Source organism: Dendrobates tinctorius, unplaced genomic scaffold, assembly GCF_039654945.1.
Source record: "Dendrobates tinctorius isolate UK_male_01 unplaced genomic scaffold, ASM3965494v1 ptg000236l, whole genome shotgun sequence".
Lineage (NCBI taxonomy): Eukaryota > Metazoa > Chordata > Amphibia > Anura > Dendrobatidae > Dendrobates > Dendrobates tinctorius.
The window spans coordinates 3,999,153-4,575,868 of NW_027361903.1; the positions used below are offsets into that span (position 1 = coordinate 3,999,153).

Genomic DNA, 576,716 nt, shown 5'->3' on the forward strand with positions numbered 1-576,716 from the left:
ATGTGGTCAGATGAGACCAAAATAGAACTTTTTGGTATCAACTCCCCTCGCTGTTTTTGGAGGAAGAGGAAGGATGAGTACAACCTCAAGAACACCGTCCCAACTGTGAAGCATGGTGGGAGAAACAATGCTTTGGGGGTGCTTTTCTGCAAAGGGGACAGGACAACTGCAACGTACTGAAGGGAGGAAGGATGGGGTAATGTATCGCTAGATTGGTCATGGTTGGGTCTTCAAGTATGACAATGACCCAAAACCCATAGCCAGTGCAACTAAGGAGCGGCTCCAAAAGAAGCATTTCAAGTTCTTGGAGTGGCCTAGCCAGTCTACAATAGAAAATCTTTGGAGGAGCTGAAACTCAATGTCACCCCGTGACAGCCCCTAGACCTGAAAGATCTGGAGAAGATCTGTATGGAGGAGGGGGCCAAAATCCCTGCTGCAGTGTGTGCAAACCTGGTCAAGAACTACAGGAAACGTCTGACCTCTGTAACTGCAAGCAAAGGTTTCTGGACCAAATATTAAGATCTGTTTTACTATTGTATCAAATACTTATTTCATGCAATAAAATGCAAACTAATTATGTAACAATCCTACAATGTGATTTTATTTTCAGATTCTGTCTCACAGGTGAATTGTACCGATGATAAAAATTACAGACCTCTCCATTCTTTGTAGGTGAGAAAACTTGCAAAATCGGCAGTGTATCAAATACTTATGTTCCCACTGTATATATACACATATGTAATCTTTAATGAGTGTGCATGTGTCTGCATGTATGTGCTCTGTGTATACATATATGCATGTGCTCTGTGTATACGTGTGTATGTAGCATTCACATTTATAAATCCCAGCAGCACAAACTACAGATCATAGGTGTAAAGATGTCAGCAATTTCCCAATACAGAGTAAAATGCTACCTATTCATCATGTGATTGGATTGTTTATGGCCAAATAGAAATCGTTGCTCTCTGTAGCACATCGCCCGCTGTAAGCTGCAGATGTGCTGCTGATAACCTGATCTGTATGGGGACAGATTGATTGTTCTGTCCCCTTAATTTTTCTTCATCCTTTGTGTGGAGACACCGCATGGACCAGGGATCATCCTACCGAACGCCCGGTCTCCTTTTACCGTGGGCGTAATACTGCTCCGACAGCACAGGGTGACGGTAAAACAGTGTGGCAATACTTTATTGAACCACAAAACAGGCAGAAAACACATAGAACGGTCCCATTAAAATACCAAAGATGGTGCACATTACAGAGTCTCACCCTTCCGCTGACTAGCCATGATAAGAACAGCTGTGACTTCAGAACTTCCAGGAACGACTGCCTCACCTGTGTCATGCACACAGAGAGGTGGTAAGGACAAGCGTAGGAAGATGACAGCTCATTGAGGTACACTAGGTGACTGGTGGGTCCGAATCCTGGCTTTCTCCAAATGTATCCATGGGCTCAGGTGACCGATGGGTCCAAATCCTGACTACCTCAAATGAAACTCATGGTTCAGTGTTGCTCAATGGAGAAGCTCTGTATTCTTTCACCTGGGGCCATAGACTCCTGAGCTGACATCCTGTAGAACGCAAATCTGTGTCCCTCATGATGGAGCCATAATGTCTTGGCTGCTGTCTTGTAAAGAGTCTCTAGGTCTTTGGATGTTTGGCTGTCTGGTGTATATCTGTATATGGCGGTATCTGTTACAGAGGCTCATATGCCCTCTTTTTAAAGTTAACAGCTGTCCTTCAAACCAGGATTCACAGGAAAAGGGGAAGACTGATGATGATATCAACTTACATTGTTTAACATCATTGTTCAATTATCCTGCGTCTCTAGTCATGCAGTATCACAGCACAATATGTTTTACAAATGTCTTACAAGTCAATATTACAGATTTACGCAAACAAAAGTCTGTTTTCTTGACCAACCAGAAAGAAACACATAAATTCAAAAGTCAACATATAGATAAAAGTCTATTCTCCCTGGTTGCTAAAAATAGACTTCTGGTTAATTAAGATAAAATGCTTTGCCGTTACACTGTGTAATGAGCCAGGAAACAAAAGCCGAATGACTTTAATATTGTTGATCACGCTCATTTAACGGCCTGAACTCCATGCATGTAAATAAAACCAAACTTTCACCCAGGACCCCACTTCTCTATAACTGGCCTGTGTGTGATAATCTGAGTCCAGGCATCTAATCTGCGGCCTGTGATCGGTTGCATGAAGTTCCCCAACAAAAAGTGTAAATTCTGAGGGAAATGTCTCAGATTAATGAATGAAGTCTTACATGGCGGCCGAGACGTGGGAGCATGAACAATTCCACCATTTATCCGGGAAAAACGATGAAAGGCGGATTAGACTGTGAGCAACGAGACAAGAATGTGACGGAGCCGAAAACACCGAGACCGATAACGGCGTAATCATATTAGAGCAGTGATGTCACAGGGGCCAGGATGTGATGCCAAATCCCTACACTTTTGTTTGGAACGTAAATTCTGCTGTTCTCTGGTATCTCCAGTTTGCTGCAACGTCTCAGATTACCTCAGTTGTGGTGATTATGTATTCAGCCCTCACATCAGGTGACGCTTTTCTATATTTTGATCTTCCTTATTATTTTGCAGACCGTTCCTCATACACATTCATTAGGACACTTAAAAGGAAGGTTCTGGAAGAATAGCTTCCTTCTGTGTAAAGTATGTTATGGCTTGCATTAATAATCAGCAGAATTAAAATAGGTCTTAAAGGGGAACAACATCTAAATCTGTCCCTCACTATTAAATAGACAGTTTATATTTACCTTAAATAATACTGCCCCGCATGTACACAAGTATACCTACTATAATACTGCCCCCTATGTACACAAGTATAACTACTATAATACTGCCCCTATGTACAAGAATATACCTACTATAATACTGCCCCTATGTACAAGAATATAACTACTATAATATCGCCCACTGTGTACAAGAATATAACTACTATAATACTGCCCCCTATGTACAAGAATATAACTACTATAATACTGCCCCTATGTACAAGAATATAACTACTATAATACTGCCCCTATGTACAAGAATATAACTACTATAATACTGCACCTATGTACAAGAATATAACTACCATAATACTGCTCCTGTGTACAAGAATATAACTACTATAATACTGCTCCTGTGTACAAGAATATAACTACTATAATACAGCCCCCTATGTACAAGAATATAACTACTATAATACTGCCCCCTATGTACAGGAATATAACTACTATAATACAGCCCCCTATGTACAAGAATATAACTACTATAATACTGCCCCCTATGTACAGGAATATATCTACTATAATACTGCCCCCTATGTACAGGAATATAACTACTATAATACTTCCCCCTATGTACAAGAATATAACTACTATAATACTGCTCCTATGTACAAGAATATAACTACTATAATACAGCCCCCTATGTACAAGAATATATCTACTATAATACTGCCCCTATGTACAAATATATAACTACTATAATACTGCCCCCTATGTACAGGAATATATCTACTATAATACTGCCCCCTATGTACAGGAATATAACTACTATAATACTTCCCCCTATGTACAAGAATATAACTACTATAATACTGCTCCTATGTACAAGAATATAACTACTATAATACTGCCCCTATGTACAGGAATATATCTACTATAATACTGCTCCTATGTACAAGAATATAACTACTATAATACTGCCCCCTATGTACAAGAATATAACTACTATAATACTGCCCCCTATGTACAGGAATATAACTACTATAATACTTCCCCCTATGTACAAGAATATAACTACTATAATACTGCTCCTATGTACAAGAATATAACTACTATAATACTGCTCCTATGTACAAGAATATAACTACTATAATACTGCCCCTATGTACAGGAATATATCTACTATAATACTGCTCCTATGTACAAGAATATAACTACTATAATACAGCCCCCTATGTACAAGAATATATCTACTATAATACTGCCCCTATGTACAAGAATATAACTACTATAATACTGCTCCTATGTACAAGAATATAACTACTATAATACTGCTCCTATGTACAGGAATATAACTACTATAATACTTCCCCCTATGTACAGGAATATATCTACTATAATACTGCTCCTATGTACAAGAATATAACTACTATAATACAGCCCCCTATGTACAAGAATATATCTACTATAATACTGCCCCTATGTACAAATATATAACTACTATAATACTGCCCCCTATGTACAGGAATATATCTACTATAATACTGCCCCCTATGTACAGGAATATAACTACTATAATACTTCCCCCTATGTACAAGAATATAACTACTATAATACTGCCCCTATGTACAAGAATATAACTACTATAATACTGCTCCCTATGTACAAGAATATAACTACTATAATACTGCCCCTATGTACAGGAATATATCTACTATAATACTGCTCCTATGTACAAGAATATAACTACTATAATACTGCCCCCTATGTACAAGAATATAACTACTATAATACTGCCCCCTATGTACAGGAATATATCTACTATAATACTGCTCCCTATGTACAGGAATATAACTACTATAATACTGCCCCCTATGTACAAGAATATAACTACTATAATACAGCCCCCTATGTACAAGAATATAACTACTATAATACTGCCCCTATGTACAAGAATATAACTACTATAATACTGCCCCTATGTACAGGAATATAACTACTATAATACAGCCCCCTATGTACAAGAATATAACTACTATAATACAGCCCCCTATGTACAAGAATATATCTACTATAATACTGCTCCCTATGTACAGGAATATAACTACTATAATACTGCCCCCTATGTACAAGAATATAACTACTATAATACAGCCCCCTATGTACAAGAATATAACTACTATAATACTGCTCCTATGTACAAGAATATTACTATAATACTGCCCCTATGTACAAGAATATAACTACTATAATACAGCCCCCTATGTACAAGAATATAACTACTATAATACTGCCCCTATGTACAGGAATATAACTACTATAATACTTCCCCCTATGTACAAGAATATAACTACTATAATACTGTTTCCCATGCATTAGCATTGTGCCACCATATTCTACCTATTGGCCATTGCATTTTGTTGCTCTCTGATCACAGTTTTCTTTCTTGGTCGGGTCTCTGGGGTCTCTGGGGGGGCGGTCGTCGCTGGTTCCCAGGCTGAGCCCCAGTGATCTCACAGGGAGGGGCTTTGCCGGGGAAGAGTCTGTTCAGCACCGGGCACCGATCATAAGGCTCCGGGATCTATCGGGAGAGCAGGCTGGCGGCCGCACACATGGAGAGATATAAAGGTGAGAGCCGCAGCTGCTTTACTTTCTGTGCTGCGGAGACTTCAGCTTGTTCTGGAGGAATCTTCCATTGAGCTGTGAGATGTGTCAGTGTGAACATGGAACGTGCAGAGTATACAGGGCTGTGCAGTATACAGCAGAGTATATAGGGCTGTGCAGTATACAGCAGAGTATATAGGGCTGTGCAGTATACAGCAGAGTATATAGGGCTGTGCAGTATACAGCAGAGTATATAGGGCCGTGCAGTATACAGCAGAGTATATAGGGCTGTGCAGTATACAGCAGAGTATATAGGGCTGTGCAGTATACAGCAGAGTATATAGGGCTGTGCAGTATACAGCAGAGTATATAGGGCTGTGCAGTATACAGCAGAGTATATAGGGCCGTGCAGTATACAGCAGAGTATATAGGGCTGTGCAGTATACAGCAGAGTATATAGGGCTGTGCAGTATACAGCAGAGTATATAGGGCTGTGCAGTATACAGCAGAGTATATAGGGCCGTGCAGTATACAGCAGAGTATATAGGGCCGTGCAGTATACAGCAGAGTATATAGGGCCGTGCAGTATACAGCAGAGTATATAGGGCTGTGAAGTATACAGCAGAGTATATAGGGCTGTGCAGTATACAGCAGAGTATATAGGGCTGTGCAGTATACAGCAGAGTATATAGGGCTGTGAAGTATACAGCAGAGTATATAGGGCTGTGCAGTATACAGCAGAGTATATAGGGCTGTGCAGTATACAGCAGAGTATATAGGGCTGTGCAGTATACAGCAGAGTATATAGGGCTGTGCAGTATACAGCAGAGTATATAGGGCTGTGCAGTATACAGCAGAGTATATAGGGCTGTACAGTATACAGCAGAGTATATAGGGCTGTGCAGTATACAGCAGAGTATATAGGGCTGTGCAGTATACAGCAGAGTATATAGGGCTGTGCAGTATACAGCAGAGTATATAGGGCTGTGCAGTATACAGCAGAGTATATAGGGCTGTGAAGTATACAGCAGAGTATATAGGGCTGTGCAGTATACAGCAGAGTATATAGGGCTGTGCAGTATACAGCAGAGTATATAGGGCTGTGAAGTATACAGCAGAGTATATAGGGCTGTGCAGTATACAGCAGAGTATATAGGGCTGTGCAGTATACAGCAGAGTATATAGGGCTGTGCAGAGTATATAGGGCTGTACAGTATACAGCAGAGTATATAGGGCTGTGCAGTATACAGCAGAGTATATAGGGTTGTACAGTATACAGCAGAGTATATAGGGCTGTGCAGTATACAGCAGAGTATATAGGGCTGTGCAGTATACAGCAGAGTATATAGAGTTGTGCAGTATACAGCAGAGTATATAGGGCCGTGCAGTATACAGCAGAGTATATAGGGCTGTGCAGTATACAGCAGAGTATATAGGGTTGTGCAGTATACAGCAGAGTATATAGGGCCGTGCAGTATACAGCAGAGTATATAGGGCTGTGCAGTATACAGCAGAGTATACAGGGCTGTGCAGTATACAGCAGAGTATATAGGGCTGTGCAGTATACAGCAGAGTATATAGGGCTGTGCAGTATACAGCAGAGTATATAGGGCTGTGCAGTATACAGCAGAGTATATAGGGCTGTGCAGTATACAGCAGAGTATATAGGGCTGTGCAGTATACAGCAGAGTATATAGGGCCGTGCAGTATACAGCAGAGTATATAGGGCTGTGCAGTATACAGCAGAGTATACAGGGCTGTGCAGTATACAGCAGAGTATATTGGGCTGTGCAGTATACAGCAGAGTATATAGGGCCGTGCAGTATACAGCAGAGTATATAGGGCTGTGCAGTATACAGCAGAGTATATAGGGCCGTGCAGTATACAGCTGAGTATATAGGGCTGTGCAGTATAAAGCAGAGTATATTGGGCTGTGCAGTATACAGCAGAGTATACAGGGCCGTGCAGTATACAGCAGAGTATATAGGGCCGTGCAGTATACAGCAGAGTATACAGGGCCGTGCAGTATACAGCAGAGTATATAGGGCTGTGCAGTATACAGCAGAGTATATTGGGCTGTGCAGTATACAGCAGAGTATATAGGGCTGTGCAGTATACAGCAGAGTATACAGGGCTGTGCAGTATACAGCAGAGTATATTGGGCTGTACAGTATACAGCAGAGTATACAGGGCCGTGCAGTATACAGCAGAGTATATAGGGCTGTGCAGTATACAGCAGAGTATACAGGGCCGTGCAGTATACAGCAGAGTATATAGGGCCGTGCAGTATACAGCAGAGTATATTGGGCTGTACAGTATACAGCAGATTATACAGGGCCGTGCAGTATACAGCAGAGTATATTGGGCTGTGCAGTATACAGCAGAGTATACAGGGCTGTGCAGTATACAGCAGAGTATATTGGGCTGTGCAGTATACAGCAGAGTATACAGGGCTGTGCAGTATACAGCAGAGTATATTGGGCTGTGCAGTATACAGCAGAGTATACAGGGCTGTGCAGTATACAGCAGAGTATATTGGGCTGTGCAGTATACAGCAGAGTATACAGGGCCGTGCAGTATACAGCAGAGTATACAGGGCCGTGCAGTATACAGCAGAGTATATTGGGCTGTGCAGTATACAGCAGAGTATACAGGGCTGTGCAGTATACAGCAGAGTATATAGGGCTGTGCAGTATACAGCAGAGTATACAGGGCTGTGCAGTATACAGCAGAGTATATTGGGCTGTACAGTATACAGCAGAGTATACAGGGCTGTGCAGTATACAGCAGAGTATACAGGGCCGTGCAGTATACAGCAGAGTATATAGGGCTGTGCAGTATACAGCAGAGTATACAGGGCTGTGCAGTATACAGCAGAGTATACAGGGCCGTGCAGTATACAGCAGAGTATATAGGGCTGTGCAGTATACAGCAGAGTATACAGGGCTGTGCAGTATACAGCAGAGTATATAGGGCCGTGCAGTATACAGCAGAGTATACAGGGCTGTGCAGTATACAGCAGAGTATATTGGGCTGTACAGTATACAGCAGAGTATACAGGGCTGTGCAGTATACAGCAGAGTATACAGGGCCGTGCAGTATACAGCAGAGTATACAGGGATGTGCAGTATACAGCAGAGTATACAGGGCTGTGCAGTATACAGCAGAGTATACAGGGCTGTGCAGTATACAGCAGAGTATACAGGGCTGTGCAGTATACAGCAGAGTATATAGGGCCGTGCAGTATACAGCAGAGTATACAGGGCTGTGCAGTATACAGCAGAGTATACAGGGCCGTGCAGTATACAGCAGAGTATACAGGGCTGTGCAGTATACAGCAGAGTATACAGGGCCGTGCAGTATACAGCAGAGTATATAGGGCTGTGCAGTATACAGCAGAGTATATAGGGCCGTGCAGTATACAGCAGAGTATACAGGGCTGTGCAGTATACAGCAGAGTATACAGGGCCGTGCAGTATACAGCAGAGTATACAGGGCCGTGCAGTATACAGCAGAGTATACAGGGCTGTGCAGTATACAGCAGAGTATACAGGGCTGTGCAGTATACAGCAGAGTATATAGGGCTGTGCAGTATACAGCAGAGTATATAGGGCTGTGCAGTATACAGCAGAGTATACAGGGCCGTGCAGTATACAGCAGAGTATACAGGGCCGTGCAGTATACAGCAGAGTATACAGGGCCGTGCAGTATACAGCAGAGTATATAGGGCTGTGCAGTATACAGCAGAGTATACAGGGCCGTGCAGTATACAGCAGAGTATATTGGGCTGTGCAGTATACAGCAGAGTATACAGGGCCGTGCAGTATACAGCAGAGTATATAGGGCTGTGCAGTATACAGCAGAGTATATAGGGCCGTGCAGTATACAGCAGAGTATATAGGGCTGTGCAGTATACAGCAGAGTATACAGGGCTGTGCAGTATACAGCAGAGTATATTGGGCTGTGCAGTATACAGCAGAGTATATAGGGCTGTGCAGTATACAGCAGAGTATATAGGGCTGTGCAGTATACAGCAGAGTATATTGGGCTGTGCAGTATACAGCAGAGTATATAGGGCTGTGCAGTATACAGCAGAGTATATTGGGCTGTGCAGTATACAGCAGAGTATACAGGGCCGTGCAGTATACAGCAGAGTATATTGGGCTGTGCAGTATACAGCAGAGTATATAGGGCCGTGCAGTATACAGCAGAGTATATAGGGCTGTGCAGTATACAGCAGAGTATATAGGGCCGTGCAGTATACAGCAGAGTATATAGGGCTGTGCAGTATACAGCAGAGTATATTGGGCTGTGCAGTATACAGCAGAGTATACAGGGCCGTGCAGTATACAGCAGAGTATATAGGGCTGTGCAGTATACAGCAGAGTATATTGGGCTGTGCAGTATACAGCAGAGTATATTGGGCTGTGCAGTATACAGCAGAGTATATAGGGCTGTGCAGTATACAGCAGAGTATATTGGGCTGTGCAGTATACAGCAGAGTATATAGGGCCGTGCAGTATACAGCAGAGTATATAGGGCTGTGCAGTATACAGCAGAGTATATTGGGCTGTGCAGTATACAGCAGAGTATATAGGGCTGTGCAGTATACAGCAGAGTATATTGGGCTGTGCAGTATACAGCAGAGTATACAGGGCCGTGCAGTATACAGCAGAGTATATTGGGCTGTGCAGTATACAGCAGAGTATATAGGGCCGTGCAGTATACAGCAGAGTATATAGGGCTGTGCAGTATACAGCAGAGTATATAGGGCTGTGCAGTATACAGCAGAGTATATTGGGCTGTGCAGTATACAGCAGAGTATATAGGGCCGTGCAGTATACAGCAGAGTATATAGGGCTGTGCAGTATACAGCAGAGTATACAGGGCCGTGCAGTATACAGCAGAGTATATAGGGCCGTGCAGTATACAGCAGAGTATATAGGGCTGTGCAGTATACAGCAGAGTATATTGGGCTGTGCAGTATACAGCAGAGTATATAGGGCCGTGCAGTATACAGCAGAGTATATAGGGCTGTGCAGTATACAGCAGAGTATACAGGGCCGTGCAGTATACAGCAGAGTATATAGGGCTGTGCAGTATACAGCAGAGTATATTGGGCTGTGCAGTATACAGCAGAGTATATAGGGCTGTGCAGTATACAGCAGAGTATACAGGGCTGTGCAGTATACAGCAGAGTATATTGGGCTGTACAGTATACAGCAGAGTATACAGGGCCGTGCAGTATACAGCAGAGTATATAGGGCTGTGCAGTATACAGCAGAGTATACAGGGCCGTGCAGTATACAGCAGAGTATATAGGGCTGTGCAGTATACAGCAGAGTATATTGGGCTGTACAGTATACAGCAGAGTATACAGGGCCGTGCAGTATACAGCAGAGTATATAGGGCTGTGCAGTATACAGCAGAGTATACAGGGCTGTGCAGTATACAGCAGAGTATATTGGGCTGTACAGTATACAGCAGAGTATACAGGGCCGTGCAGTATACAGCAGAGTATATTGGGCTGTGCAGTATACAGCAGAGTATACAGGGCTGTGCAGTATACAGCAGAGTATATTGGGCTGTGCAGTATACAGCAGAGTATACAGGGCTGTGCAGTATACAGCAGAGTATATTGGGCTGTGCAGTATACAGCAGAGTATACAGGGCTGTGCAGTATACAGCAGAGTATATTGGGCTGTGCAGTATACAGCAGAGTATACAGGGCCGTGCAGTATACAGCAGAGTATACAGGGCCGTGCAGTATACAGCAGAGTATATTGGGCTGTGCAGTATACAGCAGAGTATATTGGGCTGTGCAGTATACAGCAGAGTATATAGGGCTGTGCAGTATACAGCAGAGTATACAGGGCTGTGCAGTATACAGCAGAGTATATTGGGCTGTACAGTATACAGCAGAGTATACAGGGCTGTGCAGTATACAGCAGAGTATACAGGGCCGTGCAGTATACAGCAGAGTATATAGGGCTGTGCAGTATACAGCAGAGTATACAGGGCTGTGCAGTATACAGCAGAGTATACAGGGCCGTGCAGTATACAGCAGAGTATATAGGGCTGTGCAGTATACAGCAGAGTATACAGGGCTGTGCAGTATACAGCAGAGTATATAGGGCCGTGCAGTATACAGCAGAGTATACAGGGCTGTGCAGTATACAGCAGAGTATACAGGGCCGTGCAGTATACAGCAGAGTATATTGGGCTGTACAGTATACAGCAGAGTATACAGGGCTGTGCAGTATACAGCAGAGTATACAGGGCCGTGCAGTATACAGCAGAGTATACAGGGATGTGCAGTATACAGCAGAGTATACAGGGCTGTGCAGTATACAGCAGAGTATACAGGGCTGTGCAGTATACAGCAGAGTATATAGGGCCGTGCAGTATACAGCAGAGTATACAGGGCTGTGCAGTATACAGCAGAGTATACAGGGCCGTGCAGTATACAGCAGAGTATACAGGGCTGTGCAGTATACAGCAGAGTATACAGGGCCGTGCAGTATACAGCAGAGTATATAGGGCTGTGCAGTATACAGCAGAGTATATAGGGCCGTGCAGTATACAGCAGAGTATACAGGGCCGTGCAGTATACAGCAGAGTATACAGGGCCGTGCAGTATACAGCAGAGTATACAGGGCTGTGCAGTATACAGCAGAGTATACAGGGCTGTGCAGTATACAGCAGAGTATATAGGGCTGTGCAGTATACAGCAGAGTATATAGGGCTGTGCAGTATACAGCAGAGTATACAGGGCCGTGCAGTATACAGCAGAGTATACAGGGCCGTGCAGTATACAGCAGAGTATACAGGGCCGTGCAGTATACAGCAGAGTATATAGGGCCGTGCAGTATACAGCAGAGTATACAGGGCCGTGCAGTATACAGCAGAGTATACAGGGCCGTGCAGTATACAGCAGAGTATACAGGGCTGTGCAGTATACAGCAGAGTATACAGGGCCGTGCAGTATACAGCAGAGTATACAGGGCCGTGCAGTATACAGCAGAGTATACAGGGCTGTGCAGTATACAGCAGAGTATACAGGGCTGTGCAGTATACAGCAGAGTATACAGGGCCGTGCAGTATACAGCAGAGTATACAGGGCCGTGCAGTATACAGCAGAGTATATAGGGCCGTGCAGTATACAGCAGAGTATATAGGGCCGTGCAGTATACAGCAGAGTATATAGGGCCGTGCAGTATACAGCAGAGTATATAGGGCCGTGCAGTATACAGCAGAGTATATAGGGCTGTACAGTATACAGCAGAGTATATAGGGCTGTGCAGTATACAGCAGAGTATATAGGGCCATGCAGTATACAGCAGAGTATATAGGGCCGTGCAGTATACAGCAGAGTATTTAGGGCCGTGCAGTATACAGCAGAGTATACAGGGCCGTGCAGTATACAGCAGAGTATACAGGGCCGTGCAGTATACAGCAGAGTATACAGGGCCGTGCAGTATACAGCAGAGTATACAGGGCCGTGCAGTATACAGCAGAGTATACAGGGCCGTGCAGTATACAGCAGAGTATACAGGGCCGTGCAGTATACAGCAGAGTATATAGGGCCGTGCAGTATACAGCAGAGTATATTGGGCCGTGCAGTATACAGCAGAGTATTTAGGGCCGTGCAGTATACAGCAGAGTATACAGGGCCGTGCAGTATACAGCAGAGTATATAGGGCTGTGCAGTATACAGCAGGGTATACAGGGCTGTGCAGTATACAGCAGAGTATATAGGGCTGTGCAGTATACAGCAGAGTATATAGGGCTGTGCAGTATACAGCAGAGTATACAGGGCCGTGCAGTATACAGCAGAGTATACAGGGCCGTGCAGTATACAGCAGAGTATATAGGGCTGTGCAGTATACAGCAGAGTATACAGGGCTGTGCAGTATACAGCAGAGTATATAGGGCCGTGCAGTATACAGCAGAGTATATAGGGCTGTGCAGTATACAGCAGAGTATATAGGGCCGTGCAGTATACAGCAGAGTATATAGGGCCGTGCAGTATACAGCAGAGTATATAGGGCCGTGCAGTATACAGCAGAGTATATAGGGCCGTGCAGTATACAGCAGAGTATATAGGGCCGTGCAGTATACAGCAGAGTATATAGGGCCGTGCAGTATACAGCAGAGTATATAGGGCCGTGCAGTATACAGCAGAGTATATAGGGCCGTGCAGTATACAGCAGAGTATATAGGGTTGTACAGTATACAGCAGAGTATACAGGGCTGTGCAGTATACAGCAGAGTATACAGGGCTGTGCAGTATACAGCAGAGTATACAGGGCTGTGCAGTATACAGCAGAGTATATAGGGCTGTACAGTATACAGCAGAGTATATAGGGTTGTACAGTATACAGCAGAGTATACAGGGCTGTGCAGTATACAGTAGGGTATATAGGGCTGTGCAGTATACAGCAGAGTATACAGGGCTGTGAAGTATACAGCAGAGTATATAGGGTTGTACAGTATACAGCAGAGTATATAGGGCCGTACAGTATACAGCAGAGTATATAGGGCCGTGCAGTATACAGCAGAGTATATAGGGCCGTACAGTATACAGCAGAGTATATAGGGCTGTGCAGTATACAGCAGAGTATATAGGGCCGTGCAGTATACAGCAGAGTATATAGGGCAGTGCAGTATACAGCAGAGTATATAGGGCCATGCAGTATACAGCAGAGTATATAGGGCCGTGCAGTATACAGCAGAGTATATAGGGCCGTGCAGTATACAGCAGAGTATATAGGGCCGTGCAGTATACAGCAGAGTATATAGGGCCGTGCAGTATACAGCAGAGTATACAGGGCCGTGCAGTATACAGCAGAGTATACAGGGCCGTGCAGTATACAGCAGAGTATACAAGGCTGTGCAGTATACAGCAGAGTATATAGGGTTGTACAGTATACAGCAGAGTATACAGGGCTGTGCAGTATACAGCAGAGTATATAGGGTTGTACAGTATACAGCAGAGTATACAGGGCTGTGCAGTATACAGCAGAGTATATAGGGCTGTGCAGTATACAGCAGAGTATATAGGGTTGTACAGTATACAGCAGAGTATACAGGGCTGTGCAGTATACAGCAGAGTATATAGGGTTGTACAGTATACAGCAGAGTATATAGGGTTGTACAGTATACAGCAGAGTATACAGGGCTGTGCAGTATACAGTAGGGTATATAGGGCTGTGCAGTATACAGCAGAGTATATAGGGTTGTACAGTATACAGCAGAGTATACAGGGCTGTGAAGTATACAGCAGAGTATACAGGGCTGTGAAGTATACAGCAGAGTATATAGGGCTGTACAGTATACAGCAGAGTATATAGGGCCGTGCAGTATACAGCAGAGTATATAGGGCCGTACAGTATACAGCAGAGTATATAGGGCTGTGCAGTATACAGCAGAGTATATAGGGTTGTACAGTATACAGCAGAGTATATAGGGTTGTACAGTATACAGCAGAGTATATAGGGCTGTACAGTATACAGCAGAGTATATAGGGCTGTGCAGTATACAGCAGAGTATATAGGGTTGTGCAGTATACAGCAGAGTATATAGGGTTGTACAGTATACAGCAGAGTATATAGGGCTGTGCAGTATACAGCAGAGTATATAGGGTTGTACAGTATACAGCAGAGTATATAGGGCTGTACAGTATACAGCAGAGTATATAGGGCCGTGCAGTATACAGCAGAGTATATAGGGCTGTACAGTATACAGCAGAGTATATAGGGCTGTGCAGTATACAGCAGAGTATATAGGGCTGTGCAGTATACAGCAGAGTATATAGGGCTGTGCAGTATACAGCAGAGTATATAGGGCCGTGCAGTATACAGCAGAGTATACAGGGCTGTGCAGTATACAGCAGAGTATATTGGGCTGTGCAGTATACAGCAGAGTATATAGGGCCGTACAGTATACAGCAGAGTATATAGGGCCGTGCAGTATACAGCAGAGTATATAGGGCCGTGCAGTATACAGCAGAGTATATAGGGCTGTGCAGTATACAGCAGAGTATATAAGGTTGTGCAGTATACAGCAGAGTATATAGGGCCGTGCAGTATACAGCAGAGTATACAGGGCCGTGCAGTATACAGCAGAGTATATAGGGCTGTGCAGTATACAGCAGAGTATATAGGGCTGTGCAGTATACAGCAGAGTATATAGGGCTGTGCAGTGTACAGCAGAGTATATAGGGCCGTGCAGTATACAGCAGAGTATATAGAGTTGTGCAGTATACAGCAGAGTATATAGGGCTGTGCAGTATACAGCAGAGTATATAGGGCCGTGCAGTATACAGCAGAGTATATAGAGTTGTGCAGTATACAGCAGAGTATATAGGGCTGTGCAGTATACAGCAGAGTATACAGGGCTGTGCAGTATACAGCAGAGTATATAGGGCCGTGCAGTATACAGCAGAGTATACAGGGCTGTGCAGTATACACTACAGTATATAGGGCTGTGCAGTATACAGCAGAGTATATAGGGCTGTGCAGTATACAGCAGAGTATATAGGGCTGTGCAGTATACAGCAGAGTATACAGGGCTGTGCAGTATACAGCAGAGTATATAGGGCTGTGCAGTATACAGCAGAGTATACAGGGCTGTGCAGTATACACTACAGTATATAGGGCTGTGCAGTATACAGCAGAGTATATAGGGCTGTGCAGTATACAGCATAGTATACAGGGCTGTGCAGTATACAGCAGAGTATATTGGGCTGTACAGTATACAGCAGAGTATACAGAGCTGTGCAGTATACAGCAGAGTATATTGGGCTGTACAGTATACAGCAGAGTATACAGGGCTGTGCAGTATACAGCGCTGTGCAGTATACAGCAGAGTATATAGGGCTGTGCAGTATACAGCAGAGTATACAGGGCCGTGCAGTATACAGCAGAGTATACAGGGCCGTGCAGAATACAGCAGAGTATACAGAGCTGTGCAGTATACAGCAGAGTATATAGGGCTGTGCAGTATACAGCAGAGTATATAGGGCCGTGCAGTATACAGCAGAGTATATAGGGCCGTGCAGTATACAGCAGAGTATACAGGGCTGTGCAGTATACACTACAGTATATAGGGCTGTGCAGTATACAGCAGAGTATATAGGGCTGTGCAGTATACAGCAGAGTATATAGGGCTGTGCAGTATACAGCAGAGTATACAGGGCTGTGCAGTATACAGCAGAGTATATAGGGCTGTGCAGTATACAGCAGAGTATACAGGGCTGTGCAGTATACAGCAGAGTATATTGGGCTGTACAGTATACAGCAGAGTATACAGAGCTGTGCAGTATACAGCAGAGTATATTGGGCTGTACAGTATACAGCAGAGTATACAGGGCTGTGCAGTATACAGCGCTGTGCAGTATACAGCAGAGTATATAGGGCTGTGCAGTATACAGCAGAGTATACAGGGCCGTGCAGAATACAGCAGAGTATACAGAGCTGTGCAGTATACAGCAGAGTATATAGGGCTGTGCAGTATACAGCAGAGTATATAGGGCCGTGCAGTATACAGCAGAGTATATAGGGCCGTGCAGTATACAGCAGAGTATACAGGGCCGTGCAGTATACAGCAGAGTATACAGGGCCGTGCAGTATACAGCAGAGTATATAGAGTTGTGCAGTATACAGCAGAGTATATAGGGCTGTGCAGTAAACAGCAGAGTATATAGGGTTGTACAGTATACAGCAGAGTATATAGGGCTGTGCAGTATACAGCAGAGTATATAGGGCCATACAGTATACAGCAGAGTATATAGGGCTGTGCAGTATACAGCAGAGTATATAGAGCTGTGCAGTATACAGCAGAGTATATAGGGCTGTACAGTATACAGCAGAGTATATAGGGCTGTACAGTATACAGCAGAGTATACAGGGCCGTGCAGTATACAGCAGAGTATACAGGGCCGTGCAGTATACAGCAGAGTATATAGAGTTGTGCAGTATACAGCAGAGTATATAGGGCTGTGCAGTAAACAGCAGAGTATATAGGGTTGTACAGTATACAGCAGAGTATATAGGGCTGTGCAGTATACAGCAGAGTATATAGGGCCATACAGTATACAGCAGAGTATATAGGGCTGTGCAGTATACAGCAGAGTATATAGAGCTGTGCAGTATACAGCAGAGTATATAGGGCTGTACAGTATACAGCAGAGTATATAGGGCCATGCAGTATACAGCAGAGTATACAGGGCCGTGCAGTATACAGCAGAGTATACAGGGCCGTGCAGTATACAGCAGAGTATATAGAGTTGTGCAGTATACAGCAGAGTATATAGGGCTGTGCAGTAAACAGCAGAGTATATAGGGTTGTACAGTATACAGCAGAGTATATAGGGCTGTGCAGTATACAGCAGAGTATATAGGGCCATACAGTATACAGCAGAGTATATAGGGCCGTGCAGTATACAGCAGAGTATACAGGGCTGTGCAGTATACAGCAGAGTATATAGGGCTGTACAGTATACAGCAGAGTATATAGGGCTGTGCAGTATACAGCAGAGTATATAGGGTTGTGCAGTATACAGCAGAGTATATAGGGCCGTGCAGTATACAGCAGAGTATATAGGGCCGTACAGTATACAGCAGAGTATATAGGGCCGTGCAGTATACAGCAGAGTATATAGGGCCGTGCAGTATACAGCAGAGTATATAGGGCCGTGCAGTATACAGCAGAGTATATAGGGCCGTGCAGTATACAGCAGAGTATACAGGGCCGTGCAGTATACAGCAGAGTATACAGGGCCGTGCAGTATACAGCAGAGTATATAGGGCTGTGCAGTATACAGCAGAGTATATAGGGCTGTGCAGTATACAGCAGAGTATATAGGGCCGTGCAGTATACAGCAGAGTATATAGAGTTGTGCAGTATACAGCAGAGTATATAGGGCTGTGCAGTATACAGCAGAGTATATAGGGCCGTGCAGTATACAGCAGAGTATATAGAGTTGTGCAGTATACAGCAGAGTATATAGGGCTGTGCAGTATACAGCAGAGTATATAGGGCCGTGCAGTATACAGCAGAGTATACAGGGCTGTGCAGTATACACTACAGTATATAGGGCTGTGCAGTATACAGCAGAGTATATAGGGCTGTGCAGTATACAGCAGAGTATATAGGGCTGTGCAGTATACAGCAGAGTATACAGGGCTGTGCAGTATACAGCAGAGTATATAGGGCTGTGCAGTATACAGCAGAGTATACAGGGCTGTGCAGTATACAGCAGAGTATATTGGGCTGTACAGTATACAGCAGAGTATACAGAGCTGTGCAGTATACAGCAGAGTATATTGGGCTGTACAGTATACAGCAGAGTATACAGGGCTGTGCAGTATACAGCGCTGTGCAGTATACAGCAGAGTATATAGGGCTGTGCAGTATACAGCAGAGTATACAGGGCCGTGCAGTATACAGCAGAGTATACAGGGCCGTGCAGAATACAGCAGAGTATACAGAGCTGTGCAGTATACAGCAGAGTATATAGGGCTGTGCAGTATACAGCAGAGTATATAGGGCCGTGCAGTATACAGCAGAGTATATAGGGCCGTGCAGTATACAGCAGAGTATACAGGGCCGTGCAGTATACAGCAGAGTATATAGGGCTGTGCAGTAAACAGCAGAGTATATAGGGTTGTACAGTATACAGCAGAGTATATAGGGCTGTGCAGTATACAGCAGAGTATATAGGGCCATACAGTATACAGCAGAGTATATAGGGCTGTGCAGTATACAGCAGAGTATATAGAGCTGTGCAGTATACAGCAGAGTATATAGGGCAATGCAGTATACAGCAGAGTATACAGGGCCGTGCAGTATACAGCAGAGTATACAGGGCCGTGCAGTATACAGCAGAGTATATAGAGTTGTGCAGTATACAGCAGAGTATATAGGGCTGTGCAGTAAACAGCAGAGTATATAGGGTTGTACAGTATACAGCAGAGTATATAGGGCTGTGCAGTATACAGCAGAGTATATAGGGCCATACAGTATACAGCAGAGTATATAGGGCCGTGCAGTATACAGCAGAGTATACAGGGCTGTGCAGTATACAGCAGAGTATATAGGGCTGTACAGTATACAGCAGAGTATATAGGGCCGTGCAGTATACAGCAGAGTATATAGGGCTGTACAGTATACAGCAGAGTATACAGGGCTGTGCAGTATACAGCAGAGTATATAGGGCTGTGCAGTATACAGCAGAGTATATAGGGCCGTGCAGTATAGAGCAGAGTATATAGGGCTTTGCAATATACAGCAGAGTATATAGGGCTGTACAGTATACAGCAGAGTATATAGGGCTGTGCAATATACAGCAGAGTATATAGGGCTGTACAGTATACAGCAGAGTATATAGGGCTGTGCAGTATACAGCAGAGTATATAGGGCTGTGCAGTATACAGCAGAGTATATAGGGCCGTGCAGTATACAGCAGAGTATATAGGGCCGTGCAGTATACAGCAGAGTATATAGGGCTGTGCAGTATACAGCAGAGTATATAGGGTTGTGCAGTATACAGCAGAGTATATAGGGCTGTGCAGTATACAGCAGAGTATATAGGGTTGTGCAGTATACAGCAGAGTATACAGGGCTGTGCAGTATACAGCAGAGTATATAGGGCTGTGCAGTATACAGCAGAGTATATAGGGCAGTGCAGTATAGAGCAGAGTATATAGGGCTTTGCAATATACAGCAGAGTATATAGGGCTGTACAGTATACAGCAGAGTATATAGGGCTGTGCAATATACAGCAGAGTATATAGGGCTGTACAGTATACAGCAGAGTATATAGGGCTGTGCAGTATACAGCAGAGTATATAGGGCTGTGCAGTATACAGCAGAGTATATAGGGCCGTGCAGTATACAGCAGAGTATATAGGGCCGTGCAGTATACAGCAGAATATATAGGGCTGTGCAGTATACAGCAGAGTATATAGGGTTGTGCAGTATACAGCAGAGTATATAGGGCTGTGCAGTATACAGCAGAGTATATAGGGTTGTGCAGTATACAGCAGAGTATACAGGGCTGTGCAGTATACAGCAGAGTATATAGGGCTGTGCAGTATACAGCAGAGTATACAGGGCTGTGCAGTATACAGCAGAGTATATAGGGCTGTGCAGTATACAGCAGAGTATATAGGGCTGTGCAGTATACAGCAGAGTATATAGGGCTGTGCAGTATACAGCAGAGTATATAGGGTTGTGCAGTATACAGCAGAGTATATAGGGCTGTGCAGTAAACAGCAGAGTATATAGGGCTGTGCAGTATACAGCAGAGTATATAGGGCCGTGCAGTATACAGCAGAGTATATAGGGCCGTGCAGTATACAGCAGAGTATATAGGGTTTTGCAGTATACAGCAGAGTATATAGGGTTGTGCAGTATACAGCAGAGTATATAGGGCTGTGCAGTATACAGCAGAGTATATAGGGCCATACAGTATACAGCAGAGTATATAGGGCCGTGCAGTATACAGCAGAGTATATAGGGCTGTGCAGTATACAGCAGAGTATATAGGGCCGTGCAGTATACAGCAGAGTATATAGGGTTGTGCAGTATACAGCAGAGTATATAGGGTTGTGCAGTATACAGCAGAGTATATAGGGCCGTGCAGTATACAGCAGAGTATATAGGGCCGTGCAGTATACAGCAGAGTATATAGGGCCGTGAAGTATACAGCAGAGTATATAGGGCCGTGCAGTATACAGCAGAGTATATAGGGCTGTGCAGTATACAGCAGAGTATATAGGGCCGTGCAGTATACAGCAGAGTATATAGGGCCGTGCAGTATACAGCAGAGTATATAGGGCCGTGCAGTATACAGCAGAGTATATAGGGTTGTGCAGTATACAGCAGAGTATATAGGGTTGTGCAGTATACAGCAGAGTATATAGGGCCGTGCAGTATACAGCAGAGTATATAGGGCCATGCAGTATACAGCAGAGTATATAGGGCCGTGCAGTATACAGCAGAGTATATAGGGCCGTGCAGTATACAGCAGAGTATATAGGGCCGTGCAGTATACAGCAGAGTATACAGGGCTGTGCAGTATACAGCAGAGTATATAGGGCCATGCAGTATACAGCAGAGTATATAGGGCCGTGCAGTATACAGCAGAGTATATAGGGCTGTGCAGTATACAGCAGAGTATATAGGGCCGTGCAGTATACAGCAGAGTATACAGGGCTGTGCAGTATACAGCAGAGTATATAGGGCTGTGCAGTATACAGCAGAGTATATAGGGCTGTGCAGTATACAGCAGAGTATATAGGGCTGTGCAGTATACAGCAGAGTATACAGGGCTGTGCAGTATACAGCAGAGTATCCAGGACTTTGCAGTATATAGAGCATAACTGTTTAGTATATAGCACTGTACAGGGCTTCGGTATATACTATATATACTGTGGTGGACAGGCACCTTATTGTCCTAGAGGGATGTATATCTCCTATGCTGCCTGACCCAGATGCTCCCAATAATGCCGGACACATGTGCCCCACTGAGCCTCAGAAGACCCTCCAGCCTGAGATGCCTGGTGCAGGCGACTCGATAGCGCCATCCCTGCTGGAACATTGGTCGGATACTTTGTAATCTTGCATGTCCTACATCTCACTGATTATTTTTATTACTTTGCTGGGGGTGATGGCAGCATTGAGCATTTGCGCCAGATTCCCGGACTCCAGGAATGACGTTTCCAGTTCTGCTGTGTTGTTCCGTTGCATTCAGTGTTCTGTTATTGGGAATTCTCCCCTGTGTCCGTCCTGTGACATTATGTCCGATGCTGTGATACCTGTTGGAGGTTTCTCGATTTGACGCCTCTTGTTACCTTGGATCCAGTGAGATCAGGGCCTTGTGTTGGGTCAGAGGTTCTTGCCTTGGAATTTCTTATGTCTTACCATTTGGTGACTCAGTTTCAAGAGATACAAAAACTTCCTAATGTTTAACCATCAAAGTGCTGGTATTTTGCAGGTGGAGGTCACATCATTATAACCTGTTTGTGTTTTGGCGTGTTGAGTTCAAGTAGGAAAAATCAGGATGTAAATCTGGTAATGATCCCTAGGGGCCACTTGACCCCCGATTCCCGGGCGTCCTGCCGGTGATGATGCTGCTGCAAGTACCGGTCATTGCCGCTATAGTTATAAAATATGATCTTCTCTCTGAGTGAAATCTGACAACCTACGGTATATGGCGTTTACAGGGGTTGTCATCAGCTTTCCCCCACTCTTATGTGACTGGACAAAAGCTGAGATCTGCTCCATATGGAAGGAAGAGAAAACCAGTGGATCCTGATCTAGGCGGCTACTATAGGGATGATAGTGGCCTGTCGCTGGGGACTAGGATGGAACAAGTTTTTCAGGACTGGTCACAAGTCCTTCCATCTGGTGCCTCGGTATCACCCAGAGCACAGGCCCCGCCGGTTTCACCCCCACGGCATAGGTCAGTGCTTTAGTTTATGGAGACTCATGGCTGTTGGCCACTGTGATAGATCACTGAACAATTCCTTAGTGCGGACCTGACACCTGTCACCATGTTCTCTTATATTATTCCCGCTGCTTTGGAGTATTCGGTTTTGCTGGTATTTAAAGCCGCCATATGGTCTTAGAGATATGGTCCTTTTTATTTAGCACTGATTTCTATGATCTTTACCGAATCTGCAGCGATCACAGGATTACCCCTTGGCCTGACTTTTAGCTGCTCCGCATAATTACCCTGTGAGCCATGCCCGCTTGGAAAAAAAAACAAAAACTAAAAAGTACCAACTAAATAAAACCCTGATATCTCTGCAGCCATACTGCGAATTTAAAAAAAAAAAGAAAAAAACATTACAGCGGGGCAGCGGGGATAAAATGTGAGCAGAAAGCGGCCACTTCTTGCCTTGGCGCCAGCTTCTCTTTCATTGCATCAATGTTTAGTCTCTTATGTACAGGCACCCCTGTGATGCACCTTCTGAAGTTGCTGGAACTTGTAGTTCTAAAGACATGGGTCAGGATGCTTTTCTGCAGCTTATCTCCATTGCTTCTGTCCTGGTTATCACCTGAGTGGAGATTTCCGCTGGAGTTTGGAGTCGTCGCTACCTTTAATGTCCTCATTTTACATGGCTTCGTTTTTCCCAGCTGTGGGGCTCAATACTAATGCAATTACTCTGATTTTCTGGTATTATTTAAAATAATGAGCTTGCAGGCTGTGTAAAGGCCGCCATCACTTCCCGTCTGTTCTCTGTCCCTGGTGGGGATTTATTGTGTCCACGGAATTAAAGGGAAAGAAATGAAAATGTGGAGCGGTAATCGGGCCGGACTGTGACTTCTGGACCTCCGACAAGGAGATATGCTATTGCTTTATTGTGACCCCTCCGTACCTCATCGGCATTGCTGACGGTTTCCATCCCTTGAGCTCAGCCACTACCTGTAGACCTGGATGGACTCTGAAACCCTCCATTTCCATCTCTACTAGTCACTGACTACAGATCAGGTCAACTCTGGACTCTGCACCGGCGGAAAAATCCCGACCCGACCACAGGAGAAGACTTATTTTTGCTAATGCGGTAGTTACAGGCTGATCTGCTAAGTAATGGGGGCGCTGCAGATTACATATCCCAGTGCTGGCATTCTCCAGGACATTCATGACCTATCCTGTTGCAAAAAAGTTATAGGTGTTAAATGGGTGGGAGACCGACCCCCGAATACCGCTGTCCGTCACTATAATTCAAAGTTACTGAAAAAGCCCCATACCATCTAAAAAGTAATGTACGGATAGGTCTGGGCAATGACTAATTAAGGGCAATTGTATTCTGAGGACTATTGAGAGGCAGCATCAAGGGGATAAGAGAAAGGAACAAAGAAGAAATGCTGAGAAGGCCTCTGATTAGAAAGGCTCCAACTTTACTGTAAAACTGGTTAAAGGGAGGGAATAACAATAATAGCATGGAGGCCGAACCAGCCGGAGGGTGGAGAAGGTTAACATCACAATGTACCTGTGGGAATAGGAGATACAATGTAGCAAAACTAACCGGTAAAAGATGCAATGATAGCAAATAAATGATGTATCTAAGAATGTGCACATATCCATAATGTAATTATTCCAGGCGTTCCAGATACATCATTTATTTGGTATTACTGCACCTGTTACCCGGATGTTTTTGTTATACTTACAATGTACACGTGAGAATGGTAGGGACAATGTCTCCTTCTCCTCCCCATGTTATTATTGCTATTCCCTCCCTTTGACCTGTTTTACAGTAAAGTTGGAGCCTTCTCCTTTCTAATCAGCATTTCTTCTATGCTCCTTTCTTTTGGTGCCAGTCAGCATAACATTGGGGTCTCTCCCCATCCCTTCCAGGCGCTTGGCACAGGTCTGCAGCACCCGGCACAGCCAGTCTTACAAACAGGAGGCACGACACATTAAGGCTACGTGCACACGCTGCCGATTGGGGTGCGGATCTGGCCGCGCAGATTTTGTAAAATCCGCAGGTAAATCTGCAGGTCAAAATACCTTCGGTTTTACCTGCGGATTGCGCTGCGGTTTTTCATCATCCACATTTCATCTTGACATGTCAATTCTTTCTGCGGTTTCAAAACCGCAGAAAAACCGCGCGGAAAAATCCGCACCGTCTGCACTGCGGTTTTTTATTCCCATAGGGAATAATGGTACTGTACTGCGAAAACCGCTGCGGAACCGCAGCAGAGTCCGCAGCGTGTGCACACACCCTAATTGTAGTGGAAAATGAAGATTTTGGAGTCTTAGTGCATAAACTGGAATACGTTATTTTTTCAAGAGGAAGGAACTTGTGGCATCAGTGTCATGATTTATTTATTTTATTCATTTATATAGCGCCATTAACTCCACAGCCCTTAGGGTCCCGTCACATTTAGCGATGCACCAGCGATCCCGACAACGATACGACCCGGTCAGGATCGCTGGTGCATCACTAAATGGTCGCTAGTGAGCTGCCACACAGGCAGATCTCACAGCGATATAGCAGCGGTCGGCACTTACCTGTCAGACGAAGCGATGAAGACGTCCTCCGCCCGCGTCGCTCGTCGGCGCCAGCAGGAAGCCGCCGACGAGAAACGGCCCAGGACGTTCTCGCACGATCAGGAGCAGGGGAGCCAGTCGGAGGTATCACATGTAGCGATATCGCTAGCAATATCACTGCTGCGTCACAAAATCCAGTGACGTTATAGCTATGTGTGAAGCCCCCTTTACAGACATTATCATCGCTGTCCCCGATGGGGCTCACAATCTAAATTCCCTGCAGACTATCTTTGGAGTGTGAGAGGAAACCGGAGAACCCGGAGGAAACCCACGCAAACATGGGGAGAACATACAAACTCCCTGCAGATGTTGTCCTTGGTGAGATTTGAACTCAGGACTCCAGCGCTGCAGTGCTATCCACTGAGCCACAGTACAGTACTAACCACTGAGCCACCGTGCAGCCATAGACCACACAACGTGACATGCAGACTGCCACCAGGTGGTCACAAGGGCATAGCACATGGGGGGGGGAGCTTTTACATTGCTCCAGGTACCAAAAGGTCTAACTATAGTGGGTGCAGGGATCCCAGTGGGTTCTGGATGCTGCAGCCTAGGGGAAGACTAAACCCATAAGTAGAGTATATGGGCTCCAAAGAAAAGGCTTAAAACAATCCCTCCATGGGCCAGTACCCATCTCTGTGGGACTGTAGACACCCATTACATAGATGGCATCAAAATAACAGGGATCTGGGTAATGAGACCCATGGAGATGTAGGCCACAATATAAAAAGTTCTGACCAACCCCAAAAAATGTACTAGTATTCAGAGCCAAGGGGGATAGGAAAGTGCTGACGTCTCAAGGGATCCTAGACATGGGGAGCGGCGACACCAGAATCTGATTCATCGGCTTTTTAGGAATTTGGTCCGTGAAAAGTGAGATAATGCTCCTGTCTGTGAACACAAGATCACTATCACACGTTACCTGCAGCGATCCGGTTACAATAAGATATTTCATCATTTGTCTCTGCACAGACTTGGGATTCAGTCATGGGTGAACGGACGCTGCAATCCCTGGTGAACAGGCGATGGCGCCAACATATTCTGCAGCGCTGTACAATGCAAGGTTTATGTATCAACCAGGGATCCAGCAGAGGGATGTGCTGCTGCTTCCCTCACACATGATACATAGTAACAAACCCTCAGGACAGGTAGAGTCACCGACAACAGAGATCTTGAAAATGGTAAGAAGTAGAACAGAAACTGAGTATGTTCTGTGTGACATAGCGGCATCGGTTGTCTGATTATTCATGCACACCTTAAATTCCTCAGCCCCCCTATGAATCCCTGATAACTAAAGCCTTATCCTTCTGTAAATTTGGTGAAGATCCCATCCGAATCCACAAAGAAATACTGTACGTGTCCCAGTAGCTCTGGCCAGGCGCAGATTCTCCTGTACTCTGTCATTTACAGGCTATTTCTTTCCTTCCTCCCATAATTATCTCATGCAGCCTCCGCTGCCCAGAGTCCCACAGGGACGCCCCAAATCTTTACTGGCTGTGGATATCAGTGGGCGCCATCCTAACTGTCTCCCCTGATGAGATTGTCACACAACAGGCCACATAACAGGACAGGAGGGTAAGAAGCGGCTCATACAGTTAGGTCCATATATATATTTGGACAGAGACAACATTTTTCTAATTTCGGTTCTAGACATTACCACAATGGATTTTAAACAAAGCAATTCAGATGCAGTTGAGGTTCAGACTTTCAGCTTTCATTTGAGGGTATCCACATTAAAATTGGATGAAGGGTTTAGGACTTTCAGCCACCCTGTTATGAATGGGTCACTGTGGAGGATAGCAGGCCCAGGCTAAGCCACAGAAAACCAGAGAGGTTGGTAACTAAGCAGATTGCAGACCCCTGATCCTATCCACACAACTAGTAGTAGCCGTGGAGCGTACCTACGATGATCCTAGACGCCTCGGCACAGCCGGAGAACTAACTAAGCCTAAAGCAAGAAAGGGGAAATCTAAACTGCCCCAGCACAGACCCCAAAGGAATAGATAGCCCCCAAACATATATTGTCGGTAAGACAAGATGAAAACACAAACGCAGGCAGAAAAATAGACTGAGCAAACGATGGGACCCACACTGACTAGACAGGACAGGAAAGGAAAGACACTGTCTGCAATCATGCAAAAAACCCTGCAAAAAGTCCAACACGTCTGATGTACAAAAAACACTGAAGTCGCACGACTTCGCCCCCACTATATCAGCACTCTGGTATATTCTGAAAGCAAAGCAAAAAGAGACCAATATAACAGGGGTCAAAACAAACTGGCACAAGCAGTAACATATGGGCGGCTGATTCAGCACATCCCCAGCCGGAGCTGGCTGACCCGCACTAAGCACAGATAGATAAAAACAGATCAAATGCAAACAGAGTAGCAAATGAACCACTTAGCTGAGCATGCAGGGAAAGAGCAGGAGACATCAGACCTCAGGAGGCTCAGGAAGAAAATCACCAGCAGGGATAGAGGGAGTCGGCTGTCTTAAATCCCAATCTGAAACCCCAGATCTCCAATCGTCTTCCTCATTATCAGGTGGCAAGCCTCTGTCAATCAGAACAGCTCCACTACCTCCAGTAACCACCAGAGGGAGACCAGAAAGAGAACTCGCAACCCCTCTTTCAATCTGACCAGCTACACTACCTTCAGTAATCACCAGAGGGAAGTCAGAGAGAGAATTCACAACACCACCCTGTTTTTAAAGGGACCAAAAGTAATTGGACAGATTAAATAATTGTAAATAAAATGTTCATTTCTAGTACTTGGTTGAAAACCCTTTGCTGGCAATGACTGCCTGAAGTCTTGAACTCATGGTCATCACCAGACGCTGGGTTTCCTCCTTTTTGATGCTCTGCCAGGCCTTCACTGCGGTGGTTTTCAGTTGCTGTTTGTTTGTGGGCCTTTCTGTCTGAAGTTTAGTCTTTAACAAGTGAAATGCATGCTCAATTGGGTTGAGATCAGGTGACTGACTTGGCCATTCAAGAATATTCCACTTCTTTGCTTTAATAAACTCCTGGGTTGCTTTTGCTTTATGTTTTGGGTCATTGTCCATCTGTAGTATGAAACGACGACCAATCAGTTTGGCTGCATTTGGCTGGATCTGAGCACACAGTATGGCTCTGAATAGCTCAGAATTCATTCGGCTGCTTCTGTCCTGTGTCACATCATCAATAAACACTAGTGACCCAGTGCCACTGGCAGCCATGCATGCCCAAGCCATCACACTGCCTCCGCCGTGTCTTACAGATGATGTGGTATGCTTTGGATCATGAGCTGTACCACGCCTTCGCCATACTTTTCTCTTTCCATCATTCTGGTAGAGGTTGATCTTGGTTTTATCTGTCCAAAGAATGTTCTTCCAGAACTGTGCTGGCTTTTTTAGATGTTTTTTAGCAAAGTCCAGTCTAGCCTTTTGATTCTTGATGCTTATGAGTGGCTTGCACCGTGCAGTGAACCCTCTGTATTTACTTTCAAGCAGTCTTCTCTTTATGGTAGATTTGGATATTGATACGCCTCCTGGAGAGTGTTGGTCACTTGGTTGGCTGTTGTGAAGGGGTTTCTCTTCACCATGGAGACTATTCTGCGATCATCCACCACTGTTGTCTTCCGTGGGCGCCCAGGTCTTTTTGCATTGATGAGTTCACCAGTGCTTTCTTTCTTTCTCAGGATTTACCAAACTGTAGATTTTGCCACTCCTAATGTTGTAGCAATTTCTCGGATGGGTTTTTTCTGTTTTTGCAGCTTAAGGATGGCTTGTTTCACCTGCATGGAGAGCTCCTTTGACCGCATGTTTCCTTCACAGCAAAACCTTCCAAATGCAAGCACCACACCTCCAATCAACTCCAGGCCTTTTATCTGCTTAATTGAGAATGACATAACGAAGGGATTGACCAAACCTGTCCATGAAATAGCCTTGGAGTCAATTGTCCAATTACTTTTGGTCCCTTTAAAAACAGGGTGGCACATGTTAAGGAGCAGAAACTCCTAAATCCTTCATCCAATGTTAATGTGGACACCCTCAAATGAAAGCTGAAAGTCTGAACTTCAACTGCATCTGAATTGTTTTGTTTAAAATTCATTGTGGTAATGTCTAGAACCGAAATTAGAAAAATGTTGTCTCTGTCCAAATATATATGGACCTGACTGTATACTCTGCAGTTAGATGGTAAAGTCTATAGGAAGGTATCGATAAGTCTGCTTGTACTGGAGCCCTTGTGATGTTTGCGGGGGTCCTGGTACATATCGTGCTTCATTATCCCAGGAGCTTCTCCCTGCATGTATACAGTTCAGGCCAAAAGTTCTGAAAGTGACACAAATTTTGTTTTTCACATTTTGCGGCTACAGTGTTTTCGCTGTTTTAATTCCTGTTTCTATGGTTACTGAGGAACTAATATAAACATAAATAATGTTTGTGAAGCACTGTGGAATTAATGGCAATATATAAAGGAGTAAAAAGATATAAATAATTTCCATACGTTGTTAAATTTTATTAGCAAATCAATGACGTCTCTGTGATGCCTCAATGTTCTCAGCGGTGCCCCTTATTGTCCAGACTTCTGCCCTTCACCGGCTGCTGGATCTCGGCTTCTGGGCAGACCCTGACTGATGGTTGCCCGTTCTTGTCTCATCAGAGCTTGGAGTTATCAGAACCATTGGGGTATGTCCATTTTTGAGGATCGGCCACAGGTTCTCAATGGGATGAGATCTGGGGAGTTTCCTGGCTGTGGACACAAAATGTCAATGTTTTGTTCATTGAACCACTTAGTTTTCACTTCAGCCTTGTGACCCGTCTCCATCATTCTTTCTTGGGCAAAACTGAATTAACCAGGAGGTTTAAATCCCATTCTTTCTTAGAAATAATTGTGAGTGAGCCCCTCTATGGATGAGAAGCCTCCACACATGAATGTTGCCTGATGAAGCCTCAGTCAGACTGTAGGGACATCTGGAGGAATGATTGTCCAGAAGAAAAGGTGAGCGCTAACAGCAAAGCCTCCTGAGATCACTCATGTGTGGGGGCTTCTCATCCATGGAGGGGCTGTCTCACAATTTTTTCTTCTTTTTTTTAAAACCTTCTCCAAGATCAACTTCTCCCATCATTCAGGAAAATGTGGTGATGATGTTGTTCCCCCATTATGGATACCGTGTCACAAGGCAAAAGTGAGAACTAAGCGGTCGGTGAACAAAACATTGCTATTTTGTGTCCAGGAAACTCCTCAGATCTCGTTCCATTAAGAACCTGTGGACAATACTCAAAAATTGGGAGAACAAACAAAATCCCAGAAATTGTGACAATGTCTCTGATGAGACAAGAACGGCCGGCCATCAGTATGGATCTGCCCAGAAGTCGAAATCCTGCTGCTGGTGGAAGGGCAGAAGCCTGAAGAATTCGGGGCAGCGTTGGGAATATTGAGGAGTCTCAAGAACTTCATGGACTTGTCAAAAAAAAGTGTAAATCCTCATGAAATGTTTATAATTGTATGTCAGTAACCATAGAAACAGCAACCAAAAGAGAAAAAAACACTGAAGAGGCAAAATGTCAGAAACAAAACTTGTGTCAGTCACAACTTTCAGCCAAAACTAGTGGCAACAGCTATAGTGCGTTGCGAAAGTATTCGGCCCCCTAGAACTTTTCAACCTTTTCCCACATATCATGCTTCAAACATAAAGATACCAAATGTAAATTTTTGGTGAAGAATCAACAACAAGTGGGACACAATTGTGAAGTTGAACAAAATGTTTGTGGAAATTCAAAAAACTGAAAAGTGGGGCGTGCAATATTATTTGGCCCCTTTAACTTAGTACTTTGTTGCGCCACCTTTTGTTGTGATTACAGCTGCAGTCGCTTGGGGTTTGTCTCTATCAGTTTTGTACATCGAGAGACTGAAATTCTCGCCCATTCTTCCTTGGCAAACAGCTCGAGCTCAGTGAGGTTGGATGGAGATCGTTTGTGAACAGCAGTTTTCAGCTCTTTCCACAGATTCTCGATTGGATTCAGGTCTGGACTGTGACTTGGCCATTCTAACACCTGGATACGTTTATTTGTGAACCATTCCATTGTAGATTTTTCTTTATGTTTGGAATCATTGTCTTGTTGGAAGACAAATCTTCCCAGTCACAGGTCTTTTGCAGACTCCAACAGGTTTTCTTCAAGAACGGTCCTGTATTTGACTCTTTCCATCTTCCCATCAATTTTAACCATCTTCCCTGTCCCTGCTGAAGAAAAGCAGGCCCAAACCATGATGCTGCCACCATCATGTTTGACAGTGGGGATGGTGTGTTCAGGGTGATGAGCTGTGTTGCCTTTACGCCAAACATATCGTTTGGCATTGTTGCCAAAAAGTTTGATTTTGGTTCCATCTCACCAGAGCTCCTTCTTCCACATGTTTGGTGTGTCTCCCAGGTGGCTTGTTGCAAACTTTAAACGACACTTTTTATGGATATCTTTGAGAAATTACTTTCTTCTTGCCACTCTTCCATAAAGGCCAGATTTGTGCAGTGTACGACTGATTGTTGTTCTATGGACAGACTGTCCCACCTCAGCTGTAGATCTCTGCAGTTCATCCAGAGTGATCATGGGCCTCTTGGCTGCATCTGTGATGCAGTCTTCTCCTTGTTTGAGATGAAAGTTTAGAGGGACGGCCGGGTCTTGGTACATTTGCAGTGGTATGATACTCCTTCCATTTCAATATGATCGCTTGCACAGTGCTCCTTGGGATGTTTAAAGTTTTGGAAATCATTTTGTATCCAAATCCGACTTTAAACTTCTCCACAACAGTATCACGGACCTGCCTGTTGTGTTCCTTGGTCTTCATGATGCTCTCTGTGCTTCAAACAGAACCCTGACACTATCACAGAGCAGGTGCATTTATACGGAGACTTGATTACACACAGGTGGATTATATTTATCCTCATTAGTCATTTAGGACAACATTGGATCATTCAGAGATCCACAATGAACTTCTGGAGTGAGTTTGCTGCGCTGAAAATAAAGTGGCCAAATAATATTGCACGCCTCACTTTTCAGTTTTTGAATTTCCACAAACATTTAAAATAACCAATAAAATTCGTTCAACTTCACAATTGTGTCCCACTTGTTGTTGATTCTTCACCAAAAATTTACATTTGGTATCTTTATGTTTGAAGCATGATATGTGGGAAAAGGTTGAAAAAAGTTCCAGGGGGACGAATACTTTCGCAACGTATTGTTTTATCCTAAGTTCAGCATAGGAGAGAGATTGGTGCTGCTGTTGTGTTTCACTTACACTGATACATTGGAGCACACCCAAATAAGTGGCACAGAAGTTTTCAGCCTCTGTGTAAACGAGATATTTCTTTTCGTTACAGCAAGCAAAGAACTTAAAAATGGCGAGGAATTGATCCACAAAGTCCAGCAGTAAATTATTCATCTGTTCAGGCCGTGGTCAGATGTGGCTGCTGCTGTCAGTCAGTCGCCTCCCTCTCGCTTCTTCCTGTGACTCCTGTAAATACTTTGTGTTTTGAAACAAAATTCCCAGCAAATCTAACATTCCTGATAATGGGGGAGGGAAGCGGGATCCGTCTCCCTCCATATAGTGGCCCTGACTTTATCACATGGGGGGGTGCAGCATCCAAACGAGCTGCCCATAGATAAACAGGAAGCTATAATTACAGCCACAAAGCAGAATAACCTATCTATAGCAAGAGGCGAATCCCAAATCTGCCGCTCGCAGACGAGAAAGCAAAAGTTTCTACAGGAAATCTGCAACTTCCCGAGACATTGCTATTAATGTCCCATAAGGCACATACAAGACGCCGGGCTGCACTCACATGTTGCTGTTTTACGTGGATTCAGTGGTGAATCCTTGTTAACTCTGCTGGCGCTCTACATCCCCATTTATACACTCAAAAATGTTGTCGAACTGATCTTTCATATTAAGGGCAAATCATTCCTGCAGATTGCACACAGAAAAGATGCAGAAATGAGTCCAGTGAATGGGGCTTATCCCTGTGCGGATCAGCAGCAGGAATCTGCCCCGCATCCTGCACGGATTTACAATGTCACACGTGTGATCATTCCCTAGAGGCGCCATTGTTTTCTTTTGATTCCTTGGAATTAAAGGGGATTTCCAAATTCATGTAAATAAATTCAACTTGTGGAAGAGTCAGACGGCAGTATAACTCAGACGAGGATCACAACGTAATGCTTGGACTGACCTCCGGCTCTCCCCACCCGAGCGTTACAGCATGTATTTCTACTGACCTGTCACACTTGGGTCATCAGATCCAACGGCCAGTCCAAGCATTTGCTTGTGATTCCAGTCCAAGTCTTACGGCCGTCTGACTTTTCCTTTACTCTGATACATTTAGAAAACCTTGAACATTGTCTGATACATTGTAGCAAATTATAGAAATGGGTTAGAGCAGAGGTGCACAAACTTTTTTTTGGTCCTAGGGCCACATTGTTAGATTGTCGTAGTCCCAAGAGCTGCACTAAAACTTAAAGGGAACAGTATATGCCGTAACTAGGGGGTCACTGTAAAACACCTAATAAGAACGAAAGACAGGGTCTCATATGTAGAAAAACCATAAGAAAGAGGGGCCCTATAAAACATAACTTTTATTACTAATTTAAAAGGACTGTACGAAAACACCCACACAAACACTAGAAAAATGTCTAGCAGGAAAAGGAATGGGACATATGTATATTTACCTTTTAGCAACTATTAGTTGCCATAAAAAGGGGAAAATGTGTCCCAGCCTTTTAGTAGCTCTGTTCCTGCATATTACTGAAAACAAATTGTGAATAAAGTGCAAAATTAGTGCAAATAAAAATGACCAGGAGCGTGGCACGAGGCAAGCAGGATGACGACATTGCATGAAGATGGGAGGCCCGGACCTGCGACACCCATCGGACCGGACCGCCCCCGGGTGAGTATAATAAAACTTGTTTTTCTTCTCTTTCAGGTCGGACCGGGGGCTTATCTACAGCATTACAGAATGCTGTAGATAATCCCTAAAAGGCAGCGGCCGCATCTTGTAGCGGCAAAACGAGGTGACAGGTTCCCTTTAATTAGCATTTTGTTGCATGAAATAAGTATTTGATACAATAGAAAAACAAAACTTAAATATTTGGTCCAGAAACCTTTGTTTGCAGTTACAGAGGTCAGACGTTTCCTGTGGTTCTTGACCAGGTTTGCTCACACCGCAGCAGAGATTTTGGCCCCCCCTCTTCCATACAGATCTTCTCCAGATCTTTCAGGTTTCGGGGCTGTCGCTGGGTAACATTGAGTTTCAGCTCCTCCAAAGATTTTCTATTGCATTCAGGTCTGAAAACTGGCTAGGCCACTCCAGGACCTGGAAATGCTTCTTATGGAGCTGCTCTTTAGCTGCCCTGGCTACGTGTTTTCGGATCATTGTCATGCTGGAAGACCCAGACATGACCCATCTTCAATGCTATTACTGAGGAAAGGAGGTTGTTGACCAAAATCTTGTGGTACATGATCCCATCCATGACGGCGTAGTGTGTTACTAACGGTAAAGTCTGAGACTGTTGTCCCAGCTCTCTTCAGGTCAATGACCAGGTCCTCCCGTGTAGTTCTGGGATGATTCCTGACCTTTCTCAGAATCATCCTTACCCCACGAAGCGAGATCCTGCATGGAGCCCCAGACAGAGAAAAATTGACAGTCATTGTGTGTTTCTTCCATTTTCTAATAATTGTGCCAGCAGTTGTTGCCTTCTCACCAAGCTGCTTGCCTATTGTCCTGTAGCCCATCCCAGCATTGTGCAGGGCTACAATTTCATCCCTGGTGTCCTTAGATAGCTCTTTGGTCTTGGCCATGATGGAGAGGTTGGAGTGTGATTGAGTGTGTGGACAGGTGTCTTTTATACAGGTAACGAGGTCAAACAGGTGCAATTAATACAGGTAATGAGTGCAGAGTAGGAGGCTTCTTACAGAAAAAACAACAGGTCTGTGAGAGGCAGAATTCTTGCTGGTTGTTCGGTGATCAAATACTTTTCATGCAATAAAATGCAAATTAATTATGTAAAAATCATTCAATGTGATTTTCTTTTTTTTTTTTTCTTTGTTTTTTTTTTTTAGATTCTGTCTCTCACAGGTGAAGTGTACCTACGATAAAATTTGCAGACCTCTCCATTATTTCTAGGTGGGAAAACCTGCAAAATTGGCAGCGTATCAAATACTTATTTTCTCCACTGTATATTACAATGTTTCTGATTTTCAGCTGCACTTTTGATTTATGAAATAAAAATTGTAACAACGGTGACTCTATAATCCGATTCTGAAGGTGTTACTGTAACACAAGCCATTGATATGGAGCGCCCCCGCCTCCCTCCAGCCTCTAGGGACGTTCTGCAAGGCTCGGCCCGGCCCGGGATTCCTTCTTATACAATGGCTCTGTTTTTAATAGCCCTGTGTCAGGTGACCAGTGGTATTTTAGGGTATTTTATAAACACAGCAGTGGGTTCCGAGTATTCGCATTGGGGACCCCTCACGTGCCTCCCCATTGTCAGGTGCAGCAGAAACCCCATTGTGCACAGTCCTCATGATCGCCGGCCCTTTATCACGTCATTGTGTTTTTGCTACAATAGCAATGAAAGTAAACATTATTTTACAGGGCCCTTGGGTGGAAATGTTCCCCATAGTGAGGGCCCTATTGTTCTTGGCTGTGCCCTTCCTGTCCAGCCGCCTCCCATCACCAACACTAGTAGCTCCTCATCATGTCACCTCTGGAATGTATCATACCTTCATTTTTTGCAGGGATCCCAGAGATCTGGACTTCCTGACGTTCGAGGTCTCGGATTAGGATTACTGATTGTTTCCATTTTGATGTTACTGTTTGCTGTTTTTGGTACTGTGGACAGAATTAGAGCAGTGCAAAAGGTCTGGCTGTTTTTGTAGTGGGAGGGAAATATATGAAGTGGATATTGGGGGTAATAGTCATGATAGGGATATGTCTACTATACATTAGGCCCTTATAGCTGTTATGGCATCTATGCAGCGTCTTCCAAGTCAGTGACCCATTAACCCATTCCAATGACTGGTGTACGCATGTCCAGGTTGGCTATGTAATGCCCTTCTGTCCTGCAGAGGGTACTGTACTGTGATGAGGCCCTAACTGCTGTCATGGGGTCTTTGCAGAGGGCCCTGGATGGGACAGGAGCAAATGCCACACTCTCTCATGTACATGTTTGTATGTAATGTACCAATGCCAAGGGGAGGATTTTCTTTTTCTGGCTCCAATTTGTTTATATTCACAGTCTGGAAGGGGACAGATGCTTGCTGTCAGTGAATGGCCAAAACATATCTAGAAGCTCAAAATCTGCCATGCTTAAAGCTCTCACAGCTGAATCCAGCCTAAATAATCCTCAGCCGAACACGTCAACAATAACCTCACCACCACTGTGATGTTTTGTTACAATGTATCCGTGTGCTTAAGTCCCCTAAAAATACAGCCCCCCAGACCAAACCCTAAATCTTTATACTGCTGCTGTGTACAGCCCTTCTGATCACATACTGCCCCTCAGACCGGAACAAGAAAAATGATACAGCGGCTGAGAATAGCCCCTCTGAGCAAATACAGCTCCCAGACCAGACCCTGAATACTGACACTGCCGCTGCATGCAGCCCCTCTGATCATATATAGCCCCCAGACCAGACCCTGAATACTGTCACTGCCACAGCATGCAGCCCGTCTGATCATATATAGCCCCCAGACCAGACCCTGAAATACTGACACTACCGCTGCCTGCAGCCCCTCTGATCATATATAGCCCCCCAGACCAGACCCTGAATAATGACACTGCCGCTGCATGCAGCCCCTCTGATCATATATCGCCCCCCAGACCAGACCCTTAATACTGGCACTGCCACTGTATACAGCCCCTCTGATCATATATAGCCCCCAGACCAGACCCTGAATACTGTCACTGCCACAGCATGCAGCCCGTCTGATCATATATAGCCCCCAGACCAGACCCTGAAATACTGACACTGCTGCTGCATACAGCCCCTCTGATCATATATAGCCCCCCAGACCAGACCCTGAATACTGACACTGCCGCTGCATGCAGCCCCTCTGATCATATATAGCCCCCAGACCAGACCCTGAATACTGTCACTGCCACAGCATGCAGCCCGTCTGATCATATATAGCCCCCAGACCAGACCCTGAAATACTGACACTGCCGCTGCATGCAGCCCCTCTGATCATATATAGCCCCCAGACCAGACCCTGAATAATGACACTGCCGCTGCATGCAGCCCCTCTGATCATATATAGCCCCCCAGACCAGACCCTTAATACTGGCACTGCCACTGTATACAGCCCCTCTGATCATATATAGCCCCCAGACCTGACCCTGAATACTGTCACTGCCACAGCATGCAGCCCGTCTGATCATATATAGCCCCCAGACCAGACCCTTAATACTGACACTGCCGCTGCATGCAGCCCCTCTGATCATATATAGCCCCCAGACTGAACCCTGAATACTGACACTGCCGCTGCGTACAGCCCCTCTAATCATATATAGCCCCCAGACCCTGAATAATGACACTGCCGCTGCATGCAGCCCCTCTGATCCTATATAGCCCCCCAGACCAGACCCTGAATACTGACACTGCTGCTGCATACAGCCCCTCTGATCCTATATAGCCCCCCAGACCAGACCCTGAATACTGACACTGCCACTGTATACAGCCCCTCTGATCATATATAGCCCCCAGACCCTGAATAATGACACTGCCACTGTATACAGCCCCTCTGATCATATATAGCCCCCAGACCGGACCCTGAATACTGACACTGCTGCTGCATACAGCCCCTCTAATCATATATAGCCCCCACTGAACCCTGAATACTGACACTGCTGCTGTATACAGCCCCTCTGATCATATATAGCCCCCCAGACCAGACCCTGAATACTGTCACTGCTGCTGCGCACAGCCCCTCTGATCATATATAGCCCCCAGACCAGACCCTTAATACTGGATTGCCACTGTATACAGCCCCTCTGATCATATATAGCCCCCAGACTGAACCCTGAATACTGACACTGCCGCTGCATACAGCCCCTCTGAACAAATACAGCCCCCAGACCCTGAATACTGACACTGCTGCTGCATACAGCCCCTCTGATCATATATAGCCCCCCAGACCAGACCCTGAATACTGACACTGCTGCTGCATACAGCCCCTCTGATCATATATAGCCCCCCAGACCAGACCCTGAATACTGTCACTGCTGCATACAGCCCCTCTGATCATATATAGCCCCCCAGACCAGACCCTGAATACTGTCACTGCTGCTGCATACAGCCACTCTGATCATATATAGCCCCCAGACCAGACCCTGAATACTGACACTGCTGCTGCATACAGCCCCTCTGATCATATATAGCCCCCCAGACCAGACCCTGAATACTGTCACTGCTGCTGCATACAGCCACTCTGATCATATATAGCCCCCAGACCAGACCCTGAATACTGTCACTGCTGCTGCATACAGCCACTCTGATCATATATAGCCCCCAGACCAGACCCTGAATACTGTCACTGCTGCATACAGCCCTTCTGATCAAATATAGCCCCCCAGACCAGACCCTGAATACTGTCACTGCTGCATACAGCCCCTCTGATCATATATATCCGCCAGACCAGACCCTGAATACTGACACTGCTGCATACAGCCCCTCTGATCATATATAGCCCCCCAGACCAGACCCTGAATACTGTCACTGCTGCATACAGCCCCTCTGATCATATATAGCCCCCCAGACCAGACCCTGAATACTGTCACTGCTGCATACAGCCCCTCTGATCATATATAGCCCCCCAGACCAGACCCTGAATACTGACACTGCTGCATACAGCCCCTCTGATCATATATAGCCCCCCAGACCAGACCCTGAATACTGTCACTGCTGCATACAGCCCCTCTGATCATATATAGCCCCCCAGACCAGACCCTGAATACTGACACTGCTGCTGCATACAGCCCCTCTGATCATATATAGCCCCCAGACCAGACCCTGAATACTGACACTGCTGCTGCATACAGCCACTCTGATCATATATAGCCCCCAGACCAGACCCTGAATACTGTCACTGCTGCATACAGCCCCTCTGATCATATATAGCCCCCCAGACCAGACCCTGAATACTGTCACTGCTGCATACAGCCCCTCTGATCATATATAGCCCCCAGACCAGACCCTGAATACTGACACTGCTGCTGCATACAGCCACTCTGATCATATATAGCCCCCAGACCAGACCCTGAATACTGTCACTGCTGCATACAGCCCCTCTGATCATATATAGCCCCCCAGACCAGACCCTGAATACTGTCACTGCTGCATACAGCCCCTCTGATCATATATAGCCCCCAGACCAGACCCTGAATACTGACACTGCCACTGTATACAGCCCCTCTGATCATATATAGCCCCCAGACCCTGAATAATGACACTGCTGCTGCATACAGCCCCTCTGATCCTATATAGCCCCCCAGACCAGACCCTGAATACTGACACTGCCACTGTATACAGCCCCTCTGATCATATATAGCCCCCAGACCCTGAATAATGACACTGCCACTGTATACAGCCCCTCTGATCATATATAGCCCCCAGACCGGACCCTGAATACTGACACTGCTGCTGCATACAGCCCCTCTAATCATATATAGCCCCCACTGAACCCTGAATACTGACACTGCTGCTGTATACAGCCCCTCTGATCATATATAGCCCCCCAGACCAGACCCTGAATACTGTCACTGCTGCTGCGCACAGCCCCTCTGATCATATATAGCCCCCAGACCAGACCCTTAATACTGGATTGCCACTGTATACAGCCCCTCTGATCATATATAGCCCCCAGACTGAACCCTGAATACTGACACTGCCGCTGCATACAGCCCCTCTGAACAAATACAGCCCCCAGACCCTGAATACTGACACTGCTGCTGCATACAGCCCCTCTGATCATATATAGCCCCCCAGACCAGACCCTGAATACTGACACTGCTGCTGCATACAGCCCCTCTGATCATATATAGCCCCCCAGACCAGACCCTGAATACTGTCACTGCTGCATACAGCCCCTCTGATCATATATAGCCCCCCAGACCAGACCCTGAATACTGTCACTGCTGCTGCATACAGCCACTCTGATCATATATAGCCCCCAGACCAGACCCTGAATACTGACACTGCTGCTGCATACAGCCACTCTGATCATATATAGCCCCCAGACCAGACCCTGAATACTGTCACTGCTGCATACAGCCCTTCTGATCAAATATAGCCCCCCAGACCAGACCCTGAATACTGTCACTGCTGCATACAGCCCCTCTGATCATATATATCCGCCAGACCAGACCCTGAATACTGACACTGCTGCATACAGCCCCTCTGATCATATATAGCCCCCCAGACCAGACCCTGAATACTGTCACTGCTGCATACAGCCCCTCTGATCATATATAGCCCCCCAGACCAGACCCTGAATACTGTCACTGCTGCATACAGCCCCTCTGATCATATATAGCCCCCCAGACCAGACCCTGAATACTGACACTGCTGCATACAGCCCCTCTGATCATATATAGCCCCCCAGACCAGACCCTGAATACTGTCACTGCTGCATACAGCCCCTCTGATCATATATAGCCCCCCAGACCAGACCCTGAATACTGACACTGCTGCTGCATACAGCCCCTCTGATCATATATAGCCCCCAGACCAGACCCTGAATACTGACACTGCTGCTGCATACAGCCACTCTGATCATATATAGCCCCCAGACCAGACCCTGAATACTGTCACTGCTGCATACAGCCCCTCTGATCATATATAGCCCCCCAGACCAGACCCTGAATACTGTCACTGCTGCATACAGCCCCTCTGATCATATATAGCCCCCAGACCAGACCCTGAATACTGACACTGCTGCTGCATACAGCCGCTCTGATCATATATAGCCCCCAGACCAGACCCTGAATACTGTCACTGCTGCATACAGCCCCTCTGATCATATATAGCCCCCCAGACCAGACCCTGAATACTGTCACTGCTGCATACAGCCCCTCTGATCATATATAGCCCCCAGACCAGACCCTGAATACTGTCACTGCTGCATACAGCCCCTCTGATCATATATAGCCCCCAGACCAGACCCTGAATACTGACACTGCTGCTGCATACAGCCACTCTGATCATATATAGCCCCCAGACCAGACCCTGAATACTGTCACTGCTGCTGCATACAGCCGCTCTGATCATATATAGCCCCCAGACCAGACCCTGAATACTGACACTGCTGCTGCATACAGCCACTCTGATCATATATAGCCCCCAGACCAGACCCTGAATACTGACACTGCTGCTGCATACAGCCACTCTGATCATATATAGCCCCCAGACCAGACCCTGAATACTGTCACTGCTGCTGCATACAGCCGCTCTGATCATATATAGCCCCCAGACCAGACCCTGAATACTGACACTGCTGCTGCATACAGCCACTCTGATCATATATAGCCCCCAGACCAGACCCTGAATACTGTCACTGCTGCTGCGCACAGCCCCTCTGATCATATATAGCCCCCAGACCAGACCCTTAATACTGGATTGCCACTGTATACAGCCCCTCTGATCATATATAGCCCCCAGACTGAACCCTGAATACTGACACTGCCGCTGCATACAGCCCCTCTGAACAAATACAGCCCCCAGACCCTGAATACTGACACTGCTGCTGCATACAGCCCCTCTGATCATATATAGCCCCCCAGACCAGACCCTGAATACTGACACTGCTGCTGCATGCAGCCCCTCTGATCATATATAGCCCCCCAGACCAGACCCTGAATACTGTCACTGCTGCATACAGCCCCTCTGATCATATATAGCCCCCCAGACCAGACCCTGAATACTGTCACTGCTGCTGCATACAGCCACTCTGATCATATATAGCCCCCCAGACCAGACCCTGAATACTGTCACTGCTGCTGCATACAGCCACTCTGATCATATATAGCCCCCAGACCAGACCCTGAATACTGTCACTGCTGCTGCATACAGCCCCTCTGATCATATATAGCCCCCCAGACCAGACCCTGAATACTGTCACTGCTGCTGCGCACAGCCCCTCTGATCATATATAGCCCCCAGACCAGACCCTTAATACTGGATTGCCACTGTATACAGCCCCTCTGATCATATATAGCCCCCAGACTGAACCCTGAATACTGACACTGCCGCTGCATACAGCCCCTCTGAACAAATACAGCCCCCAGACCCTGAATACTGACACTGCTGCTGCATACAGCCCCTCTGATCATATATAGCCCCCCAGACCAGACCCTGAATACTGTCACTGCTGCATACAGCCCCTCTGATCATATATAGCCCCCCAGACCAGACCCTGAATACTGTCACTGCTGCTGCATACAGCCACTCTGATCATATATAGCCCCCAGACCAGACCCTGAATACTGACACTGCTGCTGCATACAGCCACTCTGATCATATATAGCCCCCAGACCAGACCCTGAATACTGTCACTGCTGCATACAGCCCCTCTGATCATATATAGCCCCCCAGACCAGACCCTGAATACTGTCACTGCTGCATACAGCCCCTCTGATCATATATAGCCCCCAGACCAGACCCTGAATACTGACACTGCTGCTGCATACAGCCACTCTGATCATATATAGCCCCCAGACCAGACCCTGAATACTGTCACTGCTGCATACAGCCCCTCTGATCATATATAGCCCCCAGACCAGACCCTGAATACTGACACTGCTGCTGCATACAGCCACTCTGATCATATATAGCCCCCCAGACCAGACCCTGAATACTGTCACTGCTGCATACAGCCCCTCTGATCATATATAGCCCCCAGACCAGACCCTGAATACTGACACTGCTGCTGCATACAGCCACTCTGATCATATATAGCCCCCCAGACCAGACCCTGAATACTGACACTGCTGCTGCATACAGCCACTCTGATCATATATAGCCCCCAGACCAGACCCTGAATACTGACACTGCTGCTGCATACAGCCGCTCTGATCATATATAGCCCCCAGACCAGACCCTGAATACTGTCACTGCTGCATACAGCCCCTCTGATCATATATAACCCCCAAACCAGACCCTGAATACTGTCACTGCTGCATACAGCCCCTCTGATCATATATAGCCCCCAGACCAGACCCTGAATACTGACACTGCTGCTGCATACAGCCACTCTGATCATATATAGCCCCCAGACCAGACCCTGAATACTGACACTGCTGCTGCATACAGCCGCTCTGATCATATATAGCCCCCAGACCAGACCCTGAATACTGACACTGCTGCTGCATACAGCCACTCTGATCATATATAGCCCCCAGACCAGACCCTGAATACTGTCACTGCTGCATACAGCCCCTCTGATCATATATAGCCCCCAGACCAGACCCTGAATACTGACACTGCTGCTGCATACAGCCACTCTGATCATATATAGCCCCCCAGACCAGACCCTGAATACTGTCACTGCTGCATACAGCCCCTCTGATCATATATAGCCCCCAGACCAGACCCTGAATACTGACACTGCTGCTGCATACAGCCACTCTGATCATATATAGCCCCCCAGACCAGACCCTGAATACTGACACTGCTGCTGCATACAGCCACTCTGATCATATATAGCCCCCAGACCAGACCCTGAATACTGACACTGCTGCTGCATACAGCCGCTCTGATCATATATAGCCCCCAGACCAGACCCTGAATACTGTCACTGCTGCATACAGCCCCTCTGATCATATATAACCCCCAAACCAGACCCTGAATACTGTCACTGCTGCATACAGCCCCTCTGATCATATATAGCCCCCAGACCAGACCCTGAATACTGACACTGCTGCTGCATACAGCCACTCTGATCATATATAGCCCCCAGACCAGACCCTGAATACTGACACTGCTGCTGCATACAGCCGCTCTGATCATATATAGCCCCCAGACCAGACCCTGAATACTGTCACTGCTGCTGCATACAGCCACTCTGATCATATATAGCCCCCAGACCAGACCCTGAATACTGACACTGCTGCTGCATACAGCCGCTCTGATCATATATAGCCCCCAGACCAGACCCTGAATACTGTCACTGCTGCTGCATACAGCCCCTCTGATCATATATAGCCCCCAGACCAGACCCTGAATACTGACACTGCTGCTGCATACAGCCCCTCTGATCATATATAGCCCCCAGACCAGACCCTGAATACTGACACTGCTGCTGCATACAGCCCCTCTGATCATATATAGCCCCCAGACCAGACCCTGAATACTGACACTGCTGCTGCATACAGCCCCTCTGATCATATATAGCCCCCCAGACCAGACCCTGAATACTGACACTGCCGTTGTATACAGCCTTGTGCAGGTAACTGAGGCCTGGGTTCTGTCAGACATAAATGACGACACCGGACGTGGTGACAATCCATGGAGGAATTATGAGGGCGCTCTTCATAGATGATTTGGGTGTTTTTCCAGGACCTTCCATCACTTCCAGGAATGTTCCTCAGGGCGAATCTCTAAGGTGAATACATGAGACGTTTCTGTAGGTTTATGATGGTCACCAAAGTCACACATCGGGCGGAAGACCCCAGATGTGGATGCTGTGGAGTCTTTGCTTTGGGCCTCATTCACACTGCGGCACCCTTAGTACACGGATGGACCCAGACCGTACCGCCGCCACATGACGCCCGTTTTATTATAGCTACTGACTGGGGCACTTTTTAGCCCCGGGACCATTTATGGGGGCTCGTAGGGTCGATGTGAGATGTCCCACAATAGGGGGATCGAATACTCGTGACGTTTTACTGACACAGGGTCTGATGTGCCGCCATACAGCGTCTGTACACCGGCCATTAGAATATACAATCACTGCACTCATACAGGTGGAAGCGGGTCGCTTATTACAGGGGGAAGGTGAAATGACAGGCAAAATTTAACGTTTCGGCCAGTTAATGGCCTTGATCACAATGCCACTGAAAAAGAAGTGAAAGAAAACAATAAATCATACAGAAAATATACATATTTACATATATACCATATCGAAAGCATGTCATGACAAATAAAAAATGACATATATAGGAGCATGACTGTAGGTTACCAATGAAGATATAATTTCTTATCTATATATTTTTTGTTAAAGTTTTTATATAAAGCATAAAGACAGCAATGGCAAAAGGCCAGGTAATATTGGCAAGGTTTTGTGGATGCAGATCAAGAATCTCAGAGATTTGTAAGAAATCAAAATCAGACATACCCTTTGGAAAAATCCCTCTAGTTTAGAATACGAAAGATCAACGGAGATGGTTGATGTAGGAATAAATAGACAAAATCCTGTTGAAATTGATAAGGAACAGTGAGATAGCGTTTTGAACAAGCATAGGTAAAAAAAAAAAATGGAGATTCACAGTAGTGAATAGTAGAGTTAATGCCGGAAAAAATTGTTATATACAACAGCAAGCAACAGTAAAGTCTCCAGGGGAAGTGGTTGATAAGAGAATAAAAGAGGAAAAATAGGGACACCTGCCATCACCGTGTAAATGAGGCTTTATGCCTCCTCCTTGTAGGATCTAGGCTTTGGCTAAACATAAAAAAAACATAAAACCTGTCACCATGATGTCTCGTCACGGAGGTCCGCACCATGCAGATAATGAGACCATTAGTTATCCTCTTTAATGTAAATGTTGGGACGCTGGGGGGCATTGCTGCCATTTCTGCTCTCATGGGGTCATTATCCAGCTTTACTTGGGCCCTGAAACCAAATTACCTATGCTTCATACTGCTATACTGCGCAAATACATAGTACTGTGCCAGAACATTACACAACATAGTGCCAATAATACTGCAATTACAGTGTGCCACTATACCACACACATAGTACTGCACAAATATATAGTATTGCGACATTACACACCATAGTACCGATAATACTGCACATACAATGTGCTGCTATACTGCACACATATCACTGCACTGATATATAGTATTGCCACAATACACACCATCGTACCGATAATACTGCACATACAATGTGCTGCTATACTGCACACATAGTACTGCACACATAGTACTGCACTGATATATAGTATTGCCATAATGCACACTATAGCACTGAAAATACTGCACATACAGTACAATGTGTTGCTATACTGCACACATAGTACTTCACAAATATATAGTATTGCAACATTAAACACTATAGTACCAATAATACTGCACATACAATGTGCCGCTATACCGCACACATAATACTGCACAAATTTATAGTATTGCTCCAATACACACCATAGTACCGATAATACTGCACATACAATGTGCCGCTATACCACACACATAGTACTGCACAAATATTTTGTACTGCAACATTACACACCATAGTACCAATAAGGCCGGAGTCACACTACCGAAGAATGTGGCTGTGCTATGCGAAAAAACATTGCATAGCACTCGGCCCAGTATTAATCTATGAGGCAGCTCACATTAGCATTTATTTTCTCAGCCGTATTCGGCGTATGTGTAAAATCGCAGCATGCTGCGATTGTCACCAAGACTCACCAATGCAAGCCTATGGGTGCAAGAAAAATTCGCAAAGCACTTGGACCATGCAACTGCTGTCCGATTATTCTGCATTGGTGTCCTTTGAAAAGCCGTCAACTCATGTGCCATGTACAGTAAAATCACAGAGTGACAGATTAGAATAGATAGAATAGATATATACACATAGAATACATAGATATATAGATGTCAGTGACACACACATACAGTGTGTATATATCAAATATATAAAGCTCAATGTGTGTATGTATGTATGTGTGCATGTCCGGGATTGGCATCCGCACCGTCGCAGCTACAGCCACAAAATTTGGCACAGTCACACGTCTGGACCCCGAGAGCGTCCTAGGCGAAATTTTAACCCCGCGCGTTTCAATTCACCAAACAATTTTGCTCCTATCTACATAATGGGGGAAAAGTGTATGTATCAAGCCCCGCCCCTCATTATGATGTCATAATGGTTGCCATGGCGACGCTGATGTCATCATAGGTTGCAAGCCCCGCCGCTCATTATGATGTCATAATGGTTGACTATGGGATGGAGGATGTGTGATGGGTATATGGGCCCTGGACTATGGGATGGAGGATATGTATAACAGGTATATGGGCACGGGACTATGGGATGGAGGATGTGTGATGGGTATATGGGCACAGGACTATGGGATGGAGGATATAGAATCATAGAATCATAGAATCGTAGAGTTGGAAGGGACCTCCTGGGCCATCTGGTCCAACCCCCTGCCCAAAGCAGGATTCGCTAAATCATCCCAGTCAGATGTCTGTCCAGCCTCTGTTTGAAGACTTCCATTGAAGGAGAACTCACCACTTCTCGTGGGAGCCTGTTCCACTCATTGATCACTCTAACTGTCAAAAAGTTTTTTCTAATATCTAATCTGTGTCTCCTCCCATTCAGTTTCATCCCATTGCTTCTAGTCTTTCCTTGTGCAAATGAGAATAAAGTTGATCCTTCTACAATGTGACAGCCCTTTAGATATTTGTAGACAGCTATTAAGTCTTCTCTCAGTCTTCTCTTTTGCAAACTAAACATTCCCAAATCCTGCAACCTTTCCTCATAAGACAGGGTTTGCAGACCGGTCACCATTCTGGTCGCTCTTTTCTGAACTTGCTCCAGTTTGTTGATGTCTTTTTTAAATTGTGGTGCCCAAAACTGGACACAATATTCCAGATGAGGTCTGACCAAAGAGGAGTAGAGGGAAATAATGACTTCACGTGATCTAGACTGTATGCTTCTGTTAATACATCCTAGAACTGCATTTGCCTTTTTTCCTGCTGCATCACACTGTTGACTCATATTCATTCTGTGATCTATTAGTATACCCAAGTCTTTTTCACATGTGCTGTCACTTAGCCCTATTCCTCCCATTCTATATCTGCTTTTTTCATTTTTATTGCCCAGATGTAGTACTTTGCATTTCTCCCTGTTAAAAACCATTCTGTTAGTTGCTGCCCACTTCTCCAGTTTATTTAAATCTTTTTGAATCCTCTCTCTCTCTTCTCTAGTATTAGCTATCCCTCCTAGCTTTGTGTCATCAGCAAATTTAATCAGTTTACCCTCAATTCCTTCATCTAAATCGTTGATAAAGATGTTGAACAATACAGAGCCCAGGACAGAGCCCTGTGGTACCCCACTTGAGACATTCTTCCAACTGGATGTGCAGCCATTTACGACCACTCTTTGGGTCCGATCACTAAGCCAGTTATGAATCCACCTAACAGTTGCCTTGTCCATTCCATACTTAGTCATTTTTTCAATAAGGATTGTATGAGAGACTTTGTCAAATGCTTTGCTGAAGTCAAGATATACTATATCTACAGCATTTCCTTGATCCACCCAATCAGTGATTCCGTCATAGAAGGAAATTAAGTTAGTCTGACATGACTTATTAGTTACAAACCCATGCTGACTCTGTTTAATCACTTCATTCTTATCCAGGTACTGACATACATGTTGTTTAATAATTTGTTCAAAGATCTTTCCTGGTATAGAAGTCAGACTCACCAGCCTATAGTTGCCTGGGTCCACCTTCTTCCCCTTTTTGAAGATAGGAACAACATTTGCTCTTCTCCAGTCTTCTGGCACTCCTCATGTTCTCCAAGAATTTTCAAAGATTATGGAGAGGGGTTCAAAAATTTCTTCTGCTATCTCCTTCAGTACTCTGGGGTGTAATTCATCTGGACCTGGAGACTTGAATTCATTTAGGTTAGCTAAGTGTTTCCTCACTAACTTTCTGTTTATAGATATCCTGGATTCTTCTATTCCCTTAATAGGACAGTGAATAACAGTTGATGCTACATTTCCTTTCTGAGAGAAAACAGATGCAAAATAGGAATTTAAAAGTTCAGCCTTCTCAACATCCTGTCTTACCATTTCCTCATTTTCATCCTGTAAAAATCCTATAGCATCTTTGACTTTTACTTTTGACATATCCCCAAAATCCTTTATTATTGCTTTTGACATCTCTTGCAAGCCTCAATTCATTTTCAGCTTTAGCTAATCTGATTTGTGCCCTGCAGGTTCTGCAGACAGCATTATATTCTTCTTTAGATATGCCTCCCTCTTTCCATTTTATAAACATTTTTTTCTTCCTTTTTAGCATGTGCTTAAGTTCTGTGTTCATCCATCCTGGTTTCCTTAAATGCTTCCTATTCTTCCCTCTTTTCGGAATTGTTAACAACTGTGCTTTGAGAATTTCATTTTTCAAGATTTCCCATCCTTCCTGGACATATTTGTCTTTAAGGATATCCAGCCATTGGATCCCTCCAATTCTCTTTCTGAATCCCTTAAAATCTGCCTTTCTGAAATCTAACCTTAACGTCTGAGTCTTCACAGGTCTTCCGCCTCTAGTTATCCAAAATTCTAAAATAGCATGGTCGCTACGTCCTAGGGTCCCAGCCACTTTTACCTCCTCAACCATTTCCTCCCTGTTTATAAGGATTAGATCCAAGGTAGCAGTTCCCCTTGTTTTCTCCCTTACCTTTTGGAAGATAAAGTTGTCAGCAAGAGAGGATAAGAATTTCCTTGACCTGTTAGTTTTGCCTGAGAGAGATTCCCAACAAATGTCTGGATAGTTGAAATCTCCCATGACAACTATGTCATATTTTTTGGAGAACTTGGCCATTTGATGCATAAAGAGTTCATCAATATCTTCAGCTTGCACAGGCGGCCTGTAGTAAATGCCTACAATGGTGTCCTTTCCATTGTTCTGTCCTTGTATTCTTACCCAAACAGTTTCCACAGAACTCCCGGTCTCTGAAGCTTCAATCTCTGTGCAGATATACGTGTTTCTAACATACAATGCGACACCCCCTCCTCGTTTATCAAGTCTGTTTCTTGCAAATAAGTTGTATCCTTCTAGTCTTGTATTCCAATCATGTGTATTGTCCCACCAAGTTTCAGTGATTCCAATGACATCATATTTCTTTTCCTGTGTTAGTAGTTCCAATTCTCCTTGTTTGTTGCCCATGCTTTGTGCATTAGTATAGAAACATTTTAGTTTGTGATTGGTTTCTCTTTCTCCAATATTTTTATTAATTAGATTCTTTCATCTTTGTTCTTTCTTTCCACTTCTAATAGCAGAGTTCTCAATAGCATTTGTCAGGTGTATGGCTTTTTCTGGTCTTTTGCTTCCCTTCCCATGTTGTTCTAGTTTAAAGCTCTCCTTACAAGTGTAGCAAGGCGACTTCCAAATACATGCTTTCCAGTCTTCGTAAGGTGCACCCCATCTCTAGCAAGTAGTCCATCGTATAAGTAGTTCACTCCGTGATCCAGAAATCCAAATCGTTGCTGACGGCACCATCGACGTAGCCAGTTGTTCACCTGCAGAATCTTATTCCACCTCCTTGTTCCATGGCCATCCACTGGGAGGATGGAAGAGAAGACCACCTGTGCTCCCAGTTCTTTCACTTTCTTGCCTAAGTCTTCAAAGTCTCTGCAGATGGTTTCCAGGTCGTTTCTTGCGGTGTCATTTGTCCACACATGTAGTAGCAGGAATGGGTAGTCATCTGTAGGTCTGAAGAGTCCTGATATCCTGTCAGACACATCTTTAATTTTTGCACCTGGAAGACAGCACATTTCTCTTGAAGTTATATCCGGTCTGCAGATAGCGGCCTCTGTTCCTCTCAACAGGGAATCCCCCATGACCACCACTCTCCGTTTCTTCTTCACAACATTTTTCTTTCTCCATCCAGGAGGACTCTGAAGGCGTACAAGGTTGCTGTTTGTTGGCAAAGTCTTATCCTGATGTATTTCTTCATCGTTTTCCTGCGTGAGAGCCTGGTACTGGTTCCTGAGCAGTATGGGTGCTGACTGCCTCCTGATCCTCCTGCTTCTCTGGGTCACATGTCTCCATTCCTCTGTTTCTTCAGGTGCACTTCGAATTTCTTCTCTTTCTGTAACATGAAGAGATAATTCTGCTCTGTCCAAGAACTCTTCACCTTCCTTAATGATCTTCAACGTAGCTAACCTCTCTTCGAGATTTTGCAACTTTTCCTCCAACAGGGACACAAGCTTGCATTTGTGGCATGTGAAGTTTGGCTTTTCCACTGGAAGTCTGTGAACATGTAGCAAGAAATGCAGCTCACCAAATGGCTCCTGGCCTCTTCCATCTTGAGATTTCTTAAAAACGATGAAAGATGAGCCAAAATTCCGATTTCCTCTTTTCAGCTGCAACGGCCAAAACCCAGTGATCGTTGAGCTCTCGGAGACTCTTCACTTATCCCAGAAGGCACTGGGAATATGCAAATGATCTCCTCAAGTCTCTTCCCCATCATATGTATGATGGGTATATGGGCACGGGACTATGGGATGGAGGATGTGTGATGGGTATATGGGCACTGGACTATGGGATGGAGGATATGTATGACGGGTATATGGGCACGGGACTATGGGATGGAGGATATGTATGATGGGTATATTGGCATGGGACTATGGGATGGAGGATAATTATAATTTGTTATAACTAACCACAGTTAGTTGCTATGCCCAGGCAGCGCCGGGCTCTTCAGAAGGAAAATATATACTGGTCAGTGTTGGAGCTCAGTTCAAACAGGACCGTGAAGAAGGCACATAGTGCTGAAACATGTAGTCCCCTGCTGGAATGTTACCAATTGTTTGGAGTTCCTCATACATTTTTTATATGAATTAATGGATAAATAAAGAAGAAGATTTTATAATTCTGGTGAACTTTCATGTTTTTGCTGGATCCTAATTCTCTTATATTTTCTATTTGTTGGGGCACACTCCCTGCCTGGATCCGTGCAGAATATAAGGTGAACACCGATTATTGCATTAAGAGGAACTCCTTTATGGTGAGCTGGCTATGTGTTCTTTACATGTTTTGAATATATATATATATTACATAGAAGAAAAGCTGGCAATTCAGCAGTCACATACTGTAAAATCACAGCCGGAGCCGACAGTATAGAAGAGATGGATAACATACAGTAATTACCCATGGAGCGTCCCAGGCTATTAATATCAGCTCACACCTGTATACGTAGCCTTTACTGTCTATTAAAATGGGGGACCCTAACAAAAATGATATAGGGTCCCCCTATAATTAATAACCAGCAAATGCTATGCAGACAGCTGTGGGTTGATATTAATAGCCAAGAAAGGAGCTATGGATACTGCCCCCTGGCTAAAAAAACAATCTCTCAGCCACCCCAAAAAAGCACCTCTCTAAGATGCGCCAATTCTGGTACTTAGCCTTGCTCTTCTCACTTGCTCTGTATCGGTGACAAGTGGGGTGATGGTTGGGGGGTTGAAGTCACCTAGGTATTGTCAGGTGACCTCAAGCCCTGAGGTCAGTAGTGGAGAGGCGTCATTCAGACGCCCCCATTACTAGCCCCATAGTCATATCGTATAAAAACACACACACACACAAAAAAAAGACCTTTAATTGAATGAATGACACAGCCTCCTTTAATAAATCTTAATTAAACCATACATACTACCTCACCCATTCCACCGACGCCATTGTCATCGGCAAAAGAGTTAAAAAACAAACAACAATATTCCTCACCTTTCCACAGAGATAATGATAATCCATTTATCCCACGACGGGTCTAACTCTGCTACATCTAGATGGCAGGTTGCATGGTGGTTGATGCGACCATACAGCCTGTCACCCACCAGAGACACTGAGCAGCGTGTGCTCTGTTTATCCCTGTAAACTCCTATTCCCTGTCTGGCAGCACAACGAGCATGAGAAAGTTCTCCTGCTCTCGGTGCCTTCAGACAGGTTCGGCAAGTTCACAGCCAATGAACTCATTTCACCTTTCTGATGTCAGCACAAGCGCCTTGGGAAAATTTCTCACCACGTTCGCGCTGACGTCACAAAGGTGAAGTGAGTTCATAGTAACATAGTAGCAAGGCCGAATAAAGCCATTTGTCCATCCAGTTCAGCCTATATTCCGTCAGAATAAATCCCCAGATCTACGTCCTTCTAAAGAACCTAATAACTGTAAGATACTATATTGTTACGCTCCAGGAAGACATCCAGGCCTCTCTTGAACCCCATCACTGAGTTCGCCATCACCACCTCCTCAGGCAGGGAATTCCAGATTCTCACTGCCCTAACAGTAAAAAATCCTCTTCTATGTTGGTGGAAAAACCTTCTCTGCTCCAGACGCAGAGAATGCCCCCTTGTGACCGTCACCTTCCTTGGTATAAACAGATCCTCGGAGAGATATTTGTATTGTCCCCTTATATACTTATACATGGTTATTAGGTCGCCCCTCAGTTGTCTTTTTTCTAGACTAAATAATCCTAATTTTGCTAATCTCTCTGAGTATTGTAGTTCCCCCATCCCATTTATTAATTTTGTTGCCCTCCTTTGTACTCGCTCTAGTTCCATTATATCCTTCCTGAGCACCGGTGCCCAAAACTGTACACAGTCCTCCATGTGCGGTCTAACCAGGGATTTGTACAGAGGCAGTATAATGCTCTCATCATGTGTATCCAGACCTCTTTTAATGCACCCCATGATCCTCTTTGCCTTGGCAGCCGCTGCCTGGCACTGGCTGCTCCAGGTAAGTTTATCATTAACTAGGATCCCCAAGTCCTTCTCCATGTCAGATTTACCCAGTGGTTTCCCGTTCAGTGTATAATGGTGATATTGATTCCTTCTTCCCATGTGTATAACCTTACATTTATCATTGTTAAACTGCATCTGCCACCTTTCGGCCCAAGTTCCCAACTTATCCAGATCCATCTGTAGCAGAATACTATCTTCTCTTGTATTGACTGCAGATATCGATATTTTACTGTGCAAACCTTCTACCAGATCGTTAATAAATATGTTGAAGAGATGAGGTCCCAACACCGACCCCTGCGGTCCCCACTGGTCACAGCGACCCAGTTAGAGAATATACCGTTTATAACCACCCTCTGCTTTCTATCACTCAGCCAGTTACTTACCCACTTACACACATTTTCCCCCAGACCCAGCATCCTCATTTTGTGTACCAACCTCTTGTGTGGCACAGTATCAAACGCTTTGGAAAAATCAAGATCTACCACGTCCAATAACTCACCTTGGTCCAGTCTATAGCTTACCTCTTCATAAAAACTGATTAGATTGGTGTGACCGGAGCGATTCCTCATAAACCCATGCTGATATGGAGTTACACAGTTATTCTCATTGAGATAATCCAGAATAACATCCCTCAGAAACCCTTCACATATCTCACCAACAATAGAGGTTAGACTTACTGGCCTATAATTTCCAGGGTCACTTTTAGAGCCTTTTTGAATATTTGTACCACATTTGCTAGGCACCAGTCCTGTGGAACAGACCCCGTCGCTATAGAGTCCCTAAATATAAGAAATAATGTCTTGTCTATTACGTTACTTAGTTCTCTTAGTACTCGTGGGTGTATGCCACCCGGATCCGGAGATTTATCTATTTTAATCTTATTTAACCGGTTTCGCACCTCTTCTTGGGTTAGATTGGTGACCCTTAACCCCTTAACCCCCAAGGGTGGTTTGCACGTTCATGACCGGGCCAATTTTTACAATTCTGACCACTGTCCCTTTATGAGGGAAATGAAGAGGGAAATGAAGAGGTGGAGTCTCTATGGGTGGAGATACAAGGAGGGAAAAGTAATAAAATCCTCATAGGGGTTTGTTATAAGCCACCAAATATAACAGAAACCACTGAAAATGTATTATTGAAACAAATATGGCAGAAAGGGGTTAATATAGGCAGTGGGGTGACTACCACGGTCGCAACGGTGCCCGGAGTGCTTAGGGGCCCGATCGCGGATCTGCAGCCGCTCATTGGCTGTGCAGCTCCGTGCTTTGCTTGGCTGCCAGGCTTCAATTGGCCTGACGCGATGGCTGCTCTGTGCGTACAGGACCTGTGATGAGGTCACAGGAGGGGAGGAGTCAGAGGTCACATGATCAGGAGCCTCCTATGCAGGACTATGCTGTGCTGGTTGTCTTGGTGCTGGATGAGAGGAAGTTAATGTGTGGGGTCAGGAGGGGTTTACAGGGTGGATGTAGCAGAGCCGTGTGTGTACGAGGTGTACGGAGCAGAGCCGTGTGTGTACGAGGTGTACAGAGCAGAGCCGTGTGTGTACGAGATCTACAGAGCGGAGCCGTGTGTGTATTTTGGCATGGGGGGGGCCATTTGAAAGTTGGCACCAAGGCCCATAACTTTGTAGTTCTGCCACTGAATATAGGGTTCTCTTTGTCTCTCGGCATTTCACCAAGCATTTCATTTTCCACCGTGAATTCTGCAGAGAAGGTGTGTAATATATTCGCTTTTTCCTTGTCATCTACAACCATACTTTCCTCACAATTTTTTAATGGGCCTACACTGTCACTTATGATTCTTTTACTACTGATATAGGTGAAGAACAGCTTGGGATTAGTTTTACTCTCCTTAGCAATGTGCTTCTCTGTTTCCTTTTTGGCAGCTTTAATTATTTTTTTAGATAAATTATTTTTCTCCTTATAGTTTTTAAATCTTCAGCGGGGCCATCCTGCTTTAGTAGTAGTGTAAGGCTCTGTGCACACGGTGCGGATTCTGCTGCGGATCTGCAGCAGAACTGCAGGTGATGTACAGTACCATTATAGCCTACTAGATGGTGGCCCGATTCTAACGCATCGGGTATTCTAGAATATATATGCAGTTTATTTTTGAAGATTTAATAATAATGCAGTAATGCACCCCACAATCCTGATATGTATGGTTCTCTCACCCCCAATCCCGATATGCATGCTACCCCTCAACCCCCTATCCTGATATGCATGGTCCCCTCACCCCCCAATCCTGGTATGCATGGTCCTCTCACCCCTCTTTCCTGGTATGCATGGTCCTCTTACCCCTCTTTCCTGGTATGCATGGTCTTCTTACTCCCCTCTCGGGGTATGCATGGTCCCCTCACCCCCCAATCCTGGTATGCATGGTCCTCTCACCCCCCAATCCTGGTATGCATGGTCCTCTCACCCCTCTTTCCTGGTATGCATGGTCCTCTTACCCCCCTTTCGGGGTATGCATGGTCCCCTCACCCCCCTTTCTTGGTATTCATGGTCCTCTCACACCCCAATCCTGGTATGTATGCTCACCGTCACCCCACCTTTCCTGGTATGTATGGTCCCCTCACCCCCCAATCCTGGTATGCATGGTATCCTCACCCCCCTTTCCTGGTATGCAATGTCCCCTCACCCCCCAATCCTTGTATGCATGGTCCCCTCACCCCCCAATCCTGGTATGCATGGTTCCCTCACCCCCCAATCATGGTATGCATGGTCCCCTCACCCCCAATCCTGATATGCATGGTCCCCTCACCCCCCCTTTTTTTGGTATGCATGGTCCCCTCACCCCCCTTTCATGGTATGCATGGTCCCCTCACCCCCCTATCCTGGTATGCATGGTCCCCTCACCCCCCTTTTTTGGTATGCATGGTCCCCTCACCCCCCTTTCGTGGTATGCATGGTCCCCTCATCCCTCTATCCTAGTATGCATGGTCCCCTCACCCCCCTATCCTGGTATGCATAATCCCCTCACCCCCCAATCCTGGTATGCATGGTCCCCTCACCCCCCAATCCTGGTATGCATGGTTCCCTCACCCCCCAATCATGGTATGCATGGTCCCCTCACCCCCAATCCTGATATGCATGGTCCCCTCACCCCCCCTTTTTTTGGTATGCATGGTCCCCTCACCCCCCTTTCATGGTATGCATGGTCCCCTCACCCCCCTATCCTGGTATGCATGGTCCCCTCACCCCCCTTTTTTGGTATGCATGGTCCCCTCACCCCCCTTTCGTGGTATGCATGGTCCCCTCACCCCTCTATCCTAGTATGCATGGTCCCCTCACCCCCCTTTCTTGGTATGCATGGTCCCCTCATCCCCCAATCCTGGTATGCATGGTCCCCTCAACCCTCTATCCTGGTATGCATGGTCCCCTCACCCCCTATCCTGGTATGCATAATCCCCTCATCCCCCAATCCTGGTATGCATGGTCCCCTCACCCTCATTCCTGATATGCATGGTCTCCTCATCCCCCTTTCCTGGTATGCATGGTCCCCTCACCCCCCTTTTTTGGTATGCATGGTCCCCTCATCCCCCTTTTGTGGTATGCATGGTCCCCTCACCCCCCTATCCTGGCATGCATGGTCCCCTCACCCCCCTTTCCTGATATGCATGGTCCCCTCACCCCACTTTCCTGGTATGCATGGTCCCCTCACCCCCCTTTCCTGGTATGCATAATCCCCTCATCCCCCAATCCTGGTATGCATGGTTCCCTCACCCCCCTTTCCTGATATGCATGGTCCCCTCACCCCCCTTTCCTGGTATGCATGGTCCCCTCACCCCCTATCCTGGTATGCATGGTCCCCTCACCCCCCCTTTCTTGGAATGCATGGTCCCCTCACCCCCCTTTCCTGATATGCATGGTCCCCTCACCCCCCTTTCCTGGTATGCATGGTCCCCTCACCCCCTTTCCTGGTATGCATGGTCCTCTCACCCCCCCCAATCATGGTATGCATGGTCCCCTCACCCTCAATCCTGATATGCATGGTCTCCTCATCCCCCTTTCCTGGTATGCATGGTCCCCTCACCCCCCTTTTTTGGTATGCATGGTCCCCTCACCCCCCTTTCGTGGTATGCATGGTCCCCTCATCCCCCTTTTTTGGTATGCATGGTCCCCTCACCCCCCTTTTTTGGTATGCATGGTCCCCTCACCCCCCTTTCCTGGTATGCATGGTCCCCTCATCCCCCAATCCTGGTATGCATGGTCCCCTCAACCCTCTATCCTGGTATGCATAATCCCCTCACCCCCCAATCCTGGTATGCATGGTCCCCTCACCCCCCAATCCTGGTATGCATGGTCCCCTCACCCCCCTTTCCTGATATGCATGGTCCCCTCACCCCCCTTTCCTGGTATGCATGGTCCCCTCACCCTCTTTTCCATGTAGCCGCGACCAATCAGCGTCGCTGCCCTGTACAAAAATAATATTGAAAAATAAAAAAAAGATATTCTCACCTTCCGACAGCCTCCTGTCTTCTTTCCACGCTCCCGGCCTCACGTTCCCAGTAATGCTTTGCGGCTTAGACCGCTGATGACGTCGGTCTTTCTCGCTCTCGCGAAAGTGACGTCGGTCTTCTTTCTCGCTCTCGTGAGAGTGACGTCATCAGCGGTCTAAGCCGCAAAGCATTACTGGGAACGCGAGGCCGGGCGCATGGAAAGAAGACAGGAGGCTGTCGGAAGGTGAGAATAACTTTTTTTAATTTTAATTCTCTTTTTTACAGATTAAGGCCTGCGCCTGTCGCTGATTAGTAAAAAAAAAAAAAAAACGCTGTGCACATGCTGCGTTTTTTTCCGCGCGGTTTTTGTGCAGAAAAAAAAAAGCAGCATGTGACTTCTTTTGTGCGGTTTTGCTGCAGTTTTCCACCTGCTCCATTCTACAAATCCGCAGGTGGAAAACCGCACAAAAACCGCAGTAAAACCGCAAAAAAAGGAAGAAATCCGCAGGAAAAATGCAGGTAATTTGACCTGCGGATTTAGTAAAATCCGCGGGAGGATCCGCACTGTGTGCACATAGCCTAAATGCTTTCTTTTTACTGTTACTTGCCCTCTTACTTCTTTGTTTAGCCACATTGGGTTTTTCCTATTTCTTCTCCTTTTATTCCCACAAGGTATAAACCGCTTACAGCGCCTATTTAGGATGTTCTTCCACATTTCCCATTTATTTTCTGTATTCTTATTTCTGAGGACATTGTCCCAGTCACCAGATTAAGGGCATCTCTCAGCTGGTCACACTTTGCCTTCCTAAAGTTCAGTGTTTTTGTGACTCCCTGACAAGTCCCCCTAGCGAAACACAAGTGACACTGTACAATATTGTGGTCGCTATATCCTAGATGCCCGACCACCTGCAGATCTGTTATTCTGTCAGGTCTATTGGATGGTATTAGGTGTAAAGTGCGGCTCCTCTGGTTGGATTCTGCACCAATAGTGAGAGACAATTATTCTTGGTTATTAGCAGAAACCTGTCCCCTTTATAAGTTTCGCAGGTCTCTGTTTCTTAGTTAGGGTATGTGCACACATTTGCGGATTTGCCCCTGCGTATCCGCTGCAGATTCGCAAGTGAATCACAGTACAATGTTATTCTATGGGGAAAAAATTTGCTGTGCACATCAATTCTTTGTGCAGATTCCTCAGCAGTTTTACACCCATTCTATTGTAGGAATCCACAGGTGTAAAAACGCAGGGGAAATCCACACAAAACCCGCAATAAGAGATGCAGATTCCGCGCAGAAAATTCCACACAGCAATCCGCAACATGTGCACATACCGTTACTACCCGGGTAAAGTCCCCCATAACAAGGACCTCATTATGGGTTGCAGCTTCATCCATCTGCCTCAGTAGTAGACTCTCCATGATTTCTGTTATATTTGGGGGTTTGTAACAGACCCCAATGAGAATTTTGTTACTATTTTTCCCTCCATGTATTTCGACCCATATGGACTCGACATCCACATTCCCTTTGCTAATATCCTCCCTTAGAGTGGACTTTAGACAAGACTTTACATAAAGACAAACCCAGACTGTAACCCTGTAAGGTAACTGCCCAGTCATAGCGTTCATCTCACCATGTCTCGGTTATTCCCACTATGTCATAGTTACCTGTAGATATTTCTGCTTCTAGTTCTTCCACCTTGTTTGTCAGGCTTCTGGCATGTGCGAACATGCAGGTTAGAGGATTTTGTTTTGTTCTAATCTCCTCCTTGTGGATTGTTTTAGATATTTTCTTACCTCCCTTCCGAGTATGTTGTCTTGAGTCTTCTTACCCGCTTCTCATATCCTTCAGTTTATTGGCTTTGAATTCCAGGACCTGTCTGACGGCACTGCAAGCAGGATAAATTTCTCACGCTCGCGGTGCCGTGAGACAGGGATTAGGAGTTCACAGCAAGACAGTGAGCACATGATGCTCAGTGTCTGCTGGATGGCAGGCTGTATGGTCGCATCATGCAACCATGCAGCCTTGCATCTAGATGTAGCAGAGCTAGACCTGTCATGGGACAAATGGATTATCATCATCTCTGCGGAAAGGTGAGGAATATTTTTGTTTGTTTTTTTTAACTCTTTTGCAGACAACAATGGCATTGGTGGAATGGGCAAAGTTGTAAGTTTGATTTAATTAAGATTTATTAATAAGAGTCTGTGTCATTCTTTCAATTAAATGACTGTTTTCTGGTTGTGTGTGTTTTTGTACAATATGACAGTGGGGTTAGTAATGGGGGAGTCTTATTGATGCCTCTCCATTACTAACCTCGGGGCTTGATGTCACCTGGCAATACAAAGGTGACATCAATCCCCCCAATCATCACCCCACTTGCCACCGCTACAGGGCAAGTGGGAAGAGCAAGGCTAAGTGCCAGAATTGGCGAATCTTAGAGATGCGCCTTTTCTGGGGCGGCTGAAGGCTGATGTTTTTAGCCGAGGGGGCAGTACACAATAAGTGTGTATAACAGTCGGAGGTACACAGTAACAGTTACTCACCAAAATGGTACTGCTATACCATACCAAAATGTTACCGCTAGACTGCACACATATAAAATAACTAACGATTTATCACACACACTGTCACGACACAGCATTCACTATCTAGCACACCTATACACGGGATATCACAGTATAGCTGTTGCCATTACGGCAGGTGGCGGTATTATAGGATCTCACATTTGTAGGCAGTTTTCCTGGTAGTGTAAAGCTTGGGTATTCTGAGATACTGTAGGGGTGGATGCTATTGCTCCTGGAGGTCCAGTTTTTGGGGCAACCTAGGAGACAGGGGTCCGTTGCCCAGTTTGGCGCTCGCCCTGTCTGTATGTTGTATCGTCGAGGTTCATGGAGGTCGTAGATTCCAGCATGACCTGAGATGACCTTTCATCCTCTGACAACGTTCCATAAGGGTTAGATGCGGTCGTCATCGGCCCCGCTGTATAACATCATACCTGCGGACCCCCAGAAACACAGCCTCTATTATTGCTGTGGTGGTGCGGGCTGCTGCAGTGATTGCATTAGGATGAAGGGTTAAAGGTTTTGCAGCAGAATCGTTTCCCGTCTCGCTTACAAATATGCGATTGTCCGCGTTCACTGCCCTACAAGGGGGCCACATGAAAAGCTTTTTTGTTGCCGGTTCCTCCGACTGCAGAAATACTGTAATGAAAGTTAATGGCACATGTGGAGAAGCTGGGAAATGACAAGCGGCCATTATATGGGACAATGGCGCTGTTTGTGAGCGCTGCATAACGTGACCGCTGTCTGCTCCGCTGATATAGACACAGACCCTCCGCTGTCCGCCACCAGCAGATTAGCCCGCCAATTATACGGATGTTACAGCGGCACCCACTCAGGAAATGCAGTCGCTTATATAACAGTCCTCTAATATGAAATTAATATTTAATCACTCCCTATAACCGCAGCATTGATCTAATGTACAGGACCATAACAATGCCCCCGTTATTGTGCTCACTGCCAGCATCAACAGGAAGGGTCGGGGCTGACAACCTCTCACTCATGTATACAGTCTAGTTGTCAGCAGTGATAGTTGAGGGGCGGGGCTGGAGTATAAGGGGTGTGGTCTCATTATATCAGTGATGTCATCACCGGGGGCGGGGCTGATAACCTCTCACTCATGTATACAGTCTAGTTGTCAGCAGTGATAGATGAGGAGCAGGTGTTCTAAGGGGTGTGGTCTCATCAATATATCAATGATGTCTCACCGGGAGCGGAGCTGGAGTATAAGGGGTGTGGTCTCATCATTATATCAGTGATGTCATCACCTGGAGCAGAGCTGGAGTATAAGGGGTGTGGTCTCATCATTTTATCAGTGATGTCACCCCCGGGGACGGGGCTAGAGTATAAGGGGTGTGGTCTCATCCTTATATCAGTGATGTCATCACCTGGAGCAGAGCTGGAGTATAAGGTGTGTTGTTGTGAGTTCATTTTCCCCTCCGTCACTGAGGCCTGGTGAACTCCCTATTCTAGTGAAGGAAGGTAGTGAGCCTGATTATCAGGCACCTGGGACTAATGAATACGATTGGCTGAGTGGAGTCACTGACTGGATTTAAGGCAGCCTACGCCCTTTCTGCCCTGCGGGTGATTTCTCTGTGGACTCTTGGACACCAGTCTGATTCCTGCTCTCCTAAAGCTGTTTTCTGTTTTGCCTTTTTGCATTTAAGATTTGTTTTTGTTTTTCTTGCTTTTTGGATTCTGCCACTCCCTGCTGGAGTGTGCAGTGTTCCGTTAGCTCTGTCTTCTGAAACTACCTGAGTGCTGATTTAGTTTTTGAAGCTTAGTTGCTTCAGGGCCATTTTTATATCAGCTTGTTGGCTTTTGTCTCTGATAGGGTTTTGGCAGATTGCAGACAGCAGCCTTCCTATCCGTTCCTATCTAGGTAGTTTTTGGGCCCCGTCTTTGCTCAGCCTGTCTTTCTGACTGTGTAAGTGTTTTCATCTTGCTTCACCGTCATTATATGTGGGGGGCTGCCTATTGCCTTGGGGTCTGCTCTGGGGCAGTTAGATTTCCCCTTTCCTTCTTTAGGCCTATGTATCTCTCCGGCTGTGATCGAGGGGTCTAGGTCATCGTAGGAACCCCCCACGGCTACTGCTAGTTGTGTTGATAGGTTCAGGGGTCTGCAATCTGATAGTTGCCAACTTCTCTGGTTTTCTGGACTTAGCTAGCATTTCTGTTTTTGCCTCCTACGGTGACTCAATCATAACAGGGTGTGGTCTCATCATTGTATCAGTGATGTCATCACCTGGAGCAGAGCTGGAGTATAACGGGTGTGGTCTCATCCTTATATCAGTGATGTCATCACCTGGAGCAGAGCTGGAGTATAAGGGGTGTGGTCTCATCATTGTATCAGTGATGTCATCACCTGGAGCAGAGCTGGAGTATAAGGGGTGTGGTCTCATCATTGTATCAGTGATGTCACCCCCGGGGCCGGGACTAGAGTTTAAAGGGTGTGGTCTCATCATTATATCAGTGATGTCATCACCGGGAGCGGAGCTGGAGTATAAGGGGTGTGGTCTCAACATTATATCAGTGATATCATCACCTGGGGAGAGGCTGATAACCTCTCACATGTATACAGGCACGTTGTAAGCAGTGATGGATAAGGGGGCGGTGCTGGTGTATAAGGGGTGTGGTCTCATCATTATATCAGTGATGTCATCACCGGAAAAAGAGCTGGAGTATAAGGGCTGTGGTCCCATTATTATATCAGTGATGACATCACCGGGGGCGAGGCTGATAACGTCTAACATGTATACAGGCAGGTTGTCGGTAGATATAGATGAGGGGGTAGGGCTGGATTATAAGGGGTGTGGTCTCATCATTATCTCAGTGATGTCATCACCGGGGGCAGGACTGATAACCATTCACATGTATACAGGCTGGTTTTCAGCAGTGATAAATGAGGGGCGGGGCTGGAGTATAAGGGGTGTGGTCTCATCATTATATCAGTGATGTCATCACCGGGGGTGACAACCTCACACATGTATGCAGGCTGGTTATCAGTAGATATCGATGAGGAGTGGTGCTGGAGTATAAGGGGTGTGGTCTCATCATATCAGTGATGTCATTGTGAGGGAGCCGCAGGTACCTCCTGTGTACCAGTTACATACAAAGAATGTAATTTAATTAGTGTACTTGCCTCTCTTCTCTCTGCACCTTCAGGATCTTCTCTGAGCTGCTGCAGACCCTTTCCATACGATCACACACAAATAGACACAGTCAAGTTGCAACTTAAAGAGTATAACTTTACTTTTTTCGTGTCGCAGCACATCCTTGTCAGAAACATCAGTATAGGGTTCCGTATAGTCCACATTCTCCACTTTCACTGCACTTCTTCCTATGGCCTTCAGTATGTGCCCGAGTCGTACTGCCTCTTGCGGTAACGCAACGTCCTCCCTGTTCAGACTTACTACGCTTAGGAGTTCCCTCGTCCGTTTCACCCTGGATATGAGGGCATCAGCCCATGCAGTAATCTGCCACATTATAGAGCCACTTGCGTCTCTGTACTGATCTGGCCTCAGCTGTAGTCTCTGTTCCACTACTGCTGTCACACTGCTGCTAAAGCTGTATTTCTGGCCCAGTGGGCCTTGGATGGCTGGGTTCCTTGCTTCAACGTTGTGTGGTCCCTGTATAGCCCGGGCTCTAAGCCCACCCGAGCTGTCTGGGCGCCCTGGCCCTATTCAATCTAACCAGGAATCCGTTCCTGCCTTATCCACAGTGACCCCTCCTATGTACCCCATCTAGTGTCATAATAGAGGTACTACGCTTTCCCTATTAAAACTGTACAAATAATAGCACTAGATAAAATACAGTAATAAATACAACATTACACAGCAGCCATATACTTACTACTTACAAGACAACACATATACATGTGGCATAAGGGGTGAGCATGACACGGTCCTGGTACACCCCTTACATCATCACCGGGGGCTGACAACCTCACACATGTATACAGGCTAGTTGTCAGTAGATATAGATGAGGAGACGGTGCTGGAGTATAAGGGGTGTGGTGTCATCATTATATCAGTGATATCATCACCGGGGACGGGGCTGAAAACCTCACATATGTATACAGGCAGGTTGTCAGCAGTAATATCTGTAGGGTGCGGAGTTCTCCCTCTAATTCCCGGCACACGTCTCACACCCTCTGTAGGCGGCTGGCCCCGAGTTGTCAGCGTTAAACCGCCTCCTGTTGCCGGTGATAGAACTTTCTTTGAACTTGTGGATCAGGACTCTGTTCGTCCCCTGGGGCCGGTGGCTATTAATAGAGGCCGCTGGCTCTAGATCTGCGGCACAATTAACTATTCAGACTGTTGCAGACTTTGTGTAATTAATTTATTTCTAGAATTATGAATGGACTTGGAGGGAGGGATGAAGCGATCTCCTCCAGGAGGACCCCCTTAGATGAGAGCGCAACTGCAGCCTCGTTACTGTGGGCACCTCCGGGTCATATTCTTATCATAGTGTTATAGATCTCCCTCTGTTCTCTCACTGTTCTCTGCTTTGAGAAGCGCACTCATAGGGAGCTCTCATTGCTCATCCTGGGCTTCCTGGTTCATAAATCCAGGTGCATAACTGGAGTGAAGACTGACACTCAGGCGATAGAGTCATGAGGAAGGGACAACCGTAATTAGATATATGGTATCATACGGCGGTGTGTGAGGTGGCTGTGGGGTCCATCGTTCTTTGTGAGGGGTCAGTGAAGGCATCATGCTGTATGGGGGTATCATACGGAGTGTGGGGTGGCTGTGGGTTCCATTATTCTTTTGGGGGTTAGTGAAGGCATCGTACTGTGGGGGGTATTATACGGTGTGAGTGGTGGCTGTGGGATCCATTATTCTTTTGGGGGTCAGTGAAGGCATCGTACTGTGGGGGGTATAATACAGTGTGAGGAGTGGCTGTGGGGTCCATTATTCTTTTGGGGGTCAGTGAAGGCATCATACTGTGGGGGGTATTATACGGTGTGAGGGGTGGCTGTGGGGTCCATTATTCTTTTGGGGGTCAGTGAAGGCATTGTACTGTGGGGGGTATAATACTGTGTGAGGGGTGGCTGTGGGGTCCATTATTCTTTTGGGGGTCAGTGAAGGCATCGTACTGTGGAGGGTATTATACGGTGTGAGTGGTGGCTGTGGGATCCATTATTCTTTTGGGGGTCAGTGAAGGCATCGTACTGTGGGGGGTATAATACGGTGTGAGGGGTGGCTGTGGGGTCCATTATTCTTTTGGGGTCAGTGAAGGCATCATACTGTGGGGGGTATTATACGGTGTGAGGGGTGGCTGTGGGGTCCATTATTATTTTGGGGGTCAGTGAAGGCATCGTACTGTGGGGGGTATTATACGGTGTGAGTGGTGGCTGTGGGGTCCATTATTCTTTTGGGGTCAGTGAAGGCATCGTACTGTGGGGGGTATTATACGGTGTGAGGGGTGGCTGTGGGGTCCATTATTCTTTTGGGGGTCAGTGAAGGCATCTTACTGTGTGGGGGTATTATACGGTGTGAGGGGTGGCTGTGGGGTCCATTATTCTTTTGGGGGTCAGTGAAGGCATCTTACTGTGTGGGGGTATTATACGGTGTGAGGGGTGGCTGTGGGGTCCATTACTCTTTTGGGGGTCAATGAAGGCATCATACTGTGTGGGGGGTATTATACGGTGTGAGGGGTAACTGTGGGGTCCATTATTCTTTGGGGGGGCAGTGAAGGCATCATATTGTGTTGGGGTATCATACGAGGTGTGGGATGGCTGTGGGAACCATTATTCTTTGGAGGGGGGCAGTGAAAGCATCCTACTGCGTGGGGGTATCATATAGTAGGTGAGGTGGCTGTGGGGTCCATTATTTGGGTGGGCAGTGAAGGCATCATACTGTGTGGAGGTTATCATATGGTGTGTGAGGTGGCTGTGGGGTCCATCATTCTTTGAGGGGGCAGTGAAGGCAGTGTATTGTGTGTGGTGGGGGGTATCATACGGTGTGTTGGGTGGCTGTGGGGTCCATCATTCTTTGAGGGGGCAGTGAAGGCAGTGTATGGTGTGTGGTGGGGGGTATCATACGGTGTGTTGGGTGGCTGTGGGGTCCATCATTCTTTGAGGGGGCAGTGAAGGCAGTGTATTGTGTGTGGTGGGGGGTATCATACGGTGTGTTGGGTGGCTGTGGGGTCCATCATTCTTTGTGGGGAAGCAGTGAAGGCAGTGTAGTGTGAGTAGGGTCCATTAGACATAATTCTCCTCAGTATTAAGTGATACTGTAACAGTAATGTAAATTAATACTAATAATCAGAGTTTAGTGTGGACTGTTCGTTCGTCCCTCCACGGTCATAGTCTCTCATGTAGCCCCATTGAAAATAATTCCTCACCTCTGGTCTACAGGCTTAGAAAGAAAGGCTTGTAATTGGATCGTAAACTGTCTCAGAGCGGCAGCGCCTAGAGAGGTGTGGAGAATGGCGGGTGCTCTGCATGGTCTGCGGTATAAGCGGTGGCCCCGAGGTTCAGTGCTGGGGCCACTATTTTCTGCTTATTAAGTAAAGATAGAGCAGGAGGGATTTGTTTCTCCTATTTTTGCAGATGTATAATGCATTGTATAATGCAGTCTATGGAGGATTCTCAATTAACAGTATGACTAATTAGACAACCTGAGAGTTTGGCATTAACATGGCAGATGAGGTTCAATGTGGAGAAATTAAATGTTATTTCCCGAGCACTAATAATGTGCGGGGAGTAAATACAAGTAAATACAAATAAAATAAGTAGATATATAGATGTAAGTGACAAATACAATTAGTGCAGTGTGTGCATATTACGGTACTGGACATGTATTTAATTAGTAAAAGATTATTTTTTTGGAAGAAAATGGCATGGGCTCCCGCGCAATTTTCATAACCAGCAGAGGGAAAGCCGATGACTGGTGGCAGATGTTTATAGCCTGGGAAAGGGATAATACCCATGGAGCTTCCCAGGCTATTAATATCAGCTCACAGCTCTATACTTATCCTTTACTGGCTATTAAAATAGGGCTAAAATATTGGCTATTAAAATGACATGGGGACCCCATATAATTAATAACCAGCAAAGGCTATGCAGACAGCTGCCGGCTGATATTAATAGCCTAGTAAGGGGCCATGGATACTGGCCGCCCTGGCTAAAAACATCAACACTGAGCCGCCCCAGAAAAGGCGCATTTTTAAGATAATGTAGCCGTGGCAAGTATGGTAATAATTGGGGGGTTGATGTCACCTTTTTATTGTGTGGTGACATCAAGCCCCGTGGTTGGTAATAGAGAGGCATCAATAAGAAGCCTATCCATTACTAGTCCTATGTTTGTATGGTAAATAAAAACATAGCAAGAATAAAGTATTTTATTTGAAATAAGACTAAACACAGTTTTCCATTTTTATTATTACGCCTAATTCCAGCGCAGTTCAAGCTCACCGTGAGAATTTTTCATGGTGATCTGCTGTGAAGACACTGAGCTGGAACTGCGGTGACGTTCAGTCCTGCTGGGAGGGCAGCCTCAGTGACGTCACCGCTAGTCACTGAAGCTGCGCTGCAAAGCAGCTCATTCACCAGTGATTTTCAGCTGGGACGGTCGCATCTTGGCACCGTCCAGGTTGAAAACTGTATATCCCCCAGACATGGATTACAGCGTGGGACAGAACGACGGACAGGTATGGTATATTGTTGCTTTTTTATTTTACTTTTATTAAAGGAGATCGAGGGCTTCGCTGGAATTAGGCGTAATAATAAAAATGGAAAACTGTGTGTAGTCTTATTTCAAATAAAATACTTTTCTGGCTGTGTCATTGGATAGGCATCTTCTTGACGCTTCTCCATTACTATCTATGGGGCTTGATGTCACCACACAATAGAAAGGTGACATTAACCCCCACCAACTATTACCCCACTTGCCACCGCTACAGGGCAAGTGGGAAGAGCGAGGTTAAGTGCCAGAATTGGCGCATCTTGGCGCTGCCGTTAGAAGTCGCTGACTGATGCTGTATACTGCTCTTTAGGACTCATACTAATTTGCGAGAAAAACGGACGAGTGCAATCCGATGCGCCTTTTGTGGGGTGGCTGAGAGCTGATGTTTTTAACGGGGGGGGCAGTATCCATGGCCCCTTCCTAGGCTATCAGACCGCAGCGGTCTGCATAGCTTTTGCTGGTTATTAATTATAGGGAGACCCCATGTCATTTTTTGAAGGCTCCCCTATTTTAATAGCCAGTAAAGGCTAAGTATACAGCTGTGAGCTGATATTAATAGCCTTGGGAAGCTCTATGGGTATTACCCCCTTCCCAGGCTATAAACATCTGCCCCCAGTCGTCGGCTTTCCCTCTGCTGGTCACAAAAATTGCATGGGAGCCCACGCCATTTTTTTCAGAAAAATAATCTTTTATTAATTATATACATGTTCAGTAATTTGCACACAATGTACTAATTGTATTTGTCACTGTTATCTATATATAATATATATATATCTACCTATTCAATTTGTCTTTACTGCATGTAAACCATCTCTTCTATCCTGTCGGTTACTGCAGAGGTTTTACAGATCCCGGTAGATGTATTACCAGCTTTTCTTCTATCTCTCTATGTAATATAAATACATACATACATATATATATATGTGTGTGTGTGTCACTGACATGTAATGTATATATACAGTATATGTATTCTATGTGTATATATCTATTCTATCTATTCTATTCTAACCTGTCAGTATGATTTTACTGTAGCCACATATGAATTGCCGGCTTTTCAAAGGACCCAGTGCATACAAATCGGACAGCATTCACATGGTGCAAGTGCAGTGCGTTTTTTTCTCGCACCCATTGACTTGCATTGGCGAGTCTCGTCCAAATACGCAGCATGCTGCGATTTTTTCCCCAGTCCGATTTAAGCTGAGAAAAAATTTGCTGGTGAGATGTAACTCAAAATCGGATTGCACTCGTCCGTTTTTCTCGCAAATGAGTATGAGCCCTAAAGAGCAGTATACAGCATCAGTCAGCGGCTTCTAACGGCAGCGGGATATGGGCATGTACACAGGAGAGGATTAGATACACGGCTCAGCAGTCAGTATCACACAGGAAAGGATTAGATACACGGCTCAGCAGATAGTATCACACAGGAGAGGATTAGATTCCACGGCTCAGCAGTCAGTATCACACAGGAGAGGATTAGATACATGGCTCAGCAGTCAGTATCAAACAGGAGAGGATTAGATACACAGCTCAGCAGACAGTATCACACAGGAGAGGATTAGATACACGGCTCAGCAGATAGTATCACACAGGAGACGATTAGATACACGGCTCAGCAGTCAGTATCACACAGGAGAGGTTTAGATGCTCAGCAGACAGTATCACACAGGAGAGGATTAGATACACGGCTCAGCAGATAGTATCACACAGGAGAGGATTAGATACACAGCTCAGCAGTTAGTATCACACAGGATAGGAGTAGATACACAGCTCAGCAGTCAGTATCACACAAGACAAGATTAGATACACAGCACAACAGATTCTGCTGGTCTTCCGCGTTTATGGTACCAGTTGTGTAATAATAAGTGAAATCTGATGTGGGGAGAATGAGTCTTTTCAGAGATTTGGTGCAGAATTTGCATCCAATGACTTTTTTAATGTAATTAGAAGCAAAATAAATATTCCCATGATGGAAACAGATCTGTTCTCAGTTATCAGCGGCTGCACACCAAGGAGCAAACACACAAACACGAGATGCAAAATGCAGATTTTCTATCCGTTCTATCCAGATTTATAACACCAAACCAACATTCACCTATTTTCTTCACCAGGGCCTTGTGAAATCCTGTTGGTAGGAGGCAGTCTGCACCTCGTGGCTCATACATTAATAGACACCCACCACCTGGTGTCCATAGATGTAAGCATGTGTGCCAGCAGTGCAGAGTGTTTCAGGGAATGTTCATGCCTATCTTGTTTTGAAGATGTTGTTACATTGATGGAGGAAGACTGTAGTGTAAAGTATGGTGGATAGCTATCCTACATGAGCGACACCAGGGTTTAGAGCAGAGAACTGAGACGATTTCAGGATAAGTGATAGTAACTCGTAGAATTCATCTCTCCTGGCCTCCAATCACAGGCTGGAATCAGCCATATGTGGGGGGAATCACTGCCAGCTGGAAAGTCTTCAGGGACATCTCCTGCCGAACAGGAACCTAAATACTAGAGAAATGGAAACTTGTCCTTCTGGACAGATCAGAGGATGGAAAAGGACCGGCTGCACGGCACAGCTGTCTGCACTACAGCCAATCTGGAGAATATAACACTGCTGCTAGGATGAGACAAGTGACACTGTGCAGTGTATATATATACAGGACAGGAGGAGTGGTACTGTGCAGTGTATATATACAGGAGGAGTGGTACTGTGCAGTGTATATATACAGGAGGAGTGGTACTGTGCAGTGTATATATACAGGAGGAGTGGTACTGTGCAGTGTATATATACAGGAGGAGTGGTACTGTGCAGTGTATATATACAGGAGGAGTGGTACTGTGCAGTGTATATATACAGGAGGAGTGGTACTGTGCAGTGTATATATACAGGAGGAGTGGTACTGTGCAGGGTATATATACAGGAGGAGTGGTACTGTGCAGTGTATATGTAATGGGGTCTACCCAGGCTGGGGTACCTCTTTCAGTACCACCCCGTGTTTTCGGAGGTCCGCTCTGCGTTGGCTGGAGTCTGAATGAATGACGCTGGCTGGAATTCCTTGGTTACATGGGCGCATATAAAAGATCACTGCTTCTCCACGTATTTCCAGTCTGACAACACTTTACTCACAGGACACAGAATATATCACACAGATACAGAGGGCACGCCAATAGAAAAGCAGCAGGCCAGACATGCATTACAAAAGCCGCAGGTGGCCGGAGCCTGCCGATGTTTACTGTGGGAATTACAAAGGTGGGGGGAGGGCGGACAAAAGGAGAATATCGTGTCCCCTCTGCCCAGGGGCGCTGCCTGTGGGCTGATGCATTAGGGACATGCATCTCATATAGAACCTATTATACATCCATATAACTCCACAACGTATTCTGGGTGCTGAGTAGTTCTGTAACACGGCTCCCCTTTTCAGCAACGCGATCGGCATACACAGTCTGATGGGGATGACCGAAGTTTATGGGGTTGGTACAAGTTCCATTTGTCGACTTAGTCCATCGGCGTTACCATTTTGTTTGCCGGGTCTGTGGTGGATGGTGAAGTCCAGAGGTTGTAGGGCTAAACATCACCGCAGCAATCTGGCATTGTCTCCGGAGACCCGATTAAGCCAGACTAGGGGATTATGGTCCGTTAGGAGGGAAAACTGTCATCCATACAAATATGGTTGCAACTTCTTGAGTGCCCATACTACCGCCAGGCACTCCGTCTCGATAGCCGCATAGCTTACTTTACGGGGCAGTAGTTTCCGACTCAGGTAAGCTATCGGGTGTTCTTGGCCGTCCGGCCCGACTTGGCTCAGTACTGCCCCCAATCCAAACATAGAAGCGTCTGTGTGAACAAGGAAACGTTTAGTTGGATCGGGTGGGGCCAATACAGGGGTATTGGTGAGGGCGTCCTTTAGTTGGCGGAAGGCTTCCTCACACTCTGAGGTCCAGGTTACCTGGCGGGGTTGGTTCTTACGGGTCAGATCAGTGAGGGGCTTGGCTACGCTGCTGTAATTGGGAACTAATTTCCTGTAATTCCCCGCTGTCCCTAGAAACGCCATGACCTGGGTTTTAGTGCGTGGCATGGGCCATTTGGCTATGGCCTCAATCTTGGCTGGTTCTGGTCGCTGTTTCCCACTTCCCACCCAATGCCCTAAATACTGAACCTCTGCTTTGCCCACGTGACACTTGTTTGGGTTCAGGGTGATTCCGGCCTGGTGGATCCTGTCCAATACTGTCTCTAGGTGATTTAGATGCTCTTCCCATGTCGCACTGTAGATGGCGATGTCGTCCAGGTAGGCACAAGCATAGTCCTAGAGACCATCCAGAAGCCGGTCAGCCAGCCTTTGGAAGGTCGCCGGGGCATTCTTCATCCCGAATGGCATAACTCGAAACTGGAATAAGCCGAACGGGATGACAAATGCCGACTTGGAAATAGCGTCAGGACTAAGGGGAATCTGCCAGTAGCCTTTGCATAGATCGATGGTGGTCAAATACTTTGCCCCCGCCAGCCGGTCTAACAACTCATCCACACGCAGCATGGGGTATGCATCCGTCACTGTTTTCTCATTGAGCTTACGATAGTCTGCACAAAACCATGTAGTCCCATCCTTCTTGGGCACTAACACTACGGGGGATGCCCAGGGACTATCTGACTCTTCAATGACCCCTAAACGCAGCATCTCTTGAATCTCTTGTCGCATCCCCTCTCGTACAGACTCAGGGACGCGGAAGGGGTTTTGTCGCAGTGGGGTCTGATCCTGGGTCTCACCCTTGTGTTGTGCCAGGCGAGTGTACCCCGGTCTCTCTGAAAACATCCTCTGTCGCAGCCTCAACAACGCCTCTGCCTGCTGTCTCTCCCGGGGGCCTAGGTCTTCACCCAAGTGTACCTGGTCCCATGTTTTAGACTGAGTCCTTTCCCCTAAGACATCCGGCAAGGGAAGTCCGGCTAAATCCTCTGCTTCAGGTGCACAGATGGCCACTACCTCTTCAGGGCGCTCCTGGTGGGGCTTCAGCATATTCACGTGGAACATGCGGATAACCCTGGGGTCCTCATAATCGGCGACATTATAGGTTGTGTCGGCTATTTCCCCCACTACCTGGTAGGGCCCCTGCCATGCAGCTTGAAACTTATTCTGCTTAGTGGGCTCTAACACCAGGACCTTCTGTCCTATTTCCAAAGTGCGCTCTCTGGCCCTCCGATCGTACCATATGCGCTGGCGCCGCTGTGTCGCCTGCAGGTTCTCACGTACAACCTGGGTCAGCTCTTGTAGGCGGTCCCGGAATTCCAGTACATAGGGTACAATAGGTACCCCTTCTATGAGGCCCTCCCCTTCCCAGTGTTCCAGCACTAAGTCTAGGGGTCCCCTTACCCGTCTCCCATATACCAGCTCGAACGGGGAGAGCCCCATGGATTCTTGGGGCACCTCCCGATAGGCAAACAGGAGGTGTGGCAAGAATTTCTCCCAGTCCCTGTAGGTCCTGGTAAAAGTCCCAATGAGCTGTTTTAATGTCCCGTTAAAGCGTTCACACAACCCATTGGTTTGCGGGTGGTACGGGGCGCTTCTAATGGACTTTTCGCCGCACAGCTTCCACAGTTGATTGGTCACCTCTGCTGTAAACTGGGTACCCTGGTCCGAGATAATCTCCCGGGGAAATCCAACCCGTGAAAAAATCTGGAGCAGGGCAGCCGCCAACGTCTCTGCCAGTATGTTAGGTAACGCAACCGCCTCTGATACCGTGTGGCATAATCTACCACTGTCAATATATACTTTTTCCCGGATGGACTGGGTTTGGCTAACGGCCCTATCAGATCGACTGCTACTCGGCTAAATGGTTCCTCCACAATGGGGAGGGGGCGTAATCTGGCCTTGCATCGATCCCCCCTCTTGCCAATGCGCTGACAACTGTGACAGGTCTGGCAGTACTGACGAACATCATAGGTTACCCCCGGTGCCTGGTGCGACTGACGCCGAAGTGCCCGGCCAAGGGTATATCATGAGAGATTCGCAGTAACTCCTGCCTATACTTCTTGGGAACTACCAGCTGTTGTTTTATAGTGGGGCTCGTCCCTATGTGGTGCTGCTCTGTGATCCGGTAGAGGAGTCCCTGCTTCCATACAAACTGTTCCCCTTCCAGTACTCCTCTCCCCTCCTGTGCCTTCCCACGATATCCCTCTAATGAAGGATCCTCAAGTAACTCCCTCTTAAATTCATCTGGGGTGGCCCAAGAAATGTGTGTGGCTATGGGAATACGTGCAGGGCTGGGATGTCTTACCTGGGCCTCCTCTGAGTGTGATTCCACCACCGCAGCTCGAGCTTGTCTCCGGGTGGTCACAGGATAGGTCTCAGCCAGAGGGGCCACCGAGAATGCAGACAACATGGGGACCAAGTCCTTTCCCAGCAAGACGTCTGCAGGCAAATCCTCCATCAAGCCGACCTCAACAAGGCCATCCCCGACTCCCCAGTTCAGGTGAATCCTGGCAGTGGGTAGTCGATGTATGGCTACCCCTGCTACACGGACTGCCACTGTCCGGTCCGTCTTGTCTTGGTCCCAGATGAGATGAGGCTTCACAAGGGTCAAAGTTGCCCCGGAATCTCTTAGTCCCTGCATACGTTTCCCATTAACCCACACGACCTGTCGATGCTGTTGTCGATTATCTGCCCAGGCTGCCTACACGGGGTCTACTTCATGCAGCACTTCCTCCATCTCTTCCACCCCTTGGTTAGTCGTAGCCCCAAAGCCGGGTCAGCTTCATCTTGGTAGCAGTGTGCAGCAGCCCGGCTGAAGGTAGCTGTTCCCGCCTTTGGCCACTGGGTATGCTGAGTCCGGTTGGGACATTGTCTTTGCAGGTGGCCCAGCTGACGACAGGTGTGGCATCGCGCCCCAGGGGGACTATGGTAAGCCGGGTTTCTAGCTGGTCCACCTACAATCTTCGGTGGTTTGGGGCCCTCCAGGTCCATGGGCGGGCCCCTAGTGACCACCTTTGATCCGGACAACTGCGGCCTCCTGGCATCATGATGTTCATCGGCCAGACGAGCGGCTTCCTCAAGCGTCGTTGGCCGCCTGTCCCGAAGCCATTCCTGTGTCTCGGGGTTTAGTCCAGTAAAGAATCGTTCTAACTGGAAGAGTTGGAGGACGTCCTCCTTAGTGGTTGCTTGGCTCCCTTGTACCCACTGTAGCAGTGACCGCCGTAATTTACAGGCCCATTCAGCGTGGGTATCGGTTATGCGTTTTATAAGTCCACAGAACTTTTGGCGGTAGGCCTCTGGTGTCAGCGCATACCGGGCCAATATCACTTCTTTGATCCCCTCATAGTCCATACAGTCCTCATCAGGTACCGTGCGATAGGCGTCCGATGCCCGGCCTGTCAGCTTGCTGGCCAGAATCTGAACCCGTTCCTCCGGCTTCACTTGATGAAGGGCACACAGCCGCTCAAAGTCCTGCAGAAAGCCATCAATGTCTTCCTCTGCCTCCACCAACTGTCAGAAGGCATTATACTGGATCTTTTTGTGGCTTACTGTTGAAGGTACCTGGTCGAAGGCCAGAGCTCCCCCTGCTTGCTGACTCTCCTCTCTCCGCTCTGCCATCTCCATCTTGGCCAGCTCCACTTTGGTCCGCTCTGCCATCTCCATCTTGGCTAGTTCTTTCCTGGTTCGCTCGGCCATCTTTTCCTTCAGATCAGTACGCACATCAGCCATCACCTCTCGTATCATCTCTACTGCAGGGTTTAGGCCATAGACCGCCAGTCTGTTCTTTACCTCCCTCTGGAATTCGGTCTCCTCCATATTCACATTGGGGGGCGCTGCACTGCGGGGTTCCATGATGGCTGCTATCAAATCCGCTTTTGTTTTGTTGCTGGCGATCAACCCTTGGGCTTCCACCAGATCTTTTAATGTTGTCCTCTTTAACTTCTGGTAGTTATTTTCCATTCATTCCTTTCCTCCTGTAGAAGGAGTATCAAATCCCGCTGTCTGCCACCAGTGTAATGGGGTCTACCCAGGCTGGGGTACCTCTTTCAGTACCACCCCGTGTTTTCGGAGGTCCGCTCTGCGTTGGCTGGAGTCTGAATGAATGACGCTGGCTGGAATTCCTTGGTTACTTGGGCGCATATAAAAGATCACTGCTTCTCCATGTATTTCCAGTCTGACAACACTTTACTCACAGGACACAGAATATATCACACAGATACAGAGGGCAGGCCAATAGAAAAGCGGCAGGCCAGACATGCATTACAAAAGCCGCAGGTGGCCGGAGTCTGCCGATGTTTACTGTGGGAATTACAAAGGTGGAGGGAGGTCGGACAAAAGGAGAATATCGTGTCCCCTCTGCCCAGGGGCGCAGCCTGTGGGCTGATGCATTAGGGACATGCATCTCACATAGAACCTATTATACATACATGTAACTGCACCAACATATTCTGGATGCTGAGTGGTTCTGTAACACGTAACAGTATATATACAGGAGGATGGGTACCATGCAGTGTATATATACAGAAGTGGCACTGTGCAGTGTATATACAGGAGGAGTGGTACTGTGCAGTGTATATATACAGGAGGAGTTGTACTGTGCGGTGTATATATACAGGAGTGTTACTGTGCAGTGTATATATACAGGAGGAGTGGTACTGTGCAGTGCATATATACAGGAGGAGTGGTACTGTGCAGTGTGTATATATATACAGGACAGGAGGAGTGGTACTGTGCAGTGTATATATACAGGAGGAGTGGTACTGTGCGGTGTATATATACAGGAGGAGAGGTACTGTGCAGTGTATATATACAGGAGGAGTGGTACTGTGCAGTGTATATACAGGAGGAGGGGTACTGTGCAGTGTATATATACAGGAGGAGTGGTACTGTGCAGGGTATATATACAGGAGTGGTACTGTGCAGTGTATATATACAGGAGGAGCGGTACTGTGCAGTGTATATATATACAGGACAGGAGGAGTGGTACTGTGCAGTGTATATATACAGGAGGAGTGGTACTGTGCAGTGTATATACACAGGAGGACTGGTACTGTGCAGTGTATATACAGGAGGAGTGGTACTGTGCAGTGTTTATATATACAGGACAGGAGGAGTGGTACTGTGCAGTGTATATATACAGGAGGAGTGGTACTGTGAAGTGTATATATACAGGAGGAGTTGTACTGTGCAGTGTATATACAGGAGGAGTGGTACTGTGCAGTGTATATAGACAGGACAGGAGCAGTGGTACTGTACAGTGCATACAGTGGTTACAAAAGTAATCACACACACCACTCCCTTGGCACTTTTCATGTTTTACTACCTTACAACCTGAAATTTCACTGTTTTTTGAGGGTTTGCATTAGTTCATGTGAAGAACATGCTGTTAAGTCTGAACATTTGGTCTTGTTTTTATTGTGAAGCAAACAACAAATAGGACAAAACAACTGAAAGCCTAATTGTGCATATATATTCACACCCCTAAAGTCAGTACTTTGCGGAGCCTCCTTTTGCAGCAATTATAGTTATAAGCCTCTTTGGATAAGTCTATGAGATTTCCACATCTTGTGACTGGGATTTTTGCTCATTCCTGAAGGCAAAACTGCTCCAGCTCCTTCACATTAGATGGTTTCTTCGGTTGAACAGCAATCTTCACGTCTGACCACAGATTCTCCATTGGATTAATGTCTGGGCTTTGACTTGGCCTCTACAGAACATTTCCATGTTTCCCCTTAAACCACTCAAGTATTGTTTTAGCAGTATGCTTTGAGTCATTGTCTTGTTGGAAGGTGAACCAGTCTCAAATCACTGACAGACAAAGAATATTCCGGTATTTCGTACCATTCATCTTCTCTTTGACTCTTACTATTTTCCCTTTCCCTGCAGCTAAAAAAACATGCATACATGATGCTGCCACCACCATATTTCACTGTGGGTATGGTGTTCTTGGAATGATAAGCAGTGTTAGGTAGGCAACAGGCATAGCGTTTGCCTTGGTGGCCAAAAAGTTCCATTTTGGTACCTTCTGACCTTCCTGCATACATGTCTTTTTGTGTGTAAGTAAAGGCTTTTTTTTGCCCACTCTTCCATAAAAGCCAGACCTCTAAGGAGTGTGCGGCTGAGGGTCCCGTCACATTTATCGATGCACCAGCGATCCCGACAACGATACGACCTGGTCAGGATCACTGGTGCATCGCTAAACGGTCGCTAGTGAGCTGCCACACAGGCAGATCTCACCAGTGATGCAGCAGCGGTTGGCGTTCATTACTTACCTGTCAGACGCGGCGATGAAGAAGTCCTCCCGCCTGCGTCGCTCGTCGGCGCCAGCAGGAAGCCGCCGACGAGAAACGGCCCAGGACGTTCTCGCGCAATCAGCAATAGACAGCGGGGGAGCCGGTCGGAGGTAAGTGTCACATATAGCGATATCGCTAGCAATATCGCTGCTGCGTCACGAAATCGGTGACGCTACCAATCTGGCTTAGTGTGACGGGGCCTTTATTGTGGTCGTATGGACAGATGCTCCAGTCTCTGCTTGGGATCTCTGCAGCTCCTTCATGGTCACTTTTGGTCTCTGTGCTGCCTCTCTGATTAATTCCCTTCGTTCCTGGTCTGAGAGTTTTGGTAAGTGGCTCTCTTGGCAGGCATGTTGTGGTACCATGTTCTTTCCATTTGATGATACTGGATTTGATGGTGCTCTGGGGATCATCAGAAATTGGGAGATTTTTTTTATCACCCTACCCTGACTTTCACTATAGAAATACACTGCTCAAAAAAATAAAGGGAACACAAACAACAGAATATAACTCCAAGTAAGCCAAACTTCTGTGAAATCAAACTGTCCACTTAGGAAGCAACACTGATTGACAATCAATTTCATATGCTGTTGTGCAAATGGAATAGACAACAGATGGAAATTATTGGCAATTATCAAGACACCCTCAATAGAGGAGTGGTTTCTGCAGGTGGGGACCACAGACCACATCTCAGTACCAATGCTTTCTGGCTGATGTTTTGGTCACTTTTGAATGTTGATTGTGCTTTCACACTCGTGGTAGCATGAGACGGACTCTACAACCCACACAAGTGGCTCAGGCAGTGCAGCTCATCCTAGATGACACATCAATGCAAGCTGTGGCAAGAAGGTTTGCTGTGTCTGTCAGGGTAGTGTCCAGAGGCTGGAGTCGCTACCAGGAGACAGGCCAGTACACCAGGAGATGTGGATTTGTTTGTAATGTCTGTAAGCAGCTTTATGGTAGTGTGCTTTGGGGTAGTGTGCTGCCACCTGCAGGTCATTTGATCTTTCAAATGGTGTATCATTTGTTTATGTGGGTGGAGTATGAACGGAGCAAGTGTGCAATTCAATAAGCAGTGCATATTTACAAATGTGTTTACATATATGCCTCACCTGCAGTGAAGTGTGCAATCCTCCAATTTGCTTGAAATAGGCTGGGAAAACTGCTTTCCCAGCCTATTTCAAGGCAAATGTTAGGATTTGTTTGTGATGTCTGTGAGCAGCTTTTTGGTAGTGTTCTTTGGAGTTATGTGGTGCCACCTGCAGGTCATTTTTCCTTACTGCAAGTTTAGGAAAATTAATGTTTAAACTGTATTTTGTGATCAAATCGTGGATGTGTGGTCTGTTTGGCTATTTTCTTGCTGAAGGGGGCAAGTTTACTTTTCAAATGGTGTATCATTTGTGTATGTGGGTGCAGTATGAACGGGGATACAAAGGAATCACGGAAAAACAGTGTTTAGAAATAGTAGAATAGATTTATATATTTCTCTACAGCATGTGAAATTATGAGAAAACTAATCCCGGTTGTCAGATCTGTGTTCCTGCTTCACACTATTACACTGCACCTGTTTGGCGACTGAATAGTCTTTGTCATAAGTTCGGTGTTACAGTCAATCTGTGTGATCTCAGCAGTATCAACAACTGCACTGCACAGGCATAATGGTGGCGGCGACATTAAGAGTACGTGCACACGCTGCAGAATGCTCTGCGGAATTTTCCGCACGGATTTTAGTAAAATCCGCAGACAAATCCGCAGGTCAGAAGACCTGAGGTTTATCTGCAGATTATCCTGCGGGTTTCCCTGCGGTTTATCACCTCTACAATGGAGGAGATTGTAAACCGCAGCGGATTTGAAATCGCAGTAAATCCAAGCGGAAAATTCGGCGGCATCTGCACTGCGGTTTCCATTTTACCTTGATTTTTTGGTACTGCACACCGCAGCGGATTCTGCTGTGGACCCGCAGGGCCAAATCCGCTGTGGATCCGCAGCGTGTGAACGTACCCTAATACTGGTATACTGTGCACGAAAGAGAAAAATATAATATGATGATGTGTGTAACAGTCCATATAAAATTCACAAGGGGGGCAGTATTATAGTAATTATATTCTTATAGTAGTTATATTCTTGTACATAGGAGCAGTATTATATATAGTACTTATATTCTTGTACATAGGAAGCAGTATTATAGTAGTTATATTCTTGTACAAGGGGCAGTATTATAGTAGTTATATTCTTGTACATAGGAGCAGTATTATAGTAGTTATATTCTTGTACATAGGGAGCAGTATTATAGTAGTTATATTCTTGTACATAGGAGCAGTATTATAGTAGTTATATTCTTGTACATAGGGGCAGTATTATAGTAGTTATATTCTTGTACATAGGAGCAGTATTATAGTAGTTATATTCTTGTACATAGGGGCAGTATTATAGTAGTTATATTCTTGTACATAGGAAGCAGTATTATAGTAGTTATATTCTTGTACATAGGGAGCAGTATTATAGTAGTTATATTCTTGTACATAGGAGCAGTATTATAGTAGTTATATTCTTGTACATAGGGGCAGTATTATAGTAGTTATATTCTTGTACATAGGGGGCAGTATTATAGTAGTTATATTCTTGTACATAGGGAGCAGTATTATAGTAGTTATATTCTTGTACATAGGAGCAGTATTATAGTAGTTATATTCTTGTACATAGGGGCAGTATTATAGTAGTTATATTCTTGTACATAGGGGGCAGTATTATAGTAGTTATATTCTTGTACATAGGGGCAGTATTATAGTAGTTATATTCTTGTACATAGGGGGCAGTATTATAGTAGTTATATTCTTGTACATAGGGAGCAGTATTATAGTAGTTATATTCTTGTACATAGGAGCAGTATTATAGTAGTTATATTCTTGTACATAGGGGCAGTATTATAGTAGTTATATTCTTGTACATAGGGGGCAGTATTATAGTAGTTATATTATTGTACATAGGGGCAGTATTATAGTAGTTATATTCTTGTACATAGGGGCAGTATTATAGTAGTTATATTCTTGTACATGGGGCAGTATTATAGTAGTTATATTCTTGTACAAGGGGCAGTATTATAGTAGTTATATTCTTGTACATAGGGAGCAGTATTATAGTAGTTATATTCATGTACATAGGGGCAGTATTATAGTAGTTATATTCTTGTACAAGGGGCAGTATTATAGTAGTTATATTCTTGTACATAGGGAGCAGTATTATAGTAGTTATATTCTTGTACATAGGGGCAGTATTATAGTAGTTATATTCTTGAATATAGGGGCAGTATTATAGTAGTTATATTCTTGTACATAGGGGCAGTATTATTGTACTTATATTCTTGTACATAGGGGCAGTATTATTGTACTTATATTCTTGTACATAGGGGGCAGTATTATAGTAGTTATATTCTTGTACATAGGGAGCAGTATTATTGTACTTATATTCTTGTACATAAGGGGCAGTATTATAGTAGTTATATTCTTGTACATAGGGGCAGTATTATAGTAGTTATATTCTTGTAAATAGGGGCTGTATTATAGTAGTTATATTATTGTACATAGGGGCAGTATGATAGTAGTTATATTCTTGTACATAGGGGCAGTATTATTGTACTTATATTCTTGTACATAGGGGGCAGTATTATAGTAGTTATATTCTTGTACATAGGGAGCAGTATTATAGTAGTTATATTCTTGTACATGGGGGCAGTATTATAGTAGTTATATTCTTGTACATAGGGGGCAGTATTATAGTAGTTATATTCTTGTACATAGGAGCAGTATTATAGCAGTTATATTTTTGTACATAGGGGGCAGTATTATAGTAGTTATATTCTTGTACATAGGGGGCAGTATTATAGTAGTTATATTCTTGTACATAGGGAGCAGTATTATAGTAGTTATATTCTTGTACATAGGAGCAGTATTATAGTAGTTATATTCTTGTACATAGGGGCAGTATTATAGTAGTTATATTCTTGTACATAGGGGGCAGTATTATAATAGTTATATTCTTGTACATAGGGGCAATATTATAGTAGTTATATTCTTGTACATAGGGGGCAGTATTATAGTAGTTATATTCTTTTACATAGGGGCAGTATTATAGTAGTTATATTCTTGTACAAGGGGCAGTATTATAGTAGTTATATTCTTGTACGTAGGGAGCAGTATTATAGTAGTTATATTCTTGTACATAGGGGCAGTATTATTGTACTTATATTCTTGTGCATAGGGGCAGTATTATTGTACTTATATTCTTGTACATAGGGGGCAGTATTATAGTAGTTATATTCTTGTACATAGGGAGCAGTATTATTGTACTTATATTCTTGTACATAGGGGGCAGTATTATAGTAGTTATATTCTTGTACATAGGGAGCAGTATTATAGTAGTTATATTCTTGTACATAGGGGCAGTATTATAGTAGTTATATTCTTGTATATAGGGGCAGTATTATAGTAGTTATATTCTTGTACATAGGAGCAGTATTATAGTAGTTATATTCTTGTAGATAGGGGCAGTATTATAGTAGTTATATTCTTGTACATAGGGGCAGTATTATAGTAGTTATATTCTTGTACATAGGGGCAGTATTATTGTACTTATATTCTTGTACATAGGGGCAGTATTATAGTAGTTATATTCTTGTACATAGGGGGCAGTATTATAGTAGTTATATTCTTGTACATAGGGGGCAGTATTATAGTAGTTATATTCTTGTACATAGGGGCAGTATTATAGTAGTTATATTCTTGTAAATAGGGGCTGTATTATAGTAGTTATATTCTTGTACATAGGGGCAGTATGATAGTAGTTATATTCTTGTACATAGGGGCAGTATTATTGTACTTATATTCTTGTACATAGGGGGCAGTATTATAGTAGTTATATTCTTGTACATAGGGAGCAGTATTATAGTAGTTATATTCTTGTACATAGGGGCAGTATGATAGTAGTTATATTCTTGTACATAGGGGCAGTATTATTGTACTTATATTCTTGTACATAGGGGGCAGTATTATAGTAGTTATATTCTTGTACATAGGGAGCAGTATTATAGTAGTTATATTCTTGTACATAGGGGCAGTATTATAGTAGTTATATTCTTGTATATAGGGGCAGTATTATAGTAGTTATATTCTTGTACATAGGAGCAGTATTATAGTAGTTATATTCTTGTACATAGGGGCAGTATTATAGTAGTTATATTCTTGTACATAGGGGCAGTATTATAGTAGTTATATTCTTGTACATAGGGGCAGTATTATTGTACTTATATTCTTGTACATAGGGGGCAGTATTATAGTAGTTATATTCTTGTACATAGGGGGCAGCATTATAGTAGTTATATTCTTGTACATAGGGGCAGTATTATAGTAGTTATATTCTTGTATATAGGGGCAGTATTATAGTAGTTATATTCTTGTACATAGGAGCAGTATTATAGTAGTTATATTCTTGTACATAGGGGCAGTATTATAGTAGTTATATTCTTGTACATAGGGGCAGTATTATAGTAGTTATATTCTTGTATATAGGGGCAGTATTATAGTAGTTATATTCTTGTACATAGGTGGCAGTATTATAGTAGTTATATTCTTGTACATAGGGGCAGTATTATAGTAGTTATATTCTTGTACATAGGGGCAGTATTATAGTAGTTATATTCTTGTACATAGGGGCAGTATTATAGTAGTTATATTCTTGTACATAGGGGCAGTATTATAGTAGTTATATTCTTGTATATAGGGGCAGCATTATAGTAGTTATATTCTTGTACATAGGTGGCAGTATTATAGTAGTTATATTCTTGTATATAGGGGCAGTATTATAGTAGTTATATTCTTGTACATAGGAGCAGTATTATAGTAGTTATATTCTTGTACATAGGGGCAGTATTATAGTAGTTATATTCTTGTACATAGGGGCAGTATTATAGTAGTTATATTCTTGTACATAGGGGCAGTATTATTGTACTTATATTCTTGTACATAGGGGGCAGTATTATAGTAGTTATATTCTTGTACATAGGGGCAGTATTATAGTAGTTATATTCTTGTATGTAGGGAGCAGTATTATAGTAGTTATATTCTTGTATGTAGGGAGCAGTATTATAGTAGTTATATTCTTGTACATAGGGGCAATTTTTATTGTAACTACCAAACAAATATAAATAAATTTAACAACATTCCTCCAATAATACAAAACCAAATTCACTTGGATTGTACATACATTCGTTACATATCCAGATTATACATATCAAATTAACTTAAAGAGTCCATGTTCCTAGTTTGAGGAAAAAAAAAAACACTTTGTAAGCAGAGCTCATCATGTTCCTACCCAGTGACTCATCCTTCCATATCTTAACATTTCCTAATTTCTCCTAATGATTTTCCCTATCTGAGTTTGGACATTATCTGGTTCACAGCGTCACAGATCTGAGTCGGAGTTATTCTGTTCACCACCGGTCTCCATCTCAGACTCTTCCCGAGTGCCCTCAGGTAAGGGCTTCCGCTTTGGCGGAGGACAGTCCTCTACGTCCCTATCACACTCTGCGTCAATTCTCTTAAGGTCATCTTCAAAATCACCGTGAGACTCAGACAGAACATCAAACCTGTTAGATACGACCATTACACCTGCAGAACTCTGGAATTTCTTCCCGCCTCCTTGGCCAGTGTCATACCCCTCAGGTTTACGGGAGGCCTTGTCCTTTTTCTTCCTTTTCTGATTATTGCTATTCTCTTCAGACACAGATGGTAGCACTGAAGTAATGCCTTCCTGTGACCGCTGCCCCTGAGGTACAACCTCCATACTCCCCTGTTCACCCTCTGAACCCTGCTGCTCTGGTGTTAGCTGAGTAGACCACTGGTGGACCTCCGGACTGGTCAGTATTTCCCCTAAGGCCGTGTGCCCACGTTGCGTTTTTTTAAGCGTTTCTGCAGCGTTTGTGCCGGCTCAGATGCTGCAGAAACGCTTAAAAGAAGCTTTGTATTAATTTGCATGCGTTTTTGGCTTTTTGTGCCAATGCATGCGTTTTTAAACGCTCAGGAATCGCTTAGCGGCTAAAAAGGCAGCATGCTCATTAATTTCCGCATTGCTGAGTGTTTTTAGCCTTCCCCAATGTTCCCAGAAAACGCGCGTCAAAAAACGCATAAAAAACGCACGTCTTTTGTGCAAAAAACGCACGATAAAAAGACGTGCGTTTTCTGGGAAGGGGATCAGTTTCCTGAGCGTTTAAAAACGCTAACGTGGGCACATAGCCTAAAGCTGCCTCCTCCAGAATCTCTGCCCCTGCCACCAAGTCCTCGTCAGGAAAGTCCTTACAGATATTGTGCCAGGCGTCTGGACAGTCCCTGGAGGGTGACCGATCTTCCCACAGAGATTGCACCTGATGTTCTGGCAGTCTGCAGCTAGATGGCCGACCTCCCCACACAGGCTGCACTTCACCACAGTACAGGTATTTGCCAGGTGACCTGCCTTGCCACATTTAAAGCACTTACGAGGCTGCCCAGGATAGAAACACACACCCCTCTCCCTCCCAATAAAGAAGGAGTTGGGTAAGTGGGCAGTGATGTTATTGCATTGGAGCAGTTTCACCAAAACCCGCCACCCTCCCGTCCAGATCCCATCACTGTCTCTGCTTTTGGTGAGGTCAGAGACCAGGTCACAGTGCCTCCGGAGCCACACCACAATGTCCTGCGGGGGAACAGACTCATTCCAGAAGATGACATTTACGGTGACAGTATCTGGCTTAGAGATAGGAATAAAACTGAACTTATTCCAGCCCTCTGTGTCTCTAAACTTGGGGAAACTAGACCAGAATCTGTCCAGGTCAGACATGAGCTTAAAGCTGACATCACAACCCTGCCTGTCTGGAAGATTAATCACTGCCAGGATGCTGACTGGCACAAACCCCATCTGGTGGCACAAGAGCTCCCTGACCACAAACCTCCTGTCTGGCAGATCCTCCTTGGCACCTCTGTGCCGGAAACGCACGACGATTCTCCGTTTAAACGCCTGGCCTGTATAATTGGCACCAGAGGTAAAGGATGGAGCACCACGACTCCAGGCATTACTGGGGGGACCGTGCGGGGTCACATTGGGTTGACTGACGGGGTGAAGGTCTGCAGCAGGAGGGGCAGCCACACCTTGTGTGCTCGAAATTAAAGGGGGGAAATCACAGACATTATCATGCACATTGTTATCATCAGCATCAATGTCATTATCAGACTGTGCAGCGTCCACCAAAGATACTGTGCTCCCCCAAGCCCCCGACCCCTCAGATACAGCACGGTTATCCCCAGCATCAGAGCCCTGCTGGGCACCATCAGTAATGACCAGCACATGTCCACTGCCCACCTGTAGTACTTGGCAATTCGAGACTTGTAGTCCCTCTGCTGGAAAGTGCAGTCTATGCTGCTGCTTGGAATCTGTTGCAGGCTGCTGTGCTTGGCATTCTGAGACTTGTGGTACACCTGCTGGAATCTGCATAACATGCTGCTGCTTGGGGTCTGCCGCAGGCTGCTGCGGCTGCAGTGTTTGACCCTTTTGGAAGCAGAAACTTGCAGGCTGCAGCACTGGCCGCACCTGCTTCTGGGGCTCACCTGGGACAATGTCTGAGCTGGAACCTGCAGAGTCCTGCTTGTGTGACATAAACAGTTCCTGGTTCCTATAAGTCTCTGCCAGGGGCCCCATCTTCTCTAGGACACAGTCCATGTCCCCCACCACTTTTGCCAGCTGTATGTGTTCAGAGTCTGATCATAAAAGGCATGATCCCCTCCAGGATTAGCAGCCTTTACCTTATAGCCCATGTCTATTTGTATCTGCAGCAAGTCTTTGTGCTGCTGTAACTCACCAAGCCTCTTGACCAGTCCTGGGATCTCCTCTGCGACCTGAAGCTCAGGTGCACATGGCGTCTCCTCCTGGGATCCTGCTTTCAGCAATGTCCCTGGATGCTTGAAACCAGACGTCTCCTTAACTTTCACCACCGCTGGTTTCGTGGCTCCAGGCTCCACAGCACTTTTACGGCTGCCACCTGACTGCGACCTTGTGCACCCAGAGCTCGCCATGCTGGCCACCACATGCTACTGCAGGTTCTCCTGGAGCGTCTATCTCTTCAGTGAGGTTCTCCTCTGTCTGCTGGAAGTCAGCTGCACACCTGAGGTCGGTAATGGCAGCTCCTGAGCTGCAGGCTGCTTTCCTCCATTCAGCTTCTCACCAGTAGATTTCTTTTGGATTTCTCCTAGTTGTCCTTCACTCTGCTTGCCTTGGTTGGACGACTGCTTAACTGGAACTTTCTTACCCACAGCCATGGCTTTTCCTTGTTCCGTTACTTTACGCACTTTCACAGCTTCATCTTTCTTGTTGCTGCTGCTACTGCTACTTCCATTCTGAGCTTTCTTTCCCTCAGAAACAACTTTGGGACTTGCATCCGCCTTACAAACAGCTTGAGCGTTACTTCCCAGTGTAGGCCTGGAAGCCTGGGCCTTGCTTGGGGAGTTACCCCGCCCAGGGTGGCCTCCCCCTGGGCTTGCTCCAGACATCAGGAGAGCTACAAACACACAATCTCACAGCTAGGAGGCAATATTATAGTGGTTATATTCTTGTACATAGGGGGCAGTATTATAGTAGTTATATTCTTGTACATAGGGTCAGTATTATAGTAGTTATATTCTTGTACATAGGGAGCAATATTATAGTAGTTATATTCTTATAAATAGAAGCAGTATTATAGTAGTTATATTCTTGTACATAGAAGCAGTATTATAGTAGTTATATTCTTGTACATAGGGGCAGTATTATAGTAGTTATATTCTTGTACATAGGGGCAGTATTATAGTAGTTATATTCTTGTACATAGGGGCAGTATTATAGTAGTTATATTCTTGTATATAGGGGCAGTATTATAGTAGTTATATTCTTATATTCTTGTACATAGGGGGCAGTATTATAGTAGTCATATTGTTGTATATAGGGGCAGTATTATAGTAGTTAGATTCTTATATTCTTGTACATAGGGGGCAGTATTATAGTAGTTATATTGTTGTATATAGGGGCAGTATTATAGTAGTCATATTCTTGTACATAGGGAGCAGTATTATAGTAATTATATTCTTGCACATAGGAGTAGTATTATAGTAGTTATATTCTTGTACATAGGGGCAGTATTATAGTAGTTATATTCTTTGACATAGAGGCAGTATTATAGTAGTTATATTCTTGTACATAGGGGGTAGTATTATAGTAGTCATATTGTTGTATATAGGGGAAGTATTATAGTAGTTATATTCTTGTACATAGGGAGCAGTATTATAGTAGTTATATTCTTGTACATAGGGGGCAGTATTATAGTAGTTATATTCTTGTATATAGGGGCAGTATTATAGTAGTTATATTCTTGTACATAGGGGCAGTATTATAGTAGTTATATTCTTGTACATAGGGGCAGTATTATTTAGTTATATTCTTGTACATAGGGGCAGTATTATTGTAGTTATATTCTTGGACATTGGGGGCAGTATTATAGTAGTTATATTATACATAGGAGCAGTATTATAGTAGTTATTTTCTTGTACATAGAAGCAGTATTATAGTAGTTATATTCTTGTACATAGGGGCAGTATTATAGTAGTTATATTCTTGTACATAGGGGCAGTATCATAGTAGTTATATTCTTGTACAAAGGGGAAGTATTATAGTAGTTATATTCTTGGACATTGGGACAGTATTATAGTAGTTATATTCTTGTACATAGGGGCAGTATCATAGTAGTTATATTCTTGTACAAAGGGGAAGTATTATAGTAGTTATTTTCTTGTACATAGAAGCAGTATTATAGTAGTTATATTCTTGTACATAGGGGCAGTATCATAGTAGTTATATTCTTGTATATAGGGGCAGTATTATAGTAGTTATATTCTTGTATATAGTGGCAGTATTATAGTAGTTATATTCTTGTACATAGGGGGCAGTATTATAGTAGTTATATTCTTGTACATAGGGGCAGTATTATAGTAGGTATATTCTTGTACATAGAAGCAGTATTATAGTAGTTATATTCTTGTACATAGGGGCAGTATTATAGTAATTATATTCTTGTACATAAGGGCAGTTGTTGTGAATTCACTTTCTGGCCTACCTCTGGTTACTAGTGAAGGTAGTGGAGCTGGTTATTTTGACGCGAGTTCTCTTTCCGGGCTCCCTCTGGTGGTTACTGGAGGTAATGGAGCTGATCTAATTAACAGAGGCATGCCACCTGATAATGAGGAGGATGACTGGAGATCTGGAGTTTCTGACTGGATTTAAGACAGCTGACTCCCTCTATCCCTGCTGGTGATTTTTTCCTGCCTCCTGAGGTCTTAGATTCCAGCTCAGTCCCTGCATGCTCAGCTAAGTGTTCTTTTGCTATTGTTCACATTTGATCTGGTTTTGTCTATTTCAGTTTTGTGTGGTCAGCCAGCTCCGGCTGGGGCTGTGCTGAATTTCCATCCTTATGTTACTGCTTGTGCCAGTTTGTTTTTGTCCCTTATTAGATTGGCCTCTTTTTTTCTGCTTTCAGAATATACCAGAGTGCTGATATAGTGGGCGAAGTCTAGTGACTTCAGTATTTTTCTATCAGGCGTGTTGGGCATTTTTTGCAGGGTTTTTTGAGTGATTGCAGACAATGTCTTTCCTTTCCTGTCCTGTCTAGTCAGTGTGGGCCCCATCATTTGCTCAGTCTATTTTCCTGCCTGCGTTTGTGTTTTCAACTTGTCTCACCGACAGTGTATGTTTGGGTGCTATCTATTCCTTTGGGGTCTGCTCTGGAGCAGTTTAGATTTCCCCTTTCTTGCGGCTTATTTAGTTCTCCGGCCGTGTCGAGGCATCTAGGATCATCGTAGGTACACTCCGCAGCTACTGCTAGTTGTGTGGATAGGATCAGGGGTCTGCAATCCACTTAGTTACCAACCTCTCTGGTTGTCTGTGGCTTAGCTTGGTCTTGTGTTCCTCCTTGGTGACCCAATCATAACAGAATCACCAGCCTAAACTGCAGATTCTAGGGTACTCAAAAGCAGGAGTGAATTGAAAAAAAAAAAGTGTCAGAATTTTTTTTTTTTTTTTACAGATTTTTTCCTCTTTTTCCCTGGGGCCGTAGGAAAATTTTTTTTTTTTAATGAAGATCAAGCAATTGTCTGATCGTGTTGAGCAGCTCGCTGCTGAAGTGCGGGGAATTTCCACCTATCTCGCTCAATCACATGCTGTTGAACCAAAAATCCCTACTCCTGATGTGTTTTCTGGGGATCGGTCTAAATTTTTGAATTTTAACCCCTTTCTGCCATGAGACGTACTATCCCGTCCATGTGCCCTGGGACTTAATTCCCAGGGACGGGATAGTACGTCATAGCGATTAGCGGCGCCCACGTGGTGAGCGCCACTGATCGCGGCCGGCTGTCAGCTGATTATCACAGCTGACACCCGGCACAATGTCCCGACACGTTAACCCCTTGCACACCGCGATCAAACACGATCGCGGTGTACCGGGGGTTAAAGGGAAGCATCGGCAGGGAGGAGGCTCCCTCCGTGCTTCCCTGAGCCTCCCATGGCAGCGCAATGTGCAGCGCTGCTGCGGGGGGCTCCTTCCCTGCAGGCCCCCGAATCCAAGATGGCGACGGGGGCCTGCAGGGAGCCGGCTTCTTCAGTGCCTGCAAAGCGCAGGCACGAGGAAGCCTGCTGCACTGCCTGTGACAGATCGCTGATCTGTCACAGTGATCTGTCACAGGACAGTGATGTCCCACCTGGGACAATGTAATAAAGTTAAAAAAAAAGTGTTAAAATAATTTTAAAAAAATCGCCAAATAAATTAGAAAAAAAAAAAATATTCCCCCAATAAATTCATTTTTTGGAAATAAAAAAAAACAAACAATGAAAGTAAACATATTTGGTATAGCCGTGTCCGTAACGACCTGCCCTATAAAACTGTCCCATTAGTTAACCCCTTTTTTTTATTAAAAAATAAAAATAAAAAACGAAGCAAAAAATAATGATTTATTATCATACCGCCGAACAAAAAGTGCAATAACGCGTGATCAAAAAGACGCATATAAATATCCATGGTACCGCTGAAAACGACATCTTGTCCCGCAAAAAACGAGCCACCACACAGCATCATCAGCAAAAAAATAAAAAAGTTATAGCTCGCAGAATAAAGCGATGGAAAAATAATTATTTTTTATATAAAAAATTGTTTTCATTGCATAAAACCGACAAAACATAAAAAAAACCTAAATAAGGTATCACTGTAACCGTACTGACCCGAAGCATAAAAAGGCTTTATCAATTTTATCGCATGCGGAACGGTGTAAACGCACTCCCCCAAAAGAAATTCTTGAAACGCTGGTTTTTGTTCATTCTGCGTCCCAAAAATCGGAATAAAAAGCGATCAAAAAATGTCACATGCCCGAAAATGGTACCAATAAAAACGTCAACTCGTCCCGCAAAAAATAAGACCTCACATGACTCGGTGGGTCAAAATACGGAAAAATTATAGCTCTCAATATGTGGTGAAGCAAAAACTATTTTTACAATAGAAAGCGTCTTTTAGCGTGCGACAGCCGCCAAACATAAAAACCGCCATAAATAGTAAATCAAACCCCCCGTTATCACCCCCTTAGTTAGGGAAAAATAATAAAATTAAAAGAAAATGTATTTATTTCCATTTTCCCATTAGGGTTAGGGCTAGGGTTAGGGCTGAGATTAGAGTTAGGGGTGTGTTGGGGTTAGGGTTGTAGTTAGAATTGGGGGTTTCCACTGTTTGGGCACATCAGGGGCTCTTCAAATGCAACATGACGTCTGATCTCAATTCCAGCCAATTCTGAGTTGAAAAAGTCAAATGGTGCTCCTTCCCTTCCAAGCTCTGCCATGCGCCCAAACAGTGTTTTACCCCCACATATGCGGTATCAGCCTACTCAGGACAAATTGCAAAACAACTTTTGGGGTCCAATTTCTCCTGTTACCCTTGGGAAAATAAAAAATTGGGGGCAAAAATATCATTTTTGTGGAAAAAAATTATCTTTTTATTTTCACGCCCTGGCGTTATAAACTTCTGTGAAGCACTTGGGGGTTCAAAGTGCTCACCACACATCTAGATAAGTTCCGTGGGGGGTCTAGTTTCCAAAATGGGGTCACTTGTGGGGAGTTTCAATAGTTTAGGTACATCAGGGGCTCTCCAAACGCACAGGACACCCGCAGACCATTCCATCAGTCTGCATTCCAAAACGTCACTACTTCCTTCCGAGACCCGACGTGTGCCCATACAGTAGTTTTCTCCCACATATGGGGTATCAGCGTACTCCGGACAAATTGGACAACAACTTTTGGGGTCCAATTTCTCCTGTTACCCTTGGGAAAATGAAAAAATTGGGAACTAATTGATCATGTTTGTGGAAAAAATACAATTTTTTTATTTTCATGCCCGGGCATTATAAACATCTGTGAAGCCCTTGGGGGTTCAAAGTGCTCACCACACATCTAGATAAGTTCCTTAGGGGGTCTAGTTTCCAAAATGGGGTCATTTGGGGGGGGGTTACTACTGATTAGGTACATTAGGGGCTCTCCAAACGCACATGACACCTGCAGACCATTCCATCAAAGTCTGCATTCCAAAACGTCACTACTTCCCTTCCGAGACCCGACGTGTGCCCATACAGTAGTTTTCTCCCACATATTGGGGTGTCAGCGTACTCAGGACAAATTGTACAACAACTTTTGGGGTCCAATTTCTCCTGTTACCCTTGGGAAAATAAAAAAAATGGGGACTAAAAGATCATGTTTGTGGAAAAAATACGATTTTTTTATTTTCACGCCCGGGTGTTATAAACTTCTGTGAAGCACTGGAGGGGTCAAAGTGCTCACCACACATCTAGATAAGTTCCTTGGGGGGTCTAGTTTCCAAAATGATGTCATTTGTGGGGGGTTTCCACTGTTTTGGTACATCAGGGGTTTTCCAATCGCGACATGGTGTCCGATCTCTATTCCAGCCAAAAACGTCAAATGGCACTGCTTCCCTTCCGAGCTCTGCCATGCGCCCAAATAGTGGTTTACCCCCACATGTGGGGTATCAGCCTACTCGGGACAAATTGCACAATAACTTTTAGGGTCCTGTTACCCTTGGGAAAATAAAAATTGGGGGTGAAAAGATCATTTTTGTGGAAAAAATATGATTTTTTAATTGTACCGCTGTACGTTATAAACTTCTGTGAAGCCCTTGTGGGTTCAAAGTTCTCACCACATATCTAGATAAGTTCCTTAGCGGGTCTAGTTTCCAAAATGGGGTCACTTGTGGGGGGTTTCCACTGTTTAGGTACATCAGGGGCTCTCCAAACGTGACATGGCGTCCGATCAGAATTCCAGACAATTTTGCATTGAAAAAGTCAAACGGCGCTCCTTCCCTTCTGAGCTTAGCCATGCGCCGAAACAGTGGTTCCCCCCACATATCAGGTATCAGTGTACTCAGGACAAATTGCACATTAACTTTTGCAGTCCAATTTCTCTTGTTACCCTTGGTAAAACAAAAAAAATTGAACCTGAAGTATTTTTTTTGTGAAAAAAAAGTTAAATGTTCATTTTTTTTTAAATATTCAAAAAATTCTTGTGACGCACCTAAAGGGTTAATAAACTTTTTGAATGTGGTTTGAAGCACCTTAAGGGGTGCAGTTTTTAGAATGGTGTCACTTTTGGGTATTTTCAATCATATAGACCCTGCAAAGTGGCTTCAAATGTGATGTGGTCCGTAAACATAAAATGGTGTTGCAAAAATGAGAAATCGCTGGTCAATTTTTAACCCTTATAACTTCCTAATAAAAAAAAATTTTGGTTCCAAAATTGTGCTGATGTAAAGTAAACATGTGGGAAATGTTACTTATCAAGTTTTTTGTGTGCCGTATCTCTGTAATTTAAGGGCATAAATGTTCAACTTTGGAAAATTGCGAAATTTTCGCCAAATTTCCGTTTTTTTCACAAATAAACGCAAGTTATATGAATGAAATTTTACCACTAACATGAAGTACAATATGTCACGAGAAAACAATGTCAGAATCACTGGGATCCATGGAAGCGTTTCAGAGTTATTTCCTCATAAAGGGACAGTGGTCAGAATTGTAAAAATTGGCCCGGTCATTAACGTGCAAACCACCCTTGGGGCTTAAGGGTTTAAGAATAATTGTAAACTATTTCTTGCCTTGAAGCCTAACTCATCGGGGAGCTCTGTGGAGCAGGTTAAATTTGTCATCTCCTTGCTGTGCGGCGATCCCCAGGATTGGGCGTTTTCTCTGACACCTGAAAATCCTATTCTGACTAATATGGACGCATTTTTTCAAGCCTTGGGGTTGTTGTATGATGAACCTAATGCTATTGATCAAGCTGAGAAAACCCTACTGTCATTGAACCAGGGTCAGGATCCTGCAGAGTTATACTGTCAAAAATTCCGAAAGTGGGCGGTCCTTACTACCTGGAATGATAGTCCATTGGCAGCTCTGTTTCGGAAGGGTTTATCAGAAACCGTAAAAGATGTTATGGTGGGATTTCCTGTTCCCTCTGGTCTGGATGATTCTATGTCATTAGCCATTCAAGTTGATCGGCGTTTACGTGAACGTAAAACTACATGAGAGGAGTTGCCATCTTTTGAACGAATGTCTGAACCCATGCAATGTGATAGGGTTTTGTCTAGGGCGCAACGTCAGGATTTTAGAAGGCGTAATAAGCTGTGTTTTTTCTGTGGAGACGCCTCTCATACTATTTCTGTCTGCCCAAAACGAGAGAAACGTTTTGCACACACATTTGCTGTGGGCAGTATACAACCTAAGTTGCTTTTGGCAATTACTCTGATCTGCTCCTTGTCTACATTTTCTGCCAAAGCTTTTGTGGATTCAGGAGCGGCTTTGAATCTGATGGATTTGGACTTTGCTAAACGTTGTGGTTTTCCCATAATACCCCTGCGGACTCCTATCCCTTTGAGGGGGATTGATGCTACTCCTTTGGCGAAGAATAAAACTCAGTTTTGGACCCAGGTGATAATGCGGGTCACCCCGGACCACCAAGAAAATTGTAAATTTTTGGTGTTGCACAATTTGCATGATACTATTGTTCTGGATTTTCCCTGTTGCAAACTCATTATCCAGTTTTGGATTGGAAATCTGTGTCTGTGGTGAGTTGGGGTTGTCAGTGTGCTCTTGGTGACGCTCCTGTTTTCTCCACCTCTCCCCAGTCTCATGATATTCCTGACTATTTGGCTGATTTTTTTTATGTATTTAGTCAGAGTAAGTCTGCGTCTTTGCCTCCTCATAGGAGTTATGACTGTGCAATTGAGTTACTGCCCGGGTGTAAATTTCCCAAGGGTCGGATTTTCAACTTATCGGTACCTGAACATGATGCTATGCGATCTTATATCAAGGAGTCGTTGGAGAAGGGTCATATTAGACCATCCTCTTCACCTCTAGGTGCTGGGGTTTTTTTTGTGGCCAAGAAAGATGGTTCATTAAGACCGTGTATTGACTATCGTTCCCTTAACAAAATCACTGTTAAATATCAGTATCCGTTACCCCTGATTTCTGATTTATTTTCCAGAGTTAACTGCTGGTTTACCAAGCTTGACCTCAGGGAGGCGTATAATCTTATTCGCATTAAGCACGGGGATGAATGAAAGACGGCGTTTAATACTCCGGAGGGACATTTTGAGTACCTGGTGATGCCTTTTGGGCTCACTAATGCCCCTTCTGTCTTCCAGTCCTTTATGAATGATATTTTCCGTGACTTTGTGGATAAGTTTTTGATCATCTATCTGGATGATATTTTGATCTTTTCTAGTGATTGGGATTCTCATGTGGAACATGTCCGGACTGTGATCCAGATTCTGAGGGAAAATTCCCTGTATGTTAAGGGATCAAAGTGCCTCTTTGGTGTACAGCTGATTTCAGTTTTTGGATTTATTTTGTCCCCGTCGGCTATTGAAATAGACCCGGCCAAGGTACAGGCCATTTATGATTGGGTTCAGCCTACTTCTTTGAAGGCTCTCCAGAAGTTTTTGGGTTTTGCTAATTTCTATCGTAAATTTATAAGTAATTTTTCTGGTATTGTCAAACCACTGACGGATCTGACCAAAAAGGGCGCTGATGTGGTGAATTAGTCTCCAGAGGCAGTCTCGGCATTTCAGGAGCTTAAGCAGAGATTCACTTCTGCTCCGGTTCTACGGCAACCTGATGTCTCACTCCCATTTCAGGTGGAGGTAGATGCTTCTGAGATTGGTGCAAGAGCCGTTTTGTCCCAAAAAGATCCTGTGACTTCTAAAATGAATCCCTGTGCCTTCTTTTCTTGAAAATTCTCCCCATCTGAACGTAACTATGACGTGGGGAATCGGGAATTGTTGGCCATGAAATGGGCATTTGAAGAGTGGAGACATTGGTTGGAGGGAGCTAGACATCAAGTTGTGGTCCTCACCGACCGCAAGAATTTGATTTATCTTGAATCAGCCAAAAGCTTGAATCTTAGACAGGCTAGGTGGGCCTTGTTTTTCACGCGTTTTAATTTTGTGGTCTCTTTTCTTCCGGGCACTAAGAATGTCAAGGCGGACGCCCTTTCTAGGAGTTTCTTTGCGGATTCTCTTGTTGTGACCGAGCCTGCTACCATTCTAAATGAGAGGGTAGTTCTTTCCGCCATCTCACCCGATTTGAGACGTGCCCTGGAGGAATTTCAGGAGGACAAACCTGAACGTTGCCCTATGGGAAAATTGTATGTTCCTGATCAGTGGAGGAAGAGAGTAATGTCTGAAATTCATTGCTCTGCGTTGGCTGGTCATCCAGGTATTTTTGGTACCAGAGATTTGGCGAGTCCGTCTTTTGGTGGCCTGCTTTATCTCGTGATGTCAGGAATTTTGTGCAGTCCTGTGGGACTTGTTCTCGTTCTAAACCCTGTTCTCGTTCTAGTGGGTTGTTGATGCCCCTGCCGGTGCCCAAGAGGCCATGGACCCATATCTCAATAGATTTTATTCCTGATCTTCCTGTCTCTCAGATAATGACTGTTATCTGGGTGATTTGTGATAGATTTTCTAAGATGATCCATCTTGTACCACTCCCAAAGTTGCCATCTTCTTCAGAGTTGGTGTCCTTGTTTTTACAACAGGTGGTTCGGTTGCATGGGATTCCTGAGAACATTGTGTCAGACAGAGGAGTTCAGTTTGTTTCCAGATTCTGGAAAGCCTTTTGTTCCAATCTGGGAATTCAGTTATCCTTCTCCTCCGCGTTTCATCCTCAGACCAATGGGCAGACTGAGAGAACAAACTAGACTTTGGAGTCCTATTTAAGATGTTTTATATCTGCTGATCAGGATGACTGGGTCTCATTTTTGACCTTGGCCGAATTCGCGCTAAATAATAGAGCTAGTTCTGCCACTTTGATGATACCCTTTTTCTGTAACTTTGGGTTTCATCCTCGATTTTCTTCAGGGCAAGTGGAATCTTCGACCTGCCCAAGTGTGGACAGTTTGGTAGAGAGAATGCAGCAGATTTGGGACCAAGTGGTGGATAAGTTGTCCCTCTCTCAGGAAAAGGCCCAACTGTTTTCCAACCGGCATAGGACCATTAGTCCCCGGTTTAAAGTGGGTGATATGGTTTGGTTGTCGTCAAAGAATATTCCTATGAAGGTTGCGTCTCCAAAGTTCAAGCCAAGATTCATTGGACCTTATAAGATTTTGGAGATTCTTAATCCTGTTTTTTTTCGATTGACTCTTCCAGTTATGTTTAAGATCCATAACATGTTTCATAAATCTCTGTTGAAGAGGTTTGTGGAGCCAGTAGTTTCTATGGCGGTGCCTCCTGACCCTGTATTAGTTAAAGGCAATGTGGAATATGAGGTAGAGAAAATATTGGATTCTCGTTTGGTTAGACGGAGACTCCAGTACTTGGTCAAATGGAAGGGTTGTGGCCAGGAGGATAATTCTTGGGTCTCTGCTTCTGACATTCATGCAGATAGATTGGTTCGTGCTTTTCACCGGGCCCATCCTGATTGGCCTGGTGGCATGGATGAGGGTTTGGTGACCCCTCCTCAAGGAGGGGGTACTGTTATGAATTCGCTTTATCAAAAAGGGATAATGCACACGCGAAACGCGCGTCAAGGGGTGGCACGAGGCTCCCGGGCATAATAATATTACTACATATGGGTAATCACCAATAAGCACGTTTAGTGATAATATATTGTTTTTCTTTAGCTAACGCTGGGCTGTTTACTGATTGAGGGTTAATTCCCATTGCATGAGATTTAATGCCTGTGGTATTTTAAGGACTTATATTTCTCTTATATGCTATCAATAGGTGGAATGTTATGTCAATATTGTAACACATTTTCCATGGCTTATGTGCTTTGATAAAATATAACAATATTTTTTATATGCCCTGGACCCATGTAATTTAAGGAAGATTTTTTAGGGTTTTTTAGTACTTACATATGTACAATATTTGGTATAATAAAAGCAATTTTTTATTATTTTTTGTATGGAACTCCATTTTTTGGTGTATTGTATTGTTATCTGAAGTATACAATTTTAGTCCTTTTTCTTATATATTTTGGGGTTGATATTTTTTGTCCATATATTGGATTTTACATTATTATTATCATTATTATTTATTATTATAGCGCCATTTATTCCATGGCGCTTTACATGTGAGGAGGGGTATACATATGATACATACAAGTACAGTAATCTTAAACAATACAAGTCATGACTGGTACAGGATGAGAGAGGACCCTGCCCGCGAGGGCTCACAATCTACAACAGGATGGGTGAGGATACAGTAGGTGAGGGTAGAGCTGGTCGTGCAGCGGTTTGGTGGATCGGTGGTTATTGCAAGTTGTAGGCTTGTCGGAAGAGGTCGGTCTTCAAGTTCTTTTTGAAGGTTTCCATAACATAACATAGCATAACATAGTTTTGAAGGCTGAAGGAAGACCTTATGTCCATCTAGTTCAGCCTATTTTTAGTGCAGCTGTTCTGCATTGTTGATCCTGGGGAAGGCAAAGAACCCACAGAGTAGAAGCCAATTTTCTCCATAGGGAAAAAAATTCCTTCCCCTAAGCTGGGTCACCCATCTACCTATAATATTCTGTTATTCGTAACCTTCTATACTATTACTCACAGTAACAGTATAGGTATTTTCGCCATGGTGGGCGAGAGTCTGATATGTTGTGGTAGAGAGTTCCAGAGTAGAGGGGATGCGCCGGAGAAATCTTGTATGCGATTGTGGGAAGAGGAGATAAGAGGGAAGTACAGAAGGAGATCTTGTGAGGATCGGAGGTTTCGTGCAGGTAAGTACCGTGAGACTAGGTCACAGATATACGGAGGACTCAGGTTGTGGATGTCTTTGTATGTCATGGTTAGGGTTTTGAACTGGAGTCTTTGGGTAATGGGGAGCCAGTGCACGGATTGACAGAGGGGAGAGGCCGGGGAATAGCGGGGGGACAGGTGGATTAGTCGGACAGCAGAGTTAAGAATAGATTGGAGGGGTGCGAGAGTGTTAGAGGGGAGGCTACAGAGCAGGAGGTTGCAGTAGTCAAGGCGGGAGATGATGAGGGCATGGACTAGGGTTTTTGCAGATTCTTGGTTGAGGAATGTACGGATCCATGAAATATTTTTGAGTTGAAGTCGGCAGGAAGTGGAAAGGGCTTGGATATGTGGTTTGAAAGAGAGATCAGTGTCAAGGATAACCCCGAGGCAGCGAGCTTGTGGGATTGGAGAGAGTGGGCAGCCGTTTACTTTAATCGATAGGTCTGTTGGAGGGGTCACGTGAGATGGGCGAAAGATGATTAATTCTGTTTTGTCCATATTAAGTTTTAGAAATCTAGCGGAGAAGAAGGATGAAATAGCAGACAGACATTGAGGGATTCTGTTTAGTAGGGAGGTGATATCTGGTCCAGAGATGTAGATCTGTGTGTCATCAGCATAGAGATGATACTGAAAGCCATGAGATTCTATGAGCTGTCCGAGGCCGAAGGTGTAAATGGAGAAGAGCAGGAGCCCTAGGACTGAACCTTGCGGGACTTCAATGGATAGGGGGCGCGGTGAGGAGGTGGTGTGCAAATGGGAGACTCTGAATGTCCGGTCTGTTAGGTATGATGCAATCCTAGATAGGGCCAAGTCCGTGATACCAAGAGATGAGAGGGTCTGTAGTATTAGGGAATGGTCCACTGTGTCAAAGGCAGAGTACAGGTCCAGGAGGAGGAGGTCAGAGTAGTGTCGCTTGGCCTTGGCAGCTAGTAGGTCATTGGTGACCTTAGTTAGGGCAGCTTCAGTGGAGTTGTGTGGCCAGAAGCCGGATTTCAAGTGGTCAAGGAGGGAGCAAGAAGAGAGGAGGGAGGATAGTTCAAGATGGACGTGTTGTTCCAGTTGTTTTGAGGCATAGGGGAGAAGTGATATAGGGCGATAGCTAGATACAGAGGATGCGTCAAGAGAGGGCTTTTTGAGGATAGGTGTGATTGAGGCATGTTTAAAGCTTGAGGGGAAAACACCAGTTGTTAGTGATAGGTTGAAGAGATGGGTTATTGGTTTGGGGTGAAGACTGTGGTGAGGTTTGGGATGAAGTCGGATGGGATCGGGTCAAGTGCACAGGTAGTGAGATGTGATCTTGAGAGTAGAGTGGAGAATCGATCTTCTGTAATGGTGGAGAAGTTGGTTTTGGGGGAGGAGGGCAGGGCAGGTAGGAGGAAGGGCACTGGGGGTTGTTGACCAAAACTGTCTCTGATGTTATCAATCTTCTCCTTGAAAAATGAGGCAAAGTCTTCAGCTGAGATGAGTGGAGAGGGAGGATATTATATACCCAATTTTTTTCTTGTTGGGAATTGTTTCATCTGCCCAGGAGTCTGTGCATATCACATACATCACCTCTGTTACCCGCTCAGAAACCGGCACACTGGGGGGATTCAAAAGTCAGCACACACAGTGAATGCAAACTTTTTCTTTTAGGCTATACAATCCCTTTAAGGAATTCATACCTCTTCAGTAGTATGCGCCTCTTTGCTCCTCATCAGAAATGTTACTCCAGTCGAGGACTGGAGAAGCTTTTAAAATGGCATAAGAAACACAGGACGATTTTCTATGATCACAGAAGCTTGCACTCCAATCAGCTGCTTCCAGTCAGGGTTTGTGTGTTGGAGCTGTGTGGGAGACTTGCTGAAAACCAGATGTATCAACTTCTTGTGACCTCCTGGAATAAATAAGTGTTTGGCTGTGTCCATGTCTTTTTAGTGCGTCTTCTTGCGAGAAAGGCGGAGGGGGATCCTCTATGTGAGCGAATCTTCCATGTGAAGAATGTGGACGAGACGCTGAATTCATAAAGTGTGATGAAAATATTGGTTTTGGTTTTTATATAATGTTTTTGTGACTCAGAGCTTATCAGTCACTGAGCCCTAGAATATGGGCCTAGCAGGACTGCTCCCTGTGCAAGAAACAGAGCCCCATCCCACGTAAGTAACAGAGCCTCGTCCTGCGCAAGTAATAGAGCCACGCCCTGCACAAGTAACAGAGCCACGCCCTGCGCAAGTAACAGAGCCCCATCCTGCACAAGTAACAGAGCCACGCCCTGAGCGAGAAAGAGCCCCATCCTGCACAAGTAACAGAGCCACGCCCTGCAAGAGTAACAGAGTCACGCCCTGCGCAAGTAACAGAACCCCATCCTGCACAAGTAACAGAGCCTCGTTCCGCGCAAGTAACAGCCCCGTTCCGCTCAAGTAACAGCCCCGTACCGCGCAAGTAACAGAGCTATGTCCCCGCGCAAGTAACAGAGCCTTGTCCCGCGCGTCAGAGCTGTGTCCAGCGCAAGTAACAGAGCCACGTCCCACACAAGTAACAGAGCCCCATCCTGCACAAGTAACAGAGCCACACCCCACGCAAGTAACGGAGCCGCGCCAATGCAAGTAAAAGAGCCCTATCTTGCACAAGTAACAGAACCATGTCCCATGCAAGTAACAGATCCCCATCTTGCACAAGTAACAGAGCCACGCCCCACACAAGTAACAGAGCCGCTCCCAGTGCTAGTAACAGAGCCCCATGCTGTGCAAGTAACAGAGCCTATCCTGTCCAAGTAACAGAGCCCCATCCTGTGCAAGTAACAGAACCCCATCCTGCCCAAGTAACAGAGCCCCATCCTGCCCAAGTAACAGAGCCCATCCTGCCCAAGTAACAGAGCCCCATCCTGCCCAAGTAACAGAGCCCCAACCTGCCCGAGTAACAGAGCCCCATCCTGCGCAAGTAACAGGGCCCCATCCTGCGCAATTAACAGAGCCCCATCTTGCACAAGTAAAAGAGCCCCATCCTGCGCAAGTGACAGAGCCCCATCCTGCGCAAGTAACAGAGCTCCATCCTGCCCAAGTAACAGAGCCCCATCCTGTGCAAGTACTGCTCCAGTATGGGACTGTGGGCGGAATTTTGTATTCCTGCTCTAAGCTAGAGAAACCATGGAAACCAAGTAAAGACCTCAACCACGACCACAGGCTGCCCACAGCCCTGCCTATAGGCCGCTAGAAGCATAAACATGTTCCCCATCATACAGACAGAATGTTTGTGCTTCGGGCGGCCTGTGGATGGGGCTGCGGGCAGGTCTTTACTTGGTTTCTCTGGCTTAGAGCAGGAAGATAAGACCCTGCCTACAGTCCCGCCCCGACATATGGGCATCTCATTAACTGAAAACTTCTAACACTGATAACACAAGACGGATTTTTCACCCCAGGTATCATTTTAACCAGTATAACATTGGTAGCCTGACACTCAGAGGCATAGCTGGGGTTTTGGTTTGGGGGGGGGCAAAACTTCAGAGTGGGCCCCTAACCAGGTAACTTTGATTACAACTCGGTGACGCCCGCTAATAGTGGATGTAGGAGATGACTGCGCTATTACTGAAAATAATCTCTATATAAAGACCAACGTGAATATTACCGCCATATGGTCAGTGGTAAATACCAATCCTACAAAACATAAGTGATTACTGCACAGTTATAGTTGGTGTCTTACCGCTGACCTTGTATCTGATGGAATAGTTCACTTTTCTCATCTTTTCCATGTGGCCCAGACTGACATTGACAACGTCTCCAGCCAGGACTCGGCTACAGAGAATACAAGAAAGACGCGTTTCACTTCTCATATTCCAGACCCATCACCATATATCCCCAACCTGCACAAACCCCTCATCCTGCTGATACCCCAATGCTGAGCCGCTGCTGCCATATGTGTCCCTATTACTGCGCCTGATACCCCAATGCTGAGCCGCTGCTGCCATATGTGTCCCTATTACTGCACCTGTTACCCCAATACTGAGCCGCTGCTGTGTGTGACCCTATTACTGCACCTGATACCCCAATACTGAGCCGCTGCTGCCGTATATGACCCGATTACTGCACCTGATACCCCAATGCTGAGCCGCTGCTGCCATATGTGTCCCTATTACTGCACCTGATACCCCAATGCTGAGCCGCTGCTGCCATATGTGTCCCTATTACTGCACCTGTTACCCCAATACTGAGCCGCTGCTGTGTGTGACCCTATTACTGCACCTGATACCCCAATACTGAGCCGCTGCTGCCGTATATGACCCGATTACTGCACCTGATACCCCAATGCTGAGCCGCTGCTGCCATATGTGTCCCTATTACTGCACCTGATACCCCAATGCTGAGCCGCTGCTGCCATATGTGTCCCTATTACTGCACCTGTTACCCCAATACTGAGCCGCTGCTGTGTGTGACCCTATTACTGCACCTGATACCCCAATACTGAGCCGCTGCTGCCGTATGTGACCCTATTACTGCACCTGATACCCCAATACTGAGCCGCTGCTGCCGTATGTGTCCCTATTACTGCACCTGATACCCCAAGGCTGAGCCGCTGCTGCCGTATGTGTCCCTATTACTGCACCTGATACCCCAATACTAAGCCGCTGCTGCCGTGTGTGTCCCTATTACTGCACCTGATACCCCAATACTGAGCCGGTGCTGCCGTATATGACCCGATTACTGCACCTGATACCCCAATGCTGAGCCTCTGCTGCCATATGTGTCCCTATTACTGCACCTGATACCCCAATGCTGAGCCGCTGCTGCCATATGTGTCCCTATTACTGCACCTGATACCCCAATACTGAGCCGCTGCTGCCGTATGTGTCCCTATTACTGCACCTGATACCCCAATACTGAGCCGCTGCTGCCATATGTGTCCCTATTACTGCACCTGATACCCCAATGCTGAGCCGCTGCTGCCGTATGTGTCCCTATTACTGCACCTGATACCCCAATACTGAGCCGCTGCTGCCATATGTGTCCCTATTACTGCACCTGATACCCCAATGCTGAGCCGCTGCTGCCATATGTGTCCCTATTACTGCACCTGATACCCCAATACTGAGCCGCTGCAGCCGTATGTGTCCCTATTACTGCACCTGATACCCCAATGCTGAGCCGCTGCTGCCATATGTGTCCCTATTACTGCTCCTGATACCCCAATACTGAGCCGCTGCTGCTGTGTGACCCTATTACTGCACCTGATACCCCAATACTGAGCCGCTGCTGCCGTATGTGTCCCTATTACTGCCTCTCATACCCCAATGCTGAGCCGCTGCTGCCGTATGTGTCCCTATTACTGCACCTGATACCCCAATACTGAGCCGCTGCTGCCGTATATGACCCTATTACTGCACCTGATACCCCAATACTGAGCCGCTGCTGCCAAATGTGTCCCTATTACTGCACCTGATACCCCAATGCTGAGCCGCTGCTGCCATATGTGTCCCTATTACTGCACCTGATACCCCAATACTGAGCCGCTGCTGCCGTATGTGTCCCTATTACTGCACCTGATACCCCAATACTGAGCTGCTGCTGCCGTATGTGTCCCTATTACTGCACCTGATACCCCAATACTGAGCCGCTGCTGCTGTATATGACCCTATAACTGCACCTGATACCCCAATACTGAGCCGCTGATGCCGTATGTGTCCCTATTACTGCACCTGATACCCCAATACTGAGCTGCTGCAGCCGTATGTGTCCCTATTACTGCACCTGATACCCCAATGCTGAGCCGCTGCAGCCGTATGTGTCCCTATTACTGCACCTGATACCCCAATGCTGAGCCGCTGCAGCCATATGTGTCCCTATTACTGCACCTGATATACCCCAATGCTGAGCCGCTGCTGCCGTACGTGTCCCTATTACTGCACCTGATACCCCAATGCTGAGCCGCTGCTGCCGTACGTGTCCCTATTACTGCACCTGATACCCCAATGCTGAGCCGCTGCTGCCGTACGTGTCCCTATTACTGCACCTGATACCCCAATACTGAGCCTCTGCTGCCGTACGTGTCCCTATTACTGCACCTGATACCCCAATGCTGAGCCGCTGCTGCCGTATGTGTCCCTATTACTGCACCTGATACCCCAATACTGAGCCTCTGCTGCCGTACGTGTCCCTATTACTGCACCTGATACCCCAATGCTGAGCCGCTGCAGCCATATGTGTCCCTATTACTGCACCTGATATACCCCAATGCTGAGCCGCTGCTGCCGTACATGTCCCTATTACTGCACCTGATACCCCAATGCTGAGCCGCTGCTGCCGTACGTGTCCCTATTACTGCACCTGATACCCCAATGCTGAGCCGCTGCTGCCGTACGTGTCCCTATTACTGCACCTGATACCCCAATACTGAGCCTCTGCTGCCGTACGTGTCCGTATTACTGCACCTGATACCCCAATGCTGAGCTGCTGCTGCCGTATGTGTCCCTATTACTGCCCCTGATACCCCAATGCTGAGCCGCTGCTGCCGTATGTGTCCCTATTACTGCACCTGATACCCCAATACTGAGCCGCTGCTGCCGTATGTGTTCCTATTACTGCACCTGCTGTGTGGTTCTCTGTGCCCTCTAAATTCTAAAGCATCCCTCTATAATATAGTAATGCCGATTTCAAGTGCCCTAGAAAACAGTGCCCACATTTTGTCCCCTAGAATGTAATAATGCCCTATATGTGCCCCCTTTGACAGTCACAGTAACCAGAGTTCCCCTATAACAATAAGTGCCCACTTTACATTTAATAATGTCCTGAGTCTCCCCCCTGTACAGCTCCTCTATACACAGTATAATGCCCCCTCACTGTATACATACTGACCCCTTAGTATGCCCCAATGATAGCTTCAACACAGTATGATGGCCTCCTCACTGTAATCTCCACATTGTATGATGGCTCCCTTACTGTAATCCCCACACTGTGTGATGGCCCCCTAGATAGCCTCCATATAGTATAATACACCAGATAGTCCTCAATATAGTATAATGCAGCCCCCAAAGGCAGACTCTACAGTATAATGCAGCCCCCCCATAGGCGGACTCAATAGTATATTGCAGGCCCCCATAAGCAGACTTAATGTAAGGCAGCACTCCCCCCATAGGCAGACTGTAATATAAGGCAGCACTCCCCCCATAGGCAGACTGCAATATAAGGCAGCACCCCCCCTTATAGGCAGACTGTAGTATAAGGCAGCCCCCCCATCCATTATAGGCATGCCAATACAGTTACAGTAGCGTAGCTCCAGGTGTGCCCCCTCAGAGCGCGGGGCCCGGGGCCACCGCCTCCTCTGCCACCCCGGTAGCTACGCTACTGCTGACACTGTAGATTACTTAGCAAAATCCTGCTGACAGGGTCACTTTAAATGTATTCCATGAGATTCCAGAGCTCAAGAAAAATATTCTGCAACTTACAAAAATGGTGAACAATTGCAAAAACGGATGAGGTGGGGATGACTTTGGTTTGATGTGAGATCAAGAAATTCAAGTTTAAATCTCTGTCCAAAAGAAAGGATTAATGTGATCATCAGGAGAACAGATGAGAAGACGACAAACCATTCACATACAAGATCCAGAGATCTCCTGCCAGGAATGGACACTGCTGATACTAACCAGCTGCAATCTGTTCATGCATCTCTGCAATCATAATTGAGCTATCCCACTATGTCCACCATGATATAGAAGACACAGTGCAAAACTATACAGAAACTGCATTCACTGTGTGCATACATTACTGATCCTGGGTTACATCCTGTATTATACTCCAGAGCTGCACTCGCTATTCTGCTGGTGCAGTCACCGTGTGCATACATGACTGATCCTGAGTTACATCATGTATTATACTCCAGAGTTGCACTCACTATTCTGCTGGTGCAGTCACTGTGTGCATACATTACATTACTGATCCTGAGTTACATCCTGTATTATACTCAAGATCTGCACTCACTATTCTGCTGGTGCAGTCACTGTGTACATACATTACATTACTGATCCTGAGTTACATCCTTTATTATACTCCAGAGCTGCATTCACTATTCTGCTGGTGCAGTCACCGTGTGCATACATTACTGATCCTGAGTTGCATCCTGTATAATACTCCAGAGCTGCACTCACTATTCTGCTGGTGAAGTCACTGTGTACATACATTACATTACTGATCCTGAGTTACATCCTGTATTATACTCCAGATCTGCACTCACTATTCTGCTGGTGCAGTCACTGTGTACATACATTACATTTACTGATCCTGAGTTACATCTCCTGTATTATACTCCAGAGCTGCACTCACTATTCTGCTGATGCAGTCACCATGTACATACATTACATTACTGATCCTGAGTTACATCCTGTATTATATTCCAGAGCTGCACTCACTATTCTGCTGGTGCAGTCACCGTGTACATACATTACATTACTGATCCTGAGTTACATCCTGTATTATACTCCAGAGCTGCACTCACTATTCTGCTGGTGCAGTCACTGTGTACATACATTACATTACTGATCCTGAGTTACATCCTGTATTATACTCCAGAGCTGCACTCACTACTCTGCTGGTGCAGTGACCGTGTGCATACATTACTGATCCTGAGTTATATCATGTATTATACTCTGGAGCTGCACTCACTATTCTGCTGGTGTAGTCACTGTCTACATACATTACATTACATTACTGATCCTGAGTTACATCATGTATTATACTCCGGAGCTGCACTCACTATTCTGCTGGTGTAGTCACTGTCTACATACATTACATTACATTACTGATCCTGAGTTACATCCTGTATTATACCCCAGAGCTGCACTCACTATTCTGCTGGTGCAGTCACTGTGTACATACATTACATTACTGATCCTGAGTTACATCATGTATTATACTCCAGAGCTGCACTCACTTTTCTGCTGGTGCAGTCACCGTGTGCATACATTACTGATCCTGAGTTACATCCTGTATTATACTCCAGAGCTGCACTCACTATTCTACTGGTGCAGTCACTGTGTACATACATTACATTACTGATCCTGAGTTACATCCTGTGTTATACCCCAGAGCTGCACTCAGTATTCTGCTTGTGCAGTCACTGTGTACATACATTACTGATCCTGAGTTACCTCCTGTAGATCTTTTATTATAAAAATGAAAAACATAACAATAATAGTAACAGAAACATAACAAGAATATCAGCCAGAAAATAATCCGCATACTGAACACTGGTCCCGCCGCTCATTCTCTCCTCACACATATTATGCATATATACAGAATAACTAATAATAACTTTCACATTCTGGTCCGGTCACCAAACAAAATAATAACCACAAACAAATAAAATAAACAATAGCAAACTAAAACTATATACGGTACATAAACTTTTTATTTTTTTATTTTTTTTTAAATAAAATAACCACATACTATACACATATATACAAGAATAAGCTAACCACCACCCCACACTCAAGCCCACCATTCCCATCCCCTGCACTGACCTGAGAGCTGGTCCAGCGTCTCATGCCTCAGTCCATGTCCAACTAAGGCAGTGCCAGTTTTTCCCCCAAACACCCCAGTGTCCTATAGTCCCACAAGATAAACCCACCTCCCCCCTTTTACCACCACCCAACCTAACACCTACACCCAAATCTATATCCCTATATACAATATATACAGAAACAAACACTACAACACCCACAAATCACAAAGCCCAAGTTCGGCGCCTGCAGCCCTACATCACTGTATACCGATCACAAAACAAAAATCTACAGTGTCAGCAGCAGCCCACCACCAGGAAAGGAGATGACCAGACTAGGGCACACTAAAAGAAAAGCCCCTCCAGAGGAGAGCGGCCCTACGTGTGCCCAGTCTTTCATACTCCAGAGAGTGCACCTTCACCAGGTCACCCAGTATGGTCCTAAACACATCGTCCACTGGGAGGATTTTCCGTTGCGTAGATACTAAGCACCGTGCGTTCCACGTGTGATACCTAACCACTGCGCTAACTAGAAATAAGGTGCAACGGTCCCGACCACCAAGGTTTCCGAATGCTCCATAGGCCCATTCCGCATAGGAGAGACCGGCCAGCTGAGACTAGCCAATGGAGGCGCCCACCCTGTTGTACACCTCTGTGTTGAAGGGACAATGAGGCAGGAAATGGTCCATGCTTTCCAGCATGGTACCACAATGCTCCCGAACACAGTTCCTGTCCTCAGAGCTCCTACACTCCAGAATGTCCCTCACACACAGTTTTCCATGGAAGCAACACCAAACCAAGTCCCAAAACTTTGAGGGGATCCTGATAGAATTCAGAAGATGCAAACCCACCCCAAGATCCCAACTTAGGCAGTCCCTGAGTGCCAGAGGCCTCTGGAAATGGGTCAACAGCACCCTATTGTCAAGGAGTTTCCTTGGCAGAGTCCTGATCACCCACATTCCCAGACTCCACCCGCTAATTACCTTCAGAACCAAGGTAGCATAAATTGGAAGATGTCCATGCGGTGTGCGTAGATCCTTCACTTGTCCTCCTGTCTCCCATTCCTGGAAGAACAGCTGAAACCATCCCCTATAGGAGAAAATCCACGGAGGAGCCCTCTCTTTCCAGAGGTTTGCAATGTTGATCTTAATGAAGGTATCCACAAGGAATACCACAGGGTTGACCATACCCAACCTTCCTAGTCTCCTCGTACGGTAAGTAACCTCCCTCTTGACCAGGTTCAGTCTATTCCCCCATAACAGTTGGAAGAACAAACTGTAGACCCGAGTCCAGAAAGACTCCGGCAAGATGCACACAGTGCCTAGATAAATCAGTAAAGGGAGCAGGTAGGTTTTGATCAGGTTTACCCTTTCCCTTAGGGTCAAAAACCAACCCTTCCATTGATTCACCTTCTGAGTGGCGATCTCTAGCCTGCTGTCCCAATTTTGTTTCGGGTAATCCCCCTAGCCAAATTCGATGCCAAGGACTTTTGCAGAGACTTTGGATCCTGGAAGGGTGTTCAGGAGATCAAAACCAGGATCTCCTCCTCCCAGCCAGAGACTCTCACACTTATCCCGGTTGATCTTGGACCCGGATGCCTCCGAGTAGCGATCTACCTCTGACATCAGCCACCTTTCCTCCTCATGAGAGGAAACAAAAACAGAGACATCATCGGCATATGCCACCACCCTCAGAGTGGCTTCTGGTGTTGTCCGGTCCATCCCGATCCCAGCCAATGGTACACGCTCCACTCTCGTAAGAAGTGGGTCAATCGCAAACACGTACAGCAGTGGGCTCAAGGGACAACCCTGGTGAACACCAGACCCAACCTCAAAAGAGCTGCCAATCCACCTGTTCACAAGCGGAAGATTCTCTGCTCCACCGTACAAGGTCTTAAGCAAATCGACAAACCCCCCCTGCAGGCCATATCTCAGAATGACAGTCCAGAGGTACTTGTGATTAACCCGATCAAACGCTTTTGCCTGGTCCAGTGACAGCATGTACCTTTTCCAGTAACCAGCCCTACCCTGCTCCACCACCTCCCAGACACCGAGCACAGCACTAAATGTGCTGCGACCTGGAACAGAGCAATGCTGGGCCTCCGAAAGGAGTCGGGGTGCAAATTTCACCAGCCGATTAAACAGCACCTTTGCCAGAACCTTTCTGTCTGCATTGAGAAGCGCTATGGGACGCCAATTCTCAATGCACGATGGGTCCTTACCCTTTGATAAAATGATCAGGGCAGACCTCCTCATTGCCTTCGGTAGAGGGCTCGAGGAAAGACACTCATTGAATACCTCAGTCAAGAGGGGAACCTAAGCGTCCTTAAAGGTCTTATAGAACTCAGATGTTAAGCCATCTGGACCAGGCGATTTTTTTTCGGGGGGCAAGCCCTTCAATCGCCAACTTAACTTCCTCTTCCCTGGTCATCTCTGGCAAAACGTCAAGCGAGGGGGGTCTACCCCTGGCTTGGGGACGGTTTCAACCAGGAGAGCCGACATCTCATCCCAATCAAGATCCCTCTTCCCCAAAGGTGGGAGTAGAAGGATCTGACAACCTCCAGGATCCCTGTCTGGATTGCCTCAGGGACCCCGTAGTGTCGACCAGTCCTGTAACCAATTTACTATTCACTTACATCTTGCAGTTTCTGTAAGGGTCAGGCGAGCGGTACTTCACGTAATCCCTCTCAAAAACCAAAGATGCGTGTCTATCGTACGGACACCTCATAAGCAAAGATTTCACTCTGGAAGTCTCCTCGTGGCTACCTCTAGTTGAGACAAGATGCTCGAGTTTACTCCTCAGACCCTGATACAGGCGGTACCTGTTCAGACTCCTGAGGCTCGAGAGCTGGGGGAAGAATCTTGCCGCCCTTTTCTTGAACATCTCCCACCACTCTGACTTACTACTACAAAGATCCAGTAAGGGTACCTGGCTCTGAAGAAAATCCTCAAAAGGACTGTCTTATGTCCGCTTCTTCTAAGAGAGACGAATTGCGCCTCCAAAAGCCTCTTCCCATCTGTAGGGTCTCTGTAACATTCAAAGAAAACAAAATTATACAGTGGTCGGAGAACTCCACCTCAACAACAGACACTGCTGAAGAGACAGCTTCTTCCTTTAAATAAAACCTATCTATTCTAGACCTACAGTTACCTCTATGATAGGTGAACCCCTCGTGGCCTGGGGTGTGCCGAATGTGGACATCCACCAGGCGAACCTCACTAGCTATATTATTAAGGGTGACGTTATCATAAGTCAGCTTGTCTCTGGAACCTCCTCTATCTTTGGGCCTCGTGACAGTATTGAAGTTCCCTCCAAAGGCACCCTGCCGACTTGTAAAAAGGTAGGGCTTGATCCTCATAAAGAGACACTTCTGGTCCACTTAGATTGGGGACCATAGATGTTAAAGAGCCGGAGCTCTTGTCCCTTCATGAGGACATCTAAGATCAGGCACCTCCCCATCTCTAACTCAATAACCTGTCGGCATTTGGTAAAAAGGACCGCCACTCCGCTATACGGCTCAGCTGCAAGAGACCAATAGGAGGGCCCGAGTCTCCACTCCCTCTTAGCCTTAAACACGTCTGCCATGTTTGGCAGCCTGGTCTCTTGCAAAAAGAAAATGTCAGTTTCAACCCCGCTGAGAAAATCAAAAACCGCAAATCTGGCTGTATTTGACTTTATGCTGGCGGCATTAATGGACGCCAGCGTCAACGGAGTGGGTACCGCCATCATTGGTGATTGAGTTGGATGGCTTTCTTCTTCCCACTCCCCTTATACTATGCCTCAAAGGAGGAATCCTCCCCTCTCCCCCCTCTTTAATGACACAGAGGTGTTCATTCCCACGTGCTTTTTCTTTTTTTCGTCCTCGTCTCCGGACTCTGGGCCAGGCCTCCCTCAAAGGACCTTACATTCCCAGAAAAAGGAGACTCGACCCCCCCCCCTGTAAGCCCTGCCGAAGTCGAAACCTTACCTTCAGCTTCTTCCTCAGAGGAAGAGATATTCTCAAGGGCTTGGAACCGGTTAGAAAGACCAGAGGGGAGTCCGATTATCCTTCCTTAGGTACCTTGGTCAGAGCGGGAGAAGATTTATCTCCCTTCTTTCTCTTCTTTTTGGTGCCGAGCTTATGCTTGTCCTCTAGCCACTGCCTATTAACCTTATCCATATTTTCATAATGGGAGGATTCGGAGGCAGTAGCAGTTTCCTCCCTGTGTATCCTCCTGACCTCCTCATCCAACTCATCATCCTTTGGGGCCTCAGCAGCAAGACTGACGTCCAGGACAGGGGCCACCCCAGTAGCCCGGAGCTCGCCCAGCTCCCTCTCCTGTCTGCGCTTGTCTAGACGCTTCAGCTGGGCAGGCTTCTTTTATCGCTTTTCCTCCTTGGCCCCTCAGCTCCCTCACCCCTGCTAGTCCATTCCCCAGCAGAGTCAGCCTCACGGCTTTTTCCCATCGTAGTCACTACTGCATTAGCGAAGGAGCAAGGACAACAGCTGAATGGGTGACCTAACTCACCACACAAGTGGCACCTAATCTTCACACAAGATGCAGCAAGATGGCCGATATCCCCACACAATGCACATTTCTGCACAGTGCAGTTTGCACTGAAGTGTTTGGGGTCGCCGCACCTGTGACAGAGCTTCGGTTGCCCCTTGTAGAAGACTAGGATACGATTCCTGCCCAGTAAGACAACTGATGGAATGTGGGCAACCGTACCACCTCAGCGCTTAAGTTTTATCATAAACTTCCAGGCCCCCGACCATATACCAAACTCGTCACGGTTTTTCTTTAGCATCTCCACCACCTCTCCATACCGGCCAAACCACGTCATGATGTCATAACAAGAAAGCGACTTGTTACAAGTCATCACGGTCATTTTCTTGACTTGGTTTTGGCGAGACACCGCCTGAATGTCAAAGTCTCGCAAGCCTTGCTAATTTTTTACCAACTCAATTTGACCAGAAGAGCTCAAGCCCCTCCGGCCGAACAAAGCTGTCATCAAACTCAGTCGTGAAATAGGGATGTATCAAGGCATAAATGTCAATCACCTTGAAGCCCATCTTCAGCAGGAGCTCCACAAACGTAGACCTTGGAGAACACGCATCACTGCCCCTCCACCGAAGATGTACCACATTCCTACCTCACTACCCGGCCCGACTGTTGGGAGGGACCACACTGCATCCCTCCCCCTTTTTGGTCTCGGAAGGCCCCGAGGCCATGCCTCTGCCCAGAAGGATAGATCAACCTCTCGACCCTCTACCATTAGTGATCTCTGTCCCTTCTTTAGAGCCTCCAGGCGACGTCGCTGCAACATTCTGTCTCCAGAGTCCGGAGACGAGGAGGACGAACTATTTCCGCCGTAGGTGACAGCAGCATATCTACTGTAATGACGGACGTGGCTTAGCTTACACTCCCACGTCGCCAGGCCACGATGACGTAGGGTGTGCATTTCAGGTGGTAAAAGAATGTGGACCCACAGGACCACAGGAAGGGGGAACCCGGGCCTACCCGGACTAGAGAAGGGCAGCGACCGGGGTCTATGGCAGCTGAGCATGTGGTCAAGGTGTTAACATGCAGGACTAGATGACACCGCACAGATTCAGGTATGAAGAAAACAACGTTTACTAAACAGTCACCATACAGAAATAAGACATTACAATGCTAGGCTCCTGATTCTGCACATCAAGCAAGGGTGAACATCACAGGACAGCAGACGTCAGACATAGGGAAGAGGTCATCATGGGTTGCTGCAGTCCAGGGTCATCTGGTACGGGCATATCTGGAGAACCTCTTTCTCAGGCGTAGCACTGGCACAGCAGGAGAACATCAGACACCACCCTCGGACAGACGTCATCACAGGATGGACCCCAGGAAACAGGCCATCGGAACACAGGCAAAACACAGCACATGTCCAGAAACATCGATATAGCAACTCCAGGCATTGGCTGGTCAGATCCAGGACACACAGGTAGAGCCGTCAACGGAAAACAAGGCTGGAAACTCCCCAGGAACTCGGAGGAGGAACTCATCCAGGAGCACAAGTGGGACCGACTCAGAAACACAGGCTGGACCACGACTGGATATCTGGACACAGGCTGGACATCTAGGACGAAGACAGGACATCTGGACTCTGGACAACAGACACAGCTCCAGGTAGAGACCGACAGAACATCAGGGAAACCGGCAGAACATCAAGCAGCGGTCGTTAGGCTCTAGGCACAAGACAACTGTCATCAGACTCCAGGCACCGGGCAGAGACAGTCAGGCTCCAGGCACCGGGCAGAGTCAGTCAGGCTCCAGGCACCGGGTAGAGTCATTCAGGCTCCAGGCACCGGGCAGAGTCAGTCAGGCATCGGGCAGAGTCAGTCAAGCTCCAGGCACCGGGCAGAGTCAGTCAGGCTCCAGGCACCGGGCAGAGAGAGTCAGGCTCCATGCACCGGGCAGAGACAGGCTTCAGGCACCTGTCGTCAGGCTCCAGGCACCGGTCGTCAGGCACCAGGCAGCGGTCGTCAGGCTTCAGAGAATGGACATGACCTAGAAAGAAACTCAAACAGTATGGTGCAAACGTCGCAGAACTGGATGGAGCTAGAACTGCATAGAAGGCTGAGCACAGCGTAGCAGGAACACCAGACTCCGTCTTCAGATTACGAACACAGGTTTATTTTCAAGACACAGGTTACAGGAAACTCAGTCACTGGGTACATGGTTCAAGACACAGAAGGACTTCGCACAGCAGGAATAAGGGCAAGGACTTTTTACAAACACATAAACAGGATGGGTCCAGGGACAAAGACATCAGCTTTCCCAGATCTGGTATCAGGCAGAACAGGAGCTGAGGACAAGGCAGACCAGGAGCAGCATGCTGGACCAAACACACATGGCTAGGTTCTGCAACCTAACGAGCAGCTCTGGCAACGCCCAACAGGGAAAAGGAACTTTAAATAGGAGTTGCCCCACAGCAATAGGCTGGGGAAAGCAATTCAAGCGTGCACACTGCCCCTAATAAAAGCGGTGAAGGTGTGGCCGCGCGCACCCTAAGCACAGACAGAAACCAGTACAGCATAACCAGCACAGGAACTGAGGCTTAAGGCACCTGGCAGCAGCTTCAAGCCTGGACACGTGGAAATTCATGCACCAGCTGCAGAGGACCTAGCAACCCGTGAATAGCTTCCACAGCGGCAGCCAGGGACCGCACATGTAGAGGGTCGTACAGCGGACTCTACAACACATGTACGGCTATGCAGCAGAGCAGGGAACTGAGCAGAATCCATACAGGTAACAGTCAACAGTATCCCAGCAATAGCAAGGTGACATTAACCCATTATTATTAACCCATGAGCCACCACTAAAGGCAATGGGAATAGCAAGGCTAAGTGCCTTTTCTGGGGTGGCTGGGGGCCAAGGGGGCCAAAAACAATGGTCCTTCTCTAGGCTATTAATATCTGCCCTCACTCACTGGCTTTCCCTCTCTGGCAGAGAAATTACCGCGGGAGCCTACGCAATTTTTTTCAACAAATTTACCCATTAATTTAACACCTACATGTCCAAAATTTTACACACAAACCCTAATCTAATTATTAGTCAAAGCCCTATAAAAAAACTAAATGTAATGAAATGGTTTACTGTATGTGACCATGTGTCATTTCATGTCAGGTTTTGTACTGATTTTACAGAAGCCGGCAATTGATTTAGCGGCTATTATGTTATGTAGAACTCTTTGAAATATAAATATATATATATATATGTGTCTCAAAGACGTGTGTGTGTATATCTATTCTTTTGATTGTGTTTTAACCTGTCATTGGGCTCCATTATACAGTATGTCCATTTTGCAAGCTGGCGGGAAAATCTCATCATACGGATGTCACACGGATGCTTAGGTGTGAGAAAATCGCACCCTCGCATTGCACACGGATGACATACGGATCACTGTTCATGAAACATTTGTGCGATTTTGGTCTGTGAAAAACGGACCATATTTTTATATGTTGTCTGTGACTCCGGCCTTAGGCTATGCTCACGCATTGCAGGGTTTTTTTATGCATTTTTTTTTTCAGCAAATTTTAAACTGCATTTTACAGTACCATCAAAATCCATGAAATTTCTGAAATCTCCTGCCCACACATTGTTTTTTTTTTCTGACTGAATTGGAAAACTGCTGCATTTTTTTTAAACTGCAGAATGTCAATTCTTTCAGCGTATTTACGCATTAAAAACACAGCAAAAACGCAAGTATAAGGTTTTGCTGCATTTTTAGTAAAAAAAAAAAGTAGGTACAACAGTATGTGAAACCCATTTATTTTGTGATTTTCCCAAGTTTAAGGCTATGTGCCCATGCTAGCGTTTTTAAACGCTCAGGAAACTGATCCCCTTCCCAGAAAACGCGCGTCTGTTTTCCGAGCGATTCTTGCACGTTTTGTGCAAAAAAGCCGCGCATTTTTGACACGTTTTTTGACACACATTTTCTGGGAACATTAAGGAAGGCTAAAAACGCTCAGCTATGTGGAAATTAATGAGCATGCTGCATTTTTAGCCGCTAAGCGATTCCTGAGTGGTTAAAAATGCATGCATTGGCACAAAAAGCATGCAAATTAATTTGAAGCTTCTTTTAAGCGTTTCTGCAGCGTCTGAGCCGGCACAAACGCTGCAGAAACGCTTAAAAAAACGCAATGTGGGCACACAGCCTCAACCACAATGTCTTGGTCTCCTCACCTGAGAATGGCTTTTAGGATTAGTGCAATATAATTAAATTAGTGATGTGTAAAGTAAACATTGGCTGACCAAGGTGTGAGATTGAACAATAAATAGCTCACCAACTCAAGGACTGACCAAGGTGTGAGATTGAACAATAGCTCACCAACTCAAGGACTGACCAAGGTGTGAGATTGAACAATAGCTCACCAACTCAAGGACTGACCAAGGTGTGAGATTAAACAATAGCTCACCAACTCAAGGACTGACCAAGGTGTGAGATTGAACAATAAATAGCTTACCAACTCAAGGATTGACCAAGGTGTGAGATTGAACAATAGCTCACCTGACCAAGGTGTGAAAGTAAACAGTATCCTCCAAACTCAATGCTCTGCCAATGTCTAAACCATTACTGGCCAAGAACCCCCCCCCCGCCACTGTAACATTTGTAATTGTGTATTTTTAAAAAAAATCTTTTTTTTCCACTAAATAATTTGATCAAATTGCCTTTTTTCCCAAAGATGTTATTTCATACTGTGAGAATCTTGTGGGAATAGTGGATGAGGGCAGGTATATCTCGCCCAGATTCCTTTCCTATGTGGCCTAGTCTGGTCAGTATCGCACCTGCTTACTAATGGATAAGGGGAGGTGGATATAAAAGGATGCAAGGTGGTTGTGTGAGTGTCTCAGCCTGGGAACACAGAGAGCTTGTCTGTGTGAGAGACACACACGTGAGTGAAAGCAGTGCCCACTGCAACTGTGGTTTGGCTGGACGGGAGAAACCCGCCAGTTGGTAGTTAGGTTGTCCATTGTTTAGTTAGTGCCGGACAGGCAAGGATTTGTTTTATGTTTTATTTCCTTTTGCATTGCTTTCACTATTAATAAACCTGACCCAGGGTCAGTTACACCCGAATCCCAGCTCTGCGCCTGAGTTTCATGCGGAACGCACGTGACCTTTGACCCCAGCAAAGCCGATCCCGGAGTGTTTTATCACATTGTGGTGGAGAACGCGGGCATCACGTTGCAAGCATGAGCATGGAGGACGTGGTGAAAGCGCTGGTACAGTCCACCGCCGTCCAGCAAGAAGCTAATCGGGTGATGATGGCCCAGCTGAAGGAGTTGGTGGACATGACAGTTACCGATCGTTCGCTTCTCCAGCAGGTGGCGCAGCGCTTGGCAAGCTTACCTGATGTTAACCTGGAAGCAGAGTCGAGAGTGATTCACGTGAGTCGGTACTGGCAGAAGATGACGACCGAAGATGACGTCGAGGCATACCTGACCACGTTTGAACGGACGGCGGTGCGAGAAAAATGGCCGAAGGCACGATGGGCCGGCCTGATTGCCCCGTTTCTTTCCGGTGAGGCCCAAAAGGCTTATTATGACTTAGAACCTGAAGCCGCGCAGGACTTTGACAAATTGAAAGCCGAGATCTTGGCCCGGCTGGAAGTGACGACCGCTGTCCGTGCACAGAGAGTGCATCAATGGACTTATCAGCCGGATAAACCACCGCGGTCACAGATGTTCGACCTGATCCACGTGACGAAGAAGTGGCTACAACCCGAGGTGTTGACAGCGCCAGAGATAATCCAGAGAGTCGTCATGGACAAGTACCTGAGAGCTCTACCGCCAGCCCTGAGGAAGTGGGTAAGCCATGGAAATCCTACGACGGCAGATCAACTGGTGGGTCTGGTTGAACGTTACTCCGTGGCGGAAGGACTCCGAGACAACGCTACCCCACCTCGTTCCTCATCATCTCCACGTGTAAGACTGTTCCAGGGAGTAGGGGAGATGGAAAAATCCCTAAGACAGTGGGGAGGAAAACGGGACTGCCCGCACTGCGAGGCCGAGAGTAACGAACTATGGTCTAAGCAAGGGGCCCGTTAGGTGTTTCCGCTGCCAAGAGTTGGGACATATTGCTGCGAACTGTCCGGTCACTACTGAACCCATGCAGTGCGACGTCACAGACTCTAAAAACCGCATGTCTATGGTTGCACGGGTAGTGAGTGTGAATGCCGGTCAAAAGGATGTGGAAAAACACTTGTGTGATTTAACTGTTGATGGCAAAAATGTGGTGGCATTGTTAGACTCGGGAAGTGTGTTGACTCTGGTGAAGGCCAGTCTGGTGTCAGCCCCGACTGGACCATCAAACAAATTTTCTGTAACGTGTGTGCATGGAGACACCTGTTCGTACCTCACCACGGTCATATGCATTACTACTTCCTATGGGTCTGTGCAACATAAAGTGGGGCTCGTCCCGGCGTTATTGCATGATGTTATCCTGGGCCGGGATTTTCCCCACTTCTGGCAATTGTGGGAGAGTCAGTTGATGCCCTCGGGTAATCGTGTACATGATTCTTCTCCCAGGGCGCGTCTGGGTCCCGAACCCCTGGAAGAGGTCTCCCCGGAAGACTCGGGGGAAGAGTCTGCGGGAAATGACCTGCAGTTCCCGTTTTCAGTCATGGCGGGTGATAATGAGGAGACCGGGGAAGAGGAGGAGGCTGACAGCCGTCCACCTCCCCGTTTGCCGGATTTAGAAGTTCAGAAAGATGACTTCCAAAGCGAGCAAATAAAGGATCCTACCCTTTCTCAGGCTAGGACAAATGTAAAAGTGATAAATGGGGTACCCGTAGAACCTGGCTCTAGGCTGGCATATCCTTACATGGTTCTGGAGAATGATTTACTCTATCAGATAGAGAAAAAGGGGGAAGATACGGTGCAACTATTAGTCGTGCCAAAACCCTACCGGCGGCAGGTGCTGGACCTGGCCCACCGCCATGTGATGGGAGGTCACCTGGGAGTCCAGAAAACCACCGAAAGGATATTACACTGTTTTGTTTGGCCAGGCATGCATCATGATATTCGTGTATATTGCGAGTCTTGTCCTGACTGCCAAGCCTCTGCACCTAAGCCCCGGTTCTGTAGCCCTTTGGTACCCCTACCTATTATTGAAGTCCCGTTTGAGAGGATTGGGATGGATTTAGTTGGGCCCCTTCCACGGTCTGCACGTGGACACCAACATATCCTGGTCATCTTGGATTATGCCACTCGTTACCCGGAGGCCATCCCTTTGCGTAACACGGCCACCAAGACGATTGCCAAGGAGCTGGTGCATGTGTTTAGTCGGGTCGGTATACCAAAACAGATACTCACCGACCAGGGGACCCCCTTTATGTCCAGGATAATGAAGGAGCTCTGCCGATTGTTACAAATCGAACCGTTACGCACATCCGTGTATCACCCTCAAACAGACGGGTTGGTTGAACGGTTCAATAAAACTCTGAAGCAGATGCTGAGAAAGGTGATAGACAAGGATGGGAAGAACTGGGACTATTTACTTCCGTATTTGCTTTTTGCCATCAGGGAAGTACCCCAGTCTTCCACGGGATTCTCGCCTTTCGAGTTATTGTACGCCCGACGTCCTCGCGGACTGTTAGACGTTGCAAAAGAAACCTGGGAGGGTCAGGTCACTCCATTTAAAACAGTGATAGATCACGTCACACAAATGCAGGACCGTATTGCGGCTGTTATGCCTATCGTCAAAGAACACATGATACAGGCTCAAGGAGCCCAAAAAAGAATCTATGATAGGGGCGCCAAGATCCGTACGTTTGCACCCGGAGATAGGGTGTTGATCCTGGTCCCCACGGTGGACAGTAAGTTCCTGGCAAAGTGGCAGGGCCCCTTTGAGATCAAGGAAAGAGTTGGTGAAGTAAACTACAAAGTATACCAGGCAGGTAAACGGAAACCTGAACAGATTTATCATGTAAATCTGATAAAGCCCTGGAAGGATCGGTCTGCCTTGTCAGCGGAGCTGGCCCGTCCTGTCTGCTCGCATACCGTACCGGAGGTACGGGTTGCAGAGACTCTCTCGGAGCGGCAAAAGACGGAAGTCAGGCAGTTTCTACTTCACAACCAAAAGTTTTTCTCAGAAAAACCCGGGCAGACTATGCTAATGAAACATGACATCGTAACGGAACCTGGTGTTACAGTTCACGTAAAGCCCTACCGAATCCCGGAAGTGCGCCGTGAAGCCGTTTCCAGAGAAGTGAAGGCAATGTTAGAGTTAGGAGTCATTGAGGAATCGCACAGTGCGTGGTCCAGCCCGATTGTGCTAATTCCTAAACCGGACGGCACCATCCGGTTCTGCAATGACTTCAGGAAACTGAATGCGGTCTCAAAATTTGATGCCTACCCCATGCCCCGGGTCGACGAGTTAATAGATCGGTTAGGAAAAGCCCGGTATATTACGACCCTTGACCTAACAAAGGGGTATTGGCAGATCCCTCTGGTGGAGGCTGCCAGAGAAAAGACGGCATTTGCTACGCCGGAAGGTTTATTTCAGTATGTGTATATGCCGTTTGGACTGCACGGGGCACCGGCGACCTTCCAGAGACTGATGGATCGAGTCTTGAGGCCACATAGGCGGTACGCTTCGGCCTATTTGGATGACATTGTCATTTACAGCTTGGACTGGGAGACTCATCTCCAGAAAGTACAAGCTGTGATTGACGACCTGTGGGAGGCAGGTCTAACCGCGAACCCCAAGAAATGTCACATCGGGCTAGAAGAAGGTATGTAATTGGGAGGGGTGTTGTTAAACCCCAGGTTGATAAGATTCAGGCGGTTCAGGACTGGCCACAACCTGTCAACAAGAAGCAGGTGCAAGCCTTCCTGGGGATCGCCGGTTATTATCGCCGGTTCATACCCAATTTTGCAGCCATCGCTACCCCCCTGACGTATCTTACAAAAGGGAAAGACTCCGTCATGATTAAATGGAGCTTAGCGGCTGAAGAAGCCTTCCATGGCCTAAAACGGGCACTTTGCTCTCAGCCCGTACTGGTGACTCCGGACTTCCGCAGTGAGTTTGTGGTACAAACGGATTCCTCTGAATCCGGTATCGGGGCTGTACTCTCACAAGTGAGGGACGGAGTGGAACACCCAGTCCTCTATCTCAGCAGGAAGCTGAATAAACACGAGAAAAGGTATGCAGTCATAGAAAAAGAGTGCCTTGCCATTAAGTGGGCTCTAGAGGCCCTCAAATATTACCTGGTGGGCCGAAAGTTCAGGCTGATCACTGACCATGCCCCTCTCAAGTGGATGCACTTGAACAAGGAACGGAATAGCCGGGTGACCCGGTGGTTCCTTGCCCTGCAGGCCTACACTTTTACGGTGGAGCACCGCCCAGGGGTACAGATGGGAAATGCAGATGCCCTGTCCCGAGTGCACTGTTTGGCGGGTGTCATTGCTCGACTGGAGTGGTCTGAGCAGAAGGGGGGGATATGTGAGAATCATGTGGGAATAGTGGATGAGGGCAGGTATATCTCGCCCAGATTCCTTTCCTATGTGGCCTAGTCTGGTCAGTATCGCACCTGCTTACTAATGGATAAGGGGAGGTGGATATAAAAGGATGCAAGGTGGTTGTGTGAGTGTCTCAGCCTGGGAACACAGAGAGCCTGTCTGTGTGAGAGACACACGTGAGTGAAAGCAGTGTCCACTGCAACTGTGGTTTGGCTGGACGGGAGAAGCCCGCCAGTTGGTAGTTAGGTTGTCCATTGTTTAGTTAGTGCCGGACAGGCAAGGATTTGTTTTATGTTTTATTTCCTTTTGCATTGCTTTCACTATTAATAAACCTGACCCAGGGTCAGTTACACCCGAATCCCAGCTCTGCGCCTGAGTTTCATGCGGAACGCACGTGACCTTTGACCCCAGCAAAGCCGATCCCGGAGTGTTTTATCACAATACGTCTTGCATTGGTGGCCTTGCATTATTCATGCTTCTGTGGTGGAAGCAAAGCTGAACTGATCCTGAAAAATGCAGCAAAACCTGATTTGCTAAGCAGCTTCTTTACTGCCAAGAGAGCAGTTTTTGCTGGCAGAAAAAATACAGTAAAAATGCAACATGTGAACATAACCTGAAACTATGAGGCTATGTGCATACGTTGCGGTTTTTTTAGAGTTCTTGCGGCGTTTTTCCGCTACGAAAACGCTAACAAAATGCATCCCATGCAATCCTATGGGATTCCGCATTGCTGTGCTAATGCTGCAGATTTTTCCGCTGCGGAATCTCATAGCGGAAACATCCACAGCATGTTCATTCTTTGTGCGGAATCGCGGCGTGAAGGTACGTCATGGTGCTGCAGTGTGACACCCAGAAGTCACCCGTCTGTCCGCGCCTCTCTGTGAGATGAGTCACTATCTGACCTCATAGTCCCCACCACTTGCCCCGGAGACACCTACACGGGGCTCTCGGTGACCCCAAGCTCTGACGATCAATGACTCTGCTGCCCTCAGTAGATAGAGGAGGGATAAGTCCTGACACTTCTGAAGTCTATAATTTCCTCTACAAGGTCCAGGGCAGGAAGAACGTCCTTAACCCTTTCCTGTATAGTGCGCTCCTCCAGGCCCAGAATAATGTCAGGAATGTCCGCTCCCGCGCCGCACATCACATCTTCACTCTCTTATCATTGATCCATACACGTATCAGTCACCGCTGAATCCCCCAAAATAACCCCCAGTATGTAGAGGCCACTTTATTATTCATCTGGTGCCAGACCTAGGTGGAAGGTTAAAAAGTTGGACTAAAAATTGGAACAAATTTAAGCAAAAAGATTTCACATTTTATCTTCCCACTAAAAAAAATGGAAATCAGCAAAAAAAAAAAAAGGATTTTTGTTAATTATCAAATTTTAAAATGTCACAAGGAGAAAGTAGAAAGGGTTAACGGGAACGCGAACTATTAAAAAAACTCAGCAGATTTATTAAAACTTTTGCAACTTTTCTGATGTGACCGGTGTGGATCCTGCGCTGTTCACACGCGGCAGATTACAGACATTTCTGACTGTTCTGCATAAATCCTGGCACCCACGGCAGAGACGTCTCTCGGCCCATCTTCACACATTCAGTATTTGGCCAGTATTTCACATCAGTATTTGTAGCTAAAGTCAGAAGAGGGAAAGTCTAATAGAAAACCGTCACCACGTCTGCATTTATCACCCACTCCTGCTTCTGGCTCCAAATACTGATGTAACACTCTGAACGTGGCCTAAGAACGAGACTCGCTGCGGTCGTCCTACAGGGGCAGCCAGCGGGGTCGGGGTATGAGCAGGTTAGTCAGTGGGGGTCCGCAGCCGTCCACAGAGAATCTCTGGTGTGATCAGTGATTGTGACTGATACCGGACAGCGTCAGACCCACCACCAGTAGGATAATGGGGGTCACAGAACAACATGAGAGCGTTTAAGAACCCCACCATCAGCTCTTCTTGGGCTGCGTTCACACTTCCGTTTGGTGCAGTTTTCCTCCGCTCCAGTCCTCACGGCCCCAGCAGATCATGTTCTCAGGATTTCTTCCATACAGGCGTCTGTTGTCCTCCAGGACTGGAGCTGAGGAATCACTCACTGATGGAAACGGGGACTAGGGGTCCCGATGATTATTGTGAGGTCCATCTGGGATCTGCATCATGGAAGTTTCTAGAGCAGAAAAAATTGCACAACGAAGAATTTTTTTTCTTCTGTTCCAAAAACAAACACAAAATTGTATCCACACAGATCCATGAACCGGAGTGTGAACGCAGCCCAAACGGGATCATGCGGAGCAGCAGTCTTTAGGCGACGTTCAGACTGGGATATTTATCTGCAGGTTTTTTGTCTTTGTGTCCTGATGCCTCAGCAATCAGCTCAGCAGATGGTATCACACAGGATAGGATTAGATACACGGCTCAGCAGTCAGTATCACACAGGAGAGGATTAGATACACAGCTCAGCAGTCAGTATCACACAGGATAGGATTAGATACACGGCTCAGCAGTCAGTATCACACAGGAGAGGATTAGATACACGGCTCAGCAGTCAGTAACACACGATATGATTAGATACACGGCTCAGCAGTCAGTAACACACGATAGGATTAGATACACAGCTCAGCAGAAAATATCACACGGGAGAGGATTAGATACACAGCTCAGCAGTCAGTATCACACAGGAGAGGATTAGATACACGGCTCAGCAGTCAGTATCACACAGGATAGGATTAGATACACGGCTCAGCAGTCAGTATCACACAGGATAGGATTAGATACACGGCTCAGCAGTCAGTATCACACAGGAGAGGATTAGACACACGGCTCAGCAGTCAGTATCACACAGGAGAGGATTAGATACATGGCGCAGCAGACAGTATCACACAGGATAGGATTAGATACACGGCTCAGCAGTCAGTATCACACAGGAGAGGATTAGATACACGGCTCAGCAGTCAGTATCACACAGGATAGGATTAGATACACGGCTCAGCAGTCAGTATCACACAGGATAAGATTAGATACATGGCTCAGCAGTCAGTAACACACAGGATAGGATTAGATACATGGCTCAGCAGTCAGTATTACACAGGAGAGGATTAGATACACGGCTCAGCAGACAGTATCACACAGGATAGGATTAGATACACGGCTCAGCAGTCAGTATCACACAGGATAGGATTAGATATACGGCTCAGCAGTCAGTATCACACAGGATAGGATTAGATATACAGCTCAGCAGTCAGTAACACACAGGAGAGGATTAGATACACAGCTCAGCAGTCAGTATCACACAGGATAGGATTAGATACACAGCTCAGCAGACAGTATCACACAGGAGAGGATTAGATACACGGCTCAGCAGACAGTATCACACAGGAGAGGATTAGATACACGACTCAGCAGTCAGTATCACAGAGGATAGGATTAGATACACAGCTCAGCAAACAGAAACACACAGGATAGGATTAGATACACGGCTCAGCAGTCAGTATCACACAGGATAAGATTAGATACACAGCTCAGCAGTCAGTAACACACAGGAGAGAATTAGATACACGGCTCAGCAGTCAGTATCACACAGGATAGGATTAGATACACGGCTCAGCAGTCAGTATCACACAGGATAAGATTAGATACACAGCTCAGCAGTCAGTAACACACAGGAGAGGATTAGATACACAGCTCAGCAGTCAGTATCACACAGGATAGGATTAGATACACGGCTCAGCAGTCAGTATCACACAGGATAGGATTAGATACACAGCTCAGCAAACAGTATCACACAGGAGAGGATTAGATACACAGCTCAGCAGTCAGTATCACACAGGATAGGATTAGATACACAGCTCAGCAGACAGTATCACACAGGAGAGGATTAGATACACGGCTCAGCAGACAGTATCACACAGGAGAGGATTAGATACACGGCTCAGCAGTCAGTATCACACAGGATGGGATTAGATACACGGCTCAGCAGTCAGTATCAGACAGGATAGGATTAGATGCACGGCTCAGCAGTCAGTATCACTCAGGAGAGGATTAGATACACGGCTCAGCAGACAGTATCACACAGGATAGGATTAGATGCATGGCTCAGCAGTCAGTATCACACAGGATAGGATTAGATGCACGGCTCAGCAGACAGTATCACACAGGAGAGGATTAGATACACGGCTCAGCAGTCAGTCTCACACAGGACAGGATTAGATACACGGCTCAGCAGTCAGTATCACACAGGATAAGGTTAGATGCACGGCTCAGCAGACAGTATCACACAGGATAGGATTAGATACACGGCTCAGCAGACAGTATCACACAGGATAGGATTAGATACACGGCTCAGCAGTCAGTATCACACAGGATAAGGTTAGATGCACAGCTCAGCAGACAGTACATGATAGACATTGGATACTTTGTCACCCACAATTTTCTGTATTTGTAGCTCTGGAGCGGCTGCTGACGGAGTTGGAGGATTTCCTGAATATTCTGGATAAGGAGAACCTCAGCAGCGCGGCGATCCTGAAGAAATGTCTGCTGTCCGAGATCCTGCAGATGTGCCTGAAGACCAACAGCAGTAAGTGCTGCGACGGCCGACACCTAGAAAAGATGAGAAACCTAGAACTGACTCCTGAACCCTCAGACTGTGTTCACATTGAGGTTTTTTTTTCCGTGTTTTTTTTTCCTGAGGTTTTTTTTCCAGCGGATTCTCTTCAAAATCCTGAAAACTGGCTCCAGAAACTTGTCCAATTCGTTTTCATGGAAACTTCACATTTCTGTTGATACGAGGAGATTTTTGATCCGCTGATCACTTCTTTCTGAAGCAGAACCTGAACGAAACGTCTGTAATTCAGGCTCCAACAAGAGGCAGCAAAGAGAAAGAAAAACTCTTCTAAAACTATTCAGAAAAAGTCTAGAATCAGCAGCGTCTCCAGAAGCTCTCTCCACTTGGAAAACTCATGGTTGTTGAACGCCTCAGAATAAAAAAGCTCCATGTGAACACGGCCTTAGAGTGAGGGTGCAGCCTATGGTCCTGACCACCATAATCCCGCTCTGACTTGTGAATGGGGGCTTCTGTGGGGGGTCCATGTGGTTGGGATCAGGAGACTATGGCGATCAGGCAGTTTTGTCTCAGTGTTGCAGTGGGCTTCCTGCATTAGAAGCCCTCCTCTGCCTATAATAAGAGAAGGCTATTTGGCCCCTATACAGTTTTGGGGGTGGGGGCCTCCTGGATTTATTATAGGAGCCCTGAAAAGACCCTAAAGATAAAGGGCAGGTAATCAGGGCAGCGTTCACATTACAAGGCCGCGGTCTCGTGTTGTCCATATTGCAGGTGGAGATGAATACATCTACATGAACAAGGTGCTGGCTCCAGACAAGGACACCACACCAGGCCCCGACTCTGGTAGGTGCCAACATCATACAGCGGCCCACTGAGTGAGACCCCCAGGCTGACATTAATCCCTATAAATCTCTCTTTTCACAGGAGAAAGATCGGACCCTCCAGCCCAAGAACCACTGACCAATGGGGTGTCAGTGCTGCACGCTGCGGCCCCACAGAAAAGTCTGCCGGACCTCCCACCTCCGAAGATGGTAAGTGACGTTATATGGATCTCCGTAGTATAGCGGTGGCATAGGCTGTAGGCAGCGTTAATAATCACATTCTTCCTAGAGCTTCACGTCCTTATACACGCTCTGGGACCCGTCCTCCCCTTCAGACATAGTGTATATATTTGTGCGCTGTTTTTATGGGGTTGTTCGCCTCTCGCTGCAGTCACGCGCTGTTAGCACAAGTCAGAAATGACGCCGCATTCCATTTTACTCTTAGAGATTAGTAGTGAGAAATATTTTTGATAAATTAGCATCAAAAGCCAATAGAGTGACACCTTTCACCGTCCGCAATGTATCACCATCCGCAAAGTATCACCGTACACAGTGTATCACCGTCCGCAATGTATCACCGCCCGCAATGTATCACCGCCCGCAATATATCACCGTACACAGTGTATCACTACCCGCCATGTATCACCGCCCGCAATGTATCACCGTACACAGTGTATCACTACTCACCATGTATCACTGTCCGCAATGTATCACCGCCCGCAATGTATCACTGACCACAATGTATCACCGCCCGCAATGTATCTCCGTACACAGTGTATCACCACCCGCCATATTTCACTGTCCGCAATGTATCACCGCCCGCAATGTATCACCGTACATAGTGTATCACCACCCGCCATGTATCACTGTCGGCAATGTATCACCGCCCGCAATGTATCACCGTACACAGTGTATCACTACCCGCCATGTATCACCGCCCGCAATGTATCACTGACCACAATGTATCACCGCCCGCAATGTATCACCGTACACAGTGTATCACCACCCGCCATGTATCACCACCCGCCATGTATCACTGTCCGCAATGTATCACCGTACACAGTGTATCACCATTCGCCATCTATCACTGTCCGCAATGTATCACCGCCCGCAATGTATCACCGTACACAGTGTATCACTACCCGCCATGTATCACCGCCCGCAATGTATCACCGTACACAGTGTATCACCACCCGCCATGTATCACTGTCCGCAATGTATCACCGTACACAGTGTATCACCACCCGCCATGTATCACTGTCCGCAATGTATCACCGTACACAGTGTATCACCACCCGCCATGTATCACTGTCCGCAATGTATCACCGCCCGCAATGTATCACCGTACACAGTGTATCACCACCCGCAATGTATCACTGTCCGCAATGTATCACTGACCACAATGTTTCACCGCCCGCAATGAATCACTGCCCGCCATGTATCACCTCCCGCAATGTATCACTGACCACAATGTATCACCGCCCGCAATATATCTCCGTACACAGTGTATCACCACCCGCCATGTATCACTGTCTGCAATGTATCACCGTCCTCCATGTAGCACCGTCCCCAATGTATCACCGTCCCCAATATATCACCGCCCGCCATGTATCACCGCCCGCAATGTATCACCGTCCCCAATGTTTCACCGTCCGCCATGTATTACCGTCCTCAATGTATCACCATCCCCAATGTATCACTGTCCGCCATGTATCACCGCCCGCAATGTATCATTGTGCACAGTGTATCACCGATTGCCATGTATCACTGCCCGCAATGTATCACCGTCCACCATGTATCACCGCTCACCATGTATCACCGTCCCCAATGTATCACCGCCTGCAATGTATCACCGCCCGCAATGTATCACCGTCCGCCATGTTTCACCGTCCGCCATGTATCACTGTCCGCAATGTATCATCCGCCATGTATCACTGCCCACAATGTATCACCGCCCGCAATGTATCACTGCCCGCAATGTATCACCGTCCCCAATGTATCATTGTGCACAGTGTATCACCGATTGCCATGTATCACTGCCCGCAATGTATCACTGCCCACAATGTATCACCGCCCGCAATGTATCACCACCCGCAATGTATCACCGTCCCCAATGTTTCACCGTCCGCCATGTATCACCGTCCGCAATGTATCACCGTCCCCAATGTATCACCGCCCGCAATGTATCATTGTGCACAGTGTATCACCGTCCGCCATGTATCACTGCCCACAATGTATCACTGCCCGCAATGTATCACCATACACAGTGTATCACTACCCACCATGTATCACCGCCCGCAATGTATCACCGTACACAGTGTATCACCACCCGCCATGTATCACCGTCCGCAATGTATCACCGCCCGCAATGTATCACCGCCCGCAATGTATCACCGCCCGCAATGTATCACCATACACAGTGTATCACTACCCGCCATGTATCACCGCCCGCAATGTATCACCGTACACAGTGTATCACCACCCGCCATGTATCACTGTCCGCAATGTATCACCGCCCGCAATATATCACTGACCACAATGTATCACCGCCCGCAATGTATCACTGTCGGCAATGTATCACCGCCCGCAATATATCACCGTACACAGTGTATCACTACCCGCCATGTATCACCGCTCGCAATGTATCACTGACCACAATGTATCACCGCCCGCAATGTATCACCGTACACAGTGTATCACCACCCGCCATGTATCACCACCCGCCATATATCACTGTCCGCAATGTATCACCGTACACAGTGTATCACCACCCGCCATGTATCACTGTCCGCAATGTATCACCGCCCGCAATGTATCACCGTACACAGTGTATCACTACCCGCCATGTATCACCGCCCGCAATGTATCACTGACCACAATGTATCACCGCCCGCAATGTATCACCGTACACAGTGTATCACCACCCGTCATGTATCACCGCCCGCAATGTATCACCGCCCGCAATGTATCACCGTACACAGTGTATCACTACCCGCCATGTATCACCGCCCGCAATGTATCACTGATCACAATGTATCACCGCCCGCAATGTATCACCGTACACAGTGTATCACCACCCGCCATGTATCACTGTCCGCAATGTATCACCGTACACAGTGTATCACCACCCGCCATGTATCACCGTCCGCAATGTATCACCGCCCGCAATGTATCACCGCCCGCAATGTATCACCGCCCGCAATGTATCACCATACACAGTGTATCACTACCCGCCATGTATCACCGCCCGCAATGTATCACCGTACACAGTGTATCACCACCCGCCATGTATCACTGTCCGCAATGTATCACCGCCCGCAATATATCACTGACCACAATGTATCACCGCCCGCAATGTATCACTGTCGGCAATGTATCACCGCCCGCAATATATCACCGTACACAGTGTATCACTACCCGCCATGTATCACCGCTCGCAATGTATCACTGACCACAATGTATCACCGCCCGCAATGTATCACCGTACACAGTGTATCACCACCCGCCATGTATCACCACCCGCCATATATCACTGTCCGCAATGTATCACCGTACACAGTGTATCACCACCCGCCATGTATCACTGTCCGCAATGTATCACCGCCCGCAATGTATCACCGTACACAGTGTATCACTACCCGCCATGTATCACCGCCCGCAATGTATCACTGACCACAATGTATCACCGCCCGCAATGTATCACCGTACACAGTGTATCACCACCCGTCATGTATCACCGCCCGCAATGTATCACCGCCCGCAATGTATCACCGTACACAGTGTATCACTACCCGCCATGTATCACCGCCCGCAATGTATCACTGATCACAATGTATCACCGCCCGCAATGTATCACCGTACACAGTGTATCACCACCCGCCATGTATCACTGTCCGCAATGTATCACCGTACACAGTGTATCACCACCCGCCATGTATCACCGTCCGCAATGTATCACCGCCCGCAATGTATCACCGCCCGCAATGTATCACCGCCCGCAATGTATCACCATACACAGTGTATCACTACCCGCCATGTATCACCGCCCGCAATGTATCACCGTACACAGTGTATCACCACCCGCCATGTATCACTGTCCGCAATGTATCACCGCCCGCAATATATCACTGACCACAATGTATCACCGCCCGCAATGTATCACTGTCGGCAATGTATCACCGCCCGCAATATATCACCGTACACAGTGTATCACTACCCGCCATGTATCACCGCTCGCAATGTATCACTGACCACAATGTATCACCGCCCGCAATGTATCACCGTACACAGTGTATCACCACCCGCCATGTATCACCACCCGCCATATATCACTGTCCGCAATGTATCACCGTACACAGTGTATCACCACCCGCCATGTATCACTGTCCGCAATGTATCACCGCCCGCAATGTATCACCGTACACAGTGTATCACTACCCGCCATGTATCACCGCCCGCAATGTATCACTGACCACAATGTATCACCGCCCGCAATGTATCACCGTACACAGTGTATCACCACCCGTCATGTATCACCGCCCGCAATGTATCACCGCCCGCAATGTATCACCGTACACAGTGTATCACTACCCGCCATGTATCACCGCCCGCAATGTATCACTGATCACAATGTATCACCGCCCGCAATGTATCACCGTACACAGTGTATCACCACCCGCCATGTATCACTGTCCGCAATGTATCACCGTACACAGTGTATCACCACCCGCCATGTATCACCGTCCGCAATGTATCACCGCCCGCAATGTATCACCGCCCGCAATGTATCACCGCCCGCAATGTATCACCATACACAGTGTATCACTACCCGCCATGTATCACCGCCCGCAATGTATCACCGTACACAGTGTATCACCACCCGCCATGTATCACTGTCCGCAATGTATCACCGCCCGCAATATATCACTGACCACAATGTATCACCGCCCGCAATGTATCACTGTCGGCAATGTATCACCGCCCGCAATATATCACCGTACACAGTGTATCACTACCCGCCATGTATCACCGCTCGCAATGTATCACTGACCACAATGTATCACCGCCCGCAATGTATCACCGTACACAGTGTATCACCACCCGCCATGTATCACCACCCGCCATATATCACTGTCCGCAATGTATCACCGTACACAGTGTATCACCACCCGCCATGTATCACTGTCCGCAATGTATCACCGCCCGCAATGTATCACCGTACACAGTGTATCACTACCCGCCATGTATCACCGCCCGCAATGTATCACTGACCACAATGTATCACCGCCCGCAATGTATCACCGTACACAGTGTATCACCACCCGTCATGTATCACCGCCCGCAATGTATCACCGCCCGCAATGTATCACCGTACACAGTGTATCACTACCCGCCATGTATCACCGCCCGCAATGTATCACTGATCACAATGTATCACCGCCCGCAATGTATCACCGTACACAGTGTATCACCACCCGCCATGTATCACTGTCCGCAATGTATCACCGTACACAGTGTATCACCACCCGCCATGTATCACTGTCCGCAATGTATCACCGCCCGCAATGTATCACCGTACACAGTGTATCACCACCCGCCATGTATCACTGTCCGCAATGTATCACCGCCCGCAATGTATCACCGTACACAGTGTATCACCACCCGCCATGTATCACTGTCCGCAATGTATCACCGCCCGCAATGTATCACCGTACACAGTGTATCACCGCCCGCAATGTATCACTGTCCGCAATGTATCACTGACCACAATGTTTCACCGCCCGCAATGTATCACTGCCCGCCATGTATCACCTCCCACAATGTATCACTGACCACAATGTATCACCGCCCGCAATATATCTCCGTACACAGTGTATCACCACCCGCCATGTGTCACTGTCCGCAATGTATCACCGTCCTCCATGTAGCACCGTCCCCAATGTATCACCGTCCCCAATATATCACCGCCCGCCATGTATCACCACCCGCAATGTTTCACCATCCCCAATGTTTCACCGTCCGCCATGTATCACCGTCCGCAATGTATCACCATCCCCAATGTATCACCGTCCGCCATGTATCACCGCCCGCAATGTATCATTGTGCACAGTGTATCACCGATTGCCATGTATCACTGCCCGCAATGTATCACCGTCCGCCATGTATCACCGCTCACCATGTATCACCGTCCCCAATGTATCACCGCCCGCAATGTATCACCGCCCGCAATGTATCACCGTCCGCCATGTTTCACCGTCCGCCATGTTTCACCGTCCGCCATGTATCACCGTCCGCAATGTATCACTGCCCGCAATGTATCACCGGCCACCATGTATCACCACCCACAATGTATCACTGTCCGCCATGTATCACCGCCCGCAATGTATCACTGCCCGCAATGTATCACCGCCCACCATGTATCACCACCCACAATGTATCACTGTCCGCCATGTATCACCGCCCGCAATGTATCACTGCCCGCAATGTATCACCGTCCCCAATGTATCATTGTGCACGGTGTATCACCGATTGCCATGTATCACCGCCCGCAATGTATCACTGCCCACAATGTTTCACCGTCCGCCATGTATCACCGTCCGCAATGTATCACCGTCCCCAATGTATCACCGCCCGCAATGTATCATTGTGCACAGTGTATCACCGTCCGCCATGTATCACTGCCCACAATGTATCACTGCCCGCAATGTATCACCGCCCACCATGTATCACCGCCCGCCATCTATCACCGCCCGCAATGTATCACCACCCGCAATGTATCACCGCCCGCCTTGTATTATTGCCCGCAATGTATCACTGCCCGCAATGTTTCACCGCCCGCAATGTTTCACCGCCCGCCATGTATCACCGTCCCCAATGTATCACCACCCGCAATGTATCACCGCCCGCAATGTATCACCGTCCCCAATGTTTCACCGTCTGCCATGTATCACCGCCCGCAATGTATCACCGTCCCCAATGTATCACCGTCCGCCATGTATCACCGCCCGCAATGTATCATTGTGCACAGTGAATCACCGTCCGCCATGTATCACTGCCCACAATGTATCACTGCCCGCAATGTATCACCGCCCGCCATGTATCACCGCCCGCAATGTATCATTGTGAACAGTGTATCACCGATTGCCATGTATCACTGCCCACAATGTATCACTGCCCGCAATGTATCACCGCCCGCCATGTATCACCATCCGCAATGTATCATTGTGCACAGTGTATCACCGTCCACAATGTATCACCGTCCGCCGTGTATCACCGCCCGCAATGTATCATTGTGCACAGTGTATCACCGTCCGCCATGTATCACTGCCCACAATGTATCACTGCCCGCCATGTATCACCGCCGCCATGTATCACTGCCCGCCATGTATCATTGTGCACAGTGTATCACCGTCCGCCATGTACAGTCATATGTAAAAGTTTGGGCACCCCTATTAATGTTAACCTTTTTTCTTTATAACAATTTTGGTTTTTGCAATAGCTATTTCAGTTTCATATATCTAATAACTGATGGACTCAGTTATATTTCTGGATTCAAATGAGGTTTATTGTATTAACAGAAAATGTGCAATCTGCATTTAAACAAAATTTGACCGGTGCAAAAGTATGGGCACCCTTATCATTTTCTTGATTTGATCACTCCTAACTACTTTTTACTGACTTCCTGAAGCACTAAATTGGTTTTGTAACCTCATTGAGCTTTGAACTTCATAGCCAGGTGTATCAAATCATGAGAAAAGGTATTTAAAGTGGCCACTTGCAAGTAGTTCTCCTATTTGATTCTCCTATGAAGAGTGGCATCATGGGCTCCTCAAAACAACTCTCAAATGATCTGAAAACAAAGATTATTCAACATAGCTTTTCAGGGGAAGGATACAAAAAGTTGTCTCAGAGATTTAACCTGTCAGTTTCCACTGTGAGGAACATAGTAAGGAAATGGAAGAACACAGGTACAGTTCTTGTTAAGCCCAGAAGTGGCAGGCCAAGAAAAATATCAGAAAGGCAGAGAAGAAGAATGGTGAGAACAGTCAAGGACAATCCACAGACCACCTCCAAAGACCTGCAGCATCATCTTGCTGCAGATGGTGTCACTGTGCATCGGTCAACAATACAGCGCATGCATAACGCCTTTTTGTATGACCAAACAACTCAATCTTTGTTTCATCAGTCCACAGGACCTTCTTCCAAAATGTAACTGGCTTGTCCAAATGTGCTTTTGCAGACCTCAGGCGACTCTGTTTGTGGCGTGCTTGCAGAAACGGCTTCTTTCGCATCACTCTCCCATACAGCTTCTCCTTGTGCAAAGTGCGCTGTATTGTTGACCGATGCACAGTGACACCATCTGCAGCAAGATGATGCTGCAGGTCTTTGGAGGTGGTCTGTGGATTGTCCTTGACGGTTCTCACCATTCTTCTTCTCTGCCTTTCTGATATTTTTCTTGGCCGGCCACTTCTGGGCTTAACAAGAACTGTACCTGTGTTCTTCCATTTCCTTACTATGTTCCTCACAGTGGAAACTGACAGGTTAAATCTCTGAGACAACTTTTTGTATCCTTCCCCTGAAAAGCTATGCTGAATAATCTTTGTTTTCAGATCATTTGAGAGTTGTTTTGAGGAGCCCATGATGCCACTCTTCATAGGAGAATCAAATAGGAGAACTACTTGCAAGTGGCCACTTTAAATACCTTTTCTCATGATTTGATACACCTGGCTATGAAGTTCAAAGCTCAATGAGGTTACAAAACCAATTTAGTGCTTCAGGAAGTCAGTAAAAAGTAGTTAGGAGTGTTCAAATCAAGAAAATGATAAGGGTGCCCATACTTTTGCACCGGTCAAATTTTGTTTAAATGCAGACTGCACATTTTCTGTTAGTACAATAAACCTCATTTGAATCCAGAAATATAACTGAGTCCATCAGTTATTAGATATAAGAAACTGAAATAGCTGTTGCAAAAACCAAAATTGTTATAAAGAAAAAAGGTTAACATTAATATGGGTGCCCAAACTTTTACATATGACTGTATCACTGCCCACAATGTATCACCGCCCGCAATGTATCACTGCCCACAATGTTTCACCGTCCGCCATGTATCACCGTCCGCAATGTATCACCGTCCGCCATGTATCACCGCCCGCAATGTATCATTGTGCACAGTGTATCACCGATTGCCATGTATCACTGCCCACAATGTATCACCGCCCGCAATGTATCACCGTCCGTCATGTATCACCATCCGCAATGTATCACCGTCCGCCATGTATCACCGTCCGCCATGTATCACCGCCCACAATGTATCATTGTGCACAGTGTATCACCGTCCGCCATGTATCACTGCCAACAATGTATCACTGCCCGCAATGTATCACCGCCCGCAATGTATCACTGCCCACAATGTATCACTGCCCGCCATGTATCACCGCCCACAATGTACCACTACCCGCAATGTATCATCGTCCGCAATGTATCACCGCCCCCAATGTATCACCGCCCCCAATGTATCACAGCCCGCCATGTATCACCGCCCGCAATGTATCACTGTCCGCCATGTATCACCGCCCGCAATGTATCACTACTCGCAATGTATCATCGTCCGCAATGTATCACCACCCCCAATGTATCACTGTCCGCCATGTATCATCGTCCGCAATGTATCACTGCCCGCAATGTATCACTACCCACAATGAATCACCGCCCGCCATGTATCACCGCCCGCAATGTATCACCGTCCGCAATGTATCATTGCCCGCCATGTATCACCGCCCGCAATGTATCACTGTCCGCCATGTATCACCGCCCGCCATGTATCATTGTGCACAGTGTATCACCGTCTGCCATGTATCACTGCCCACAATGTATCACCGCCCGCAATGTATCACCGCCCGCAATGTATCACCGTCCGACATGTATCACCGCCTGCAATGTATCATTGTGCACAGTGTATCACCGATTGCCATGTATCACTGCCCACAATGTATCACCGCCCGCAATGTATTACCGTCCGTCATGTATCACCATCCGCAATGTATCACCGTCCGCCATGTATCACCGCCCACAATGTATCATTGTGCACAGTGTATCACCGTCCGCCATGTATCACTGCCCACAATGTATCACCGCCCGCAATGTATCACTGCCCGCAATGTATCACTGCCCGCCATGTATCACCGCCCGCAATGTATCACTACTCGCAATGTATCATCGTCCGCAATGTATCACCGCCCCCAATGTATCACCGCCCCCAATGTATCACAGCCCGCCATGTATCACCGCCTGCAATGTATCACTGTCCGCCATGTATCACCGCCCGCAATGTATCACTGTCCGCCATGTATCACCGCCCGCAATGTATCACTACTCGCAATGTATCATCGTCCGCAATGTATCACCGCCCCAATGTATCACTGTCCGCCATGTATCATCGTCCGCAATGTATCACTGCCCGCAATGTATCACTACCCACAATGTATCACCGCCCGCCATGTATCACCGCCCGCAATGTATCACCGTCCGCAATGTATCATTGCCCGCCATGTATCACCGCCCACAATGTATCACTGTCCGCCATGTATCACCGCCCGCAATGTATCACTACCCGCAATGTATCACCGTCCGCAATGTATCACTGCCCGCCATGTATCACTGCCCGCAATGTATCACCGTTCACAATGTATCACCGTCCGCAATGTATCACCGTGCACAGTGTATCACCGATCGCCATGTATCACCGCCACAATGTATCACTGCCCACAATGTATCACCTTTTGCCATGCATCACTCCCCACAATGTATCACTGCCCACAATGTATCACCGTCCGCAGTGTATCACCGTCCGCAATGTATCACCGCCTGCCAAGTATCACCATGCACAGTGTATCACTGATCGCCATGTATCACCGTCCGCAATGTATCACTGCCCGCAATGTATCACCGTTCTCAATGTATCACTGCCCGCAATGTATCACCGTGCACAGTGTATCACCGATCGCCATGTATCATTGTCTGCAATATTTTACCGCCCGCCATGTATCACCGCCATGTATCACCGTGCACAGTGTATCATCGTCTGCAATGTATCACTTCCCACAATGTATCACCGCCCGCCATGTATCACCGTCCGCCATGTATCACCGCCCGCCATGTATCACCGTGCACAGTGTATCACCGTCCACAGTGTATCACTGCCCACAATGGATCACCGCCCGCCATGTATCATCGTCCGCAATGAAAATCGGATGGCGATATTATTTCAGCTCCAAAAAATAGCATTTATGACATCTGTGGTGACTATATAGACGTATTATTGAACACTGTATGGTGGTATTATTAGTGTTGTATATGGTGGTAATATATGGACGCTGAGTGACGGTATTATTTGTTCACTGTATAATGAATTTTTATACTGTAATGACAACACTTGGTTTCTATTATTTGGATACTCAATGATGATATTAGTATGAGTTTTATATGTTTGTATTATTTGGACATGTGGTATAATTAGAATTTTTACAGTTTAAGATAATGATTTTATTCATACAATGTATGGTGGTATGCCACTATAATGTCGTAATAATAAAATTGTTTACAGTGCGGAAAATAAGTATTTGATCCTCTGCCGATTTTGCACGTTTCCCCCCTACACAGAATGGAGAGAACTGTAATTTTTATCGTAGCTACCCTTTACCTGGGAGAGACAAAATCTAGAAATAAAATCCAGAAAATCACATTGTAGGATTGTCACATAATTTGCATTTTATTGCATGAAATAAGTATTTGATACAATAGAAAACAGAACTTAATATTTGGTGCAGAAACCTTTGCTTGCAGTTACAGAGGTCAGACGTTTCCTGTAGTTCTTGACCAGGTTTGCACACACTGCAGCAGGGATTTTGGCCTCCTCCTACATACAGATCTTCTCCAGATCTTTCAGGCTTCGGGGCTGTCACTGGGCAACATTGAGTTTCCGCTCCATCCAAAGACTTTCCATTGGCTTCAGGTCTAGGCCACTCCAGGAGCCACTCCTTAATTGCCCCGGCTGTGTGTTTCGGGTCATTGTCATGCTAGAAGACCCACCCCCAATGCATCTTCAATGCTCTTACTGGAGGAATGAGGTTGTTGGCCAAAATCTCGCAGTACATGATCCTATCCATCCTCCTTTCAATACGATGCAGTCACCCTGTCACCTTTGCAGAAAAGCACCCCCAAAGTATGATTTTTCCCCCACCATGCTTCATGGTTGGGTTGGTGTTCTTGGGATTGAACTCCTTCTTCTTCCTCCTAGCACGGCGAATAGAGTTGATACCATAAAGTTCTATTTTGGTCTCATCTGACCACATGACCTTCTCTCCTGCCTGCTCTGGATCATCCAGATGGTCTTTGGAAAGCTTCAATCGGGCCTGGACATGTGCTGGCATGAGCAGGGGGACCTTGCGAGTCATGCAGGATTTTACTCCATGACGGCTTAGTATATTACTAATGGTAATGTTTGAGACTGTGGTCCCAGCTCTCTTCAGGTCAATCACTAGGTCCTCCCGTGTAGTTCTGGGCTGATTCCTGACCTTTCTCAGAATCATCCTTACCCGACGAGGAGAGATCTTGCATGGAGCCCCAGACCGAGGAAGATTGACAGTCATCTTGTGTTTCTTCCATTTTCTAATAATTGTGCCAACAGTTGTTTCCTTCTCACCTTAGACAGCTCTTTGGTCTTGGCCATGGTTGAAAGTTTGGAATGTGATTGAGTGTGTGGACAGGTGTCTTTTATACAGGTAACAAGGTCAAACAGGTGCAATTAGTACAGGTAATGAGCGCGGAGTAGGAGGCTTCTTACAGAAACACTAACAGGTCTGTGAGAGGCAGAATTGTTGCTGGTTGGTCGGTGATCAGATACTTAATTCATGCAATTAAATGCAAATTAATGATGTAACAATCCTACAATGTGATTTTCTCAATTTTATTTTTCGATTCTGTCTTTCACAGGTGAAGTGTACCTACGATAAAAATTACAGATCTCTCCATTCTGTGTAGGTGGAAACCTGCAAAACCAGCAGTGTGTGAAATACTTATTTTCCCCACTGTATCACTGGGACACTGTGTTTGGTATTACCGTATATATTTACTACATTTCATGGTATTATTAGAATTTTACTTGAGGTTAATATTTGGACTCTGTATTGTGGTATGATAAAAGTTTTATAATGTATTATTTGGACACTGTATGGTGATGTTATTTGGACACTGTATGGTGGTGTTATTTGGACACTGTATGGTGATGTTATTTGGACACAGTATGGTGGTGTTATTTGGACACTGTATGGTGATGTTATTTGGACACTGTATGGTGGTGTTATTTGGACACTATATGGTGGTATTATTTGGACACTATATGGTGGTATTATTTGGACACTGTATGGTGATGTTATTTGGACACTGTATGGTGATGTTATTTGGACACTATATGGTGGTATTATTTGGACACTATATGGTGGTATTATTTGGACACTGTATGGTGATGTTATTTGGACACTATATGGTGATGTTATTTGGACACTGTATGGTGATGTTATTTGGACACTGTATGGTGGTGTTATTTGGACACTATATGGTGGTATTATTTGAACACTGTATGGTGATGTTATTTGGACACTATATGGTGATGTTATTTGGACACTGTATGGTGATGTTATTTGGACACTGTATGGTGGTATTATTTGGACACTGTATGGTGATGTTATTTGGACACTGTATGGTGATGTTATTTGGACACTGTATGGTGATGTTATTTGGACACTGTATGGTGATGTTATTTGGACACTATATGGTGGTATTATTTGGACACTATATGGTGGTATTATTTGGACACTGTATGGTGATGTTATTTGGACACTATATGGTGATGTTATTTGGACACTGTATGGTGGTATTATTTAGACACTGTATGGTGATGTTATTTGGACACTATATAGTGATGTTATTTGGACACTATATGGTGATGTTATTTGGACACTATATAGTGATGTTATTTGGACACTATATGGTGATGTTATTTGGACACTATATAGTGATGTTATTTGGACACTATATGGTGGTATTATTTGGACACTATATGATGATGTTATTTGGACACTGTATGGTGATGTTATTTGGACACTATATGGTGATGTTATTTGGACACTATATAGTGATGTTATTTGGACACTATATGGTGGTATTATTTGGACACTATATGATGATGTTATTTGGACACTGTATGGTGATGTTATTTGGACACTATATGGTGATGTTATTTGGACACTGTATGGTGATGTTATTTGGACACTATATGGTGGTATTATTTGGACATTATATGGTGGTAATATTTGGACAGTGACACTAATAGTCTTTAGTATAATAGTTATCAGTGTGATATATCAGTAATTATATATTTTCTCTATATACACTTGAGACCCACAAAATTCTATTTACCAGCAGATTCCCGTCACTGAGGGAAAAACGAATGAGTTTATGATAATACTAGATGGTGGCCCGATTCTAACGCATCGGGTATTCTAGAATATATATGCAGTTTATTTTTGAAGATTTAATAATAATGCAATAATACACCCCCCAATCCTGATATGTATGGTCCCCTCACCCCCAATCCTGATATGCATGCTACCCCTCAACCCCCTATCCTGGTATGCATGGTCCCCTGACCCCCCAATCCTGGAATGCATTGTCCTCTCACCCCCCAATACTGATATGCATGGTCCCCTGACCCCCCAATCCTGGAATGCATTGTCCTCTCACCCCCCAATCCTGGTATGCATGGTCCCCTGACCCCCCAATCCTGGAATGCATTGTCCTCTCACCCCCCAATCCTGATATGCATGGTCCCCTGACCCCCCAATCCTGGAATGCATTGTCCTCTCACCCCCCAATCCTGGTATGCATGGTCCCCTGATCCCCCAATCCCGGAATGCATTGTCCTCTCACCCCCCAATCCTGGTATGCATGGTCCTCTCACCTCTCTTTCCTGGTATGCATGGTCCTCTTACCCCCCTTTCGGGGTAGACATGGTCGCCTCACCCCCCAATCCTGGTATATGGGTCGCCCTCCCAGGGCTGTGGGGTACTCGGTACCGGGCTGGTGTCAGTGGGATGTGTCACAGCAGCAGTGACCTGGTCTGTGGCCCTGGGCGCCCAAGTAATGGGGAAATGTAATGGTGTAATGGAATTGAATAGTTCGTGAAGCCACCTGTGGTGTTCGGCAAGGGAGATGTTAAGCCGACGCTGTAGACAGATCCTCTGGGACAGATGGTGGGATGCAGCAATGGTGGTATAGCCCTCCACACGCACGGCTGTTGTCCCAGGGCAGTGTAGATGTGGGGACACCTAGATGGTGTCGTGTCCGGCGCAGGGAATGTAGCAGTGCTGGCGGACGCAAGATGGAATGGAGGACACCAGGGCTTGTTTCAACGCTTTACTCAAAGTTCTTGGTATCCACTGGTGCCCGCTTCCAAGTCAGGCTTCTCCTCTCCAACACTCCGCCAACATGTACCTGTCTTGAACGACTCCTCTATTGCGCCTTTTAGTGTGAAGAGCTCCAGTACCGTGGTTACTCTGTAGTGCCTCCTGTCAGACGTTCCTAACAACTCTACTTATATGACAGACAGCTGTAGCCTGATCAGGGACCTCCTGGATCCCGGCTCTCTATCCGTGTTGCTGTTGTGTCCCAAGTCTTGGATGGGAGTAGTGCATTTACAGCCAACTACTCCACCGGTGTCTGCTGCAGAACCATAAATGTCCTTACAACCTCGGGGACCGGGCCCCGGCCTTGCGCTGAGAGCCTATAGGCAGGGTTCCTCTTCCAACCCACAACTCCTCTCTGTTCTCCTACTCCTTCGTTCCGCGCTGTTCCTTCTCTCTCTTATGGAAGCTTAGGTTGCAGGTCTACGTCTTTCTCCTTCTGTTCCTTTCCTAGGGAGCTCGTTCCACTAAGACCAGTCCTCAGCCTCGCCTGACTGACTGTCTTCCTCCGCCTTGAGCTCCCCTCAGGCTGACCTTCTGTCCGCCTGCTTTCTGACTCCGACTCCCCGTCTGACTGACCTGACTCAAATTCTAAACCTTCCCACTCTTTTATATCTAACTCCACCCACCTCCCAGCACATCTCGTGTTACGAAGCAAGGACCCACGAAAGGTGCTCTGCTACCCTCTAAGCATGGAGCCGCAATCTGGTCCATTGCTGAACTATCCTGGGTGTGGGTGCAGGTGTTGGAGTGTGGAAAGGAGTTCCCAACTTACCTAGTTGGTGGGGCACTACACCTTAGGAGAAGGTGCAGTACCTCTGTGGCGACTGAGCCTCAGGGGCGCCACATATGCATGGTTCTCTCACCCCCCAATCCTGGTATGCATGGTCCCCTCACCCCCCTTTGCTGGTATGCATGGTCCCCTCACCCCCCTTTCTTGGAATGCATGGTCCCCTCATCCCCCTTTGCTGGTATGCATGGGCCTCTCACACCCCAATCCTGGTATTATGCTCACTGTCACCCCCCTTTCCTGGTATGTATGGTTCCCTCACCCCCCAATCCTGGAATGCATGGTCCTCTTACCCTCCTTTTGGGGTATACATGGTCCCCTCACCCGCCAGTCCTGGTATGCATGGTCCTCTCACCCCCCCAATCCTGGTATGCATGGTCTCCTCACCCCCCTATCCTGGTATGCATGGTCCCCTCACCCCCCTTTCTTGGTATCCTTGGTCCTCTCACACCCCAATCCTGGTATGTATGCTCACCGTCACCCCCTTTCCTGGTATGTATGGTCCCTTCACCCCCCAATCCTGGTATACATGGTCCCCTCACCCCCCTATCCTGGTATGCATGGTCCCCTCACCCCCCTTTCTTGGTATGCATGGTCCCCTCATCCCCCTTTGCTTGTATGCATGGGCCTCTCACACCCCAATCCTGGTATTATGCTCACTGTCACCCCCCTTTCCTGGTATGTATGGTTCCCTCACCCCCCAATCCTGGTATGCATGGTCCCCTCACCCCCCTTTCCTGATATGCATGGTCCCCTCACCCCCAAATCCTGGTATGCATGGTCCTCTTACCCTCCTTTTGGGGTATACATGGTCCCCTCACCCACCAGTCCTGGTATGCATGGTCCTCTCACCCCCCCAATCCTGGTATGCATGGTCTCCTCACCCCCCTATCCTGGTATGCATGGTCCCCTCACCCCCCTTTCTTGGTATCCTTGGTCCTCTCACACCCCAATCCTGGTATGTATGCTCACCGTCACCCCCTTTCCTGGTATGTATGGTCCCTTCACCCCCCAATCCTGGTATGCATGGTCCCCTCACCCCCCTATCCTGGTATGCATGGTCCCCTCACCCCCCATTCCTGGTATGCATGGTCCCCTCACCCCCCCTTTCCTGGTATGCATGGTCCCCTCACCCCCTATCCTGGTATGCTTGGTCCCCTCACCCCCCAATCCTGGTATGCATGGTCCCCTCACCCCCTATCCTGGTATGCATGGTCCCCTCACCCACCAATCCTGGTATGCATGGTCCCCTCACCCCCTATCCTGGTATGCATGGTCCCCTCACCCCCCAATCCTGGTATGCATGGTCCCCTCACCCCCCAATCCTGGTATGCATGGTCCCCTCACCCCCCAATCCTGGTATGCATGGTCCCCTCACCCCCCAATCCTGGTATGCATGGTCCTCTCACCCCTCTTTCCTGGTATGCATGGTCCCCTCACCCCCCAATCCTGGTATGCATGGTCCTCTCACCCCTCTTTCCTGGTATGCATGGTCCCCTCACCCCCCAATCCTGGTATGCATGGTCCCCTCACCCCCCCTTTCCTGGTATGCATGGTCCCCTCACCCCCTATCCTGGTATGCATGGTCCCCTCACCCCCCCTATCCTGGTATGCATGGTCCCCTCACCCCCCAATCCTGGTATGCATGGTCCTCTCACCCCTCTTTCCTGGTATGCATGGTCCCCTCACCCCCCAATCCTGGTATGCATGGTCCCCTCACCCCCCCTTTCCTGGTATGCATGGTCCCCTCACCCCCTATCCTGGTATGCATGGTCCCCTCACCCCCCCTTTCCTGGTATGCATGGTCCCCTCACCCCCCCTTTCCTGGTATGCATGGTCCTCTCACCCCCTTTCCGTGTAGCCGCGACCAATCAGCGTCACGGCCCTCTGTCCGGATCAATCAGCAACGCGGCCCTGTAGCCGCGACCAATCACTGCCGCGGCGCTGTACAAAAATAATATTAAAAAATAAAAAAAAGTTATTCTCACCTTCCGACGGCCTTCTGTCTTCTTTCCACGTGCCCGGCCTCGCGTTCCCAGTAATGCTTTGCGGCTTAGACCGCTGATGACGTCGGTCTTCTTTCTCGCTCTCGCGAGAGTGACGCCGGTCTTCTTACTTGCTCTCGCGAGAGTGACGTCATCAGCGGTCTAAGCCGCAAAGCATTACTGGGAATGCGAGGTCGGGTGCGTGGAAAGAAGACAGGAGGCCGTCGGAAGGTGAGAATTTTTTTTTAAATTTTAATTCTCTTTTTTACAGATTAAGGCCTGCGCCTGCCGCTACAAACAGCTGCGCCTGTCACTGATTGGTTGCGGCCTGGCGGGGGCCTGGTGGCCGCGACCAATCGACGGCCCGCGATTTCGGTTACAGACAGACATGATAAGGCGTTTATATATATAGATCAGTTTCCTGAGGAGATTGCTCAGAATTAAAATCTTGTACTTTTTGTTTTGTTCCTGCATCTCACTATTTCCCGGTCTCAGCTCCCCCTACCTCCACGATTGCAGTGGTCAGGACAGATGGCGTGAAGGGAATGAGGGGCGGGGTCCGTGGGAAAACTGGAATATAAGAATGCAGAAGCGGGGAAGCCCGGCAGCGAATGATGGCGCCATTTCCTGCCCTATCTCATTATTACATTGAAGGGGACACAGGCCTGGGACTCTGTATACACAATGTGCGGCTGTATGCTGGGTGACAACTCTTGTGAGCGCCTTCATAGTTGTGTGATACATCTGCCATTCAGTGCACTGGGAAAGCTGGGTTAGATTCCATATGGAAGCAGTGAATGCAATGATTGCCATCCAGCTTTCCCTAGACCAGATGAACCAATGAGCCCAATCATTTCACAAGGATTACTTTTCTCCATGGATGCAAGTTTTTTTTTTCCCCTTGACTCTGCATACCACTTTCCTGATATCGCTTCATTTTTTTTTCTGCGAGGAGACGGCATCTGATTGTTCTAATGTTGCAGAAAATGAGGGAATTTGCAACTTAATACTGTAAAATTAAAAGCATGTCTGGAATGAGATGAGTCCTCGCGCAGCAGCGTGAGAAGCGCCAGCAATAAGCCGAGGATGCCGCTCCAGGTTTTTCTTTTTTTTTTTATTATTATAGATAGATTCCACAGCTCCGTTCTCCGTGCAGTCATCCTGCAGCGGAGACAAGTGACCGCCTGGATTCAATTTGATAGAAATTTGAGGGAAAGAAAATGTTATTCTTTATTAACCCCAGAGGAGTAAAACAGAGTCTTGCGACGCAGCTGGACCTGATCCGCAGCGATGGCCTGATTCTCTGCTGGTCTTGATCTGCAGCGACAGCCTGATCCACCTTGATGGCCTGACCCGCCGTGATGACCTGATCTGCCGTAATGGCCTGATCCACAGCTGAGCTGAACCTGATCCACAGCGATGGCCTGATCCATAGCAAAGGCGTGATCCGCAGCTGGGCCTGATCTGCAGCGATGGCCTGATCCGCTGCTGAACCTGATCCTCAGCTGGTCCTGATCTGCAGGGGAGCCTGATCCAGAGCTGGCCCTGATACGCATAAATGGCCTGATCCTCAGTTGGTCCTGATCCTCAGCTGGTCCTAATCTGCAGCAATGGCCTGATCTGAAGTGATGGCCTGATCCGCAGCTGGGCCTGATCCGCAGCCATGGCCGCCTCTTGCCTATCGGCTACCAAGATGTACTGATAGCTGGCAGCACTGAATTCCCACCAGGTGTAGAGGGGGACAAGAAGGGCATTGAGGGCATCGATAACGCCATTGATACTGTGCAGACTCCTAGATGAAAATAGGCTGGGACCTTCATCTGTACCTGGAGATAAAATTCTCCCCAAAATGTCACCTCAAAACCTCAAGGCCGACTTGTTTTCATAGCTGGGACATTTCACAGTAGAAAGGATCCTAACCATAAAGAAGATCCCGGCCATTATCCTCCGGCACCAGACTAGAGTATTGTAATCAGTCAGCCGGGCAAGAACTTCTCCTGGCATTAACCATCGGACACCAGATCCACCCTCCACTCCATAGTTCAGTGCTGCTGGCTTTACACTTCTCTAGCAGCCGCCTGGCATTGAGTGCACTGATCTCACATCACACACAGACGTGTCCAGGACACGGGCTATTAGTGCCACATTCCTTGTATCAGCCACTCATGACTAGAGATGACCAAATATGTTCCGAAAACAAACGCCAAACAAATTCGGCACGAGTATGGTACAATCGGATTTGTGATCAGTAACATGAGCATTTTTCTTAAAATCGGAAAAAGTCGGTAACATTCGGTAATTCATGTGCCGCGTTCAGTAAAATCACAGCGTGACAGGCTAAAATAGAATAGATATATACACATAGAATATATATATAGATGACAGTGACACACACATACCGTATATATTACATAGATAGATAGAAGAAAAGTCGGTAATTCAGCAGCCGCGGTAGTGTAAAATCACAGCAGGAGCCGACAGGATAGAAGAGATGGATTACATACAGTAAATACACATAGAATAGGCAGATATACAGAAGTCTGTGACAAATACAAATAATACAGTGTGTGCAGCTTACTGTACATGTATTTAATTAATAAAAGATTATTTTCTGGAAAAAATGGCGTGGGCTCCCGCGTAATTTTCTTAACCAGCCGAGGGAACGCCAACGGCTGGGGGCCGATGTTTATAGCCTAGGAAGGGGTAATACCCATGGAGCTTCCCAGGCTATTAATATCAGCTCACAGCTGTATACTTTACTGGCTACTAAAATAGGGGACCCTAAAAAAAATGACATAGGGTCCCCCTATAATTAACAACCAGCAAGTGCTATGCAGACAGCTGCGGGCTGATATTAATAGCCAAAGAAGGGGCCATGGATATTGCTCCCCCAAGCTAAATACATCAGCTCTCAGCCGCCCCAGAAAAAGTTAATCTCTAAGATGAGCCAATTCTGGCACTAAGTCTCGCTCTTCTCACTTGCCCTGTAATGGTGGCAACCTCACCTAATTCCACCAAAGCCTTCTTTCTCCTGTAATAAATTACAGATAATAAAACAACAATATACCTACCTGTCTGTCATTCTGTCCCATGCCGTAATCCATGTCTGGGGGAGAAAATAGGGGGAAGCCCACGCAGGTTTTTTTTTTAATTACATGGATTACGGCATGGGACAGAATAGTGAGAGCAGGAGTGGATGATGGGAATATTAATCAGCTGCTCCTGTGCTGTAAATAAATAATTAAAAAAAACCTGCGTGGGCTTCCCCCTATTCTTGATAACCAGCCAGGCAAAACTCACAGCTGGGGGCTGCAACCCTTAGCTGTCAGTATTAGCAAGGTTGGTTATCAAGAACAGAGGGGTCCCCACACTGTTTTTTTTTATTTAAATAAATAATTTTAAAAAACGGCATGCGGTCCCCCCCATTTTTGACAACCAGCCTTGCTAAAGCAGACAGCTGGGGGCTGGTATTCTCAGGAGGGTAAGGGGCCATGGACATTGCCCTCCCAGCCTAAAAATAGCAACCCACAGCTGCCCAGAAAATGCACATTGATTAGATGCTCCAATTATGGCGCTTTTCCCGGCTCTTCCCACATGCAAGCCACGAGGTTAGCAATGGAGAGGTGTCAATAAGATGCCCCCAAGAGTAACCCCGTATTCACATTGTATAAAAACACACACACCAAGAATAAAGTCCTTTAATTGAAAAATGGCAGACTCCTTTAATAACCTTAATTAAACCATAGTTACGACTTTGCCTAATTCCACCAAAGCCCTTGTTCTCCTCTAATAAACCAAAAATAAAAAAAACAATATACCATACCTGTCTGTTGTTCTGTCCCACGTCATAATCCATGTCTGGGGGATTAATAGTTTTAACGTGGTCGGTGCCAAGATGCGAAATGGAAAACTGGGTTTGTTCTAAAGGCCCTTTTACATTTAGCGATGCACCAGCGATCCCGACCACGATACGACCCGGTCAGGATCGCTGGTGCATCGCTAAATGATCGCTAGTGAGCTGCCAAACAGGCCGATCTCACAGCGATGCAGCAGTGATACAGCGGACGATACTTACCTTTCAGACGCGGCGATCCTGACGTCCTCCCGCCCGCCTCCACACGTCGCTCGTCGGCGCCACAGGAAGCCCAGCAGGAAGCGCCCGACGAGAAATGGAGCTGCGCGATCTCTCGTGATCAGCGATGGACAGCGGGGTAGCCCGTCGGAGATAAGTATCACACATAGTGATATCGCTAGCAATATCGCTGCTGCGTCACAAAATCGGTGACGTTATAGCGATTTTGCTAGCGATATCGCTATGTGTAAAACCCCCTTTATTTCCAATAAAGGACTTTATTCTGACTGTGTCTTTATTTACCATACAACTATAGAATTAGTAATGGATAGGTGTCTTATAGACGCCTCTCCATTACTATTCCGTGGGCTTGATGTCGCCTGACAATACAAATGTGACATCAACCCCACAAATATGAACCCCACTTGCCACCGATACAGGGCAAGTGGGAAGAGCTGGGAAAAGAGCCAGAATTGGCACATCTAATAGATGTTCCTGTTTTGGGCAGCTGCGGGCTGCTATTTTTAGGCTGGGGGGCTCAATATCCATGGCCCCTTACCATCCTGATAATACCAGCCCCCAGCTGTCAGCTTTAGCAATGCTGGTTGTCAAAAATGGGGTGCCCCACGACATTTTTTTAAAATTATTTATTTAAATAAAAAACAGCGTGGGGACCCCTCTATTCTTGATAACCAACCTTGGAAACGCTGACAGCTGAGGGATGCAGCCCCCAGCTGTGAGTTTTTCCTGGCTGGTTATCAGTGACCGGAGGTAAACTTTATACCTCCAATCACAGCTGCGCACTCACGCTGTCTTATGACAGCGTTGAAACCGCGACTCTCTGACCGACGGGGTTGGTTTCACCGCCAATCAGAAGTGGTGTTTGGGACCACGATTTCCAAATAAAATGCAAAATTTACTTTCAGCTGAAAACAACACCTTGGACCACTGACAACAGTCTGGTTCTTGTTCTCCTTGGCCCAGTTAAGACGCTTCTGGTGTCCGACAACTGTATTGTCGGGCTCCCCATTCAAGTGAATGGGGTTTGGGTCCTCTCTACCGTTTTTTTTTTTTAATTATCTATTTACAGCGCAGGAGTGGCTGATGAATACTCGCAGTCCGCCACTTCTGCTGTCACTGTTATTAGCGTTAGAAAATGTCAGCTGATGGGAGCTGTAGTTACATCAGCTGACACCAGTAACCGGAGGTAAATCTGATAGCTCCAATCACAGCTGCGGGCTCACGCTGTCTTTTGACAGCGTGGGAACCGTGGCTCTCTGATTTCACCGCCAATCAGAAGCGCTACGAAGGTGTTTACCACGCTGTTACACAGCTTGGGAAACACAGGCTTTTGTGCTGTGTATGTTCGGCTATATTCGGCAATTTAATTGACTATTAAATCGGCAAATATTGCAAATTCTGCAATCGTGAGCCGAACCGAATATTGAAATATTTGCTCATCTCTACTCATGACCAATAGACAACACCAGAAGCGTCTTACCTGGGCCAAGGAGAACAAGAACCAGACTGTTGTCAGTGGTCCAAGGTGTTGTTTTCAGCTGAAAGTAAATTTTGCATTTTATTTGGAAATCGTGGTCCCAGAGTCTGGAGGAAGAGTGGAGAGGCCACAATCCAAGCTGCTGGAGGTCTAGTGTGAAGTCTCCACAATCAGTGATGGTTTGGGGAGCCATGTCATCTGCTGGTGTAGGTCCACTGTGTTTTATCAAGACCTAAGTCAGCGCAGCCGTATACCAGGAAATTTTAGAGCTCTTCATGCTTCCTTCTGCCGACAAGCTTTATGGAGATGGAAATGTCATTCTCCAGCAGGACTTGGCCCCTGTCCACACGGCCAAAAGTACCAATACCTGGTGTACACACAACAGTATCACTGGGCTTGATTGGCAGCAAACTCGCCTGACCTTAACCCCATAGAGAATCTATGGAGTATTGTCAAGAGGAAGATGAGACACCAGACCCAAGAATGCAGACGAGCTGAAGGCTGCTATCAAAGCAACCTGGGCTTCCATAACCCCTCAGCAGTGCCGCAGGCTGATCGCCTCCATGCCACGCCGCATTAATGCAGAAATTGATGCCAAAGGAGCCCGACCAAGTATTGATCATACATTTCAGTAGGACAACATTTCAGATTTTACAATCATTTTTCAAGCTGGTGTTGTACAGTATTCTAATTTCCTGAGATAATGACTTTTGGGTTCTCATTGGCTGTAAGCCATAATCATCAACATTACCAGAAATAAACACGTGAAATAGATCACTCTGTGTGTAATGACTCAATAGAATAGAGGAGAGTCACTTTTTGTATTGAAGAACTGAAATAAATTCACTTTTTGATGATACTCTAATATAGTGAGAAGCTCCTGTATAAGTCCATTGTCTCCTTGTCTGTCTTGATCCTTCCTACAATCTTCTTATTTTGGTGAAGCTGCAGAGATTTGGGAAATCTGCCACGTTTCTGTGTTTCCTCTATGAGATCGCATTCTCTTCCGCCTTATTTTTATGGGAAAATGCTTGACATTTGCTTCTTTTGGCCGCCATGTTCCCACATTCCCAAGGGAGCGGCTTCATGCAAAAATAATGGCTTTGTAAATTTAGATCAAGTCTTGTTCTGTGTTGCTAGAACTGAGAAAACACAACATTTTAATTTACTGCATCCCCTCCCCCTTGTAATCATGTCACTGTCCTACACATAATAACCCGGGTACTGAACTGCAACAACTGCGACCCCAAAATTAAACGTGAGCAAAACGATTGTCGCTTAACTTAGCTTGAAAATATTAGAAAGAAGCAAGATACATTTGTCATCCCCCGCTAAATAATGTACAGAAACCCCACTGCACAATGGGATACCACATCACTGCACAAAGCCCAACTATTATATATACCCTCTGTAATACTGCCCCTATGTACAGGAACATAACTAATACTGCCCCTATGTACAAGAATATAACTACTATAATACTGCTCCCTATGTGCAAGATTATAACTACTATAATATTGCCCCTATGTACAAGAATATAACTACTATAATACTGCTCCATATGTGCAGGAATATAACTACTATAATACTGCCCCTATGTACAAGAATATAACTACTATAATACTGCCCCTATGTACAAGAATATAACTACTATAATACTGCTCCTATATACAAGAATATAACTACTATAATACTGCTCCTATGTGCAAGAATATAACTACTATAATACTGCCCCTATGTACAAGAATAGAACTACTCTAATACTGCTCCTATGTACAAGAATATAACTACTATAATACTGCTCCTATGTACAAGAATATAACTACTATAATACTGCCCCTATGTACAAGAATATAACTACTATAATACTGCTCCTATATACAAGAATATAACTACTATAATACTGCCCCTATGTACAAGAATATAACTACTATAATACTGCCCCTATGTACAAGAATATTACTACTATAATACTGCTCCTATGTACAAGAATATAACTACTATAATACTGCTCCTATGTACAAGAATATAACTACTATAATACTGCCCCTATGTACAAGAATATAACTACTCTAATACTGCTCCTATGTACAAGAATATAACTACTCTAATACTGCCCCCCATGTACAAGAATATAACTACTCTAATACTGCCCCTATGTACAAGAATATAACTACTATAATACTGCTCCCTATGTACAAGAATATAACTACTATAAAACTGCCCCTATATACAAGAATATAACTACTATAATACTGCTCCTATGTACAAGAATATAACTACTATAATACTGCTCCTATGTACAAGAATATAACTACTATAATACTGCTCCCTATGTACAAGAATATAACTACTATAAAACTGCCCCTATATACAAGAATATAACTACTATAATACTGCCCCTATGTACAAGAATATAACTACTATAATACTGCTCCTATGTACAAGAATATAACTACTATAACACTGCCCCTATGTACAAGAATATAACTACTATAATACTGCTCCCTATGTACAAGAATATAACTACTATAAAACTGCCCCTATATACAAGAATATAACTACTATAATACTGCCCCTATGTACAAGAATATTACTACTATAATACTGCTCCTATGTACAAGAATATAACTACTATAATACTGCTCCTATGTACAAGAATATAACTACTATAATACTGCCCCTATGTACAAGAATATAACTACTCTAATACTGCTCCTATGTACAAGAATATAACTACTCTAATACTGCCCCCCATGTACAAGAATATAACTACTCTAATACTGCCCCTATGTACAAGAATCTAACTACTATAATACTGCCCCCTATGTACAAGAATATAACTACTATAATACTGTCCCTATATACAAGAATATAACTACTATAATACTGCTATTTACAAGAATATAACTATTATAATACTGCTCCTATGTACAAGAATATAACTACTATAATACAGCTCCCTATGTACAAGAATATAACTACTATAATACAGCTCCCTATGTACAAGAATATAACTACTATAATACTGCTCCCTATGTACAAGAATATAACTACTATAAAACTGCCCCTATATACAAGAATATAACTACTATAATACTGCCCCTATGTACAAGAATATTACTACTATAATACTGCTCCTATGTACAAGAATATAACTACTATAATACTGCTCCTATGTACAAGAATATAACTACTATAATACTGCCCCTATGTACAAGAATATAACTACTCTAATACTGCTCCTATGTACAAGAATATAACTACTCTAATACTGCCCCCCATGTACAAGAATATAACTACTCTAATACTGCCCCTATGTACAAGAATCTAACTACTATAATACTGCCCCCTATGTACAAGAATATAACTACTATAATACTGTCCCTATATACAAGAATATAACTACTATAATACTGCTATTTACAAGAATATAACTATTATAATACTGCCCCTATGTACAAGAATATAACTACTATAATACTGCTCCTATGTACAAGAATATAACTACTATAATACAGCTCCCTATGTACAGTGCCAACAAGTAGTATTCAACCCCCTGCAGATTTAGCAGGTTTGATAAGATGCAAATAAGTTAGAGCCTTCAAACTTCACACAAGAGCAGGATTTATTAACAGATGCATAAATCTTACAAACCAAAAAGTTATGTTGCTCAGTTAAATTTTAATAAATTTTAAACATAAAAGTGTGGGTCAATTATTATTCAACCCCTAGGTTTAATATTTTGTGGAATAACCCTTGTTTGCAATTACAGCTAATAATCGTCTTTTATAAGACCTGATCAGGCCGGCACAGGTCTCTGGAGTTATCTTGGCCCACTCCTCCATGCAGATCTTCTCCAAGTTATCTAGGTTCTTTGGGTGTCTCATGTGGACTTTAATCTTTAGCTCCTTCCACAAGTTTTCAATTGGGTTAAGGTCAGGAGACTGACTAGGCCACTCCAACACCTTGATTCTTTCCCTCTTGAACCAGTCCTTGGTTTTCTTGGCTGTGTGCTTTGGATCGTTGTCTTGTTGGAAGATGAAATGACGACCCATCTTAAGATCCTTGATGGAGGAGCGGAGGTTCTTGGCAAAAATCTCCAGGTAGGCCGTGCTATCCATCTTCCCATGGATGCGGACCAGATGGCCAGGCCCCTTGGCTGAGAAACAGCCCCACAGCATGATGCTGCCACCACCATGCTTGACTGTAGGGATGGTATTCTTGGGGTCGTATGCAGTGCAATCCATTCTCCAAACGTCACGTGTGTGGTTGGCACCAAAGATCTCGATCTTGGTCTCATCAGAACAGAGAACCTTGAACCAGTCTGTCTCAGAGTCCTCCAAGTGATCATGAGCAAACTGTAGACGATCCTTGACATGACGCTTTGAAAGTAAAGGTACCTTACGGGCTCGTCTGGAACAGAGACCATTGCGGTGGAGTACGTTACTTATGGTTTTGACTGAAACCAATGTCCCCACTGCCATGAGATCTTCCCGGAGCTCCTTCCTTGTTGTCCTTGGGTTAGCCTTGACTCTTCGGACAAGCCTGGCCTCGGCACGGGAGGAAACTTTCAAAGGCTGTCCAGGCCGTGGAAGGCTAACAGTAGTTCCATAAGCCTTCCACTTCCGGATGATGCTCCCAACAGTGGAGACAGGTAGGCCCAACTCCTTGGAAAGGGTTTTGTACCCCTTGCCAGCCTTGTGACCCTCCACGATCTTGTCTCTGATGGCCTTGGAATGCTCCTTTGTCTTTCCCATGTTGACCATGTATGAGTGCTGTTCACAAGTTTGGAGAGGGTCTTAAATAGTCAGAAAAGGCTGGAAAAAGAGATAATTAATCCAAATATGTGAAGCTCATTGTCCTTTGTGCCTGAAATACTTCTTAATACTTTAGGGGAACCAAACAGAATTCTGGTGGTTTGAGGGGTTGAATAATAAATGACCCACTGAATAAACTTTTTACAATTTAAAAAAAAATTAAACAAAGAAATAACATTCTTTTTTGCTGCAGTGCATTTCACACTTCCAGGCTGATCTACAGTCCAAATGTCACAATGCCAAGTTAATTCCGAATGTGTAAACCTGCTAAATCTGCAGGGGGTTGAATACTACTTGTAGGCAATGTACAAGAATATAACTATTATAATACAGCTCCCTATGTACAAGAATATAACTACTATAATACTGCTCCTATGTACAAGAATATAACTACTATAATACTGCCCCCTATGTACAAGAATATAACTACTATAATACTGCTCCTATGTACAAGAATATAACTAGTATAATACTGCTCCTATATACAAGAATATAACTACTATAATACTGCCCCTATGTACAAGAATATAACTACTATAATACTGCTCCCTATGTGCAAGAATATAACTACTATAATACTGCTCCTATGTACAAGAATATAACTACTATAATACTGCCCCTATGTACAAGAATATAACTACTATAATACTGCTCCCTATGTACAAGAATATAACTACTATAATACTGCCCCTATATACAAGAATATAACTACTATAATACTGCTATTTACAAGAATATAACTACTATAATACTGCTCCTATGTACAAGAATATAACTACTATAATACTGCTCCTATGTACAAGAATATAACTACTATAATACAGCTCCCTATGTACAAGAATATAACTACTATAATACTGCCCCTATGTACAAGAATATAACTACTATAATACTGCTCCTATATACAAGAATATAACTACTATAATACTGCCCCTATGTACAAGAATATAACTACTATAATACTGCCCCTATGTACAAGAATATTACTACTATAATACTGCTCCTATGTACAAGAATATAACTACTATAATACTGCTCCTATGTACAAGAATATAACTACTATAATACTGCCCCTATATACAAGAATATAACTACTATAATACTGCTATTTACAAGAATATAACTACTATAATACTGCTCCTATGTACAAGAATATAACTACTCTAATACTGCTCCTATGTACAAGAATATAACTACTATAATACTGCTCCTATGTACAAGAATATAACTACTCTAATACTGCTCCTATGTACAAGAATATAACTACTATAATACTGCTCCTATGTACAAGAATATAACTACTATAATACTGCCCCTATGTACAAGAATATAACTACTATAATACTGCTCCTATATACAAGAATATAACTACTATAATACTGCTATTTACAAGAATATAACTACTATAATACTGCTCCTATGTACAAGAATATAACTACTCTAATACTGCTCCTATGTACAAGAATATAACTACTATAATACTGCTCCTATGTACAAGAATATAACTACTATAATACTGCCCCTATGTACAAGAATATAACTACTATAATACTGCTCCTATATACAAGAATATAACTACTATAATACTGCCCCTATGTACAAGAATATAACTACTATAATACTGCCCCTATGTACAAGAATATTACTACTATAATACTGCTCCTATGTACAAGAATATAACTACTATAATACTGCTCCTATGTACAAGAATATAACTACTATAATACTGCCCCTATGTACAAGAATATAACTACTCTAATACTGCTCCTATGTACAAGAATATAACTACTCTAATACTGCCCCCCATGTACAAGAATATAACTACTCTAATACTGCCCCTATGTACAAGAATATAACTACTATAATACTGCTCCCTATGTACAAGAATATAACTACTATAAAACTGCCCCTATATACAAGAATATAACTACTATAATACTGCTCCTATGTACAAGAATATAACTACTATAATACTGCTCCTATGTACAAGAATATAACTACTATAATACTGCTCCCTATGTACAAGAATATAACTACTATAAAACTGCCCCTATATACAAGAATATAACTACTATAATACTGCCCCTATGTACAAGAATATAACTACTATAATACTGCTCCTATGTACAAGAATATAACTACTATAACACTGCCCCTATGTACAAGAATATAACTACTATAATACTGCTCCCTATGTACAAGAATATAACTACTATAAAACTGCCCCTATATACAAGAATATAACTACTATAATACTGCCCCTATGTACAAGAATATTACTACTATAATACTGCTCCTATGTACAAGAATATAACTACTATAATACTGCTCCTATGTACAAGAATATAACTACTATAATACTGCCCCTATGTACAAGAATATAACTACTCTAATACTGCTCCTATGTACAAGAATATAACTACTCTAATACTGCCCCCCATGTACAAGAATATAACTACTCTAATACTGCCCCTATGTACAAGAATCTAACTACTATAATACTGCCCCCTATGTACAAGAATATAACTACTATAATACTGTCCCTATATACAAGAATATAACTACTATAATACTGCTATTTACAAGAATATAACTATTATAATACTGCTCCTATGTACAAGAATATAACTACTATAATACAGCTCCCTATGTACAAGAATATAACTACTATAATACAGCTCCCTATGTACAAGAATATAACTACTATAATACTGCTCCCTATGTACAAGAATATAACTACTATAAAACTGCCCCTATATACAAGAATATAACTACTATAATACTGCCCCTATGTACAAGAATATTACTACTATAATACTGCTCCTATGTACAAGAATATAACTACTATAATACTGCTCCTATGTACAAGAATATAACTACTATAATACTGCCCCTATGTACAAGAATATAACTACTCTAATACTGCTCCTATGTACAAGAATATAACTACTCTAATACTGCCCCCCATGTACAAGAATATAACTACTCTAATACTGCCCCTATGTACAAGAATCTAACTACTATAATACTGCCCCCTATGTACAAGAATATAACTACTATAATACTGTCCCTATATACAAGAATATAACTACTATAATACTGCTATTTACAAGAATATAACTATTATAATACTGCCCCTATGTACAAGAATATAACTACTATAATACTGCTCCTATGTACAAGAATATAACTACTATAATACAGCTCCCTATGTACAGTGCCTACAAGTAGTATTCAACCCCCTGCAGATTTAGCAGGTTTGATAAGATGCAAATAAGTTAGAGCCTTCAAACTTCACACAAGAGCAGGATTTATTAACAGATGCATAAATCTTACAAACCAAAAAGTTATGTTGCTCAGTTAAATTTTAATAAATTTTAAACATAAAAGTGTGGGTCAATTATTATTCAACCCCTAGGTTTAATATTTTGTGGAATAACCCTTGTTTGCAATTACAGCTAATAATCGTCTTTTATAAGACCTGATCAGGCCGGCACAGGTCTCTGGAGTTATCTTGGCCCACTCCTCCATGCAGATCTTCTCCAAGTTATCTAGGTTCTTTGGGTGTCTCATGTGGACTTTAATCTTTAGCTCCTTCCACAAGTTTTCAATTGGGTTAAGGTCAGGAGACTGACTAGGCCACTCCAACACCTTGATTCTTTCCCTCTTGAACCAGTCCTTGGTTTTCTTGGCTGTGTGCTTTGGATCGTTGTCTTGTTGGAAGATGAAATGACGACCCATCTTAAGATCCTTGATGGAGGAGCGGAGGTTCTTGGCAAAAATCTCCAGGTAGGCCGTGCTATCCATCTTCCCATGGATGCGGACCAGATGGCCAGGCCCCTTGGCTGAGAAACAGCCCCACAGCATGATGCTGCCACCACCATGCTTGACTGTAGGGATGGTATTCTTGGGGTCGTATGCAGTGCAATCCATTCTCCAAACGTCACGTGTGTGGTTGGCACCAAAGATCTCGATCTTGGTCTCATCAGAACAGAGAACCTTGAACCAGTCTGTCTCAGAGTCCTCCAAGTGATCATGAGCAAACTGTAGACGATCCTTGACATGACGCTTTGAAAGTAAAGGTACCTTACGGGCTCGTCTGGAACAGAGACCATTGCGGTGGAGTACGTTACTTATGGTTTTGACTGAAACCAATGTCCCCACTGCCATGAGATCTTCCCGGAGCTCCTTCCTTGTTGTCCTTGGGTTAGCCTTGACTCTTCGGACAAGCCTGGCCTCGGCACGGGAGGAAACTTTCAAAGGCTGTCCAGGCCGTGGAAGGCTAACAGTAGTTCCATAAGCCTTCCACTTCCGGATGATGCTCCCAACAGTGGAGACAGGTAGGCCCAACTCCTTGGAAAGGGTTTTGTACCCCTTGCCAGCCTTGTGACCCTCCACGATCTTGTCTCTGATGGCCTTGGAATGCTCCTTTGTCTTTCCCATGTTGACCATGTATGAGTGCTGTTCACAAGTTTGGAGAGGGTCTTAAATAGTCAGAAAAGGCTGGAAAAAGAGATAATTAATCCAAATATGTGAAGCTCATTGTCCTTTGTGCCTGAAATACTTCTTAATACTTTAGGGGAACCAAACAGAATTCTGGTGGTTTGAGGGGTTGAATAATAAATGACCCACTGAATAAACTTTTTACAATTTAAAAAAAAATTAAACAAAGAAATAACATTCTTTTTTGCTGCAGTGCATTTCACACTTCCAGGCTGATCTACAGTCCAAATGTCACAATGCCAAGTTAATTCCGAATGTGTAAACCTGCTAAATCTGCAGGGGGTTGAATACTACTTGTAGGCAATGTACAAGAATATAACTATTATAATACAGCTCCCTATGTACAAGAATATAACTACTATAATACTGCTCCTATGTACAAGAATATAACTACTATAATACTGCCCCCTATGTACAAGAATATAACTACTATAATACTGCTCCTATGTACAAGAATATAACTAGTATAATACTGCTCCTATATACAAGAATATAACTACTATAATACTGCCCCTATGTACAAGAATATAACTACTATAATACTGCTCCCTATGTGCAAGAATATAACTACTATAATACTGCTCCTATGTACAAGAATATAACTACTATAATACTGCCCCTATGTACAAGAATATAACTACTATAATACTGCTCCCTATGTACAAGAATATAACTACTATAATACTGCCCCTATATACAAGAATATAACTACTATAATACTGCTATTTACAAGAATATAACTACTATAATACTGCTCCTATGTACAAGAATATAACTACTATAATACTGCTCCTATGTACAAGAATATAACTACTATAATACAGCTCCCTATGTACAAGAATATAACTACTATAATACAGCTCCCTATGTACAAGAATATAACTACTATAATACTGCTCCTATGTACAAGAATATAGCTACTATAATACTGCCCCCTATGTACAAGAATATAACTACTATAATACTGCTCCTATGTACAAGAATATAACTAGTATAATACTGCCCCCTATGTACACGAATATAACTACTATAATGCTACCCCTATGTACAAGAATATAACTACTATAATACTGCTCCCTATGTGCAAGAATATAACTACTATAATACTGCTCCTATGTACAAGAATATAACTAATATAATACTGCCCCCTATGTACAAGAATATAACTACTATAATACTGCTCCTATGTACAAGAATATAACTACTATAATACTGCCCCCTATGTACAAGAATATAACTACTATAATACTGCTCCTATGTACAAGAATATAACTACTATAATACTGCCCCTATGTACAAGAATATAACTACTATAATACTGCTCCTATGTACAAGAATATAACTACTATAATACTGCCCCCTATGTACAAGAATATAACTACTATAATACTGCTCCTATGTACAAGAATATAACTACTATAATACTGCCCCTATGTACAAGAATATAACTACTATAATACTGCCCCCTATGTACAAGAATATAACTACTATAATACTGCTCCTATGTACAAGAATATAACTACTATAATACTGCCCCCTATGTACAAGAATATAACTACTATAATACTGCTCCTATGTACAAGAATATAACTACTATAATACTGCCCCTATGTACAAGAATATAACTACTATAATACTGCCCCTATGTACAAGAATATAACTACTATAATACTGCCCCCTATGTACAAGAATATAACTACTATAATACTGCCCCTATGTACAAGAATATAACTACTATAATACTGCCCCTATGTACAAGAATATAACTACTATAATACTGCCCCCTATGTACAAGAATATAACTACTATAATACTGCTCCTATGTACAAGAATATAACTACTATAATACTGCCCCTATGTACAAGAATATAACTACTATAATACTGCTCCTATGTACAAGAATATAACTACTATAATACTGCCCCCAATGTACAAGAATATAACTACTATAATACTTCTCCTATGTACAAGAATATAACTACTATAATACTGCCCCTATGTACAAGAATATAACTACTATAATACTGCTCCTATGTACAAGAATATAACTACTATAATACTGCCCCTATGTACAAGAATATAACTACTATAATACTGCCCCCTATGTACAAGAATATAACTACTATAATACTGCTCCTATGTACAAGAATATAACTACTATAATACTGCCCCTATGTACAAGAATATAACTACTATAATACTGCTCCTATGTACAAGAATATAACTACTATAATACTGCCCCCTATGTACAAGAATATAACTACTATAATACTGCTCCTATGTACAAGAATATAACTACTATAATACTGCCCCTATGTACAAGAATATAACTACTATAATACTGCTCCTATGTACAAGAATATAACTACTATAATACTGCCCCTATGTACAAGAATATAACTACTATAATACTGCCCCCAATGTACAAGAATATAACTACTATAATACTTCTCCTATGTACAAGAATATAACTACTATAATACTGCCCCTATGTACAAGAATATAACTACTATAATACTGCTCCTATGTACAAGAATATAACTACTATAATACTGCCCCTATGTACAAGAATATAACTACTATAATACTGCCCCCTATGTACAAGAATATAACTACTATAATACTGCTCCTATGTACAAGAATATAACTACTATAATACTGCCCCTATGTACAAGAATATAACTACTATAATACTGCTCCTATGTACAAGAATATAACTACTATAATACTGCCCCCTATGTACAAGAATATAACTACTATAATACTGCTCCTATGTACAAGAATATAACTACTATAATACTGCCCCTATGTACAAGAATATAACTACTATAATACTGCTCCTATGTACAAGAATATAACTACTATAATACTGCCCCTATGTACAAGAATATAACTACTATAATACTGCCCCCTATGTACAAGAATATAACTACTATAATACTGCTCCTATGTACAAGAATATAACTACTATAATACTGCCCCTATGTACAGGAATATAACTACTATAATACTGCCCCTATGTACAAGAATATAACTACTATAATACTGCCCCCTATGTACAAGAATATGACTACTATAATACTGAATATAAACCATGGTATGTTGTGGGTAGCCTTCTCCCACGATGTGACCAGGGTGAGATCATACATTAGGGATTGTGTTGAGCTCCTGTGGTTGATGAATTATCTCTGGTTTTCTGTCCTCTTCTTCTCCGGTGTCGGTCCGTAGACTTTACACTGTACGTTGGGCACTGTGGGTTTCTCACCCTAAACTTTGATTTGTGATAAAGCTTGTTAGATGGGGGTAGATGAAACTTTTGGGTTCAGGATTGTGCTTTGTTGGTCATCAGCGCAGACTCAGCGGAGACGTTGGAGGCCTCGGGGTGGGAGGAAGGAGGCTTGTAAGTTTCTTGATGTGTCTGATGGGAAGCGACTAACAATGATCAGACTGTCGTGCGTCTCCCACGTGTGGATTCCTGGGTGATCCCTGGGTGAGTGGTTCCTACAGGATTCCCCTTTATTAGCGATGGATATTGCACCATATTGGCAGCCCCCTGTGGAGTGGATGAGCCCCCCTTTATGCAGTGATTCATTCGAGGGGAATACCATGATCTGTTGTAATCCTGAAGGGTCGACTCCCATCCTCAGAGACTGGATCAGCGCCTCGGTTCCCACACAGTTCCTCTCTCTGCTCAGAAACAATCGGATCTTTATAGAAAGCAATGATATCTCAGCCCTGCCCGTCCACCATCATCTTCCCAAGCCTCATAGTCAAGTTACTGACAAATGGACTATAAAGAGCCCACCTCCCCATAAAATGACCCCCAGTAATGAGGTCCTGGAGTCGGAAGGTTGGAAGTTTCCTGATCGAGTTCTCGGTTACTTTTGTTTCTGGGAAAGTTGGTGACAACCAGTACGGCTGACGTTACTGCTGCTCATCCCAGAAGTGGAGCTATGGCCCATTTCAGTTGCCATTATTTGGCCGGAGATTGGGGTCTTAAACGGAAGGATCAGCTCCATAGATAATGACTGCCGCAGTCAGTAGTCACTGCTGATCCATTCTCGCTAGGATATAAGTGCCCTGTTCTGCTGTTCTTGGGAAGAGAGAAAAAAAACAGAAAAAAAATAGCGAGTAGATCGCAGACTAAAATATAACCTTTAATCCATTAGGTTAAAACATGAATGGCACAGGATTGCCGGGCATGTAGAAAAACACTGCAGAACCAGATGACGCGTTTCGACATAACAGTCTTCATCAAGATCTGTTGTGCAAGAACAATACATGGGCATGCTTCGTGGTTAGGAGCTTGGTCAGGGGGAGCTGCGTATCATCTATTATTATTGTGTAGGAGAATGTTGTGTGCACACTTGGTGAACCGTGGACGGGGTATTGTGAAGAGAGGGGGAGGACGTGATCTGTGGCATCAACTATTGCAAATCTTGTGTTCTCAATCTGTAACCTCTCATTGTAATTCTTCCTGTGATGATAATGAGACTGATGGGAAGTGATTTTTGCAAAACAGGAATGATCAGCCAATTATGAAGCTCAGAGACCCCAGAGAAAGCTGCAAAATAGATATGTAGAAAATAAAAATACAAACTGAATCAATAGGTCATCTTCACTTGTAGGGAAATAAGAGAGGGGCTGGTGTCTGACAACTGGTAGCAGACTGTCGACAACGGCTAGGGAGGGAAAGTGTTTGTCTAGGAGAAAATCATCACACGATAGCAAGAAAAGAACAAGCTGCTACAATGTAGAGACCTCCGGACGGGGCCGTCAGGGGGCGCAGCCACAGCAATGGCCTACAAGGCTTCGGGTCTGATACAATGTTTCTGATTTCACAGTAGATGAACATAAATAAATAAACACAAAGTAACAATGTAACATCTTTATTCCTCAGGTTCTGGAAAAGGCACAGTCACCTAAAGCGGATACAATGGAGGGTTACTACGAGGAGGCCGAGCCGTACGACACCTCAGTCATTGGTACGACATCCCAGCTCTGGACACTTCACACTGGGGCTTATTAATTTAACACGTGAGGGGGAATGGTGAGCATGATGGCCTCTCACAGGCCGGAGCCAATATCAGGCCAGGGGCAAATATCACACCACAGGCAAAAACCATGCAACGAGACGCCTCTTCCATAAGTGGTCACACATTGAGATTCTTTGTAAATCTCTTACTTTACTGTCTTTGGCCTGCTTTATACTCCAGTCACATCTAGAGCTGTAATTACAATTCCATAGTCCTCACATACAGAGCTGCAATCACAGTTCTCTGTTACTTTGCAGCTTTTGCTCCAGTTACATCTAAATCTGCAAGTGACTGGAGAAATGATGTAAATCAGGATCATTTAAAAAATAAGGAAAACAAAAGGGAGAAACAAGACTGAACCTAGAAATAGATGCAGAGTTCTGGACTTTTTCTGCTTCTTTAAGAAACATAAGGAAATGTTAAATAAACATTTCTGGTCCCCAGAAAAGATCTGTGCAATGAGTGAAGGAGACGACTCTGATAATGATTCACTCATCAGGGAATCCAAATATTGGGCATGTGAAGAGACATGCATCATCTCTTTATGCACCGAGCTTGTGCTTATGTACAGCAGGTGATCTGAACAAGCAGAGCTGCAGTGTAAAGCATGAGCAGCACCCTGAACTTAAGAAAGGCAGGACTGTCACATCCGCAAATTGCAGACGTCACTTGCCTCGTGTGGATCCCCATGTGCTCATCCACATAGTGAATGGGTGCTGGTGCAGTCTGCAATTTACTTGCACTTGTCTGGTCTGTAAATTGGGCTCCTGTATGGAGCCTCTATATCTAGGGACCCTTACAGGAGAGTTCTACTCTTCTGTCTTCAGGAGCGAGCCGCTGCTCTGCCTCCGGACTCCTGCTGCCGGGGGGACAGTGCGCTCCTGAAGATCTGCAGCTTATACCAGCGGCTGCTTCTCTAGTCTGAACTGTGCCCTATCTGTGCAGCACCGGAAGGACACAGCTGGACAGATCCGGCGATCACCGCAGGGCTCGGAGACGCTGAAGCGTAGAGCCTGCTAGCGGCGTCTTCTCCTCACCTAGGTAACCTGCCACTCTGAGAAGTCAGGGAGGTCAGTGACCGAGGTAACAAGCTGTACACGAAAATAAAAACCCCTCCATTATTGAGAACGGAGAAGATTTCAAGAGGTAAATTGCAAAATCAGTTTTTACAAGAACTTTACAATTTACTATTTAAGAACTTGTGACACCCCTCCGGTGCCGTCCTCATGATGGGGCTGGACAGCGGCTTCTGCAGCACTTACAGGACATTTTTACTTTTGCTTCTTGTGGTGCGGCCGCATGCCGCTCTCCGGCTCGATCCCCAGCTCTTGTGGTTGGGCAGCAGCTCTGGACTCTTCCTCATTGACACTTGTGGCGACTGATGGCAGTTTCTCTTCCCGGTCTCCGGTCTCACCTTCCTCATTCCGCCTCCCGCCGGTATCACTCTGTGGTTCTCTTCTGTCACATATTTACTGTAACCATTGTTGCTAAATTTGTGACGTCAGATGCACGATGACACTGTAACAATGATTCTACAAGTCATGTGTGTCCCTGGTGTCTGGTGGGTTCATATGTAGTGAATTAATGGGTTAATAGTTTCCAGGCATAGTATATAGATTACTGACCGGTGTCTGGCAGCCGGCATCCCCACTGATCAGCTGCTTGTAGATGCCCACAGTGGGTAATTGCCATTGTTACTAGTATCGGTGTACTATGTGGCGGTGCTGACCCCATCCCCGCCATGCTCCACTTATGGCTCCATACAAGGTGTGGCACGGCCACGCGCCTGAGGGACAATGGCTCCTGATAAGTGTGCAGCGGTCGGTCGGTGGAGCCGGCGGAGGCAGGATATGACTCTGACTATAGATACCATATCGTGCTCCATGACGAATGTTTCCCGCACTGCGGCTCCAGATATCGTCTCCACAGGAATGAGAGAAGGAAAGTTTCCTTAGTAAAGGTCAGAAGAGTCGCGGTGCGGCCTCCGGACCGTCCAGCATCAGTGTCCGGCTCCTCGTGTGTCAGTGTGTGTCACGTCACACTGGGTATACATGACAGCCGGGTACTTGGTGCTCACTGTGAAGGTTAGGCCTCCATCACTCATGGAGCCGCCACATAGCCCCACAAGATGTAGACATGATTCACAGATACAAGCAATTGTCACTTGTCCTGGAGCAATCACAGCTGCTGCAGCACCTCTTGGCCTCAGTCCTCCCATAGTGTTGCCTGTCAAGAGCCAAAGCCCAGTAGAACGTCACTCCGCTCATGTGGGAAGAGAATTGGGCCAACCTTCTCCTGCCTTCCCATGGCGGACCCCAGGGGTGCAGAGGCAGCAGGACCCTGGAGGCTCAGGGGTCGGGGCTCCAGCAATAGTAATGGCGTCGATAGCATTGAAGCCCAGGAGCTCCAAGGGGCGTCCACACCGACTGTTTGTGTGTGGGCCCCCTCATCCTGAGTGGAAGTGGGCTGTCAGTCCAGGAGCAGCAGACACGTCATGTTATTTTTCCTGGTTGATGTGGAAAGTTCGGTCCCGTCGTTATCATTCTCCGCTCTCATCGCTCAGATGAAGGAAACTTCTCACTGATTGTTGAGACCTGATAGGGGAATGGTTTATCTGCGGACGCTCCAAGGAACTGAGGTACAAAAATGAAATTTCCATGTTACAAATGGAATCAGGTTCTGTGAAATGTCACTTTTGCAGATTCCAAAGACTGTGGGAAGGAAACAGGACCTGGAGATGGCCCCCCGCGAAGTGCTGGTGCAATGCACGGTGAAGGGTGGTCCTCCTTACCAGGACCGGCTCTGTAGCCCCTTTCTTTGTATGTAGTAAAACACAGGGAGGAGGGGGATGCAGCTGCAGATTGTGAGAGTGCATGCTGTGGGAGCGGGGAAGCTAAATGCACAGTAAGAGGACTTGGTACAGTGTATCAGTGCAGGCAATCCTCTGTGAGCTAAACACAGCAGCAGCAGAAGTCTCCATCATGTCCTGATACATTGTAACATGACGCCATGTCCACTAGTGTTTTACTCATATCTTATTTTTATTTGTCACCATTCAGAGGACGGAGAAGCTGTCAGCAGCTCGTATGAGTCTTACGATGAAGAAGAAAATACCCGGGGAAAGTCTGCCGCCCATCAGCACCAATGGCCATCAACGGAAGCTTCCATTGAGCTGATGAAGGACGCCCTGATCTGCGCCTTTCTGTGGAGGAAGAAGTGGCTGGGACAATGGGCAAAACAGCTGTGTGTGATCAGGGACCATCGCCTAATGGTAAAGTCCGTCCTGCTCTGCTCGCCCTCCGGCCTCATCACTGGGGGTGCTGCCGGATAATGAAGTGTTAATTGCACATTCTCCTCCTCAGTGTTATAAAAGTTCCAAGGAGCAGAATCCTCAGCTGGACATCACGTTACTGGGCTGCGCGGTGACACACAAAGAAAAGCAAGTCCGGAAAAAGGAGCACAAGCTGAAGATCACCCCGACTAACGGTGACGTGATAGTGCTGGGGATGCAGAGTCGGGAGCAGGCACTGCAGTGGCTGAAGGTAACTGGGGACTGCTGTCATCTAGGACCTGCAGACGTCTGTCACTGTCATATAGGACTGTCAGATGTCTGTTACTGCCATCTAGGACCTGCAGACGTCTGTCACTGTCATATAGGACTGTCAGATGTCTGTCACTGCCATCTAGGACCTGCAGATGTCTGTCACTGACATCTAGGACTGTCAGATGTCTGTCACTGCCATCTAGGACCTGCAGACGTCTGTCACTGTCATCTAGGTCCAGGAATGAATGTTAGCACAGCCAATGAGGGAGGTGCCAAGCAGTAGGTTCCCAAACCTTTAGAACATATATCAAATACTGGGCACACTCAAGGAGTTTTGATGCAAAAAAAATTGGAAATTTTAATACATACAGTAGCCACTAGTAACAAACGTTTCGGTCATGATAGACCTTCATCAGTGTACTAGGGTTAATTATTAGATTCTAATGTGAGTATATCACACACTGGTAGACAGAAATCGGTAGAGATGTGTTGCCAGGAGCAAAGGTGGTCAGTGACCACTGGTCTGGTATGCAAATATAGATATAGACGTCCCTGACTGGTGGTGGACACAGCGTCATAGGCGTGTATCTATCTTTGCTCCTGGCAACACATCTCTACCGATTTCTGTCTACCAGTGTGTGATATACTCACACTAGCATCTAATAATTAACCCTAGTACACTGATGAAGGGCTATCATGACCGAAACGTTTGTTACTAGTGGCCACTGCATGTATTAAAATTTCCAAATTTTTTGCATCAAAACTTCTTGAGTGTGCCCAGTATTTGATATATGTCAACTAGGACCAGCGGACATCTGTCACTTTCATCTAGAACCAGCAGACGTCTGTCACTGTCATCTATGACCTGCAGACATCTGTCACTGTGATCTAGGACTGGCAGATGTATGTCACTGTCATCTAGGACCAGTAGACGTCTGTCACTGTCATCTAGGACCTGCAGACGTTTGTCACTGCCATCCAGGACCGTCAGACATCTGTCACTGTCATTAGTACCTGCAGACGTCTGTCACTGTGATCTAGGACCTGCAGACGTCTGTCACTGTGATCTAGGACCGTCAGATGTCTGTCACTGTCATCTAGGACCGTCAGACGTCTGTCACTGTCATCTAGGACTGGCAGACGTCTGTCACTGTCATCTAGGACCTGCAGACGTCTGTCACTGCCATCCAGGACCGGCAGACATCTGTCACTGCCATCTAGGACCGACGGACGTCTGTCACTGTCATCTAGGACTTGCAGATGACTGTCACTGCCATCTAGGACTGGCAGACATCTGTCACTGCCATGGTGGACCTTCTAGTGTCCTTTTTTGGTCAGTACCAGTTAGTGTCTTCAACAGTAAACTAGAAATGTCAGGATGTCAGGTGCGTGAGGGGCAGAACTTGCACTTGTTCTTGTTGCTGAACTATTCATTAATGATGAAGCAGAAGAATGTCTCTTTAATGAGCAGCCACCACCCCCAGACCCTGCGCCTTCTCCATCTGTGGGGGCTAAGAAACTTCATCTTTGATGTAGAGAATAGAAAGCCTCTGTAATCACAGGGTCTTCACCTCTTCCAGATTATTAGCAGCCCCATGATGGGCAGAGAACTGTTACATGGGAACGTTTGCTGCAGAGACATCAAAGATCCTGAGATAAAAGCTGAAATTTCCGTACAAAACCTGCAAAAGCCAATAAATCAGAGCTGGAGACAATGGACAATGAACGGACAGGTCACCTCCTCACATTGCCGGTCACACACACGTCATGTAGTCGCCATATTGGCGGTCATGAATTTTTTTTATATGTTTTTAAAGTCTGACACTTTTATATAAAACCTTCAGAGACTCATTTGAATGTTGGCGTGCATGTCATTATTGGGTTGTGAGCTAAAGATTACTGTGCGGCTGTAATAAAGGAGTCTCTGCTCCTCAGGTTATCCAGGACATCAGTGGGACGCAGAGCGAGTCCGTCATGGAGAGTTCACTGACCACTGCAGACAATCAGCGACTCACCCACAGCAAGGTAAAATCAAAATCTGTCAGATCCTAGGGCAGCAATGGAAACAGCAGATGTCAGACGCCATGTAGAGAGAGTTCAAGAGTCCAGCTTCACCCACTCATAGAGAAAGTCCGGGAATCTAGCTTCACCCACTCGTAAAGAAAGTCCAGCTTCAACCACTTGTAGAGAAAGTCAGAGAGTCCAACTTCACACACTTGTAGGGAAAGTCCTACAGTCCAGCTTCACCCACTCAGAGAAAGTCAGAGAGTCCAGCTTCTTCCACTCATATATGAAAAAAAAGTCTGGGAATCCAACTTCACCCACTTGTAGGGAAAGTCCGACAGTCCAGCTTAACCGACTCATAGAGAAAGTCAAGAGTCCAGCTTCACCCACTCGTAGAGAAAGTCTGAGAATCCAGGTTCACCCACTCATACAGAAAGTAGAGAGCGCAGCTTCACCCACTCATAGACTGATGTATTGAGTAATCTTACTGCCAGCTAAGGTTTAGAGTACAGGAGTCTAATACTATATTCTTTACCATAGGGGGAAGTAACGGACAGACACTCTGCAGCCTCAGAAAGTGGAAGCAGCACAGATGGGCACCCCGAGACTCCTGAGATCAAAGAAGGTAAAACACATCTGACGTGCAAATTATACCCAGTATACAGGGAATTAGAAGTGGGGCAGCAAGGTCGCTCAGTGGTTAGCACTGCAGCCTTGCAGGGTCCTGGGTTCAAATCCCACAAAGGACAACATCTGCAAGGAGTTTGTATGTTCTCCTCGTGTTTCTCTTACTGGAGAAGGTAGTACTATGCAGTGTATATATACAGGAGGAGTGGTACTGTGCAGTGTATATATACAGGAGGAGTGGTACTGTGCAGTGTATATATACAGGAGGAGTGGTGCTGTGCAGTGTATATATACAGGAGGACTGGTACTGTGCAGTGTATATATACAGGAGGAGGGGTACTGTGCAGTGTATATATACAGGAGGAGCGGTACTGTGCAGTGTATATATACAGGAGGAGCGGTACTGTGCGGTGTATATATACAGGAGGAGTGGTACTGTGCAGTGTATATATACAGGAGGAGTGGTGCTGTGCAGTGTATATATACAGGAGGACTGGTACTGTGCAGTGTATATATACAGGAGGAGGGGTACTGTGCACTGTATATATACAGGAGGAGCGGTACTGTGCAGTGTATATATACAGGAGGAGCGGTACTGTGCAGTGTATATATACAGGAGGAGTGGTACTGTGCAGTGTATATATACAGGAGGAGTGGTACTGTGCAGTGTATATATACAGGAGGAGCGGTACTGTGCAGTGTATATATACAGGAGGAGCGGTACTGTGCGGTGTATATATACAGGAGGAGCGGTACTGTGCAGTGTATATATACAGGAGGAGTGGTACTGTGCAGTGTGTATATACAGGAGGAGCGGTACTGTGCAGTGTATATACACAGGAGGAGTGGTACTGTGCAGTGTATATATACAGGAGGAGTGGTACTGTTCAGTGTATATATACAGGAGGAGCGGTACTATGCAGTGTATATATACAGGAGGAGTGGTACTGTGCAGTGTATATATACAGGAGGAGTGGTACTGTGCAGTGTATATACACAGGAGGAGCGGTACTATGCAGTGTATATATACAGGAGGAGTGGTACTGTGCAGTGTATATATACAGGAGGAGTGGTACTGTGCAGTGTATATATACAGGAGGAGCGGTACTGTGCAGTGTATATATACAGGAGGAGCGGTACTGTGCAGTGTATATATACAGAAGGAGTGGTACTGTGCAGTGTGTATATACAGGAGGAGTGGTACTGTTCAGTGTATATATACAGGAGGAGCGGTACTATGCAGTGTATATATACAGGAGGAGTGGTACTGTGCAGTGTATATATACAGGAGGAGTGGTACTGTTCAGTGTATATATACAGGAGGAGCGGTACTGTGCAGTGTATATATACAGGAGGAGCGGTACTGTGCAGTGTATATATACAGGAGGAGCGGTACTGTGCGGTGTATATATACAGGAGGAGCGGTACTGTGCAGTGTATATATACAGAAGGAGTGGTACTGTGCAGTGTGTATATACAGGAGGAGCGGTACTGTGCAGTGTATATACACAGGAGGAGCGGTACTGTGCAGTGTGTATATACAGGAGGAGCGGTACTGTGCAGTGTATATATACAGGAGGAGCGGTACTGTGCGGTGTATATATACAGGTACTGTGCAGTGTATATATACAGGAGGAGCGGTACTGTGCAGTGTATATATACAGGAGGAGCGGTACTGTGCGGTGTATATATACAGGAGGAGTGGTACTGTGCAGTGTATATATACAGGAGCGGTACTGTGCAGTGTATATATACAGGAGGAGCGGTACTGTGCGGTGTATATATACAGGAGGAGTGGTACTGTGCAGTGTATATATACAGAAGGAGTGGTACTGTGCAGTGTATATATACAGGAGTGGTACTGTGCAGTGTATATATGCAGGAGGAGGGGTACTGTGCAGTGTATATATACAGGAGGAGGGGTACTGTGCAGTGTATATATACAGAAGGAGCGGTACTGTGCAGTGTATATATGCAGGAGGAGCAGTGCTGTGCAGTGTATATATACAGGAGGAGCGGTACTGTGCGGTGTATATATACAGGAGGAGCGGTACTGTGCAGTGTATATATACAGAAGGAGTGGTACTGTGCAGTGTGTATATACAGGAGGAGCGGTACTGTGCAGTGTATATACACAGGAGGAGCGGTACTGTGCAGTGTGTATATACAGGAGGAGCGGTACTGTGCAGTGTATATATACAGGAGGAGCGGTACTGTGCGGTGTATATATACAGGTACTGTGCAGTGTATATATACAGGAGGAGCGGTACTGTGCAGTGTATATATACAGGAGGAGCGGTACTGTGCGGTGTATATATACAGGAGGAGTGGTACTGTGCAGTGTATATATACAGGAGCGGTACTGTGCAGTGTATATATACAGGAGGAGCGGTACTGTGCGGTGTATATATACAGGAGGAGTGGTACTGTGCAGTGTATATATACAGAAGGAGTGGTACTGTGCAGTGTATATATACAGGAGTGGTACTGTGCAGTGTATATATGCAGGAGGAGGGGTACTGTGCAGTGTATATATACAGGAGGAGGGGTACTGTGCAGTGTATATATACAGAAGGAGCGGTACTGTGCAGTGTATATATGCAGGAGGAGCAGTGCTGTGCAGTGTATATATACAGGAGGAGTGGTACTGTGCAGTGTATATATATACAGGAGGAGTGGTACTGTGCAGTGTATATATACAGGAGGAGCGGTACTGTGCAGTATATACACAGGAGGAGCGGTACTGTGCAGTGTATATACACAGGAGGAGCGGTACTGTGCGGTGTATATACACAGGAGGAGCGGTACTGTGCGGTGTATATATACAGGAGGAGCGGTACTGTGCGGTGTATATATACAGGAGGAGCGGTACTGTGCGGTGTATATATACAGGAGGAGCGGTACTGTGCGGTGTATATATACAGGAGGAGCGGTACTGTGCGGTGTATATATACAGGAGGAGCGGTACTGTGCGGTGTATATATACAGGAGGAGCGGTACTGTGCGGTGTATATATACAGGAGGAGCGGTACTGTGCAGTGTATATATACAGGAGGAGCGGTACTGTGCGGTGTATATATACAGGAGGAGCGGTACTGTGCGGTGTATATATACAGGAGGAGCGGTACTGTGCGGTGTATATATACAGGAGGAGCGGTACTGTGCAGTGTATATATACAGGAGGAGCGGTACTGTGCGGTGTACATATACAGGAGGAGCGGTACTGTGCGGTGTATATATACAGGAGGAGCGGTACTGTGCGGTGTATATATACAGGAGGAGGGGTACTGTGCGGTGTATATATACAGGAGGAGTGGTACTGTGCGGTGTATATATACAGGAGGAGTGGTACTGTGCGGTGTATATATACAGGAGGAGCGGTACTGTGCAGTGTATATATACAGGAGGAGCGGTACTGTGCGGTGTATATATACAGGAGGAGTGGTACTGTGCGGTGTATATATACAGGAGGAGCGGTACTGTGCGGTGTATATATACAGGTACTGTGCAGTGTATATATACACAGGAGGAGCGGTACTGTGCAGTGTATATATACAGGAGGAGCGGTACTGTGCGGTGTATATATACAGGAGGAGTGGTACTGTGCAGTGTATATATACAGGAGGAGCGGTACTGTGCAGTGTATATATACAGGAGGAGCGGTACTGTGCGGTGTATATATACAGGAGGAGCGGTACTGTGCAGTATATATACAGGAGGAGGGGTACTGTGCAGTGTATATATACAGGAGGAGTGGTACTGTGCAGTGTATATATACAGGAGGAGCGGTACTGTGCAGTGTATATATACAGGAGGAGCGGTACTGTGCAGTGTATATATACAGGAGGAGCGGTACTGTGCGGTGTATATATACAGGAGGAGCGGTACTGTGCAGTGTATATATACAGGAGGAGCGGTACTGTGCGGTGTATATATACAGGAGGAGCGGTACTGTGCGGTGTATATATACAGGAGGAGTGGTACTGTGCAGTGTATATATACAGGAGGAGGGGTACTGTGCAGTGTACATATACAGGAGGAGGGGTACTGTGCAGTGTACATATACAGGAGGAGTGGTACTGTGCAGTATATATACAGGAGGAGTGGTACTGTGCAGTGTATATACAGGAGGAGCGGTACTGTGCAGTATATATATACAGGAGGAGCGGTACTGTGCAGTGTATATATACAGGAGGAGCGGTACTGTGCAGTGTATATATACAGGAGGAGCGGTACTGTGCAGTGTATATATACAGGAGGAGCGGTACTGTGCAGTGTATATATACAGGAGGAGGGGTACTGTGCAGTGTACATATACAGGAGGAGGGGTACTGTGCAGTGTACATATACAGGAGGAGTGGTACTGTGCAGTATATATATACAGGAGGAGTGGTACTGTGCAGTGTATATATACAGGAGGAGCGGTACTGTGCAGTGTATATACAGGAGGAGCGGTACTGTGCAGTGTATATATACAGGAGGAGGGGTACTGTGCGGTGTATATATACAGGAGGAGCGGTACTGTGCAGTGTATATATACAGGAGGAGCGGTACTGTGCAGTGTATATATACAGGAGGAGCGGTACTGTGCGGTGTATATATACAGGAGGAGTGGTACTGTGCAGTGTATATATACAGGAGGAGCGGTACTGTGCGGTGTATATATACAGGTACTGTGCAGTGTATATATACACAGGAGGAGCGGTACTGTGCAGTGTATATATACAGGAGGAGCGGTACTGTGCGGTGTATATATACAGGAGGAGTGGTACTGTGCAGTGTATATATACAGGAGGAGCGGTACTGTGCAGTGTATATATACAGGAGGAGTGGTACTGTGCAGTATATATATACAGGAGGAGTGGTACTGTGCGGTGTATATATACAGGAGGAGTGGTGCTGTGTAGTGTATATATACAGGAGTGGTGCTGTGCAGTGTATATATACAGGAGGAGTGGTACTGTGCGGTGTATATATACAGGAGGAGTGGTACTGTGCAGTGTATATATACAGGGGGAGCGGTACTGTGCAGTGTATATATACAGGAGGAGCGGTACTGTGCAGTGTATATACAGGAGGAGCGGTACTGTGCAGTGTATTTATACAGGAGGAGGGGTACTGTGCGGTGTATATATACAGGAGGAGCGGTACTGTGCAGTGTATATATACAGGAGGAGTGGTACTGTGCGGTGTATATATACAGGAGGAGTGGTACTGTGCAGTATATATATACAGGAGGAGTGGTACTGTGCAGTGTGTATATACAGGAGGAGCGGTACTGTGCAGTGTATATACAGGAGGAGCGGTACTGTGCAGTGTATATATACAGGAGGAGGGGTACTGTGCGGTGTATATATACAGGAGGAGCGGTACTGTGCAGTGTATATATACAGGAGGAGCGGTACTGTGCAGTGTATATATACAGGAGGAGCGGTACTGTGCGGTGTATATATACAGGAGGAGTGGTACTGTGCAGTGTATATATACAGGAGGAGCGGTACTGTGCGGTGTATATATACAGGTACTGTGCAGTGTATATATACACAGGAGGAGCGGTACTGTGCAGTGTATATATACAGGAGGAGCGGTACTGTGCGGTGTATATATACAGGAGGAGTGGTACTGTGCAGTGTATATTTACAGGAGGAGCGGTACTGTGCAGTGTATATATACAGGAGGAGCGGTACTGTGCAGTGTATATATACAGGAGGAGTGGTACTGTGCAGTATATATATACAGGAGGAGTGGTACTGTGCGGTGTATATATACAGGAGGAGTGGTGCTGTGTAGTGTATATATACAGGAGTGGTGCTGTGCAGTGTATATATACAGGAGGAGTGGTACTGTGCGGTGTATATATACAGGAGGAGCGGTACTGTGCGGTGTATATATACAGGAGGAGCGGTACTGTGCGGTGTATATATACAGGAGGAGCGGTACTGTGCAGTGTATATATACAGGAGGAGCGGTACTGTGCGGTGTATATATACAGGAGGAGCGGTACTGTGCAGTGTATATATACAGGAGGAGTGGTACTGTGCGGTGTATATATACAGGAGGAGCGGTACTGTGCGGTGTATATATACAGGTACTGTGCAGTGTATATATACACAGGAGGAGCGGTACTGTGCAGTGTATATATACAGGAGGAGCGGTACTGTGCGGTGTATATATACAGGAGGAGTGGTACTGTGCAGTGTATATATACAGGAGGAGCGGTACTGTGCGGTGTATATATACAGGTACTGTGCAGTGTATATATACACAGGAGGAGCGGTACTGTGCAGTGTATATATACAGGAGGAGCGGTACTGTGCGGTGTATATATACAGGAGGAGGGGTACTGTGCAGTGTATATATACAGGAGGAGCGGTACTGTGCGGTGTATATACAGGAGGAGCGGTACTGTGCAGTGTATATATACAGGAGGAGCGGTACTGTGCGGTGTATATATACAGGAGGAGTGGTACTGTGCAGTGTATATATACAGGAGGAGCGGTACTGTGCGGTGTATATATACAGGAGGAGCGGTACTGTGCGGTGTATATATACAGGAGGAGCGGTACTGTGCGGTGTATATATACAGGAGGAGCGGTACTGTGCAGTGTATATATACAGGAGGAGCGGTACTGTGCGGTGTATATATACAGGAGGAGGGGTACTGTGCAGTATATATACAGGAGGAGGGGTACTGTGCAGTGTATATATACAGGAGGAGCGGTACTGTGCAGTGTATATATACAGGAGGAGCGGTACTGTGCAGTGTATATATACAGGAGGAGCGGTACTGTGCAGTGTATATATACAGGAGGAGCGGTACTGTGCGGTGTATATATACAGGAGGAGCGGTACTGTGCAGTATATATACAGGAGGAGGGGTACTGTGCAGTGTATATATACAGGAGGAGTGGTACTGTGCAGTGTATATATACAGGAGGAGCGGTACTGTGCAGTGTATATATACAGGAGGAGCGGTACTGTGCAGTGTATATATACAGGAGGAGCGGTACTGTGCGGTGTATATATACTGGAGGAGCGGTACTGTGCAGTGTATATATACAGGAGGAGCGGTACTGTGCGGTGTATATATACAGGAGGAGCGGTACTGTGCGGTGTATATATACAGGAGGAGTGGTACTGTGCAGTGTATATATACAGGAGGAGGGGTACTGTGCAGTGTACATATACAGGAGGAGGGGTACTGTGCAGTGTACATATACAGGAGGAGTGGTACTGTGCAGTATATATACAGGAGGAGTGGTACTGTGCAGTGTATATACAGGAGGAGCGGTACTGTGCAGTATATATATACAGGAGGAGCGGTACTGTGCAGTGTATATATACAGGAGGAGCGGTACTGTGCAGTGTATATATACAGGAGGAGCGGTACTGTGCAGTGTATATATACAGGAGGAGCGGTACTGTGCAGTGTATATATACAGGAGGAGGGGTACTGTGCAGTGTACATATACAGGAGGAGGGGTACTGTGCAGTGTACATATACAGGAGGAGTGGTACTGTGCAGTATATATATACAGGAGGAGTGGTACTGTGCAGTGTATATATACAGGAGGAGCGGTACTGTGCAGTATATATACAGGAGGAGGGGTACTGTGCAGTGTATATATACAGGAGGAGGGGTACTGTGCAGTGTATATATACAGGAGGAGCGGTACTGTGCAGTGTATATATACAGGAGGAGCGGTACTGTGCAGTGTATATATACAGGAGGAGCGGTACTGTACAGTGTATATACAGGAGGAGCGGTACTGTGCAGTGTATATATACAGGAGGAGGGGTACTGTGCGGTGTATATATACAGGAGGAGCGGTACTGTGCAGTGTATATATACAGGAGGAGCGGTACTGTGCAGTGTATATATACAGGAGGAGCGGTACTGTGCGGTGTATATATACAGGAGGAGTGGTACTGTGCAGTGTATATATACAGGAGGAGCGGTACTGTGCGGTGTATATATACAGGTACTGTGCAGTGTATATATACACAGGAGGAGCGGTACTGTGCAGTGTATATATACAGGAGGAGCGGTACTGTGCGGTGTATATATACAGGAGGAGTGGTACTGTGCAGTGTATATATACAGGAGGAGCGGTACTGTGCAGTGTATATATACAGGAGGAATGGTACTGTGCAGTATATATATACAGGAGGAGTGGTACTGTGCGGTGTATATATACAGGAGGAGTGGTGCTGTGTAGTGTATATATACAGGAGTGGTGCTGTGCAGTGTATATATACAGGAGGAGTGGTACTGTGCGGTGTATATATACAGGAGGAGTGGTACTGTGCAGTGTATATATACAGGGGGAGCGGTACTGTGCAGTGTATATATACAGGAGGAGCGGTACTGTGCAGTGTATATACAGGAGGAGCGGTACTGTGCAGTGTATATATACAGGAGGAGGGGTACTGTGCGGTGTATATATACAGGAGGAGCGGTACTGTGCAGTGTATATATACAGGAGGAGTGGTACTGTGCGGTGTATATATACAGGAGGAGTGGTACTGTGCAGTATATATATACAGGAGGAGTGGTACTGTGCAGTGTGTATATACAGGAGGAGCGGTACTGTGCAGTGTATATACAGGAGGAGCGGTACTGTGCAGTGTATATATACTGGAGGAGGGGTACTGTGCGGTGTATATATACAGGAGGAGCGGTACTGTGCAGTGTATATATACAGGAGGAGCGGTACTGTGCAGTGTATATATACAGGAGGAGCGGTACTGTGCGGTGTATATATACAGGAGGAGTGGTACTGTGCAGTGTATATATACAGGAGGAGCGGTACTGTGCGGTGTATATATACAGGTACTGTGCAGTGTATATATACACAGGAGGAGCGGTACTGTGCAGTGTATATATACAGGAGGAGCGGTACTGTGCGGTGTATATATACAGGAGGAGTGGTACTGTGCAGTGTATATATACAGGAGGAGCGGTACTGTGCAGTGTATATATACAGGAGGAGCGGTACTGTGCAGTGTATATATACAGGAGGAGCGGTACTGTGCGGTGTATATATACAGGAGGAGTGGTGCTGTGTAGTGTATATATACAGGAGTGGTGCTGTGCAGTGTATATATACAGGAGGAGTGGTACTGTGCGGTGTATATATACAGGAGGAGTGGTGCTGTGCAGTGTATATATACAGGAGGAGTGGTACTGTGCAGTGTATATATACAGGGGGAGCGGTACTGTGCAGTGTATATATACAGGAGGAGCGGTACTGTGCAGTGTATATATACAGGAGGAGCGGTACTGTGCAGTGTATATATACAGGAGGAGTGGTACTGTGCAGTGTATATATACAGGAGGAGTGGTACTGTGCAGTGTATATATACAGGAGGAGTGGTACTGTGCAGTGTATATATACAGGGGGAGCGGTACTGTGCAGTGTATATATACAGGAGGAGTGGTACTGTGCAGTGTATATATACAGGAGGAGGGGTACTGTGCAGTGTACATATACAGGAGGAGTGGTACTGTGCAGTGTATATATACAGGAGGAGTGGTACTGTGCAGTGTATATATACAGGAGGAGCGGTACTGTGCAGTGTATATATACAGGAGGAGTGGTACTGTGCAGTGTACATATATACAGGAGGAGTGGTACTGTGCAGTGTATATATACAGGAGGAGCGGTACTGTGCAGTGTATATATATACAGGAGGAGCGGTACTGTGCAGTGTATATACAGGAGGAGCGGTACTGTGCAGTGTATATATACAGGAGGAGCGGTACTGTGCAGTGTATATACAGGAGGAGCGGTGCTGTGCAGTGTATATATACAGGAGGAGTGGTACTGTGCAGTGTACATATATACAGGAGGAGTGGTACTGTGCAGTGTATATACAGGAGGAGCGGTACTGTGCAGTGTATATATACAGGAGGAGCGGTACTGTGCAGTGTATATATACAGGAGGAGCGGTACTGTGCAGTGTATATATACAGGAGGAGCGGTACTGTGCAGTGTATATATACAGGAGGACTGGTACTGTGCAGTGTATATATACAGGAGGACTGGTACTGTGCAGTGTATATATACAGGAGGAGCGGTACTGTGCAGTGTATATACAGGAGGAGCGGTACTGTGCAGTGTACATATATACAGGAGGAGTGGTACTGTGCAGTGTATATACAGGAGGAGCGGTACTGTGCAGTGTATATATACAGGAGGAGTGGTACTGTGCAGTGTATATATACAGGAGGAGCGGTACTGTGCAGTGTATATATACAGGAGGAGAGGTACTGTGCAGTGTATATATACAGGAGGAGCGGTACTGTGCAGTGTATATATACAGGAGGAGCGGTACTGTGCAGTGTATATATACAGGAGGAGTGGTACTGTGCAGTGTATATATACAGGAGGAGCGGTACTGTGCGGTGTATATATACAGGTACTGTGCAGTGTATATATACACAGGAGGAGCGGTACTGTGCAGTGTATATATACAGGAGGAGCGGTACTGTGCGGTGTATATATACAGGAGGAGGGGTACTGTGCAGTGTATATATACAGGAGGAGCGGTACTGTGCGGTGTATATACAGGAGGAGCGGTACTGTGCAGTGTATATATACAGGAGGAGCGGTACTGTGCGGTGTATATATACAGGAGGAGTGGTACTGTGCAGTGTATATATACAGGAGGAGCGGTACTGTGCGGTGTATATATACAGGAGGAGCGGTACTGTGCGGTGTATATATACAGGAGGAGCGGTACTGTGCGGTGTATATATACAGGAGGAGCGGTACTGTGCAGTGTATATATACAGGAGGAGCGGTACTGTGCGGTGTATATATACAGGAGGAGGGGTACTGTGCAGTATATATACAGGAGGAGGGGTACTGTGCAGTGTATATATACAGGAGGAGCGGTACTGTGCAGTGTATATATACAGGAGGAGCGGTACTGTGCAGTGTATATATACAGGAGGAGCGGTACTGTGCAGTGTATATATACAGGAGGAGCGGTACTGTGCGGTGTATATATACAGGAGGAGCGGTACTGTGCAGTATATATACAGGAGGAGGGGTACTGTGCAGTGTATATATACAGGAGGAGTGGTACTGTGCAGTGTATATATACAGGAGGAGCGGTACTGTGCAGTGTATATATACAGGAGGAGCGGTACTGTGCAGTGTATATATACAGGAGGAGCGGTACTGTGCGGTGTATATATACTGGAGGAGCGGTACTGTGCAGTGTATATATACAGGAGGAGCGGTACTGTGCGGTGTATATATACAGGAGGAGCGGTACTGTGCGGTGTATATATACAGGAGGAGTGGTACTGTGCAGTGTATATATACAGGAGGAGGGGTACTGTGCAGTGTACATATACAGGAGGAGGGGTACTGTGCAGTGTACATATACAGGAGGAGTGGTACTGTGCAGTATATATACAGGAGGAGTGGTACTGTGCAGTGTATATACAGGAGGAGCGGTACTGTGCAGTATATATATACAGGAGGAGCGGTACTGTGCAGTGTATATATACAGGAGGAGCGGTACTGTGCAGTGTATATATACAGGAGGAGCGGTACTGTGCAGTGTATATATACAGGAGGAGCGGTACTGTGCAGTGTATATATACAGGAGGAGGGGTACTGTGCAGTGTACATATACAGGAGGAGGGGTACTGTGCAGTGTACATATACAGGAGGAGTGGTACTGTGCAGTATATATATACAGGAGGAGTGGTACTGTGCAGTGTATATATACAGGAGGAGCGGTACTGTGCAGTATATATACAGGAGGAGGGGTACTGTGCAGTGTATATATACAGGAGGAGGGGTACTGTGCAGTGTATATATACAGGAGGAGCGGTACTGTGCAGTGTATATATACAGGAGGAGCGGTACTGTGCAGTGTATATATACAGGAGGAGCGGTACTGTACAGTGTATATACAGGAGGAGCGGTACTGTGCAGTGTATATATACAGGAGGAGGGGTACTGTGCGGTGTATATATACAGGAGGAGCGGTACTGTGCAGTGTATATATACAGGAGGAGCGGTACTGTGCAGTGTATATATACAGGAGGAGCGGTACTGTGCGGTGTATATATACAGGAGGAGTGGTACTGTGCAGTGTATATATACAGGAGGAGCGGTACTGTGCGGTGTATATATACAGGTACTGTGCAGTGTATATATACACAGGAGGAGCGGTACTGTGCAGTGTATATATACAGGAGGAGCGGTACTGTGCGGTGTATATATACAGGAGGAGTGGTACTGTGCAGTGTATATATACAGGAGGAGCGGTACTGTGCAGTGTATATATACAGGAGGAGTGGTACTGTGCAGTATATATATACAGGAGGAGTGGTACTGTGCGGTGTATATATACAGGAGGAGTGGTGCTGTGTAGTGTATATATACAGGAGTGGTGCTGTGCAGTGTATATATACAGGAGGAGTGGTACTGTGCGGTGTATATATACAGGAGGAGTGGTACTGTGCAGTGTATATATACAGGGGGAGCGGTACTGTGCAGTGTATATATACAGGAGGAGCGGTACTGTGCAGTGTATATACAGGAGGAGCGGTACTGTGCAGTGTATATATACAGGAGGAGGGGTACTGTGCGGTGTATATATACAGGAGGAGCGGTACTGTGCAGTGTATATATACAGGAGGAGTGGTACTGTGCGGTGTATATATACAGGAGGAGTGGTACTGTGCAGTATATATATACAGGAGGAGTGGTACTGTGCAGTGTGTATATACAGGAGGAGCGGTACTGTGCAGTGTATATACAGGAGGAGCGGTACTGTGCAGTGTATATATACTGGAGGAGGGGTACTGTGCGGTGTATATATACAGGAGGAGCGGTACTGTGCAGTGTATATATACAGGAGGAGCGGTACTGTGCAGTGTATATATACAGGAGGAGCGGTACTGTGCGGTGTATATATACAGGAGGAGTGGTACTGTGCAGTGTATATATACAGGAGGAGCGGTACTGTGCGGTGTATATATACAGGTACTGTGCAGTGTATATATACACAGGAGGAGCGGTACTGTGCAGTGTATATATACAGGAGGAGCGGTACTGTGCGGTGTATATATACAGGAGGAGTGGTACTGTGCAGTGTATATATACAGGAGGAGCGGTACTGTGCAGTGTATATATACAGGAGGAGCGGTACTGTGCAGTGTATATATACAGGAGGAGCGGTACTGTGCGGTGTATATATACAGGAGGAGTGGTGCTGTGTAGTGTATATATACAGGAGTGGTGCTGTGCAGTGTATATATACAGGAGGAGTGGTACTGTGCGGTGTATATATACAGGAGGAGTGGTGCTGTGCAGTGTATATATACAGGAGGAGTGGTACTGTGCAGTGTATATATACAGGGGGAGCGGTACTGTGCAGTGTATATATACAGGAGGAGCGGTACTGTGCAGTGTATATATACAGGAGGAGCGGTACTGTGCAGTGTATATATACAGGAGGAGTGGTACTGTGCAGTGTATATATACAGGAGGAGTGGTACTGTGCAGTGTATATATACAGGAGGAGTGGTACTGTGCAGTGTATATATACAGGGGGAGCGGTACTGTGCAGTGTATATATACAGGAGGAGTGGTACTGTGCAGTGTATATATACAGGAGGAGGGGTACTGTGCAGTGTACATATACAGGAGGAGTGGTACTGTGCAGTGTATATATACAGGAGGAGTGGTACTGTGCAGTGTATATATACAGGAGGAGCGGTACTGTGCAGTGTATATATACAGGAGGAGTGGTACTGTGCAGTGTACATATATACAGGAGGAGTGGTACTGTGCAGTGTATATATACAGGAGGAGCGGTACTGTGCAGTGTATATATATACAGGAGGAGCGGTACTGTGCAGTGTATATATACAGGAGGAGCGGTACTGTGCAGTGTATATATACAGGAGGAGTGGTACTGTGCAGTGTATATATACAGGAGGAGTGGTACTGTGCAGTGTATATATACAGGAGGAGTGGTACTGTGCAGTGTATATATACAGGGGGAGCAGTACTGTGCAGTGTATATATACAGGAGGAGTGGTACTGTGCAGTGTATATATACAGGAGGAGGGGTACTGTGCAGTGTACATATACAGGAGGAGTGGTACTGTGCGGTGTATATATACAGGAGGAGTGGTACTGTGCAGTGTATATATACAGGAGGAGGGGTACTGTGCAGTGTACATATACAGGAGGAGGGGTACTGTGCAGTGTACATATACAGGAGGAGTGGTACTGTGCAGTGTATATATACAGGAGGACTGGTACTGTGCAGTGTATATATACAGGAGGAGCGGTACTGTGCAGTGTATATATACAGGAGGAGTGGTACTGTGCAGTGTATATATACAGGAGGAGTGGTACTGTGCAGGGTATATATACAGGAGGAGTGGTACTGTGCAGGGTATATATACAGGAGGAGCGGTACTGTGCAGTGTATATACAGGAGGAGCGGTACTGTGCAGTGTATATATACAGGAGGAGCGGTACTGTGCAGTGTATATACAGGAGGAGCGGTGCTGTGCAGTGTATATATACAGGAGGAGTGGTACTGTGCAGTGTACATATATACAGGAGGAGTGGTACTGTGCAGTGTATATACAGGAGGAGCGGTACTGTGCAGTGTATATATACAGGAGGAGCGGTACTGTGCAGTGTATATATACAGGAGGAGCGGTACTGTGCAGTGTATATATACAGGAGGAGCGGTACTGTGCAGTGTATATATACAGGAGGACTGGTACTGTGCAGTGTATATATACAGGAGGACTGGTACTGTGCAGTGTATATATACAGGAGGAGCGGTACTGTGCAGTGTATATACAGGAGGAGCGGTACTGTGCAGTGTACATATATACAGGAGGAGTGGTACTGTGCAGTGTATATACAGGAGGAGCGGTACTGTGCAGTGTATATATACAGGAGGAGTGGTACTGTGCAGTGTATATATACAGGAGGAGCGGTACTGTGCAGTGTATATATACAGGAGGAGAGGTACTGTGCAGTGTATATATACAGGAGGAGCGGTACTGTGCAGTGTATATATACAGGAGGAGCGGTACTGTGCAGTGTATATATACAGGAGGAGTGGTACTGTGCAGTGTATATACAGGAGGAGCGGTACTGTGCAGTGTATATATACAGGAGGAGTGGTACTGTGCAGTGTATATACAGGAGGAGCGGTACTGTGCAGTGTATATATACAGGAGGAGTGGTACTGTGCAGTGTGTATACAGGAGGAGCGGTACTGTGCAGTGTATATATACAGGAGGAGTGGTACTGTGCAGTGTATATACAGGAGGAGTGGTACTGTGCAGTGTATATATACAGGAGGAGAGGTACTGTGCAGTGTATATACAGGAGGAGCGGTACTGTGCAGTGTATATATACAGGAGGAGTGGTACTGTGCAGTGTATATACAGGAGGAGCGGTACTGTGCAGTGTATATATACAGGAGGAGTGGTACTGTGCAGTGTATATACAGGAGGAGCGGTACTGTGCAGTGTATATATACAGGAGGAGCGGTACTGTGCAGTGTATATATACAGGTGGAGCGGTACTGTGCAGTGTATATATACAGGACAGGAGAAACCCTGCCCCGATCGCTCGTCTTTACCCCTGAGCTCCTGATAATGGGGGCCGTGTATGGGAGCGTTGCTGCTGGTTCCAGTGATTGCCTCCTTGTGAGGCTGATTTCCCTCGTCGGACCCTTACAGTCTGGACTCACAATGACTCTTTGTGCGGAGACGTTCGGCTTCTGTGGACAATTATAGAGCAGAAATAGGAAGCGGCAAAATAAAATCCTGCCTCGTCTCTTCCCCTGTCTGATCCTGTGCAGAACGTCCACGACCCTGTGTCGCCCTCTCACTTTCGTGCCCCTCATTAATCCTGTGTTTAGGGGATTCAGCTCCTTTTTCCTCTGATTCTGGAGGGTCTAAATCTTTTTGGAGTTTTCTTGTTCTGTGGATTCTCCGTGTAGTCACCTTCACGATGATTTGTGGGGTCAGTGTAAGTTCAGGTGCGTGAAATCTTCTGTTGAGAATTGACCCCTTTTCAGAGATAGAATAGATCCATATAACAATATGTGTCCTGCTGGCCTGGAGCTAACATGACACTGAGCCCCCCAATAATCGGCCGATATTAATGGTGTCCTCTTGTCTGTGCCCCCTCCAGTGAAGAAGAAAGGTCCATCGGGCCTGAAACTCAGCAACCTGATGAATCTGGGAAGAAAGAAGTCGGCCTCTATGGAGGGTCCGGAGAAGACGCTGGAGACCTCCAGTAAGTGGCCGCTACTAATTGTCCATTTTCTATAATTTCTTCGCCATATTGGCATCGTGTTATATAATATGTGATTCCAGTAACGTGCGATTTACCCAAATGTTTACACCAGAACATCGTCAATCAGTGCTCAGTAATACTCCCGCACTATGCCCTCCTCTCACTGGACCGTTGTTGCCTGACACTGGGAAGGGGTCTCTCGTACAGTGGTGGTCCCCGGCACATGGTGGCTCACTAGTTTCCTGAAGCAGAGAATATCTTTTGTTCCATTACTTTGATGTTGATGACTTCTCCTGGGGAAATAGGCCATCAGTATCAGACCAGAGGGGGCTACATCCAGACTGGAGTAGGATCGGATCTGCAATATCCGGTAGTGGCCACTAGTAGCGCTGCTTCTGCTGACCACTGATTGACTGGGTCTGCCACCCACCAGATATTGACCAATGGATGGGAAACTAATATCATATAGTGAAACAATCGCCTAATGTTTGGGGCTCCCCTAATGTCTGGGGGTCTGGTGGTCTAGAGCAGAGGAAAGGTTAATAATTAGGTCCGCACTCAGAGGGTGGGATAATAGTTGAATTTTTGGTGGTCCAGGTCAGACAGGGATTAATATTTGTGTCTCTGGTGGTCCAGGTCAGACGGAGGATTAATATTTGTGTCTCTGGTGGTCCAGGTCAGACGGGGGATTACTATTTGGGTCCCTGGTGGTCCAGGTCAGACGGGGGATTACTATTTGGGTCCCTGGTGGTCCAGGGCAATGAGTGCCTTTCTCTTTTCCTTCGCATCGCTATAACGTCTTGCTTCTTTCTGGGAACATTGTCTGACAGCCAATATGGCCGCCACAGCTTCATTACATGATGTCATTCAGCTTTCTCAGTCTCCTGAAAGGCGAAACAGTCAAGTTTTGTAGAGAGAAAGTGAAGAAGGATCAGATGGGGGAACAGATGTAATATTCATCCAGGTCTCTGGTGTATAACCAGCGGGATGCAGTGCTCAGCAGCGGCGGTGTGCACACAGTAATGCGTCTGCTGCATCACATGCGGCGCCCTCTTATGCGTCATGGAAATACATTGCAGCAATTACCGCCATCTTTGTTATCTATTCCATGTTGGAGGAATGGACTTCTGTGTATAAATCGGTCTGAAGCGCTGCAAGATCTGGATTTCTGCGCTCTAATAAACCCCCAGATATTGTGGCGAGAGGGGTCCTTGTACTGATCCCCTCCTGACGCTTCCCGCAGGACCATCATGGTGACATCATCTCATTCTGTCTGTACATGTGTTGTATTATTCCATGTGCAGTGAGCTCCCCCTAGTGGTGACGGCAAGGAAATAGCTTTTTACATCTGTCAGTGGCAGCAGTACAATAGAATCCACGGAAAAGAGAGAATATATCACCACAGTTCACCCTGCCCACGTAACGTTCAGTCTGATAATGGTCAGGTGAAAATGATCAGGTAGAAGACAGGAAGACACCCAGCGTGCGCAATGGAAAGACTATAAAAATATTATTTATTAGTAACTATTAAAATGTCAAAAGGGAAAAAAATGTAATAAACCCATTAGGCCTTGGCGTTTCCAGTACTAAGGTTCTTAATCAGCGCATTGCCCTAGTGAGTTTAATTTATTTTTTTCCCCTTTTCATATTCATTTTTTAAACCAATAACTTTTTTATTGAATTTTTCCAAAAACAGAAACAAATAAAAACAAAAAAACAAAAGGCACTTGGGTTTATACATTTGTATATGACACAATTACCTTAAAATTATATATAGGGATGGAGGGGAGGCATAAGAAGCGGAGAGCAGGTGGGGGTAGTTGGTATAGGATGGGAAATTAGGAATCGGAAGAACAAACATGGGAAAAATAATCTAGCCAATAATCAGGACGCCATAAGAGAAATGAGAGATCTAAGAATGCATACTTAATTTGAAAGATCCCGAGTTGCAAAAACTGAATTCAGGGACTATTAGGTATATAGGCCCACTGCGAAGAACTCCACAAGGCCCCCCTTCCTCTATATTGGTTCTATGTGACAGGTTTAAAGAGAGGATTGATTCATATTGGTAATGTATGTTAATTTTGCCCTGGGAGTCTTCCAACAAAGTGCTAAACATTGTCTGGCAGCAATAAGGGTATGAGAAACCCAGGTTCTTACAGGAAAAGGAAGGTCGTCTATACCAATGTTAAGGATTGCTAATTGGCCAGAGAGATTTATTCTAATACCCGTAAGAGAGTTCATGAGGTCCCCCACCGCTCCCCAAAATACCTGGACCTTAGGGCAGAACCACCACATATGCCCAATATCCCCCAATAGTTGACACCCTTTCCAACACGAGGAGGACATATTCTAAAAACTAATAATGTACTTTTAATCCTTCTATTCCTTCTTCCTGCAATACAATCTACACCAACCATCACCCGCTATGTGGAGACACAAAGGATAAGAACGCACGATAAACCTCTTCATTGCCATAGATGTATCTTTCTTCTTCTACAATTACCTGCAGATTATCTGAACGTGTTAATAAACAGTCACTGGAAATCTCGATATTGCTGTGTAAAGGACGGACACCTGCATCTTTATCAGGACCGGAACAGGAATAAAATAGCCACACAACCATTGTCCTTAGTAGGCTGCGACATCATCCCACAACCCACCCCGGACCACCTGTATTCCTTCCGAATCATCCATAATGGGGAAGAGCTCGCCACCTTGGAGGTAATCATTGCTAACAATATAACTACTATAATACTGCCCCCTATGTAAAAGAATATAACTACTATAATACTGCCCCCTATGTACAAGAATATAACTACTATAATACTGCCCCCTATGTACAAGAATATAACTACTATAATACTGCTCCTATGTACAAGAATATAACTACTATAATACTGCTCCTATATACAAGAATATAACTACTATAATACTGCCCCTATGTACAAGAATATAACTAGTATAATACTGCCCCCTATGTATAAGAATATAACTACTATAATACTGCCCCTATGTACAAGAATATTACTACTATAATACTGCCCCTATGTACAAGAATATAACTACTATAATACTGCTCCTATATACAAGAATATAACTACTATAATACTGCCCCCTATGTACAAGAATATAACTACTATAATACTGCTCCTATGTACAAGAATATAACTCCTATAATACTGCTCCTATATACAAGAATATAACTACTATAATACTGCCCCTATGTACAAGAATATAACTACTATAATACTGCTCCTATGTACAAGAATATAACTACTATAATACTGCTCCTATGTACAAGAATATAACTACTATAATACTGCTCCTATGTACAAGAATATAACTACTATAATACTGTCCCCTATGTACAAGAATATAACTACTATAATACTGCCCCCTATGTACAAGAATATGACTACTATAATACTGCCCCTATGTACAAGAATATAACTACTATAATACTGCCCCTATGTACAAGAATATAACTACTATAATACTGCCCCTATGTACAGGAATATAACTACTATAATACTGTCCCCTATGTACAAGAATATAACTACTATAATACTGTCCCCTATGTACAAGAATATAACTACTATAATACTGTCCCCTATGTACAAGAATATAACTACTATAATACTGCCCCTATGTACAAGAATATAACTACTATAATACTGCCCCTATGTACAGGAATATAACTACTATAATACTGTCCCCTATGTACAAGAATATAACTACTATAATACTGTCCCCTATGTACAAGAATATAACTACTATAATACTGCCCCCTATGTACAAGAATATGACTACTATAATACTGCCCCTATGTACAAGAATATAACTACTATAATACTGCCCCTATGTACAGGAATATAACTACTATAATACTGTCCCCTATGTACAAGAATATAACTACTATAATACTGCCCCCATGTACAAGAATATAACTACTATAATACTGCCCCTATGTATAAGAATATAACTACTATAATACTGCTCCTATGTACAGGAATATAACTACTATAATACTGCCCCCTATGTACAAGAATATCACTACTATAATACTGCGCCTATGTACAAGAATATCACTACTATAATACTGCTCCTATGTACAAGAATATAACTACTATAATACTGCCCCCTATGTACAAGAATATAACTACTATAATACTGCCCCTATGTACAAGAATATAACTACTATAATACTGCCCCCTATGCACAAGAATATAACTACTATAATACTACTCCTATGTATAAGAATATAACTATTATAATACTGCTCCCTATGTACAAGAATATAACTGCTATAATACTGCTCCTATATACAAGAATATAACTACTATAATACTGCTCCTATGTACAAGAATATAACTACTATAATACTGCCCCCTATGTACAAGAATATAACTACTATAATACTGCTCCTATGTGCAAGAATATAACTACTATAATACTGCCCCCTATGTACAAGAATATAACTGCTATAATACTGCTCCTATATACAAGAATATAACTACTATAATACTGCTCCTATGTATAAGAATATAACTATTATAATACTGCCCCTATGTACAAGAATATAACTACTATATACAAGAATATTACTATAATACTGCTCCTATGTACAAGAATATAACTACTATAATACTGCTCCTATGTGCAAGAATATAACTACTATAATACTGCCCCTATGTACAAGAATATAACTACTATATACAAGAATATAACTACTATAATACTGCCCCCTATGTACAAGAATATAACTACTATAATACTGCTCCTATGTGCAAGAATATAACTATTATAATACTGCTCCCTATGTACAAGAATATAACTGCTATAATACTGCTCCTATATACAAGAATATAACTACTATAATACTGCTCCTATGTATAAGAATATAACTATTATAATACTGCCCCTATGTACAAGAATATAACTACTATATACAAGAATATAACTACTATAATACTGCTCCTATGTACAAGAATATAACTACTATAATACTGCCCCCTATGTACAGGAATATAACTACTATAATACTGCCCCGTATGCACAAGAATATAACTACTATAATACTGCTCCTATGTACAGGAATATAACTACTACAATACTGCCCCCTATGCACAAGAATATAACTACTATAATACTGCTCCTATGTACAGGAATATAACTACTATAATACTGCTCCTATGTACAAGAATATCACTACTATAACACTGCTCTTATGTACAAGAATATAACTACTATAATACTGCCCCCATGTACAAGAATATAACTACTATAATACTGCCTCTATGTACAAGAATATAACTACTATAATACTGCTCCTATGTACAAGAATATAACTACTATAATACTGCCCCTATGTATAAGAATATAACTACTATAATACTGCTCCTATGCACAAGAATATAACTACTATAATACTGCTCCTATGTACAAGAATATAACTACTATAATACTGCCCCCATGTACAAGAATATAACTACTATAATACTGCCTCTATGTACAAGAATATAACTACTATAATACTGCTCCTATGTACAAGAATATAACTACTATAATACTGCCCCTATGTATAAGAATATAACTACTATAATACTGCTCTATGTACAAGAATATAACTACTATAATACTGCCCACATGTACAAGAATATAACTACTATAATACTGCCTCTATGTACAAGAATATAACTACTATAATACTGCCCCTATGTACAAGAATATAACTACTATAATACTGCCTCTATGTACAAGAATATAACTACTATAATACTGCTCCTATGTACAAGAATATAACTACTATAATACTGCTCCTATGTACAAGAATATAACTACTATAATACTGCCCCTATGTATAAGAATATAACTACTATAATACTGCTCTATGTACAAGAATATAACTACTATAATACTGCCCCCATGTACAAGAATATAACTACTATAATACTGCCTCTATGTACAAGAATATAACTACTATAATACTGCTCCTATGTACAAGAATATAACTACTATAATACTGCTCCTATGTACAAGAATATAACTACTATAATACTGCCCCTATGTATAAGAATATAACTACTATAATACTGCTCCTATGTACAAGAATATAACTACTATAATACTGCCCCCATGTACAAGAATATAACTACTATAATACTGCCTCTATGTACAAGAATATAACTACTATAATACTGCTCCTATGTACAAGAATATAACTACTATAATACTGCTCCTATGTACAAGAATATAACTACTATAATACTGCCCCTATGTATAAGAATATAACTACTATAATACTGCTCTATGTACAAGAATATAACTACTATAATACTGCCCCCATGTACAAGAATATAACTACTATAATACTGCCTCTATGTACAAGAATATAACTACTATAATACTGCCCCTATGTACAAGAATATAACTACTATAATACTGCCTCTATGTACAAGAATATAACTACTATAATACTGCTCCTATGTACAAGAATATAACTACTATAATACTGCTCCTATGTACAAGAATATAACTACTATAATACTGCCCCTATGTATAAGAATATAACTACTATAATACTGCCCCTATGTATAAGAATATAACTACTATAATACTGCTCCTATGTACAAGAATATAACTACTATAATACTGCCCCTATGTACAAGAATATAACTACTATAATACTGCTCCTATGTACAAGAATATAACTACTATAATACTGCCTCTATGTACAAGAATATAACTACTATAATACTGCTCCTATGTACAAGAATATAACTACTATAATACTGCTCCTATGTACAAGAATATAACTACTATAATACTGCCCCTATGTATAAGAATATAACTACTATAATACTGCTCTATGTACAAGAATATAACTACTATAATACTGCCCCCATGTACAAGAATATAACTACTATAATACTGCCCCTATGTATAAGAATATAACTACTATAATACTGCCCCCTATGTACAGGAATATAACTACTATAACACTGCCCCCTATGTACAAGAATATAACTACTATAATACTGCCCCCTATGTACAAGAATATAACTACTATAATACTGCCCCCTATGTACAGGAATATAACTACTATACTACTGCCCCTATGTATAAGAATATAACTACTATAATACTGCTCCTATGTACAAGAATATAACTACTATAACACTGCCCCTTGTGTAGGTTTCCTTTTAGTAGTAGACTCTGCTGCCCTCTGGTGGAGATTATGTTTATAGTACTTTTTTTTTAGAACGACCTCTGTGAGCTTCTCACGGCTTCTGTGGATGTCAGAATTTCCTTTGAAGGTTTCACATAATCGTCATCTCTTGAATTTGTCATGAGATATTTCTCTTTGCTCTGGATTTGGTATTTGGAGCTCGTCCTTTTTAAATTTGTTGCTCTCATTTTGCTATTTTGATATGAAATGTAAAGTGCTGCGGAATATGTCGGCGCTATAGAAATAAAATGTATTATTATTATAGGCGAAGTCCTCGGAGGACATGGGCCACTGGCTGGGGCTCCTCTTGTCGGAATCTGGCTCGAAAACTGATCCAGAAGAATTCAACTACGACTATGTTGATGCCGAGCGCGTTTCCTGCATCGTGAGCGCGGCCAAAAACTCCTTTTTGTGAGTGTCTGAAGTCGCCATTTTTATGATGGATGTCTGGGGTCACGTCACATAGTGCTGCCATAGAGTGCACGTATAATACTGCCAGACAATGTCAGCGGCATAGACAGAATACAGCCTCATTACCAGCACTCAGCGTTGCTTTATATACAGGACCAATATCTACACCCCAGAATGACTGCGGTCACCGGCGCCCCCTACTGTCATTCATTGTTTCACTTTTTTGCAGCTTGATGCAGAGGAAATACTCTGAGCCGAACACGTACATCGACAACCCGCGCAATGGGAAGAGTCAGCAGGACGACCTGTACGACGACGTGGACGTGTCAGATACCGTGGTGAGTAAAGAATAAAACTCATGAAATCGGCCTGGACAGAAATGACGGTTCCTTAACATAATATTTTGTTGCACAACCTTTTGAGGCAATCACTGCGATCAAACGATTCCTGTACCTGTCAGTGAGACTTCTGCACCTCTCGACAGGTATTTTGGCCACTCCTCAAGAGCAAACTGCTCCAGTTGTCTCGTGTGTGAGGGTCGCCTTTTCCAGACGGCATGTTTCAGCTCTTTCCAAAGATGCTCAATAGGATTTAGGTCAGAGCTCATAGAAGCCACTTCAGAATAGTCCAGTGTTTTCCTCTTAGCCATTCTTGGGTGTTTTTAGCTGTGAGTTTTGGGCCATTATCCTGTTACAAAACCCAAGACCTGTGACTGAGACCAAGCTTTCTGACACTGGGCAGCACATTTCTCCCTAGAATCCCTTGATAAGTCTTGAGATTTCATTGTTCACTGCACAGATTCTAGACACCCTGTGCCAGATGCAGCAAAGCAGCCCCAGAACATAACAGAGCCTCCTCCATGTTTCACAGTAGGGACAGTGTTCTATTCTTGATATGCTTCATTTTTCCATCTGTTAACATAGAGCTGATGCGCTTTGCCAAAAAGTTCCATTTTTGTCTCATCTGTCCATAGGACATTCTCCCAGAAGCCTTGTGACTTGTCAACATGTAGTTTGGCAAATTCCAGTCTGGCTTTTTTATGATTTTTTTTTTCAACAATGGTGTCCTCCTTTGTCGTCTCCCATGAAGTCCACTTTGGCTCATACACCGATAGATGGTGCAATCTGACACTGATGTTCCTTGAGCTTCAAAGTTCACCTTTAATCTGTTTAGACTTTTTCTGGGCTCTATTGTTACCATTCGTATTATCCATCTCTTTGATTTGTCATTTTGCCTCCTGCGGCCACGGCTACAGTCCCATGGCTTACATTTATGAATATACATTTCTGAATAATATGTGCAGCTGTAGTCACAGGAACATTGAGCTGCTTGGAGATGGTCTTATAACTTTTACCTGTAACATGTCTGTCTATAATTTTCTTTCTAATCTCCTGCGACAACTCTTTCCTTCGTTCCTTCTGGTCCATGCTGAGTGTGATACACACCATGTCACCACACAGCACAGTGAGGATCTGTAGCCTCTATACAGGCCACTCACTGACTCCAGGATTGTAGACACCTGTGATGCTACTGGCAGGCACGGTACTGTATAAGGAACGCGCCTGTGACTGTGGAGCCCATATGACTAAAGCTAATAGTGCCCAGTTTCCCCCTCGCACCACTCCCCTTGGTGATGCACTATATGGGATGGCCAAAAGCTTCCAGATGTTCACTGGAGGACAAAGGAAGTTACTGAGGCGGGCACCTGGATTTAACCCCTGTAGGTGTGGCTGTAGGACCTATCCCTTTAAAAAAACCATTGGACGGCTAGGCATCCCAATTAGTGCATCACCAAGGGGAGTGGTGCGAGGGGGGATTGGGCACTGACAGTATCTTATTAGCTTTAGTCATATGGGCGCCACAGTCAGAGGCACGCTCCTTAGGCAGTACCGTGCCTGCCATTCAGGCCTGAAATCCCTGATAACAGGGTGTAGTAGATTGTAGTCACCATTATGTTCTGCAGAGCTGTACAACCTCATCATCACTGTCCCCATTGGGGCTCATAACCTAGATTCCCTATTAGTCTTTGGAATGTGACGGAAGCTCACACAAACACGTGGAGAACATGCATGTCGTTGGTGGGATTGGAACCAAAGACCCCAGTGCTGCAATGTGACAGTGCTAACCACTGAGCCCCTATTTTGGCCACAGGTGACACAAAGTTTTGTTTCATTATTTCCTTTCTCTACAGGAAGAAGATCCCAAACCTGAGGTGCAGCCTGTAGAGAACACTTACCTGGACCTGTTACCTGCAAAATCCTTCCTGCACAGATCAACCGAGAAAACACTGAGCCCCCCGACACCGTCCCCCAACCCTGAGAGGGACAGCAAACTAGAGAAGGAACCAGAACCAGCGCCTGGTAGAGAAGCAGAACCAACACGTTCTGCCCCACCGGTGAGCGCCGCTCCGCATAATCGTCCCATATCTGCAGATTATCCTGCTCTTCTGCTGCAGTTTGTACGGTGCTGGTATATACTGGTGTGTACTGGTATATATTGGTGTGTACTGGTATATACTGGTGTGTACTGGTATATGGTACTGGTATATACTGGGACACAATACTGATGTCTTCTAGTCTATACTGGTGTATGGTACTGGTGTATGGTACGGGTATATACTGGTGTGTACTGGTATGTACTGGTGTATGGTATTCGTATATAGTGATGTGTACCAGTGAGTACTGGTATATACTGATGTGTACTATTCTGTACTGGTTTATGCTGATATATACTGGTGTAGGGTACTGGTATATACTGGTGTGTACTGGCATATGCTGGTGTGTACTGGTGTCTAATACTGGGATATACTGGTGTGGTACTGATGTGTACTAGTGTGTACTGGTGCCTGGTACTGATATACACTGGCGTGCGGCAGTGCTCTCGTAGTACTTCAACAGTTAAACTTCTGATTGGAAATAACTATTGTCACAAGGATTTCCATAGGACTTGTGGCCCCACAGTGGGTGTTCCTGGGTGGGATGTCATTGGTTAATGACTACAGACACTGGATGGGATGATCCACAGAGACAGTGCCGTGCAGCAGGAGCAGGCGGGAGGAGCAGGCGGCGCCGTGCAGCAGGCGGGAGGACAGGCGGCGCCGTGCAGCAGGGGGGAAGTGCAGACGGCGTCGTGCAGCAGGCGGGAGGAGCAGGCGGCGCCGTGTAGCAGGCGGGAGAAGCAGGCGGCGCCGTGCAGCAGGCGGGAGGAGCAGACAGTGCTGTTCAGCAGGTGAATTGTTCCATTAACCTTTTGATTCCTAAATTTGAACTTTTTCTTATTCTACAGGACATCAGTCATCGCCAAGAGGAAACAATGGTCGATCAACAGGTGAAGACCAATGTAGTGTCGAGTCCGCTGCTGGGGAAAAGCAAGATGGAGAAGCACAAAGTGTCCAGTCCAGGTGAGCGGCAGAGGCGGGGTGGGGGACGCAGACCTGAACTCATGAATCATGTGAACTGGACGCAGCGCTGTTAAGACAAGCCGACAGTATGCCTGTGGCCAGCCCGGCCCTGCTTGTGGCACTTCTATGGGCGTCCATTGCTGGGAGCAGATTGGCCGTGTGTGATGGGGACGTGGGGGCAGATGTCATTCATCTTTATAAGAATGTTCCCATTCAGTGACAGCAAGCAGAGACTTTCAAAATGAGAAAGAGTGAATAGATAAAGTCTCTTGGAAAGATGTAAAGGACAGAAGGAAGCACACCGCCCCTTTAATGGCGCCTCCATGGTGTGAACGCGGCCGGACAGACGACTGTGGCTTTATTCTCCTCTTTCAGCCATTGAAAGCAAATTGGGAAAGAACCGAACCGAAGCCGAAGCCAGAAAATTCACCGAGGTGAAAGAGAAGCTGGAGAAAGAGCGAGAGGAGCTGCGGGTGCAACTGGCGCAACTACGCAGGGAACGGCGGGAGCTGAAGGAAAGCATCACCACCTGCACAGGTACAGGCAGACGTAACCCACCGCACATGCCCGTATCCTGCGATAATACAGCGCACGCCCGCATCCTGCGACAATACAGCGCACGCCCGCATCCTGCGACAATACAGCGCGCGCCCGCGTCCTGCGATAATACAGCGCGCGCCCGCGTCCTGCGATAATACAGCGCGCGCCCGCGTCCTGCGAAAATACAGCGCACGCCCGCGTCCTGCGACAATACAGCGCGCGCCCGCGTCCTGCGACAATACAGCGCGCGCCCGCGTCCTGCGATAATACAGCGCGCGCCCGCGTCCCGCGATAATACAGCGCGCGCCCGCGTCCCGCGATAATACAGCGCGCGCCCGTATCCCGCGATAATACAGCGCGCGCCCGTATCCCGCGATAATACAGCGCGCGCCCGCATCCCGCGATAATACAGCGCGCCCGCATCCCGCGATAATACAGCGCGCGCCCGTATCCCGCGATAATACAGCGCGCGCCCGTATACCGCGATAATACAGCGCGCGCCCGTATACCGCGATAATACAGCGCGCGCCCGTATACTGCGATAATACAGCGCGCGCCCGTATACTGCGATAATACAGCAATAATACAGAACACGCTCATGTACTGCGATAATATAGAGCACGCCCATACTACAAAAACTGAATAATACCACTATACTGTGACTGAATAATACCGTCATATCATTCCTAATAATACTAACATACCTTGACGAAAGAGTGCCACCATATGAACACCATCCTAAAAACCCCTCCGAATATTACCGCCATATTGTTGGTAAATAAAGAACAAACATTATGTGAATCCTGACAATACAGGAGATACTGAGCGGCCATCTGCACACGTCATTCTTTAAGGTAGATTCCACTGCGGAAACTGCCTGAAAAGAACGAACGTCTTCATTACTATGTAGAAGCCAATCGCTTTGCTCATCTTCGGTTTTTGCTCATGTTGGGCCCTTGCATATCTTTGGCCCATGCTCACCTTCGGTTTCCGCTCATCTTCGGTTTCTGTTCATCTTCGGCCTGTGTTCATCTTCGGCCTGTGTTCATCTTCGGCCTCTGCTCATCTTCGGCCTCTGCTCATCTTCGGCCTCTGCTCATCTTCGGCCTCTGCTCATCTTGGGCCTGCGCTCATCTTCGGCCTGCGCTCATCTTCGGCCTGCGCTCATCTTCGGCCTGCGCTCATCTTCGGCCTGCGCTCATCTTCGGCCTGCGCTCATCTTCGGCCTGCGCTCATCTTCGGCCTCTGCTCATCTTCGGGCTTCTGAATGTCTTTTAACTACTTCAGATTTCTAAAATTGTTAAGCAGAAGAAAAAATGTGACCAGAAGACAAAAGACGCTCTGTTACTTTATGATAGAAGTCACTGATAATGCCCGTAAGACAGGGTGATGGGGTTTTTTTTAGCGTCTTTGTTTAAAAAAATCCTAGTGGTATCTTCATTATTCAATAAAGTGAAAAAAATGATCGAAGAGTGACAATAAAAAAAGACCACAAAAATCATGAAAAATCAACCCCAAAAAATGCTGACTCCGAAAACCGTCCAAAAACTGCTCCGGAAACGATTGGAAAAAAATGGCACAACAGACGTTTCAGAAAAAAAAAATCCTGCAGAGTTTCCAGAAGTGTTTTCTGCCGAAGTTTAAAAGACGTAGTGAGCACAGCGCCATCAGCAGCGCTCTGCCCATGTACCGGAATAGGAGGAAAGGAGCAATCTGCAGAGGGAGGAAGGAGCTGATCATCAACACATTGGACACTGGGCACAGCAACTATTAAAAAGGAGTCTATAGATGTGGTCCAGATACAGAAAATCTCATAAAACAAGCAAACCGTGCTTTCCTCACCATCCCCAGGCCACCACATGAGCCGGTAGTCATTGCTTGCACATAATGTCCATTTTAGCGAGGACTACCTGCCTCCTGCGTACGCAATGAATGTCACGACTCCTAGGTGGGACCAGCCGTGCCACCCTCACTAGTCACCGCTACCATGTGCCACCTTAAAGCAAACCAGGAGCGGAGTCTGAGGAGCAGGACGCTGCCAGGTTCCGTTATCGCCCGCGGGTCACAACGCGCATCTGTACTGCGGCATATTAGCAAAACTCGCCAATACACGGATTTACAGAAATTATTACCCTGGATTTTATTTTAAATACAATAACAACAAATTATTGTCATTTACTAAGTTTTACAGTAAATCAGTAGACAGTGGAAAGCTCCTGTGCAGCAAGACTACAGAGCCCCCCTGACCATCTGCAAAGACCCCAAATCTGGAGAGACATACAGGAAAATAATATAGCAAAAAAATACAAACATTCACACAAGAAAAATAATTCTACACAGAAATGTATGCATATTACAGTCATGGCCAAAAGTGTTAGTTGTTACAGAAAATGAACATATTGCAGTTATATGTTTTGTTACACTCAGGTTTATTTCCTTTGTGTGTATTAGAACAACACAAAAAAAGAGAAAAAAAAAAAAAAGGTAAATTGGACATAATTTCACACAAAACCCCAAAAATGGGCCGGACAAAATTGTTGGCACCTTTCCAAAATTGAGGCTAAACAACTTTGTTTCCAGCATGTGGTGCTCGTTCAGACTCACCAGTGGCAAGTAACAGGTGTGAGCAATAAAACCAGATAAAAAGGGGAGACGTTGCCTCAATCTTTACATTTTGTGTCTATGTGTGCGAAACTAAGCATGGAGAAAAAAAGGAGAAGAAGTGAACTGTCTGAGGACTTCACAACCAAAATTGAATATCAACAATCTCAAGGTTACAAGTCCATCTCCACCGATCTTGATGTACCTTTGACCACGGTGTGCAGCATAATCAAGAAATTTACAACCAATGGCATGTCTCAATTGAACTGTCACTTCCTGAATTGATATCGGTAGTCGCAGGCAGAGGGCAGCTAGGGACAACATGAACCTAATACTCGGGCCAGTGGATTTCCATAGAACCCTTCCATGTGAATCTGTAGCCTGGGAACCTTGAGAAGAACGCCGGGGCACTTGGGCGCACTCAGCCTATGACATTACAGTGAAAGATGGAATCAGAGTCTATGAGACGGGGGGTGTTGCAATCTGGGTGCCCTGACACGCTACCCAGGACTGAAGTTATGTCTAGTACCCATTGGAAAAACGACAACCCGATGGGCTATATCTTTTATGCCTGTTTGTATAGACTGCCAACTGTCCAGTTAAAGTTTGACTGTTTTTATGAATTCCGTGTCTCCTGGAATGTTTGCTGCTGAGGTTTCAGAAGAGGAAGGCCTGTGGGCTGGAAGTAAGTGTGACGCACCTCACACACAGCAGCACATTGGGACAGAGAGACAAGTTTTGCCTGTAGGGTACCATAGCGAGAGGGAGCAGCATCTTGTCCACGACTACCTTGCTCGGCCACATTACACTGCTGACAGAGACACATGAAAAAGATTGACTGCACTTTGCTAAAGTGTATGAGCGTAAGCCAAAATCCTAATGGGAAAGCATCTTGTGGACAGATGAAACCAAGATAGAGCTTCTTGGTAAAGCACATCATTCTTCTGTTTATCAAAAGCACAATGACGCCTGCAAAGAAAAGAACACAGTACCTACAGTCAGATATGGTGGAGGGTCAGTTTAAGGGTTGTTTTGCTGCCTCTGGCACTGGGTGCCCTGAAGATTACCAAAGGATTTTGGGTTGCAATGTAGTGCCGAGTGTCAGAAATTTGGTTTTGCTTCTCCAGCAGGACAGTGACCCCAAACATATTTCAAGAAGCCCCAGAAATGGATGGAAACAAACTGTTGGAGAGTTCTGAAGTGGCAGCAATGAGTCCAGATCTAAATCCCACTGATCACCTGTGCAGAGATCTTACAATCGCTGTTGGGAGAAGGTGAAATACGAGACCGGGAGCAGATTGTGAGAAGAGTCCTCCAAGATCCCGGCTGAGAGGTGGAAGAAGCTTGTGGATGGTTATAGGAAGCGACTGATCGCGGTTATTTATTCCAAAGATTAAGGGTGCCAACAATTGTGCCCAGACCAATCTAGGGGTTTGTGTGACATTATGTTCATTTTGCCTTTTTTTCCTCTGTTTCTTTTTGTGTTGTTCCAATTCACACAAAGGACATAAACCTGAGTATAACAAAACGTGTCATTGTAATAATGTTCGGGGAGAAATACGTCATTTCCTGGAACAATTTCAAGAGCGTCAACACTTTCAGCCATGACTGTTTATATACACTACCGTTCAAAAGTTTAGGGTCACTTAGAAATTTCCTTATTTTTGACAGAAAAGCAGTTTTTCCAATGCAGCTAACATTAAATGATTCAGAAATACACTCTATACATTGTTAAAGTGGTAAATGACTATTCTAGCTGCAAACGTCTGGATTGTAATGCAATATCTTCATAGGTGCACCCGTATACTGGGATAATAGTGACGCACGTACCCGTATACTGGGATAATAGTGACGCACGTACCCGTATACTGGGATAATAGTGACGCACGTACCCGTATACTGGGATAATAGTGACACACGCAGCCATATACTGGGATGACACCGTCACGCATGCACCCGTATACTGGGATGATAGTGACGCACGCAGCCATATACTGGGATGACACCGTCACGCATGCACCCGTATACTGGGATGATAGTGACGCACGTACCCGTATACTGGGATAATAGTGACGCACGTACCCGTATACTGGGATAATAGTGACACACGCAGCCATATACTGGGATGACACCGTCACGCATGCACCCGTATACTGGGATGATAGTGACGCACGTACCCGTATACTGGGATAATAGTGACGCACGCAGCCATATGCTGGGATGACACCGTCACGCATGCACCCGTATACTGGGATAATAGTGACACACGTACCCGTATACTGGGATAATAGTGACGCACGCAGCCATATACTGGGATAATAGTGACGCACGTACCCGTATACTGGGATAATAGTGACGCACGCAGCCATATACTGGGATAATAGTGACACACGTACCCGTATACTGGGATAATAGTGACGCACGCAGCCATATACTGGGATAATAGTGACGCACGTACCCGTATACTGGGATAATAGTGACGCACGTACCCGTATACTGGGATAATAGTGACGCACGCAGCCATATGCTGGGATGACACCGTCACGCATGCACCCGTATACTGGGATAATAGTGACACACGTACCCGTATACTGGGATAATAGTGACGCACGCAGCCATATACTGGGATAATAGTGACGCACGTACCCGTATACTGGGATAATAGTGACGCACGTACCCGTATACTGGGATAATAGTGACGCACGTACCCGTATACCGGGATAATAGTGACGCACGTACCCGTATACCGGGATAATAGTGACGCACGCAGCCATATACTGGGATAATAGTGACGCACGCAGCCATATGCTGGGATAATAGTGACGCACGCAGCCATATGCTGGGATAATAGTGACGCACGCAGCCATATACTGGGATAATAGTGACGCACGCAGCCATATACTGGGATAATAGTGACGCACGCAGCCATATACTGGGATAATAGTGACGCACGCAGCCATATACTGGGATAATAGTGACGCACGCAGCCATATACTGAGATAATAGTGACGCACGCAGCCATATGCTGGGATAATAGTGACGCACGCAGCCATATACTGGGATAATAGTGACGCACGCAGCCATATACTGGGATAATAGTGACGCACACAGCCATATACTGGGATAATAGTGACGCACACAGCCATATACTGGGATAATAGTGACACACGTACCCGTATACTGGGATAATAGTGACACACACAGCCATATACTGGGATAATAGTGACGCACACAGCCATATACTGGGATAATAGTGACACACACAGCCATATACTGGGATAATAGTGACGCACACAGCCATATACTGGGATAATAGTGACGCACGCAGCCATATACTGGGATAATAGTGACGCACGCAGCCATATACTGGGATAATAGTGACACACACAGCCATATACTGGGATAATAGTGACGCACACAGCCATATACTGGGATAATAGTGACACACGTACCCGTATACTGGGATAATAGTGACGCACGCAGCCATATACTGGGATAATAGTGACGCACGCAGCCATATGCTGGGATAATAGTGACGCACGCAGCCATATACTGGGATAATAGTGACACACGTACCCGTATACTGGGATAATAGTGACGCACACAGCCATATACTGGGATAATAGTGACGCACGCACCCGTATACTGGGATAATAGTGACACATGCAGCCATATACTGGGATAATAGTGACGCACGTACCCGTATACTGGGATAATAGTGACGCACGTACCCGTATACCGGGATAATAGTGACGCACGTACCCGTATACCGGGATAATAGTGACGCACGCAGCCATATACTGGGATAATAGTGACGCACGCAGCCATATGCTGGGATAATAGTGACGCACGCAGCCATATGCTGGGATAATAGTGACGCACGCAGCCATATACTGGGATAATAGTGACGCACGCAGCCATATACTGGGATAATAGTGACGCACGCAGCCATATACTGGGATAATAGTGACGCACGCAGCCATATACTGGGATAATAGTGACGCACGCAGCCATATACTGAGATAATAGTGACGCACGCAGCCATATGCTGGGATAATAGTGACGCACGCAGCCATATACTGGGATAATAGTGACGCACGCAGCCATATACTGGGATAATAGTGACGCACACAGCCATATACTGGGATAATAGTGACGCACACAGCCATATACTGGGATAATAGTGACACACGTACCCGTATACTGGGATAATAGTGACACACACAGCCATATACTGGGATAATAGTGACGCACACAGCCATATACTGGGATAATAGTGACACACACAGCCATATACTGGGATAATAGTGACGCACACAGCCATATACTGGGATAATAGTGACGCACGCAGCCATATACTGGGATAATAGTGACGCACGCAGCCATATACTGGGATAATAGTGACACACACAGCCATATACTGGGATAATAGTGACGCACACAGCCATATACTGGGATAATAGTGACACACGTACCCGTATACTGGGATAATAGTGAAGCACGCAGCCATATACTGGGATAATAGTGACGCACGCAGCCATATGCTGGGATAATAGTGACGCACGCAGCCATATACTGGGATAATAGTGACACACGTACCCGTATACTGGGATAATAGTGACGCACACAGCCATATACTGGGATAATAGTGACGCACGCACCCGTATACTGGGATAATAGTGACACATGCAGCCATATACTGGGATAATAGTGACGCACGCAGCCATATACTGGGATAATAGTGACGCACGCACCCGTATACTGGGATAATAGTGACACACGCAGCCATATACTGGGATGACACCGTCACGCATGCACCCGTATACTGGGATAATAGTGACGCACGCAGCCATATACTGGGATAATAGTGACGCACGCAGCCATATGCTGGGATAATAGTGACGCACGCAGCCATATACTGGGATAATAGTGACGCACGCAGCCATATACTGGGATAATAGTGACGCACACAGCCATATACTGGGATAATAGTGACGCACGCAGCCATATACTGGGATAATAGTGACGCACACAGCCATATACTGAGATAATAGTGACGCACGCAGCCATATGCTGGGATAATAGTGACGCACGCACCCGTATACTGGGATAATAGTGACGCACGCAGCCATATACTGGGATAATAGTGACGCACGCAGCCATATACTGGGATAATAGTGACGCACGCAGCCATATACTGGGATAATAGTGACGCACGCAGCCATATACTGGGATAATAGTGACGCACGCAGCCATATACTGGGATAATAGTGACGCACGCAGCCATATACTGGGATAATAGTGACGCACACAGCCATATACTGGGATAATAGTGACGCACGCAGCCATATGCTGGGATAATAGTGACGCACACAGCCATATGCTGAGATAATAGTGACGCACGCAGCCATATGCTGGGATAATAGTGACGCACGCAGCCATATACTGGGATAATAGTGACGCACGCAGCCATATACTGGGATAATAGTGACGCACGCAGCCATATGCTGGGATAATAGTGACGCACACAGCCATATACTGAGATAATAGTGACGCACGCAGCCATATGCTGGGATAATAGTGACACACACAGCCATATACTGGGATAATAGTGACGCACGCAGCCATATACTGGGATAATAGTGACGCACACAGCCATATACTGAGATAATAGTGACGCACGCAGCCATATGCTGGGATAATAGTGACACACACAGCCATATACTGGGATAATAGTGACGCACGCAGCCATATACTGGGATAATAGTGACGCACACAGCCATATACTGGGATAATAGTGACGCACACAGCCATATACTGAGATAATAGTGACACACACAGCCATATACTGGGATAATAGTGACGCACGCAGCCATATACTGGGATAATAGTGACGCACACAGCCATATACTGGGATAATAGTGACGCACGCAGCCATATACTGGGATAATAGTGACACACACAGCCATATACTGGGATAATAGTGACGCACGCAGCCATATGCTGGGATAATAGTGACGCACGCACCCGTATACTGGGATAATAGTGACGCACGCAGCCATATACTGGGATAATAGTGACGCACACAGCCATATACTGGGATAATAGTGACGCACGCAGCCATATGCTGGGATAATAGTGACGCACGCACCCGTATACTGGGATAATAGTGACGCACACAGCCATATACTGGGATAATAGTGACGCACGCAGCCATATACTGGGATAATAGTGACACACGTACCCGTATACTGGGATAATAGTGACGCACACAGCCATATACTGGGATAATAGTGACGCACGCAGCCATATACTGGGATAATAGTGACGCACGTACCCGTATACTGGGATAATAGTGACACACGTACCCGTATACTGGGATAATAGTGACACACGTACCCGTATACTGGGATAATAGTGACACACGCAGCCATATACTGGGATAATAGTGACGCACGCAGCCATATACTGGGATAATAGTGACACACGCAGCCATATACTGGGATAATAGTGACGCACACAGCCATATACTGGGATAATAGTGACGCACGCACCCGTATACTGGGATAATAGTGACGCACGTACCCGTATACTGGGATAATAGTGACACATGCAGCCATATACTGGGATAATAGTGACGCACGCAGCCATATACTGGGATAATAGTGACGCACGCACCCGTATACTGGGATAATAGTGACACACGCAGCCATATACTGGGATGACACCGTCACGCATGCACCCGTATACTGGGATAATAGTGACGCACGTACCCGTATACTGGGATAATAGTGACGCACACAGCCATATACTGGGATAATAGTGACACACGTACCCGTATACTGGGATAATAGTGACGCACACAGCCATATACTGGGATAATAGTGACGCACGCACCCGTATACTGGGATAATAGTGACGCACGTACCCGTATACTGGGATAATAGTGACACATGCAGCCATATACTGGGATAATAGTGACGCACGCAGCCATATACTGGGATAATAGTGACGCACGCAGCCATATACTGGGATGACACCGTCACGCATGCACCCGTATACTGGGATAATAGTGACGCACGTACCCGTATACTGGGATAATAGTGACGCACACAGCCATATACTGGGATGACACCGTCACGCATGCACCCGTATACTGGGATAATAGTGACACACGTACCCGTATACTGGGATAATAGTGACGCACACAGCCATATACTGGGATAATAGTGACGCACGCACCCGTATACTGGGATAATAGTGACGCACGTACCCGTATACTGGGATAATAGTGACACATGCAGCCATATACTGGGATAATAGTGACGCACGCAGCCATATACTGGGATAATAGTGACGCACGTACCCGTATACTGGGATAATAGTGACACATGCAGCCATATACTGGGATAATAGTGACGCACGCAGCCATATACTGGGATAATAGTGACGCACGCACCCGTATACTGGGATAATAGTGACACACGCAGCCATATACTGGGATAATAGTGACACACACAGCCATATACTGGGATAATAGTGACGCACGCAGCCATATACTGGGATAATAGTGACGCACACAGCCATATGCTGGGATGACACCGTCACGCATGCACCCGTATACTGGGATAATAGTGACGCACGCAGCCATATACTGGGATAATAGTGACGCACGCAGCCATATGCTGGGATAATAGTGACGCACGCAGCCATATACTGGGATAATAGTGACGCACGCAGCCATATGCTGGGATAATAGTGACGCACACAGCCATATACTGAGATAATAGTGACGCACGCAGCCATATGCTGGGATAATAGTGACGCACGCAGCCATATCCTGGGATAATAGTGACGCACACAGCCATATACTGGGATAATAGTGACGCACACAGCCATATACTGGGATAATAGTGACGCACGCAGCCATATACTGGGATAATAGTGACGCACACAGCCATATACTGGGATAATAGTGACGCACGCAGCCATATACTGGGATAATAGTGACGCACGCAGCCATATACTGGGATAATAGTGACACACGTACCCGTATACTGGGATAATAGTGACGCACACAGCCATATACTGGGATAATAGTGACACACGTACCCGTATACTGGGATAATAGTGACGCACACAGCCATATACTGGGATAATAGTGACGCACGCACCCGTATACTGGGATAATAGTGACGCACGTACCCGTATACTGGGATAATAGTGACACATGCAGCCATATACTGGGATAATAGTGACGCACGCAGCCATATACTGGGATAATAGTGACGCACGTACCCGTATACTGGGATAATAGTGACACATGCAGCCATATACTGGGATAATAGTGACGCACGCAGCCATATACTGGGATAATAGTGACGCACGCACCCGTATACTGGGATAATAGTGACACACGCAGCCATATACTGGGATGACACCGTCACGCATGCACCCGTATACTGGGATAATAGTGACGCACGCAGCCATATACTGGGATAATAGTGACGCACGCAGCCATATGCTGGGATAATAGTGACGCACGCAGCCATATACTGGGATAATAGTGACGCACGCAGCCATATGCTGGGATAATAGTGACGCACACAGCCATATACTGAGATAATAGTGACGCACGCAGCCATATACTGGGATAATAGTGACACACGTACCCGTATACTGGGATAATAGTGACGCACGCAGCCATATACTGGGATAATAGTGACGCACGCACCCGTATACTGGGATAATAGTGACACATGCAGCCATATACTGGGATAATAGTGACGCACGCAGCCATATACTGGGATAATAGTGACGCACGTACCCGTATACTGGGATAATAGTGACGCACGTACCCGTATACTGGGATAATAGTGACACATGCAGCCATATACTGGGATAATAGTGACGCACGCAGCCATATACTGGGATAATAGTGACGCACGTACCCGTATACTGGGATAATAGTGACACATGCAGCCATATACTGGGATAATAGTGACGCACGCAGCCATATACTGGGATAATAGTGACGCACGCACCCGTATACTGGGATAATAGTGACGCACGCAGCCATATACTGGGATAATAGTGACGCACGCACCCGTATACTGGGATAATAGTGACGCACGTACCCGTATACTGGGATAATAGTGACACATGCAGCCATATACTGGGATAATAGTGACGCACGCAGCCATATACTGGGATAATAGTGACGCACGTACCCGTATACTGGGATAATAGTGACACATGCAGCCATATACTGGGATAATAGTGACGCACGCAGCCATATACTGGGATAATAGTGACGCACGCACCCGTATACTGGGATAATAGTGACACACGCAGCCATATACTGGGATGACACCGTCACGCATGCACCCGTATACTGGGATAATAGTGACGCACGCAGCCATATACTGGGATAATAGTGACGCACGCAGCCATATACTGGGATAATAGTGACGCACGCAGCCATATACTGGGATAATAGTGACGCACGCAGCCATATGCTGGGATAATAGTGACGCACACAGCCATATACTGGGATAATAGTGACGCACACAGCCATATACTGGGATAATAGTGACGCACGCAGCCATATGCTGGGATAATAGTGACGCACGCAGCCATATGCTGGGATAATAGTGACGCACGCAGCCATATACTGGGATAATAGTGACGCACACAGCCATATACTGGGATAATAGTGACGCACACAGCCATATACTGGGATAATAGTGACGCACGCAGCCATATACTGGGATAATAGTGACGCACGCAGCCATATGCTGGGATAATAGTGACGCACGCAGCCATATACTGGGATAATAGTGACGCACACAGCCATATACTGGGATAATAGTGACGCACGCAGCCATATACTGGGATAATAGTGACGCACACAGCCATATACTGGGATAATAGTGACGCACGCAGCCATATACTGGGATAATAGTGACGCACGCAGCCATATACTGGGATAATAGTGACACACGTACCCGTATACTGGGATAATAGTGACACACGCAGCCATATACTGGGATAATAGTGACGCACACAGCCATATACTGGGATAATAGTGACGCACGCAGCCATATACTGGGATAATAGTGACGCACACAGCCATATACTGGGATAATAGTGACGCACACAGCCATATACTGGGATAATAGTGACACACGTACCCGTATACTGGGATAATAGTGACGCACGCAGCCATATGCTGGGATAATAGTGACGCACGCAGCCATATACTGGGATAATAGTGACACACGTACCCGTATACTGGGATAATAGTGACGCACGCAGCCATATGCTGGGATAATAGTGACGCACGCAGCCATATACTGGGATAATAGTGACACACGTACCCGTATACTGGGATAATAGTGACACACGCAGCCATATACTGGGATAATAGTGACGCACGCACCCGTATACTGGGATAATAGTGACACACGCAGCCATATACTGGGATGACACCGTCACGCATGCACCCGTATACTGGGATAATAGTGACACATGCACCCGTATACTGGGATAATAGTGACGCACGCACCCGTATACTGGGATAATAGTGACGCACGCAGCCATATACTGGGATAATAGTGATGCACGCAGCCATATACTGGGATGACACCGTCACGCATGCACCCGTATACTGGGATAATAGTGATGCATGCACTCGTATACTAGGATAATGGTGGTGTATGCACCCATATACTGGGATGACACCATGACGCATGCACCCGTATACTGGGATGACACCGTGACGCATGCACCCGTATACTGGGATGACACCGTGACGCATGCACCCGTATACTGGGATAACACCGTGACGCATGCACCCGTATACTGGGATGACAGCGATGCATGCACCCGTATACTGGGATGACACAGTGACGCATGCACCCGTATACTGGGATGACAGCGATGCATGCACCCGTATACTGGGATGACACCGTGACGCATGCACCCGTATACTGGGATGACACCGTGACGCATGCACCCGTATACTGTGATGACACCGTGGCGCATGCACCCGTATACTGGGATAATAGTGATGCATGCACTCGTATACTAGGATAATGGTGGTGTATGCACCCGTATACTGGGATGACAGCGATGCATGCACCCGTATACTGGGATGACACCGTGACGCATGCACCCGTATACTGGGATGACACCGTGACGCATGCACCCGTATACTGGGATGACACCGTGGCGCATGCACCCGTATACTGGGATGATATGGTGTGAGATGGCTGATGCCTTGCGTGTCGGCCTCCGCCTGGGTTGAGCTTTTGCTCTTGTTCTTCTCTCAGATCAGAGTCGTCTTCCCGTCCTGGAGGAACAGCTGAAGAGTAAGGACGAGGAGTGTAAGCGGAGGGAGAACCAGCGCGTGGACCTGGAGCTGCAGATCGTGGATGTGAAGGAGAACCTGAGGAAGGCCGAGCAGGGGCCGGTGACCCTGGGGACGGCGGTGGAGCCGGCCCACCTGGACAGCCCCTCCAGCGTACGTGCGACTGCAGCGCGATGATGAGATGCGACAACTTAATAGACGGAGATTAGTTCTTCACCACTCTTAGGATCTCTGCTTGCTGTCATTACATGGGGGCAGTGTGGCGGGCCGGTCCTGGCCCGGTCCTGCTCACACAGGAGTACGGCTCGCTACCACCGCTCAGCTCTGTGCCACCGTGAGTGCAGGATCGGGAGAGGGAAGGCTAGCCAGCGGCTCATCGGCTCCATTCACTGGAGGCAACCACAGATCTACTGCACCAAAAGCTGCAATTGTTTTGCTGCTCTCGCTTCTTGTAGTAAGTGGGTGATCCCGCGGCCGCAGTGGTATGGGGAGCGTCAGCAGGGGTATGGGGAGCGTCAGCAGGGGTATAAGGAGCGTCAGCAGGAGTATGGGGAGTGTCAGCAGGAGTATAAGGAGCGTCAGCAGGAGTATGAGGAGCGGCTGCATCGGATTAAGGAGGGTCAGCAGGAGTATGAGGAGCAGCCGCAGCGGTATGAGGAGCGGCTGCAGCCGTTTAAGTAGGGTCAGCAGGGGTATGAGGAGCGGCTGCAGTGGTATGAGGAGCGCCAGCAGGGGTATGAGGGGCATCATCAGGGGTATGAGGAGCGTCAGCAGGAGTATGAGGAGCGTCATCAGTAGTATGAGGAGCGTCATCAGGGGTATGAGGAGCGTCATCAGGGGTATGAGGAGCGGCTGCAGCCGTATAAGGAGGATCAGCAGGGGTATGAGGAGCGGCTGCAGGGGTATGCAGAGCGCCAGCAGGGGTATGAGGAGCGCCAGCAGGGGTATGAGGAGCGCCAGCAGGAATATAAGGAGCAGCTGTATGAGGCGCGTCATCAGGGGTATGAGGAGCGTCATCAGGGGTATGAGGAGCGTCATCAGGGGTATGAGGAGCAGCTGCAGCAGTATTAGGCTATGTGCACACTTTGCGGTTTCTGCTGCGTTTCCGCAGCGTTTTTGGCTCTGCAGAAACGCAGCAGATTCTGCTGTGTTGTACAGTACCTTTGTTTCCTATGGAAATAAAAAAAAAAGCTGTGCACATGCTTCGTTTTTTTCTGAGCGGTTTTGCTGCGGTTTTCAAAACGCAGCATGTCAATTGTTTGGTGCAGAAACGCTGCAGTTTTACACCTCATCCATTATGAGGTGTAAAACCGCAAAGCTAAACTGCAGATAAACCGCAGGACTTTGTCCTGCGGTTTTCTCTACAAAATCCGCAGAGACAAAAAACTGTGTGTGCACATACCCTGAGGAGCGTCCGCTGACCTGGGCTCCGTCTGGCGTCCGCTGACCTGGGCTCTGTCTGACGCCCGCGTGACCTTCTGCTTCTTATCCCTTATTCAGGTGAAGAGCAGCAGCCCGACTCACATCCTGGACGTGTCGCCGGTGAACGCCGCGGTGGCACTGAAGAGCCGGCCCCTGTCCATCATGACCACCGGGAAAGGCACCGTCCTGCAGAAAGCTAAGGTAACGGCCATCTGCTCAGAGAGGCGGAAAGCGCATGTTCGGCAATTCCCAAATGTACCTCCGCTATCAGTACTGCTCCCTATGAGCAGATTGGGATTCCCCTCAATTAACTCATTCTCTTCCAACCAAGTTTCCCATTTTAAAGAATCGCACCTTGAAGCTCCTGCAGCAAAGTGCAGCACTGAACATAGGAAAGATATGAAGTGTCAAAGCGAAGCCCAGGCCTAAGGCGGCGACATAAAATCGGCCACTCGGCAGAAATCTCACCTTGCCATCGGTGTGCCCCCATTACTGGTGATAGTGGCAGCGCGACATTAGGAACTGATGTCCCATCACCGGCACCTTCTGTAGAGATGGATTAGGCAACTGCTCATAGTGCAATTCCTCGATATACGAGTCTCCGCTGCAGAGAGGCGACGATGTCTGAGAGTTTCTTCAGTTCTGTTTCTTGTATTTTATGTTTCATTTCTTTTCTTTTTCCAAGGAATGGGAGAAGAAAGGAGCGAGCTAGAGCGGCCGCCGGCGACCTCCACGGACTACAGACTGAACCATGCTTTATTTATCAGAGGTCAGGACTTTACTCACCGGGGCCCCGAGCTCGACATCAGTGACCCTACATCCACGGGAACATCACACACCGGTGACACTGCATCCGAGGGCCGCAGCCGACACCGGTGACCCTACAGCCACGGGGCCCGCATCAGACACCGCTGACCCTACATCCACGGGGCCCGCATCAGACACCGGTGACCCTACATCCACGGGGCCCGCAGGCAACACCGGTGACCCCTACATCCATGGGACCCACATCAGACACCGGTGACACTGCATCAACAGGGCCCACATCAGACACCGGCGACCCTACATCCACAGGGCCCGCATCAGACACCGGTGACCCTACATCCACGGGGCCTGCAGCAGACACCGGTGACACTGCATCCATGTGCCCGCAGCCAACACCGGTGACACTGCATCTACGGGGCCCGCATCAGACACCAGTGACCCTACATCCACAGGGTCTGCATCAGACACTGGTGACACATCAAGGACCGCAGCAGACACCGGTGATACTACAGCCATGGGGCCCGCATCAGACACCGGTGACCCTACATCCACGGGGCCTGCAGCAGACACCGGTGACACTGCATCCATGTGCCCGCAGCCAACACCGGTGACACTGCATCTACGGGGCCCGCATCAGACACCAGTGACCCTACATCCACGGGGTCTGCATCAGACACTGGTGACACATCAAGGACCGCAGCAGACACCGGTGATACTACAGCCATGGGGCCCGCATCAGACACCGGTGACCCTACATCCACGGAGCCCCGCATAAGACACCGGTGACCCTACATCCATGGGGCCCACATCAGACACCGGTGACCTTACATCCACGGTGACCCTACATCCACGGGGCGTGCATCAGACACTGGTGACACTGCATCCAAGAGCCCGCAGCCGCCAGCGGTGACACCACATCCACAGCCACCACTGATGACCCTACCTTGATTGAGTGTGGAGCCCAAAACTGATTACCCTACATTTTACATGGTCCAGAGTTTGATGTTACATTTATGGGGCTTGGAGCCAGAAACATTCGACCCTCCATCTATACGGACCACCCCTTCTTGTGTTGCACATGATAAGCACTCCAGCTGACCACCAAGTGGCATCGCAGGTCCTGCCTGGACCCTCCCCTGCAGTACCTCTGCCCCTGGACCCTCCCCTGCAGTACCTCCTCCCCTGTACCTTCCCCTGCAGTACCTCCTCCCCCCCCCCGGACCCTCCCCTGCAGTACCTCCAACCCCCTGGACCCTCCCCTGCAGTACCTCCACCACTGGACCACACCTGGCAGTACCTCCGCACCTGAGCCCTCCCCTGCGGTACCTCTCTGCCTGTACCCTCCCCTGCGGTACCTCAGCGCCTGGACCATCCCCGGCAGTACCTCCACACCTGAGTCCTCCCCTGCGGTACCTCTCCACCTATACTCTCCCATGCAGTACCTCTCTGCCCCTGGACTTTCCCCGGCAGTACCTTCGCACCTTGACCATCCCCGGCGGTACCTCTGCACCTGAGCCCTCCCCTGCGGTAACCTCTCCACCTATACTCTCCCCTGCAGTACCTCCATGCCTGTACCTTCCCCTGTAGTACCTCCATGCCTGTACATTCCCCTGCAGTACCTCCATGCCTGTACCTTCCCCTGCAGTACCTCCGTGCCTGTACCTTCCCCTGCAGTACCTCCCCCTGCAGTACCTCGGCCGCACGTTTCTCAGGAGCCGCAGTTTGTGGTGATATATAGGGAGCATTCAGTCATTCACTTTCTGCATCTGAACGGTGACGAGATGAGGGCCCAGGACAGAGACGGCGAGCAGAGGCGACAGCCGGAAACTCTGATCTCATCGCCATAAAGACGTTCAACATCCGATATGCGATTCACACGGGACATTGATACGACGAGGTGTGAGAGGCGTCAGCCCCCACAAGGTGCTCAGACTAAGGATGGCGACGAGCTCCGCAAACCGCCAGGAATCGTACGCCAGTAATTGTATTTTATAATTAAGATTATTAAATGTAAACCTAAAACGACGGATTTATTACTGCCGAGGAGCGGAGCGGGACAGGAGCCCAGCACATTATACTCCACTCACAGCCAGAGCTGCAGCCACAGTTCTGCTGATTTCCCATTACTGGAAGGGGTGGGGCTAACTCTAAGGCAAGCGGTAGAAGTCTGAATGCAGCTTCGGATGTGAATGGAGATAAGATGACACCATTCAGACCAACTACAAAGAGTGAGAAACTGTAAAAGTGGAATTATAGTTTAATCACATAAATATAAAACTGGAGGCGGAAAATGGGCTACATTTTCGACTACATACGGCCCAGTGTATACATCATCCGCGCCACCTCTGTACACAGCGGCGGCCGACGTCTCATCGGATCTTCACAGTTTTGTGTTTGGATTATTGAGTCTTTATAGAAGGAAAGTCACATCCAGAATAATAAATATACAGACGCCGAGAACCGTCCGCACCAAGGAGGAGGATGGGGGTGATGATACATTAGTGATTGGCCTCATCTTCTGGTTACCGATGACAGAATACTGACTGCAGCTCTGGAGGTGACAGGAGGATATCATGTCTTATCCTCCAGAGCTGCACTCATTATTCTGCTGTTACATCATGTCTTATCCTCCAGTCACCTCCAGAGCTGAAGTCACTATTCTGCTGTTACAGTATGTTTTATCCTCAAGTCACCTCTAGAGCTGCACTCACTATTCTGCTGTTACATCATGTCTTATCCTCCAGTCACCTCCAGAGCTGCACTCACTATTCTACTATTACATCATGTCTTATTCTCCAGTCACCTCCAGAGCTGCACTCACTATTCTGCGGTTACATCATGTCTTATCCTCCAGTCACCTACAGAGTTGCAGTCACTATTCTGCTTTTACATCGTATCTTATCCTCAAGTCACCTCTAGAGCTGCAGTCACTATTCTGCTTTTACATCATGTCTTATCCTCCAGTCATCTCCAGAGCTGCACTCATTATTCTGCTGTTACATCATGTCTTATCCTCCAGAGCTGCACTCACTATTCTGCTGTTACATCATGTCTTATCCTCCAGATCTGTACTCACTATTCTGCTGTTACATCATGTCTTATCCTCCAGTCATCTCCAGAGCTGCAGTCACTATTCTACTGTTACATCATGTCTTATCCTGCAGTTACCTCCAGAGCTGCAGTCACTATTCTGCTGTTACATCATGTCTTCTACTCCGGAGCTGCAGTCACTATTCTTTTGTTACATCATGTCATATCCTCCAGAGCTGCAGTCACTATTCTGCTGTTACATCATGTCTTATCCTCCAGTCACCTCTAGAGCTGCAGTCACTATTCTGCTTTTACATCAAGTCTTATCCTCCAGTCATCTCCTGAGCTGCAGTCACTATTCTGCTGTTACATCATGTCTTATCCTCCAGAGCTGCACTCACTATTCTGCTGTTACATCATGTCTTATCCTCCAGAGCTGTACTCACTATTCTGCTGTTACATCATGTCTTATCCTCCAGTCATCTCCAGAGCTGCAGTCACTATTCTGCTGTTACATCGTGTCTTATCCTGCAGTCACCTCCAGAGCTGCAGTCACTATTCTGCTGTTACAGCATGTCTTATCCTCCAGAGCTGCAGTCACTATTCTTTTGTTACATCATGTCTCATCCTCCAGAGCTGCAGTCACTATTCTGCTTTTACATCATGTCTTATCCTCCAGAGCTGCAGTCACTATTCTGCTTTTACATCATGTCTTATCCTCCAGAGCTGTACTCACTATTCTGCTGTTACATCATGTCCTATCCTCCAGTCATCTCCAGAGCTGCAGTCACTATTCTACTGTTACATCATGTCGTATCCTGCAGTTACCTCCAGAGCTGCAGTCACTATTCTGCTGTTACATCATGTCTTATACTCCGGAGCTGCAGTCACTATTCTTTTGTTACATCATGTCTTATCCTCCAGAGCTGCAGTCACTATTCTGCTGTTACATCATGTCTTATCCTCCAGTCACCTCTAGAGCTGCAGTCACTATTTTGCTTTTACATCAAGTCTTATCCTCCAGTCATCTCCAGAGCTGCAGTCACTATTCTGCTGTTACATCATGTCTTATCCTCCAGAGCTGCAGTCACTATTCTGCTGTTACATCATGTCTTATCCTCCAGAGCTGTACTCACTATTCTGATGTTACATCATGTCTTATTCTCCAGTCATCTCCAGAGCTGCAGTCAGTATTCTGCTGTTACATCGTGTCTTATCCTGCAGTCACCTCCAGAGCTGCAGTCACTATTCTGCTGTTACAGTATGTTTTATCCTCCAGTCATCTCCAGAGCTGCACTCACTATTCTGCTGACTTCCTGTTAGTGATGTGTTGGTATTTGTCATTTCACAGCAGAATTCTGAATGCAGCTCTGGATGTCACATTCATATTCAGCGCCCCTGTCAGACAATTTTGCAGCCCAATTGGTTGTCACCTGTGAATGAACATTTTATCAGCCCGTAAAAAAAAAAAATAGAGACAAATTCCAAGGCGACAACCAATGTGTCCGCACGTCACACAACTTGTTTTATCATCAGAGGATTTCAGTCTTGTGACACACCGCATTACGCTGCAGTTCTGTGCCGGATCATCAGATTTTCTGGATTATTGAGGAATTCCGCCATGGCCACAATATATCATCAGGTCTTGATTTGCCGCCCTCTAGTGCTCGCTCAGCGGTATCACAGCGGCATCTCTGTGCTTCGAGGAGTCAGTACCTGTCCGCTGCTTTACAGCCGCCTCCACTCCGCAAGCTGTCGGTGGTCGTGGGCTCGGCTCCAGATGTTGGGATTATGGCGCTCGCTGCAAGGATTTCCTGCCTGGTAGCGGCTGAGTCCGACGCTGTAACGAGCGTCGCTGCCGCCGGGTTTTGCTTTGTAATCCCAGTGGCCAATGGACGTCTCCTCGGAGGAGTCCTGTAGACGAGAAAACATCGTCACAAGACAGAACCCTGTGCACACACGAGCGGCTGCGGAGACGCGACATCATTCCCTATATACTGGGAAAACATGACAACAGAGCGCAATAGCATGCAGAGCCAGGACGGTACAGAGGCGGCGGTACTCACGTGTGTCGCAGTGCGGCCCCTCCCAGCCATCGCACTCACAGCGGTAGCTGCCATGTTGCAGGACGCAGACTCCGCCGTTCATACAGGGGTTCGGCAAACACAGATTCACTTGATTCTTCGCCTCTGAAAATACAAAATGTAACTGGCAGGAAACGATTAACGGAGGGAACACAGACCCCTTGAGGAGACCCACAAATGTGAATAGCCCCCCCTAAATGTGAGGAGCCCCCTAAATGTGAAAAGACCTGCTGAAATGTGAGGAGCCCCCCTAAATGTGAAAAGACCGGCTGAAATGTGAGGAGCCCCCCAAAATTGTAGAGACCCACTGAAATGTGAGGAGATCCCCCAAAATCTAAAGAGACCAGCTGAAATATGAGGAGACCCCCCTGAAATGTGAGATCACCCCAAAATGTGGGGAGACCCCCTGAAATGTAAAGAGACCCCCCTGAAATGTAAAGAGACCCGTTGAACTAAGAGGACACCACCCAAAATGTATAGGGACCCCCTGAAATGTGAGGAGACCTCACTGAAATGTAAAGACAACCCCCTGAAATGTAAAGAGACCCCCAAAATGTAAAGAGACCACCCTGAAATGTGATGAGACCACCATGAAATGTAAAGATGTTTTACGGATGGTAAAAGGTCGTGAGTTTCTATGAGATCACACAGGATTAGATGCAGCAGCTCCATAGTTCACGGTCTAAGGAAAATATTAATGAGGGTTGTAGTTGTCGACCTCGGGGCCGCTGACCTCAATCTCTGCGTGTTGTTAATTTCTGGGAGGATGGGGGTCTCCAGCGCACGAGGAGGATGGGCCCCTGGGAAGGACAGATCCTCAGTGTACACAGTGCAGAAACAGGGATTTTTGTGATAAACTCATCGTAAAATCCTTTTTTCTGAGACGCTCATTGGGGGACACAGGTACTGTGGGTGTATGCTACTGCCGCCAGGAGGCTGACACTAAGTGGATGAAAAAAAAGGTTAGCTCCTCCTCTGCCATATACACCCTCGCCTCGATTGCAGGCGGAATCAGTTTGGTGCAAAAGCAGTAGGAGATCTACAAGACAAAATCAGCCTCAATGTAGGTAACAACATGTCTAGAAAACCCACCTGGTATCATAAATACCTATTAATAAGCAAAAAAGGAGCCAATTGGCTAACAGGGTGGGTGCTGTGTCCCCCAATGAGCGTCTCGGAGAAAAGGATTTTAAGGTGAGTTTATCACAAAAATCCATGTTTCTCCTTCGCCTCATTGGGGGGACACAGGTACTGTGGGACGTCCCAAAGCAGTCCCTGGGTGGGAGTTCACCGGTCCAAGCTACACGCACCTACTGTGTAAGGGTGCGCCACTGCTTGGAGAATCCTTTTACCCAGGCTGCATGTGCTGAAGCCAGCGTATGGACATTTGTAATGTTTGGAGAATGTGTGCCAGCTGAACCAGGCTGCCGCCTTGCCTACCTGCTCCGCCGATGCCTGGTGCCGCAAAAACCCGCGAGGCGCCCACTGTTCAAGTTGAGTGCTCTCTGATCGCTGCTGTCATCGCTGCGTCTCCGGTGCAGTAGGATTCCTGCGACCTGCAGGGAGCACGAACCGCGTGTCTGTCTGACGAAAGGATGCCGTCCGTGACACGCACCTCCTGGGAGTTCTCCCCAGGTCTAACGCATGCAGAGCCTTTTCCACCCGGTATACTGGTGCCGGGAAAAAAGGGAGGGCAAGGCAATATCCTCATTAAGACGAAATGAGGAAACAACCTTCTGCAGAAAAAGGGGGAGCTGGCCTCCGAACCACCTTCTCCTTGCGAGATATCAGGAACGGAGCTCGGCAAGATCGAGCTGCCAGCCCCGGGACCCGCCTGATTGATGTTATCACCACGAGGAACACCACCTTCCAGGGGAGGTTTGTCAAAGATGCCAATTGTAGTGGCTTGGATGTAGTTTCCTGTAAACGCCTAGGACCAGGTTAAGGTCCCAGTAGTCCCGAGGGGTACCAAGTGTGAGACCCCCTGGTTGAAAGTCCATACCTGCAGATTGGTAGCGATTCTGCGCTGAAACAGGACGGATAAGGCAGACACTAGTCTCCTAAGGGAACTTGGAGCTAACCCCAAGTCCATGCCGGACTGGGAAAAAAGAAAAAACGCCAAAATGTTGGGAATAAAGAATCCCAATGGAGAACGACCGTGGTCCTAACACCATGAAGAGACAATCCTCCAGGTGTGGTGGAAAATATGTACTGAGGCGGGCTTCTGGGCACTAATTGTAGTGACCAAATCGCATCCAAACCCAGCCTGGGCCAGAAACCAAGATTCAACGGCTAAGCCGTCAAACCTAGGGCCCCTGGATTCGCTCGGGACCTGAGAAGGTAGGTCTGGGCGCCCTGGCAGTCGCCAGGGAATGTCAGCGAGTAGCTGCACCAGATTTGCGTACTACGCCCGCCAAGGCCAATCTGGGGCCAGGGGTGTCACTGGAACCTCCTTCTGCCTTGATTCTCTTGAGGATCCTTGGGAATAGCGGCAGCGGGGAAAATCGGTATGGGAGGCGAATACTGGTTCCATGGCAGAACCAACGCATTCCCGGCGCTTGCCTGTGGGTCCTGGGACCGACGCGACCACCCTGGTGCCTACCACGGAAACCGTCCGTTCCACGTCCAGCGATCCCCATCTGGATACTTATCGAAAAAGACCTTGGGGAGTAGTGACCATTCCCGGGACACAAGACCCTGCCGGCTGAGGAAGCCTGCCGCCCAGCTCTCTGTGGACGGCCGATCACCGATTCCTCTCGGCCCAGTGAGGGATGTGCCTCACTTCGTACCTGGCTGCTCTGCTGCGGATGCTTCCCTGGCGATTTATGTTAGCCACTGCCGTGGCATTGTCCGCCTGAATCCGGACGGGGTGGCCTGCTAGAGGATGCTGAAAAAAAGTTGCGGAGCCAGCCAGGCTGCTTGAATTTCTAACAAGTTGATTGAGATGCATGCCGCCTGCGGCGACCACCGTCTCTCGCGATGGTGAGAAAGACTGCTCCGTAGCCGAGGAAACTGGCGTCGGTTGTGAACACCAACCCCTGGTCTGGGGAGAAGGGTTTCCCCTGAAGACAGGAGGAACTGACTGTCCTCCATCCAAGTGCTTGTCTGACCTACCTGGGCAACCAGCACTGGTGGTCGAGTGAGATTAGGTTCTTGTCCCATGATGACAAGAGGGCGTGCTGCAGGGGGTGAGGATGGAGTTGGACAACTGGGATTGCTCCCATTGCTGCCACCCTCTTCTTTACAACCCTCATGCAAAGACGAAAGGTATGAGGGACTGGCTGGTGAAGTATCTGGACTCCTTGCCGAAGAACTAGGGCCTCGTCTTGAGGAAAGGATCACCAACCCTCGGGAGGTGCTGAAGATCATCCTTAAAAAGGAACTCCTTCGAACTGGGACTGGGCATGATCCCTCCAGGTTGACCAACCACCATAAGCCACAAGAGTATCTAGCATGATGTTGATGCTCTCCTCGCATGCTCGATATGAGGGGCCCTTAATCAAAAAGGTCGTCTAAACAAGGCAAGACGACTATGCCCCGGGAGTGCAGAATGACCATGACGACCGCCCTGACCCTTTTTTGACACTCCAGGGGCGGTAGCTAGCCAGAAGGGGTGAGCTGCAAACTGAAAATATAGGCCGCTGATAGCGAAGCGTAGAACTTTCTGATGTGGAGAGACAATGAGGACGTACAGGTACGCGTCTTGGATGCCGCTAGAAAACCTCCTCCATGTTCTATAGCCGCTATGACCAAGTGAAAAAACTCCATCCGGGACCGTCCTGATCCTGACAAATCTGTCCCGAAGTTTAAGAACCAGAATGGGCTTTGTTACGTGTTACAGAACCACTCAGCACCCAGAATATGTTGTGCAGTTATATGTATGTATAATAGGTTCCATGTGAGATGCACATACATGGAGAAGCAGTGATCTTTTATATGTGCCCATGTAACCAAAGAATTCCAGCCAGCGTCATTCATTCAGACTCCAGCCAACGCAGAGCGGACCTCCGAAAACACGGGGTGGTACTGAAAGAGGTACCCCAGCTTGGTAGACCCCGTTACACTGGTGGCAGCAGTGGGATGTGATACCCCGTCTACAGGAGGAAAGGAATGAATGGAAAACAACTACCAGAAGTTAAAGAGGACTACATTAAAAGATCTGGTGGAAGACCGAGGGTTGATCGCCAGCAACAAAACAAAAGCGGATTTGATAGCAGCCATCATGGAACACGACAGTGCAGCGCCCCCCAATGTGAACGTGGAAGAGACCGAATTCCAGAGGGAGGTAAAGAACAGATTGGCGTTCTATGGCCCAAACCTTGCGGTAGAGATCATACGAGAGGTGATGGCTGATGTGCGTACTGATCTGAGGGAAAAGATGGCCGAGCGGACCAGGATAGAGCTAGCCAAGATGGAGATGGCGCTGGCCAAGATAGAGATGGCAGAGCGGAGAGAGGAGAGTCAGCGAGCAGGGGGAGCTCTGCTACAGTGGGTACAAGGGAGCCAAGCAACCACTAAGGAGGACGTCCTCCAGCTCTTCTTGTTAGAACGAATCTTTAATGTACTAACCCCCGAGACACAGGAATGGCTTCGGGACAGGTGGCCAATGACTCTCGAGGAAGCCGCTCGTCTGGCCGATGAACATCATGATGCCAGGAGGCCGCAGTTGTCCGGATCAAAGATGGTCACTAGGGAACTGCCCATGGACCTGGAGGGCCCCAAACCACAGAAGATTGTAGGGGGACCAGCTAGAAACCCGGCCTACCACAGTCCCCCTGGGGTGCGATGCCACACCTGCCATCAGCTGGGCCACCTGCAAAGACAATGTCCCAACCGGACTCAGCATACACAGTGGCCAAAGGCGGGAACAGCTACCTTCAGCCGGGCTGCTGTACACTGCTACCAAGGCGAAGCTGACCCGGCATTGGGGGCTACGACTAACCAAGGGGTGGAAGAGATGGAGGAAGTGCTGCATGAAGTAGACCCCGTGCAGGCAGCCCGGGCAGATAATCGACAACAGCATCGACAGGTCGTGTGGGTTAATGGGAAACGTATGCAGGGACTAAGAGATTCCGGAGCAACTTTGACCCTTGTGAAGCCTCATCTCGTCCGGGACCAAGAGAAGACGGACCGGACAGTGGCAGTCCGTGTAGCAGGGGGAGCCATACATCGACTGCCCACTGGCAGGATTCACCTGAACTGGGGAGTCGGGGATGGCCTTGTTGAGGTCGGCTTGATGGAGGATTTGCCTGCAGACGTCTTGCTGGGAAATGACTTGGGGCCCATGTTGTCTGCATTCTCGGTGGCCCCTCTGGCTGAGACATATCCTGTGACCACCCAGAGACAAGCTCGAGCTGCGGAAGCGGAATCACACTCAGAGGCCCAGGTAAGACATCCCAGCCCTACACGTATTCCCATAGCCAGACACATTTCTTGGGCCACCCCAGATGAATTTAAGAGGGAGTTACTTGAGGATCCTTCATTAGAGGGATATCGTGGGAAGGCACAGGAGGGGAGAGGGGTACTGGAAGGGGAACAGTTTGTATGGAAGCAGGGACTCCTCTACCGGATCACAGAGCAGCACCACACAGGGACGAGCCCCACTATAAAACGACAGCTGGTAGTTCCCAAGAAGTATAGGCAGGAGCTACTGCGAATCTCTCATGACATACCCTTAGCCGGGCACTTCGGCGTCAGTCGCACCAGGCATCGTCTGACACAAAACTTCTTTTGGCCGGGGGTAACCTATGATGTTCGTCAGTACTGCCAGACCTGTGACAGTTGCCAGCGCATTGCCAAGAGGGGGGAACGATGCAAGGCCAAATTACACCCCCTCCCCATTGTGGAGGAACCATTTAGCCGAGTAGCGGTCGATCTGATAGGGCCGTTAGCCAAACCCAGTCCGTCAGGGAAAAAGTATATATTGACAGTGGTAGATTATGCCACACGGTATCCAGAGGCGGTTACGTTACCTAACATACTGGAAGAGACGGTGGCGGCCGCCCTGCTCCAGGTGTTCTCACGGGTTGGATTTCCCCGGGAGATTATCTCGGACCAGGGTACCCAGTTTACAGCAGAGGTGACCAACCAACTGTGGAAGCTGTGCGGCGTAAAGTCCATTAGAAGCGCCCCATACCACCCGCAACCCAATGGGTTGTGTGAACGCTTTATATATACCCTATGTGCTGGAATTCCGGGACCGCCTACAGGAGCTGACTCAGGCTGTACGTGAGAACATGCAGGCGACCCAGCGGCGCCAGCGCGTATGGTACGATCGGAGGGCAAGAGAGCGCACTTTGGAAATAGGACAGAAGGTCCTGGTGTTAGAGCCCACTAAGCAGAATAAGTTTCAAGCTGCATGGCAGGGGCCCTACCAGGTAGTGGGGAAAATAGCCGACACAACCTATAATGTCGCCGATTGTGACGACCCCAGGGTTATCCGCATGTTCCACGTGAATATGCTGAAGCCCTACCGGGAGCGCCCTGAAGAGGTAGTGGCCATCTGTGCACCTGAAGCAGAGGATTTAGCCGGACTTCCCTTGCCGGATGTCTTAGGGGAAAGGACTCAGTCTAAAACATGGGACCAGGTACACTTGGGTGAAGATCTAGGCCCCCGGGAGAGACAGCAGGCGGAGGAGTTGTTGAGGCAGCGACAGAGGATGTTTTCGGGGAGACCAGGGTACACTCGCCTGGCACAACACAAGGTTGAGACCCAGGATCAGACCCCCCTGCGACAAAACCCCTTCCGCGTCCCTGAGTCTGTACGAGAGGGGATGCGACAAGAGATACAAGAGATGCTGTGTTTAGGGGTCATTGAAGAGTCAGAAAGTCCCTGGGCATCCCCTGTAGTGTTAGTGCCCAAGAAGGATGGGACTACACGGTTTTGTGCAGACTATCGTAGGCTCAATGAGAAAACAGTGACGGATGCATACCCCATGCCGCGTGTGGATGAGTTGTTAGACCGGCTGGCGGGGGCAAAGTATTTGACCACCATCGATCTATGCAAAGGCTACTGGCAGATTCCCCTTAGTCCTGACGCTATTCCCAAGTCGGCATTTGTCACCCCGTTTGGCTTATTCCAGTTTCGAGTTATGCCATTCGGGATGAAGAATGCCTCGGCGACCTTCCAAAGGCTGGCTGACCGGCTTCTGGATGGTCTCCAGGACTATGCTTGTGCCTACCTGGATGACATCGCCATCTACAGTGCGACATGGGAAGAGCATCTAAATCACCTGGAGACAGTATTGCACAGGATCCACCAGGCCGGAATCACCCTGAACCCAAACAAGTGTCACGTGGGCAAAGCAGAGGTTCAGTATTTAGGGCATTGGGGGGGAAGTGGGAAACAGCGACCAGAACCAGCCAAGATTGAGGCCATAGCCAAGTGGCCCATCCCACGCACTAAAACCCAGGTCATGGCATTTCTAGGGACAGCGGGATATTACAGGAAATTAGTTCCCAATTACAGCAGCGTAGCCAAGCCCCTCACTGATCTGACCCGTAAGAACCAACCCCACCAGGTAACCTGGACCTCAAATTTTGAGGAAGCCTTCCGCCAACTAAAGGACGCCCTCACCAATACCCCTGTATTGGCCGCACCCGATCCAACTAAACGTTTCCTTGTTCACACAGACACTTCTATGTTTGGATTGGGGGAAGTACTGAGCCAAGTCGGGCCGGACGGCCAAGAACACCCGGTAGCTTACCTGAGTCGGAAACTACTGCCCAGTGAAGTAAGCTATGCGGCCATCAAGAAGGAGTGCCTGGCGGTAGTATGGGCGCTCAAGAAGTTGCAACCATATTTGTATGGACGACAGTTTTCCCTCCTAACGGACCATAATGCCCTAGTCTGGCTTAATCGGGTCTCCGGAGACAACGCCAGATTGCTGCGGTGGAGTTTAGCCCTACAAACTCTGGACTTCACCAATCCCCACAGACCCGACAAACAAAACAGTAACGCCAATGGACTAAGTCGACAAACGGAACTTGTACACACCCCATAAACTTCGGTCATCCCCAAACCGATCCGTTGAGGATCAGACTGTGTATGCCGATCGCGTCGCTGAAAAGGGGGAGCCGTGTTACGTGTTACAGAACCACTCAGCACCCAGAATATGTTGTGCAGTTATATGTATATATAATAGGTTCCATGTGAGATGCATGTCCCTAATGCACCAGTTCACAGGCTGCGCCCCTGGGCAGAGGGGACATGATATTCTCCTTTTGTCCGCCCTCCCCCCCACCTTTGTAATCCCCACAGTAAACATCGGCAGGCTCCGGCCACCTGCGGCTTTTGTAATGTATGTTTAGCCTGCCGCTTTTCTATTGGCCGGCCCTCTGTATCTGTGTGATATATTCTGTGTCCTGTGAATAAAGTGTTGTCAGACTGGAAATACATGGAGAAGCAGTGATCTTTTATATGCGCCCGTGTAACCAAGAAATTCCAGCCAGCGTCATTCATTCAGACTCCAGCCAACGCAGAGCGGACCTCCGAAAACACGGGGTGGTACTGAAAAAGGTACCCCAGCTTGGTAGACCCCGTTACAGGCTTGATAGCCCTGTTCCTTTGGGGTCCGTGAACAGGTCGGAATAGAAACCCTGACCTTTCACTTTTTGGCCCAGGGATGACAGCACCGTGTTTCCGGAGCAACTCGATGGGGGCTGTTTGACACAGTCTAACTTGTACCCCGAGGATACCAGCTCCATTACCCATGTGTTGTGCATGAAGGAGAGCTAAACATGGTGAGGCCAGAGTAGGTGACCGCCTACTCTGCTGGTGTCGCCCGGCACTTGCCTCGCGCTATTAGGCCGAAGAGCCTCGGGATCTAGATCCCCTTGATCTGGGGATGTTGGTATCGCATTCTCCCCAATGGGTTGGCTCCATATGAGACTTGATGAGTCCTAGTTGGGGCAACCTTCAACTGGAGTAGGTTGCTGAAGCTCCCCTGGGGTTGCGAAAGGACCAAAACCGTGTCTGAATCAGGTGACGAAAAAAGCTGCTTAACCCTCTGAGGGAGAAAACTGTTTCTGCCCCCTGTGGGGTCAGAAATAAGCTGGTCCAACCTTTTACCAAACAGGTGAATATAGCCACGCTCAGCCTAGAATGGCCGATGGCACCCCTCTGACAAGGGCAAAAAGATGGGGACTTCTTGGTGGTTAAATCTGCACGCCAAGTCCTCCTAATTTAACAATATCTGCTATCTCCGCAGGCAGGTCCATACCCTGTAAGGCTCTGTATAATGATTCAGACCCAGAGCCCATGGCCTTAACTCCGAAGTTGCCGCGAACGAGGGAGAAAGTGCTAAACCAGACGCCTCAAATAGTGAGCGAGTCAGGCCCACTATGAGACAGTCGATGGAATCTTTAATAGCGGAACCGTTAGGTATGGACAACAGGGCTTTAGCGGCCAAGCGCGACACGGGTGGATCTACCGCTAGGGATTCCACCCACCTCAAACGTCAAGCGTTTTCTCTATGTCGTCACTCTGGGTGAGCGGCAATTACTCTACGAGGCTGCTTGCCCCACTTAAATGACACCCTATGCCCTGAGGCCAAGGTGGATTTATTTGTCAATCCCCAGGGTCTGGTTGACGGCCTCAATAAGGCTGTTCATTGTTTCCTGGCAACTCAGTGTAATTAAGTCAAGGGGCTGGTCCGAGTCGTAATCCCAATTCTCGTCATCGACTACTGGCGAGGGTGAACGAGAGGCAGAGCTCACGGATGCCGAGGCACCAGACAGACCGGGAGACGCTGTGTGGGTTCGATTCCCCCGTGTCTGCCTAGTGAGAGAGCGGCCCCTGCAGGCCGGAGGCTCCTGTGAGGTGGAGGACCCCTCTAAGACAGGCGAGCCACTATCCCTGCCCCTAACTGGGGCTTGAAGGGACTCGATTGCTCTCGTAATGCCGTAGACTGCGACAGAGGCAGAGCCCAATCTGGGCGGTCACAGGGGAGGGCTCCTGGGCACTTTGAACTCGCAGATTTCACAGATTTTTCCTGTGGGAAGGCGGACCAACAGGAGGTACATGCAGCATACAGAAAACGTGTACGTTTTAGCTGCTCTGGGCATAGTGACCCTGCTAGGTGATATGCTTGCAGGGTTCAACTTTTTAGCCTCTGGCAAAAAAAAAAACAGAGGGTGGCCTTCTCCTTCAGGAGTAGCACTTACCCCAGTCGGCGTGTGGGCGGCTCTGCAGGGAGAGAAGGCGCCGCCAATGATGTCCTATGGGCTGAGATTCCGCTCGAGGCCTAATGCCGGCGACTAAATTTTTCAGCACCCGCACGAGGCTCCGGGGGCGGGTCCGCTGGAAGTACGTGCGTCACGGGGGCGGGACTTCCGCCCACAGCCTAGTACCGGCAGAAACCGGGGACTAAATTTACCGTGCCCGCCTGGACACGGGAGCACCGGGAAACTGAGGCCTGGTAAGGATATGCGCTGCTGAGCGTTACCGCCGTGGGGGCGCATGCTGACGCCCGACCGCTACTGCCGCCCAGAGGAATGCTGACCCTGGGGGTTTCAGGAGCCCACCCAGCCCACCTCCTTCAGCGCCTCACCCCTGGAGCTCCAGCTGATCCTCAGGTTAGAGGGGGGAAGGGGGGGCTGCATCCAAATCAAGGACGGTACAGGAACCCTAGCTCAATCTTTCCCTCCAAGTGATGAGAGGGACTGTCCGCCGCCTAGCAGCACCGCAGTCTAGCCTTGGTGTTACAGTGGGGGCCGCACGGACTATTCGTAGGCCTCTGTACAGCCTAGGGTTTCGATACCTTAGGGTGGTCAGGGCGAGTCCGGCATCATGTCCCGCATCGCGGGAACGGATATGTGGAGGCGACACTCCCACGTGCTCGCCTGTTGTTGGTTTGGGGAAATCGGACCCTTTCAATAGGGTCCGTTGCCCCTGTCTCATCTTCATGGAAAGAAGAAGAAAAAAAAAAAAAAAAAAACAAGTCTGGAAAAGAGACCAGACGCGTGTGCCTCCTAGGACACCAAGCAAGAACTGATTCCGCCTGCAATCGAGGCGAGGGTGTATACTGCGGAGGAGGAGCTAACCTGTTTTATCATCCACTTAGTGTCACCCTCCTGGCGGCAGTAGCATACACACACAGTACCTGTGTCCCCCAATGAGGCGAAGGAGAGAAATAAGTATTTCACACAATGCCGATTTTGCAGGTTTCCACCTACACAGAATGTAGAGGTCTGTAATTTTTGTCGTAGGTACACTTCACCTGTGAGAGACAGAATCTAAAAACAAAATCCAGAAAATCACATTGTAGGATTCTTACATAATTAATTGACATTTTATTGCATGAAATAAGTCTTTGATCACCGGCCGACCAGCAACAATTCTGCCTCTCACAGACCTGGTGTTTTTGTAAGAAGCCTCCTACTCCACGCTCATTACCTGTACTAACTGCACCAGTTTGACCCCGGTACCTGTATAAAAGACACCTGTCCACACACTCAATCACACGCCAATATCTCCACCATGGCCAAGACCAAAGAGCTGTCGAAGGACACCAGGGACAAAATTGTAGCCCTGCACAAGGCTGGGATGGGCTACAGGACAATAGGCAAGCAGCTTGGTGAGAAGGCAACAAATGTTGGCACAATTATTAGAAAATGGAAGAAACACATGATGACTGTTAATCTTCCGCTGTCTGGGGCTCCATGCAGGATCTCGCTTCGTGGGGTAATGATGATTCTGAGAAAGGTCAGGAATCAGCACAGAACTACACGGGAGGACCTGGTCATTGACCTGAAGAGAGTTGGGACAACAGTCTCAGACATTACCGTTAGTAACACACTATGCCGTCATGGATTACAATCCTGCACGACTCGCAAGGTCGCCCTGCTCACACCGGCACATGTCCAGGCCCGTCTGAAGTTCGCCAATAACCATCTGGATGATCCAGAGGAAGGGGCCAAAATCCCTGCTGCAGTGTGCGCAAACCTGGTCAAGAACCACAGGAAACGTCTGACCTCTGTAACTGCAAACGAAGGTTTCTGGACCAAATATTAAGATCTGTTTTACTATTGTATCAAATACTTATTTCATACAATAAAATGCAAATTATGTTACAATCCTACAATGTGGTTTTCTGGATTTTATTTTCAGATTCTGTCTCTCACAGGTGAAGTGACCTACGATAAAAATTACAGATCTCTCCAATCCGTGTAGGGGGGGACTTCTGCATAAATACCTTTCCCATGAATTACATAGAGGCCTCCTTTAATTTTAGGCTCCCCCCTATCGGTGGTGCAGCGGAGCTCTTACCCTCGCAGACCCTCTGGACAATGGCGTCTTGGTACTGGCTGAAGGCGTCGTAGGACGGGATTTGGGTGAGGAAGCGGTCAGACCCCGCGATGTGCAGCAGTAAGCTTCTGTGGATTCTCCCAATTCCGATGACGAGGACAGAGATCCCGACATCCCGCAGTTTCTGGGCGGGGACGGCGGCGTCCTCCGAGCCTCGGCCATCAGTGACCAGCACCACCGCCTTCTTCACCCCTGGACGTGCCCCTTTCTGGACGGTCATCACCTCATTGTAGACGTGGAGGAGAGCACCGCTGGTGGACGGTGAGCCTCCTCGGTACTGAACCTGATTAATGGCATAGAGGAGGCTGGAGCTTGTATCGTGGACGTCCAGGCTGAAGGCAGTGACTGGCTGAGCGCCGTACGTGACCACGGCCACCTGCGTGACATCGCGATTAACGTCAAACTGCAGCGACGCCATCGTCAGGAAAGTCAGGATCTGGGAAAAGCTCTCTGGCCCCACGCTGTTGGAGGCATCCACCACGAAGACCAGGTCCAGGGGCTGCGCCTGACACCCTGCAGGACGGCACAATGATGACTACACCCTGAGCACAATGATGACTACACCCTGCAGGACGGCACAATGATGTCTACACCCTGCAGGACGGCACAATGATGACTACACCCTGAGCACAATGATGACTACACCCTGCGGGACGGCACAATGATGACTACACCCTGCGGGACGGCACAATGATGACTACACCCTGCAGGACGGCACAATGATGACTACACCCTGAGCACAATGATGACTACACCCTGCAGGACGGCACAATGATGTCTACACCCTGCAGGACGGCACAATGATGACTACACCCTGAGCACAATGATGACTACACCCTGCGGGACGGCACAATGATGACTACACCCTGCGGGACGGCACAATGATGACTACATCCTGCGGGACGGCAGAATGATGACTACATCCTGCGGGACGGCAGAATGATGACTACACCCTGCGGGACGGCACAATGATGACTACACCCTGCGGGACGGCACAATGATGACTACACCCTGCGGGACGGCACAATGATGACTACACCCTGCGGGACGGCACAATGATGACTACATCCTGCGGGACGGCAGAATGATGACTACATCCTGCGGGACGGCAGAATGATGACTACACCCTGCGGGACGGCACAATGATGACTACACCCTGCGGGACGGCACAATGATGACTACACCCTGCGGGACGGCACAATGATGACTACATCCTGCGGGACGGCAGAATGATGACTACACCCTGCGGGACGGCACAATGATGACTACACCCTGCGGGACGGCACAATGATGACTACACCCTGCAGGACGGCACAATGATGACTACACCCTGCAGGACGGCACAATGATGACTACACCCTGAGCACAATGATGACTACACCCTGCAGGACGGCACAATGATGACTACACCCTGCAGGACGGCACAATGATGACTACACCCTGCAGGACGGCACAATGATGACTACACCCTGCAGGACGGCACAATGATGACTACACCCTGCAGGACGGCACAATGATGACTACACCCTGCAGGACGGCACAATGATGACTACACCCTGCAGGATGGCACAATGATGACTACACCCTGCAGGACGGCACAATGATGACTACACCCTGCAGGACGGCACAATGATGACTACACCCTGCAGGACAGCACAATGATGACTACAACCTGCGGGACGGCACAATGATGACTACATCCTGCGGGACGGCACAATGATGACTACAACCTGCGGGACGGCACAATGATGACTACACCCTGCAGGACGGCACAATGATGACTACACCCTGCAGGACGGCACAATGATGACTACAACCTGCAGGACGGCACAATGATGACTGCACCCTGCGGGACGGCACAATGATGACTACATCCTGCGGGACGGCACAATGATGACTACAACCTGCGGGACGGCACAATGATGACTACATCCTGCGGGACGGCACAATGATGACTGCACCCTGCGGGACGGCACAATGATGACTGCACCCTGCGGGACGGCACAATGATGACTACAACCTGCGGGACGGCACAATGATGACTACATCCTGCGGGACGGCACAATGATGACTACAACCTGCGGGACGGCACAATGATGACTGCACCCTGCGGGACGGCACAATGATGACTACACCCTGCAGGACGGCACAATGATGACTGCACCCTGCGGGACGGCACAATGATGACTACAACCTGCGGGACGGCACAATGATGACTACATCCTGCGGGACGGCACAATGATGACTACAACCTGCGGGACGGCACAATGATGACTACACCCTGCAGGACGGCACAATGATGACTACACCCTGCAGGACGGCACAATGATGACTACACCCTGCAGGACGGCACAATGATGACTGCACCCTGCAGGACGGCACAATGATGACTACACCCTGCGGGACGGCACAATGATGACTACACCCTGCGGGACGGCACAATGATGACTACACCCTGCGGGACGGCACAATGATGACTACACCCTGCAGGACGGCACAGGATGACTACACCCTGCAGGACGGCACAATGACGACTACACCCTGCAGGACGGCACAATGACGACTACACCCTGCAGGACGGCACAATGATGACTACATCCTGCGGGACGGCACAATGATGACTACATCCTGCGGGACGGCACAATGATGACTACACCCTGCAGGACGGCACAATGATGACTACACCCTGCAGGACGGCACAATGACGACTACACCCTGCGGGACGGCACAATGATGACTACATCCTGCGGGACGGCACAATGATGACTACACCCTGCAGGACGGCACAATGATGACTACACCCTGCAGGACGGCACAATGATGTCTACACCCTGCAGGATGGCACAATGATGTCTACACCCTGCAGGACGGCACAATGACGACTACACCCTGCAGGACGGCACAATGACGACTACACCCTGCAGGACGGCACAATGATGACTACAACCTGCAGGACGGCACAATGACGACTACACCCTGCAGGACGGCACAATGATGACTACACCCTGCGGGACGGCACAATGATGACTACAACCTGCGGGACGGCACAATGATGACTACACCCTGCAGGACGGCACAATGATGACTACACCCTGCAGGACGGCACAATGATGTCTACACCCTGCAGGACGGCACAATGTTGACTACATCCTGAGCACAATGTTGACTATAACCACAATTGTGTTCTAATCCAGAGGTACATTAGGATTTACACTCCACACACATCCAGAGCTGCATTCAGAAAGCAGTGCACTTCAGCACTTAGATAAACTGCAGTCTTATTCCAAGGGCAATAGACAGAATTGTGATTGCAGCTCTGAATGTGAGTGAGGTCTGTGATGGAGCAGGGAATCTCGCTGTGTATGTGATAAGACATAACAGCAAAAGAGACTGCAGTATAAGGGACCAGGAGCAGAATGAAGATTGCAACTCTGGGGTACATGAATTAACCCTCCCCCGGGCCCCTGCGCCTTACCTTGGACGTCGATGCTGCAGATCCTCCTCTGGAGCTGGGGCAGCTGGGTGAAGAGCTGCTGAGGGTTGGAGTATGCGATCACATTTTGGGGGTCCCCTACGATCTCCAGCATCTCGTCTTTGGTGGCGTCGCCTGCCACCCCGATAATGAACACCTCGTGGTCCCGGGCATACTGGGCCGGTTCCTTCACGGAGTCCAGTGAGGTGGATCCGGTCAGTAAGACGAGGATGCGCGGGAGGTCATCGCGGACGTCGGAGAAGGTCGGGGCGCTCTTGAATCCGTGCTGGGTGACGTATCTCAGGGCCTTCCCCGTGTAGACGCCGCCGCCTGTGAACCTCATGGCGTCCACGTATCGGAGCAGCTGCCCCGTGGTCTCGTACTCGCCGATCTTCACCATCATCTGCACCTGGTCACTGTACTGGGCGACTCCCACATTGACCGGGGCGTCATCGGGCAGCGCGGCCTGGAGGAAGCGCTTCACAAAGGACTTGTGCTGCATGAAGGTCTCCAACGAGGAGGAGGACGAGCCGTCCAGGAGGAAGAGGAGGTCGACGCTACACTCCAGGCGCAAGTCAGGAGCTGCAGGAAGAACAGAAACCGAGAGCGGCAGTAAGGACCGACAGCAACCGGAGACACGTGGGAGAGTGGCGTCATCTCTGCATGGTCCAATTCACTGACAGCAAGCGGTGATCCTAACTATGGGAAAGGGCGGAAACAAAGGACAGAACACGAGGAGCCTGGTTCGTACCGCACTCGGCGTCACCGGTGAATCCGGCAGGGCACACACAGCGATACATGTCCGCCTCGTCGGGGATGCAGCTGCCTCCGTTCTTACACGGCCCAGAGTCGCAGGGATCTGCGGAGAACCAAGTCTCATCTACAGTAGAGCAACGGCGCAAGACAAGCAGATCTACCCCCATGATTTACACTGCAGCGCTGCTCTAGCACACAGTTCTGACCCTAGAGATTGTCTGCTGCATTCAGAAATCCACCTCCTTTCTTATTAGAAGCTTGACAGCTCCTTCCTCCATGCTTTATACTGCAGCTTTGCTTACTTATCTTGGCTGCCTTGTCTAAGACAAGGAATGAATATAAGACAATCTGGAGCTGCAGAAGGAGGAGCCTCAGTAAGGAGGAGGGGCCTGTGACAAGGTCATGTGACCAGGCGCGGCGCCCCGCCCACCGCAGCACTGCGCAGGCGTTACCTGGGCATACGGCGCGGTGGCACCGAGCCTCGTGTCTGCTGTAGAAGCGTCTCCAGCTGTGGAGAAAGGAGGGAAATGATGGATTCCGGGGAGGAAGGGAGTTGTAGTTATAGTCATGGCAGCATTAGCGGCACGTATAATGCTGCTGCTCGCTGATGTCTGCCGCCTCCTGCAGTGTATGTGCAGTCACCTGTAGAACGGGCAGTGTCCGGAGAACACGTCCCCGGGGCCGGCGCCTCCTCTCCAGCACACGTAGTTTCCCGCCAACTCCTTCACCGTTTCCAGGGTCTTCCGCTCACATGGGAAGGACTGCACCGCGCAACCTGAAAACGGAGAAATGATGTCATCAACCAACTACATCCAGAGCTGCATTCATAATTCTGCTGCTCCCTGCTGGATCAGGGGAGGGCCGCACGGTGTATGCCCCGCTCCAGTGTATGGCGGAGATACCGTGTTCACACCCTGCGAGGTCACGTCCTGCTGACAGATACACGGGGAAGGAAAGTGACTAAGGGGCCCAGTTATCAGTCCTGATATGGGGCCCCAAGACAGGAATACTGCCTCATCATTGCCGCAGTCTGCTCCCTGCCCCCACAGAGCCGCAGTCATTCTGCCACTCGATCACCATCACTAACAGCAGCTCTGTGGAAAAAAGGGGCCCAAAGAGGCTGCTCTGCCTGCTGCCCCAGTCATTACAGTCATGGTAAACAGCAGAACAGGGAGTGCAGCTCTGGAGGCGACTGGAGGATAAGACATAATGAAACAGCAGAACAGGGAGTGCAGCTCTAGAGGATAAGACATGATGTAACAGCAGAAAAGTGAGTGCAGCTCTAGAGGTGACTGGAGGATAAGACAATGTAACAGCAAAATCGTGAGTGCAGCTCTGGAGGTGACTGGAGGATAAGACATGATGAAACAGCAGAAGAGTGAGTGCAGCTCTAGAGGTGACTGGAGGAGAAGACACGATGTAACAGCAGAATAGAGAGTGCAGCTCTGGAAGTGACTGGAGGATAAGACATGATGTAACAGCAGAAGAGTGAGTGCAGCTCTGCAGGTGACTGGAGAATAAAACCTGATGTTATCGGGCGTGTTTGTGTGCTGCACTGAGTGCAGAACGTTTCTGTACCTGCCGGGACGGCGCTGCACAATGTTGCATTACTCAGAGCGCTGCACAGGCCGTTCACAGCGTCATCCACATGTTCTGCAAAAAAGACGTTCTGATTGGTTGGATCACTAGCGAGGGAATGAAGCTCCGCCCACCTGCGGGTAAATCAGTGGTTAGTGATCGCCTGCAGCGGTTAGAGCAGTGACGCTTCCCTCTGGGTGACCGGACACCGCCCCTTCAATAAAAACGTCTCTCACCTTGGAAACTTTACGCCGACAGCAAACACCCGGACGCCTCGCTCCTTGAGGTGCTGAGCAGGGATGGTGGGCTGCCCCTGTGACTTCCCATCAGAGAGGAGGACGACGACTCTGGGAACAGTGGAGCCTCGACCTCCCGGAAAACCTTTCCGCAGAATATATTTCAGGGCCAGGCCGGTCTCTGTGCTGCCCCCTCTAGGAGAGAAGAGAGACTGGAGGCAACCCGTGGAGAGAGAAACAACATGGCCGCTCCAAGGAGTTGTCACTCAGCCGGGGAATCTGGGAATGCTGGGTGACCCTGGAAGTTTTGTTAGCAAGTTTTCAACTCTGGTAGAAGAGGAGGGGCTGCAATAACTCAGCCCCTTCAGTGATGTCACGACCACGGGTTATAAGATAGTGTGAGCTTATAGTGCAGCAGCTTTTGCCCGGGAACCCTGAGACAGAGAGCCTGCGATGTACTGTGCTGTATCGCCCCTCCCCTAACCATATGGTCTGCCATGAGATGACTTAAACGGCTGTAAGTGCTTTTCTTCTTTTAATCCCTGTTATTTTGTAATCGTTCTGTACATACTTCAATTGTCTCATATTGTAATATCTTTTATACCTTTTGTAAACACTGCCTACCTTTTTGGAGTAAAATATATAAAATTACTAGCTCGCTTCTCCTTGCTCTATAACGTACTGCCACGTCCTCTGAAGTGAATTACGCTACTAAATTGGGTTGGCTTCGGACCCCTTATTAATTGAGAAATTGGAGCTGGTAGCAGCGAAGTGTGTTCTGGGCTTGTTGGGTAAAGCTGGCAGTGACGGAATTGGTTTTATAAGCGTATTGCCTTGGCTGCGGCTGGAAGTAGTTATAATTCCCTCGCTGCAGCGTGCCTAATAGCCAGTACACATCCAGACGGCCCGTCTGACGACATATCCTAGGTGCAGTTCCCTATCTGACCCGAGGGTAAGGGCGCTGGAGAGCTGCGAGTTCCAAAGCGGAACTGGAAAGTGGGATATACATAAATCACTGCAGTTTGTGACATATTGGTGGCAGAGGTGGGATAACTAAACATATTCCCCCCTGCGGTAAATTGATAGGTAGACTGATTTGCTTTCATCACAAGGAGGCGTACAGCAGCAGTGCAAAGCATGAAGGAGGCGCACAGCAGCAGTGCAAAGCATAAAGGAGGCGCACAGCAGCAGTTAAAAGCATGGAGGAGAGGCACAGCAGCAGTGCAAAGCATGAAGGAGGCGCGCAGCAGTGCAAAGCATGAAGGAGGCGCATAGTAGCAGTGCAAAGCATAAAGGAGGAGCACAGCAGCAGTGGAAAGCATGAATGAGGAGCAAGGCTGCAGCGCAAAACATTAAGGAGCACAGCAGCAGTGCAAAATATGGAGAAGGAGGAGCACAGCAGCAGTGCAAAGCATGGAGGAAGAGCACAGCAGCAGTGCAAAGCATGGATGAGGAGCACAGCAGCAGTGCAAAGCATGGAGGAGGAGCACAGCAGCAGTGTAAAGCATGGAGGAGGAGCACAGCAGCAGTGGAAAGCATGGAGGAGGAGCACAGCAGCAGTGGAAAGCATGAAGGAGGAGCAAAGCTGCAAGCGCAAAGCATGAATGAGGAGCAAGGCTGCAGCGCAAAGCATTAAGGAGCACAGCAGCAGTGCAAATCATGGAGGAGGAGCACAGCAGCAGTGTAAAGTATGGAGGAGGAGCACAGCAGCAGTGCAAAGCATGAAGGAGGAGCAGAGCAGCAGTGCAAAGCATGGAGGATCAGCACAGCAGCAGTGCAAAGCATGGAGGAGCAGCACAGCAGCAGTGCAAAGCATGGAGGAGCAGCACAGCAGCAGTGCAAAGCATGGAGGAGCAGCACAGCAGCAGTGCAAAGCATGGAGGAGCAGCACAGCAGCAGTGCAAAGCATGGAGGAGCAGCACAGCAGCAGTGCAAAGCATGGAGGAGCAGCACAGCAGCAGTGCAAAGCATGGAGGAGCAGCACAGCAGCAGTGCAAAGCATGGAGGAGCAGCACAGCAGCAGTGCAAAGAATGAAGGAGGAGCACAGCAGCAGTGCAAAGGAAGGAGGAGGAGCAAGGCAACAGTGAAAAGTATGAAGGAGGAGTACAGCAGCAGTGCAAAGCATGAAGGAGGAGCACAGCAGCCTCTGATGAGACAAGAGGTGGAGTTCAGACTTCAATAGACAATGAAGCTGAGCTGGAGTCACTGATTAGAGCAGTTTCCTTATAGAGCATAACTGTAATGTAAAGAATGGCGGATCAGTTTAGTTAGAAGGAGGATTTCAGATTTCTGACCCGAGGGTAAGGGCGCTGGAGAGCTGCGAGTTCCAAAGCGGAACTGGAAAGTGGGATATACATAAATCACTGCAGTTTGTGACATATTGGTGGCAGAGGTGGGATAACTAAACATATTCCCCCCTGCGGTAAATTGATAGGTAGACTGATTTGCTTTCATCACAAGGAGGCGTACAGCAGCAGTGCAAAGCATGAAGGAGGCGCACAGCAGCAGTGCAAAGCATAAAGGAGGCGCACAGCAGCAGTTAAAAGCATGGAGGAGAGGCACAGCAGCAGTGCAAAGCATGAAGGAGGCGCGCAGCAGTGCAAAGCATGAAGGAGGCGCATAGTAGCAGTGCAAAGCATAAAGGAGGAGCACAGCAGCAGTGGAAAGCATGAATGAGGAGCAAGGCTGCAGCGCAAAACATTAAGGAGCACAGCAGCAGTGCAAAATATGGAGAAGGAGGAGCACAGCAGCAGTGCAAAGCATGGAGGAAGAGCACAGCAGCAGTGCAAAGCATGGATGAGGAGCACAGCAGCAGTGCAAAGCATGGAGGAGGAGCACAGCAGCAGTGTAAAGCATGGAGGAGGAGCACAGCAGCAGTGGAAAGCATGGAGGAGGAGCACAGCAGCAGTGGAAAGCATGAAGGAGGAGCAAAGCTGCAAGCGCAAAGCATGAATGAGGAGCAAGGCTGCAGCGCAAAGCATTAAGGAGCACAGCAGCAGTGCAAAGCATGGAGGAGGGGCACAGCAGCAGTGTAAAGTATGGAGGAGGAGCACAGCAGCAGTGCAAAGCATGAAGGAGGAGCAGAGCAGCAGTGCAAAGCATGGAGGATCAGCACAGCAGCAGTGCAAAGCATGGAGGAGCAGCACAGCAGCAGTGCAAAGCATGGAGGAGCAGCACAGCAGCAGTGCAAAGCATGGAGGAGCAGCACAGCAGCAGTGCAAAGCATGGAGGAGCAGCACAGCAGCAGTGCAAAGCATGGAGGAGCAGCACAGCAGCAGTGCAAAGCATGGAGGAGCAGCACAGCAGCAGTGCAAAGAATGAAGGAGGAGCACAGCAGCAGTGCAAAGCAAGGAGGAGGAGCAAGGCAACAGTGAAAAGTATGAAGGAGGAGTACAGCAGCAGTGCAAAGCATGAAGGAGGAGCACAGCAGCCTCTGATGAGACAAGAGGTGGAGTTCAGACTTCAATAGACAATGAAGCTGAGCTGGAGTCACTGATTAGAGCAGTTTCCTTATAGAGCATAACTGTAATGTAAAGAATGGCGGATCAGTTTAGTTAGAAGGAGGATTTCAGATTACCTCTGTCTCCAGCAGACCATGCAGCTAAACTGGAATCAGAGTGTGTCCTGATAGAGAAAAGCTTCTATGTAAAGCAAGGAGAAGAAACAGAGCAGCAGTCTGAGCTCTGAAGAGTCAGTAAGAGGATTTCAGACTATGATGGACCCCAGCAGACCGTGCGGCTGAGCCGGAGCCACTGATGACAGCTGTGCCCTAATAGGAGCTGCAGTGTAAAGTAGGGAGGGTCAGAACAGCAGTCGGAGCCTCTGAATTCAGACTATGATGGACCCCAACAGACTGACACCACCGTGTCCTAAGGCAGCCGGCACTGAATGGATTGAACAGCACAGAATCCATTTTCAGGCCCAAATCTCATTTTCAGCCCCCTCTGCTCGGATTTCCTGACCCTCCGTCACACACACTCATGGACATTACCTGAACACCACAGCTTTGATTTTCTCTTTGATGTCGTCTCTAGTAAATCCGGAGTCCAGCCGGAGCTCAACCTGCGGAGCGGAGCTGTACTGGAGGACCCCCAGCCGCACCTGCAGGGGGACAGATACACAACACCGGGAAGCCCCGAGAATGTGAAGGGGTCAATATACGTAATCTGGCCAGTCTGCTACTGACCCTGTATTTTTGCCCCCATCGCCTTTATTTGGGGGTACAGTGGCCGTGTGCCGGGGGGGGGACGTTGGCAGCGCCAGCCGGTGCACACGACTGTCTAATCCCCCCCTCTGTGTAATTACTGGACCCTGCTGACAGCTCCGCATCCCCCCGATTACAGCAGGAATGGGAATTCTCCGGATACTTATTACACCCGTCGCTCCACTGTAAGGGTGAGTGCACACGCTGCGGATTCACCTGCGGATTTTTCGGCGTGGATTTGCAGGTAAAGTAACCAGTGGTCTTCATGCGGATTGGCCATCGGTTTTCCCCTGCGGTTTGACACCTGGACAATGGAGCAGGTGTCAAACCGCTGCGGAATCCACAGAAAGAATTGACATGCTGCGGATTTAAAATCCCATTGGCTAACATGGTGCTGTACAATGTCTGCGGAACTGCTGAGGATCCGCAGTGCACAGACCCTTATATTGGTGGCGGACTCGTATCATCAGCGATTAGTTATATGTCACATCCGGATGTGATCGTTGTCAGGAGCCTCCGGCCACAAACTACAACTAATTGCACTAACTCAAAATTGGTTAAAAGAAAAAAGGATTTCAGCCTCCGGATAAGAAGAGAAAAATCCTCATTCACTGACAGCAAGCAGAGATCTTGAAAATGGTCAAACCACTCGCTGCTATTACCTGGGAATATTCCTCTTCACATCCAGGGTCTTGAAACTTGTATGGGGCTAATAGTTTATACAATCTGATACAATTGTTTGCAGCCGAGTGTGAGCTGGGCAGAGGGGTTGCTACAATGTGTCAGTGCAGGGAAATGTACCAGTGCCAGGTGCGGAGCTACTTACCCGGTCGGCGCTGATGTCCAAAGTGTCACAAAACTTCACTGCGAAGTGCTTGGCGCGCTCAAAGCCGCCCTTCCCAACACTACTGGAGCCATCCAGGAGGATGAGGACGTCCAGGGGGGCCGAACAGAACATCCCTGCAAGACAGACAGCAGTGAGGGGGGCTTCATTTATATATCGGGGTGACAATTCTAAGGGGCCACTCAGAAAGACCCCCATACATAAGGGTGCAAGCACAACACAGGTTACATGGCTCTGATTAAAGGGATTTCCCATCAAAAGGTGCAGACCCCACAGCAGCTGGGATTAACCTCTTGTCTGCTGAACAGTACTAAAGGACGAGTCTCTGGCAGGAAGAGACTTCACTCTGCAACATAACGACCTGCGAGAACTTGTCCCATAATCAGTCAGTGATGACTGGTCCGATAAGCAGATGCACAGACCACAGCTCTATCAAGGTGTTATATGTGTGTACACAGAGTCCCCAGACCGGGCGCCTGAATACACAGGAGCAGACAGGGTCATAACAACCAGTGCAGGGGCTTATTGGGACCGGTAGACTGGTCAAACTGGATTTACTATAATGCACAACTGGAAGATAATAGACGGGACTACGGCAAATGTAATCCACAGAAAACGATTCCTTCACATACACCGAAGACTGTAACATCACCCGCTACAGGGCCCACCCGGAAAAAGGAAACAACACTCGTATATAACTACTATAATACTGCCCCTATGTACAAGAATATAACTACTATAATACTGCTCCTATGTACAAGAATATAACTACTATAATACTGCTCCTATGTACAAGAATATAACAACTATAATACTGCCCCTATGTACAAGAATATAACTACTATAATACTGCCCCCTATATAGAAGAATATAACTACTATAATACTGCCCCTATGTACAAGAATATAACTACTATAATACTGCCCCTATGTACAAGAATATAACTACTATAATACTGCCCCCTATATAGAAGAATATAACTACTATAATACTGCCCCTATGTACAAGAATATAACTACTATAATACTGCTCCATATACAAGAATATAACTACTATAATACTGCTCCTATGTACAAGAATATAACTACTATAATACTGCTCCTATGTACAAGAATATAACTACTATAATACTGCTCCTATGTACAAGAATATAACTACTACAATACTGCCCCTATGTACAGGAATATAACTACTACAATACTGCTCCATATACAAGAATATAACTACTATAATACTGCTCCTATGTACAAGAATATAACTACTATAATACTGCCCCTATGTACAAGAATATAACTACTATAATACTGCTCCATATACAAGAATATAACTACTATAATACTGCTCCTATGTACAAGAATATAACTACTATAATACTGCTCCTATGTACAAGAATATAACTACTACAATACTGCTCCTATGTACAAGAATATAACGACTATAATACTGCTCCTATGTACAAGAATATAACTACTATAATACTGCCCCTATGTACAAGAATATAACCACTATAATACTGCCCCTATGTACAAGAATATAACCACTATAATACTGCTCCTATGTACAAGAATATAACCACTATAATACTGCTCCTATGTACAAGAATATAACTACTATAATACTGCTCCTATGTACAAGAATATAACTACTACAATACTGCTCCTATGTACAAGAATATAACGACTATAATACTGCTCCTATGTACAAGAATATAACTACTATAATACTGCCCCTATGTACAAGAATATAACCACTATAATACTGCCCCTATGTACAAGAATATAACCACTATAATACTGCTCCTATGTACAAGAATATAACCACTATAATACTGCTCCTATGTACAAGAATATGACTACTATAATACTGCCCCTATGTACAAGAATATAACCACTATAATACTGCCCCTATGTACAAGAATATAACCACTATAATACTGCCCCTATGTACAAGAATATAACCACTATAATACTGCCCCTATGTACAAGAATATAACCACTATAATACTGCTCCTATGTACAAGAATATAACTACTATAATACTGCTCCTATGTACAAGAATATAACTACTACAATACTGCTCCTATGTACAAGAATATAACAACTATAATACTGCTCCTATGTACAAGAATATAACTACTATAATACTGCCCCTATGTACAAGAATATAACCACTATAATACTGCCCCTATGTACAAGAATATAACCACTATAATACTGCTCCTATGTACAAGAATATAACCACTATAATACTGCTCCTATGTACAAGAATATAACTACTATAATACTGCCCCTATGTACAAGAATATAACCACTATAATACTGCCCCTATGTACAAGAATATAACCACTATAATACTGCTCCTATGTACAAGAATATAACTACTATAATACTGCTCCTATGTACAAGAATATAACTACTACAATACTGCTCCTATGTACAAGAATATAACTACTATAATACTGCCCCTATGTACAAGAATATAACTACTATAATACTGCCCCTATGTACAAGAATATAACTACTATAATACTGCTCCTATGTACAAGAATATAACTACTATAATACTGCCCCTATGTACAAGAATATAACTACTATAATACTGCCCCTATGTACAAGAATATAACTACTATAATACTGCTCCTATGTACAAGAATATAACTACTATAATACTGCTCCTATGTACAAGAATATAACTACTATAATACTGCTCCCTATGTACAAGAATATAACTACTATAATACTGCTCCCTATGTACAAGAATATAACTACTATAATACTGCTCCCTATGTACAAGAATATAACTACTATAATACTGCCCCCTAAGTACAAGAATATAACTACTATAATACTGCCCCTATGTACAAGAATATAACTACTATAATACTGCCCCCTAAGTACAAGAATATAACTACTATAATACTGCCTCCTATGTACAGGAATATAACTACTATAATACTGCCCCTATATACAAGAATATAACTTCTATAATACTGCTCCTATATACAAGAATATAGCTACTATAATACTGCCCCTATGTACAAGAATATAACTACTATAATACTGCTCCTATGTACAAGAATAAAACTACTATAATACTGCCCCTATGCACAAGAATATAACTACTATAATACTGCCCCTATGTACAAAAATATAACTACTATAATACTGCCCCTATATACAAGAATATAACTACTATAATACTGCTCCTATGTATACAAATATAACTGCTATAATACTGCCCCTATATACAAAAATAAAACTACTATAATACTGCCCCTATGTACAAGAATATAACTACTATAATACTGCTCCTATGTATACAAATATAACTGCTATAATACTGCCCCTATATACAAAAATAAAACTACTATAATACTGCCCCTATGTACAAGTATATAACTACTATAATACTGCCCCCTACGTACAAGAATATAACTACTATAATACTGTCCCCTAAGTACAAGAATATAACTACTGTACTGCCTCCTATGTACAGGAATATAACTACTATAATACTGCCCCTATATACAAGAATATAACTTCTATAATACTGCCCCTATGTACAAGAATACAGTGGGGAAAAAAAGTATTTAGTCAGTCAGCAATAGTGCAAGTTCCACCATTTAAAAAGATGAGAGGCGTCTGTAATTTACATCATAGGTAGACCTCAACTATGGGAGACAAACTGAGAAAAAAAAATCCAGAAAATCACATTGTCTGTTTTTTTTTCATTTTATTTCCATATTATGGTGGAAAATAAGTATTTGGTCAGAAACAAAATTTCATCTCAATACTTTGTGATATATCCTTTGTTGGCAATGACAGAGGTCAAACGTTTTCTGTAAGTCTTCACAAGGTTGCCACACACTGTTGTTGGTATGTTGGCCCATTCCTCCATGCAGATCTCCTCTAGAGCAGTGATGTTTTTGGCTTTTCGCTTGGCAACACGGACTTTCAACTCCCTCCAAAGGTTTTCTATAGGGTTGAGATCTGGAGACTGGCTAGGCCACTCCAGGACCTTGAAATGCTTCTTACGAAGCCACTCCTTCGTTGCCCTGGCGGTGTGCTTTGGATCATTGTCATGTTGAAAGACCCAGCCACGTTTCATCTTCAATGCCCTTGCTGATGGAAGGAGGTTTGCACTCAAAATCTCACGATACATGGCCCCATTCATTCTTTCATGTACCCGGATCAGTCGTCCTGGCCCCTTTGCAGAGAAACAGCCCCAAAGCATGATGTTTCCACCACCATGCTTTACAGTAGGTATGGTGTTTGATGGATGCAACTCAGTATTCTTTTTCCTCCAAACACGACAAGTTGTGTTTCTACCAAACAGTTCCAGTTTGGTTTCATCAGACCATAGGACATTCTCCCAAAACTCCTCTGGATCATCCAAATGCTCTCTAGCAAACTTCAGACGGGCCCGGACATGTACAGGCTTAAGCAGTGGGACACGTCTGGCACTGCAGGATCTGAGTCCATGGTGGCGTAGTGTGTTACTTATGGTAGGCCTTGTTACATTGGTCCCAGCTCTCTGCAGTTCATTCACTAGGTCCCCCCGCGTGGTTCTGGGATTTTTGCTCACCGTTCTTGCGATCATTCTGACCCCACGGGGTGGGATTTTGCGTGGAGCACCAGATCGAGGGAGATTATCAGTGGTCTTGTATGTCTTCCATTTTCTAATTATTGCTCCCACAGTTGATTTCTTCACTCCAAGCTGGTTGGCTATTGCAGATTCAGTCTTCCCAGCCTGGTGCAGGGCTACAATTTAGTTTCTGGTGTCCTTTGACAGCTCTTTGGTCTTCACCATAGTGGAGTTTGGAGTCAGACTGTTTGAGGGTGTGCACAGGTGTCTTTTTATACTGATAACAAGTTTAAACAGGTGCCATTACTACAGGTAATGAGTGGAGGAAAGAGGAGACTCTTAAAGAAGAAGTTACAGGTCTGTGAGAGCCAGAAATCTTGATTGCTTGTTTCTGACCAAATACTTATTTTCCACCATAATATGCAAATAAAATGAAAAAAAAACAGACAATGTGATTTTCTGGATTTTTTTTTTCTCAGTTTGTCTCCCATAGTTGAGGTCTACCTATGATGTAAATTACAGACGCCTCTCATCTTTTTAAGTGGTGGAACTTGCACTATTGCTGACTGACTAAATACTTTTTTTCCCCACTGTATAACTACTATAATACTGCTCCTATATACAAGAATACAGCTACTATAATACTGCCCCTATGTACAAGAATATAACTACTATAATACTGCTCCTATGTACAAGAATAAAACTACTATAATACTGCCCCTATGTACAAGAATATAACTACTATAAAACTGCCCCTATGTACAAAAATATAATTACTATAATACTGCCCCTATATACAAGAATATAACTACTATAATACTGCCCCTATGTACAAGAATATAACTACTATAATACTGCCCCTATGTACAAGAATATAACTACTATAATACTGCGCCTATATACAAGAATATAACTACTATAATACTGCTCCTATGTATAAGAATATAGCTGCTATAATACTGCCCCCTATGTACAAGAATATAACTACTATAATACTGCCCCCTAAGTACAAGAATATAACTACTATAATACTGCTCCTATGTACAAGAATAAAACTACTACAATACTGCTCCTATGTACAAGAATATAACTACTATAATACTGCCCCTATGTACAAGAATATAACTACTATAATACTGCCCCTATGTACAAGAATATAACTACTATAATACTGCTCCTATGTACAAGAATATAACTACTATAATACTGCTCCTATGTACAAGAATATAACTACTATAATACTGCTCCCTATGTACAAGAATATAACTACTATAATACTGCTCCCTATGTACAAGAATATAACTACTATAATACTGCCCCCTAAGTACAAGAATATAACTACTATAATACTGCCCCTATGTACAAGAATATAACTACTATAATACTGCCCCTATGTACAAGAATATAACTACTATAATACTGCCCCTATGTACAAGAATATATCTACTATAATACTGCCCCCTAAGTACAAGAATATAACTACTATAATACTGCCCCTATGTACAAGAATATAACTACTATAATACTGCCCCCTAAGTACAAGAATATAACTACTATAATACTGCCCCCTAAGTACAAGAATATAACTACTATAATACTGCCCCCTAAGTACAAGAATATATCTACTATAATACTGCTCCTATGTACACGAATATAACTACTATAATACTGCCCCTATGTACAAGAATATAACTACTATAATACTGCCCCCTAAGTACAAGAATATAACTACTATAATACTGCCTCCTATGTACAGGAATATAACTACTATAATACTGCCCCTATGTACAAGAATATAACTTCTATAATACTGCTCCTATATACAAGAATATAGCTACTATAATACTGCCCCTATGTACAAGAATATAACTACTATAATACTGCTCCTATGTACAAGAATAAAACTACTATAATACTGCCCCTATGCACAAGAATATAACTAGTATAATACTGCCCCTATGTACAAAAATATAACTACTAAAATACTGCCCCTATATACAAGAATATAACACTATAATACTGCTCCTATGTATACGAATATAACTGCTATTATACTGCCCCTATATACAAGAATAAAACTACTATAATACTGCCCCTATGTACAAGAATATAACTACTATAATACTGCCCCTATGTACAAGAATATAACTACTATAATACTGTCCCCTAAGTACAAGAATATAACTACTATAATACTGCCTCCTATGTACAGGAATATAACTACTATAATACTGCCCCTATATACAAGAATATAACTTCTATAATACTGCCCCTATGTACAAGAATATAACTACTATAATACTGCTCCTATATACAAGAATATAGCTACTATAATACTGCCCCTATGTACAAGAATATAACTACTATAATACTGCTCCTATGTACAAGAATAAGACTACTATAATACTGCCCCTATGTACAAGAATATAACTACTATAAAACTGCCCCTATGTACAAAAATATAACTACTATAATACTGCCCCTATATACAAGAATATAACTACTATAATACTGCCCCCTATGTACAAGAATATAACTACTATAATACTGCGCCTATATACAAGAATATAACTACTATAATACTGCCCCCTATGTACAAGAATATAACTACTATAATACTGCCCCCTAAGTACAAGAATATAACTACTATAATACTGCCCCCTAAGTACAAGAATATAACTACTATAATACTGCCTCCTATGTACAGGAATATAACTACCATAATACTGCCCCTATGTACAAGAATATAACTACTATAATACTGCCCCCTAAGTACAAGAATATAACTACTACAATACTGCCTCCTATGTACAGGAATATAACTACCATAATACTGCCCCTATGTACAAGAATATAACTACTATAATACTGCTCCTATGTACAAGAATATAACTACTATAATACGGCTCCTATGTACAAAAATATAACTACTATAATACTGCCCCTAAGTAGAAGAATATAACTACTATAATACTGCCCCCTATGTACAAGAATATAACTACAATATTGCCCCTATATACAAGAATATAACTACTATAATACTGCTCCTATGTACAATATAACTACTATAATACTGCCACTATGTACAAGAATATAACTACTATAATACTGCCACTATGTACAAGAATATAACTACTATAATACTGCTCCTATGTACAAGAATATAACCACTAGAATACTGCCCCCTATGTACAAGAATATAACTACTATAATACTGCCCCCTATGTACAAGAATATAACTACTATAATACTGCCCCTATGTACAAGAATATAACTATTATAATACTGCTCCTATGTACAAGAATATAACTACTATAATACTGCCCCCTATGTACAAGAATATAACTACTATAATACTGCCCCCTATGTACAAGAATATAACTATTATAATACTGCTCCTATGTACAAGAATATAACTACTATAATACTGCCCCTATGTACAAGAATATAATTACTATAATACTGCTCCTATGTACAAGAGTATAACTACTATAATACTGCCACTATGTACAAGAATATAACTACTATAATACTGCCCCCTATGTACAAGAATATAACTACTATAATACTGCCCCCTATGTACAAGAATATAACTACTATAATACTGCCCCCTATGTACAATAATACAACTAATACTAATGTTTGTTACTTTGTGTTAGATTTTAATATCCATCCAAAACCGTTAACATTTCATATTGGATCCAGTTTTACAAGATTTGGGACACATGAAGGAATCAGAAGCTGAAGACTTACTGGATGCAGCGGCAGAGATCTTGGCAGTAATCTGGGGGTTCACATGGAGCTGGTGGACTGCTAGAGCTGGAAATACTGGAGGAACATATATAATTATTATTATTATGCTTTGCTTATATAGCACTATCACACTCCACAGGTGACCACGTAACCACTGTGCCATAACCCCTGCATGAAATGATCTGGGGCTGTAACCCCTGCACAAAGTGAGTGGGAGCCATTACCCCTGCGTGAATTGAGCAGCTGCTATAACTCCTGCATGAAGAGAACGGATGTTATAACTCCTGCATGAAGAGAGCGGATGCTATAACTCCTGCATGAAGAGAGCGGATGCTATAACTCCTGCATGAAGAGAGCGGATGCTATAACTCCTGCATGAAGAGAGCGGATGCTATAACCCCTGCATGAAGAGAACGGATGCTATAACCCCTGCATGAAGAGAGCGGATGCTATAACCCCTGCATGAAGAGAGCGGATGCTATAACCCCTGCATGAAGAGAACGGATGCTATAACTCCTGCATGAAGAGAGCGGATGCTATAACTCCTGCATGAAGAGAGCGGATGCTATAACCCCTGCATGAAGAGAACGGATGCTATAACTCCTGCATGAAGAGAGCGGATGCTATAACTCCTGCATGAAGAGAGCGGATGCTATAACTCCTGCATGAAGAGAGCGGATGCTATAACCCCTGCATGAAGAGAGCGGATGCTATAACCCCTGCATGAAGAGAGCGGATGCTATAACCCCTGCATGAAGAGAGCGGATGCTATAACTCCTGCATGAAGAGAGCGGATGCTATAACTCCTGCATGAAGAGAGCGGATGCTATAACTCCTGCATGAAGAGAGCGGATGCTATAACTCCTGCATGAAGAGAGCGGATGCTATAACCCCTGCATGAAGAGAGCGGATGCTATAACTCCTGCATGAAGAGAGCGGATGCTATAACCCCTGCATGAAGAGAGCGGATGCTATAACTCCTGCATGAAGAGAGCGGATGCTATAACTCCTGCATGAAGAGAGCAGATGCTATAACTCCTGCATGAAGAGAGCGGATGCTATAACCCCTGCATGAAGAGAGCGGATGCTATAACCCCTGCATGAAGAGAGCGGATGCTATAACTCCTGCATGAAGAGAGCGGATGCTATAACTCCTGCATGAAGAGAGCGGATGCTATAACTCCTGCATGAAGAGAGCGGATGCTATAACTCCTGCATGAAGAGAGCGGATGCTATAACTCCTGCATGAAGAGAGCGGATGCTATAACCCCTGCATGAAGAGAGCGGATGCTATAACTCCTGCATGAAGAGAGCGGATGCTATAACTCCTGCATGAAGAGAGCGGATGCAATAACTCCTGCATGAAGAGAGCGGATGCTATAACCCCTGCATGAAGAGAGCGGATGCTATAACTCCTGCATGAAGAGAGCGGATGCAATAACTCCTGCATTTAGAGAGCGGATGCTATAACCCCTGCATGAAGAGAGCGGATGCTATAACTCCTGCATGAAGAGAGCGGATGCTATAACCCCTGCATGAAGAGAGCGGATGCTATAACCCCTGCATGAAGTGCTTCTCGTCAGATGTGAGGTTCTGGACTACTCCACTTCTGCAGCCCTAGATTTCCGGCGTGGGTCCAACATACAATGTTCTACCGTATCGGACAGCGATATCAGCCTGGGTGCCCGGCTTCGCCGCTGAGCTCTGTGACGTTGCTGCGCGCATGTAGTGCTGATATCTGCTGTGGCCGGTGACAGCTCCAGATGTCTCATGTACAGAGGATTCCTCTGCAGATCTCAGGAAGACATCACTTATCGACAAGCAGGAATCCGTCGCCTGACACTTTATTTACCCAGAAAAGTTTATGACAAATAATCCGCACTGCACCGAACGGATTCCAGGCGCAGCGAGTCCCGGATCTGTCGTGTCAATGGCGCCATGATGCTACGACTGACATTCTTCAGCTGTGCCACATGAGCTGCGGCATCATACAGCGCCGGTCAGACATAAAATATCACAATATTACAGCAATTCCGCCATTGTTCTTTTTCTATATGTCCTTAAGGCTGTGTGCACACGCTGCGGATTAGCCTGCGGTTTTCCCCCGCGGTTTATCATCTCTACAATGGAGAAGGTGTGAAACCGCTGCGGATTCCGCACAAAGAAGTGACATGCTGTGGTTTTGAAACCGCAGCAAATCCGCACCGTGGGCACAGCGGTTTTTGTTTTCCATAGGTTATAATGGTACTGTACACCGCAGCAGGATCCGCAGCGTGTGCACACAGCCTTATTTCTTCAATGGAGCCGTGTGAATGACGGGATAATTGACGTTTATGGGTGAGGATCACACAGCGGTATCAAGGTCAGCCTTTTTCTTAGGTTTTATTTGTGGCAGTAAAAACTCAAGAAATATTTGATTGTTTGTCGCCATGTTTTCAGGCTCGTGCCTTCCTACATATCTGGCAATGGAGCGTTATACGGCGGAATATTGGGAACATAATTTCTGATTCATGTTATTACCATTTTAGCAACACATTTACCACGTTCGATAATTCCGACTCGGCTCTTGTAGTGAAGTTGTCACTATCACAATAGATACCAATACTGAGATTTTTTCACTCCTGGACGTGACAGCGGCACAATCCCCCGCGTGTGACAGCCGCACATCCCACAGCACCGCTCGCTGCCTGATACTGAATAAAATAAAATGGTAAATGAATAAATGATTTCTGTGAATTAGCAATACTTACCATAGTAAAAGATGATGAGGGAGAACACGCCGCTCCCCAGGAACGTCATCCCAGAAATGAATCTAAAATGGAGAAGATAAACATCAGTGATCCCACAATACCGTGCCCACAGTTCTGCCATACACCTTCCATATAATACTGCCATTCAGTGTGCAAATACAATTCACATATAGTATCCATATATGTTATACAGTTACCAAACAGCCCAGATATAACACCACTACACTGTCCATAACACCGCCACGTTACCATACAAGAGCTTCACAGCATTCATATATGCTCATATAGATACCATATATTACCAACATACAGTGCCCATATATTACCACTATATAGTGCTTATATATTACCCCATACAGTGCCCATATATTACCACTATATAGTGCCCATATCTTACCCCCATACAGTGCCCACATATTACCACTATATAGTGCCCATATATTACCCCCATACAGTGCCCATATATTACCACTATACAGTGCCAATATACTACCACCATACAGTGCCCAACATATTACCCCCATACAGTGCCCATATACTACCACCATAGAGTGCCCATATATTACCCCCATAGTGTCCACTATACAGTGCCAATATACAACCATACAGTGCCCTTATATTACCCCCATACAGTGCCCATATACTACCACTATACAGTGCCAATATACTACCACCACCATACAGTACCCATATATTACCCCCATACAGTGCTCATATACTACCACTATACAGTGCCCATATACTACCACTATACAGTGCCAATATACTACCACCATACAGTGTCCATATACTACCACCACCATACAGTGCCCATATATTACCCCCATACAGTGCTCATATACTACCACTATACAGTGCCCATATACTACCACTATACAGTGCCAATATACTACCACCATACAGTGTCCATATACTACCACCACCATACAGTGCCCATATATTACCCCCATACAGTGCTCATAAACTAACCCCAATATAGGGTGCCCATATATTATCCCCATACAGTGCCAATATATTACCACCACCATACAGTACCCATAAATTACCCCCATACAGTGCTCATATACTACCCCCATACAGTGCTCATATACTACCACCATACAGTGCCCATATATTACCCCCATACAGTGCCCATATACTACCACTATACAGTGCCAATATACCACCACCACCATACAGTACTCATATACTACCACTATACAGTGCCCATATACTACCACTATACAGTGCCAATATACCACCACCACCACACAGTACTCATATACTACCACTATACAGTGCCCATATACTACCACTATACAGTGCCAATATACTACCACCATACTGTGTCCATATACTACCACCACCATACAGTGCCAATATATTACCCCCATACAGTGCTCATAAACTAACCCCAATATAGGGTGCCCATATATTATCCCCATACAGTGCCAATATATTACCACCACCATACAGTGCCCAAATAATACCCCCATACAGCGCTCATATACTACCACCCTACAGTGCCCATATACTACCCCCATACAGTGCCCATATAAGTATTCAGATCCCTTTAAATTTTTCACTCTTTTTTCTCATTAATGTGCACTCTGCACCCCATCTTGACTGAAAAAAACAGAAATGTAGAAATTTTTGCAAATTTATTAAAAAATAAAAACTGAAATATCCCATGGTCATAAGTATTCACACCCTTTGCTCAGACACTCATATGTAAGTCACATGCTGTCCATTTCCTTGTGATCCTCCTTGAGATGGTTCTACTCCTTCATTGGAGTCCAGCTGTGTGTAATTACACTGATAGCACTTGATTTGTAGAGGCGCACACCTGTCTATATAAGACCTCACAGCTCACAGTGCATGTCAGACCAAATGAGAATCATGAGGTCAAAGGAACTGGCCAAGGAGCTCAGAGACAGAATTGTGGCAAGGCACAGATCTGGCCAAGGTTACAAAAGAATTTCTGCAGTACTCAAGGTTCCTAAGAGCACAGTGGCCTCTAATGGGGGACTTTAACAAAGGAAAACTCAACCTGGATCTCCCCAAATTTACTCAACATATAAACTGCTTCACGAGAGAGAACAATACGCTTGATCACTGCTATACAGTCATAAAAGGGGCCTACAGGGCAGTGAGGAGAGCAGCAGTGGGCTTTTCAGATCATTGTCTAATTCATTTAATTCCAGCCTACAGGCAAAGGTTGAAAACATCCAAACCTACAGTTTATACAAAGAAGACATGGTCTGAGGAGGCAAAATTGCAACTACAAGCATGCTTTGAATGCACGGACTGGGAGGTATTCCAGGAAACATGCTCGGGTCTGGATGAATGGGTTGATGCAGTGTCCTCATATATCCGTTTTTGTGAAGACACGTTTATTCCATCCAAATCTGTCCACTTTCGGGGAAACAACAAGCCGTGGTTTACAAATAAAGTCAGGTTGATCCGTAAGAGAAAAGAGGAGGCTTATAAAGCAGGCGATATTACTGAATTCAAGAAACTTAGGAACTCGCTATCTAAAGAGATCAAGTTAGCCAAACACGAGTATGCAAAGATTCTGGAGGAAAGGTTCTCATCAAAAGATAATAGATCTGCATGGAGAGGATTAAGAGAGGTCACCAATTATAAAAGCCACCCCACTATAGTGAACCCCAGCAGAAGTCTGGCAGCAGAGTTAAATGAATTCTACTGCAGATTTGAGGCAAGCTCTACACACAGTGGCTATTCATCTCTAAGCTCCTCAGTCTGTTCATATAAAGATCATTCATTGTGCAACACCCAAGTAGTGATCTCCGAGGCAGAGGTGATACGCATCCTGAAGGGACTTAAGGTCAAAAAGGCACCTGGCCCTGATGGTGTATCTCCAATGTGTCTGAAAGTATGTGCTACCCAGCTTGCCCCTATACTGACAAATATATACAATGTGTCACTGAAAGAGTGCGTTGTACCTCAGTGTTGGAAAAATTCCACAATTATCCCTGTCCCCAAGAAAGTGGGATCCTCTGAGTTGAACGACTATAGACCAGTAGCACTCACATCTGTAGCTATGAAAGTCTTCGAAAGAATTATGATGTCCCACCTGATAAAATTCACGCAGAAGCTATGGGACCCGCTTCAGTTTGCCTATAAGGAGAATCGTTCGGCAAACGACACTGTCAATCTGGCACTGAAGTACATTTTGGATCATACAGATGAACGGCACTCATATGTCCGGATTCTTTTCATGGACTTTAGCTCAGCGTTCAATACCATTGATCCGAATTTACTTCATAAGAAAATGGTAGCTCTTGGAGTCCCTCTTAACTTATGCTTGTGGATTTATAACTTCCTGACAGCCAGGATACAGAGTGTAAAAGTTGGACCATTCACTTCGGACACCTTGGTCACAAACATCGGGGCACCTCAGGGGTGTGTTTTGTCCCCGTTACTGTTTTCTCTCTATACGAATGATTGCATCTCTTCAGCAGACTCAGTAAAAATCTTGAAATTTGCCGATGATATGACACTGATTGGTCTCATCAGGGGAAATGCTGAAGACTTGTATCGGAGTGAGGTGGAAAGAATATGTGACTGGTGTAAAGCCAATAATCTTGTACTCAACACTAAAAAAACTGCTGAGATGGTTGTGGATTTTAGGAAAGATCAACATGAGATACTTCCAATCTACATCCATGACAAAGTGGTTCTTAGGGTCACAGAGACCAAATTCCTTGGTGTTATCATCTCTCATGATCTTAAATGGGGGAAAAACGTGGATGCTGTTATAAGAAAAGCACAACAGAGGATGTTCTTCCTGCGTCAGCTGAAAAGATATGGTTTGTCTAAGAATCTGCTGATCTTATTCTTTAATGCTGTCATCAGATCTGTGATTTGTTCCTCTCTGATAGTCTGGTATGGGGGAGCCACTGCGCATGACAAACTCCGCTTACAAAGGACTTTCAGAACAGCAGAGAGAATTATAGGTTCCCCCCGGCCTAAAATCCAGGATCTTTATAGTATTCGATCCCACGCATTGAAAATTTCATCCGATCCCTCTCACCCGGGACACTCCTCATTCCAACTACTCCCTTCAGGATGTCGCTTCAGAGTCCCCAAATGCAGCACCAACCGCCATATGAACAGCTTCTATCCACTCTCTGTTCAACAATTAAATCGTCATGTGTAGACTATATACTGTATCTGTCTTGTTAGATGTTACTTGTTGTATCTGTTGTTATATATTATGTTGCCTCTTTGCCACAAAGAATTCCTTGTATATATGTAATATGTACTTGGCGATAATAAATTTGATTTGAATCCTTATATGGAAGAAGTTTGGAACCACCAGAAGTCTTCCTAGACCTAGAACCCCAAGATCACTGTGGCTGAGCTCCACAGATGCAGTAGGGAGATGGGAGAAAGGACCACAAAGTCAACTATCACTGCAGCCCTCCACCAGTCGGGCCTTTATGGCAGTGTGGCCCGACGGAAGCCTCTCCTCAGTGCAAGACATATGAAAGCCCGCATAGAGTTTGCTAAAAAACACATGAATGACTCCCAGACTATGAGAAATAAGATTCTCTGGTCTGATGAGACAAAGATAGAACTGTTTGGTGATAATTCTAAGCGGTATGTGTGGAGAAAACCAGGCACTGCTCATCACCTGCCCAGTACAAGCCTCACAGTGAAACATGGTGGTGGCAGCATCATGCTATGGGGGTGTTTTTCAACTGCAGGGACAGGACGACTGATTGCCATTGAAGGAAACATGAATGCGGCCAAGTACAGAGATATCCTGGATGAAAACCTCTTCCAGAGTGCTGTGGACCTCAGACTTGGCCTAAGGTTCACCTTCCAGCAAGACAATGACCCTAAGCACACAGCTAAAATAACAAAGGAGTGGCTTCAGAACAGCTCTGTGACCATTCCTGACCGGCCCAGCCAGAGCCCTGACCTAAACTCAACTGAGCATCTCTGGAGAGACCTGAGAATGGCTGTCCACCAACGTTCACCATCCAACCTGACGGAACAGGAGAGCATCTGCAAGGAAGAATGGCCGAGGATCCCCAAATCCAGGGGTGAAAAACTTGTGGCATCATTCCCAAGACGACTCATGGCTGTACTAGCTCAAAAGGTGCTTCTACTCAATACTGAGCAAAGGGTCTGAATACTTATGACCATGGGAGATTCAGTTTTTCTTTTTAAATAAATTTGCAAAAATTTCTACATTTCTGTTTTTTTTCAGTCAAGATGGGGTGCAGAGTGCACAATAATGGGGAAAAATGAACTTTTCTGAATTTACCAAATGGCTGCAATGAAACAAAGAGTGAACAATTTAAAGGGGTCTGAATACTTTCTGTACCCACTGTATTACCTCCACACAGTGCCCATAAATTACCCCCTGTGGCAGTTCAACTCACGTGATGGTACACGGAGGTAGGCAAAATAGGAACACCGTCTCCTTAAATCCTGGGTCGGTTTATTAGTGAGCGGTATAAACCAACACAAGTGAAAATAATCTCGGCCTTTCCGGCTAAAACAGGAAAAACAACAAAGAAAACAAAACGCTTGAACACAGACCATATGTTGCGGGTGGCGCCCCGCTCTGGAGCAATACCGGGTCAGTCTTTCTTCCATACAAGACACCAGATCACTGGAGACTCCTCTCTCCAGTCTTGCTGGACACAGACTGCCTGTAGAGCCCATTTACTTACCACATGATCATGACATCACACAGGTCCTGGCAGGTCTGCCAGTGGGGATAAAGTGCACCTCCTCCCACCCACTCTATGAAGGTCCAGTGAAACCAGTCCTTTATGCAAATTTAACTTAACCCTCAACACTTTAGTGTGGAGGAAAATACTCTGGTTTCACATCACTGACGCCATTAAGCGTAATGACACATATCTCCCCTCTATTACCTTACCAGTGACCCTGTCACACCCCATACAGTGCCCATATACTAACTCCATACAATGCCCATATATTACCCCCATACAGTGCTCATATACTTACTGCCACAATACAGTCCCCATATACTACCCCCATACAGTGCCCATATATTACCCCCATACAGTGCCCATATATTACCCCCATACAGTGCTCATATACTTACTGCCACAATACAGTCCCCATATACTACCCCCATACAATGCCCATATATTACCCCCATACAATGCTCATATACTTACTGCCACAATACAGTCCCCATATACTAACTCCATACAATGCCCATATATTACACCCATACAGTGCTCATATACTTACTGCCACAATACAGTCCCCATATACTACCCCCATACAGTGCCCATATATTACCCCCATACAGTTCCCATATACTGCCGCTTCACAAGACCCACATGTTGCCTCGTGGTTCTCACTGCTCCTCTCCACAGGATCAGATCGTGTATGACAAAACGCAGCAGTTCAGCTGATAATTGCTGTTGAGGGGCTAAACGTAATGATGGCTGACCCCCGCCCCCATGGCAGATCGGCTGGCACTCAGCTTTCCCAGGATCGGGAACGAACTGTTGACTGACGACGTCTCTTCACCGGGGTGTTTTGGATTTGGGTTTTATTTTTGGCCTCAGGACGGTGAAGCGTCAGGCTGTGTGCCCACAATGCGATTTTTAAGCGTTTTTGCAGCGATTTTCAGCGCAAAAACGTTTAAAAATCGTGTACAGAACGCCCCCCATGCATTCCTACGGCATTCCGCACATGCTGTGCTAATGCTGCGCTTTTTTCCGCGGCGGAATCGCATTGCGGAAAAAAATCGCAGCATGGTCATTCTTTTGTGCAGAATCGCAAAGAATTGCCGCGATCCCGCACCCATAGGAATGCATGAGAACCGCTATGCCCACCATGCGGGAAGGTGTCTCATGTGCGGTTGGTATCCACGGTGTGGAGGAGAGGAGACTGTCCTCCAGGCCCTGGGCACCATACCCCTGTAAAAAAAAGAATAAAAAATCGGGGTATATTTACCTTCCGGCGTCCCGCGCTGCCATCCCTGGCCTCAGCGTTCCCAGTAATGCCTTGCGAGACCTGTGATGACGGAGTCTTGCGTGACTCTAGCGGTCTCGTGAGATCACTATAGCAACGCGAGACCAACGTCATCACAGGTCTCGCAAGGCATCGCTGGGAACGCTGAGGCCCGGGATGGCAGCGCGGGACGTCGGAAGGTAAATATACACCAATATTTTATTTTTTTCTATCATTGTTAACATTTTATCTTTTACTATTGATGCTGCATAGGCCGCCTCAATAGTAAAAAGCTGCTCACACTCGACAAACACTATGTTTGATGAGTGTGACCAACCTGTCAATCACTTTCCAAGCGATGCTGCAAATCGCTTGGAAAGTGCTTGAATATCGCACACGAAAATCACAAACATAATCGCGGTAAAATCGTGCGATTTCTGGGAAGGAGTCCGGTTTTCATTGTCCGGATTAAAACGCTACGTGGGCCCATAACTTCAGCCTCCCTATAACCAGATGGAATGAAGCGTAACACAGGGGCCATTGTTCCCGGCCATTTACATCTCATCGCTGAGCCGCGGATTGTGGACAGCTCCAGTGACCCGGATAAACGGCCCATAATACGGGGCCGGGGTATGAGCTGGCCCCGGGCCAGACACACAAACCCAGCGAAGCTTCAAAGTTCCGGAAACGAAGATCAAAGTCGACGCGGCGTCCACTTGCCGATAGGATCTGCTGCCGTCAGCTTCACCTCATCGTCCCCCTCCGATAACTACAGAGCGAAGACACAAAAGAGGGTCACCTGGATGTTCTGAATAACCCCTTCATCTCCGCTGGTTTCCATCTGCTGCATCCCGAGCAGCGCCCGCATCCCGAGCCGCCTCCACGCCCCATCCGCACCCCGAGCCGCATCCGCACCCGAGCCGCCTCCGCACCCCGAGCCGCCTCCGCATCCCAAGCAGCGTCCGCACCCCGAGCCGCCTCCGCACCCCGAGCCGCCTCCGCACCCCGAGCAGCCTCCGCACCCCGAGCAGCCTCCGCACCCCGAGCAGCCTCCGCACCCCGAGCAGCGTCCGTACCATGAGCCTCCTCCACATCCCGAGCAGCGTCCGCACCCCGAGCAGCGTCCGCATCCTGAGCTGCCTCCGCACCCCGAGCCGCGTCCGTACCATGAGCCTCCTCCACATCCCGAGCAGCGTCCGCACCCCGAGCAGCGTCCACATCCTGAGAAAAATCCGCACCCCGAGCAGCGTCCGCACCCCAAGCCGTCTCCGCACCGAGCCCCATCTGCACCCCGAGCCGCGTCCGCATCCCGAGCAGCGTCCGTACCATGAGCCTCCTCCACACCCCGAGCAGCGTCCGCATCCTGAGAAAAATCCACACCCCGAGCCGCCTCCGCACCCCGAGCAGTCTCCGCATTCGAGCCGTCTCTGCACCCCGAGCCCTGTTCGCACCCCGGGCCGCATCCCGAGCAGCGTCCGTACCATGAGCCGCCTCCACATCCCGAGCAGTGTCCACACCCCGAGCCGCATCCACATCCCGAGCCGCATCGGCTCCACGGGCCACGTCTGCTAATTATAATTCTACCTTTACTCATTTGTAGATTAAACTTTAAAAAGTTTAGAGTTAAACGCTGACAATGTTTCACATCACGTGTGCCAGAAAGAATACGGAAAGCCGGACGGTGGCCATACTGACGACGGAAGAGACGGGCGATCACCAGATATTGATGATGGAGGTGACAGGCTGTCACCAGATACTGATGACGGAGGGGACGGGTGGTCATCAGATACTGATGATGGAGGAGACGGGCCGTCCCCAGACACTGATGATGGAGGAGACGGGCAGTCACCAGATACTGATGATGGAGGGGATGAGGGGTTACTTGAGCGCAGCGCGGCATTATATGATTACAAGACGCCGACTCTACCATCCTCTCATTGTGCCGAGGTTTGGCTCTTCGTCTCATGAAGAAAGGTCGCAGTGACGGCTCCTCTATCATCAGGAGGGAAGAAGTCAAGTCTTTCATGTTTGAAAGAAAATGTCTCTGACAAGACCAGACACGAGGTCAGAAATACAGCAACGACCAAAGATGATCCCCGAATGTTAGCCGAGGTCGCAGCAGCGTCCAGACCGGACCCCAAAACCTCCTCACATACAAAACAGAGAACGATGAAAGCCGCGGTCATCACCTGTCCGATGTGTCTGCAGTATCACACAGGATAGGATTAGACACACGGCTCAGCAGTCAGTATCACACAGGATAGGATTAGATACACGGCTCAGCAGACAGTATCACAGAGGATAGGATTAGATACACAGGTCAGCAGTCAGTATCACACAGGATAGGATTAGATACACAGGTCAGGAGTCAGTATCACACAGGATAGGATTAGATACACGGCTCAGCAGACAGTATCACAGAGGATAGGATTAGATACACAGGTCAGCAGTCAGTATCACACAGGATAGGATTAGACACACGGCTCAGCAGTCAGTATCACACAGGATAGGATTAGATACACGGCTCAGCAGACAGTATCACAGAGGATAGGATTAGATACACAGGTCAGCAGTCAGTATCACACAGGATAGGATTAGATACACGGCTCAGCAGTCAGTGTCACACAGGATAGGATTAGACACACGGCTCAGCAGTCAGTATCACACAGGATAGGATTAGATACACGGCTCAGCAGACAGTATCACAGAGGATAGGATTAGATACACGGCTCAGCAGTCAGTATCACACAGGACAGGATTAGATACACGGCTCAGCAGTCCGTATCACACAAGAGGAATAGATACACGGCTCAGCAGTCAGTATCACACAGGATGGTATTAGATACACGGCTCAACAGTCAGTATCACAAAGGATAGGATTAGATACACGGCTCAGCAGAGTGTATCACACAGGAGAGGTTTAGATACACGACCCAGCAGTATCACACAGGAGAGGATTAGATACACCACTCAGCAGACAGTATCCCACAGGATAGGATTAGATACATTGCTCAGCAGTCAGTATCACACAGGATAGGATTAGATACACGGCTCAGCAGTCAGTATCACACAGGAGAGGATTAGATACACGGCTCAGCAGTCAGTATCACACAGGATAGGATTAGATACACGGCTCAGCAGTCAGTATAACACAGGAGAGGATTAGATACACGGCTCAGCAGTCAGTATAACACAGTATAGGATTAGACAACACGGCTCAGCAGAGTGTATCACACAGGAGAGGTTTAGATACACCACCCAGCAGTATCACACAGGAGAGGATTAGATACATTGCTCAGCAGTCAGTATCACACAGGATAGGATTAGATACACGGCTAAGCAGTCAGTATCATACAGGATAGGATTAGATACATTGCTCAGCAGTCAGGATCACACAGGAGAGGATTAGATACATTGCTCAGCAGTCAGTATCACACAGGATAGGATTAGATACACGGCTCAGCAGTCAGGATCACACAGGAGAGGATTAGATACACAGCTCAGCAGTCAGTATCACACAGGATAGGATTAGATACATGGCTAAGCAGAGTGTATCACACAGGAGAGGTTTAGATACACCACCCAGCAGTATCACACAGGAGAGGATTAGATACACGGCTCAGCAGACAGTATCCCACAGGATAGGATTATATACACGGCTCAGCAGACAGTATCACACAGGACAGGATTAGATACACGGCTCAGCAGTCAGTATCACACAGGATAGGATTAGATACACGGCTCAGCAGTCAGTATCACACAGGAGAGGATTAGATACACAGCACAGCAGTCAGTATCACACAGGACAGGATTAGATACACAGCTCAGCAGTCAGTATCACACAGGATAGGGTTAGATACACAGCTCAGCAGTCAGTATTACACAGGATAAGATTAGATACACGGCTCAGCAGTCAGTATCACACAGGATAGGATTAGATACACGGCTCAGCAGTCAGTATCACACAGGATAGGATTAGATACACCGCCAGGCAGTATCACAGGATAGGATTAGATACATGGCTCAGCAGTCAGTATCACACAGGATAGCATTAGATACACGGCTCAGCAGTCAGTATCACACAGGAGAGGATTAGATACACGGCTCAGCAGTCAGTTTAACACAGGATAGGATTAGATACACGGCTTAGCAGTCAGTATCACACAGGATAGGATTAGATACACCGCCAGGCAGTATCACAGGATAGGATTAGATACATGGCTCAGCAGTCAGTATCACACAGGATAGCATTAGATACACGGCTCAGCAGTCAGTATCACACAGGAGAGGATTAGATACACGGCTCAGCAGTCAGTTTAACACAGGAGAGGATTAGATACACGGCTCAGCAGTCAGTATAACACAGCATAGGATTAGACAACACGGCTCAGCAGAGTGTATCACACAGGAGAGGTTTAGATACACCACCCAGCAGTATCACACAGGAGAGGATTAGATACATTGCTCAGCAGTCAGTATCACACAGGATAGGATTAGATACACGGCTAAGCAGTCAGTATCATACAGGATAGGATTAGATACATTGCTCAGCAGTTAGGATCACACAGGAGAGGATTAGATACATTGCTCAGCAGTCAGTATCACACAGGATAGGATTAGATACATGGCTCAGCAGTCAGTATCATACAGGATAGGATTAGATACACGGCTCAGCAGTCAGGATCACACAGGAGAGGATTAGATACACAGCTCAGCAGTCAGTATCACACAGGATAGGATTAGATACATGGCTCAGCAGAGTATCACACAGGAAAGGTTTAGATACTGCTGGGTGGTGTATCTCAACCTTTCCTGTGTGATACTCTGCTGAGCCATGTATCTAATCCTATCCTGTGTGATACTCTGCTGAGCTGTGTATCTAATCCTCTCCTGTGTGATCCTGACTGCTGAGCCGTGTATCTAATCCTATCCTGCATGATACGGACTGCTGAGCCATGTATCTAATCCTATCCTGTGTGATCCTGACTGCTGAGCAATGTATCTAATCCTATCCTGTATGATACTGACTGCTTAGCCGTGTATCTAATCCTATCCTGTGTGATACTGACTGCTGAGCAATGTATCTAATCCTCTCCTGTGTGATACTGCTGGGTGGTGTATCTAAACCTCTCCTGTGTGATACACTCTGCTGAGCCGTGTTGTCTAATCCTATGCTGTGTTATACTGACTGCTGAGCCGTGTATCTAATCCTCTCCTGTGTTAAACTGACTGCTGAGCCGTGTATCTAATCCTCTCCTGTGTGATACTGACTGCTGAGCCGTGTATCTAATGCTATCCTGTGTGATACTGACTGCTGAGCCATGTATCTAATCCTATCCTGTGATACTGCCTGGCGGTGTATCTAATCCTATCCTGTGTGATACTGACTGCTGAGCCGTGTATCTAATCATATCCTGTGTGATACTGACTGCTGAGCCGTGTATCTAATCCTATCTGATACTGTCTGCTGAGCCGTGTATCTAATCTTATCCTGTGTAATACTGACTGCTGAGCTGTGTATCTAATCCTGTCCTGTGTGATACTGACTGCTGTGCTGTGTATCTAATCCTCTCCTGTGTGATACTGACTGCTGAGCCGTGTATCTAATCCTATCCTGTGTGATACTGACTGCTGAGCCGTGTATCTAATCCTGTCCTGTGGGATACTGTCTGCTGAGCAGTGTATCTAATCCTCTCCTGTGTGATACTGCTGGGTGGTGTATCACACAGGAGAGGATTAGATACACTGCTCAGCAGACAGTATCCCACAGGATAGGATTATATACACGGCTCAGCAGACAGTATCACACAGGACAGGATTAGATACACGGCTCAGCAGACAGTATCACACAGGATAGGATTAGATGCACGGCTCAGCAGTCAGTATCACACAGGAGAGGATTAGATACACAGCACAGCAGTCAGTATCACACAGGACAGGATTAGATACACGGCTCAGCAGTCAGTATCACACAGGATAGGATTAGATACACGGCTCAGCAGTCAGTATCACACAGGATAGGATTAGATACACCGCCAGGCAGTATCACAGGATAGGATTAGATACATGGCTCAGCAGTCAGTATCACACAGGATAGCATTAGATACACGGCTCAGCAGTCAGTATCACACAGGATAGGATTAGATACACGGCTCAGCAGTCAGTAACACACAGGATGGGATTAGATACACGGCTCAGCAGTCAGTAACACACAGGATGGGATTAGATACACGGCTCAGCAGTCAGTATCACACAGGAGGATTAGATACACGGCTCAGCAGTCAGTATCACACAGGAGAGGATTAGATACACAGCTCAGCAGTCAGTATCACACAGGACAGGATTAGATACACAGCTCAGCAGTCAGTATCACACAGGATAGGGTTAGATACACAGCTCAGCAGTCAGTATTACACAGGATAAGATTAGATACACGGCTCAGCAGACAGTATCAGATAGGATTAGATACATGGCTCAGCAGAGCGTATCACACAGGATAGGATTAGATACATCGTCAGGCAGTATCACACAGGAGAGGATTAGATACACAGCTCAGCAGTATCACACAGGATAGGATTAGATACATCGCCAGGCAGTATCACACAGGATAGGGTTAGATACATAGCTCAGCATTCAGTATTACACAGGATAAGATTAGATACGCGGCTCAGCAGTCAGTATCACACAGGATAGGATTAGATACACCACCAGGCAGTATCACAGGATAGGATTAGATACATGGCTCAGCAGTCAGTATCACACAGGATAGGATTAGATACACGGCTCAGCAGTCAGTATCACACAGGATAGGATTAGATACACAGCTCAGCAGTCAATATCACACAGGATAGGATTAGATACACGGCTCAGCAGTCAGTATCACACAGGATAGGATTAGATACACGGCTCATCAGTCAGTATCACACAGGAGGATTAGATACACGGCTCAGCAGTCAGAATCACACAGGAGAGGATTAGATACACAGCTCAGCAGTCAGTATCACACAGGATGGGATTAGATACACGGCTCAGCAGTCAGTATCACACAGGATAGGATTAGATACACGGCTCAGCAGTCAGTATCACACAGGATAGGATTAGATACACGGCTCAGCAGTCAGTATCACACAGGATGGGATTAGATACACGGCTCAGTCAGTATCACAGGATAGGATTAGATACACGGCTCAGCAGTCAGTATCACACAGGAGAGGATTAGATACACAGCTCAGCAGTCAGTATCACACAGGACAGGATTAGATACACAGCTCAGCAGTCAGTATTACACAGGATAAGATTAGATACACGGCTCAGCAGACAGTATCAGATAGGATTAGATACATGGCTCAGCAGAGTATCACACAGGATAGGATTAGATACACAGCTCAGCAGTCAGTATCACACAGGAGAGGATTAGATACACAGCTCAGCAGTATCACACAGGATAGGATTAGATACACGGCTCAGCAGTCAGTATCACACAGGATAGGATTAGATACATCGCCAGGCAGTATCACACAGGAGAGGATTGAATACACAGCTCAGCAGTCAGTATCACACAGGATAGGATTAGATACACCGCCAGGCAGTATCACACAGGATAGGGTTAGATACATAGCTCAGCATTCAGTATTACACAGGATAAGATTAGATACGCGGCTCAGCAGTCAGTATCACACAGGATAGGATTAGATACACCGCCAGGCAGTATCACAGGATAGGATTAGATACATGGCTCAGCAGTCAGTATCACACAGGATAGGATTAGATACACGGCTCAGCAGTCAGTATCACACAGGATAGGATTAGATACACCGCTCAGCAGTCAATATCACACAGGATAGGATTAGATACACAGCTCAGCAGTCAGTATCACACAGGATAGGATTAGATACACGGCTCATCAGTCAGTATCACACAGGAGGATTAGATACACGGCTCAGCAGTCAGAATCACACAGGAGAGGATTAGATACACAGCTCAGCAGTCAGTATCACACAGGATGGGATTAGATACACGGCTCAGCAGTCAGTATCACACAGGATAGGATTAGATACACGGCTCAGCAGTCAGTATCACACAGGATAGGATTAGATACACGGCTCAGCAGTCAGTATCACACAGGATAGGATTAGATACACGGCTCAGCAGTCAGTATCACACAGGATGGGATTAGATACACGGCTCAGTCAGTATCACAGGATAGGATTAGATACACGGCTCAGCAGTCAGTATCACACAGGAGAGGATTAGATACACAGCTCAGCAGTCAGTATCACACAGGACAGGATTAGATACACAGCTCAGCAGTCAGTATTACACAGGATAAGATTAGATACACGGCTCAGCAGACAGTATCAGATAGGATTAGATACATGGCTCAGCAGTCAGTATCACAGGATAGGATTAGATACACGGCTCAGCAGTCAGTATCACACAGGATGGGATTAGATACATCGTCAGGCAGTATCACACAGGAGAGGATTAGATACACAGCTCAGCAGTATCACACAGGATAGGATTAGATACACGGCTCAGCAGTCAGTATCACACAGGATAGGATTAGATACACGGCTCAGCAGTCAGTATCACACAGGATAGGATTAGATACATCGCCAGGCAGTATCACACAGGAGAGGATTGAATACACAGCTCAGCAGTCAGTATCACACAGGATAGGATTAGATACATCTCCAGGCAGTATCACACAGGATAGGGTTAGATACATAGCTCAGCATTCAGTATTACACAGGATAAGATTAGATACACGGCTCAGCAGTCAGTATCACACAGGATAGGATTAGATACACCGCCAGGCAGTATCACAGGATAGGATTAGATACATGGCTCAGCAGTCAGTATCACACAGGATAGGATTAGATACACGGCTCAGCAGTCAGTATCACACAGGATAGGATTAGATACACAGCTCAGCAGTCAATATCACACAGGATAAGATTAGATACACGGCTCAGCAGTCAGTATCACACAGGATAGTATTAGATACACGGCTCATCAGTCAGTATCACACAGGATTAGATACACGGCTCAGCAGTCAGAATCACACAGGAGAGGATTAGATACACAGCTCAGCAGTCAGTATCACACAGGATGGGATTAGATACACGGCTCAGCAGTCAGTATCACACAAAAGAGGATTAGATACACGGCTCAGCAGTCAGTATCACACAGGATAGGATTAGATACACGGCTCAGTCAGTATCACAGGATAGGATTAGATACATGGCTCAGCAGTCAGTATCACACAGGAGAGTATTAGATACACCGCTCAGCAGTCAGTATCACACAGGATAGGATTAGATACATGGCTCAGCAGTCAGTATCACACAGGATAGGATTAGATACACGGCTCAGCAGTCAGTATCACACAGGATAGAATTAGATACATCGCCAGGCAGTATCACACAGGATGGGATTAGATACACGGCTCAGCAGTCAGTATCACACAGGATGGGATTAGATACACGGCTCAGTCAGTATCACAGGATAGGATTAGATACACGGCTCAGCAGTCAGTATCACACAGGATAGGATTAGATACACGGCTCAGCAGTCAGTATCACACAGGATAGGATTAGATACATGGCTCAGCAGTCAGTATCACACAGGATAGGATTAGATACATCGCCAGGCAGTATCACACAGGATAGGATTAGATAGACGGCTCAGCAGTCAGTATCACACAGGATAGGATTAGATACACGGCTCAGCAGTCAGTATCACACAGGATAGGATTAGATACATCGCCAGGCAGTAACACACAGGAGAGGATTAGATACACAGCTCAGCAGTCAGTATCACACAGGCTAGGATTAGATACATCGCCAGGCAGTATCACACAGGAGAGGATTAGATACACGGCTCAGCAGTCAGTATCACACAGGATAGGATCAGATACATCGCCAGGCAGTAACACACAGGAGAGGATTAGATACACGGCTCAGCAGTCAGTATCACACAGGATAGGATTAGATACATCGCCAGGCAGTAACACACAGGAGAGGATTAGATACACAGCTCAGCAGTCAGTATCACACAGGGTAGGATTAGATACATCGCCAGGCAGTATCACACAGGAGAGGATTAGATACACGGCTCAGCAGTCAGTATCACACAGGATAGGATTAGATACATCGCCAGGCAGTATCACACAGGAGAGGATTAGATACACGGCTCAGCAGTCAGTATCACACAGGATAGGATTAGATACATCGCCAGGCAGTAACACACAGGAGAGGATTAGATACACAGCTCAGCAGTCAGTATCACACAGGGTAGGATTAGATACATCGCCAGGCAGTATCACACAGGAGAGGATTAGATACACAGCTCAGCAGTCAGTATCACACAGGAGAGGATTAGATACACAGCTCAGCAGTCAGTATCACACAGGAGAGGATTAGATACACAGCTCAGCAGTCAGTATCACACAGGATAGGATTAGATACACAGCTCAGCAGTCAGTATCACAAAGGATAGGATTAGATACACAGCTCAGCAGACAGTATTACACAGGATAGGATTAGATACTCAGCTCAGCAGACAGTATCACAAGGATAAGATTAGATGCACAGCTCAGCAGACAGTGTCACACAGGATAGGATTAGATACACGGCTCAGCAGGCAGTATCACACAGGAGAGGATTAGATACACGGCTCAGCAGGCAGTATCACACAGGAGAGGATTAGATACACGGCTCAGCAGTCAGTATCACACAGGAGAGGATTAGATACACAGCTCAGCAGTCAGTATCACACAGGAGAGGATTAGATACACAGCTCAGCAGTCAGTATCACACAGGAGAGGATTAGATACACAGCTCAGCAGTCAGTATCACACAGGATAGGATTAGATACACAGCTCAGCAGTCAGTATCACAAAGGATAGGATTAGATACACAGCTCAGCAGACAGTATTACACAGGATAGGATTAGATACTCAGCTCAGCAGACAGTATCACAAGGATAAGATTAGATGCACAGCTCAGCAGACAGTGTCACACAGGATAGGATTAGATACACGGCTCAGCAGGCAGTATCACACAGGAGAGGATTAGATACACGGCTCAGCAGGCAGTATCACACAGGAGAGGATTAGATACACGGCTCAGCAGTCAGTATCACACAGGAGAGGATTAGATACACAGCTCAGCAGTCAGTATCACACAGGAGAGGATTAGATACACAGCTCAGCAGTACTCTCTCCCTGGATGTTACATTGTAGTCAGTGTCATCACTTACTGCACACTGGAGGTGGGTCGGTTCCGGGGGTCACGGGTCCTCGGTTGGAGCCGGCAGGGGTCTTTCTGGTCTCCCCAGGACTCTGGTGCTGTTATTGCTGGAATGAGCGGCTGGATACACAGAGGAGGAGGAGGAGGGATGGGAGGGAGCGGTGATCAGCTTACATGTCAGGTGTAGTCCTGCAGGAGGATGAAGGGTTAAATCCAGAGGAGGGAAGGTGATGTGTGTGACAGAGCACTACTGCCCTCATCATCACATCTGTACAGTGTCCGCCTCCTCACTATACAGGGGTCTCGTTACAAAGGAGCGCTCATCATTTAGGAGAAACCCGAATGTGTCGCAGATTTGCGCCCCAGTCCTGAAAAGGTGGCGCCATCATGGGGCTCGGACCCCCAGGACTGACGGACACTTCTGTCACAATCTGATCACTTTTCCAAAAGTTACAAAATATTTCAGCAACTGCAAATTCCAAAATAATTGTCTGACGTTTCCTACAGTTCCCGGCAGAAATGTGGGGAAGACGTCTTGATGTATCAGGGTCACAGTGTGGAGGAAAGTTACGGAAAGATTCATTGCACAATTCTGAATAATCAGAGGTGGCGCGACGCCCCTGCGACCACTTGTGCCTTCAGCAAGCATTTAACGTCGAGTTCACACAAGGACGCTGAATGCGGCTGATACAAGAGAATAAGGGAACGCCGTGACGGTGCGACCACACTCATATGGCGGTAACAGAGTGGTCCGAGGGAGCGGCTCAGACCCCTCCATCCGCACACATGATTCGCTCGATACTCCTTGCTTGTTACAAAGGTGATTTCATCCTCGGCTCCTGAGGACTTAAAATATTCTGAATTCCTCTGTGGACAACGAGACAAACTGCTGTGACCTGAGGGCTGAGCGGGAGCCAAGATCCAGGTGCCCCCCCCATGACTGCGCCGCATCGGACTAAGTGGTGTGCTCCACCACGGGGGATGGTGACGAGAAGAACCGGACGGAGGCCATGTCCGAGCAACACGGCGCAAACTCCATAAAGCCGAGATTAAAGGACAGAAACTATATGTGAAAAATAACAGCAGTGATCAAAAGATGTGAGAAGAAGCTGAAACCATCCCCTACAGGAGAATACCCACGGAGGAGCCCTCTCTTTCCAGAGGTTTGCAATGTTGATCCACAAGGAATACCACAGGGTTGACCATACCCAACCCTCCTAGTCTCCTCGTACGGTAAGTAACCTCCCTCTTGACCAGGTTCAGTCTATTCCCCCATAACAGTTGGAAGAACAAACTGTAGACCCGAGTCCAGAGAGACTCCGGCAAGATGCCCACACTGCCCAGATAAATCAGTAAAGGGAGCAGGTAGGTTTTGATCAGGTTTACCCTTTCCTTGAGGGTCAAAGACCAACCCTTCCATTGGTTCACCTTCTGAGTGGCGATCTCCAGCCCGCTGTCCCAATTTTGTTTGCGATAATCCCCCTGGCCAAATTCGATGCCAAGGACTTTTGCAGAGGGAAGGGTGTCCGGGAGATCAAAACCAGGGTCTCCTCCTCCCAGCCAGAGACTCTCACACTTATCCCGGTTGATCTTGGACCCAGATGCCTCCGAGTAGTGATCTACCTCTGACATCAGCCAGCCTGCCTCCTCGTGAGAGGAAACAAAAACAGTGACATCATCGGCATACATCACCACCCTCAGAGTGGCTTCCAGTGCTGCCTGGTCCATCCCGATCCCAGCCAACGGTCCACGCTCCACCCTCCAAAAGAAGTGGGTCAATCGCAAACACATACAGCAGCGGGCTCAAGTGACAACCCTGGCGAACACCAGACCCAACCTTAAAAGAGCTGTCAATCCAACCGTTCACAATCGGGAAACTCTCTGCCCCACCGTACAAGGTTTTAAGTCAATCAACAATCCCCCCTTCCCTGCAGGCCATATCTCAGAAGGACAGAGCAGAGGTACTTGTGATTAACCCGATCTAACACTTTTGCCTGATCCAGTGACAGCATGTAACCCTTCCAGTGACCAGCCCTACCCTGCTCCACCGCCTCCCGGACACCGAGCACAGCACTAAATGTGCTGCGACCTGGAAAACAGCAATGCTGGGCCTCCGAAAGGAGTCGGGGTGCAAATTTCACCAGTCGATTAAACAGCACCTTTGCCAGAACCTTCCTGTCTGCATTGAGAAGCGCTATGAGACCGCTGAGCCACCCTAACTGTCCAGCCTCTCGGCTGATGCACCTGCTGCTACATCCCCACTACTACAAGCAGAGACGAAGCTCTGCGCCTCACTACCATGCTCTGTAATCTCCCCGCGCCTTTGTACCGGATCCACAGCAGAACCCGGGCTGGGCTGGGCAACGGGGCTTATACAGCGAACTGACCCTGCAACTGACTCAGGGGGTACAGGGAGGGGGGCATATACATAGCTTACCGCTTCCTGCAGCTTTGACTTGGTCTTCTGACCCTCAGGTGCCACCTCTGGTAAATCATCACCAAGATGGAAGTTCTGAAGGCACACTGGGGACTCCAGGAGCTCGATCTTTGCCATTAGTGCCCCTCCCTGGCCACTGTTGTCACCGTCCTCCCCAGAGCCAGCAGAACTGCAACCAGATGTCAATGTCGCTTGTCCAGCAGGGAGCTCGCTGCACGTGGCCTGCGGGTGACTTTGCAGGCTGCCAGGTGGGGCTCTTTGCTGGTCTTCATCATCATCATCATGCACCTGGTTCTCAGGCTGCAGCCCCATCTGCCTTTGCTTTCTGTTATCAGCCATTTCTCTAAATCTGTCCTCATTCATTAGTTTTTCCTTGAATGGACCACTCTTCTCTCTTATAAAGGCTTTTCTGACTTCCAGCTCATGTATGAGCCTCCGCCTGGAGTTGCGTCTTCCTCGGTTTGGAGGCACCGACAGATTTGGCACTTGTGCAGCGCAGCTCCTCCCGGACCCTCCTGATGGTCTTGCTCGCCTCTTCATACTCACGGAGGTGGTTCATGACCCGGGAGGCATAGGTGGACACAGACTCCTAGGGTCTCTGCAGTCCCCAACCTTCCTCAGTGAGGTCGGCCTCACCTCCGTGAGCACTCAGCTTTCCTCCGAAAGGACCGCCATCTTGCACGCTGCTAGCTGGCGTCTCCATGTTGGAAGCCTTGCGGCTTTTCTGGGTCCCTGCAAACTTGGGAGGAGTAGGAGCGTCTCACCCCGAGTCCTCTGACGTGCAGGCCTGTTGCTGGTTTCTTCTGCCCCCCGCCGGCCTGGTCTGGGAAACAGAAGCCTGGGACTTGGTTCCTTCACTCATCCCAGGAAACCCACTCCCTCGGTGGAGAGGTTTTGGTTATCTGGAGCTCGGGAGCACACAGAAGGATCTGTGGTGACCTCACCACAATGAGCATCAGCTGAACAGAGCTGCATTCACTATTCTGCTGGTGCAGTCACTGTCTACATACATTACATTACTGATCCTGAGTTATATCCTGTATTATACTCCAGAGCTGCACTCACTATTCTGCTGGTGCAGTCACTGTGTATATACATTACCGATCCTGAGTTACATCCTGTATTATACCCCAGAGCTGCACTCACTATTCTGCTGGTGTAGTCACTGTGTACATACATTACTGTTTTGAATTAGCTTTCTGGCCTTCCTCTGGTTACTAGTGAAGGTAGTTGAGCTGGTCATATTGACAGAGGGGTTGTGAGTTCTCTTTCTGGGCTCCCTCTGGTGGTTACTGGAGGTAATGGAGCTGATCTAATTAACAGGCTTGCCACCTGATAATGACGATTGGAGATCTGGGGTTTCAGACTGGATTTAAGACAGCCGACTCCCTCTATCCCTGCTGATTTTTTCCTGACTCCTGAGGTCTTAGTTTCCAGCTCTGTCCCTGCATGCTCAGCTAAGTGTTCTTTTGCTATTCTGTTCACATTTGATATGGTTTTGTCTATTTCAGTTTTGTGTGGTCAGCCAGCTCCGGCTGGGGCTGTGCTGAATAACCTTCCATATGTTACTGCTTGTGCCAGTTTGTTTTTGTCCCTCATTAGATTGGCCTCTTTTTGCTGCTTTCAGAATATACCAGAGTGCTGATATAGTGGGCGAAGTTCGTGCGACTTCAGTATTTTTTGCATCAGACGTAACATAACAGTTTTGAAGGCTGAAGGAAGACCTTATGTCCATCTAGTTCAGCCTATTTTTAGTGCAGCTGTTCTGCATTGTTGATCCTGGGGAAGGCAAAAAAAACCCCACAGAGTAGAAGCCAATTTTCTCCATAGGGAAAAAAATTCCTTCCCCTAAGCTGGGTCACCCATCTACCTATAATATTCTGTTATTCATAACCTTCTACACTGTTACTCACAAGAAAAGCCTCCATTCCTTTCTTACATTCATTCAGTGAGTTGGCCATCACCACTTCCTCAGGAAGAGGATTCCAGAGCCTCACTGCTCTTACCGTGAAGAACCCTCTTCTATGCTGGTGCAGAAATTGTCTTTCCGCCAAACGAAGAGAATGCCCCCTTGTTCTTGTCACAGTCCTTGGTACAAACAGATCATTGGAGAGATCTCTGTGTTGCCCTCTGATATACTTGTACATATATATATTAGGTCTCCCCTAAGTCTTCTCTTTTCTAGAGTAAATAGACCTAATTTTGATAACCTTTCTGGGTATTGTAGTGAACCAACTCCATTTATCATTTTAGTAGCCCGCCTTTGAACCCTTTCAAGTTTAGTAATGTCTTTCTTGAGCACAGTGCCTCGTCCATTCTGCGGTTCTTCCTGTCAGGACCACCCCCTGACGTTCTCTCTCCTCAGTCCCCCTGGTTTAGATTCTCCTCACAGCGCACAGACTGTCGCAGTCCTCCTGTCACTGGAGCTCCCCCTGGGGACTGGAACCTTCTGGAACCCTCCCTCAGTATTTATAGCTCTCCCGGTCCCCTGTCACTGTAACCCCGCCCCCCATGACCAACGGTTTCTAAAGCCCTAAGCTGTTGTCAAGTCCTTTGCTCACACTCCTCCCTGCCATCTAATGGTCAACCCAAGGTACTGCACGTCCACTACACTTTCCTAGCTGTTTCCCCACTGTACACCTGCCTACACTGTGCAAACCTTTCCTTCTTCACTCTGACTAGTCCGTCCATCCGGTCACCTTCCCTACACTCCCCCTTCCTTTGTCCATTGTCGTCCTCGACAATCGTCATCCCTGCCTTCATCGTTATGAAGCTACACCTACACTCCGTTGTCGGGCCAGCTGTAGGGCCAAACCCACTACCTGCGGGGGGCCGAACCATACTGGGAGCAACATGCTCTGAGCAGCCTACTGCTACTCACCAGCGCGCACGCCACATGACGTCTTTCAAATTGGGCTAGGTACACCTATATTCTCTCTATGGCGTGTACCTTCCCCTACTCTCCCCTACTGTCACCTTCCACTATTCGGTACGCCATGATCGAGGTCTCTTACCTTCCAGATCATTACCAGCGCCCGCCTTCCTCCTTCAGGGGTGTCCGTGGTGTTGGGGACCTGACCTAGGACGGCTGTCTCTCTCACGTCTTCCAACTCATTTTCCATTCTTTCAATTACATGTCATGGTCGGCGTCCCGGTCTCCCAGACCTCCTCAACTCTTAGATCCCTACCGGATCTCACACTTTCCTTTGGTCCCGCAGACCTTCCCTTACCCGGACCTGTTGCATTTTACTTTGGCATATTATACATTAAACAACTTTATAATAGCACAAGTTCCCATTTTTATATTTTTTTTTTTCGTTTTCTTTTGCTCATTTTAAAACCCACATATAACAACATAACATTGCATGTCTTCTTTCTCCCCCCTTCCTTGGACCTGAACACTCCTCCACTTCTCCGTATCCCCGTTCTGTCAAGTTTCAAATCAGCAAATAACATCCTGTAAGAGGAACATACTAAAAACAAACTCAGCACATCAAAAATTTTTTTTTTTTTTTAAAACTAGAACTGTTCTCAACTCTCGACAGTCTACTTCACTACGCAGTGGCTAGTAGTGAGGGACCCCACAGCCGTGGAGCCCCCGGGGATCCTGAGGGTGTCCATTCAAGTCCTCTTCTTTTCCATGACGGCCTCTCCTTGAGTGTGGAGCAGGTTCCACACTTCCTGCTCCCGGGCCTTCTTCTTCCTGATCACCTCCGCTACCCACATGGAGGGAACAGCACGGGCCCTGGAGTCCGGTGGGCGGGACTCCGCTGAAAAAGACCGCAAGACAGAAACAGCCGAAGATTTCTGTGGCCCAGCAGCCGCTGGGGTCAGGTGGCAAATGGGGACAACCGGGTCCTCGGGGGCTGGAATCACAAGGCCCGATAAGTCGGCCGCAGCTGACTCCAGCAGCTGCATAACCGCGGCCTCAGGACAGGCCGCATCCACTACTTCCAACGGAGCAGGAGTAACGGCCGATTTCAACGATGCAGCTGCTATTAGCAGGGAAAGCGCAGCAGCGTCTTCTTTGGGTGAGCTCTGCACTGGTGACTCCGGGCGGGGTAGTTCGGGGACATGAGCGGGGACCTCACTCAGCTCCGCATACACCACGGGGCCCGTGGTAACTAGGCCTTCCGATGCGTAGGGGGCCGCGTGCTGCAGCAGAATGGTGGGGGCCGCTTGCGGAGGCACTGGTAGGGCCGGGGGTACTCTCACCTTCCCCGGCGCTGCGGCCTCCGTCCCATCATCACGCGGTTTTCCCCGCAGCCTCCGTTCCTTGCTCCACTGTCCTGCGGGCCTTCCCTCCGGACTCGGGGGCTCCACTGAGAAGTCCTCTGCTGGTATTGGTGGCGGCCGTTCTCGCTGACTCTGCTCAGGCTCCCCTCCCCGGCTCATCATCCCGCTGCCTGCCCGTGGTTCTGAAGATGACTTCTGGTGCAGCTCCATCTCTCGCCGCCATTGCCACTCTAGGCGGCCGATGCCCCAACACCCGCAGCGTCTCATACCGTCCGTTGGGCAGCACTCGAATGGCGTCAGACAGCCACAGCCAAGTTTTTCTTCTGTGCCACTCCTCCTGCTGGGTGGGGCGTTGGCATACCTTTCCACCCATCTGCCAGGGTCCAGTACATGGGAGCGTTGGCCTCCGGGCACATACTGCTGTCCACGGGGGTACGTTGGAGGGGACCCCAGTCCATTCAACACGACTGCAAACACCCGGACCTCTCCCCTGCGCTGTAGTAATGCCATCTTGCGCAGCACCTGATGCCGCCCCGGATCTTCTGTCAGCACCACGGAGTCACCACGGCGCTCCCAATTTGTAATCCACAGGTATTTGTTATCCAAGCAGCACAGTCCAAGTCCTTCTCCATCCTTTAAGGCAGGCCTGCCGCAGAAGATGATGTATTAGCGGCGGCGATCCTGCCGACTACGCCAAATGTAGAGATGGTGGGCCGGGCTGGGGGGTGGTCCCTCTACTTACCGCGCAGAGACAAAACAGAGACAAGATGGAGGCAGATTCAGGGTGCAACAGGTCCAAGCTTTATTCTCTGGCCGTCCACTTGACAGCCTCCACAGTACACCGCACTTCCAAGCAATACACTTTCCCTTGTCGGCCCTCCGTTTCCAGAGCCGCTTCTCACACCGTACTTTATACTAGGGACGTGTCTGCACACACCGTCCCCTCCTCACTCGTCGACGCTCCTGACAGGTCCGTCACTGTGGCCGCCTTAGGCCCGTAAACCAACAGCGCTTCCACTGATCAGTCGTCGTGTCAAATATGGTGTCTCACACCCAGTGCCTCGTCCCTTCTGCGGTTCTTCCTATCAGGACCACCCCCCTGACGTTCTCTCTCCTCAGTCCCCTGGTTTGGATTCTCCTCACAGCGCACAGACTGTCACAGTCCTCCTGTCACTGGAGCTCCCCCTGGGGACTGGAACCTTCTGGAACCCTCCCTCAGTATTTATAGCTCACCCGGTCCCATGTCACTGTAACCCCGCCCCCCATGACCAACGGTTTCTAAAGCCCTAAGCTGTTGTCAAGTCCTTTGCTCACACTCCTCCCTGCCATCTAATGGTCAACCCAAGGTACTGCACGTCCACTACACTTTCCTAGCTGTTTCCCCACTGTACACCTACCTACACTGTGCAAACCTTTCCTTCTTCACTCTGACTAGTCCGTCCGTCCGGTCACCTTCCCTACATGCACATTTCATCATGTATTATACCCCAGAGCTGCACTCACTATTCTGCTGGTGCAGTCACTGTGTACATACATTACATTACTGATCCTGAGTTACATCCTGTATTATACCCCAGAGCTGCACTCACTGTTCTGCTGGTGTAGTCACTGTGTACATACATTACATTACTGATCCTGAGTTACATCCTGTATTATACCTCAGAGCTGCACTCACTATTCTGCTGGTGCAGTCACTGTGTACATACATTACATTACTGATCCTGAGTTACATCCTGTATTATACCCCAGAGCTGCACTCACTATTCTGCTGGTGCAGTCACTGTGTACATACATTACATTACTGATCCTGAGTTACATCCTGTATTATACTCCAGAGCTGCACTCACTATTCTGCTGGTGCAGTCACTGTGTACATACATTACATTACTGATCCTGAGTTACCTCCTGTATTATACTCCAGAGCTGCACTCACTATTCTGCTGGTGCATTCACTGTGTACATACATTACATTACTGATCCTGAGTTACATCATGTATTATACCCCAGAGCTGCACTCACTATTCTGCTGGTGCAGTCACTGTGTACATACATTACTGATCCTGTGTTACATCCTGTATTATAAGCTAGAGCTGCACTCACTATTCTGCTGGTGCAGTCACTGTGTACATACATTACATAACTGATCCTGAGTTACATCCTGTATTATACTCCAGAGCTGCACTCACTATTCTGCTGGTGCAGTCACTGTGTACATACATTACTGATCCTGAGTTACACCCTGTATTATACTCCGGAGCTGCACTCACTGTTCTGCTGGTGCAGTCACTGTGTACATACATTACTGATCCTGTGTTACATCCTGTATTATAAGCTAGAGCTGCACTCACTATTCTGCTGGTGCAGTCTCTGTGTACATACATTACATTACTGATCCTGAGTTACATCCTGTATTATACTCCAGAGCTGCACTCACTATTCTGCTGGTCTAGTCCTGGGGATTCACCAACGTTTTGCAGATAATGATGAATGCAGCTCCGGAGTGTAATGCCGGCTAATTCTCAACGTTACTTCTGTCACAACAAGTGCTACATAATGGGAGATTCCTTTGACAGGACACGTGCCCCCGGCTGATGTGGGGTCCGGACACTCAGTGTCACACACCGGCGGCTCTCAGGACAGCAGCAGTGAAGACACAGACAGGAGAGAACAGAGAAAATTTATTACCATCAGATTATCAGAACATTGTAGAGAAATAAATGGGAAACTAATGGTTATGAGACATTGGACAACTTTCACTTTTATCTAATCAACCCGAGCAGGACCGGGCGCGACTGCATCCAAATGATATTGGTGCCGTGTAATCTATGTAATGACGGCCCGCGTGTGGAGGATCGCAGGGGTAAACGCACCCTCCGTCCCCCACCATCCTGCAGCTTCAGCACTAAACACTTCTAATGTCCCCTATAATATATAAAACTGATCATCACAAGACACAAAAACTGCAAACTAATGAAGTGCTGGTGTCAGCCAGCGCCGGCCTCCACGGTCCGCCGTGTCACCCCCTGTGCCGTACGGCCAGGGTAAGAGCCCGATCCTTATATACAGCTGCTGTGCCGTATGGCCAGGGTCAGAGCCCGATCCTTATATACAGCTGCTGTGCCGTACGGCCAGGGTCAGAGCCCGATCCTTATATCCACCTGCTCCTCTACATAGATGAATTACTAAACACACAATAGGCCCAAAGGAATAAAATGGGTATTTAACTCAAAGACACTTAAAACAAGGATTGGTTATAAAATAAAATAACCACTAGAAAGTATAAACTATAAAAATATTTTTATTGTAATTAATAGTGTGCCTCCTGAAGAGGGACCTGTCTCATCATTTTTTTATACATTTAAGTGTTGCCATCTTGCGTGTTTTAACTATTTATGCCTTTTAATGTATGGGAAATGAAATACCTAAATATTTGTGATATGTAGTTTCTGGCTATAACTTGCTAGATTAGGCTTGAAAACACTACTGAATACTATATATGATGCTGCTCCCCTCACTGCGTATAATGCCCAGTAGTATTTATGCACTGTAAAAAACAAATATTTATTAATTACAATAAAAATATTGTTATGGGTTATACTTTCTAGTGGTTATTTTATAACTAATCCTTGTTTTTATAGATGAATTACTGTATAATGCAGGAAGTTCTGCACCGGGTGACACAGGCCCCAGGATGCCACCATACGTGGCCCCTCATGTCTCTCGTCCACCAGTAACTGTAAGATAGGAAATCTGACCGCCATCTGATGTGTATGGGGGGCTCTAGCGCTGCTCACTCAGGGGGGCCTCTCAGAATTAACAGTCCGGGCAAATTTTTGAATGTTAAATACAGCAGCACAAACCATCTCAGTCCATGCAAGCAGGAAAGAGATAAAAACAGCCCAATAATGAGGTCCGTATATATCGGTGTGCAGAGCCACACTTGTCAAAAAGCGAAGAAACAAATACAACAGTGATGCGCACACCTCATCAATACTTTACTAATGTGCAACCAGCTTTAAAAACCATAAAATACAGCACGGTCCCTGAAGAAGCGATATGGCCGGGGTGTCCGGGTGTGGCCTGATACATGGGCTCTCATGGCTGATACCCTCCACGTTTACTTGTCTCAGGCACCAAAACTGGACATTGCAAGGGTAGAATGTTATATACGGACACATTGTCCATAGGCAACATAACTCGGAGGCAGTACTACTATTACTTGGAGGCAGTACTATTAGTGGGAGGCAGTACTATTATTAGTGGGAGGCAGTACTATTATTACTTGGAGGCAGTACTATTATTACTTGGAGGCAGTACTATTATTACTTGGAGGCAGTACTATTATTACTCGGAGACAGTGCTATTATTAGTGGGAGGCAGTACTACTATTACTCGGAGGCAGTACTACTATTACTCGGAGGCAGTGCTATTATTACTCGGAGGCAGTACTATTATTAGTGGGAGGCAGTACTATTACTCGGAGGCAGTACTACTATTACTCGGAGGCAGTACTATTATTAGTGGGAGGCAGTACTATTATTAGTGGGAGGCAGTACTACTATTACTCGGAGGCAGTACTATTATTACTCGGAGGCAGTACTATTATTACTCGTAGGCAGTACTATTATTAGTGGGAGGCAGTACTACTATTACTCGGAGGCAGTACTATTATTACTCGGAGGCAGTACTATTATTACTCGGAGGCAGTACTATTATTAGTGGGAGGCAGTACTACTATTACTCGGAGGCAGTACTACTATTACTCGGAGGCAGTACTATTATTACTCGGAGGCAGTACTATTATTAGTGGGAGGCAGTACTACTATTACTCGGAGGCAGTACTATTATTACTCGGAGGCAGTACTATTATTAGTGGGAGGCATTATTAATTTTTGTGCTGAACCTTGAAGTTGCAGGCTCCACGCCGGACATCAGGCCACTGAGGGTCGGGTATTTCTACATGACAATACCTTGTATTTACCTCCATGTCTGCAGCGTATTGTGTATTTTATGGTTTTAAAGCTGGCTGTACTTTAAGTAATGTAATTATTCAGGAGGACATCACTATTGTATTTCTTTTCTTTTTGCGTCTGTTGTCTTTGATACGTGATGGCGCACCCGGTGACAGTATGTAGGCCGGGCACCCATATGGGTTGTTGATCAGAGTGCCATGTAGGACCATCATTTCCAGGTGCTTTGCTTAGACGGATTAGCCAGTTAAGAGAACTTATAACCTTATCCCTGAGATAGGCCAATGGGGGTCCGACCACTGGGACCTGCACCAGTCAGCAGAATGGGGAACTTTTCTAAAACGTATGGAGCACTGCACATGCTCTACATCCAACCCTGGAGGACGAGGACAGGGGGGCCCGGTGGAGGACGAGGACAGGGGGGCCCGGTGGAGGACGAGGACAGGGGGGCCCGGTGGAGGACGAGGACAGGGGGGCCCGGTGGAGGACGAGGACAGGGGGGCCCGGTGGAGGAATAGGACAGGGGGGCCCGGTGGAGGAAGAGGACAGGGGGGCCCGGTGGAGGAAGAGGACAGGGGGGCCCGGTGGAGGACGAGGACAGGGGGGGCCTGGTGGAGGACGAGGACAGGGGGTCCGGCAGTAGCTCCCTCATACAGAGCTGTGGGTAGCTCAGTCGAGCACTCCTGTATATGGGGGAGTCAGGAGACACAGCAGCTAGATGAGCAATCATTCGTATAATAAGAACAATTAATAGGACCTGGACTGATCTCTCAGCACTGACACACTGTAACAAGCCCATCAGCTGTGTGCACAGGACTAGGCTAGAATGAGATTCTGCACAAGAATCTTTCTATATACAGTAATCACCTTTACCTATAAATGGACTATTTTCTATTGAGAAGATATAAAAAAAAAGAAAAAAAAAAAAAAAAAGAGAGCGCTCGCAAAAAAAAAAAAAAGAACAAATCACAAACTGCGGCGTCGTAGCAACCAAGGCACTTTCTGAAATTCAAGAACTGCTTTTCTTCATCGGGCGCTTGACAGTGCAGCTCCGCGCAGACCCGACTGCACCGCATTTATGGGATTTTTTCTGTAAGTTGAAGTTGCAGAATGATCTCCTCCAGCTTCTTCACCTGTGAAAGGACGAGATGAGGCATCAGCGGAGCGGTCGCCACCTGCGCAAGTGCAAAATGTCCCAAAAAACAGAAATGAAACCCACAAAGTGCTGAAGATTCACTACAGCAGCAACGGAATCTGCGCTCCTGCCCAACCATCGGCCTCTTTAACCCCTTCCTGACCAGGCCAATGCTCATTTTTGGAATTTTGTTTTTTATTTCCCCTCCTTTCACAAGTCAGAACTTATTTTTTTTTGTCCATAGTGCAGTATGACGGCTCGTTTATAACGTCCCAAAAAACAGGAGCCAGCGATCATGTGATAAGGAGCGGCTGGGTCCTAGGAGGCTGAAATAAAATAATCAAAAGTAAAACAGAAAAGTTTCTTTTTAAAGAACTAAAATAAGAGACAAGTACCAGTGTGAATTGCTGCTTCTAGCTTTGCCTCTATTGAAAAAAAAATCTCAATATATAAATATAATTTAAGTGAAAAAAATGAAAAAAGTGAAAAAGACATGTGTTTACTATTTTCTTTACATTTTCTTCTAATATAAAAGAATAAAAAATAAAAATGACAAAAATTAACGTAACCCCAAGGCATCATGAAAAGAAAGCAATTATTTGAAGTTTCCAAAAATAATTTAGTACAATAACACTTTGAAAATGTTGGATAAAGCAGAAAAGGGGGGGAATGATTTTAATCTTTTTTATTTTGTCATGTGATGGACGTGAACCTGTGATCGCTTATGCTATACACAGCAATGCCTTAAAGAAAACGATGGTGTCATGAAGCTCCTAGGAGTACCAAGATGGCGGTGATCAGAGGCTATGGCGTGATAACCCATAAGCACCTCATGTTGTCAGATACTGACAGTGACCATTGAGGGGCAGCATTCGGTGGTCTCGTCACTTGTTACAGACGCCTGCCGGCCGTGTATCGCAGCTCCGTACACACACCTGACATAGGACCTACTATAACAAACGACGATGGGAAGGGGTTAAACATGCCGCCGATCGGCTGGTGGTCTCCTCAAAGTCATTATCAGCAGCGCCCCTATACACAGGGCACGTGCTACTGACAATAGCCGCTGTATGGGAACAGGATGATGGGATTACCGGTGAGGATCCCGCCTTGTTCTGTGCCCATCCCATAAACAGCACGCCGTGGAGCACACGGATCTGTGCCAGCAAGTCCCAACACGGCGCCACCTGCACCACGGGATGACACACCAGATAAGGGTCTAGACAGATGGGCTTCTCCGCAACAAAAAAACAAACGCCCCCTGATGCTCGTCTTGCAGTCGGCACGTATTAACCGTGTCTGTACTGAACGGCTTCTGTTCCACCCTTCCCCGCAGTGTATTATTGTACCATCTGGTATGAACAGTTCTGATATTTATTTCATCCCCAAAGTTCTTGAAAGTAATAACTTCCAGGCCTGCGAGTGCCGGCCTCGTGTATGTGCACTCCTGTCTCTGCTCCATGAGTGCCGCTCACAGCCAGCATCACGTTTGGAAGTGCTGCACATATCCTGAATTTTAGGGGCAGATTACGGAAAGGAAATATTTCAGTACAACGCAAGTGCTTGGGGTTTTTTGCACGGAACATGCGCACTGATCACGTGCATGGAGCGTGTGCACGAATCACATGCACAGATAACGTGCTGCAATGCAGAAGGTGAAATCAGTGGCACGATGTGCACAGATCACGGGCACAGATCACGCGCACAGGCTGCAGTTAAGGGCAGACTCATCAGCATTTATTGAAAACCTCCGATTAAATGTAAAGAGTATTTTTTCTATATTTGTTCTATACTCAATATAAATGCACTTTGCTCCTCGCCGACCTTCCTTGTTTTCTACCTTCCTCCTCTTCAAGCTGCAGTATTTTACATACAGAATATTACACCTGAAAAATGCCCAAAAGGTAACTCACTCTTTTCAGGAGATCACTGCAGCAGCAGCCGACGCTTTTTCCTATAAAATAACGGCAACGAGTGAGAAAGTAAATAGCAAAAACACCTGGTAAAAAAGCAAATCTTAAGCCAGGACAGAAGGCTGAAGAGGCAGAGAGGATAAAAACTCACCTGGACAGCTGGTGGATGTGACATTACGTGCTAGCCCGTCCGCCACCAGCCTCTCGGCCACGTGTAGGACGCCGCTCTCCTGCTGCTTGTCCACAGACACACTGTATATCCCAGCGTTTAATGACGAGGCTGTGATGAGAACGTCGGCTCCCAGTAATAGAGAACTCAAGGCGCGCGCAGCCTCTGGCGACCATGACTCTGTAACCGGGAACACATCTATAGGGGAGGATGTGAGAGGGTTAAATAGTCTTTGTACTAACATGGACATGTTATATAGAAGAATTAACACTAGTTGTAAAAAAAGGGCCATTGGGTGTTACATATTAGCTCAGAACGCTGCCACAAGCACGGAGGCCAGCGCCCGAGCTCAGCGGCACGGAGGCCAGCGCCCGAGCTCAGCGGCACGGAGGCCAGCGCCCGAGCTCAGCGGCACGGAGGCCAGCGCCCGAGCTCAGCGGCACGGTGGCCAGCGCCCGAGCTCAGCGGCACGGAGGCCAGCGCCCGAGCTCAGCGGCACGGAGGCCAGCGCCCGAGCTCAGCGGCACGGTGGCCAGCGCCCGAGCTCAGCGGCACGGTGGCCAGCGCCCGAGCTCAGCGGCACTGAGGCCAGCGCCCGAGCTCAGCGGCACGGTGGCCAGCGCCCGAGCTCAGCGGCACGGAGGCCAGCGCCCGAGCTCAGCGGCACGGTGGCCAGCGCCCGAGCTCAGCGGCACGGTGGCCAGCGCCCGAGCTCAGCGGCACGGTGGCCAGCGCCCGAGCTCAGCGGCACGGAGCCCAGCGCCCGAGCTCAGCGGCACGGTGGCCAGCGCCCGAGCTCAGCGGACGGAGGCCAGCGCCCGAGCTCAGCGGCATGGTGGCCAGCGCCCGAGCTCAGCGGCACGGAGGCCAGCGCCCGAGCTCAGCGGCACGGTGGCCAGCGCCCGAGCTCAGCGGCACGGAGGCCAGCGCCCGAGCTCAGCGGCACGGTGGCCAGCGCCCGAGCTCAGCGGCACGGTGGCCAGCGCCCGAGCTCAGCGGCACGGAGGCAGCGTGCAGCTGCTGCTTTAACACTGACACGGGCCACAGGAAGGTTACAATGAAAGGCATAGGCTTTAAAACTTGGACAGGAACTGCGCACTGTTCAGGGGTCTTTGATTTCCGCACGATGATATAGTAACCTATAACTGGACGGCGCCTTTTTATGGGATTGCGGTTCCCCTTCTCCCATATTACATCAGATACAGTAACCTTGACATGAAGCCCCCGGGTTCCCTGGTGTAATGTACAGTAGTTCTGTGGGTTTAGGCTTTATGCCTGTGTAAGAGTGGACGGGTTTTACAACGCTGCTCACCTGCAAGACAACATTTTGTCAGCTGCATTGGAAGCTCCAGAAAACTTTTCTTCATCGGAAGAAGGCAGGAGAAGGGTCGGACTTCCACGTTGCCATAATCGGCATAAGCGATTTCGGCTGAGGAATCTTGAACCTGGAGGACGGCGGCTCGGTACCAATGACCATCCTCTGAAATCACAAACATGGAGCCAGTTCACACTGCTGCTGGGCTACAACTTGTCACTGCACGATGAGACCCTCACTGTGAGGAGACGAGGGGTCTGGTCACGGCTTACTGATGACCCATCATACGTTACTAGTATCAGGTCGTGGGGGCCCCACTAATCAGCTCTCTTCAATGTGTAGCAGCCACTGCTGGGTACGGCACGAGTGCGCCGCCCATCGTCTGCCCGCCATGGAGGTCATCAATGTGCTGTGAGCAGACCACCCCTTCACGTGCTTCTTCTAGTTATTGCTGTGATTATTCCCTGCTCACATACCCGGCAATGAAGCACAGAGTTGTAGTACTTTATACCACTGACCGGTAAACTTGGCGCAGCAGGCGTCCCCGGCTGACGGTCTGTAATTGTGCGCGTCTGTCTCTGTGCTGCAGTACTGATGTATTTCCATCATCACCTGGTGGAGCCTCGAAACGTCAACTGAGGGGTAACGGTGATCAGTCAGGACCGATCTCACACAGTGGAAAACGCTCCGCTAACAGATATAATAACACAGGAGACATTCATACAATGTCTGTCAGAAAGGCTCACACAATAAAGCGGGAACGCTCCACGTCTGGCAAGGCAGCATCCGCTCTTATGAATGGATCTATGTCCGACACTCATTGGGGGGGTCCTGAGAACAGAAACTCCTCCATGATGTACACACAGATAGCGGTCGTGGTCCTCACCCCTTCATGACATACAGTGACATCATGTATCGCACCCCTGCCTTTGATGCGGGCTCGCATGCCAGCAGATGGTGGCTGTGTTTTGGTAAGTTTTTTTTATGCAGCGTATTTTAAAAAAATGGAAGTAACCTATTTAACTTAATGGGTGCAGGAAATCTGCAACCTCAAAACCTCATCATGGGAATTTAGCCTAAAAGCTGGGGGGAGCGGAGCAGACAGCAGCATTTAATACGAGCCGGCAGGGGGTCGCGTCGCTCCACACTCCGATTGGCGTGCTCATGACATGATTGCGGGCACCGATGGGCTGCTGGTTGAGCTGGGCGTCTGCAGAAGACCTCCGTGTCTGTCATTACCATCCTCCTGTGAATGCCAGCCTGTGGCCGGCGTTCATAGGAGATCATGATTTTCACTGTACATAGTATTGCATAGTACAGCACAATCGAAGGGACGATCGCTGCTTCAACTCCCCTACGAGGACTATTAAATACAGTAGAAAAAAAACTTTAAAAATATAAAAACATTAATAAAAAAAAAAAATTCATATCACGACCCATTAAAAATAAGCTAAAAAAATTAAATGATACACAATTGGTATCACTGCGTTCATAAAAGTACGATCAAATTATAAAGAAATTTATTCTGATCAATGAATGGCGTAATGAGAAAAAAAAAATCAAAAATGGCAGGTTAGTTTTACAGTGTAGTGATTATCGTAAACAGAAAAAAAATAATCGTAAAAAATTGCACCGTTTTTGACTATTTCAACGCAGCTGGAATCTTTTTCCCACTCTCCAGTCCATCGCATGACAAAATAAATGGAGTCAATCAAAAATACAACTCGTCCTGCAAAAAAAAAAGTCCTCGTACGGCCATGTGGTTGGAAAAATAAAGTTATGGCTGTTGGGAGAAGCAGAGGAAAAAACGAAAATGAAAAAAAAAAAATTGCCCAGGGGTGAAATAGTTAATGTCAATTTAGTCTTCGAGGATCCAAATATACATTAAAGCGACTACAGTGATGACCCACAGGCAGCACTAAAGAGTGGGGTGCAGTTAGCAGGATGGTTGAGGTGAAGACCACCCTGAAGTCTCGTCTGAGAAGTTCTCTCCTAAGAGCAAAATGATAGCCGAGGCGATTCTGCCCAGGAAAGACCCGGATGGATGAACCGTGTAAGCTGTGCTCGTACATCGCACGGGTGTACGTCCCTTTTCCACAGAGGGGTGTTGACACCAGATATATGCACTGTTCTCTATACTGGACGGCCCCAGTAACCTCCTCGCTGCGGCCATACAGGTGACGTCTGTATGGGACACAGCGACGTCTCCGCTGAAATAAGCGGTGGATTAACCCCCCGGGCCACGGTCATTATGATCAGCGAGGCTCCCGGCAATCCGACATATATAAGTTGGCGTGTGAGGAAACCTAGAAGTCAGACACAGGAAGCCCAAGATGAAGGTGTTGTTTTTTTCTCACCTCTGTTTTCCTTTGGGAAGACGTAGAACAGGTCCGGACTGATCACCTTCAGGACACGCGCAGGCAGCGCTCTATTCACAGGCAAATCCACGGATATCCAGCTTTGTGCCGCGGAGACCCCTGACAAACGGCAAGGTTTAGAGATGCAAATACCAAACAGCTCCTCAGGCAAAGAGCGACTACAAAGACCCTTAATCCACGGCACACTGTAGATGTGAGTGGAGCCGGGACCCCCGCAGGAATCAGCAGCTCATAGTGGGACACTAATGGACCAGTTATTAGGAATTTGCTGGAAAACTGCCGTCATGCAGCAGGACAGAACTCGTCATTTTGTAACTTTTTGTAAAAGGAATTGTCTGTACATTCATTATTAAAGCAGCCCCCCAATCATTAGCACAGACAATGAGCGTCATGGCCGAGTCTGCCACGGAGTTCATTCCCATCTGGAGCGATGGCTATTTGTGGGGGTCCGACACATAGCCTCCCGACGATCAGCTGGCGGAGTCAGAGCAAAACAGCTCTGTCATTTGTTTAGTGGCTGTTCTTGTGTCCTTCCTGAGTGACAGCTAAACTGCAGTACCAAGGCCAGCCAGTACACAGTGTGAGCACTGTTCTGTTCCGACGCCGTCCACTGCATACACCCGGAGGCTGCAGGGTGTCGGACCCTCACTGATCTGAAATTGATCGTCAGTATACAAGTCATGGACAACCCCTTTAATAATTCAGTTTGCAATTAGCTCTCATACCCAAAGTACGGGCAGAGATATTTGCTCACCTGGCAGATCCCGTCCGGTGGCAGAATTCACAGTGACAGGTTTATCATGCAGCTTCTGCATCCCCCCACGCGAGGATTCATCTGATGGGGAGGAGTGAAGTGGGTTTTCTCCTCTCTTTGTGGTCGCCGCGCCGTTAGCTGTTGGAGCCGAGTTACCGAGCTGCGACTCTCTCGAAGTTGATGGCACAGATTTATGGTTGTTGGGATTGGAGGGATCCACTGTAGAGCCATCCTGGATGAGCACAGGCTGTACAGGGGGCGTCGAGGAAAAGGATCGTGGCTCTCCCGGAATCAGTGCTGGGGGCTTTTTCACATGAGCCGCGCCTGGAGAGGCTGATGCAGCATAACTGAAGGCCGATTCTCGGGACGCGGATGGGATGGATTTAGTTTGGTGCGTTCCCTTCTGAGAAGAGGAGGATAAGGTGCCTGGAAGAAGCTCCCTGCAGGTGGGTGCGAGAGCTCTGTAGGGTCTGAGCCCCATAGGACCGGATCTAGGGGAGAGACCCCGGAGAGGAGCGGCAGCACTTCTGGCATACGCTTTTGGAAATGGTTTGGTGAATTCAGAGCTACTCAGTGCTTTAGGACCCGATGAGTTATGAGAGGGTCTATATGTGGGTAATGTGGAGTCTCTGACAGTGCAGGGGAAGGATTTAGGATAGCGCACTTCACTCAGAGATGGCACGGACTTACCGGCGTGTACCTCTCTACCACCCGGAGGGTTAGCAGTTGAGTCTTTTGGAGCCGAATCTAGGGAAGGAAGTTGCTTAGGAGTCCTGAGGACGTCAGAGCGAGCGTCTCTCAGAACTGCTGGAATTGGATCTGGGAGGCTCGAGAGCTTGGACTGAGAGCGGCTGCGCTCCCCGGACCCTGACTCGTTGTGTCTCGCATCGCTTCTTACTTGGTCCAGAGTAGGAATCGCTTTCACAGTCAGTAATGGCTCTCTCAGAGGCCTGAGGGCCTGGTTACCAGTCACTTCCACCTTCTCCTTTATGGACTTTTCATCCCGGACGGCACAATTTGCAGCAAGCAGCAGATCAGAAATAGCGGCACCTCCTTTGATGACTGTCAGCTCGACAGAAACGCCGCGCTTTGTGGTCTCCACAGCTTTAGCCAACAGCTTTACTCCCACGACAGATTTCTGGAAAATCTTCACAGAGTCTTCACTCCAGGTTTCTCCATCCGGCTTTACACCTGCACGAGATTATACAAGAAATAGCGAAGAGTCACAAATGTAGAACAATGTGTCCTGGAGACTTTCACTAAGGCCGGGGTCACACTTGCATGTGAAATGCGATAAACTCGAGCAAGTTTCTCGCATCAATCCCCGGAACTGCCGCCGGCACTCGGGACCAGAGTGTGCGGCTACCCAGCACTGCCGCCGTCGGGACCAGAGTCTGCAGCTGCATGTATTTCTACTCGCCCAAGTGTGACCCCGGTCTAAGGAGTCCGATATGGAGTGAGGACGGGTTCACACGGCCATCACTAAAAGGTGGGCCCAGTCACAACCGTCACATGCTGACGGGATCACCAGCACGCGACACACCGTATCGAAGACGGGTGTAGACGCTGCCTCCTAGTGCACGCCCAGAGCACTGCATGCCGCCTTTGTACCACATAGACCATGATTCAGTGTGGAATCCTGCAGGTGTGCACTGGCCCTAGTGTCCGTGTCATACACAGACCGAAATATGGCAGTGGAAACCTGAGGGTGTGCACTGGTCCTAGTGTCCGTGTCACACACAGTCCGAAATATGGCAGTGTGGAGACCTGAGGGTGTGCACTGGTCCTAGTGTCCGTGTCACACACAGTCCGAAATATGGCAGTGTGGAAATCTGTGGGTGTGCACTGGCCTTAGGTGTCCGTGCCACACACAGACCAAAATATGGCAGTCTGAACGAGGCTGACATAATAAAGCCCCCCTACTGCTGCCATCTACGGGTTTAATAAGTGTCAACATCTCGTATCATTGTGACAGTGGGCCTTCAGAGACGGCATAGCCAGCACACCGACCTCTGGCAGCCCCCATTATTAACCCCTTCACCCAACAGACCATTTTCCGTTTATGTTTTTTTCTTCCCCCTTTTTCTCAGAGCCATAACTTTTATATATCTCTGGCCACAGACATATTAGGGCTCGTTTTTTTGCGGGACGAGTTGTACTTTTGAATGACAGTGCAATTCCACAGTTGTTTTTATTTTTTTCCCCCATGTTCAATATACAATAGAGCTGAGCTGGCAAAATGATTTTCCAGGTCAGTACGAGATCGCAGATACCCAACATGTATTGTATTTTTATTACTTAAGTGGTGAAAAAAAATTATGTAAAAAGGAAATAAATTTGCGTTTTTGTCACCATTTTTCTGAGACCCGTAACGCTTTCAATTTTCCTGAGATCTGCGCCTGGGTGAGGAGTTAGTTTTTGCACCAGAGCTGTTTTTACAGATATAATTTTGGGGTAGATATGATATTTTGATCGCCTTTTATTGTAATGTTGCGGAACACAAAAGACTACCGGATTAATTTGATAGATCGGACCTTTATGAATGCAGTGATACCAAATAACAGGATTTTTAGTTGCTTACCGTAAAATTTGTTTCACGAACCTTCATTGAGGGACACAGGAACCATGGGTGTATGCTGCTGCCACTAGGAGGCTGACACTATGCAAATAAGAAACTTAGCTCCTCCTCTGCAGTATACACCCCACCGACTGGCGCTTAATTACTCAGTTAGTGAGAAAGCAGTAGGAGAAGCAATAGAATATAAAGTAAACCAACAATTCAACTAGAACTATATTACATAGAACAAAGTACAGAAGTTGAAAACATGGGAGGGTGCTGTGTTCCCCAATGAAGGCTCCGAGAAACAGATTTTACGGTAAGCAACTAAAAATCCTGTTTTCTCTATCGCTTCATTGGGGGACACAGGAACCATGGGATGCCCCAAAGCAGTCCCTGGGGTGGGAAACAAACTTCCATCAGGTCAGCGGACTCACCACCGTCGCCTGCAAGATCCTTCTTCCTAGGCTGGCATTCGCCGAAGCGTAGGTGTGGACCTTGTAAAATTTTACAAAGGTGTGAACAGAGGACCAGGTTGCAGCTTTACAAAGCTGCATCTCAGAAGCCCTGTGGTGCATCGCCCAGGATGCGCCCACTGCCAGAGTGGAGTGAGCCTTAATCCCAGAATTGGCACTCTGTTCTTTATCCAGTAAGCCTCTAAAGGGCCTGTCACACTAAGCGATATCGCTATAACTTGTGACGTTATAGCGATATTACTAGCGACATCGCTGTGTCTAATACTTAACTACGACCCGCTCCCCCGCTGGTTATCGCTGATCGCGTGAGAACGTCCAGGACTGTTTCTCGTCATCAGCTTCCTGTGGAGAGACTAGCGTGAAGCCGGGCGGGAGGACGCAGGATCGCCTAGTGTGACAGGTAAGTAGCGACCCCGGTCCCCAGTGATGTCGCTGGTGAGATCTGCCTGTGTGGCAGCTCACTAGCGACCACTTAGCGATATACCAGCGATCCTGACCGCGTCATATCTCTGGTCGGGATCGCTGGTACATCGCTAAGTGTGACAGTACCTTAAGATAGCCAATCTGATCCAGCGCGCAATAGTCGCCTTGGAGGCCGACAGGCCTTTTCGAGCCCCATCTGGGATGACGAAAAGAGAGTCTGTCTTCTGGAACGAATCGGTTCTAGCCAAGTAGACCTTCGTTGCCCTGACCAGGTCCAGTCTGTTCAAGAAGCGTTCCCGGGGATGAACTGGAGCCGGGCAGAAAGAAGGTAGAACGATGTCTTCATTCAAGTGGAAAGCAGATACCACCTTAGGAAGAAAGGACGGCAGAGGCCGTAGAACAACTTTATCTTGGTGAATCACTAAAAAGGAGGTTGACAAGAAAGAGCTGCCAACTCCGAGACACGTCGGATGGAGGTAATGGCCACTAGAAAGGCCACTTTCCAAGAGAGAAGAGATAGAGAAACCTCCTTGAGAGGCTCAAAGGGGGAACCTTGTAGAGCCACTAGGACTAAATTGAGATCCCAGGGATCCACTGGAGCCCGATACAGAGGAACTGCATGGGCTGCCCCTTGTAAAAAGGTTTTTACCTGCGGCCGAGAGGATAGAGTCTTCTGGAAAAGAATTGAAAGCGCCGAAACTTGCCCCTTTAGAGAACTAAGGGCCAGACCCTCGTCCAGGCCTACCTGGAGGAATGCTAGAATAGAAGGGAGTGAGAAAGACATTGGCGGAACGCGATTGGACTCACACCAACGAAAATATGCCTTCCACGTTCTATAGTATATTTTGGAAGACGAAGGCTTCCTAGCCCGGATCATTGTGTGAATTACCCGATCTGAAAACCCTGACTTTTTCAGTACCGCGGTCTCAATGGCCATGCCGTCAAATTGAGCGACCGAGAATTGGGGTGGTAAATCAGACCCTGAGACAGCAGATCTGGTCTTTCTGGAAGTGTCCAAGGAGCGTCCGCGAGAAGGTTGACGATGTCCGCGAACCAAGACCTTCTGGGCCAATCAGGCGTGATGAGGATGACTGGTACCCCTTCTGCCTTGATCTTCTTCAACAGCTTGGGAAGAAGAGGAAGAGGAGGGAACAGATAGGGGAGCGTGAACTGTGACTAAGGAATGGTCAGAGCATCGGCGCCCACTCCGAGGGGATCGCGGGCCCTGGATACGAACCGTGGAACTTTCTTGTTCAGACGAGACGCCATCAGATCCACGTCCGGAGTACCCCAACGAAGGCAAATCTGTTGGAAGACTTCCTGATGGAGGGACCATTCCCCTGCCGCGAGGCCTTTGCGGCTAAGAAAAATCGGCGGCCTCGTTTTCCACACCCGGAATGTGCACGGCGGATATCGCTGGGACTGACATTTCTGCCCAATGAAGTATCTTGGATACCTCGGCCAACGCTGAGGAACTCCGAGTCACTCCCTGGTGGTTGATATATGCCACTGCTGTGGCATTGTTCGTCTGAATCCAGATTGGCAGACCTTTGAGCAGCTTGTCCCAATGAATCAGGGACAGGAAAATAGCCCGTATCTCTAGGACGTTGATCGGAAAAGTCGCTTCCTGCCTTGACCAACGGCCCTGTACTGTGAGATGGCGAAACACTGCGCCCCAGCCCATTAGACTGGCGTATGTCGTCACCACTTGTCAATGTACCGGAAGGAACGATCGGCCCTGGGCGATAAGAGGAGATGTTAGTCACCAATTGAGGGACAGCTTGACCTGAAATAAGAGTCGAATTGGAAGATCCAGTGAGGAGACAGACTTGTTCCACTGCGACAGAATGGCCCGCTGAAGCCGTCTTGAGTGGAATTGGGCGAAGGGAACCGCCTCCGACACTGCAACCATCCTCCCTAGAACTCTCATGGCTTATCGGATGGAAATGAGTAGGGGACCCTGAAGCAAACGAACATCCCGCCGAGTTACTCTCTTGTCGTCGGGAAGGAAGACCTTTGCCTGACGAGTGTCGAAAAGTATACCTAGAAACACAAGGCGTTGTGTTGGAACTAGGCAGGACTTTTTTGTGTTGATGATCCACCCGAATCGAGCAAGAGTGTCGCAAACAATGGTCAGACTTTCGAGAGCTTTGAGGAGGATGTCGTCGAGGTACAGGAAGAGCACGAGACCTCTGATCCTCAAAATGGCCATCAATGCTGCCATGATTTTTGTAAAAACCCTGGGGGGAGTGGCGAGCCCGAACAGCAGGGTGACAAACTGAAAATGATCCTGATGTATTGCGAAACGCAGGAATTTTTGATGACCCAGGAAGATTGGGACATGTAGATAGGCATCTTGAATGTCTATGGAGCACAGGAATTCTTGTGCCTCCATGGAAGCGATTACTGAAAGAAGGGACTCCATCCTAAAATGTCGCAGATGGACCCTTTTGTTCAGTAGTTTTAAGTCCAGAATGGGCCGAACCGTGCCTCCTTTTTTCGGCACTACAAACAGGTTCGAATAGAAACCTGTGAATCGCTCTTTTTCTGGTACTGGAACAATCACTCCCGACTTGAGAAGAGAGTCGATGGCTGTAAAGAAACCCGGAACCAAGGCGGGGTCTTTCGGGGGTCGGGATTCGAAGAATCGATCCCGAGGACGAGAAACAAATTCTATTTTGTATCCTGAAGATACAACTTCCCTGACCCAAGCGTCTTCCACCGAGGCAAGCCATACGTCCCTGAAGGCAAGAAGACGGCCGCCCACCTGGGAGTTTGCTCCGGTGTTCTGATTCCAGTCATGCGGAGGAAGATCTTCCAGGTCTAGGTCTGGTAGATCTACCCTGGGAAGAATGAGATCGCCAGGAAGGAGTGGGCCTAAAGGAGACTCTTTTCCTATCTTGGCGCGGTTGAGGCCTCTGCTGGTGGGAAGACGTATCTGCTGTTGTGAAGCGACGAAAAGGCCGAAAGGGTCGAAACTGACGTTTCGGAGGAGGTCGACGAGATTTTGACTGGGGAAGAAGGGAGCTTGTGCACCCAGAGGCATCCTTAATGATCTGGTCCAGCCTATCGTCGAAAAGATGCGATCCCTGAAACGGTAAACTGGTGAGGGACTTTGACGATAAGTCCGCTTGCCAAGCCTTAAGCCAAACTGTGCGCCTAATAGCCACCAAGTTGCTTGATGCCTGAGCTGCGCAGGATGCGGCATCCAGGGAGGCCTTGACCAAATATTCGCCTGCATGTGAAATTTGGTTGGTGAGATCCGCCAGCTGTTCTGGCTGGTCTCCAGCCAAAATGCCTTGGCGGAGGTCCTTAGCCCATTTCGCTATGGCCTTAGAAGCCCAAGTAGAAGCGAAGGCCGGGTTTAGAACAGAAGACGCCACTTCGAAGGCTGACTTAGCAAAAGATTCTATGACTCTGTCAATAGTGTCTGCTAGAGATGCTCCCCCAGAAATCGGAAGGACGGTGCTGTTAGATAGTCTTGAAACAGGAGGGTCCACGGTCGGTGAAGCTGACCAGTCTGCAATGAGTTCCAGCGAGAAAGGATATAACACCCCAAGGCGTTTTCCTGTGAAGGGTTAAAACTAAAATCAGAGCTGAAGTTTCACTTCTCCATTTCTCTGAAGGTTTCGTTTCTTAATTTTTTGTTGCTGTAAGATAAATTTTTGTAATTGGCATGGGCTGTCATGAAACCAGACTGTTCCCATCTGTACAAGATAAGGGAACCGGGGGTGTACTACTCTGAAGAATATGCCATTTGGATACGGACATATATGCAGTTTCCGGTTTTCTTGCAATATTATTGGCTTATAAAGTGAAATGATGTTATTGGTAGTTAATATAATAATAAATTTTATTTTTATAGCGCCGACATATTCCGCAGCACTTTACATTTCAGAGGGGATTTGTACAGACAATAGACATTACAGCATAACAATAATCACATACAGTAGATAATAACAAATACCAAGAGGAATGAGGGCCCTGCTCGCAAGCTTACAGTCTATGAAGAAAGAGGTAGAAAGGTGGGTGTTAACAGTTGCCCTGATTGTATGGACCAGCCATAATGTTAAGTGTGTGAGAGTACAGACACAGAGGGCTAATGGATGCATAAAGCATGTGGGAACATGATGCGGGAAATCTGGTTATGGTAAAACTTTTGGCTGTGCCACACAGGGATAGATTAGGTTAATGTGTTGAGGCGATAGGCCAGTCTGTATAAATGTGTTTTCAGGGCACGCTTAAAATTGTGGGGATTGGGGACTAATCGTATTGACCTGGGAAGTGCATTCCAAAGAATTGGCGCAGCACGTGAGAAGTCTTGGAGACGGGAGTGAGAGGTTCTGACTATTGAGGATACTAACCTCAGGTCATCAGCAGAACGGAGGGCGGTAGTTGAGAACCTTGCATAATTAAGCAAAAGATTATAAAAGAAGTGACTAAAATAAAGGGGCTTAGTGATCTGCCTCGATCCTCCCGTACAGAGACCCCCGTCTCCGTGTGGTCATTTGAGTTGCTAGCAACACTGTGGATTAATTTGGACATCACTGGCTCAACCGTGAAGGGTTAATTTAGCCCTCCTTAAACAGCTACCCCGACATTCCTCTTTGAAAACGCCAGGTCGGATTTTCTCTCTCTTTGGAAAGAATTTTCTGGAACTCCGAATGATGAGTGAAGACATTGGAAGGTGGTTTCGACCATCTGAAAGAAACCTCCTGGTCCGCGGTTTCCGCAGGAGAATCTTTGATATTGAAGGACTGGTTAATCGCTGCAATGAGGCTCTGAACTATATCCCTCATAACAGCGATTTGGTCTGAGTCCAGCTCCAAAACATTCTCGGAGGGTCCATCCGAGAAAGTCTCGCCTGGCTCAGGGGAGGAAGATCTTGATAAGGGAGGCTGTTTGGACGGACTATGGGGCAATGCGGAACGGAAAGAGGAACTGGACCGGTGCTCTCGTCTGGCTCTTTTGCGGCTAATATTAACAGGCTCGACCGGAGCATCCTGTGACCTGCTGGGTCCTGCAGAAGTCTGTAGTGGCAACTTACCCAGTACGGACATCAAGGTCTGGGACACCTTGGTGAGATCCGCCACAGATTGAGACAGAGAGGAAGCCCACCCTGGGATAGGGGCCTCAACGTCACTCGGGACAACCGGGGGCTCCTGGGCGGTGGGTTCAGTGGGCTTGCTGCAGTCCTGACAGAGGGGAGAGGACTGACCTGATGGAAAATTGCATTTGCAAGAAGAACATGCAAAATGACTGACTACCAAACAGGAAGAAGCAGAGCGAATTGGTTTAGAATTAGACATTATGCGCTAACCCACTAACAGTGGCAGACGATTAGGGGACGGAGAGCTGAGGAGGGTGTCAGTCTGCAGCGCAGAGCTACTCACGGAACCTGTGTACACAGCACGCTGAAGCGGAGACGAGCAGCTCACAGGCTGAGGAAAAACTGTGAGGTAAAAAGCGCGCTCCTGAAAGCTGTGGGCGGGAATCAGCTCACCAGAGAGGGGGGCGAAGCTAACCGCTCTGTCAGGGACATAAGAAAACTCCACTCCCTCCTATACTGGGAGGAGTGGGCGGGCCCCTGCGACGCCTCTAACCCTCAGAGAAGCGGTGGGCGGGGCCAGACGGGCGGGACTGTTCCTCAGAAGAAAAAGCCCGCCTGAAAATGGGGGCGCGGCGTCGCCTCAGAACTAGGCCCAAACTGAAGCCGGGGCCTGGATTAGAAACGGCGGCCGCCGGAGAGCGCGGGGCGGCGCGGAGGTCTAAAGAGAAACGCAGTTTCGCGGCGCTGGCACTGAGAACGCTAAATACAGGTAATGCCGTTTAAGGAAGCTTGCCCGTTCCCCACCGCCCAGGGGGATTACTATCATGGGAAGGAGAGAGGGGTTCAGCCTGCTGATACTTACCTCCTGCAGTCCTGACTTACCCCATTTCCAGTTGCAGACCGTGTCTCCATCCACCGACAGGCTCTGGTAGGCGAGTGAGTGGGAGACAGAAGGCGAACCCGCATACGTGTTCCTAGCCGGTAGACACATGAGGATACGGGGTGGCAGTACACGCCGTACTCATAGTCTATTTGTGGGAGTTCAGATGTGACTATTCACTCTGTATCCCTCCGGAACCTGTAAGGCCGGTTTCACATTAGCGCATTTTATGCGCACGCACGGCCGGGGGTAGCTCCGCCCCCGATCCGGCTCTCTGCCCGGCGTGCCCGCCCCTTGCCTGTAGCGCCGCCTCCTAGCGGACGGCGGCGCCTGCGATCGGCGCACCCTATCTTTAGCATAGGGTGCGCCGATCGTGCGCAGGTCGTGCGCTAGTTGCGCTTTGACCTGCGCTGCGCACTTTTGACGGTGCGCCGTGCGCGCCAAAATCAAACTTTTCGGATTTTGGCGCGCACGGCGCACCGTCAAAAGTGCGCAGCGCAGGTCAAAGCGCAACTAGCGCATGGCCTGCGCACGATCGGCGCACCCTATGCTAAAGATAGGGTGCGCCGATCGCAGGCGCCGCTGTCCACTAGGAGGCGGCGCTACAAGGAAGGGGCGGGCACGCCGGGCAGAGAGCCGGCTCGGGGGCGGAGCTACCCCCGGCCGTGCGCGCGCTGAAAAAGCGCTAGTGTGAAACCGGCCTAAAGAAACGACGCACACTGATGTAGATATGGGTCTAATGAAAGACCCGTGTCCACCTCCTACTGTCACTAAGCTAAACTGAGTAATTGACCGCCAGTCGGTGGGGTGTATACTGCGGAGGAGGAGCTAACTTTCTTATTTGCATAGTGTCAGCCTCCTAGTGGCAGCAGCATACACCCATGGTTCTTGTGTCCCCCAATGAAGCGATAAGAGAAATGTCTATTTTTCGCTATATTTTTAAAGGGGCAAAACAGGAGTGATTTGCATTATGTTTTTTTTTCATATTTTTAAAATTTTTACTATTATTAGTCCCCTAAGGGGACTTGTGCAATACATAGAAAGGCAACAGCTACTGTATGTATAGAAGAAATCAGTCTCCTATGAATATCACCCATGGGCCGGCAGTCACAGAAGGATCGTAACGACAGGCATGGAGGTCTTCAGCAGACCCCTGGCTGTCATGACAAACCATCTGCGCCCCACGATCACATCACAGGTGCTGATGGGAGCGTGGAACTGAGCGTTCCTCTGCCGGAGCATGTTAAATCCCACTGTCAAGAGATTGACAGCGGGATTTAACAGGTTAACAGCCGCAGCTGTTAAAGGCACATGATGGCTGAATAAATCAGCCATCACATGAAGGCAAAAAAGGAGGGCTCGCCCGCCAAAAGCAGGGCCACTACATATGATGGAAATGTCAGACATCTGTAGTGAAGGGGTTAAAGACGATGTCCACTATCTGGACAATCGGAAAAACAGGATTTTTGGGTTGCTTACCGTAAAATCTGTTTCTCGGAGCCTTCATTGGGGGACACAGAGACCATGGGTGTATGCTGCTGCCACTAGGAGGCTGACACTATGCACAGAAAAAGGTTAGCTCCTCCACCGCAGTATACACCCCACCAACCGGCACTAATTTCCTCAGTTAGTGAGAAAGCAGTAGGAGAAGAAACAAAACAGAATGAAAACAGAACAGACAACTCAACCGTAACCAACAAACAAAAGAACAGGAGTTGCAGAACATGGGTGAGTGCTGTGTCCCCCAATGAAGGCTCCGAGAAACAGATTTTACAGTAAGCAAACCAAAAATCCTGTTTTCTCTATCGCTTCATTGGGGGACACAGAGACCATGGGACGTCCCAAAGCAGTCCCTGGGGAGGTAGAAGCAAACTTCCATTAGGTCTGAGGACTCACCACCGCCGCCTGCTGGATCCTTCTGCCTAGGATGACATCCGCCGAAGCGCAGGTCTGGACCTTGTAAAATATGGCAAACGTGTGGATTGAAGGCCAGGTTGCCGCTTAGCAGAGCTGTTGTGCTGAAGCTCTGTGGCGCACCGCCCAGGAGGCACCCACTGCCCGGGGTAGAGTGAACTCTAATTCCAGGAGGGGGCACTCGATGCTTGACCCGGTAGGCCTCCAAAATTGCCAATCTGATCCAGCGAGCAATGGTAGCCTTGGAAGCTGGCTGACCTTTCCGCGCACCATCTGGAATGATGAAAAGAGAGTCTGTCTTCCTCAAGGGAGACGTCCTAGCCAGGTAAACCTTCATCGCCCTGACCAGGTCTAGCGTGTTCAAGGAGCGGTCCAGAGGGTGGATTGGACCCGGACAAAAGGACGTGAGAACAAAGTCCTCATTTAGGTGGAAAGTGGACACCACCTTAGGAAGGAAGGAAGGCAGGGGCAACAGGACCACCTTGTCCTGATGGAGCACCAAGAAAGGGGGGCGACAAGAAAGGGCTGACAATTTCGACACGCGCCGGATGGAGGTGATTGCCACCAGAAAGGCTACTTTCCAAGAGAGAAGGGATAGGGAGACTTCCCTGAGAGGTTCAAAGGGTGACCGTTGAAGAGCCTCCAGAACCAGATTGAGATCCCATGGATCCACGGGAGCGCGGTACGGAGGTGCCGTATGAGCCACTCCCTGAAGAAAGGATTTTACCTGCGGACGGGAGGCCAACGTCTTCTGAAAAAGAATGGAAAGCGCCGAGACTTGACCCTTCAGAGAGCTGAGGGCAAGGCCCGCATCTAGGCCTGCCTGGAGGAACGCCAGGATAGAAGGGAGAGAAAAGGACATGGGCGGAACGTCATTGGCCTCGCACCAAGCGAAATAGGCCTTCCACGTACGATAAATTCTGGTAGACGATGGTTTTCTAGCCCGGATCATGGTGTGAATAACCCAATCCGAAAAACCTGACCGTTTCAGAACCGCGGTCTCAACAGCCACACCGTTATATTGAGCGGCAGAGAATTGGGGTGGCAGATTGGTCCTTGAGACAGCAGATCTGCTCTGTCTGGAAGCTTCCAGGAGGCGTCCGCGAGAAGGTTGACAATGTCCGCAAACCAAGCCCTTCTGGGCCAATCCAGAGCGATGAGGATGACCAGCACCCCTTCCGCCTTGATTTTCTTCAACAGCTTGGGAAGAAAAGGAAGAGGAGGGAACAGATAGGGGAGCTTAAACTGAGACCAGGGAATGGTCAGAGCATCGGCGCCCACTGCGAGAGGATCTCGGGCCCTGGATACGAACTGTGGGACCTTTCTGTTCAGGCGAGACGCCAGCAGGTCCACGTCCGGAGTCCCCCAACGACGGCAAAGCTCATGAAAGACGTCCGGATGTAAGGACCACTCACCCGCCGCGAGACCCTCGCAGCTGAGAAAATCGGCGGCCCAGTTGTCCACGCCAGGAATGTGCACTGCGGACCGGCAGACCCCTGAGAAGTCTTTCCCAGTCAATGAGAGAGCTTGTGCCCCCAGTGGCTTCTTTGATAATCTGGTCCAGCTGGGATCCGAAGAGACGCGCACCCTGAAAGGGCAGATTGGTAAGGGACTTTTTTGAAGACAAATCCGCCTGACAGGTCTTGAGCCAAATTGTACGCCGGATTGCAACTAAGTTGCTGGACGCTTGTGCTGCGCAAGAGGCGGCATCTAAGGAGACAGAGACCAAATATTCCCCTGCATGGGTGATCTGTTTGGCTAGCTCGGCCAGTCGCTCTGGTTGGGCTCCATCAAGAATGCCGGATCTCTGCCCAAGTAGCTATGGCCTTTGCTACCCAAGTGGAAGCAAAGGCTGGGCTTAGCACCGTCGCAGCCACTTCGAATGCTGACTTTGCTAAGGATTCTATGATCCTGTCGTTAGAATCCTTCAGAGACGCCACACCTGAAATCGGAAGGACCGTGTTGTTTGATAGTCTAGACATGGGAGCGTCTACAGAGGGGGAAGCTGACCAGTTGTCGGTGAGCTCTTGAGAAAAAGGATACAGCACACCGAAACGCTTCCCTCTTTGAAAGCGTCGGGTCGGATTTTCTCTTTCACTGCTGAGGAGCTTGCCAAACTCAGAGTGAGAAGCGAAAACTCTGGAAGGTGCTTCTGCCCTTCTGAACGAAACCTCCTGATCTGAGGGTTTCGCAGGGGAGTCTGTGATCTCGAAAGTGTGGTTAATCACTGCAATGAGGTTCTGAACCGTAAGCTTAATGTCCGCGGCATGGTCCGAATCGAGCTCTAAAATCTCTTCGGATGGTGCATCCGAGAACGCTTCGTCTAACTCGGGTGAGGAAAGACGGGAAGGAGACTGCTGGGAAGGACTATGTGGTGAGATGGAGCGAGGAGAGGATTCCGGCCGGAGATCCTGCCTGGGCCTTTTGCGTCTCATGCTGGCTGGCTCAGATGGAGCCTCTTGTGACCTGCTGGATCCTGCAGAAGTGTCCAGGGGCAACTTATCAAGCACGGCCACTAGGGACTGAGACACCCTGGTGAGATCTGCCACTGATTGTGATAGAGAAGAAGCCCATCTGGGAATGGGGGGTTCACTTTCACGTGGAGCAATAGGGGGCTCCTGAGTGGCGGGCTCAATGGGATTGCTGCAGTCTAGGCAGAGGGGAGTAGACTGACCTGAGGGAAGTTTGCGATTGCAAGAAGAACACGCAAAGTACTTGACTAAGGTGCAAGAGGAAGCAGGAGGACGAGAACGGTCAGACTTCGAGTTAGACATAATGACGGAAAGTCACTGAAGCAGTGCCGGAAGGTTGGGGGACAGGAGGCAGAGGAGGGTGGCAGCCTGCAGTTGCAGAGCTACTCACGGCTCGTCTGGGCTTGCAGGGGCACGGCCGAGGGGATAGCGTCCGGCTGACAGGCTGCGATAATGGCGGCAGCCTGAGAAGAACAGAACAGGAAGCGCGCACTTTCCTGCAGAGACCGAGGAAGATGGGCGGGGCTAACCGTCGATGCTAAAGATGGCGACGCCCGCTGAAAAAAGCCAGGCTGGGGGTGGGTGGAGACAGCGCCGCCTCAGGGACACCTAACATGAGGGGAGAAGGCAGTGGGCGGACTTAGAGCGGGCGGGAGAGAAGCCCGCCCGAGAAAGAAGGCGGGGGGCGTGGCCGCGACGCAGGACAAGGCCCAAAATGAAGCCGGGGCCTGGATTAAACATAGCGGCCGCCTGTCAGCGCGGGGCGGCACGGAGGCCCCGCAGCACTGCCGCGGCGACAGCTCCCGAAGGATCCGTGCCTGAAGCTGCTGAGGATGATGCGACTCGGGGGGCCTCATACTTACCCTGCCTGATCCGTCTTCTGATGTAAACCTGTGGGAATAAAGGTACCTTCATCATCCAGCATGTCTGTGTGATTCCTGTAGAAGAGTGTCCGCGCCTCATCCAAACCAACAGGCTCTGGTAGACGAGTGGGCGGGAGACGAGGACCATCTGGATTGCTGACACGCATCCGTGTTCGGAGCTCCTGGTCCTGCTGTAGAGAGCTATGAGGATACGGGGTGGCAGTACACGCCGTACTCATGGTCTTTTTGTGGGACTACAGATGTGACTATTCACTCTGTATCCCTCCGGAAAACCTGAAAGAAAAAAACGACGCACACTGAGGTAGATATGGGTCTAAGAAAGACCCGTGTCCACCTCCTACTCACACTAAGCTAAACTGAGGAAATTAGTGCCGGTTGGTGGGGTGTATACTGGGGAGGAGGAGCTAACCTTTTTTTGTACAAAGTGTCAGCCGCCTTGTGGCAGCAGCATACACCCATGGTCTCTGTGTCCCCCAATGAAGCGAGAGAAAAAAATTAATGCAAAGTCTCACCGTGTGATATGTAGCATGGTTGCTCTTATTAAGTTTGCCAAGATCCAAATCCGGTGACCCCCGGTAATCAATATAAAAAGAAAAAAAAAAAGGATCCGCTTGGCAAAAATGTTTTGTTATGGATATCCTAATCTTTTAATAGGACGGAATAAAGTTTGCTACTTTTATTCTTGCCATTCTGATATTTTTCTTCTCTTTATCTAGACAATCGCTTCTTAATTACTGCATTCCCAATAGTGAAATAATACTAGATTCTTCCCTCCTGCCCCAGCAGAGCTCCAGCGATGTCGGCGCAGGGCCTCCCATCCATTTCTATGCCCCATGAGCCTTGACAGCGACTCATGTGCACTCACGTCTCCCCACTAGATGTGAGAACAGGAGTTGGAGAGACGATCGTACAAAAAAAAGAACCACAGTGCTCTGTAGATGCAATCCTTACCAGATAAACTGCAGCAAATGGCCTGACATGGGAGTTCTAGGAAGCTGGAGGGGATTTTGCAGAGTTTGTCCACAGACACATCTTCGTTATTTCCATAATCCACAAACAGGATTTTTGCAGCGGCTCCGGGCCCGAAGTCCTTCACCTGAGCCCTGTACCAGTTTTCGTCACCTAAGGGTGGATGCACGGGCTCATCAGCACGTCAAGCACAGGTCACTTTATACGCTGGCAGCCATTTTCAGCCCGGGTCTGTTCTCCTTACCTGCGTAATACGCGCCGCAGATCTCGTCTCTCGCTGGGGAATATCCCTCGGCTTTGTTTTGTGTACAATACTGTCTGAGGGACTCGTTCAGCTGATTGAGAAGTTGAAAATCTGGAGAGAAACACACACACACGGGAGAAGGACACGATGACCACAAGAAATAAAACTGCTAATATAAATAAATGTGAGAAAAGCCCACCTGTCTGGTTGTGGATGTGGCAGAAGAAGTCTCCAGGGTTTTGCAGCATGCACACTGATACCTCAGTCTGTTTTCCGGGAGGAAGCGTCGTCCACCTCAGTGGCACGGCACGGTCCTCGGCCTTGCCAGCGTCCTCCCCTGCTTTGGTCTCAAAGGCTGCTGTGCTGGAGATGGCCAGTCCGGCATTGATGAGATGTTGTGATATGGATATGTTGGTTCCAGCAGACTCGTCCGTCAGCTCAAGGGTTAATACTCGGTCACAATCAGCCACAATAGACGCTCTCAAAATCTTATTCATAACAAGGGCCCTGAATGAGTCTGTGGCTTCTGAGCTCCATTTTCCTGACAGAGGTTTCACGCCTGAGAGGAAACATCACTGGTTTAATTCTACCACCCAATTACTAAGCCAAGACGGCCGAGACCCCGGTCACTTACCGGCAAGACTGCACTGAGCGGCCTGGAAAGGAACATATAGGAGATCCGTCTGAATGGGGCGGATACGTGAAGTGGACAAAATCTCCGTATTTCCAAAATCTAAGTATCCGACGAGCACAGATTCACCGGAGATGTGTCGCACCACACTGGCCCGGTACCAATTATTATCCTCTGTGGGACAGAAAACATTCAGTGACTGAAGAGACAACTACCTGTACAAACCTAAGACCCCGAGCAAGTGGTGACCCCAGAGCAGAGAACACGGTAGACACTGCACAACCAAAGAGCAGAGCAAGTGGTGACCCCAGAGCTGAGGACACTGTAGACACTGTACGGCCACAGACCCCGAGCAAGTGGTGACCCCAGAGCTGAGAACACTATGGACACTGCACAACCAAAGACCCGAGCAAGTGGTGACCACAGAGCTGAGAACACTGTGGGCACTGCACAACCAAAGACCCGAGCAAGTGGTGACCCCAGAGATGGAGAACACTGTGGATACTGTACGGCCACAGACCCCGAGCAAGTGGTGACCCCAGAGCTGAGAACACTGTGGACACTGCACAACCAAAGACCCGAGCAAGTGGTGACCCCAGAGCTGAGAACACTGAGGACACTGCACAGCCACAGACCCTGAGCAAGTGGTGACCCCAGAGCTGAGAACACTGTGGACACTGCACGGCCACAGACCCCGAGCAAGCGGTGACCCCAGAGCTGAGAACACTGAGGACACTGCACGGCCACAGACCCCGAGCAAGTGATGACCCCAGAGCTGAGAACACTGTGGACACTGCACAGCCACAGACCCCGAGCAAGTGGTGACCCCAGAGCTGAGAACACTGTGGACACTGTACGGCCACAGACCCCAAGAAAGTGGTGACTCCAGAGCCGAGAACACTGTAGACACTGCACGGCCTAAGACCCCAAGCAAGTGGTGACCCCATAGCTCAGAACACTGTGGACACTGCACGGCCACAGACCCCCGAGAAAGTGGTGACCCCAGAGCTGAGAACACTGTGGACACTGTACAGCCACAGACCCCAAGCAAGTGGTGACCGCAGAGCTGAGAACACTGTGGACACTGCACAACCAAACACTTGATCAAGTGGTGAGCCCAGAGCTGAGAACACTGTGGACACTGCACGGCCAAAGACCCCGAGCAAGTAGTGACCTCAGAGCTAAGAACACCGTGGACACAGACCCCGAGCAAGTGGTGACCCCAGAGCTGAGAACATTGTGGACACTGCACAACCAAAGACCCGAGCAAGTGGTTACCGCAGAACTGTGAACACTGTGGACAATGTACGGCCACAGACCCCGAGCAAGTAGTGACCCCAGAGCTAAGAACATCGTGGACACACACCCCAAGCAAGTGGTGACCCAAGAGCTGAGAAACCTGTGGACACTGCACGGCCAAGGACCCCGAGCAAGTGGTGACCCCTGAGCTGAAAACACTGTGGACACTGCATGACCAGTGTGTAAGTCTCATCCTACACGTCAGAACCATCGCTGCCGGTAGAGGCAGGTGCCAGCTGTATAACACAGCCAAAGCCGGACGAGCATGGAGCAGGCGCAAGAATGGAGCCCGCTCCAGACTCCCGCACTGGAGGGAGGACAGACAGGTGAATCATATGTCTGGGGGAGATGTTATTCAGGAGGTTTCTAAAGCTTTGAACTTAATGGCCTGTCCCTAAATTGCATCATCAATATCAGAAAAGAGGGTCCAACTCACTGACCCCAGCGTTTAACCTGCAGGAATTAAAGGACATTTCTTCAAAATGTATAAAAATCCTTGAATTTTTTTTCCTGGGTGACAATAAGGCCATGCGCACACGTTGCGGATCCGCAGCGTTTTTGACGTGCAGAATTGTAGTACACATCTAATGTTAGTCAATGGTAAAAGAATTTCTGTGCACATGCTGGATTTGCAGCGGTTTTTTTTTCCGCAGCATGTCAATTATTTTTGCGTATCCGCACCAGCTCTCTCTCGAAGCACAAGGGACAAAATTCACAGATCCAATACCACCTAACAAATCCACACACCAAAAACGCATTAAAATCCGCAGGAAGTCCGCATCAATTCCGCAAGCGCTGTCACCTGCGTTTTCTGCCAACAGACGCGGATTTTGTGCAGAAAATTTCGCAGACTAATCTGCAACGTGTGCACATACCCAAAGGTTGAAATACAACTTCCAATCATTTACGTAAACCCTTTAACATGTGTTGTGATGTATCAGGCAATGGACGAATGTCTACAGATATGTACCACTCAGGAGTACAGGAAAGCTGGGTCCAAAAGTCAATACAAAGAATACATTAATCATAAAACTGGCGACTTACCGGAGAACTGAGCCGCACATATGTCCCCAGGAGCTGGTGAGAACTGTGGAGATGCGGCTGATGTGCTGTAGCGATCGTGCATCATAACCATAAGGTCCGCAAGTTGTTCTGAAAAGAGACGAGGCCGGCAAATACAGCAATGATCAGACCCAGATATGAAGCAACGTCGACTGCACTCGCTGCCGGAGGTCTCTACAGTAAGAGCGGTCACACTATAGAGCTGTGTACTGTAAGAGCGGTCACACTATAGAGCTGTGTACTGTAAGAGCGGTCACACTATAGAGCTCTGTACTGTAAGAGCTGTCACACTATAGAGCTCTGTACTGTAAGAGCGGTCACACTATAGAGCTGTGTACTGTAAGAGCGGTCACACTATAGAGCTGTGTACTGTAAGAGCGGTCACACTATAGAGCTCTGTACTGTAAGAGCGGTCACACTATAGAGCTCTGTACTGTAAGAGCGGTCACACTATAGAGCTCTGTACTGTAAGAGCGGTCACACTATAGAGCTGTGTAATGTAAGAGCGGTCACACTATAGAGCTGTGTACTGTAAGAGCGGTCACACTATAGAGCTGTGTACTGTAAGAGCGGTCACACTATAGAGCTCTGTACTGTAAGAGCGGTCACACTATAGAGCTCTGTACTGTAAGAGCGGTCACACTATAGAGCTCTGTACTGTAAGAGCGGTCACACTATAGAGCTGTGTACTGTAAGAGCGGTCACACTATAGAGCTCTGTACTGTAAGAGCGGTCACACTATAGAGCTTTGTACTTTAAGAGCGGTCACACTGTAGAGCTCTGTACTGTAAGAGCGGTCACACTATAGAGCTGTGTACTGTAAGAGCGGTCACACTATAGAGCTGTGTACTGTAAGAGCGGTCACACTATAGAGCTCTGTACTGTAAGAGCGGTCACACTATAGAGCTGTGTACTGTAAGAGCGGTCACACTATAGAGCTCTGTACTGTAAGAGCGGTCACACTATAGAGCTGTGTACTGTAAGAGCGGTCACACTATAGAGCTGTGTACTGTAAGAGCGGTCACACTATAGAGCTCTGTACTGTAAGAGCGGTCACACTATAGAGCTGTGTACTGTAAGAGCGGTCACACTATAGAGCTCTGTACTGTAAGAGCGGTCACACTATAGAGCTGTGCACTGTAAGAGTGGTCACACTATAGAGCTGTGCACTGTAAGAGCGGTCACACTATGGAGCTCTGTACTGTAAGAGCGGTCACACTAGAGCTCTGTACTGTAAGAGCGGTCACACTATAGAGCTGTGCACTGTAAGAGCGGTCACACTATAGAGCTCTGTACTGTAAGAGCGGTCACACTATAGAGCTGTGTACTGTAAGAGCGGTCACACTATAGAGCTCTGTACTGTAAGAGCGGTCACACTATAGAGCTGTGTACTGAAGAGCGGTCACACTATAGAGCTCTGTACTGTAAGAGCGGTCACACTATAGAGCTGTGTACTGTAAGAGCGGTCACACTATAGAGCTCTGTACTGTAAGAGCGGTCACACTATAGAGCTGTGTACTGAAGAGCGGTCACACTATAGAGCTGTGTACTGTAAGAGCGGTCACACTATAGAGCTGTGTACTGTAAGAGCGGTCACACTATAGAGCTCTGTACTGTAAGAGCGGTCACACTAGAGCTCTGTACTGTAAGAGCGGTCACACTATAGAGCCGTGTACTGTAAGAGCTGTCACACTATAGAGCCGTGTACTGTAAGAGCGGTCACACTATAGAGCCGTGTACTGTAAGAGCGTTCACATTATAGAGCCCTGTACTGTAAGAGCGGTCACACTATGGAGCTCTGTACTGTAAGAGCGGTCACACTATAGAGCTCTCTACTGTAAGAGCGGTCACACTATAGAGCTCTGTACTGTAAGAGCGGTCACACTATAGAGCTCTCTACTGTAAGAGCGGTCACACTATAGAGCTCTGTACTGTAAGAGCGGTCACACTATAGAGCCGTGTACTGTAAGAGCGGTCACACTATAGAGCCGTGTACTGTAAGAGCTGTCACACTATAGAGCCGTGTACTGTAAGAGCGTTCACATTATAGAGCCCTGTACTGTAAGAGCGGTCACACTATAGAGCTCTGCACTGTAAGAGCGGTCACACTATAGAGCTCTCTACTGTAAGAGCGGTCACACTATAGAGCTCTGTACTGTAAGAGCGGTCACACTATAGAGGTGTACTGTAAGAGCGGTCACACTATATAGCTCTGTACTGTAAGAGCGGTCACACTATAGAGCTCTGTACTGTAAGAGCGGTCACACTATAGAGCTCTGTACTGTAAGAGCGGTCACACTATAGAGCTTTGAACTGTAAGAGCGGTCACACTATAGAGCTCTGTACTGTAAGAGAGGTCACACTATAGAGCTCTGTACTGTAAGAGCGGTCACACTATAGAGCTGTGTACTGTAAGAGCGGTCACACTATAGAGCTCTGTACTGTAAGGGCGGTCACACTATAGAGCTGTGTACTGTAAGAGCGGTCACACTATAGAGCTCTGTACTGTAAGAGCGGTCACACTATAGAGCTGTGCACTGTAAGAGCGGTCACACTATGGAGCTCTGTACTGTAAGAGCGGTCACACTATGGAGCTCTGTACTGTAAGAGCGGTCACACTATAGAGCTCTGTACTGTAAGAGCGGTCACACTATAGAGCCCTGTAATGTAAGAGCGGTCACACTATAGAGCTGTGTACTGTAAGAGCGGTCACACTATAGAGCCCTGTACTGTAAGAGCGGTCACACTATAGAGCCCTGTACTGTAAGAGCGGTAACACTATAGAGCCCTGTACTGTAAGAGCGGTCACACTATAGAGCTGTGTACTGTTAGAGCGGTCACACTATAGAGCCGTGTACTGTTAGAGCGGTCACACTATAGAGCCCTGTACTGTAAGAGCGGTCACACTATAGAGCTCTGTTCTGTAAGAGCGGTCACACTATAGAGCCGTGTACTGTAAGAGCGGTCACACTATAGAGCTTTGTACTGTAAGAGCGGTCACACTATAGAGCTCTGTACTGTAAGAGCGGTCACACTATAGAGCCGTGTACTGTAAGAGCGGTCACACTATAGAGCCGTGTACTGTAAGAGCGGTCACACTATAGAGCCGTGTACTGTAAGAGCGTTCACACTATAGAGCCCTGTACTGTAAGAGCGGTCACACTATAGAGCTCTGTACTGCAAGAGCGGTCACACTATGGAGCTCTGTACTGTAAGTGCGGTCACACTATGGAGCTCTGTACTGTAAGAGCGGTCACACTATAGAGCTCTGTACTGTAAGAGCGGTCACACTATAGAGCCCTGTAATGTAAGAGCGGTCACACTATAGAGCTGTGTACTGTAAGAGCGGTCACACTATAAAGCTCTGCACTGTAAGAGCGTTCACACTATAGAGCCCTGTACTGTAAGAGCGGTCACACTATAGAGCCCTGTACTGTAAGAGCGGTCACACTATAGAGCCCTGTACTGTAAGAGCGGTAACACTATAGAGCCCTGTACTGTAAGAGCGGTCACACTATAGAGCCGTGTACTGTTAGAGCGGTCACACTATAGAGCCGTGTACTGTTAGAGCGGTCACACTATAGAGCCCTGTACTGTAAGAGCGGTCACACTATAGAGCTCTGTACTGTAAGAGCGGTCACACTATAGAGCCGTGTACTGTAAGAGCGGTCACACTATAGAGCTGTGTACTGTAAGAGCGGTCACACTATAGAGCTCTGTACTGTAAGAGCGGTCACACTATAGAGCCGTGTACTGTAAGAGCTGTCACACTATAGAGCCGTGTACTGTAAGAGCGGTCACACTATAGAGCCGTGTACTGTAAGAGCGTTCACACTATAGAGCCCTGTACTGTAAGAGCGGTCACACTATAGAGCTCTGTACTGCAAGAGCGGTCACACTATGGAGCTCTGTACTGTAAGAGCGGTCACACTATAGAGCTCTGTACTGCAAGAGCGGTCACACTATGGAGCTCTGTACTGCAAGAGCGGTCACACTATAGAGCTCTGTACTGTAAGAGCGGTCACACTATATAGCTCTGTACTGTAAGAGCGGTCACACTATAGAGCTCTGCACTGTAAGAGCGGTCACACTATAGAGCCCTGTACTGTAAGAGAGGTCACACTATAGAGCCCTGTACTGTAAGAGCGGTCACACTATAGAGCCGTGTACTGTAAGAGCGGTCACACTATAGAGCCCTGTACTGTAAGAGCGGTCACACTATAGAGCCGTGTACTGTAAGAGCGGTCACACTATAGAGCTGTGTGCTGTAAGAGCGGTCACACCATAGAGCTCTGTACTGTAAGAGAGGTCACACTATAGAGCTGTGTACTGTAAGAGCGGTCACACTAGAGAGCCGTGTACTGTAAGAGCGGTCACACTATAGAGCCGTGTACTGTAAGAGCGTTCACACTATAGAGCCGTGTACTGTTAGAGCGGTCCCACTATAGAGCCGTGTACTGTTAGAGCGGTCACACTATAGAGCCCTGTACTGTTAGAGCGGTCACACTATAGAGCCGTGTACTGTAAGAGCGGTCACACTATAGAGCCGTGTACTGTAAGAGCGGTCACACTATAGAGCTCTGTACTGTAAGAGCGGTCACACTATAGAGCTCTGTACTGCAAGAGCGGTCACACTATAGAGCTCTGTACTGTAAGAGCGGTCACACTATAGAGCTTTGTACTTTAAGAGCGGTCACACTGTAGAGCTCTGTACTGTAAGAGCGGTCACACTATAGAGCTGTGTACTGTAAGAGCGGTCACACTATAGAGCTGTGTACTGTAAGAGCGGTCACACTATAGAGCTCTGTACTGTAAGAGCGGTCACACTATAGAGCTGTGTACTGTAAGAGCGGTCACACTATAGAGCTCTGTACTGTAAGAGCGGTCACACTATAGAGCTCTGTACTTTAAGAGCGGTCACACTATAGAGCTGTGTACTGTAAGAGCGGTCACACTATAGAGCTCTGTACTGTAAGAGCGGTCACACTATAGAGCTCTGTACTTTAAGAGCGGTCACACTATAGAGCTCTGTACTGTAAGAGCGGTCACACTATAGAGCTGTGCACTGTAAGAGCGGTCACACTATAGAGCTGTGCACTGTAAGAGCGGTCACACTATGGAGCTCTGTACTGTAAGAGCGGTCACACTATAGAGCTCTGTACTGTAAGAGCGGTCACACTATAGAGCTCTGTACTGTAAGAGCGGTCACACTATAGAGCTCTGTACTGTAAGAGCGGTCACACTATAGAGCTCTGTACTGTAAGAGCGGTCACACTATAGAGCTCTGTACTGTAAGAGCGGTCACACTATAGAGCTCTGTACTGTAAGAGCGGTCACACTATAGAGCCCTGTATTGTTAGAGCGGTCACACTATAGAGCTGTGTACTATAAGAGCGGTCACACTATAGAGCTCTGTACTGTAAGAGCAGTCACACTATAGAGCCCTGTACTGTTAGAGCGGTCACACTATAGAGCTGTGTACTGTAAGAGCGGTCACACTATAGAGCCCTGTACTGTAAGAGCGGTCACACTATAGAGCTTTGTACTGTAAGAGCGGTCACACTATAGAGCCCTGTACTGTTAGAGCGGTCACACTATAGAGCTGTGTACTGTAAGAGCGGTCACACTATAGAGCCCTGTACTGTTAGAGCGGTCACACTATAGAGCTCTGTACTGTAAGAGCGGTCACACTATAGAGCTCTGTACTGTAATAGCGGTCACACTATAGAGCTGTGTACTGTAAGAGAGGTCACACTATAGAGCTGTGTACTGTAAGAGCAGTCACACTATAGAGCTCTGTACTGTAAGAGCGGTTACACTATAGAGCTCTGTACTGTAATAGCGGTCACACTATAGAGCTGTGTACTGTAAGAGAGGTCACACTATAGAGCTGTGTACTGTAAGAGCAGTCACACTATAGAGCTCTGTACTGTAAGAGCGGTCACACTATAGAGCTCTGTACTGTAAGAGCGGTCACACTATAGAGCTCTGTACTGTAAGAGCGGTCACACTATAGAGCCCTGTACTGTAAGAGAGGTCACACTACAGAGCTCTGTACTGTAAGAGCTGTCACACCATAGAGCTCTGTACTGTAAGAGCGGTCACACTATAGAGCCCTGTACTGTTAGAGCGGTCACACTATAGAGCTGTGTACTGTAAGAGCGGTCACACTATAGAGCTCTGTATTGTAAGAGCGGTCACACTATAGAGCTGTGTACTGTAAGAGCGGTCACACTATAGAGCTCTGTACTGTAAGAGCGGTCACACTATAGAGCTCTGTACTGTAAGAGCGGTCACACTATAGAGCTCTGTACTGTAAGAGCGGTCACACTATAGAGCTGTGTACTGTAAGAGCGGTCACACTATAGAGCTGTGTACTGTGAGAGGTCACACTATAGAGCCGTGTACTGTAAGAGCGGTCACACTATAGAGCTCTGTACTGTAAGAGCGGTCACACTATAGAGCTCTGTACTGTAAGAGCGGTCACACTATAGAGCTGTGTACTGTAAGAGCGGTCACACTATAGAGCTGTGTACTGTGAGAGGTCACACTATAGAGCCGTGTACTGTAAGAGCGGTCACACTATAGAGCTCTGTACTGTAAGAGCGGTCACACTATAGAGCTCTGTACTGTAAGAGCTTTCACACTATAGAGCTGTGTACTGTAAGAGCGGTCACACTATAGAGCTGTGTACTGTGAGAGGTCACACTATAGAGCCGTGTACTGTAAGAGCGGTCACACTATAGAGCTCTGTACTGTAAGAGCGGTCACACTATAGAGCTCTGTACTGTAAGAGAGGTCACACTATAGAGCCGTGTACTGTAAGAGCGGTCACACTATAGAGCTCTGTACTGAGCAGTCACACTATAGAGCTGTGTACTGTAAGAGCGGTCACACTATAGAGCTGTGTACTGTAAGAGAGGTCACACTATAGAGCCGTGTACTGTAAGAGCGGTCACACTATAGAGCTCTGTACTGAGCAGTCACACTATAGAGCTGTGTACTGTAAGAGCGATCTCACTATAGAGCTCTATACTGTAAGCGGTCACACTATGGAGGTCTCTACAGGAAGAGCAGTCACACTATGGAGGTCTCTACTGTATAAGTGGTCAGACTCACTTGCATTTTGCTTTTGCTGACAGAAGAACATCTCAGGGTTGTGGATGTCCGTGATGAGTGTCTCAAAGCTGTCCCCAACACCGAGAGAGGAGGACAAGATTTCTGGTTTGTGAGCGGCACCATCTTGGCAGCCGACTCCTGGCATAAGGTCCGGCATCTTTGTCTGTTTCATCAATCTGGGAACTACAGAAGTAGATGGAATAATACAACAACGATTTCTTAACACCGAGAAACAAATAATATAGAATTAGGAAGGTAGGACAATAATGGGGGCATCTGTGGCCGGTGCACCATCCAATGGTGCCTCCCAGGCTGGAGCGTGGTATTATGTGATCAGGCGCAGCACTACGGATTCTTCCTACTTTGTGTGTTTATTTTAACAGTTCTGTATGGACTAAAAACAACCAATTAATTAATAAAACTCCTCTCGGTGGTTAAAAAATAGTTATGACTTTTAAGATTACTAAACTTTTTAGAAGCTTCTCTGCTGCATTAAAAACTTTTTTTTGCTATGTTTTTAGCTCCCTCTGGAGGTTTTTCCTGCACATCACAATGCAACATATACTGCACTGAACTGACCTTACGTTGGGGTCTCGTCTGCAATCACTGGCCATAGCCGTGCTGAGGTCACACATGAACCCGGGCTCCAACGCCGAGGCTCTGAGCCGAGTGATTGTAGCAACCATGTAGATTAGGTGAAAACCATAAGGTCCCAGCATAGGGATGGCCAGAGCTGAAGAAACTGTCCCTGCCCCTGGCTCAGGTTAAGTGGATGAATGAGACTGCTCTGATGTCACCGTACATTTTGGTGGTCCGGTTTAGATTTCGGCATTTAATAGTCTGAATTAGTTTACTGGTCTTGTTTGCAGCCTGACATAATTTTGACATTTGAGGGTCTAATGATTAGGGGTAGGATTCTGATATTTCGATCCATTTTAGGGTCTGTAATTAATTTGGGTTCCAGATTATTTTAGTGATCAGTTTTGGGCTATAAATTAAATTTGGGGCCAAGAACCTTATGAAAAAGTAAGTCAGAGCCAGTCTGCGGTGGCTGATCACCTCGATCAGTCAAGTCCCACAGCTATGTAGTTATATGATTAGCGGGGGCCGACAGCCTACCTTTCTCAGGATCCTCGACTTTTCCATGGTCTTTGCTGAGTGGTGGGAATGAATAACCCTTTTCAATTATTACTTTATGTACATCCTCCCCTGTAAATAAAAAAAAACAACAGAATTAGTAAAAAGAGAGATTAAAATTGAGGACCACTGCGAGATACACTGGCTGGGATGTTCATGGTATATCCTAGGGTATACCCCCGCAGAGTCCGCACCTGCTGAAAAACAGGGAAATGTCTCCATAGCTCTGTCCGGTTTCAAAAAAGAAAGTGAAGGAAAAGAATAATTAAGTTGTACATGTTTGGGCCTAGATATTAATCTTTATGGAAAAGGAGTGAAGCTAAACATTTTATTCTACTCAAAAATTAGACCAGAAATCGGGCACCATGTCTTCTCCAGCCCCCGACAGAAACAAACGGCATGCATCTGACGCACCTGACTCAAATAGAGACACGTGAACCGAATAATGTGGGAGCGCCATGTGAACGACGTCAGCGACGCTGATGAGCAGCTTCTGCCCGACGAGGAGACGTTTCACCTCTACAAGGCATTCTGGGGTCCAACCAAAAGGAGGAGCGGTGACATTCGCCAAGGAACAATGTAAAGCCTGAAAGAGGACACTTTTATAAAAGCCTGTTCAGTACGAAGAGGCCACATGTCCCTCCCCACAAGACTCACACAAGGCGGGAGCAGCTCGACGTCTCGGTGCATGGGCTGCACGCCGTCCAGGGAGATGGTCTCTGTATTTCCATAGTCCAGGTACAAAACCTGTGCTGTTCTCATGGTCGTCTCCACATTGTACATCAGCACTCTGTACCATTGCTGGGGAGAATAAATGACAAATGTCAAACCTTGTAACAACTACAAGCTGCATACGACTTCTTCCCCATAGGGAACAGTAAAGTTTACATCCAACTGTAGACCCTAGAATACAGCAAACCACGGCCTGGCCGAAGGCCTCCTACTCAAACAGAAGGCTGAAGACCCGCACAGCCCATCCATCGTGGTCTGTACTCGGACCACCATATATATAATTACCACTAGGGGGAGCATTTTTCGTTTTAGACCTCAAGCAGCTATAGTAAGACTTGGCTTTACTGATAGCTGGAAAGTTGAGGCAGTAACTGCTGACATCACCATTTCCCTCCCCTTTTGGGTGTTCCAGTGTCCCTGGAACAGAAAGAAGAGTAGCTTCACAGGGCAGCACCATTTTGTGGGTGACTGCCCTGTGATCTGCTATCACCAGCAGTTACTGTCTCTCTTTCTCTCTCCCATCAGTCTTCATATGTCGCTCTCACCCAGAATACATGTTTCTCTCACCCCTCTCTACAATGCCTGGCCATTCACTGCAGACCTACAGTTCCTTATCTTATCGAGGGTCTAAGAAGTAAGGTTTCTCCTTGCGGAGAGTGACATGCCAGCTGTGGCTTGTCAAGGTAAGGAGACTTATTCGCCGTGCAATGCTCCTCTGGGAAAATAATATGCAAATTGCCTCTTCAGAAAGAAAGAGGACTTTTACTCTACAGCGCCACCTATTGGTAGTAGCGATCCTACAAGTCACAATCAACCCTTTAACGAGTCTTGTATCCTAAGTCATACTACAAGACTCGTTAAAGGGTTGATTGTGACTTGTAGGATCGCTACTACCAATAGGTGGCGCTGTAGAGTAAAAGTCCTCTTTCTTTCTGAAGAGGCAATTTGCATATTATCTTATCGAGGGATGAATCACAGCTCCTGCCAAGCAGCTGACAGCTCCTGCTCCAATAATACTGACGGTACACCGTTCCTCCTTCATGTCTTTGCAGTCTCTGATACTCTGCCTGCACTTTTCTCCCGCATTTTTACTCCTGTCAATCTAGGATCTGTTCTGCTTGGAAGCAGTACTGCTTATGTTAGAAGATCCAAGGGCTTCATTAAAATGGCAGCAGAACACTCCCACTATTGTTAATTGTGCAGCCCACAGAGGCGTGCCCAGTTCACAGCAGTGACATCTCCATTATAATAGATAGGAGATAACAGACGGACGCCGACCCTATGACTATGGGCTGCGAAAGCAAGATGTCAGCCCCCAGTGCCTTCTTCAAACTCATATAACACACGAAATATGTTTCAAATGCAATAAAACTTGGTTATAACAGCATGTTATGCTACATTACATTGATTTATTAATGATTTACAAACGCGGTACTTTCCCTTTAAGCAGAACACCAGTGTGCGCCTAAGTGAAGTCACCCCTGGAGTCGGCATCTCACCTGGTCCTTGTCATACTTGGCCACGCAGACTTCACCCGTGTCAGGAGAGTAACCTTTCTTTATGGCACTGGGGTCTGAATAAAGAATTTGTAAGGAACTTGACATTTTCATGAGTTTATCCACTGATTTAGACTCCAAGACTTTCACAAAGAAGTTACTCGGGCTTGAAAACTCCACCATAAAACCCTGGATGAAAGAAAACATAGAAGTGTAATTTTTGCAAGATAATGAGAAATCACATACAATGGACATCCCACCTGTCAGGAAAGAGGGATTTTTGGTACTCACAGTAAAATCTCTTTCTTGGAGCCTTCATTGGGGGACACAGGTAACCATAGGGTGTATGATGCTGTCGCTAGGAGGCTGACACTAGTGTTGAAGCAGTAGAAGCAACCAAAAAACTCAACATATGTACCAACCCAACAACAAAGGCACGTAGGCCCAAAAGCGGTACAATTAGGGAGGGTGCTGTGTCCCCCAATGAAGGCTCAAAGAAAGAGATTTTATGGTGAGTACCAAAAATCCCTCTTTCTTTATCGCTTCATTGGGAAACACAGGTAACCATGGGACGTTCTAAAGCAGTCCCAAGGGTGGAAAACAGAAAGGATGCAAAGAAAACTGACTTAGGTCCGCCGGTGTGAACCGCTGCCTGCAGCGCCTTCCTACCCAGGCCTGCATCAGACGAGGCATGGGTATGAACCCTGTAAAACCTCGCAAAGGTATGCAAGGACGACCAGGTCGCGGCTTTACAAATCTGTAAAGCTGAGGCCTGGTGACGAACAGCTCAGGAAGCCCCCACGGCCCCAGTGGCATGAGCCTTCACCCCCAGAGGAGGCCATTTGTACTGAACGCGATATGCCTCCAATATTGCCAAACAAATCCAACAGGCAATAGTGGACTTAGAAGCTGGGAGCTCCATACGACGACCTTCAGAGGTAACGAATAGGGCATCGGATTGACGAAGGGAAGCGGTCCTTGAAAGCGGGGCTGTGGAGTCAGTAAGCCAAACCTCCGACTCCAACTCCACGACTCCCTCATACATGGCTCATGTTTATGTTTAAGTGATAAATTTACTATAGTAAAATACCAACATCAGGCTTTTAATCATTATGATACAATAATCAAGCCATTTAGATAGAACATAAAATAGGGATTTTTGTGTACTCGCCGTAAAATCTTTTTCTCCAAGCCATTCATTGGAGGATACAGCACACTGTCTCTGTCTCCCCCAACGAGGCGTAGGAGAAATCGGGATTTTTGTGTACTCACCGTAAAATCCTTTTCTCTGAGTCATTCATTGGGGGACACAGACAGTGTGCTGTGTCCCCCAATGAGGCGTAGGAGAAATATATTTATTGGAATATAACTTTAGAACAAAAAACTTTAGCATATTTACAATTTATTATACACTATGCATTAAGTGGAAAAAACAAGTTTTCAACAAAAACGTACTGAACAACATTTGTGCAGTCTATGAATTTGTTCTCAAATAGTATCGCCTCCATCACATCCTCCTTCATAAATGACCTCAAATCTGACCTAATCATTTTAAGGCCAGAGAACAAGCTCTCTACAGTAACTTGGGTTGGTGGCAAAGCAGTAACCACATGGGCAACATCTCTAACAATTTCAGGGTGTAAAGAAATTGCCTCGTGCACAGTCAGTTTTGATGAACGATTGAACTCTTATACTTCTTTGAGAGCAAGAGAATAATTTTGCTGAAATATGGTCAATCTGTTTTCTATGGGAGTGGAATCTTTTTTTCCTGCGGCAATGCTTTGCCTTCTCCATATCGTCCAAATACTTTTAGAACTCAAGCTCCTAATCTGATGAGGATGAAGAAACGGCAGAAGCAGCAGCACTGGCAGGACCCGAGTCCTCTTGCTCTTGGCCGTCCTGCAGCCCACTCATCCTAAGTGCTACCTCACCTTGCTAATCAGATTTCCAGCATGTCCTTCTTGCAGACTGTCTCTTATTGCCAGCTGCAGCGTGTGCACAACACAGCGCATGTGATGAATAAGAAAGAGGTGTGAAGCAGCTTCAACAAGATCATCTCATTGTAAAGAATCATTTTGCTGTTCTTCTGTAGTAATATCTGTCTGTTCCTCCGTTATGGGAACAGCTATGTGGCCTTCCATCTCCAACATACTGAATGTGAACTGTTCTTCTAGCTGCTGCTCACCTTCATTAATCTCATTCATCAGTTTAATTGTACTTATGTTTGAAGCATTATCAGTTACAATGGCAAGAACCTGTTCTTTTGTGAGTTCATATTCTTGCAGAACTTTTTCCACTAAGGTCTGGAGAAACTGGCTGCTGTGATGAGCTTTAGGATCTTTTACTGCCAGTGTCTTAGTAAGGCCTCTTTCACACATCAGGTTTTCGCCGTCAGGCGCGATCCGGCGCTTTTGACAAAAACCGGATCCGGCGAAATGCAATGCCGGATCCGGTTCCCCCCCCATTGACTTGCATTAGAGCCGGATCGAGCCGGATGGCCATGCGTTTCATCCGATTTTCGCCGGATCCGGCAATGTGACGCGATCCGGCGTCTGGAAAAAACGGCTACTGTAACGTTTTTTGTCTCCGGCGAAAAAGCCGGACACGCCGGATCCGGCGTGTCCGGCTTTTTCATACAATGAAAGCCTATGAGCGCCGCAATGCGCTTGATCCGGCGACAGCCGGATCCGGCGGCCGGATCCGGTTTCTTTGGTCTGAGCATGCTCAGTAGCTCTGCCCACAAGACATATATAAAAGCAAGACAGTGGGACCCTCAGCCACACCCAACATGCCAACCAAGCCAAGAACCAGGAGCAGAAGGCAGCAGACATCTGCAGCAGCAGCACCATCAGCACCACCCCAAATGGAGCAGCATGCTGAACAACGGGAGGGGAGTCCAGCAGCAGATGAGAGACGGTAATTATCAAATCCCCCATTCCTCCAAACTAGGGCTATGGAATATCAAGATATTCATTGGCCCTTTGTTTCTCTTTATTCAACAGCCGCCCAATAGATGCAGCAGCAGCAGCAATGGCAGCAGCAGAAACACCACCCACAGCCATGGAGTCTGGCCATGAGGAAGACAGCACATCTTCTTCTGGGAGCCCTCCCTCGCATCGTCAGCGTTTGACGGTAAGTTTTTATTTCCAAAATCCATCATCTCTGTAATATATGTCTATTCATTGCCTTTTATTTCAAAACAGGAATCACAAGATGAAGAGGAGCTCCCAGAAGAAGAAGGAAGGGGTGGACGGACACTTGGAGTGGGCTCACAATTTGTAAGTTTTTTGCATCAAACGCAGAAACACATCACACTACACACAACACATAGAAAACAATGTTCTGCAGACCACACACAGCAAACAAATGCCTACATCCAAAGACATAACATTTTTTGTTTTCTTCTCTAGTCTTCCCAATCTGGTGCTCGGCCAAGATGTCCTCGCAGTGCCTCCCAGGGTCGTCGGCGACAGCAACGCGGCGGTCACCAGCGTGTAAGTATAAATATTTTTGCTTTGTTTTTTTTGCACTTTTTATTTCATTTCTTTTGTGGAGGCTAATTATGTTATTTTTGTCTTTTTCTTTAACAGCCTTCACAGCGTGCTCCCGACTCTGACGGTGAGGATGGAGGACTCGATGTGGACCGCCTCATCGATCTCGTCAGAGAAAGGGAGCCGCTCTGGAATATGGCTGACCGCCGCCACGCTGACCTGATCGTTACCCGACGACTCTGGGAGGAAATCTGTTCGCTCCTTGTGGACCGCTGGGAGGACCTCGAAGCTCGGGCCCAGATTACAGAGCGTAAGTATATACAGTACCGGTTGCTTGATTTAAACCAGTGTTTCCCGAACTCCAGTCCTCGTGGTCCCCACGGATCATGTGTTCAGGATTTCTATTTACTTTGGAAATCCTGAAAACATGACCCCTGGGGACCATGAGGACTGGAGTTTGGGAAACACTGATGTTGTATACTAACCACTTTGTCCTTTCTCGTTTCAGGGGAGAGAATTGTGAAGCGGTGGCGGTCTGTGAGGGATCGTTTCAAGAAGGAGTTCAATAAAGAGATGCGGGCCCCGAGTGGATCTGGAGGACGCAGGAGCAAGTACAAGTACGCACAAGCCCTGTCGCTCCTCCGGGATACAATGCTCACCAGAAGGTAAATATTACACACCACATGTGACAAAAAAATGTTTAGATGTAACTTTTTTTTTTCAGCCAGGGCCATACCATGTCACTATTTTAATTGTTTTTTTTTCCTCTTTATTCCACAGCACAGTGAGCAGCACTCGGGAGCCTGCACGATTGGACCCTTCTGAGGCGATCCCTGAGGAGACCGGCACCGAGGGACACTTCGACCGCCCCGGTACATCTGCACTTTCCCAGCCTTCCCACACATTCGACCCATCTGTCCCATCCACCAGCACAGGAGCATCGTGGCCGCCTACATTACATGAAGCTGCTGGTGAGGAGATCGCTTTCCCTTTACCCCACCCTTCTGCCCCTGCCACCTCTAGTACACCTGCGGGTACTGGGCGGCAGCGGCAGAGGGGTCAGGAAAAGACTTATGCGCCAGAGTTCTTGCATCTGAATGCATCTTTCCAGAACTGTCTAAAAGTCTTGTCAGAGCAAATCTCCGCAGGCTTTCAGCAGATCAACTCCAGCATTCTGGAGGTGAAGACACTTCTGCAAACCATGCATTCAGAAGCAAGATCTTCGCCAAACCACACCTTTTTCAGGTCTGTTGTGGAGCGCATGGCAACATTATCTCCTACCCAGCAGATGCATGTAATGCATTCGTGCCACGGTGCTCTACAGCAGGTTACCTCCCAACCTCCACCTCCCACCACTGTAGTTCCTCCACCTGCACCCCCTCCAGTCACTTTCCATCCTCCCCCTTCTATTACATCTGCACCCCCTCCAGCCACTTTCCATCCTCCCCCTCCTATTACATCTGCACCCCCTCCAGCCACTTTCCATCCTCCCCCTCCTATTACATACCAGCAACCGCCCCAGTACCAGCAACCACCCCAGTACCAGCAACCTCCCCAGTACCAGACATCTCCCCACTTCCAGCAACCTGCCCCGTATCAAACTCCTTCCCCGTACCAAACTCCTTCCCCATACAACTTTCCATCAACATCATCTGCTCCTACAGTCCCTGCCCAACTTTAAAAAAGTTTACAAAAAAAAAATATTTTAAATAAAAGTTAAATTATTGTTTACACTGGTTGTCTGTCATTTCTTTCTGCGGCGAAATATGTTTAAAAAAAAGGTTAAATACAGGGTATTTAAAAGGTAAAAAGGTATTCAAAACCAGGTATGTAACTGTGGGTAAATTTTAGCTTTTTGCCACAGTTGTGTTCCTGGTTGTGTTTGAAGCAAAGTATTTCACCTAAAAAGTTGTGTTTATTGTTGGTGATTTCCTACCAATGTACACAACTTTTGTTAAAAGGTGAAATACTTTGCATAAAACACAACCAGGTACACACCTGTGGCCTAAAGCTAAAAATAGAGACCATGACAAGATAGCCAACTTTGGTTGGCAAAGGTATATACTGTTGGTACAGAAGGTACACAAGATTGGTTAGGGCACAAATCTTTCACACTCTGTCATCCTGCCAGTGTACTCTGCCTTGAGGTGACAAAGTATAGTGCAAAATTGTCCCTCATTACTGAAACCGTCACAGAACTTCTAGTGGTAATGTCATGGTAATCTTGCAAGGTGGTTTCTTCAGAGGTGTCCTCAATGGAAATGGGTTCCTTGCAGATAACAAAATTGTGGAGTACCACGCAAGCTTTGATCACCTCTTCAACAGTTTCTGTCTTGAGGTTGATCGCAGTCAATAGGACCTGCCATTTGGCTGTCAGAATACCAAAGGTACATTCAACCATTCTTCTTGCTCTTGTGAGGCGGTAATTAAAAATGCGTTTTGTTCTTGACAATCCTCTGCTAGAGTACGGTTTCAAAAGGTGTTCTGACAGCTGGAAGGCTTCATCCCCTACACAGACAAATGGCATAGGTGGACCAGATGTTTGCGGCAGCGGTCTAGGTGGTGGGAACTGGAAGGTGTTTCCATACAGTTTACGCCCCATGGCAGACAGTTTGAAAACTTGAGAGTCATTGGAGCGGCCATAGGCCCCAATATCAACCGCAATAAATTTGTATTCCGCGTCAGCGATGGCCATGAGGACAATTGAAAAATATTTCTTGTAATTGAAATATTCCGATCCCGATCCGGCTGGCTTTACAATGCGGATATGTTTCCCGTACACAGTGCCCAAGCAGTTGGGAAACTGACATATCTGTTGAAACTTGTCAGCAATTTCAATCCACCTCTCTGTTGTGGGCTCTGGTAAAAACTCTTCAGCTAAGGAGTCCCACAGTGCACGGCATGTGTACTTCACAATTCCAGATATGGTGGAAATCCCGAGTCTGTACTGGAAATGCAGTGACGAAAGGGATTCTCCAGTTGCAAGAAATCTGTGGGGAATTAAAAAACAATCAATTAGTTTAAAATCACAGCATTACATACCAAAACTCAGCTATAACACTTGGAGATACAAACTACCACCAACAAGATTGCAGTGAAAGTGTGCTCTGATGCGAGCACATCCAATAAATGTGGCTTACCTTAAAGTCACCATCAGACGCTCTGCGGGTGAAACAGAGAAGCGGCAATAGGTGTCCGCTTTTATTATGAGGTGTGCAATGCGCTCCACCAAGTAATCAAAATTCTCCATTTTCATCCGCACATATCCAAAAAATTTATCCGGGTTTCGTCGAAGGTCCATGCATAGTGTAGAATAGACCCCACGCGTCATTCTCTTGGCTGTGATGGGGTGGATCCACAAACGTCGTCTACGATGCCTGATGCGCTGCTGTCTCGCTCTCTCCTTCTCCAGAACAATCACCCTCAAACGATTCGCCTCCGCTATAAAATCCGCCAAATTCTTCAAAATATTTACAATCACAACATCCATCTTCGCCAGTAACTTGCTCTTCTCTCCAACCTGCACTTTCTCCTCGACAACCTGTCAAAGAAGGGCTGTAGGAACATGCTATATATAGTTTTCCAGTAGCCAATCCCGTTCGGAAGGCCACAAGGGTCAATTTTAAAAACCGGATCCGGCGTAATCCGTCGAAAAACGGATAGAAAAACGGATGAACCGGATGAGACGGATCCGGTTTTGTCTGTCAAGAACAAGACGGATCCGGCAGAAAACCGGATCCGGAACATCAGGTTTTACAAAACATTTGCCGGATCCGGCGTTCTGGCACGACGCCGGATCGCGCCTGACGCCGAAAACCTGATGTGTGAAAGTAGCCTAACAATTTTTTTTTTGTCACAAACATATTGAACGTTGATAGTAAAATATTTCACTCTGTGACGTGGGCAGGCGTCCATTTTAAGAAAAACAAAGCGTCTCGAGAGTCTTTTTAAGATCTTCCTTTTGGTTAAGGGCTTGTTCAGTCACTAATTTTCTAATTCTTTCTCTTTTCAGAGAAACACCAAGTTTACCATAAAGTGGAGGAGGCGCTTCACTACTTATCAACATAAACTGCAGAACAGATTCATCTCAGCTAAAAGTCTAGACCTTAGATCAGGAATAGGACATTTCATAACTTTCCCAAATTCTTATGAAAAAGAATATTCCCCACAAACCGCATTGAACTACTGTACCCAATTTATTATATATTTTAGGAGTCACAGCCGGTCCATTTTATACCAACTCTGACTCGACCAAAATGGGCTCCGACTCCGCGACTCCATCTCCACAGCCCTGCTTGAAAGGTTGACTCCGATAGCTCTGACCAGATCCAGCTTGTGGAGGGACTTCTCCAGAGGATAGACTGGAGAGGGACATATACAAGGAAGACATAGAAAGGAAGGACAATGTCTTCACTTATGTGAAATGAAGAGACCACCTTATGAAGGAAGGAATGGGTCTGAAAACTACCTTGTTCTGATGTAGAATCAGGAAAAGAGAACGGCAGGACAATGCCACTAACTCAAACCCTCCTGATGGACGTGATGGCAACTAAGAAGGCAACTTTCCATAACAGGAGAGAAAACAAAAATATCTTGAATGGGCTCAAAGGGAGCGCGCCAAGGACAAGGTTAAGATCCCATGGGTCTATTGGAGGAGGTTAAACTCAGAGAGTGAGAACTCTGGTGGAAGAAGGGGCCTTGTGAGAGACGATCTGGACGGTCTGGAAGCCTCCAGGGGACATCCATAAGCATTTTCACCAGATCCGCGAACCAGGCCCGTCTTGGCCAGTCTGGAGCTATTAAGATTACAGAGATCCCCTCTGCCTATCTTTTTCACAAGTCTCAGAATCAAGGGGAGAGCCAGAAAAAGATAAGACAGTTGGAATTGTGACCACGGGATTACCAGGCTAGTGGATCCCAGGACCTGGTACGAACTGAGGAACCTTGTGGCTCATGCGAAACGCCATCAGGTCGACGTCCGGGGTGCCCCATCGCTAGCAAATCTGGTTGAAGACGACGGGGCTGAGAGACCACTCACCCGATGCGAGACCCCGACGGCTCAGAAAATCGGCTGCCCAATTTTCCACCCCCGGAATGTGAACGACTGATATGGCAGGAACATAACGTTCCACCCATCGTAGAATTCTTGTTAGGCTAGTTTCACAAGAGCGTTTATTCCACGCAGCGCACGGCGCCGCTAAGCCCCGCCCCCTGCCGGCTCCCTGCCCGCCCCATTCGGTCATCACTGCCTACTATTGCACATGGACGCTTGCGATCTGCGCACCCTATCCTTAGGGTGCGCAGCGCACGCCAAAATCCTACTAGCGCACGGCCAGCGCATGATCTGCGCACCCTATGCTAAAGATAGGGTGCGCAGATCGCAAGCGTCCAGGAGCGATAGTAGGCGGCGATGACAGGATGGGGCGGGCAGGGAGCCGGCAGGGGGCGGGGCTTAGCGGCGCCGTGCGCTGCGTGGAATTAACGCTAGTGTGAAACTAGCCTTACCGCTATCATAAACCAATTGCTGCGAGCCCCGCCTTGATGATTTATGTAAGCCACGGCCGTGACGTTGTCCGATTGTATGCAGACTGGCTGGACTGTGAGGTGGTACGGCCAGTGGAGAAGGGCGAGAAAAATTGCCCTGATCTCAAGAAGATTGATGGGGAGAGCGGCTTCTTGAATGTTCCTGCAACCCTGCGCTGTGTGATGAAGGAAGACCGCTCCCCAACCGAGGGGGCTTTGAACGGTGGTGATGACCTGCCACCGGAGAAGAGGAAAGACTTCCCGCGTAAGACTGAAGTGGACAGTGTCCACCAAATCAGGGACAGCCTCACCTTGAGAGGCAGAAGCATAGTTCTCTTGTCCCAAGCAGACAAGAGGGCCAGCTGAAGAGGACCTGTAAGGAACTGGGCAAAAGGCACGGCTTCCATGGTGTCAATCATCTTCCCCAGAACTCTCATGCAGGACCGCAGGGGCAGAGGAGCAGGTCGTTTTAGAGTGGATCCTCTGGCAGAAAGCTGAAAAGTTTTCTTTTGGAAGGAAAACACGGGTTGGGTCGTGTCGAACCTCATACCCAGAAACACCAGGTGTTGTGCTGGGGTCAGAGAGGGCTCCTCTCTGTTAATTATCCAGCAGAGACAGACCAGAATGTCCAGAGTGATCTGAAGACTCTGGTGCCAGTCTCGGCGAGACAGCACCTTGATCAGAAGATTGTCCAAGTAAGGAATTATGAGAATCCCCTTGGAGAGAAGAATGGCCATGACCACTGCCATGAACTTCATGAACACACTGGGAGCAGAGGCCAGGCTGAAAGGAAGGGCTGTGAATTGATAATGATCCCCCTGGATTGCAAACTGTAGGAATCTCTGATGCTGAACACAAACAGAAATGTGAATATAAGCATCCTGAATGTATACAGAACAAAGAAATTCTCCCGGTTCCATGGAGGCAATTACCAACGTAGTGACTCCATCCTGAAATGGCAGATCAGAACGTGACAGTTCAATCGTTTGAGGTCCAAAATCGGACGGAGCGATCGTCTTTCTTCGGGACCACGAAAAGATTGTAGTAAAACCCTGAAACCCATTTGTTCCAGGGAACGATTACTCTTGTGTGTAGTAGGGAAGAGACAGCCTGAAGAACCTCTGGGGCCTGAGACGGGAGTTTAGGCAGGCGGGACAGAAAAAAACGTCTTCCTAGAGGGAAGAAAAGTCGATCTTGTAACTGGAAGTAAATATCTCATTGACCCAGGCATTGTCGACCACCGACAACCATGTGTCCCGGAAGAGAAGAAGCCGGCCTCCCACCCCGGAGATATTCCTGGGTGGGGGTGACCAGTCATGTAGAAGAGAACCTGTTAGAGCGGGACCCAGAGGGCTTGGAGGAGTGACCCTTTGGCCTCCAGTGAGATGCACATTTGAATGATGGTTTCTTCCTTTCTCCTGGAGCTCCTGCTGTGAGGAAGTCCCCGAAGAGAAGGGCCGAAAGGAACGAAAAGGCAGCAACCTTTTCCTATTGAAAGGACGTTTAGGTCTGGACTGAGGTGCTTTTCCCACCAGCAGCACCAGAAATTATCTGATCCAGTTTGGATAGAAAAGCCTAGAACCCTGAAAGGCAAGGTTAGTGAGACTTTTTAAAGGGTGGATCTGCATTCCGCGCTTTCAACCAGAGGGTGCGGCATATAGCAATGATGTTGCTGTTTGCCCTGGTGGAACAACTGGCCGCATCCAAAGATGCGGTCGCAAGATATTTGCCGGCATGGGCAATCTGCCATCTCATCCAGTGGAGCGGCCTCTACGATGCCCTGGCAATGCATTCTTGCCCAGACAGACATGGACTTTGCCACCCAGGTGAAAACAAAGAAGGGACAGAGGGAGACGCCAGCCACTTCAAAGGTTGATTTAGCCAAAGCCTCAATCTGCCTATCCGTAGTGTCCTTAACAGACGCACCATCTGGTAGAGACAAGACAGTCTTGGAAGGTAGGCGAGAAACCGACAGGTCCACCTTAGGGGACTCTGCCCATCTAGCAACGAGGTCTGGGCTAAAAAGGTCTAGCTGCTTCCTTCCCGAGAAGCGCTTTTCAGGATGTTCCCAGTGTTTAGCCATAATCGCTTTAAATTCGCTATGATTGGGAGAAGTCCAGGAAGGACATTTTACCTGCTTGATGGAAACGGAGTGCTCCTGAGCAGGTGCCTTGTCCTTCTTTAAATTCAGGGTTTGGGTAATTGTCAAAACAAGGCTATTGACTATATTCTGCATTTTTGAGACCTGGTCCAAATCCAAGTCAGACCCAGACTGGGAATCCACATCCGATCCAAAAGCTGCCTCCGAGGAGGGGGAATGGGTCACGGTCAGGTGCATGCGAATCACCGTGAGAGGCATTCGGAGCACTTGTGGCGGCAGACAAATATGGAAGGCGTTACAGGACCTGGACCAGGGACTGTGATACTTTTGTCAGATCAGAGACCGACTGACATGGCAACAGCCCATTCCGGGAGGGAGAGCTCTCATTCCGGGCGCTAGGGTGTTCCAGTGGGGCTGACATGGTGGAAAGGCTGCAGGACAGGCAGAAAGTGGAAAGCTGACCTGAGGACCACTTTCTTTTGCAGAGTGCACAGTTGGGATGAGCATAAGGTGACCCCTGCTAACATGTGGGATAGAAAAGAGGTTGAAGGGAGAAGGCAGAGCCTACCCGATAACAGCGACTATCAGCAGTAACCATGTGGCTGCCTGTGTCCCCCTGCAGCAGGCGTGGAGAGAAGAGACTGCAGATGGCGATGCTTCTTGCTGAGGCACAAGCTGGAACGGAGCATCGACTGTGCCGAGTCCCAGAAAGCACGATGCGCTGCGGTGTGCGTGTATGAAACGCCGGCCGGTGAAGGAAGAGAAAGTGCCCCTGTGATTGGCTGAATTGCCGGGGGGCGTGTGGGGGCAGGGAAAGAAAGCTTCATGATAGGAGCAAAAGCGTGCCGGGAAGATGCGCGCTGTGGAGCGGGTGGGTGTGGCCAAGTCTGCAGGCAAGGCAAGCCTTTCTATAGGCTGAAAAGGGGACGTGATTCAAAATTGTGCAGTGTGAGAGGCCAGAGGACGGCAGGAGGAGGCGTGGCTAGGAAGGAGGAATGGGCCACAGAGATAGGTTGGGCAGGGGAAAATGGCAGCCGCTAAGCAGGGCTATAGGAATAACAGCCATCCTGCCCCCTAACAGGCATGCTATTGCAGCCGCTAAGTTAGGCCTTACAGAACTAAAGCCGCCCTGCCACCCGGACCTGTCACGCTACGGGGAGGGAATCATACATACCTGCGAGGCGAGCCCTGGTCCTCTTCGCAGATGAGGATGTAGTCAAGAGCCCCCGGGTGGATGGGGGTCCTGGAATAGTAAATCCTCTTTCCCACAGTTTTCAGACAGTGCGGAAGACGGCGTCAACGCCTTACAAAAAATGGGGAGGCCACCGCTGGTGACCACAGTCTTCCTCTCACGGGTGAGGTGGAGAAAAGGCAAATGACCGGCCACAGGAATCAGCCCGAATCAACGATAAGGATAACAGAGGATTAGGTCCTGCCTGCGGGCCCGAGAGTGGGTGACACCACACTGCTCTCTCAGTCGCATAAATGTGGGATAACAGGGTGAGAAATTACACCCTGTTACCCTGAAGATGAAGAACCTGAAAAACAAAGGAAAAAGATTAACAACACACAACAGGTGACCTGAAAAGGAAAGTGTGGATCTGGGATCAGATCCTGGTCCGCCTCCTACAGACACTAAGCTTAAACGGAGGTGCTGTGTGCCGGTCGGTGATGTGTACTGCTGAGGAGCCGTTTTCCTTGTTTGCCTAGTGACCGCAGCATACACTCATGGTTACCTGTGTCCCCCAATGAAGCAATAAAGATATATGATTAAAACGAGGCCCCAATTCATCATCGTCTAATGAAGTAAAAATGCAATACGATGTTTGTTTGTGCTTTATTCATTATTTTATTTGCAACAAAACTGCTAATTAATGAACTTAAATAAATTAAATGATGAACTAAATGTAATTTGCAACTAAAGTTTGGGACAAAATGTTATATTTTTGTCTTTATTAATTTTCTGCTGATCGATGGTGGTCTAGGTCCTTCACTAATGTATCTGAAGACCCCAGAAGACAGGAGCGCACGGCTCAGACCTGAGGGCGGAGTACGGATTCGGTAGAAAGACTTCACCATCCTGAACGTTTAGGGACTCTTAACTTTCCGTGGTTTGTTCTTTTATTTTGACAGAATCAACATCAATGTGGTTTTAGTAATGAAAATGTCGCAAATTTTGTGCAGTTGCAGCATGTCAGTATCCCAGGGGAGGACAACGTCGCTCTAAGCTCATTATTTGCTCAGTTGAAGACTAAAGCGCGACATTTAAAAGTAAAAAGGAGTAAAAATCAGCCAAAAGACAAAAAATAGAATTTAATTTTGAGCAAAATTACATTAACCCCTTAACCTCTAGAGTGGTTTGCACGTTAATGACCGGGCCAATTTTTACAATTCTGACCACTGTCCCTTTATGATGTAATAACTCAGGAGCTTCCATGGATCCCGGTGATTCTGACATTGTTTTCTCCTGACATGTTGTACTTCATGATAGTGGTAAAATTTCTTTGATATGACTTGGGTTTATTTCTGAAAAAAAAACGGAAATTTGGCAAAAATGTTGCTATTTTCCAACATTGAATATCACACAGATATGTCACACAAATTAATAAGTAACATTTCCCACATGTCTACTTTACATCAGCACAATTTTGGAACCAAATTTTTTTTTGTTAGGAAGTTATAAGGGTTAAAAGTTGACCAGCAATTTCTCATTTTTACAACACCATTTTTTTTAGGGACCACATCACATTTGAAGTCACTTTGAGGAGTCTATAGGATAGAAAATACCCAAAAGTGACACCATTCTAAAAACAGGATTTTTGGGTTGCTTACAGTGAAATCTGTTTCTCGGAGTCTTCATTGGGGGACACAGAAACCATGGGTTTATGCTGCTGCCACTAGGAGGCTGACACTACAATTTATGTACAGAAAAAGGTTAGCTCCTCCTCCGCAGTATACACCCCACTGACAGGCAATAATTTCCTCAGTTAGCGAGAAAGCAGTAGGAGAAGTAACAAAATAGAGTAAACAGAACAGACAACTCAACTGTAATCAACAAACAGAAGAACAGGAGTTGCAGAATATGGGAGGGTGCTGTGTCCCCCAATGAAGGCTCCGAGAAACAGATTTTACGGTAAGCAACCCAAAAATCCTATTTTCTCTGTATCGCTTCATTGGGGGGACACAGAAACCATGGGACGTCCCAATGCAGTCCCTGGGGAGGGAGAAGCAAACTTCCATTAGGTCTGAGAACTCACCACCGCCGCCTGCAAGATCCTTCTGCCTAGGCTGGCGTCTGCCAAAGCGTAGGTGTGGACCTTGTAAAATCTGGCAAACGTGTGGATCGAAGACCAGGTTGCAGCTTTGCAAAGCCGCAGCGCGGAAGCTCTGTGGCGCACCGCCCAGGAGGCATCCACTGCCCGAGTAGAGTGGGCTCTAATTCCCGGAGGGGGAACTTGATGCTTGACCCAATAGGCTTCCAAAATTGCCGATCTGATCCAGCGAGCAATGGTAGCCTTGGAGGCTGGCTGCCCTTTCCGCGCACCATCTGGAATGATGAAAAGTGAGTGTCTTCCGCAAGGGAGCTGTCCTAGCCAGGTAGACTGTTATGAATGAGTCACCATAGGAGGCAAAAACAGAAATACTAGCTAAGTCCAGAAAACCAGAGAAGTTGGCAGCTATCGGATTGCAGACCCCTGAACCTATCAACAACAACTAGCAGTAGCCGTGGGGGGTTCCTACGGTGCCCTAGACCCCTCGATCACAGCCGGAGAACTAAATAGCCTAAAGACAGAAAGGGAAATCTAAACTGCCCCAGAGCAGACCCCAAAGCAATAGGCAGCCCCCAACATATAATGACGGTGAAGCAAGATGAAAAAACACACACAGATAGAAAGATAGGCTGAGCAAATGATGGGGCCCAAGCTAACTAAATAGGACAGGATAGAAAAGCTGCTGTCTGCAATCCGCCAAAACCCTATCAAAACAAGAGCCAACAGACTGATAGGGAAAAAAGCCCTGAAGACGCTAGGCTTCAAAAAGACTATCAGTACGCAGGTATTTTCTGAAGTCAGAGCAAAAAGGAATTCAGCTCACCCCAGCAGGGAATGGCAGAAATCCAGAAAAACAAAACCAAAACACAAATGCAAAAAGCAGAGCAGAAAACTTAGCTTTTGAGGAGCAGGAATCAGACTGGTCTCCTAGAATCCCTCAGGGAAATCACCAGCAAGGCAGAAGGGCGTCGGCTGCCTTATATCCAGTCAGCAATTCCAGTCACCCAGTCATCATCATCCTGCTCAGGTGCTTGGTAATCAGCCTCACTACCTTCCTTCACCAGAAGAGGGAGTTCATCAGACCTCAATGGTGAAGGGGAAAATGAACTCACAACAGTAGACCTTCATCGCCCTAACCAGGTCTAGCTTATTCAAGGAACGCTCAAGAGGATGGATTGGACCCGGACAAAAGGACGGAAGAACAATGTCCTCATTTAGGTGGAAAGTAGATACCACCTTAGGAAGGAAGGAAGGCGGGGGCCACAGGACCACCTCGTCTTGGTGGAGCACCAGGAAAGGGGGGCGACAAGAAAGGGCCGCCAATTCCGACACACGCCGGATGGAGGTGATGGCCACTAGAAAGGCTACTTTCCAGGAGAGAAAGGACAGGGAAACTTCCCTGAGAGGTTCAAAGGGTGAACCTTGTAGAGCCTCCAGGACCAGATTGAGATCCCATGGGTCTACGGGAGCGCGGTACGGAGGTGCCGCATGAGCACCCCCTAAAGAAAAGTCTTGACCTGCGGACGGGAGGCCAACGTCTTCTGGAAAACAATGGACAGCGCCGAGACTTGACCCTTTAAAGAGCTGAGGGCGAGGCCTGCATCTAGACCTGCCTGGACAAACGCCAGGATAGACGGGAGTGAAAAGGACATGGGTGGAATGTCATTGGCCTCGCACCAAGTGAAATAGGCCTTCCACATACGATAATAAATCCTGGAAGATGATGGCTTTCTGGCCCAGATCATGGTGAGAATAACCCGATCCGAAAAACCTGACCGTTTCAGAACCGCGGTTTCAACAGCCATGCCGTTAAACTGAGCGGCAGAGAATTGGGGTGGCAGACTGGACCCGGAGACAGCAGATCTGCTCTGTCTGGAAGCTTCCAGGGGGCGTCCGCGAGAAGGTTGACGATGTCCGCGAACCAAGACCTTCTGGGCCAATCCAGAGCAATGAGGATGACTGGTACCCCTTCTGCCTTGATTTTCTTCAACAGCTTGGGAAGGAGATGAAGGGGAGGGAACAGATACGGAAGCTTGAACTGAGACCAGGGAATGGTCAGAGCGTCGGTGCCCACTGCGATAGGATCTCGGGCCCTGGATACGAATTGTGGAACCTTTCTGTTCAGGCGAGACGCCAGCAGATCTACGTCCGGAGTTCCCCATCGGCGGCAAAGCTGACGAAAGACGTCCGGATGTAAGGACCACTCCTCCGCCGCGAGACTCTCGCGGCTGAGAAAATCGGCTGCCCAGTTGTCCACACCGGGAATGCGCACCGCGGATATCGCTGGGACTGATAACTCTGCCCAGTGGAGAATCTTGGACACTTTGTGAAGTACAGTATTCAGACGTACGGGACATCTTTTTCTCCAGGATCCATTTTTGTGCTTGCGATGCCATTTTGTTGTTTACAAGATAAATTTTGCAATTAGGTGAAAGTTCGCAGCTGTTATGAAACTAGACTGTTCTAGCTTCTACAAGATATGAGACTCTGAACAACGTGCTATTGTTCTATTCTCTACGTCACGTAACTAGGGACATTTATGTAGTTTCCGGTTTTCTTGCAATATTATTGGCTTATAAAGTGAACAGCATTACCATGATGTTATTTGTAGTTGAGAACTTTGCATAATTAAACAAAATATTATAAAAGAAGTGACAAAAATAAAGGGGCTTAGTGATCTGTCTTGATCCTCCCGTACAGAGACCCCCGTATCCGTGTGGTCATTCCCAGTTGCTAGCAACGCCCTGTAAATTAATTTGGAAATCACTGGATCAACCGTGAAGGGTTAATTTAGCCCTACCCCAACAGCTTGGTGCCCCCGAATAGGGACGCCTCGGCCCCTGGAGGACAACAAGACAAAGGACCCTCGGAGCGGACACGGGTGCTGGAAAATTAGGACTGATCATCCCCACGACAACCATGGTAAGTTGGCAGTTATACTGTTCAGAGTGACCGTTGGTGTGGTTTTCCTGTTCTTGTTGCTGCAGAGGATCTGAGGTTTGTCCCCGTGGTGGGGTGATTCATGGGTGGAATCATATAGAGGTGCAGTCCCGTTGGGGGCCCAGTGTTCGAACCATATCTCATAAGGGACGGACACCCCGGATTGACCAGTGATTGTGACTCTCTTTATAGTCAAAATATCCTGAAGTCCTGATCATTGTTAGTATCGGGCGTGGTGAGGTGATCGAAGACTGGGTAGGATACGTAACTCAGGTATATATATATATATATATATATATATATATATATATATATATATATATATATATATATATATATATATATATATATATATATAACCAGAGGTGTCCGGAGGGATAGTCTGAGAGGCCCTCCTCTTTTCACTGAGTACCGCGAATTTTTGGCTTCCTGGAGGGGGTTGGACCCGGTGGAACAAACAGACGGCCGCTCCAGTATTGTGCACAACTGAAGTAAGGATATTTAGCTCTAAATGAGAGAATCCGTGGAAGGAAAAGAAGAATTTTGTGGCTTGGCACATGAATTGTGTGACGAAGGTGTTAGGAAGAACAGAGGAAGTGAATTCTGATTGTTTCTGTTAATGTTATGTTGAAGAAGAAAAATTGTCTATTATGACAGGGACGGGATGTATTGTGGTTCAAGAAAGTGACTGTGGTGTGAGAAAGTGATTAAAGAAGGAACTGATATTAAGGAGACTAATGTGTCAGGCAGACAAATAGTTAAAAGTAATGATTTGAAAGAGGTCTACCAGCTAGATAAGGTCCCTCCCAAGGAAATATCATCCGGGCAGCACGGTGGCTCAGTGGTTAGCGCTGCAGCCTTGCAGCGCTGGGGTCCTGGGTTCAAATCCCACCAAGGACAACATCTGCAAGGAGTTTGTATGTTCTCCCCGTGTTTGCGTGGGTTTCCTCCCACACTTCAAAGACATACTGATAGGGAATTTAGATTGTGAGCCCCCATCGGGGACAGTGATGAAAATGTGTGCAAAACTGTAAAGCGCTGCGGAATATGTTAGTGCTATATAAAAATAAAGATTATTATTATTATTATCCGCCGCTAGCCTCAGTCCCCGTTATTCCTAATATTGCTAGTGGTTATGAGTATCCACCCCCTCCTATTTTAGTCACCCGATCCTGAGAGGAAAAAAAAAAAGTTTTCAGAAGAATTTAACCCATCTGTTCAGCAGAGAGGAAAAAAAAAAAAAAAAAAAAAAAGAAGCAAACTAGTAGCTGCTCCAGCCCCCACCATCGCGCTCAGCGCGGCTGCGAGCACACAGTTTGTCCCTTATCAGTGTGCCCTTCAGCCCATACAGCAAACTCTATGAACATAAGGATGAGTGACCTCATGGAGATCAACATCCAACACTGCGGAGACACCATCACATGTTTCTCAACGCAGTGATCTAGAGCAATGCCCCCATCCCTTATGGGAAATATGCAAAAGCATGTAAATCAACAGCCGCGGAGACACCATCACATGTTTCTCAACGCAAGCAATGACTAGCCAGGTCTTTCCCCGGGAAGGAACAACCACGGGAAGGGCAGTCTCCAATGAAGGAAACCACCTATGCCAAAACATGGTATCCATCCACAGACAGCTGTTTCGGGGTATTGCCCCTCATCAGTGTGGAGTAGGAAACTGGCTAGTAGGAGCAATGCCTAGTGAAAGGCTATGAACATAAGGATGAGTGACCTCATGGAGATCAACATCCAACACTGCGGAGACACCATCACATGTTTCTCAACGCAGTGATCTAGAGCAATGCCCCCATCCCTTATGGGAAATATGCAAAAGCATGTAAATCAACAGCCGCGGAGACACCATCACATGTTTCTCAACGCAAGCAATGACTAGCCAGGTCTTTCCCCGGGAAGGAACAACCACGGGAAGGGCAGTCTCCAATGAAGGAAACCACCTATGCCAAAACATGGTATCCATCCACAGACAGCTGTTTCGGGGTATTGCCCCTCATCAGTGTGGAGTAGGAAACTGGCTAGTAGGAGCAATGCCTAGTGAAAGGCTATGAACATAAGGTTGAGTGACCTCATGGAGATCAACATCCAACACTGCGGAGACACCATCACATGTTTCTCAACGCAGTGATCTAGAGCAATGCCCCCATCCCTTATGGGAAATAGCCTTTCACTAGGCATTGCTCCTACTAGCCAGTTTCCTACTCCACACTGATGAGGGGCAATACCCCGAAACAGCTGTCTGTGGATGGATACCATGTTTTGGCATAGGTGGTTTCCTTCATTGGAGACTGCCCTTCCCGTGGTTGTTCCTTCCCGGGGAAAGACCTGGCTAGTCATTGCTTGCGTTGAGAAACATGTGATGGTGTCTCCGCGGCTGTTGATTTACATGCTTTTGCATATTTCCCATAAGGGATGGGGGCATTGCTCTAGATCACTGCGTTGAGAAACATGTGATGGTGTCTCCGCAGTGTTGGATGTTGATCTCCATGAGGTCACTCATCCTTATGTTCATAGCCTTTCACTAGGCATTGCTCCTACTAGCCAGTTTCCTACTCCACACTGATGAGGGGCAATACCCCGAAACAGCTGTCTGTGGATGGATACCATGTTTTGGCATAGGTGGTTTCCTTCATTGGAGACTGCCCTTCCCGTGGTTGTTCCTTCCCGGGGAAAGACCTGGCTAGTCATTGCTTGCGTTGAGAAACATGTGATGGTGTCTCCGCGGCTGTTGATTTACATGCTTTTGCATATTTCCCATAAGGGATGGGGGCATTGCTCTAGATCACTGCGTTGAGAAACATGTGATGGTGTCTCCGCAGTGTTGGATGTTGATCTCCATGAGGTCACTCATCCTTATGTTCATAGCCTTTCACTAGGCATTGCTCCTACTAGCCAGTTTCCTACTCCACACTGATGAGGGGCAATACCCCGAAACAGCTGTCTGTGGATGGATACCATGTTTTGGCATAGGTGGTTTCCTTCATTGGAGACTGCCCTTCCCGTGGTTGTTCCTTCCCGGGGAAAGACCTGGCTAGTCATTGCTTGCGTTGAGAAACATGTGATGGTGTCTCCGCGGCTGTTGATTTACATGCTTTTGCATATTTCCCATAAGGGATGGGGGCATTGCTCTAGATCACTGCGTTGAGAAACATGTGATGGTGTCTCCGCAGTGTTGGATGTTGATCTCCATGAGGTCACTCATCCTTATGTTCATAGCCTTTCACTAGGCATTGCTCCTACTAGCCAGTTTCCTACTCCACACTGATGAGGGGCAATACCCCGAAACAGCTGTCTGTGGATGGATACCATGTTTTGGCATAGGTGGTTTCCTTCATTGGAGACTGCCCTTCCCGTGGTTGTTCCTTCCCGGGGAAAGACCTGGCTAGTCATTGCTTGCGTTGAGAAACATGTGATGGTGTCTCCGCGGCTGTTGATTTACATGCTTTTGCATATTTCCCATAAGGGATGGGGGCATTGCTCTAGATCACTGCGTTGAGAAACATGTGATGGTGTCTCCGCAGTGTTGGATGTTGATCTCCATGAGGTCACTCATCCTTATGTTCATAGCCTTTCACTAGGCATTGCTCCTACTAGCCAGTTTCCTACTCCACACTGATGAGGGGCAATACCCCGAAACAGCTGTCTGTGGATGGATACCATGTTTTGGCATAGGTGGTTTCCTTCATTGGAGACTGCCCTTCCCGTGGTTGTTCCTTCCCGGGGAAAGACCTGGCTAGTCATTGCTTGCGTTGAGAAACATGTGATGGTGTCTCCGCGGCTGTTGATTTACATGCTTTTGCATATTTCCCATAAGGGATGGGGGCATTGCTCTAGATCACTGCGTTGAGAAACATGTGATGGTGTCTCCGCAGTGTTGGATGTTGATCTCCATGAGGTCACTCATCCTTATGTTCATAGCCTTTCACTAGGCATTGCTCCTACTAGCCAGTTTCCTACTCCACACTGATGAGGGGCAATACCCCGAAACAGCTGTCTGTGGATGGATACCATGTTTTGGCATAGGTGGTTTCCTTCATTGGAGACTGCCCTTCCCGTGGTTGTTCCTTCCCGGGGAAAGACCTGGCTAGTCATTGCTTGCGTTGAGAAACATGTGATGGTGTCTCCGCGGCTGTTGATTTACATGCTTTTGCATATTTCCCATAAGGGATGGGGGCATTGCTCTAGATCACTGCGTTGAGAAACATGTGATGGTGTCTCCGCAGTGTTGGATGTTGATCTCCATGAGGTCACTCATCCTTATGTTCATAGCCTTTCACTAGGCATTGCTCCTACTAGCCAGTTTCCTACTCCACACTGATGAGGGGCAATACCCCGAAACAGCTGTCTGTGGATGGATACCATGTTTTGGCATAGGTGGTTTCCTTCATTGGAGACTGCCCTTCCCGTGGTTGTTCCTTCCCGGGGAAAGACCTGGCTAGTCATTGCTTGCGTTGAGAAACATGTGATGGTGTCTCCGCGGCTGTTGATTTACATACAGCAAACTCTGGCCCCCCCTCAGACTTCAGCTCCTAATCCTATGACTAGGAACCTTGCTCCTCAGCAATGCTGGCGCTGTGGCCGACTCGGACACTTCCAGAGAGACTGTCACACTCCCGCTGATAGATGCTACCCTCAAGTTCCCTCTTCTAATCGTAATCTAAATACTCCCAATTAACATACTTTTATAAACCATATCCCTGTGGGACCCTTCCCCGAGGTTACTGTTCAGTTCGTAATCTCTCCCACATGTCCAGTAAATTTACTAGGAGCAGATTTATTATCACAGTTCTGCTCCAGAATACAATTCCCAGATAATGGTCGGATGGTTCTTACGCTACGTAACTCCTATGCAGATGAAGACAGTGAGGAAATCTGAATTTTTCATGCCTTTCCCACAGATGCCACAAGGGGCCCAAAACAGTCCCAACCAGTTTGCAAAAAAAAAAAAAAATATGAGCGAGTGTCTTTTGCCATTGCTGCTTCTGTTAGCCTCCTCAAGCATCTGGCAGCACTGAACTGTCGGGTTTCGGCCTCGGGACTTCAGTTCTGCCCTGGTCAAGTGATATTCTTGGGTCACTGTCTCCTTCAGGGTGTCAGACACCTCGCAGAAGAAAGAAAAATAGCTGTCAGCTCCCTTCCTTTCCCAAAAGATGAAACTGAACTCCAGCGTTTTCTTATGCACTTATTTTTGTCAGTGGATACCGGATGCATCCCGCATAATGCAACCCCTTTACAACGCCTTGAAAGACGGTATAATGAACTATAAGGGAAGATGGCAGTGATGAGGATTACCTCCAACATGATTGTTCCCAACTTCTGATAGAAGAAACAGCTACTCCACCAAATGTCAGTGAGAATCCACTCCCAAATCCTGATCTGGTGTTATTCTCGGATGGTTCAAGATATGCTGACTAGTTTGGTAGATCCACACGGGATATGCTGTTACCACAGAGGACACTGTAGTGCACGCAGCTGCGCTCCCGCCCTCAGAGTCAGCACAAGAAGCAGAACTCCAGGCTCTGTCTACTGCATGTACTCTGGCCAAGAACAGACGGGCTAATATTTACACGGACTCACGGTATGCATTTGGTATTGCTCACAATTTTGGGGCTCTATGGGCCAATCGAGGGTTTATTACTACTGCCGGAACCCCAGTGAAAAATGCTGAAGCTGTTAAAACCCTCATGGACTCGATCAAATTACCTACTCAGGTGGCTATTATCAAAGTTAAGGCGCACGGTCCTAGGAACAGTCCACAGACTGTTGGCAATGCATTTGTGGATATGCAAGCAGAAGCCGCCGCTCTTTTACCCATTGAACCAACCATACCAACTATGGTGACCACACGCTCTCAACGTAAACAGTTACAAGAAGCACTGACCCTACAAGAACCTGAGGATCTACAACAGACTGAAGTTTTCTGTCGGACCCCGCGAGACCGCTTAATGACGATGCAGAGAATGTCTCCAAAGGAAGAGGTGAAGCAATGGAAGACTGATGGGGCACGAATGGATAATGGTCTCTGGAAAAAAAACTTGGTCTCCCTAAGCGGATGTACCCTGCTATTGCCACATGGGCACATGGACCTACACATCGAGGAAAGAATCAGGTCCTCGCACTGGTGCAAAAATTCTACTGGGCCCCGGTTCTCTAGTTAGCCGGAAGCATTCCCTGTTACCAACATGACTGCAAAGACCACAGCGAAGAAACTGGTGATGGAAGTTATATGCAGATATGGGGTTCCAGTAGTTGTTGAAAGTGACCAAGGTCCGGCCTTTTCTTCTCATGTGTACCAAGAAGTTCGGACAATGCTTGGATCCACTGTAGCCCTCCATACTCCGTACCACCCACAATCCAGTGGGAAAGTTGAGAGGCTGAACGGCACACTGAAGGGACAACTGACCAAAATGATGCAGGAGACTACGGCTCCATGGCCAGAGCTCCTACCCATTGTACTATACCACATTCGTACTACCCCTATTGCAAAATATGGCCTGTCCCCATATGAGATATTGTTTGGTGCTAGGCTCCCAGTTGCAAATTTCCAGCCTCAGCAGTTATCAGAAGAAACTGACCGTGCTGTTCAATGTGTTATTCTGCTTAGTAAAAATCTTGCTAACACCTATGTTCTAGTTTCCTTTTCTTTTCCAGATTCAGCAGAAACCAACACCTGTTATAACCTGAAGCCTGGTGACTTGGTAGTCGTGAAAAGGCATGTCAGAAAGCACGGACTAGAACCCTTGTATGACGGTCCCTATCAAGTCGTCCTCATCACCCAACAAGCCAATAGCAAATAAAGGGGCATAATGTTTTGGTTTTCCGCATTTTCCATATTATTATTGGTAGAAGTTAAAGTTAGAAGATATTCAAAGACTCAGAGATCAATATGATAAAGACAATGGTTGTAATAAGGACAGTTGGTGGTCAGACACCTTCTCCTCCCTCAATCCAGCCAATTGGTTTAAGGGAATTGGGGGCTGGATAGCTGGGATCTTACAGAGCTTGTTACACATTGCTGCCTGCATCCTTGCTGTGTATGTGATACTAAAACTTGTTCTTTTGTGTATTTCTGTATGTATTAGGAAATTCTGCACTAAGACAGCTAATGATGATACCAAAGGCGTCGTTGCCCCTGCTTTTCTCTGCACCGATCTCAAAAGGCTATATTTGATGAAGATGTTGAAGCCAAGCACATGGCTACCTACAAAAGATCTCCACCACCGTCGTAAAAAAAAAAAGTTGTTATTCGTGAACTGCAGTATACAGGGGGGACTGGTGCGCCGCGACAGCCATGACTGATAACACGGCCAGTACCCCTCAAGCTGATAGCTTGGGATAGCACCTCTGATGCTGCATATGTGTTAACAAAATTTATCTAGGGGGGAATTGTGAAGTACAGTATTCAGATGTACGGGACATCTTGTTCTCCAGGACCCATTTTTGTGTTTGCAACGCCATTTTGTTGTTTACAAGATAAATTTTGTAATTAGGTGAAAGTTCGCAGCTGTTATGAAACTAGACTGTTCTAGCTTGTACAAGATATGGGACTCTGAACAACGTGCTATTGTTTTATTCTCTACGTCACGTAACTAGGAACATTTATGTAGTTTCCGGTTTTCTTGCAATATTATTGGCTTATAAAGTGAAGCATTACCATGATATTATTGGTAGTTGAGAACTTTGCATAATTAAGTAAATTATTATAAAAGTGACAAAAATAAAGGGTCTTAGTGATCTGTCTCGATCCTTCCGTACAGAGACCCCCGTCTCCGTGTGGTCATTCCCAGTTGCTAACAACGCCCTGTGAATTAATTTGGAAATCACTGGATCAACCGTGAAGGGTTAATTTAGCCATACCCCAACAACTTCCGCTAGAGCAGAGGAACTCCGTGTCCCCCCTTGGTGGATGACGCATGCCACCGCTGTGGCATTGTCTGTCTGAATCCGGATCGACAGACCCCTGAGAAGCCTTTCCCAGTGAATGAGAGACAGATAAATCGCCCGAATCTTGAGGACGTTGATCAGCAGAGTTGTCTCTTGAGTCGACCACCGACCCTGAACAGTGTAATTGCGAAACACTGCACCCCAGCCGAGAAGCCTGGCGTCTGTTGTCACAATCTGCCAATGAATCGGAAGGAATGACCGGCCTAGGGAGATGAGAGGCGACGTCAGTCACCAATTGAGGGACTGTTTGACCCGGGACGAAAGGCGAATTGGACGATCCAGGGAAAGGACAGACCTGTTCCACCGCGACAGTATGGCTTGTTGGAGCGGTCTCGAGTGAAATAGAGCAAAGGGAATTGCTTCGGCCGTCGCCACCATCTTTCCCAAGACTTTCATGGCTGACGGGAAAGACGGAAGCTGGGGGCTCTGCAGCAATCGTACATCTCGCCGCAGAGAGATCATCTTCTCTTCGGGGAGGAAGACCCCCGATCGACGGTGTCGAACAATAGGCCTAGAAACACAAGACATTGAGTCGTAACAAGGCAGGACTTCCTTTTGTTTACGAGCCACCCGAATCTGGACAGGGTGTCGAGAAAGATGGTAAGACTTTGGTGAGCCTTGGGAAAGGACGGAGCTTTGATTAGAATGTCGTCGAGGAACGGAAAGAGGACGAGACCTCTGATCCTCAACAGGGCCATCAACGCCGCAATGGTCTTTGTAAACACTCTGGGTGCGGTGGCGAGACCGAACGGCTGAGCGATAAACTGGTAGTGGTCCTGATGAATAGCGAAGCGCAGGAATTTTTGATGCCCGGGAAAGATGGGAACATGCAGATAGGCATCATGAATGTCTATCGAGCACATGAATTCCTTTGCCTCCATAGAAGCGATTACTGAACGAAGGGACTCCATCCTGAAATGCCGCAGGCGAACCCTTTTTTTCAGTAATTTGTGATCCAGAATGGGCCGAACCGAGCCGCCTTTTTTCGGCACGACAAACAGGTTTGAGTAAAACCCTGTGAATCGTTCTGTTTTGGGAACGGGCACAATCACCCTGGAACTGAGAAGAGAGGCGATGGATGCAAAGAAACCCGGAACTAAGGCGGGGTCTTTTGGAGGTCGGGACTCGAAGAAGCGATCCCGGGGCCAAGACACAAACTCTATCTTGTATCCCGAGGATACAACTTCCCTGACCCAAGCATCTTCCATCAAGGCAAGCCAGACGTCTCTGAAGAAAAGGAGTCGGCCGCCCAGTTGGGAAGGCGTGTCGGAGCTTTGGTGATAGTCAAGCCGATGTGGACCGTCCAGATCTGGACCTGGAGGATCTGCCTTGGGAGGAGAGAGATCGCCAGGAGGGAGTGGGCGTAAAGGAGACCTTCTTCCTATCCTGGCGTGCTTGCGGCATCTGTTGGAAGGAGGGTCTGTCGATGCAACGCGGCGCAAAGACCGAAAGGGCCGAAACTGAAGCCTTGGAGGGGGTCTTTGAGGCTTGGACTGAGGGAGAAGAGAGCTTGTGCCCCCATTGGCGTCTTTAATAATCCGGTCCAGCTTGGAGCCTAAGAGACGCGCTCCCTGAAAAGGCAGATTGGTAAGGGACTTTTTTGATGACAAATCCGCTCGCCAAGCCTTAAGCCAAATTGTACGCCGGATTGCAACTACGTTGCTGGACGCTTGAGCTGTGCAAGACGCGGCATCCAAGGAGGCAGAGACCAAATATTCCCCTGCATGGGAGATCTGGTTGGCTAGCTCGGCCAGTCGGTCCGGTTGGGCTCTATCAAGAATGCCTTGGCGGAGATCCTCCGCCCAAGTAGCTATGGCCTTTGCTACCCAAGTGGAAGCAAAGACCGGGCATAGTACCGTTGCAGCCGCTTCGAATGCTGACTTTGCTAAGGATTCTATGATCCTGTCGTTAGAATCCCTTAGAGATGCCACACCTGAGATAGGAAAAACCGTGTTGTTAGATAGTCTGGACACAGGAGCACCCACCGAGGGGGAAGCTGACCAGTTGTCGGTGAGCTCTTGAGAAAAGGGATACAGCATGCCGAGCCGTTTCCCTCTTGGAAAACACCTGGTCAGATTTTCTCTTTCCCTGGTGAGAAGCTTGTCAAACTCAGAGTGAGAAGAGAAGACTCTGGAAGGTGCTTCTGTCCGCCTGAACGAAACCTCAAGATCTGAGGGTTTCGCAGGGGAGTCTGTGATCTCGAAAGTGTGGTTGATCGCTGCAATGAGGTTCTGTACCGTAACCTTCATGTCCGCGATATGGTCCGAATCCAGCTCTAAAATCCCTTCGGATGGCGCATCAGAGAATGCTTCGCCTAACTCGGGTGAGGAGGCACGGGAATGAGATTGCTGGGAAGGACTATGTGTTGAGATGGGGCGGAGATCCTGCCTGGGCCTTTTGCGGCTCATGCTGGCTAGCTCAGATGGAGCCTCTTGTGACCTGCTGGATCCTGCCGAGGCGTCTAGGGGCAACTTATCAAGCACAGCCACTAGGGACTGAGAGACCCTGGTAAGATCTGCCACTGATTGTGACAGAGAAGAAGCCCAGCCAGGAATGGGGGATTCACTCTCACGTGGAGCAACAGGGGGCTCCTGAGCGGCGGACTCAATGGGATTGCTGCAGTCGAGGCAGAGGGGAGTGGACTGACCTGAGGGAAGTTTGCGATTGCAAGAACATGCAAAGTACTTGACTAAGGTGCAAGTGGAAGCAGGAGGACAAGCACGATCAGGCTTAGAATTAGACATAATGAAGGAAAGTCACTGAAGCAGTGCCAGAGGTTGGGGGACAGGAGGCAGAGGAGGGTGGCAGTCTGCAGTTGCAGAGCTACTCACGGTCCGGTGTCCTGTGGATGCTTCCAGCAAGCGATGTTGCACGGCTCGTCTGGACTTGCAGGGCCAAGGCAGAGGAGACAGAGTCCGGCTGACAGGCTGAGAAAATGGCAGCAGCCTGATGGGAGCAGAGTACGAAGAGCGCGCTTTCCTGCAGAGATCGAGGAAGAGGATGGGCGGAGCTAACCGCCAATGGTGAAGATGGCGCCGCCCGCTGAAACTAGACAGGCTAGGGGTGGGTGAGCCGAGCGCCGCCACAGGGACGCATAACACCGGGGGAGAAGGCGGTGGGCGGGCCTAAAACGGGCGGGAGAGAAGGCCACCTAAGAATGAGGGGGGGGCGAGGCCGCGACACAGAACAAGGCGCAAAATGAAGCCGGGGCCTGGAGTAAGTGCGGCGGCCGCCGGGGAGCGCGGGGCGGCACGGAGGCTGAAATAAGTTAAGTGCAGCCGGGGAAAACGGGGGCAGGGTGAAAGGAAACTGTCACGGAGAGACACCCTGGTGTGCCGTGATCCTCGGAAGATATTGCGATTCAGGGGCCCTATACTTACCCTCTGTCTTGATCCGTCTTCTGAGCAAACCTGGGGAAGGAAAGTACCTTCATCATCCAGCGTGCATGATTCCTGTAGAGGGATGTCCGCGCCTCATCCAAACCGACAGGCTCTGGTAGGCAAGTGGGTGGGAGACGAGGACCATCTGGATTGCTGACACACACCTGTGTTAGGCTCTTGGTCCTGCTGTAGAGAGCTATGAGGATACGGGGTGGCAGTACACGCCGTACTCAGTCTCTTTGTGGGACTACAGATGTGACCATTCACTCTGTATCCCTCCGGAAACCTGAAAGGAAAAAACGACGCATACTGAGGTAGATATGGGTCTAATGAAAGACCCGTGTCCACCTCCTACTGACACTAAGCTAAACTGAGGAAATTATTGCCGGTCGGTGGGGTGTACACTGCGGAGGAGGAGCTAACCTTTTTCTGTACATAGTGTCAGCCTCCTAGTGGCAGCAGCATACACCCATGGCTTCTATGTCCCCCAATGAAGCTATAGAGAAAACTGCACCCCTCAAGCTACTCAACCACATTCAAGAAGCTTATTAACCCTTCAGGTGCTTCACAGGAATTTGTGGAATGTTTAAAAAAAAACAAAAAAAAACGAACATTTAACTTTTTTTCCCCAAAAAATGTACTTCAGATCCTGGGAGGGAAGGAGCGCCGTTTGACTTTTTCAACGCAAAATTGGCTGGAATTGAGATTGGATACCATGTCGCATTTGGAGAGGCCCTTATGTGCCTAAACAGTGGAAACCCCCCAAAAGTGACACCATTTTGGAAATAGACTCCCCCAAAAAACTTATCTAGATGTGTGGTGAGCACTTTGGACCCCCCAAGTGCTACACAGAAGTTTATATTGTAGAGCCGTAAAAATACATAATCACATTTTTTGCACAAAAATGATCTTTCTGCCCCAAATTTTTTTATTTTACCAAGGGTAACAGGAGAAATTGGACCCCAAAAGTTGTTGAGCAATTTCGGTTGAGTACGCCGATATCCCTTATGTTTGGGAATACTACTTTTGAGGCACAGTGCAAAGCTCAGAAGGGAAGAGGCGTCATAATGGAGTTCAGATTTTGCTGGAATGGCTTGAGGGTGCCATGTCACATTGGCAGAGCCCCTGAGGTGCCGGAACAACAGAGACCCCTATATGTGAACTCATTTTACAAACTAGACTCCCCAATGAAATCATCTAGGGGTGCAGTGATCATATTACCACCACATGTGCCTCACAGAATTTTATACCACTGAGCGGTGAAGAAAGCATAAATTACATTTTTACCACTAAAATGTTGTTTTAGCAGCAAGTTTTTAATTTTTCTAAGGGCTAATAGGAATTTTTTTTTTTTTACAACAAACTGAGGTCCATATTTTGCCGAGTGCGCCAATTGGGAAATATTTTTCAGGCACAGTGCAAAGCTCGGAAGGGAAGGAGCGCCAGTTTTAACTGTTATGGTTTGCAGGTGCCATGACCCACTGGGAGAGCCCATGAGGCGCCAGAACAGCAGAGCCCCCCCATAAGTGACCCCATTTTCCGAACTACACTTCTAAATGAATTCATCTAGGGGTTCAGTGATCATATTGACACCATGGGTGTGCCACAGAATTTTATACCATTGGGCAGTGAAGACAAACACAGGATTTTTGGATTGCTTACCGTAAAATCTGTTTCTCGGAGCCTTCATTGGGGGACACAGAAACCATGGGGTGTATGCTGCTGCCACTAGGAGGCTGACACTATGCACAGAAAAAGGTTAGCTCCTCCTCCGCAGTGTACACCCCACCGACCGGCACTAATTTCTTCAGTTAGTGAGAAAGCAGTAGGAGAAGTAACAAAACAGAATGAAAACAGAACAGACAACTCAACTGTAATCAACAAACAACATAAAACAGGAGTTGCAGAACATGGGAGGGTGCTGTGTCCCCCAATGAAGGCTCCGAGAAACAGATTTTATGGTAAGCAACCCAAAAATCCTGTTTTCTCTATCGCTTCATTGGGGGACACAGAAACCATGGGACATCCCAAAACGGTCCCTGGGGAGGGAAAAGCAAACTTCCATTAGGTCTGAGAACTCACCACCGCCGCCTGCAAGATCCTTCTGCCTAGGCTGGCATCCGCCAAAGCGTAGGTGTGGACCTTGTAAAATTTGGCAAACGCATGGATCGAAGACCAAGTTGCAGCTTTGCAAAGCTGCAGTGCGGAGGCTCTGTGGCGCACCGCCCAAGAGGCACCCACTGCCCGGGTAGAGTGAGCTCTGATTCCAGGAGGGGGCACTCGATGCTTGACCCGGTAGGCTTCCAAAATTGCCGATCTGATCCAGAGAGCAATAGTAGCCTTGGAGGCCGGCTGACCCTTCCGCGCACCATCTGGAATGATGAAAAGTGAGTCTGTCTTCCGCAAGGGAGCTGTCCTAGCCAGGTAGACCTTCATCGCCCTGACCCGGTCTAGCTTATTCAAGGAGCGCTCCAGAGGGCAGATCGGACCAGGACAAAAGGACGGGAGAACAAAGTCCTCATTTAGGTGGAAAGTAGACACCACCTTAGGAAGGAAGGAAGGCGGGGGCCGCATGACCACCTTATCCTGGTGGAGCACCAAGAAAGGGGGGCGACAAGAAAGGGCCGCCAATTCCAACACGCGCCGGATGGAGGTGATGGCCACTAGAAGGCCACTTTCCTGGAGAGAAAGGATAGTGAGACTTCCCTGAGAGTTTCAAAGGGTGACCCTTGAAGAGCCTCCAGGACCAGATTGAGATCCCATGGATCCACCGGAGCGCGGTACGGAGGTGCCGCATGAGCCACTCCCTGAAGAAAGGTCTTGACCTGCAGACGGGAGGCTAACGTCTTCTGGAACAGGATGGAAAGCGCCGAGACTTGACCTTTTAAAGAGCTGAGGGCAAGGCCCGCATCTAGGCCTGCCTGGTGGAAAGCCAGGATGGAAGGGAGTGAAAAGGACATGGGCGGAATGTCATTGGCCTCGCACCAAGTGAAATAGGCCTTCCACGTACGATAATAGAAACTAAATATTCCCCTGTTTTGGAGATCTGGTTGGCAAGCTCGGCCTGACGCTCTGGTTGGGCTCCATCAAGAATGCCTTGGCGGAGATCCTCCACCCAAGTAGCTATGGCTTTTGCCCCCCAAGTGGAAGCGAAGGCCAGGCTTAGCACCGTAGCAGCCGCTTTGAATGCTGACTTTGCTAAGGATTCTATGATCCTGTCGCTAGAATCATTTAGAGACGCCACACCTGAAATCGGAAGGACCGTGTGGTTAGATAGTCTGGACACAGGACTACAGAGGGGGAAGCCGACCAGTTGTCAGTGAGCTGTTGAGAGAACGGATACAGCACGCCAAGACGCTTCCCTCTTTGAAAGCGCCTGGTCCTGGTCCATGTGACACGCATCGGTGCCGGAGAAGAGAGTAACATTTAAATGATAAAAGTGAGAATACCATCCCCAAGCTGTGACTGTGAGCTTTAGTAAGGCTGGTTGCAAAAAATGGGGTGGGGGGGCAACACACTTTTTTTTTTTTTTTTAATATTTAATAACTAAAAAAAAAAAAAACCACCCCTCTATTCTTGATAACCAGCCTTCCTGAAGATGACAGCTGAGGGTTGCAGCCCCCAGCTGTGAGATTTGCCTGGCTGGTTATAGAAAATACAGGGGAACCCACGCCGTTTTTTGTTCATTTATTTCTAGCCCAGGCAGCGGCTAGAAAACCCCCATCAGCCGCTCCTGCTGTCCCTGCTATTAGCAGCAGCAATGGTAGGCTGATGGGAGTAATAGTCCAATGAGGCGCTGTCTGCTGTCTCTTTTATCATTTAAATGTAACTCATCATTCTCCTCTGCTCGCGCCGATCGCCGGCAGAGTACAGGAGAATGATGAGAGCCGTGTTCAGCACCCGGCGCCAGGGAACAGCGCTTACTGTAACGCTTCTTCCCTGGCGCCCGTCCGTGTGGTACTGATGCGGCACACGCATGCCACACATGTGCCACAAGTATTACACACACGGTCACTGACATCCCCGGTACCGGAAATATCAGGACATGTGAAAGAGGCGTTATAGCGAGTTCACAAGCTAAAAGATGCTTTTTATTGCAAAAAAATAGTTTTTGCATCACCACATCTTGAGAGATATAACTCCGTCCTGCGTCCCCTGATGATGGTGTCGGGCTTTGGGCTTACAGGAATCCCGAATGTCCTTGGTAAGTGATACGGCAGCTGCAGCGGTGCAAGATCCGGAGCTGCGCAGGTGACGCAGTTACCTTACTGTGCAGATGTTTTACCTGAAATTCTGTCCCTTTGCTCAGCAACTCCTTCTGTAAGTCACAGAGTAGAATCTTCCTTTCATTCACCTCTTCATGTTTGGGGTCAGGAGTTTGGGAAGTTTCGGTCTGAAAGGTAAGAAATACATATATTCATATATATTGTGTGACGTCGACATTTACAATGCAGCAATAACATGTAAGGAAAAGTGTCACAGAGGTCTGGGATTTACGCCAGCGATCTTCTTTCAAAGATATTTAGAAAAGAGACTCTTGTCATTAATTGTTATGGAGCGAGATCATCAAGTCCCCTCTTGCCCCTCATTACCAGGCGCCACTCACCACTGGGTACCCCTCACTGCGACCTATACAGATTAAACTTCTACATGTCAAGGACAGCGATGCCAGTAACGGTTCTGCCCTGATCACTGATGGCAGCAAAGTTTCAATTTATTCGGATTTTTCAGTGGAATTGCAGAAAAGGAGGGAGAAATTCAGGGACATTAAACATGGGCTATGTGATGAACAAGTCCTGTGTTTGATGATGTATCCGGCCCGTCTCCGTGTGTGGGGCTTCGATACGGCTCGATGCAAATGAGAGATCCATAAAATGTGAAGCGGGACGACGTCACTTATTCCTCCGCCATGATTCATTCATGAAGAGTTTACTTTCTTCTATCACTACTACTCGCTTACAGTCCTCACACTGATAGAATAAGAGATATGCGGGTGTTATCTGTTGTTTCTCACATATTCTTCTTCTTGAGATACTTTCATAAATACAGAATCTTTTTAGGAAACGTCTATGAAGAAAAAACATCTGGGAACCAAATTACAAACACTTTGCCGGGATAAAGATATGGGAGGATTGTCAATACCAGACCCGGGGATACATTACATTGCTTCGCAATTGTGTCATTTTCACAGGTGGGCTCAGAGAGATAGTATGGGCAGATCGGGGGTCCGAACTCACGCGAATCCACTTGGAACTCCCCACAGTGTTTTAGGAATAGTATTACCATGAAAAAAGCAAAAAACGGAGCAGCTCCACCAGATGATTAGTTTAAATCTATATGCAACAGCTTAATATTGCAATTATAGGTAACTGGTACACAGAAACGGAAAACCAGCAGTGAATAGAGCAACATCATAACCCTGATGGCACATATAAATGATATCTATGGCAAAGAATATCAGCATATGATTGTGAGAATAGAAAAATATGGAACAATCTCATTTTGGATCTCGTGGAGGGAGTGCTCGGGGCGAGACTGGAACCAGAGCCCAGAAGATGTATACTGGGTCTTTAGGTGGAAACACACAGGTGCTACTGACAAAATTAGAGTATCATCAAAAAGCCGGATTACTTACCGGTAATGCTCTTTTAGCGAGTCCACGACAGCACCCACTGGAGGTATCGGATCCGCCCCATTTGGAACAGGAAACCCTACAGGAAAGATAAAAGGGGCGGTCCGCCTTTCCTCCTCAGTTTTGCATTTCAGAGTACCAGGAGGACCGCCAAGGATTAGGCAATGTTTTGTACTTATATCTTTACTTATCCAACTTTAGCAGATATACTTTTAACATTGATATTTGTAGCAGGGAGGGAAGTGAGCGGGTGCTGTCGTGGACTCACTAAAAGAGCATTACCGGTAAGTAATCCGGCTTTTTACCCTTCGCCACGACAGCACCCACTGGAGAGATTCCAGAGACCATCACCTGGGTGGGACCACCGTGCCAAGGACAGTCCTGCCAAAGCTTAGGTCAGAGGTAGACGAAAGATCCAGTCTATAGTGTCTATAGAAGGTAGAAGGGGATGACCAAATTGCCGCCTTACATATGGTTTCAATTGGAACTTCTCCCCTCTCCGCCCAGGAAGCCGCCATTGCTCTGGTGGAATGTGCTCTGATGTTTCCCGGAGGTTCTTCATTTTTTGCAGAGTAGGCTAAACGAATGGCATCCCTGATCCACCGGGAAATGGTGCTTTTTGTGACTCCATACCCTTTCTTACGGCCCTGAAAAGAAATGAAGAGAGCCCTACACTGCCTCCAGCTTTCAGACCTCTCAATATACTTTAGGACAGTTCTTCTGACGTCCAAAGTGTGGAATTTCTGCTCTTCCGGAGTGGAGGGATCTTCAAAGAAGGTTGGGAGGAGTATCTCCTGAGACCTATGGTACCTTGTTGATACCTTAGGCAGGTATGAGGGGTCTGGCTTCAATATTAATCTATCCCGATATACCTGCAAAAAGGGTGGATCTATGGACAGGGCCTGGATATCACCCACTCTCCTAGCGGATGTCAGTGCTACCAAGAGGGCCATCTTAAATGATAAATATTTAAGGGCTATCGTATCTATCGGTTCAAAAGGTTGTTCTGTAAGGGCGTCTAACACCAAGTTTAAGTCCCATGTAGGGATTGTGGGTATGTGAACCGGAGTTATTCTTTCACATGCCGTAATGAATCGTGATATCCACTTATTCCCTGCTATATTATGGCCATACAGCGCCCCCAACGCAGACACCTGTACTTTCAGTGTGCTTACTGACAAGCCCAATTCCTTTCCCTTTTGTAGGAATTCTAAGATAGGGACTATCGGGACTTCTGCTGTATGAGATGCTGTATGAAACTCTAGGAATTTCTTCCATATTCTTTTATAAATTTGGGTTGTGGACTGCTTCCTGCTCTGCAGGAGCGTAGTAATTAATGATTGCGAAAACCCTCTTGATCTTAATAGGTGCCTTTCAAGTTCCACGCCGTCAAGTGTAAGTTGTCCACTTGAGGGTGGAAGAAAGGGCCTTGGGAGAGTAGGTCGGGGTTTGGGGGGAGAACCCAAGGGTCTGTCACTGACATAATTCGTAGCCACGAGAACCACGGTCTCTTGGGCCAGAATGGTGCTATTAGGATTACTCTCGCCTTTTCCTCTCTGATTTTCTGAATCACTTGTGGCAGGAGAATCAATGGAGGGAAGGCGTATGCCAGCTTGAATCTCCATGGGGCCTGAAGGGCATCCAGTATGTCTGGGTGATCTGCTGGAGACAGGGAAGCAAAGGTCTTTGTCTGTTTTCTCTTGTGGCAAAGAGGTCCACTTGAGGATGCCCCCATAGAGCCACTATGTTCTGGAAGATTTGGTGATTGAGGCACCACTCCCCTTGCCGAAGTGTGTGTCGGCTTAAGAAATCTGCTTCTTGATTGTCCTCTCCTCTGATATGAAGAGCTGAGAGGGACAACAAATTGCTTTCGGCTAAGTCTAAGATTCTTGCCGCAGAAGACATCAGAGTCTCTGATCGAGTACCTCCTTGTCTGTTTATGTAGGCCACTGTGGTGGTGTTGTCCGACAGGATCCTGACATGTTTCTGTTGGAGCTGTGGAAGGAAATAATGTAGAGCATAGTATACTGCTGTCAGTTCTTTTAAATTAGACGAGTATTCTCTTTACTCTCTATTCCATCTTCCTTGACAAAAGCTATTCCCCATATGGGCTCCCCAGCCTTGGGGGCTAGCGTCGGTGGTCAGGATACTAGATAGTACTATGACCCATGGGACTCCTGAGGATAGATGGTCATCCTCTAACCACCATTCCAGAGAAGTCAAGACCTCCTGCGTTAGAGTTATCTTACTCTCGAGGTGACCACCATGTCGCCTCTCCTCCTGGAGGATCTGATGCTGGAGTGTGCGGACATGAAAATGGGCCCACCGGACTGCAGGGGCACAGGATTCTAGCGACCCCAATAGCGACATTGCCCCTCTCAGAGACATGCGTGGTCTATCTATAGCTGCCTCTACTTTTTCTTTTGTTAGTGCAATCTTTACCTGCGGAAGTAGACATTTCTGGGTTATGGAGTTCAATTGGAACCCCAAAAACATCTGGAGGGATTGCGGAACGAGCCTGGACTTCTGTACATTGATGATCCAGCCTAGGTCCTGCAAGGATGAGATTGCATCAGCCACTCTTTCGGTACATTGGGTATCCGAGTTCCCGATTATTAGGAAGTCGTCTAAGTAAGGTACGATTACAGTATCTTTTTGACGAACATAGCCCATCACCTCTGCCATCACCTTGGTGAAGATTCTTGGCGCTGTTGAGAGGCCGAAAGGCATGGCTGTGTATTGAAAATGACGGACCTTGCCATCGAATACCACTGCGACCCTTAGATATTTTTGGTATCTATTATGGATAGGAAGATGATAATAAGCATCCTTTAAATCAATCCCCGCCATCACACAATTTGGAAAAAGAAGCTTTATGGTGGATCTGATTGATTCCATCTTAAACTTATAATTTTTAATAAACGTATTAAGCTTCCTTAAATTAATAATTGTTCTAAATGTACCATCTGGTTTGGAAATTAAAAATAAGGGAGAGTAGAACCCTCTACCTTCCTGTCCCTCTGGGACCTCTACTAAAAACCCCTTTGCATAGTAGGCTCCGAATCTCTTCTTCGAGGGCCTTTTGTTGGGCCATAGAGTTAAGGAGGGTTAGGACAAAGAAATCATAAGGATTTTGAAGGATATTCTATTTTCATTCCTTCTTTTATAATACTCAAGATCCATGGGTTTGAGGATATTTGCTCCCATTTTGGATAAAAGAACCGTAATCTACCCCCTACAGGTGGGTTTGACTCCTTAATTTCTATTTTCCCTTCGGAAAGTTGGACCCCTGAACATGGTACCCTTTTGTTTCTCTTCTTTTGTGGCCCATCTATTTGGCCTTTCCGTTTGCCTCCTTCTTCCAAACGGTCGCCTCTTAAAGGTTCTCCTATAGAAAGGGATAGAAGAGTCAGGGAACGCCTTCTTCCTTTCCTTTGGCGAGTATCTCGTCTAGGGCCTTCCCGAAGAGAAACTCACCCTCACACGGGGTTGCACAGATCTTAGCCTTTGATTGCGCGTCCCCCTTCCAGCTCTTCATCCACAACGCCCTTCTGGCGTTGTTCACTAGAGCTGCTGATCTTGCTGCCAGCCGTAGAGTGTCTGCCGACGCATCAGCCATAAAGGCAGCTGCCCCCCTTATCAATGGGATAGCGGCCCTTAATTTTTCTCTGGACACCTTTTGCTCGATTTGTTGATCCAGCTGGTCCAACCACACGAGCATGGATCTAGTGGTGCATGTGCTGGCTACCGCTGGCTTAAATATACCCGTGGTAGACTCCCAAGACCTCTTCAATGATGATTCCGCCTTGCGGTCTAACGGGTCTGCCAACAAGCCTGCGTCCTCTACTGGAATAGCCGATTGTCTCGAAGTAGAGGATATCACGGCATCCACTTTTGGCACTTTGGTCCATTTTAATAGTTCCTCATTGCTGAAAGGATACTTTCTTTTTGAGGCTGATGGGAGAAAACTTCTTTGGTCATTTTTTTCACATTCCCTCTTTATTAGGGCCTTAATTGCCGGTATTACCGGGAACGCTCTCCTTTTCTTTTCCGCCAATCCCGCAAACATTATGTCCTGTGCGGTTTGGGCACCCCTTGGTTCCTCACACCCCATAGTGCTTCTCACCGACTTGACTAGGTTGTCCACACTGTCTAGGGGGAAACATGACTGTCCCTCCATGTCTGATGATGACGAGGATGTTAGTGAGGAGTCAGAGATTAACCCCCCTTCTTCCCCTGACTCTGAGCTGAGGGTTAACTGTTTCTTGCTGCCAGTCTCTGAGGGAGTTTTGGCGCGATTAATAGCCTGTATCTCCTCCCTGATTATAGCTCTAATGTCCTTTGTCGACAATGCGGTCCCTTGCTTTGTCTCTCTGGTGCACTGCTTACAGAGCTTCTTAGGGTAGGAGTCAGGGAGAGGTTCCGAGCATAGCGCACATTCTTTATGCTTGGATTTATCCTTTTTCTTGGTCTAGAAGGGGACACCAAGGCGGGGGGGGGGGGGGTAGGAGAGGTCAGCTTAGTAGGCAGAGTATATGCTTTGCACACTCACCCAGTGAAGCCTTATATTACCGCATCAGATGGCTGAGACGTCCTAGGCCTTGATTCTCCTGCTTCATTCCTGCGGCCGGTGTTGCGGTCCCTGGTGGAGCTACCTCCTGCAGAATCCCCCGCTGGAGCGTGTGCTTCCGTTGGGGACGACATTGCTGCATCGGCGCTCAGCTGCACCGCTGTTTAAATAACTTGCTCTTTTTTTTTTTCCTTCCTGCCGTCCCCCGGAAGTTGCTCCTCCTCCCAGAGATCACCGCACGCGTGCCCGACGCTCAGCCATCCCGCCCCGGAAGTTCAACCATTACTTCCGGGGGGGGGTCAGGAGACTGTGCGCCGGCCGGCTACCGCGCCGCTTCACCGCGCGGCCCCGCTCCCCACGCGGTCCCCTCCTCCATGCACCGCCACCGCCGCTGGCGCCTACATCCTCTCTCTTCTGCGCCACTGGCGCTCTTACCGCTCCCGGCAGCGGTGCGTCCCGGTGCCTGCCGACGCTCTCCTGGGTGAGACGGGGCGGCCCTCCCCGGACCCGTCATCACCCTCCGCTCACCAGACGAGGGGGAGCCGTCTAACGGAATCTCCCCCGACGCTGCCTCTGGACCGCAGCCCCTGCCGTTCCCAAGGAGACTGCACAGGCGGCATGCCTGGCCCAGGTATTCTTCCTGAAGGATATCGTGGCTCCGTTTGGAACAGGAAACCAAAACTGAGGAGGAAAGGCGGACCGCCCCTTTTATCTTTCCTGTAGGGTTTCCTGTTCCAAATGGGGCGGATCCGATACCTCCAGTGGGTGCTGTCGTGGCGAAGGGTAAAAAGTGACTTTATTTCAGTTCTTCAATAGTGACTCTCCTCTATTTTATAGTCATTACACACAGAGTGATCTATGTCACGGGTTTATTTCTGGTAATGTTGATGATTATGACTTACAGCCAATGAAAACCCAAAAGTCATTATCTCAGTAAATTAGAATACTTTACAACACCAGATTGAAAAATGATTGTAAAATCCGAAATGTTGTCCTACTGAAATGTATGATCAGTAAATGCCCTCAGTACTTGGTCGGGCTCCTTTGGCTTCAATTACTGCATCAATGCGGCGTGGCATGGAGGTGATCAGCCTGTGGCACTGCTGAGGGGTTATGGAAGCCCAGGTTGCTTTGATAGCAGCCTTCAGCTCGTCTGCATTGTTGGGTCTGGTGTCTCTCATCTTCCTCCTGACAATACTCCATAGATTCTCTATGGGGTTAAGGTCAGGTGAGTTTGCTGCCAATCAAGCCCAGTGATACTGTTGTGTGTACACCAGCTATTGGTACTTTTGGCCGTGTGGACAGGGGCCAAGTGCTGCTGGAGAAAGACATTTCCATCTCCAAAAAGCTTGTCGGCAGAGGGAAGCATGAAGAGCTCTAACATGTCCTGGTAGACGGCTGCACTGACTTTAGTCTCAATCAAACACAGTGGACCTACACCAGCAGATGACATGGCTCCCCAAACCATCCCTGATGGTGGAGACTTCACACTAGACCTTGGAAATCAAAGTCCCAGAGTCGGTAGGAAGAGTGGAGAGGCCACAATCCAAGCTGCTGGAGGTCTAGTGTGAAGTTACAGGCAGACAATGGCAGTATAACACAGCTATCATCTGCCAGGAATGATGAGGGCTCAGCTCATGACCATGCAGCAAAGATGCAGACCCAACGCTGGTTGTACCAGTACAACCCATTGTCGAGAAAGGGTTAAAGAGTTACTCACAAAATCAAACATTACCCGTATACATAGCGTAGGAAACAACTTACTGATCACTTTGAGTCCAACAGCCGAGACCTCCAGAGATCCCAATAATCGGGCCCTGCGGAGCCCCGACCAGAATGCAGCAGAGATGCTCAACCTCTCCCCATACATAGACCATGGGACGGCTGGAGACCGCCGAGCATCAGACTCAGCAGCCTTCGCCGATCCCTTACACATCCGATGATTAGTAAGTTATCAGCTATTCTATGCACTTGGACTAATTATTGATTTGGGGATTTCCAAAGGATTTGAAGGCGAGTACAATGATGGAGGGGCTGGAGAACCTAAGATCCCAACCCCGTCTTACCTTGGAGTATCCTCGGCTCACAATGTTTGCTCCATTCACAGGATTACTACCATCCGTCTCCTTCCTGAAATATAGAAAATAAATGAAAAATCATTTCCAAACAAAAATTTAGCTCATGTTAAAATGCGTCCGAGGTAGCGGCTAATCCTACAGCACATCATACATCGCTTGTAATAGGCGCCCGCTCCAAAATTAGCACATCTGCCAAAAAGGAGCAAGTAACCTGCAATAGGGAGATTGTTCACTAAGGTACCTGAGGGCATATAGCCAGAATATGACAATAATTACTAATTAACGGAGGCCTGACCAGACCCCACTGATCTCCGTCTAGAGGGGTCACAACCAGAGTTGCTAACGGCCCGCACCGCGGGGAGGCGACGGCCCACACCACCTCAGATCCGTGGTCATGCAGCGAGGAGCACTGCAGTGGTATCTCATTCCTGGATATCACTGTACAATGCAGACACTGGTGTCAGCTCGTCAGGGGGCACGAGACAAGGAGCGGTCACTCACGGGACGGACGGCTGGCAGATCACAGAATGAGACTTCCAGTCTTGCTTCTGGCACTGCACGGAGCAGTAATACGTCTGATGGCAGCGGGAGCAGCGGCTGGTTCCTGGACATAAGACAAAGCGTCATCTCAGAACTTCTTCCCGGAGGAGACAGAGAGCAACACAAGAACTGGAGATGTGATAAGATGTCCAGTCTGACAATATATCTGAAGATGATCGTGTCTCGGAGGTCCTATTCACATCTGTGACATGTTCCTAGGACCGCCTGTTCCCGACTAAATAAACCGGCCCAAAATCACCAGATTGAAGCGCAAAACACTACCGTCGGGTGAGATGTTATCGTCGGGTGAGCGTTTCTCAGCAGCGCATCGTCCTGAGTAACCAATACATGCTGCCGAGAACATAATATTCCAGGTGCATAGAACAATCAAAATAACTATCTATTCTATGTATAAATGCCAATTATATCTTACCAGTGAGACCACAGTTGTGACAGGTGGTAGATCGGGTCACAGGCTTTATAGACCCAAACAATTTGGGATCATTACCAAAAGACAGCAAGTTTTCCAAGGGCAATCGCAGCTTCCGCTCCTTGTTAGGAGCTGTGGTATCCTGCAAGAACACGAACCGATTGTGAGGACGGAATCACATTAACATTTCTTCAACAAGCTAAGAGCTTACACTCTACAGGAGAGAGAGAGAGAGAGAGAGAGAGAGAGAGAGAGAGAGAGAGAGAGAGAGAAAGGACCCCATTGACCATAAGAGCTTACACTCTACAGGAGAGAGAGAGAGAGGACCCCACTGACCATAAGAGCTTACACTCTACAGGAGAGAGGACCCCACTGACGATAAGAGCTCACACTCTACAGGAGAGAGAGAGAAGACCCCACTGACCATAAGAGCTTACACTCAACAGGAGAGGGAGAGGATCCCACTGACCATAAGAGGTTACACTCTACAGGAGAGAGAGAGAGGACCCCACTGACCATAAGAGCTCACTCTACAGGAGAGAGAGAGAAAGAGAGAAGACCCCACTGACCATAAGAGCTTACACTCTACAGGAGAGAGAGGACCCCACTGACCATAAGAGCTTACACTCTACAGAGGAGAGAGTACCCCACTGACCATAAGAGCTCACACTCTACAGGAGTGAGAGGACCCCACTGACCATAAGAGCTTACACTCTACAGGAGAGACAGGACCCCAATGACCATAAGAGCTTACACTCTACAGGAGAGAGAGAGAGAGAGGACCCCACTGACGATAATTGCTTACACTCTACAGGAGAGAGGACCCCACTGACCATAAGAGCTTACACTCTACAGGAGAGAGAGTACCCCACTGACCATAAGAGCTTACACTCTACAAGAGAGAGAGAGAACCCCACTGACCTTATTACACTCTACAGGAGAAAGAGAGAGAGAGGACCTCACTGATCATAAGAGCTTACACTCTACAGGAGAGAGAGACGACCCCACTGACCTTAAGAGCTTACACTCTACAGGAGAGAGGGGACCCCACTGACCATAAGAGCTTACACTCTACAGGAGAGAGAGGACCCCATTGACCATAAGAGCTTACACTCTACAGGAGAGAGGACCCCACTGACCATAAGAGCTTACACTCTACAGGTGAGAGAGAGGACCCCGCTGACCTTATTACACTCTACAGGAGAGAGAGAGAGAGAGAGAGAGAGAGAGAGAGAGGACCTCACTGATAATAAGAGCTTACACTCTACAGGAGAGAGAGACGACCCCACTGACCTTAAGAGCTTACACTCTACAGGAGGGGACCCCACTGACCATAAGAGCTTACATTCTACAGGAGAGAGAGGACCCCACTGACCATAAGAGCTTACACTCTACAGGAGAGACAGGACCCCACTGACCATAAGAGCTTACACTCTACAGGAGAGAGAGAGGACCCCACTGACAATAATCGCTTACACTCTACAGGAGAGAGAGAGAGGACCCCACTGACCATAAGAGCTCACACTCAACAGGATAGAGGACCCCACTGATCATAAGAGCTTACACTCTACAGGAGAGAGAGAGAGGACCCCACTGACCATAAGAGCTTACAGTCTACAGGAGAGAGAGAGAGGACCCCACTGACCATAAGAGCTTACACTCTACAGGAGAGAGAGAGAGAAGACCCCACTGACCATAAGAGCTTACACTCTACAGGAGAGAGGACCCCACTGACCATAAGAGCTCACACTCTACAGGAGAGAGAGAGAGAGAAGACCCCACTGACCATAAGAGCTTACACTCTACAGGAGAGAGAGAGGATCCCACTGACCATAAGAGCTTACACTCTACAGGAGAGAGAGAGAGGACCCCACTGACCATAAGAGCTCACACTCTACAGGAGAGAGAGAGAGAGAGAAAGAGAGAAGACCCCACTGACCATAAGAGCTTACACTCTACAGGAGAGAGAGGACCCCACTGACCATAAGAGCTTACACTCAACAGAGGAGAGAGAGGACCCCACTGACCATAAGAGCTCACACTCTACAGGAGAGAGAGGACCCCACTGACCATAAGAGCTTACACTCTACAGGAGAGACAGGACCCCACTGACCATAAGAGCTTACACTCTACAGGAGAGACAGGACCCCACTGACCATAAGAGCTTACACTCTACAGGAGAGAGAGAGAGGACCCCACTGACGATAATCGCTTACACTCTACAGGAGAGAGGACCCCACTGACCATAAGAGCTTACACGCTACAGGAGAGAGAGTACCCCACTGACCATAAGAGCTTACACTCTACAGGAGAGAGAGAGGACCCCACTGACCTTATTACACTCTACAGGAGAGGACCCCACTGACCATAAGAGCTTACACTCTACAGGAGAGAGAGAGAGAGAGAGAGGACCTAACTGATCATAAGAGCTTACACTCTACAGGAGAGAGGGGACCCCACTGACCATAAGAGCTTACACTCTACAGGAGAGAGAAAGGACCCCACTGACCATAAGAGCTCACACTCTACAGGATAGAGGACCCCACTGATCATAAGAGCTTACACTCTACAGGAGAGAGAGAGAGAGGACCCCACTGACCATAAGAGCTTACACTCTACAGGAGAGAGAGAGAGAGGACCCCACTGACCATAAGAGCTTACACTCTACAGGAGAGAGAGAGAGGACCCCACTGACCATAAGAGCTTACACTCTACAGGAGAGAGAGAGAGGACCCCACTGACCATAAGAGCTTACACTCTACAGGAGAGAGAGAGAGGACCCCACTGACCATAAGAGCTTACACTCTACAGGAGAGAGAGAGAGGACCCCACTGACCATAAGAGCTTACACTCTACAGGAGAGAGGGAGGACCCCACTGACCATAAGAGCTTACACTCTACAGGAGAAAGAGAGAGAGAGAGGACCTCACTGACCATAAGAGCTTACACTCTAGAGGAGAGAGAGAGGACCCCACTGACCATAAGAGCTTACACTCTACAGGAGAGAGAAAGGACCCCACTGACCATAAGAGCTTACACTCTACAGGAGAGAGAAAGGACCCCACTGACCATAAGAGCTTACACTCTACAGGAGAGAGAAAGGACCCCACTGACCATAAGAGCTTACACTCTACAGGAGAGAGAAAGGACCCCACTGACCATAAGAGCTTACACTCTACAGGAGAGAGAAAGGACCCCACTGACCATAAGAGCTTACACTCTACAGGAGAGAGAAAGGACCCCACTGACCATAAGAGCTTACACTCTACAGGAGAGAGAAAGGACCCCACTGACCATAAGAGCTTACACTCTACAGGAGAGAGAGGACCCCACTGACCATAAGAGCTCACACTCTACAGGATAGAGGACCCCACTGATCATAAGAGCTTACACTCTACAGGAGAGAGAGGACCCCACTGATCATAAGAGCTTACACTCTACAGAGGAGAGAGAGAGGACCCCACTGACCATAAGAGCTTACACTCTACAGGAGAGAGAGGACCCCACTGACCATAAGAGCTTACACTCTACAGGAGAGAGAGAGGACCCCTCTGACCATAAGAGCTTACACTCTACAGGAGAAAGGACCGCACTGACCATAAGAGCTTACACTCTACAGGAGAGAGAGGACCCCACTGACCATAAGAGCTTACACTATACAGAAGAGAGGACCCCACTGACCATAAGAGCTTATACTCTACAGAGGAGAGAGAGGACCCCACTGACCATAAGAGCTTACACTCTATAGAGGAGAGAGAGGACCCCACTGACCATAAGAGCTTACACTCTACAGGAGAGGACCCCACTGACCATAAGAGCTTACACTCTACAGGAGAGAGGACCCCACTGACCATAAGAGCTTACACTCTACAGGAGAGAGAAAGGACCCCACTGACCATAAGAGCTTACACTCTACAGGAGAGAGGACCCCACTGACCATAAGAGCTCACACTCTACAGGAGAGAGGACCCCACTGACCATAAGAGCTTACATTCTACAGGAGAGAGAGAGGACCCCACTGATCATAAGAGCTTACACTCTCTCTCTCCTGTAGAGGACCCCACTGATCATAAGAGCTTACACTCTACAGGAGAGAGAGAGGACCCCACTGATCATAAGAGCTTATACTCTACAGGAGAGAGAGAGGACCCCACTGATCATAAGAGCTTACACTCTACAGGAGAGAGGACCCCACTGATCATAAGAGCTTACACTCTACAGGAGAGAGAGAGGACCCCACTGACCATAAGAGCTTATACTCTACAGGAGAGAGAGAGGACCCCACTGATCATAAGAGCATATACTCTACAGGAGAGAGAGAGGACTCCACTGATCATAAGAGCTTACACTCTACAGGAGAGAGGACCCCACTGATCATAAGAGCTTACACTCTACAGGAGAGAGAAAGAGGACCCCACTGACCATAAGAGCTTACACTCTATAGGAGAGAGCGAGGACCCCACTGATCATAAGAGCTTACACTCTACAGGAGAGAGAGGACCCCACTGACCATAAGAGCTTACACTCTACAGGAGAGGACCCCACTGACCATAAGAGCTTACACTCTACAGGAGAGAGAAAGGAACGCACTGACCATAAGAGCTTACACTCTACAGGAGAGAGAGGACCCCACTGACCATAAGAGCTTACACTCTACAGGAGAGAGAGGACCCCACTTACCAAAAGAGCTTACACTCTACAGGAGAGAGGACTCCACTGACAATAAGAGCTTACACTCTACAGAGGAGAGAGAGGACTCCACTGACCATAAGAGCTTACACTCTACAGGAGAGGACCCCACTGACCATAAGAGCTTACACTCTACAGGAGAGAGAGAGAACCCCGCTGACCATAAGAGCTTACACTCTACAGCAGAGGACCCAACTAACCATAAGAGCTTACACTCTACAGGAGAGAGGACCCCGCTGACCATAAGAGCTTACACTCTACGGGAGAGGACCCCACTGACCATAAGAGCTTACACTCTACAGGAGAGACAGGACCCCACTGACCATAAGAGCTTACACTCTACAGGAGAGAGAGAGAGGACCCCACTGACGATAATCGCTTACACTCTACAGGAGAGAGGACCCCACTGACCATAAGAGCTTACACGCTACAGGAGAGAGAGTACCCCACTGACCATAAGAGCTTACACTCTACAGGAGAGAGAGAGGACCCCACTGACCTTATTACACTCTACAGGAGAGGACCCCACTGACCATAAGAGCTTACACTCTACAGGAGAGAGAGAGAGAGGACCTAACTGATCATAAGAGCTTACACTCTACAGGAGAGAGGGGACCCCACTGACCATAAGAGCTTACACTCTACAGGAGAAAGAAAGGACCCCACTGACCATAAGAGCTCACACTCTACAGGATAGAGGACCCCACTGATCATAAGAGCTTACACTCTACAGGAGAGAGAGGACCCCACTGACCATAAGAGCTTACACTCTACAGGAGAGAGAGAGGACCCCACTGACCATAAGAGCTTACACTCTACAGGAGAGAGAGAGGACCCCACTGTCCATAAGAGCTTACACTCTACAGGAGAGAGAGAGGACCCCACTGACCATAAGAGCTTACACTCTACAGGAGAGAGAGGACCCCACTGACCATAAGAGCTTACACTCTACAGGAGAGAGAGAGGACCCCACTGACCATAAGAGCTTACACTCTACAGGAGAGAGAGAGAGGACCCCACTGACCATAAGAGCTTACACTCTACAGGAGAGAGAGAGAGGACCCCACTGACCATAAGAGCTTACACTCTACAGGAGAGAGAGAGAGGACCCGACTGACCATAAGAGCTTACACTCTACAGGAGAGAGAGAGAGGACCCCACTGACCATTAGAGCTTACACTCTACAGGAGAGAGGGAGGACCCCACTGACCATAAGAGCTTACACTCTACAGGAGAGAGAGAGGACCTCACTGACTATAAGAGCTTACACTCTACAGGAGAAAGAGAGAGAGAGAGGACCTCACTGACCATAAGAGCTTACACTCTAGAGGAGAGAGAGAGGACCCCATGACCATAAGAGCTTACACTCTACAGGAGAGAGGACCCCACTGACCATAAGAGCTTACACTCTACAGGAGAGAGAAAGGACCCCACTGACCATAAGAGCTTACACTCTACAGGACAGAGAAAGGACCCCACTGACCATAAGAGCTTACACTCTACAGGAGAGAGAAAGGACCCCACTGACCATAAGAGCTTACACTCTACAGGAGAGAGAAAGGACCCCACTGACCATAAGAGCTTACACTCTACAGGAGAGAGAAAGGACCCCACTGACCATAAGAGCTTACACTCTACAGGAGAGAGAGGACCCCACTGACCATAAGAGCTCACACTCTACAGGATAGAGGACCCCACTGATCATAAGAGCTTACACTCTACAGGAGAGAGAGGACCCCACTGATCATAAGAGCTTACACTCTACAGAGGAGAGAGAGAGGACCCCACTGACCATAAGAGCTTACACTCTACAGGAGAGAGAGAGAGGACCCCACTGACCATAAGAGCTTACACTCTACAGGAGAGAGAGAGGACCCCTCTGACCATAAGAGCTTACACTCTACAGGAGAGAGAAAGGACCGCACTGACCATAAGAGCTTACACTCTACAGGAGAGAGAGGACCCCACTGACCATAAGAGCTTACACTATACAGAAGAGAGGACCCCACTGACCATAAGAGCTTATACTCTACAGAGGAGAGAGAGGACCCCACTGACCATAAGAGCTTACACTCTATAGAGGAGAGAGAGGACCCCACTGACCATAAGAGCTTACACTCTACAGGAGAGGACCCCATTGACCATAAGAGCTTACACTCTACAGGAGAGAGGACCCCACTGACCATAAGAGCTTACACTCTACAGGAGAGAGAAAGGACCCCACTGACCATAAGAGCTTACACTCTACAGGAGAGAGGACCCCACTGACCATAAGAGCTCACACTCTACAGGAGAGAGGACCCCACTGACCATAAGAGCTTACATTCTACAGGAGAGAGAGAGGACCCCACTGATCATAAGAGCTTACACTCTCTCTCTCCTGTAGAGGACCCCACTGATCATAAGAGCTTACACTCTACAGGAGAGAGAGAGGACCCCACTGATCATAAGAGCTTATACTCTACAGGAGAGAGAGAGGACCCCACTGATCATAAGAGCTTACACTCTACAGGAGAGAGGACCCCACTGATCATAAGAGCTTACACTCTACAGGAGAGAGAGAGGACCCCACTGACCATAAGAGCTTATACTCTACAGGAGAGAGAGAGGACCCCACTGATCATAAGAGCTTACACTCTACAGGAGAGAGAGAGGACCCCACTGATCATAAGAGCATATACTCTACAGGAGAGAGAGAGGACTCCACTGATCATAAGAGCTTACACTCTACAGGAGAGAGGACCCCACTGATCATAAGAGCTTACACTCTACAGGAGAGAGAGAGAGGACCCCACTGACCATAAGAGCTTACACTCTATAGGAGAGAGCGAGGACCCCACTGATCATAAGAGCTTACACTCTACAGGAGAGAGAGGACCCCACTGACCATAAGAGCTTACACTCTACAGGAGAGGACCCCACTGACCATAAGAGCTTACACTCTACAGGAGAGAGAAAGGAACGCACTGACCATAAGAGCTTACACTCTACAGGAGAGAGAGGACCCCACTGACCATAAGAGCTTACACTCTACAGGAGAGAGAGGACCCCACTTACCAAAAGAGCTTACACTCTACAGGAGAGAAGACTCCACTGACAATAAGAGCTTACACTCTACAGAGGAGAGAGGACTCCACTGACCATAAGAGCTTACACTCTACAGGAGAGGACCCCACTGACCATAAGAGCTTACACTCTACAGGAGAGAGAGAGAACCCCGCTGACCATAAGAGCTTACACACTACAGCAGAGGACCCAACTAACCATAAGAGCTTACACTCTACAGGAGAGAGGACCCCGCTGACCATAAGAGCTTACACTCTACGGGAGAGGACCCGACTGACCATAAGAGCTTACACTCTACAGGAGAGAGGACCCCACTGACCATAAGAGCTTACACTCTACAGGAGAGAGAGGACCCCACTGATCATAAGAGCTTACACTCTACAGGAGAGAGAGAAGACCACACTGACCATAAGAGCTTACACTCTACAGGAGAGAGAGGACCCCAATGATCATAAGAGCTTACACTCTACAGGTGAGAGGACCCCATTGATCATAAGAGCTTACTCTACAGGAGAGAGAGAGGACCCCACTGATCATAAGAGCTTACACTCTACAGGAGAGAGAGAGGACCCCACTGATCATAAGAGCTTACACTCTACAAGAGAGAGAGATGACCCCACTGATCATAAGAGCTTACACTCTACAGGAGAGAGAGAGGACCCCACTGATCATAAGAGCTTACACTCTACAGGAGAGAGAGAGGACCCCACTGACCATAAGAGCTTACACTCTATAGGAGAGAGAGAGGACCCCACTGATCATAAGAGCTTACACTCTACAAGAGAGAGAGAGGACCCCACTGATCCTAAGAGCTTACACTCTACAGGAGAGAGAGAGGACCCCACTGACCATAAGAGCTTACACTCTACAGGAGAGAGAGAGGACCCCACTGACCATAAGAGCTTACACTCTACAGGAGAGTGAGAGGACCTCACTGATCATAAGAGCTTACACTCTACAGGAGAGAGGACCCCACTGATCATAAGAGCTTATACTCTACAGGAGAGGGAGAGGACCCCACTGATCATAAGAGCTTACACTCTACAGGAGAGGGAGAGGACCCCACTGATCATAAGAGCTTACACTCTACAGGAGAGAGGACCCCACTGATCATAAGAGCTTACACTCTACAGGAGAGAGAGAGGACCCCACTGACCATAAGAGCTTACACTCTACAGGAGAGAGCAAGGACCCCACTGATCATAAGAGCTTACACTCTACAGGAGAGAGAGGACCCCACTGACCATAAGAGCTTACACTCTACAGGAGAGGACCCCACTGACCATGAGAGCTTACACTCTACAGGAGAGACAAAGGACCGCACTGACCATAAGAGCTTACACTCTACAGGAGAGAGAGGACCCCACTGACCATAAGAGCTTACACTCTACAGGAGAGAGAGGACCCCACTGACCATAAGAGGTTACACTCTACAGGAGAGGACCCCACTGACCATAAGAGCTTACACTCTACAGGAGAGAGAGAGGACCCCACTGACCGTAAGAGCTTACACTCTACAGGAGAGAGGACTCCACTGACAATAAGAGCTTACACTCTACAGGAGAGAGAGAGGACCCCACTGACCATAAGAGCTTACACTCTACAGGAGAGAGGGAGGACCCCACTGACCTTAAGAGCTTACACTCTACAGGAGAGAGGGAGGACCCCACTGACCATAAGAGCTTACACTGTACAGGAGAAAGAGGACCCCACTGACCATAAGAGCTTACACTCTACAGGAGAGAGGGAGGACCCCACTGACCATAAGAGCTTACACTCTACAGGAGAGAGAAAGGACCCCACTGACCATAAGAGCTTACACTCCACAGGAGAGAGGACCCCACTGACCATAAGAGCTTACACTCTACAGGATAGAGAGAGGACCCCACTGACCATAAGAGCTTACACTCTACAGGAGAGAGAGAGGACCCCACTGACCATAAGAGCTTACACTCTACAGGAGAGAGAGAGGACCCCACTGACCATAAGAGCTTACACTCTACAGGAGAGAGACGACCCCAATGATCATAAGAGCTTACACTCTACAGGAAAGAGAGGACCTCACTGACTATAAGAGCTTACACTCTACAGGAGAGAGAGGACCCCACTGACCATAAGAGCTTACACTCTACAGGAGAGAGAGGACCCCACTGACCATAAGAGCTTACACTCTACAGGAGAGAGAGAGGACCCCACTGATCATAAGAGCTTACACTCTACAGGAGAGAGAGAGGACCCCACTGATCATAAGAGCTTACACTCTACAGGAGAGAGAGAAGACCCCACTGATCATAAGAGCTTACACTCTACAGGAGAGAGAGAGGACCCCACTGATCATAAGAGCTTACACTCTACAGGAGAGAGAGAGGACCCCACTGACCATAAGAGCTTACACTCTACAGGAGAGGACCCCACTGACCATAAGAGCTTACACTCTACAGGAGAGAGAAAGGACCGCACTGACCATAAGAGCTTACACTCTACAGGAGAGAGAGGACCCCACTGACCATAAGAGCTTACACTCTACAGGAGAGGACCCCACTGACCATAAGAGCTTACACTCTATAGGAGAGAGAAAGGACCCCACTGATCATAAGAGCTTACACTCTACAGGAGAGAGAGAGGACCCCACTGACCATAAGAGCTTACACTCTACAGGAGAGAGAGAGGACCCCACTGACCATAAGAGCTTACACTCTACAGGAGAGAGGGAGGACCCCACTGACCATAAGAGCTTACACTCTACAGGAGAGAGAAAGGACCCCACTGACCATAAGAGCTTACACTCTACAGGAGAGAGGATCCCACTGATCATTCGAGCTTACACTCTACAAGAGAGAGAGAGGACCCCACTGACCATAAGAGCTTACACTCTACAGGAGAGAGAAAGGACCCCACTGACCATAAGAGCTTACACTCTACAGGAGAGAGGACCCCACTGACCATAAGAGCTTACACTCTACAAGAGAGAGAGAGGACCCCACTGACCATAAGAGCTTACACTCTACAGGAGAGAGAAAGGACCCCACTGACCATAAGAGCTTACACTCTACAGGAGAGAGAGAGGACCCCACTGATCATAAGAGCTTACACTCTACAAGAGAGAGAGAGGACCCCACTGATCGTAAGAGCTTACACTCTACAGGAGAGAGAGAGGACCCCACTGATCCTAAGAGCTTACACTCTACAGGAGAGAGAGAGGACCCCACTGACCATAAGAGCTTACACTCTACAGGAGAGAGAAAGGACCCCACTGACCATAAGAGCTTACACTCTACAGGAGAGAGGATCCCACTGATCATTCGAGCTTACACTCTACAAGAGAGAGAGAGGACCCCACTGACCATAAGAGCTTACACTCTACAGGAGAGAGAGAGGACCCCACTGACCATAAGAGCTTACACTTTACAGGAGAGAGAGAGGACCCCACTGACCATAAGAGCTTACACTCTACAGGAGAGAGAGGACCCCACTGACCATAAGAGCTTACACTCTACAGGAGAGAGGGAGGACCCCACTGACCTTAAGAGCTTACACTCTACAGGAGAGAGGGAGGACCCCACTGACCATAAGAGCTTACACTGTACAGGAAAAAGAGGACCCCACTGACCATAAGAGCTTACACTCTATAGGAGAGAGGGAGGACCCCACTGACCTTAAGAGCTTACACTCTACAGGAGAGAGGACCCCACTGACCATAAGAGCTTACACTCTACAGGAGAGAGAGAGGACCCCACTGACCATAAGAGCTTACACTCTACAGGAAAGAGAGGACCTCACTGACCATAAGAGCTTACACTCTACAGGAGAGAGAGGACCCCACTGACCATAAGAGCTTACACTCTACAGGAGAGAGAAAGGACCCCACTGATCATAAGAGCTTACACTCTACAGGAGAGAGAGAGGACCCCACTGACCATAAGAGCTTACACTCTACTGGAGAGAGAGAGGACCCCACTGATCATAAGAGCTTACACTCTACAGGAGAGAGAAAGGACCCCGCTGATCATAAGAGCTTACACTCTACAGGAGAGAGAGAGGACCCCACTGACCATAAGAGCTTACACTCTACAGGAGAGAGGATCCCACTGACCATAAGAGCTTACACTCTACAGGAGAGAGAGAGGACCCCACTGACCATAAGAGCTTACACTCTACAGGAGAGAGGACCCCACTGACCATAAGAGCTTACACTCTACAGGAGAGAGAGGACCCCACTGACCATAAGAGCTTACACTCTACAGTAGAGAGAGGACCCCACTGACCATAAGAGCTTACACTCTACAGTAGAGAGAGGACCCCACTGACCATAAGAGCTTACACTCTACAGGAGAGGACCCCACCGACCATAAGAGCTTACACTCTACAGGAGAGAGGGAGGACCCCACTGACCATAAGAGCTTACACTCTACAGGAGAGGACCCCACCGACCATAAGAGCTTACACTCTACAGGAGAGAGGGAGGACCCCACCGACCATAAGAGCTTACACTCTACAGGAGAGAGAGGACCCCACTGACCATAAGAGCTTACACTCTACAGGAGAGAGAGAGAGAACCCCACTGACCATAAGAGCTTACACTCTACAGGAGAGGGAGGACCCCACTGACCATAAGAGCTTACACACTACAGTAGAGAGGGAGGACCCCACTGACCATAAGAGCTTACACTCTACAGGAGAGAGGGAGGACCCCACTGACCTTAAGAGCTTACACTCTACAGGAGAGAGGGAGGACCCCACTGACCATAAGAGCTTACACTGTACAGGAGAAAGAGGACCCCACTGACCATAAGAGCTTACACTCTACAGGAGAGAGGGAGGACCCCACTGACCTTAAGAGCTTACACTCTACAGGAGAGAGGACCCCACTGACCATAAGAGCTTACACTCTACAGGAGAGAGAGAGGACCCCACTGACCATAAGAGCTTACACTCTACAGGAAAGAGAGGACCTCACTGACCATAAGAGCTTACACTCTACAGGAGAGAGGGAGGACCCCACTGACCATAAGAGCTTACACTCTACAGGAGAGAGGACTCCACTGATCATAAGAGCTTACACTCTACAGGAGAGAGAGAGAGGACCCCACTGATCATAAGAGCTTACACTCTACAGGAGAGAGAGAGGACCTCACTGACTATAAGAGCTTACACTCTACAGGAGAAAGAGAGAGAGAGAGGACCTCACTGACCATAAGAGCTTACACTCTAGAGGAGAGAGGACCCCACTGACCATAAGAGCTTACACTCTACAGGAGAGAGGACCCCACTGACCATAAGAGCTTACACTCTACAGGAGAGAGAAAGGACCCCACTGACCATAAGAGCTTACACTCTACAGGAGAGAGAAAGGACCCCACTGACCATAAGAGCTTACACTCTACAGGAGAGAGAAAGGACCCCACTGACCATAAGAGCTTACACTCTACAGGAGAGAGAAAGGACCCCACTGACCATAAGAGCTCACACTCTACAGGATAGAGGACCCCACTGATCATAAGAGCTTACACTCTACAGGAGAGAGAGGACCCCACTGACCATAAGAGCTTACACTCTACAGAGGAGAGAGAGAGGACCCCACTGACCATAAGAGCTTACACTCTACAGGAGAGAGAGAGAGGACCCCACTGACCATAAGAGCTTACACTCTACAGGAGAGAGAGAGGACCCCTCTGACCATAAGAGCTTACACTCTACAGGAGAGAGAAAGGACCGCACTGACCATAAGAGCTTACACTCTACAGGAGAGAGAGGACCCCACTGACCATAAGAGCTTACACTATACAGAAGAGAGGACCCCACTGACCATAAGAGCTTACACTCTACAGAGGAGAGAGAGGACCCCACTGACCATAAGAGCTTACACTCTATAGAGGAGAGAGAGGACCCCACTGACCATAAGAGCTTACACTCTACAGGAGAGGACCCCACTGACCATAAGAGCTTACACTCTACAGGAGAGAGGACCCCACTGACCATAAGAGCTTACACTCTACAGGAGAAAGGACCCCACTGACCATAAGAGCTTACACTCTACAGGAGAGAGAAAGGACCCCACTGACCATAAGAGCTTACACTCTACAGGAGAGAGGACCCCACTGTCCATAAGAGCTCACACTCTACAGGAGAGAGGACCCCACTGACCATAAGAGCTCACACTCTACAGGAGAGAGGACCCCACTGACCATAAGAGCTTACACTCTACAGGAGAGAGGACCCCACTGACCATAAGAGCTTACACTCTACAGGAGAAAGGACCCCACTGACCATAAGAGCTTACACTCTACAGGAGAGAGAAAGGACCCCACTGACCATAAGAGCTTACACTCTACAGGAGAGAGGACCCCACTGACCATAAGAGCTCACACTCTACAGGAGAGAGGACCCCACTGACCATAAGAGCTTACATTCTACAGGAGAGAGGACCCCACTGATCATAAGAGCTTACACTCTCTCTCTCCTGTAGAGGACCCCACTGATCATAAGAGCTTACACTCTACAGGAGAGAGAGAGGACCCCACTGATCATAAGAGCTTATACTCTACAGGAGAGAGAGAGGACCCCACTGATCATAAGAGCTTACACTCTACAGGAGAGAGGACCCCACTGATCATAAGAGCTTACACTCTACAGGAGAGAGAGAGGACCCCACTGACCATAAGAGCTTATACTCTACAGGAGAAAGAGAGGACCCCACTGATCATAAGAGCTTACACTCTACAGGAGAGAGAGAGGACCCCACTGATCATAAGAGCTTACACTCTACAGGAGAGAGAGAGGACCCCACTGATCATAAGAGCTTACACTCTACAGGAGAGAGAGAGGACCCCACTGACCATAAGAGCTTACACTCTATAGGAGAGAGCGAGGACCCCACTGATCATAAGAGCTTACACTCTACAGGAGAGAGAGGACCCCACTGACCATAAGAGCTTACACTCTACAGGAGAGGACCCCACTGACCATAAGAGCTTACACTCTACAGGAGAGAGGACCCCACTGACCATAAGAGCTTACACTCTACAGCAGAGGACCCAACTAACCATAAGAGCTTACACTCTACAGGAGAGAGGACCCCGCTGACCATAAGAGCTTACACTCTACGGGAGAGGACCCGACTGACCATAAGAGCTTACACTCTACAGGAGAGAGGACCCCACTGACCATAAGAGCTTACACTCTACAGGAGAGAGGGGACCCCACTGATCATAAGAGCTTACACTCTACAGGAGAGAGAGGACCCCACTGATCATAAGAGCTTACACTCTACAGGAGAGAGGACCCCACTGATCATAAGAGCTTACACTCTACAGGAGAGAGAGAGGACCCCACTGACCATAAGAGCTTACACTCTACAGGAGAGAGAGGACCCCAATGATCATAAGAGCTTACACTCTACAGGAAAGAGAGGACCTCACTGACTATAAGAGCTTACACTCTACAGGAGAGAGAGGACCCCACTGACCATAAGAGCTTACACTCTACAGGTGAGAGAGAGGACCCCATTGATCATAAGAGCTTACACTCTACAGGAGAGGGAGGACCCCACTGACCATAAGAGCTTACACACTACAGTAGAGAGGGAGGACCCCACTGACCTTAAGAGCTTACACTCTACAGTAGAGAGAGGACCCCACTGACCACAAGAGCTTACACTCTACAGGAGAGGACCCCACTGACCATAAGAGCTTACACTTGTCGTAGCTGTTTTCATTCTGACCAAGAGTCAGATATGCCAGATCACCAGTGAGGCCAGATTAGGAGTTTACTCCCTTAATTTCCAAGCGCTTGGAGACAAAAGAGACTGCACACGGGCCGTGGGCAAATCACATTATCTGATTCTCTTAGAACCCACTATCAATGAGGGTCTGTACGAGACCACCAGTTTCTTGCACCAGTAGCAGTCATTGCCCGTCAAGCCTGACTCCATAGAGAAGCAGGACTGATGGTAGTCGTTATCATGGCGGCCGTCTCGCTCTTCTAGTGACTACTGATGTCTCTATGCTTACTGTAAGACTCGCAGCGTTCTTGGCCTCGGCAGCACAATCTCCATAGAACCCACTGAGGTGCGCCATGTTATCCTGGACGTTTTCTGGGGGAGATCAGGACAAAAACTGAATAAATAATTTAAGTAAAAATTTCAAAAGCCGAACTGTGGATCCTCGCAGATATTTGTCCTTGTAGAAGTGTTCTATGTTGGGGGGTGCTGGGGTTGGTGTTCTATGTTGGGGGGTGCTGGGGTTGGTGTTCTATGTTGGGGGGTGCTGGGGTTGGTGTTCTATGTTGGGGGGTGCTGGGGTTGGTGTTCTATGTTGGGGGGTGCTGGGGTTGGTGTTCTATGTTGGGGGGTGCTGGGGTTGGTGTTCTATGTTGGGGGTGCTGGGGTTGGTGTTCTATGTTGGGGGGTGCTGGGGTTGGTGTTCTATGTTGGGGGGTGCTGGGGTTGGTGTTCTATGTTGGGGGGTGCTGGGGTTGGTGTTCTATGTTGGGGGGTGCTGGGGTTGGTGTTCTATGTTGGGTGGTGCTGGGGTTGGTGTTCTATGTTGTGGGGTGCTGGGGTTGGTGTTCTATGTTGGGGGTGCTGGGGTTGGTGTTCTATGTTGGGGGTGCTGGGGTTGGTGTTCTATGTTGGGGGTGCTGGGGTTGGTGTTCTATGTTGGGGGTGCTGGGGTTGGTGTTCTTTTCATGTTTGTTTAGTTATTTAAAAAAATTCTAATATAAATAAAAAAAAACTTGATTTAAAAATATAAGGTTGCGTGACTCCGCAGCTCGCAGCCGGGCTATCAGCATCGCAGCACGTCGTCAGCGGCTACAGGCTGTGCCGCCAGCTTTACTTCTGTAGACGGCGCCCATTGTCTCCTGGTGGGAGGTAAAAGAATGCGTTGTCTCAAAAATGTGAAAAGTCAGAAGTTTTCTACTGTACAATGCTTATTTCTCATCATTTTCAAAATGTCTCTGCTTGCGGTCAGTGAATAAAAAATCAAATGCTTACAATTTGAGACTGTAGACCCTGCACACAACTGTCACCAGCCTAAGCAAAGCACTGTCATCTGACCGGCGGCTGCCCCAGACCGCGCAGGGACCGGTGGCTGCCCCAGACCGCGCAGGGACCGGCGGCAGCCCCAGACCGCGCAGGGACCTGCGGCAGCCCCAGACCGCGCAGGGACCTGCGGCAGCCCCAGACCGCGCAGGGACCGGCGGCAGCCCCAGACCGCGCAGGGACCGGCGGCAGCCCCAGACCGCGCAGGGACCGGCGGCAGCACCAGACCGCGCAGGGACCGGCGGCAGCACCAGACCGCGCAGGGACCGGCGGCAGCACCAGACCGCGCAGGGACCGGCGGCAGCACCAGACCGCGCAGGGACCGGCGGCAGCACCAGACCGCGCAGGGACCGGCGGCAGCACCAGACCGCGCAGGGACCGGCGGCAGCACCAGACCGCGCAGGGACCGGCGGCAGCACCAGACCGCGCAGGGACCGGCGGCAGCACCAGACCGCGCAGGGACCGGTGGAAGCAACAAACTGTGCAGGGACCGGCGGCAGCACCAGACCGCGCAGGGACCGGTGGAAGCAACAAACTGTGCAGGGACCGGCGGCAGCACCAGACCGCGCAGGGACCGGCGGCTGCCCCAGACCGCGCAGGGACCGGTGGAAGCAACAAACTGTGCAGGGACTGGCGGCAGCACCAGAAAGCGCAGGGACCGCCGGCAGCACCAGACCGCGCAGGGACCGGCGGCAGCACCAGACCGCGCAGGGACCGGCGGCAGCACCAGACCGCGCAGGGACCGGCGGCAGCACCAGACCGCGCAGGGACCGGCGGCAGCACCAGACCGCGCAGGGACCGGCGGCAGCACCAGACCGCGCAGGGACCGGTGGAAGCAACAAACTGTGCAGGGACCGGCGGCAGCACCAGACCGCGCAGGGACCGGTGGAAGCAACAAACTGTGCAGGGACCGGCGGCAGCACCAGACCGCGCAGGGACCGGCGGCTGCCCCAGACCGCGCAGGGACCGGTGGAAGCAACAAACTGTGCAGGGACTGGCGGCAGCACCAGAAAGCGCAGGGACCGGCGGCAGCACCAGACCGCGCAGGGACCGGCGGCAGCACCAGACCGCGCAGGGACCAGCCGGCAGCACCAGACCGCGCAGGGACCAGCGGCAGCACCAGAAAGCGCAGGGACCGGTGGCAGCGACTGGCGTTGATTCACCATAACTGGGCCAGAGCTCAACGTCTTCATGGTTTTAGGCCTTGAGCACGGTTACGGGCCCCTGGCTCCCTGTATCCATGGTTACGGGCCCCTATAATGGCAGCTGACCTAGAAGCCCAAACTGCTATAACTGCAACCAATGAGGAGCGGCGTACAGTGCGCGGCGTGGAGCTACGGTGATAAGAGCCGCCACCTGACTGGCTGCTCAGGAGACGCGCGCACTCCTCAGGACCCGCCGCGGCCTCAGGACGTGGAGTATTCCCGCCACCCGCGGCCTCCTCCCCCTCCCGGGCGCCGCTTCTCTTCCGGGAACCGTGCAGTCCTCCCCCGCTTACCCACCTGCCGCGGAGCCCAGCACACGCTCCACACAAATCACTCCTCACCTCAGCGCGCAAACACGATACCGCGAGAGTTTGGTGTAATCACAACTTCGCCCTCCAGCGACCGATATGGGCACTACAGGGTCAGGAACACGGGCAGAGAGGAGAGGAGGAGAGAGAGAGGCAGGAGAGGAGCAGAGAGGCAGGAGAGGAACAGGGAGGAGAGAAGAGGCAGGAGAGGAGAGAAGAGGCAGGAGAGGAGCAGGGAGGAGAGAAGAGGCAGAAGAGGAGCAGAGAGGCAGGAGAGGAACAGGGAGGAGAGAAGAGGCAGGAGAGGAGAGAAGAGGCAGGAGAGGAGCAGGGAGGAGAAGAGGCAGGAGAGGAGAGAGAGGCAGGAGAGGAACAGGGAGGAGAGAAGAGGCAGGAGAGGAGAGAAGAGGCAGGAGAGGAGCAGAGAGGAGAGAAGAGGCAGGAGAGGAACAGGGAGGAGAGAAGAGGCAGGAGAGGAGAGAAGAGGCAGGAGAGGAGCAGAGAGGAGAGAAGAGGCAGGAGAGGAGAGAGAGGCAGGAAGGAAAAAGAGGCAGGAGAGGAGCAGGGAGGAGAAGAGGCAGGAGAGGAGCAGAGAAGAGGCAGGAAAGGAGCAGAGAGGAGAAAGAGGCAGGAGAGGAGCAGGGAGGAGAGAAGAGGCAGGAGAGGAGCAGAGAGGAGAAAGAGGCAGGAGAGGAGCAGAGAGGAGAAAGAGGCAGGAGAGGAGAGAAGAGGCAGGAAGGGAGGAGAGAAGAGGCTGGAGAGGAGCAGAGAGGAGAAAGAGGCAGGAGAGGAGCAGAGAAGAAGCAGGGAGGAGAGAAGAGGCAGGAAGGGAGGAGAGAGGAGCAGAGAGGAGGGAAGAGGCAGGAGAGGAGCAGAGAAGAAGCAGGGAGGAGAGAGGCAGGAGAGGAGCAGAGAGGAGAAAGAGGCAGAGAGGAGAGAAGAGGCAGGAAGGGAGCAGAGAGGAGGCAGGAGAGGAGCAGAGAAGAAGCAGGCAGGAGAAAAGAGGCAGGAGAGGAGCAGAGAGGAGAAAGAGACAGGAAGGGAGGAGAGAAGAGGCAGGAGAGGGGCAGGGAGGAGAGAAGAGGCAGGAGAGGAGCAGAGAGGAGAAAGAGGAAGGAAGGGGAGAAGAGGCAGGAGAGGAGCAGGGAGGAGAGAAGAGGCAGGAAGGGAGGAGAGAGGAGGCAGGAGAGGAGCAGGGAGGAGAGAAGAGGCAGGAGAGGAGCAGAGAAGAAGCAGGGAGGAGAGAGGAGGCTGGAGAGGAGCAGGGAGGAGAGAGGAAGCTGGGGAAGAGCAGGGAGGAGAGAAGAGGCAGGAGAGAAGCAGGGAGGAGAGAAGAGGCAGGAAGGGAGGAGAGAGGAGGCAGGAGAGGAGCAGAGAGGAGAGAAGAGGCAGTAGAGGAGCAGAGAGGAGGCAGGAGAGGAGCAGAGAAGAGGCAGGAGAGGAGCAGAGAAGAAGCAGGAGAGGAGAGAGGAGACTGGAGAGGAGCATGGAGGAGAGAGGAAGCTGGGGAAGAGCAGGGAGGAGAGAAGAGGCAGGAAGGGAGGAGAGAGGAGGCCGGAGAGGAGCAGAGAAGATGCACGGAGGAGAGAGGAGCAGAGAAGAGGCAGGAGAGGAGCAGGGAGGAGAGAGGAAGCTGGGGAAGAGCAGGGAGGAGAGAAGAGGCAGGAAGGGAGGAGAGAGGAGCAGAGAAGATGCACGGAGGAGCAGAGAAGAGGCAGGAGAGGAGCAGGGAGGAGCAGAGAAGAGGCAGGAGAGGAGCAAAGAAGAGGGAGGAGGCAGGAAGGGAGGAGAAACCAGGCAGGAGAGGAGCAGGAAGGAGAGAGGAGGCTGGAGAAGAGCAGGGAGGAGAGAGGAGGCAGGAGAGGAGCAGGGAGGAGAAAGGAGGCAGGAGAGGAGCAGGGAGGAGAAAGGAGGCAGGTGAGGAGCAGGGAGGAGAGAAGAGACTGGAGAAGAGCAGGGAGGCGAGAAGAAGCCGGAGAAGAGCAGGGAGGAAAGAGGAGGCAGCCTCTTTTCTCTTCCCTGCCTCTTCTTTCCTCCCTGCTCCTCTCCTTCCTCTTCTCTCCTCTCTGCTCCTCTCTTGCCTCTTCTCTCCTGCCTCTTCTCTCCTCCCTCTTTTTTCCACCATGCTCCTCTTCTGCCGCTTCTATTCTGCCTGCTCCTCTCCTGCCTCTTCTCGCCTCCATGCTCCTCTACTGCCTCTTCTCTACTCCTGTCCTGCCACTTCTCTCTTCCCTGCACCTCTCCTGGCTCTTCTCTCCTCCCTGTTCCTCTCCTGCCTCTTCTCTACTCCTCTCCTGCCACTTCTCTCTTCCCTGCACCTCTCCTTGCTCTTCTCTCCTCCCTGCTCCTCTCCTGCCTCTATTTTGCTTCCTGCTCCTCTCCTGCCACATCTCTCCTTCCTACCACTTCTCTCCTCCCTGCCTCTTCTCGCCTCAATGCTTCTCCCTGCCACTTCTCTCCTCCCTTCTCACCTCCTGCCACATTTCTCCTTCCTACCACTTCTCACCTCCCTGCTCCTCGCCTGCCTCTTCTCGCCTCCATGCTCCTCCCTGCCACTTCTCCCTGCTCCTCTCTTGCCTCTTCTCTCCCCCCGCTCCACTCCTGCCACTTCTCTCCTCCCTGCTCCACTCCTGCCACTTCTCTCCTCCCTGCTCTCTTGCCTCTTCTCTCCTCCCTGCTCCTCTCCTGTCTCTTCTTTCCTCCTTGCTCCTCTCTCTTAGCTACTCCTTTACTGTCCCTGTGGTTCCCGCACCAGTCCCTGGAAAGCAAAGTTGTGATGGGATCAGATCCAAATCTCGCAGAACTGACTGTGTTCACTTTAAGGCCACGTTCACACGTTCAGTATTTGGTCAGTATTTTCCATCAGTATTTGTAGCCAAAACCGGGAGAGGAACAATCAGAGGAAAAGTCTAATAGAAACTCATCACCACTTCTGGATTTATCACTCACTCCTGATTTTAGCTACAAATACTGATGTAAAACACTGAATAGGGTACGTTCCCACGGTCAGTAAACGCTGCGGGTTGGACGCTGTGTACTTGTGCAGCGTCCAACCCGCAGCGTCCAGATGTTACAGCATAGTGGATGGGATGTCAAGAAATCCCATGTCCGCTATGTGTGCACCGACACCTGCGGAGACGGACACGTGGCGCGTCTTCCCAGACTGCAGCATGTCTGTTTCTCTTGTGGAGACGCTCGGTCTCTGCGAGATATATTCCACCGGTCCGATGTTTTGGGTGCGGTGATTCCGCCCGGTGCGATGAACACATGCGGAATCACCTGCGTCCAAGGTGCAGCCAATTACTGACCTTGTGCACCCGGCCATACTGTCTCATTTTCAATCATGAGTAAAGTGTAAAAATGTGAATTTCTTGCACCATTCTGGCACGGAGTCTGGTGGTCCTATATGCAAGAAAGGCGATAACATACTGATCGATGGGGTCCTACTACAGAGGCTAGTAACGGTCGTCAGAAAGGCGAATATTTGTCCCTCTTTAACCCCTTTACCACCTTGGGTTTTTGGTTTTTTGTTCCCCTTCATCCCTGAGCCATAACTTTTTTTGTTTTTTTTTGACATTTTTATTGATACCATTTTGGGGTAGATACGATGTTTTGATCGCTCGTTATTGCATTTTGATAAGGCAACCAAAAAACGTAATTGTGGCATTTTGTTTGTTTTTTTCTTTTTACGCCATTTACCAATCGGATTAATTGTTTTTATATATTGATAGATTGGAAGATTCTAAACACGGCGATGTGTATTTTTTTCTGTTTTTTTTATTTTTTAATACTTTTAAAAGCATTTTTTATTACTTTTCACTAGCTTCAATAGTCTCCATGGGAGACTAGAAGCTGCAATCATCCGATCGCATGAGCTATACATAGCAGGGCTTCAAATCATCTGCTATGAGCGCCACGGCGGCACTCATAGTTATCCAGCAATGACAACCACAGAGGTCTCCTGCAGACCCTGGATTGTCATGCCAACCAATCAGCGACCCGCGTTCATGTTGCGCAGCTGCAGCGCTCGAGTCTGTAGCCCCACTCACACATACCAGAGCCTGCACGCTCAACAGGCAACCCTGGCACACCAGCCTGACTAAAGAACTGAGGCGGGCTTCTAAGGTTGCTGAGAGGGGATGGAAAAGATCCCACTCCAACAAGCACTTCATCGCATTCAAACAGTCCCTCACTACTTTCAAGTCCACAATCGCTGCAGCAAAACAAACCTACTTCTCATCTCTCATGTCCTCCGTCTCACAACCCTAAACAGTTATTCAACACCTTCAATTCTCTCCTCTGTCCCTCAGCACCTCCTCCCTCCCCACTCATCTCAGCTGAAGACTTTGCCTCATACTGTCACACCATGCTAACCTGGGGTGGAGACTCCACGCCCGACATCACCACTTCCAGTGCTGCGGCCGCACTTCTCACACTTGATCCTGTGGCTGTATGGCTATGCCTGGCGTGCATGCGCGCCCTTCTCTTCTCTGACTACAGCCACTTCATCTCTATGGTCTTGGAGGACCTAACCCGGAAGTCCCAGTGCTCTTGCCCTATATCAGGCCACCTCCTCCTATGGGTGGTGCATGATTATTGTTGTGCTTCCCTGCTAGGCCTGCCTGGTCCCTGCTCGGTCGCTCTCTGTATTCAGTTGCCTTGCCTTGTGCTCTGTCTTGCTCTACAGGACATGCTCTGCCTCTGTTCCGTGCTCCGCCGTGCTTCCCAGCACACGCTGTGCTCTGTCATGCTCCTTAGCACACGCTCAGCTCCTGCCTTGTGTTCTGTCATGCTTCTTAGCACACCTTCTGCCTTTCCTTGCTCTCTGGTGTGCTTCCCAGCGCGCGTTCGGTCTAACCCAGTACTCAGGCGTGCTCCCTTGCACACGCCTTGCTCTGCTCGCGCCCTGGCATGCTTGTCAGTGCGCACCATACGTGCTCCCGTGTATTCGCCTTGCACTATCCAGTATTCAGCACACCCCCGTGAACGCGCCTTGTATAGTCCTGAACACTGCATTTTCCCGTGTACACGCTTTGTATGATTCTATACCCAGTGTGCCCGTGTCCACGCTTTGCACTCTCTTGTATCCTGCGTGTCCCCTCCTGCACCTTGCTAGACACACTTGTGTCTTCTGTGAGCCGGCCACCTGGTTCCAGCAGTCGTGGTACTTAGCCCCCCTGAGTCTGCCCCTGACACTCCCTGTATAGGGGGTGGTCCTCACTAGGTCAGCTCACCCTGGGTGGGCTGGTATCACAACCCAGAGGGTCCACTCCAGGAGTCGTCACACATTCTTCCAGCAGAAGATCGATAACATCAGAGAAAGATTTGGCCTACAGCCTCCAGAGTCCCTCCTCATAACTACTCAGCCCTCCTCTAAAACCATCTTCTCCACCATAACAAAAGATCATCTTTTCTCTCCAAGCCACATTTCACCCCCTGTGAATTTGACCCGATCCCATCCCACTTTATCCCAAACCTCACCACAGTCTTCATCCCAACCCTAACCCTTCTCTTCAACCTATCACTCACAACTGTTTTCCCCCCATGCTTAAAACATGCCTCAATCACACCTACCCTCAAAAAGTCCTCTCTTGACCCATCCTCTGTATCTAGCTATCGCCCCATATCACTTCTCCCCTATGCCTCAAAACTACTGAAACAACACGTCCATCTTGATCTGTCCTCCCACCTCTCCTCCTGCTCCCTCTTCGACTGCTTACAATCTGGGTTCTGACCGCATCACTCCACTGAAACTGCCCTAACTAAGGTCACCAATGACCTATTAACCGCGAAGGCCAAACGACACTACTCTGTCCTCCTCCTCCTGGACCTGTCCTCCTCCTCCTAGACCTGTCCTCCCCCTCCTAGACCTGTCCTCTACTTTCTACACTACTGTGTCCTCCCCCTCCTGGACCTGTCCTCTGCATTCTATACTAATCTGTCCTTCTCCTCCTGGACTTGTCCTCTGCCTTCTACACTACTCTGTCCTCCTCCTCCTGGATCTGACCTCTGCCTTCTACACTACTCTGTCCTCCGTCTCCTGAATCTGTCCTCTGCCTTGTACACTACTCTGTCCTCCTCCTGGACCTGTCCTCTGCCTTCTACACTACTCTGTCCACCTCCTCCTGGACCTGTCCTCTGCCTTCTACACTATGTCCTCCTCCTCCTGGACCTGTCCTCTGCCATCTACACTACTCTGTGCTCCTCCTCCTGGACCTGTCCTCTGCCTTCTACACTACTCTGTCCTTCTCCTGGACCTGTCCTCTGCTTTCTACACTATTCTGTCTTCCTCCTCCTGGATCTGTCCTCTGCCTTCTATATTACTCTGTCCTCCCCCTCCTGGACCTGTCCTCTGCCTTCTACACTACTCTGTCCTCCTCCTCCTGCACCTGTCCTCTGCCTTCTATACTACTCTGTCCTCCTCCTCCTCCTGGACTTGTCCTCTGTCTTCTACACTTCTCTGTCCCTCTCCTCCTGGACCTGTCCTCTGCCTTCTACACTACTCTGTCCTCCTCCTGGACCTGTCCTCTGCCTTCTATATTACTCTGACCTCCCCCTCCTGGACCTGTCCTCTGCCTTCTACACTACTCTGTCCTCTTACTGGACCTGTCCTCTGCCTTCAATATTACTCTGTCCTCCTCCTCCTGGACCTGTCCTCTGCCTTCTACACTACTCTGTCCTCCTCCTCCTCCTGGACTTGTCCTCTGTCTTTTACACTTCTCTGTCCCTCTCCTCCTGGACTTGTCCTCTGGCTTCTACACTACTCTGTTCTCCTCCTACTGGACCTGTCCTCTGCCTTCTATATTACTCTGACATCCCCCTCCTGGACCTGTCCTCTGCCTTCTACACTACTCTGTCCTCCTACTGGACCTGTCCTCTGCCATCTATATTACTCTGTCCTCCTCCTCCTGGACCTGTCCTCCCCCTCCTGGACCTGTCCTCTACTTTCTACACTACTCTGTCCTCCTCCTCCTGGACCTGTCATCCCCCTCCTGGACTTGTCCTCTACTTTCTACACTACTCTGTCCTCCTCCTCCTCCTGGACCTGTTCTCTGCCTTCTATATTACTCTGTCCTCCTCCTCGTGGACCTGTCATCCCCCTCCTGGACCTGTCCTCTGCCTTCTATATTACTCTGACCTCCCCCCCCTGGACCTGTCCTCTACTTTCTACACTACTCTATCCTCCTACTGGACCTGTCCTCTGCCTTCTATATTACTCTGTCCTCCTCCTCCTTGACCTGTCCTCCCTCTCCTGGACCTGTCCTCTACTTTCTACACTACTCTGTCTGCCTCCTCCTGGACCTGACCTCTGCCTTCTATATTACTCTGACCTCCCCCTCCTGGACCTGTCCTCTGCCTTCTACACTAATCTGTCCTCCTCCTCCTGAACCTGTCCTCTGCCTTCTACCCTACTCTATCCTCCTCCTCCTGAACCTGTCCTCTGCCTTCTATATTACTCTGTTCTCCTCCTCCTGGACCTGTTCTCCCCATCCTGGACCTGTCCTCTATTTTCTCCATTACTCTGTCCTCCTCCTCCTGGACCTGTCCTCTGCCTTCTATATTACTCTATCCTCCACCTTTAGGCTCATTCACACGTCAGTATTTGGTCAGTATTTTGCATCAGTGTTTGTATGCCAAAGCCAGGAATGGAACTTGCCGAGAAAAAATATAATTGAAAGACTGATGTCTGTCCTTTGTTTTGGAGACACTCCTGGTTTTGGCTACAAATACTGATGAAATACTGATCAAAAATACTGATGTGTGAAGGAGGCCTTTGACACAGGGGACCATTCCCCTATTACTACAGACCCTCTCATCCCTTGGCATCACAGACTTGGCCCTATCTTGGATCGCGTCATACCTAACAGACCGGACATTCAGCGTCTTCCACTGGCACACCACCTCCTCACCGCGCCCCCTATCCTTCGGAGTCCTGCAAGGTTCAGTCCTAGGGCCCCTGCTCTTCTCCGTTTACACCTTCGGTGTTACGTGTTACAGAACCACTCAGCACCCAGAATATGTGGTGCAGTTATATGTATGTATAATAGGTTCTATGTGAGATGCATGTCCCTAATGCATCAGCCCACAGGCTGCACCCCTGGGCAGAGGGGACACGATATTCTCCTTTTGTCTGCCCTCCCCCCACCTTTGTAATTCCCACAGTAAACATCGGCAGGCTCTGACCACCTGCCGCTTTTCTATTAGACTGCCCTCTGTGTCTGTGTGATATATTCTGTGTCCTGTGAGTAAAGTGTTGTCAGACTGGAAATACATGGAGAAGCAGTGATCTTTTATATGCGCCCATGTAACCAAGGAATTCCAGCCAGCGTCATTCATTCAGACTCCAGCCAACGCAGAGCGGACCTCCGAAAACACGGGGTGGTACTGAAAGAGGTACCCCAGCTTGGGTAGACCCCGTTACACTGGTGGCAGACAGCGGGATTTGATACCCCTTCTACAGGAGGAAAGGAATGAATGGAAAATAACTACCAGAAGTTAAAGAGGACTACATTAAAAGATCTGGTGGAAGCCCGAGGGTTGATCGCCAGCAACAAAACAAAAGCGGATTTGATAGCAGTCATCATGGAACACGACAGTGCAGCGCCCCCCAATGTGAATGTGGAGGAGACCGAATTCCAGAGAGAGGTAAAGGTTATTTTCACTAGAAGGTTGAAACAAAAGCGCAATAGGGTCTTATCCGGGTAAAATGTTCAATTCATGAATGTGTTAAACTCACCTTCTCAAAGATAAAATAAAGCTTGTATAGTGAGTCAGCCTGCTGCACGTCCAACGGTCCACAACGGAACCGTACCACAATTCAATAAGGAATATATTCTTGGACTTTGAGTGCGCTGCCAGACGAATTCAATAACCACACAAGGTTAAAAAAGTTAACCCTTTAATCCCTACGCGTTTCGAAGCGTAACGCTTCTTCTTCAGGGGTAGATACATGACTACAGAGAGCTGTCATCACATTTATACATACAGGATTCAAATTTGGCGCCCTCAGAGACACGAGGAGCGCCGCAAAAGGTCAAAGATCAAAGTAATTCAAGCATCAAGAGTTCATAAAGGTTAAACATTCTCTAATTAAAAACAAATCTTTATTATGTTTTACAGATAAAAGAAAAAGAAGAAGAGAAAAAGGATGATAAAAAATATATAAAGAAAAACGAAAAAAATGTATATATGTGTAAAATGAACCCACGACGTTAAAAAAAGGAAAAAAGGAATCAAAGTCCAGCGAACACACCGCTATACCAGGGAGAGTGTTTGAATTTAAAAGAGAATTTGTGATCCGACCATTGGTATGAGTCTCAAAAATAGATATTTATAAAAGTGATAATTAGATGTATATATATGAATAAAAATACGCTATTGAAATTGATGTGAAAAAAATGAATAAAGATAAAAATAATAAAAATAAAGATAAAAATAAAAATAAAATGTGTCACTAGTTATTTTATTTCAAATTCCATGAGAAATCCGTGGCGTGAGCTGGAAGACAAAAGGAAAAAAAGAAAAAAAGAGAAAAAAGAAAAAACGCAAATGGAAGAAACCATGATCGAATACCGCTGAAGAAATATTAAAAAATATTGTATATATTAAAAAGAAATCACCCAGAACAAGAACTAATTATTATAAAAATCTGTATGCATGAAGATATTTTTTTGAACAGAAAAACGCATAATTAATTTCATTTCAGCAGTCTATTCGAGATGCGAGGTTCCAATAATTATATTATTATATTAATTTCATTTCAGCAGTCTATTCGAGATGCGAGGTTCCAATAATTATATTATTGGAACCTCGCATCTCGAATAGACTGCTGAAATGAAATTAATTATGCGTTTTTCTGTTCAAAAAAATATCTTCATGCATACAGATTTTTATAATAATTAGTTCTTGTTCTGGGTGATTTCTTTTTAATATATACAATATTTTTTAATATTTCTTCAGCGGTATTCGATCATGGTTTCTTCCATTTGCGTTTTTTCTTTTTTCTCTTTTTTTCTTTTTTTCCTTTTGTCTTCCAGCTCACGCCACGGATTTCTCATGGAATTTGAAATAAAATAACTAGTGACACATTTTATTTTTATTTTTATCTTTTTTTTTATTATTTTTATCTTTATTCATTTTTTTCACATCAATTTCATTAGCGTATTTTTATTCATATATATACATCTAATTATCACTTTTATAAATATCTATTTTTGAGACTCATACCAATGGTCGGATCACAAATTCTCTTTTAAATTCAAACACTCTCCCTGGTATAGCGGTGTGTTCGCTGGACTTTGATTCCTTTTTTCCTTTTTTTAACGTCGTGGGTTCATTTTACACATATATACATTTTTTTCGTTTTTCTTTATATATTTTTTATCATCCTTTTTCTCTTCTTCTTTTTCTTTTATCTGTAAAACATAATAAAGATTTGTTTTTAATTAGAGAATGTTTAACCTTTATGAACTCTTGATGCTTGAATTACTTTGATCTTTGACCTTTTGCGGCGCTCCTCGTGTCTCTGAGGGCGCTAAATTTGAATCCTGTATGTATAAATGTGATGACAGCTCTCTGTAGTCATGTATCTACCCCTGAAGAAGAAGCGTTACGCTTCGAAACGCGTAGGGATTAAAGGGTTAACTTTTTTAACCTTGTGTGGTTATTGAATTCGTCTGGCAGCGCACTCAAAGTCCAAGAATATATTCCTTATTGAAGAGAGAGGTAAAGAACAGATTGGCGTTCTATGGCCTAAACCCAGCAGTAGAGATCATACGAGAGGTGATGGCTGATGTGTGTACTGATCTGAAGGAAAAGATGGCCGAGCGGACCAGGATAGAGCTAGCCAAGATGGAGATGGCAGAGCGGACCAAAGTGGAGCTGGCCAAGATGGAGATGGCAGAGCGGAGAGAGGAGAGCCAGCGATCAGGGGGAGCTCTGGCCTTCGACCAGGTACCTTCAACAGTAAGCCACAAAAAGATCCAGTATAATGCCTTCCGACAGTTGGGGGAGGCAGAGGAAGACATTGATGGTTTTCTGCAGGACTTTGAGCGGCAGTGTGCCCTTCATCAAGTGAAGCTGGAGGAACGGGTTCAGATTCTGGCCAGCAAGCTGACAGGCCGGGCAGCGGACGCCTATCGCACGGTACCTGATGAGGACTGTATGGACTATGAGCGGATCAAAGAAGTGATCTTGGCCCGGTATGCGCTGACACCAGAGGCATACCGCCAAAAGTTCCGTGGACTTATAAAACGCGTAACCGATACCCACGCTGAATGGGCCTTTAAATTACGGCGGTCACTGCTACAGTGGGTACAAGTGAGCCAAGCAACCACTAAGGAGGACGTCCTCCAGCTCTTCCTGTTAGAACGATTCTTTAATGGACTAACCCCCGAGACACAGGAATGGCTTCGGGACAGGCGGCCGACGACTCTTGAGGAAGCCGCTCGTCTGGCCGATGAACATCATGATGCCAGGAGGCCGCAGTTGTCCGGATCAAAGGTGGTCACTAGGGGCCCGCCCATGGACCTGGAGGGCCCCAAACCACCGAAGATTGTAGGGGGACCAGCTAGAAACCCGGCCTACCACAGTCCCCCTGGGGCGCGATGCCACACCTGTCGTCAGCTGGGCCACCTGCAAAGACAATGCCCCAACCGGACTTAGCATACCTAGTGGCCAAAGGCGGGAACAGCTACCTTCAGCCGGGCTGCTGTACACTGCTACCAAGGCGAAGCTGACCCGGCATTGGGGGCTTCGATTAACCAAGGGGAGGAAGTGCTGCATGAAGTAGACCCCGTGCAGGCAGCCCGGGCAGATAATCGACAACAGCATCGACAGGTCGTGTGGGTTAATGGGAAACGTATGCAGGGACTAAGAGATTCCGGGGTAACTTTGACCCTGGTGAAGCCTCATCTCGTCCAGGACCAAGAGAAGATGGACCGGACAGTGGCAGTCCGTGTAGCAGGGGGAGCTATACATCGACTGCCCACTGCCAGGATTCACCTGAACTGGGGAGTCGGGGATGGCCTTGTTGAGGTCGGCTTGATGGAGGATTTGCCTGCAGTCGTCTTGCTGGGAAATGACTTGGGGCCCATGTTGTCTGCATTCTCGGTGGCCCCTCTGGCTGAGACATATCCTGTGACCACCCGGAGACAAGCTCGAGCTGCGGAGGCGGAATCACTTTCAGTGGAGGCCCAGGTAAGACATTCCAGCCCTACACGTATTCCCATAGCCAGACACATTTCTTGGGCCACCCCAGATGAATTTAAGAGGGAGTTACTTGAGGATCCTTCATTAGAGGGATATCGTGGGAAGGCACAGGAGGGGAGAGGGGTACTGGAAGGGGAACAGTTTGTATGGAAGCAGGGACTCCTCTACCAGATCACAGAGCAGCACCACACAGGGACGAGCCCCACTATAAAACGACAGCTGGTAGTTCCCAAGAAGTATAGGCAGGAGCTACTGCGAATCTCTCATGACATACCCTTAGCCGGGCACTTCGGCGTCAGTCGCACCAGTCATCGTCTGACACAAAACTTCTTGTCATGATCTCAGTGCGGGTTTGACTCGCACACGTGGGGTTAATGTCTGGAACCAGTGCTGATGACTGGCATTTCTGGGGATAAAGGTTGTGATCCCAGTGCAGGCTTACCTGCACACCTGGGGCTATGATTGTGGCCTCTCCCTGGTTCTGGGAGAGGCTTCTTATAGCCTCAGGACGCTCCCATCCCTGTCAGTAATACTCTTGCCCTTGGCATTGTGTGGTGACCCCTGAGTGTGTTTGTGCTGTGTTCTGTGTTATGAATGAGTCACTGTAGGAGGCAAAAACAGAAATGCTAGCTAAATCCAGAAAACCAGAGAAGTTGGCAGCTATCGGATTGCAGACCCCTGAACCTATCAACAACAACTAGCAGTAGCTGTGGGGGGTTCCTACGATGCCCTAGACCCCTCGATCACAGCCGGAGAACTACATAGCCTAAAGACAGAAAGGGAAATCTAAACTGCCCCAGAGCAGACCCCAAAGCAATAGGCAGCCCCCAACATATAATGACGGTGAAGCAAGAAGAAAAAACACTAACACAGATAGAAAGATAGGCTGAGCAAATGATGGGGCCCAAGCTAACTAGACAGGACAGGACAGGAAAGCTGCTGTCTGCAATCCGCGAAAAACCCTATGAAAATAAGAGCCAACAGACTGACAGGGAAAAAGGCCCTGAAGACGCTAGGCTTCAAAAAGACTATGTCAGTACTCAGGTATTTTCTGAAGACAGAGCAACCGACAAAAAAGGAATTCAGCTCACCCCAGCAGGGAAAGGCAGGATCCAGAAAAGCAAGGCAAACTAAAACCAAAACACAAATGCAAAAAGGCAAAGCAGAAAACTTAGCTTTTGAGGAGCAGGAATCAGACTGGTCTCCTAGAATTCCACAGAGAAATCACCAGCGAGGAGGAAGGGCGTCGGCTGCCTTATATCCAGTCAGAGATCCCGTCGCCCAGTCATCCTCTCCCAGCTCAGGTGCTTGGTAATCAGCCTCACTACCTTCCTTCACCAGAAGAGGGAGTTCATCAGACCTCAATGGTGAAGGGGAAAATGAACTCATAACAGTTCTGGTTGCTTGATTCTCTGTGTATGACTCGGTCTGTTCTCTGGATATTGTTTTGGATTCTGCTTGGTACCTTCTATGTCTGTTTGGTTTTGACTGCTGCTTGGCCCTGACTATCCGCTCTGTCTCATCCTTGGTACGTTACGGCTATCTCTGTGTGTGAACCCCGTTATGCCTGACTCTGAGTAATTCTGTATAGTGTCTTTCCATCTCACTAAGCAGGACGCTAAGCCCCGCCCCCTTGCAGTCACATGACCGTAGGTCCTGTGTCTGCTTGCTAACTTCAGCGTCCACAGGTCCTGTGCATCGGTACTTTCCGGCTGTACTTGACCCCGGGCCCCCCTCCAGTGCGGGTGAGTCCCTGCTCAGCGGAGGCTGCATGCCGGCGCTGACAGGATCCTGACATTATAACTGACCATTAAGTTTTTGGGTTTTTTTTTTCTTTCTCTGCTGAGAAATATGGATCCCATACAGTCTCTTGCTGAGCAAATGAAAAATCTGAGTCAGATGTTTCAAGGTTTATCTCTGGAGCAGCAAGCTCTGGCTCGTTCTCAGCAGCAGGTTTCTGAGACAGTGCGGGGGGCTCTAGCTGCTGGGTCTCTGGGGGCTGGGGCAAGTGATGTTGTTTTGGTGTCCCCAGAACCACCTGTTAAACTGCCTGACTTCTTTTCTGGAAACAAAAAGGAGTTCAGGGTCTTCATGGAGGGGTGCAAACTCTTCTTTAGTTTGAGGCCACGTTCCTCTGGGGACGAAAGTCAGAAGGTTGCGGTCATTATGTCTCTGTTAAGAGGGTCCCCACAAGCTTGGGCTTTCTCCCTTCCTCCCACTGCCCCTGAGAGTCTGTGAATGCATTTTTTGAGGCCCTCGGGCACATATATGATGAGCGGGACCGAGTGCGATTGCCAGAGGACATGGTGATGAGCGTCTCTCAGGGGAAACACTCGGCTGAGTGGTTTTGCACAGAATTCCGCCGCTGGGCCGCAGAGGTCTCTTGGGACGACGCCGCACTCCGAGGACTCTTTCGCAGAGGCTTGTCCGAGTGGTTACAGGATGCCTTGGCATTACATCCCCCACCTAACTCTCTCGAGGACGCCATGACCCAGGCCGTCCGGATGGACCGCAGGCTGCGGGCCAGTGGGGTGATGCAGGCGGAGACTCCATTGTTCCCTAGTAGAAAAGAGACTGTTTCTGTACCCATGGACGTAGGGGCTCTCTCCCTGAAGGAAGAGGAGAGACAACGCCGGAGAGAAAAGCAGTTATGCTTCTACTGTGGTAAAAGGGGACATTGGAAAAGGGAGTGTCCTGATTGTCCATCCTCAACCCGGTTGACGGGAAACGACTAGGTCTGGGTAGTCAGCGGGGAGACTATTCAGACCCTCAGGTACCCTTTTCCTCGTTTTCTAAGGTGTTGCTTCATGTGGAACTGTTAGTGGACGATTGTTGTTTTCCCTCTACAGCTTTCATGGACTGCGGATCATCCATCAATCTCATTGACTCCCAATTGGTCACACGCTGTAAGATAGGGACAGTTAGCCTCAAGGTTCCGATCAAAGTGGTGGCCATTGACTCCTCCCCCCTCACTAAAGAGGGAATTCTCTTTATGTCTGACTTGTTTTCACTCAAAGTGGGCGCTACCCATGTGGAAAAATTAAGTTGCTTGGTTCTGGACAATCTACCTGCAGGATTGGTGTTGGGCATGCCCTGGTTACAACGCCATAACCCAGTCATTAACTGGAAAACGGGGGAGATTGTTCAGTCGGGGTTTAATGATTCGATGTTATGTGATAAGTCTGCACTATTGGTTGAATCTGTTAAATCTGTATCTGTGTCATCTGTCGGGCTGGAAAGTATTCCGGAGTTCCTGAAAGAATTCGAAGATGTGTTCTCTGAAAGTGAGGCCAAGACGTTGCCGCCACATAGACCCTTTGACTGCGCTATCGAGTTAGTCCCGGGGGCTAAATTACCCAAAGCCCGTCTGTTTAATTTATCTGGCCCTGAGCGCTTGGCCATGAAAGATTACATTGCTGAGAGTCTTCGCAAAGGACACATACATCCCTCAGTCTCACCTGTGGCGGCAGGGTTTTTTCTTGTTAAGAAAAAAGATGGTGGTTTACGTCCATGCCTCGATTTTCGTGAGCTGAACAAGATTACTGTATGAAATACGTACCCCCTTCCGTTGATTCCCGATTTGTGTAACCAACTTTCAGGGGCAAAATGGTTCTCCAAACTGTATCTTCAGGGGGCATATAATTTGATAAGGGTCCGGGAGGGGGATGAATGGAAAACCGTGTTCCTCACGACCGAGGGACTGTTTGAAAATTTAGTCATGCCGTTTGGTCTTACCACTGCCCCAGCCATATTTCAGAATTTCATCAACGTGGTATTCTCGGATATCATTGGTCGTTTTGTTGTCATTTACTTAGACGATATTCTAATATACTCACACGACAGTCAATCTCATCTGAATCATGTACGAACCGTTCTCCAAAGACTGAGGGAAAATCATCTGTATGTCAAATTGGAGAAATGTGTGTTTTTTGTTCAAGAATTGTCTTTTTTGGGATTAATTGTGTCCTGTGAGGGTGTAACGTCCGTCTGCGGTTCTGGGCTGCAGCCAGGCAACACCCAGAGAAACACTGATACCCTTTACCCCTATACAGGGATCTGGATTTACAACAGAGCCCAGGAGGTACTGTCTGAATAGGAGCAGCGGCCAGAGCAGGACGGTCGTCAGAGTGAAGTACAAAAACGGCAGGCAATAGCAGAGTCAATTTCAGGCCAAGGTCAGAGTCAAAAACCAGGAGGGCGGCAGAGGTACAGAATCGTTAGGAAGTAGCAGAGTCAGAATATCCAGGCCAAGGTCACAAACCAGGAGAGTAGCAGAAGTACAGAATCGTCAGGCAAAAGAGGGGTCAGAAATCCAGGCTGAGGTCAGAGTCAAACAGAAATCAATCACTAAGTAACACACAGGGGAACCAAGAATATATCCGGCGGCTTGCAAGACCAGTCCCAAGGTATTTGAGGGATCAGGTCATCCCTCACAGGTTCCTGGACTGGTGATGTCATTAGGGCCGCCCCCAGGACCAGGCCAGATGGAGTTGCAGTAACCCCCTGATGACTGACAGAGGGGCGGAGCCTGCGCCCACCAGATGCCTGCGCAGGAGCCACTTCTCTGTCACCACCATAACTCACGGGCGGACCACGGCGCCTCCCAGTGGCCGAGGCAGGAACAGCCGTCCCTGAGTCTGACAGTGAAGTGGCGGTCTGGCGCCTCCTAGTGGCCGTGACCGGAACAGCAGGCCTCGAATCCAACGGTGACGTGACAGACCGGCGCCTCCTAGTGGCTAAAGCTGGGACCATAGGCCCTGAGTCTGACGGCGACGTAATAGAACCACGGCGCCTCCCAGTGGCCGAGGCAGGAACAGCCGTCCCCGAGTCTGACGGTGAAGTGGCGGCCCGGCGCCTCCTAGTGGCTGCGACCGGAACAGCAGGCCCCAAATCTGACGGAGACGTGACAGTACCCCCCCTTCCAAGAGGTGCCTCCGGACCCTCAAAATCTGGTTTGTCAGGGTGAAGGAGGTGAAACCTTCTAATTAGTGCTTTTGCATGGATGTCCCGCGCAGGGACCCAGGACCTCTCCTCCGGGCCGTAGCCCCTCCAGTGTACCAGATACTGTACGGACCCTCTTACAAGGCGGGAGTCAAGGGCACCCTGGACTTCATACTCCAAGGACCCTCCGACCGAAACGGGAAGAGGAGGGGACGGGACAGGGTGAATTGGGGAGCGATACAACTTGAGGAGAGACTTGTGGAAGACATTGGGTAATTTGAAAGACTGAGGGAGTTTTAAAAGGAAGGCCACCGGGTTAATCACCTCTATAATCTCGTATGGACCAATAAATCTGGGACCCAGTTTGGCAGACGGTACTTTAAGCTTGATGTTTTTGGTGGAGAGCCAAACCTTGTCTCCAACTCCCAGGTGCGGTCCTTTGGATCGCCGTTTGTTCGCTGCCGAGGTCTGTCTAACCCGGGCCCCTTTCAAGTTAGAGTTTACCTCAGACCAAATGGTTTTTAAACGATGTATATTTTTCTCTACCCCAGGAAGCTCCGACATTCTGGCCGAGAATGAGCCAAAGCGCGGATGCAGCCCGTGGTTGCAGAAAAAGGGGGTAGACTTAATGGAGTCCTGATACTGATTGTTTAGGGCAAACTCGGCTAGTGGCAGATGTTCTGCCCAATCGGACTGGTGTTCTGAGATGTAGCAACGAAGGTATTGCTCCAGAGCCTGGTTGACACGTTCGGTTTGCCCATTGGTTTCAGGGTGGTAAGCCGAGGAAAAAGATAGCTCAATACCAATGCGTTTACAGAACGCCCTCCAGAACTTTGACACGAATTGGGTACCCCTGTCAGACACAATATTGACCGGGGCACCGTGTAAACGTACCACATGTACAATAAACAGTTTACTCAACGTTTCCGAGTTAGGTAACCCCGACAGGGGGACAAAATGACATTGTTTACTGAACCTGTCCACCACCACCCAGATACACGTCTTTCCATCTGAGGACGGTAGGTCCGTAATGAAGTCCATGGAGTTGTGGGTCCATGGACTCTCGGGGGTGGGCAAGGACTGGAGCCAGCCGGCAGGGCGAGTATGCGAGGACTTGGCGCGGGCACAGACCTCACATGCTAAGACATATTCTTTGCAGTCCTTAACCACCGTCGGCCACCAAAAATTCATAGTTATCAATCTGGCGGTATTATTGAGACCAGGATGGCCTGCCAAGACAGAGTCATGTGATTCTCTAAGCACTTGTAGGCGAAATGCAGGCGGAACGAACAATTTGTTGGGTGGCGTAGTGTCAGGGGCTTGTTCTGGGGATTTACGGATCTCCTCCAGAAGGTCCAATGACACTGCGGACACAATGATCCCAGTGGCCAATATCGGAACTGGTTCACAGTCCTCGGCTTGTGAGGGGCAGAAACTGCGAGAGAGGGCATCGGCCCTCACATTTTTTGTACCAGGGCGGAAGGTGATTATAAAATTAAACCTAGAGAAAAACAATGCCCACCTTGCTTGTCTAGGATTTAACCTTTTTGCTGATTCTAGGTATGTCAGGTTCTTATGATCGGTAATTACCGTGATCTTGTGTTTGGCGCCCTCGAGGAAGTGACGCCATTCCTCGAAGGCCCATTTAATTGCCAATAGTTCCCGATTCCCAATATCATAGTTTTTCTCCGTGGGAGAGAATTTGCGGGAAAAAAACGCACATGGACGAAGCTGAGTGAGGGATGTAGTGCCTTGTGATAGCACTGCTCCCACTCCGACTTCAGAGGCATCCACCTCCACAATAAATGGACGGTCCAGATCCGGCTGAACCAAAACTGGGTTGGCCACAAAACTCTCTTTTAACGTAGAAAACGCCTGAATTGCCTCAGGATTCCAGTTGGCCACGTCCGCCCCTTTCCGGGTCAGATCCGTGAGTGGCTTGGCAATCTCTGAGAAACCTCTAATAAACTTGCGGTAATAATTAGCGAACCCCAAAAATCGCTGCAGCGCTTTCAGCGATTTTGGTTGCACCCAAGCCTTAATAGGCTGGACCTTGGCAGGATCCATGCGGAAGCCTTTACCTGAAACCATGTATCCTAAAAACTGTACCTCCTCAGCAAAAAATACACATTTCTCCAGTTTAGCAAACAAGGAGTGTTCACGTAGTCTTTGTAGCACAGAACAGACGTGTTGAGAGTGTGTCACAGGGTCAGCAGAGTAAATCAGAATGTCATCTAAATACACCACGACATACACCCCACAAATGTCTCTAAAAATATCATTAACAAAGTGCTGAAATACGGCAGGTGCGTTGCTGAGTCCGAACGGCATAACCAGGTACTCAAAATGGCCAAGGGGTGTATTGAAGGCCGTTTTCCCACTCATCTCCCTTTCTTATGCGGACCAGATTGTATGCCCCCCGGAGGTCAAGTTTAGTAAACCAACGGGCTCCTGTTAGCTGATTAAAAAGATCAGGGATGAGTGGAAGCGGATACTGGTTTTTTATAGTGATTGCATTCAACTCCCGATAATCAATGCAGGGTCTGAGACCACCATCTTCCTTCTCCACAAAGAAGAACCCGGCCCCAACTGGAGAAATGGACGGTCTGATAAACCCTTTTCTTAGGCTATCTGCAATATAGTCATTCATGGCCTGACGCTCTGGGCCAGAGAGATTAAATATTCTTCCCTTAGGGAGACGGGCATCCGGAATCAGATCAATAGGGCAATCATACTTTCTGTGAGGAGGTAGCTTTTCAGATTCTACAATAGAAAAGACATCCTCAAAATCACTGAAAGCAAACGGTATGTGGGGGGTTTTAACCTTAACTTGGTTTACTGCCAAGGATATGCAATTTTTCTGACACTGTGGGCTCCAGCGTACAACGTCACCCAAGTGCCAGTCGATGATAGGATTGTGCTGGCGTAGCCATGGCATACCCAGAATAACTGCAGAGGTTAAATTGTCCATCACAAAAAATGACACCAGCTCAGTGTGTAAGGCTCCCACAGACATAGCAACCTTGGCAGTAACAAACTTAACCCCCTCCTGAATAATGGACGTGCCATTAATAGCCGTGGTTTTAATAGGGGCATTAAGTTTTAGTAGAGTTACACCCAGATTCCTAGCAGTCAAGGAATCCATAAAATTTCCTTCAGAGCCACTATCCACATACGCGTTTAAACACAGCGATTTCTGACCACATGAAACTGAAATGGGTAATAAAACTTTAGCCGCATCTGCGGGCAATACCTGAGCCCCTGGGCAACCATAGCCAGAGTAGTTGCCCAGAGGTCGACGTGCCAGGAGCATGGATCTCTGAGGTGCAGCTCTCTCCCTGAAGACTCCAGACTGCCGCATAGTTGTCCAAGAAAATGAGAGAGATCTTCCAGGCTGTGCACTGCAACAGGTGTTCAGGCTAAAAATCAGCTCAGTCAGAAGAAGAAAAAAAAAGTTCAGGGAGACTGCATTTGTATATGTTGGGTATATACACAAGAAGCAGTTAATTTTATGGCCGGATATAATGTAACGTCCGTCTGCGGTTCTGGGCTGCAGCCAGGCAACACCCAGAGAAACACTGATACCCTTTACCCCTATACAGGGATCTGGATTTACAACAGAGCCCAGGAGGTACTGTCTGAATAGGAGCAGCGGCCAGAGCAGGACGGTCGTCAAAGTGAAGTACAAAAACGGCAGGCAATAGCAGAGTCAAATTCAGGCCAAGGTCAGAGTCAAAAACCAGGAGGGCGGCAGAGGTACAGAATCGTTAGGAAGTAGCAGAGTCAGAATATCCAGGCCAAGGTCACAAACCAGGAGAGTAGCAGAAGTACAGAATCGTCAGGCAAAAGAGGGGTCAGAAATCCAGGCTGAGGTCAGAGTCAAACAGAAATCAATCACTAAGTAACACACAGGGGAACCAAGAATATATCCGGCGGCTTGCAAGACCAGTCCCAAGTTATTTGAGGGATCAGGTCATCCCTCACAGGTTCCTGGACTGGTGATGTCATTAGGGCCGCCCCCAGGACCAGGCCAGATGGAGTTGCAGTAACCCCCTGATGACTGACAGAGGGGCGGAGCCTGCGCCCACCAGATGCCTGCGCAGGAGCCACTTCTCTGTCACCACCATAACTCACGGGCGGACCACGGCGCCTCCCAGTGGCCGAGGCAGGAACAGCCGTCCCTGAGTCTGACAGTGAAGTGGCGGTCTGGCGCCTCCTAGTGGCCGTGACCGGAACAGCAGGCCTCGAATCCAACGGTGACGTGACAGACCGGCGCCTCCTAGTGGCTAAAGCTGGGACCATAGGCCCTGAGTCTGACGGCGACGTAATAGAACCACGGCGCCTCCCAGTGGCCGAGGCAGGAACAGCCGTCCCCGAGTCTGACGGTGAAGTGGCGGCCCGGCGCCTCCTAGTGGCTGCGACCAGAACAGCAGGCCCCAAATCTGACGGAGACGTGACAGTGGGTTTTCGCATGGACCCCAAGAAGGTGCAGGCCATTGCGGATTGGGTGCAACCCCGAGACCTTAAGGGTCTTCAGCGCTTCTTGGGGTTCGCCAATTATTACCGCAAATTTATTCGGGGGTTTTCACAGGTGGTCAAACCACTCACAGATCTTACTTGGAAAGGTGTGGATGTGAGAAACTGGTCCTCGCTCGCAAAAGAGGCCTTTGCGACCCTGAAAAGAGGCTTTATGTCTTCTCCCGTGTTAGTACAGCCAGATCCGTCCAAACCATTTGTCGTGGAAGTGGACGCCTCTGAGGTGGGGGTGGAGGCGGTGTTGTCCCAAGGGCCTGCCACTCTAACCAACCTCAGGCCATGTGCTTTCTTTTCCAAGAAGTTCTCTGCTGCGGAAAGAAATTGCGACCTAGGCAATAGAGAGCTTCTTGCGGTCAAATTGGCGTTTGAAGAATGGAGGCACTTTTTGGAGGGCGCCAGTCACCCGGTTACGATGATCACGGATCACAAAAATTTGTCATACATTGAGTCTGCTAAAAGACTAACGCCCAGACAGGCCCGTTGGTCACTTTTTTTTCCCCGTTTTCAGTTTACGATTACATTTCGTCCAGAGTCTAAGAATGTCAAGGCTGACGCCTCATTGCGCAGTTTTCAGCCGGCGTCGCCCCCTGAGCCACCGTCCTCCATTCTTCACCCTGGGGTTGTGATAGCAGAGGTCTCTTCTGAATTGGAACGGGAGATTCAGGGGGCCCAGTTGCGGGCACCGGCGGCCAAGCCGGAGGGGAAGTTGTTTGTCCCAGAGCAACTTCGCCTGAAACTCTTGCAGGAGTTCCATGAATCCAAGCTGAGTGCTCACCCTGGTATTTCAGCCACACGTCTGGCGGTGGCTAGGATCTTTTGGTGGCCTACCCTTGGTTCGGACATAAAAAAATTCATTGCTGGTTGTGGGGTCTGCGCTCGTTCTAAAAGCTCTCATAGCCGGCTGGCAGGGGAGCTGATGCCCTTGGCAGTGCCCGAAAGACCATGGACTCACTTATCCATGGATTTTGTTACCAATCTCCCTCCATCTAACGGTAATACAGTGGTATGGGTAGTGGTGGACAGGTTTTCTAAGCAGGCTCATTTTGTACCCCTGTCCGCACTACCGTCAGCTGAGACGTTGTCCTGGTTGTTTGTGCAGCATGTGATCCGGTTGCATGGGGTGCCCCTGAATGTGGTGTCTGATCGTGGTGTGCAGTTTGTGGCTAAGTTTTGGCGTGCTTTCTGCAAAAAAATTAGGGATGTCTCTGTCCTTTTCGTCTGCATACCATCCTGAGAGCAATGGTCAGACGGAGCGCACTAACCAGTCCCTGGAACAGATCCTCAGGTGTCTAACCTCTGCTAGACAGAATGACTGGTGCGATGCACTGCCGTTGGCTGAATTTGCCTTCAATAGTCGGGTGAGTCAATCCACGGGTGTGACTCCTTTTTTGATCAATTATGGGTTCAGTCCTCATTTTAGTGAGTTTTCTCGTCTGGACTCGGGGTGTCTCGGGGCTGAGGGCTCTGTTCAGCGATTACAAAATACGTGGGCAGAAGTTCAGCGGAGTATATCTAGGTCTCAGGGCAGGTATAAGTTTTTCGCGGACAGGAAACGAACACTAGGGCCCACGTTTCAGGTTGGAGACAAGGTTTGGCTCTCCACTCGAAACATTAAGTTGAAGGTTCCATCAGCCAAGTTGGGGCCCAAATTCATTGGCCCATACAAGATTGTGGAAAAAATCAATCCAGTGGCATATAGGCTGTGCCTTCCACCCTCTTTCAAGATCCCTAACGTATTCCACAAATCTCTACTGAAACCTTTTGAAGCAGTCCGGGGAGACTCCGAGTCTGCTGCTCCTCCTGTTTTGGTCGAGGGGCAGGTGGAATACGAGGTTGGTCATATCGTAGATTCCAGGTTGGTACGGTGGTCGGTACAGTACCTGGTTCATTGGAAGGGGTATGGACCCGAAGACAGGTCCTGGGTAACGGCCCGGTTGATGCATGCTGATCGCCTGGTGCGGGCTTTCCATGCTAAGTACCCGGGCAAGCCTGGGGGTCCAGAGGCCCCCCGTTGAGAGAGGGGTACTGTCATGATCTCAGTGCGGGTTTGACTCGCACACGTGGGGTTAATGTCTGGAACCAGTGCTAATGACTGGCATTTCTGGGGTTTAAGGTTGTGATCCCGGTGCAGGCTTACCTGCACACCTGAGGCTATGATTGTGGCCTCTCCCTGGTTCTGGGGAGGCTTCTTATAGCCTCAGGACGCTCCCATCCCTGTCAGTTATACTCTTGCCCTTGGCATTGTGTGGTGACCCCTGAGTGTGTTTGTGCTGTGTTCTGGTTGCTTGATTCTCTGTGTATGACTCGGTCTTTTCTCTGGATATTGCTTTGGATTCTGCCTGGTACCTTCTATGTCTGTTTGGTTTTGACTGCTGCTTGGCCCTGACTATCCGCTCTGTCTCATCCTTGGTACGTTACGGCTATCTCTGTGTATGACCTCCGTTTTGCCTGACTCTATACAGATTTACTCAGTGTCTTTCCATCTCACTAAGCAGGACGCTAAGCCCCGCCCCCTTGCAGTCACATGACCGTAGGTCCCGTGTCTGCTTACTAAACTTCAGCATCCACAGGTCCTGTGCATCGGTACTTTCTTGCTGTACCTGACCCCTGTACCCCTACAGTGCGGGTGAGTCCCTGCTCAGCGGAGGCTGCACGCCGGCGCTGACAGGATCCTGACACTCAGGACACGCGCACTGGCTCAGTGAGCAAGTACAGTGCGGTTTTCCTGATATCAACTACCTTTTCCCGTAGATCCATTGACAATTCCTTTGCTTTCCACATGACTCACAATCCAGAAACGTCAGTGGCTGGATGAAAGGTGCCAGAGTCTGTCTGGATCCCAGAAACTCACTCAGCTTTTATGCACACACATTGATTACAAGCAAACAGGTCACAGGTGAGGATGTTACCTTTAGTAGCCATTCAAACCCATTTGTGTCAACTTCTGTGCAAAATCACCAGGGTATGTAAACTTTTGATCAGGGTCATTTCGATGTTTTGGGCTGTCGTTATGATTTAAAAAGAGAAAACACAGTAGTCTGACAATAAATGTCATCACCCAACCACTAACCATGAGTGGAGAAAAAGTTTTGGTGTTATCATTCATAATCTCTGAAAAAAGGCCAAGAAAGCAAAAATTCTGCCGGCGTATGTAAACTTTTGCGCACAACTGTATGTATATAAGAATAGACTCTTCACATACCTCTACCCCCGAGGAAGCCACACTTCGTGGCGATACATGAGGGATCTTTTCTCCCTGTGTCAGGGCTTCTACCTACAGGTCCCAGTTGGTTAGAGTTCATCTCTTAGATTGATGGATACAGCCGTGGTTACCTGTAAACTGTTCTCGGCTTACATTTCTTTTTCTTCTTGCACACTTATAGTAAGCGTGGCGTTTGTGATCCCATTACATCAGTAGTGCCCTCAGTAATATATTACAAGCGCTGCCGTTACAGGGAACCTGATTACTGGTGATCGTGGCCCCGACGCGCAGATGTAACCTCAGATAATGGAAGCAATTACTCTACATGGCGACTTTGGCCGCGAAATCAGACGCACAAACCGTGGAGCAGAATAAAGATCGGAGTCTGGGACTGATGCGATGCGTCTTAGTCACTTGATGCGACGTCTTGTAGCCGCGTGGCTCCACCTAAGGCCTCATTCACACGTGACATATCCGCTGTTTTCTGCTTGGCCTTAGCGCAGCACGCGGCCCATACAGCGTCACTAATCCACACACACTTCAGTTTAACCCCTTTACCCCCAAGAGTGGTGTGCACGTTCATGACCGGGCCAATTTTTACATTTCTGACCACTGTCCCTTTATGAGATAACTCTGGAATGCTTCCATGGATCCCGGTGATTCTGACATTGTTTTCTCCTGACATATTGTACTTCATGATATTGGTAAAAATTCTATGATATGACTTGGGTTTATTTGTGAAAAAAACTGAAATTTAGCGAAAATTTCACAATTTTCCAACTTTGAATTTTCCCAGCCCTTAAATCACACAGATATGTCACATAAAATACTTAATAAGTAACATTTCCCACATGTCTACTTTACATCAGCACAATTTTGGAACCAAAATTTTTTTTTAGTTAGGAAGTTATAAGGGTTAAAAGTTGATCAGCGATTTCTCATTTTTACAAAACCATTATTTTTTTTTTTAGGGACCACATCACATTTGAAGTCACTTTGAGGGGTCTATATGATAGAATGGTTTCACTTTTGGGTATTTTCTAAAAACTGCACCCCTCAAGGTGCTCAAAACCACATTCAAGAAGTTTATTAACCCTTCAGGTGCTTCACAGGAATTTTTGGAATGTTTAAAAAAAAAAAAAATGAACATTTAACTTTTTTCACAAAAAATGTATTTCATATCCAAATTTTTTTTATTTTACCAAAGGGCAACAGGAAAAATTGGACCCCAAAAGTTGTTGTGCAATTTGTCCTGAGTAGGCTGATACTCCGTATGTGGGGGTAAACGACTGTTTCGGTGCATGGCAGAACTCGGAAGGGAAGGAGCACCATGTGACTTTTTCAACGTGAAATTGACTGGAATTGAGATCGGATGCCATTTTGCGTTTGCAGAGCTCCTGATGTGCCTAAACAGTGGAAACCCCCCACAAGTGACCCCATTTTGGAAACTAGACCCCCGAAGGAACTTATCTCGATGTGTGGTGAGAATTTTGAACCCCCAAGCGCTTCACAGAAGTTTATAACGTAGAGCCATAAAAATAAGCATATTTTTTCAACAAAAATGATCTTTTTGCCCCCAATTTTTGTATAAATCCACGTTTATTGAGTTGAAATTGAAAATACAGTACATAGTACAAGCATTAATAATAAACAAGGGTATAACTAGATCACGATCATGTAATTATTGATGACATTTCGTTTAGTATATTTATGTTTAGTGTCAGTTTACCACATCTTCCACTCATTGATTTTACCTTTCTTGTGTCAATAAAGAAGATTTATGAAGTAGCAACATCTGCTTTATTATACTCGTTTATGAATAAAGAAGTTCATAAAATAAAATTCCAAATAGGAAGGAGAAGGTGAATAGGAAGAAGAGGAAAAAAAGAAGGGGGGATGATGACAGAAGAGGGGGAAGGGTTACGTGGGACAGGGAACGAGGATTTTAAATCTCTCTGTGGCGCCCCCAGCAGTACGGTCACCACACTGGCATTACCTTCCTCCTAGGGAGGGTGATGTCATGCTTGGAAGCAATGAAGGATCTCTCTGTCAGGTAAATCCAGCACACACCACAGTTTCCACTCCAGGCCAGCAGAGGGAGCTCTGAACCCTAACTGCTGAGGAGCTGCTCTCTGTGGCCAGGAAAGGGAAGTTAGTGGAGTTCGTATGGAGAAGGCGAAGTGTGTGGATGTGGGAGAGATGAGCTGGAGGATTGAGCTGAAGTCAGGCTCGCTTCTAGCTGTAGCGCATTGTCCGGAGTCCGGTATCCGAGGTTGTACGGATACTGTTGTTCCTGCAACAGAAACCGGAGGAACAGGAGGCTGTAAATGCTCTGTTCCCACATAAGACTCCGAGGCACAGCAGCAACATGTGAGCCAGAAAGAGTAGGCTACGGCTGCCTGCCATACGAGGGGAGTTCTAAAAGAGAGCAAGCAAGAGGAACTTCAGTGTAACTCAGAACTGCAAGTACCTCAGATAAGCGCTAGGAAGGAGACTACACAACCTATCTGCATAGAGAGATTCCTAAGTTGCTTCCAGGCTGATTAACTCCTGTTCCATCTGCAATCTGGATCCTGGACTGCACTTACAAAGCAAAGTAAAGGAAACTGCACCCTATTATGTCATTGCCTTCTTCCTGCAACCCCTTCAGCACTGCTACATCTCTGTGCCAAACACTACACCCTCAACACCTATTACTACTGCCCTGTGACTATAGCTCTACCTGTGGGGAGCTATCACATCTTTGCTGCATTATACCATCTGTCCCAGAGGATCTGCACTGCAGCGTCGGCTTAACCCCTTCATTGCCTAGCACCACAGGTGGCGTCACGTATCATCTACCTATAAACTTTATTCAGCTACGTTTCGCCCCTTTTGCATGGACGCCCAGGGCCACGGACCGGGTCACCGCCACCGTGACACATCCCTCTGAGACACCAGCCCGGTACCGAGTAACCCCACAGCCCTGGGGGCGATCCATCTCCATCAAGCAAACCCAAGTCTCCCAACCGGCAGTAAGAGTGAGGATCTAATTTAATTACGGTATTCTGAGCAGACAGGACAAACAAGATGTAGCGGTATATTATCCATGTTATGATAGCGCCCAATTTGATTGTATGTGTGAATTGTGTTCCAGACAACCAAGAGTGTAGTTCTGGGGTTCTCTAAATATGATCCACAGAGCCCAAGTGTTGTAGATTTTATCAGGATCTCCCGTTACTGGACCTATAATTTGTTCCATTCTATAGATGTCAGAGTTCCGCAAAAAATTCAGAATGTGAAGGGGATTTCTCTTGTTTCCAAAGTCGAGGAATCAAATTCCTGGTGGCAGTGAGGAAATGTCTGAGAAGATTCTTCTTAAACTTGGATATCGATATATCCCTTAAAGATAATAAAGCTAATTATTGGGTCGGCTCTTAAAAATAGATAATCTATTGTAGAGTGGAAAAATCGCTAGCCACAGTTTCTTTATGAGAGGACAATCATACTCCCCCAATTTATTTTAGCAAGGTTAACAGGAGAAATTGGACCCCAAAAGTTGTTGTGCAATTTTTACGCTGATACCCATATATGCAGGTAAACCACTGTTTCGGCGCATGGCAGAGCTCGGAAGCAAAGGAGCGCCGTTTGACTTTTTCAACACAAAATTGACTGGAATTGAGATCGGATGCCATGTCGCCTTTGGAGAGTCCCTGATGTGCCTAAACAGTGGAAACCCCCCACAAGTGACACCATTTTGGAAACTAGACCCCCTAAGGAACTTATCAAAATGTGTGGTGAGCACTTTGAACCCCAAAGTGCTTCACAGAAGTTTATAACGTAGATCCGTAAAAATAAAAAAATCATTTTCTCCACAAAAATGATGTTTTTGCCCCCAATTTTTTATCTTCCTATAGGTAAAAGAAGAAATTGGACCCCAAAAGTTATTGTGCTACTTGTCCTGAATACGCTGATGCCCCGTATGTGGGGGTAAACCACTGTTTGGGCGCATGGTAGAGCTCAGAAGGGAAGGAGCGCCAGATTTTACTACTATGGTTTGCAGGTGCCATGACCCACTGGGAGAAAACAATAGAACCCCCCATAAGTGACCCCATTTTACGCTAGCACCGTGAGCACTCACTGTGCTAGCAGGGATCTCATCGCAGATCAGCCCGACTGGAAGTGGAGCCAAGTGACCGAAGGTAACCTCTATGACGTCACCCCCAGCAGCTCATTTCCCAGTTGTTCTCAGCCTGAACGGTCACATCTTGGCACCGTCCAGGTTGAAAACTAATTATCCCCCAGACATGGATTACTGCGTGGGACAGAATGACGAACAGGTATGGTATATTGTTTTTTTTTAATCTTAATTTTATTACAGGAGATCGAGGGAGTTGGTGGAGTTAAGCAAGGTTGTAAGTATGGTTTAATTAAGATGATTAAAGTAGTCTGTGTCATTTTTTTCAAATAAAGGACTTTATTCTGGCTGTCTTTATTTACCATACAACTATAGGATTAGTAATGGATAGGTGTCTTACAGACGTCTCTCCATTACTAAGTTGTGGGCTTAATGCCACCTGACAATACAAAGGTGACATCAACCCCGCAAATATGAACCCCACTTGCCACCGCTACTGGGCAAGTGGGAAGAGACTGGCAAAGCGCCAGAATTTACGCATCTAATAGATGTGCCTTTTCTGGGCAGCTGCAGGCTGCTATTTTTAGACTGGGGTGGAGGGCAATATCCATGGCCGCTTATCAGCCTGAGAATGCCAGCCCCCAGCTGTCAGCTTTAGCAAGGCTGGTTGTCAAAAATTATTTAAATAAATATGTAAGTAATTATTTATTTACAACGCAGGAGCGGCTGATGAAGACTCCCATCTTCTTCTGTCGGGGTAGCTATTTAGGGAGGGCTAAATTAACCCTTCACGGTTGAGCCAGTGATTTCCAAATTAATTCACAGTGTTGCTAGCAACTCAAATGACCACACGGAGACGGTGGTCTCTGTAAGGGAGGATCGACACAGATCACCAGTCCCCTTTATTTTAGTCACTTCTTTTATAATCTTTTGCTTAATTATGCAAAGTTCTCAACTACCAATAGCATCATGGTAACACTTCACTTTATAAGCCAATAATAGTGCAAGAAAACCGGAAACTACATAAATGTCCGTATCCAAATAGCATAGAAAGCAATATAATGGCATATTCTTCAGAGTTTTACACCCCCGTTTCCCTTATCTTGCACCTGATGGGAACAGTCTGGTTTCTTGACAGCCCATGCCAATTACAAAAATTTATCCTATAGCAACAAAAATGGAGAAACGAAACCTTCAGAGAATGGACAAAACAAAACTTCAGATTTGACTTTAGTTTTAACCCTTCACACTTCTCCTGCTATCACTATTATTAGCAGCAGCAGGGGTAGACTGCTGGGAGTAATAGTCCCATCAGCTGCCACCTGCTGTCTCTTTTATTACTTAAATGTAACTCATCATTCTCTGCTCGCGCCGATTGCCGGCAGAGTACGGGAGAATGATGAGAGCCGTATTCAGCACCCGGCGCTGGGGAACAGCACTTACTTTAACGCTTCTTCCCTGGCGCCCGTCCTTGTGGTACTGATGCGGCACAGGCATGCCACACGTGTGCTGCAAGTATTACACACACGGACACTGATATCCCCGGTACCGGAAACATCTGGACGTGTGGAAGAGGCGTTATAGCGGGTTTTTATGTTTGGCTGCTGTCACACACTAAAAGACGCTTTTTATTGCCAAAAATAGTTTCTGCATCACCACATTTTGAGAGCTATAATTTTTCCATATTTTGGTCCACGAGTCATGTGAGGTCTTGTTTTTTGCGGGATGAGTTGACGTTTTTATTGGTACTATTTTCAGGCACATGACATTGTTTGATCACTTTCTATTCTGATTTTTGGGGGCAGAAGAAACGCTGGTTTTTGTTCTATTATTTATTTTTTTTGGGGGGGGGTGTTGATACTGTTTTGTCTGTGGTAAAATTGATAAGGCAGCTTTATTCTTCGGGTCAGTACGACGACAGCGATACCTCATTTATATCAATTTTTTATGTTATGGCACTTTTATACAATAACTACTATTTTATATAGTAAATAATTGTTTTTGCATCGCTTTATTCTGAGAGCTATACCTTTTACTTTTCTGGTGATGGAGCTATATGGCGGCTTGTTTTTTTGCGGGATAAGATGACGTTTTCAGTGGTACCATGATTATTTATATCCGTCTTTTTGATCTCGTATTATTCCACTTTTTGTTTGGCGGTATGATGATAAAGCATTGTTTTTTGCTTTTTATTTTTTTATGGGGTTCACTAAAGGGGTTAACTAGTGAGATAGTTCTATAGGTCGGGTCGTTACGGACGCAGCGATACCAAATGTGTGTGCTTTTGTTTAGATTTTATTTTCATTCAAATATTTATTTAGTGATAGAATATATATTGATTTTTTTTTATTATTTTTGATTTTTTAAAAAATTATTTCTACAATTAAATTTTTTTTTTTTTTTAAACTTTTTTACTTTGTCCCACTATGGGACAATCTTTTTTTTGCAGGCTGATCGTATCTATAGCATGCAGATGACGCAGGATCGCCATGCCATAGAAGCTGTCAGTGCTGCACTGACAGAGAGACTTGCTAGTCATCACTGCGCATGATCAACAAGTTTCATAGCTCTGGTGACCCAGATGTTGGCATGGCAACGATCGGGACCCCGCGTCATGTCGCATGGTCTCCGATCCAAAGGCAGAGGGGCTGCCAGCTCTGCGCCTGCTCCCGGAATGCTGCGATCTTGTTTGATCGCATTATTTTGGGGGTTAAAGTTCCGGGAGCGGTCTGTGACTGCTCCTGGCACCGAGTACCGGGTGTGACCTGTGAGAATCAGCTGACACCCGGTGGCGATTGCCCCCCCAGTGATCGCCATGCCGTAATGATCGTCCATGGTCAAATTGGCTCAGGTCACATGGACAGATCATTACATCTGATGTCAGAGAGGGGTTAATAATGGATCCATTTCTGAGATCTGTGAGACTCATAGGTTGTCTTGTTCTCATCACTTTTGTGGCTCAGACTCGGTCATTAAAGTCTATGAGGATTAAATTAAAATGGACGACGCTCTGGAGTCACGCTCCCTTTAAGAGTTAAAGGAAAAATAACATTTGCAGTTTATTCATTACTGAACAGCAAAGAGAAAAAAAAAATTGATACAATCAGGACACCTGAGAAAATAAGTAAGATTCATGTGTGAATGCGGCCCTGGGTTTACATGACACACATCAGCACGAGGCCTGAGAGATTATGACCGGCTTTATAAGGTGAGGACTGCAGCCAGGGGCCCCAAGCACCTAAGCATATGCAGAGAGGCCCCTGGATCTTCATGGACACTCCTCACTCCACCTATTGGCTGATATTTTTCCTGTGGATACAATGTATCCTCCGCTGCCGTCACAGAGCTGCTGATTGGTTATTCACTTCTGACCCCGCCCACACTGACTCATTTGATACATATTAACTAGAGGTCGAAGGACACCTGGATGTTCGGGTCTGGCTGAACAGTTACAAAAAGTTCAGGTTCGGGTACCAGAACAGTACCTGGATACCCATGCCATATTTTTTTTTAATTTAAAGATATAATTTTAATAAACATGTGGAGTTCCCCCCTAATTTTGACAACCAGCCTTGATAAAGCTGACAGCTGGTATTCTCAGGCTGGTAAGGGGCCGTGGATATTTTGATCCCACCCCGCCTAAAATAGCAGCCCACAGCTGCCCAGAAAAGGCACATCTATTAGATGTGCCAATTCTGGCGCTTTACCCGACTCTTCCCATTTGCCCTGTAGCGGTGGCAAGTGGGGTTCCTATTTGTGGGGTTGATGTCACTTTTGTATTGCACAGTGACATCAAGCCCCGAGGTTAGTAATGGAGAGGCGTCTATAAGACACCTATTAGGCTATGTGCACACGTAGATTTTAGTCCTGCGGATTTGGAAAAATCCCCAGGTAAATTCTCAGGTCAAAAGACCTGCAGTTTTGCCCTGCGGTTTCACACCTCTACAATGGAAAAGGTGTGAAACCGCAGCGGAATCCGCACAAAGAATTGACATACTGCGGATTTGAACCCGCGGAAAAACCCGCAGCATGTGCACAGCGCTTTTCAGTTTACCATTGAAAACAATGATACTATACAACGCAGCTAAATCTGCTGCGGACCCACAGGGACTGAAACGCTGCGGATCCGCAGCAGAATCCGCACCGTGTGCACATGGCCTTACTAATCCTATAGATATATGGTAAAGACACAGCCAGAATAAAGTCCTTTATTAGAAATAAAACAAAACACACTTTTCCAGTTTTATTTAAAGGGAATCTGTCACCCTTTTTTTTGCCCTATTAGTTGCCGGCATAGACATCGGGTGCTTATCTCCAGCATTCTGTAATGCATTCTGTAATGCTGTAGATAAGCCCCCGATGTAACCTAAAAGATAAGAAAAACACGTTATATTATACTCACCGAGGTGGGCGGTCCGGTCCGGTGGGTGCCGCGGTCCGGTGCCTCCCTTCTTCATGCGATGCCATCCTCTTCTCCCGTCCTGTAATGGCTCCAGCGCAATTCTGCTGTGCCCCCGATGTCAATGCCGGCAGCGAATAGGGCAAAAAAAGGATGACAGATTCCCTTTAAAAATAACAAACACAGTTATACTCACATAACGCCTATTCCACCGAAGCCCTCGTCTCCTGTAAGAAACAAAAAAAAAAAAAAAAAACCCGTCACCTTTCCGTCGTTCTGTCTCACGCCGTAATCCATGTCTGGGGATAAACAGTTTTCAGCCTGGTCGATGCCAAGATGCAACCGTCCACACTGAGGACCACTGGTGACTGAGCAGTCGGAGGCGGTGACGTCGCAACAGCGCGACTAACAGCCTCCAAACAGAGCAGTGTGACCCCGCCCATCTCTAAATAACCACCAATCACTGGGCAGCATCGGAGATCACATGCTACATGACGTCATTATAGTTCAACCCACTACACCTGCATCGCGCCTATCACTGCAGACCCCGCCTTTGGGAACCCCTCAGCCCCTCCCACTAGGCTGCTCCCCGCCCCCTCTCTTCGGTCCCTCCCTATTAGGCTATCACCTCTCCGGCTCCGCCCCGTCTCCTCAGTGATAGTGGTTGGCTCCTCCCACAGTCAGTCACCTTGCAGTGTTGCCGGAGGAGCGCTCTGACGTCGGCCGGGGGCGCCGCTCTGATTGGTGGGAGCAGTTGCAGGGCTTGACGGCACGGCGGCCATCTTTGTTGATGTGTCAGTGAGAGGAACCGAGGATGGAGCAGAGCTGAGGAGAAGCGCGGAGCCGGCGGTGAGAAGGTGCGGGGACACCGGGAGACAGGACACCGGGAGACAAGACACCGGGAGACTGAGGCACCGGAGGGACAGGGTGCCGGTAACCTGTGTGACCGGTCATGTAATGTGTCATCTGTGAGGAGAGGGCTGCACACTGGTGTCCTGGGAAAAGAGGACAACTGGTGGGGGGAAGATTGTGAAGGGTGACGGAGGCACCAGACGCCGTACTGTAGAGTGGAGGACGGAGGCGGCCGTCACAGTATTGTAGAGTGGAGGACGGAGGCACCAGACGCCGTACTGTAGAGTGGAGGACGGAGGCACCAGACGCCGTACTGTAGAGTGGAGGACGGAGGCACCAGACGCCGTACTGTAGAGTGGAGGACGGAGGCGGCCGTCACAGTATTGTAGAGTGGAGGACGGAGGCACCAGACGCCGTACTGTAGAGTGGAGGACGGAGGCGGCCGTCACAGTATTGTAGAGTGGAGGACGGAGGCACCAGACGCCGTACTGTAGAGTGGAGGACGGAGGCACCAGATGCCGTACTGTAGAGTGGAGGACGGAGGCACCAGACGCCGTACTGTAGAGTGGAGGACGGAGGCGCCCGTCACAGTATTGTAGAGTGGAGGACGGAGGCACCAGACGCCGTACTGTAGAGTGGAGGACGGAGGCACCAGACGCCGTATTGTAGAGTGGAGGACGGAGGCGCCCGTCACAGTATTGTAGAGTGGAGGACGGAGGCGCCCGTCACAGTACTGTAGAGTGGAGGACGGAGGCGCCCGTCACAGTACTGTAGAGTGGAGGACGGAGGCGCCCGTCACAGTACTGTAGAGTGGAGGACGGAGGCGCCCGTCACAGTACTGTAGAGTGGAGGACGGAGGCGCCCGTCACAGTACTGTAGAGTGGAGGACGGAGGCGCCCGTCACAGTACTGTAGAGTGGAGGACGGAGGCGCCCGTCACAGTACTGTAGAGTGGAGGACGGAGGCGCCCGTCACAGTATTGTAGAGTGGAGGACGGAGGCGCCCGTCACAGTATTGTAGAGTGGAGGACGGAGGCGCCCGTCACAGTACTGTAGAGTGGAGGACGGAGGCGCCCGTCACAGTACTGTAGAGTGGAGGACGGAGGCGCCCGTCACAGTACTGTAGAGTGGAGGACGGAGGCGCCCGTCACAGTATTGTAGAGTGGAGGACGGAGGCGCCCGTCACAGTATTGTGGAGGACGGAGGCGCCCGTCACAGTATTGTAGAGTGGAGGACGGAGGCGCCCGTCACAGTATTGTAGAGTGGAGGACGGAGGCGCCCGTCACAGTATTGTAGAGTGGAGGACGGAGGCGCCCGTCACAGTATTGTAGAGTGGAGGACGGAGGCGCCCGTCACAGTATTGTAGAGTGGAGGACGGAGGCGCCCGTCACAGTATTGTAGAGTGGAGGACGGAGGCGCCCGTCACAGTATTGTAGAGTGGAGGACGGAGGCGCCCGTCACAGTATTGTAGAGTGGAGGACGGAGGCGCCCGTCACAGTACTGTAGAGTGGAGGACGGAGGCGCCCGTCACAGTACTGTAGAGTGGAGGACGGAGGCGCCCGTCACAGTACTGTAGAGTGGAGGACGGAGGCGCCCGTCACAGTATTGTAGAGTGGAGGACGGAGGCGCCCGCCACAGTATTGTAGAGTGGAGGACGGAGGCGCCCGCCACAGTATTGTAGAGTGGAGGACGGAGGCGCCCGTCACAGTATTGTAGAGTGGAGGACGGAGGCGCCCGTCACAGTATTGTAGAGTGGAGGACGGAGGCGCCCGTCACAGTACTGTAGAGTGGAGGACGGAGGCGCCCGTCACAGTACTGTAGAGTGGAGGACGGAGGCGCCCGTCACAGTATTGTAGAGTGGAGGACGGAGGCGCCCGTCGCAGTATTGTAGGGGGGAGGACGGAGGCGCCCGTCGCCGTATTGTAGGGGGGAGGACGGAGGCGCCCGTCGCCGTATTGTAGGGGGGAGGACGGAGGCGCCCGTCGCCGTATTGTAGGGGGGAGGACGCAGATGCCAGTTTGCCATTTCTTGGAGTCTGGGGTACTGTTTGGGGGATGAGGGGCAATGGTCTGTGAGAAGTGCAGCTCCCTGGTACTGTTTGGGATCGTAGGTTGCAGTGCGGAGGCTGCAGAGCGGGGGCGGGGGGGGGTTGGTTGTTGAAGCGTTGTTGTTGGTGGTACACATTGGCACAGCAGCTTTGAGCTGAATATGAGGGGTCTCTTATATTCTTTCGTGGGGTCTGGCCTCATTCTCGCTGTACACAGTGTCTGGCAGCGGACGTGCCGGCATCTCTGCATTTTTGTGTCAGGTGCAGACCCCCCACCCTCCCCTCGCTCCTCTATAGCAGGTGATGATGTGATGATCTCACCATTCGGATGGTCTCCTGATCTCACCGGACGAAGTCTGCTCTCCTCCAGGGGTTGTATATACTTGTCCTGTGCTCGGCTGTATACTCTACTCCTTTATACAGCTCCTGCCGGGATAGCGGAGCCGGACTGTGTGCGCCGGTCACTCTACATATATAGCACAGCAGGAGAAATGCACAGGCTATAATGGCAGCCAGCGAGCTTACAGTCGAAGAGCCGGATACCATGAGTCTGTGATGACATTGCCCTGAGGATCCCCGCAGCAAGCAGACACCGAACATGCAGGGAACGCTGGGAGATCTCGGCTGCAGAATAGTGAATTCAGCCCTGGAACGGTACAAGTAGTGTGAGACGCCTCTTCCCATCATGGTTCATGCAGAGCAGGTCCCTGTCCCAGACACTTTCCTGTCTCCACTTTTCATATGGAAATTCGGTGTTTTGCTTGAGGATGAGTTGCAATCCGGCAGCTGCTTTGTTTTCTGCCCATCGCAGGCGTCTGTGAGTGGTGTCGGACTCCTGCACGTGTTCTGTAGATTCTGTGCAGCCACAATTTACTGGTTTATATGATTTGCTCATTGGGACTTTTAGTTCCCGTCTGGCTCCTCGGCCTCACGGAGCTGATGGTTCCGTTGTCCATCTGCCGTATTCACCTGATAATGGTCACAGGCGACTTCTGCACTCGTAATACTCTGGTCTATAAGTTGCAAGCAGAGATCAAGAAAATGGTGAAGAAATTATTGCAAATTTGTAGCTTTTTAGGCTTCATTGGCCAAAAATAAGATCTAAGAGGATGAGTGTCCTGATGCGATGATGATCCGTCAGGGTATGTGCACATGATCAGGAATTGGCAGTGCTTTGCATGCAGCCCATGTCCGCTACTTCCAAAACGCCGCCGGCTATTGAACACCGGTGAATCCGCATGTGATCACTGAACCGTGCGGATTCATCATGTCCAATACGTTGTACGGGTGAAATTTCTCTCGCGGAGACATGCTGCTGTCTGGAACGACGCGCCGCTACAAGTCTGTCTTTGCGAGTAAGCTGCGGGCGTCTGTGGACGCATAGTGGACATGGGATGTCTAGAAATCCCTTCCACTATTCTGTAACATCTGGACGATTCGGGTTGGACGCTGCACATGTGCGCAGCGTCCAACCCGCAGCTTTTACTGATCGTGTGCACATCCCCTCAGAACGCTCAGCGTCGCAGGCATTGTGCGGCTCAGACACAAATGCTCTTTTGTTCGTCTGCTCAGATAATCGCTGTCCTCTGGGCGGCCACTAATTGTGCTGGGTCCACAATAGCCCAGTGTTCCCAATGTCTCCACTGAAGACGCAGAGCGACTCAAACCGCTTTACAAAACATTTTGCAACTTTCTGCTAGACTTGGCTTCAGTCTTGTGTAAGATCTCTGCTTGCTGTGACTGGTGCACTTCTTGTTATGGATCAGAGCGCTCGCTGTTCATCTCCGCACACAGGATCAGGGCAGACAAGGTCAATGGTTTTCACCCTCTAGACTTCAAAAATGAATTATTTCTGTTCTCTGTTCACTTGTTTACATCCTCCAGCTAAAAGTGCTATTCCTGCTCGCACAGCAGAGGGGCTTACCACACTCGGCCTTTTCATATCTACCCCGAAAATGCTGGTTTCCAAGGAACCTGTCCAGTGAAGAATCGTTTGCGGAGCTGATGGCTGCAGCCTCCACCCGTCCTGTGCTGCTTCTTCTCCTCTAGTGTCCTTATATTCAGTACAGACAGTAAATGGTATTCTTACCTGGCTTTAAAGGGTTACTCATAGCCAAAGCATAGGTAATGACTAGTGGAGTGGTGGGCGTGCGAGGCCTCCTTTGATCCTTTAAAGGACCGCAACGATGCTGCAGCATTCGGCTGTCTGTGTCCCATACATATTCGGTGGAGCAGCAGCGTGTGGTCACGTCCTCCACTCCATTTCAGTGGGGCACTTCAGAGCCTCGCTCAGCGGCTGAACTTCTACCAATATCCAAGTAATCGCCAGTCCTTTGTAGTGTTGGATATCGTCCGTTAAAGGGGTTCTTATCACTTTTAGTACCTTTAAATATGCAGTCTTTAGCGTCATCAGCTAATTACTGAGCATCCTAGTATCCCTGGAAAGAAGCTGATTTTCATAAGCAATGTCATAGTCAGCCATAAAGTAACCCTACTACAGCTGCATAGGGGGAATGTTACCCACCTGGCCATCCATGTACTAAAAGGATTGCTCAGATCCACTAGAATTGGCGCTGCTTGCAGAGGGGGTCCCCTTCATTATGGTTCTATGGCCAACGAGCCTTATGGAGGGGTGATTTTCATGGGAAAAGTCTCTTTAGTGTCAGAGTTTAATGTAACATTTTCTGTATAAAGCTGCAGTGAAATTCTTAAATCATGAATTGAATACAAAGAAGTGACACATTCTAAGTAACGCTCCTTTGCGCATATTAATGAGCAAATCCAGTGCAGTAATTTCTGAGTGAGGAATTGTTGGCATCTAGAATGTATAACCAGCTTTATTGGATGACAATGAAGTGACACGTTGTATCGTCAGCTCCGGGCACATTGGACTGGCACCTTGTATCGTCAGCACTGTGCACATTGGACTGGCACCTTGTATCGTCAGCTCTGTGCACATTGGACTGGCACGTTGTATCGTCAGCTCCGGGCACATTGGACTGACATGTTGCATCGCCAGCTCCGGGCACACTGGACTGACACGTTGTATCGCCAGCTCCAGGCACATTGGACTGACAAGTTGTATCGTCCGCTCCGGGCACACTGGACTGACAAGTTGTATCGTCCGCTCCGGGCACACTGGACTGACACGTTGTATCGCCAGCTCCGGGCACACTGGACTGACACGTTGTATCGCCAGCTCCGGGCACACTGGACTGACACGTTGTATCGCCAGCTCCGGGCACACTGGACTGACACGTTGTATCGCCAGCTCCGGGCACACTGGACTGACACGTTGTATCGCCAGCTCCGGGCACACTGGACTGACACGTTGTATCGCCAGCTCCGGGCACACTGGACTGACACGTTGTATCGCCAGCTCCGGGCACACTGGACTGACACGTTGTATCGCCAGCTCCGGGCACACTGGACTGACACGTTGTATCGCCAGCTCCGGGCACACTGGACTGACACGTTGTATCGCCAGCTCCGGGCACACTGGACTGACACGTTGTATCGCCAGCTCCGGGCACACTGGACTGACACGTTGCATCGCCAGCTCCGGGCACACTGGACTGACACGTTGCATCGCCAGCTCCGGGCACACTGGACTGACACGTTGCATCGCCAGCTCCGGGCACACTGGACTGACACGTTGCATCGCCAGCTCCGGGCACACTGGACTGACACGTTGCATCGCCAGCTCCGGGCACACTGGACTGACACATTATATCGTTGGCTCCATGCAGATTGGACTGACACGGTGTATCGTCGGCTCCGGGCACATTGTATCGACACGTTGTATCACTGGGTCCTAGAGAAGGCGTAGCAGATGTTGGCCGGAGTAGTTCTCCGTCTGTGGCCCGTGTTGTAGATAAGTGGTTTCAGCTTCAGTCCCGAGATGATGCATTTACTTTATGACCCCCCCATGAATATTATGCGTCTTGGACTTTGGCAGATGCCGAGCAGCGTAGAGATGAAGCGGAGCATGCACTTTGTACCTGACTGTAATAAGCCTTTCCGGGACCATAGTATTCTGTGATATCGAAGCTTTGATTGAATTTATTGGGGGAGGGAAGGTAAATCACAATTCAGCCGCTACATAGGACACAATATAAACTGCCCTGGAGCTTTCCGTGTGTATCTGATTGCTGGCGAGGGTCCCGGTGGTATCACCCGATCTCCCTCGCCGACACTGCTGTGGTGATCTATATCGGGGGATATGGGGGCCGGGCGGTGTGGGAATTTTCTGGCAGTTTTGTTCTTCCTCATTGTACTATCATTGTATTGCTTTGTGGTTAATAATTATATATTACATGACCAGACAAGAACCGTCACCATGCTCACTGAATATATCACTCCCATCATCATTCATTTTAAGACCCCTCTGTCTAAGCTTGCAGTTTCATACACAAGCGATCACTCCCATCATCCTTCCCATCTTGCACGCTTGGAGTCCTATGACATGTATTGACTGATCGCTGTGTATTTGGGGGGACCCGTGGGAGACGAAGGAAATAATTCAGGGGCTTTTGAGCTGTGGTCCTTGGTCTGGTTGGGGCCCGGAGTTGTGTAGGTATTTTCTGTATTTTGTGCTTCTCTTTCTTCACTTTATTCATTGCTGCTTTTTCTTTCCTTTACAGCTGTACATATGACAGAGTGATGGAGGACCCCGATGGTCATTCTCTGGACAGGCCGCCCCCCGCCGCAGATGAGCAGCCCTCTCCCCAGGACCATGAAGGAAATAAAGACGAATCAGAAGTGCAGGTAGCACTGGAGAGGACACTGGGAAGTGAGGAGATGACACCGCCAGACGTGGTGACCCCTCCGTCACAACAAGACGCTCCTGATGACTGTGACCCCCAGCAGTTGCTTCAGTCTGACCCTGACACCCCCGATTCTACAAACCCCCCAGAGCATGTAGCTGCTATAACTAAAACCTCAGAAACGGATGAACTCCGAACTGTCTCCCCAAAAATCCTCAACGACCTCGAGACCCCGCATGTGAAGGACGATCTGGAGACCGAGATCTTGGTAGACACAATCAGAACCAAAGATCTTCTGTCCAAAATTCACCTCCCATTATCGCAGGAAACGTTACTGGACGAGATCGAGACGGAACTGAGCAGCTCTGAGGGGGACTACAAGTTACACAATGGAAGAAGTAAAGGCGGCTTAACCCTCACTATGCTGGAACAGTGTGTCCATGAGAAGTATACACAGCAGGAAAACACCATGAAAAGGTAAAGATTGTCCACTTATGACCGCAGAGTGTGTGATCAATGGCTGAACATGGAGAACAGGGCAGGACATACTAATGTAATCCTGTCCTGTATGTCACCGGAAATGCCAACTAAGGCTACGTTCTCACCATGAGCTTTTGGTGAGTTTGATGCTGCGTGTTTTACAGTTCTAGCAAAGCGGATGGGATTTATATTAACCTCCTGCCCACTGAGCTTCTTTTTCACTCTCCGTAAAGTTGCCTGCGGAGCGTTTTTCACATCCACCGCATGTCAATTTCTCTTGTAGGTACGCTGGGTTTCCCTTACGGAATTTCTCTACTTAGACGTGGAAATTCTGTAGGTAAAAAACGCACATGTTGTTAGTGCATTTCTATGGCAGAAAGGTATCAAAGATGTGATTTGTACCTAAGTATGTCAATAAAGTTTTGTCAAAGCAAAAAAAAAAAAAACAGCTTTATTTACAGCATGACACCAAATGGAGACAAAAAACACAGATTCAAACAGGCGATAAAAATACATGTTCAAAAAATGCAAGTAACCTAATTTCAATGATAGATGCAGAAATTCTGCAACATAAAAAGTGGACCAAAAACTGATCGTGGGAACGTAGCACAAGAGTTAATATAATTTATCTTGCGCTAATGCTGCATTCTATTCCGGAGCTGCACTCACTATTCTGCTGGTGCAGTCACTGTGTACATACATTACATTACTGATCCTGAGTTACATCCTGTATTATACCCCAGAGCTGCACTCACTATTCTGCTGTGCAGTCACTGTGTACATACATTACTGATCCTGAGTCACATCCTGTATTATACTCCAGAGCTGCACTCACTATTCTGCTGTGCAGTCACTGTGTACATACATTACTGATCCTGAGTCACATCCTGTATTATACTCCAGAGCTGCAATCACTATTCTGCTGTGCAGTCACTGTGTACATACATTACTGATCCTGAGTTACATCCTGTATTATACTCCAGAGCTGCACTCACTATTCTGCTGGTGCAGTCACTGTGTACATACATTACTGATCCTGAGTTACATCCTGTATTATACTCCAGAGCAGCACTCACTATTCTGCTGGTGCAGTCACTGTGTACATACATTACTGATCCTGAGTTACATCCTGTATTATACTCCAGAGCTGCAATCACTATTCTGCTGGTGCAGTCACTATGTACATACATTACGGATCCTGAGTTACATCCTGTATTATACCCCAGAGCTGCACTCACTATTCTGCTGGTGCACTCACTGTGTACATACATTACATTACTGATCCTGAGTTACATCCTGTATTATGCTCCAGAGCTGCACTCACTATTCTGCTGGTGCAGTCACTGTGTACATACATAACATTACTGATCCTGAGTTACATCCTGTATTATACTCCAGAGCTGCACTCACTATTCTGCTGGTGCAGTCAATGTGTACATACATTACATTACTGATCCTGAGTTACATCCTGTATTATACCCCAGAGCTGCTCTCACTATTCTGCTGGTGCAGTCACTATGTACATACATTACATTACTGATCCTGAGTTACATCCTGTATTATACCCCAGAGCTGCACTCACTATTCTGCTGGTGCAGTCGCTGTGTACATACATTACATTACTGATCCTGAGTTACATCCTGTATTATACCCCAGAGCTGCACTCACTATTCTGCTGGTGCAGTTACTGTGTACATACATTACTTATCCTCCTCTGCGATGGACATTTGGCTTTGTTGGGACCTCTCATTGATGATTGCAGTCGCTTCTGTTCCCGTGTCCCACATTTTGGGGCTCAGCTCTGTGTCACTGTTGCTGACTTCTGCTCCTCCTCCATGCAGGTCTGCAGACAATAGAGAGAACCTGCAGCTGCATCTCCCTCCTTGTCTTAGTTACTGTTTTACCTCTGACAGGTTTTTGTGGGAAACATCCCAGGTTTAGGGCTTTTGCAGGGAGAAGGTTGGCTGCGTGAAGAAGGCAACACTTTGCTTTCGTTTAAGGCAAAAGTTGTATTCAGTTATCCTTATATGGGAGAGTTGACATCTGCATATTATAGGGGTGATTGCTGCCTTCTGTATAAACGCTCTGGGTTGTACCTTTACTTTAATGAACTTTGGTAGCCCTAAAAGTGTCCCGATAGGTCAAGGTTGGGCGGCTGTCGACCACAATGGAGCCGCTCTGGTGGAAATCCCTCCCCCCCACCGTGGCAGCTGTCTCCCACCCGGTGGTGGCCGTTGTCTTCCTCCCCCCCCCCCCAGTGGCGGCTGTCTCCTCCCCTCCCCCCCCCAGTGGCGGTTGTCTGTCCTCTGTTGCGTACAGCTGAGGTCTGCTGCAATGTATCGGTGCAGACAATCCTCTGAGTTACTGTATATACAGCAGCACAATTCGCTCTGCTGCTTAAGGTTACTTTCACACACCCGTTTTTTGCCATCAGGCGCGATCTGGCTTTTCTTTGTAAAACCGAATGCGGGAAAATCTAATGCCGGATCCGTTTTTTTTCCCATTGACTTGTATTAGCACCAGATCGCGCCGCATGGCCTTGCGGTTCTTCCGTTTTTTGCCAGATCCGGCTAAATGTAGCATTCCGGCGTCTGGAAAAAACAGCTATAGTAACGTTTTTGTCTCCGGCGAAAAAGCTGGAAACGCCAGATCTGGCGCTTCCGGCTTTTTGCTGTAATACAAGCCTATGGGCGCCAGAATGCGCCAGGTCCGGAAAAAGACGGATCCGGCCACCGGATCCTTTTTTTTTTTTAAGTCTGCGCATGCTCAGATCCAATTGGCCAGCAACCAGGAAACAGATACTTTCAATGTGTGAAAGTAGCCTAATACTGACACATTGTGACGGCCGTTCTGGGCAGGAGCTGGCGCTGCTGCTGTTTCTGTGACTTTTCATAAGCTCGTGGGCTGCACGTCACTATTTGTGTCTCTTTCGCCAGGTCACGGAGAACTGTCTACCCTGCTACATTGTGACAGCCCCGCAGCCCATTAGCAATGCTTTTCACACTCTAACTGTAAACAGTATTTCTTTGACGGCAAAAAAATGACAATTGTAAATGCAAAGTAAATTTGAAATAATCAAAAGCGTTTTATTAAAGTCGTCTCACATGATAAATGAGTTGACAGGTCTTGGTAATAAGAAGAAACTTTGCAGTTTATTTACCTCTTGTTAAAAACCCTTTCTGTTCTTAAGAATGATTTTATTCTTATTGTTAACTGCTTATTGTCCAGGTTGCCGGCCACCGCTGCGTCTTGTCAGCAGGCCGGTCTCCTAGGCAAGGAGTTCAGCTTGTAAGCACTGCTCCTGAGGCTAGCCGATCACTGGTGCACCTCCTCTCCTCCGCTGCGGCATGGATTCAGGCTTCCTCATATAACCGCAGCAGAGGGCGCCGCATTTGGGCCAGCAGCACCACCGCATCGCTGGTCCGAGCGATCAATCAGGAGCCTCCTGCACCTTAGTATCTTTTCTGACCCCTTGATATGTGCTGCTCATGTGTAGGACGTGTACAGGTCAGACCTGTTCGATATGAATGGCCGCCATGTAATACTATATTACCGCTGCAGTGGTGTCACATTGTGGGGTCATATGTAGCTGGATCGCGAGCGATCCTCTGATCACCGAGCCGGATTCATATCAATGTAGGGTGTGTGAGGCGAGACAATGGCCCTACGTGCAGCCTTACTCTGCATTTCTTGGCTTTGTTTATCATTTGATCGGATTATGAAGCTTTTGTGCAACAGAAAAGCAGCAGAAAATCCCCGACTGTTGCATTGTGCGGCCGGGAGACGGAGTGAAGGCAGCGACAAACGTCCTCACACCAAGGATCAGGATGTTATTGCACAGGAAACTGTTGTTAAGGCCATGCGGGATGGACGGCGCACACTTCATGTTTTTATGAATTTTAACTACTTTCTATTCTTGGTTTTCCTCATCATATTTTTCATATAAAAACAACTGAAATTTTGTAATTTTCACTCTTTACTACTAGAGGCATACTGCCAGTCCTGTATTGAAGATCTTTCAGCAGTCTCATTATCATCACAGACAGTAACCCGGCGGCTGGCTACGTTATTGTAGCCGTGTACATTTTGCAGCATAAATCAAGGACCAGTTCCCTTTCAATACTTCAGTACAGTTCGGTGTCGTCTGAGCAGCCATCGGCGCTACTGTTAATCGCTGCTGTTACCCTCTTTAAATGCTGCTGCCAATCACTGACAGAGGAACTGAAGCATCCGATCCAGCCTGAGTGTTCATTAGTGATTCCATCGGCCTCCTCAGACGTGACTGCGGGGAGCGCATGGGTCAAAATGACATCCCATTATGTGAATGTTCCTGGGATGTCCAGCCTGTCTGTGACTTTCACTGTATACAGCAATACTGGTGTATATAGGGCTAGAAGTGAAACAATCGCAGGTTAACGTTCCTTAAGGGGACTGAAAAGAAAGTGAAAAACAAAGAAACATAGAAGTACAATACATTAGGTAACAGCAGAACAGTGACTGCAGCTCTGGGTGTAACTTGCGTACAATACATTAGGTAACAGCAGAAAAGTGACTGCAGGTCTGGGTGTCACTTGCGTACAATTCATTAGGTAAGATCTGAACAGTGACTGCAACTCCGGCTGTAACAGGAGTATAATACATTAGGTAAGAGCAGAACGGTGACTGCAGCTCTGGGTGTAACTGGACTACAATACATTAGTTAAAAGCAGAACAGTGACTGCAGCTCTGGGAGTAACTGGAGTACAATACATTAGATAACAGCAGAACAGTGAAAGCAGCTCTGGGTGTAACGAGTACAATACATTAGGTACCAGCAGAACAGTGACTGCAGCTCTGGGTGTAACTGGACTACAATACATTAGGTAAAAGCAGACCAGTGACTGCAGCTCTGGGTGTAACAGGAGTACATTAGGTAACAGCAGAACAGTGACTGCAGCTCTGGGTGTAACTTGCGTACATTACATTAGGTAAGAGCAGAGCAGTGACTGCAGCTCTGGGTGTAACTTGAGTACAATACATTTGGTAAGATCTGAACAGTGACTGCAGCTCTGGCTGTAACAGGAGTATAATACATTAGGTAAGAGCAGAACGGTGACTGCAGCTCTGGATGTAAATGGACTACAATACATTAGGTAAAAGCAGAACAGTGACTGCAGCTCTGGGGGTAACTAGAGTACAATACATTAGATAACAGCAGAACAGAAACAGTGACAGAAGCTCTGGGTGTAACTGGAGTACAGTACATTAGGTAACAGCAGAACAGTGACAGCAGCTCCGGGTGTAACAGGAGTATAATACACTAGTTGGTGGCCCGATTCTATCGCATCGGGTATTCTAGAATCTCTCTTAAAATAAAAAATAGTTAGAAAAATAGTTATATACTCACCTTCCTACGGCCCCCGGACTCTTTCCCTCCTCTCACCATGCTCTTCAGGTCCCAGTAATGCTTAGCGAGAAAGGCTGGAGATGACGTCACTCTTGCGAGAGCACGACGTCATCAGCGGTGTTTCACGCAAAGCATTACTGGGACCGGAAGATGCCGGGCGCGTGGTGAGAGGAGAGAAAGAGTCCAGGGGTCGTCGGGAGGTGAGTATATCACTATTTTATTTTTAACAGAGACTATATAATCGGGCCACCATCTAGTAGAAATATAAACACCACAGCTCACAACACTGCAAATGAGCCACCACACACCTCCAATAATGAAAAATAAAACTCCTATAATGCAGCCCCCTATACACAAGAATATAACTACTATAATACTGCCCATATGTGAATATAACTACTATAATACTGCCCCCTATGTACAAGAATATAACTACTATAATACTGCCCCTATGTACAAGAATATAACTACTATATTACTGCACCTATGTACAAGAATATAACTATTATAATACTGCTCCTATGTACAAGAATATCACTATTATAATACTGCTCCTATGTACAAGAATATCACTACTATAATACTGCCCCCTATGTACAAGAATATAACTACTATAATACTGCCCCCTATGTACAAGAATATAACTACTATAATACTGCTTCTATGTACAAGAATATAACTACTATAATACTGCTCCTATGTACAAGAATATAACTACTATAATACTGCCCCTATGTACAAGAATATAATTACTATAATACTGCCCCTATGTACAAGAATATAACTACTATAATACTGCTCCTATGTACATGAATATAACAACTATAATACTGCCCCCTATGTACAAGAATAGAACTACTATAATACTGCCCCCTATGTACAAGAATATAACTACTATAATACTGCCCCCTATGTACAAAAATATAACTACTATAATACTGCCCCCTATGTACAAGAATATAACTACTATAATACTTCCCCTATGCACAAGAATATAACTACTATAATACTGCCCCTATGTACAAGAATATAACTACTATCATACTGCCCCTATGTACAAGAATATAACTACTATCATACTGCCCCTATGTACAAGAATATAGCTACTATAATACTGCCCCTATGTACAAGAATATAACTACTATAATACTGCCCATATGTGAATATAACTACTATAATACTGCCCCCTATGTACAAGAATATAACTACTATATTACTGCACCTATGTACAAGAATATAACTATTATAATACTGCTCCTATGTACAAGAATATCACTATTATAATACTGCTCCTATGTACAAGAATATCACTACTATAATACTGCCCCCTATGTACAAGAATATAACTACTATAATACTGCCCCCTATGTACAAGAATATAACTACTATAATACTGCTTCTATGTACAAGAATATAACTACTATAATACTGCTCCTATGTACAAGAATATAACTACGATAATACTGCCCCTATGTACAAGAATATAATTACTATAATACTGCCCCTATGTACAAGAATATAACTACTATAATACTGCTCCTATGTACATGAATATAACAACTATCATACTGCCCCCTATGTACAAGAATAGAACTACTATAATACTGCCCCCTATGTACAAGAATAGAACTACTATAATACTGCCCCCTATGTACAAGAATATAACTACTATAATACTGCTCCTATGTACAAGAATATAACTACTATAATACTGCCCCTATGTACAAGAATATAATTACTATAATACTGCCCCTATGTACAAAAATATAACTACTATAATACTGCTCCTATGTACATGAATAGAACTACTAAAATACTGCCCCCTATGTACAAGAATAGAACTACTATAATACTGCCCCCTATGTACAAGAATATAACTACTATAATACTGCCCCTATGCACAAGAATATAACTACTATAATACTTCCCCTATGCACAAGAATATAACTACTATAATACTGCCCCTATGTACAAGAATATAACTACTATAATACTTCCCCTATGCACAAGAATATAACTACTATAATACTGCCCCTATGCACAAGAATATAGCTACTATAATACTGCCCCTATGCACAAGAATATAACTACTATCATACTGCCCCTATGTACAAGAATATAACTACTATCATACTGCCCCTATGTACAAGAATATAACTACTATAATACTGGCCCTATGTACAAGAATATAACTACTATAATACTGCTCCTATGTATAAGAATATAACTACTATAATACTGCCCCTATGTACAAGAATACAACTACTATAATACTGCCCCTATGTACAAGAATACAACTACTATAATACTGCCCCTATGTACAAGAATATAAATACTATAATACTGCCCCTATGTACAAAAACATAACTACTATAATACTGCCCCCTATGTACAAGAATATAACTACTATAATACTACCCCTATGTACAAGAATATAACTACTATAATACTGCCCCCTATGTACAAGAATATAACTACTATAATACTACCCCTATGTACAAGAATATAACTACTATAATACTGCCCCTATGTACAAGAATATAACTACTATAATACTACCCCTATGTACAAGAATATAACTACTATAATACTACCCCTATGTACAAGAATATAACTACTATAATACTACCCCTATGTACAAGAATATAACTACTATAATACTGCCCCCTATGTACAAGAATATAACTACTATAATACTACCTGTTATGAGCTCATTTTCTCCTTCGCCTTTGATGTCCGATGAACTCCCTCTGCTGGTGAAAGGAGGTAGTGAAATTGATTTGGATGGGAAAAACGTGTCCTCTGAACAGGTGGAGTGTGATTGGACACCCGGAATCTGAGTGGATATAAGGCCGCCAACACCCGGCTGGGTTGCTGGTGATCCTCTCTGCTCTGAGCTCTGGCCTCCAGTTTAGTCCTGTGTACTAAAGCTAAGTTTTTGCTCTGCTATTGTTCAATGAGATTTTGTCTGTTTGCTTAGTGTTTGTGTTCAGCCAGCCCTGGTTGGGACTGGCTGAACTCCATTTTTGTCTCTGATCTGTTGATCTCTTTGCTCTGTTTTCAGAATATACCTGAGTGCTGATATAGTGATTTTGAAGTCTAGTGACTTCAGGGCCTTTTCTATCAGACGTGTTGGACATTTTTTTTGGCAGGGTTTTTGCGTGATTGCAGACAGTTGCTTTTCTTTCCTGTCCTATCTAGTTAGTGAGGGCCCCATCGTTTGCTCAACCTGTCTTTCTGTTTGTGTTTTCATCTGTTTTCACCATCAATACCTGTTGGGGGCTGTCTATTGCTTTGGGGTCTGCTCTGGGGCAGTTTAGATTTCCCCTTTCTTTCTTTAGGTTTATTTAGTTCTCCGGCTGTGAACGAGGTGTCTAGGACCACCGTAGGAACACACCACGGCTACTGTTAGTTGTGGTGTATTGGATCAGGGGTCTGCAATCCGATAGCTACCAACCTCTCCGGTTTTCTGGACTTAGCTTGTATTTTTGTTTTTTCCTCCTCCGGTGACTCATTCATAACAGAATCATCAGCCATACCACAGATTCTAGGGTACTCAATAGCAGGAAAGAATTGTAAAAAAAAAAAAAAAAAAAAGTCAGAATTTTTTTTTTTTTATGTATATTTTTTCCTCTGAGGCCTTTGGAGGAATTTTCTTAATGGAGATTAAGCAATTGTCTGATAGTGTGGAGCAGCTGGCTGCTGAAGTGCTGGGAATTTCCGCCTATCTTGCTCATTAACATGCTGCTGAACCAAAGATTCCTACTCCTGATGTGTTTTTTGGGGATCTGTCTAAATTTTTGAATTTTAAGAATAATTGTAAATTATTTCTTGCCTTGAAGCCTAACTCATCGGGGAGCTCCGCGCAGCAGGTTAAAATTGTCATCTCTTTGCTGCGCGGCGATCCCCAGGATTGGGCGTTTTCTTTGACACCTGACGATCCTATTCTAACTAATGTGGAAACATTTTTTGTTGTATGATGAACCTAATGCTATTGATCAAGCTGAGAAAGCCCTGTTGGCATTGAGCCAGGGTCAGGATTCTGCAGAGTTATACTGACAAAAATTCCAAAAGTGGGCGGTCCTTACTACCTGGAATGATGGTGCCTTGGCAGCTCTCTTTCGGAAGGGTTTGTCAAACTGTAAAAGATACTATGGTGGGATTTCCTGTTCCCTCTGGTCTTGACTATTCTATGTCATTAGCCATTCAGGTTGATCGGCGTTTACGTGAACGTAAAAGTACACGAGAAATGTTGCCACCTGTTGAACAAATGTCTGAACCTATGCAATGTGATAGTTTTAAACAACAAAAACCCAATGAATAATAACGGCAAAAACTCAAATTAGAATCCATAAACAACAAGAATAAGTATAAATTGCCCAAAAATAAACACTTTTATTGAATACAAAAATACAAGGATAAAAATTACACACAAGGGTGACTGCTATCCAAAGCAGGAGCCATATTGCACTAGTGCCCATTTAACCAAATATAAGTACAAATATTAAACAATTACACACACTGATCAGAAAGTGGCATGTGCTATAATACATATAGCTGAATATTTATATTGCCCGTTTAACCAAATATAAATAAAAGTATTGAATAATTACACATATTGATCAGAGAGTGGCATGTAATTTGCTACGTACAGCTAAATAGCCCAAAGAGAACAGCACAAATGTTACTGAACTCACAGTACTTCCCACAGTGGGTATATACACAACCACTCAGTGATCACTTAGCAAAAAGAGCCCAACTATGAGCAATGTGTATAAACAGATACATAAACATACTACCAATGTGGTAAGGACACTTACAAGATATAAGTAATGGCGCTGGCTTCCCACTCGCCCCAACGCGCGTTTCGCTTCTTCGTCAGGATTGGGCGTTTTCTTTGACACCTGACGATCCTATTCTAACTAATGTGGAAACATTTTTTCAAGCCTTGGGTTTGTTGTATGATGAACCTAATGCTATTGATCAAGCTGAGAAAGCCCTGTTGGCATTGAGCCAGGGTCAGGATTCTGCAGAGTTATACTGACAAAAATTCCAAAAGTGGGCGGTCCTTACTACCTGGAATGATGGTGCCTTGGCAGCTCTCTTTCGGAAGGGTTTGTCAAACTGTAAAAGATACTATGGTGGGATTTCCTGTTCCCTCTGGTCTTGACTATTCTATGTCATTAGCCATTCAGGTTGATCGGCGTTTACGTGAACGTAAAAGTACACGAGAAATGTTGCCACCTGTTGAACAAATGTCTGAACCTATGCAATGTGATAGTTTTGTCTAGGGCGCAACGTCAGGAGTTCAGAAGGCGTAATAAGTTGTGTTTTTTCTGTGGAGATACCTCTCATATGATTTCTGTCTGCCCTAAACGAGAGAAACGTTTTGCACACACATTTGCTGTGGGTGGTGTTCAACCTAAGTTTCTTCTGGCAATTACTCTGATCTGCTCCCTGTCCACATTTTCCGCCAAGGCTTTTGTGGATTCGGGAGCGGCTCTGAACCTGATGGACTTGGATTTTGCTAAACGTTGTGGGTTTCCTATGATACCTCTGCGGACGCCTATCCCTTTGAGGGGTATTGATGCTACTCCTTTGGCGAAGAATAAACCTCAGTTTTGGACCCAGGTGGTAATGCGGGTCACCCCAGACCATCAGGAAAATTGCAGATTTTTGGTGTTGCATAATTTGCATGATACCATTGTTCTGGGATTTCCCTGGTTGCAAACCCATAATCCAGTTTTGGATTGGAAATCTGTGTCTGTGGTGAGTTGGGGTTGTCGGTGTGCTCTTGGTGACGCTCCTGTTTTCTCCACCTCTCCCCAGTCGCATGATGTTCCTGACTATTTGGCTGATTTTTATGATGTATTTACTGAGAATGAGTCTGTGTCTTTGCCTCCTCATAGGAGTTATGACTATGCAATTGAGACCTGGGTGTAAATTTCCCAAGGGTCGACTTTTCAATTTGTCTGTACCCGAGCACGAGGCTATGCGATCTTATATTAAGGAGTCGTTGGAGAAGGGTCATATTAGACCATCCTCTTCACCCTTGGGTGCTGGGTTTTTTTTCGTGGCCAAGAACGATGGTTCATTAAGGCCTTGTATTGACTATCGTTCCCTCAACAAAATTACTGTTAAATATCAGTATCCGTTACCCCTGATTTCTGATCTGTTCTCCAGAGTTAAAGGTGCTTGCTGGTTTACCAAGCTTGACCTCAGGGGGGCGTATAATCTTATTCGCATTAAGCATGGGGATGAATGGAAGACGGCGTTTAATACTCCGGAGGGACATTTTGAGTACCTGGTGATGCCTTTTGGGCTCACTAATGCCCCTTCTGTCTTCCAGTGCTTCATGAATGATATTTTCCGGGACTTTGTGGATAAATTTTTGATCATCTATCTGGATGATATTTTGATCTTTTCCAGGGATTGGGACTCTCATGTGGAACATGTTCGGACTGTGTTCCGGATTTTGAGGGAGAATTCCCTGTATGTTAAGGGATCGAAATGCCTTTTTGGTGTACAGAGGATTTCATTTTTGGGATTTATTTTGTCTCCGTCAACTATTGAAATGGACCCGGCCAAGGTACAGGCCATTTATGATTGGGTTCAGCCCACTTCTTTGAAGGCCCTCCAGAAGTTTTTGGGTTTTGCTAATTTTTATCGTAAATTTATAGCTAATTTTTCTGGTATTGCCAAACCATTGACTGATTTGACTAAGAAGGGTGCTGATATGCTGAATTGGTCTCCGGAGGCTGTTTCTTCCTTTCAGGAGCTGAAGCGGAGGTTCACTTCTGCTCCGGTTTTGCGGCAACCTGATGTCTCACTCCCGTTTCAGGTAGAGGTGGACGCTTCTAAGATTGGTGCAGGAGCTGTTTTGTCCCAAAAAGATCCGGTATGAAATGGGCATTTGAGGAGTGGAGACATTGGTTGGAGGGAGCCAAACACCAAGTCGTGGTCCTTACTGACCACAAGAATTTGATTTTCCTGGAGTCGGCCAAGCGCTTGAATCCTAGACAGGCTAGGTGGGCCTTGCTTTTCACGCGTTTTGATTTTGTGGTCTCCTTTCTTCCGGGCACTAAGAATGTCATGGCAGACGCCCTCTCTAGGAGTTTCTTTGCTGATTCTCCTATTGTGACTAAGCCTGCTACCATCTTAGGTGAGGGGGTAGTTATTTCTGCCATCTCGCCCGATTTGAGACATGCTCTGGAAGAGTTTCAGGAGGACAAACCTGAGCGTTGTCCTCTTGGAAAATTGTATGTTCCTGACCAGTGGAGGAAGAGAGTAATGTCTGAAGTTCATTGCTCCGCATTGGCTGGTCTTCCAGGTATTTTTGGTACTAGAGATTTGGTGAGTCGGTCTTTTTGGCGGCCCGCCTTGTCTCGTGATGTCAGGAATTTTGTGCAGTCCTGTGGGACTTGCTCCCGGTCTAAACCTTGTTCTCGCTCTAATGGGTTGTTGATGCCTTTGCCGATGCCCAGGAGGCCATGGACCCATATTTCAATGGATTTTATTTCTGATATGCCTGTCTCTCAGAGAGTGACTGTTATTTGGGTGATTTGTGATGGATTCTCTAAGATGGTCCATCTTGTACCACTCTCTAAGTTGCCATCTTCCTCAGAGTTGGTGCCCTTGTTTTTACAACAGGTGGTTCGCTTGCATGGGATTCCTGAGAACATTGTGTCTGACAGAGGAGTTCAGTTTTTTTCTAGATTTTGGAGGACTTTTTGTTCCAAGCTGGGAATTCAGTTGTCCTTCTCCTCTGCGTTTCACCCTCAGACCAATCGGCAGACGGAGAGAACAAACCAGACTTTGGAGTCTTATTTGAGATGTTTTATTTCTGCTGATCAGGATGATTAGGTTTCATTTTTGCCCTTGGCCGAATTTGCTTTAAATAATAGAGCTAGTTCTGCCACTTTGATGTCACCTTTTTTTTGTAACTTTGGGTTTCATCCTCGATTCTCTTCAGGGCAGGTGGAGTCTTCTGCCTGCCCAAGTGTTGACACTGTGGTGGAGAGAATGCACCAGATCTGGGACCAAGTGGTGGATAAGTTGTCTCTCTCCCAGGAAAAGGCCCAGCGGTTTTCCAACCGGCATAGGACCATTGGTCCCCGGTTTAAGGTGGGTGATATGGTTTGGTTGTCATCAAAGAATATCTTTATGAAGGTGTGACGGACTCAGCTCCTGCTGAGTCCATTTTTTGAGTGGACCCTCTGGGTCGTGGCACCCACCCACCGTGGGCGAGCTGACCTTTGTGAGAATCCACCACCTATACAGGTAGTGTCAGGGGCAAGACCAAGGGGGTGAGCCACCACGACTGCTGGGACCAGACGGCCGGCTCAGGGGGACACTATGGGAGTGTCTAATGACCAGAGACAAGCAGGAAACAAGACAAGACAAGAGGTAAGTGCAAGGTATCTTCATTAAGATCTTCAGGATTACATTCAGTGCAAACGTGAAAACAAGCAAAACGTGCAAGGTGCACGCGTCGGCATGCCAAGGTCCATAGCATAGTACGTGCCAGGTGGCACGCCTAGGTACAGGTAAAGGCACAATGGCATCGGACTCCGGACAGCTGGTGACGATCAACATGATCTAGGCACCAGGCTGCGGACATCAGCTCCGGACATCAGGCCGCATTCATCCAGCTTACGATCTCTGGCAGCGATCGGCAGGTTCCGGGCATCCGGCAGGCAAACCAGGGTTCAGGCAAGGAGGCACGACAGATATCCAGGCATGGTGCGTGTTAGGGAACACTCCAAGGTCCAAGGCTAGGTGCAAGGCAAGGTGCGTGTGTAGGGGACACGCCAGGGTTCAAGGCTAGGTGTGTGTGTAGGGGACACGCCAGGGTTCACGGCTAGGTGCGTGTGTAGGGGACAAGCCAGGGTTCACAAAACGAGACAGGGTGCGTGTGTAGAGACATGCCAAAGCACAAGGTACAAGACAGAGTGCGTGTGTAGAGACACGCCAAGGCACAAGGTACAAGACAGAGTGCGTGTGTAGAGACACGCCAAGGCACAAGGTACAAGACAGAGTCCTGCGCATGCAAAGAAACACGCCAGGGACAGGGTTCAAGGCAGGGTGCGTGCTAGGAGCCACGCCAGGGTTCAAGGCAGGGTGCGTGCTAAGAGCCTCGCCAGGGTTCAAGGCAGGGTGCGCGCTAGGAGCCATGCCAGGGTTCAAGGAAGGGCTGCGTGCTAGGAGCCACGCAGGGACGCACACCTCACTGGCCAATGCACACGGCTGTAACGCCAGCACGAGGCACGACTAAGGCACAGGAGGCGGGCAATGGAACCTTCGTGCTAGGAGCCACGCCAGGTTCAGGACAGGGTGCGTGCTAGGAGCCACGCCAGGTTCAGGACAGGGTGCGTGCTAGGAGCCACGCCAGGGTTCAAGGCATGGTGCGTGCTAGGAGCCACGCCAGGGTACAAGGAAGGGGTGCGTGCTAGGAGCCACGCAGGAGGCACGCCACACTGGCCAGTGCACACGGCTGTACACAAGCACGAGGCACTTACCACGGCACAGGAGACGGCCAAGGGGAACCCACGCCGGGGTTCAAGGCAAGGAACAAGGCAAGAAACAAGGTATGGAAAACGGAGCGGAACATAGGCAGAAACGGAGCTAGGTCAGAGCGAGGACAGAGTCTAGCAGCGGAGCGTAGGCCGAAACCCAGAGCCGGGCCAAGGGAGAACCTTGGGACTAGACTTGGAAATGTGCAAGCGAGCACTAGAGGACAGAGTCTGGAAAACCAGGCTGAGACCAGAACATGAGAAGTACTACAAGGCTCAGAATAGCAAAGACCAGAGATAGCAAAACAGGCAAGGCAGAGAACAGAGGAAGGACTACAGGTCAAAGAATAGCTAAGGCGAGACATAGCAAAACAGACTAAAGCAGAGAACAGCAGAAGGACTACAAGGCAAAGCAAGGCAAAGACAAACATGGCACGATAGACAACACAAGACATGGCACAAGACAAGAGACGGAATACGAGCACGGAGCATGTGCAGAGACGCACTACAGAGCAAAGTGCAAGGGCACAGAGTAGAGGGATCAACCCCACAGACCAAGAGCCGTGCAGGGAAGCAACACAAATAATCAGGCCCTGAGCAAAGGAAGGGGTCGTCTGATATAGGGCACAGCACCTCCTCTTCCGGGTCAGGACCAGGGGAGAACTTCCTAGTTCAGATGCTCCAGGATCACAGAGCGCAGTCACATGATCAGGGTTTCAGACATGACGAGATGATCACCGAACCAGACAGTGCTGGATCCTAGGAAGGACACAGTCAGGGATTCTAGACATGACGAGATGATTGCAGAACCAGACAGTGCAGGATCCTAGGAAAGGTCACATGATCGGAGTTTGACATGACGAGATGATTGCAGAACCAGACAGTGCAAGACCTTAGGAAATGTCACATGATCAAGGTTTCAGACATGACGAGATGATTGCAGAACCAGACAGTGCAGGATCCTAGGAAACGTCACATGATCAGGGATTCTAGACATGACGAGAAGATCACAGAAGGCAAAGCAGAAACGCAGGCATCTTGCAGCTCACCAAAAATGAGGTGAGTGTGCACACTGCTCTAGGGAACAAGCAGGATAGCAGACACAAGGTGCGCGTGCACACTGCTCCAGGGGTTCATGAGGCAAAACAGACATGGCGGATGTGACAGAAGGTGGCTTCTCCAAAGTTTAAACCTAGATTTATTGGACCTTACAAGATTTTGGAGATTCTTAATCCGGTCTCTTTTCGATTGGCTCTTCCTGTTACATTCAAGATCCATAACGTGCTTCATAAGTCTCTGTTAAAGAGGTTTGTTGAGCCAGAAGTTCCTGTGGTGGCACCTCCTGACCCTGTATTGTTTGAAGGTAATGTGGAATATGAGGTTGAGAAGATACTGGATTCTCGTCTGGCTAGACGGAGACTCCAGTATTTGGTTAAGTGGAAGGGTTATGGCCAGGAGGATAATTCTTGGGTTTCTGCATCCGATATTCATGCCGGAAGATTGGTTCGTGCTTTTCATCGGGCCCATCCTGATCGCCCTGGTGGCATGGATGAGGGTTCGGTGACCCCTCCTCAAGGGGGAGGTACTGTTATGAGCTGATTTTCTCCTTCGCCTTTGATGTCCGATGAACTCCCTCTGCTGGTGAAAGGAGGTAGTGAAATTGATTTGGATGGGAAAAACGTGTCATCTGAACAGGTGGAGTGTGATTGGACATCCGGAATCTCTGAGTGGATATAAGGCCGCCGACGCCCTGCTGGGTTGCTGGTGATCCTCTCTGCTCTGAGCTCTGGCCTTCAGTTTAGTCCTGTGTACTAAAGCTAAGTTTTTGCTCTGCTATTGTTCCATGAGATTTTGTCTGTTTGCTTAGTGTTTGTGTTCAGCCAGCCCTGGTTGGGACTGGCTGAACTCCATTTTTGTCTCTGATCTGTTGATCTCTTTGCTCTGTTTTCAGAATATACCTGAGTGCTGATATAGTGATTTTGAAGTCTAGTGACTTCAGGGCCTTTTCTATCAGACATTATTTTTGGCAGGGTTTTTGCGTGATTGCAGACAGTTGCTTTTCTTTCCTGTTCTATTTAGTTAGTGAGGGCCCCATCGTTTGCTCAACCTGTCTTTCTGTCTGTGTTTGTGTTTTAATCTGTTTTCACCGTCAATATCTGTTGGGGGCTGTCTATTGCTTTGGGGTCTGCTCTGGGGCAGTTTAGATTTCCCATTTCTTTCTTTAGGTTTATTTAGTTCTCCGGCTGTGAACGAGGTGTCTAGGACCACCGTAGGAATACCCCACGGCTACTGTTAGTTGTCGTGAATAGGATCAGGGGTCTGCAATCTGCTAGCTACCAACCTCTCCGGTTTTCTGGACTTAGCTTGTATTTTTGTTTTTTCCTCCGGTGACTCATTCATAACAACTACCCCTATGTACAAGAATATAACTACTATAACACTGCTCCTATGTACAAGAATATAACTACTATAATACTGCTCCTATGTACAAGAATATAACTACTATAATACTGGTTGTGATGGTGTGATAGTCTATGTGGATATCATTTTGTGTATATTTCTATTTCACTTATTTTCATAGTGTTTTTCTTGTATGTCTGTTATGATGAGTCACCGAAGGAGGAAAAAACAAAATACTAGCTAAGTCCAGAAAAACCAGAGAGGTTGGCAGCTATCGGATTGCAGACCCCTGAACCTATCCACAACAACTAGCAGTAGCCGTGGGGGGTTCCTACGGTGCCCTAGACCCCTCAATCACAGCCGGAGAACTACATAGCCTAAAGACAGAAAGGGGAAAAACTAAACTGCCCCAGAGCAGACCCCAAAGCAATAGGCAGCCCCCAACATATAATGACGGTGAAGCAAGATGAAAACATTAACACAGATAGAAAGATAGGTTGAGCAAATGATGGGGCCCAAGCTAACTAAATAGGACAGGATAGGAAAGCCGCTGTCTGCCATCCGCAAATACCCTATCCAAAATGTGCCAACCAACTGATAGGAAAAACAGGCCCTGAAGTCGCTAGGCTTCAAAAGACTACATCAGCACTCAGGTATATTCTGAAGACAGAGCAAAAGACCAACAGAACAGAGAAAAAATGGAATTCAGCTCACCCCCGGCCGGGGATGGCAAAACAAGGCAAAACAAAAACAAAACTGAAGTGTACAAAGCAGAGCAGAAAAACTTAGCTTTGAGACGCAGGAATCAGACTGGTCTCCAAGAATCCAGCAGGATCACAAGCAAGGCAGAAGGGCGTCGGCTGCCTTATATCCAGTCCTCAATTCCAGCCACCCAGTCATCATCTAGCTGCCCAGGTGTTTGGTAATCAGCCTCACTACCTTCCTTCACTAGAGGAGGGAGTTCATCAGACCTCAACGGTGAAGGGAAAAATGAACTCACCACATTACCTCCCCCTTGAGGAGGGGTCACCGAACCCTCATCCACGCCACCAGGGCGATCCGGGTGAGCCCGATGAAAGGCACGCACCAATCTTTCGGCATGAATATCAGAGGCAGAGACCCAGGAATTATCCTCCTGACCATAACCCTTCCACTTAACCAAATACTGGAGTCTCCGTCTAGCCAGACGGGAATCCAGTATCTTCTCTACCTCATATTCCATGTTACCTTCAACCAATACAGGGTCAGGAGGTGCCACCACAGGAACTACTGGTTCAACAAACCTCTTCAACAAGGACTTATGAAACACATTATGAATTTTAAATGTGACAGGAAGAGACAACCGAAAAGAGACCGGATTAATAATCTCCAAAATCTTGTAAGGTCCAATAAATCTAGGCTTAAACTTAGGACAAGCCACCTTCATAGCGATATTTTTTGATGACAACCAAACCATATCACCCACCTTAAACTGGGGACCAATGGTCCTACGCCGGTTGGAAAACCGCTGGGCCTTTTCCTGGGAGAGAGACAACTTATCCACTACTTGGTCCCAGATCTGGTGCATTCTCTCCACCACATTGTCAACACCTGGGCAGGCAGAAGGCTCCACCTGCCCTGAAGAAAATCGAGGGTGAAACCCAAAGTTACAAAAAAAAGGTGACATCAAAGTGGCAGAACTAGCTCTATTATTTAAAGCAAATTCGGCCAAGGGCAAAAATGAAACCCAATCATCCTGATCGGCAGAAATAAAACATCTCAAATATGACTCCAAGGTCTGGTTTGTTCTCTCCGTCTGCCCATTGATCTGAGGGTGAAATGCAGAGTAGAAGGACAACTGAATTCCCAGCTTGGAACAGAAAGTCCTCCATAATCTAGACACAAACTGAACTCCTCTGTCAGATACAATGTTCTCAGAAATCCCGTGCAAGCGAACCACCTGTTGCAAAAACAAGGGCACCAACTCAGAGGAAGATGGCAACTTAGGGAGTGGTACAAGATGGACCATCTTAGAGAATCTATCACAAATCACCCAAATAAGTCATTCTCTGAGAGACAGGCATATCAGAGATAAAATCCATTGAAATATGGGTCCATGGCCTCCTGGGCACCGGCAAAGGCATCAACAAGCCACTAGAGCGAGAACAAGGTTTAGACCGGGAGCAAGTCCCACAGGACTGCACAAAATTCCTAACATCATGAGACAAGGCGGGCCACCAAAAAGACCGACTCACCAGATCTCTAGTACCAAAATTACCTGGATGACCAGCCAATGCAGAGCAATGAACTTCAGACATCACTCTCTTCCTCCACTGGTCAGGAACATACAACTTTCCACTGGGACAACACTCAGGTTTGTCCTCCTGAAACTCTTCCAGAGCACGTCTCAAATCGGGCGAGATGGCAGAAAGAACTACCCCCTCGCCTAAGATGGTAGCAGGCTTAGTCACAACAGGAGAATCAGCAAGGAAACTCCTAGAGAGGGCGTCTGCCTTGACATTCTTAGTGCCTGGAAGAAAAGAGACCACAAAATCAAAACGTGTGAAAAACAAGGCCCACCTAGCCTGTCTAGGATTCAAGCGCTTGGCCAACTCCCAGGTAAATCAAATTCTTGTGGTCAGTAAGGACCACGACTTGGTGTTTGGCTCCCTCCAACCAATGTCTCCACTCCTCAAATGCCCATTTCATGGCCAACAGTTCCCGATTCCCCACATCATAGTTACGTTCGGATGGGGAGAACTTTCGGGAAAAGAAAGGACAAGGATTCATTTTAGATGTCACAGGATCATTTTGGGACAACACCGCTCCTGCACCAATCTCAGAAGCGTCCACCTCCACCTGAAACGGGAGGGAGACATCAGGTTGCCGCAAACCGGAGCAGAAGTGAATCTTCGCTTCAGCTCCTGAAAGGAAGAAACAGCCTCCGGAGACCAATTCAGCACATCAGCACCCTTCTTAGTCAAATCAGTCAATGGCTTGGCAATACCAGAAAAATTAGCTATAAATTTCCTATAAAAATTAGCAAAACCCAAAAACTTCTGGAGGGCCTTCAAAGAGGTGGGCTGAACCCAATCATAAATGGCCTGTACCTTGGCCGGGTCCATTTCAATAGTTGACGGAGACAAAATAGATCCCAAAAATGAAATCCTCTGTACCCCAAAAAGGCATTTCGATCCCTTGACATACAGGGAATTCTCCCTCAAAATCCGAAGCACAGTCCGAACATGTTCCACATGAGTCCCAATTCTTGGAGAAGATCAAAATATCATCCAGATAGATAATCAAAAATGTATCCACAAGGTCTCGGAATACATCGTTCATGAAGCACTGGAAGACAGAAGGGGCATTAGTGAGCACAAAAGGCATCACCAGGTACTCAAAATGTCCCTCCGGAGTATTAAACGCCGTCTTCCATTCATCCCCATGATTAATGCGAATAAGATTATACGCCCCCCTGAGGTCAAGCTTGGTAAACCAGCAAGCACCTTTAACTCTGGAGAATAGATCAGAAATCAGGGGTAGCGGATACTGATATTTAACAGTAATTTTGTTGAGGGAACGATAGTCAATACAAGGCCTTAATGAACCATCCTTTTTAGCCACGAATAAAAACCCAGCACCTAAGGGCGAAGAGGATGGTCTAGTATGACCCTTCTCCAACGACTCCTTAATATAGGATCGCACAGCCTCGTGCTCGGGTACAGATAAATTGAAAAACCGACCCTTGGGGAATTTACACCCCGGGTTCAGCTCAATTGCACAGTCATAACTCCTATTAGGAGGCAAAGACGCAGACTCATTCTCACTAAATACATCATAATAGTCAGCCAAATAGTCAGGAACATCATGCGACTGGGGAGAGGTGGAGAAAACAGGAGCATCACTAAGGGCACACCGATAACCCCAACTCACCACAGACAAAGATTTCCAATCCAGATCTGGATTATGGATTTGCAACCAGGGAAACCCCAGAACAATGGTATCATGCAAATTATGCAACACCAAAAATCTGCAATTTTCTTGATGGTCTGGGGTGACCCGCATTACCACCTGGGTCCAAAACTGAGGTTTATTCTTTGCCAAAGGAGTAGCATCAATACCCCTCAAAGGGATAGGCGTCCGCAGAGGTGTCATAGGAAATCCACAACGTTTAGCAAAATCCAAGTCCATCAGGTTCAGAGCTTCTCCCGAATCCACAAAAGCCTTGGCGAAAATGTGGACAGGGAGCAGATCAGAGTAATTGCCTGAAGAAACTTAGGTTGAACACCACCCACAGAAAACGTGTGTGCACAACGTTTCTCTCGTTTAGGGCAGACAGAAATAATATGCGAGGCATCTCCACAAAAAAAACACAGCTTATTACGCCTTCTGAACACCTGACGTTGCGCCCTAGACAAAACTCTATCACATTGCATAGGTTCAGACATTTGTTCAACAGGTGGCAAGATCTCTTGTGTAGTTTTGCGTTCACGTAAACGCCGATCCACCTGAATGGCTAATGACATAGAATCGTCAAGACCAGAGGGAACAGGAAATCCCACCATAGTATCTTTTACAGTTTCTGACAAACCCTTCCGAAAGAGGGCTGCCAAGGCACAATCATTCCAGGTAGTAAGGACCGCCCACTTTCAGAATTTTTGACAGTACAACTCTGCCGAATCCCGACCCTGGCTTAATGCCAACAGGGTCTTTTCAGCCTGATCAATAGAATTAGGTTCATCATACAACAACCTTAAAGCTTGAAAAAATGCGTTCACATTATTCAGAATAGGATCATCAGGTTTCAAAGAAAACGCCCAATCCTGGGGATCGCCGCGCAGCAAAGAGATGACAATTTTAACCTGCTGCGCGGAGTTCCCCCGACGAGTTAGGCTTCAAAGCAAAAAATTATTTACAATTATTCTTGAAATTCAAGAATTTAGACCGATCCCCAAAAAACACATCAGGAGTATGAATCTTTGGTTCAGCAGCATGTGAATGGGCAAGATAGGCGGAAATTCCCCGCACTTCAGCAGCGAGCTGCTCCACACGATCAGACAATTGCTTCATCTCCATTGAGAGAAAAATTCCTCCTATGGCCTCGGAGATATAGAGGAAAAAATATGCAGAAAAAAAAAAAATTCTGACACACCTTTTTCTTTTTTTTTTTTTTTTTTTTTACAATTCTCTCCTGCTATTGAGTACCCTAGGATCTGCGGTATGGCTGGTGATTCTGTTATGATTAGAGTTGAGCGATACCGTCCGATACTTCAAAGTATCGTATCGGATGGTATCGGCCGATCTTTAAAAAAAGTATCGGTATCGCCGATTCCGATACCGGAAGTCCCATTCAAGTCTATGGGACTTCCGGTATCGGAATAAGAAAAACCCTTTCCTGCCCTTGTACAGCCTCTCTGGGGTCTGTACGGGCCTTTCGGGGGGCTGTGCCGGCCTGCCAGGGGGTCTGTGCAGGCTCCGGTGGTCTGTTCCGGCCTGCCGGGGGGCTGTGCAGGCTCCGGTGGGCTGTGCCGGCCTGCCGGGGGGCTGTGCCGGCCTGCCGGGGGGTTGTGCCGGCCTGCCGGGGGGTTGTGCCGGCCTGCCGGGGGGTTGTGCCGGCCTGCCGGGGGGTTGTGCCGGCCTGCCGGGGGGTTGTGCCGGCCTGCCGGGGGGCTGTGCCGGCCTGCCGGGGGGCTGTGCCGGCCTGCCGGTGGTCTGTGCAGGCTTCGGGGGTCTGTGCAGGCATCGTCCGATGGGACTACAAGTCCCATCGGGCGATGCCTGCTACCATGACAGTGATTGACACATTAGCCAATGATGGGACAGTAGTAGTCCCATCATCCGGCTAATGTGTTAAATGTAAAAAAAAAAAAAAAAAAAAAAAAATTACATGCTACATACATACAACATGCATACTACATACATGCTACATTCATACTACATACATGCTACATTCATACTACATAAATACTACATGCAACATACATACTACATATATACTACATACATACTACATATATACTACATGCATGCTACATACATACTACATGCTACATACTACATACATACTACATGCATGCTACATACATACTACATGCTACATACATACTACATATATACTACATGCATGCTACATACATACTGCATGCTACATACATACTACATATATACTACATGCATGCTACATACTACATGCTACATACATACCACATATATACTACATGCATGCTACATACATACTACATGCTACATACATACCACATACATACTACATGCATGCTACATGCTACATACATACTACATATATACTACATGCATGCTACATACATACTACATATATACTACATGCATGCTACATACATACTGCATGCTACATGCATGCTACATACATACTACATACATACTACATACATACCACATATATACTACATACATACAATACATTCATACAATACATACATAGACATACAGTACATATAACATAGAGTAACATACTTACCAATACTTGTCACATTGTTCCCCGAAGCCATTGTCGTCTACGGAATAAATATTAACATAACAAACCACAAAAATACTCACCCACGATCCGAAGCAGTCCACGAGTGTGTCCCACGACGATCTTGGGTAGAGAACTGCAGCATCAGATGATGCTGCCGTTCTCTACGGGCTGCAGGAATCCAATGACGGAAGGTAGGTATCCTTCCGCACTGTATTCCTCCGCCACTTAAAAAAAAAAAAAGTCCCTAGTCTCACTTTATGCCATTGCTGCGTGGGAAATTCCCACACAGCAATGGCATAAAGTGAGACTAGGGACTTTTTTTTTTTTTAAGTGGCGGAGGAATACAGTGCGGAAGGATACCTACCTTCCGTCATTGGATTCCTGCAGCCCGTAGAGAACGGCAGCATCATCTGATGCTGCAGTTCTCTACCCAAGATCGTCGTGGGACACACTCGTGGACTGCTTCGGATCGTGGGTGAGTATTTTTGTGGTTTGTTATGTTAATATTTATTCCGTAGACGACAATGGCTTCGGGGAACAATGTGACAAGTATTGGTAAGTATGTTACTCTATGTTATATGTACTGTATGTCTATGTATGTATTGTATGAATGTATTGTATGTATGTAGTATATATGTGGTATGTATGTAGTATGTATGTGGTATGTATGTAGTATGTATGTAGTATGTATGTAGCATGTATGTAGCATGCATGTAGCATGCAGTATGTATGTAGCATGCATGTAGTATATATGTAGTATGTAGCATGCATGTAGTATATATGTAGTATGTATGTAGCATGCATGTAGTATATATGTAGTATGTATGTAGCATGTATGTATGTGGTATGTATGTAGCATGTAGTATGTATGTAGCATGCATGTAGTATATATGTAGTATGTATGTATGTATGTAGCATGTAGTATGTATGTAGCATGCATGTAGTATATATGTAGTATGTATGTATGTAGCATGTAGTATGTATGTAGCATGCATGTAGTATGTATGTAGTATGTATGTAGTATGTATGTGGTATGTATGTAGTATGTAGTATGTATGTAGCATGCATGTAGTATGTATGTAGCATGCATGTAGCATGTATGTAGCATGCATGTAGCATGCATGTAGCATGTATGTAGTATGTATGTAGTATGTATGTAGTATGTAGCATGTATGTAGTATGTATGTGGTATGTATGTAGCATGTAGTATGTATGTAGCATGCATGTAGTATATATGTAGTATGTAGTATGTATGTGGTATGTATGTAGCATGCAGTATGTATGTAGCATGTATGTAGTATGTATGTAGTATATATGTAGTATGTATGTAGCATGTAGTATGTATGTAGCATGCATGTAGTATGTATGTAGTATGTATGTAGCATGTATGTAGTATGTATGTAGCATGTAGTATGTATGTAGCATGCATGTAGTATGTATGTAGTATTTTTTTTTTTTATAACATTTAACACATTAGCCGGATGATGGGACTACTACTGTCCCATCATTGGCTAATGTGTCAATCACTGTCATGGTAGCAGGCATCGCCCGATGGGACTTGTAGTCCCATCGGACGATGCCTGCACAGACCCCCGAAGCCTGCACAGACCACCGGCAGGCCGGCACAGCCCCCCGGCAGGCCGGCACAGCCCCCCGGAGCCTGCACAGACCACCGGCAGGCCGGCACAGCCCCCCGGAGCCTGCACAGCCCCCCGGCAGGCCGGCACAGCCCCCCGGCAGGCCGGCACAGACCCCCACAGGGTGCACAGACCACCGGCAGGCCGGCACAGCCCCCCGGCAGGCCGGTACAGACCCCGGGCAGTCCACACAGCCCCCCGGCAGGCCGGCAGAGACCCCCGGAAGGCCCGAAATGACGGCGCATCATGATGCGCACACACCGCGCATCATGATGACGTCAGGCCGTCAATCAACTGAACTTCCGATTCCGATACCGAATTCCGATATTGAAAAAATATCGGAAGTCGGTATCGGAATTCCGATACAGCAAGTATCGGCCGATACCCGATACTTGCGGTATCGGAATGCTCAACACTAGTTATGATGAGTCACCGAAGGAGGAAAAAACAAAATACTAGCTAAGTCCAGAAAAACCAGAGAGGTTGGCAGCTATCGGATAGCAGACCCCTGAACCTATCCACAACAACTAGCAGTAGCCGTGGGGGGTTCCTGCGGTGCCCTAGACCCCTCGATCACAGCCGGAGAACTACATAGCCTAAAGACAGAAAGGGGAAAACTAAACTGCCCCAGAGCAGACCCCAAAGCAATAGGTAGCCCCCAACATATAATGACGGTGAAGCAAGATGAAAACACTAACACAGATAGAAAGGTTGAGCAAATGATGGGGCCCAAGCTAACTAAATAGGACAGGATAGGAAAGCCGCTGTCTGCCATCTGCAAAAACCCTATCCAAAATGTGCCAACCGACTGATAGGAAAAACAGGCCCTGAAGTCGCTAGGCTTCAAAAGACTACATCAGCACTCAGGTATATTCTGAAGACAGAGCAAAAGACCAACAGAACAGAGAAAAAAATGGAATTCAGCTCACCCCCGGCTGGGGATGGCAGAACTCCCAAAAAACAAGGCAAAACAAAACTGAAGTTTACAAAGCAGAGCAGAAAAACTTAGCTTTGAGACGCAGGAATCAGACTGGTCTCCAAGAATTCAGCAGGATCACCAGCAAGGCAGAAGGGCGTCGGCTGCCTTATATCTTCCTCAATTCCAGCCACCCAGTCATCATCTAGCTGCCCAGGTGTTTGGTAATCAGCCTCACTACCTTCCTTCACCAGAGGAGGGAGTTCATCAGACCTCAACGGTGAAGGGAAAAATGAACTCACAACATATGTCTATAGCCTGACTGTATCTGTCTCTTGATGACCCCTGTTGTTCTTTAATCCCCAAGACTCCTTTGTTCTCCTCTGGGAGGCCTGGAAACCGCCCCAACCTATTTTACTACCCCTGGACACAAGGAAGGGGGTGGGGAGGACAGGAGCTGGTCAAGTCAGTTCCTGTGTGGAGTGGATCATGTAAAGACTGCACTTCAGAGAGAAGGACCCATTTTATCCTCTGGTGCTAGAGGTTTGGAATCTCGTCTCCCTGGATATTTTATCCTGTTACTGGACTACATTCTTGTTCTGGTTTATTGTATCCTCAGTGTGATGGATTGTTTATGGACCTTCTAATTTTGCCTGTAATAAAGGTCTTGGGATTGTTCACCCTTCCCTCGCTCTGTTGATTGTGTGGTATCGGAGAAGAACCCCGTGACAACTGGTGCCAGCAGTGGGATCAACATAGCGTAACCCAATGGAGAACCACCCACAGAGTGAGTACAGAAATTGAACTGTATCCAGTTTACAGGAGAGAGCCAGAGACCTGGGCCTGAACTACCAGGGACTTACTAAAGAGGCCTTAATCGATCTACTGGTGGACGCTAGCCCGGCCACCTCCTCCCAGATGTCTGAAGGACGAGCACTGGAGACAGGGATCCCCATCAAGAAAAGCCAGTGGTTGGTGTGGTACGAAGAAGAGATGGCGGTTCTGGGCCCCGGCGTCTCTCAAGAGTACAAGGAGGAGGCTGCCTGCCGGGCACAGCGGAGACGGGAGGCAATGGAGCTTGAATGAGGGAGTAACGCAATGTGGAGTGTAACCCCAACGATCCGGGAGCCTGTACAGATCACCCGGACAGAGTTTAAGGCATTTGATGAGGCTTCCGGAGATGTGGAGGGGTTCTTCAAAGACTTTGAGCAGCAGTGTGCTGTGATGGAGGTGCCCCACTCTAGCTGGATGTGTTTGTTAGTGGGGCTCCTTAACGGAAGCATGACGGAGGCTTAGGCTAGTTTCACACTTGCTTTTTTTTGCAGCGCGTTTTTCCCGCAAAAAAACACATTGAAAAAACGCATACAAACGCATACAGATGCTGCGTTTTTTTCAAGCATTTTTATGAGCATGCATGAAAAAAACGCAGCGTTTTTATGCGTTTGTATGCGTTTTTAGTGCGTTTTTACCGCGTTTGCGTTTTTTCCAACATTAGGTGGCCCCTCACACTAACCCAAACCATGACTTTACTAACCCTAACCCTGACCCTAACCCTAACCCTGACCCTAACCCTTAACCAAACCATACCCTGATCCTAACCCTGACCCTAACCCTAACCCTGACCCTAACCCTTAACCAAACCATACCCTGATCCTAACCCTGACCCTAACCCTAACCCCCTTAACTAACCCTAACTCTAACCCAAACCCCTAAATTCCATTGTCTAAACTAATGGTAAAAAAAAAACGAATGTGCAAAAAAACGCATACATAAGCATGCCAATGCGCACATATGCTCACCATAGACTTATAATGGGTGTCTTGCTGTAAAAAAACGCATTGCGCGCGCATGCGTTTTTTTGAGGCAAGTCGGACGCCCAAAAAATGCAACAGGATGCATTTTGTGCGCCCGAGCGCATACCGCAAAAAAAGCATGCGCGGAAAAACGCATACAAACGCATGTGTATGCGCACATAAGCGCATCCCATGCAAAATATAGGGAAAAAAAACGCATGCGTTTTTTAGCGCTAAAATCCCGCAAAAAAAAAGCAAGTGTGAAACCAGCCTTACCGAGCCATTGACGCACCTCATAATCGGGATTATTACATTGTAAAGCGAACTATCCTGGATTACCATGCTATCACCCCAGACTCATATAGGGCCAAGTTCCGAGACCTCCCATGCACCACGGGGGGATCGTTTAGGATGTATGCACATAAGATGTCCCAGGCATGTCGGAGATGGCTGGAAGCAGAAAACACCTTTACTGTGGAAGATGTTATACAGGCGTTCCTTATAGAACAATTTCTTGCCAAGTGCCCTGCAGAGGTACGGGAATGGGTCCGGGAGCGCACGCCGTATACCGTGGATAGAGCTGCAGCCCTGGCCGATGAAGCCCTTACTATCCGGCCGCAATGGAGGAGGCTTCTGGACAATGAACCGCGGCCTGCTCCCGCGCCCCGTCCCCCTCCAATTATATCTGCCCTTCCACCTAGTCGCAAGCCGATGACAATCACGTCTCACAATCCTAGGCCCCAACAGTTCCGACCTGACCCACAAGAACATGCCTAGGAATGTGACGTGGACGACGGCATGCGAGGATGCCTTTTCAGCATTAAAGACCGCCCTAGTCACTGCTCCTGTCTTGGCTGCCCCTGATTATAAGCGCAGGTTCCTCGTGCAGACAGATGCATCCACCTTTGGGATTGGGGCAGTGCTTAGCCAAGTGATCGCCGCCGGAGAAGAACATCCTGTTGATTTTGCCAGTCGGAAACTGCTGGATTGGGAAGTTGCCTATGCCACTATTGAAAAGGAGTGCCTTGCCATTGTATGGGCGCTAAAAAAATTGCAGCCGTACTTGTATGGCAGAGACTTTACAATTGTTACAGATCACAACCCCCTCACATGGCTGAACCGCGTATCAGGGGACAATGGAAGATTGCTGCGGTGGAGCTTGTCCTTACAACCCTACAGCTTCTCCATCCAATACAAGCAGTGAAGCCAACACCAGAACGCCTATGGTTTGTCTCGACAAGAAGAACCATAGGCTCCCCAGGCCGACCTACCCCTGCCACTGTAGAAGGAACTATAAATGGTTGAGCAATGTGGACTAAAGTGAGCATGCCAGAGGTCTGTGTAGACCTCATAGCGTGCTCACTTATTATGGGGGGGGGGAGAGATTGTGATGGTGTGATAGGCTATGTGGATATCATTTTGTGTATATTTCTATTTCACTTATTTTCATAGTGTTTTTCTTGTATGTCTATAGCCTGGCTGTATCTGTCTCTTGATGACCCCCTGTAGTTCTTTAATCCCCAAGGCTCCTTTGTTCTTCTCTGGGAGGCCTGGAACCGCCCCAACCTGTTTGACTACCCCTGGACACAAGGAAGGGGGTGGGGAGAACAGGAGCTGGTCAAGTCAGTTCCTGTGTGGAGTGGATCGTGTAAAGACTGCACTTCAGAGAAAAGGACCCATTTTATCCTCTGGCGCTAGAGGTTTGGAATTTCATCCCCCTGGACATTTTATCCTGTTATTGGACTGCATTCTTGTTCTGGACTATTGCATCCTCAGTGTGGTGGATTGTTTATGGACCTTCTAATTTTGCCTGTAATAAAGGTCTTGGGATTGTTCACCCTTCCCTCGCTCTGTTGATTGTGTGGTATCGGAGAAGGACCCCGTGACACTGCTCCTATGTACAAGAATATAACTACTATAATACTGCTCCTCTGTACAAGAATATAACTACTATAATACTGCCTCTATGTACAAGAATATAACTACTATAATACTGTCCCCTATGTACAAGAATATAACTACTATAATACTGCTCCTATGTACAAGAATATAACTACTATAATACTGCCCCCTATGTACAAGAATATAACTACTATAATACTACCTGTTATGAGCTCATTTTCTCCTTCGCCTTTGATGTCCGATGAACTCCCTCTGCTGGTGAAAGGAGGTAGTGAAATTGATTTGGATGGGAAAAACGTGTCCTCTGAACAGGTGGAGTGTGATTGGACACCCGGAATCTGAGTGGATATAAGGCCGCCAACACCCGGCTGGGTTGCTGGTGATCCTCTCTGCTCTGAGCTCTGGCCTCCAGTTTAGTCCTGTGTACTAAAGCTAAGTTTTTGCTCTGCTATTGTTCAATGAGATTTTGTCTGTTTGCTTAGTGTTTGTGTTCAGCCAGCCCTGGTTGGGACTGGCTGAACTCCATTTTTGTCTCTGATCTGTTGATCTCTTTGCTCTGTTTTCAGAATATACCTGAGTGCTGATATAGTGATTTTGAAGTCTAGTGACTTCAGGGCCTTTTCTATCAGACGTGTTGGACATTTTTTTTGGCAGGGTTTTTGCGTGATTGCAGACAGTTGCTTTTCTTTCCTGTCCTATCTAGTTAGTGAGGGCCCCATCGTTTGCTCAACCTGTCTTTCTGTTTGTGTTTTCATCTGTTTTCACCATCAATACCTGTTGGGGGCTGTCTATTGCTTTGGGGTCTGCTCTGGGGCAGTTTAGATTTCCCCTTTCTTTCTTTAGGTTTATTTAGTTCTCCGGCTGTGAACGAGGTGTCTAGGACCACCGTAGGAACACACCACGGCTACTGTTAGTTGTGGTGTATTGGATCAGGGGTCTGCAATCCGATAGCTACCAACCTCTCCGGTTTTCTGGACTTAGCTTGTATTTTTGTTTTTTCCTCCTCCGGTGACTCATTCATAACAGAATCATCAGCCATACCACAGATTCTAGGGTACTCAATAGCAGGAAAGAATTGTAAAAAAAAAAAAAAAAAAAAGTCAGAATTTTTTTTTTTTTATGTATATTTTTTCCTCTGAGGCCTTTGGAGGAATTTTCTTAATGGAGATTAAGCAATTGTCTGATAGTGTGGAGCAGCTGGCTGCTGAAGTGCTGGGAATTTCCGCCTATCTTGCTCATTAACATGCTGCTGAACCAAAGATTCCTACTCCTGATGTGTTTTTTGGGGATCTGTCTAAATTTTTGAATTTTAAGAATAATTGTAAATTATTTCTTGCCTTGAAGCCTAACTCATCGGGGAGCTCCGCGCAGCAGGTTAAAATTGTCATCTCTTTGCTGCGCGGCGATCCCCAGGATTGGGCGTTTTCTTTGACACCTGACGATCCTATTCTAACTAATGTGGAAACATTTTTTCAAGCCTTGGGTTTGTTGTATGATGAACCTAATGCTATTGATCAAGCTGAGAAAGCCCTGTTGGCATTGAGCCAGGGTCAGGATTCTGCAGAGTTATACTGACAAAAATTCCAAAAGTGGGCGGTCCTTACTACCTGGAATGATGGTGCCTTGGCAGCTCTCTTTCGGAAGGGTTTGTCAAACTGTAAAAGATACTATGGTGGGATTTCCTGTTCCCTCTGGTCTTGACTATTCTATGTCATTAGCCATTCAGGTTGATCGGCGTTTACGTGAACGTAAAAGTACACGAGAAATGTTGCCACCTGTTGAACAAATGTCTGAACCTATGCAATGTGATAGTTTTAAACAACAAAAACCCAATGAATAATAACGGCAAAAACTCAAATTAGAATCCATAAACAACAAGAATAAGTATAAATTGCCCAAAAATAAACACTTTTATTGAATACAAAAATACAAGGATAAAAATTACACACAAGGGTGACTGCTATCCAAAGCAGGAGCCATATTGCACTAGTGCCCATTTAACCAAATATAAGTACAAATATTAAACAATTACACACACTGATCAGAAAGTGGCATGTGCTATAATACATATAGCTGAATATTTATATTGCCCGTTTAACCAAATATAAATAAAAGTATTGAATAATTACACATATTGATCAGAGAGTGGCATGTAATTTGCTACGTACAGCTAAATAGCCCAAAGAGAACAGCACAAATGTTACTGAACTCACAGTACTTCCCACAGTGGGTATATACACAACCACTCAGTGATCACTTAGCAAAAAGAGCCCAACTATGAGCAATGTGTATAAACAGATACATAAACATACTACCAATGTGGTAAGGACACTTACAAGATATAAGTAATGGCGCTGGCTTCCCACTCGCCCCAACGCGCGTTTCGCTTCTTCGTCAGGATTGGGCGTTTTCTTTGACACCTGACGATCCTATTCTAACTAATGTGGAAACATTTTTTCAAGCCTTGGGTTTGTTGTATGATGAACCTAATGCTATTGATCAAGCTGAGAAAGCCCTGTTGGCATTGAGCCAGGGTCAGGATTCTGCAGAGTTATACTGACAAAAATTCCAAAAGTGGGCGGTCCTTACTACCTGGAATGATGGTGCCTTGGCAGCTCTCTTTCGGAAGGGTTTGTCAAACTGTAAAAGATACTATGGTGGGATTTCCTGTTCCCTCTGGTCTTGACTATTCTATGTCATTAGCCATTCAGGTTGATCGGCGTTTACGTGAACGTAAAAGTACACGAGAAATGTTGCCACCTGTTGAACAAATGTCTGAACCTATGCAATGTGATAGTTTTGTCTAGGGCGCAACGTCAGGAGTTCAGAAGGCGTAATAAGTTGTGTTTTTTCTGTGGAGATACCTCTCATATGATTTCTGTCTGCCCTAAACGAGAGAAACGTTTTGCACACACATTTGCTGTGGGTGGTGTTCAACCTAAGTTTCTTCTGGCAATTACTCTGATCTGCTCCCTGTCCACATTTTCCGCCAAGGCTTTTGTGGATTCGGGAGCGGCTCTGAACCTGATGGACTTGGATTTTGCTAAACGTTGTGGGTTTCCTATGACACCTCTGCGGACGCCTATCCCTTTGAGGGGTATTGATGCTACTCCTTTGGCGAAGAATAAACCTCAGTTTTGGACCCAGGTGGTAATGCGGGTCACCCCAGACCATCAGGAAAATTGCAGATTTTTGGTGTTGCATAATTTGCATGATACCATTGTTCTGGGATTTCCCTGGTTGCAAACCCATAATCCAGTTTTGGATTGGAAATCTGTGTCTGTGGTGAGTTGGGGTTGTCGGTGTGCTCTTGGTGACGCTCCTGTTTTCTCCACCTCTCCCCAGTCGCATGATGTTCCTGACTATTTGGCTGATTTTTATGATGTATTTACTGAGAATGAGTCTGTGTCTTTGCCTCCTCATAGGAGTTATGACTATGCAATTGAGACCTGGGTGTAAATTTCCCAAGGGTCGACTTTTCAATTTGTCTGTACCCGAGCACGAGGCTATGCGATCTTATATTAAGGAGTCGTTGGAGAAGGGTCATATTAGACCATCCTCTTCACCCTTGGGTGCTGGGTTTTTTTTCGTGGCCAAGAACGATGGTTCATTAAGGCCTTGTATTGACTATCGTTCCCTCAACAAAATTACTGTTAAATATCAGTATCCGTTACCCCTGATTTCTGATCTGTTCTCCAGAGTTAAAGGTGCTTGCTGGTTTACCAAGCTTGACCTCAGGGGGGCGTATAATCTTATTCGCATTAAGCATGGGGATGAATGGAAGACGGCGTTTAATACTCCGGAGGGACATTTTGAGTACCTGGTGATGCCTTTTGGGCTCACTAATGCCCCTTCTGTCTTCCAGTGCTTCATGAATGATATTTTCCGGGACTTTGTGGATAAATTTTTGATCATCTATCTGGATGATATTTTGATCTTTTCCAGGGATTGGGACTCTCATGTGGAACATGTTCGGACTGTGTTCCGGATTTTGAGGGAGAATTCCCTGTATGTTAAGGGATCGAAATGCCTTTTTGGTGTACAGAGGATTTCATTTTTGGGATTTATTTTGTCTCCGTCAACTATTGAAATGGACCCGGCCAAGGTACAGGCCATTTATGATTGGGTTCAGCCCACTTCTTTGAAGGCCCTCCAGAAGTTTTTGGGTTTTGCTAATTTTTATCGTAAATTTATAGCTAATTTTTCTGGTATTGCCAAACCATTGACTGATTTGACTAAGAAGGGTGCTGATATGCTGAATTGGTCTCCGGAGGCTGTTTCTTCCTTTCAGGAGCTGAAGCGGAGGTTCACTTCTGCTCCGGTTTTGCGGCAACCTGATGTCTCACTCCCGTTTCAGGTAGAGGTGGACGCTTCTAAGATTGGTGCAGGAGCTGTTTTGTCCCAAAAAGATCCGGTATGAAATGGGCATTTGAGGAGTGGAGACATTGGTTGGAGGGAGCCAAACACCAAGTCGTGGTCCTTACTGACCACAAGAATTTGATTTTCCTGGAGTCGGCCAAGCGCTTGAATCCTAGACAGGCTAGGTGGGCCTTGCTTTTCACGCGTTTTGATTTTGTGGTCTCCTTTCTTCCGGGCACTAAGAATGTCATGGCAGACGCCCTCTCTAGGAGTTTCTTTGCTGATTCTCCTATTGTGACTAAGCCTGCTACCATCTTAGGTGAGGGGGTAGTTATTTCTGCCATCTCGCCCGATTTGAGACATGCTCTGGAAGAGTTTCAGGAGGACAAACCTGAGCGTTGTCCTCTTGGAAAATTGTATGTTCCTGACCAGTGGAGGAAGAGAGTAATGTCTGAAGTTCATTGCTCCGCATTGGCTGGTCTTCCAGGTATTTTTGGTACTAGAGATTTGGTGAGTCGGTCTTTTTGGCGGCCCGCCTTGTCTCGTGATGTCAGGAATTTTGTGCAGTCCTGTGGGACTTGCTCCCGGTCTAAACCTTGTTCTCGCTCTAATGGGTTGTTGATGCCTTTGCCGATGCCCAGGAGGCCATGGACCCATATTTCAATGGATTTTATTTCTGATATGCCTGTCTCTCAGAGAGTGACTGTTATTTGGGTGATTTGTGATGGATTCTCTAAGATGGTCCATCTTGTACCACTCTCTAAGTTGCCATCTTCCTCAGAGTTGGTGCCCTTGTTTTTACAACAGGTGGTTCGCTTGCATGGGATTCCTGAGAACATTGTGTCTGACAGAGGAGTTCAGTTTTTTTCTAGATTTTGGAGGACTTTTTGTTCCAAGCTGGGAATTCAGTTGTCCTTCTCCTCTGCGTTTCACCCTCAGACCAATCGGCAGACGGAGAGAACAAACCAGACTTTGGAGTCTTATTTGAGATGTTTTATTTCTGCTGATCAGGATGATTAGGTTTCATTTTTGCCCTTGGCCGAATTTGCTTTAAATAATAGAGCTAGTTCTGCCACTTTGATGTCACCTTTTTTTTGTAACTTTGGGTTTCATCCTCGATTCTCTTCAGGGCAGGTGGAGTCTTCTGCCTGCCCAAGTGTTGACACTGTGGTGGAGAGAATGCACCAGATCTGGGACCAAGTGGTGGATAAGTTGTCTCTCTCCCAGGAAAAGGCCCAGCGGTTTTCCAACCGGCATAGGACCATTGGTCCCCGGTTTAAGGTGGGTGATATGGTTTGGTTGTCATCAAAGAATATCTTTATGAAGGTGTGACGGACTCAGCTCCTGCTGAGTCCATTTTTTGAGTGGACCCTCTGGGTCGTGGCACCCACCCACCGTGGGCGAGCTGACCTTTGTGAGAATCCACCACCTATACAGGTAGTGTCAGGGGCAAGACCAAGGGGGTGAGCCACCACGACTGCTGGGACCAGACGGCCGGCTCAGGGGGACACTATGGGAGTGTCTAATGACCAGAGACAAGCAGGAAACAAGACAAGACAAGAGGTAAGTGCAAGGTATCTTCATTAAGATCTTCAGGATTACATTCAGTGCAAACGTGAAAACAAGCAAAACGTGCAAGGTGCACGCGTCGGCATGCCAAGGTCCATAGCATAGTACGTGCCAGGTGGCACGCCTAGGTACAGGTAAAGGCACAATGGCATCGGACTCCGGACAGCTGGTGACGATCAACATGATCTAGGCACCAGGCTGCGGACATCAGCTCCGGACATCAGGCCGCATTCATCCAGCTTACGATCTCTGGCAGCGATCGGCAGGTTCCGGGCATCCGGCAGGCAAACCAGGGTTCAGGCAAGGAGGCACGACAGATATCCAGGCATGGTGCGTGTTAGGGAACACTCCAAGGTCCAAGGCTAGGTGCAAGGCAAGGTGCGTGTGTAGGGGACACGCCAGGGTTCAAGGCTAGGTGTGTGTGTAGGGGACACGCCAGGGTTCACGGCTAGGTGCGTGTGTAGGGGACAAGCCAGGGTTCACAAAACGAGACAGGGTGCGTGTGTAGAGACATGCCAAAGCACAAGGTACAAGACAGAGTGCGTGTGTAGAGACACGCCAAGGCACAAGGTACAAGACAGAGTGCGTGTGTAGAGACACGCCAAGGCACAAGGTACAAGACAGAGTCCTGCGCATGCAAAGAAACACGCCAGGGACAGGGTTCAAGGCAGGGTGCGTGCTAGGAGCCACGCCAGGGTTCAAGGCAGGGTGCGTGCTAAGAGCCTCGCCAGGGTTCAAGGCAGGGTGCGCGCTAGGAGCCATGCCAGGGTTCAAGGAAGGGCTGCGTGCTAGGAGCCACGCAGGGACGCACACCTCACTGGCCAATGCACACGGCTGTAACGCCAGCACGAGGCACGACTAAGGCACAGGAGGCGGGCAATGGAACCTTCGTGCTAGGAGCCACGCCAGGTTCAGGACAGGGTGCGTGCTAGGAGCCACGCCAGGTTCAGGACAGGGTGCGTGCTAGGAGCCACGCCAGGGTTCAAGGCATGGTGCGTGCTAGGAGCCACGCCAGGGTACAAGGAAGGGGTGCGTGCTAGGAGCCACGCAGGAGGCACGCCACACTGGCCAGTGCACACGGCTGTACACAAGCACGAGGCACTTACCACGGCACAGGAGACGGCCAAGGGGAACCCACGCCGGGGTTCAAGGCAAGGAACAAGGCAAGAAACAAGGTATGGAAAACGGAGCGGAACATAGGCAGAAACGGAGCTAGGTCAGAGCGAGGACAGAGTCTAGCAGCGGAGCGTAGGCCGAAACCCAGAGCCGGGCCAAGGGAGAACCTTGGGACTAGACTTGGAAATGTGCAAGCGAGCACTAGAGGACAGAGTCTGGAAAACCAGGCTGAGACCAGAACATGAGAAGTACTACAAGGCTCAGAATAGCAAAGACCAGAGATAGCAAAACAGGCAAGGCAGAGAACAGAGGAAGGACTACAGGTCAAAGAATAGCTAAGGCGAGACATAGCAAAACAGACTAAAGCAGAGAACAGCAGAAGGACTACAAGGCAAAGCAAGGCAAAGACAAACATGGCACGATAGACAACACAAGACATGGCACAAGACAAGAGACGGAATACGAGCACGGAGCATGTGCAGAGACGCACTACAGAGCAAAGTGCAAGGGCACAGAGTAGAGGGATCAACCCCACAGACCAAGAGCCGTGCAGGGAAGCAACACAAATAATCAGGCCCTGAGCAAAGGAAGGGGTCGTCTGATATAGGGCACAGCACCTCCTCTTCCGGGTCAGGACCAGGGGAGAACTTCCTAGTTCAGATGCTCCAGGATCACAGAGCGCAGTCACATGATCAGGGTTTCAGACATGACGAGATGATCACCGAACCAGACAGTGCTGGATCCTAGGAAGGACACAGTCAGGGATTCTAGACATGACGAGATGATTGCAGAACCAGACAGTGCAGGATCCTAGGAAAGGTCACATGATCGGAGTTTGACATGACGAGATGATTGCAGAACCAGACAGTGCAAGACCTTAGGAAATGTCACATGATCAAGGTTTCAGACATGACGAGATGATTGCAGAACCAGACAGTGCAGGATCCTAGGAAACGTCACATGATCAGGGATTCTAGACATGACGAGAAGATCACAGAAGGCAAAGCAGAAACGCAGGCATCTTGCAGCTCACCAAAAATGAGGTGAGTGTGCACACTGCTCTAGGGAACAAGCAGGATAGCAGACACAAGGTGCGCGTGCACACTGCTCCAGGGGTTCATGAGGCAAAACAGACATGGCGGATGTGACAGAAGGTGGCTTCTCCAAAGTTTAAACCTAGATTTATTGGACCTTACAAGATTTTGGAGATTCTTAATCCGGTCTCTTTTCGATTGGCTCTTCCTGTTACATTCAAGATCCATAACGTGCTTCATAAGTCTCTGTTAAAGAGGTTTGTTGAGCCAGAAGTTCCTGTGGTGGCACCTCCTGACCCTGTATTGTTTGAAGGTAATGTGGAATATGAGGTTGAGAAGATACTGGATTCTCGTCTGGCTAGACGGAGACTCCAGTATTTGGTTAAGTGGAAGGGTTATGGCCAGGAGGATAATTCTTGGGTTTCTGCATCCGATATTCATGCCGGAAGATTGGTTCGTGCTTTTCATCGGGCCCATCCTGATCGCCCTGGTGGCATGGATGAGGGTTCGGTGACCCCTCCTCAAGGGGGAGGTACTGTTATGAGCTGATTTTCTCCTTCGCCTTTGATGTCCGATGAACTCCCTCTGCTGGTGAAAGGAGGTAGTGAAATTGATTTGGATGGGAAAAACGTGTCATCTGAACAGGTGGAGTGTGATTGGACATCCGGAATCTCTGAGTGGATATAAGGCCGCCGACGCCCTGCTGGGTTGCTGGTGATCCTCTCTGCTCTGAGCTCTGGCCTTCAGTTTAGTCCTGTGTACTAAAGCTAAGTTTTTGCTCTGCTATTGTTCCATGAGATTTTGTCTGTTTGCTTAGTGTTTGTGTTCAGCCAGCCCTGGTTGGGACTGGCTGAACTCCATTTTTGTCTCTGATCTGTTGATCTCTTTGCTCTGTTTTCAGAATATACCTGAGTGCTGATATAGTGATTTTGAAGTCTAGTGACTTCAGGGCCTTTTCTATCAGACATTATTTTTGGCAGGGTTTTTGCGTGATTGCAGACAGTTGCTTTTCTTTCCTGTTCTATTTAGTTAGTGAGGGCCCCATCGTTTGCTCAACCTGTCTTTCTGTCTGTGTTTGTGTTTTAATCTGTTTTCACCGTCAATATCTGTTGGGGGCTGTCTATTGCTTTGGGGTCTGCTCTGGGGCAGTTTAGATTTCCCATTTCTTTCTTTAGGTTTATTTAGTTCTCCGGCTGTGAACGAGGTGTCTAGGACCACCGTAGGAATACCCCACGGCTACTGTTAGTTGTCGTGAATAGGATCAGGGGTCTGCAATCTGCTAGCTACCAACCTCTCCGGTTTTCTGGACTTAGCTTGTATTTTTGTTTTTTCCTCCGGTGACTCATTCATAACAACTACCCCTATGTACAAGAATATAACTACTATAACACTGCTCCTATGTACAAGAATATAACTACTATAATACTGCTCCTATGTACAAGAATATAACTACTATAATACTGGTTGTGATGGTGTGATAGTCTATGTGGATATCATTTTGTGTATATTTCTATTTCACTTATTTTCATAGTGTTTTTCTTGTATGTCTGTTATGATGAGTCACCGAAGGAGGAAAAAACAAAATACTAGCTAAGTCCAGAAAAACCAGAGAGGTTGGCAGCTATCGGATTGCAGACCCCTGAACCTATCCACAACAACTAGCAGTAGCCGTGGGGGGTTCCTACGGTGCCCTAGACCCCTCAATCACAGCCGGAGAACTACATAGCCTAAAGACAGAAAGGGGAAAAACTAAACTGCCCCAGAGCAGACCCCAAAGCAATAGGCAGCCCCCAACATATAATGACGGTGAAGCAAGATGAAAACATTAACACAGATAGAAAGATAGGTTGAGCAAATGATGGGGCCCAAGCTAACTAAATAGGACAGGATAGGAAAGCCGCTGTCTGCCATCCGCAAATACCCTATCCAAAATGTGCCAACCAACTGATAGGAAAAACAGGCCCTGAAGTCGCTAGGCTTCAAAAGACTACATCAGCACTCAGGTATATTCTGAAGACAGAGCAAAAGACCAACAGAACAGAGAAAAAATGGAATTCAGCTCACCCCCGGCCGGGGATGGCAAAACAAGGCAAAACAAAAACAAAACTGAAGTGTACAAAGCAGAGCAGAAAAACTTAGCTTTGAGACGCAGGAATCAGACTGGTCTCCAAGAATCCAGCAGGATCACAAGCAAGGCAGAAGGGCGTCGGCTGCCTTATATCCAGTCCTCAATTCCAGCCACCCAGTCATCATCTAGCTGCCCAGGTGTTTGGTAATCAGCCTCACTACCTTCCTTCACTAGAGGAGGGAGTTCATCAGACCTCAACGGTGAAGGGAAAAATGAACTCACCACATTACCTCCCCCTTGAGGAGGGGTCACCGAACCCTCATCCACGCCACCAGGGCGATCCGGGTGAGCCCGATGAAAGGCACGCACCAATCTTTCGGCATGAATATCAGAGGCAGAGACCCAGGAATTATCCTCCTGACCATAACCCTTCCACTTAACCAAATACTGGAGTCTCCGTCTAGCCAGACGGGAATCCAGTATCTTCTCTACCTCATATTCCATGTTACCTTCAACCAATACAGGGTCAGGAGGTGCCACCACAGGAACTACTGGTTCAACAAACCTCTTCAACAAGGACTTATGAAACACATTATGAATTTTAAATGTGACAGGAAGAGACAACCGAAAAGAGACCGGATTAATAATCTCCAAAATCTTGTAAGGTCCAATAAATCTAGGCTTAAACTTAGGACAAGCCACCTTCATAGCGATATTTTTTGATGACAACCAAACCATATCACCCACCTTAAACTGGGGACCAATGGTCCTACGCCGGTTGGAAAACCGCTGGGCCTTTTCCTGGGAGAGAGACAACTTATCCACTACTTGGTCCCAGATCTGGTGCATTCTCTCCACCACATTGTCAACACCTGGGCAGGCAGAAGGCTCCACCTGCCCTGAAGAAAATCGAGGGTGAAACCCAAAGTTACAAAAAAAAGGTGACATCAAAGTGGCAGAACTAGCTCTATTATTTAAAGCAAATTCGGCCAAGGGCAAAAATGAAACCCAATCATCCTGATCGGCAGAAATAAAACATCTCAAATATGACTCCAAGGTCTGGTTTGTTCTCTCCGTCTGCCCATTGATCTGAGGGTGAAATGCAGAGTAGAAGGACAACTGAATTCCCAGCTTGGAACAGAAAGTCCTCCATAATCTAGACACAAACTGAACTCCTCTGTCAGATACAATGTTCTCAGAAATCCCGTGCAAGCGAACCACCTGTTGCAAAAACAAGGGCACCAACTCAGAGGAAGATGGCAACTTAGGGAGTGGTACAAGATGGACCATCTTAGAGAATCTATCACAAATCACCCAAATAAGTCATTCTCTGAGAGACAGGCATATCAGAGATAAAATCCATTGAAATATGGGTCCATGGCCTCCTGGGCACCGGCAAAGGCATCAACAAGCCACTAGAGCGAGAACAAGGTTTAGACCGGGAGCAAGTCCCACAGGACTGCACAAAATTCCTAACATCATGAGACAAGGCGGGCCACCAAAAAGACCGACTCACCAGATCTCTAGTACCAAAATTACCTGGATGACCAGCCAATGCAGAGCAATGAACTTCAGACATCACTCTCTTCCTCCACTGGTCAGGAACATACAACTTTCCACTGGGACAACACTCAGGTTTGTCCTCCTGAAACTCTTCCAGAGCACGTCTCAAATCGGGCGAGATGGCAGAAAGAACTACCCCCTCGCCTAAGATGGTAGCAGGCTTAGTCACAACAGGAGAATCAGCAAGGAAACTCCTAGAGAGGGCGTCTGCCTTGACATTCTTAGTGCCTGGAAGAAAAGAGACCACAAAATCAAAACGTGTGAAAAACAAGGCCCACCTAGCCTGTCTAGGATTCAAGCGCTTGGCCAACTCCCAGGTAAATCAAATTCTTGTGGTCAGTAAGGACCACGACTTGGTGTTTGGCTCCCTCCAACCAATGTCTCCACTCCTCAAATGCCCATTTCATGGCCAACAGTTCCCGATTCCCCACATCATAGTTACGTTCGGATGGGGAGAACTTTCGGGAAAAGAAAGGACAAGGATTCATTTTAGATGTCACAGGATCATTTTGGGACAACACCGCTCCTGCACCAATCTCAGAAGCGTCCACCTCCACCTGAAACGGGAGGGAGACATCAGGTTGCCGCAAACCGGAGCAGAAGTGAATCTTCGCTTCAGCTCCTGAAAGGAAGAAACAGCCTCCGGAGACCAATTCAGCACATCAGCACCCTTCTTAGTCAAATCAGTCAATGGCTTGGCAATACCAGAAAAATTAGCTATAAATTTCCTATAAAAATTAGCAAAACCCAAAAACTTCTGGAGGGCCTTCAAAGAGGTGGGCTGAACCCAATCATAAATGGCCTGTACCTTGGCCGGGTCCATTTCAATAGTTGACGGAGACAAAATAGATCCCAAAAATGAAATCCTCTGTACCCCAAAAAGGCATTTCGATCCCTTGACATACAGGGAATTCTCCCTCAAAATCCGAAGCACAGTCCGAACATGTTCCACATGAGTCCCAATTCTTGGAGAAGATCAAAATATCATCCAGATAGATAATCAAAAATGTATCCACAAGGTCTCGGAATACATCGTTCATGAAGCACTGGAAGACAGAAGGGGCATTAGTGAGCACAAAAAGCATCACCAGGTACTCAAAATGTCCCTCCGGAGTATTAAACGCCGTCTTCCATTCATCCCCATGATTAATGCGAATAAGATTATACGCCCCCCTGAGGTCAAGCTTGGTAAACCAGCAAGCACCTTTAACTCTGGAGAATAGATCAGAAATCAGGGGTAGCGGATACTGATATTTAACAGTAATTTTGTTGAGGGAACGATAGTCAATACAAGGCCTTAATGAACCATCCTTTTTAGCCACGAATAAAAACCCAGCACCTAAGGGCGAAGAGGATGGTCTAGTATGACCCTTCTCCAACGACTCCTTAATATAGGATCGCACAGCCTCGTGCTCGGGTACAGATAAATTGAAAAACCGACCCTTGGGGAATTTACACCCCGGGTTCAGCTCAATTGCACAGTCATAACTCCTATTAGGAGGCAAAGACGCAGACTCATTCTCACTAAATACATCATAATAGTCAGCCAAATAGTCAGGAACATCATGCGACTGGGGAGAGGTGGAGAAAACAGGAGCATCACTAAGGGCACACCGATAACCCCAACTCACCACAGACAAAGATTTCCAATCCAGATCTGGATTATGGATTTGCAACCAGGGAAACCCCAGAACAATGGTATCATGCAAATTATGCAACACCAAAAATCTGCAATTTTCTTGATGGTCTGGGGTGACCCGCATTACCACCTGGGTCCAAAACTGAGGTTTATTCTTTGCCAAAGGAGTAGCATCAATACCCCTCAAAGGGATAGGCGTCCGCAGAGGTGTCATAGGAAATCCACAACGTTTAGCAAAATCCAAGTCCATCAGGTTCAGAGCTTCTCCCGAATCCACAAAAGCCTTGGCGAAAATGTGGACAGGGAGCAGATCAGAGTAATTGCCTGAAGAAACTTAGGTTGAACACCACCCACAGAAAACGTGTGTGCACAACGTTTCTCTCGTTTAGGGCAGACAGAAATAATATGCGAGGCATCTCCACAAAAAAAACACAGCTTATTACGCCTTCTGAACACCTGACGTTGCGCCCTAGACAAAACTCTATCACATTGCATAGGTTCAGACATTTGTTCAACAGGTGGCAAGATCTCTTGTGTAGTTTTGCGTTCACGTAAACGCCGATCCACCTGAATGGCTAATGACATAGAATCGTCAAGACCAGAGGGAACAGGAAATCCCACCATAGTATCTTTTACAGTTTCTGACAAACCCTTCCGAAAGAGGGCTGCCAAGGCACAATCATTCCAGGTAGTAAGGACCGCCCACTTTCAGAATTTTTGACAGTACAACTCTGCCGAATCCCGACCCTGGCTTAATGCCAACAGGGTCTTTTCAGCCTGATCAATAGAATTAGGTTCATCATACAACAACCTTAAAGCTTGAAAAAATGCGTTCACATTATTCAGAATAGGATCATCAGGTTTCAAAGAAAACGCCCAATCCTGGGGATCGCCGCGCAGCAAAGAGATGACAATTTTAACCTGCTGCGCGGAGTTCCCCCGACGAGTTAGGCTTCAAAGCAAAAAATTATTTACAATTATTCTTGAAATTCAAGAATTTAGACCGATCCCCAAAAAACACATCAGGAGTATGAATCTTTGGTTCAGCAGCATGTGAATGGGCAAGATAGGCGGAAATTCCCCGCACTTCAGCAGCGAGCTGCTCCACACGATCAGACAATTGCTTCATCTCCATTGAGAGAAAAATTCCTCCTATGGCCTCGGAGATATAGAGGAAAAAATATGCAGAAAAAAAAAAAATTCTGACACACCTTTTTCTTTTTTTTTTTTTTTTTTTTTACAATTCTCTCCTGCTATTGAGTACCCTAGGATCTGCGGTATGGCTGGTGATTCTGTTATGATTAGAGTTGAGCGATACCGTCCGATACTTCAAAGTATCGTATCGGATGGTATCGGCCGATCTTTAAAAAAAGTATCGGTATCGCCGATTCCGATACCGGAAGTCCCATTCAAGTCTATGGGACTTCCGGTATCGGAATAAGAAAAACCCTTTCCTGCCCTTGTACAGCCTCTCTGGGGTCTGTACGGGCCTTTCGGGGGGCTGTGCCGGCCTGCCAGGGGGTCTGTGCAGGCTCCGGTGGTCTGTTCCGGCCTGCCGGGGGGCTGTGCAGGCTCCGGTGGGCTGTGCCGGCCTGCCGGGGGGCTGTGCCGGCCTGCCGGGGGGTTGTGCCGGCCTGCCGGGGGGTTGTGCCGGCCTGCCGGGGGGTTGTGCCGGCCTGCCGGGGGGTTGTGCCGGCCTGCCGGGGGGTTGTGCCGGCCTGCCGGGGGGCTGTGCCGGCCTGCCGGGGGGCTGTGCCGGCCTGCCGGTGGTCTGTGCAGGCTTCGGGGGTCTGTGCAGGCATCGTCCGATGGGACTACAAGTCCCATCGGGCGATGCCTGCTACCATGACAGTGATTGACACATTAGCCAATGATGGGACAGTAGTAGTCCCATCATCCGGCTAATGTGTTAAATGTAAAAAAAAAAAAAAAAAAAAAAAAATTACATGCTACATACATACAACATGCATACTACATACATGCTACATTCATACTACATACATGCTACATTCATACTACATAAATACTACATGCAACATACATACTACATATATACTACATACATACTACATATATACTACATGCATGCTACATACATACTACATGCTACATACTACATACATACTACATGCATGCTACATACATACTACATGCTACATACATACTACATATATACTACATGCATGCTACATACATACTGCATGCTACATACATACTACATATATACTACATGCATGCTACATACTACATGCTACATACATACCACATATATACTACATGCATGCTACATACATACTACATGCTACATACATACCACATACATACTACATGCATGCTACATGCTACATACATACTACATATATACTACATGCATGCTACATACATACTACATATATACTACATGCATGCTACATACATACTGCATGCTACATGCATGCTACATACATACTACATACATACTACATACATACCACATATATACTACATACATACAATACATTCATACAATACATACATAGACATACAGTACATATAACATAGAGTAACATACTTACCAATACTTGTCACATTGTTCCCCGAAGCCATTGTCGTCTACGGAATAAATATTAACATAACAAACCACAAAAATACTCACCCACGATCCGAAGCAGTCCACGAGTGTGTCCCACGACGATCTTGGGTAGAGAACTGCAGCATCAGATGATGCTGCCGTTCTCTACGGGCTGCAGGAATCCAATGACGGAAGGTAGGTATCCTTCCGCACTGTATTCCTCCGCCACTTAAAAAAAAAAAAAGTCCCTAGTCTCACTTTATGCCATTGCTGCGTGGGAAATTCCCACACAGCAATGGCATAAAGTGAGACTAGGGACTTTTTTTTTTTTTAAGTGGCGGAGGAATACAGTGCGGAAGGATACCTACCTTCCGTCATTGGATTCCTGCAGCCCGTAGAGAACGGCAGCATCATCTGATGCTGCAGTTCTCTACCCAAGATCGTCGTGGGACACACTCGTGGACTGCTTCGGATCGTGGGTGAGTATTTTTGTGGTTTGTTATGTTAATATTTATTCCGTAGACGACAATGGCTTCGGGGAACAATGTGACAAGTATTGGTAAGTATGTTACTCTATGTTATATGTACTGTATGTCTATGTATGTATTGTATGAATGTATTGTATGTATGTAGTATATATGTGGTATGTATGTAGTATGTATGTGGTATGTATGTAGTATGTATGTAGTATGTATGTAGCATGTATGTAGCATGCATGTAGCATGCAGTATGTATGTAGCATGCATGTAGTATATATGTAGTATGTAGCATGCATGTAGTATATATGTAGTATGTATGTAGCATGCATGTAGTATATATGTAGTATGTATGTAGCATGTATGTATGTGGTATGTATGTAGCATGTAGTATGTATGTAGCATGCATGTAGTATATATGTAGTATGTATGTATGTAGCATGTAGTATGTATGTAGCATGCATGTAGTATATATGTAGTATGTATGTATGTAGCATGTAGTATGTATGTAGCATGCATGTAGTATGTATGTAGTATGTATGTAGTATGTATGTGGTATGTATGTAGTATGTAGTATGTATGTAGCATGCATGTAGTATGTATGTAGCATGCATGTAGCATGTATGTAGCATGCATGTAGCATGCATGTAGCATGTATGTAGTATGTATGTAGTATGTATGTAGTATGTAGCATGTATGTAGTATGTATGTGGTATGTATGTAGCATGTAGTATGTATGTAGCATGCATGTAGTATATATGTAGTATGTAGTATGTATGTGGTATGTATGTAGCATGCAGTATGTATGTAGCATGTATGTAGTATGTATGTAGTATATATGTAGTATGTATGTAGCATGTAGTATGTATGTAGCATGCATGTAGTATGTATGTAGTATGTATGTAGCATGTATGTAGTATGTATGTAGCATGTAGTATGTATGTAGCATGCATGTAGTATGTATGTAGTATTTTTTTTTTTTATAACATTTAACACATTAGCCGGATGATGGGACTACTACTGTCCCATCATTGGCTAATGTGTCAATCACTGTCATGGTAGCAGGCATCGCCCGATGGGACTTGTAGTCCCATCGGACGATGCCTGCACAGACCCCCGAAGCCTGCACAGACCACCGGCAGGCCGGCACAGCCCCCCGGCAGGCCGGCACAGCCCCCCGGAGCCTGCACAGACCACCGGCAGGCCGGCACAGCCCCCCGGAGCCTGCACAGCCCCCCGGCAGGCCGGCACAGCCCCCCGGCAGGCCGGCACAGACCCCCACAGGGTGCACAGACCACCGGCAGGCCGGCACAGCCCCCCGGCAGGCCGGTACAGACCCCGGGCAGTCCACACAGCCCCCCGGCAGGCCGGCAGAGACCCCCGGAAGGCCCGAAATGACGGCGCATCATGATGCGCACACACCGCGCATCATGATGACGTCAGGCCGTCAATCAACTGAACTTCCGATTCCGATACCGAATTCCGATATTGAAAAAATATCGGAAGTCGGTATCGGAATTCCGATACAGCAAGTATCGGCCGATACCCGATACTTGCGGTATCGGAATGCTCAACACTAGTTATGATGAGTCACCGAAGGAGGAAAAAACAAAATACTAGCTAAGTCCAGAAAAACCAGAGAGGTTGGCAGCTATCGGATAGCAGACCCCTGAACCTATCCACAACAACTAGCAGTAGCCGTGGGGGGTTCCTGCGGTGCCCTAGACCCCTCGATCACAGCCGGAGAACTACATAGCCTAAAGACAGAAAGGGGAAAACTAAACTGCCCCAGAGCAGACCCCAAAGCAATAGGTAGCCCCCAACATATAATGACGGTGAAGCAAGATGAAAACACTAACACAGATAGAAAGGTTGAGCAAATGATGGGGCCCAAGCTAACTAAATAGGACAGGATAGGAAAGCCGCTGTCTGCCATCTGCAAAAACCCTATCCAAAATGTGCCAACCGACTGATAGGAAAAACAGGCCCTGAAGTCGCTAGGCTTCAAAAGACTACATCAGCACTCAGGTATATTCTGAAGACAGAGCAAAAGACCAACAGAACAGAGAAAAAAATGGAATTCAGCTCACCCCCGGCTGGGGATGGCAGAACTCCCAAAAAACAAGGCAAAACAAAACTGAAGTTTACAAAGCAGAGCAGAAAAACTTAGCTTTGAGACGCAGGAATCAGACTGGTCTCCAAGAATTCAGCAGGATCACCAGCAAGGCAGAAGGGCGTCGGCTGCCTTATATCTTCCTCAATTCCAGCCACCCAGTCATCATCTAGCTGCCCAGGTGTTTGGTAATCAGCCTCACTACCTTCCTTCACCAGAGGAGGGAGTTCATCAGACCTCAACGGTGAAGGGAAAAATGAACTCACAACATATGTCTATAGCCTGACTGTATCTGTCTCTTGATGACCCCTGTTGTTCTTTAATCCCCAAGACTCCTTTGTTCTCCTCTGGGAGGCCTGGAAACCGCCCCAACCTATTTTACTACCCCTGGACACAAGGAAGGGGGTGGGGAGGACAGGAGCTGGTCAAGTCAGTTCCTGTGTGGAGTGGATCATGTAAAGACTGCACTTCAGAGAGAAGGACCCATTTTATCCTCTGGTGCTAGAGGTTTGGAATCTCGTCTCCCTGGATATTTTATCCTGTTACTGGACTACATTCTTGTTCTGGTTTATTGTATCCTCAGTGTGATGGATTGTTTATGGACCTTCTAATTTTGCCTGTAATAAAGGTCTTGGGATTGTTCACCCTTCCCTCGCTCTGTTGATTGTGTGGTATCGGAGAAGAACCCCGTGACAACTGGTGCCAGCAGTGGGATCAACATAGCGTAACCCAATGGAGAACCACCCACAGAGTGAGTACAGAAATTGAACTGTATCCAGTTTACAGGAGAGAGCCAGAGACCTGGGCCTGAACTACCAGGGACTTACTAAAGAGGCCTTAATCGATCTACTGGTGGACGCTAGCCCGGCCACCTCCTCCCAGATGTCTGAAGGACGAGCACTGGAGACAGGGATCCCCATCAAGAAAAGCCAGTGGTTGGTGTGGTACGAAGAAGAGATGGCGGTTCTGGGCCCCGGCGTCTCTCAAGAGTACAAGGAGGAGGCTGCCTGCCGGGCACAGCGGAGACGGGAGGCAATGGAGCTTGAATGAGGGAGTAACGCAATGTGGAGTGTAACCCCAACGATCCGGGAGCCTGTACAGATCACCCGGACAGAGTTTAAGGCATTTGATGAGGCTTCCGGAGATGTGGAGGGGTTCTTCAAAGACTTTGAGCAGCAGTGTGCTGTGATGGAGGTGCCCCACTCTAGCTGGATGTGTTTGTTAGTGGGGCTCCTTAACGGAAGCATGGCGGAGGCTTAGGCTAGTTTCACACTTGCTTTTTTTTGCAGCGCGTTTTTCCCGCAAAAAAACACATTGAAAAAACGCATACAAACGCATACAGATGCTGCGTTTTTTTCAAGCATTTTTATGAGCATGCATGAAAAAAACGCAGCGTTTTTATGCGTTTGTATGCGTTTTTAGTGCGTTTTTACCGCGTTTGCGTTTTTTCCAACATTAGGTGGCCCCTCACACTAACCCAAACCATGACTTTACTAACCCTAACCCTGACCCTAACCCTAACCCTGACCCTAACCCTTAACCAAACCATACCCTGATCCTAACCCTGACCCTAACCCTAACCCTGACCCTAACCCTTAACCAAACCATACCCTGATCCTAACCCTGACCCTAACCCTAACCCCCTTAACTAACCCTAACTCTAACCCAAACCCCTAAATTCCATTGTCTAAACTAATGGTAAAAAAAAAACGAATGTGCAAAAAAACGCATACATAAGCATGCCAATGCGCACATATGCTCACCATAGACTTATAATGGGTGTCTTGCTGTAAAAAAACGCATTGCGCGCGCATGCGTTTTTTTGAGGCAAGTCGGACGCCCAAAAAATGCAACAGGATGCATTTTGTGCGCCCGAGCGCATACCGCAAAAAAAGCATGCGCGGAAAAACGCATACAAACGCATGTGTATGCGCACATAAGCGCATCCCATGCAAAATATAGGGAAAAAAAACGCATGCGTTTTTTAGCGCTAAAATCCCGCAAAAAAAAAGCAAGTGTGAAACCAGCCTTACCGAGCCATTGACGCACCTCATAATCGGGATTATTACATTGTAAAGCGAACTATCCTGGATTACCATGCTATCACCCCAGACTCATATAGGGCCAAGTTCCGAGACCTCCCATGCACCACGGGGGGATCGTTTAGGATGTATGCACATAAGATGTCCCAGGCATGTCGGAGATGGCTGGAAGCAGAAAACACCTTTACTGTGGAAGATGTTATACAGGCGTTCCTTATAGAACAATTTCTTGCCAAGTGCCCTGCAGAGGTACGGGAATGGGTCCGGGAGCGCACGCCGTATACCGTGGATAGAGCTGCAGCCCTGGCCGATGAAGCCCTTACTATCCGGCCGCAATGGAGGAGGCTTCTGGACAATGAACCGCGGCCTGCTCCCGCGCCCCGTCCCCCTCCAATTATATCTGCCCTTCCACCTAGTCGCAAGCCGATGACAATCACGTCTCACAATCCTAGGCCCCAACAGTTCCGACCTGACCCACAAGAACATGCCTAGGAATGTGACGTGGACGACGGCATGCGAGGATGCCTTTTCAGCATTAAAGACCGCCCTAGTCACTGCTCCTGTCTTGGCTGCCCCTGATTATAAGCGCAGGTTCCTCGTGCAGACAGATGCATCCACCTTTGGGATTGGGGCAGTGCTTAGCCAAGTGATCGCCGCCGGAGAAGAACATCCTGTTGATTTTGCCAGTCGGAAACTGCTGGATTGGGAAGTTGCCTATGCCACTATTGAAAAGGAGTGCCTTGCCATTGTATGGGCGCTAAAAAAATTGCAGCCGTACTTGTATGGCAGAGACTTTACAATTGTTACAGATCACAACCCCCTCACATGGCTGAACCGCGTATCAGGGGACAATGGAAGATTGCTGCGGTGGAGCTTGTCCTTACAACCCTACAGCTTCTCCATCCAATACAAGCAGTGAAGCCAACACCAGAACGCCTATGGTTTGTCTCGACAAGAAGAACCATAGGCTCCCCAGGCCGACCTACCCCTGCCACTGTAGAAGGAACTATAAATGGTTGAGCAATGTGGACTAAAGTGAGCATGCCAGAGGTCTGTGTAGACCTCATAGCGTGCTCACTTATTATGGGGGGGGGGAGAGATTGTGATGGTGTGATAGGCTATGTGGATATCATTTTGTGTATATTTCTATTTCACTTATTTTCATAGTGTTTTTCTTGTATGTCTATAGCCTGGCTGTATCTGTCTCTTGATGACCCCCTGTAGTTCTTTAATCCCCAAGGCTCCTTTGTTCTTCTCTGGGAGGCCTGGAACCGCCCCAACCTGTTTGACTACCCCTGGACACAAGGAAGGGGGTGGGGAGAACAGGAGCTGGTCAAGTCAGTTCCTGTGTGGAGTGGATCGTGTAAAGACTGCACTTCAGAGAAAAGGACCCATTTTATCCTCTGGCGCTAGAGGTTTGGAATTTCATCCCCCTGGACATTTTATCCTGTTATTGGACTGCATTCTTGTTCTGGACTATTGCATCCTCAGTGTGGTGGATTGTTTATGGACCTTCTAATTTTGCCTGTAATAAAGGTCTTGGGATTGTTCACCCTTCCCTCGCTCTGTTGATTGTGTGGTATCGGAGAAGGACCCCGTGACACTGCTCCTATGTACAAGAATATAACTACTATAATACTGCTCCTCTGTACAAGAATATAACTACTATAATACTGCCTCTATGTACAAGAATATAACTACTATAATACTGTCCCCTATGTACAAGAATATAACTACTATAATACTGCTCCTATGTACAAGAATATAACTACTATAATACTACCTCTATGTACAAGAATATAACTACTATAATACTGTCCCCTATGTACAAGAATATAACTACTATAATACTGCTCCTATGTACAAGAATATAACTACTATAATACTACCTCTATGTACAAGAATATAACTACTATAATACTGTCCCCTATGTACAAGAATATAACTACTATAATACTGCTCCTATGTACAAGAATATAACTACTATAATACTGCTCCTATGTACAAGAATATAACTACTATAATACTGCTCCTATGTGCAAGAATATAACTACTATAATACTGCCCCTATATACAAGAATATACTATAATACTGCCCCGATGTACAAGAATATAACTACTATAATACTGCTCCTATGCAAGAATATAACTACTATAATACTGTCCCCTATGTACAAGAATATAACTACTATAATACTGCTCCTATGTACAAGAATATAACTACTATAATACTGCTCCTATGTACAAGAATATAACTACTATAATACTGCTCCTATGTGCAAGAATATAACTACTATAATACTGCCCCTATATACAAGAATATACTATAATACTGCCCCGATGTACAAGAATATAACTACTATAATACTGCTCCTATGCAAGAATATAACTACTATAATACTGCCCCTATGTACAAGAATATAAATACTATAATACTGCTCCTATGTACAAGAATATAACCACTATAATACTGCTCCTATGTACAAGAATATAACTACTATAATACTGCCCCCTATGTACAAGAATATAACTACTATAATACTGCAACTATGTACAAGAATATAACTACTATAATACTGCTCCTATGTACAAGAATATAAGCACTATAATACTGCCCCGATGTACAAGAATATAACTACTACAGTTGTGGCCAAAAGTTTTGACTCCCCTGCAATTTTGTCAGATAATACTCAGTTTCTTCCTGAAAATGATTGCAATCACAAATTCTTTGGTATTATCTTCATTTAATTTGTCTTAAATCAAAAACCACAAAAGAGAATGAAGCAAAAAGCAAAACATTGTTCATTTCACACAAAACTCCAGAAATGGGCCAGACAAAAGTATTGGCACCCTCAGCCTAATACTTGGTTGCACAACCTTTAGCCAAAATAACTGGGACCAACCGCTTCCGGTAACCATCAATGAGTTTCTTACAATGCTCTGCTGGAATTTTAGACCATTCTTCTTTGGCAAACTGCTCCAGGTCCCTGATATTTGAAGGGTGCCTTCTCCAAACTGCCATTTTTAGATCTCTCCACAGGTGTTCTATGGGATTCAGGTCTGGACTCATTGCTGGCCACCTTAGAAGTCTCCAGTGCTTTCTCTCAAACCATTTTCTAGTGCTTTTTGAAGTGTGTTTTGGGTCATTGTCCTGCTGGAAGACCCATGACCTCTGAGGGAGACCCAGCTTTCTCACACTGGGCCCTACATTATGCTTCAAAATTTGTTGGTAGTCTTCAGACTTCATAATGCCATGCACACGGTCAAGCAGTCCAGTGCCAGAGGCAGCAAAGCAATCCCAAAACATCAGGCAACCTCCGCCATGTTTGACTGTAGGGACCGTGTTCTTTTCTTTGAATGCCTCTTTTTCCAGGACGTCCACCTGACAGCACTATGGAGGACGTCCTCCTCCTCCTTACAGGGACAGGAAAGCACACGAGAGGTTAAAAGGCCATGTCCCACCCCCCTTTCCCTCAGTGTTTTTCCTGTCCCTGCACGGAGGGACACGCGAGAGCTTACCGGAGGGACCCAGGGGATCGTGCGGCCGGTCCAATCCTTCCCCTGTCAAGAGGTCCCGGGGCCGAAACTTCCCGGTGGGGAGTCCCTCGGCTCCAAAGGCCAGGAGCAGGACGGCGCTCCTGGAGGGAGCCGTTCCTCCCGGTGGGGGGGCTCTCGGCTCCAGGACGGGTCGGCTCCCCGCAGGCGGCTGGCCATGCGGGCACCGACAGAAGTGGGGCGGCGGGCCGAGTACCCGCAGGACGTCGCCGACGCTGGGCAGTGGAGGCCGGAGCACCATAGCAGGAACGGCTCCCTGCACGCGCCGAGCGCGGTCGCGCGCAGATGCCCGGCAGGAAGTGGAGGCGCGGCTTACCAGCGTCACATCCGGTGACGTCAGACGCCGGTTTCAAATCCAGGGCGCGCGCGCTCCTGGACCAAAGCGTTCTCCAGAGTCGTCACAGGTGGTTCCAGGCTGTGTGACTGCATCGGACGCCAGGGAATGGAAGGCAACACTGCATCTGGTGGAGGGGTAAGTGCGCATAGCGCAGACCACCCTCCCCACCCGTCCCCACAGCCCAGATCTGATGAGGTGCCCCTTATATTATCAGGAAAAGGGAACCCCGGCTGAGTCCCCCTCGGGGAAGGACCCGGCGAAAGCCACCGCCAAATCAGTCAGATGTCCGGTGTGCAGAGTAAAGCTGCCAGACACCTATAGCAAGACCCTATGCGGTCCCAGTACCTCCAGAGTCATAGGCGAGAAACAGCCATCTCTGCTTTCCGAAATGAGGTCGCTGATAAGGGAAGAGATTCAGGCCTCTACGTCCCGGCGTCGATCCCCCAGCCCTGGGCCAGGTCGCAAGCGTCCGAGGTGGGAACCAGTCCCAGTATCAGAGGCGAGCCCTAGCGAGGAATCCGATTTCCGGAACTCAGATCAGGAGGAAGAAGGCGAGATCCTGGGGGATAGTCAGGAACAGAACAGAAAGTACCTATTCAGACTGGAGGATACGGACGAGCTGGTACACGCGGTCAGAAATACCATGCAGATGGAAGAAGTCCCTAAGCCACAGTCCAGACAGGACTTAATGTTTGGAGGACTGGTGTCCCGCAAACAGGTGGTGTTCCCTGTGAGCGAGCACATCAAAGCAATGATCCAGGAGGAGTGGAAGGAAGCAGAGCGTCGGTTGACACTCTCCCGAAGCTTTAAAAATAGACTGCCCTTCGATCCTGAGGAAACTCGGGCGTGGGAAGAAGTCCCTAAGATCGACGTCCCGGTTGCCAAGGTTACGAAGAAATCGGCTATCCCAGCCGAGGACGCATCCGGTCTTCGAGACCCAATGGATAGAAAGGCGGACGTCTTGTTAAAAAGAACATGGGAGACGTCGGCGGCCCTGATTAGAGCCAACATAGCAGCCACCTCGGTGGCCAGGTCTATGTTCCTGTGGTTGGGGCAGTTGGAGGAAAACCTAACCAACAAGACCCCGAGGTCAGAGATACTAGCATCTCTTCCTCTTTGAAATCAGCCACGGCGTTCCTGTCGGATACGTCGGCGGAATCAGTTAGGTTTGCGGCCAGAAACAGCTCCCTCTCTAATGCGGCCCGGAGAGCAGTCTGGCTTAGATCCTGGTCGGGGGATAACCCTTCTAAGGCCAAGTTATGTGCCATCCCTTTCTCGGGTCTGAGGGTGTTTGGTCCAGCCCTGGATAATATCCTTGAGCTGGTGTCTGATAAGAATAAGGGATTTCCGGAAGAAAAGCCCAGGCGGTCCCAGTCCTTTCGGAGAGGCTCCTTCTTCAGAGGACAGTCAGAGTTTAGGGGCCGGGCGAGGTCTAATAGAAGCTCCTACAGAGGCTCCTTCAGCCAAAGTGGGAAGAACAGAGGTCCCCCATTTGCATCGACATCTAGGTCGAGGAGACAATGACGCCATAGGCATTGGGGGGAGACTTCGCCACTTTGCAGCAAACTGGTCGCGAGTCACCAACAATCAGTGGGTCCTCAGAACCATCAGCGAAGGTTACAGGATAGAGCTCTATTCTCCTCCCCCCGACAGATATATTGCCCCCACTGTCGTCCAGGAGGACTCCGCAATGTGGTCGGATCTTCAGGACATGTTAGACTCAGGGGTCATAATACCAGTTTCACCATCAGAAAGAGGAAAAGGTCACTACTCTTCCCTGTTTGCAATTACAAAGAAATCCGGCGAGGCCCGCACCATCATAAACCTGAAGCCACTAAATTCTTGGGTCAGATACAGGAGGTTCCGGATGGAATCAATCCGATCCGCAATTCCTCTGATAGACAGGGACGCAGTTATGTGCACCCTAGACCTAAAAAAGGCATATTATCAGGTTCCTATTCATCCCTCATCCCAAAGCCTACTAAGGTTCGCGATCAGTTCACTAGCCCGGACCTGCCATTTCCAGTTCCAGGGTCTTCCATTCGGGCTGGCCTCAGCTCCCAGGATCTTTACAAAGCTGGTGGTAGAGGTGGTGGCCTACCTGAGAGATCAGGGTATTGTGATTGTGCCGTACCTGGACGACTTCTTACTGGTGGCAAGATCCAAAGAAGCGCTCATCCGAGACAGGATCCGAACAACTACTGTGATGGAGTTCCTGGGCTGGGTGATCAACTGGGAGAAGTCGGACCTCACACCAAACACCAGAAAGGTATTCCTGGGAGTCCTCCTAGATTCAGCCGACAGAATATCCTGGCTACCCGAGCAGAAGCAGAAGTCCATTCAGGCCAGAACCAGAGGTCTGTTGAAGCGTCAATGCTCCATAAGGGAAGCAATGGAGGTCCTGGGCCTCATGACGGCCTGCATCCAGTGTGTCCGTTGGGCCCAATTCCACTCGCGGTTGTTACAAAGAGAAATTCTCGCGAGGTGGGACAGGAGTCAGGCGTCGCTAGACAAACCCCTAAGACTCTCAGGACGAGTAAAGGAGTCCCTTCGCTGGTGGTTACAGGCCAGGAACCTTCAGGTGGGCGTGCATTGGACAACCTCTCCATACGTGGTAGTCACCACAGACGCAAGTGCGTGGGGATGGGGAGCCCACATAGAAGGGAAGATCTTCCAGGGGAAGTGGCCAGCAAGCATCAAGGCCAGATCCTCCAATTTCAAGGAACTCTTCGCGGTCTGGGAAGCGTTGCGGAGAAACCGGTCGGTACTAAAGAGTCGTCATGTTCGCATTTTATCCGACAATACGACAGTGGCATTCCTGAAACACCAAGGAGGAACCAGGCATCAACCACTACAGGCACTGGCGGAAAAGATATTCACGTGGGCAGAACGGACAGTTCGATCCGTGACCGCGGTACATCTAGAGGGTTCCCAAAACGAAGTGGCGGACTACCTGAGCAGACAACAGATCCACCCGACAGAGTGGGAATTGAACATAGAGATCTTCAACCAGCTTTGTCAGCGCTGGGGGAACCCCAGTATAGACCTCTTCGCAAGCCGCAAGAACTCGAAGGTTCCCAGATTCTACTCCCTAAATCCGATGGACCATCCAGAGGGCGTAGACGCCCTGAGTCAGACTTGGGGAGAATCCCTCTCTTATGCGTTCCCACCACTGGCCCTCATACCGGCAGTGCTCAGAAAGATACGCGAGGACCACGCAAGAGTGATATTGATAGTGCCATACTGGCCGAGGAGAAGCTGGTTTTCCCTTCTGGGAGCCATGGCAGTAGAAGATCCAGTCGAGCTGCCCTTGTGGGAGAACATCATCCACCAGGGCCCGATCCACCACCCGGACCCAACAAGACTCCATCTATCGGCTTGGATCCTGAGAGGGACATCCTGAAGGCAAAAGGATTGTCGGAGCAGGTCATATCCACCCTACAGGCCAGCAGGAAGCCGGTGACGTCGGCAATTTATCGGAAGATATGGAAGAGATTCTGTTTGGAGGGTGGCAGGTCCGGGCTCGTGGCAGGTACCCCGGATCTCCCTAACATACTAGGGTTCCTGCAGGCAGGTTTTAATAAAGGCCTCAAGCCCAGTACTCTAAAAGTCCAGGTTTCAGCTTTGAGCGCCTTCTATGATTATCAGTTAGCTGCACATCCCTGGGTGATAAGGTTTATAAAAGCCACACAGCGCCTGCGCCCCACGATTAGGCAGCTCACCCCGCCATGGGACCTGGGCCTGGTACTTCGGTTCCTCTGCTCGGACACTTTCGCCCTTAGTGAGAAGATAGCCATCCCTGCTCTCACTCGTAAAACGGCCTTTCTAGTAGCCATTACCACGGCCAAAAGAATAGGGGAGATCCAGGCCCTATCCACTAAGGATCCATACCTCCAGATAAGAGAGGATAGTATAATCCTAAGGTTAGACCCGGCATTTACCCCGAAGGTAGCCTCTACAAGAAATCTGAACCAGGAGGTAGTGTTACCCTCTTTCTGCGATAATCCCCGAAATGAGAAGGAGCGGCGGCTCCACTCGCTAGACGTGAGGCGCGCAGTTATAGAATACCTAGAGGCCACCAATAGTTGGCGTATCGACCCGAACCTGTTCGTTCTCTTTGGTGGTAGGAATAAAGGGAAGAAGGCCTCTAAGGCGTCCATAGCGCGTTGGATTACCTCAGTAATCTCGGACGCTTACCAGGCTGAAGGCGCCAGCCCGCCTGATTCCTTAAAAGCCCACTCTACAAGGGCGGTATCGGCCTCATGGGCCGAGCGGGCGGGGGCGTCAGTTGATCAAATTTGTCGAGCGGCAACCTGGGCTAGTCTTAATACATTCTGCAAACACTACAAACTAGATGTGTTAGCTGGCCAACAAACCGCATTCGGGAGAAAAGTTCTCCAAGCAGTAATCCCACCCTGAGGAGGTGCTTTGGTACTCTCCATAGTGCTGTCAGGTGGACGTCCTGGAAAATAGGTATTAGACCTACCGGTAATGATGTTTCCAGGAGTCCATCCTGACAGCACGGGTAGTTCCCTCCCTGTTATGTTATACTATGTTGTATTATGTTATGTCATATGCTGTAATATGATTGTTTCATTAAACCGTTACTAGCATCATCCACCTTGTGGTACTTGTCAAATCACTGAGGGAAAGGGGGTGGGACATGGCCTTTTAACCTCTCGTGTGCTTTCCTGTCCCTGTAAGGAGGAGGAGGACGTCCTCCATAGTGCTGTCAGGATGGACTCCTGGAAACATCATTACCGGTAGGTCTAATACCTATTTTTTCTCCTGTAAACTCTATGTTGATGCCTTTGCCCAAAAAGCTCTACTTTTGTCTCATCTGACCAGAGAACATTCTTCCAAAATGTTTTAGGCTTTTTCAGGTAAGTTTTCGCAAACTCCAGCCTGGCTTTTTTATGTCTCGGGGTAAGAAGTGGCTTCTTCCTGGGTCTCCTACCATACAGTCCCTTTTCATTCAGACGCCGACGGATAGTACGGGTTGACACTGCTGTACCCTCGGACTGCAGGGCAGCTTGAACTTGTTTGGATGTTAGTCGAGGTTCTTTATCCAACATCCGCACAATCTTGCGTTGAAATCTCTTGTCAATTTTTCTTCTCCATCCACATCTAGGGAGGTTAGCCACAGTGCCATGGGCTTTACACTTCTTGATGACACTGCGCACGGTAGACACAGGAACATTCAGGTCTTTGGAGATGGACTTATAGCCTTGAGATTGCTCATGCTTCCTCACAATTTGGTTTCTCAAGTCCTCAGACAGTTCTTTGGTCTTCTTTCTTTTCTCCATGCTCAATGTGGTACACACAAGGACACAGGACAGAGGTTGAGTCAACTTTAATCCATGTCACCTGGCTGCAAGTGTGATTTAGTTATTGCCAACACCTGTTAGGTGCCACAGGTAAGTTACAGGTGCTGTTAATTACACAAATTAGAGAAGCATCACATGATTTTTTGAACAGTGCCAATACTTTTGTCCACCCTCTTTTTTATGTTTGGTGTGGAATTATATCCAATTTGGCTTTAGGACAATTCTTTTTGTGTTTTTTCATTTTTGACAAATTAAATGAAGATAATAATACCAAAGAATTTGTGTTTGCAATCATTTTCAGGAAGAAACTGAGTATTATCTGACAGAATTGCAAGGGTGTTAATACTTTTGGCCACAACTGTATAAGAGTGTGTGCACACGCTGTGGATTCTGCTGCGGTTCCGCAGCGGTTTTGGCCGCTGCGGATCCGCAGCAGCTTTTGCTGCGGTGTACAGTACCATAATAACCTATGGATATTAAAAACCGCAGTGCAGACGGTGTGGATTTTTCCGCGCGGTTTTCCTGCGGTTTTTAAACTGAAGGCTAATCCACAGATAAAACCGCAGCGTGTGCACGTACCCTAATACTGCTCCTTAGTGCAAGAATATAACTACTATAATACTGCTCCTATGTACAAGAATATAACTACTATAATACTGCTCCTATGTACAAGAATATAACTACTATAATACTGCTCCTATGTTCAAGAATATAACTACTATAATACTGCCCCTATGTTCAAGAATATAACTACTATAATACTGCCCCTATGTACAAGAATATCACTACTATAATACTGCCCCTATGTACAAGAATATAACTACTATAATACTGCCTCTATGTACAAGAATATAACTACTATAATACTGCCCCCTATGTACAAGAATATAACTACTATAATACTGCCCCCTATGTACAAGAATATAACTACTATAATACTGCCCCTATGTACAAGAATATAACTACTATAATACTGCCCTTATGTTCAAGAATATAACTACTATAATACTGCCGCTATGTACAAGAATATAACTAGTATAATACTGTATTTTTTGTACAATGATGAATCTGACTGCATGCTATACTGTGGTGTTCTTGCTCCAGTTCTGGTCCGTGTTATGTACAGTTTTCATTTCCTTTGTTTTCCAGGTTGATTGAGGAGAATAAGAAGCATCAGCAGCTGATCTTGGATATTTGTTCTGAGAAAGATGATCTAAGAGAAGAACTGAAGAAAAGAGGGGAGACCGAGCTCCTGCACCTTCAATCCATCAAACAGGTAGAGCTCTCCTATTATAAGCATCAGCATCAAGTAAAAAAAAGAATTCCTCAAACGATCTGCAATGGAAACTCGCACTAAGCTACGATAGGAGATAGTAGTATAATAGTTATTCTTGTCAGTATGATTAATGTACTTTTTTGTACATAGGGGGCAGTATTATAGTAGTTATATTCTTGTATATAGGAGCAGTATCTTAGCAGTTATATTCTTGTATATAGGGGCAGTATTATAGTAGTTATGTTCTTGTACATAGGGGGCAGTATTATAGTAGTTATATTCTTGTACATAGGGGCAGTATTATAGTAGTTATATTCTTGTTGATAGAGGGCAGTATTATAGTAGTTATATTCTTGTACATAGGGGGCAGTATTATAGTAGTTATTTTCTTGTACATAGGGGGCAGTATTATAGTAGTTATTTTCTTGTACATAGGGAGCAGTATTATAGTAGTTATATTCTTGTACATAGGGGGCAGTATTATAGTAGTTATTTTCTTGTACATAGTGGGCAGTATTATAGTAGTTATGTTCTTGTAGCTAGAGGGCAGTATTATAGTATTTATATTCTTGTACATAGGGGTAGTATTATAGTAGTTATATTTTTGTACATAGGGGCAGTATTATAGTAGTTATATTCTTGTATGTAGGGGCAGTATTATAGTACTTATATTCTTGTACATAGGGGTAGTATTAAAGTAGTTATATTCTTGTACATAGGGGCTGTATTATAGTAGTTATATTTTTGTACGTAGGGGCAGTATTATAGTAGTTATATTCTTGTACATAGGGGGCAGTATTATAGTAGTTATATTCTTGTACATAGGAGCAGTATTATAGTAGTTATATTCTAGTACGTAGGGGCAGTATTATAGTAGTTATATTCTTGCAATAGGGGGCAGTATTATAGTAGTTATATTCTTGTACTTAGGGGGCAGTATTATAGTAGTTATATTCTTGTACATAGGAGCAGTATTATAGTAGTTATATTCTTGTACATAGGGGCAGTATTATAGTAGTTATATTCTTGCAATAGGGGGCAGTATTATAGTAGTTATATTCTTGTACTTAGGGGGCAGTATTATAGTAGTTATATTCTTGTACATAGGAGCAGTATTATAGCAGTTATATTCTTGTACATAGGAGCAGTATTATAGTAGTTATATTCTTGTACATAGGAGCAGTATTATAGTAGTTATATTCTTGTACTTAGGGGGCAGTATTATAGTAGTTATATTCTTGTACATTGGAGCAGTATTATAGTAGTTATATTCTTGTACATAGGGGCAGTATTATAGTAGTTATATTCTTGTACATAGGGGGCAGTATTATAGTAGTTATATTCTTGTACATAGGGAGCAGTATTATAGTAGTTATCGTATTTTTCCAAACATAAGACGCACTTTTTTCCCCCAAAATTTTTGGGGAAAGTGGGGGGTGCGTCTTATGGTCGCAATACACGGTCTATCCTTGTGGCTGGTGGCAGCGGGCGGCGCTCTGCGGTGCGGTGGTGGCAGCGGGCGGTGCGGTGGTGGCAGCGGGCTGTGCTCCGGTGCAGGGTTCGCGGGTCCGCCGGCATTTCTTCGCAGCCCGGAGGCCGCCGCAGTTCCCTTGCTGGCCGCCGCCATGTTGTGGTGGCCTCCGGGAGCATGGACGCCGGAATGATGGCCGCTGGTTCGGGGACGGCGCATGCGCGGGATCAGATCTAGTCCCGAGATCTCGGGGGACGAGATTCAAATCTCGGCAACGAGATCTCGTCACGAGATCTGATCCCGCGCATGCGCCGTCCCCGGACCGGCGGCCATCTTTCCGGCGTCCATGCTCCCGGAGGCCACCGCAACATGGCGGCGGCCAGCAAGGGAACTGCGGGGGCCTCCGGGCTGCGAAGAAATGCCGGCGGACCCGCTGCCACCACCGCACCGGAGAGCGCCGCCCGCTGCCACCACCGCAGAGCCCACCTGCCCCAGCGCAGCTGCCTCAGCACTGCTGCCCCTGCCCCACCACTGCTGCCCCTGCCTCAGCACAGCTGCCTCAGCACTGCTGCCCCTGCCCCAGCTGTTGTGTATTGTGTCTCCTCTCATCATTTGGTGGCCTCTCTCTTCTGGTGTCGGACGCTTGGCTAGTTGCGGTCTGTGTTCGCCTCTTGGTTGGTGACGTCTCGCTCTCTGTGTGAGTCACTGTGTAGTCGGATGTGTAGGACATGCTTTTAGGTTGTGTAATCGGCCTCACGTGTAGGAATGAGACTCGTCACCCCCTGTTCACTTCTCTCACCTGCAGAGTTCAGAGTCTTACCTTGTTAGAAAACTTGTCCGGTGACCTACTTCTTGTCTTATCATCTCTGAGCAGCAGTGTTGTTACAATGTGTCAGTGTCAGGGATTACGTACAATGTTGTATGAAAAGTGCAGAAGCTTTATTTTTAGCCCAGACATGAATTTTCGGGAGGCGGCTTCTTACGAGGAGCGCAATCCTCCCCTCCTTTATAGCTTTACGATATTGATGAGGTGGGGCTTTATAATGAATTAACCCGTTTTTCACCAGCCGACTGCACATCGCAGGTTTTTTTTATGATAATCCGCATAGTAAGACAGATATTTCGCTGCAGTCCTGCCGCTGGATCCTGACTCATGCCGTTCGTGGTTTTGGCAGCGTACATTTATGACAGGTTCCCTTTAACGCTCCATTCGTTTGTCTAGCAGTTAGTTCCATTTTTTTGGATCATTTTGGGATAAAGAAAAATAAGAAATAAGACGATTCAGAAGAGAAAGGGAACAGAAATCTCATGAGATCTGTCGCTCTTTACCTCCTTTCCGGCCGCTTTTCATTTTTTAACAAAAAGAAAAATAAGTTTTCATCCAGCGAAGAAAGTGAAGAGCAAAGTGATCGATGTATAAAAATACTGGAAGTGTAGAGGAAACAGATCAGAATGGACACTGCGTGATCCGGTAACGGATCTGGCTCATAGCCGCGCGCACGTCCAGAACAGAAGAGCTGACAGATTCCTGTAGTAAAGATGGAGGCAAATCGTTATCCGCAGGGTCCGTCTTAAACACTTCATTTTTTTTTGTTTTCTTTTTCCCAACGTTGCTGGGTGTACCTTTTTCATAGGATTGGTTCCAGCAGCCGGACCCTCAATGATCCGGAGTTTGCTGCCCCCTCTGTAGTGGAGCAGAAGTGCACACTCTCACCCTGCACTCCCTTCCTTTTCTATGGGACCGTCAGAAATCTCCAAGTCCTGAACTCTTCTCCTGTAATCCTATAGACAGTGAGTGGAGCAGAGCAGAACACACGCAGCTCCGTGTAGGATAAGGCGGCAGCGTTCTCCTGGTCCAGGGTCCACATTCTCTGTGGACGCTCAGTTTTTATCACTGATACATTGTAACAAACCCTTGGCTGTGACAGCAGCTTATTTGCCTCTAGCGATAAACAATGTTTTTTTTTTGATCATCGCAGCAGATGAGGATTTCACCTGATGATCTCTGAGGTTTTGATCATTTGCACGTAAGACTGAGTTGTGGTGGTTCTGGTCGATGTCGGTCCCCGGTGACAGGAGGCAGAGTTGTGTCGGACGTGGGGCTCGCGGCCTCCGAGCTGTCACACTGCGGACGTCACTGGCCGTGTATTTTGGTCACGTCCTTGTGTTTCCAGTGACACACCTGCCTCTATTATGTGGAAACCACAAAGGCGAAGGCTCCGACGCCCGTCACAGATAATTACTCTCAGGCTTCACTAAGGAGCAGCCACAGGGGCCAAACGTCACTGCAGAGTATTAGGGGGCCCCCAACCATTGCTGGGAACGAGGGGCCACATAGACCTTTACTCAGGGACCTAAACGAGCTGCATCTCTCCTCCCTGACCATAGAAATGCATGGGAGACTGCTGCTAAAGCATTGTCACCGACCATTACCAGACTGTGAGAACCAAAGTGCACGGCATAATAACGCAACCCCGACACATTGTAATAATATATGTGTACAGTGACTGCACCAGCAGAATAGTGAGTGCAGCTCTGGGGTATAATACAGGATGTAACGCAGGATCAGTAATGTAATGTATGTACCCAGTGACTGCACCAGCAGAATAGTGAGTGCAGCTCTGGGGTATAATACAGGATGTAACTCAGGATCAGTAATGTAATGTATGTACACAGTGACTGCACCAGCAGAATAGTGAGTGCAGCTCTGGAGTATAATACAGGATGTAACTCAGGATCAGTAATGTATGTACACAGTGACTGCACCAGCAGAATAGTGAGTGCAGCTCTGGGGTATAATACAGGAGGTAACTCAGGATCAGTAATGTATGTACACAGTGACTGCACCAGCAGAATAGTGAGTGCAGCTCTGGAGTATAATACAGGATGTAACTCAGGATCAGTAATGTAATGTATGTACCCAGTGACTGCACCAGCAGAATAGTGAGTGCAGCTCTGGAGTATAATACAGGATGTAACTCAGGATCAGTAATGTATGTACACAGTGACTGCACCAGCAGAATAGTGAGTGCAGCTCTGGAGTATAATACAGGAGGTAACTCAGGATCAGTAATGTAATGTATGTACACAGTGACTGCACCAGCAGAATAGTGAGTGCAGCCCTGGGGTATAATACAGGATGTAACTCAGGATCAGTAATGTATGTACACAGTGACTGCACCAGCAGAATAGTGAGTGCAGCTCTGGAGTATAATACAGGATGTAACTCAGGATCAGCAATGTAATGTATGTACACAGTGACTGCACCCGCAGAATAGTGAGTGCAGCTCTGGAGTATAATACAGGATGTAACTCAGGATCAGTAAGTATGTACACAGTGACTACACCAGCAGAAAAGTGAGTGCAGCTCTGGAGTATAATACAGGATGTAACTCAGGATCAGTAATGTAATGTATGTACACAGTGACTGCACCAGCAGAATAGTGAGTGCAGCTCTGGGGTATAATACAGGATGTAACTCAGGATCAGTAATGTATGTACACAGTGACTGCACCAGCAGAATAGTGAGTGCAGCTCTGGAGTATATAATACAGGATGTAACTCAGGATCAGTAATGTAATGTATGTCCACAGTGACTGCACCAGCAGAATAGTGAGTGCAGCTCTGGAGTATAATACAGGATGTAACTCAGGATCAGTAATGTAATGTATGTACACAGTGACTGCACCAGCAGAATAGTGAGTGCAGCTTTGGAGTATAATACAGGATGTAACTCAGGATCAGTAATGTAATGTTTGTACACAGTGACTGCACCATCAGAATAGTGAGTGCAGCTCTGGGGTATAATACAGGATGTAACTCAGGATCAGTAATGTATGTACACAGTGACTGCACCAGCAGAATAGTGAGTGCAGCTCTGGAGTATATAATACAGGATGTAACTCAGGATCAGTAATGTAATGTATGTACACAGTGACTGCACCAGCAGAATAGTGAGTGCAGCTCTGGAGTATAATACAGGATGTAACTCAGGATCAGTAATGTAATGTATGTACACAGTGACTGCACCAGCAGAATAGTGAGTGCAGCTTTGGAGTATAATACAGGATGTAACTCAGGATCAGTAATGTATGTACACAGTGACTGCACCAGCAGAATAGTGAGTGCAGATTTGGAGTATAATACAGGATGTAACTCAGGATCAGTAATGTAATGTTTGTACACAGTGACTGCACCAGCAGAATAGTGAGTGCAGATCTGGAGTATAATACAGGATGTAACTCAGGATCACTAATGTAATGTATGTACACAGTGGCTGCACCAGCAGAATAGTGAGTGCAGCTCTGGAGTATAATACAGGAGGTAACTCAGGATTAGTAATGTATGTACACAGTGACTGCACCAGCAGAATAGTGAGTGCAGCTCTGGGGTATAATACAGGATGTAACTCAGGATCAGTAATGTAATGTATGTACACAGTGACTGCACCAGCAGAATAGTGAGTGCAGCTCTGGAGTATAATACAGGATGTAACTCAGGATCAGTAATGTAATGTATGCACACAGTGACTGCACCAGCAGAATAGTGAGCGCAGCTCTGGAGTATAATACAGGATGTAACTCAGGATCAGTAATGTAATGTATGTACACAGTGACTGCACCAGCAGAATAGTGAGTGCAGCTCTGGAGTATAATACAGGAGGTAACTCAGGATTAGTAATGTATGTACACAGTGACTGCACCAGCAGAATAGTGAGTGCAGCTCTGGGGTTTAGTGCCATTTGGGTTGGTAGATGATTAGGTAATATTGTGGATTTTCTACATTTCTCCTCTTTTTGCAGCTTGAGGGGAGGATTGAAGAACTCGGCCGAGACGTGAAATTGGCAAAAGACCGGCTGCTTTCTCAAGATGCGTCTTCTAAAAACACCATCCAGCAGCTGCATAAGGAGATGGCGCTGAGGACGGAGCAGGTATCTGCCGCTGGATTAACCCCGTGTGCTTACGTGTAAATGTTGTATCGGCAGTGATGTTTGCACTTTGTGTGGCGGTATCAGACATTGCGTCCATGTGTGATTTGCAGGTGAAGGACCAGTCTGATCTTCTGTAAATACGGATTAATTATCGTTATGGGGGTAGATTGATCGACTTCCTGTAGTATTATCTGGGTTGTAAAGGCTGCACCATGGCATCAAAAGTACAAATCCCCCCATATCCTGTAGGACCCTTCTTTCCTTCCAGTCTATTACCAGCGTTATTTAAAGGGCCAGTGCGAATCTCCATCCTGCAGAGTCCTGTCTTGTCACTGCTCCCCCTTGTGGAGGAACATATTATCAGCAAGCGTTTGTTATCTCGCAGGTAGTAACTTCTCTCATCTCCAGGCCAATAAAAAATGCGAGGAGGCACGACAGGAAAAGGAGGCGATGGTCATGAAGTATGTGAGAGGCGAGAAAGAGTCTTTAGATCTCCGGAAAGAGAAGGAGGTTCTGGAGCGGAAACTGCGAGAGGCCAACAAGGAGATGGAGAAGAACAGCGCCAGGATCAAGATCCTAACTCAGGAAAAAGGGCGACTGCACCAGCTGCATGAGGCCAAGGTACCGGGCTCGGCAGTGACGGCTATCAGCCACTCGACATTTCCACCCCTCGCCTTATTTACTCGAAGAGGTAGAAAAGCGGAGGATTCAGATCGGTTTTAGTGGTAGTTGGAGGCTTATCATCCCTATGGGTGGGATGTATAATGACCTTCCCTCCTGTACCTCAACCCTTTCTGGTCCCATCGCCCCCTTACATGGGACTTCTCAGTCGCTCCGACCTGACAGATTTCTTCTATTTTCTCTAATCCAGGAGAACGAGACGAGCCGGCAGAGCCGCGACATCGAGAAGCTGAAGGAAGAGGTGAACTCCTACGCCATCAAAGTGAAGTGGGCCCATAACAAGCTAAAATCGGAGCTGGACTCGCACAAGGTGAGTGTCGGGCATGAAGCATGTGTATGGCAGGTACAATTCACACCAGGGGCTTCCTAGGCACTGTTCACACCAGTATCCATCTCCCTTCTGCAGTTATGGGTTTGAGCTCAGGGGTCAGACTGATTATTAAAAGCGGGTGGTCCGCTCAGTTTGCCATCAAAGCTATGTCCTGGAAGACGCCTATAAAGAGTCTTTAATGGCTGTGGCCTCTGTAGATCATCTCCTCAACAGACTTCAGGCCACTGGAGAAAATGGTGACTTGTAACCGATCCGTCAAAAAGAAATGTCTGATCTTTGTCTCATGTTTAATCATCAGGAAACCAAAGACAAACTGCGAGATACGGCGGCCAAACTGAACCAAGCCAAGGAGGAGTCCGAGCAGATCCGCAGGAACTGCCAGGAGATGATAAAAACCTATCAGGTATGGACTTCTCTGGTGTGCACGGGGCGGCCTGCGTGCTTCGGGGCGGCCTGTAAACATCAGGTATTGAGAGCCATTTGGACTTTGGGGGAGATATTGTGAGCTCTGTGGGGGGGATATCGTGAGCTCTCTGGGGGGGATAGCGTGAGCTCTCTGGGGGGGGATATTGTGAGCTCTCTGGGGGGGGATATCGTGAGCTCTCTTTTGGGGTGGGGGAGCTCTCTGGGGGGGATATCGTGAGCTCTCTGGGGGGGATAACATGAGCTCTCTGGGGGGGGATGTTGTGAGCTCTCTGGGGGGGATAACATGAGCTCTCTGGGGGAGGAATATCATGAGCTCTCTGGGGGGGATGTTGTGAGCCCTCTGGACTCCGGGCGTTGCCAGTAGCCCCTTATCAGCAGGTCCCATGATGTCCTGCTTTCTGATGTTGGAGACTTTTCGACTTGTGACGTCTCTGACAATTAATGTGATTTGTTGCTTACTAGGAGTCTGAAGAAATAAAGTCCAATGAGCTGGACGCGAAGCTGCGAGTCACCAAAGTGGAGCTGGAGAAGCAGAGACAGGAGAAGTCTGACAATCTGGAGGTAACTGGACTCAGAAACTTGGATTCACTATTTGACAATTTTTTTTTTTCCAGTTTTTCTTGCTGTCAGTGAATGTGAACATCAGTTACATTCAGAGGCCGATGTCCCTTCCTGTCCATGTCCGGCTGACACAGCTGCAGGACTTGACACGAGCAGCTGGTGACACACTGTAACGAACCGCTGTGTATCTGTGTCAGCCGGACGTGATCGGGGCGAGTGTTCAGCCGTAGTAACTAATGTTATCACGTACTGTCAGCAAGCGGAGATCTTGTAAATTAAACACAAGCTAAATTATAGTCATTCACTTTGTTCTTCAGCCACTGTGAAACTACAACTCCCAGCATGCACTGACCGCCTTATGTGATTACATTGTGTCTGACTTTATTTTTCGTCTTAATGTTACATGATCCTAAGGTTCATCAAGCCAAAATGAAGGAGCTGGACGACCTGAAACGAACGTTCACGGAGGGCATGGATGAGCTGCGCACATTGCGAACCAAGGTACGAGCGCTGAGACACGCCAGAGTATGGGATGCCGGATGAAAGGAATTTCTTCATAGATCCTACACTCATTGTAACTTACTGATCGCTGGGGTCCGGCCGCTGGCCGTGTATCATAAAGCCCACTCACATTAAGAGTGTGGTCTTTGCCTGTGATCAGTCCCCTAATGGCTGCACCCTAAGTGATATTTTGGGGCTTGTCTAGTTGATACTTTGGTGGGATCCCCTTTATGGCTTCACCTGCCGCACCACTGCGTGGTTGGAGGGGGCTTAGGGTCGCTAGCTCTGATCATAATAATTAACCCCTTAGTGACTGCTGCATTTAAGCAGTTAGGAATTATTTTGATGTCACATGCTAGTATTTCTAAAAAATAAATAAATTTGTTTAGAGGTATAGTTTCATAGTTTCCCCTTATCCTGAAATGTAAATGAGAAAAAACTAAAATATAAATAACTAGCTTGGCCCGTGCAAAATTTTCACACATTGGTCGTCGGGGGTGCAGGCAATTTCAGAAAAAGCAAGCTGGTCAAATGTGCAGTTGTGGCCAAAAGTATTGACACCCCTGCAGTTCTGTCAGATAATACTTTTTCCTGAAAATGATTGCAAACACAAATTCTTTGGTATTATTATATTCATTTAATTTGTCTTAAATGAAAAAAACACAAAAAGAATTGTCCTAAAGCCAAATTGGATATAATTCTACACCAAACATAAAAAAGAGGGTGGACAAAAGTATTGGCACTGTTCGAAAAATCATGTGACACTTCTCTAATTTGTGTAATTAACAGCACCTGTAACTTACCTGTGGCACCTAACAGCTGTTGGCAATAACTAAAGTCTATCTCCAAAGACCTGAATGTTCCTGTGTCTACCGTGCGCAGTGTCATCAAGAAGTGTAAAGCCCATGGCACTGTGGCTAACCTCCCTAGATGTGGACGGAAGAGAAAAATTGACAATAGATTTCAACGCAAGATTGTGCGGATGTTGGACAAAGAACCTCGACTAACATCCAAACAAGTTCAAGCTGCCCTGCAGTCCGAGGGTACAACAGTGTCAACCCGTACTATCCGTCGGCGTCTGAATGAAAAGGGACTGTATGGTAGGAGACCCAGGAAGACCCCACTTCTTACCCCGAGACATAAAAATGCCAGGCTGGAGTTTGCCAAAACTTACCTGAAAAAGCCTAAAACGTTTTGGAAGAATGTTCTCTGGTCAGATGAGACAAAAGTAGAGCTTTTTGGGCAAAGGCATCAACATAGAGTTTACAGGACAAAAAAGAGGCATTCAAAGAAAAGAACACGGTCCCTACAGTCAAACATGGCGGAGGTTCCCTGATGTTTTGGGGTTGCTTTGCTGCCTCTGGCACTGGACTGCTTGACCGTGTGCATGGCATTATGAAATCTGAAGACTACCAACAAATTTTACGGCATAATGTAGGGCCCAGTGTGAGAAAGCTGGGTCTCCCTCAGAGGTCATGGGTCTTCCAGCAGGACAATTACCCAAAACTTGAAAAAGCACTAGAAAATGTTTTGAGAGAAAGCACTGGAGACTTCTAAGGTGGCCAGCAATGAGTCCAGACCTGAATCCCATAGAACACCTGTGGAGAGATCTAAAAATGGCAGTTTGGAGAAGGCACCCTTCTAATATCAGGGACCTGGAGCAGTTTGCCAAAGAAGAATGGTCTAAAATTCCAGCAGAGCATTGTAAGAAACTCATTGATGGTTACCGGAAGCGGTTGGTCGCAGTTATTTTGGCTAAAGGTTGTGCAACCAAGTATTAGGCTGAGGGTGCCAATACTTTTGTCTGGCCCATTTTTGGAGTTTTGTGTGAAATGATCAATGTTTTGTTTTTTGCTTCATTCTCTTTTGTGTTTTTTCATTTAAGACAAATTAAATGAAGATAATAATACCAAAGAATTTTGGTTGCAATCATTTTCAGGAAGAAACTGAGTATTATCTGACAGAATTGCAGGGGTGTCAATACTTTTGGCCACAACTGTAAGTGTGTTTCATGAGCTGATGAACACAGACAGGTATTTATATATGTAGATTGGTAATACAATAAATTGTGTGGTTTGTTTGTCTCTTTTCTTGCTGAAGGGAGCAAGTTTACCTTTCAAATAGTGTATTGTGTGTGGGGCAAAAGAATCACCGAAAAAGCAGTGCATGTTTACAGATGTATTGGTAGTGTGCTTTGGGGTACTGTGGTGCCACCTGCAGGTCATTTTTCCTTACTGCAGGTTTATGAAAATTAATGTTTAAACTGTATTTTGTGATCAAATCGTGGCTGTGTGGTTTGTTTGGCTATTTTCTTGCTGAAGGGGGCAAGTTTACCTTTAAATTGGTGTATCATTTGTGTGTGTGGGTGCAGTATGAACGGGGATACAAAGGAATCACAGAAAAACTGTTTAGAAATAATAGAATAGATTAATTATTTCTGCTGTTATCTCTTCTGAAATTGTCCTAGTTAAAGGGTTTGAGACTAAAGTCTGCAGTCGCTGTGACTGTCGGCTGCTGAATCGCGCACTGTCATGATTTCCGTGCGATTAGGTGGTCACGTGGTCTCACATCTGCGATTTGTGGTCACTTGTCACCTAGACTTGTTTCTCTTCTCGGCTGACTTCTATGGAGAAAAGCCGACCACTAGTGAGCAGGTGACCGCGAGTATGCGAATCGCAGGCGTACAGTCACATGATCGCCCACAATGGCAATTTTGGGCAATCGTCACAACGTGCGCTCCTCTCTCACACCATCGTGATACCCTTTAATACAATTATAATTACGCCGTAAGGTGAAAAAAAAAAAATCCTGACCTTTGTACAGCGATGGGTAAAGTGGCGCTTCCCAACAATGGCCGCGTCTCCGAGTGGTGGATATGGGGGTAGTGACGGACGCAGGGGTCTCCGGAGCTCGCTCCTCATCTCGTCTGTCACACAGGTGAAATGTCTGGAAGCCGAGCGGCTGAGGACGGAGGAAGAATTGTCCAAATACAAAGAGCTGATTAACCGGCAGAAGACGGAGATCCAGACCCTCCTCGAGAAAGTGAAGGTGGTGGAGGAGCAGGAGCAGCGGCACCACAGGTACCAGCACACCTTTCTGCTTCGTGTCTTGGCATGAAGTTCAGCTCTGCAGCCACAGTGGCCACATAACGGTGCATTTCATACGCTGGGTTGTGTTTGCATCTTTAGTACTGTTATTTTCCTTTCTTCAGAGACCTGCAGGAGATTCAGAGCCTACGGGATGAAGCCAACGGCCTGAACGCTCTCATCTCTGACCTGCAGCGGGATATAGAGGGCAGCAGGACGCGGGAGTCCGAGCTGCTGGGATTCACCGAGAAGCTGACCAGTAAGAACGCCCAGGTCCAGTCCGAGAACAACTCCTTACAGGCCCAGCTGGACAAGCTGCTGTGCAGTGAGAGCGAGCTGCGCACCCACCTGGAGGAGCTTCGGCACCGCAGCACTGAGCTGGTAAGGGGGCGCTCCGCCGTGTGATGCACCTTATTACTTCCCTCCTAGATCCCAGAACCAGTCACTGTTTCCAAGATCTCTGCTTGCTGTCAGTGCCATCATCACATTCACAAACTTTTTGAAAACTTTATTTATTGGTTTCCTTTCCAGACTGTCCATCATAATGTACAGATATGTCTTCTGTCCTGATAGTTAGTTACAGTGTATCAGTCTGAAGTGTAAGACTGCATGCCCAAGATCTGGAAGAGCAGCGGTGTGGGCACAGCTCACCTGCGCTGTGTTCTACATTAGACGCACAGTGGATGGATTTCTATAAATCCCGTGCCCGCTGTGCTCCTATCTGACGCTGCGTATACTCCCCTGCGGTGCCACGAGCTGCAGCATGTCCTTTATCTGCAGTGGAGTCGCTGGTCTCGCCCACAGCCAGCCATTAGACTCAGTAAATCTGCATGGTTCGCTGTACACATCTGTATATGATCGTGGGGACATAGCCTAAAGGTACTGTCACACTTAGCGATGTACCAGCGATCCCGACCAGTGATATGACGCGGTCAGGATCGCTGGTACATCGCTAAGTGGTCGCTAGTGAGCTGCCACACAGGCAGATCTCACCAGCGACGTCGCTGGGGACGGGGGTCGCTACTTACCTGTCACACTAGGCGATCCTGCGTCCTCCCGCCCGGCTCCACGCTCGTCGCTCGTCTCTCCACAGGAAGCTGACGACGAGAAGCGGTCCTGAACGTTCTCGCGCGATCAGCGATAACCAGCGGGGGAGCCGGTCGTAGGTAAGTGTCAGACACAGCGATGTCGCTATCAATATAGCTATAACGTCACAAGTTATAGCGATATTGCTAGCGATATCGCTTAGTGTGACAGTACCTTAAGTCGTTTAGCTCCTGAGCATTGTACATTCTGAATACACTGTAACAAACCTTCATCTGTGAAGCAGGTCAGACAGTCTTTTATAGTGGAGCATGTAAACTTAAAGTCACTGATGATGGATATATTGCAGAGCTCATCATTGCAAGACAGTAAAGACTCTTCACCAGCTAGTTTTCATCTACTGTTGCTGTACTCGTGCTTTGGCGCTCCCCCTGCTGTTGCTGTACTCATGCTGTGGCGCTCCCCCTGCTGGTGCTGTACTTGTGCCGTGATGCTCTCCCTGCTCTTGCTGTATTCATGCCGTGGTGCTCCCCCTGCTGTTGCTGTACTTGTACCGTGGCGCTCCCCCTGCTGTTGCTGTACTTGTGCCGTTGTGCACCATGACAATCCCCCTGTTGTTGCTGTTCTCGTGCCGTGGCGCTCCTCCTGATAGTGCTGTATTCGTGCTGTGGAGCTCCCCCTGCTGTTGCTGTACTCGTGCTGTGGCGCTCCCCCTGCTGTTGCTGTACTCGTGCCGTGGGGCTCTCGCTGCTGTTGCTGTACTCGTGCCGTGGGGCTCCCGCCTCTGTTGCTGTATGCGTGTTGTGACGCTCCCCCTGCTGTTGCTGTGTGCGTGCTGTGGCGCTCCCCCTGCTGTTGCTGTACGTGTGTTGTGACGCTCCCCCTGCTGTTGCTGTACTCGTGCTGTGGCGCTCCCTCTGCTGTTGCTGTACTTGTGCCGTTGTACACCATGACAATCCCCCGTTGTTGCTGTTCTCGTGCCGTGGCGCTCCTCCTGATAGTGCTGTATTCGTGCTGTGGAGCTCCCCCTGCTGTTGCTGTACTCGTGCTGTGGCGCTCCCCCTGCTGTTGCTGTACTCGTGCCGTGGCGCTCCCCCTGCTGTTGCTGTACTCGTGCCGTGGGGCTCCCGCTGCTGTTGCTGTACTCGTGCTGTGGGGCTCCCGCCTCTGTTGCTGTATGCGTGCTGTGATGCTCCCCCTGCTGTTGCTGTACGTGTGTTGTGACGCTCCCCCTGCTGTTGCTGTACTCGTGCTGTGGCGCTCCCCCTGCTGTTGCTGTACTCGTGCTGTGGCGCTCCTCCTGCTGTTGCTGTATGCGTGCTGTGACGCTCTCCTTGCTGTTTCTGTATGCGTGCCATGGTGCTCCCCCTGATGTTGCACGCGTGCTGTGCCACAGCTAATCGTGTCTGTACCCACTGACATGCTATTGTGCTCGCTTACAGGAGCAGGCTCTGTCCGTGGAGCAGACTCTGAGGAAGCAGGAGATGCAGGGGCTGCAGACAGAGGTAGACGGTCAACGGAAGCTCGTGGCCTCCTTGAATACTCGGATAGAGGAGCTTAATGACGACCTGGTCACCCAGAAGAGGAAGCACGCCGTCAATCTGAAGGATCTCACCAAGCAGCTCCAGCAAGGTGAGGGGCCCGTCCTCCTAAGGAAAGCTCCAGTGGGGACACAGACCCCGTCAGGCACAGGGCCGGCTGCCCACTGCGTCCTGCGCAGCCACAAGCAACGGGTCACAAGCCGAGCAATAACCCAGAGGAAGGCCGACCGGGCATCGGCAGCTGTCCGGGACCCTTTCACTATAACCTATTAGATGCTGCACTCAGTCACAACTGTGGCATCTGTCCGGTTATAAATAGGGTGAGCGTCTTCTCTCTCCCCATCAGCCCTCCTCTCCCACCACCGCAGTGCGATTAACATAGTGCCTATAGGATGTCATTGCCTAATGAACACAGCGTCGTGCAAAATATAGACAGGCTCTTGTAAGGCAGGTATGAAAACCGTATGTCGGAGGACCGTGATGGGCCCAGATCTGGCGGGTCACCTGTGGTGTAATCCTATTGGCCAAGATTCTTTCCTTGGGAGATGCCATTCACGTTTATGGGTGCATCAAAGGATCCGATGTTTAGTCCGCCCCTCGCGCAGAAGATGCCGCTTGTATTTTTATACTTAAGTTCTTGTGTTTCTGCAGCGCGGAAGAAGGTGGAGCAGATGGAGAACGGCAACTACGAGAAGGACGTGGGCAGCTTGGGCAGCCGCTCCAGTTCTTCCGGTAAGTGGTGGCCACATCTGATATTTTTCCTATTGCTCAAAAATCTGCTACCATCACACTGTGGTTTTGGGAAACTGTCCGGATTACTGGACTTCATGCACCATCTTTATTCCCGTTGTTATCTGTGGTATGTTTGTGGCGCTTATCTCTGGTGTTCTCCCTGCAGGATCTCTGAACACTCGGAACAACGAGGAGCGATCTCCGGAGAATATGGGGGGGACGACGACCGCGGTGGATAGTTTCCCAGAAGTGGACAAAGCCGTCCTGATCGAGAGGATAGTTCGTCTCCAGAAGGCGCACGCCCGAAAAAACGAGAAAATAGAGTTCATGGAGGACCACATAAAGCAACTGGTGGAGGAAATTAGGAAAAAAACAAAGTATGTATGACGCTTCCTGCAGACAGGAGGGCGAGGCTGGTCTGGGGGCGATGCCTCCTGACTGCTCCTGTCACCGCTATCACCTTCTGTTACTAATCTCGTGTCCCAGGAGGATCTCTCCCGCTCAGTGCACGATAATTATCGGGGTCTTCAGTCTTATGTCAATGAAGCTTAAAGGCTTAGACTATTAGCGATTATGACAAACAATTCCCGTACTCTGCCCTGTGCATGGTGACATGGTGACAGACTGCAAACAAACCTGGTAGTCAGATCCTACAATCCTCTGCTTACAGAACGTGATTGTAGCCTGTAACTATGGAGACACATGAGTCTGCATTGGAGCTGTAGACACAAAACAGTAGATTTTCAATAAAAACTTTACTTCTGTTATAGAAAGTTCTGTAACTTTGTAATGTTATCTGGAGAATCTTCCAGACCCCAGACTGACACATTGTAATGAACCATCAGTTCAGGAGTGAATCGTGTAACCTGGATCCGTCTGTAACAATGGGGTAAAACTAATTCTCAGGAGAACACAAACTGCGGAAAGTTCCTGAACTTTTTCTTTGCCGTGATGAAGCTTTATTGATATGGGACGGGCCCCGAACTAACCCTCTGACCTCTCCGGGCCCCCGTGGCCAGCCGCCTCCACCAGTTGCCTTCTGGGTCTTCTCCGGCTCGTCCTCTGTGCGTCTCGTCTGCGCCTCTACTTTCTCTGCTCTGTGATTTGAAACTTCACGTTCTGTTTGTTTCCGGCGTCATAAACGTTGGCGCTCCACTCCCGGTGGCCCGGAGGGGTCGGTGCTCCGCTCCCGGTGGCCTGGAGGGGTCGGGGTTCATCGTGTCTTTTGACAGAAAATTTATATGACCTACATCATCATTGAAGGGAATCTGTCACCCCATTTTTGGCCTATAAGATGCCGCCACAGCCATCAGGGGCTTATCTACAGCATTCTGTAATGCATTCTGTAATGCTGTAGATAAGCCCCTGATGTAACCCGAAAGATAAGAAAAACAAGTTAGATTATGCTCCCCCGGGGGGGCGTGGTCCAGTACGGTGGGTGTCGCGGTCTGGTCCGGCCCCTCCCATCTTCTAGTGATGACGTCCTCCTTCTTACTTCTGCCGCGGCTCCTGCGCATGCGTACTTTATTTGCCCTATTGAGGGCAGATTAAAATACTGCAGTGCGCAGGCGCCCGGAAAGGTCAGAGAGGCCCGGCGCCTGCGCACTGCAGTACTTTACTCTGCCCTCAATGGAGCAAATAAAGTACGCCTGCGCATGAGGCACGGCAGAAGTAAGAAGGAGGACGTCATCACTAGAAGATGGGAGGCACCGGACCGCGACACGCTTCGGACCCGGACCGCCCCTAACTCGTTTTTCTTATCTTTCAGAATACATCGGGGGCTTCTCTACAGCATTACAGAATGCATTACAGAATGCTGTAGATAAGCCCCTGATGGCGGTGGCCACATCTTATAGGCCATAAATAGGGTGACAGATTCCCTTTAATTACCTACAGATAATGCACACTCCTCTGCTGAAATCATCTGTGCTGCTCTGGGGCCTGCTATTTCCATGAAATTCTCTGTCTGTTACTGCTTGGCTCAGCATACATGTTATTAAAATTATGGGAAATCCTGCCCTATTTAATATGTAACAAAACCATCCTGAAATACTCTGTGCTGCTTTGAATCCTGCTCCTTTCAATATGTAACTGTCTTTGGGATCTTTCTTTCCCTCCCTTATTCCTCTGTGCTGCTGACCGATACCGCAATAAAATTGTGTGTATAACAGGTTACTCTCCCCTGGTCGGATAGCGCTTGTAACTACGAGCAATTTTGCCATTTACTACTTGTTAAAATTTTCAGCCGTGCTTAACATATTAACACTTTTCTTTTGTTTACAGCTCGTTACCATGGAGACCGACCACTGCTGTTATCAATCCACCCGTTCTGCTTCTTACTAGATATTTTCTGTTGAGTTTGTACTCTCTGTTTTGAAGCCGTCCAGTATCGCTGGAGAGCGAGGCTATCTCCTAATCCCGCCTGGATTCAGAGCAGCGCTTATAAGCGACACCGCAGCGGTGGTCGGTCTCCCAAGGCAACGAGCTGTAAGAAAAATAAAAGTTAATATCGCAGGAACGGCTGCAAATTTTACGAAGCAGCAAATTGCAAAAGTGCTCGTCTTTACATGCAAAATTCGACATTATCTATGAAAATGAGAAATATCCCTTTGATAGAGAGGAAAAATGTGCAACGTCGGCCGAGCGCGGCTCTGGGCTCATTGTATACAGCATTTTATTTCTGAGTCTTCCATTGATAAATCTGTGACACTTTGTGACATCCAGTGAGATCCAGAAATATTTGTGCAGTGACACAAGTTTTGTCATTTCACCATTTGCCGTAACATATTCCAGATTCATTCCTATAATAAGTCTGGGCGTAAAGTGCCGACTCCCAGCTGTAAACTGAGTGGTTCACATCCTAACTGGAGGAAGGTTTCAAGAATTACAGCTGTGTAATATGGAGTTGCCTCTTAGATTATTGTCCAATTATTTTTGGTCCCTTTAATAAGATGCTCTTTAATGGCTGCATTAATCCATCATTAATTAAAGTGTTAAACGGTTGTAAAAGGTCTGGAGCTGATTCCAAGTGCAGCATTTGCAAGCTGTTGCTGTGAACCCACAATATGCAGACAAAGGAGCTCTCAATTGAAGAGAAACAGACCATCATTACACTCAAAAAAGAAGAAATCCCTGAAAGAAAGCAGAAATATTAGGAGAGACTAAATCAACAAATTGTACATTGTACATTCTGCAAAAATAAAGAGCTCACTGGTGAGCTGGGAACTGAAAAATGTCTGGACATTCCCAGAAGACAAAAACGGTGGATGACCACAGAATCCTTCCCATGGTGAAGTAGAACCCCCTCACGACATCCCCCCCCCCCGTGAAGACCACTGTTTGGGAATTGGTGTCTCAGTACCTAAGTCCACTACAAAGAGAAGACTTCATGAGCACAAACACCGAGGGGTCACCACAAGGTGCAAACCAATAATCAGCCAGAAAATACAAAGGTCAGATTAGCCTTCACCAAAAAAAAAAAAAACATCTTAAGCAACCACCCAATGGTGGAAAAACAAAACAAAGATCAACCTGTACGAGAATGATGGGAAGCAGAAAGTCAGGTGAAGGCTTGGAGCGGCTCCTGATCCTCGGCACATCCTGTGTAACACATGGTGAAGGCGGTGTGACGGCACGGACAAGCATGGCTCCCTATGGCCCTGAGTCGCTAGTGGTTATTGATGATGTGACTAAAGACAGAAGCGTACAGGGCGAGACTTTCTGCTCAAATTCTTCCAAATGCAGCAAGGTTGATTGGACAACGCTTCACAGAAGAGATTGTCAATGATCCTCTCCCCATCTAGACGCATTTCACAGGCTGAAGACAAAACTGAAGGCAGGAAGAGTCACAAACAAGCGAGAACTGGATTCACCACAGTAAAGGCATCAAAACCTCACCCCGGAGACCAGCGATGGTAATGTCCATGGCCTCCAGACTCCAGGCCGTCATTGCTGCAAAGCCTCACTCCGGAGGAGACCAGCGATGGTGATGTCCATGGCCTCCAGACTCCAGGCCGTCATTGCTGCAAAGCCTCACACCGGAGGAGACCAGCGATGGTGATGTCCATGGCCTCCAGACTTCAGGCCGTCATTGCTGCAAAGCCTCACACCAGAGATGGCCATGGCCTCCAGACTTCAGGCCGTCATAGCTGCAAAGCCTAACATTGGAGGAGACCAGCGATGGTGATGTCCATGGCCTCCAGACTTCAGGCCGTCGTAGCTGCAAAGCATCATACCGGAGGAGACCAGCGATGGTGATGATGTCCATGGCCTCCAGTTTTCAGGCCATCATTGCTGCAAAGCCTCATACCGGAGGAGACCAGCGATGGTGATGTTCATGGCCTCCAGATTTCAGGCCATCATTGCTGTAAAGCCTCACACCGGAGGAGACCAGCGATGGTGATGTCCATGGCCTCCAGACTTCAGGCCATCATTGCTACAAAGCCTCACACCGGAGGAAACCAGCCATGGTGGTGTCCATGACCTCCAGGCTTCAGGCCATCAGCTGCAAAGTCTCACATAAGAGGAGACCAGCCATGGTGATGTCCATGACCTCCAGACTTCAGGCCGTCAGCTGCAAAGCCTCACACAAGATGAGACCAGCCATGGTGATGTCCATGACCTCCAGACTTCAGGCCGTCAGCTGCAAAGCCTAACATCGGAGGAGACCAGCAATAGTGACGGCCATGGCCTCCAGACCTCAGGCCTTCATAGCTGCAAAGCCTCACACCGGAGGAGACCATCGATGGTGATGTCCACGGCCTCCAGACTTCAGGCCGTCTTTGCTGCAAAGGATTCTCTACAAAGGGTTAAACATGAACATTTTATTTATGATAAAGTGAATATGTCCAATTACTTCTGAGCCCTGAAATGAGGAGGATTTGTAGGAAAATGTCTGCAATTCCTGAACGTTTCACAGGAGATTTCTGTTCAACCCCTTTAATTAAACCTGAACATCTCCACTTCAATCATCCAAGATGGCAAAATATCGGCCTGCAGAGCTGAAATCACAAAGATCCAGTTACTGTCCAAATATTTTTGGACCTAACTGTATATAATTGAACAGAGCCGTGGATTATGGGATGTCGCTGGGAGGTAAGCGATAAGCCCCTGCAATCTGTGCGACGTTATAAGGAAACCCCGTCTGCTGCAGACTGCTCCTCCATGGAGGGTGTAATTCCTGCTCAAGGAGGCTCCTCCCTGTCACCATCTCTGCTTGCAGTCAGTGAATGGACAAATGAAGTGCTCGCATTTCCCTTTTTGTCTTGGTCCTGTTCACACAGCTCAGTTTATGAGATGAGTTGATTCTGATGATCCGGAATTTTCTTGTATTTGCAAAGTGACATGAACGGACGGGGCTCATCCACACGGCGCACGTATATCCGTGTGATCCGCTAGAAGTGTCCCTGCCGGGACCCTCACAGTTACCACATTACCTGATCTCCTCCTGATTTTGTCTCTTCTGTTACAGGACGCTGCATTAAAAATAAATATGAAAAACAATCTCCTTTTTCCTGTGGATAAAAACCCAATTCAGCCATTTGTTTTATAAGCTTACATCTGTTTCTGGGAAAGCTGGGTGACTGGCAGCACCGTCTCCATGAGGTTCATCACTCGGCTTTTTCAGCCTCCCTTGTGACCTCTCCAGCCCTAATACATTACCCTTGTAACTACAGCCGCCATTCAGGCATCTTTAGACGCTGGGTGATGTTTCGATATCCAGATACTTAGGCTCCTATGAGGAGACCAGACCTAGCTGCAGCCGTGCACAGGCTATAGATATAGGGGCAGGAAATGACAGAGGCACCCAGCTTTCCCAGATTCCCAAACCAAAACTAATGGAGCATGAAGCACGACATAACAAATATGAGGCGCCTGGTAGGGCGGTCACCCAGCTTTCCCAAAAGGAAAAATGTAAATATAATCATAATAAAGATAAAATCCTTGCTGTCTGCGAGGTGGGGTCGCACCATTCTCCAGATAAAGCTGCAGTCACCGGACATCTCAGGACGCCCATTGGAGATGCGGGGTCCCTGCTGCCCCCCAGTGACGTCTGTGATACTGTTACATAGCGATATCTTCTGGATACTTATTACCCTGGGTGAAACAACGTGGCGTCTCCTGATGAGGCCAAGGAATGCGGAAATAACATCATCGCTCATCGCCTAGGAAAGCCATGAAACTCGGCCTGGTGCAGCTGTTGTGCTTGCCATGTTGGTTGTCACCCAGCTTTCCCAGGATCAGATAAATACGAGACGAGCATCAGAAGGCTGAAGAATCTGAGGTCACACGTCGGTTTTGCCAATTTAAGAACAGAAAAATGACGGCGCTCACCGGCTACGAAAAAAGCCGTATAATTACATCTGGTACAAACCGTAAGGCCGCGACTCCGGCAACAAAGTGGTAAAGGTGGTAAAGTTCGCCAGGTGCCGCTGCTACATGGCAGCACAACACGAATGGGGTCGCGGTAACATTGGAGTCGCAGTGTGACCCCATTCACATGCTGTCATGTAGCAGCGACACCTGACGAACTTTGGTCGCAGGACGGGTGTTGTGGTCGTAGTCGCGGTGGCTCCAACCGCCAAAAGGTCGACACGTTGTCAGTTTTTGTCACGTGCAGAAGAGTAAACCGTCCGTCCTCGCTTTCTCGCAGCCTCGGCGAGCGCAGTTATTTTTATCTTGATTCCTTCCCCCATTGTTCCTCCGCATGTCTTGACTTTGTCGCCTCCAGCACAGGGGCCGCCATGGACGCTTATATATTCGTGGTGACGGCGGTTTTGCCGAGTCGTCTGTGACGCTGCGTTCTCTCCAGGTTTTTAGCTAATAACTGCTGATTGTTCCTGCAGAATCATCCAGAGCTACGTGTTACGGGAGGAGGCCGGGACGCTGTCATCAGAGGCCTCCGACATCAACAAGGCTCATCTGAGCCGGCGTGGTGGGATCATGGCCTCCCTGTACACCTCCCACCAAGTGGACAGCGGCCTGACCCTGGAGCTGTCCCTAGAAATCAACAAGAAGCTGCAGGCGGTGCTGGAAGACACTTTACTGAAGAACATAACCCTCAAGGTGAGCGCCCCCGATCTCCACCAGAACCGGATTCCTATCACACTGGTCACCGCCAGAGCTGGGGCCCCCCACACACTGCCAGAGCCGGCTTGATCGCAAGTACTAGGCACTAGAGGGAGCTCACTACATACAGATTTATACAGCCACCACTAGAGGGAGCTCACTACATACAGATTTATACAGTCACCACTAGAGGGAGCTCACTACATATAGATTTATGCAGCCACCACTAGAGGGTGCTCACCACATACAGATTTATACAGTCACCACTAGAGGGAGCTCACTACATACAGCCACCACTAGGGGGAGCTCACTACATACAGATTTATACAGTCACCTCTAGAGGGAGCTCACCACATACAGATTTATACAGTCACCTGTAGAGGGAGCTCACCACATACAGATTTATGCAGCCACCACTAGAGGGTGCTCACTACATACAGATTTATACAGCCACCACTAGAGGGACCTCACTACATACAGATTTATACAGCCACCACTAGAGGGAGCTCACTACATACAGATTTATACAGCCACCACTAGAGGGAGCTCACTACATACAGATTTATACAGCCACCACTAGAGGGAGCTCACTACATACAGATTTATACAGCCACCACTAGAGGGAGCTGACTACATACAAATTTATACAGCCACCACTAGAGGGAGTCACCACATACAGATTTATACAGCCACCACCAGAGAGTGCTCACAACATACAGATTTATACACTCACCAGTAGAGGGAGCTCACTACATACAGATTTATATACTCACCAGTAGAGGGAGCTCACTACATACAGCCACCACTAGGGGGAGCTCACTACATACAGATTTATACAGTCACCTCTAGAGGGAGCTCACCACATACAGATTTATACAGTCACCTGTAGAGGGAGCTCACCACATACAGATTTATACAGTCACCAGTAGAGGGAGCTCACTACATACAGATTTATACAGCAACCACTAGAGGGAGCACACTACATACAGTTTTATACAGTCACCAGTAGAGGGAGCTCACTACATACAGATTTATGCAGTCACCACTAAGGGGGAGCTCACTACATACAGCCACCACTAGAGGGAGCTCACTACATACAGCCACCACTAGGGGGAGCTCACCACATACAGATTTATACAGTCACCTGTAGAGGGAGCTCACCACATACAGATTTATGCAGCCACCACTAGAGGGTGCTCACTACATACAGATTTATACAGCCACCACTAGAGGGAGCTCACTACATACAGATTTATACTGTCACCACTAGGGGGAGCGCACTAAATACAGATTTATGCAGCCACCACTAGGGAGAGCTGACTACTTACAGATTTATACAGTCACCACTAGAGGAAGCTCACTGCACACATTTATACAGCCACCGCTAGGTGGTGCTCACTACATACAGAATTATACAGTCACCACTAGAGGGAGCTCGCTACATACAGATTTATACAGCCACCACTAGGGGGAGCTCCCTACATAAAGATTTATACAGTCACCACTAGGGTTAGCTCACTACATACAGATTTATACAGTCACCACTAGGGGGAGCTCCCTACATACAGATTTATACAGCCACCACTAGGGGGAGTTCACTACATACAGGTTTATACAGCCACCACTAGGGGGAGCTCACTACATACAGGTTTATACAGCCACCACTAGGGGGAGCTCCCTACATACAGATTTATACAGTCACCACTAGGGTTAGCTCACTACATACAGATTTATACAGTCACCACTAGGGTTAGCTCACTACATACAGATTTATACAGCCACCACTAGGGGGAGCTCCCTACATACAGATTTATACAGCCACCACTAGGGGGAGCTCACTACATACAGGTTTATACAGCCACCACTAGGGGGAGCTCCCTACATACAGATTTATACAGTCACCACTAGAGGGAGCTCACTACATACAGATTTATACAACCACCACTAGAGGGAGCTCACTACATAAAGATTTACAGTCACCAGTAGCGGGAGCTCATAAAATACAGATTTATGCAGACACCACTAGGGGGAGCGCACTACATACAGATTTATGCAGCCACCACTAGGGGGAGCACACTACATACAGATTTATACAGCCATCACTAGGGGGAGCGCACTACATACAGATTTATACAGCCACCACTAGGGGGAGCTCACTACATACAGATTTATACAGCCACCACTAGGGGGAGCTCACTACATACAGATTTATACAGCCACCCCTAGAGGGAGATCACTACATACAGATTTATACAGCCACCCCTAGAGGGAGCTCACTACATACAGATTTATACAGCCACCCCTAGAGGGAGATCACTACATACAGATTTATACACTCACCAGTAGAGGGAGCTCACTACATACAGATTTATACAGCCACCACTAGAGGCAGCTCACTACATATAGATTTATATACTCACCAGTAGAGGGAGCTCACTACATACAGCCACCACTAGGGGGAGCTCACTACATACAGATTTATACAGTCACCTCTAGAGGGAGCTCACCACATACAGATTTATACAGTCACCTGTAGAGGGAGCTCACCACATACAGATTTATACAGTCACCAGTAGAGGGAGCTCACTACATACAGATTTATACAGCAACCACTAGAGGGAGCACACTACATACAGTTTTATACAGTCACCAGTAGAGGGAGCTCACTACATACAGATTTATGCAGTCACCAGTAGAGGGAGCTCACTACATACAGATTTATACAGTAACCAGTAGATGGAGCTCACTATATACAGATTTATACTGTCACCACTAAGGGGGAGCTCACTACATACAGCCACCACTAGAGGGAGCTCACTACATACAGCCACCACTAGGGGGAGCTCACCACATACAGATTTATACAGTCACCTGTAGAGGGAGCTCACCACATACAGATTTATGCAGCCACCACTAGAGGGTGCTCACTACATACAGATTTATACAGCCACCACTAGAGGGAGCTCACTACATACAGATTTATACTGTCACCACTAGGGGGAGCGCACTAAATACAGATTTATGCAGCCACCACTAGGGAGCGCTGACTACTTACAGATTTATACAGTCACCACTAGAGGAAGCTCACTGCACACATTTATACAGCCACCGCTAGGTGGTGCTCACTACATACAGAATTATACAGTCACCACTAGAGGGAGCTCGCTACATACAGATTTATACAGCCACCACTAGGGGGAGCTCCCTACATAAAGATTTATACAGTCACCACTAGGGGGAGCTCCCTACATACAGATTTATACAGCCACCACTAGGGGGAGTTCACTACATACAGGTTTATACAGCCACCACTAGGGGGAGCTCACTACATACAGGTTTATACAGCCACCACTAGGGGGAGCTCCCTACATACAGATTTATACAGTCACCACTAGGGTTAGCTCACTACATACAGATTTATACAGTCACCACTAGGGGGAGCTCCCTACATACAGATTTATACAGCCACCACTAGGGGGAGTTCACTACATACAGGTTTATACAGCCACCACTAGGGGGAGCTCACTACATACAGGTTTATACAGCCACCACTAGGGGGAGCTCCCTACATACAGATTTATACAGTCACCACTAGGGTTAGCTCACTACATACAGATTTATACAGTCACCACTAGGGGGAGCTCCCTACATACAGATTTATACAGCCACCACTAGGGGGAGTTCACTACATACAGGTTTATACAGCCACCACTAGGGGGAGCTCACTACATACAGGTTTATACAGCCACCACTAGGGGGAGCTCCCTACATACAGATTTATACAGTCACCACTAGGGTTAGCTCACTACATACAGATTTATACAGTCACCACTAGGGGGAGCTCCCTACATACAGATTTATACAGCCACCACTAGGGGGAGCTCACTACATACAGGTTTATACAGCCACCACTAGGGGGAGCTCCCTACATACAGATTTATACAGTCACCACTAGAGGGAGCTCACTACATACAGATTTATACAACCACCACTAGAGGGAGCTCACTACATACAGATTTATACAGTCACCACTAGGGGGAGCTCCCTACATACAGATTTATACAGTCACCACTAGGGTTAGCTCACTACATACAGATTTATACAGTCACCACTAGGGTTAGCTCACTACATACAGATTTATACAGCCACCACTAGGGGGAGCTCCCTACATACAGATTTATACAGCCACCACTAGGGGGAGCTCACTACATACAGGTTTATACAGCCACCACTAGGGGGAGCTCCCTACATACAGATTTATACAGTCACCACTAGAGGGAGCTCACTACATACAGATTTATACAACCACCACTAGAGGGAGCTCACTACATAAAGATTTACAGTCACCAGTAGCGGGAGCTCATAAAATACAGATTTATGCAGACACCACTAGGGGGAGCGCACTACATACAGATTTATGCAGCCACCACTAGGGGGAGCACACTACATACAGATTTATACAGCCATCACTAGGGGGAGCGCACTACATACAGATTTATACAGCCACCACTAGGGGGAGCTCACTACATACAGATTTATACAGCCACCACTAGGGGGAGCTCACTACATACAGATTTATACAGCCACCCCTAGAGGGAGATCACTACATACAGATTTATACAGCCACCCCTAGAGGGAGCTCACTACATACAGATTTATACAGCCACCCCTAGAGGGAGATCACTACATACAGATTTATACACTCACCTGTAGAGGGAGCTCACTACATACAGATTTATACAGCCACCACTAGAGGCAGCTCACTACATATAGATTTATATACTCACCAGTAGAGGGAGCTCACTACATACAGCCACCACTAGGGGGAGCTCACTACATACAGATTTATACAGTCACCTCTAGAGGGAGCTCACCACATACAGATTTATACAGTCACCTGTAGAGGGAGCTCACCACATACAGATTTATACAGTCACCAGTAGAGGGAGCTCACTACATACAGATTTATACAGCAACCACTAGAGGGAGCACACTACATACAGTTTTATACAGTCACCAGTAGAGGGAGCTCACTACATACAGATTTATGCAGTCACCAGTAGAGGGAGCTCACTACATACAGATTTATACAGTAACCAGTAGATGGAGCTCACTATATACAGATTTATACTGTCACCACTAAGGGGGAGCTCACTACATACAGCCACCACTAGAGGGAGCTCACTACATACAGCCACCACTAGGGGGAGCTCACCACATACAGATTTATACAGTCACCTGTAGAGGGAGCTCACCACATACAGATTTATGCAGCCACCACTAGAGGGTGCTCACTACATACAGATTTATACAGCCACCACTAGAGGGAGCTCACTACATACAGATTTATACTGTCACCACTAGGGGGAGCGCACTAAATACAGATTTATGCAGCCACCACTAGGGAGAGCTGACTATTTACAGATTTATACAGTCACCACTAGAGGAAGCTCACTGCACACATTTATACAGCCACCGCTAGGTGGTGCTCACTACATACAGAATTATACAGTCACCACTAGAGGGAGCTCGCTACATACAGATTTATACAGCCACCACTAGGGGGAGCTCCCTACATAAAGATTTATACAGTCACCACTAGGGGGAGCTCCCTACATACAGATTTATACAGTCACCACTAGGGGGAGTTCACTACATACAGGTTTATACAGCCACCACTAGGGGGAGCTCACTACATACAGGTTTATACAGCCACCACTAGGGGGAGCTCCCTACATACAGATTTATACAGTCACCACTAGGGTTAGCTCACTACATACAGATTTATACAGTCACCACTAGGGGGAGCTCCCTACATACAGATTTATACAGCCACCACTAGGGGGAGCTCACTACATACAGGTTTATACAGCCACCACTAGGGGGAGCTCCCTACATACAGATTTATACAGTCACCACTAGAGGGAGCTCACTACATACAGAGTTATACAACCACCACTAGAGGGAGCTCACTACATAAAGATTTACAGTCACCAGTAGCGGGAGCTCATAAAATACAGATTTATGCAGACACCACTAGGGGGAGCGCACTACATACAGATTTATGCAGCCACCACTAGGGGGAGCACACTACATACAGATTTATACAGCCATCACTAGGGGGAGCGCACTACATACAGATTTATACAGCCACCACTAGGGGGAGCTCACTACATACAGATTTATACAGCCACCACTAGGGGGAGATCACTACATACAGATTTATACAGCCACCCCTAGAGGGAGCTCACTACATACAGATTTATACAGCCACCCCTAGAGGGAGATCACTACATACAGATTTATACAGCCACCCCTAGAGGGAGCTCACTACATACAGATTTATACAGCCACCCCTAGAGGGAGATCACTACATACAGATTTATACAGTCACCACTAGAGGGAGCTCATAAAATACAGGTTTATTCAGTCACCACTAGAGGGAGCTCACCACATACAGATTTATGCAGTCACCTCTAGCGGGAGCTCACCACATAAAGATTTATGCAGCCACCACTAGAGGGAGCTCACTACATACAGATTTATACAGTCACCTCTAGAGGGAGCTCATCGCATACAGATTTATACAGTCACCACTAGGGGGAGCTCACTACATACAGCCATCACTGGGGGAGCGCACTACATACAGATTTATACAGCCACCACTAGGGGGAGCGCACTAAATACAGATTTATGCAGCCACCACTAGGGAGAGCTCACTACATACAGATTTATACAGTCACCACTAGAGGGAGCTCAATAAATACAGATTTATACAGCCACCACTAGGGGGAGCTCACTACATACAGATTTATACAGCCACCACTAGGGGGAGCTCACTGCATACAGATTTTTTCATGCATGTGAAATATTGAAAATTATTTTCTCAGTGAAAAGCTTCGTATATTCGGTTTCTGACACAGGTGATCTTTCTTCACTTTAAGATTTTTTTTAATCTTCAGGAAAATCTGCAAACTCTGGGATCAGAGATTGAGCGGCTGATTAAACAGAAGAATGATGGTGAGCGCAGGATGTAGCTGCCGCCGGCAGCGCAGCACGTGGGGCTCCTGGATGTTCAGGATTCTGTCCGGTTGTGCGATTTCTCAGAAACATTAATTTATCAGAAGAAGCTTTTGCACTAGACATGAGGAGGACCGGCGAGACGATCGCTCCTGACTCCGCCATCATCGTCGCTTCCATTCAGGTTATTCAAACGGTTTTATTACTATAATCCCCTGGGAAGTTTCAGTGGCTGTGGAAGATGAGAGCTGGCCGCTCCCTTCACTACAAGTCCCAGCAAGCCGGAGAGCCCTGACCGCTCATCCTCTCTTCTCCGCTCTTCATTAATCTCCTTGGTGGTCACGTGTTCTTGACGCCGGGCAAATGTAGCGGCATAATGGCGACTGAAACCTTCTCTAGTGTCGGACTATCACCGGGAAATAGAAGACATTTCTTCTTTGTCTCTGGGAAAGCTGGGCGACAGCTAATATCTCCAAACAGGTTGCCACTCAGCTTTCCAAGATCTGCCTGTACGGCAGGCAGTGGGTGCCAAATTGTCCATCAGGATCCTGGGAAAGCTGGGTGACCACTCATGCGTCTGCCAATGGGAAGACAATGATTATCATCCATGTTTCTTAGACATGTTGATGTCAGTAGTGAGAACATAATCAATTAACATATAAAACCTCTGCCATTCATGTCTCTGGAAAAGCTGCCTGTCCGTTTGGTGGCCGCCATTACAGCTTCCCCTGTATCCTGAATCTCTATAATTGCAGACTGAAGTGAGGGCAGATATAGTCAGTTTGCCAACAAGATGTTATCCAGGAACCAGGGAAAGCTGCGTGCCAGCCTATATGACCGCTACTAGAGCTCCAGCACGGGGTTCTTATGACCCAACTTCCTAATTTCTTGAATTTGTCAGTCTGAGAGCTTGATATCTGTCATTCAGGAGTCTGGGAAAGCTGGATCCTCAGGAAGACAAAGTAAGAAATGGCTGAGTATGAAGCTGTAGATTATAAAGGCGGTCACTGAAGATGGCGGATTGTGATCGCTCTCATGGACGCTCCACTTGCTTTTATCCGCCACTTTAAATGAAAAAGTGTACGCTACCTCTGCTCCAATCACATCCAAAGCTGCAAAGTTTGCCCATAGACTCCGCAGGTTTCCTCTGCTGCTTTTCTACAAAGTGGGGGTTAGAAATCCATTGTAATCTGATAGTCTGTGTCCCTCTGACAACTCTTCCTGTCAGCTGGGTGCAGACACCAGGTCCCTGTGATTGATGCCGTCACTATAATGAAGCCGTTAATTAGCGCTCGGATGTAATTGATGGGACAGATGTGCGCTGATACGTGCGCAGCCGCTCGCAGCCATCGCTTTAACCACATTACCCATCCATCGGAGACTCGCCGGCACCAGCCTCGCTGGCCGATCTTGACTGAACTCTTAATTATGTGAACATGCGCCAGTTGTGATCTTGCTAATCCGCTTGTGACTACAATTCCCAGACTGCTCAGCGCGGTGCCAAGGCCAAGACGCTTGTGACTATAACTCCCAGACTGCTCAGCGCGGTGCAGAGGACAAGACGTTTGTGACTACAACTCCCAGACTGCTCAGCGCGATGCCGAGGCCAAGACACTTGTGACTACAACTCCCAGACTGCTCTGCGCGATGCCAAGGACAAGACGCTTGTGACTACAACTCCCAGACTGCTCAGCGTGGTGCGGAGGTCAAGGCGCTTGTGACTACAACTCACAGACTGCTCAGCGTGGTGCCGAGACGCTTGTGACTACAACTCCCAGACTGCTCAGCACGATGCCGAGGACAAGACTCTTGTGACTACAACTCACAGACTGCTCAGCGCGGTGCCGAGACGCTTGTGACTACAACTCAGACTGCTCAGCACAATGCCGAGGACAAGACGCTTGTGACTACAACTCTCAGACTGCTCAGCACGATGCCGAGGACAAGACATTTGTGACTACAACTCCCAGACTGCTCAGCGAGGTGCTGAGGACAAGACGCTTGTGACTGCAACTCCCAAAATGCTCAGCGCGGTGCCGAGGACAAGACGCTTGTGACTGCAACTCCCAGACTGCTCAGCGTGGTGCCGAGGCCAAGACGCTTGTGACTGCAACTCCCAAAATGCTCAGCGCGGTGCCGAGGACAAGACGCTTGTGACTGCAACTCCCAGACTGCTCAGCGTGGTGCCGAGGCCAAGACGCTTGTGACTGCAACTCCCAAAATGCTCAGCGCGGTGCCGAGGACAAGACGCTTGTGACTGCAACTCCCAGACTGCTCAGCGCGGTGCCGAGGACAAGACGCTTGTGACTGCAACTCCCAGACTGCTCAGCGCGGTGCCGAGGACAAGACGCTTGTGACTCCCAGACTTCTCAGCACGGTGCCGAGGACAAGACGCTTGTGACTCCCAGACTGCTCAGCGCAGTGCCGAGGACAAGATGCTTGTGACTCCCAGACTGCTCAGCGTGGTGCCAATACGCTTGTGACTGCAACTCCCAGACAGCTCAGCGCGGTGCCGAGGCCAAGACACTTGTGACTGCAACTCCCAGACTGCTCAGCGCGGTGCCGAGGCCAAGACGCTTGTGACTACAACTCCCAGACTGCTCAGCGCGGTATCGAGACGCTTGTGACTACAACTCCCAGACTGCTCAGCGTGGTGCCAATACGCTTGTGACTACAACTCCCAGACAGCTCAGCGCGGTGCCGAGGCCAAGACGCTTGTGACTGCAACTCCCAGACTGCTCAGCGCGGTGCCAAGACGCTTGTGACTACAACTCCCAGACTGCTCAGCGCGGTGCCGAGGCCAAGACGCTTGTGACTACAACTCCCAGACTGCTCAGCGCGATGTCGAGACGCTTGTGACTACAACTCCCAGACTGCTCAGCGTGGTGCCAATACACTTGTGACTACAACTCCCAGACAGCTCAGCGCGGTGCCGAGGCCAAGACGCTTGTGACTGCAACTCCCAGACTGCTCAGCGCGGTGCCAAGACGCTTGTGACTACAACTCCCAGACTGCTCAGCGTGGTGCGGAGGTCAAGGCGCTTGTGACTACAACTCCCAGACTGCTCAGCGTGGTGCGGAGGTCAAGGCGCTTGTGACTGCAACTCCCAGACTGCTCAGCGTGGTGCAGAGGTCAAGGCGCTTGTGACTACAACTCCCAGACTGCTCAACGTGGTGCCAAGGCGCTTGTGACTACAACTCCCAGACTGCTCAGCGTGGTGCCAATATGCTTGTGACTGCAACTCCCAGACAGCTCAGCGCGGTGCCGAGGCCAAGACGCTTGCGACTACAACTCCCAGACTGCTCAGCGCGGTGTCGAGACGCTTGCGACTACAACTCCCAGACTGCTCAGCGCGGTGTCGAGACGCTTGTGACTACAACTCCCAGACTGCTCAGCGTGGTGCCAATACGCTTGTGACTACAACTCCCAGACTGCTCAGCGCGGTGCCAAGACGCTTGTGACTACAACTCCCAGACTGCTCAGCGTGGTGCCGAGACGCTTGTGATGTCTGAGATGCCAGATTGCTGGAGTTTCTATATTTAGTGATTTTCCAGTCTGTAATGTGTTGCAGTGATGAGGGTTGTAGTACCACAGTTCCCAGCACACCCTCTCTTAGAATTGCACGCGGTTTCTTAGTGACGGGGCGATCACGTGACGTGGCGGTCTTGCTTGCTCGCCGTTCACATTGCACTTTGGGCTTTTATCTGCGAGCAGCACGATCTGAAAATGTTTAGTGTGCAAAAAGCTGGAGAGCTGGGAACGCCAGGCTCCGTTGCCCTCACACGCCCTCCCCCTGGGTGACAGAGGGTCCTGCCCTGCAGTGGTAAGAAGGGTGGTCACCCAGCTTTCCACTCACCCTGAATGGATTCTATATCTGCGGTGTTTTGCTGCACATCCAGCCAGGAATTGTCACACTAAAGTGCACTCCACCTGCACACCCCCCAGGGCGCCACCAGAGCTGCATCCTCTTCACCTCCCGCCCCAGTCTTTGTCTCGCCATGATCGGGGGTGCAGTCTGTATTGTCAGTACCGTTCTCGACGCCTCTGTAAATCTCCTCTCAGCCCATAAATAAGACGGCTCTGTTTATAATTTCGCCATCGCTGGCGCTTATGGTTAGCACTCAACAGAGGTGACGTGTGGGCTGGGCGGCAAGATGATGACTGCCTGCAGCGGTTCACACCAAATACACACATTTCCGTAGAAGGATTATTCCTGTACCCTATCTGTATTGTTTTCTTGCGTGGTTTCAAAATCTCTGCTTGCTGTTTTAATAGAAATCTTGGCTAAAATGAGTCCCAGTAATGGGAAGGCACCACGGATCTGTTAGCAGCCCTGTAGTGAGCCGTGCAGCTGTGCGTCCATCACGTGCCCTACTGATCTGCCATCAGACCCGTCCCAAGAGTGAGTGTGTGCAGAGCAGTGGCAGCCCGACAGCTGCGCTCCTCTCCTGGGCTCTAGGGAAACCATGGGAATGGAGGTAATCTATATGGAGAGATCATGGCTCTTTAAGGGGTTGTGTAGGATGGTAAAATATGGTTGCTACCCCATCAAATGGTTATGTCTGAGCTGTAATGGCTTACAAGGCCTGTAGACACTGGGTGGCGCTGTTTGGGTAAAAAGTCCTATTTTCTATTCCCGGGTAATCCCATTTTAAGGGGCTGTTACCCAGCTCTCTCAGCATCCAGAATGACTGACACCCCTGACCTCAGTGCACGGCATTCGTTGTTTGGGAGAATTTACAGTTCAGGGCTCTTAAGTTAGCAAGGTGCACAGCCGCGTGGGAGCAGTCATCATGGCGGACATACAGGAGATTTTCCAAACATTACTTTAGCCTAGGAAAGCGTTCAGGACCCTGGTAAAGCTGGGTGACAAGTGCTGGGGACTAGAGCAGCGGCCATACTGGTTGTCACCCTGATTTCCTGGATGCAGGTTCCATGGAGAGTGGAGAAGTTTGATATCTAAAATTATCCACACTGTGCTGTTCCTGCCGGGAGTTGTAGTCTCCCCCGGTCGGAGAGCCTGCTGGGCGTTGGTCTTCCCCGGTTGGAGAGCCTGCTGGGCGTTGGTCTTCCCCGGTTGGAGAGCCTGCTGGGAGTTGTAGTCTCCCCCCGGTCGGAGAGCCTGCTGGGAGTTGTAGTCTCCCCCCGGTCGGAGAGCCTGCTGGGAGTTGTAGTCTCCCCCCGGTCGGAGAGCCTGCTGGGAGTTGTAGTCTCCCCCGGTCAGAGAGCCTGCTGGGAGTTATAGTCTCCCCCGGTCGGAGAGCTTGCTGGGGGTTGTAGTCTCCCCCGGTCGGAGAGCTTGCTGGGGGTTGTAGTCTCCCCCGATCGGAGAGCCTGCTGGGCGTTGGTCTTCCCCGGTTGGAGAGCCTGCTGGGAGTTGTAGCCTCCCCCGGTCGGAGAGCCTGCTGGGAGTTGTAGTCTCCCCCGGTCGGAGAGCCTGCTGGGAGTTATAGTCTCCCCCGGTCGGAGAGCTTGCTGGGGGTTGTAGTCTCCCCCGATCGGAGAGCCTGCTGGGCGTTGGTCTTCCCCGGTTGGAGAGCCTGCTGGGAGTTGTAGCCTCCCCCGGTCGGAGAGCCTGCTGGGAGTTGTAGTCTCCCCCGGTCGGAGAGCCTGCTGGGAGTTGTAGTCTCCCCCGGTCGGAGAGCCTGCTGGGAGTTGTAGTCTCCCCCGGTCGGAGAGCCTGCTGGGAGTTGTAGTCTCCCCCGGTCGGAGAGCCTGCTGGGAGTTGTAGTCTCCCCCCGGTCGGAGAGCCTGCTGGGAGTTGTAGTCTCCCCCGGTCGGAGAGCCTGCTGGGAGTTGTAGTCTTCCCCGGTTGGAGAGCATGCTGGGAGTTAGTCTTCCCCGATCAGAAAGCCACCGGTTTGTGAGTTTTTATTTTTTTCAAGATTCAATCACGATTCACTGCAAGATCTGAAAACGCTAAATTATCCCCAAATTCCCCTCCCGTCCCCGCCGCCTCCGTGACAAGTCCGAGCTCTCAATGCCAGACGTCTCCCGCAGCCTCTCATAAATCAGCGAGCGCACGGAAAACTCTCCACGTGACCCCTCCAGATTTATCGTCCTCTTTTATCTCCTGAAATCAGATAAAATCTTATCCAGGTTTTTTTTTGTGTTGAAATCTTTTTATCAGAATTATGTAAAAAAAAATTGTAAATTAAATCTGTATTTTTTCATAATTTTGTGTGTTCGTTTTATAAATTGATTTCTTCTGCGCAGATGAGGCGCCAGAGGGGCAAAGATTGGGATGTTAACAATTTTACGAAGCCTGAAAGAGATAAAAGAAGAAAAATATGGCAGCTTTGTTCCAGAAAAAAAAAAGTGCCACGTGTAGTGTCTGGTGCGGTATCGAAGCCCCGATCCGTTTAATAGCGCTGCAATACCAGATACGACCTGTGGACCAGGGAGGTGCTGTTCTATAAGAAAGTGATTGGGTTGTTTTTTTTTTTGTTTGTTTTGGTTTTTTTTTCTTCCCCCTTTTGAGCAATTTTTCTCTTGGGATCCGCCTACTTGTCACATTTTGTGGTCTGATGTAAGCGGCTGTATGTAGAGGTATTATGGTGGATGGTAAATGTCTGTCAACTGTATTCCAGCTCCGGTGCGTTTTGAGTGATCATGTGACCACGAGAATATAAATGAATGTAAAGGGATATTTATTTTATGAACAATTAGAAACTATTTAATTGTATCCGGGGTCGTAGAAGGGAGAATTCTATCCATAGAATCCGGACCGCGCTGGTACTGCTCTACTTAAAGGGGCGATCCATCTACAGAATCTGGAGTCCCAAAGAGAACCCCTTCTGTGTGCAGAGCATGGATCCCCATTCTTTGGGGGGTGTCTTTCTATGCTGGGGGGTCTCTTTCTATGCCAAGTTATATAAGGATTTTGCATGAAATCCCCCTTTAAATTAAAGGTTGGGGGCCGCGTGGTCCCAGTTTTCCCAGAGCCGCCAATCGTGGTTCCACTAATCATCATTGACTGTTCAGATATCTGTCAGATCGATAATCAGATTAGATGGCCAAGTAATCAGGAGGGCAAAGGATCCCCCATCTGGAGATTTCCAGAATTGTTTAACGCTTTAATTGTCGTCTGCCTCAATGTCTTCTTAAAGGGTCCCTGCACTAGTGCCGCATATGGCAGTAAATGGCGAGATGTGTCCTCTGCATTGATAGACAGCACTCCCCTCACTACACAGCGGGCCCTGTGCCTGGCGAGGTCTGATCGCTCACGTCTGCCTGGTGCGGCACAATCACATGATTACATGGTAGGATCACTCCTGTATGTGTATGTATGTGACCCCCAAACCTGGACTGTAGCACTCCCAGGAATCACCCCTGATGTATATGGTGTAATGTATAATGGATTCTGCTGATCTGTAAATATCTGTATAAATTATTCCTGGATTCTGTATATCTGCACATTTTAAATAAATTGTACAGCGAAACCCGAAGTTGTCGTTATATTATATCACGATATGTGCTGTGACGTGTACGTGACTAATATGCACAATGTGCAGTCTCTGGTAAGTCTTCTATTCCTCCTGTGCAGCCTCTTACTCCTTTTGTGCAGTTGCTTTTTCACAGTCTCCCTCCTCCTCCTCCTGTGCAGTCGCTCTGTCTCAGTCTCCGTCTTTCTGCTCCTGTGCAGTCGCTCTGTCTCAGTCTCCGTCTTTCTGCTCCTGTGCAGTCGCTCTGTCGCAGTCTCCCGTCCTCCTCCTCCTGTGCAGTCGCTCTGTCGCAGTCTCCCGTCCTCCTCCTCCTGTGCAGTCGCTCTGTCGCAGTCTCCCGTCCTCCTCCTCCTGTGCAGTCGCTCTGTCGCAGTCTCCCGTCCTCCTCCTCCTGTGCAGTCGCTCTGTCGCAGTCTCCCGTCCTCCTCCTCCTGTGCAGTCGCTATGTCGCAGTCTCCCGTCCTCCTCCTCCTGTGCAGTCGCTCTGTCGCAGTCTCCCGTCCTCCTCCTCCTGTGCAGTCGCTCTGTCGCAGTCTCCCGTCCTCCTCCTCCTGTGCAGTCGCTCTGTCGCAGTCTCCCGTCCTCCTCCTGTGCAGTCGCTCTGTCGCAGTCTCCCTCTTCCTCCTGTGCAGTCGCTCTGTCGCAGTCTCCCTCTTCCTCCTGTGCAGTCGCTTTGTCGCAGTCTCCGTCTTCCTCCTCCTGTGCAGTCGCAGTCTGTCTTCCTACTCACGTGCAGTTGCAGTCTCCGTCTTCCTCCTCCTGTGCAGTCGCAGTCTCTGTCATCCTCCTGTATAGTCGTTCTGTCGCCCTCCTCCTGTGCAGTCGCTCTGTCGCAGTCTCCGTCGTCCTCCTCCTGTGCAGTCGCTCTGTCGCAGTCTCCGTCGTCCTCCTCCTGTGCAGTCGCTCTGTCGCAGTCTCCGTCTTCCTCCTCCTGTGCAGTCGCAGTCTCCATCCTCCTCCTCCTGTGCAGTCGCAGTCTCCATCCTCCTCCTCCTGTGCAGTCGCAGTGTCGCAGTCTCCTTATTTCTCCTCTGCAGAGGTTTTTCCAATCTAAACTGCTAAAGTCCCAACAAAACTCCCAAACTTTTCCAGCCATATCAACGCTGTTTCTGCTATATTACTTCAGCACTGCAGCTGATCAGTGGCTGATGACTAGCTGCAGCGGTAATGTGACATAGGTGTCGCCAGTGTGGGAGGTTTATGGTATTTTTTTTCTTAGTTTGGGGCATTTTAGCAGTTTAGTAAGTCAGGAAGGTGCAGCCATGTCCTCCCCCACTGAGCGGCCTTCTGTAGCACCTGGTCACCCAGACCCTTTTCTCTCTCTCGGCTCTTCCTGCACAGGGTCGGTGTGAGACGCTTCATACCCTTCTTTCTTTGCAGAGACATAATTCATTGATTCTTGTGAAGCGAGATGTTATCTGTCACCAGAGACTGATAAATCCTTCCTGCATCGGAGACAGAGGAAGTAGCGAACTTCTCCCACCGGATAGTAGTCACTACAGGTGAGACCTGGGATGACGGCAGGAACGTAAAGGTAAGGTCTGCACTTTATTACGTTTACATTCAGGAATGTGGGAAAGCTAAGTGACAAGTGCTGTGTGAGAAGATTATTTTACCTTCCCATTACATCAGACAGCGGTGTTGTTATATCGCGGCCGGGAAACAGCAAGATATTATCACGTTATTACATCACGGAGCGGTGATTGTTCGGTAGAGATTATCCTCAATTATCCACATCTATAATTACTGTAGAATTATATTCACCTCCGATCCACATCGTAAATCTATTACACCCGTGTATTGTTCTCCAGAGCTGCGCTCACCATTCTGCTACTTGTTCTTGAAAACCGTCAGAAAGATTGTAGTAAGATCTTCCCTTATAGAGAAAGCAAAATATTGCAGAATTCTTCATCCTCCATATTAATGTCTATGGATGTAGATGAGGACAGTGAAGCCCCCGGAGGTGGATGTGGGGGGCACATACTTTCTTCATATTAATGTCTATGGATGTAGATGAGAACAGAGAAGCCCCCGGAGGTGGATGTGGGGGGCACATACTTTCTCCATATTACTGTCTATGGATGTAGATGAGGACAGAGAAGCCCCCGGAGGTGGATGTGGGGGGCACATACTTTCTCCATATTACTGTCTATGGATGTAGATGAGGACAGAGAAGCCCCCGGAGGTGGATGTGGGGGGCACATACTTTCCTCCATATTAATGTCTATGGATGTAGATGAGAACAGAGAAGCCCCCGGAGGTGGATGTGGGGGGCACATACTTTCTCCATATTACTGTCTATGGATGTAGATGAGGACAGAGAAGCCCCCGGAGGTGGATGTGGGGGGCACATACTTTCTCCATATTACTGTCTATGGATGTAGATGAGGACAGAGAAGCCCCCGGAGGTGGATGTGGGGGGCACAAACTTTCCTCCATATTAATGTCTATGGATGTAGATGAGAACAGAGAAGCCCCCGGAGGTGGATGTGGGGGGCACATACTTTCTCCATATTACTGTCTATGGATGTAGATGAGGACAGAGAAGCCCCCGGAGGTGGATGTGGGGGGCACATACTTTCTCCATATTACTGTCTATGGATGTAGATGAGGACAGAGAAGCCCCCGGAGGTGGATGTGGGGGGCACATACTTTTCTCCATATTAATGTCTATGGATGTAGATGAGGACAGAGAAGCCCCCGGAGGTGGATGTGGAGGGCACATACTTTCCACCATATTAATGACTATGGATGTAGATGAGGACAGAGAAACCCCCGGAGGAGGATGTGGGGGGCACATACTTTCCACCATATTACTGTCTATGGATGTAGATGAGGACAGAGAAGCCCCCGGAGGTGGATGTGGGGGGGGGGGGGGCACATACTTTCCTCCATATTACTGTCTATGGATGTAGATGAGGACAGAGAAGCCCCCGGAGGTGGATGTGGGGGGCACATACTTTCCTCCATATTAATGACTATGGATGTAGATGAGGACAGAGAAGCCCCCGGAGGTGGATGTGGAGGGCACATACTTTCTCCATATTAATGACTATGGATGTAGATGAGGACAGAGAAGCCCCCGGAGGTGGATGTGGGGGGCACATACTTTCCTCCATATTAATGACTATGGATGTAGATGAGGACAGAGAAGCCCCCGGAGGAGGATGTGGGGGGCACATACTTTCCACCATATTACTGTCTATGGATGTAGATGAGGACAGAGAAGCCCCCGGAGGTGGATGTGGGGGGGGGGGGCACATACTTTCCTCCATATTACTGTCTATGGATGTAGATGAGGACAGAGAAGCCCCCGGAGGTGGATGTGGGGGGCACATACTTTCCTCCATATTAATGTCTATGGATGTAGATGAGGACAGAGAAGCCCCCGGAGGTGGATGTGGGGGGCACATATTTTCCACCATATTAATGACTATGGATGTAGATGAGGACAGTGAAGCCCCCGGAGGTGGATGTGGGGGGCACATATTTTCCACCATATTACTGTCTATGGATGTAGATGAGGACAGTGAAGCCCCCAGAGGTGGATGTGGGGGGCACATACTTTTCTCCATATTAATGTCTATGGATGTAGAGGAGGACAGTGAAGCCCCCGGAAGTGGATGTGGGGGGCACATACTTTTCTCCATATTAATGTTTATGGATGTAGATGAGGACAGTGAATCCCCCAGAGGTGGATGTGGGGGGCACATACTTTTCTGACCTAACTACTCAGACTGGAGGGTTGGTTACATTGTATCCAGTCTGATTGATGTTATCATCCGCACTCCAGGCTGTTCCCTATCTCTTGCACCGATACATTGTGCTACTGATGTGTCTTGGAGGATTTCTCAGTTTGGATTTTCTTTCTTCTTTCTGCTCTTCATTATGTTTCCAGGGACAACCAGTAGACTTGTGAATGCAGCTCTCGATGTGACTGGAGAATTAATACCGCCACAAAAGAGGTGAAGGTTTAGTGCTGTTACTTGGTTTCGGTCAGTGACATCCACAAATTACCGGTTACGAGTCTGCAATGGGGTGGGTGCCCTGGTGGTGGATTCGCTGGTGGTGGGTACGTTGGGGTGCGTACGATGTGGTGGGTGTGCTGGGTCGGGTGCCCTGGTGGTGGGTGTCCTGGTGGTGGGTACGCTGGGTCGGGTGCCATGGTGGTGGGTACGCTGGGTCGGGTGCCCTGGTGGTTGGGAACGCTGGGTCGGGTGCCCTGGTGGTGGGTGCCCTGGTGGTGGGTACGCTGGGTCGGGTGCCCTGGTGGTGGGTACGCTGGGTCGGGTGCCCTGGTGGTGGGTACGCTGGGTCGGGTGCCCTGGTGGTGGGTGTCCTGGTGGTGGGTACGCTGGGTCGGGTGCCCTGGTGGTGGGTACGTTGGGGTGCGTACGATGTGCTGGGTCGGGTGCCCTGGTGGTGGGTGTCTTGGTGGTGGGTACGCTGGGTCGGGTGCCCTGGTGGTTGGGAACGCTGGGTCGGGTGCCCTGGTGGTGGGTGTCCTGGTGGTGGGTACGCTGGGTCGGGTGCCCTGGTGGTGGGTACGCTGTGTATGTGTATTCTATGTGTAAGAGACTAAGAGAAAATTGGAGACATTTCGTAAACCCTGAGCCTGTAATTTGGGAGGGGCGACCTTCGTAGGAGCCAATGATGGACCCCCGTGAGAGCTCGCACGCTATTGATACCAGCTCCGCACTTCACTCATCAGTTGCAAAAAGTTCATAGAAAACCTTTAGGGTGTGTTCACACGTTGCGGATTTTGCTGCGGATTTTTCTGCAGGCAATCCGCATCTCTTGGCAGAAACCGCAGCGTAAAACGCATGCCGTTTTCCTCCGGATTCTTAGCGTCTTTCCAGCGGATTTGTTGCGGATTCTATTGCGTTTTGGCTGTGCGGATTTGTTCATAACGTTGTCTCTTGTGCTTGGGGATGAGAGAGATTTGAGTGATTGATTTGGTTTTCTTTAGGTTTACATGTAATGTAAACCGCATGGAAAACTGCTGCGGATCCGCAGGGTTAATCCGCAACGTGTGCACATACCCTTATTTTTCCCTGTGGTCGGACACGCGGACGTGATAGTGGCACACACTGAACACCATTGTCTGTTTTTTGGGGGGGTTTTTAGGATGTGAGACAATAATAAATAATAATAATCTTTATTTTTATATAGCGCCAACATATTCCGCAGCGCTTTACAGTTGAGACCCACTATAGCAGCGACCGCCTGCAGAGGAAGTGACAGCTTCTTAAAATATCTTGGGAAAAGTAGTATCAGCGCTGCGACACATTCCGAGCATTGCTCCGCCACGGACGCCGGCAGCCAGATCCTGCACTGCCCACTAGGGGGCAGCCTCACAGTTACATAAGTTATATGCAAAATGGGAAAACTGCTCAAACGGCAACTCCCCAGTATATTGTTATCTGTCCTACAAGGTTGTAAAAGTGATCCCTCCAGTGTCCTACACCTCGTACCAGTCATTTATCCTGGCACAGGACCTGCGGGCATCTGATACCATCTCGATTACACACTCAGTTTATGGTAAATTTGTTTTCTGTTCCCCGGTTATTACGGTACATGCGGTTCCAGGTTAACCCCGACCTTGTGTCCGCTTACAATAGGAATTGTGCGTGTTGTTTCGTCTTTTAAAGGGCAACTCCACCCTCATCTCCCCCAAATCACTGATCCCCTGTGCTGCTCGATCCTTGAGTTTACATTTCCAGTTGCCAGGCAGTGATGGGTACGAGCGCGGATCCGGCCGCTTCTTCAGCTACAGAATGTCCTGGCAGAATCTTTCATTGCTCTTATTGCAGGAGAACGTGCTCCACACAGGACCGAATCTGCAGGAGAACGTGTTCCACACAGGACCAAAACTGCAGGAGAACGTGCTCCACACAGGACCAATGCTGCAGGAAAACGTGCTCCACACAGGACCGAATCTGCAGGAGAACGTGCTCCACACAGGACCGAATCTGCAGGAGAACGTGCTCCACACAGGACCGAATCAGCAGGAGAACGTGCTCCACACAGGACCGATGCTGCAGGAGAACGTGCTCCACACAGGGCCGATGCTGCAGGAGAACGTGCTCCACACAGGGCCGAAGCTGCAGGAGAACGTGCTCCACACAGGGCCGAAGCTGCAGGAGAACGTGCTCCACACAGGGCCGAAGCTGCAGGAGAACGTGCTCCACACAGGGCCGAAGCTGCAGGAGAACGTGCTCCACACAGGGCCGAAGCTGCAGGAGAACGTGCTCCACACAGGGCCGAAGCTGCAGGAGAACGTGCTCCACACAGGGCCGAAGCTGCAGGAGAACGTGCTCCACACAGGGCCGACCCTGCAGGAGAACGTGCTCCACACAGGGCCGAAGCTGCAGGAGAACGTGCTCCACACAGGGCCGAAGCTGCAGGAGAACGTGCTCCACACAGGGCTGAAGCTGCAGGAGAACGTGCTCCACACAGGGCCGAAGCTGCAGGAGAACGTGCTCCACACAGGGCCGAAGCTGCAGGAGAACGTGCTCCACACAGGGCCGAAGCTGCAGGAGAACGTGCTCCACACAGGGCCGAAGCTGCAGGAGAACGTGCTCCACACAGGGCCGAAGCTGCAGGAGAACGTGCTCCACACAGGGCCGAAGCTGCAGGAGAACGTGCTCCACACAGGGCCGAAGCTGCAGGAGAACGTGCTCCACACAGGGCCGAAGCTGCAGGAGAACGTGCTCCACACAGGGCCGAAGCTGCAGGAGAACTTGCTCCACACAGGGCCGAAGCTGCAGGAGAACGTGCTCCACACAGGGCCGAAGCTGCAGGAGAACGTGCTCCACACAGGACCCAAGCTGCAGGAGAACGTGCTCCACTCAGGACTGAAGCTGGAGCCGTGATGTGCTCCATTCAGGACCGAAGCTGCAGCAGGGTCGTGCTCCACACAGGACCGAAGCTGCAGCAGTGACGTGGCGCTGCTGCATCTGGAGCAAACGGCTGAAATAGGGATCCTATTTATATAACTAGGTTGTGCGATTGTCAGGAAAACCTTGTATTCCTCCATCACGAACACAAAGCACGATTAGATACACGGCTCAGCAAACAGTATCACACAGGATAGGATTAGATACACGGCTCAGCAGTCAGTATCACACAGGAGAGGATTAGATACACGGCTCAGCAGTGTGATACTGACTGCTGAGCCGTGTATCTAATCCTATCCTGTGTGATACTGACTGCTGAGCCGTGTATCTAATCCTCTCCTGTGTGATACTGACTGCTGAGCCGTGTATCACACAGGAGAGGATTAGATACACGGCTCAGCAGACAGTATCACACAGCATAGGATGAGATACACGGCTCAGCAGTGAGTATCATACAGGATAGGATTTGATACACGGCTCAGCAGTCAGTATCACACAGGATGGGATTAGATGCACGGCTCAGCAGACAGTATCACACAGGATGGGATTAGATACACGGCTCAGCAGACAGTATCACACAGGATGGGATTAGATACACGGCTCAGCAGTCAGTATCACACAGGATAGGATTAGATACACGGCTCAGCAGTCAGTATCACACAGGATAGGATTAGATACACGGCTCAGCAGACAGTATCACACAGGATGGGATTAGATGCACTGTCCCTATGTGTTTCCGGTCTCAGTGAGCACCCTGCAGCGGTCGTCCTCAGCTCCCATTGACTTCAGTAGGAGTTGATATTGACATCCTGTCCTGACTATCAGGAGCCTGGAGAACCTATGGGACGTGTGAATTGGTGTGAGGTCTTGAGGTGTCGGGGTGGTTTGTGCCCAGGGGTCACTTGTTAGCAGTGGGGTGCAGGCAGGGCCTGGCCCGTCACGCAGGGTAGTCACACAAGTTGGCACTGGGCGTCGCTGGGATCTGTGGCACGAAGCCGCTGCCGATCAGCAGCCCTGTCCTCATTAATGTGATTTATGGCCGCTTTCTCTGTGTCATCCTACAATATCTGTCGAAATGAAGAATCAGGAGTCACAACGTGTCCCGGGAAGACTCCGCACCCGCAGCTTCTATTCTTAGTGCAGGAAAACCAGGTTATCACCAGCTGAGGGAGAGATCAGTTCTTCTGATCAGCTTCATGTCAGTGAATGGAGACCTATTTTATTACATCCAGAAGCTGAAACTATGAAAAAGCATAAAGTTTGTTACAATGTATCAGTGCAGGTACAATATAGGATTTTCAGACCATGATGTGGAAAAGGGAAATGGAGGCAAATAAAGACGCTGACAGCAGCGCAGAGTATTTCAGGAGAAGAATGCAGAAGTCTCATGGGAAGTCAGACTGGATGATGCATAGTAGTTCAGGTAGGGAGTGAATTAGCAGATGCCTAGTAGAAGAAGCAGAGTCTCCCAGCAGCGCAGAGTATTTCAGGAGAGCGGTGTTTGTCCTCTGTGTGACACGTTGCTTCTGTTCAGACAGGTTTGATTCTCTTTCTGGTTGCACAATGTTACGGCAGAGGCCATGTTGTGTAATCCTTGTGTTGGTTTTGACAAGTCTCTGTGTCTATAGGACAGGGATGATCTGTGACCCGGGCTCTGACCCCTGGGGGGCGGCACAGATAAAGCTTTACCCTGTAGCCCCCACCCTGCTGATATTCTGGGTCACTTTTCCATAAAAATCCTGATTTTCTTCTTCTCTTCCATCTTCGTGGTCTTATCTGCCTATGGATGGGATGCAGGAGCCGAGACAGAGACAGACAGAGACCCCCCTGTGCAAGAACAGAACATGGCCCCCACAGACCATGCTCCCGATGAGGCTTGTAGCGGCCCCTCACCTCTTGGGCCCTATATTCTCCATCGTCTGCAGCAGTACACGGGCCACACGGGAGTTCTGCTCACTCCATATACTACAGAGAGATTTTTTTTTTTTTTTCAAAAATCTTGTAAGTTTAGGAAATGAGTCTGCTGTACATTGGAAGAGGTGGGCTCAGGGGTCTCACTCTGAGGGTCCACTGTATGGACACATGGGCTGTGCCGGATCTTACCTGGGATTTCTGTGTTTTCCCGTCCTTGTTCTGATTCTTCCTTTCCTCCCCGGTCACATCTGATCCTGGTGTCTTCCATGTTGTTTCCATCCTTTCATTGTCTCTTTATACAATACACGATGTAACCAGTGAGATACAAAAGTATCAGAGGTTCCCAAGATGGCAACAATTCCTTTATCCTGGGATCCAAAGTGATTGATCCAGAAAAAAAGAGGCCGCATCTGGGGGGGATGAGGGTCTGCACTCACATACAAGTGATTTACAGTGCCTACAAGTAGTATTCAACCCCCTGCAGATTTAGCAGGTTTGATAAGATGCAAATAAGTTAGAGCCTTCAAACTTCACACAAGAGCAGGATTTATTAACAGATGCATAAATCTTACAAACCAAAAAGTTATGTTGCTCAGTTAAATTTTAATAAATTTTAAACATAAAAGTGTGGGTCAATTATTATTCAACCCCTAGGTTTAATATTTTGTGGAATAACCCTTGTTTGCAATTACAGCTAATAATCGTCTTTTATAAGACCTGATCAGGCCGGCACAGGTCTCTGGAGTTATCTTGGCCCACTCCTCCATGCAGATCTTCTCCAAGTTATCTAGGTTCTTTGGGTGTCTCATGTGGACTTTAATCTTGAGCTCCTTCCACAAGTTTTCAATTGGGTTAAGGTCAGGAGACTGACTAGGCCACTCCAACACCTTGATTTTTTGCCTCTTGAACCAGGCCTTGGTTTTGTTGGCTGTGTGCTTTGGGTCGTTGTCTTGTTGGAAGATGAAATGACGACCCATCTTAAGATCCTTGATGGAGGAGCGGAGGTTCTTGGCCAAAATCTCCAGGTAGGCCGTGCTATCCATCTTCCCATGGATGCGGACCAGATGGCCAGGCCCCTTGGCTGAGAAACAGCCCCACAGCATGATGCTGCCACCACCATGCTTGACTGTAGGGATGGTATTCTTGGGGTCGTATGCAGTGCCATCCAGTCTCCAAACGTCACGTGTGTGGTTGGCACAAAAGATCTCGATCTTGGTCTCATCAGACCAGAGAACCTTGAACCAGTCTGTCTCAGAGTCCTCCAAGTGATCATGAGCAAACTGTAGACGAGCCTTGACATGACGCTTTGAAAGTAAAGGTACCTTACGGGCTCGTCTGGAACGGAGACCATTGCGGTGGAGTACGTTACTTATGGTATTGACTGAAACCAATGTCCCCACTGCCATGAGGTCTTCCCGGAGCTCCTTCCTTGTTGTCCTTGGGTTAGCCTTGACTCTTCGGACAAGCCTGGCCTCGGCACGGGAGGAAACTTTCAAAGGCTGTCCAGGCCGTGGAAGGCTAACAGTAGTTCCATAAGCCTTCCACTTCCGGATGATGCTCCCAACAGTGGAGACAGGTAGGCCCAACTCCTTGGAAAGGGTTTTGTACCCCTTGCCAGCCTTGTGACCCTCCACGATCTTGTCTCTGATGGCCTTGGAATGCTCCTTTGTCTTTCCCATGTTGACCATGTATGAGTGCTGTTCACAAGTTTGGGGAGGGTCTTAAATAGTCAGAAAAGGCTGGAAAAAGAGATAATTAATCCAAACATGTGAAGCTCATTGTTCTTTGTGCCTGAAATACTTCTTAATACTTTAGGGGAACCAAACAGAATTCTGGTGGTTTGAGGGGTTGAATAATAAATGACCCTCTGAATAAACTTTTCACAATTTAAAAAAAAATTAAACAAAGAAATAACATTCTTTTTTGCTGCAGTGCATTTCACACTTCCAGGATGATCTACAGTCCAAATGTCACAATGCCAAGTTAATTCCGAATGTGTAAACCTGCTAAATCTACAGGGGGTTGAATACTACTTGTAGGCACTGTATATATATTCACTAGAGATGAGCGAATCTGACAAGATTCAAATGTGTCCGATTCGTATGAAAGATATTCGGCGTGAATGTTCTTCATTATCCTCTGGATTCCTTCCAGACCCCAGAACACAAACATGGGGTGAAGAAATAATACCTTGCCACTTAACTGTCTCACCCCCCCATCCAGTGCTCCGCAGCCCCCTATCCAGTGCTCTGCAGCCCCCCCATCCCATGCATCGTCTCCCCCCCATCCAGTGCTCCGCAGCCCCCCATCCCATGCATCATATCCCCCCATCCAGTGCTCTGCAGCCCCCCATCCCGTGCGTCGTATCCCCCCCATCCAGTGCTCCGCAGCCCCCCATTCAGTGCTCTGCAGCCCCCCCCATCCCATGCATCGTCTCCCCCCCATCCAGTGCTCCGCAGCCCCCCATCCCATGCATCATATCCCCCCCATCCAGTGCTCTGTAGCCCCCCATCCCGTGCGTCGTATCGCCCCCATCCAGTGCGTCGTATCCCCCCCATCCAGTGCTCTGCAGCCCCCCATCCCGTGCATCGTATCCCCCCCATACAGTGCATCGTATCCCCCCCATCCAGTGCTCTGCAGCCCCCCATCCAGTGCGTCGTATCCCCCCCCATCCAGTGCGCCGCAGCCCCCCATCCAGTGCGTCGTATCCCCCCCATCCGGTGTTTTGTTATGTTTCAATTCACCTTGAACATATTGGCTCTTCTCTAAATTGTACCTATAAATTTGTGTGATACCTTGGGACTGAAAGCCTGACCTCACCTCGTCCTGCTCTCAGCTGAGAGTTTGTTACAGTGTATCAGTGTAGATGCTCACCAGCACAAAGCTCCTTCCTCCATATCTAATATATTGTACCTAGTGATGAGCGAATGTGCTCGGATAAGGTGTGATCTCATTGTGCTATAACAGAGTGTCTTCGGCGTGATCAAAAACTATATTCGAATTGCTGCGGCTGCAGGTCTCATGGCTGTTAAGCCATCCCTGCATGTGTTGGGCTGTTTAAAAGTCACGAGACCTGCAGCTGAAGACACTCAGCACCCGAGCATAGTAACACCTTATCCGAGCACTCTTGGGGTGACGCCTTATCCGACCACTCTTGGGGGTGACGCCTTATCCGAGCACTCTTGGGTGACGCCTTATCCGACCGCTCTTGGGGGTGATGCCTTATCCGAGCACTCTTGGGTGACGCCTTATCCGAGCACTCTTGGGGGCGACGCCTTATCCGAGCACTCCTTGGGTGATGCCTTATCCGAGAACTTTGGGGTGATGGCCTTATCCAAGCGCTCTTGGGGCGACGCCTTATCTGAGCGCTCTTGGCGGCGACGCCTTATCCGAGCACTCTTGGGTGACGCCTTATCCACTCTTGGGTGACGCCTTATCCAAGCACTCTTGGGTGACGCCTTATCCGACCGCTCTTGGGGGTGACGCCTTATCGGAGCGCTCTTGGTGGGTGACGCCTTATCGGAGCGCTCTTGGTGGGTGACGCCTTATCGGAGCGCTCTTGGGGGCGACGCCTTATCCGAGCACTCTTGGGGGCGACGCCTTATCCGAGCACTCCTTGGGTGATGCCTTATCCGAGAACTTTTGGGGTGATGGCCTTATCTAAGCGCTCTTGGGGCGACGCCTTATCTGAGCACTCTTGGGGGCGACGCCTTATCCGAGCACTCTTGGGGGCGACGCCTTATCCGAGCACTTTTGGGGTGACGCCTTATCTGAGCACTCTTGGCGGCGATGCCTTATCAGAGCGCTCCTTGGGTGATGCCTTATCCGAGAACTTTTGGGGTGATGGCCTTATCCGATCACTCTTGGGGTGACGCCTTATCCGAGCACTCTCACTCATCACTAGTTGTAACTTACCCCTCTGCCTTATGATTGGTCAGGATTAGAGATGAATTAACCAGAATTGTAAAGTTCAGTAGTATCCAGAGCTGAATGCAGAGCATGGACTTCTCCCGGAACGGAGAGAGAGTTCTGGTACCAGAACCGAACTTTCGACTAACGTTTGGTGGAACCTGAATTCCCCCCGTTCCGCTCATCCCTGGTCAGGATGGGTAAATGAGGACATTCACTGAAGGGAAGCAGTGATCTTATTAAAGTGTGAGCAACGGACACAGAAAATTGTGAAGCTGTAGGACATATTATGTGAAATCCTAAATAAGACGCCTCCGTAACGTCACGTGAGTTATTGGGGTCCAGACTGTAGACGGGCGCCATATTACTGCACTGCGCCAATGTTCACAGCTTTATGGGTGCATGACCGCGCAGTATCGCCACAGCCCGGGGCCGAGCCGTCATTCTTGACTTTTTTTTTTTTTTTTCTTCTTTTTGGTCTTTTTTATTCCGGAATAAACCGGTTGATGAATTTTACCCATTAAATTAAATAATGGATAAGGCGGAAACGTAAAAGTCACTATTGGTACCATTTTTACCCCCGAATCAAGGGGGGCAAACAATGAATCTATGAGTGAAACCGTCCTCATATGACCTTACACCTGACCGTTCCATGATGGAAATGCGATTGTCCCGTGAACACCCGCCGGACCAGCGATGATGGCCGCGTTGTCCTCACTGCCGGCTTTGCTTCTGAATCCCCACAGAATAAATCAGATTTTGGCGCCGTCCTCGCCTGTCCGCATCCAGACTGAAGCTAGAACTCTGCTCACTGCGGGATTTAACATTTCAGCAGATGTTTTGTTTTCCTCCTTCTCAAAATATTAAAAAAAAAAAATTAGAATATTGCAAAAAATTTCCAAAATGTGCTATACATAGGGATGAGCGGACCCCTGGAAGTTCAGGCCCAGGTACCCTATCTCCCAGAACTGTACCCGACTTGAACCAGACCGCGAACCCTATTGAATACAATGGGAACCAGACTTCTGAAGCAGAAAATTTCTCTTTCTCTGCAACAGGCGTCCGAGGAAAGTCCGTGTTTGGCCTTTAGCCCAACTAGTACGTTTAGGTTCGCTCCTGTCTAGCTATAAACAGAAAAGATGTGATCTGGTGGGACGCAGTAATAGGTGGGGGGGTCCCGCTGATCCGGGGGCTTGTCATGAATGTGTCTAAAGACCGCTGAATAAGTGAAGACGTCAAGGAAAAATAATAAGACTTAAGAAAGAAAACTTAAAAAGGTGCACATTTTTATGGTCTGTTTTATGCTCGCCATTGCGGGCGCCATTTACGGTTTCCAGATTTTTTTTTTTTTTTTTTTGCTTGTTTCATTTTTTGCAACTTTTCCAACAGTCCTAAAACCTTGTCCCAAATGTTCTCCAGTCCTTCACTTTCGCCATAAATATTGGCACACTATTTTGCACTATTTTGTGAAACGTGTACGGTTTTCTATGCTAAAAAGTTGCAAAACAAAAAAAAAAAAAAGGTACTGTTCTTGCCTGTGCAAAATTCACGAACCGCATGCGCCATTTTGAAGAGTTTGGTGCAAAAAAAGTAAAAGGCAACGAACGACGCGAAATGAAAAATAAATCAGACTTGGATAAAAAGATGTAACTGATCAGAAAAAGGTGACAACGCGCAATCCTCCAATGGCGAATCGGGGCCGCAGTCTATTAGACAGTTGTCCCTGGCACCCCCAGTACATGAGCGCGGGATCTGCTGCTGGCAGGAGACTTATCTAGGGTGTGAGGCCGGCAGATAGCGGAGTGCAGGCCATTTATCTGGACTTGGTGGCAGGGCAGATGGTGGGCGTTGGGGGTCCGGTCAGCCGTCTCATGCAAAGGTCATGATTGTGACCTCTAGGCAGTGGCTACCAGGACGCAGGAGAGGAAGACCAGGGACTGGGGGCCTCATATCTGCAGATTTATTACCCCCCCCCAGCGGAGAGCCAGCAAAACACAGATAATGAAAACAGAAGAAAAGGCAATAAAAGGAATCAACCTCCAGGTGTCAGCACTGGGTATCGGCTGCCATCTTCCTCTGCCAAGTGCGGCGCCGCTGCCAAGGGTTCCGACACGGAACCTGGCCGGAGAGATTAGAAGATTCATTCATGGCGGGTGAAACCCCCGAACATCAGACACATTGGGGTCCCAGCGGCTGCAGACCCCCGAGTCGCAGTCCCTTAGGCTGTGTTCACACCTCGCCGTTTTCAGGCAGGTGTGGAGCTAAATGAAAAAAACGCCTGAACAATCGCTAAGAAAGCGCTCCAGCGACTGAGTCTTCATTTCCATGTAGAGCGCAGTTCACATGCTCAGGCTTTTGAGCAGCTGTAAGCAGTGACGGCTCCATTTGGCCCCCGGGGTGAAGACGCGCCACACAATGGGGGCTACAGAGAGGCCGGGCGTCTTTTTGAGCGTTTTGTTACTGCTTTTTGCTTTAAAAACGATTAATGGATTAAAAAAAACAAATGTTTTCTATATTAAGTTCAGAAAGTGACCCGAAACACTAGAAAATAAGAAGCGTCACGATTATAAACCCTGAGAAAATGGGCAACTCCGGAAGCGTCTTCAGCTTGATAAATATGTTAGCTGCTTGGAAAAGCCACAGTGTGAACACGCCAAACATCTTAAGCCGCAGTGTGAACACGCGCCAAACACCTAAAGCCGCAGTGTGAACACACGCCATACACCTAAAGCCGCAGTGTGAACACGCGCCAAACACCTAAAGCCGCAGTGTGAACACGCGCCAAACACCTAAAGCCGCAGTGTGAACACGCGCCAAACACCTAAAGCCGCAGTGTGAACACGCGCCAAACACCTAAAGCCGCAGTGTGAACACGCGCCAAACACCTAAAGCCGCAGTGTGAACACGCGCCAAACACCTAAAGCCGCAGTGTGAACACGCGCCAAACACCTAAAGCCGCAGTGTGAACACACACCCAACACCTAAAGCCGCAGTGTGAGAGCGCGCCAAACACCTTAAGCCGCAGTGTGAACACATGCCAAACACCTAAAGCCGCAGTGTGAACACGCGCCAAACACCTAAAGCCGCAGTGTGAACACACGCCCAACACCTAAAGCCGCAGTGTGAGTGCGCGCCAAACACCTAAAGCCGCAGTGTGAACACACGCCATACACCTAAAGCCGCAGTGTGAGCACGCGCCAAACACCTAAAGCCGCAGTGTGAACATGCGCCAAACACCTAAAGCCGCAGTGTAAGCACACACCAAACACCTAAAGCCGCAGTGTGAACACGCGCCAAACACCTAAAGCCGCAGTGTGAACACGCGCCATACACCTAAGGGTGTGTGCAGACGCTGCGGATTATCTGCGGTTTTGCCTGCGGTTTGGTCCTGCGGATTCACCATCTCCACAATGGTGGAGATAGGAACCCGCTGCGGATTCCGCAGAAAGACTTGACATGTCACTTCTTTCTGCGGTTTCAAAACCGCAGCAAATCTGCGCGGATTTTTCCGCAACGTCTACACAGCGTTTTTTTTTTTAACCATTCATTTGAATGGTACTGTACACCGCAGCTAAAACTGCTGCGGGTCCGCAGCGGCCAAAAACGCTGCGGAAACGCAGCGGAATCCGCAGCGTGTGCACATACCCTAATGCCGCAGTGTGAACACGCGCCATACCCCTAAAGCCGCAGTGTGAACACGCGCCATACACCTAAAGCCGCAGTGTGAACACGCGCCATACACCTAAAGCCGCAGTGTGAGCACACACCAAACACCTAAAGCCGCAGTGTGAACACGCGCCATACACCTAAAGCCGCGTGTGAACACGTGCCAAACACAAAGCCGCAGGCTCCTTGTCTTGTTTGTGCGGGCGGCTCTGATGCTCCGTATCACAGAGCTTGGTTCACATTTGTGTCAGCTCCTTCATTATTAACCTCTGGCGTAAGTTCCATCAGCCTCCGAAAATTTGCAGCTAAAATTTCTGGTAAAATGGGTGATGACCCCGATGTCACTGCAGGGTCCGCCTGGCGCGGTTTGTTTCCCGTCTGGCACGGTTTGTGTCCGTGTAAGGGGGTGGCATTGCTATGGACAGTAGAGAGAAACTGACATTTTAAGAGACAGAACCCCCTTGGCTAGTGCAATGGGACATTCGGCTCTCCCTGCAATAAGACTGTTTTGGTTTGCTCCTCCAGCTATGGAGAGGGGAGGGGCTGTTTTTTCCAGTGAGTGTTCTGAACTGGGAGTCTGCAGGAAGCTGGTGTGCAGCTTGTAAGTTACTGAACTTGTGGGATTTTGTATTCTCTTCTGGGGATAGCGAAGCTACCCTGCTCGCAGCGCCACTATTACAGATTATTGTATTGTTTTGCCTTTTGAAAGAATACTCTGAAGCACAGTATGCTGCTACTCTAACTGTAGCCTGACTGGCCGCTGCTACTCCGACCGCACGGCAACCATGCTCTGTCTATTGCAGCCTATCCTAAGCCCTAAACATGTGCGCACACGGGGTTAACACTCACGGTAAAGTTGGGGTCTCAGTTCCTTCCTGGGGGCCCCTTGCAGTTCTCTGCAAGATGATGCGATGTCCTCCCTGCAAGCTCTGTGGAACGTGTAGCCAGTCAGGCTACAGTTAGAGTAGCAGCATACTGTACTTTATTGTATTGTTTTGCCTTTTGAAAGAATACACTGATCTGTAATAGTGGGTGCTCCGTGCCATTTGTGCGGCCCAGCTAGAGAATATCACTTTTGTAAATCGTTTTATGTCATTGCATACCCCTGTTTACACTTTCCTAACACTGCATTCCTTGCCTGTAAATAAATTAACCCTTTGTTGTTTGCACCTCATCTTGTGTGCCGTGGTCTCCCTGCCTTGTGGTGGTCCCCCGGCCATCGCTTCATCCGTGTGGCGCGGTTTGTGTCTGTCATGGGACGGTTTCGGCTCCGGTACGGCCTCGATCACACCTCGCTGATCTTTCTCTCATCTGACAATAACGGCACGGTTTTCCTCGGTGTTTTGGATCAGATTCTCGTCGGTTTTTGCTCCGTTTTTACCGTCAGATTTTCTCATATGCAAAATAAATTACAACAGCTGAAGATTTCTCAAGCTTGTGAGACAGTGGACGGCGGTGACCCCGCCAGGGCTGCGGACATGGTCGCCATATAGGCCGCTATACGTGTAGAGCCGCGTACTCCTGGCCATGTGACCGCGATCCACCGCACGCGACATTCCATAGGAAGTGTTAGATATTCCAGGCATGGAGCGGCGCTCGCAGCCTCCACTTCACATCTGATAACGTCTGGATAGTCGGGGGCCTCATCCCCGGAGCCATTACACAGCCACCGGGGGCCTGTGACCACCCCCATCACCTCCGGGAATCTCGCACATTCCGCAGTGCGACCCCCTAGGGCGCAGATACTGCGGCTATTTCTGTCCTGTCCTCTGATAACGGCGTCCTGCACCATAGAAGAAGATTCTGCCTCCATGTCTGCGACTGCAGAGACCCCAAAAATCACCGCTCACTGACTCCAGAAAGCTGAGCCACAACTACTACAGGGGCTATTTCTGCTCAGGCTGGGATGCCTACCCAGCTTTTCTAAGCATCTGAAAGGCAAATATGACTCATTGTATAGTTACTGCTGAGATATTTCTACAGAAGGCAAACAAGCCATTCAGGAGTCTGGGAAAGCTGAGTGCATAGCACATAAATACTAGGAAGAGTTAGTAATCAGGACTCTGGGAAAGCTGAGTGCATAGCACATAATTACTAAGAGTTGGTGATCAGGAGTGGGAAAGCTGAGTGCATAACACAATTACTAGGAAGAGTTAGTGATCAGGAGTCTGGGAAAGCTGAGTGCATAGCACATGATTACTAGGAGGAGTTAGTGATCAGGAGTCTGGGAAAGCTGGGTGTATATTTCCATATATCTAGGAAGAGTTTCTTCTTAGCATTGGGTCTATCTCTGTACCTCTGGACATATTTGCCATTCTGGTATCTTGGTTAGCTGGGTTTTGAGCAGAAATGCCAAAGCTACTGATTGTCACCCGTCTTTCCCAGGCACAGATAAACCTGGACGGAAGCTCCAGGACGTATGTCCGGTGGGATCTGGCACGTGATGCCATAAGTCTTCTGTGCTGAATCTACATTTTTGGGTCATTTTCTGCGTTGCGATACGACGGCCGCCGTGCGCCTCTTCTGCCTCCGGATTGCACACTCGCGCTCTTCAGATCTCATCTACGTTTTCATTGCATCTGCAGCGCCACAAGGAGGAATCATTGTTTCTATCGTCCATCCACATCGGTTTTTCAGGACCCTCCTGACGCTGCTGTCACTTAGCTTTCCCAGACTCCTGAATGGTAAATCCCCCCCCAAACTTCGACGTATGACTTTCAGCATCTCTGGATATTATCTAATGATTTGCTGAGAACAGGGGGCTTCTCTGTGGGGTCTCCCCTCAACCTGGAGCTCTGCTGTGTCCTTGTAGCATTGTATTCGTGAACCAGGAGGCTCAGGATGACGGATGCAGCGACTATAAATGGTGGCGAGTCCATTATATGCCGTCCTGCCGGCAGAGCTGCGTCCCCATATACTCACAATACGACTGCTATATACTCAGTACTACCGGGGGGTCCAGCTGATGTGGAAATCAAGTTTAGGGGGGCTGCGCATTAGTGGGGGGAATTATACAGAACACTAACCACCGCCTTTACCGCTGTAGTCGGCTGCGGAGTAACCCCTTCACTGCCAGTCCCAGGTGTCATAAAGGTGTAAGAAAATGACGCCCCAATAGACCCCTTTTTAAGGGGGTGTAAACTTCTCCAACTACATGTTGTTGACAACAGTGCAGATGTTATATGTGATGTTTGTATTCTGTAACCATGGAGACACATAAACCCGCAGAGGAGCTGCATACACAAAATGGTATCGGAATTTTAATCAAATCTCTTTGCAGGATTTCCTGACGTTTGTATCTTTTTATTATATGGATGTTGACAAATACAAGCGAGATACACAGGGACGATTCATTGCTGCATTTTCACTAGCTTTTGGCACGGAAACTTCTCGATTAGTGACTTTTTTTATTTGCTCCCTTAGAAAGTTTCCTTTTCCAGATAATTTCGGCCGATTCATCAAAAGTGACTTTTTAAAAAGTTACAAAACAAGGGATTAGTTTACTCCAGTCCCCCCCCCTTTTTTTTTTTTTTTTGCACACCTGAAATCCTTTGACAGAAATGTGCGATTTTCTGCAGAACATAAAACTTTTTGCTCTAAAAAGATGCAAATACGGTTGAAGAAAAATAAAAAAGGCAGCTTTTACTTTGCCCAAAACTCAGGCACCTATTGTAAAGAATTTGTCACAAAAAATGACTAAAAGAAAAAAGTCACTTTTTGTCTTTTGGCATTCGTTGCCATGTTTTGCACAAAATTCTTCAAAATAATGACCGCGATTCATGAGTTTTGTGCAAAATATTTCTCTTTAACCTCTTTTGCACCTATTTTAAAAAGGAAATTGGATATTACGCACAAAGTTTCGTTCTGTTGTATCAAACACTACAGCGGACTGGAGAAGATTTGCACAAAAGTGTTGGAACTTTTTAAAAAGTCGCATTTCATGAATCAGACAAACATCAGGAAAAGTCAGAGAATTAAAGAGGTTGTCTCTACTAGTACTGATGACGTGTCCTTAGGATAGATCAATGTGTGATCTGTCGGGGTCTGACACCCGGCACCCCCACCGATCAGCTGTCATCAGTGTCGGCCGGATGTGCCCACACGCCGAGCTGCTCCATGTCCTGATAGCGGCCGAGGCTTGGTACTCAGATCAATAGGAGGCGGAATTGTAGTTCGCTGTGGAAGCCGCGATCAGAAGTCGGAGCAGCTCCGCCAGTATTTCAAATAGCAGCTGATCGGTGGGTGTGCCGGGTGTCAGACATTGATGGATAGCAAATGATCGGCGGGGGTGCCGGGTGTCAGACATTGAAGGATACCAGCTGATCGGCGGGGGTGCCAGGTGTCAGACCCCGACTGATCAGACACTGGATGGATACCAGCTGATCGGTGGGCGTGCCAGGTGTCAGACCCTGACTGATCAGACATTGATGGATAGCAGCTGGTCGGCGGGGGTGCCGGGTGTCAGACATTGATGGATAGCAGCTGATCGGTGGGGGTGCTGGGTGTCAGACCCCGACTGATCAGACACTGGATGGATACCAGCTGATCGGTGGGGGTGCCAGGTGTCAGACCCTGACTGATCAGACATTGATGGATAGCAGCTGATCGGCGGGGGTGCCGGGTATCAGACCCTGACTTATCAGCTGCTAACCATCAATATCTGATCAGTCAGGGTCTGATACCCGGCACCCCCGCCGATCAACTGCTATCCATCAATGTCTGATCAGTCAGGGTCTGACACCTGGCACCCCCACCGATCAGCTGGTATCCATCAATGTCTGACACCCGGCACCCCCGCCGATCAGCTGCTATCCATCAATGTCTGATCAGTCAGGGTCTGACACCCGGCACCCCCACCGATCAGCTGCTATCCATCAATGTCTGACACCCGGCACCCCCGCCGATCAGCTGCTATCCATCAATGTCTGATCAGTCAGGGTCTGACACCCGGCACCCCCACCGATCAGCTGGTATCCATCAATGTCTGATCAGTCAGGGTCTGACACCTGGCACGCCCACCGATCAGCTGGTATCCATCCAGTGTCTGATCAGTCGGGGTCTGACACCTGGCACCCCCACCGATCAGCTGGTATCCATCAATGTCTGACACCCGGCACCCCCGCCGATCAGCTGCTATCCATCAATGTCTGATCAGTCAGGGTCTGACACCCGGCACCCCCACCGATCAGCTGCTATCCATCAATGTCTGACACCCGGCACCCCCGCCGATCAGCTGCTATCCATCAATGTCTGATCAGTCAGGGTCTGACACCTGGCACGCCCACCGATCAGCTGGTATCCATCAATGTCTGATCAGTCAGGGTCTGACACCTGGCACGCCCACCGATCAGCTGGTATCCATCCAGTGTCTGATCAGTCGGGGTCTGACACCTGGCACCCCCGCCGATCAGCTGGTATCCTTCAATGTCTGACACCCGGCACCCCCGCCGATCAGCTGCTATCCATCAATATCTGATCGGCGGGGGTGCCGGGTGTCAGACCCCGACTGATCAGACACTGGATGGGATACCAGCTGATCGGTGGGGGTGCCAGGTGTCAGACCCTGACTGATCAGACATTGATGGATAGCAGCTGATCGGCGGGGGTGCCGGGTGTCAGACCCTGACTCATCAGACATTGATGGATAGCAGCTGATCAGTGGGGGTGCCGGGTGTCAGACCCTGACTCATCAGACATTGATGGATAGCAGCTGATCAGTGGGGGTGCCGGGTGTCAGACCCTGACTCATCAGACATTGATGGATAGCAGCTGATCAGTGGGGGTGCCGGGTGTCAGACCCTGACTCATCAGACATTGATGGATAGCCGCTGATCATTGGGGGTGCCGGGTGTCAGACCCTGACTCATCAGACATTGATGGATAGCAGCTGATCGGCGGGGGTGCCAGGTATCAGACCCTGACTGATCAGATATTGATGGATAGCAGCTGATCGGCGGGGGTGCCGGGTGTCAGACCCTCACTGATCAGATATTGATGGATAGCAGCTGATCGGTGGGGGTGCCGGGTATCAGACCCTGACTGATCAGATATTGATGGATAGCAGCTGATCGGCGGGGGTGCCGGGTATCAGACCCTGACTGATCAGATATTGATGGATAGCAGCTGATCGGCGGGGGTGCCGGGTGTCAGACCCTCACTGATCAGATATTGATGGATAGCAGCTGATCGGTGGGGGTGCCGGGTGTCAGACCCTGACTGATCAGATATTGATGGATAGCAGCTGATCAGTGGGGGGTGCCGGGTGTCAGACCCTCACTGATCAGATATTGATGGATAGCAGCTGATCAGTGGGGGTGCTGGGTGTCAGACCCTGACTGATCAGACACTGGATGGATACCAGCTGATCGGTGGGGGTGCCGGGTATCAGACCCTGACTGATCAGTTGCTATCCATCAATGTCTGATCTGTGGGGGTTCCGGATATCAGACCCTGACTGATCAGATATTGATGGATACCAGCTGATCGGTGGGGGTGCCAGGTGTCAGACCCTGACTGATCAGACATTGATGGATACCACTGATCGGCGGGGGTGCCGGGTGTCAGACCCTGACTGATCAGATATTAATGGATAGCAGCTGATCGGTGGGGGTACCGGGTGTCAGACCCTGACTGATCAGACATTGATGGATACCAGCTGATCGGCGGGGGTGCCGGGTGTCAGACCCTGAATGGATAGCAGCTGATCGGTGGGGGTGCTGGGTGTCAGGCCCTGACTGATCAGATATTGATGGATACCAGCTGATCGGTGGGGGTGCCGGGTATCAGACCCTGACTGATCAGACATTGATGGATAGCAGCTGATCGGTTGGGGTGCCGGGTGTCAGACCTTGACTGATCAGACACTGGATGGATACCAGCTGATCGGTGGGGGTGCCGGGTGTCAGACCCTGACTGATCAGACATTGATGGATACCAGCTGATCGGTGGGGGTGCCGGGTGTCAGACCCTGACTGATCAGACATTGATGGATACCAGCTGATCGGTGGGGGTGCCGGGTGTCAGACCCTGACTGATCAGACATTGATGGATACCAGCTGATCGGTGGGTGTGCCGGGTGTCAGACCCTGACTGATCAGACACTGGATGGATACCAGCTGATCGTCGGGTGTCAGACCCTGACTGATCAGATATTGATGGCTACCAGCTGATCGGCGGGGGTGCCGGGTGTCAGACCCTCACTGATCAGACACTGGATGGATACCAGCTGATCGGTGGGGGTGTCGGGTGTCAGACCCTGACTGATCAGACATTGATGGATAGCAGCTGATTAGTGGGGGTGCTGGGTGTCAGACCCTGACTGATCAGACATTGATGGATACCAGCTGATCGGTGGGCGTGCCGGGTATCAGACCCCAACTGATCAGACACTGGATGGATAGCAGCTGATCGGCGGGGGTGCCAGGTGTCAGACCCCGACTGATCAGACATTGCCCTAACCGAAGGATAGGTCATGAATACTAAAGTAGTGACAGCCTCTTTAAACAACAAAAGACAACTTAAAAAAAAGCGCAAATCCTTTGATAAATTTATCGTAAATCAAAAGTTACTAATTGAGAATTATTCACACTAAAAAATGGGGAAAATGTAATAATGAATCGGATCCTGTGTGATGGGAATGTGGAAGATAAAGCAGAGAAGGTTGTGAGCGCCCGAGGACGGGGATGATGGGAGTCGCACATTGGAAGAGGAGAATGGGAACTTGTAGGGATGGGGGATGTTAGGAGCAATGATTGTGCCCCGTATGTTCTGTTGTATCCCCCCATATGGTGTAAAAAATGCTGAATATAGTATCACCTGCACATATCAGCGCCATATACTGCAAATACCACCACACTGTGCTCAAATTCTGTCATCAGGCAGTGCAGAAATAATACAACCATATAATGCTCAAATACCGCCATACAGTCCTCACATTAAATCATACACTGCTCAAATAATCCCACCTTACAGTGCACAAATAAAACCCCCATAACGTGCTCAGATACCTTCATGCAAAGAATACCGACATTCAGTGCTCAAAGAATATCCCCATAAAGTGCTCAAATACATCCTCTAGGTGCTAGAGTAACCACACAGCACTGTGGAGTCAGTGTATAATGGAGCGACTCTGACTCCTATCATATATAATCCATTGGGGGCAGTAGTGCAATGCAGGATGTGATGTAAATGGTTTAATAACACTTTGGGAAAGTTCTGAAATGTCCTATAAATGTCTGTTGTGTCTCTGAGGATCTCGGCCTTTAGTGGAGATGAATCTGTGCTGCACTTTACGTCCATGCTCCGCAGTGACCGGGGCTGTGGAGTCAGAGGTTTGGGTTACAGGCACCGCGAGCACATGATACTCAAATACCTCTATATAGTCCTCAGATAATACCATCAATGAGTGCTCATATCATAAAATGCAGGGCTCAAGAAATAACAATATACAACGCTCAAATAATACAGTCACTAAAAAACAGAGCCAAAATAATACCACCAAACAGTGCTCAAACAATCAAACCTTCATACAGTGTTCAAATAATGCCATCATACAGCATTCAAACACCATCCTACAGTACTGATATATACACTGCCATATAGTGCTAAAATAAAATCGCCATACATTGCTCATGACTACTATAGAGTAGTCATACACCACCAGACAGGGCTCAAATAATATCGCCATATAATGCTCATGGAAAACAAATAATATTCAATGTTCAAGTAATACCATACAGTGATCAACTAATAACCCTATACATCTGTCAAAACCCACCATACAGTGCTTATATAACATTCCATATAGTTCTGAAATACCACCACAATCCAGTACTTCTATAATACCACTATAAGGTGATAAAATACCACCATACAGTGCTCATATATGCCACAATCCAGTACTAATACAACTATACAAGGCTTATGTAATACAAACACCATATAGTGATAAAATAATACCGCCGTACGGTGCTTATATAATATTCCATATAGTTCTGAAATACCACCACAATCCAGTACTTCTATAATACCACCATACAGTGCTCATATTCCACAATCCAGTACTTCTTTAATACCACTATATAGTGATAACATAATACCGCCATACAATGCTTATATAATATTCCACAATCCAGTACTTCTATAATACCATTATACAGGGATAAAATAATACCGCCATACAGTGCTTATATAATATTCCATATAGTTCTGACATACCACAACAATCCAGTACTTCTGTAATACCACTATACAGTGATAAAATAATACCGCCATACAGTGCTTATATAATGACACCATATGATGCTGCAATAAGAGCAGCCGGTAACACAATTTCTGGTGGGCACAAGCTTTGGGATCCGCACCTGAACATGTCGCCTGGGGATGATATGTTTGGGGGTTGTTCCTTTGTGCGATCAGGGGAACAGAGCTGATGGGAGTGATCGCCCCTCATCGTCTCCCTGGACTGGAGGGCGCACATGAAGAGTTAATGCCCCCCACCTGTCATTGTTGGTCCAGGAGCCGCCAGGTGACCACATCTGGCAGTCACAGACCGCCGGGACCCCCGTCCTGTAGAGGAGGCGATCACAGGATAGTACCGCTGCAGGCAGTCATGTGCTGGACCTTGTACAGTGAAATAACAGACGGCTCCGGGATTTTGTGTCCAAACTGGTTTTATTTTCTTCACAATCTTCTTGGCTACTGGTGATACTGGGGACGTGGGATATAAAACGTGGATCCTGGAAAGTGTCGCCTCTCCTCGCACTGAGACCTCGGGGAGGATGAGAAGAAGCGCCGGTGTCAGGGAATCAAGGCAGACCCTGGCGCAGATGGCACCTGTCCGATCTGAGTGCGCCATCACAGCCCGGCCATCTGTCACTTCTAAATATGTAGCAGTAACTGACCGTCCTGATCGCTGCTGGGCGCCATGGCCACTGGCACGGGGCCCTCACCGGCAGATCTCATGGGGCTGCGACATTTCCCAGGAGACATTTTATATACGTCACCCCCCGCCGGGCGCTCATTAGTAGGGATTTACTATTAACCCCTGCCCTCCCATGGGGGTTCCACTAATGCGAAAGCTAGTGACTCTCCAGCTCCAGTAGAACTACAAGGCTCAGAAATCCTCCTGGATCTTCAGCTAGTGTGCATCTTAGAACCTCACAATGGGAGTTGTAGTCCTACAGTGGTTGTGACTCCTGACTCTACAGCTCTGATGGAAGTAATAGTAAGGACTACACATCTGGCTGGGAGTAGTAGTTCTACATCAGTTGTCATTGCATTTGTTGGCTGGGAGCAGTAGTTCCACAAGAGGCGACAGTTCCCAGACTGGAGGCGGACATGCTGGGGGTTATAGTTCTACTAGAGCTGAGGTCACAGGGGTCAGGGCAGATTGTGACATTTCTCTGCCCCCCATATGGCGGTGACACATCTGAGCGCCCGGCGCTGTATTACCGCCCCTTATAATGATCTGTTTAATATAAACATATTACATCCTGCGCTGAGTGCAATGTGCACAGCCGAGGTAGAGGTCACATCATAAATACACCAAGAACGTCCTCAGGGGCCCCGGATCCAAGAGCCAGGGGCCCCAGGACCCCCACAATAAAGAGCAATAAATCCTCACATAAAGGAACATTCCCAGCACACTGTGCCCGCAGCGTGGAAACCTGCCGTGCCAACTCCAGGAGAGGTCCTGGGAGCTGTGCCAGCCTGGGGGGGGGAGATACAGAGGCGGTGCCAACCCGGGGGAAGCAGGGTAGTGCCAGCCTGGGGGGGGAAGCAGTGCAGTGCCAACCTGGGGGGAGAAGCAGTGCAGTGCCAGCCTGGGGGGGGTAGAATACAGAGGCAGTGCCAACCTGGGGGGGAGGCTGTGCAGTGCCAGCCTGGGGGGGGAGATACAGAGGTAGTGCCAGCCTGGGGGGGGGGGGGGGAGATACAGAGGTAGTGCCAGCCTGGGGGGGGGGGGGGAGATACAGAGGCAGTGCCAGCCCGGGGGGGGGGGAGATACAGAGGCAGTGCCAACCCGGGGGAAGCAGGGTAGTGCCAGCCTGGGGGGGGGAAGCAGTGCAGTGCCAACCTGGGGGGAGAAGCAGTGCAGTGCCAGCCTGGGGGGGGTAGAGTACAGAGGCAGTGCCAACCTGGGGGGGAAGCTGTGCAGTGCCAGCCTTGGGGGGGGGGGGAGATAGGGGTAGTGCCAGCCTGGGGAGGGGGGGGGGAGATACAGAGGCAGTGCCAACCTGGGGGGAAGCAGTGCCAGCCCGGGGGGGGGGGGGGGGTTGAATACAGAGGCAGTGCCAACCTGGGGGAGGGCAGGGGTAGTGCCAGCCTGGGGGAGGGCAGGGGTAGTGCCAGCCTGGAGGGGTAGAATACAGTGGGAGTGCCAGCCTGGGGGAGAAGCAGTGCAGTGCCAGCCTGGGGGGGGGGGGGTAGAATACAGAGGCAGTGCCATCCTGGGGGAGGGGGAGTGCAGTGCCACCCGGGGGGGGTGAGGGTAATGCCAGCCAGGATGAGGGCAGTGCAGAGGCAGTGCCAACCTGGGGGGGGGGGGAAGCAGTTCAGTGCCAGACTGGGCGTGGTAGTGCAGTGCCAGCCTGGGGGGGAGCTATGCCTTTCTGGGGGAGGGCAAGGCAGGGCAGTTACAGCCCTGGGGGGGGGTGGGGGGTGGTGCTGTGCTATTCTGGGAGAGGGCATAGGTGGTGCCAGCCTGGGAGTGGGAGAGTGCTGTGACATTTTCGGAGAGGGCGGGGGCAGTGCCAGCTTGGGAGGGGGAGAGTGCAGTGCCATTTTTGGAGATGGTGGTGGCAGTGCCAGCCTGGGAGGGGAGAGTTCGGTGTCCCCCCAGGAGAAGGAAGGGGGGAGCAGTGCCAGTTTGAGAGGGGGAGAGTGCAGTGCCATTTTTGGAGAGGGCAGGGCCAGCCTTAGAGGGGGAGAGTGCTGTGCCATTTTTGGAGAGGGTGGGGGCAGTGCCAGAGGGGTAGATTGCAGTGTCATTTTGGGAGAGGCTGGGGCCAGTGCCAGCCTGGGAGGGGGAGAGTGCAGTCTGCTCCCCCTGACCAGTAATGAGCCCCAGCAAGGAGTGCACATACCTCCTCCTAGAGTGGTCCTAGAAGTCCAGATGATATCCCTGTGTGACCCATCCCTCCAGGAGGCACCTGTGGCTAGTAAAGTGCTTCCAAGACCCACGTCACCTAAGAGGTGAAGTCCCATGTCCATCTCACCACGTGGGCACCTAGGCTGGGTCCAGGGACTGCTGGGTTCCATTACACTCAGACCATGTGGTCAGTACGTTGGTATCTAGAGAGTTGGCATACCCTGTAGAATGTCTGGAGAGCTCTCCGGCTACATGGAGCCTTCTGTCCGCCTGCCGGGGGCAGCACAGGAGCCTCTTGAAGGCTTTCCTGAAGTCGGGGCTCCTGCAGTAGATGATGGGGTTGAAGGCAGAATTCACATAACCCAACCAGTTCAAGAACAGGAAGAGCTTGTCAGGGATGAGGTTCCTCCAGAAGACATTCACAATGTTGGCCAAGAAGAAAGGCAGCCAGCACAGGGTGAATGTGCCCATGATGATGCCTAAGGTCTTTAAAGCTTTTTGCTCCTTGGCCACCAACATTTTAGAAAGTCTTCTCCTGCTGGAGCGGGCATTGCTCAGAGACTGGTTGTGGTGGAACCTGCCCTCACATCGATCAATCTTCTGCATCTGATTCTTGGCTTCCTTGAAGACTCTGAGATAGACAAAGATCATGATGAGAAGGGGGATGTAGAAGGAGATGATGGAGGAGGCGATGGCATAGGCTCTGTTGGTGACAAAGTCGCAGCACCCAGGGTCCTCATAGCAGCTTAGAGCCTCGGGGTCCTCAGAGTCCCTCCACCAGTGCATCATGATGGGCAGGAAGGAGACCAGTCCAGAAATGGCCCACACTGTGCACACGATGCCCCTGGCCCTGGCCTTGGTGAGCAGGCTCTGGTAGCGGAAAGGCGAGGTGATGGCGATGTACCTGTCTATGGCGATGACACACAGTGTCTCTATACTGGCAGTGACACACAGAACATCCACCGACGTCCAGAACTCACAGAAGATGGAGCCATACTGCCAAGTGCCACTCACCACCAAAGTGGCCCCCAGGGGCACCACAAAGAGTCCCATGATTAAGTCAGCACAGGCCAGTGAAGTGATGAACACGTTGGTCAAGGTTTGTAGCCTCTGATTCTTGGCAATGGCCACAATAACCATAATGTTACCCATGAGGATAAGGAAGATGATGGAAGTCATCAGGACGGCCATGCCTATGGTCCACTGGTGGGACATCTTAGAGGGGGAGCTGGGCTCTGTGGGGCTGCTCCAGTTCCTGTGGTCGGGGGACACCCAGGTGTCCCCCATTAAACTGGTGGGTTCTGAGGGCTCAATGTAGATGTTGAGAGAACATGGGAGGGATGAGCAGGGTCAAGGCTAGGAGTTCATAGAAGTGTGTCGGGTCAGAGTTGGAGCTCCAGTAGCCTGGTGTCTGGTTCATGAAGGGGCCGATGGCTGGTGCCAGCTGCTCACCCACTGGTGAGGGCAATGTCCTGACAACCTCCAGATGCTGCACTGAAAACTAAGGTTGTGGCAGCTCCGAGGAGGGCAGGAGTTCAGGGGGCAACAGGTACAGCGCTGGTATTTTATGAGTGTTCAGCAACTTTGGTTCTGGATGAGTTCTCAGCAATATGGATTGGGGGTGATGCGTGCTCGGCTCCTCTGGTTCTGGATGACGTGTGCTCGGCGCCTCTGATTCTGGATGACGTGTGCTCGGCGCCTCTGATTCTGGATGACGTGTGCTCGGCGCCTCTCGTTCTGAATGACGCGTGCTAGGCACCTCTGGTTCTGGATGACGCGTGCTCGGCAGAGATGGTTCTGGATGAGGTGAGGTCAGCAGTGATAGTTCTGGATGACGTGTGCTAGGCACCTCTGGTTTTGGATGACGTGTGCTCGCACCTCTGGTTTTGGATGACGTGTGCTCGGCACCTCTGGTTTTGGATGACGTGTGCTAGGCACCTCTGGTTTTGGATGACGTGTGCTCGGCCCCTCTGGTACTGGATTACGTGTGCTCGGCACCTCTGGTTCTGGATTACGTGTGCTCGGCACCTCTGGTTCTGGATTACGTGTGCTCGGCACCTCTGGTTCTGGATTACGTGTGCTCGGCACCTCTGGTTCTGGATTACGTATGCTCGGCACCTCTGGTTCTGGATTACGTGTGCTCGGCACCTCTGGTTCTGGATGACGTGTGCTCGGCACCTCTGGTTCTGGATGACGTGTGCTCGCACCTCTGGTTTTGGATGACGTGTGCTCGGCACCTCTGGTTCTGGATGACGTGTGCTCGGCCCCTCTGGTACTGGATTACGTGTGCTCGGCAGCTCTGGTTCTGGATGACGTGTGCTCGGCCCCTCTGGTACTGGATTACGTGTGCTCGGCACCTCTGGTTCTGGATGACGTGTGCTCGGCACCTCTGGTTCTGGATGACGTGTGCTCGCACCTCTGGTTTTGGATGACGTGTGCTCGGCACCTCTGGTTCTGGATGACGTGTGCTCGGCCCCTCTGGTACTGGATTACGTGTGCTCGGCACCTCTGGTTCTGGATGACGTGTGCTCGGCCCCTCTGGTACTGGATTACGTGTGCTCGGCAGCTCTGGTTCTGGATTACGTGTGCTCGGCACCTCTGGTTCTGGATGAGACGAGCTGGGCAGCTCTGGTTGAGGATGGCGCAAGCTCGGTAGCAATGGTTTTGGATGAGGTGAGCTGGCCAGTATGGGTTCTGCATGAGGCAAAATCGGCAGCGCTATTTCTAGATGAGGTGTGCTCGGCAGCGATGGTTCTGGATGAGGCGTGCTTGGCAGTGCTGGTTGAGGGTTTTGTAGCTCCACGTCTGGATCCTACTGATTCTGCGCATTGGTACCAGAAGTTCGGTCTTCTGCAGCCCTGGTTATGGATCCTTCGGGCTCTTTACGCCTGGTTCTGGACACTTTGGATGTTGCAGTCCTGTTCATGGATCCTCCAGATTCTGCAGCTCTGGTTCTGGATACTTTGGATGCTGTGCCTGTGGTTCTTTACTCCTGGTTCTGGACCCTTTGGAGGCTGCAGTCCTGTTTATGGATCCTCCGGGCTCTTTGCTTCTGGTTCTGGCCGCCTGCGGTGCTGTCCTGGCGGCTCCCGGAGCGCTGCGCCCGCTGTCTGCGGGGATCTCCCGGTCTCTGCTCTTCCACCTCCTCCGGGAGCAGAACATGATTGTGAGTCGGGCTGATCGTCCCGCTCCTCACTCATCTCCCCACCCCCCTGTCACTCACCCTCCTCCAGCCAATCAGCACAGGGGACGGCGGGATCTACACTGCGACACGCCCACCGAGTGACGTCAGCAAACCGGAGAAAATCCTCTGATGACGTCACTACACAACTTTCCTGTTACTTATTACACAGGTGTCCAAGAAAATAACAAACAATCCCAGATATTATAGAAAGACAAGGCTGAAAACAGCGAATAATTATCTGTAACACACAACCCCCACCTGTCATATACGGAAGACACGCAGAAATATCACACACCCCAGTGACATCACCGCTCCCCAGATATCAGTTATATTATACAGAGGAGACATCACCGCTCCCCAGATATCAGTTATATTATACAGAGGAGACATCACCGCTCCCCAGATATCAGTTATATTATACAGAGGAGACATCGCCGCTCCCCAGATATCAGTTATATTATACAGAGGAGACATCGCCGCTCTCCAGATATCAGTTATATTATACAGAGGAGACATCGCCGCTCCCCAGATATCAGTTATATTATACAGAGGAGACATCACCGCTCCCCAGATATCAGTTATATTATACAGAGGAGACATCGCCGCTCCCCAGATATCAGTTATATTATACAGAGGAGACATCACCGCTCCCCAGATATCAGTTATATTATACAGAGGAGACATCACCGCTCCCCAGATATCAGTTATATTATACAGAGGAGACATCGCCGCTCCCCAGATATCAGTTATATTATACAGAGGTGACATCACCGCTCTCCAGATATCAGTTATATTATACAGAGGAGACATCGTCGCTCCCCAGATATCAGTTATATTATACAGAGGAGACATCACCGCTCCCCAGATATCAGTTATATTATACAGAGGAGACATCACCGCTCCCCAGATATCAGTTATATTATACAGAGGAGACATCGCCGCTCCCCAGATATCAGTTATATTATACAGAGGAGACATCGCCGCTCTCCAGATATCAGTTATATTATACAGAGGAGACATCGCCGCTCCCCAGATATCAGTTATATTATACAGAGGAGACATCGCCGCTCCCCAGATATCAGTTATATTATACAGAGGAGACATCGCCGCTCTCCAGATATCAGTTATATTATACAGAGGAGACATCACCGCTCCCCAGATATCAGTTATATTATACAGAGGAGACATCACCGCTCCCCAGATATCAGTTATATTATACAGAGGAGACATCACCGCTCCCCAGATATCAGTTATATTATACAGAGGAGACATCACCGCTCCCCAGATATCAGTTATATTATACAGAGGAGACATCGCCGCTCTCCAGATATCAGTTATATTATACAGAGGAGACATCGCCGCTCCCCAGATATCAGTTATATTATACAGAGGAGACATCACAGCTCCCCAGATATCAGTTATATTATACAGAGGAGACATCGCCGCTCCCCAGATATCAGTTATATTATACAGAGGAGACATCGCCGCTCCCCAGATATCAGTTATATTATACAGAGGAGACATCACCGCTCCCCAGATATCAGTTATATTATACAGAGGAGACATCACCGCTCCCCAGATATCAGTTATATTATACAGAGGAGACATCACAGCTCCCCAGATATCAGTTATATTATACAGAGGAGACATCACCGCTCCCCAGATATCAGTTATATTATACAGAGGAGACATCGCCGCTCCCCAGATATCAGTTATATTATACAGAGGAGACATCGCCGCTCCCCAGATATCAGTTATATTATACAGAGGAGACATCGCCGCTCCCCAGATATCAGTTATATTATACAGAGGAGACATCACCGCTCCCCAGATATCAGTTATATTATACAGAGGAGACATCACCGCTCCCCAGATATCAGTTATATTATACAGAGGTGACATCGCCGCTCCCCAGATATCAGTTATATTATACAGAGGAGACATCGCCGCTCCCCAGATATCAGTTATATTATACAGAGGTGACATCACCGCTCCCCAGATATCAGTTATATTATACAGAGGAGACATCGCCGCTCCCCAGATATCAGTTATATTATACAGAGGAGACATCGCCGCTCCCCAGATATCAGTTATATTATACAGAGGAGACATCACCGCTCCCCAGATATCAGTTATATTATACAGAGGAGACATCACCGCTCCCCAGATATCAGTTATATTATACAGAGGAGACATCGCCGCTCCCCAGATATCAGTTATATTATACAGAGGAGACATCGCCGCTCTCCAGATATCAGTTATATTATACAGAGGAGACATCGCCGCTCCCCAGATATCAGTTATATTATACAGAGGAGACATCGCCGCTCCCCAGATATCAGTTATATTATACAGAGGAGACATCGCCGCTCTCCAGATATCAGTTATATTATACAGAGGAGACATCGCCGCTCTCCAGATATCAGTTATATTATACAGAGGAGACATCGCCGCTCTCCAGATATCAGTTATATTATACAGAGGAGACATCGCCGCTCTCCAGATATCAGTTATATTATACAGAGGAGACATCGCCGCTCCCCAGATATCAGTTATATTATACAGAGGAGACATCGCCGCTCCCCAGATATCAGTTATATTATACAGAGGAGACATCGCCGCTCCCCAGATATCAGTTATATTATACAGAGGAGACATCACCGCTCCCCAGATATCAGTTATATTATACAGAGGAGACATCACCGCTCCCCAGATATCAGTTATATTATACAGAGGAGACATCACCGCTCCCCAGATATCAGTTATATTATACAGAGGAGACATCACCGCTCCCCAGATATCAGTTATATTATACAGAGGAGACATCACCGCTCCCCAGATATCAGTTATATTATACAGAGGAGACATCACCGCTCCCCAGATATCAGTTATATTATACAGAGGAGACATCACCGCTCCCCAGATATCAGTTATATTATACAGAGGTGACATCACCGCTCCCCAGATATCAGTTATATTATACAGAGGAGACATCACCGCTCCCCAGATATCAGTTATATTATACAGAGGAGACATCACCGCTCCCCAGATATCAGTTATATTATACAGAGGAGACATCACCGCTCCCCAGATATCAGTTATATTATACAGAGGAGACATCACCGCTCCCCAGATATCAGTTATATTATACAGAGGAGACATCACCGCTCCCCAGATATCAGTTATATTATACAGAGGAGACATCGCCGCTCCCCAGATATCAGTTATATTATACAGAGGAGACATCGCCGCTCCCCAGATATCAGTTATATTATACAGAGGAGACATCGCCGCTCCCCAGATATCAGTTATATTATACAGAGGTGACATCGCCGCTCCCCAGATATCAGTTATATTATACAGAGGAGACATCGCCGCTCCCCAGATATCAGTTATATTATACAGAGGAGACATCGCCGCTCTCCAGATATCAGTTATATTATACAGAGGAGACATCGCCGCTCCCCAGATATCAGTTATATTATACAGAGGAGACATCGCCGCTCCCCAGATATCAGTTATATTATACAGAGGAGACATCACCGCTCCCCAGATATCAGTTATATTATACAGAGGAGACATCACCGCTCCCCAGATATCAGTTATATTATACAGAGGAGACATCACCTCTCTCCAGATATCAGTTATATTATACAGAGGAGACATCGCCTCTCTCCAGATATCAGTTATATTATACAGAGGAGACATCGCCGCTCCCCAGATATCAGTTATATTATACAGAGGAGACATCGCCGCTCTCCAGATATCAGTTATATTATACAGAGGAGACATCGCCGCTCCCCAGATATCAGTTATATTATACAGAGGAGACATCGCCGCTCTCCAGATATCAGTTATATTATACAGAGGAGACATCGCCGCTCCCCAGATATCAGTTATATTATACAGAGGAGACATCGCCGCTCCCCAGATATCAGTTATATTATACAGAGGAGACATCGCCTCTCTCCAGATATCAGTTATATTATACAGAGGAGACATCACCTCTCCCCAGATATCAGTTATATTATACAGAGGAGACATCACCGCTCCCCAGATATCAGTTATATTATACAGAGGAGACATCACCGCTCTCCAGATATCAGTTATATTATACAGAGGAGACATCACCGCTCCCCAGATATCAGTTATATTATACAGAGGAGACATCGCCGCTCCCCAGATATCAGTTATATTATACAGAGGAGACATCGCCGCTCCCCAGATATCAGTTATATTATACAGAGGAGACATCGCCGCTCCCCAGATATCAGTTATATTATACAGAGGAGACATCGCCGCTCCCCAGATATCAGTTATATTATACAGAGGAGACATCGCCGCTCCCCAGATATCAGTTATATTATACAGAGGAGACATCGCCGCTCCCCAGATATCAGTTATATTATACAGAGGAGACATCGCCGCTCCCCAGATATCAGTTATATTATACAGAGGAGACATCGCCGCTCCCCAGATATCAGTTATATTATACAGAGGAGACATCGCCGCTCCCCAGATATCAGTTATATTATACAGAGGAGACATCGCCGCTCCCCAGATATCAGTTATATTATACAGAGGAGACATCGCCGCTCTCCAGATATCAGTTATATTATACAGAGGAGACATCGCCGCTCCCCAGATATCAGTTATATTATACAGAGGAGACATCGCCGCTCCCCAGATATCAGTTATATTATACAGAGGAGACATCGCCGCTCCCCAGATATCAGTTATATTATACAGAGGAGACATCACCGCTCTCCAGATATCAGTTATATTATACAGAGGAGACATCACCGCTCCCCAGATATCAGTTATATTATACAGAGGAGACATCACCGCTCCCCAGATATCAGTTATATTATACAGAGGAGACATCACCGCTCTCCAGATATCAGTTATATTATACAGAGGTGACATCACCGCTCCCCAGATATCAGTTATATTATACAGAGGAGACATCACCGCTCCCCAGATATCAGTTATATTATACAGAGGAGACATCACCGCTCCCCAGATATCAGTTATATTATACAGTGGTGACATCGCCGCTCCCCAGATATCAGTTATATTATACAGAGGAGACATCACCGCTCTCCAGATATCAGTTATATTATACAGAGGAGACATCGCCGCTCTCCAGATATCAGTTATATTATACAGAGGAGACATCACCGCTCCCCAGATATCAGTTATATTATACAGAGGAGACATCACCGCTCCCCAGATATCAGTTATATTATACAGAGGAGACATCACCGCTCTCCAGATATCAGTTATATTATACAGAGGAGACATCGCCGCTCCCCAGATATCAGTTATATTATACAGAGGAGACATCACCGCTCCCCAGATATCAGTTATATTATACAGAGGAGACATCGCCGCTCCCCAGATATCAGTTATATTATACAGAGGAGACATCACCGCTCCCCAGATATCAGTTATATTATACAGAGGAGACATCACCGCTCTCCAGATATCAGTTATATTATACAGAGGAGACATCGCCGCTCCCCAGATATCAGTTATATTATACAGAGGAGACATCGCCGCTCCCCAGATATCAGTTATATTATACAGAGGAGACATCGCCGCTCCCCAGATATCAGTTATATTATACAGAGGAGACATCGCCGCTCCCCAGATATCAGTTATATTATACAGAGGAGACATCGCCGCTCCCCAGATATCAGTTATATTATACAGAGGAGACATCGCCGCTCCCCAGATATCAGTTATATTATACAGAGGAGACATCGCCGCTCCCCAGATATCAGTTATATTATACAGAGGAGACATCACCGCTCCCCAGATATCAGTTATATTATACAGAGGAGACATCACCGCTCCCCAGATATCAGTTATATTATACAGAGGAGACATCACCGCTCCCCAGATATCAGTTATATTATACAGAGGAGACATCGCCGCTCCCCAGATATCAGTTATATTATACAGAGGAGACATCGCCGCTCCCCAGATATCAGTTATATTATACAGAGGAGACATCACCGCTCCCCAGATATCAGTTATATTATACAGAGGAGACATCACCGCTCCCCAGATATCAGTTATATTATACAGAGGAGACATCGCCGCTCTCCAGATATCAGTTATATTATACAGAGGAGACATCGCCGCTCCCCAGATATCAGTTATATTATACAGAGGAGACATCGCCGCTCCCCAGATATCAGTTATATTATACAGAGGAGACATCGCCGCTCCCCAGATATCAGTTATATTATACAGAGGAGACATCGCCGCTCTCCAGATATCAGTTATATTATACAGAGGAGACATCACCGCTCCCCAGATATCAGTTATATTATACAGAGGAGACATCACCGCTCTCCAGATATCAGTTATATTATACAGAGGAGACATCACCGCTCCCCAGATATCAGTTATATTATACAGAGGAGACATCACCGCTCCCCAGATATCAGTTATATTATACAGAGGAGACATCACCGCTCCCCAGATATCAGTTATATTATACAGAGGTAGAATCATAGAATCGTAGAGTTGGAAGGGACCTCCTGGGCCATCTGGTCCAACCCCCTGCTCAAAGCAGGATTCGCTAAATCATCCCAGTCAGATGTCTGTCCAGCCTCTGTTTGAAGACTTCCATTGAAGGAGAACTCACCACTTCTCGTGGCAGCCTGTTCCACTCATTGATCACTCTAACTGTCAAAAAGTTTTTTCTAATATCTAATCTGTGTCTCCTCCGATTCAGTTTCATCCCATTGCTTCTAGTCTTTCCTTGTGCAAATGAGAATAAAGTTGATCCTTCTACAATGTGACAGCCCTTTAGATATTTGTAGACAGCTATTAAGTCTCCTCTCAGTCTTCTCTTTTGCAAACTAAACATTCCCAAATCCTGCAACCTTTCCTCATAAGACAGGGTTTGCAGACCGGTCACCATTCTGGTCGCTCTTTTCTGAACTTGCTCCAGTTTGTTGATGTCTTTTTTAAAATGTGGTGCCCAAAACTGGACACAATATTCCAGATGAGGTCTGACCAAAGAGGAGTAGAGGGAAATAATGACTTCACGTGATCTAGACTGTATGCTTCTGTTAATACATCCTAGAATTGCATTTGCCTTTTTTGCTGCTGCATCACACTGTTGACTCATATTCAGTCTGTGATCTATTAGTATACCCAAGTCTTTTTCACATGTGCTGTCACTTAGCCCTATTCCTCCCATTCTATATATGCTTTTTCCATTTTTATTGCCCAGATGTAGTACTTTGCATTTCTCCCTGTTAAAAACCATTCTGTTAGTTGCTGCCCACTTCTCCAGTTTATTTAAATCTTTTTGAATCCTCTCTCTCTCTTCTCTAGTATTAGCTATCCCTCCTAGCTTTGTGTCATCAGCAAATTTAATCAGTTTACCCTCAATTCCTTCATCTAAATCGTTGATAAAGATGTTGAACAATACAGGGCCCAGGACAGAGCCCTGTGGTACCCCACTTGAGACATTCTTCCAACTGGATGTGCAGCCATTTACGACCACTCTTTGGGTCCGATCACTAAGCCAGTTATGAATCCACCTAACAGTTGCCTTGTCCATTCCATACTTAATCATTTTTTCAATAAGGATTGTATGAGAGACTTTGTCAAATGCTTTGCTGAAGTCAAGATATACTATATCTACAGCATTTCCTTGATCCACCCAATCAGTGATACCGTCATAGAAGGAAATTAAGTTAGTCTGACATGACTTATTAGTTACAAACCCATGCTGACTCTGTTTAATCACTTCATTCTTATCCAGGTATTGACATACATGTTGTTTAATAATTTGTTCAAAGATCTTTCCTGGTATAGAAGTCAGACTCACCGGCCTATAGTTACCTGGGTCCACCTTCTTCCCCTTTTTGAAGATAGGAACAACATTTGCTCTTCTCCAGTCTTCTGGCACTTCTCCTGTTCTCCAAGAATTTTCAAAGATTATAGAGAGGGGTTCAAAAATTTCTTCTGCTATCTCCTTCAGTACTCTGGGGTGTAATTCATCTGGACCTGGAGACTTGAATTCATTTAGGCTAGCTAAGTGTTTCCTCACTATCTTTCTGTTTATAGATATCCTGGATTCTTCTATTCCCTTAATAGGACAGTGAATAACAGTTGATGTTACATTTCCTTTCTGAGAGAAAACAGATGCAAAATAGGAATTTAAAAGTTCAGCCTTCTCAACATCCTGTCTTACCATTTCATCATTTTCATCCTGTAAAAATCCTATAGCATCTTTGACTTTTCTTTTACTTTTGACATATCCCCAAAATCCTTTATTATTGCTTTTGACATCTCTTGCAAGCCTCAATTCATTTTCAGCTTTAGCTAATCTGATTTGTGCCCTGCAGGTTCTGCAGACAGCATTATATTCTTCTTTAGATATGCCTCCCTCTTTCCATTTTATAAACATTTTTTTCTTCCTTTTTAGCATGTGCTTAAGTTCTGTGTTCATCCATCCTGGTTTCCTTAACTGCTTCCTATTCTTCCCTCTTTTCGGAATTGTTAACAACTGTGCTTTGAGAATTTCATTTTTCAAGATTTCCCATCCTTCCTGGACATTTTTGTCTTTAAGGATATCCAGCCATTGGATCCCTCCAATTCTCTTTCTGAATCCCTTAAAATCTGCCTTTCTGAAATCTAACCTTGACGTCTGAGTCTTCACAGGTCTTCCGCCTCTAGTTATCCAAAATTCTAAAATAGCATGGTCGCTACCTCCTAGGGTCCCAGCCACTTTTACCTCCTCAACCATTTCCTCCCTGTTTATAAGGATTAGATCCAAGGTAGCAGTTCCCCTTGTTTTCTCCCTTACCTTTTGGAAGATAAAGTTGTCAGCAAGAGAGGATAAGAATTTCCTTGACCTGTTAGTTTTGCCTGAGAGAGATTCCCAACAAATGTCTGGATAGTTGAAATCTCCCATGACAACTATGTCATATTTTTTGGAGAACTTGGCCATCTGATGCATAAAGAGTTCATCCATATCTTCAGCTTGCACAGGCGGCCTGTAGTAAATGCCTACAATGGTGTCCTTTCCATTGTTCTGTCCTTGTATTCTTACCCAAACAGTTTCCACAGAACTCCCAGTCTCTGAAGCTTCAATCTCTGTGCAGATATACGCGTTTCTAACATACAATGCGACACCCCCTCCTCGTTTATCAAGTCTGTTTCTTGCAAATAAGTTGTATCCTTCTAGTCTTGTATTCCAATCATGTGTATTGTCCCACCAAGTTTCAGTGATTCCAATGACATCATATTTCTTTTCCTGTGTTAGTAGTTCCAATTCTCCTTGTTTGTTGCCCATGCTTTGTGCATTAGTATAGAAACATTTTAGTTTGTGATTGGTTTCTCTTTCTCCAATATTTTTATTAATTAGATTCTTTCGTCTTTGTTCTTCCTTTCCACTTCTAGTAGCAGAGTTCTCAATAGCATTTGTCAGGTGTATGGCTTTTTCTGGTCTTTTGCTTCCCTTCCCATGTTGTTCTAGTTTAAAGCTCTCCTTACAAGTGTAGCAAGGCGACTTCCAAATACATGCTTTCCAGTCTTCGTAAGGTGCACCCCATCTCTAGCAAGTAGTCCATCGTATAAGTAGTTCACTCCGTGATCCAGGAATCCAAATCGTTGCTGACGGCACCATCGACGTAGCCAGTTGTTCACCTGCAGAATCTTATTCCACCTCCTTGTTCCATGGCCATCCACTGGGAGGATGGAAGAGAAGACCACCTGCGCTCCCAGTTCTTTCACTTTCTTGCCTAAGTCTTCAAAGTCTCTGCAGATGGTTTCCAGGTCGTTTCTTGCGGTGTCATTTGTCCCCACATGTAGTAGCAGGAATGGGTAGTCATCTGTAGGTCTGAAGAGTCCTGATATCCTGTCAGACACATCTTTAATTTTTGCACCTGGAAGACAACACATTTCTCTTGAAGTTATATCCGGTCTGCAGATAGCGGCCTCTGTTCCTCTCAACAGGGAATCCCCCATGACCACCACTCCCCAGATATCAGTTATATTATACAGAGGAGACATCACCGCTCCCCAGATATCAGTTATATTATACAGAGGAGACATCGCCGCTCCCCAGATATCAGTTATATTATACAGAGGAGACATCGCCGCTCCCCAGATATCAGTTATATTATACAGAGGTGACATCACCGCTCCCCAGATATCAGTTATATTATACAGAGGAGACATCACCGCTCCCCAGATATCAGTTATATTATACAGAGGAGACATCGCCGCTCCCCAGATATCAGTTATATTATACAGAGGAGACATCGCCGCTCCCCAGATATCAGTTATATTATACAGAGGAGACATCGCCGCTCCCCAGATATCAGTTATATTATACAGAGGAGACATCACCGCTCCCCAGATATCAGTTATATTATACAGAGGAGACATCGCCGCTCCCCAGATATCAGTTATATTATACAGAGGTGACATCGCCGCTCCCCAGATATCAGTTATATTATACAGAGGAGACATCGCCGCTCCCCAGATATCAGTTATATTATACAGAGGAGACATCGCCGCTCCCCAGATATCAGTTATATTATACAGAGGAGACATCGCCGCTCCCCAGATATCAGTTATATTATACAGAGGTGACATCACCGCTCCCCAGATATCAGTTATATTATACAGAGGAGACATCGCCGCTCCCCAGATATCAGTTATATTATACAGAGGAGACATCACCGCTCCCCAGATATCAGTTATATTATACAGAGGTGACATCACCGCTCCCCAGATATCAGTTATATTATACAGAGGAGACATCACCGCTCCCCAGATATCAGTTATATTATACAGAGGAGACATCACCGCTCCCCAGATATCAGTTATATTATACAGAGGTGACATCGCCGCTCCCCAGATATCAGTTATATTATACAGAGGAGACATCACCGCTCCCCAGATATCAGTTATATTATACAGAGGTGACATCACCGCTCTCCAGATATCAGTTATATTATACAGAGGAAACATCGCCGCTCCCCAGATATCAGTTATATTATACAGAGGAGACATCGCCGCTCTCCAGATATCAGTTATATTATACAGAGAAGACATCACCGCTCCCCAGATATCAGTTATATTATACAGAGGAGACATCGCCGCTCCCCAGATATCAGTTATATTATACAGAGGAGACATCGCCGCTCTCCAGATATCAGTTATATTATACAGAGGAGACATCGCCGCTCCCCAGATATCAGTTATATTATACAGAGGAGACATCGCCGCTCCCCAGATATCAGTTATATTATACAGAGGTGACATCGCCGCTCCCCAGATATCAGTTATATTATACAGAGGAGACATCGCCGCTCCCCAGATATCAGTTATATTATACAGAGGAGACATCGCCGCTCCCCAGATATCAGTTATATTATACAGAGGAGACATCACCGCTCCCCAGATATCAGTTATATTATACAGAGGAGACATCGCCGCTCCCCAGATATCAGTTATATTATACAGAGGAGACATCGCCGCTCCCCAGATATCAGTTATATTATACAGAGGAGACATCGCCGCTCTCCAGATATCAGTTATATTATACAGAGGAGACATCGCCGCTCCCCAGATATCAGTTATATTATACAGAGGAGACATCGCCGCTCTCCAGATATCAGTTATATTATACAGAGGAGACATCGCCGCTCCCCAGATATCAGTTATATTATACAGAGGAGACATCACCGCTCCCCAGATATCAGTTATATTATACAGAGGAGACATCGCCGCTCCCCAGATATCAGTTATATTATACAGAGGAGACATCGCCGCTCTCCAGATATCAGTTATATTATACAGAGGAGACATCGCCGCTCCCCAGATATCAGTTATATTATACAGAGGAGACATCACCGCTCCCCAGATATCAGTTATATTATACAGAGGAGACATCGCCGCTCCCCAGATATCAGTTATATTATACAGAGGAGACATCGCCGCTCCCCAGATATCAGTTATATTATACAGAGGAGACATCGCCGCTCCCCAGATATCAGTTATATTATACAGAGGAGACATCGCCGCTCCCCAGATATCAGTTATATTATACAGAGGAGACATCGCCGCTCCCCAGATATCAGTTATATTATACAGAGGAGACATCGCCGCTCCCCAGATATCAGTTATATTATACAGAGGAGACATCGCCGCTCCCCAGATATCAGTTATATTATACAGAGGTGACATCGCCGCTCCCCAGATATCAGTTATATTATACAGAGGAGACATCGCCGCTCCCCAGATATCAGTTATATTATACAGAGGAGACATCGCCGCTCCCCAGATATCAGTTATATTATACAGAGGTGACATCGCCGCTCTCCAGATATCAGTTATATTATACAGAGGAGACATCGCCGCTCCCCAGATATCAGTTATATTATACAGAGGAGACATCACCGCTCCCCAGATATCAGTTATATTATACAGAGGAGACATCGCCGCTCCCCAGATATCAGTTATATTATACAGAGGAGACATCGCCGCTCTCCAGATATCAGTTATATTATACAGAGGTGACATCGCCGCTCACCAGATATCAGTTATATTATACAGAGGAGACATCGCCGCTCCCCAGATATCAGTTATATTATACAGAGGTGACATCGCCGCTCTCCAGATATCAGTTATATTATACAGAGGTGACATCGCCGCTCCCCAGATATCAGTTATATTATACAGAGGAGACATCGCCGCTCCCCAGATATCAGTTATATTATACAGAGGAGACATCGCCGCTCCCCAGATATCAGTTATATTATACAGAGGAGACATCGCCGCTCCCCAGATATCAGTTATATTATACAGAGGAGACATCGCCGCTCCCCAGATATCAGTTATATTATACAGAGGAGACATCGCCGCTCTCCAGATATCAGTTATATTATACAGAGGTGACATCGCCGCTCCCCAGATATCAGTTATATTATACAGAGGAGACATCGCCGCTCCCCAGATATCAGTTATATTATACAGAGGTGACATCGCCGCTCCCCAGATATCAGTTATATTATACAGAGGTGACATCGCCGCTCCCCAGATATCAGTTATATTATACAGAGGAGACATCGCCGCTCCCCAGATATCAGTTATATTATACAGAGGTGACATCGCCGCTCTCCAGATATCAGTTATATTATACAGAGGAGACATCGCCGCTCCCCAGATATCAGTTATATTATACAGAGGAGACATCACCGCTCCCCAGATATCAGTTATATTATACAGAGGAGACATCACCGCTCCCCAGATATCAGTTATATTATACAGAGGAGACATCGCCGCTCCCCAGATATCAGTTATATTATACAGAGGAGACATCACCGCTCCCCAGATATCAGTTATATTATACAGAGGAGACATCGTCGCTCCCCAGATATCAGTTATATTATACAGAGGAGACATCGCCGCTCCCCAGATATCAGTTATATTATACAGAGGAGACATCACCGCTCCCCAGATATCAGTTATATTATACAGAGGAGACATCGCCGCTCTCCAGATATCAGTTATATTATACAGAGGAGACATCACCGCTCCCCAGATATCAGTTATATTATACAGAGGAGACATCGCCGCTCTCCAGATATCAGTTATATTATACAGAGGAGACATCGCCGCTCTCCAGATATCAGTTATATTATACAGAGGTGACATCACCGCTCCCCAGATATCAGTTATATTATACAGAGGAGACATCACCGCTCCCCAGATATCAGTTATATTATACAGAGGAGACATCGCCGCTCTCCAGATATCAGTTATATTATACAGAGGTGACATCACCGCTCCCCAGATATCAGTTATATTATACAGAGGAGACATCACCGCTCCCCAGATATCAGTTATATTATACAGAGGAGACATCGCCGCTCTCCAGATATCAGTTATATTATACAGAGGTGACATCACCGCTCTCCAGATATCAGTTATATTATACAGAGGAGACATCACCGCTCCCCAGATATCAGTTATATTATACAGAGGAGACATCGCCGCTCTCCAGATATCAGTTATATTATACAGAGGTGACATCACCGCTCCCCAGATATCAGTTATATTATACAGAGGAGACATCACCGCTCCCCAGATATCAGTTATATTATACAGAGGAGACATCGCCGCTCCCCAGATATCAGTTATATTATACAGAGGAGACATCACCGCTCCCCAGATATCAGTTATATTATACAGAGGTGACATCACCGCTCCCCAGATATCAGTTATATTATACAGAGGAGACATCGCCGCTCCCCAGATATCAGTTATATTATACAGAGGAGACATCGCCGCTCCCCAGATATCAGTTATATTATACAGAGGAGACATCGCCGCTCTCCAGATATCAGTTATATTATACAGAGGAGACATCGCCGCTCCCCAGATATCAGTTATATTATACAGAGGAGACATCGCCGCTCCCCAGATATCAGTTATATTATACAGAGGAGACATCGCCGCTCCCCAGATATCAGTTATATTATACAGAGGAGACATCGCCGCTCCCCAGATATCAGTTATATTATACAGAGGAGACATCGCCGCTCCCCAGATATCAGTTATATTATACAGAGGAGACATCGCCGCTCCCCAGATATCAGTTATATTATACAGAGGAGACATCACCGCTCCCCAGATATCAGTTATATTATACAGAGGAGACATCGCCGCTCCCCAGATATCAGTTATATTATACAGAGGAGACATCGCCGCTCCCCAGATATCAGTTATATTATACAGAGGTGACATCACCGCTCCCCAGATATCAGTTATATTATACAGAGGAGACATCACCGCTCCCCAGATATCAGTTATATTATACAGAGGAGACATCACCGCTCCCCAGATATCAGTTATATTATACAGAGGAGACATCACCGCTCCCCAGATATCAGTTATATTATACAGAGGTGACATCACCGCTCCCCAGATATCAGTTATATTATACAGAGGAGACATCACCGCTCCCCAGATATCAGTTATATTATACAGAGGAGACATCACCGCTCCCCAGATATCAGTTATATTATACAGAGGAGACATCACCGCTCCCCAGATATCAGTTATATTATACAGAGGAGACATCGCCGCTCCCCAGATATCAGTTATATTATACAGAGGAGACATCGCCGCTCCCCAGATATCAGTTATATTATACAGAGGTGACATCACCGCTCCCCAGATATCAGTTATATTATACAGAGGAGACATCGCCGCTCCCCAGATATCAGTTATATTATACAGAGGAGACATCGCCGCTCCCCAGATATCAGTTATATTATACAGAGGAGACATCACCGCTCCCCAGATATCAGTTATATTATACAGAGGTGACATCGCCGCTCCCCAGATATCAGTTATATTATACAGAGGAGACATCGCCGCTCACCAGATATCAGTTATATTATACAGAGGAGACATCGCCGCTCCCCAGTGTTATTCAGGACGTCCGTCCCCACCTGGGACCGTCCAACACACAGGCCTCACCAGGTGCTATTCTGGGATCAGACCTTACTCCCAGGGTCTCCCATCACCAGGTCCAAAGTCTCGCCAGGTGCTCCAGGGATCCGATCCTCCTTCCAGGACCTCCCAGCACAGACCTTAGAGGACCTTGCACCCTGGACCATTCGGGTACACACACTCTCCCCACGTGACCCACCCTGGTCACATTATATGGTCTGTAACCACACCCACAGGTGAGGTATAGATCACATGGTCATGACCTCACTATAGGTCCTATTCCACACAGCCACACACACAGGCTTTACTTTGGGGTTCAGACACACGCCCCTGGGTGACTGGTCCCGGCCATCTCAGCAAGTCACCTGGAAGCTTCCCTATTGTAAAACAGAAGCCATCAGCAGTACCAGCTTCCATCACAGAGCACCCACCTCTGTGATACATATCGGCCTTTTACAATCCTGCCGCTCCCAATCCCAATGAAGGGAGCGCCTGCATGCATGTCCTGGGAAGCCCATACAGCGCCCCCTAGCTGTCACAGGGGTCACTGCATCACAGTGGATACTGTATGGTGGTATTATTTGGGCAGTGCTGTGTGGATACTGTATGGCGGTATTATTTGGGCAGTGCTGTGTGGATACTGTGTGGCGATATTATTTGGGCAGTGTTATGTGGATACTGTATGGTGGTATTATTTGGGCAGTGTTATGTGGATACTGTATGGAGGTATTATTTGGGCAGTGTTATGTGGATACTGTATGGCGGTATTATTTGGGCAGTGTTATGTGCATACTGTATGATGGTATTATTTGGTCAGCGTTATGTGGATACTGTATGGCCGTATTATTTGGGCAGTGCTGTGTGGATACTGTATGATGGTATTATTTGAAAGTGCTATGTGGATACTGTGTGGCGGTATTATTTGGGCAGTGTTATGTGGATACTGTATGGCCGTATTATTTGGGCAGTGCTGTGTGGATACTGTATGATGGTATTATTTGGGCAGTGCTGTGTGGACACTGTATGGTGGTATTATTTGGGCAGTGCTGTGTGGACACTGTATGGTGGTATTATTTGGGCAGTGCTGTGTGGACACTGTATGGCGGTATTATTTGGGCAGTGCTGTGTGGATACTGTATGGTGGTATTATTTGGGCAGTATTATGTGGATACTGTATGGCGGTATTATTTGGGCAGTGCTGTGTGGATACTGTATGGTGGTATTATTTGGGCAGTGCTGTGTGGATACTGTATGATGGTATTATTTGGGCAGTATTATGTGGATACTGTATGGCGATATTATTTGGGCAGTATTATGTGGATACTGTATGGTGGTATTATTTGTTCAGTCTTATGTGGATACTGTATGGTGGTATTATTTGGGAAGTGCTATGTGGATACTGTGTGGCGGTATTATTTGGGCAGGGTTATGTGGATACTGTATGGCGGTATTATTTGGGCAGTGCTGTGTGGATACTGTATGGTGGTATTATTTGGGCAGTATTATGTGGATGCTGTGTGGCGGTATTATTTGGGCAGTGTTATGTGGATACTGTATGGCGTATTATTTGGGCAGTGTTATGTGGATGCTGTATGATGGTATTATTTGGTCAGTATTATGTGAATACTGTATGGCGGTATTATTTGGTCAGTATTGTGTGGCTACTGTATGGCGGCATTTGGGCAGTGTTATGTGGTGTAATGTAAAATGTCTATAAAGTATGATGTTTCTAGAACCTTCTAGAAATCTCCCACTTCACTCTGATGAGAAATTCAGCCTGTCAGCTCCTACAGCTTCCCTCCTTCCCCCTCCTAAACAGCATGTGTCCGCACTGGTAATAGGACACTTGCCCTATAGCATTTGGCCCATCTCCACCGAAAGGAATGTTAATTAGTTAAGCTAAAGGAAGTCCTTTGTTTTCTGGGACATGTGTCTGAAATAAAACTATGAGAGATATTAAAATAGGCTAGCATAGGCTCCGATCGCGACAGAAAAACGAAACGGACATTTCTGTGATCTGCGCGGACCCGGCTTCCCTACGGGGGCTCTTGCAAAATCCTAATCTCTCCAGAAACTGAGATATGGATTGCTCCCAAATGGAGGGTCTTAATTATGGCATGCTTGGTGTCTTCGGATTCTATTCGGTAAATCACAAACAATGATGCCCCATGTGTGTTGGTACGGGCTTTTCTCGTTTAGATATGGTTATCATAAGTTTTTTAGTTAATTGGCAACTTGGAGAAAGGGGGGATGAACTTCTGCAGACTGCCTCTTTCGTGATGTCACAGACCCTGGGCTATAAGGCACCCCTCCCTTACAATGAGTCAGTGGGAGCTACAGCGTCCGTGCCGACCAGAACCCAGATGTGTGGAGACGTGTGGCTCCGCCTTCTCTCCCCAGCCACATGGTCTGCCTGATACCGACAAAGCACGTGAGTGTTACTTTCTGTCTTTTTAATCCCCTTTATGTTATATTTGTATTGTACATATGTAATGTCTCAACTTTATAGCAACTTTTATCTATGTAATCACTGCCCGCATTCTTTTGGGAATAAATGATAAAATCTATAAGCTCTGTCTCCATGCTCTAAGAAACGAACTATGCGCCTTTTTTAGATAATCGCTACTAACTTGGGGTTTGTCAAGGACCCTCTTAATTAATACTTTGATTAAGTAAAGCGTGGCTGGTGGCAGCGTGGTGTGCGCGGCTGGCGAGGCTAGCTGGCAGTACGGACGGATCTTACATGCTGAATGAGGGTCTGCGGCCACAGCATTGATAATTCCCTTACTGCAGTAGTCTAGTGGCCCGTGCACAACAAGCAGCCCGTCCGGCGACTAATTATCCTAGGTGCAGTTCCCTGACTGACCTGAGGGTCAGGGGGGTGCCGGAGAGCTGCGAGTTCCAAAGTGGAACTGAGAAAGTGGGATATACATAAATCCTCGCAGTTCTTGGAAGGTTGTTAGCAGTGGTGGGGCATCCAAAATATCCCCCTGTAATAAATTGGTAGAGCGAGGTTAGCTTGCTGTGTCTTTGCCACATGGTGCCGGTGGTGGGATAACTAAGATAAGCCCCCACGGTGCCCGTGATAGCCGTGTGCCGACAGTGCGTCGCGTCCGCTGACAAACCCGTGTCGGTGGTGGGATCGTGACATATTGGTGGCACAGGGTCCGCCGTCTGTCACAATTTGGCGACAGCGGTCCGCCGTTCGTCACATATTGGTGGCAGCAGTTGGCTGTTCGCCACATGTGGATACAGTGTGGCGGTATTATTTGGGCAGTATTATGTGGATACTGAGTGGCGGTATTATTTGGGCAGTATTATGTGGATACTGTGTGGCGGTATTATTTGGGCAGTATTATGTGGATACTGTATGGTGGTATTATTTGGTCAGTATTGTGTGGCTACTGTATGGCGGTATTATTTGGGCAGTGTTATGTGGCTACTGTATGGTGGTATTATTTGGGCAGTATTATGTGGATACTGTGTGGCGGTATTATTTGGGCAGTATTATGTGGATACTGTATGGTGGTATTATTTGGTCAGAATTGTGTGGCTACTGTATGGCGGTATTATTTGGGCAGTGTTATGTGGATACTGTATGGCGGTATTATTTGGTCAGTATTATGTGGATACTTTATGGTGGTATTATTTGTGCTGTGTTATGTGGCTACTGTATGGCGGTATTATTTGTGCAGTGTTTTGTGGCTACTGTATGGTGGTATTATTTGGGCAGTATTATGTGGATACTGTGTCGCGGTATTATTTGGGCAGTATTATGTGGATACTGTATGATGGTATTATTTGGTCAGTATTATGTGGATACTGTATGGTGGTATTATTTGGGCAGTGTTATGTGGATACTGTATGGTGGTATTATTTGGGCAGTGTTATGTGGATACTGTATGGTGGTATTATTTGGTCAGTATTGTGTGGCTACTGTATGGTGGTATTATTTGGGCAGTGTTATGTGGATACTGTATGGTGGTATTACTTGGGCAGTGTTATGTGGATACTGTATGGCGGTATTATTTGGTCAGTATTATGTGGATACTTTATGGCGGTATTATTTGTGCAGTGTTATGTGGCTACTGTATGGCGGTATTATTTGTGCAGTGTTATGTGGCTACTATATGGCGGTATTATTTGGGCAGTGTTATGTGGATACTGTATGGTGGTATTATTTGGGCAGTGTTATGTGGATACTGTATGGTGGAATTATTTGGGCAGTGTTATGTGGATACTGTATGATGGTATTTGGGCAGTGTTATGTGGATACTGTATGATGGTATTATTTGGGCAGTGTTATGTGGATACTGTATGGCGGTATTTGGGCAGTGTTATGTGGCTACTGTATGGCGGTATTATTTGGGCAGTGTTATGTGGATACTGTATGATGGTATTATTTGGGCAGTGTTATGTGGATACTGTATGGCGGTCTTATTTGGGCAGTGTTATGTGGATACTGTATGGCGGTATTATTTGGGCAGTGTTATGTGGATACTGTATGATGGTATTATTTGTGCAGTGTTATGTGGATACTGTATGGCGGTATTATTTGGGCAGTGTTATGTGGATACTGTATGATGGTATTATTTGTGCAGTGTTATGTGGATACTGTATGGCGGTCTTATTTGGGCAGTGTTATGTGGATACTGTATGGCGGTATTATTTGGGCAGTGTTATGTGGATACTGTATGATGGTATTATTTGTGCAGTGTTATGTGGATACTGTATGGCGGTATTATTTGGGCAGTGTTATGTGGATACTGTATGGGGGTATTTGGGCAGTGTTATGTGGATACTGTATGGCTGTATTATTTGGGCAGTGTTATGTGTATACTGTATGGCGGTATTATTTGGGCAGTGTTATGTGGATACTGTATGATGGTATTATTTGGGCAGTGTTATGTGGATACTGTATGGGGGTATTATTTTGGCAGTGTTATGTGGATACTGTATGATGGTATTATTTGGGCAGTGTTATGTGGATACTGTATGATGGTATTATTTGGGCAGTGTTATGTGGATACTGTATGGCGGTATTATTTGGGCAGTGTTATGTGGATACTGTATGGTTGTATTATTTGGGCAGTGTTATGTGGATACTGTATGATGGTATTATTTGGGCAGTGTTATGTGGATACTGTATGGCGGTATTATTTGGGCAGTGTTATGTGGATACTGTATGGAGGTATTATTTGGGCAGTGTTATGTGGATACTGTATGATGGTATTATTTGGGCAGTGTTATGTGGATACTGTATGATGGTATTATTTGGGCAGTGTTATGTGGATACTGTATGATGATATTATTTGGGCAGTGTTATGTGGATACTGTATGATGGTATTATTTGGGCAGTGTTATGTGGATACTGTATGGTGGTATTATTTGGGCAGTATTATGTGGATACTGTATGGCAGTATTATTTGGGCAGTGTTATGTGGATCCTGTATGGTGGTATTATTTGGGCAGTGTTGTGTGGATACTGTATGGCGTTATTATTTTGGCAGTGTTATGTGGATACTGTATGATGGTATTATTTGGGCAGTGTTATGTGGATACTGTATGATGGTATTATTTGGGCAGTGTTATGTGGATACTGTATGGCGGTATTATTTGGCAGTGCTATGTAGGCACTATTTGGAAGTACTCACATTAATTTTCAGATTGCCCCGTTTCACCAATTTATTGCAGTGATTCTTACACGTGGCTGATTCTCATGTTATCAGTCTCTGGATTTTGGGAAA

General features: G+C 47.4%; 5 protein-coding genes across 12 annotated transcripts; 2 read left to right on the plus strand and 3 right to left on the minus strand.

Annotated features, from left to right (window-relative positions):
- The first annotated feature begins 5,249 nt into the window (after nt 1-5,249).
- On the plus strand, nt 5,250-219,717 carry AFAP1L2 (actin filament associated protein 1 like 2). Its single transcript, XM_073556613.1, has 19 exons — nt 5,250-5,376; nt 128,310-128,441; nt 129,198-129,269; nt 129,351-129,457; nt 167,334-167,418; nt 170,529-170,740; nt 170,832-171,011; nt 172,949-173,038; nt 173,558-173,642; nt 189,850-189,954; nt 192,467-192,678; nt 197,451-197,596; nt 197,826-197,934; nt 199,788-199,991; nt 200,882-200,996; nt 201,372-201,533; nt 215,471-215,661; nt 217,009-217,131; nt 217,616-219,717. Exons 1-19 carry the CDS (start codon nt 5,361-5,363, stop codon nt 217,640-217,642), a joined length of 2,373 nt encoding a protein of 790 aa, XP_073412714.1. The 5' UTR covers nt 5,250-5,360; the 3' UTR covers nt 217,643-219,717.
- A 117-nt stretch (nt 219,718-219,834) lies between these two features.
- On the minus strand, nt 219,835-276,002 carry VWA2 (von Willebrand factor A domain containing 2). Its single transcript, XM_073556614.1, has 14 exons — nt 275,511-276,002; nt 257,295-257,356; nt 254,545-254,619; nt 246,190-246,323; nt 245,151-245,260; nt 241,159-241,353; nt 240,923-241,056; nt 239,987-240,119; nt 239,797-239,852; nt 239,340-239,447; nt 238,592-239,170; nt 235,078-235,629; nt 222,792-222,914; nt 219,835-222,639 (listed from the first exon to the last, which is right to left on the minus strand). Exons 2-14 carry the CDS (start codon nt 257,341-257,343, stop codon nt 222,515-222,517), a joined length of 2,373 nt encoding a protein of 790 aa, XP_073412715.1. The 5' UTR covers nt 257,344-257,356; nt 275,511-276,002; the 3' UTR covers nt 219,835-222,514.
- An 8,831-nt stretch (nt 276,003-284,833) lies between these two features.
- Nucleotides 284,834-384,523, minus strand: TDRD1 (tudor domain containing 1). Of its 5 annotated transcripts, none has more exons than XM_073556615.1 (23): nt 384,408-384,523; nt 381,831-381,913; nt 366,070-366,208; nt 365,598-365,700; nt 365,085-365,148; nt 357,102-357,209; nt 324,155-324,340; nt 322,581-322,724; nt 322,338-322,509; nt 321,906-321,995; nt 320,787-320,969; nt 313,650-313,757; nt 311,310-311,480; nt 310,875-311,234; nt 310,676-310,786; nt 310,414-310,584; nt 294,808-295,998; nt 294,033-294,152; nt 292,194-292,310; nt 291,673-291,840; nt 290,343-290,558; nt 290,192-290,232; nt 284,834-288,276 (listed from the first exon to the last, which is right to left on the minus strand). In XM_073556615.1, exons 2-23 carry the CDS (start codon nt 381,894-381,896, stop codon nt 288,220-288,222), a joined length of 4,086 nt encoding a protein of 1,361 aa, XP_073412716.1. In that variant the 5' UTR covers nt 381,897-381,913; nt 384,408-384,523; the 3' UTR covers nt 284,834-288,219. The 5 variants fall into 5 exon arrangements, with proteins under 5 accessions (XP_073412716.1, XP_073412717.1, XP_073412719.1 ...); XM_073556616.1 differs by having other exon boundaries at nt 384,364-384,508; XM_073556618.1 differs by lacking the exon at nt 384,408-384,523 and adding an exon at nt 384,218-384,253.
- Nucleotides 384,524-418,464: 33,941 nt separating this feature from the next.
- CCDC186 (coiled-coil domain containing 186) lies at nt 418,465-523,802 on the plus strand. 4 transcript variants are annotated; one of them, XM_073556622.1, is made up of 16 exons: nt 418,465-418,712; nt 425,320-425,919; nt 486,842-486,968; nt 493,241-493,369; nt 493,778-493,990; nt 494,241-494,360; nt 494,680-494,784; nt 495,270-495,368; nt 495,774-495,869; nt 498,807-498,949; nt 499,081-499,336; nt 501,442-501,631; nt 502,192-502,272; nt 502,439-502,649; nt 509,118-509,337; nt 516,303-523,802. In XM_073556622.1, the coding sequence occupies exons 2-16, from the start codon at nt 425,339-425,341 to the stop codon at nt 516,375-516,377; spliced, it is 2,646 nt and encodes an 881-aa protein (XP_073412723.1). In that variant the 5' UTR covers nt 418,465-418,712; nt 425,320-425,338; the 3' UTR covers nt 516,378-523,802. The 4 variants fall into 4 exon arrangements, with proteins under 4 accessions (XP_073412723.1, XP_073412721.1, XP_073412724.1 ...); XM_073556620.1 differs by having other exon boundaries at nt 418,466-418,636; XM_073556623.1 differs by having other exon boundaries at nt 418,466-418,636; nt 495,783-495,869.
- A 27,705-nt stretch (nt 523,803-551,507) lies between these two features.
- On the minus strand, nt 551,508-555,467 carry ADRB1 (adrenoceptor beta 1). Its single transcript, XM_073556624.1, has one exon. It carries the CDS (start codon nt 553,569-553,571, stop codon nt 552,423-552,425), a length of 1,149 nt encoding a protein of 382 aa, XP_073412725.1. The 5' UTR covers nt 553,572-555,467; the 3' UTR covers nt 551,508-552,422.
- Nucleotides 555,468-576,716: the final 21,249 nt, after the last annotated feature.

Excerpts from the sequence above, each read along its gene's own strand:
- CCDC186 (XM_073556622.1), top strand. The coding sequence starts at position 425,339 with ATGGAGGACCCCGATGGTCATTCTCTGGACAGGCCGCCCCCCGCCGCA. Across the intron at positions 498,950-499,080 it reads CAGGAGCAGCGGCACCACAG|AGACCTGCAGGAGATTCAGA; the intron begins GTACCAGCACAC and ends TCCTTTCTTCAG. Across the intron at positions 499,337-501,441 it reads GGCACCGCAGCACTGAGCTG|GAGCAGGCTCTGTCCGTGGA; the intron begins GTAAGGGGGCGC and ends GCTCGCTTACAG.
- VWA2 (XM_073556614.1), bottom strand. The coding sequence starts at position 257,343 with ATGACGTTCCTGGGGAGCGGCGTGTTCTCCCTCATCATCTTTTACTAT. Across the intron at positions 239,448-239,796 it reads CCACCGCGCCGTATGCCCAG|ATCCCTGCGACTCTGGGCCG; the intron begins GTAACGCCTGCG and ends GGTTCTCCGCAG. Across the intron at positions 222,915-235,077 it reads TGTCCAGAGGGTCTGCGAGG|AGGCGAAGAATCAAGTGAAT; the intron begins GTAAGAGCTCCG and ends TTGTATTTTCAG.
- TDRD1 (XM_073556615.1), bottom strand. The coding sequence starts at position 381,896 with ATGGCGCACCTCAGTGGGTTCTATGGAGATTGTGCTGCCGAGGCCAAG. Across the intron at positions 324,341-357,101 it reads GCAAAGGGACAGAATTTCAG|GGTTTTATGGTGGAGTTTTC; the intron begins GTAAAACATCTG and ends TCTTTCATCCAG. Across the intron at positions 290,559-291,672 it reads GACAAAATGTTGTCTTGCAG|ATGTGTTCCCGGTTACAGAG; the intron begins GTGAGCAGCGTT and ends CCTCCCCTATAG.
- ADRB1 (XM_073556624.1), bottom strand. The coding sequence starts at position 553,571 with ATGGGGGACACCTGGGTGTCCCCCGACCACAGGAACTGGAGCAGCCCC.
- AFAP1L2 (XM_073556613.1), top strand. Across the intron at positions 197,935-199,787 it reads TGGACGTGTCAGATACCGTG|GAAGAAGATCCCAAACCTGA; the intron begins GTGAGTAAAGAA and ends CTTTCTCTACAG. Across the intron at positions 200,997-201,371 it reads GCACAAAGTGTCCAGTCCAG|CCATTGAAAGCAAATTGGGA; the intron begins GTGAGCGGCAGA and ends CTCCTCTTTCAG.